Source organism: Globicephala melas, chromosome 12 (genome assembly GCF_963455315.2).
Source record: "Globicephala melas chromosome 12, mGloMel1.2, whole genome shotgun sequence".
NCBI classification, from domain to species: Eukaryota; Metazoa; Chordata; class Mammalia; order Artiodactyla; family Delphinidae; genus Globicephala; species Globicephala melas.
The window spans coordinates 69561601-69998109 of NC_083325.1; the positions used below are offsets into that span (position 1 = coordinate 69561601).

General features: G+C 49.0%; 8 protein-coding genes and 1 pseudogene across 18 annotated transcripts; 3 read left to right on the forward strand and 6 right to left on the reverse strand.

The window, feature by feature from the left end:
* Positions 1-18396: 18396 nt before the first annotated feature.
* CENPA (centromere protein A) lies at positions 18397-24308 on the reverse strand. 2 transcript variants are annotated; one of them, XM_030858180.2, is made up of 4 exons: positions 24215-24308; positions 19406-19515; positions 18815-18892; positions 18397-18531 (listed from the first exon to the last, which is right to left on the reverse strand). In XM_030858180.2, exons 1-4 carry the CDS (start codon positions 24306-24308, stop codon positions 18397-18399), a joined length of 417 nt encoding a protein of 138 aa, XP_030714040.1. The 2 variants fall into 2 exon arrangements, with proteins under 2 accessions (XP_030714040.1, XP_060165880.1); XM_060309897.1 differs by lacking the exon at positions 18815-18892.
* A 3899-nt stretch (positions 24309-28207) lies between these two features.
* Positions 28208-43646, reverse strand: SLC35F6 (solute carrier family 35 member F6). Of its 3 annotated transcripts, none has more exons than XM_030858183.3 (6): positions 43472-43646; positions 35345-35417; positions 34353-34524; positions 33755-34105; positions 33044-33154; positions 28208-31723 (listed from the first exon to the last, which is right to left on the reverse strand). In XM_030858183.3, exons 1-6 carry the CDS (start codon positions 43546-43548, stop codon positions 31254-31256), a joined length of 1254 nt encoding a protein of 417 aa, XP_030714043.1. In that variant the 5' UTR covers positions 43549-43646; the 3' UTR covers positions 28208-31253. The 3 variants fall into 3 exon arrangements, with proteins under 3 accessions (XP_030714043.1, XP_030714047.1, XP_030714044.1); XM_030858184.3 differs by having other exon boundaries at positions 28356-31723; positions 33893-34105; XM_030858187.3 differs by lacking the exon at positions 33755-34105 and having other exon boundaries at positions 28210-31723.
* A 19123-nt stretch (positions 43647-62769) lies between these two features.
* On the reverse strand, positions 62770-101440 carry KCNK3 (potassium two pore domain channel subfamily K member 3). The gene is made up of 2 exons (XM_030858188.2): positions 101122-101440; positions 62770-66069 (listed from the first exon to the last, which is right to left on the reverse strand). The coding sequence occupies exons 1-2, from the start codon at positions 101402-101404 to the stop codon at positions 65150-65152; spliced, it is 1203 nt and encodes a 400-aa protein (XP_030714048.1). The 5' UTR covers positions 101405-101440; the 3' UTR covers positions 62770-65149.
* Positions 100845-191138, forward strand: CIB4 (calcium and integrin binding family member 4). 3 transcript variants are annotated; one of them, XM_060309525.1, is made up of 6 exons: positions 100845-101350; positions 124572-124667; positions 148748-148823; positions 154845-154941; positions 180843-180984; positions 190103-191138. In XM_060309525.1, the coding sequence occupies exons 3-6, from the start codon at positions 148780-148782 to the stop codon at positions 190141-190143; spliced, it is 324 nt and encodes a 107-aa protein (XP_060165508.1). In that variant the 5' UTR covers positions 100845-101350; positions 124572-124667; positions 148748-148779; the 3' UTR covers positions 190144-191138. The 3 variants fall into 3 exon arrangements, with proteins under 3 accessions (XP_060165508.1, XP_060165507.1, XP_060165509.1); XM_060309524.1 differs by lacking the exon at positions 190103-191138 and adding an exon at positions 186373-189016; XM_060309526.1 differs by lacking the exon at positions 190103-191138 and adding an exon at positions 186473-189016.
* A 19587-nt stretch (positions 191139-210725) lies between these two features.
* On the forward strand, positions 210726-302522 carry OTOF (otoferlin). Of its 2 annotated transcripts, none has more exons than XM_060309200.1 (46): positions 210726-210935; positions 227111-227169; positions 239579-239667; positions 247223-247322; positions 249208-249389; positions 262684-262757; positions 264168-264294; positions 264767-264821; positions 270822-270953; positions 275344-275406; positions 275832-275916; positions 278582-278741; positions 279640-279826; positions 280253-280439; positions 281858-282081; positions 282528-282636; positions 283151-283337; positions 283467-283587; positions 284148-284248; positions 284366-284456; positions 284618-284734; positions 285013-285165; positions 285490-285679; positions 285761-285885; positions 286241-286375; positions 287074-287235; positions 287444-287563; positions 288076-288237; positions 288321-288483; positions 288991-289061; positions 290569-290598; positions 291022-291153; positions 292848-292914; positions 293781-293917; positions 294006-294155; positions 294651-294788; positions 295091-295218; positions 295334-295504; positions 296147-296307; positions 296980-297122; positions 297493-297581; positions 299082-299180; positions 299335-299576; positions 299703-299881; positions 299987-300087; positions 302207-302522. In XM_060309200.1, exons 1-46 carry the CDS (start codon positions 210857-210859, stop codon positions 302385-302387), a joined length of 5958 nt encoding a protein of 1985 aa, XP_060165183.1. In that variant the 5' UTR covers positions 210726-210856; the 3' UTR covers positions 302388-302522. The 2 variants fall into 2 exon arrangements, with proteins under 2 accessions (XP_060165183.1, XP_030714051.1); XM_030858191.2 differs by having other exon boundaries at positions 294021-294155.
* Positions 302523-303837: 1315 nt separating this feature from the next.
* Positions 303838-349176, reverse strand: DRC1 (dynein regulatory complex subunit 1). Its single transcript, XM_030858192.2, has 17 exons — positions 349028-349176; positions 339202-339286; positions 334120-334232; positions 330953-331136; positions 330237-330374; positions 329151-329237; positions 328436-328558; positions 320537-320676; positions 319411-319545; positions 318839-319071; positions 316100-316212; positions 314826-314915; positions 314195-314281; positions 306697-306872; positions 305442-305585; positions 304983-305085; positions 303838-303894 (listed from the first exon to the last, which is right to left on the reverse strand). Exons 1-17 carry the CDS (start codon positions 349174-349176, stop codon positions 303838-303840), a joined length of 2157 nt encoding a protein of 718 aa, XP_030714052.2.
* On the reverse strand, positions 312733-313401 carry LOC115854236 (small COPII coat GTPase SAR1B pseudogene; annotated as a pseudogene).
* A 3509-nt stretch (positions 349177-352685) lies between the features above and the next one.
* SELENOI (selenoprotein I) lies at positions 352686-396994 on the reverse strand. 4 transcript variants are annotated; one of them, XM_030858193.2, is made up of 10 exons: positions 396800-396990; positions 379008-379076; positions 378430-378538; positions 376199-376273; positions 370712-370974; positions 369673-369781; positions 364501-364549; positions 362907-363087; positions 361368-361550; positions 352686-359350 (listed from the first exon to the last, which is right to left on the reverse strand). In XM_030858193.2, exons 1-10 carry the CDS (start codon positions 396854-396856, stop codon positions 359252-359254), a joined length of 1194 nt encoding a protein of 397 aa, XP_030714053.1. In that variant the 5' UTR covers positions 396857-396990; the 3' UTR covers positions 352686-359251. The 4 variants fall into 4 exon arrangements, 3 of the variants coding, with proteins under 3 accessions (XP_030714053.1, XP_030714054.1, XP_030714055.1); XR_004039930.2 differs by lacking the exon at positions 352686-359350 and having other exon boundaries at positions 361413-361550; positions 362907-362995; positions 369732-369781; positions 396800-396994; XM_030858194.2 differs by lacking the exon at positions 352686-359350 and having other exon boundaries at positions 361413-361550; positions 362907-362995; positions 396800-396993.
* A 24140-nt stretch (positions 396995-421134) lies between these two features.
* ADGRF3 (adhesion G protein-coupled receptor F3) lies at positions 421135-428332 on the forward strand. Of its 2 annotated transcripts, XM_060309492.1 has the most exons (11): positions 421135-421218; positions 422219-422279; positions 422706-422846; positions 423294-423467; positions 423935-424153; positions 424639-424848; positions 425361-425503; positions 425645-425649; positions 425687-425876; positions 426283-426462; positions 427553-428332. In XM_060309492.1, exons 1-11 carry the CDS (start codon positions 421135-421137, stop codon positions 427598-427600), a joined length of 1455 nt encoding a protein of 484 aa, XP_060165475.1. In that variant the 3' UTR covers positions 427601-428332. The 2 variants fall into 2 exon arrangements, 1 of the variants encoding a protein (XP_060165475.1); XR_009566194.1 differs by lacking the exons at positions 421135-421218; positions 422219-422279; positions 422706-422846; ... (3 more) ...; positions 426283-426462; positions 427553-428332 and having other exon boundaries at positions 424023-424153; positions 425681-426192.
* The last annotated feature ends 8177 nt before the right edge of the window (positions 428333-436509 follow it).

The following is a 436509-nucleotide window of genomic DNA, read 5'->3' on the forward strand; positions in this document are numbered from 1 at the left end:
CCCAGAGGCGACTTACCGCAGCTCGGTCTGCTGGAAAGTTCCAGGCCGCACATTTTGCCTAAAGGGAGAGGAAGCCCTCTAGTGGCAGTAAGCTTTTTCTGCAGCATTTAGTGAACCTCATGTTTGGATTCCTGCTTCCTTGCTTTACTGGGCCTACCTCCCTTGGTCAGAAAAGAAATGCCTGGAGGTTATTTTCAGGCTTGGGACATTGCTGAAAGTCGCACCCAAACCTGAGGTTGTAAATAGCCCCGGTAGTTGATTTTAGTTGTATTTATTTATTTTTAATTTAGGCTCTCTCTTGGGAAGTAGAAGGAACGCAGGGCTTGGGGGGGTCACACATCTTTCTGGACATTTGACCTTGGGAAAGTTACTTAGTCCATCTGAACCTTAGCTCCCCACAGAGCGTGGGGACCATAATATATTCTTTTAATTTTGCTGAGATAATTACATGAGGAAATGCATATAAAAAGTCATAGCAAAAAAAAAAAAAGGCATAGCACACTACCTGACATATAGCATGTACTCAACAAATGTAGCTATTATTGTTCATTTATTCAGCAATAGTTGTTGAACAGTGTGAGGGATATAAGAATATGACACTCCCATTATAACAGCCGCAAAAGGCAGTTTGCTGTCACTTTTATTGTAAAGCTCCTATGACCAACTGAGGTGAAGTGCAATGTCAATTCAGACAAGAGAAAAATCAGTTCTGAACAGCTCGTCAGAGAATGGAGGCACTGAATTTGGATTTCACTTGGATATTGATTTCCTGAAGGGTTCTAAGCAGAGGTCTGAGATTCCAGGATGAAGGAGTAAAAGTTTGTGGATAGAGAAGCTGAGGGGTGTTTGGAAGACAGCTGAAGATCCCACCATGGCTTGAAAGTCCAGACCATGAATGGGAGTGGTGGGAAGAGAAGGAGGACGGCAAGGTAGACTGGAGTTGGGGCCAGGCTTCACACAGCTCAGGGCTACTGGTTTTTATGAGAAAATGTGTTTGAGGTTCCAAATTGCCTTAACAGCAAGCTTCTGAATAATGGGCAAGTGAAGGGCTACCATAAAAGGGGTAGGAGGAAAGAGTAGTAGGTGTTTTTAGAACACATTTGACCCTTCCCCCTGCACATGGCAGGTAGCACTGCTCATCTCTTGCAGATGAGGAGATCCAGGTCCGGAGAGTCACGCCCTCTAAGTAGCAGAACTATGGTTCCCAGCCCCATCTGCCGGATGCAAAGCTGAACCCTTCCTGCTCCAGCACGCCCTCCCCTACAACCCACCAGAAGGTGACAGGCTGTGGTGACCATGAATGACCAGCTCTCAAGGGGAGGCAAGCCAAGTCATCGGCACCCAGATATTCCTCCTGCAGTTTCAACCTGTTCCTCCTCGAGGTGCTCTCTGAGAAGGGGTGTTCTCCAACATTCCTGAGGACCTTTGTGTTAAATTTCTTACTTGGCCTTCTCTTTTCACCTCTTTTCCCCCTCATACTTCTCCGTAACAACCCTACTCTGGAGTTCATGTTGTGAAGTCTACTTAGCCATTAAAAAAATTGTGAGCCAGCAGTCAAACCTCTATGTTCAGGGCTTCCCTGGTGGCGCAGTGGTTGAGTCCGCCTGCCGATGCAGGGGACACGGGTTCGTGCCCCGGTCTGGGAAGATCCCACATGCCGCGGAGCGGCTGGGCCCGTGAGCCATGGCCGCTGAGCCTGCGCGTCTGGAGCCTGTGCTCCGCAACAAGAGAGACCACAACAGTGAGAGGCCCGTGTACCGCAAAAAAAAAAAACCTCTATGTTCAGGTCAGGGCCACGGGGCAGGGGCCAAAAAGGAGTCAGGAAGATGGACAAGTGGACACTGAGAGGGAGAGAGAGAGAGAGAACAGAGGAAGCATGAAGATGATTAGATACACAAACAGGAACAAAGGGGAATGAGACTGGGAGAGTTTCAGACCCCAGAGCTGTGGCCACCCAGCCTGACACGGAGACACAGGAGAGGAGAACTGGGGAGGCTGGGGGTGGCGGTGCTTCAGCTGAAATCAGCAAAGTAAATTCCAGGGGCTTATCACTACCCTTGAAATGCTGATGAGCTCTTCAAAAATTTAAATCGTTCCTCCTAGCCTTGGAAACCTTTTATTTTCCTCTTTTATTTTTCAATTTCAAAGTTTAGTTTTGAAATCAAAGTTTGTCTTCTCTTGGAACCAGAAGGAATCACTGGATGATTCCAGCTGCCCTGGCCCCATTGTGGAAACCTACAATTTTAAACTTGCATTTTTTTCACACACATGTAGAGATTCCTCAAGCCTAAAGGAACCTAGAAATTGCATCGTCTCACAATGTCAACATTATACAGATAAGGATAAGGAAACTTTGTTTTAAGCCATTTTCTCCCTTAACAAATAAAATTCATCTGGGTAATAGAAAGAATAATAGGACAAGAAACACAACTCAAATATACACAATCACCTTCAGAGAACAGAAGAGTTACTCTAAGAGCCAGATCTTCAATCATCTTTTTGTTTCCCACCGTCACTCTCTACAACACAATGCTTGAACCCTTGACCAGGGCTGAGAAGCTGAGACTATTGGAAAGAATCCCCTCACTCCGGCCACCAAGTTGGGTTTTCATTTATAAAACGAGTCCAAAGAAATACAACAATAAAAAAAAATACCCATTACTGCCTTAATCTGATTTTTTTCTGCAACTTTTTTATGAAGCCAGCCCTTCTGTTGAGCTATTTTTTCCTCTGTAGTTGCATTAATCAGAACCTATCTCAATAGGAATTAAAGCAAATATTTATCTAGCATTTCCTGCATATTTTATGTATGTTATTCCCTTAATCCCCACAGCAGACCTGTGAGAAAGGTATCGTGACACCCACTTTACAGAAGAGGGAAACAGGATCTCAAAGACAAGTAACTAGCCCAAGGTCAAACAACTCAAAAGGGCAGAGCCGAGATCAAGACCCAGGTCTGACTCCAGAATCCCTATTTGTCCCTTTAGACCACACTGCCTGTTATTGAACGTTATTCTGTTCACATTTGCCCTTTTATCAAACCTATAATGGTTATTTGGAATTCACATTGTAATTTTCAGGGTGGCAGCCATCCCATCCAGCTTGGAGGTTTTATTGAATTTGATTCGTTTGTCTCCCCACTTTCAGGATAAGAGCCCTGATGGGGCTCTGTAAGGTACCAGGGAGCCATGTGTCCTGCTGTTCCACCGTACAGTGTCTTAGAGCACTTGGAAGAAGGACTCGGCCCGTGTGACCAATAGGTCAAGTGCCTGGGTGACCCAGGATGAGTCCCCTCCCTCAGCAGAGACTCTGCTTCCCAACTGTAGGGCAGTGATCATCTCTCTGCTGTTGTGAGGATCAAAAGAGGCTGGATAAAAGCCCAGGTTCTGGAAGGGTGGGACACCTTTTGGACACCTGCCTGAATCATTCACTTAACCATGGGTTCAAGCGATGCTGCATCTCCAAGTCTCAGTATCCTCTGCTGTACAGGAGGACGGTTCAGGTCCCAGCCACAGCGTGCTCGTGGGAGAAGAGTGAGGTCATGTATGTGAGGTGCTGTGGACTAGGTGAGTGCTCAGTGCTTATTCGATGGCTTGTAATGTACAGGTTAGAAATGAACAGTATAAAGCCTCATACAATTGAAATGTACTGTTATAGCAGATTACCTACTTTTGTAGGGGTTATGAGGATCTAATAAGTCAGATGTGCTCTAGTAAGTGCTCACAAATTATTAGCAATTATTATCATTATTATTATATGTTCAGTGAAACGAAGGCCCATAAGCATGAAACTATAGTAGACAGATCATAATCCTAGCAGAAATAGAAGAACTACTCGGTTTCCTCATACACTGAGTGGAGTCTTTGAGATCCTTGCCATTCCCTTCCTGGGAATCCTGCCTCACCAAACTGTCCAAACCCTTCAACCAGGTGTCTAGCCAGCTTTCTAACAAGATTCAAGTACCTGTCCAGGAGTTGTATTTGGACCAAAGTCCCTCAAATGAGCTTTGAGAGTTTTGTTCTGTGAATTGTCCAAACACAGACCCCCATCTGCCTCCCTCTCCTGTCCCTTTCTGGCAAGGACATCCTGTGCCAAGGCTGCTGGGCCTGACACTCAGTGCCCGACTCCCTGCAGAGCGCCAGGCGGCCACAGCCAGGAACTCCCCGGATAGGAGGATTAGAACGACAGCCATCGGTCCACCAGTGGGTTCTTTACGCCTTGGGTACCAGAACCAGAAGGTAGACAAACACATGATCCCCTTCAACTTACGCCCGCCTTTTTCTCTTAGGTAGGAGCCTGTGCTCAGGCTGGCTACAGTTTAGGTATTCTTTGAAACATGTTAGCAAACCTTTGTTTGTGCTGGGAATGGGGCTCATCGGAATCCAGGTAAAGTGCCTGAGGATCAGACAATATGTTAGGACACTGATCAAGTGTATCTTTGTATAATTATTTCATTAAGGAAAACCTCATGGCGAAACTGTTGGTTACTCATAATTTAAAGAGTTTTAAAAGAAAATACTCGATTTTGTAGGGGAGGAAAAATTCTCCTCTATCTTGTTTGGGTCTTTGGTTGGGCCTGAGAATCAAACTGACATAAGACAGGTTAATAGGAGAGAAGCATACAAATTTGATTGAATTCTTACATGTCCATGGGAGCCTTCACGAGAGACGGAAGACCTGAAGAAATGACCAGAGAAGGAGGCTTTTATACTTTTTAGACAAAGAAACAATACATTTGTGAAGAATTGACAAGAAAAAGGAGTCTGGGCTATGGGTAGTAAATAGGGAAGAAGTAAGTAGGAGGATAGGGGTTACTTTAACCAGTTTTGTTGTTACAGGCTTCTCAGCCCTAAATTCCCTGTCCCTGGTGATAAGGATGTCTTCTATCCTCCTGGTACAGGGAGGGTCCCTTCCACATGGGAGATTGATCTCTTGCTTTCAGGAGGACAAAGGAGGGTCAGAGTGTCCTTCTTGTACCAACTGTTTCTTAAAAGTACCTTTAATTCAAAAGAATCAGTATGCGAAGTGGCATATTTGGGGGTGACATATTCTGAACCCTTTCAATTACATTCCCATCTGCAGTCTGCAAATGTGCCTGTCTCCCTACAGCATCTTTAGTACCCCAGAATGTGTCTTAATAAGGCTTATTTCTCTGTGTGTGTGTGTGTAGCTGGAGGCCACCTCCAAGCCATCGTTCCTAGACCTGCAAGTCAATTGTCGTTGAAGTAGAGTATTCTTCATTGTGTAGTTTTGAGCTACTCCTGACTCAGATCCACTAAATCAACATAATTAAAGTGGAGCATGAAATGAACAAAATGAACAAAAATGAATAAAACCTCTGTAGGTCCCTGACCCAGAGGTGAGTCCTGTCCTGCTCTCAAGTCCAGAGAAGAGCTTTATTGATTGACCACAGTTACCAATAATGAATTCAGGTAAGCCCCCATTTCATTTTTATGTGACTTCAATTTCTGTGTGACTCCTGAATCCCCGAGAGTATAGAAAAGAAAAAAAAACTTCAGGAAGCCTGATTCTCCATGAGTTAGGGCTGGGGGTTGGAGCCCCGGGAAGCAGCATTGGGCTTGAGGAGGGGACTGATGCTGCTGTGGCTGGAGCTTGGACCTGACACCAGGGCTGGAAGATGGGGAGGGAAGGGAGCTGCAGGCCTGGCCAGTCCCTGAAAGCACCTGGGTGGAAAAGCATCAAGTTCCTCCTGTGAGGGGGGCTGCAGGGCTCATCCTGTGTATAAAGGGAGACGCAAGCCTGGGTTTGGCCCAGTGTCACATCCCTAGGGAGGAAGCAGCCCTTCTCTGCTGCTAGGATGAAGGCTTTGCTCCTTGTGCTGGTCCTGGCTGTCACCTGGGGGTGATATTGCTGCTCAGGCAAGTAATTCTCCATCTCCCCTTGGCAGTCAATGTGCTTTCACTGTTGTCAAATGTTCTCCCCTCACAGATGACTCCTGAGGGGGCACGCCCTTCCTGCGGCAGAGAGGTTTCCAAGGTGGCGTGGGGTGTGAGGAGGTGGGCAAATGTGGGTCTGGGGTGTATTTTGGTCTCCAGTAAAGAAATCAGTCACCACTTGTCGAGTAAGGTGCCAGGGGTATGCTGAGTGCTTTACAAACAGAACCCCATTTAATCTTTCCAACAACTTGATTAAATTTCAGATGAGAGAATTGAAGCTCAGAGAGGTTAAGTTACCAACCTAACGGTCACAACGCAAGTGAGTGGGAGAGCTAGGTTTCAGGCTGAGGTCTGTCTGACTTTGAACCCTGTGCCTCCTCTGCAGAGGGATTCAGTGGGGCATCACGGGGTGTGGTGTCCAGGTTGTGGAAGGGGAGTTATTTCAGGAGGTCAGGACTGAGGAGTGGAGTCCTTACGACCCTCCACCCCAAGGAAGGCCCATCCCAGGGCATGTGCAGGAGACTTGAGGGGTCCAGGGCTGGGGTCTTACAGCGACAGGAAAGGCCAGCGGGAAGGGAAGGTGGCAGTAGATCAGCTGTAAGGAGATGAGGTGAGGAAGGAAGCAATGAGTTTGAGAGGACCAGGGAGAAAGAATTGTGTGTTGGTGACTGGCTGGGAGGCGGAAAGGCCAGGCTTACAGAAAAGCCCAAGGTGACTGAGAATTGGAGCATGGTGGGCAGAAGCCCAGCCCCTGCAAGATGGAGGTTGCTTTGTGGAGTCTGGCTTTAGAAACTTCTGTTGCAAACCCCCAGGATGTTGGGCAGCCAAGGGGATTTGGAGATCCGGAGGAGGCTGCAGCCAGAGGGTGGGTTTGGGGGCCATCTGGAGAGAAGTCCCAACTGAAGCCTGGGGAGAGTGCAGGAATGCCATGCAGAGGGACAGAGGAAGGACCTTGGGAAACTCATGGCCAGGAGGGCAGAAGGAGGGGAGCTGCTGGGGGGTTGGGTGGGTGATGAGGGCCTGCCCTGCACCAGGTACGTAAAGCAGCACAGCAAGAGGGATTGTGGAGGAGGAGAGGCACTGGCTTTAGCATCAGGCTGCTCTAAACTTGAACCAGAGGCTGTGAGCCTCTGTTACCGCGTCTGTAACCTGAGCTAACAGTACCCATCTCTCAAGGTCATTTAAGGATGGATGGCACAGGACCTGCAGCAGTAGACCCTCAATGTATAGCGGTTATTATTATTCAGGATATTGAGAACAGTGCCTGGTGAGCAGCTGCAATGGAAGGGGTGAAGGTGAAAGGCCGCCTGTGGGCTCAGGAGTATGTGGTAAAAAACAGAAGCAACCATGGTTGATAGTCAGGGGAAACTTGCCAGGGAGAGGAAGGGCCAGAGCTGGGATGGCTAAGAAGAGGGGCAGCAGGGTACGGGGGAAGGTTTTTCCAGCTGCAGGTACATAGCCATATGAAGCTCTGCACAGGAGATAGAGGTGTAGAAGGGTCAAAGAAGGTGAGCCCTGGGACAAAGAGAGAGGGGAAGGGATTGAGAACATAGGAGGAATTTAGGGGAGCCCTGGGAAGGAGAAAATAGCAAACATGACAATGCATGGAGGTACCAATGTGCAGCAGTGCATGATGGGAAAGTTCTCAGTTGGGAAAGGGACTCAGGCTCCCGGGGCTCCCATTTACCCATCTGTAAAATGGGGTCAACCCCACCTGTCCGTTTACTTCCCAGAGTGCCACTGAGGATAGGTGCAAAAGCCTTTTGCTAGAACATACAGAATTATAAAGTCTCAGAGACTGACTGATGTCAAACGGAGCTCATAGGTGAAATGTGCTTTTCCCCCTCTGGCTTCTTGCTCGGAAAAGTTTAGGGGAAATTATTTTCAAGTGCTTTGATCTCCTTGGCAGAAAGACACCAAATAAATTCGAGATGTTATGGTACATTAGTCCCTCTGCTTGGGAACCGAGGGTGACCAATTTTATTCAATAGCTAATGACAACCTTTCAGAATTGCTTAAACCACTTAAGCCCCCCACCAAGTCCTAGCGCCTGAGACCGCTGCCCTCTGAGCCCTCGTCATGCAACAGTCCTGAAATAAGGCTCCTGTGAAGGCGATTTGAGGGCCGACAGCCGGTCTATGTGGCCGTACTCCTTGCTGGGTACCAGGCTGTCCAAGCCTGTGAATTTGGCCCGAAGACTGTGTTCAAGCTTCTGCCACATGGCCGCTCGGCCTCCCTGAAGGCGCTGCTATAGAACCGTGATAACAATAGCAGCTGCTGCCGTTTATGAGGAGGCAGGCGCTGCCAGAGCCCACAACGGCGCTGACGGGGGATGAGCAGCTTGCCGGGGTTACAGAGCCACAGTCAGAGTCGGGCTTCAGACATGGCGCTGCCCGTGCCAGGCCCAGATTCCTTGCGACTCTGGTTGTTTCGCTACCTCGTGTGGAAGGTGAGGTCCCGACAGTCCCCTCAGAGTTGTCAGGAAGGACAGGTGAGTCTCAGCCACGTGAAAGCCTCTGGAACAGGAAGGTTCTTTACCAACGTGTTCCATCTCTCTTTTTACGGTTATTTTCTAATTTAAATACCTGCACAGATGTTATGATCTAATCGGGTTTCTTTTCCTTCAGGTTTCTCCCTGGGCCTGTGGCCTGTGGTTCTTGCCCCACTGGAGGTTAGAGGTGAGCCTGGGGCCTGCAGAGCTCTCTTTCCACCGTGAGTTCTACAGTTCTCCTTCTGATTCAACATCCTCTGCCTCGGGGCGCCGGTGGAAAAGGCCAAGTGAGTCTGGGACTCCCTCCCAAGCACATAGGGACGGTCTCTTCTGCTGGGCATGTTCACTTGCACAGACCCGAGCCCTGCTGCCCTGAACAGCCCACGCCTGGTGTCTACCAGGGTGACGTTTCACCTCCTCTCCCCACCCCACCACACCCGCTCTCTGTGATGGGCCCAGTGTCCACTTCCACCGTCACACAGCCTGTCCTCTTGTGGATGCCGCAGTAACAGTGAGAAGGGGTGATAGACAAGGGCTGGTTCGCAGACATACAAAGTACCACGCGGTGGGGGGGGGGGCTTAAACAACAGACACTTATTTTCTCATAGTTCTGGAGGCTGGAAGTCCAAGTTCAAGGTGCCAGTGGGGTTGTTTCCTCTGAGGTCTCTCTCCGTGGCTGGTAGATGGCCATCTTCTCCCTGTTTCTCCACACGGTCTTCCCTCAATACACATCTGTGTCCAAATTTCCTCTTCTTATAAGGAGACCAGTCACACTGGATTGGGACCCACCCTAATGACCTTGCTCTACCCTAATTACTTCTCCAAAGACTCTGTTTCCAAGTACAGGCACATTCTGAGGTACTGGGCATTAGAACTTCAATAAAGGAATTTGTGGAGGACACAATTCAGCCCATAACAAGGGCCAAGGGGATATTTTAGAGGGGTCTCCAAAGTCAGAATCCTGTACCAGTGAGGGCAGTGGCAGCAGGGAGGGAGGGGGACAGGAAGTGTCCCTCATGTCCTGCCACGTCTGTCGTACCTGGCCCTGGTGGTCACTAGGGCTCCCACCTTTTCTCTCCTGACGGAAAGGTGAGGGCTGGAGAGTTTCCTGGGGCCCCAGAGGAGCTGGACTCTGCTTTTTTTTTTTTTTTTTTTTTTGCGGTACGCGGGCCTCTCACTGCTGTGGCCTCTCCCGTTGCGGAGCACAGGCTCCGGACACGCAGGCTCAGCAGCCATGGCTCACGGGCCCAGCCACTCCGCGGCATGTGGGATCTTCCCGGACCGGGGCACGAACCCGTGTCCCCTGCATCGGCAGGCGGACTCTCAACCACTGCGCCACCAGGGAAGCCCTGGACTCTGCTTTTTGTAGGAATGGGTTTGGGGAGAACAGAGATCCTGAGGCCCTTTGGGATCCTGGGGGTGACTCAGCTGACTGCTGTCACAGTCTAATGCTGTGTCTCTTTTCTTTGTCCCTTCTCTCCCCATGGTGGTCTCCCTGGCTGGTCGTCCGTCCCCATCTCTGCAGCAGGACTAAGAACCATCCTCCACCTCATGCCTGCAAAGTCCCCTCGACCTCAGTCAGGGGAGCTTCTTTGCTCAAGAATTCACTCAACCTCTCTGGGTTTCCATTTCCTTGGCTGTGGAAGGGGGAGGCTGGGAGGGACCCCAGGGAGACAGCCCCGTGGGGCCCCAGGCCTATGCGAGCCCCTGGAAATATTTTTTCTTTTTTGCGGTACGTGGGCCTCTCACTGCTGTGGCCTCTCCCGGTGCGGAGCACAGGCTTCTGACGCACAGGCTCAGCGGCCATGGCTCACGGGCCCAGCTGCTCCGCGGCATGTGGGATCCTCCTGGACCGGGGCACGAACCCATGTCCCCTGCATCGGCAGGCGGACTCTCAACCACCGCACCACCAGGGAAGCCCTGGAAATCTTTTGAGTGGTATTGCAGTACTGTCCTATCCTGATCTCTCTAGGCTCCAGGAGAGGACGAGAGGCGCCTGGTTACTGCTAATCCCTCGGGCTGAGTGTGCAGACCTGTCATCATAGCTGCTCCACTTCCCCCCAACACAGCTTCAGGGGTGGTGACCTTGGATTTGGTGTGCCATGATCTTGGTCCCAGTGACCATCGGTTAGCACGTACGGCCTTCTAATCACCACACCTAACTACCAGGCCATCTCCTCGCTGTCGTTCATATATTAATGTGCCTGGTAAGTTTTAGTTGAATTGTTTTTCTATACTCAGTCTACCAAGTTTGTAGTTTACAGAGTACATTTATCTACTCAACTTTTTAAAATTTTGTGAAAAATACTGGTTCAGTTGCAGGGGAGAAAGGAGGACATCAGGCAGGGGGAGAGTTCTGATGGTGGCCAGAGCCTTGTGGTGCCCAGCATGGGAGGGTCAGAGACAAGCTGAAGACACAGCAGTGCAGGAAATGAAGACACCGCCTCTCGGCTGGCCCATGCCTCTTCCTCGAGACTGTAAGCAGCCTGGCTTTAGACATAGATTGTGAACAGATGGGTGCATGTAACAATCCTTAGAGAATCAGGAAGCCCAGGGTGGTCCTGGGAAGCCAGCCCCCTCCACCCCTACGATGCCCCTGTCCTACCTTCTCCCCCAGGAGACCTGAGAGTGAGCAACAAAGGCCTGGGGGCAAGAGGCTCCCCTAGGGGAGGGGGAGGTGCTCTGAGAGGGCCTTTGTCTGGGCCTGGAACCTTCCCTTTCCTCCTTGATTTGAATGGCAAAACCAAATTTTAATAACCTCCAAGCCAAGGAGCTGGAGTCTCTGATCTAATAGTCATGACAGTCAGTCCAGTGGTGACTTTGGAGCTGTCACTGGACTGTCTTATTGCAGGAAAGCCTGTCATGTTGGGGAGGAGTGAGGTATGACCTATATGGGCCCCAAGAAGGGGAACTGGAAATAGTAGGAGGAAATTACTGATTCTTCTGGAGTCAGAGTATCAGGGTATGGAATAGGCTGCCTAGTGAAGTAATGAGCTCCCCGTCAGTAGAGGAATCCAAGGAGAGAACAGCCGGCTGCTTTGCAGGGAGGTGTGGGGAGGATGTTGTTAGAGAGGAGATTCAGGCATAAGTGTGTGTATACACTGGCTGGTTATTACCGTTATTCCCAAACCTATGAGTCTGATTCCACGAAAGTGCTTGAAAGAAACTAATTTTTTCTCATGTACTAACTACGCTGTCTCTTGCGCCTTGTGGTGGAATCTGGGTCTAATCTGATGTTGGCCGCCTCCTGTTCTTTGCTGCTGTTTCTGTGGAAAAGTTGCAGGTGAGTCATGCTATTATTAACAGCAGAGTTAGGGTTTCAGTTCTCTGGGTGTCTGAGTGTGATCTGATAAAAGGGAGTAGAGTGAGCTTTGACCCTGTGTGCGCACTGGTAAACCAAGGAAATCTAACACTGAAGAGGCTTGGAGAGACACTTGTTAGGCAAAGGGATGGTTTCATATTTTTTGGACAGAATGACAGTTCTCTTTCTCTCCACAACCTTCGCTGGCATCTGGTATCTGGCCTTCTGCCATCTACTCTGAAGACCCTGTTCCGTGCAAGTTGATGGTCAGAGCAGAGAGGGTGTCCACACCGACTCGGTTGGCTGGGGTGGAGTGGGGACCATCCAGAACTTAGCAAACGCCCAGAGAGACGCACCTTGCCAGTTCTCTTCAGCTCACTTAGAGACTCTGAAACGCAAGTCTCCTTTCTCTCCTGGATCAAGCTGCATTTGATACTCTCTGGGTGCCATTTCTTGGAATCCTCTACAGGCTGGGGATTTGGAACTAACTGTACATTCTCATCAGACAGTTTAGCCAATAATGGAAATAGCTATTATCAACTGGGATTTAAACATAAACATTCAGGAATGAGTCTCATTTTTTTTTTCCCCATTGGGAAGATATAATATTACAAAATTTGGAAAAAATGTTATTGAATGTTTAGAGTCACAAAACTAACATTCTTGTTGCAACATATTCCTCTATTCAAGTCCTTTGCTCATTTTTTTAAAAAAATGGATTTATTTATTTATTTTTGGCTGCGTTCGGTCTTCATGGCTGCCCGCGGGCTTTCTCTAGTTGCAGCGAGCGGGGGCTGCTCTTCGTTGCGATGCGCGGGCTTCTCATTGCGGTGGCCTCTCTTGTTGCGGAAAACGGGCTCTAGGCGTGCGGGCTTCAATAGTTGTGGTGCATGGGCTCAGTAGTTGTGGCTTGTGGGGTCTAGAGAGCAGGCTCAGTAGTTGTGGTGCACGGGCTTATTTGCTCCGCGGCATGTGGGATCTTCCCGGACCAGGGCTCGAACCAATGTCCCCTGCATTGGCAGGCGGATTCTTAACCACTGCGCCACCAGGGAAGCCCCCTTTGCTCATTTTTGAATCAAGTTTTTGTTGTTAGTTTTAGTTCTCTATATATTCTGATATTAATCCCTTAACAGATATGATATGCAAATTTTTCTCATTCTGTGATATTTGTCTCATTATCTCATTATACATTATATGTTATGTATACATTATCATATATCATATATATCTCATTATATATGTCACAAATATTTGTCTCATTCTGCCTTTTCACTCTGTGCATAGTGTCCTCTGATGCACAGAAATTCTTAATTTTCATGAACTCAAACTTGTCTATTTTTTCTTTTATTGCCTGTGCTTTTGGTGTCATATCCAAGAAATCATTGCCAAATCCAATGTTGTGAAGTATTTGCCTTATGTTTTCTTCTAAGAGTTTTATAATTGTCATTCTTACATTTAGGTTTTTGGTCCATTTTGAGTTGATTTTTCTATATGGTATTAGGTAAGGTTCCAACTTCATTCTTTTGCATGGGGATATCTGGTTTTCCCAGAAACATTTGTTGGAAAGACTGTCTTTTCCCCATTGAATGGCCTTGGCACCCTTGTCAAAAATCATTTGACCATATGTGCGAGGGTTTATTTATTTATTAGGCTCCCTATTCTATTCTGTTCTATTCTATTCTATTCTATTCCATTCCATTGGTCTATCTGTCTTTATGCCAGTAGTCATTTGGATCATTCTCCTACTGAAGACAACTAAAAAAAGTTGGACAACTATATTTTTTCTTCCTTAAAAGCGTTAAACTGCTAACAAGATAGTGACTACTTATTAGTAATTACTGATCCAAGATCAAAGAGAGGACAGAAATCTAGAGATGAGTTTAACAGATTAGGCCTAACACTTTCTCATGGGGATGTTTGCCAGTCCTAAAAAAGTAGCTGAGGGATGAGGTATGCTTTTGGTAACATTGTGGGATTAGGGAGACAAAGGTTGAAGTGCAGGCCTGCCAAGGTAAGCATGATAAGCTGACCTTGGAGGGCAGGTTGTACCTTAGGAATAAAGTGAATGAGAAACAATTCCAACCTGACACTGTACCTTGGCTTTGAAACATCTGGGTGGCTCAGAAAATCTCAAGCTCTAAAACTGAATTAAGGTGGTTCTGAATGTTTAGTGCCTCCAGGTACATGGCAGAGAAAATGCCAGTCCTCTCTAGAGGAAGGTACCATTCTAGGCCTCAAATTATTTCCTCATATAGATGTGTCGGGCATACTATCAAATGTAATCAACACCAAAGAGAAAAAAACATGAGTGAGAATCAACAGAAACCACAAATAGAAACAGAGCCAGAGGGAGTCTAAATATGAAAGTTATCACACACAGTCTGTAAAGCAACTATGCTTACTTACTACGTTAAAGGATATAAAAGCCAAGCTTGACATCTTAAGCAGGGAACTAGAAACTATAAAAAGTGACAGGACAGGGCTTCCCTGGTGGCGCAGTGGTTGGGAGTCCGCCTGCCGATGCAGGAGACGCCGGTTCGTGCCCCGGTCTGGGAGGATCCCACATGCCGCGGAGCGGCTGGGCCCGTGAGCCATGGCCGCTGAGCCTGCGTGTCCGGAGCTTGTGCTCCGCAACGGGAGAGGCCACAACAGTGAGAGGCCTGCGTACCGGAAAAAAAAAAAAAAAAAAAAAAAGTGACAGGACAATTTTGAAAAGAATCAAAAATTCTAGAACTAAAAATACAATAACTGAAATTAAGAAAATGGTCTGGTTTAAAACTAGATTAGACATAGCTGAAAGAAAATCAATTAATTACAGGGTAGAACAGAAGAAAGAAGATACGCAGCACCGATAGAAAAAAGATGGAAAATAGAAGAGGGGAAGAAACATTAAGGATACAGTGAGAAGAAGGCCCAGCAAACAGATAACTGGCGTCCCAGAACGAGGGGAGAGAGAATGCAAAGGGGCAGTGTCTTTGGAGAGAATTTTCCAAAATTGATAAAAAGACATCAATCCATATCCAAGAAGCCCTATGAATGCCAAGCAAGACAAATAAAAAGAAATGCACACTTAGACACATCAGAATGACATTGCAGAACACCAAAAACAAAGAAAAATCTTCTAAGAAGAGAAAGTCAGAGATAACATTGGCTTCCAAGGAGCATCCGTTGGACTGAGAGCTGACTGCTCAACAGCAAGAACAGAACCCAGAAAATAGCGGAACAGCTTTCTCATGTAAAGAGAGAAAATAACTGCCAATCTACAATCCTATAGACGATAGGAAGCTCAACATAAATTCATAAGGATGGGGAAGACAGGACAGGAAAAAACAGTAACAAAAATCCTGAAACTTAGAAAGCAGATGGATGAGTAGAAACTGACTTCACAGACCCAGGAGAGTGGAATCCTAAACTAGCAGTGGGGGAAGTTAAGAACCATCACAAGCTACAAGGCAAAATCCTCATAAGGCTCAGGAACAAAAGAGCATCAATTACTTCCGCAACTGGGTGTGAGTGAGGGTTGGCTAAAATAGAGGATTGGTTAGACGCTGCTTAGGAAACAAGTCCCTAAATGTTCCTCTCCTACCACTCAATCACTGGTGACTCTCTTTCCCCCATCCCAGCAGAACTTGGAGGCTGATCCTCAAGAGAAGAGAAAATCGAGTCTCTCGACTTCAGGAGGCCAAAGCCAGGGAGAATAAGGAAGCTTATGCACGGTGAACTTTGCATATGGATATCCTCAGCACTCTGCCGCTCAGCTCCTAGAACCAGCTGGGCCTTTGCTGTCCAAGTGGTAAGGGTTGGATGACCCTCCCCTGGGGCTCTGGCTGGCCTAAGAGAGCAGGGTGTCCCCAACAAAAGACCCACCTGACCATTCTACAGTAAAGCTCCAAGTCAACAAGCCCCACCAACATGCTCAGAACTACCTATTAGCTTTTCTGTCTCCCACTTTTAAACGTAAAGATTGTTAAACATTAAAGGAAAACCTTGTAAATGAAAGGGAAACTAGAACTAACAGGAAAAACAAAAACAACTTAGAGGAAACAGGATGATGCAGCAGAAAGAAAACAAAAACCAGTAGCAAAATTATGATAAATATCCTTAAAATGGTATTGCATCCATGAAACAAGATTGGGATTGGGTGCTGAGAGCACACGTCCTGCAGATTGTGTCTATTGGCCCTCAAAACCCCATTCTCACCCTTTCAAGGTCTCGTCCCTAACACAAGGGGGTTAGAAGGCAACAGTTGGGTTCTCAGACTCCCTTGCAGCTGCTCTGGCTAGGTTCTGCCAATGGAAAATGCTGGTGGGGCCTGGCAGGTGGGAGTTGAGACATTTCTCTGTTGTTCTGGTAGTGCCTTTGGCAGCAGAAGCAGCAGCGGATGACAGGTGTCCTCGGTGTCCGTGGTGGCTGCAGCAGCATTGGCTGGAGCGGGGGCTCCTTATTCCTGCTCAGTAGCATTGGTGTGGTTCTAACGCAGTAGTGGCGGGGGCCATGCTTCCAGCCGAGCAGCAGTGAGTGTGGGCTTTGAGCATTGGAAGCTTCCTGATCCTGGGGTAGCGTCCTCTCTTCCCTTTAGCTCTTCCGGCCCTCTTGACATCATTTAACCAATCCCTTCCATTAAATTCCGCTTGGCTTGAAATATCTAGATTGGTTTTTTTTTTTTTTGAGTAAATACTGATTGGGATGCTATAAAAAAGAAACATTCAAAAAATAAGAGAGTTCTTGGATATTAAAAAATGTGAAAGCAGAAATAAAAACTTAATGGAAAGGTTAGAACATAATGTTGGTGAAATCACCCAGAAAGTAGAGAAAAACAAAAACAAAACTCCAACAACATCAGCAGTGTAAGTGCTCAAAGTTTACAGTAAGTTGTAATGATATCATATAACATTATCATGGTGTGAGTTACTTATTCTCACGTTACTGTATAAATACTCTGTGGTGCTGAGCACACATCCTGCCTGGCATCTGCATGTGACATGTGACCATGTGTTACAGGGGGGTCCTGGTTAGTACAATTTTAAGAGAGCAGAGAAGTGTCAATTTAAAGAAAACTAGAGGAAGAGTATAATCTTCTGATTAATAACATACTGACAAGAATTTTAAATATAGTCATAGATAGGTAAGCTTTATTCCAATGTCTACATAAAAATGGGTTGATGTCGAACAGGAAATGGTTTTTCCAAAGGGTTAAAATCACACAACAGAACTTGGTCCTTTTCCCTTTAGTTTGTCTCTCAGTTCAGTTGGCTGACGCGTCATTATTCGTGTCCGCCCTCACTAATCATTTTCACCACACACAATATCTAAAAGTCTTCGGGTGGCCTTCCCATTTCTCTGGAGATCTCTTAAGCTGCTTTCAGTTACAAGAGATGGGCAAGGCTTTTATCTGCTCACGCCCTACTCCACTGGAGACAAAAACACATCCCTGAATTCTCTTGTTTAAATTGTGGCTGTTGGCCAAGTGTCCAAATGAAGAACTTAATGCTAACACACAAAGGACACAGTATAATCTCTGTACAGTAGTGACTTCGCTTCAACTTTTTCTCATTAAAGAATTATTTTTATTATCTCTCCACAAGGGAGTTATAAAAAATACCTGTAAAAACATTGAAAAGGCTCTTAAAAGTCCTGGAATGAAAAAGTCTGCAGTATAAATTACGATACATCATCTATGACTTGCAGATAAGAATAAAATAAATTCTACAAGCTAGAATTTCTGAATGATTTTGATAGGAATTTACCGGAAGGAGCCAGGAGCCACCAAACCTTAACGATTTCCTGTTTTCATCCCGATTGAGTTTTTGAAAAGCTATATAATCTGTTGACAGGCACAGTCCACACAGGAACTTGCTGCTGCCACTGATGATGAAATCAATCTGAAGGACAGAGATTTGTATGCTGGACGCGTCAGGCTCTTCCATGCAGCTGGCTGAAGTGGTCTTCTCTTATTTTTTCCCTTATGCTTTAAATAAAAGTAAATATACATATGGTAAAAAAATTTAAATGGTACAGAAAGATCTAAAATAATCAGTAAATATCCTTTTCTCTCACAACCTAGAAAATCTGATGTCTTCCAAATCATCAGGTGTGTGAATAATTTGCAAAGTGAAGTCAAACTTGGAGTCTCTTCATCTGAAAATTATTGTCAGGACTTTTGGAATGTGTTGATTCTGTCATGTATTACCTCTGTTACAGAGGAAAGCCATGCAGTCTTCTCCTTCTTAAAAAAACCTAGTTACAAAAGCAACACACACACTCTGCTCAGAGACAGCAAGTCCAGGCAGCACCTTGTACTCCGTGATCTGGTCCTAGTTACGGGCAGAGTCCCTGGTATCATCCCTGAAATACAGGAATCACAATTACTAACAAGGCATTTTCAAAAATAAGAACTCTGTTTTAATCAAAATGAGGTCATCTGGTCCTTGTAGAATGGAGAGGATTCACTCGGTCAGAGGTTCAGGCTGTCTGGTCATTACTTAAAGGGCATGAGCCACAGAATCCCAAGCATTCAAGTCAAAACTAGGTCAAACCTTCCCTAGAGAACAAGGGGAAGGCGAGGCCGCAAAGGACTTAAGGATGGAGAAGCAACATTCCTTCACAGAAACTCCCACCACAGTGATGAGAAGCTAGGTGTTTTCCCCCAAAGTGCACTCGCTCTCTGGTGAGCAGGAAAAGCTTACAGAGGCACGGGCGGCAGGAGCTCAGCCGAGCCCTTCCTGAATGCCCCGGATCCTCCTGGCCAGCTGCACATCCTTCGGGAAGAGAGTGACACGGCCGGCATGTAAGGAGAGGAGATAGGCATCCTCGAAGAGATGAACTAGAAACGCTTCTGCTGCCTGCGGACAGAAAGAAAAGCAGAAAGACTGACACAGACGAGGGGCCATGGGCTGCTTTCTGCTGAGAGAACTGCTAACCTCAGTCTCTAAGGGCTCAAAGGACTGCGGGGAAGGATTATTCACAGAATGAGACTGAACTTTGCCTGGGAATTCCACTACCACCAAATGAGAACCTAGCCTCCAAACCCTGGGTGTTCCTTGTTCTTTTCAAGGAGGTGAGATGTAGCCTTGCCTTTCTCCCATACTCACCCCTCACCCAACTGGACCGCGGCCCCCATCTTACCTCTTGTAGGGCCAACAGGGCCTGGGCTTGCCAATTGAAGTCCACACCACGAGTGAATACAGCACATATCTCTCTCGCCTGCGAAGGAGTGGGGATGGGGAGCAAGGGAGAAGGGGAGTGGGGAGGAGTAGAGAGTAAAAGGGGGTTCAAGAGAAGACAGACTCTCTCCGTGAGTCTCCATGAATCTTCATTTCCGTTATTCCTTCCTGGCCCTTAATCATAGAACCTAACTATTAGCTGGTGTCAACTCCAGGGAGCTTAGAGATTGGCCCGTCTCTCTTCATTGGTGGTGGGGAGAGGAGGAGACAATCTCTCAGGGCAAGACAAGGGATGAAAGGGTGGTTGGATGACAGAGTTCCTTGTACGTAATCAAAGAACACAGTTCGAAGGTGGTAGGGGTTAGAAATTAATTCCATAAAGAATTAGAAGGTGCCCTTTGTGGGCTCATGTTTTCAGAAGATGAAGAGTCCCCGACCAGGCTAGGGAAGAGGTCCCTTGCCATTTGGGCAAGAGGCGATAGGGGCCCAATACCTGGGAAATTTAAAGAAAGGAGGCGGCATGGGGGTTGGCGGGAAGCTCCCTGGAGCTCACCAGGCGGCAGAAGGGGGTCTTCCTTAACAACAGGTTTGTGCTCTTCTGAAGAGTTCGGATCTCCTTCAGAACCCGGTATCTCCGGCGAGCAACTGGACGGGAGGGAGCGCCTGAGCAAAAGAGTTGGGTCATGGAGCAAAATGCAGTGGAAAACGGGTGGTGCATTGCAACCTGGCTGTCAAACTACCAAATCGTAGACTGTATATAACAGGCTTCCCCAAAGCAGGGCTTTTTGTCTATTGTAGTCATTGCGGTTATCTTCAGCAACTGGAGAACAGTGGTTGGTGCTAAATAAATTTTTGTTAAATGAATGAATAAGTGATCCTTTGAGGGTCCTATTGACCCTCAGTGATGATCCTCTGAGGGTCTTATTTTAAATGCCGACTCTTCCAGGCAGCCTTTCCTGACTCCCAATCCCTTCCAAACCGATGGGTCACTTCCCTCCTCTGGGCCCACAGTACTCTGTGCATCTCCTCTGTCTTTCCCACCTGGATTGGAAACCCAGTTTCCAATTTTGTTTTTAGGGTTTTTTTGGCCCTGCCGCGCAGCACGTGGGATCTTAGTTCCCCAGCCAGGGATCGAACAGGCGCCCCCTGCATTGGAAGCACGGAGTTTTAACCACTGGACCACCAGGGAAGTCCAATTTTTAGGTACTTTTTAAGAGCTGGAAGGAATCTGAGAGATTATCTAGTACAATTCCCTTGTCTCTGTTATCCTGAGGCCCAGAGAGGTTAAGACAGAGGTTAACCTGTTATCCTGAGGCCCAGAGAGGTTAAGACAGAGGTTAAGACACGTTAGCGGCCAAGGTGGGAGCTCAGAAGTGGCATAACTCAGTGCCAGTGTCGGGCCTTTGGGCTATGAAGTCAGAGCCTTTGGCTCAAAGCCTAGTTTCAACAACAACAAAAAAAGACAAAAAAATCTTAAAATCATTCCTAAAAGTAGAAATCAAAAAAGTCAAACTCTGATCAGAAATTAAAAACACAAGAATATAAAAAATAAAAATTCTTCTAACTCTCTTGTTAAAGAGGACAATTCACTGAAATTAGACTGTTTAGAAATGAATAAAAATAAAAAGTCTACACCTTAAAACTTAAGCGATATAACCAAATAGTCCTAAAGGAAAATGTACAGCCTCAAGATCTATCTACGAGAAAACAAGAACATTAAAAGATAATTCCGCTAAGTGTTCAACTCACGTATTAGGAAGAGAATTATTAAAGTAAATCAAAAGAAGGTAGAGTAAAAGAAATATTAAAGATAATAAACTAACTTAATGAAAAAGAGTGTAAAACAAAAACAGTGCAGCTGGCTCCATAAATTAAACCAAGGACCAGTAAAAACAAATGAACCTCTGAGAAGTTGAACAAATAAAAAAAAGAAAAAAAAACCCCATGAAAACTAACATTTTGAAGAAATGTTATTCACGGTCTAGCCAAGAAGAGAGAATCCACACCAAGTAGTTGCATAGAAGGGATTTAATATGGTGAACTATTTGCCAAGTGTTAGACAAGCTGCTGAGAGCAAATGGGGACAGAGGGGCAATGCAGAGATGTGCTGGCAGTGGAGACTTTATCCCAGGGGCCAAAGAAACAGGGGACTTTTTAGAAAGAGGGAGGCCCTACACCCAGGAGATGAGCTACTGGCACCTGCCTCCCTCCTCACCACCAGTCCCCAATCCAGTCGCCGGAAGCAGCCTTTAATAATCAGACATGGCAGTCACACAATGGAAAGATGAACACAACTAAAGATCACCAAGCAATGTAAAAAGGCCAACACCATGAAAGGAAAGGACCAAACTCAGCAAACAAAATAACCAATACCAGAGGGACTTGAGTTATTACAGAAAAGAGAGAAAGAAAAATACACATAATAACCTCCGAGGGGTAAGGGAAGATGTGAAGTCTATGACTTAGGAACAAGTGCTTGTGAAAATTAACCAATTAGAGGGATCATGGGAAAGAACTGGGATTAAACATTCAATAGTTGGGTCTTAAAATCCGACATAAGGAGTCGGGATTTAATCCTAAGGTAATAGGAAGCCACGGAAGAGCTTTAAGCAGGACGGAGAGATGATCCACTTACATTTAAAGATCATTCCAGTTGCTGTGTAAGGAAAGAACCGAAAAGGGACAAGAGTGGAAGGGAAGTCGTAGCCAGGTCAGGGTGCTGGGGGCTTGGACTAGGCTGGTGGGAGTGGAGAAGGCAACGAGTGGCATGATTAGGATGCGACGTGGAGGTGGAAGTGCCTGAGCTTACATTTGGATTGGATGGACATGGGGGCAAGATGAAAAATCTCTCCCGGGTTTCTGGCTTAAACAATCCTGTGAGTGGCTATGCCATTTCCTGAAATGGGGGAAACCGGGGATGAAGTGGCAGGAGGGGAGTAACCAAAAGTGTGCTTTTAGACGTGTTTAGTGTGACATACCCCAGAGTCTTCGAGTAGAAAGGCCGTTGGATGTAGGTGTGCGGGGTCAGAGGAGAGATGTGGGCTGGAGCTATAAATGTGAGAGCTGTCAGTGTATGAATGGTACTGGAGCCACGGGGAGGGATGAGCCCACCTGGGGAAGGGAAAGAAAGGAGAAGTAGACCATGGAAGTCCATCAACATGCTGAAGAGAGGTGGCACAGGCAGTAAAAACCACTGGGCAGAAACTGCAGAGCGTGTGTATCACGGAGCCAGGGGATGGAGTGTTTCGAAGAAGAAATGACCCACTGTGTCGAATGCTTCTGAGAGGATAAGAGAAGGACACAGGCATGTCTAATAAAGTTGGCAACATGAAAGTAGCTGGTGACCTTCACAACAGCAGTTCAAGGGTACTGGAAGTAAGGGTAGTGGTTGTGGGGAGTCAGATTGGAATGGGTTGAAGGGTGTCTGGGAAGAGGGGAAACAGACACGTGGGTAGACTTAAGTCTGGCTGTTTTAAAAAGGGTAGCTGTGGGGCTTCCCTGGTGGTGCAGTGGTTGGGAGTCCGCCTGCCAATGCAGGGGACAGGGGTTCGGGCCCTGGTCTGGGAGGTTCCTACACGCCGCGGAGCAACGGAGCCCGTGCGCCACAACTACTGAGACTGCGCTCTACAGTCCGCGAACCACAACTACCGAGGCCCGCGTGCCTGGAGCCCAAGCTCCACAACGGGAGAGGCCGCTGTGATGAGAAGCCCGCGCACCGCAACGAGGAGTAGCCCCCGCTCTCCGCGACTAGAGAGAGCACGCATGCAGCGGGGAAGACCCAGCACAGCCAAAAATAAGTAAATAAATAAAATAAATAAATTAAAAAATAATAATAAAATAAAAAGGGTAGCTGTGAAGGGCAGAAGTGAGAAACAGGGAGTATGAGGGAGCCGGGGATGTGGGGTGCCCTTTTCTTTAGAACAGAAATAACAGAGCACATTTGCCAAATGCCAATGTAAAGAGTATGAATTTACTTCCAAGTGCAGGTGGTAAGGATAACAGAAAGCCCCATGACCAAGAGCTCATGTAGGAGGAGGAGTGGCTTTTGATGGAAAGGGGTCACCTAGGTTCTCTGCTGTGAGAAGATAAAGGGGAATCCAGTCTGGAGGCTTCTATTTCCTCAATGAAGCATGAGGCAAGGTCATCCTGAGCTGAGAGTGAATCAGGGGACTGGAGTTGTAAGGATGCTTCTACATCCGGAAGCAATAGTGAACATCATACGTAACAATATTCCTGTTAAAATTACAAATGAGACAAAGATGACCAAAACATTGCTCTTATTTCAACACTAGTCTCAGGGCCTCACTAACAATAAAATAAGAAATAAAATGTATAAAAATGAAAAGAAGACTCAAAAGTCATTATTTGCAAACAGTATAATGGTCCACTTAAAAATTTCAATTAAAGCAGCTGAAAGGCTATTAGGATTAACAAGAGAATTCAGCAAGTTAGCTAGATGCAAAGGTTATTTATGTTAAGGAAAGAAAAATAAAAAACAACCCATTCACAACAGCAACATCTATAAATAACCAATAATACTTTCTTCACCCTGCTCTTAGCTATGGAGCAGAAGACAAGTAAAGCAGCTGCTGCCACAGTTCTTGTTTGTGGGTATCCCATCCACCAGACCACAGCACAGAAACTAAGGACCACAGACCAGCCTTCTTTCCGGGCATGCTACCTCTGGAAGGGAACAAGGTGAGAGCACCGGCTAAGTTAGGGCACTTTGGTTAAGGACCAATACAGCCACTCACTGAAGGAAAAAAACAAAACAAAACAAAAAAAACCCCCCAAAACCTGGAAAGGCACCTTCTAAAATTAGAACTGTTGTTTGAAATTGTCACAAAAAGCAGCCAATACTTTTGCATTTGAAAAAAGCACAAACACCGATTTTTTAAAATCCCGTGTCTGCGGGAACAAGCTGGGTGATCTTGTGCAAATTATCAGGTCTGTCTGCGCTTCAGTTGTCCCATCTGTAAAATGGGCACAATATAAAATTGAGTTAATTCATATAGAGTTTAACATAATGCCTAGTTAGTGGTAAGCACTCAATACACGTTAGTAGAATTAAGAATACTGTCTGGGCCAGTCCTTTCTCCTCCTCAGAACTGCCTTCCCCAGTCCCTCCCCGGTCGTGGACCTTGGGCCGTCCCGGAACGGATACTGGACGGCAGAACCGCTTTGCCCCCCTGCAGAGGAAGGCCAGCGGACCAGGGGTCGGGAGACTGGGCTGGACCCCAGGCTCGGCAAGCGAGCATAGATTTTTTCGTCTGTGAAATGGGCACGCGGACCCGGCCGTACCCACCTCACAGACAGGCTGCAGGGAGGCCGGCTCGGAGGGAAAGGGATCACGGCGGGTTACCTAAGGGTGGGGCCGGCCGCGGGGGGGCGGGAGCCGGGCTCGGGGGGCGCCTCCTTGGGGCTTCGGGCTTGCGGATCCGGCGGCGCGGGCCCATGGTTGGCGCTCAGGGTTGCGGACCGCGGCTCCTTCTCGGCCTTCCGGGTCCGGAGGCAGAGGCTGGGGTTCAGGGGAGGGCCAGCAGCGCCCCGGCCGCGTGCCCCGGCTGGGTGGCGTTCAAATTGCCCGCTCCGCCGCGGATTCACTGCCGGCGTTTTTTAAAAACCGAATCCAGCGACTCCCAGTGGCTGCCTCTGGAACGCTCCTGGCGCAGAGCGATTGCGGGGAGGACCAATGAGAGCACAGGATGAGAGGCTGACGGCGGCGGTGATAGGAGAAGACAGCGGGGACAAGGCGGATCGATGGTAGGAATCAGCCAATGGGGACTTGGAAAAGTGAAATGAGGCGGGAACTGCTCCAGTCCTCCGCTCCCTGGGGCCGGACCGCATCTTCGATGCGTCAGACCCAGGTCCTCCGGTGCTCTCTGGTCGACAAATGAAAGTTCGATTATGAAGATGTAGCTGGTGCGTGTGTAGAACGCGTTTCTCTAGACGAATCACCTTGCGCAAACATTTTATGTTTTGCTCTATCAATCTTGAGGTGGGTTTTAAAGATGAGGAGATGGGCCCACGGAGAATGTGACCGTCCCATGTCTCGCCTGAGACCAGGAGCAGCCCATGAATATGACTCAGAAGTCAGCTTCACTGCATGAACCTTGTTGATGATTAGGGTCCTGGGACAGCCAGGATGGGGCCTCTCACCATGAGGTCAAGCAGGGCAGGCCTCAGCTCTATTTTTGGATCATGCTCTCCAGCATTTTCGTAACAGGGAAATGACCCCTTCCCTTCCTGTTGGGGATAATATGTATTGAGGTCAAATGTAGAACTAGGTAGTTAGAATAAAGGGGATTTTATATTCTACACTTTTGTTTTTTTACATTATCTAGATGTTCTACAGTTAACATGCACTGTAATCAGGAAATACGTTACAAAATCAGTGATTTTATGGAACCCTTGTTCACTGCTGGTGGGAACGCAAAATGTTGCGGCTACAGTGGAAAACAGTATGGCAATTGGTCAAAAAATTAAACACAGAATTACCATATGATCCAGCAAGTCCACCTCTGGGTGTATATTCAATTAAAAGCAGGGGCTTGAACAGGTATTTGTACACTAAGGCTCATAGCAGTGTTATTCACAATAATCAAAAATGTCCAAGTGAATGAATAGATAAGTAAAATGTGGTATATACATACAATGGAATATTATTCAGCCTTATGAAGAAAGTAAATTTTGATACATATTACAACATGGATGAGTCTTGAAGGTATTATGTTAAGCAAAATAAATGAGATACAAAAGGACCAATATTGTATGATTCCACTTACATGAGGTACCTAGAGTAGTCAAATTCATAGAGACAGAAAGGTAGGATGGTGGTTGCTAGGGGCTGGGGGAAGGGAGGAAAGGGGAATTATTGTTTAATGGGTACAGAGTTTCAGTTTGGGAAGATGAAAAAGTTCTGGAGATGGGTGATTGCACAACAAATGTGAATGTTCTTAATGCCACTGAATCGTACACTTAATAGTGGTCAATACGGTGAGTGTTATGTTGTGTATATTTCACCACAATAAGAAAGAGAAAGAGAGAAAGAAAGAAAGGGAGAAAGAAAGAGTAGAGGAGGGGGGAAGGAAAGGGGGGGAAGGAAGGGAAAGGAATGTTTGGTTGAACCCATTGAGATGCAGTCAAATCACAGAAGGATAGTTGTTTTTCAGTGACACAGAGGCAAGAAGTCCTACTACACCAGTCCTCAGGACCCATTAATCAGACACAGCAAATCTTCACTCATTAATTCTGCTTTAGACCTAGAGTGCCTTCTTTGCTCCATTAGAAATAAGTAGAAAACAAAGGTAGAAAATAGAGGGGTGTTTTTGTTTTGTTTTGTTTTAAGATTCCACATGTAAGGGAGATCATACAGTATTGTCTTTCTCTGACTGACTTATTTCACTTAGCATAATGCCCTTGAGGTTCATCCATGTTGTTGCAGATGGCAACATTTCTTTCTTTTTATGCCCGAATAATATTCCATTGTGAATATATATATATATATATATATATACACATACCACAATTTCTTTATCTGTTCATCCACTGCTGAACACTTAGGTGTTTCCAAATCTTGGTTATTGTAAATAATGCTGCAATGAACACAAAGGTGCATATATCTTTTCAGCTTAGTGTTTTTGTTTCCTTTGAATACCCAGAAGTAGAATTGCTGAATCACATGGTCGTTTTATTTTTAATTTTTCCGGGAACCTCCATACAATTTTCCACAGTGGCTGCACTAATTTACTCGCACCAATAGCGCACAAGTCGTCCCTTTTCTCCACATCCTCCCCAAAACTTATTTCTTGTCTTTTTGATAATAGCCATTCTAACAGATGTGAGGTGATATCTCACTGTGGTTTTGATTTGCACTTTCCTGATTAATGATGTTGAGCATCTTTTCATGTCCCTGTTGGGCATCTGTATGTCTTCTTCGGAACAATGTCTATTCAGATCATTTGATCATTTTTATTTTATTTTTGGCTGCACCGCAGGACATGTGGGATCTTAGTTTCCTGACCAGGGATCGAACCCGTGCCCTCTGAATGGAAGTGCGGAGTCTTAACCACTGGACCGCCAGGGAAGTCCCCATTTGCCCATTTATAAATCGAATTATTTGTTCTCACCATTGAGATGTATGCATTCAAAGAATGTATGCATTCTTTATATATTTTGGATATTAATCCATGATCAGATATATAATTTGCAAATGTTTTCTCCCATTCAGTAGGTTGCCTTTTTATTTTGTTGATGGCTCCCTTTGCTGTGCTGAAGCTTTTTAGTTTGAAGTGGTCCTACTTATTTATTTTTGCTTTTGTTGCCTTCGCTTTTGGTGTCAGATTAAAAAAAAACATTGTCAAGACCTATGTCAAGGAACTTGTTGTTTTCCTCTAGCAGTTATATGCTTTCAGGCCTTATGTTCAAGTCTTTAGTCCACTTTGAGTTAATTTTTGTGTATAGTGTAAGACAGAGGTCCAGTTTTCCCAACACCATTTACTAAAGAGACGGTTCTTTTCCCCATTGTATAGTCTTGGCTCCTTTGTCATAAATTAATTGACCATGTATGTGCAGGTTTATTTCTGGGCTCTCTATTCTGTTCCATTAATCTATGTGTCTGTTTTTAGGCCAATACCATACTGTTTTAATTATTAAAGCTTTGTAGTCTAGTTTGAAATCAGGGAATGTGATGCCTTCAGTGTTGTTCTCCTCTCTCAAGATTGCATTGGCTATTTGGGGTCTTTTGTGGTTCCTTACAAATTTTGGATTTTTTGTTCTATTTCTGTGAAGAATGCCATTGGAGTTTTGTAGAATTGAATCTGATAGGCATTGAATCTGTAGATTGCTTTGGATGGTATGAACATTTTAACAATATTAATTCTTCCAATCCATGAACGTGGAATATCTTTCATTTGTGTCTTCAATTTCTTTCATTAATGTCTTGTAGTTTTCAGTATACAGGTCTTTCGCCTCCTTGGTTAAATTTATTCCTGGGTATTTTATCTTTTTGATGCAATTGTAAATGGGATTGTTTTCTTAATTTCTCTTTCTGATAGTTTGTTAGTGTATATAAATGCAACAGATTTTTGTGTATTGATTTTGTATCCTGCAACTTTACTGAATTTGTTTTTTAGTTCTAACAGTTTTTTGATGGTGTCTTTAAGGTTTTCTATATATAATATGTCATTTGCAAATCGTGACAGTTTTTCTTCCTCCTTTCCAACTTGGATCCTTTCCTTTCTTTCTCTTGCCTAATTGCTTTATCTAGGGCTTCCAATACTATGTTGAATAAAAGTGGCAAGAGTGGGAAAAACTGTCTCATTCCCAACCTTAGAGTTAAAGCTTTCAGCTTTTTTTCATCATTCAGTGTGATGTTAGCTGTGGGCTTGTAATATATGGCCTTTATTATGTTGAGATACATTCCCTCCATACCCACTTTGTTGAGAGTTTTTATCATAAATGGATGTTGAATTTTGTCAAATGCTTTTTCTGCATCTATGAGATGATCATATGATTTTTATCCTTTATTTTGTAAATGTGGTGTATCATACTGACTGATTTGCAGATGTGGAAACGTCCTTGCATCTCTGGAATAAATCCCACTTGATCATGGTGAGAGGTAACATCACTTGTCCAAAGCCACCCAGTGGAGGGAGAGATGGAGCTGAGGACATGTATCTCTGGCTCCCCCTAAACCACATGGCTGTTTGCTCCAATCCTCCTACTGTCCTCTGATCTCCTTGAGTGCTGTTTGCTTGTTAAAGTACAGAGAGCTTTGGACAGAGCAAAGGCAAATGGAACCACCTGGCATGGTCCTAAACCTCTTGTAGGCAGCAAGCCTGAGGGCTACTCCAGGACCTGGATGGCAGTCCTGGAGGACACCCCAGCCCCAGGGTCCCCCAGGACCACTACGAATGGGGCAGGAACTGGTCAGTTCACTACAGTGCAGATGGTGTGAATTACACTGTATTTGAACTGATGTTTACAGAAGTCTGTTATCAGTCAGTTCTAATTTGGGGTCCAGGGCCCCATTATTCCACTCAGAGCAGTAGGCCACAGCTACAGACATTCCTCACAACCCTCTAGACTCAGCAGGAGAGTGGAGATTCTTTCCCCCTCCACCCCCATTACCAGCATGACACGGCATGGCCTCTCAAACTCACCCTCCGAAGCACCCCAGACACTAGGACAGAGAGGACACAACTCCAGGGTCTGGAAGGGTACTTAGGGTCAACATAAAAATTTTATGAGGCATCCTGTTTTATCTTATAATCGATGCGAAGTTTACACTCTACTCCACAATGGTATGTTCTAACAAAACATTTCTCCCCCTCTGAGCAAAACCGATGCTCCACACCGTGGCTCTGCTGGGACTTCAATGCCTGACAGACCACCCTAGTGGGCAGTGCCGCCTTACAGGACGCTCCACTGTACGTTGGCATTTACAGCCACCTTCCATTTATATCGTAGGTAATATTCACAGCCATCCTGTGAGATGCAGGCTTCCCCATTTTAGAGATGTGAAGACCCAAAGCTCCAGGAGATTAAAGCAAGTTGCCTGAGTGGGTGGCAGGCCTGACCATAAGTGCCCTCCCCATCCTCTGCCACCTCTCACCACTGAAGTCCCATTATAATCCCCCCCAACCCTTCAATGCTAAAATCCACATGTGATTTCTATGCTTTGGTACCTTACAGCTTTTCCATCCAACGTTCTAGACGTTACCTCCAGGAATGTCCTAACCCTTGTGCTCCTTCCCTCTTATTAAAGAAAAAAGTCCACACTGCCAACTCCCCTCTTCTTTTTAAAAATAAAAAGCCTGAAACAACACTGTAAGGCCCCAGTTTTTTGGACGCACCACCCTCGATCTCCATTTCCTTCTTCCTGTGACACACACCACGGCCCAGAGGAGGTCAGGGCCCCCCGAGACTCGGAGCTGGTGGGATGGAGAGGCCTTTCTCTCCCGACGGTAAGAACCTGCTGGATTCCCACAGCCCGAGGGCTTTGCTTGTCAGAGATCCCTTCTCCCAGGATCTATTCTAAGGAAGGCATTCGGTATTTGTTTCACGATTGAGCTGCCCAGGAAAGCGATCTGCCAGAGCGAGGACCACTGGAATAAAGGGCCGCTCAGCAACCTGGGGTCCCTGCTGCCAGGCCCCTCTCTTCAGGGTGGGGTTACTGGGAGGATAACAGCACAGGATGCCTCTCTCCCAGCCACAGGAAGTACCCCCAAAGATCTCAGAGACTTTATGGTAAGTGGGCCCACAGGTTTGGAATCAGGCAAACCCAGCTTGAAATACCGGCTCCAAGAGGAAGCCACTTGACCTTCTCTGGGCCACACCTTTCTCACCTGCATCCACCTGTGCAGGCTGTTACGCAGGAGAATGAAAGCTAAGCACTTAACATAACGCCTGGGATACCAGCATCACTCCCAACGGTAGACTCCCGGTAAACCCACCACCTTGGAGGGTTCTCCATGGTGTCTGTCGGGTTGCTGGGGGTGACGCAGAACCCCAGACGTGCTCTACAACCCAACCGACTGCCTGGTCGTGTGGCTGCACGGCCAGAGCCCGTGGCAGGAGAGCACTTTTGCCAAACAACTTATAACTCTGGGACTCAAGTTTGCTCATCTTTAAAATGGAAGGTGAAGAGTTCATAGAAGCTATTATCAAGGGCTGCCCTGAAATCCCCCTGTAACTTCTCCCAGGTGGGGAGGACTTCAAGGTGTGAGCAAGGACGCCAGAGCAGGCGTGGGGAGGAGCACCGTGGGCAGGGGGCATCTTCAATCAACGGGCTGTCACTCCTTCCCCAGGTTGGTCAAAACCACAGGCCTGCAGAATGGGCCCAGTTGGGCCCAAAGGCACGGAAGCCACACCGTGGACACCTTCTGCAGAGCAGGACGCCAAGGCCCGGAGTGACCAGGTACAGGGCTGGGGAGCACACACTGAGTTTGTGGCAAGGCCCTGGCTGAAACCTCCGTTCCCAGGCAGGGTTAGGGAGTATCTTACAAGTTTTAGAAACTGTGGTGCTTAGTTCTATTAGAATTTGCTCAGTGACCTCTCTTCTTGGGAGAACCATATTTAGCCTATGATTTAGGAGGAAACCCTAGGGCTGTTGGTTCCTGCAATTCTACTCCATGATTTAGCTCTAGTGTTGCAGGAGGGGCTGGGGAAGCCTGCTGGGGGTCGGGCACTGCACTCAGGCCTGAATGGGGTGGTGACAAAGGAGGACCTGGGTGTTGTGTCATCTTCTGTGGCAGCAGCTGCCCTGGGTGGGTGGGGGGGTGTCTGTGGGGAGGGGGCAGGGCGAGGCCTCGGGGGCAGGGCATTTGAGGTTCACCAGCCCACGTGGCCTCAGCCTCGGGGTGAACAAGGAGCGTCCAGGTGGCAGCAGAGCAGGAGGCTCAGCTGGCATCGTTGATGGCAGTCCGAGGGCCCCCCAGCAGTCTCTCATGCTCGCCCTCCTCTGCCGGGGGCCGGCCCCTGGACAGGCGGCTCAGTAGCAGGCGGTGCAGCCCATTGTAGAGGGCTGTGCCCGTCAGGAGGATGAGGAAGCCAAGGATCTGCAGCGGGTGGAAGGCCTCCCAGCCCAGCGTCAGGCTCACTGCCCAGATGACAATGGTACGCAGGCTGTCCAGCACCATTCGGGTGGTGGCACTCAGTTCCTTGGTGACACTGATGCCGGCAAAGTTGAAGAAGGCGATGCTGCTGATGTTGCCCAGCAGCGCCAGCGCGATGAGTGGCTGTCGGCCCACCTGGCAGAAGGCGTCCAGCGCGTCCTCCAGCGTCCCACGAGGGTTTCCACTGAAGGAACCGGCGGGGATGTAGTACATGGGCACCAGCAGCAGGGAGAGGATCACGAAGCCAAAGAGGCCTGCGGGAGTGGAGGGAGCACGTCACGCTCTCCGCTGGGCCCCCAGCCCCGGCAGCGTGCCCCGGCCCACCCAGCCGGGCTCCGCTGACCTCCCAGCCACCCCTCCGAGTCGCCCTCGCACCAGCTCCTTCCTTCCAGCTCCTGGAGCCGTTCTGCTCATTAGGAACTACAACGGCCTACTGAATGGGCTCTGACGGCCCCATTTCCACTTTAATCCGCGTCTTCTGACCGGACCAAGAATAGGAAATACATTTTATATTGTGACCAGTGCACAGACATGTACACACACTTTCACAAAACGACAGCTACCCTTACAATGTACAATGCTCTCTGACACGTTTTAAACTCAATTCCATTCATTGACAAAAGGATTGCTGGCTGCGAGCACGACACTGCTCTCACAAGTGTGGAAAAACAGCTCTCTAGCTCAGCGCTGTTGGTGCGTGACAAGGAGCTGGGCCAGAATGTAAATCAAGGCACTGCTTCCCTCAGGAAGTCCTGCTAGGAAAAAAAGTGAGTGGAAGCCATCAGTACGCTTGATGACATAGCTGATTTAGGTGGTTAACGTTCTGCCGTAAGCCCTCAGCTCACGGTGCAACAGGCACCACCAGCTCCCCGACAAGCCCGTAGGTCACGCTTCGGTAGCACTGCTCTAATCCGCCCTGCTAGTCCCATAATTTTAAAGCCTCATTTTGACTTACTTCCCTGCTCAGAAACCTTTGGTGGCTCCTCCCTGCCTGTCATTTAAAGTCTAAATCCACTTGCCTGATGTTCCAAGGTTCTCCAAGATATGACCCTGACATATTCAATCCCTGATCATTTCCCCTCCATCAAACCTGTACCTCCGCCAAACTACTCCTCACTGGTTTCCAAACCCACATCCAGCTCCCCACGTCTCCACTCTGCCTGGAGTTCCCTCCTGTCCACTCCTGCTTCCTGAAATCTGTAGCGCTAACGCCACCTCCCCTGGGCCACGACACTCAGATATGCTTGGCAAGTGAAGCGTCACTTGAGTAAAAGCGGGCCGAGCTAAAACGCACTGCCTGCTCCTTTCCTGCTGGTCGGCTCCTCTAGAGCGGGGCTTGCATCTCATTCATCTTCGTCCCTGTCCTCCCTTAGCTCCTGGCTGAGTGCACGGCAGCTGTCAGGGTATTTATCAACACGAACATGGTGAAGGGAGCGAGGAAGGAGGGCGGGAGGCTCGCCCTTCCCAGAGGCCCCAGGCACCTCGCCAGGCGCCCTCACTGCATCCCCTCGACGTGCCGCCCCACAGGGCGCACTCCACCCAGCGCCCTCCTGCCAGCCTGTGTTCACACGCACCCTCAGTGCCGACTGCCCGCAGTGGGTGCACGTTGTGCTTGTAGACAAACTTCTCCTCCAGCACCATCTGGATGGAGACGATGATCTGGGCCATGATGATCAGCAGGTCCCCTGTGGGAAAGGAGGGGCCCAGAGTGAGGCCAGGCTGAGGCAGACATCTCAGCCCACGGAAACCTAAGAGCCCCTGCAGCCCCTTACTCCGCAGGGCACTGTACAGTCCACGAGGGCCGGCCACGACAGGCCCCGCGCCTGACCTCCTGGCCCCTGAAGGGTGAGGCAGGCCACCAGGGAAGGCACTGTCAGCCCCTCTGGGCTAAGGCTCCAGAAAGTCCAGGGGTCCGCCTGGGCCTGAGGGCTGCACAACTGGGGTAAGCAGGTCTTTTGAGAAGCAACAGGCTCTGAGATGGACATTTCTGGTTTAATCCTGCCATGCGTGAGCAGGGTGGCCACTTCACTGTAAAATGGGCTGCAGTGTGTCCTTTCCGGGACCGTGAGGATGAGTGATGACGAGCACAGTGCGAAGCGCTGGTTGCGTGCTCGGTAAGTGCTCAGTCAACATTCATTCCTTTCCTCTTCCGGATCCTGCAGTCTGTGTGGCTGTAAGTACATTGCAGAACTAGCCCTCTCCTTCCTCGGACCTCCCCGCTCCTCACCCACCTCTCCCTCACGCTGCTTGTCCCCTGCTGGTCTTCCCTACACTCTTCCCATCACCTGGGAAGCAGGTGCATGTCCACATCAGCTGGTGGCCCACGTGCCCTCCCCCAGGGCTTGGCGGACAGCGGAGCTTGTAAAATGCTTTGTCGAGTGACTCTGTGCTGGGCAGCCCCGGGATGCCCACCCCGGCCACACCTGTGATCACTTCGCTGAGCTTGTGCTGACTGTCGTTCCTGCTCAGGAGGTCAGCCAGGCCCACGACCACCAGCCCTGCGATGGTCGCGAGGATACCCAGCCACTGGCTCAGTGCCAGCCTCCGTCCCAGGAAGGTCACCGAAAACAGGCCTGTGAATATGATCACTGCTCCCCGCAGCATCTGGAAGCTGGAAGCACTGGTCATGTTCAGGGCTAGGAGAGGAGAGACACATGACGTTAGCTCCTAAGGGCCCAGCCTGTCTGTTCACTGAGGTGTCCTCAGGGCTGACAGGGCTGGCACGTGGTAAGTACTCAGTAAACCTTGGTTGGGGGCGTGTGTGTAAAGGTCGGTGGGAGGGGGCGGGGGGAGCTGAAGACAAGCTGGGGGTGGCTCTTTCCCAGTAGCTCCCTTGGGCCACAGGCTGCACTGAGCCCTTGGCAGCCTGGCTTGGCTACTCACCCACATACATGATGCTGGTCGCGGTCATGTCGCAGAGGGCTGGGGGCAGGAAGAGAAGGGGGTTGAAGGGCTGCTGGGGATCCATGCTGGTGTCTGGGTGCCCTGCAGCTCTGCACAGGAGTAGGTAGAAGGCAGCCAGGCAGAAGAGCTCCCCCAGGAACATGCCCACTGCCTGCAGGGACAGAAACGGGACTTCAGAGCTGGAAGGAAGACCACCTATAACAAGGGTTTTTGTTTTTTATTTTGGCCGTGCTGCACAGCTTGTGGGATCTTAGCTCCCCGACCAGGGATCAAATCTGTGCCCTCGGCAGTGAAAGCACGGAGTTCTAACCACTGGACCGCCAGGGAATTCTCTGTAACAAAATTTTTTAAACATAACCTTTCTTAACGCAAGAGTTTACCTATAACCCCAACATGTAAGAGAGACAAAAGCAGAGCTGCTCTGTGTGGGAGGCCAGAGCCTGCCGCCTAGGTCTACCCCTAAGCTCTTCAAACACCTCGACGGAAACTCTAAGGCCATGTAGAGCCTGATCTGAAAACCCACCAATCTAGACCAATCCCTGGTCATGTTCCAATGGAGAAACTGAGGCCCCGAGAGGCTTGAGAACTTAAATAAGGTACCTTCCATTGATGGTGTCTGCCCCGCCCCAGTGGGGTCTGGGCTTCCCGCGGTTGGGGAGCATGTTTTACGACAGGGCTGGATTGTTCCAAATGTGTCCTGACTTGGCCATGGTGAGGGCTGGCCTCAAGGAGTCCGGGGCATGAGCGCTCACCAGGACTTGTGCAGGCTTCCTACAGGGGACTGTGCCTTCTGCCCGCTTCCAGGGGCACCTCACACCCTGGCCTCTGTTCTGGGAGGGAGAGAGAAGCAACTGGCTCTCCTGAGAGCAAGGGAGGACTCCCCCAACCCAGGTTAGCAAACAGCATGGCCTCGTGGGGGCCCCTGACCTGAGGCCTGGGAGACGGAGATGGGCGAGGACAGGCACAGATACCTGGAGGAAGGGATGCTGGAAGCTGTGCTCCTGGCTCCCTCCGCAGCCTGGGGCCACGAAGTTGTCCGCCCACCTGCAGCAGACAGAGAGAAGGTCAAACCCTGCAGTGTGGCAGCGCGCTCTCCCACCCGGTCCTGGGGCCTGCAGAGAGCTCACACCTCCTGGCCAGACTTAGCGGACTCGGCCCAGAGCGGGGCTCCCTCTCGGAGGGACCAGTCTCCACGGCAAGGATTCCCCTGGGATGGCAGACAGAACGCCGGGGCCTGGGACCCTTTAGCTGAAATTTCATGAACCTCTAACAGAAATTTAGCATTTCCTCCATTTATGAGTGTAGTATTGCAGTACCTGCGACTTTGTCACACACGGAAATCACAGCTCTTCTCGTTATCACATTTGAGTCACTGCAGATACTGTGAAGTATTATTTACACTCATCACTGCTCCAAAATTACAGTAATTAGACCCACTGCTTACTATTTCATGTGTTAAGAAGCGCATGCACACATGTACGTTACTATTTCACAAACTGGCTTGTTTAATGTCTTGATAACTTTATTTCAATACAATTAGCTTTTTCTGTAATCCTTGGTCTTTTATTTGCACGTTTTAAAACACTACTCTAGGCTTCACCAGACTATCAAAGGGACCCATATCAAGAGTCCCTGGTCTACAAGGTCACGTGGGCCCTGGGAAATGGCCACCTGACACAGACCACCCGGTCACCTTCCCATAACCTGAAGGATCTGGAGGGTTTTCTCTAGCACTGGCTCGGAAGCCAGTGGCAAGTACGTGGCGCTTGTGGAGTGGGTGCCAGCCGGCACCCCGGCAGATGGGCCTCACTGATTATGGCATGCTCCCCGCCGAGCCCAGAGTCCGTCACGGCACAGCGCTCTGGGCAGCTACCGCCAACCATTTTGCACCTACCAACATCTGTCGCTAAAACTTCTGCCTCTGAATTTCACTTTCGCTGGCCTTAGTTATGTCCCTGGGAATCTAATCTCTCTTTCATTGGAAAGCCCTTCATATATATGGAGCCTTCCCCACCTTCTGAACTTCTCCTGGTTAAGCAGCCCCGGCCCTTGCTAACCTTTCACTGCCCTGGCTGGTCCCCACCTTCGGAATCTTCTCCTGGTTAAGCAGCCCCGGCCCTTGCTAACCTTTCACTCCCCTGGCTGCTGACTTCAGGAAGCACTCTGGTGGGCCCAGGCCCAGAGCCAAGGGCACGTGATCCGGCCCAGACTGAGTCGGGCAACGGGGCGGCCCCGCCCACGTGTTGGACACCCTGGTTAGCTGACCTGGCTTGGACTGCACGCGCCACATCACACTGCTGACGCAAGTCAACGCAGACCCAGGGCCGCTTGCAGTGGGCCACTGACCTGCCCCCGCTGCAGCAACCCCACTCGTAGGCGGTGGTGGTCCCTAAAGTGTAAGACTCGGGACTTCTTCTTAAATGTCTTTCCTTACAATGTCTGTCCAGAGCAGCTACGTGGTGGGCCCCACCCCATCTGCTGGCTCCTCTGTGCACAAGCTCAGCTCCCAGAGCGCAGGGAAGCCTTCTGCTTCCTGTGCCCCAAGCAGGGGCCACTGCTCATGCCAAGCGGTGCAGGTCTGGGTTTGACAAAGATCCTGTGCAGGCGGGGCTTCTCTGTGCCTGAGTCTGAGGAGGGGAACAGGGAGCTCTTTCCCACAGCCCGGGGCAAGTGGGCAGGCGGTGGGAAGGGCGGGCTGAGCGCTGGTGGTAGCACAGACCTGGAGGGAGAGATCACGTCTACAAAGAGATCTGAACACATCCCAGGGCAAGTGAACAGAACAGGACTATGGCAAACTTATCTCAAGGTAGGAGGCCCCACCCGCTCCCACAGTGAGGAGGGAAGGTAGGAGGGCTTCTGGTGCTTGGGAATGGTGGAGGTCAAATGAGAGCTGATGGGCAGCTAGAAGTTCTGATATGCCTGGTTGGGAAGGCAGAGGAAATCTGGGTCAGGGGATCAGGCTGGAACCAGACCCAGTAGCAAAGGGGCAAAGATAATCCCCATCAACGACAGAAACCACCTGTTCTCTGGGGTCTCATTTCTGCCCCATCTGCTGTAGATTGCGACTCTGGGTTCCCCAGGCAGGGCAGGGCAGGGCAGGACAGGACGTGGGATGTGGGTGTGGGACACATACCACCTGTATGGCTCACCCAGCTTGGCCTGCTCTCCAGCCAGACTCACTTTCACAGACAGAGCCCTCTGGGAGGGGCTGGGTGAGGCAGCCGAGCAAAAGAGAGAAGCGAAGGAGAGCAGAGAGGTCAAGCTTTACCAAGGGCGCAGAAACACCTGCCCTGGAGCGAGTGAGCAGGTCAGAGAGAGAGTTCCCAGGGCTTCTCCAGGAGTGACAAGGGAGGTCCTGCCAAGTTCATGGTCAACCAGAAGCCTAGGGCAAGGGCTGGTATGGAAGCCCCTTCCCCATCCTGGGGCCACATCCAGAGCACAGACTGGCAGGCTCAAGACCCCTGATGTAGCAGTGGGGCCACCTCCTGAACTCCCCCTGGGCTACTGCCTGTGCACCTTACAGTCATGACAACTCATATCTGCATCACCTTCTGGTTCCATAGTCCTTGTCACTTGAGAGGCTGTGCGCTCAGCATCCAGCAACGTCCACAGCTTTCCATCCCCTGCTCCTGGCACATGATTATACAGAAGTTCAAACATTTTTTTTTGTTGTTGAATGAGTGGGACTTCCAGACACCGCTAGACAAATAGGCAGGTACTATAGTCCAAAGGCAATGTATCCATGACTGCTAATTTGCCATCCGGTCTGAGGTGTCCCCTGCTGGTGGGACCAGCTGGGCCTGCCCTTCCCCAGGGAGGGGCACTGCAAGGGGAGCAGGCTGTAGGGCTGGTGCTAAGCCTCCTCCCCTCCCCCTGCGCTGCCTGCTTCCTCCAAGGGGTGGGTCTGCCTGAACAGGCAGGGCTGGCAGGTTCCCAGCAGGGGAAATGGAATCTTTTTGTATCTGAGTGCCTGGGGCAGGTTTACACCCCAAGGGTTTGGGTGTCAGGACAGGCTGCCTGCCCTGCCCAGACTCTTGGCCAGGCAGGAGTTCAGGCCTGCAGTCACTTTGGGATAGAGTCAGGCTTCTCATCTTGGCCCTGGGAAAGGTCTGCCTCACTGTGCAGTCACAGCAGGACCCCAGGTAGCACAGGACAAGAGCCAAAAGCCAGACCCCGTTCATCTGGGGGAGAAAGCAATCACTCCCCAGTGGGACAGCACTTATCTCTGCAAAACGCTTCCCTAACATGTGTTTACGAATGCACCACTCACTGTGTACCGACCTTGTACCAGGCCTGTGCTTCTCCCTGAGGAGCCTGAACACTTCACGCGGGCTGTGTGGTTTAGGCCTCACAACAACGGTCCGCATTTTACAGGCAGGGACTTCAGACCTTGGGGTGGAGAGGGCCGTGTTCAGGCTCATACAGTTAACAGTGGGCGGATCGAGGGCTGAACCCATCTGCTTGCACTTATTTTCAGAAAAGGCAGCAGGATACACGGAAAGGCCAGACTTCTGACTCTCACAGGTTGGATGAGTTATAGATTTCTCACCTATAAGTCGGGGATAATAATGCCAACACTGATGAATTGGCAAAAGTAATAAGACATATAAGACCTGGCATATGGCAGGGGGTCACTAAAAGTCCTTTGCTGCCCCTCTTCTCCCTGTCTCTCCTCTGCTGAGCAGGAACCACTTCCCCTTGTGTTGGGTGGGTGTGGCCCCAGCTCTGCTCCAGCCTGAAAGCTTCCGGGGAGAGTATCCATCCTCTGGGACCCAGCCTGCAGGCTGACGCAGAGGCACCCGGAGGGCCACAAAGTGCTGAAAGAGGAGAACAAACTCAGCCATCATCTCGGGAAGCTCCTTGTTTGAGAGACGAGAAACCCAGGGACCAGACAGGGCTTGAGGGACACAGGGAAGCGCTAGTACCCAGGAGCACCACCCCCTGTTCAGTGCTCCGTCCTCAACACCGATCACCTTCTTACTCAGGATTCTTCCCACCCCCCTGGCTGAGGCGGGGAAAAGGTCAGCCCTGCAGATGGGCCCTCCATTCTCTCTGGACACTATATCCTGGGGAAAGCTGTGGTCTCTAGGGCAGGAGGCCTTGGGGACCCACATGAGGAAGCGCCCTGCACTGGCAGAGGCGGGCTTCCTTTAGAGTTCCCTGGGCCTTGGAGGGCTCCGGGTGGGCTGCCCTTACTAGGGGCGAGTCACTCTGGCGTGGCCTTGCTCAGTAAGCTCAAAGCTCAGCGTTCCAAGGGGTGTGCGCGTCTGTGTGGGACCAGGGGTGGCGGTCAGAAGCTGAGGAAGTGGTTGATGCGGCTGCCTCGGGCCGATTGGCTGTGTGTCCATATTCCCCACAGAATCTATGCCATTTCCGCTCTCATCCTGGGCCTGTTAAGCCCAGTGAGTCAGCTTCTTTCTCTGGCTTGTAATCTTCAGAAGGGCCCCAGGGCTTCTCCACTCTCCGGGGTGTCACAGCAGGTGGCCCTGGCTCACGTGGTGATAAATGATGACAGCCCTCCCTCTCTTAAGTATTAGGTAACTCTCCTCAGTAGATCTTACAAGGAGTCTGGGAAGAAGGGGGGGCAGGGATTATCACGCCCACTTTATAGATGAAACGGAGGCTTGGAGAGGCCCAGTGACTCATCTAATCTCATAGCTTCCCAGCCTCATGCTCTTTTCACTGCTGCACTGCCCTGCTGGTTTAAGGCTTTCTCCAGCTGGCCTGAACCCCTCTGAAGCAATTATCCCGTGCCCACTTTTGGAACCTATGGGTGGGGGAGGGGCAGCGGCCAAGGCAAAAGTTAGAGCTGGCGCAGGAAGGACAGTGAGCGTCCTCCCCTAAAAGAGGCCCAGTGATCGCAGGCCTCCTGCCACCTTCCTGCAGGCTCCCCGGACCCAGTGGGCCTGACTGCTGGAGAAATGACCCCCATGGCCCCTTCGTGGCTAGGTGGGCTGCACAGCCTGCAGAAGTTTAGGAGGGGATGTGAGCCTTCCTGAGTGAGCGTCTACTTGACCCTGGCTCTTTACATGCAGAACCCCAGCTGGATTCAGGAGGGTGGGGCTCCGAAACGTGCACTGGTTCAGGCAGACAGCCCCACGCGGTGCCAGAGGAAGGCAAATGCTTGGTCTCCAGGAAGTGCATCAGCAGAAGCCTGGTGAGGGGGAGAAAGCAGCCACAGAAAGGAGAAGGGAGGGACCTTCTGCCCACACCCAGGGACGAGGCTACAGGGCCAGCCTGATCGGTGACTCTCCCTCCGGGGGGTAGGTGATCCCCAGCCCCAGTCCAGCCCAGCCTGGCCAGGCCGGCTCCCTGCAGCGCACCCAATCCTGCTGAGTGGGCAGTGACCTCCTGCAGCGGACAGCTGACCTGTGATCCCAGCACAGGAGCAGCACGTGCTCACGCCCACTTCCTCATCCACTGTCTCCAGTCCGCCCAAGCAGCCGGGGAGGGAAACATTATGCTCATTTTACAGGCCAAGAAACTGCAAGAGGCTACTAGAGACGCTAACGCTGAACCCTGAGTGATCTCTGGGATGGACGCTTCAGATGCTTGTCACCCAGTCCCAGAGGGGAGGCACCCCGACGGCAGGGAGAGGAGATGCCACTTATAGGATTACAACTTCCATGGGCACATGCTTGTCTGTTCTTGCCTGCAGAGATATAAGAGAAAACCCCCAAGGAAGAGGGAGTTTTGGGTACCGTAGCTGTAGAAGACCAGCACTGGACCCAAATCCTGAGACCTAGGTTCTAGACACCAACCAGCTGAGTCACACACACACGAAACTTTTCTTGGGACCTTGACTGTAAACTGTGGGGATGAGAATGGATAATTTCTATGTTTCTAACAACTTTAAATGCCCCTAAGGATGACTAGAGAAGTCCCTAGCCTCATCCACAGTGGAGGTTAAGAGCACGGATTCTAGAGCCAGACTACTTAGGCTCAAATATAAACTGTGCCACTTAATAGCTGAGTTGAACTTGGGTAAGCAAGCCCCTCTTTCCAGAACCTCAGTTTCCTTATCCAGGGACAAGGAATTTATCTACCTCATAGGGTGGTTATGAGAATTCATTAACTTAACTCATGAAAGGCAGCCAGGGCAGGACGTGGCACGTGGAGCTCTCTGTGTATTAACTGGTTAGCACTTGCTGTGGTCACATTCTCGTCTGTCTGTCCCTGCCAGAAACTTCAGGTCAGAGTGTGATTTCAAATCAGTAATCTCTATCAGGATGTACACAGCTGCTCTCCCACGTTCTTCCTCTGAGAGCGTCCTTCTCACAGTCTGGTCTTAGAACACTGTTTAGGGTCCAATACTGGGGCCCATCACAGGTAGGGAGGCTCCTAAGAGGCCACAGGGCAGGGGACAGGACCAAAGGTTGGGATCACACCTGGGCACCTCTTTCTGGCCTCTCAGGCAGCCTCCAAGGGCAAGGCGTCCTGGGGCTGAGGATTCCCTGGCTTCTTACCTGACCGGTCTGGAGCTTTTTCTGGAAGGAGCTGAGTCAGCACAGTTTACCTCAGTAGGTAACTCAGCTCTCCTTGCGGACAGCGGCCCTGGCAGACCACAGCCACCCTATAAGCACCAGACTGAGGCCTTGGCTTGTGGGACGGATGGACAGATGACTTGCTCTGCTGCAGTCAGATCCTGAGATGGGAGCCCTCAGGTTGAGTTTCCTTTATAGCTAAGGGCTCAGCAAAAGGAGTACCCTTCAGGAGGCCTCAGGGCCCGGGAGCCCAGCACAAGACACAGACACAGCCGGCCAGAGCCCAACCAGAGAGACAGGTGGGCCTTACCCAGAGGTCCACCTCCTGTGGAGAAGGGAGGACACTGTGATTGCCAAGCGTGTACACACCTGTCTCCTCTGCTGCAGATTCTAAGCATCTCAAAGCCTTTTCTCGGTCACTTCTGTCTCCTTCCCTAGGTCTAGGCAGTGCCTCACACACTGTAAGGACCTTATATATGCCTGATGAATCGAACAGGGTACTTCTCTCCCAGACCTCTCTTCTGGGGCATTTCTCACGTCACTGATGGAGTACGCTGGGAAGAAACACCCTCAAAAACGAATAAGATACAACTATCCCCACCACCCTCAGGGGGCCTGGGGCGCAGCCCAGAGGGTGACTGGGGTGACTCCCCTTTGCTCTGGAGCCTGGCAGGGCTCAGGTGGAAGGGAGGTCTGACTGGGAGAGGGTCACTGTCTACTGTCCTCCACGTGCACCACACCCTCTTACATCAGAGCTGAACTGCCCCCCTGCCCGCCCTGCCTGGGTTAATGCCACTTCTGTTCCCCCAGGCGGAAGCCCAGGAGTGATGATTGGATCCTGTGGGTCAGGCCCTGTGGCTTCACTCTGCACCTGGTGTCTCCTATCTGACCCTTCCCTTCCCACCTCACTGCCACCTCCCAGTTCCCCTTATCTGCTAGCAGCAGCCTTGGCGTGGTCTTCCCTGCAGCCAACTGCTTTGCACCTTGACCACCAGGTTCATCGCATCACTTTTAACATGTCACTCCCCATCTCAAAAGCCCCTCTTTGGTTATGGGATAAAATCCAGCCTGGGCATTTGGTGCTAGTTACAATCCACCTGGATCTGGCCTTGCTGTTCCTGCCTCGATGTCCCCACCACATGTAGAAATCCTACCAAAGCTTCGAGGCCCAGCTGTAACCCTTCCTCCAAGAGGGGCCCATGGTGCACCCCCTTCTCTGTCATCGCAGCCCTCCACGCTCACTGGTCACTCGGTCCGCATGACGTTTATGGTAGCCCTCCCTGGCCCACAGCTCCTGGAGGGCGGGGCCCCCGATGCCAGCTTGGAAGGGGCAGGGGAGAGAAACTCCCTCCCGTTGAAAGATGAGGAAACTGAGGCGCCGAGTTAGAAAGTGACTCGCTGGGATCAAGCACACAGCGAATCAAAGCCGGGGCTCGGATCCTCCAGCCGGGGACGCGGCCCTGCCCCGCATTTCCCTGGGCCTCGTACCCCTTGGGTGGTCCATAAACCGCATGAACGGATCAGAGCAACTGAGCTGGCTGGTGAAGTCAGGAAAGGAGAGCCGCGAAGGGAGGGCGCGGAGTCCCCTCCCCTCCCGGCCAGGCCCGGACTCACTTTGCCGAAAGCGTGTTGATGGAGCCGGTGACGAGCATGAGCCCGGCCAGGAACAGCTGGTACTTGGTCCAGGCCATGGCGGCGGATGCCGGGAGCGCGAAACAGGAGCGCGACCTCCGCGCTCGCTGGAGGTAGTAGCCCCCAATCTGGTCACCCCGGGGTCTGGGGGCGAGTGCTTCCGGGCCGGGAGTCACATGACCTGAAAGATCCCGCCCTCGTGCCTGCTCACTCCGCCCCCAGGGAGGGCGCGGGAGGGGGCGGGGCGGGCGTCTGCGCTCTCCAGAGCCGGAGCTGGGGGCGCTGGTTCTCACGGAGTGACAGTGTGAAGTCACGGGCCCAGGTCTCCCCACCTGCAAAAGGGGCTGATGGGACGAGGAAGTGAGAATGCATCGTGGATATTAGAGCGTTCTGTAAACCCTTTAGAGAGATTGAGCTGAACAATGTCAGAGGCAAACCACGAAGTAGAAACGTCCAGCGTGGGAATCTCCTCTCTACTGGATACCCAGGGAACTCCCAGGAGGCCTGAGACGTGTCCCTAGAGATCCTAACCCCCGGTGTTGCTCACATCTTACAGAAAAGTGGCGTAAGAATCTAGTTCCTGCTCCTTGGGAGATTGTTTTACAGCAAAAGAAACTAAATTAAGAAAAGCCGGGCTTCCCTGGTGGCGCAATGGTTAAGAATCCGCCCGCCAATGCAGGAGACACGGGTTCGAGCCCTGGTCCGGGAAGATCCCACATGCCGCGGAGCAACTAAGCTTGTGCACCACAACTACTGAGCCTGCGCTCTAGGGCCTGCGAGCCACAACTACTGAGCCCGTGTGCCACAACTACTGAAGCCCACGTGGCTAGAGCCCGTGCTCTGCAACAAGAGAAGCCACCACAATGAGAAGCCTGTGCACCACAACAAAGAGTAGCCCCTGCTCGCCGCATCCAGAGAAAAGCCCACGTGCAGCAACGAAGACACAACACAGCCAAAAATAAAATAAATAAAATTAAAAAAAAAAGCCAAGTGATTTGCTTGTGATCAACGCTGGTGAGTGACGGAGTGGGGGTTTGCTTGTACATTCTTCAGTCTCCGCCAAATCCGTGCCTTCCGCTCAGCACCTCCACCAATCTCACCCCGTTGCTCCTTTCTGCATTCCCCGGATGCTGCTCAGAGCATGGAAGGCAGGAAGACCTCGGTTTGTGCGCAGAGGCTTCCAGCTTTTAAAATCCTGCTCCTAGTTTTCAGCCCCCAGCTGCCCTCTGTCCTCATCTCCAGGCCTGTGTCCGCACGCCATGCCATGCCCGGTCACACCACAGGCTGGAGCACAAGGCCTTCAAGGATCTGCTTCAGACCCAGTGAGCACATTTCCCCGTTATTGCAGATCTTGCTGCTGGAGGTGCAGGGGGTAGGGCCTGCCTGCCACCTCCTCCTGCTTGCCCTAAGACCGCCTTGACCTTATGAAAATGACCAGTGTTGAATCAAAAAACTCTCAAGGGGCTGGACCAGGAAGACCTGACAGAGAAGGTGTAGAAGGGAGGTTCTGGACAAAAGTAGGATAGAAGGGGAAGGGCTATCCCAGAAGAGGCAATGGCAGTGCGATGGCACCGAGGTATGAGCGGGTGTGGAGTGCGTCTGGGAGCCGCAGACCATCTGGGAACTTTCCTACACTGTAGTCTGTCCTTTTCAGTCAGTGGGGGAGTTGAGAGATGCAGAAAGGTTTCTTCTGAGCTTCTTGTCTTCAACACCACTAGTTTCATGTAAAGGAATTACTTCAGTTATCCGAAAATATTGACTTAGACGTTGAGGCCTGTAGAGATGAATGAAACACAGCTTCTGTCCCAAGGGGTAGACCAGCTCGGTCCACAGCAGCTGCGTAGCCCCATCCCTGTCGGAGCCAGTTCCTACAGCACAGTGACACACTCAGCGGGGCTCCGAACTGTTTTCCCCACGTGTCCAAGCCAAGGACACTGTCTTGAAATAAACATTACTAATGATTAGTGGTGTCACCTGCCTGACATGATGTCACAGTCTTTGTGTGTCTCCACAGCCACAACATAAAATAAATTTTAGTTTTATCACGATGTTCTGACCATTCATCCAACTGCTATCTTTGGAGCCCAGGAGACAGAAGGATTTATTGGCAAATACACGTGGAGTCCACTAAGTGCCAGGCCTAGAGCCAGGTATGGACCCCCAAAGCCAAGCAGGACAAGGTCTCTGCCCTCAAGGAGTTCGGGATTTTATGGAGGAGAGGAGTGAGCTCACCGGTAACCATGCGGCAGCGTGAGGATGTGTAAGAGGCAGAGGGAGTTGGGAAAGGGACAGATTCCTCAAGAGGGGTGGGAGTAAGGGCATGACAGTGACAATCAGAGCTGTCCTGGATCAGCCACCCCGTCTGTGCCCACCTGTGGAGAAGGCGGTTGCTCCAGGCAGAGACAACCCTGCTGGACGCACGGGAGGTGGTGGCAGCCCCCGCATTGGGGAGTGACCTACACCGAGGTTCCAGGTGTCTGCCAGCCTGGCTAGACTACACTTTCCAGGTGAAAAGTAAGGTTGACGTTAGTGTCCCCAGGTAGCAGCAAGGCATGGGGCCTCAGGAGATTGGAATTCTGAGAAAAGTCGAGAGGAAACAGGGTGGATATTGTAGACAAAGAATGTCACTTGCCAATTCAGTAAACAAAGGATGATGGTCATAAAGCCCTCAGCCACTGCAGCCCCCCAATAGTGCACCCTGAGGGGATTCAGGATGGAGAAAGCAGGATAGTTAAGGTGCATATCAAAGGAATAATTTTAATAAGTCCAGATTCTTGCATTGCCCCATACAAAGTAAGCGCTAAAATCATTGCCTTGAGATGTCTGTGTGTGTGTGTGTGTGTATGTGTGTGTGCGTGTGTATGTGTGTGATTAGCAGTAATCTTTTGATGTTCAACCACAGGGTTTTTTTTCCAGCAAAAACTCCTCTATATCCTGGCGCCTCCCGTACCTCTTCGGAACAATTCCTCAGAGCCATCTGAGAAGCTGATTCCCGGGCTATAGTCCTCAGTAAGATCATCGAATAAAACATAACTCAGTTTTTAGGTTTTGTGTGTTTTTTTTTTTCAGTCGACAGTATATTCATACACTGGCTTTGCTTTTATTTTTGAAATTGTTATTTGATGAAATTCAGGGGTAGAGCTTAAGGTGTATTTTGGATACAAATTTGCCTCATAATTTTGGAAGTGCTGATTTCCTGGGCTAAATAACATGTTCCCAAACATATGTTGTTAATATGTTGTACTTGGCCTGGATCTCTGCCCTTCTAAATTTCTGGGGAGATCTGGTGTCATTGAGGATGCTGCCCAGGGAAACCACTGAAGACTTTGGTGGCTGGGGACAGCGGAGACAATGGGTAAGGTGAAGTGGGGCAGGGAGATCTGGGGGCCTCCGGGGCCTCCTCTCTTCCTCTCCGAACCTTTACAAAGTCAAAGGTGGGCCAGCCTTCTTTGGGTGGTGATCTTGTCCATCAGAGGAGCAGTTGTCTTCTAACTGCTCAGTTTTTATTGTCCTGACTAAAGCCTGTAGCTTGCCCAAAGATCACTTGGAGTTATATGAAAGGGAGCAAATTTTCAGCAAAGGGAGGAAATTTACTGACCCTTAGGGGTGCCAGAGCCACAGAATCCTCATGTGTGGAGGGGGCGGTAGGTGGAGATAGGAATTTTTTCATGTACCCCTAAGAGGGCAGAATGTCCAGAAGTGGAATGACATCTGTGCAAGTTGTCCCAGGCTAGGGAGGAGAGGGAGGCTGGGTCTGCCACTTAGAGCAAAGTGACCGGGTTCAGTCACTCAACCATTCAGAGCCCTACTTTCCTATCTATAAAATGGGAACAATACAGTCTCAGCTTTTTGTGCAGAGGGAAGGATGGCAGATGTGGAAGTGCAGCGGAGGTGTGGGGGAAGTTAGTACAGCTGCTCTGAGGTCAGGGCAGGTCTAGCTAAGCAGTGCCGAGAAGGATCTCAGGCTGTGTGTTGAAAAGCACTTCTCAGGATTTTCATAAAAGCGTGATACGGGCTTTGGGTCTTTTCTCTCAAAGTCTGGGACACTTTGAACAAAATTGTGTGCTACCTTCAAAGAGCCTCTAATTTCCAGAATCAAATAAAATGCGCCCCTGCAAACTCCTGCATTTGTACTCAAAGCTTACTGACTGCCTGTGGCTTGTCTGAAAGACTGAACATTCTCCTAATCAGTTTAATCACATTTTGGATTAGAAGAGTTATTTTACCCTGGGAAGGACAGTGATACATTGAGAGACAGGCCAGGTCAGACATGTTTTGGTTTGAACAAGTTTTTTGCTATACGTCCTTGGGCCATTTCCCTCCTGTGTAGACTGCTCCCCTGCTAGAAGGTGCCCTCCTGATGGGCAGGTAACCAAACCTTAGTCAGGCTCCTGAACCTTCTCCTAGGCCCATCTGTGCACTTTCTTATAAAATCCAGTTTTATCAAGAACCCTGCTAAGTTAGTTTAACCAGAACCTGCCCCCCCTGCCCCCACCCCCCCCAGCTCCGTATCTGACCATCTTTGTTATCTGATAGAGTTCCTCACCCTCCACCATCCCCCAGGGGATGTCTGATTACCCTGGCCTGTCTTCAGCAAGAATCCTATTATGTCGGTTTAGCCCCTTTACCCTGATGTATCCTCTTAGTAACTTTCCATCCTCTGACTGCTTCCCACCCCCACCCCCCGACCTGTTATTAGGCTGTAAATTCCCACTTGCCCATGCTGTATTTGGAATTGAGCCTTGTTCTAGGCTGAGGTGTCTTTCCCCCTATTGTAATTCTCCTGAATGAAATCTGTTTTTATCACTCTAACTAGTGTCCGGCTCTGTTTTTTCTTTGACACAGGACTGGGTATCTAGTTGCCCATCTCTCCCGACAGGGTGGGCATTGCAGGGCAGCCATCTGAGACTGTGGCTGGAAAGAGGAGGGAGGGGTTTGGGAGGAGGAGGGCAGGGTCAAGATCTGGCTCCCTCCTGGGGGACACCCCGGAGACGACAGAACCGGGCCTGACAGGACCTCACAGGGAAGGGAATGTGAATGGTCCATACCGGTGCAGACGGGGTAGATGTTGTTCATGAGCTCTTTCCGGCTGACTTTATGGCTGGTTTCTATGGCGACCAGAGATGATTAGATTAGGCAGCACCTGCTCCTTCCAGCTTCCGGCCCTCATAAGGTCATTCTCAAATCTTTCCTCTTTGCCTTTATTTCATAACATCATCTTTGGCCTGAAGTATTTAAGCTCTTATTATATTGGGTTTGCTGCTGTATGAGACCAAAATGAACCACAGCTGATAATTCCAGCAATGCCACTTCCAGGAATTTGTTCTAAAGGATTTTCCGTATGAGTTTGTTAAAGCACCGGATTGGGAACCACCTAAATGTCCATCGAAAGTATAGTAGTTAAATGGTGCCTCCATATACCCCACAGGGAGTGCAGGGCGGCTATACAAAGGGACAAAGATGCTCTTTATATGCTGATGTACGGTGATCTCCAAGATGCCTTTTGTTTGTTTGTTTTGTTTTTTTAAATATTTATTTATTTGGCTGTGCCGGGTTAGTTACGGCTCACAGGATGTTCGTTGCTGCCTGTGGGATCTTCGTTGTGGTGTGCAGATCTTTAGTAGCGGCATGGGGAATCTTTTAGTTGCTGCATGCAGGTTCTTAGTTGCGGCATGTGTGATCTAGTTCCCTGACCAGGGATTGAACCCCCGGCCCCCTGCATTGGGAGTGTGGTGTCTTAACTGCTGGACCACCAGGGAAGTCCCCAAGATAGCTTGTTAAGTGCCCTGTGCAGGAAAAGTTATCATTTGTGTAAAAAAGTTAAAAAAAAATCTTTGTAAATTACAAAGATTACTCTGGACAGACATGTAGAAACTGATAATCCCAGAATTTGGCAGTAGAGGGCTAAAAGACTCACTTTTCATCACATACCCTTTTGCTACCTTTTGGATTTCATACCGTATGTACCTTTACCTATTCAAAAATGATAAACAGAATAAAGGATGCAGTACCAGGAAGATGGTGCACCTATGAACGGGACACTTCATTTTCACAACTACCAGAATTGAGACCTTCTCCCAGACACACAGCTTCCCTGAAACTGTGTGGGAAGTTTGGGAAGCACCGTCTTGCTGCCCAAGAGCTGGGTTATGGTCCTGAGGACTGAATACTGACTTGCTGTGTGCTTGTAGGCTGGTCACTTCCCCTCTCTGAACTTCAGTTGGACCACCTGACAACCTAAGGGCCTCCCAGATCCTGGGCTCTGCCCCTGCAGGTTGGCCAATACGAGGTTCACCACACAGCCACTAGATGGTGTGCTGCCCCTACTGCTAAAGGAGAGATGCTGAGGCTGGGGCCCATCCAGCTTTTTAAAATGTTTGTGAGTCACGTGAGGAAACTTTAACATCAAAAAGCATCTGCCCCAGGAGTATCTTGGGCATTGTAAGGTAAGTATTCAGAGAGATGCAGAATAACAAAAAGAGGGGCTGAGGACTCAGCTTCTCTTGGGGTCAAATGGTGGAGGGTCCAGTCAAGTGTCCTCAGCCACGATGGGAGAGTGGACTGCTTAAGAGGTTGGCAGGACCCCAGGCCTGGCACAAGGTTTCAGACTCCCTGTCAGTTTAGGGATTCCTTGGCTGGGGCAGACGGCCTTGAAGGGCATGGGCTGTGGAATCAATGGTGGGCAGGTCTGTTGACCTCTTTGAGCCTCTGTTTCCCATTTGCAAAGCAGGTATAATAGTCATAGCTACCCTATAGGGTTGATGTGGCAAATAAACAATTCTATGTAGTTCCCTTAGTAGTCTCTGACCTTGACACATCAGAAGAGCTCAGTAAATGTAGCTTTCGTGCATATAAAGAGTGGAGACTCAGCCGCGTCTATGGAGGACACCCCGGGGACTGATATCCATGACCGAGCCCAGATGGAAGGCAGGAGGGCTTCTCGGAGAAGGAGGTTCCCCACGTGAGGCAGCAGTATTCTGAACTATTTTGCAGATGGAGCTAATCACTGCTGGGCTCAGAAGGCCTTCCCTAGCCATCCAATGTAGACGTTTCCCAGATTTTACTTTTTATGTGGACATTCGAGGAAAGTATTGCCTATCTTTGCTTGAAAGCGGTTCTGTTTAAACGTTATAAAATGTAAACGCTATGGAATAAGAAGGGAGGGTGGCCTTTTAAAGATGTTTTTGGCCAAAGCCAGCATTTGAAATGGCTGGAAATCAGTAGGACTGTTAATGTGTAATTTTTAATGACTCCAGGCAAACGACCTTTTCTCCACAGCAGAGATGGGTTTTAGCCTGAGGGGGCAGGCAGGGCAAGTGTGTCAGGGGAGGACATGTTCTCCTGAGTGAGACGTGACCGTGTGGGCGGGGGCATCAGACCTCCTAGCTCTCTTTCCCGCTGAGCGGCTCCCTCAGCTATGGAGGTGCCTGGAGGAAGGGGCGTCCTTTTTCCCCACACGATGGGGGTGTTTTTCACCACATGAGGTTGTGCCTCCCAGAAGGGGTGCCTTTGATTCCACCAAGGGGAATCAACCAGCTTGCTTTAGGCCTGAGAGAGTCGAGTGGAAATAGGTTTTCCTTTCTCCAACATAGGGAGACCTGCGAGAGATCTTTACTGAAAGCAGCAGATCCCAGCCTTTCTCACTTTCTTTCTCCAAAACAGTGCTTCCAAAAGGTTCCTGTAAAAATGCAGATTCCCAAGTTGATCGCTTGGAGATTCTCAAAGGGTGGGTCTGGTGAGTTGGTCCTGGCTGGCCTGGGCTGTCTCCACACCATCTGATGAGGGGACTCCTGTGTGAGGGGCCCTGGGGCGAGGGCCGGGGGTCAGCATTGAATGATCCCAGAAGCATGGGCTGGAGAGAGGCAGCTGAAGGACCGCAGAGGCCCCATCTCAGGGCTGCTGGCTGAGCAGGTGAGCTTGGGCAATTCCTTCCAGAAGCAAAGAGCAGCGTGGCGCAGGCTGAGGGCAGTGAGGTGCAGTGGGAAGGACACTGCATTTTCAGTCCGGGCTTTGCTCCTTCCCACCTGTGTGACCTTGAGCAGAACATTCAACCTCCCTGAATCTTGGCTCATCTGTAAAGTGGGGAGAGTGATTCCTGCCTTGTACAGTGCTGGCATCTGGTAGGTATTCAACAGTCGTGGCTGTTCTTTTCCCTGTAGTAGAGAATTTTAACCTGGCCATGGACCCCTGGGGGACAGGCTTCAGGGTATCTGCCTGTGCTGTGGGAACAGGGGATGGGGTGAGCCTATGCCCCTCGTAACTCTGCCCAAGCACAGCCTCTCCCTGCCAAGGACCTCCTGGGCCAGCCGGTCCGGGCCTCTCCCTGATTCTTATTCTCTCAGTTCAGAGCTGCTGAAAGTACAGATTCCTGTGACCGCCTCCTTGGTCCTTCTCAGGCCTCAGTTTCCTGATGGGTGAAATGAGGCAGGTTGAGCCTTTGGGGTTCCTTCTAACTCTGGTCAAATCTTGTGCAGTGATTAATTCTGCCCTAGGCAGACTGAGGCAGGGAAAGGCAAGCCCCCTGTGATGCTTTACAGCTCTGCTGAAGACGGGACCTGGGCCTGCGCTGACTCCCCGGCAGCTCCCAGTGCATCCTCGGTGACACGGGACACTGTCCGCATGCGAGAGTCAGATGTTTCCCCATGAACCGACAGGAAGGAAGGGAGAAGTGCTCTCCACAATTGTTAAAACCAGAGAGGCCTTTCAGGCCGAGACTGGCTCTGCCACTTTCCTTGTATGACTATGGACACGTTATTTCAGCAGTGAGTCTCCTCATTTACAAAATTGAAGGGCAGGATAAGGTGGTCCCTTTGGGGCCTCTCCGTAATGGCAGACCCATGAGGCTGGGACAGTTTGGTCCTACCCTGGGCTGTCTGTAAATTTCCTCGTAAAGATCCATGCTGTCCTCATGCTTTCTGGGCCCTTCTTGAGGTTGGCTTGGAAGCTGAAGCTCCCTCCTCCTAAGCGTTTTAGCTGTGGTGCTTTAGACAAGTCCACAGGCCTAGCTGAAGCATGCAACCCTTATTTGTAGAGTTGGACCGCTTCGCAGGTTCAGGGAGGAGATGAAGGGGTCAACTGTACAGTGATGCGCAGTTGAGATGAACAAGGTTAAGATGGTTCAAGGTGAACAAGGTTGAACAAGGTTAACAAGGTTCATCTTAACACCTCAGACAGCTGCTATTCATTTTTGATGCTTGAATTGAAAACAGGATGACAGCAGTCTGGTCCAGGCAGACAGCTGGCCCAACATCCTGGAAGCCCATTCATTTGCCCACCCCTACTCCCAGCCCAGAGCTGGCCCTGGGGGAGGTGGTCTCTTGGGGGAGGGACTTGGGTCTTCTGAGTTTCCTCAGCTGCTGGGTTGTGGAAGAGCCAAGTGGACATGTGGTACCTGCCTGCCCCTCCTGGCCTCATACACTCCTACAGGCCTGCGTTCCTCCTTCCTGCCCTGGAGGCAGGGCTGCTGGGGCTACTGCTGCCGCTGGAGGATCTGATCTGTGGGTTGGGAGCACCTGTGAAACATGAGGCCGGGGAAAGCCAGGGAGATTCCATCACAGGGTTTTGAAAATCTTCCCCCTTCCTAGCTGTGCCACAGGCCCTCCTTGGCCTCCCTGGCTGGCGAGGGGAGTAAATTGTTCTCAGCTCTGGAAGCAGCAGCTGGGGCATCCCAGGCCCTCCCAGCTCTTGGAGAAGAGCCTGCTATGGCCCTGCCACTCCCCTGTCCAGGCTGGTACAGAGATGGAGCAGTCCTTCCAGAGAGCAGTTGCATCCGTCAGGACAGAGTGGAGGTCCCTGTACTTTGCTGCCAGGCATATTTTCTGAAACTCTAAATTACATGCATTGTTCCTTTGCCCTGGCTCCCTGCTGCCTGTGGAATAATATACCCACACACCCCAGCTTGGTGGATGCATCCAGGGTCCCTCTTCCACTCTCCTCCTCTTTCCCCTCTTCTTTCTCCCTCCACAGGTCCACAACCATCTTTTGATGCCTGTGAAGTGTAGGTACCTGTGAGGCTCCAGAGATGTAACCACGAAGGAGATGGACACAGAGCTCCCCTCCTCAGCCCCACGCCCTCCCCATCCCAAGCAGCCCTGGGCTCTTCCCATTGTTCTGGATCCTTCTGAGAGCCTTGCCTTGTCTGAGCCTTCATTGAAGCTCCTGCCTCTGCAGTGCCTTTGCCATTTGCTACATCCCAGCCTTCCTTCCAGGCTCCATCAGGGCCAGCTCTACTCCATGTCCATCTCCTCCCCGGCCCGCATCAGCCCCCTCCCCTCCCCAGCATGTGTGCATACCTGCAAAACCAACAGCACAATCAAGACCGTGAATATACCCCTCACCCCAAATCTTTCCTGTGCCCCTTTTTAAAGTGCCCCTCCTGGCGCTGTAAACCATCGATTTGCTGTCTGTCCCTCTAGACCAGTTTACACTTCCCAGAGTTTTAAATGGATGGAATTCTTCGGTGTGTCCTCTCTGTCTGACTTCTGTGATCTTTTGTGACTCATCCATGGTGCACGTATCACTGGTTCATCCCTTCCTGTTGCTGAGTGGTAACTAGTTCTCGGCGTGGAAATGCCCAGTTGGTTTATGCATTTACCTGCTGGTGGATGTCTGGGTTGTTCCTGGGTTTTGCTGTTACAAATAAAGCTCGGCAGCTGGTGCTGATAGGGAAGGAGCACTACTCGGGAGCTGGCAGCCCCCCCGGCTCTGTCACCCACTCCCTGCGTGCAGGACCCTCTCCTGGCCGAGCCTCAGCGTTCGCTTCTGGAACGTAAAGAGGACTCATGGGTCCTAAGGTGCCTCCAGCCCTGACAGCTGCTGTCTTTACGTGTCTGCATTGTCCCGGCCTCCCAGGGCCTGCTCCACCCCACTGTGCTCATGGTGATGGGAGGGCCCGCGCAGAGTCTGGGCCTGGTTAGGACCAGGGTGCTCTGGGCACAGCGCTGGCCAAGCCTTGCTCCAGAGCCCCGAGGAGGAAGCTCCGGTTCCTCGTGCGTTCCAGTGGCCTCAGGTGAAGGACTTTGGAATTAGAAAGGACTGCCTGACTTGTGCATGAATCCCCTGCAGTGTTCGTCCAGGCTCTGCTCCAGGGACCGGAGTCTTTGCCTCGTGTGGCAACCCCACTCACTGTTGGCAGCAGACAGCGGACCCTCAGGGTCTACCCGCCTTGGAAGCTGGGGGGCCCGGGCAGGGGAGGTGGAGCTAGGTCTGCCCCTGTTCTCCCTGCCCGGGTCACTGGCTCCCTCCCTGCCTCCCAGCAGCCCCAGCAGTGCCCTACTTAGACCCCAGGGAGGGGTCAGCCCATCTGTTCCGCCAGCGATGGGCTGGAGGGGGCGGGGCAGCAGCAGATTCCTATCGCATCTGTGGTGCCAGATCTGGAAGATTAATCCCAAATCAGTCAGGTCTTGGGAACACTGGACTCGTTTCCCTGCAGCCTGATTTCCCCCTCTCCCCCTCTTCCCCCTCCTCCGCCCTCCTCTTGCCCTCAACGTGCTACTCCCTCCCGGGGGCTCAGGGAGGGCTGTGCTCAGGCTTACCCTGTCTTCCAGAGGCTGCTGAAGCAGCAGCCGGTCCCTAACTGCCTGGGAGGGAATCTGGGAAGGTGAGAAAACAGAGCAGCACAGCTACCCAGAGGGTATGGCGGCCAGTTTGGAAGGTGGAAACACAGCCTCGGGGTCAGAAACTGGTTCTGCCACTTACTGGTTGGTTGGGTGTCTTTAGGCAAATGGTGTGGCCTCCCTCACCTCCTCTCCTCACCCAGGGGATGGAGACAGTTGATGTGATGAGGGTTGTGATGAGGTTCTGGTAACACATCTAGCCCAGCTCCTGGCGCTTGCTTAATACATGTTCTGTGCTCCACCCACCCCAGCCCCAGCTGACCTCAGGGTCCTGGACGTCAGCAGCTTCCCGTGGCAGAGCTCAACACTTAAGGTCATCTGAGTACTCCAGTGACTGCCCTCCCGCCCCCCCCCCCCCCCCCCACCTCAGGGACAGACCAGTTGCCTGAGAGAGGAGCTGAGTCTGAGCCGGGAAGGGGATGAACGGGCGGTGCTCAGCTCTGGGGCTGGGGCTGGGGTGTGGCTGGGCAGAGCTGAGCTCAATGATGATGCCCAAACGAGGCGGTGGAGGGAGGGGGGAAGAGGAGGGGGGAAGAGGGTGAAGGCTGAGCTAGGCGGGGAAGCACCTGCTATTTTCAGCAAGCCCAAATCCCCGGCCCAGGTCACTGACATCCCGGGAGACTGGAGAGCTATGGACTGGAGCCTCATCACCTGTGAGCGTTGATTAAACAGACAGTTTTAGAGCACAGATAAAAGGAAGTGGTAAGTGGCTGGAGCCAGTAACAGTTCACCAAGAACATGCTGGAATAAATGTCATCCTAAATTAAGGATCCTCTATTCGGTCTTGTTCTCTTTGATATTTTCATCAAAGGCTTGAATAATGGCACAGAAAGCTGGATTATCAAATCTGTGGGTGACACAGAGCTGGGAGAGAGCGAGAGTAGATTTAACAGTGGAACCAGGCTTCAACACCCAGAACATCATCAAAAGCCTGGAACCAACCAGATGGGATTCTAGTAGCGCTAAGTCAGCACGATCTTGCACTGACATTAGGAAAAGCAGGGCTTCCCTGGTGGCGCAGTGGTTGAGAGTCCGCCTGCCGATGCGGGGGACACGGGTTCGTGCCCCGGTCCGGGAAGATCCCACATGCCGCGGAGCGGCTGGGCCCGTGAGCCATGGCCGCTGAGCCTGCACGTCCGGAGCCTGTGCTCCGCGACGGGAGAGGCCACAACAGTGAGAGGTCCGCGTACCACACACACACAAAAGAAAAGCAGCTGCTCAGCTACCTCGCAGGAAAGATCTGGCTTGAAAGGTACATAACAGGCATTGACTTTTTCTCTTACCCTGGCATTTGCTACCTGGCTATGCACACTCAAGGGCAAAGAGATGTCCTCGGTCTTCCCCGGCCTGGATAAATAAGCAGGACATCAGAGAGAGGAGGGAGAATCACTTTAGCTCTGAGTTGTCAATCTGGGGGAAGAGCGCTGTGGTTCCCTCCTCTCCAGCCTAGCCAGGTTGGGGCAGCGGGCTCCCAGGAATCCCTCATTGAAACTACCAGAAGGGGAGACAGCATCTTCTTCCCAGGTTGGATGTCTCCTTAGATATAAACTTGCTGCTCCATCTTCTGCTTATTTGAACAAGGGTGAAGAGCATTGGGGAGGGGTGGCAGGGGTTCCTGGGGGCCGTCTGTACTCCCACTGACTGGTATGGTCAGGATGTGGGAGTGTCCCGTGGACCAAGTGGACACTAGAAGTTGGCTGGGCCACCTTTGGATTTTTACAGTGCTCCGCCCAAGGCTGCGGGGCCAGAGGAGGCTGCGGGGGGACCCCCACGGGCTAGAGCCTGTGGGGACATTGGGTTGCCCCTCCGTGGAACAGGGTGACAAAGAGGCTCCTGTGTGGGTTCTGAAAACCCCACACCGAGCCCTGGAGAGCCAGCACTGGGAGCCAGGCCACACGGAGGGCTTCCATTTTCTTTTTTTTTTTTTAAGTCTTTATTGAATTTGTTACAGTATTGCTTCTGTTTTATGTTTTGGTTTTCTGGCCATGAGGCATGTGGGATCTTAGCTCCCTTACAAGGAATGGAACCTGCACCCCCTTCACTGGAAGGCAAAATCTTAACCACTGGACCACCAGGGAAGTCCCTCCATTGTCTTTTTTTTTTTTTTTTTTGCGGTACGCGGGCCTCTCACTGCCGTGGCCTCTCCTGCCGCGGAGCACAGGCTCGGGACACGCAGGCTCAGTGGCCATGGCCCACGGGCCCAGCCGCTCTGCGGCACGTGGGATCCTCCCGGACCAGGGCACGAACCCGTGTCCCCTGCATCGGCAGGCGGACCCCCAACCACTGCGCCACCAGGGAAGTCCCTCCATTGTCTTTTTAATTCCTCTCCCCAGCCTGAGACTGTGGAAGGGCCAGAAATAGAAGGAGGGGGCTGGGGAGAAGAGCATGCCTCCTCCCCTTTCTAAGTCCCTTCGGCTGAAGGATGGTCTATTCTGGGAACAGGGAGAATATGAGCATTAAAATGGATCTGAGATTAAAGTTTTAAACTGGACTAGACTGGCCTGGACTTCCTTATACCCAAGAGCGACCACAAAGCTCTGGGATTAGCCCCAGCTGATATTTAAGAGACAGGAATGGGAGACTCAAGCTAGTGTTGCTAAAGGCCGTGAAGGGAGGAAGAACAAAGCCATTTCTCCCTTGGGGTCCACCAGGTTCAGACAGTACAATAAGCCTGTTGCAGGAGCCTGAGGGCCATGGGGCTTTCAGCTGCCAGTAATGGAAAACCCATCTGGGTCTTACACTTTTTGTCTCCTGTGACGAGACGGCCTGAGGTCAGGGGTTCCAGGGGCCGCTCACTGTCACAGTGACAAATAAGCTCTCCACCGTCTCCTTCTGCCATCCCCACTGTGCCCACGATGTCTTCTCTCATGGCTGTCACTATTCCAGGCATCACGCATAGACCTGGCAAGGTCCAGTCAAAGTAGAGTGGCATTTCCTCCCTTGTGATTTCTTTCAGGAAAGCCTCTCACAGTAGCCCCCAGCAGACTTCTCTGAAGAACCCATTAACCAGAATGGAACACACTCGTACTAATTCAGTCTTTGGAAAGCTGCCTGAGGTCACCGTGATTGGCTTATTTCCTGGAACAGGCGTTGAGGAGGGTCAGCACCTGAGGAATGTCTCCCTCTGCCATCAAGGCAGAAGGGTGCAGGGATGGCCCTTGATCAGGTAACCGGTAGTGTCTGTCACAGTGGTTCACACAACAAGCTCCGGGAAAGTTTTGCTGGGCTGCAAGCTCAGTGTGAGGCGGCTGCCCATATGTCAGATGTGCTCTTAGGCGGCGTTAATAGGAAGATCCAGAGCAAGGGAGGGGACGCTCATCACCTCTGTGCAGCTGGACCACACATGAGGGATCAAACTCCTGGGGAAGAAGTAACCTGAAGCTCTTCCAGAGGAGGGCTGGTGAGAGGTCTAGATGTACTGTTTATGGAGGTGTGGCTGAAAGAATAGGACATTTAACCTGGAGGAGACTTAGAGGTACCTGTCTACGTGGGGAGCCATCTTGAATCCTTTAGAGCAATGCCCGAAACAGACGGAATTACTTCCTGTGGTTCCAGAAGGCACAGCCAGAACTGGAAGCAGTTCTTGTCTCAATAGAAAGGATATGGTCAACGTCTCCATGTGGCCATTAGAACTGCTTTTCAGTGAATGAAGGGGCGGCCTCGGAGAGCAAGGGTCCTGTAAACCGAGGCTGTATGGCCTGGTAGGGAAGATGTTGAGGCAGTTCCTATTTTGTGGGGAGGCTGGACTAGATGTATTCCAGGCACGGATGTGCACTGGAAAGTGCCTGAGCATTACAGCCAGAGGGTCCTGGGTGCGGCTTTGCCACTTACTATCTGTGTGACCTTGGGCAAGTCACTTAACCTCTCTGAGTCTTACCTTTCTCATCTACCAAAATGAGGGTAACAGCACCTGCCTCACAGGGTGGTTGTGAGATTTGTAAAGTCTGTGGCACACAGTAGGTGCTCAATAATGAACACACCCTTGATTCTCCGGCACGTCCTTTACCTTTGGAGAGAGGCTGGCACAGTACTTCTGGCAGCCAAAAGTTTCCTTAGAAGTTTTGGTGGCCTGAAATAAGGGCAGAATGAGAGTTTTCACGACAAAGGTGGGGCCAAAGCACAACACAGCCCAGGCCAGGCTCCCTGCCCCAGCGGCACCCTCAGTCTCCCCAGCTGGACCTGTGCAATCTGGAAGGATGGTACCTCTCAAACCCTGATGCTGGGTCCAGAACAAGCCCAGGGCTGTGGGCCTTCTTCCCACCACTCTGATCCGGTAGTCAGACCAGAATACTCTGTAGTCAGGGAGGACCTGTTCACGTGTTCCCTCTTCAGGGAGGAAGAGTGTTGACTTAGGGACTTGGCCTGGGTCAAAGGCACGACCTTCTCCCAGGGATCCTACGGCCCTTCCAGCTGAAGGGCGGGGCTTGTTATTAAGGGCATTGTGCTGCCCTTAATCCAAAGTCCATGGCTCTGGACAAAGTTTGCTCAGGGCTCATGGTGAAGCGGGCAAAATGTTCATGACTCCTTGTCTCCTTCTGCTAATAGGTTCTGTGAGTCACATCCACCTGGGCCTCCCCAACCCATGGGAACTAGCCTGGCACACTGTGGGGGACACTTGGGGCCCAGAGGTACTGGGGCACACAGGGAGCTGTGGCCCGGCACAACCATCAACAATATGGAAGTGAATGTGGAACAGTGCCGGCTCTCAGGACCTCAAGTCTTTCTTTAGTTCTGTCATCTGTAAAATGGGAGCGTTAATTCTCACCTAAATCACCGAGTTGTCTGACGAACCAACGAGAGAATGAAGTGAGAGGGCTTTGTAAATGGAAAACGCCCTTAGCGTGGATTTTTGGGGAGTTCACGGCCAGAGAAGATCATGGAGTCAATTCCATCACAGCCCCCGTCCTAAGGGTGGCACTACCCACAAGGCCCTCCCCTGCAGCTGGGTGAGTGAGGGGCGGGGCTGTGCGTCTCCTGGTGTGTGTCCAGATGTAGACGTGCGAAATTTCCAGCATGAGTGAGAGTGACTCAACCTCAGAGATTAGCAATTAGCAGCTTTCATCTGAAATCAGAGTCAGGGAAGGCTGGGCCTCTGCTCTGTGTGGGTGTGTGGGGAGGAAGTGTGGAAAGCGAGGCTATCGGATACCAATCCTGGCTACACCGCTATCTTGCCTCCTGACCTTGAGCATCTCACTTCCTCTCTCTGAACCAAAATTGCTTCCTCTGAGAAAGAGGAGCCGGACCACAAACCTAGAGGAGTGTGTGTGTGTGTGTGTGTGCGCGTGTGTGTGTGATGCTTTGCAAACTTTGACCGAGGTGATGGCAGTGCCTGAGGCTGTTGTCCCAGCATCATTGGGCAAGAGGAGGGGACCGTGTCCACTACAGACTGGGCTGTTCAAAGGCCCCTAGGGAAATGAAGTCTCAGCCTTCTAGGCTGAACCCAGCTTCGGGAGAGACAGGGGGGCTTAAGCTTCATGCTACTCAGTGCAGACGGCGAGGTGTGCCCTGAGGTGGGGCTGTTGCTTTTTTCCTCTGACAGTGTGTCTGTTCTGAAGTTCTTCCCTGGCCCTAGGCATCCCTTCCTTGCCCTTGGCTTCCTGAGATAAGTTGTAGTGAAGCTAAAAGAAAGAAAGAGCTGAATGGTCCTATCTATGGGAGTGCGGGGACTGAAGATGGGACAGAATTTCTTGGCTGCCTCAGGACCTGTCATCTTTGAAGGGAGACATTTTTAGGTTATAGGCTCCCCACTCACCAAGATTCTGAATAAGAAATGACACGTCCTAAACAGCTCTGCGGCTTCCACCAAACTTTTGCTGAAGACGTGGACCACCTGGGGACAGGACGCAGCAAGGTGGCTGAGAGCTTACGCCTCGGAGTCATCGGGCCTGGGCTCAAATCCCAGCTCTGCCACCAGCCCACCGCCTGATCTTGGCAAGTGAGCTACTCCGAGCCTTGGTTGGAGCTGACGTGTAATAGGGAATAAAACAGGTATTTCATAATGTCACGGCCTTCAGTTATGGAAGGACTTATAAGCTCAGCTCCTTTTGGAGTTTATTGAGGGGGTAGGATCAAACTTCTCTCTTCATCAGACAGATTTCACTAGATCAGCATTTCCCAAAGCGTGCTCTGTGGGACCCGGGGTGTGAGGAGACGTCGTGCAAACAGAAGGGCTGGTGCTGGGAGCGATTTTGGGCAATGCTGTGAGTTTAAGCACAGGTAAACAGCTGGGTCTGCCGTTGGGCTTTTCAGAAGCTTCACTGGGCTAAGATGTCTCGGGAAGCTCCACACTTGAGCGATGTGTGCAGTGTATCTGACCAAGGAACTCTTTTCGCCACAAGGTATAGCATGGGACACGTTTTGGGAAGCGTTCCATTGCAGACCCTTTTCCCTCTCAGCTCCCAGGAAGCTTCTGTTTCCATCTGAGGCTGGCGCAGAGGAACCACTTCAGTCAGAGTCTTGGTATATTTATACCACACCCCGCTCTGGGGTGCTGGTTTTCTATTTTTGTTTTGCTGTACATATATTTTTTTTAGTGCAGGATGCCTCAGAGGCTGTGTGGAAGTGAGGAGGGTGGGGATGGCATCACCTGGAGATAAAGAGCCCACGGTAGGACCGAGGGCAATTCTGAGCCATTAGGAGCTGTAGGCAGGGGCTGGGGTGCAGGTCACTGCAGCCACGATTCTGATCACCCCCCAAGGGACTGCAGCCCCTTGGGGAATTCCTTCGAATTCTGATTATTTCACCCTAGGCAATGAAGAAAGGAGGGCAAGCTCCAGAAACTTTATGTCCTGTAGGAACTGCCTAGGAAAGTCAAAGCGATATTGGACTGGCCACTGCTGACCTCAAAAATGACATCGTTTAACTTAGCTCTTCTAAGAAAGACAGAGGCAGATAGGCCGTGGGCAGGAAGCCCTGGCTTTTGATGAGGTGGTCTTGGGTGCGGTGAGCCAAGGGGAGCTCAGGGCCGGTTGTGCCGTGGCCACCCCCAGGGCCAAAGGCCAATCAGTGTGTCCCAGGGGCCTGCCTGCAGCTGCAAGGAGCAGCCAGGAGCGCCGCCACACAAGGCTTGGCCGTGTCCTGCCTCCTGCATGTGCCACGACTTCTTTCTTCGACCCCTGGATCCCCAGTAAATAGGTCTCTCTCTGTATTTTTCAACTGACCTATGTGGGTGGGTGGGAGGGCTGGGACAAAGCAGCCTTACCCACACTGCCTTTATTTCTCTAGTGTATTTCAATCTGCAGGGAGCAAACCATTAGTGGGGAGAGAAATCAATTTAGTGGGTTGTGACCAGCATTTTATAACATGAACTAGAATAGAAAGTATTAGAATGCATTGGCTGTAGTAGGGGTTGAGTATTGCTTCATGAAAGAAAGACAGACGGGGAGACAGGCATGGGTTGTGGGGTCAAAGGCCACTGTGGATCGTACTCAGTGGCACCTGGAAGCCACTGGCTCGCTGATTCCAGGCGCTAGCACCACTGCAGGATGCATCTGCTTCCGGGTCTATCCTGGGCTCTGGGGCCCAGTCCCAGGCTGTGTTGTCCCTCCACACCCAGAGGAAAATGTACCTGGAAGAGAGGTGCCCGCAATGTATCTCACCCCTGAGCTGCGTCTGCTGGGTGTGTCCTCAGACCGCAGAGGGGGAGTGGCCACTCCCTGGCAGTGCCAAGGGTACACGATGACAGAGGCAGCTGAGCCTGACCCTGGTCTCCATGGACAGCATTTATTAGGCGCCATTCTCAGTGTGAAGACAGATAGGCAGGAGGGGCTGAAGGGAGGCCGTGGCAGCTGCGGCCTGTGGGGCCCAGGGGCTGCCCGGGGTGAGGGTGTGGGCGCAGGGGCATGTCACCCACACGTATTGCATATTCTGTGGCAGTGTGCCCAGGCATAAGGCATTGGGGAAGCAGAAAGGCTGCCTTCAGTGGGAGGGGGTGAGGGAGAAGCAACACCGGCCTTCCAGTTCCCTAGGAAAGACCTGGCCGGAGACCGAGCAGTCTGCCGTGCTCTGCGAGGGCCATTCGGCCTCCCTCCCCACCATCTCCCTACAACTTTGGTCGTGGCTCCCTTGGGACTGACGGGACAGGACCCCTCGAGGGCAGGGTCGCACACCGGACAGAGGCACCCCAACATAAACACAGAGGGCAGCCCCGGCTCCTGGGCCCTGCTCTCTGTGGCACCTGGGCAGCCAGGACGCTCCACACTGACACGGCATTCACACACAGGCCAGGCCAGACTTCCCTCCCGTGGTGCCCAGAGGCCGGAGCGCAGGGTCAGGGTGGGGCTGAGGCTGATCCCCCTGGGGGCCCCCACTACAGCTTCCCTGAATGCCAGGGCTGGCCTCGCTCAGCAGTGTTAAGGAGCTGACACGGGAACAGTAAGAGGGGGCAGCTGGAGGGGGAGCGGCCCCTCACCCATCCCTTGATGCTGTCTGAGTCATGGTCCCAGCTCTAGCTCTGGGCCCTGACCGTGGAGCCCAGGCTCTCACCTCCAACTGCTGCTCTGTACCTGGGCTTCTGGGTCGCAGGTGGGGTAGGCAGGGGGTACACCTGGGAGGAGCGTTCCTTGCTGCAGCTATGGCTTATCTCTAGCTACTTGGGACACAGGCACCAACACTGGTTGTGGGGTCAGGGTTCACGTCCCAGGAGGATATGCCTGCCAGCTCTCTAGGCTGCTCTGCCCAATTCCCCAACTCCTAGAGCTCCAGCTCCTGGCCTTTCTGCTGTCAGCCCCAGCTCCGCTTATCTGGCCCTAAGGACTCCCCTGTTTGTAAGTAGGAAGTTCATTGACTGAGTGGTCCTACCCTGCTTCAGCAGCCCACTGAGAGCCCTGCCTCGTGGCTAAGCAGAGGAGCGGCTGAGCCCAGCACTGGCTCAGTCCTGGGCTCTGGTTCTGGTCTAAGGCCCAGTTGCCCACACAACGCCAGGGTGTGCAGGCTGGGAACTTCGCTTTCAAAGAGCGGGAAGAGGAGTCGAAAGAAAGAGCACTTAGGCTCAGAACAAACAGCCTGGTTCTTGCTCCCCTCTGCCTTTTGCTACCTGTGTCACCTTGGGCAAGTCATGTCACCTGTCTGGGTCTCAGTGTCATCTGTAAAATGGGCATGACAACTCCTGCCCTGGTGACCTAACTGGGGTGTGGTGAGAATCAAACGAATGGGTAGTCAGGACGGGGTTTTCAAACTCATTTCACGGATCTAAGAGTCGGTTATTAGCAGCAGCGGCCAGTGATGGCAAGGAGGAAGTTTTCTGTTTGATTTCAAGGGCAGTGTCTGGAAGGCTGGACTCCCTCTGGCCCCACATGAGGATGTGACTGGAGGCCAGTTAGCTCTCACCTACCAAGGGGACCACCCTGCAGACTGTTGGACCCCTGCCTCCCCCTTCCCTTCTCCACCCCTTCTGCAGCCTGCCTGTCCTTGCTTCCATCTGCCTGCCCTCTGGGGACTAGCTTTAGGGACTGCTGGGTTTCCATTTCCTCCATAACTGCAAAGCCATGCAAAACAACACAAAAGGTAGTGGGAGACTGGGAGACACAGCTGGGGATGAGGAAGGGGAGTGGGACTGTGTGGGGTGACCTCGACAAAGACACCCTGACTTTTGGAGCCAAGGGAACGTGGGAGACCTGGCAGGACAGAGGTATAAATAGAGATGCAAACTTACACGGAACACGAAGTTCCCTCCGTAAGGGACAGGGGGAGGGGTGATGGTCTGGTTACCAGCAGGGCCTCTGCGAACTGGAGAGCTCCTTATTTTTCCAAAGGGATGGGAGGCTCCCAGCTTCTGCCTTCCCTCCCCGACCACCCCCCCCCCAAAGTTTCACATTTCTCGGAATTTGCAGGGCGCAGATGCGGGCTCCAGGGGTCCTCAGAGCCCCGGCTCCTGCCGGCTGGTGCAAGCAGGCACAGTCGGAGATGGGGGGCGGGGGGAGGGTGGTAAGGGGTGTAGGGGCGCCAAAGGCGGCTGGGGCGGTCTCTTCGCCGACCCCGCTGCTCCTCCGGGCAGGAGCCCCCCGCCCCGCCCGCGCTCCCAGGTGCTCCAGGCCCCGCAAGGCGTTCACACGGAGCTCCTGCGCTTCATGAGGCTGCGGAAGGTGGACAGGCTGTGCAGGCCCGTGGACACGGAGCTGATGGCGGAGCGCTGCGCCCCGCTGCAGAGGCAGCGGTGCGAGGGCGTGTCGCTGTAGCGGCCGCCCCCTCCCGGCGACGAGTGGCTCTGCTCGACGCACGTGTCGGACGTGGAGAGGTCCCGCGGGATGATCATGGGGATGGAGTACTGCAGCTTCTCGCGGCTCTTGTACCAGAGGCACGAGCACATGGACTGGAAGTGCAGCACCTCGGCGTAGACGTTGCGGAAGCCGCCGCCGCCGCCGCCGCCGCCTGCCGCAGCCGTGGACGAGGCGGTGTCCGTGGTGTGCGCACTGCCGCCCGCGCCGCCGGCGCCGCCGCCCGCCTGCCCGTTGCGCGTGAGCAGCGCGCGGTGCTCGGCGTCGCGCTTCTCGTCCTCGGCGTTCATGGTCATGAAGCGCAGCACCACGAGGTTGAGGAAGGCGCCGATGACCGTGAGGCCCGTGAGGATGTAGACGAAGCTGAAGGCCACGTACTGCGGCTGCGTCTGCAGCGCCTGGTCCTTCTGCAGCGCCACGTAGTCGCCGAAGCCGATAGTGGTGAGCGTGATGAAGCAGTAGTAGTAGGCCTGGAAGAAGGTCCAGTGCTCGTAGTAGGAGAAGGCCGCGGCGCCGATGCACAGCGTGCTTATGCACGAGAAGAAGCCGATGAGCACCATGTTGGCCATGGACACGTCCGCGCGCCGCATGCCCAGCCCCCTCTTGGCGCGGTGCAGCAGGTACTTGACGAAGGTGTTGATGCGCTCGCCCAGGCTCTGGAACATGACCAGCGTGAGCGGGATGCCCAGCAGCGCGTAGAACATGCAGAACACCTTGCCGCCGTCGGTGCTGGGCGCTGCGTGGCCGTAGCCTGGGGGAAAAAGGGGAAGAGGAGATCAAACACGTGCTAAGGGGCTGCCCTTCCAGAAACCTGCCTCCCTTCCCCCTACTCTCCCCTCTCCTTCCCCAGCCTCGCAGAGTCTGGCCTCTTTTTCCTTTGGCCAAAGAGAAGGCGACTCACCGTTATGGGTGCATCCTTGTCCCTAGGCACTGTGCTAGTTCCTTGCTGATGATTTCTCATTTACTATCATGACCACTCCAGGGGGTAGGTAGGAAGGAAAGAGGAAGCAGGGAGGGTTAAGTGACTTTTCCGGGGTCACACTGTTTGGAGGCAGAGCAACGTGCGTTTGAATTAGAGTCTGTTTGGCTTCAAAGACCCGACCATTTTCTCTACCCAGAATAGGAGCTGACTCGTGCTGCTGTTGGGAACTTAGTCTAGAGGCAGCGTGGATAGCGTGAAACAGTACTGGCAAGTCAGTTGGGATACCTGGATTCTAGTTTAGTGTCTGTGGGCTTTGGACTTGTTCCTTCTCCTCTCTGGGCCTCGGTTTCCTTGACTATAAGGGGTGGAGGTTGGACTGAATGAGTCCTGCATCCTGTGATTCAGTGTGAAGGGAGGGACCCTGGGGGTCCTTGATGATTTCCTTGCTTCCAGCCAAAGCTTATGGGGGTAGTTCGCCCCTGGGACCCACCAGTCTCCCAGAGGCAGCTGGCCCACCCGTGTCAGAGGAGGAGAAAGGAGACAGTGCCCTCCCCCCATGAATCAGTGCTCCAGAGTCCTCATCAAACCCTCTGTGGGGCCCTGGGATCATCCTCTATGCCTGGCCCCAATGTAGGGTCTCTCCTCATGGGGATGTGGCATTGCCTTTGTCAAAGCAAGGGCCCTGGTTGTCCTTCCAGGTGTTGCTATCACCAGTCAGACAGTCTCAACCCTATCACGCCCAGCCATGCCCCTCAGCCCTCACCCAGCCAGGAGCCAGGCAGAGGCAAAGCCTCCCTCTGAGCCAACCGTCACATGGCCTAAGTCAAGAGTTCTGCCTGGAGACCTAGAGAGGAAAGGACCCTAGATGGGAACTCAGAAGCCCTAGGCACAAGTCTGGCCCTGTCACTAGTGGCTGTGTGACCTTGAGCCAATTACTCCCCCTCTCTGAGCATGTTTCCTCATTTGTAAAATTATGTCTGCTGGTCCTGGCCCTGCTTCCTTCACTGAGCTATTAAGATATTTATTACTTTTATTAACAGGATTATTATAATAAAGTAATGCTTTCCATTTTTCCCACCTTTTAAAGCCTTATCAAAACTAAACTGAGGGCTTCCCTGGTGGCACAGTGGTTAAGAATCTGCCTGCCAATGCAGGGGCCACGGGTTTGAGCCCTGTTCCAGGAAGATACCACGTGCCGCGGAGCAGCTAAGCCTGTGCGCCACCACTACTGAGCCTGCGCTCTAGAGCCCACGAGCCACACTACTGAGCCCGCATGCCACAACTACTGAAGCCCAAGCACCTAGAGCCCGTGCTCCGCAACGAGAGAAGCCACTGCAATGAGAAGCCCGAGCACTGCAACGAAGAGTAGCCCCTGCTCGCCGCAACTAGAGAAAGCCTGCGCCCAGCAACAAAGACCCAATGCAGCCAAAAATAAAATAAATTTTAAAAAATTAAAAAAACCAAAAAACTTAAAAATGCTGCTTCTTCTCTGCAGCCATCCTGGGTTGCTCACAGCTGGAAGTGATCCCTGCTTTGAGTAGCCCTGAGAATGTTCAGCTTTGAAGTCCAGGGCCAGTACTACCACCATCCCCTACTCTGTCACTCAGGTCCCCCAACTGTAAATACATATGTACGCTAAATACTAGCTTGGGGTGGGTGGGGGTGGGCACTGCTGGACTTTGTCATGTTCTTCCCTACCTCCCCCCCCACTCACTGCCAGCCATGACCATGGGCTATGCCCAAAATATGTTTGTTGAATTGATGGCAAGGCAGGATGCCGTCTGCTTTGGTATGGGATCTGAATTCAAATCCTGACTCTGCCATGGACTGTGTGTTTTCTAAAAAAGAAAACCTCTCTGAGCCTTAGTTTCCACATCTGTAAAATGGGGCTCATAAGTAGCACCTGCATCACAGGACTTTTGGGGAGAAATAGGTGAGATAATGTGTATAACACTTAGCACGGAGTCTTGTACATATGAAGCGCTCAGTAACAGCTCAGTAACAGCTCACAATGCAGGGCCAGGTTTCCCTCATATTTCCAAGAGATCACCTAGGCTGGCAGACGGCTCATTTCCAGTAAGCTTGGCATCTCTGTCAGCCTAAAGCCATGTGAATCTTAAAGCTCAGGGAGGTCGGGGGACTGCTGCCGGGGTATGTGAGGCTGTGGGCCGCCCTTAGAATGGGCTCCCCTGCTCCCTGACCGTGGCATCTAGCTGGTGACTGTGTCACCCTTTGCCAGGGGCCTGGATAGCTGAGCTCTTGAGCTGCCATGCCTGGCCCGTCTGCACCCCAGCAGGGTGAGAACAGATTGTGCCCGCCAGCTCGGCCACAGCAGCCAGACCACAGCTCACCTCGACAGCTGGGCAGGCTCCGAGTCAGAGCAGCTCATCATCCTGCCCTTCCCTGTCCCCCAGGCCTGCGCAGCATAGGATGCGGGGGAGGGCACAGCACTGTGGCCACGGCTGAACAGGGATAGGGAGGCATGGACCAGCCCCGGCTTGACTACAGGCTGGCTGTGTGACATTGGGCAAATCCGTTCCCCTCTTTGGACCTCTCTCGTCTGCTCTGCACTCTGGGGGGTTGAGCTACAGCTGTTAATCCCCACCCTGGCCACCACTGCCAGAGCTGCTGTCAGAAGTAAAGGAGAGGGAATTCCCTGGTGGTCCAGTGGCTGGGACTCCACACTTCCACTGCCAGGGCCCCAGGTTTGATCCCTGGTCAGGGAACTAAGATCTTGCCAGCCGCGTGGCGCAGCCAAAAAAAAAAAAAAGGAGAGACTGGACGTCAAAGTACTTTGGAACCTGTGGAGTTCACGACAGAAGGAGCAGTGAGGGGACTCACAGGGGAAAGTCGGCCTGAAAGTGCAGTCCTGAGCGGCAGGCAGTCCCTGATGGGGTCAGGCAACTACATCCCAGCATCGGGGAAAATGACCCCCTCTCACCACCATTGCACCTCACCTGTGTCTGTTCATAAGCTGTAACTGCCCCCCGGTCCACCATCCTTTAGGAAAACCCAGTGCCTGCCGGCCTGGCAGCCTCGCTACCCGCTGTGGGCTGCCCACAGAGCCCCCCGGCCCCAAGTCTCATGCTCCGCCACGGCCACTGTCCTGTGCAGTGTTGCCCCACCATTGGGGTCTGGTGCCCTCCAGGGCCCACCCTCACTTCCTACCACACACTGAGGCTGCGCATCTTATCCTTCAGATACATTTTTAACTTTAATTCTCAAACACTTGCTGCAAGGTCGTTATTATGACTATCTCCACTTTATAGTTGGAATAATGAAAGCTGGAGGAGCCTCGTGAGTTGGCCAAGGCCACTAGACTTTCTGACTCATCGCTCATTCTGATGCCTCAGAGCCAGTTTATCACCCAGGAAGGCGATCAGGATGGGAAACTGAGACCCGAGAGGAGAGCAGTCCATTTGGAGCCCCGTCCTCAGCCACTGCCCTGAGCTGGATGGGGTGGAAATGGCAACAGGGGTGCAATGCCAAGGCATTCAGATGCTTCTCCAAGCATCGGGCCTAGGGTCAGCATGCCCTCGCCCCTTCGCCTGTTCTATTGTCACTGGGTGAAAGGGCGAGGGAGCTGGGAGGACCTGCTGACGTGGGCACCCAGCTTGGAGGGGCGCCAGCTGGGGTGGAGCCACTCCCAGGGGGCCCTGGAACTTCTGGGAAGTAACTGGGAGTTTGGCAAGGCCTGTCTGCCTGCCAGCAGGCCTGCCGCCTGCCCAGTGCTCAGGCTTGGTTTTTACCAGGGAGAGGGGGCAAAGGGAGTCCCCGTTTTCTCCTTCCTGTCCAGCCCTGCGCATCTCAGGATGAGGCGCTCCATCTGTCCTTGTGTGTTGCTGACATACACAGAGGCTATGCTCCGGGGCTGATTCTCTGAGGATCCTCCCTCCCTAATACGTGATGGAGCGACCATCCAGAACTCACGCCCTGACCCTGAGACTCTCGACCCTGCCTCTCAGAGAGCTGACTGGGGCTGTTCCTGTCCCCTCTTCTCCCAGCTACCCTTCCTGAATCCACCATATGCTCAGAGCCAGAAAGGTCCTTACTGACCATATGGTCCAGTCCTTATATTGTACAGATGAGGCGACAGAGGCCCAGAGAGGGAGAGTGACCTGCTCAAGATCACACAGCTAGTGAATGGAAGAGCCAGGACTATAACCTGGGATATTCCATTCCAAACTCAATGCTCTGTCCTCTGCCCTATGGCTCAGTATAACCAAGGTTGACCTGTTCATTCAACCAGAGCCCAGCAGCCCCTGCTTGGGAGCAACCCAGCTAGGAGATGGCCTAGAAACCTGGCTAGAGCATAGAATTTACCTGAGGAAGCCAAGTGGCTAGATTTAAAAATTATGTGGCTGGACATAAATATTAATTATGAATATTTTGAGACAGCAGGAAAAATTAGGTGGGATGGGAGCCCCGGGGCCTTAGTTCTTCTATTTTCCTCCCAACATCACCAAGGGCCTCAGAAACTGGCCAAAGCTCTGTCTTCCAGGGAGATGCAGAGGGTTGGGGGGCCATCCCTCCCTCTTACTGAACTTTTTCTCTCTGTGGACTATTTCCTTCTAGTCGAAGCACAAATAATCAGTCTGAGCCCTTGGTCATGGACTTGGCTGGATTGAACTCAGCTGACTGTTCCCATTGACCTCACATACCTGCCAGCTTGAGTGCCTGACCTCTTACCCCTGGCCTAGCTGGCCACAAAGTTAGAAAGCTGACCACAGCCTTGGGTGGAAGAAAGAGCTTGGGACTAGGAAGCGGGAGATCTGGGGGTCTGACCTGGCCCTAACCATAACCAGCTTGTGCCTTGGGCAAGTCCCTTTTCCTCTCTGGGGCTAAATTTTCCTCATCTGTGACATGGAAAGACAGGACAAGATAAAGGGTTCCCACCTTTTCCCCCTGCTATGGATGCCTTTTTTGTTTTTTTTGTTCACCCACACCCATTCATACAGTCTAAATTTTTAAATATTTTACATATGAAGTATAATATGTTGATCAGTACAGTGTAGCTACTACCTAGAATAGGCACTGCATAGATAATTGTGAAAAAATGAATTATTTTCCCATCAAAATTAATTAGGAACTCATTTCCCAGTCAGAACTTCTGATTAGCATGGGATAACTGATTCTGAGACTGAACTTTATTATTATGCTTTTGAAATACTGAAAATGGATACTTCTACTTTCCACGGGGATCTCTGCAGTTTAGTGGTATAGGTGAGAACAGACTCTGGAGTCAAACAGCTTTCAGCTTTGGCCAGGTTACTTAATCTTCTAAGCGCCTCAGTTTCCTCATCTGTAAAATGGGAATAATGATGCACTTACCTCATAGAGTGGCTCTGGGGATTTGACGAGTTAGTTGACTTAAAATGCTTAGGATGTTGGGATCAATAAATATTAATCATTAGTATGAATATTTTGGGGAACATCAAAATTAGATGGTCTTTAAAGTTCCTTTCAGCACTGACATTCTGAGATCAGTGTTTCCCAAAGGTAATTTCCTGGAATACCAATTTCATGTACTATTAATAACTGTTGGGTGAGAAAAGTGTTGCTTGGTTAAATGAAATTGCAGGAATGCTGAATTCAACTGCATTTGTTGTCATCTGATTTAAGTGGAGGCTTCATCAGAGCCACAGACGTGTTCAAGAGCAAGGTCAGTTGAAGTTGGGAGAATGTGCTTAAATTTTCCTGCTAGTATGACCTTGGACACTTCTCTCACAGTGCATATTGCTGGACAAGTGTTCCCTGGAGCACAGTTTGGGAAACGCTCCTCTGTAGCAACAAGAACTCTAAAGTCCTTCTTCCCGGTTTCTGACTTTGAGATTCTCTGGTGTCCCGTCTCTGGTTGGCCCAGCCCTTCCGTAGATTAGAAACACACAGCCCTTGGCAATGCCTAGCTGCAACCTGTTTCTTGGTTTCCCCGCAGACCTAGTTATCTAATGTAAATATGGCCCTGGCTGGGCTAATGTTTGCCCTGAGAGAAGATGAATGAGGTGACCCGTGGCCAGAGGTACCCAGAGGCTGTGCGCTCTGGACCAAGCTGGGCTGATGCAAAGCTGCACCTGGGGAGGGGGTGTGACCTCAGCATGCTGTCTGGGTCTGGTGGGGCAGCCGGAGAGGACTCGGGGTTTGAGGGAGATGGGGCGGCTCCAGGGGACTGGCTGTGAGACATAGGCACCCCCAGAGGAGGCTGAGCTCTCCTGCTGGGCCTGCAGAGGGCACCTCAGAAAGGTCCACGGAGGACCCTGAGGCACAGACAGGGAGCCGCCCCCTTGATCTGGAGGTGGCAGCAGTGAGAAGCCAGGAAGTAGGACCGGAGGCTCCGCAGGGACCTAATTGGTGTGTTAAAGGAGACGAGGCGGAAGGAAGCTGGCCCAGGCCCTGGGAGGGAGGGAAGAAAGAGGCTGCCCAGCTTGGTGGAGATGGGGAGGGGAGCGCAGGCCCTCTCCTTCCATCCTGCAGGATCCAGCTCAGACCTTGCCTTTTCCAAGAACCTTGGAGCACCTCCCCAAAGCTGCAGGGACCTCTCCCTCTGCCTCGCGCTCAGGCCTGGATTTCTGCAGAGGAGCTCTGCAGGGCTCTGAGCCCCCGGAGGGCCTGCAAGTCCCCTGTGTCCAGCACAAGGCCGGGTGGGTGCAGCTGTTAAGATAACGCTGTTCAGCCCAGACAGCCCAGAAGTATGAGATGTGGATGAGAGAAACTTCCCCTAGACACCCAGCAGTCGGCGGCAGCAGGGGTGGGGTGGGGGTGGGGTGGGGAATAAGAGGAGGGCCCTTTGTGACTCATAGCTCCTGCCCTCTCTGTGGCCCCCAGGACTCTGCAAAATGAAATCAGCCTTAGGGCCCAGAAGGAATCCCTTGCTGTCCCCGGTCCTGGCCAAGGCCTGAGCTAGGCCTGGGAAACCACAGGGGCCTCAAGGACCTGGGTTGGCAGGAGGGACCAGTGTGCAAAACTGGGTCTGGAGTTTGTCCCTCTCCAGGCCAGAGCGCCTGGGAAGGACAGCTCGGAGGCACAGCACCGCCCCCCCCCCGGCCCTGCCCCTCTCCAGATCCTCTCTTCCCATCCTCCTGGCTCCTCTTCCAGCTCTTGTCCCCACTCCGCACCATGGTCGTCCCCCTCCCCCTGCCTTCCTCCCCAGCTTCCCACGTGGCGGCCCACTGCCCTCTCCTCTGTCTCTCTTTTAGCTCTCTTCCATCCGCAGGTGCCCCTATAACTCCGGTTCAGGGTTCTCTGATGTAGGACAGCCCCCCTCCTCTGCCCTCCCCAGGCCCACATGGGATTAGGGGGAGCTGAGGGGGGTGGTGCTGGTGTCATGGAAAATCCCCGCGGCAGCCAAGGTCAGTGTTTGCAGACACAGCCTGGCCTGGAGCCAGGCCTGCCTCCCTGGCCAGCTCCCTCTGGCCTATCCCAGAGGCTGGCTTTGCACAGGGGCCTTCGCAGGCACCCCAGGGCTGCTCTGGGTGCCTGGGGCCAGGGGCCGCGGGAGCCATCTATCCTGGAGTATGGGAGACTATGTAGTTCAACTCGTTCATTTTATAGATGGGTAAACTGAAGCCCAGAGAGGGGCAGGGACAGAGCCAGGACTGAAATCCAGGGCGTTCTGATCTAGCTCAGTCCTCGCTGCAGAGCGGAGCCCTCTGAAATCTGTTCTGGTAGGACTAGGAATAGTGAAGGCTGTCGTAAACTTCCAGTAAATTAAGGGCTAGCTTGAGGTTGGGCTAGACTTGAGGTGGGTGATGGGGCCAGGGGAAGTAGACCCAGATGATCAAACCACAGTCCTTGACCACAAAACACTTTCCATGTGAAAGGGAATCAGATGAAACATCTCAGTGGAAGCACTTTGAAAACTTCAATGCCCCGCCCAAAGAAGAGGTTGTTATTACACAAATTATTAAGATGCTAGGCAAAGGTAGGAAAAGTTTTAGGAAGAATTTAAGACAGGACCTGAGGGAGGGCTAGTGGTGGAGAACTTCAGTTTGGATACGTGGAGGAGGTGGTATTTGCCCCGAGCTCTAAAGGATGGGTGGGGAATGCAGGGTTCTGACGGAGGGGAGCTGTTGAAACAAAGACACAATGCTAGGAAGACACGTGGCATGTTAGGGGCAGAGGAAATTAACTCGAGGCCAACGGGCATGCGCACAAATGAGGGGCGGAGGGGGACGGGCAGACTCTCTCAGGAAGGCAGCTACGCGATATGCCTCAAGAGCCTAGAAAATGTGTCTGCCCGTGACCCTGCAATGCCACCTCTAGGAATCTCTCCCGGGAAAATAACCAGAGATCGGAACAAAGATTTATGAACAAGGATGTTTATAGCAGCATTTTCATTGTGAAAAATTGCAAACAGTCCAAATGTTCGCCAATAGGGTTTGGTTAAACATATTAAGGTATATTTATGTGGGGGAATATTGGGTAGCCATTAAAGTGCTGTTCTTAGGAGTCTCTTAATTACATAGAAAACCACCATCGAAGGTTAAGTACAAATGGTAGGATACAACCCTTTATGTGTAATGGGATCCCACAGTAAATATACAAATATGAAAAATGCAGCTATACACACACACATACACACACATAGAAAGAGAAGCTGGAAGGAAATATACTAAAAACCTCCTAAGAGTTTATCTTTGGATCATGGGCTCATGATTACTTTTAATTTTCTTTTATAGATTCTATATTTTCTACAAAAATCTATTACTAAGTATAAAGAAATGAATTATAAATATTATAAACCTATTTATGAATAGGTTTAAACCTATAGGAATAGGAATAAACCTAATATGAATATTATAAACCTAACAACAAAAGTTCCGGGTTATTTGGAGCAGAAAGTAGTGAAGGTTCGTATGGTGAGCAAGGGCTAAAATGGGAGGAGCTTGGAAGGGGAGGTGCAGGAATCCAAATCTTAACTTGAACACAGTGAGGAACCATTGACAGCTTCTGAGCAGGGGAGGTACACGCCAAAGAGGTATGGAGATGGATTTTCCTGGCATCCCTATGTGTAGGGGTGGGGATGGCAGTGGGAGATGCCAGGCAGGGGGCCTCTGCATGGTCCCATTGTCAAGTGCTCAGGCCTAAAGTAGGTTCAGGAGGGGAGAGGGGAGGGGAGGAAGGGAGGAAAGAGGAGGAAAGGAAAGGAGAGGGGAGAAGGGGAAGCGTAGATACAGTGTGTGAGATGCTCTCGTGTTTGTGGATTTAAACTGTAAGGCCCACGAGGGCAGAGATTTTTGTCTCTTTTGTTACTACCAGATTCCTCACTCTTAGGAGTGCTCGGCATGTAACTCGTGCTTAACAAATCTCTGCTGAATGAGTGAATCAAGGAAAGGAGTCATCAAGGATGAGCCTGAGGGTTGAATGGGATGGAGCCAGGGAGGATGGACAGAGCACGAGGCTCAGAACGGGCAGTGTCTCACACAACACGGGGCAGCTTCACTGGGTGAACCCGGGAGGGTACTGACCTGGGGGCTGTGAGGTCTGTTGTAGCCCAGCCACTGCAGCAGGTGGCCATGGCCCAGGCCTGTGGCCTGTCTGTATCCTATGACTAGCTGGATAGAACATGTGTGAGCTTAGAACTTGTAACAGATTGGATCTGGTGGGGTTTTAATTAAATGAATCCACCAGGGACAGTCTGGCATTGAGAAAGGAATTCTACAGCACAATTGAAAGTGGACTTGGCCACCTCAGCAGATGGCTGGGATGCCAGTTCCCCCACCCCCACCCTTGTGCTTCTTGAAAGGCTGTGTCTGTAAGTCTGGCATCTGGCTGGCCTGAGTCCTACACTTACACTCTCTGGCTCTTCCTGTTTTGCCCACGGAGGAGAAGCAGGCACATGTTGGCATCTCCTTGTCAGACTCCCCCCAAAAGGGACTGAACTGCTCCCAACAGGAAGCCTTGTTGGGTCATGGGGGCAACAGTGGCCAGCCTGGGTGTTCCCTGTTGGCTGCACCATGTGTCCTGGAGCTGAGCCTGCCCAGAGCCTGGCTGCCTGAAATCGCATCCTGCAGGCAGTGTTACATGCGGCGAGGTGGACCCCAGAGGGTAGGGTACGCACGCACGGAGTTAAAGAACACCCAACCAGGAGTCGGGGGCCTGGCTCCCATCCTCCTTCTGCCACTACCTTGCTGTAGGACAGGACTTGTTGAACTTTTTCCTGTAAATGGCCAGATAGCAAATATTTTAGGCTTGACAGACCTTACGGTCTCCTGCAACCACTCAGCTCTGCCATTGTCTCAAGAAAGCAGCCCTAGACAATATGTAAATGAATGGGCGTGGCTATGTTCCAAAAAAACTTTATTTACAAAAGCAGGCGGTGGGCCAATTCCGCTCACAGGCTCTAGTTTGCTGAGCCTGCTGTAGGGTCTTTGTTAAGGCATGTCAGCTCCTGAGCCTCTGTTTTCTTACCTATCACATGGGAAGTTAGATTAGAAGGTTATTTCTTCTCAGACAAGTTATATTTTAGGATTTAATAAATTGCTGGCTCCCCCTGTTCCCCATACCACGCACAGGCCCTGAGGCTAGGGGTGAGTTCTGAGCAGGGGCTGGAGCCCAAACCTGCACGTGGAATTGGTATCCACAGCTCTTTGGAGGCATGGCTGCATTTTCCCATTTCTGAACACTGTTCATGCTCTTTTTTTGTCCCTGATGGGCTTCTACTCCTCCATCAAATTCCATTTCACAAGTCACCGGCTCTGCAAAGCCTTCCTTGATCCCACCCACCTAAACAAATCAGTGCTCCTGGAGCCCTTTGCTCATCACTCACCAGTCCACAAACATTCATCCATTCAACCAGCAGACATTTTTTGAGTCCTTAATATACGTAGTGCTCTAAGTTCTAGAATAATAACTATTTCTGTGTTGCACTTAAGCAGCCCTTTGTCATTTACAAAGCAACTTCTATGCATTCTATTGTTTGAGCTCGCACAGCAATCCCTAGAGGAGGTATTTACTATTATTATTTTCTGTTTTACGGGTGTGGAAACTGAGGCTCAGTGAGGTAAAGTGTTTTATCTCAGGCCATAAATGCTAGAATCAAACTTGAAATTCAAAGGCTCTTCTCTTTCCATTGTACTTGGTCGCCTCAGGACTCTCCAGGGCCGGATGGAAGTCAGAAGACCGGGGGTCTGCTTCCAGCTGTGCCGCTGTATGGTCACAGGTAGGACCCTGCCCTTCTCTGGGCTTGGGGTTCCTCTTCTGGGAGGTGGAGGAGATGTTCTTGAGGTCCTGTGACATTCTAGGATTCTGGGCTTACAGAGGGGCCACGTTCCCTCCCCTACAAACAATGAAGAAAGCAGTCATCTTGGTGGGACAGTTGGGTCCCCAAAGCAATGGCCCTGAGCCTCCAGGTGTGTGTTAGGCCCACAGATGCTGGGGCCCTTTGCAGAGCTGTCCTAGTCAGCACTGAGCAGAGGCTGTGCATAGGGTGAGAACCCTTGGGCTGTCATGGGAAGGGGGAGGGTTGGAGATGGGCTGGTCCCGCTGAAGTAGAGGGGCAGCCAGAGCTGACTCTTCAGAGACAAAATTGTCCTCCCACCTCACCCCCCACACAGCCTCCCAGCGCAGGAGGCCGCAGAGAGTCAAGCAGGAGATGGCCACACGTCCCTGCCTGAAGTCTTGTTGGTCCCCAGGTTCTCCCTTCTGACTGCTGAGCGCTAAAGGGGCCCCTAGCCCCGCCCCCATCTAGCCCTAGGGACCAGTCTCTGGAGCCTTTGAGCTTTCACTCCTTTTTGCTTCTTTAACTGCTTCCTTCTTCCTTCTTTCCTTCTGCTTCCCTCCTCTGCCGGTTCCTCGTCCACCTCCTCCTCCTTTTCGTCTGATTTTGTCCTCTCAGTCTCCTTCTGGACTCTGAGGACAGGGATGGCGTCTTGTATTCCTCAGGCGCTCAGTGCCTGTCACCCAGTAGAGCTAATGGTAATGGTGATAGTGGTGATGTAGTAGCAGCAGTAGTAATAGTAGTTGATCATAAAGCTCACATTTGTGGAGCATCTGTGCGCCAGGGACTGTACTCAGCGCTTTACATTATTTTATTTAATCTTCACAAAAACTTTATGGGGTAGATATTATCCCCACTTTGCCTATGAGAAAACCGAGGCACAGAAAGTTTCCCTAACTCATTCAAGACCCCACAGCCAGTGAGTGGCTGAGTCAGGGTACAGATTCAGACCTGCTGCCTCGTGCAGCCTAACCCGTATTAGTTGATTAGATGCTGCATCTGGAAGGCAGGTGCCTTGGTTTTGAGCCGAGGAGACTGAGCTGAGTGGCTGGGTGACAAGGCCACACAGGTGTGTGGCAGAGCCAGGGCGAGTCCTGCTCTCTTTCTTCCACATCCCGGTGGTCTCCGGGGTCTCTGGGCTGGGGTCAGGGATCTGGGTCTGTGGCCCATCTAAGTGGGACCTTCATGAATCGCTCCTCTTAAGGTCGTTCTGGAAAAGTCATGGCAGCTTGCTCCCTGTCTGTCAAGCACGTGCTTTCCCCAGCTAAGATGCTTCCTCTTTCCAGCCCTTCTCCCAAGAGGCCAGACCCAAGAGTGTGATGGGTCTCCCCAGAAGACGCCCTCCACCGGCTCCAGCCAGGCAGGAGGTGGTGGGAGAGCTCGGAGCCAGCCCTGGAAACAGCTAACGGGGGGCATCTGGGGAGGCTGAGTGGGCAGGAGGGGCCCCAGGGAGGCTGCAGCACTTGGCTGGTCTTGAAAAATCAGCTGGAAAATCATCAAAGCAAAAATGGCTTTACTCCCTCTTAGCTGCCCTTGATTAATTAATTGAACAGATATTTCTCAAGCACCTACTACTTTGTGCCAGGCACCAAGCTGAGTGCTGGGAGAGGATGTGAAGATGGGGCTGGCTCAGTCCTGCCCTCTGGGAACAGAGACAAGCCAGTGGGCAGGTGAGAGAAGACTGTCCCTGAAGTGAAGAGTTATCGCTGGATGTGGGGAGTCTATGTCAAAGGGGCCCTTCTGTGATGGTGGGACTGCAGGCACCCGGAAGCCAGGAGTTAGAAGGCACAGCAGTGTTGCCAGTGCTCCTGTGGCCGGGAGCAGGGCCTCTGAAGAGGCCCCTGGATATGGGGAAGCATTGCTCAGGGTGGTGTGAACCCCTGGCTGCGCCACAGAGCTGCTTGGCCCTGCTTGCCACTAGAAATTGGATCAAGGTCAGTGTCTGAGGCCGTACTCTCTCTCTCTTCCTCCTTCCTCCTTCTCCTCCTCTTTCATCTTCTTCTCCTCCTTCTCCTTCTTCTTCCTTTTCCATCTCCTCTTCTTTTCTTCCTCCTCCTCCTCCATATTCTACCATTTACTTTTTTTTTTTTTTTAGCGGTACGCAGGCCTCTCACTGTTGTGGCCTCTCCCGCTGCGGAGCACAGGCTCCGGACACGCAGGCTCAGCGGCCATAGCTCACGGGCCCAGCCGCTCCGCGGCATGTGGGATCTTCCCAGACCAGGGCACGAACCCGTGTCCCCTGCATCGGCAGGTGGACTCTCAACCACTGCGCCACCAGGGAAGCCCCCCTGCCTTCCTTTTTAAAACACTCACAGCCTCTGGTGATGTGTGGCTGGCTGCTGTGTTCCCACCCCATCCCCATTGCCTTCTCCCAGGAAGCTGTCTTCCTGTTCTGGGCCACAAGCATCCCCTTCTCTCAGCTCTGCACACAGCATCCACCTCTGCCACTCACTTGGCCTCTTGGCAGACGCTGCCTGGCATATTTACCCACCACCTTACGCACAGTGATGCCTCTGTGAGCAAACCTCCTTTTAGTCAAGTCTGCCTGTGCAGAGTGGAGGTTGGGGGCGGCTGGCCCGGGGTGGGGCTGGGCCCTGGACAAGGCTTTTGAGAGACGGTCAGGGTCCAGGTCTGGTCCCCTGAGTGGGGACTCGCCTCCTGGCCTCCCCTCTGTGTAGCTGGGTCTGGGGTGGCAGGTGGGGACCGGGAGGGGATGGAGTGTAAGAAGAAGGAAGGGGAGAGAAAGAGGGGACAGTCACAGGCCAGAACAGAGCCTGTGCCTTCGCTGTTCCTAGTGCACCTACTAATAACTGGAACGGTATCAGGAACTCAGCCCCCCTTGCAGCAATCTTCTCCAACTCTCACCCTGATTTTCAAGGTGGGCATTATTAACTCCATTTTGATGAGGAAACTAAGGCTCAGGTTAAATACTACTTGTCCAAGGTCATGCAGATAAAAATTGGAAAAGCTGGGATTCAACCTAGATCTTTTCGCCTTCGAAGTCCAGGCACTTTCAGGTGTCCCTGGGACCCTTCACTTTGCGAATAGAACATGGAAAATGTGTCCCGCTGGTCATCATCCTAAGACCACCGGAAGCCCCTCAGGGTAGGATCTGGGTCTTAGAGGCGTAGGGCTCTGCATCCATCCCGATGGCATCCTGCCAAGGACCCTCTCTTCTGAGCCCCTCCCCTGCTTTCCGCCAGCCTAATGAACCCAGAAGTTGAAAGGCCAGTCCTTTCTGTCCCAGGGAACAGCTCCCTGGAGGTTCTCTTTAGAGATTCCTGGATGTATCAGTCAGGTCCGGAGCCAGACAGAGCAGGAGGTGAGGAGAGGAGAGCTGGGGGGCAGGGGCCCAGGGCCCCCAGGGAGGCTGTCTGCGGTGGACATGTCTGGTGTGGCTACCCCCTTCCCGCCTCTTCGGAGCTGTCCTGCAACAACCCTAGTTAAGGATGGGCCCAGGTGGCACCTTTGTACCATGTGGCCCTGCACTACGGATTGGACTAGGGATGCATACCTGATCTAAGAGGACCCGAACTATCAGCTGGCTGGACCAGTCAGGTTGTCTCTCCCAGGGGTTGTGATGAGGGCTGAGCGGCTGGGTAGTTTTGGGGAGCTGAGCTGCAGGGTTACAAAGAATTGGGTCCTAACTGAGACCAGGGTGAACCAAAGCCACATGCAAGTTGGGGTTATTGGGGAAGAGAAGCCAGAGTGAACAGGAACAGCAGAGACAGGGATGGTGTGGCCTGAGAGAGACGGAGAGAGAGGCCTGGGCTTCTGACTGCGGGTCTTTGACACCAGCTAAGTGGTGCTGTTTCCTTTCAGAAGTCCCCTTTTACTCACACAGGTCCAAGGCGGCACGGTACCCTGGCTAAGCTCCAGCCGCTCCAGAAGGAGAAGCCAGACTCCCAAGCACTGTGTCCCAGGTGTGTCTGGCAAAGTGAGCAGCGCAGCAGAAGGGCCCTGGATGAGTCTGGGGAGACGCATAAGGGCACTGCACACTATAGTGTTAGGGGCATTCCTGCTGAATCCACACAGCAGCCCTATGTGGCCCCTGGGCAGGGGCGGTCTCCATCCGATGGCTGGGGACACTGAAACCTGGAAAGGTTGGTGTCTCACCCAGAGTGGGACCTGGTACCCAGGCCTCCTGATCGCAGGCCTGCTGCTTCTCCCATAACCCACACTGCCTCTCTGATCCCCTCTCTTATTAGGTAGCTGGGTGACTTTGGGGTTAGAAATACAGTGTGCAAAGTACCTAGTACAAGGCCTGGCATGTGGAAGGTCTCAGGAGGTGGGAGCTGTGGTTAACATTATGTTTTAAAGCACAGCTCTGAGCTGCCACTCACCACTCAGAAGCCTTCCTTAGTTCCCCAAATGCACACTATACATTCTAGGGGTTTTCTGGCCCAGCACGTAGGCTGTGCACAACCTCATGCACTCCCAACCTGGCCTGCTCTCTCCTGGCTCCCCCAATACTTCCAGTCCCCTCTGCGCCTCACCTCTGAGCGCTTCCTCATGTTGCTGGGCTGCTTGGAGTTCCCTCCCTCCTCTCTTCCCTCCTCCTCCGAGGGGCAGCTCCAGGGCTGCCTCTTTTGGGGCACCCTCCCCTGTCTCCCAGTTGGGAGAACGGTACCTTCTTCTGTCCCTGCCACTCTCTGCCAGGTATTAAGTTTTGCGTGGAGGTGGGTGCCTCTCGCACTGGCCCGCCTTGCCCGGTGTCTGTGGTGGATTCCCAGCGGATGCGTGAAGCTGGTCTGGAAGCACAGGTTGGGTTTGGCAGGGAGGCCTTGGGCTTTGGCAGTGTGGCCCCCGTGGGCTCTGTCTCCATCACCTGCTTCCCACTCTCCTTGCTGGTCATGGCTGGTGGCCCAGACAGCTCTGGGCTGGCAGGGAATTTGGGAGCAGATGCCAGGAGATGTGAAGGAGGTTTTTCTTAGGCTCAACACCCTGCCCAGGGCTCAGGAGCTCAGATGGTGTAGGTTGGCACAGTGCCCAGGAGGAGAGGGACTCCAGGCAGCAGGGACTTCAGCCTGAAGCCAGCTGCCAGGACCTTCTCTCCCTCTGAGCCAGCCTGTAGACATGGTGTCCTCACCCCTACCACTCACACATGCAGGCGTGCGCACACACGCACACGCACACACACACACACACACTCACTCACTCCAATACCCCACATGTCCCCCACTGTGGCCTCTTGGCATGACCCTGTCCACCATCCAGGGCAGAGAGTACAAGAACCAGGGGCGCTATAGGGTGGACACACCCAGGAAGCAGGAGAATCTGCCCTTCGATAAAAGGAGAGGAGTCCCCTACAGGACTTGGCCTCTGGGCCCCCCACTGTTCCTTCAAGTTCCAGGCCCTCAGGGATCTAAAGAAGCCACCAAACACAGCTCTTCCTCCACACAGGCCTGGACCCAACCAGAGGCTAAGATTCCGCCCCTCTCCATGGAAGCACACTTCACTCAACCCTGGGCCCTGTCGGAAATGCTCCTTAGGTGGAATGAAATGAGGCTCAGGCCATTGCTTCTCAGCCATCTTCAGTGGAGACACAAGCAGCTGTCCCCATCCTTGGGACACTGCCCTTTACATAGAGACATGGAAGCAGACACGCATCCCCCAAGCCTGCCTCCCGCTTCCTGACTCACCCCGGGCTTGTCACTTCTCCTCTGACCTCTGATTTCCCAACTTTTCCAATTAGCTCTGCCACTCCACCAGCCTTGCAAGTTCTCCATCAACACTGTTGTTCACAGCCCAGAATCGCAGGAGAGCCCGGCCGGGCTGGGGTATAATTGGAGAATGACTTCCTGGCTCCTACAGCCTATAGAGCATGCCTATTTGTGCAGGGGTGTCCCGAGCTTGCTTTCTGCAGTGCCTAGAGCTGCAAGCCGCGCAGAGTCCCCTGGACCCAGCCCTCCCCAGCTACTGCTTACAGTGCTGCTGTGCCTTCTCCTCCGTCCACCCCCATGTGGAACCTGGGCAAGCTGGCTTTCTCTGCCCTTGACTTTATTCAAATGATTCAATGACTCTGTCATTGCTCCCTCCTCCCCAATTCAAAACAGTCTTAGCTGAGCTTTATACAGTGCTTACTATGTGCCACTGCTCTAAGCGAGCTAATATATGTTCCTCTTTTATTCCTCTAACATCCCTTATTCCTATTTAAAGATGCAGGAACTGAGCCACAGAGAAGTTAAGTGACTTGCTCAAGGTCACACAGCAAACACTTGGCAGAGCGAGGCTCTCCCCATACTGCTTCTCCTGCTCTCTCTGAGTGCTTTGCTCTTTTCCTCCAACTCCCATTTCAGAGGTGGTGAGGCCTCCCCTCCCAAGGCTGAACCCCTAACTACATGCTGCCCCGGCCTTGGGCTTTTCTTCCTAACCTTTCTCCTGGAGGCCCCCCATTTGAGGGTATTTTTAAATTGTCCTCGGCTAACTTCTCACTATTTGCCTCAAGTCTTCAGAAAAGGGAAGGGAGGGAGACAGGGAAGGAGGAAGGGAGACAGGCCCACCATGCCCCTGTTGCTTCTCCCCTCACCCATCAGGATGCCCCTGCTTCACCCACTAAGACTACTCTCCCCGACAGCATCAGGAATTGCTGGAGTACCAGACCCGGTGCCCTGTGGGCAGGGCTGCCTTAAGTACATGGCACTCTGGGACCAATTAGAAAAGAAACGCAGCCCCTGGGAGAGTGCATGGCTTGGTAAGCAGGCCAGACTTCAGCAACCCACACCCATCAGCTGGATTCTTTTGGACAGTCCGTAACCTGGACAGTCATACATGGCGGTCTTGGCTGTTGGCATCCTCATTTTCCTTCATATTCTGGCCATGCTCAGCCCTGATGGCCGGTCCTCTTCCTCACTGGATACCCGACCCTCCTGCTTCCCGCGGGTCCTTTGCAGTCTCCCCTGCTGCCTCTGCTTCCTTCTCCTGCACCCTGATTTTAAGAGTGGACCAAGATTCTGCCTGGGCGATCTGATTCTGGTTCTAGGGAGGCCACCAAGGCCTCGCCTCCAGCTCTACTGCACACTGTCACCTGGCTGGAGCGTGTGCACGCAAGCCTGGCTGGGCCACCGGAACCCATCCCTCCCACCGTGTGGCCTCTCTGTACTGCCTGATTCCTAGTAGTTCCTCAGTCAACCAGGCTGAACACCTTGCCTTCCCCTCTTCTTCTCCCCCCGGACCTAGTCCCAGCCATTCCTCTTTTCCTAGTCCTGCCCTTTCTTTCTGTTCCTATAGCCACCACCTAGGCTCTCATCCTTTCCAGTCTGGACCTGGGGAGCCGATCCTCGGTAACTTTCTAATCTTCCTCACGCCTACTTCCAGATCACACTCCACTCTGCACTTGTCACTGCTCTGCTCTAAAGAAGATGTGGCACATATATACAATGGAATATTACTCAGCCATAAAAAGAAACGAAATTGAGCTATTTGTAATGAGGTGGATAGACCTAGAGTCTGTCATACAGAGTGAAATAAGTCAGAAAGAGAACGACAAATACCGTATGCTAACACATATATATGGAATTTAAGAAAAAAATGTCATGAAGAACCTAGGGGTAAGACAGGAATAAAGACACAGACCTACTAGAGAATGGACTTGAGGATATGGGGAGGAGGAAGGGTGAGCTGTGACAAAGCGAGAGAGAGGCATGGACATATATACACTACCAAACGTAAGGTAGATAGCTAGTGGGAAGCAGCCGCATAGCACAGGGAGATCAGCTCGGTGCCTTGTGACCTCCTGGAGGGGTGGGATAGGGAGGGTGGGAGGGAGGGAGACACAAGAGGGAAGAGATATGGGAACATATGTATATGTATAACTGATTCACTTTGTTATAAAGCAGAAACTAACACACCATTGTAAAGCAATTATACCCCAATAAAGATGTTAAAATAAATAAATAAATAAATAAAATAAAAACCACAAGCAGGAAGGAAAAAAAACCAAAAAACAACAAACAAACAAACTTCCACGACTCCCCATTGCCTACAGGGAAAGAAGCTCACACTTTCAACCTGCCTTTCAGCGTCCTCCACCATACGTCCCTGACGTTCTTCTCCAGCCTGAGCTGCTGCACCGTACCCTAGGAGAGGGCTTCGGAGCTAACTTTTGGCAGTGCTTTTCCATAGCTAAGCTCTCTGGAAGGCTGCTGGGGGTGGGTGGGGAGGGTGGGGAGGGGCTGGGGGAGGGGTGGTTCTGCCCTTGTCGCACTTCCCACCATCCCCTGCCCCAGGCCAAGCCTTTTAATGGCCACCAGCAGCCTGACAGCTGCCCTTCACCCTGGGCAGCCTGGGTTAGAGTCCAGCCAGACTGAAAATGTGGAGGCAGGTCTTAGGGGGTGGTCAAGGGATGAAAGGAAGAGGAGCCTCTCCCAGCCTGCGAGTCACTCACCCTGGGAGACAGGCATGGCGTGGAAGCGGTTAGTGGGACAGCGGGGGCAGCATGTTTGCAGGGGGCGTTAATCTCAATTCTCCCTTAGAGCTGTGCAACATTTCAGTTTATCGCTCGCTTTCTGTGTGAGACGCAAGAATCACTATCACTCACCCCACTGAGAAATGAGGAAGCTGAGGCTCGTGCTGGTGAGGTGACTCGGTCAAGGTCACAGGATGTGAAAGGGGTGCATCAGAGGCAGGATGGAGTTTCAGGGTGGCGGGGGTGTCTTTCATGCCAGCCCACCTGCTCACCCCAGGCTGGACCCAGGCTTTCTGCGCAGCAGGAACCCCCCTTGCCGTCCAGGGAGGGGCTGGTTAACTCAGGCACTCGGTGGGGAGCCCTGGGGGAGGGGCTCATCTTGCCCTGCTCCATTCCTGGCCCGAATTGGCACCAGCACCTGGGAAGGGCAGCCGGCCAGCCACGTGCCAGTGTTACTTTAAAAATAAACCAGGGAAGAACGTGGCTTAAAAATAACCCTGGGGATGTGTGAGGAGCTAATTACTGCCGCAGCCCCCAGTCAGGGCTTCGAGGAGCGTGCATGGGCCCGTGGCTCCGTGTGCTGCGTTCCCTCTGCCAACCTCTTCCAGCTGGGGGCTGCGTACCAGGCCCTCCTAGAGCAGCCGGGGGCAGACAGGGCCTCAGAATCCTGAGGGTGGAAGCTGAAGGCGGCTCTGGGCATCCTGGGCGGCCTCCCTCACCTCGGCCAGGACATGGGGAGGCGGGGGACGGAGGAGAGTACCCAGGCCAGGAGGGAGCTCCGACAAGAGTCTCTGGGCCTCACCCCTGTCTTCCCACTGGAACCAGCCAGGCTCCAAAAGGGACTCTGAAGTCCTGAGTGTCCCCTTGTTCTCTGCATGTGGTGTTGGCAGCCAGGTGGCTGGTTTTGCCGATTACATCTCCCTATTTAGGACTCCTGAACTCCACCAATCATTGTAACTGTCTCCTGAGAAGAACTCGGAGGCCCATCTTGGCCCGTCGGGGTAAGAATGCATGGCCCTCCTGGCTGCCCCCTCCTAGTTGCTTCCACAGACATCCCTGGCCTGTGAGCTCGCGTCTCTGGACCCTCAGTGCCGAGGGCTTGGTCTGCTGCCCAGCCAGGCCCGAGGAGCCCCCAGGCTCTTTCCCCGATGGCAGTCAGGGAAGCAGGAGCCACGCTCTCATCCCGCAGGCCAGGTTCCCGCAAGGCTCTCAGAAACTCTTGCAGATCCCCTACCTTCAGCACATCCTGAAGCGACAGGGAGGAGGGGACACAGGGCCCAGCAGAGGACGCAGCCGAGGACAGACGTGCAGGATCAAAGAGAAAAAGCAGAGCTTTCCCGGAGGAGGGAGGCAGAGGCCAAGACTGCTGGAAGCTGACAGAAATGATCAAAGGACAAGGATGGATGGGAGGGGCGGGGGAAAGGAGCAGCCAGGAGACGCAGCAGAGCGGCAGTTGGGGGCAGGGGCTTTGGGGTCAGACAGGCCCGGACTCAGGGCCCTGGCTGGGTGTCCTGAGCCAGTAATCTTGCTGGGCCTTGGGCCTCATTTGCATAATGGACATAATGATGACTACCTCACGGGCCTCTGCAGGAGGAGGTTTGTAAAGCATTTATGAAAAGGCCTGAAAATGGGGAGCTGGGGTATTGTTTGTTCCCTCTCCTGCCTCTGCTGGGATCTGGCCCCTCTGTTCCGTGTCAGGCTGGTCAAATACAAAGGATGCCCTACCACTCTCTCCTCCCCATGCTCCTGGAACAAGCTGTTCAAATGTTAGTTACACCATGTTTTCATGGTCAATGTCTCCAGTGGTCACCGCATTGCCAAACGCACTGGTTGCTTCTCTGCGGTCATCTGACTTGATCTCCCAGCAGCAGCTGGCCTGGCTGACAGTTCCCTCTCTCTTAAATCAACGCCTCCTGGCCTTGGGACACTGCACTCCCCAGGTTTCCCTCCAGTGTCCTGGCAGGTCCCCTTCCTTGCCTGGCCTCCCGGTGCTGGAGGAAAGGCCTGGGCTCTTCTCTCCCATTCTCCCCTCGCCCTGGCTGGTCTCATCAAGTTGCATGACTCTAAATATTGTTGCCATCTGATAACTCTTAAATTTATATCTTAGCTTTGACCTCTCCCTTGAGCTACAGACTTGTCTGTCTAGCTGCCTGCATGGATTTGTAATAAGCATCTCAAAATTAACCTGTATGTCTAAAACAAGAAGTCTGGAATCTCATCTCTTTAACAAACCTATTACTCTCTGAATTTTAGTTCCCATCTCAGTAAATGCTTACCTTCCACCCAGTTGCTCAGGTCAAAGATTACCACTGATCATTCCCTTCCCCCTACTCCCATAGCCCTCTGGCTCCCTCCTTTCCCCCAGCACATACATCCTATCCATCAACAGGTCGGGCCAACTCTGTCTTGAAAACACACCCCCAATCCACCTCTCTCTACAGTCTCCACAGTCTCTACCCGAGTGCCATCCACCACCATTCTGTCTTTCAAGTTACTCAACTGCAGCCTGACGGGTCTCCCAGCTTCCCTCTTCTACTACAACCAGCTGACCTCTAGCAGCCAGAGGGAACTGGTAAAAATTTAAGTTATATCACACCACAACCCTGCTTAAAACTTTCCAGTGGCTTCCATCACATGTAGAGTAAAATCCAAATTCTTGACCACGGCCTCCATGGCCCTGCAGGATCCAGTCCTCCCATGCGTCCACCCCTTCGCTCAGCGTGCTGCAGGCACACTGCCCTTTCTGCTCCTGTCCCTCCATCATGTCAGCTCTGGCCTGCCTGGGACTTCACGTTTGCTGTCCCCATGCTCCGCCCCCGCCCTGGAAGGCTCCTCCTTGATCTTTGCATTCCACAGGCCCCCTCCCTGGAAGGCTTTCCCAGATCGACCATCCCTCCTCTCCATCACTCTCTACCCCATTCTCTTGTTTTACTGACTCCCGGCACTTGTCACCATTGGGATGATTTCCTTTTTTTTGGGGGGGGGGGATCACATAATGTAGTTTATCAACTATCTGCTTCCTCTGGAATGTAGGCATCATGAGGACCAGGGCTGAGTCCCTAGGGCCCAGAACGGTGCCCAACACATGGAAGATGCTCAGAAAAAGAAAGAAAATGGAGGAATGACTGTGTGGGTGCTGGGGGAGTGGAAAGAGTCAGGAGGCCTGAGTTTGAGGACTGGCTCTGATATCGCGCTGCTGGTGGCTGGGGCAGGCCACGCCCCATCTCCCCCTGCACCCTGCCCTGGTCTCAGTCTCCTCATCTGGAAGAGAGAAGGGTTGGGCTGAATTGGTGATTCTCAAAGAATCTGAAGGACGCCAGGAATTGCAGTGATGCCATCCACTGCCAAGCTGAGCCCTTATATTGCAAGAGCATGCTGGCGTCAGCACCCTGAACTGACCCCATTCCAGCCAAAGGCGGAGGAATGTGACTGTATGCTCTGCAACACACACATATCATGTAATGGCCCGAGAACATTTTGAGATATCAAACCATTGTGAGGACCCATGCGGCTAACTCCAGCCGCTCAGAGGTCTAGCATGTCACTGGTCTAGGTGGGATGCTGAAGGTTGGTCCACGAGCAGGACCTTAGCTCCCAGGACCCTGGAAGCCTCTGAGCTAGCCGAGGGCCTGGATTGTAGGGACAGCCACCAGTGCACTCATCCCGGGCCAGCTCAGGTCCAGGGGCAACCTGGGAAGAAAGACCGTCTGCAGCCTCTCTCCTGGCTACCCTCCTGCCTGAAAGTGCTGGCTGGGGTCAGCAGGCTCTCAGCACCACTGCTCCTCCCACACCCCATCCACAGACTACTGCGGGAGCTGCCAGCTGTTAGGGGGCCCCCCTTTCTGGGTGGGAGTCTCCCGCATTCCAGCTGTCCCAGGGGTTGGGGCAGTGGACTCGCTCTGCTGATAAGCAAGGCTGCGGCCACAGTCAGAAATGCCCTTTCCAGAAAGGGGTGACTTGGAGGTCCTGGACAAGGCTCTATTCTTGGGACTGAACACAGAGGAAGTCCCTCCAGGGCTCAGCCATCATGCGATGAAGTGGAGACAAGATTGTAACCCTGGGCAGCGAGCATCTCAGGAGGGGCTGGAAGCAGAGGCCAGGATTAGGTCCTGGCTGAGCTGGAGTAGAGATGGTCCGAGCTGTAAGGGGCTCAGACACCACCAGCCCAGTCCCTTGCAGACAAGGCCAGCGTGGGATGTGACTTGCTGTGGGTCTCACAGCCAGGCAGGAGCAGAGAAACAGCAGAAGGGTCTGTGTCCCCCACTTTCCTTAGCTCAGCTGTGCTACAACACCAGTCACAGCTCTGAGAAACGACACGTAGCCCACTGACGATCCTAAGGGGAAGATAGGGGGCGTCAGGGCCTCTTTGGTGCCCAGGGAAGACAAGTACTTAGGAGTCTGGGGCACTGAGCTGGGCACCCAGGGGAAGAAGGTCTGCCACTGACTTTATGTCCAGGTTTCTCTTCCTCTGACCCCGCTTGGAGGTAGACCAAGGACCTCTGTCTAGCCCTCATGGTGGAAAATCCACGATGCAAGGTCATGCTGAAGAGGGGTCACGCTGGCTCAGCCAGGCTACAGCCCCCCACTTTGTTCCCAGGTGAGTGATACTCACACAGCTAAGGGGGCTGACCCCCTTCCCTGGGGTCACTTGAGAGCTAAGCCATGGAGGAGTCACCTCCTGTCCCATGACCCCCACTGAGACCCTCTCGGTCCCCTTCTCCTCTGGGAAGAGTGGGACCTGCCCTTCTCCTGGGGCCACCCGCTGACTCCTGGGGCCTCTGCCACCTGGCTCACCCCAGGAGCTTTGGCTTGTGAACTCCAAAGATTCTTCCTCAGCTGCCCCTTGACTGTTTCTCAAGTCCCAAGGAAACCCAGAAAGAAAACGCTAGCTGCTGGCTGGCAAGTGGCCCAGCCTCCCAAGTACAGAACGCTGATTCGAATAAGCTCTCTTCTTTCCTGTGCTTCCCAAACCTGGCTGCAGATTCCCCTCATCAGGGGAGTTTTTAAAACTCACAGCCTCCTGGGCATAGCTCAGGCCCGGACACCCATTGCTCTGGCTCCAAATAACTACTGCTACGGGGACCAGCGCCCGACTCAGCATGCAGGGGCCATCTTCCCTGCCCTCCCCCCTGCACGCCGGGGAGCAGGTGAGTTGCCAAGTCACCCCCAACCAGGCCCTTCTCTCACTCACTGGCTGTTCTTAAGAACCATCACTCTATTCTCCTTTCTAGTCTCAGGTTTCCCTCCTGTTCAAATGCATGGAACTAAGGCCACTCCATGACGACGGCCGCCCCCTGCCCCCCAGCACCATCCTCTTCACCCTCCATAGGCCAACACCCACTTCTACGATGCCCCAACATCCGGACCATCCAACCCACCTTCAGCTACGGGGGGCCAGAGCCCTCCTCGGGGGAGAGCTTGGTCTTGGGGTTGGAAGGTCTGGACTTGACTCTTGCCTCCACATTCACTGGCTCTGGGTCACGGGAAGCGATCTTATGTTCTCAAGTCCAGTTTCTTCGTTGACACCTACACCTCTGGGTTGTTATGAGGTTCAGGAGAGATACTGTGTGACCAAGCGTTTTATAAAGCGAGTGCTGGGCCTGCTTTACACGCCCCTGCTCTGCTGATTGCCAGCAGTGCACCTGTGCGGGCCTGCCCTGGCCGCTTGGGGTCTCAGGGTCCCCCTCTGTGAAATGGGAATAGTAATAGTGTCGCCTTCATAGGTGGCTCTGAAGATTAAATGAGGTAATACATGTGACGGGCTCAGCCCAGAGAAACCTCCCAGTGAATGGCAGCCTTGGTTCATGACCGTGGAAACTGAGGCAGGCTCTGTGGGGTGTGGCGGCTTCATGTCAGGTCTAAGATCTGGACAGAATAGGTCCAAGCGAGAACGGATCTGTTGCGTCGACCTGAGACTTGCTTCTGCCTGGAACCACCCAGCCCTGCCTGCCCCCAGGGCCCTGGTGGGAGGACAGCACCGTCCTGGGGGAGAGGGCTGCCTCCTGTCTGAAGACTGGCATCACTCTCTTGGGGCCGTTCAACCAGGGCCTGACAGTTCGGGTCTCTGGAGAGAGCCTCCCAGATGGTCCTGTGGCCCGCGGGCTGGAATGCGCCTCTCCGGATGTTTCTGCGATGGTTATTTCTGCATCGGAGCTGTGGTCAGGAGAGGCCCTGCACATTCCTGAAGAGGGACACTGAGTCCATGCCAAGCCGTGCAGCAGGGGCCTGGCGTTGTCTATGCAGAAAATGTCCACACAGTAGTGGGGGACAGTATCCTCTCCTTCAGCTCCGTGCTGTCCCAGGGCCTCCTGAACACCATCCACAAGCCTGGGTTTGGTCTAGGCTCCAGAGTGGATCTTTGGTCCAGAAAAGGAATCGTGGAGAGGGGAGGAAGTGAAAGCACTTCCTGGGGGCTGGCTGAGGTCTGCTGGGTGACCAGGGTGGGGCTGAAGCTAGATAATCAGGATTCAGGTTGCCATTACCCTCTGGTTCAACTGGGGTCATGAGGCACCCACTAGTTCAACTGGGGTGACCCACTGGTTCAACTGGCATGATGGCGGCAGCTGGTGGTTCAATTGGGGTCATAGGGGCATTGCATCCTGATTCCTGGTCAGGATCCAGGCAGGAGAACACAGGTTGGAGCCTATCACTTCCCTCCTCCAGTTCTTGTCAAATCAAGTCCACCTGCCAGAGCCTAGCACCCAGCCCCCTCCAAGGTTGGCTCCGCCCACCTTCCCTTGGGCAGACTTATGGCCCCAGCCTAATTCATGCCGCTCCCTTACCCCGGAAAGCTCTCACTGCCAATCCTCACTTACTGCAGTTCTAATTCTTCATTTAAGCCTTCCTCAGGTCCTACCTGCTCCAGGAAGCCTTCTCAGATCCTTATTCTGAGTTACTCCACTAGGATTTAGCATATATACCATTCAACTTGTGGTTTCAGGATTCCACCAGACCGGGGGCTCCTTGGGGAAGGATCTGGATCTTAGTTTTCTATTCTCTTGGTGCCTGGTATAGTGTCTGGCACTCAGAAGATCTCAATGATTTTTAGTAAACTGAAAATGAAGTTTGGTAAACCTGAAATGAAGGCTAAAGTCAGTACTATTTGGAAGGTGACCCAGAGGGTCTGGGGGTCCCCAGGACGCTGATGAGTCCCACTTTGGGTACTCTAAGTCTCTAGGCTGCCTCTTTGAAGATCAAGAATCTAAGTATCTCAGGGTTGGTAAGAACCTTAAAAGTCACTTATTGAGGTCCCCAGTGTGATATATGGGTAGCGTGATGATCTTTTTGATGTGTCAACTTGGCTAGGCTAAAGCTCTGAGTTATCCAATTGCGCACTGATCCAGGGGTTGCTATGAAGGCATTTTGTAGATGTGATTAAAGTCCGTAATCAGTTGACTTTAAGTAAGGGAGATTATCCTAGATCACTGGGTGGACCTGAATCAATCAGTTGAAAGACCTTAAGAGGTGAGCCAAGGCTTCCCTGAAGAAGAAGAAACTCTGCCTGTGAACAGCAGCTTCAGCCCAAGCTGGAGAGAGTTCCAGACTGTCCTTCCCGATGTCCTGCCGCACAGATTTCACTCACCTAGCCAGCAACTACCATCACGTAAGTCAAGACACATAGTCTATATATATATATATATATATATATATATATATATATATCTCCAGGTGGTTGTGTTTCTCTGATTGAACCCAGGTTACCTCTGCATCTACTTCCTCTGGGGCAAACCAAAGCCCTGCCCCAGCCTCAGAGGAGGGTCCACCAGCTCTGAGGCCATTGGCTCTGACACTCCATGGCCAGATTCCTAAGGACCTTTCCAGCTCTACACAATCTTGTTCTTAAAACCACAGTCCCCACCTCAGGTCTGTTCTCGGAAGTCAGGTCTCCGGGTTATTTAGATCCTTGCTACTCAAAGTGTAAACCGCAGAGCAACAGCATCAGTGTCCCTTGGGGGCCTTGTGAGAATTATAGACTCTCAGGCCCCATCCCAGACCTACTGGTTCAGAATCTGCATTTAAACAAGACCAACCAAATCGTCAGAGGTGACGAAGGGAGAAGAACTAATGTAGAGAATTCCGTATTGCTGAGCTAGCCTTCTCTAGTTCCCCCTGGGGAACACCTCCTTTGTACAAATGGGGAGACTGCAGCCCAGCAGGGTAGTGCCTGTGCCTCTCATGAGTAGGGGGAAAGCAGAGAGAGAGAGAGAGAGAGGGAGAGAGGGAGAGAGAATGATTTGTCTAAGGGGAGAGAAAGAACCCAGTTTCTAGCTCCCAGCCCAGGCTCCTGCCTTATATTCCCTGCATCCATACACTCTCTTCACAAAGGCGACCCTGTGTGTCACTGGAAGAGGCGGGAGTGGGAAGCAGGGTGGTAAGGAGCTGGCTTTGGTGAAGGGGGAGCGTGGGAAGTCGGCCCCAGCGTGGTGGGGATCCCAGGGGCCACAGAACCAGGAGGATCAAAGCTGTCGGCTCCAGGCAGTAGCTGAAGCCAGCTCTGGAAATGGGAAAGCGAAGGCGTGACTGCAGCAGTAGGGGCTCGGGGTGGCTCCAGGTGAGGGGCAGGTCTCCGGGAGCCACCTGGGAGCTGCCTGAGCATGGGCAGTTTCTGGACAACGGGGAAGTGTGGACAGACTGGGAGGTGGCCGCATCAGCTGGGCCGGTGACTGCTTCACGGCAGGCATTTGTCACGTGCTGAGGACCAGAGCCTAACAGAGGGGTGAGGAGGGGGCCCCAGGCAAGCAGGACAGGCCGGCTGGCAGTCTGCCTTCTTCTCTATGAGCCTGGGGGTGGGGTGGTGAACAACACGGAAGGAGGCATCAGTAAACAGGGTTCCCTTCTTCTCCAATTAGAATTTTAGTTTCCACACTGTAAAATGAGAGAGGTGGAGCTAACTGATTTCTCTTTGGGCTAAATGCTCTACCCATAGTCCTGAGGATGTGATATCCTGAAGCTGAGGTCACAGCTGAGTGCCCTGCATGACCCTATCCCCATCCTCCATTGTCTGTGACATTCATACGAGAGGGACAGCAGAGCCTCCGTGGGGAGCAGGGCGCTGCACGACTCCATGAAAAGATACTTCCTACAGCCCTGGGTGTAAGCCCTGTTACTGTCATTTTATATTTGTAGGGTCCTGGGCCAATGTTTGAACTTCTCTGAGCTTTCTGTTCCTTGACCATAACAGGATGATAATACCTGCCCTCCCAGGGTAGTTGTGGGAATGCAGGAGGTGAGAAATGCCTCGCACAGAGCCTGACGTGTTATAGACACGTCCGTTCCCTGCATCCAAGGCAGGGGTGGGGTGGGAGGGAGGGAGTGCCCATCCTGGGTCTCTGCTGAGGTTTGCCTAAACTCATCATGATCTCAATCAGAGCTGGGTCTCTTCCCTTGCTGCTGGCTGACGGCAGGGAAATCGTTTTTACATTTTTTTAATTACAAAATCAACTCACAGATTTACCGTTTGTGCTGCCAGCTGAAAGCTGTTTCTAGTGGTGATTTGCACTACATTCATCTGTGCTTGTTTATGTTTTCTTTGAAAATACTTATTGTGTTTGTCCTGTCCCCACTGTGGCCAGGCATGTGTCTTCTATTTCTGTCCTATTCTGGCCCCCATTCCCTCCATGTCTCTAGCCCCCAATCATGACGTGTGGGAACTGGACGTGCAGGCAGGAGGCATGGCAGCCAGAAGGACCTCTGATCAAATACGTCCACTTTGTAGATGAAGAAACTGGTGGTCATAGAGGACCAGCAGCTAAGCTAAGTGGAACTGGAACTTTTGTCCTCTTGCTCCAATCCAGGATGGGTTCTACCACCGTGCACCTCACTCTCCCTGATTGGTTTGCTGCAGGGTCTGCCTGCTCAGAGGAGGGAGCATTGCCCCTGAGCCTGGATGTCAGGAAGACTCTAGGCATGAGTGAGGATCTGGGAAGCCTGGGATGGGGGAGTGAGATTAGGAGGATAAAGGGAAGGGTGTGGCAGCCTCTGGTCCCCAATCCCACTGTCCCCACCTGTTAGGAAGGAGTAGAGGTGCTGTGGTCATAGTAATCCTTGGGAAACAGAGCAGTTCCCTTCTGTAGGGAAAGTGATAATACATGAGAAATGATAACACTTAAAAGTGTAGATACTGTTTATTAAGCACATACTCTGTACCAGGCACTTCTTCCATGTTATCCCATTTAATCCTAGGAGGCAGATATTATTCTCCCACATAGCAAATGACAAAGCAAGTTCAGGGAGACTAAGTAACTTGTCCAAAGTGACACAACTAGTAGCAGGCGGTGGAGGTGGCGAGCGGAGAGGGGGATTGAGTGATGAAGCCAGGCACTCGGGCTTCTAAGCCAGCAACCGTGTTCATATGCCGCCCTCAGGAAAGGCTGTACAGTTGAAGCAGAGGGGTGGTCTGTGGGCAGCGAGGAAGGAAATACTGACTGAGAGCGGACAGTGGGACCGTTTCAGGCTGGACTGCCCCTCCATCCCCCGGGAAGTCAAGAGAGTACTGGGAACAGCTGAGTGATAAGCGGACGGAGACCCTGGTGCTAAGAGCAAAGTGGGGGTCGTGAGGAAAACAGGCTGGGGTGACGGAGAGATCTTTAGGCACCCAAAGGGTTGTACCTGCGACTTGCTGTGTGAATTTGGGCAAGTCACTCACCTCTCTGGATGTTTGGATGACTGCTACTGTCTCCTTTCACTTTTTGATTTGAGGACTCTGGGATTTTGGCGGGTGGCAGGTCACTCCTATACTTCCCTCCTTCTTAGAAAGATGTAAGAAGTACAGGCTCCCTCATGAACTACCTGCTTGAATTCACAATCTAAGGATTCCCAGGCCATGTGGTGGGCGATGGGAGCCTGTGCTCTGCTGGAAGCTGGGGAGAGAGCAGAACAGAAGGTTTTCTGTCCCAGCTCCGTCAGCTTAATCAATCACCTGGCCTCTTGTTGCCTTAGAGCCGCAAGGAATCCAGGGAGCTGTGTGGGAGAATGGGCACCTGTGAGCCCATGGCAGTCTCCGGGAGGGCCTGGTGCCGGGCACGGCTGTGGCACGTGGTCTGGGTTGGTCAGGGGCCAGTGTGCAGGGGAGCAGAGGCTGGCTGCAGCGTGCTGGAGCCAGAGGGCCTCTCTTTCTGGGGAGGATTTTGCCAGAGGAAGAGACAAGCCTTGGCTACTTGACCCAAAGTACAAGGGTCTGGGCTGGGTTCTTGAAGTAGAGGAAGAATTGGTAAAAAATACAGGGCGTGGGACTCAGAGAGGCTCCACTGAACCTATACTTTCAAGTCACAGGCCATGGTGAGTAATTTACACCCAGAGCCTCAGGTTCCACCACTGAAAAATGGGAATAATAATGCCCACCTTGAAGGGTTGGGGAGAGAACTGAACGGGAATATAAATGAAGCGTCTTGTATACAGCCTGCCGAAGAGTAGTTAATAAACGGTGGCTGCCACTAGCATTGTTGCCGTTGCTGCTGTTAATAATAATAACAGAGAAAGAAGCAGTCTGCACAAGTGGAAGGAGCGGGGGCCTGCGAGTCAGGTTTGACTACCCTATTCCCGTCACCTCTTTGCTTCCTTCTCGGTAAGAGGAGCGGGTAGCACCAGCTGATCTCAGGGCCCTTTCCTGCTCTGACAGCCTCCAGGCTATGAATAGACGTGGCTGGGGCCCCGGAGGAGCCTAATGACTCAACAGCTAGAGAGGTTAAACTTTCCCAAAAAAGAGTTTCCCTTCGCATTTGATGAACTTAGGGCCCGACAAAGGAAGGGTTTCCTGTCTGGGAGACTAGGGACGAGGGAGCTGGAGGAATCCTCGCAGTTAGTGGTGACTGTGACTAACCAGGTGAATGACTAACTCAGACCCTGCTGACCCTCAACCAATCAGGGCTGCCCATGAGCGCCCTGCAAGCCGGCATGATTGAGCACGTCATGGCCATGCCAATCCTGGCTGGCTTTGGGCTTCACGGCATATGGAGGCAGAGGAAGCGGCCAAGAAACCAGCAGGGGAAGGAACACTGGGCTTAGAGTCAGGAGTCCCTGCTTCTCGCTCTAAGTAACTCCGCTGCTCAGCAGCTGCGTGACTTTGAGGGAGTCCCTTCCCCTTCCTGAGCCTCCATGCCTTCATCTGTGCAAGGGAGCTAACGGTACCTGCCCTGGCAACTCCCCTGAGCTATGAAGGCTGAGACTCAAGAAATGAGATGAAAGTGCATTGTGATCACTAAGGCACTGAAAGAACGGGAAATTTTGTCATTATTCTATCCCAGAGGGACTCCCAGTCTCTCAGGAGACCCATTTGTGTCCCCAAAGGGGGTCAGGTGGACACAGACTGCTGCCTTTGGGTTTGGGGTCAAGATCAGTCTAATATAGGGCCCTTTCCAACCATCTGATCACAGCCCAGAGAGCTGTTTCTTAGATCTGAGCCCATATGGACAGCTCCCAGCCAGGTATCATAGCCAGAGTGAGAGGTGACAAAAAGCCAGTGATGGTTGGGTGGGGCAGAGTGGGCAGTGCCAGTCTAGGGCCCCCACAGAACTAGGGTGGTTCTTTGATGCTCTCTTTCCTCTTGCCAAGCTCCTTATAAATAAAAAAAATCAGGGTTTCCCTGGTGGCGCAGTGGTTGAGAGTCCACCTGCCGATGCAGGGGATGCGGGTTCGTGCCCGGGTCCGGGAAGATCCCACATGCCGCGGAGCGGCTGGGCCCGTGAGCCATGGCCGCTGAGCCTGCGCGTCTGGAGCCTGTGCTCCGCAACGGGAGAGGCCACAACAGTGAGAGGCCCGCACACCGCAAAAAAACAAACAAACAAAAAATCATCAGAACCACACTCTGTCTGCCTCTACCCCCAGCTTTCAGCTTCTCTCTTGGTGAGGATTACAAACACTTCAGGAAACGGCAGGGATGGAGGGGAAGGATGATGCCGTCTCACTTCTGCACACCTTAAACCCATCAGTAGCATTCTCTGAGTGCTCCTGCGTATTGCTGGGTACTGTGCCGGCTCTGCGAGCACAGAGATGGGAACCACAGGGCCCTGCCCCCATGGAGGTTAATTACACCCCGTGTGGTTAAAGAGACAAAATACACCCCCTGAAATGTAAACAGCTGTGCAAAACAGCCTACACTGTGTCACTCAGCTGGTCTTGACAGTAAGTCCTGCAGTCATCCGGAGCCAGTGGCCTGGGATGGTCTGGAAGACTTCAAGGAGGAGATGGGATTTGAACTGGACCTGGAAGGTTAGCTTGGACAAGATAAATAGAAGACAGAGAAAAAGGCATGCCAGATGGGCACACTTCAGGTGTTCTCGAGGGACAGTTGGGCTGCAGTGGAGAGATCATGTCAGTAAGAAGTGAGAAATGAAGTCGGACATAGAGATTGCAGCCAGGTATGAGGTCCTGAAAATTTGGGATGAGGAGTGTGGATTTATGGATTACATGGGCAGCAGGGGGGCATTGAGGGCTTCTGAGAAGGGTATTGGTATGGTCATAGCTGTGCTTTGGGGAGATTCTTTCTGGCAGCCTTATCCTCGGGAGCTTGCCCTAAAGGGGAATGAGGCTGGAGGCAAGGAGGTCAGTTGGGTGGTTACTGTGGAGCTGGGGACCAGGGTACTGAGAAAGATGGGGCACACACCAAGGGTAAGATGTGTGGGGAGAGAGAGAGGGAAGGTCTAAGGACCTGCAGTGCTCCTGAAACCCTGGCAGGTGGCAGGGAGGTGGGAGAGGGGAGGAGACGCCGGACAAAACCCAGTCTGGTCCTTCCCAGGAAAGCAGGCTCCTCTTTGGGCAGACCTGAGTCTGACCATCCTGCACTAAACTCACTCACAGCGTCAGCAGGACCCAGAGGTGCCCCCACTTGGGCCACATCCACTCCTGGGGTCCTTTTCATCATCTTCCAGAAACCACATAGCATAGCTCCCTGCGGTCTCCAGAGAGCAGCGGAATCTCGGGACAGTCCTGCAGTGGACAAACGGCAGGGACGGCGTCCAGTACTGCCTTTTACCCCTCTCGGCTCCTGTTGACTCCCAGGAAAACACTGCCATCTTGTCATGGGCTATGCCAAATGGCAATGAGCCCGTGGGAGCTCAGCCAGGGCTAGGAGGAGGACCAGGGAGAGGAGAAGGAACGGGAAAGATGGAGGAAACAGCTCCTGGAGGCACCCTAGTGAGCTCTGGGGGGAGGTGGGCTGGGAGCACATCAGGACCCGGAGGAGTCCTGGAGGTCATTTCGGCCAAACCCTCATTGTCTGGAGGTGAACCTGAGACTCGGGCAGGGGAAGGGACTTGCCCAAGGTCATACAATGGGACAAGTAATGGAGCTGGGCTGGAATTATAGTCTTGGGAGTGGGTAAGGTGTTTATCCCTGTTTGGACACCTGAATAGCACATCAAGGGCCTCACTGGAGATTCTTTCTCGGGTACCCACTTGTGCGCCTTGTGTGTGTGCCCGTGTATGTCCTGTGTGAGCTTGCGTGTGTGCCTGTGTGTGCACCTGTGCCTATACTGTGAGAGAGTCTGGGTGTGTGTGGCCTCCTACACTGAGGTCTGCCCTGGCTGGAAGAGGAGAACTGGGGCCATTCCTGTGAGGTGACTGTTTTCCTGGGACAGCAGTAAAGAAGGCAGACAGGGCTGGGTCTGGCTTCCAGCACCAGCTCTGCTGCCCTAAGAAAATTAAAGGCACTGGCTGGCAGAGCCTAAACTCCTGGCGCTGGGCACACACGTGCACGCAGACACGCACACACACACACACACACACCCCAAGAAGTACTCATAGCCACAGTTATGGAGTGTTCCAGGCACCCAGAGCGGCCCCGTGTGCCTCAGAGTGCCAAGTACCTGCCTCCACACGTCTCCCTGAAGCCCCAGTCGGCGTAGACACGCTGGGGTCCGGGAGCCGATCTGCAAGGACACGGAGGAGTCGAGCGTTCCCCACCACTTACACTCGGCGCCCTGCTCCAGGGCCTGGCGCGGCCACACCCCTCCTCCCCAGCCGCCGCCCGTCGCTCCTGCCCCTCTCACACACTTCAGAGTCCCCTGGGGCCCTCTCGCAGCCTGGCAGGGACAAGTTAGGGCTGGCCCTGCTGGAGAGTCAAGTCCGGAGCCAGGATTCGACGCCTCCCCCGAGCCCTGTCCCTACGGAGCAGACACGTCAGGCTGAACTCGGGTCTCTGGGAGCGCGGGGTTCGGCGCCTAGACCCTCTCCGGGAGAACCTCCCAGCCCCAGCCGGCTCCGGACTACCCCAGAACCCGGCGCCCAGCCCCCGGGTCCCCGCCCCCCGCCCGGCGAGTAGTTACCGATGGTGGTGATGACGGTGATGGCGAAGTAGAAGGAGCCGGCGAAGCGCCACTGCACGCCGGCCTTGTGCGGCTTGAGGCGCAGCACGACGCGCTCGAGCTCCTCGTAGCCGCCCTGGCTGAGGTTGTAGCGCGCCCGCAGCTCCTGCTGCCGCAGCTCCAGCCGCTGCCGCTCGATCATCTCTGGCTCCGACTCGAGCGCGTCGAAGACCGCGGCGCCCACCAGCAGGTAGGTGAATGTGCACACGATGAGCGCCAGCGTGCGCACATTCTGCCGCTTCATCGTCCCGCCCGGGCCGCCGCCGGCCCCCCGGCGCCCCCGGCCCGCGCCCCGGCCCCGGCCGCCGCTGCTGCTGCCCCGGAGGCGGCCTGGGGCATGGCTGCGCTCGCTGCTCCCCGCGCCGGGCACCCACTCCGCGCCCCGGGGCCGCAGCCGCCAACGCCGCCGCCGCCGCCGCCGCGGAGCTGTCCCTTCAGCACCACCCACCGCCCTCCTCCGCCCGGCCCCGCTCCCGCCCCCCGCCCCCCGCCCGCAGGCCGCCTCCTCCCGCCAGCCCTCCCGCCCAGCCAAATAAGGACTGGGGAGACGCGCCGAGGGAGGGAGGAGGGGGGGATGCCGGAGGGGGAGGGGAGGGGGAGCGACGGGAGAGCAGCGGAGAGACCGGGCAGGACAGAGAGCGAGAGAGAGGGAGAGACCCAGAGAAAGATAAGTAGGCAGAGAAATGCATATAACTACAGAGGAAGAGAGAGAGAAGAGTCAGAAGGGGGTGTGACAGACAAGGAGATAAAACCAGAGGTAGACTCATAGACACAGAAAAAAGAAGAGGCAGGCAGAAAAATACAGAGCGAGAGAGGCACAGAGCGAAAGATGGAAACAGAAAGAGCCGCAGGCGAGAGACAGAGAGACCTGGATAGCTGGAGATAAACCGACGACACAGAAAAAGAGAAGCAAGGAAGGGGAAAGGAACTGGGCCAATCAGGCCTCTGGGCCACCCCACCTTCATCCCTCCACCAAAATCACAACAGGCTCTAGCTGGACGGGACCTCGGGCCTTGCTGTCCTGCCCTTTACTATGTAGATGAGGAACCTGAGGCAGAGAGGTCCAGTGCCGTGCAAGGGCACACAGTGAGTTAGTGTCAGCACTCGGACCCAGCCAAGCTTTCCCTCCTCCCAGGCCCTAGTCCCTCCCCTGTGCCAGTCTGCTGGCTGTCTCAGAAATAGGAGGGCACAGCTGTGGACCGGGCACACATGGGCCAACACCCAAGGGAAAGCCCTGCTCTCGTGAAATGTGTCCCTTCCTAGGTCAGCACAGCTCCTGGAACTGGCTGAGGAAGCACAGGCTGCTAGCCTAGGCCACTAGCACCCAGTCCTAGGGGCTCCTGCTCTGCTCCCCAGGGGCCTTCGAGGACGGGCCTGACACCTATGGCCCCTGTCCTGCACCAGCTGGCCAGGCTGGGCTTGCGCCGGGCTGCCAGGGATAGTACTGGACACCACCATCCCAATAGAACTGGGATCTAACTGAAATAGGGTGGGGGGGGAGGGGCGCAGATCAGGAGCCTCGCTGACAAATTGGAGGAGCCAGCAGACCTCCTCCTACACCTCAGTTTCTTCATTTGTCAACATGGTGCAGTGGTGGCGAGGACGGCAGGCTGTGGGACTTCAGCGAGGCGTCATTGCCCCCTCGGAGTCTTGCTTCCTTATCTCCTAGATGAGGTGCCACGGCAGATGATCCCACAGGCCCTGCTTAGCTCCAAACAACTCCAGACTTGGATGGGCTGAGTGAGCAGAATGACTGGAATGCAAATCCCACTGCCAAGGAGGGTCAAAAAGTCTTTCACAGGACCCTGGCGTGGGCCATGAGGAGAGACATGCGAGAGACCCCAAGACCTCTGAGGGTGGGCTCAGGAGGCAGCCAGCCAGAAGCGGGAGCACCATCTGTCCACATCCTGGGCTGACCTGTCACTGCCGGTCACTACACTGCTTCTCCCAGGAGTGCCCCCAACTCATCCCTTTCTTCCGCCATTCGTGCAACAAGTATGTATCAAACATCTGCCTTGTATCAGGCGAGGCACGTTACATTCATTATCTCTAGTCTTTACCATGATCCTGAAAGGAAGGGATGGTTATGTCCATTTTATAGATGTAGAAACCGAGGCTAAAGGCAATGCAGAGAATCCCCCAAGGGCATTCTGCTGGGAAGAGACTTCATCTACTTTCCAAGCCCGTCCTCTTCTCCATGATGACTCCTCGAGCCTTCATTTATTTTCACTGTAAATGGGATAGCTAATCACACTAGCTCTTGAACAGATTGTTGTAAGGGATCAAAGGGGATGACCTACGTGTAAATCAGACAATATGAGGTTCTATAACAACTTCTTCTCCCCTAAGACTCAGGTCTTTGACCAGAGCCTGCTGGGAAGGCCTTGATTGGTGGCTCTTTGTCCCCTCCCCCTCCCCTCAAAGGTCTTTGTGTTGTGTCAGACTCTTTGATCCGCCACAAACTTTTGGTCCTGCCCCTTTGGCCATGAACTCAGCCTGTTGCAGCCTTTCCCTCTTGGCATCCTGCAGCTCTTTGGAAGAAAAGCACTGCCTTTCCTGGCTTCCCAGGGGTGCAGGCTCAAGTTAGGTTCTGTGTTCCTGGCCACAATCACCCCAGAAGCCAGTTCCCCCGAAGCCAGTCTAGGGGAGCAAGTGTCTCACTAGCCTGCTTTTCAGTGTGAAAGGCTATGTATGTGTCCAAGGTCTGTTCACCTCTGGCTACCAGACCAGACTGCTGTGCAGATGAAAGGTGATACTATGAGTGAAAGAGCTTTGGAAAAGGGAAAAAGCTCTCTTTAGGGGCAGGGCATTTATTATTAATAATGATAATGCTTGTTCTCACAGCACTTCAGAACTGAAAGGACCTTTAGAGATCATCTAGCCCAAGCTTCTCACATTACAGATGAGGAAACTGAGGCCCAAAGAGTAAGAAGGGTGCTGCCCAGGGTCCCAAAGCGAGTGGGAAGCCCAGGACCCACGTGCCGTGGCTGGGGTCTTTCCTATTATCTCTCATTATGTCTGAGGTCAGGACACCCACCAGCAGGGGAGCACAGTGCCCTTGGAGCCCAGGAGGGCAGCCTGGGTCTCCTCCTCCTGCCCCTCCTCCTTCCCTTCTTTTAAGGAGGGGGGACCAGTGGGTGTAATTGCATGGGTGCCACTCACGTTTTCTGAGTAACCCCCAGGACCTATAGGCAGGAATTGCATTGGCCAGCCCTCGATCTGGGTGGGATGGTGCCAAAGGCCTGGAAGCCTATTCTGCTCCTTTCTGTCCAGGACTTCCAGGACCTGCCTGTACCTCACCACCACCACCCCCCCCCCATGGGGATGCCCCACCCTCTGCCCAAGGCCAAGTGTCAGAAAGCACCTCTGTCAACCCTGTCCGTTATAAATGATAAAAACTGCTCAGCTGTGGCTTCCCCAAATTCTTGTATTTTTTTTAATCCATTGGTGACTCCAGGGGAGGAAGCTTTGGGCCAGTAAGGGAGAGATTTTTTTACATCCTTCAAATCATTATACTGGTCAGCCTTCTGTGCGAGGATTTTCTGAAATCCTGTCCGGTACAGAGAACACAGGGTGGAGAGTTGGGAGGCCTGGGCTGGGGTCCTGGCTCTGCCACCGCTCTGCCACCTGCTTCCTGTGGGCCAGTCACTCCTCCCGGGGCCTCGGTTTGCACAGCCATAAATGGAGGGGTTTGGATCAGGGCATGTCTATTCCCTTCATTTATAACATCCCATGACCTTCCTGGCCTGCTTCTGCTTCCCTAGTTCTTCCAAGAATCAGGTGAAAAGAGAGTATAGTCACTGCTTTTAAGACTTTAGTTTGTGAGGAAAAGGACACAGTCTGAGTCAGGATAAATGGTACAGAATTTAATTATCATTAGTTGCTGCATATTATTATGTACGAAGCATCATACACATAAGATTTTACAGGTTTTTTTAAATTGGAGTATAGTTGATATACAATGTTGTATTAGTTTCAGGTGTACAGCAAGGTGAATCAGTTATACATATACATATATCCACTCTTTTTTACTTTTTTTTCCCATATAGGCCATTACGGAGTATTGAGTAGAGTTCCCTGTGCTTATTTTCCAGTTTTATATTCCACTCCATTCCTCTCTAAGCTCTAGACACATCCAAGTACTTTTGTGCTTCACTCCTGGCTCATGTGGCTCCCATCAGCTGGGATGCTGATACCTCCTCAACCTCTCCATTTTCTATCTATCGAACTCCTATTCAGGCTTCAGGACCCAACTCAAAGGCCACACCCTCAATGAAGCATTCCCCAGTTGCCTCCAATCAGAATCACTGGCTCCTTTGGGCTTCCACAGCCCCCTGTCCAAGCTTCAACTCAGTAGACACTCCCCCTGCCTCGCTGACCCTTTAATATTTGTCTTCCTCCCCGGCTCATTATTTTCTCCAGGCAGAGACCCTTCTTACTCATGGTACACCTCCCGCAGTGGGAGCACCGTGCTTTGCACATCAGAGTCGCCCCACATGTTTTCTTGGGTACTCAGTACACAGTGAAGACCTTAAAGCATCCTCACCTGCTGGGATAGAGACCAGCAGCGTCAGTGAGGCCAGGGACCCAGACAGCAAAGCCTGTGGGCAGAAAAACCCGGACAATCTTTTTCTGTGACACTTTGCAGATACTTCAAAGGCTGGAGCAAGCCCTGCCTTGTTTAGAAGAAGAGGATAAAGATAAATTTGAGAGTTTGAAGGCCTGAGAAAGTCAGTGGGGAGAGCACTGAACTGGGAGTCCAGGTCCAGGAGCTTTGGTCCCGGTGCTGCTGCCAACTACCAACTAGCTGGTGGACTCAAGGAGTCGCTTTGTCTTTCTGTGCCTCGATTTCCTTTTCTATAGGATGAAAGGGTGGGTTATCTTGAAAAGTCTCTTCTCACTCTGACATTCCATGATGTTAACGACAGGCTTAGCCCTGTGATTAGCAATGCTCATTCTACAACAGCCAAGAATACGGTCTGACAGATGAGGGGCACAGAGGCCTCTCTGTCCCTCACTTTCTAGCCCCCCTTTATTGGCCAGTTTGGCTGGAAGATGGTGGCAGGAGGTGGTGAGGTAGGGGGAGAAAGGACTGACCCCTAGTCAGACAAGCTGGGGTTCAAATCCTGATTCTATCAATTACTAGTTGGACCAGAGCCTGCCGTGAAATTCTGGTCCATCCTGGCTGGATGAGGCCACAAGCTCCTGGAGGGCAGGGATAGGGCCTTAGTCATCTCCATGCTCCACAACGCTTGATACAGCACCTGGCACAGAAAGCGCTCTGGAAACACTCCATTCGTCCCAGTAGCCCTGGCTGGGCTAGGTGGGCTGGCAGGGCCTGGAGCCCCTGGTTTGCTGTAGGAAGGAGTGTCCAGGGCCATCTCAACATCAAGCCAGGGGCAGGCCTGAGAAGGGGGAGGGCCCTGTGGGCCCAGGAGCTGCAGCAGAGAGGGAAGTGGCTGACACGGAGAGTTGTCCCAGGGATCCTGGCCTCCGAGGGCAGGTTGATTGGATTCAGGGCACTTAAGCTATGACTGAGGTGTTTCTTGGTGTGCCTCTGTAGGGAGAGACGTGGAGGATTAGTCTGGATTTACAGAGCATAACCAGTCCAGTGCAGCCGGCTCGCGTTTGTCAAGAGACACTATTTGTTTAACATCTCAAGCCCAAACCAAACACAAAAGGCAGCTGTTCACAAAGGAGAGGCTCTGCGAGCTGTTGGGGGAAGAGCGCTACCCCTGGAGGTGGACACCTGGCTCTGTTCTCAGTCCTGCCCCGATGGGCTGGGTGACAAGCTCACAACACAGACTTGGGTGTCCTGCTAGTGAGAGTGAGAACCAACCCGTCTTCATAGAGTTGCCATAGGGAACGGGCTTGCTCCCTGCGTTAGAAAGCCTTAGTCCAAAGTCTGTACCTAGCTACCACATTGGACGGATCCCTTCCCATAGAGACGATCTCCTTGGTGGCCTCCCTCTCTGACTCTGAATACTGCGTGGAGATGAGCATCCTCGTGTGTGTCCTTAAGGACCTGCAGGGAATTTCCACTGGGACGCATACCCAGAAGCGTCACAGTACTTATGCCCACTGCATGGCACTAAACGCCACGGGGCTGTCCTCAGCGTGGCTGTCTTGGTTTTCACTCTCCCTGGCAGTGCATGAGTTGGTCTGCTTGCTCCTCACTGACACTGGTATGATCCACTTTTCTATTTTTGCCACTTGTATGTTTCACTATTTTCTACTAATTTCCCCCTTTCTCTCCCTTTCCCCTCCCCTACATTACTGGGGTCTTAGGCAGGCCAGCAGGTGATGACAAAGCGAGATCTGGGAGAAAACCAGCCGCTGCTCTCCAGCCCGGTGTGTGTGTGTGTGCGTGTGCGTGTGCGTGTGTGTGTGTGCGTGTGTGTGTGTGTGTGTGTGTGTCTAAAGGAGGCTGTGAGCCTGAGACTTTCAGTTTCAGGCCTGATCATTTTTTCCCCCTCTCTATCCGCCAACCCTTGTCAGTTTCCCCTCCACTCACATTCTCCTCTGTGTTTGGCCAAGCTCACAGAATAATTAAAACTAGAGGAAACCTTAGACCAGGCAGTGCCGATGAGGAAACGGAGGCTTGGCAAGGGGAGTCCGCATCTCCAGGCCTCATGGCTTGCTGGGCCAGAGCTGGGATTTGAGCCTAGCTATCCTGACCTCGAGGGCAAGGTAAGTGCCCTAGACTTTCCCCCCTCACATCACTAGAATTAAGTCCCTTAAGCCTGTCCTCAGTAGAGATTCTGGAGCCGCCATGACCCGTATTCTCTGACAAACGTGTTGCTGCTAAGGAAAAAAATGAGCCTGGAGATCTAGTCAACAGCCTCACAAATCTTGAGATCCTTCTTTGCAGGTTTATGGCTTCTGAGAAGCAAGCAGAGGCAGCCAGTTCTTAGCAACAAACACAATAATTATAATAGCACTTGCAATGATTAATCAGCAAGCGAGTATTGAGTGGTGCCTCTGAGCATGCATGGCAGCGTGTGTGTGTGTGTGTGTGTGTGTGTGTGTGTGTGTGTGTGTCCATCCGGGTGGGGGAGAGGGCAAGGGGGGTGACTTTATTCCCAGTGAGCAGGTTTTAGGTGTCCTTCCCTCAGTTGAGGGGCTGGGTCACAACCGTGGCATTCCTTGGGTAGAGTTGTGATCTGGCTAGAGCTGCAGCTGTTTCTGCCGGGAGAGGAGTCCTATCCTGTCGTCCTGGATGTTGGGGTCCTGACCATATACTGGGAAAGAGGAACGGATGAACAGAAGCCAGTTCTAGGCCTGTCAACCAGATTAACATGGGACTTCACCAACGTGATGTACATGGCAAAACCAAGGAACTTGGCATGTTCAGCCTGGAAAAAAGATGCAGAGGACATGTGAGCTGTCACACGGAGGAGGGGTTCGCTTTGTTCTGGGTGGCCTAGGAGGGGCCGGTGATCTGTGTGGAAATGCTCCAGTAAAAGAGCTTTCAGCTTAAAATAGATGGAGCGTTCTCTCTGCCTCTGCAGAAGCCATGGGCTGCCCAGATGTAATGAGCTCCTGGTCAATGAAGTTATGCAAGCACAGCCTGATTGATCGCTTGGGTTCAAGCTGTCTTGTTTACTTTTTCATCTTTTTTTCCTTCCAGTTTTATTGAGATATAAATACATACCACCCTATATAAGTTTAAGGTGTACACCGTAATGATTTGACTTACATGTATCATGAAATGATTACCACATTGAGTTTGGTCAACATTCATCATCTCGTATAGATACAAAATTCAAGAAAAAAAGATCTTTTTCCTTGTGATGAGAACTCTTAGGATTTATTCTCTTAACAATTTTCCTAGACAACGTACAGCAGTGTTCACTGTGTTCATCATGTTGCACGCTGCATCCCTAGTACTTACTTATCTTAGACCCAACTGGGGGTTTGTACCTTTGACTGCTTTCATCCGATACCCTCCCCCCCAACTCTGGTAACCACAAATCTGATCTCTTTTTCTACGGATTTGTCTGTTTGTTTGTGAAGTATGATTGACCTCCAACACTTTGTTAGTTCCTGGTGTACAACAAAGTGGTTTGATATTTCTGTGCGTTACAAAATGATCACCACGGTAAGTCTAGTTACCATCTGTCACCATACAAAGGTATTACATTATTATTGACTATGTTCCACACACTGTACATTTCATACCCATGACTCACTTATTTTTTAACTAGAAGTTTGTACCTCTTAATCTCCCTCGCCTATTTGGGGTTGAGGCTATTTTAGAAGGATCCAAAGAGCTAGTACAGTGCCTGGCACATAGCGTCTGCAAGAAATGCCTTCTGACATGATTGCTAAAAGTACTGAGTGTGGGGGCTGGACTAGATGCACTCTGTGGTCCATTCATGGAGCATTTCCTCTGTGCCAGGCCCTTTGACCCTCCTGGAAATGCTATATAATGCTCCGGCCCCAGGAAGGGCTGTACCTGGAGCCCTTGCTGAGCCCTCACAGCACTGCTTTCTCCCAGCTCCCCCATCCCCACACACCCAAGGTCCCCACACGTATACCCTACACCTCACTGCTTGCAGAAGCCCAATACTCACAGGTTGGAGTAAGGGCCTAGAGGCCCTAGGGCTCCAGCAAGGGAAATGAGCCTCCAGCAGGCTAATTACTGGAGCTGATTCTATTAAGTGGATAGCTTGCTCTAGGCAAAGCAATTACAGCTAATCAGCCCCTTGCAGCAGTCCAAAGGGACAGTCGTTTGAGCGAGACACATGCGTGACTAGGAGCATCAAAGCAGTCTGAGGCTCAGGCCTGGGCAGATTTGTCTCAGGCCAAAGACTGCTCAGAAAGTGGTACCCCGGCCCCTTCCCTGGGCTGCCCAGATCTCAGGCCACTGCGGTGCTGCAGCTCCGTGGAAGCAGCAATGAATGGAAACTCAAAGACCTGTGTTGAGACTTGGCTCTGCCACCAAGGAGCTGAATTTCACTGGGGAGAGTGCCTCTCTGACCTGAGCCTCAGTTTCCCTGTCTGTCAAGTGAGTAGGATGGACTAGGGAAGAATCTAGTCCAAGCTTGAAACTGGAGTCCATCTCGATATTGTACTGTATACTTAGAAATGTCTAAGAGGGAAGATCTAACACTGTGTTCTTATAAAAAATAATAACAACAACAACAGGGGACTTCCCTGGTGGTCCAGTGGTAAAGAATCCACCTTCCAATGCAGGGGACTCGGGTTTGATCCCTGGTCGGGGAACTAAAATCCCACATGCTGCGGGGCAACTAAGCCCGCACGCCACAACTACTGAGCTCGCGTGCCTCAACTAGAGAGCCTGCGTGCTGCAAACTACATATCCCACGCCCTCTGGAGCCCGCCTGCCACAACTAGAGAGAGAAAAACCTGCACGCCACAATGAAAGATCCCACATGCCTCAACTAAGACCCGACACAGCCAAAAATAAAAATAAATAAATAAATAGAATAAAAATAAAAAATAAAATCTGTTAAAAATAATAATAGCAATAATAAATAAAGAGGTAGGAGGAAACTTTTGGAGGCGATGGACATGCTTACAACATAAATTGTCTTGATGGTTTCACAGGTGTATGTACACTTATCTCCAAATGCAACAAGTTTTATACATTAAATATGTACAGTTTTTTGTATGTCAATCATGTCTCAATGAAATGGTTTTAATTTAAAAAAAACAAAAGCAGAGATGTTAGTCTATCTAGTCCATCTGGTTTGGATTCTAGTCCAGGCTAAAATGACCTGACCAGCTAGAGAAGAACTTTTTGAAATCCTCAAACACGGAAATATATGCTGCAGGATCTAATTATTCAGGCTATTTAAAAAAACCTGAAATAATGTATTTTTAAAAATTACGAATGCCCTCCTGGAATTTTTTTCCTCTAGAAATTTAATGAAATGTGTGTTCCCTCAAAAACAGACAAGATTTTTTTGACCATGATTTAGTGGCTTCCAGATTCTTTGAGGAAGTTGGGTCATGTTAGCAGGGGAAGGAACGGGAGAGGAGGTCCCTGGAAGTGAGGGGGTAATGAGCCAGATGGAGACAGGAGAGTCACTGGGCCATGGCAGTGTCTGTTCTACCTGTGCTGGTTCCTTTCCCAGAGGAAGAACTCCCTGAAAGATTCTTGGATGCTGTCAGAACGCTGAGGAGGAATTTATTTATTTATTCATTTATTTTAAAATTTTTAAATTTTATATTGAAGTGTAGTTGATTAACAATGTTGTGTTAGTTTCAGGTGTACAGCAGAGTGATTCAGTTATACATATACATGTATCTATTCTTTTTCAAATTGTTTTCCCATTTAGGTTATTACAGAATATCTAGCAGAGTTCCCTGTGCTATATGCTAGGTCCTTGTTGGTTTTCTGTTTTAAATATAGTAGTGTGTACATGTCAATCCCAAACTCTCAGTTTATCCCTCCCCCACCACCTTTCCCCTTTGGTAACCATAAGCTTGTTTTCTAAATCTGTGAATCTGTTTCTGTTTTGTAAATAAGTTCATTTGTAGCATTTTTTTTAAGATTCTGCCTAAAAGTGATATCATATGATATTTGTCTTCACTTAGTATGATAATCTCCAGGTCCACCCATGTTGCTGCAAATGGCCTTATTTCATTCTTTTTAATGGCTAAGTAATATTCCATTGTATATACGACCACATCTTCTTTACCATTCATCTGTCAATGGACATTTAGGTTGCTTCCATGTCTTAGCTATTGTCAATAGTGCTGCTATGAACATTAGGGGTGCATGTATCTTTTCAAACCATGGTTTTCCCTGGATATATGCCCAGGAGTGGGATTACTGGATCATATACTAGCTCTATTTTTAGTTTATAAAGGAGCCTCCACAGTGGCTGTATCAATTTACATTCCCACCAACAGTGTAGGAGGGTTCCCTTTTCTCCACACCCTCTCTAAGACCACTGAAGAGGAATTGAAACATCAGTCCCTCCCAGCACTGAAATTCTAAGATTCTGGGTTGGTACTAAGCAAATGACGTGACCCAAACTCACCATGTGGGCAGCCTAGTGGAGGAGGCCAGAAGCCAGCAGACCTCAGCAGCAACCAGCTGTGAGAGCTGGGTAAGCCATGGTCCCTCTGTGAGCCTCAGCTTCCTCCTGTACAGCAGAGAAGGATGAGAGCCATCTCCACTGTAGCCTCCCTCACACAGTGGTTGAGGGATTCCAAGTGAGATGATGAATGTGAAACTAAGACTAATTAATTAATTCTATTAAAAGGTGAGAATGTAAACTATTAAAAAGCTTCTGTACAGCAAAGGAAACCATCAATAAAATGAAAAGGCAACCTACAAAACAAGAGAAGATATTTGCAAATCATATATCTGATAAGGGGTCAATGCTCAAAATAGTTAAAGAACTCATACAACTCAATAAAAAAGACCAAAGCATTTAATTAAAATGTAGGCAGAGGATCTGAATAGACATTATTCCAAAGAAGACCTACAAAGGGTCAGCAGGTACATGAAAAGATGCTCAACATCACTGATCACCAGGGAAATGCAAATCAAACCCACAGTGACCTATCACCTCACACCTGTTAGAACGACTATTATCAAAAAGACAAGAGATAATGAGCGTTGGTGAGGATGTAGAGAAAAGGGAACCCTTGTGCGCTGTTGGCGGGAATGTAAATTGGTGCAGCCACTGTGGAAAAACTGTGTGGAGCCTCCTCAAAAACATTAAAATAGAACTGCCATCTGATCCAGCAATTCCACTTCTGGGTACTAATCTGGAGGAAATAGAATCACTATCTCAAAAGAGTATCTGCACACCCATATTCATTGCAGCATTATTTCCAATAGCCAAGATTTGGAAACCCACTAAGCGTCCATTGATGGATAAAGGGATAAAGAAAATGTGGTATATGTACAATGGAATATTATTCAGATATTAAAAAGAAGGAAACCCTGCCATTTGTGGCAACATGGACAGAACGTGAGAGCATTATGCTAAGTGAAATAAGCCAGACAGTGAAAGACAAATGCCGTATGACCTCACTTACATGTAGAATCTTACAAAAACTGAACTCATAGACACAGAGAACAGATTGGTGGTTGTCCAAGGCAGGGGGTGAGAGGTGGTTGAAATGGGTGAAGTGGTCAGAGGGTACAAACTTCCCGTTATGAGTCCTGCGGGTCTAATGTATAGTTAACAACACTCTATATTTGAAAGTTGTTAAGAGAGTAGATATTAAAAGTTCTCATAACAAGGAAAAAAATGATAACTATGTATGGTGATGGGTGTCAACAAAACTTATTTAATAATATGTACACATATAAAATCATGATATGTAATACGTTATTACATGTCAATTATATCTCAATTTTTTAAAAAAAGAGTGTTCTTATTAACAACAGCTGGGACCCAGGTCTCCCTCTCTAATCCAGCCCTTCTCTTTTTTGATTTTCATGACTGTAGCTTTCAGAGCAGGGTGGCCTTGCTGGAGCAGAGCGTGGGGGCCACCTGACTGCCAGCTTTCCCTGACCTTGGTGATCTCAGATGGCTGGAGCCCATGTAATCAGACCAAAGCCTTGGTCTGTCCTCAAAGAGGAGCCCTGGTGCTGAATGGCAACCAGTGGCCTTGCTGGGCCATGCATAGCCTTTGGGCATTTGATGGGGGGAGGAGAAGCAACCTTGATTCAGATGCTGGGCTTGAGGAGAGCCGATTCCCGCTGGATCATACTGGCAGGAAAGAGGAGGGAGGTGGGATGCAGGGGGAGGGGGCACCAAGCAGGCCTGGATTGCCCTGCTCATCAGCACCCCACATTAGTCACTTGCCAGAAGAGAGGGTATGAGGAAGAAGCCACTTTTTTCCCCATACTATTCTGAGAGTGGTGGGAGGGAGGGCTGTACTGGGAGGTTATTGGAAAGCCTGGAGCGCCAGCAGAAGATATCTGCACGGCTGGATGGAGGCAGTGGGAGAACATGAAAGGTGCTCGGCCAGGGCTATTCCAAAAAGACCATGGCCCTCAGAGCCAAGCCCGTGTCCCTCGGCCTGGGCTCCTGTCTTGTGTGATCTGCCCAGTCTGCCTCTCTAGCCTCATCCCCCTCGCTCCGCGTAGGGCTCTTTGCACCAGCCATTCTGTGATCTTCGCAGTCTCTCCACATGTTCCAGGCTCCTTCTTGCTTTTCTGCCAGAAACGCACATTGTGCCAGGTACAAATATAATTACACTTAGTGCTGCCTTTGGAATGGCAGCATTCCCACTTTACAGATGAGAAAACTGAGGCTCACAGCGAAGCAAATGGGCTAAGCTCTTACAGGTAAATAGATGCCAGTTCCAATATTCAACCCAGATCAGTTTGACTCCGAAGTCTGTGCTTTCACTCTTCTGCCACACTCCCTCGCTAGAAAATGATTGAGGGCAGAGCCAAGCTGCAACAGGGGAATAGAACAAAAGGTGCTGTCCACACAGAACCTGGCACATAGCTAGAGCTTCAAAAATACTGGTTGTGTGAATGAATGAGCAGCTCAGAGAGGAAGGCTGTAGGAAGGGCTAGGACACAGACCCTGGGCTTGTGCCAGAAGGGACAGATGCTTGACTTTGACTAGGAAACAGGGCAGAACTGTGGGTGAGGCCAAGTGACTCCAGCTTGCAAAGGGACTGGGAGACAGGACTGTCATGAACAAGCTGGGCTCAGTGACTGATCCGAGGTGGAGAGGAAAGAGGAGGCCAGGTTGTCCACGGCCCGCCCTAGCAGGGTGCCCCAGCCACCAGCCCAGGCAGGGACACAGAAGGGTCTCCACGGCCGTGCACAGATTGCAGGATACCTTCGAGTCTCTGAGCTAGGTGTCTGGGAGAACTAGCACACCGAGCAATCCGAAGGGGAATGGACCATCCACCCACGTGGACAGGGGGTGGTCCTGGTGCTGGGTCACCATGGGAAGGCACAGGTGGGTACCTGGGCTCTGTGCTGCGTGGATGTCCGATGACCCAGAGATCGTACAGTCCAGTGGTCCACGGAACCCACAGTCCATCGGGGAGATGGAGATCAGCTGGAAGGCAGTGCTCAGGCGGAAGGGCACTGCGCCGTCAGGGAGATGGAAAAAGTGATGTCGTTGAGGAACAATGTGGCCAAAGGAATGAGCTGTAACTTGCTGGATCCAAAAGGACAAACGGGAAAACTGCTGCCAGAGGCCCAGGGGTGTCTGATGATGGCCTGACACGGCCCTGGGGGAGGGACTGAGCCCCAGTCCAGAGGCCAGAAGGGAGTCACCCCATAGGCTCTGTGGACCTTTTCTGCCCCCCGCAACACCTTGTCAAACAAACCTTCTGGTCTCTTAATAAGGATTGAGGAATTGAGTCAGAACAGAACTCCTGGCCAGAGAACTCTACCCTGTTTCAATGGAGTGGGTCTAAGGATGCAGTCGTGAGGCAGAGGAAAGAGCACAGGTTCTGGGGTCAGCGTCCCTGGGTGGGTCCTGCTCTGCCCAGCTGTGTGACCCACCTTCTTAAAATGTGTTGGCAGGATTAGGTGAGATGGGGAAGTACCAGTCCTTAAGTCAGGACTGGCATGTCTCAGTGCTTCTTTCCTTTCCCTCTGTTCCCTACTTCCCGGGTAAGAGCTGGGGAAAACCAACCCTGCACCAGAGCTTAGGGAAGAAGCCAGCCCTGAGGCTTAGGTGATCTGGTCAGGAAAAGGGGCTTCCTGGTCTAGCATGGGTTGCCTGGGCTGTGGATGGACTGAGCTGATTAGAGGCAGGCAAGACACTCAGCAGAGATTCAGGGGAAATTTAGAATCTTGAAATGAGTGTCACAGGAAGTGTGTGTGTGTGTGTGTGTGTGTGTGTGTGTGTGTGTGTGTGTGTGTGTGTGTGTGTGTGTGTGTGTGTGTGTGTGTGTGTGTGGAGTTGTGGTGGAAGTCATCTGGTCGAAATTCCCACTCTACAAGTGAGGAAACAGAGGCCCAGGGAAGGGAAGGGTCAAGGGCATGCAACATGATGATTGTACTTGGTTCTTGATTGAGTTCTAGTCCCGTTGCTGAGTTTCCTAGTAAGAAAGATCTCTGACTAGCAAAGAAATAATGGGGTTCCAGGCAATGGCCAGGGTACCAGACTTGAGCAGAGGTATTTGTGTTGACCTTGGGAATCTGGAGGAACTGGAACTTGATTTTTATTGTAGTCAAAATTGTTGAGAACCCAATTAGCCCTGGGTAGGGCTCCGGCTTACCTGCTACCCTGTGAGGCCCAGCCGTCTGCAGAGGGGTGTTCTCTCCTGGAAGCTTGGGACCAGGGAGCTTCAGGGTCTGATGGACTAGGATTCCTGGAGGTGGCTGATCTCCAAGGGTTTGACTGGGGCACACAGACGGCCACGCCAAGGCTTCTGTCCACCCACCAATGGTGAACCCAGAAATATGTTGTCCTCTTTGCCCCAGAACTCAGCTTTAAGAGCACATCCAGTGCATGTGTGGTCCCACTGTCATCTCCATTTTTCCAAGGAGGAAGGATGGCTCCAAAGTCCACCCAGACGGTAAGTGGGGGAGGTGGGACTTCTGGGTTTTCAGACACACTACGGTCTCTGCATCTGCCTCTTCTGTCCGCACACACCTCCCTCAGGGCCTGTGATTCTCCTCAGCTGCCAGGTCAGTTCCCCTGAACACCTTCAACTGTAAGTCCTGTTTCTCACCTCCTGTGTCTGAGCCCTTTCACTCTCAGGCTGGACCAACCTTCTCCACCAGGTCGGGGGAGGGATGCAGAAAGGGAAGCCTGGTGCCCCTGTACAGAGAGGGAAATGAGGCACAGGGCTGGCCTGAGCCAATGTCAGGATCCAAGCTTCCCTGTCCGCAGGTCCAGTAAGGGAGGCCCAGAGCTGCAGGGAAAGGCAGAGAAACACCACTCTGTTTTCTTAAGCTCCCAGCTGGGTCTGAGAACACCAAATCCTCTTTGAAAAAATAGAAAAGGGATTTAAAAAAAATCAAGATATTAACCTTCTGAAACTGGACACTCCCCTCCATGTAGAGATCAACTTCTTTTCTAAGCATTTTTTTTTCATTTCTATAAACATCTTAATTCAGGCCGACATCATGGCCAGCCTGGATTATGGATGGATGGAGAGACGGATGGCCTCGTCTCAGCCACACAGGCATATGTGTGTGACGTGCGTGTGCACGCACACGCACATACACACACCTGGAACAGCAGAGAGAGCATTGGTCGAGGAGCCGAAGATCTGGGCTTTATTTTCAGCTCTGCTGCTGAACCCTGGACCTCAGTTTTCTCATCTATAAAAGGGGTGGCTGGACCAGCCAGGTTTCTAAGACTCCTTCCCCCCCCCCCCCCCCACTTTCTGGCACTGCCCAGCAGTGTAGGTTGGATGTCTTGCTTCTCAAGGACCCTGCCTGTTTCTGCCGGAACTTCTCTGACAGTCTTCAGGCCTGAACAGCATGCAGGGGGAAGGAGGGGGGAGGGAAAGCATGCATTCCAGTTCTGTGTGGGACCAGGGCTGCTTTTATGGTTATCTCAGCTCTGCTGTAAATGTAAAGGCACATGTAAAACACCCAGCACATGATCTGAGCACACCAGAGGTGCTTCCCAAAGTCTGTTCTTTCCCCTTTCACCTCCTTTTCTTAGTTCACCTGGAGGCTCATCCCTATCTGAGGCCCGGTTCCCTTCATCAACTTCAGCCAATGGAGAAGCCACGTCATTTTTGTCTTCTAGCTTCAGGTTCCCCTCAGCCTGTGTCACATGGCTCCAGTATGAACTCTTGAATGTTTCCCATCACTTTTAGGATGAAGACCTGGCCCCTCGGTGTGGCCTGCAGGGGGGTCTTGCGGATCCGCACCCCCTACTTCTCCAGCCTGGCCTGGCAGTCCACTTACCCTGCCCCTCTGGGCTTTTGGATCCTTCTCTCAGGTCCCCAATTTGCCATGCTCCTTCCATCTTGGCCTCCTCACGAACCCTACCTCTGCCCGGGCTCGCCCCTGTGTCTACCTGGTGCACACCTGCTCTTCTGACAGTCCCTTCCCCAGGAAGTCCTCCTTGACCCCAGGGAGGTTAGGCCCCTCATGCCGTGGTCCTCTCCTTCCCAATGACAAAACACCATCATAATGAAAAGACCAGCTGTACCTCAAGTATGTGATGTCTGTCTCCGCCACTGGACCGTAAACTCCAAGAGGGCAGGGGCAGGTCGGTGTGTCTGTTTGGTTCAACACTGTCTCCCCAGCACCTGCTCAGTGTCTGAATTCCATAGTAAATGAATGAGTCTAAATGAGTCTAAAATTGCTCTCTTTAAACACACCTGAAACCCTGCTCAGCACCTTCCATGAAGTCCAGGCAGAACATTCCCTAAAATAGCTTCACTCTTCACTCACTCTGACCTCCCCTAAAGGTCCCCTCTTTTCCTTCCTGATGCCACATACTCTCAAAACCTCAAGTTTCTTTTTAAACATACCACCAGCCCAATCAAACAACACTTTTCGTATCCATATTTCAGTTCCTTCCACCTTCCGACAAGCCCAATCATTTCCAAACCTTGATTATGTTCTGGTTCTTGAGGCTGCAGCCAGCTGTGGTTATTCTCAACTCTCGTTGTCACGGGGGAGGAGGGTAGATGTGCGTAGCCCTGACTCATCGAGGACCGGGAGAGCGGCGCTGAGCGTCGTAGCCTTGGGTAGGGGTGGGCCACAGCAGTGGTCTGGTTCCGGCTAGAGCAGAGGTTATGTGAATCCCCATTCGACTGTCATTTTGGCCAGTGTTCCTCAAAGGATGCTTATAGAACAATGGTGTCTTGAGATGTTTTGCAGAAGAAAAAGTCCTGCGCTCCAGTGTGTTTGGGAAATTCTAAGCATCACTCAACGTTGGTTCTTGTTTGCAAGCATCAGAAGCCAGCTCTGCTAATTTAAGCTTAAAAGGGATTTATTCTAAGGACCTTGGGCAGCTCAAAGAATCTCCTGCAGGGTCAGAAAACCAAGGGCAGAGCAGCCAGGGACAATGCCCAAAGTCATATTGTATGCCTGGCCCCAGGAAGCCCCACTGCTGCCGCTGCTGAACTAGTGCTTTATACTTGTGCCACTGGCTCCACCAGCCCTGGAAGCCGCTTCTAGAACTGCCACCACTGAAGCCTCTGAAAACAGATGGTGGCTGCTGCCACCATTGCTGCCACCACTCACATCAGAGTAGAACCTACATATTCTGGGCTTCCTTGCATCACGGTCTAGGGGTAGAGTGAGGTCATGTGCCCGCGCCCTAGCTCAAGAGAGGCGGGGACAATGTGAATTTCACATTACACTTTCAGCTTCTGTACTGGGAGGCAGCCTCTTCTTCAGCAGACAGGGGAAACCCTTAAACATAGGAAAGGGGGGCAGGTGCTGATTGGCCCAAAATGACAACTGTTCTCTGCACTGTGGGCCCTGGACACCTGCCCTGGGAGTGCGCCGTGCTCTAGCGCAGGGTCTACCAGTCTTAGTACTGTTGACGTTTGGACCAGACACTTCTTTGTGGTGGGCTATCCTGGGCATTGTGGGATGTTTAGCATCCAGGCCTCCATCCACCAGTAGCACCCCTCCAGTTGTGAAAGCTAAAAACGTCGCAGTACATTGCCACATGTGCGCTGGGGGTGAATTTGCCCCTGGCTGAGAACAACTGCTGTAGGAGATGTGTAGGAAATGTGTAATATGTCTGAGGAAGTAAGATTGATTTAACCCGGTTCCCCAAGCTTATTTGACCATGGAGATGTTTTTTTTTCTCTAACTCTCTTTGGCTCTATTTCACAGAACTTCTTCGGGAAATGCTGAGTTTATAACCGGGGCCCTCTCTCTTCATGTTTCATGGAGGTAGGAGGTTACACAAGCCAAATGGCACTCCAGGTCTCCCTGTCACCTCCTTCCCATCTGTCAACCTCCCTGGACAAGGCTGAGGCTCCTTGAGGTCCAGCTTTGTGAGGACCCACTCTCTGGGGAGTTGGTTGTGACTTTAGGAAACATTCCCAGGGTCCCAGGGAGGGGTCTGCAGAACGCCATTCGACGTGGACAGTCAGTCTTTTCCCCTTGGCTGTGAACCTGCCCTGCAGGCAAAGCGATTGCTCTGACCACCAGGCACACTGCCCTGGGGATACACCTCTGCCTGTGGCGGCCCCCTGGAGCCCCTGCACTGTTGACAAAGATCCCACAAGATTCAGGCTCGGGGCTTCCCTGGTGGTCCAGTGGTTAAGACTCCGTGCTCCCAAAGCAGGGGGCCTAGGTTCCATCCCTGATCAGGGAACTAGATCCTGCATGCCGCAGCTAAGACCTGGTACAGCCAAATAAACAAATAAATAGTAAAAAAAAAAAAAAAAAAAAAAAATTCAGGCTCAAGAACGGCTAGTCTCCAATATGTGGGCCCAGCCTCCCAGTCTGTATTCCCCACACGTCCACCACGTCAAGGCCCAAGGAATGCCCTGGACACAAGGCCAAGTCTGCCCCAACCCAGGAAATACCCTCATCACCGCGATGCTGGATGGGATCAGAGGCCCTAGAAGGGTGGGGCCGCTGCCCACTGGCCTTACCTCTGGGAAGGCGCTTTTGGAGCTGCTGCAGGCTGGGAAAAGGAGCGCGGGGAAGCAGGTGTCCCGGGCAGCTCAGCTGCCCGTTCTGGAGGCTTCTGTGATCCAGCAGTTTCCCCATACGGATGGCTCTGCTCCTGCAGGCAGCTTCACATTTGGCGCTCCCTCACGCGGCCTAGAGTGTCTCTCGCTGACCTTGGCTCTTAACCTTGGGAAACTGGGACTATGGAAATATAATAGTGTCAGGGTTAGACAAACCTGTGTTTGATCTCGGTCGCACCACTTAACGGTGGAGTGATCTTGGCCAGGTCACCCTTATTTCGGAACTTTAATTTCATCATCCGTGTAGATTTTTAAAAAGTACTTTTCCTGCTCCTACATTTGATAATTCTAGATTTTAGGCGCTAACAGGTGGCTCCTGGGTGAGTCTCACTGAAGCCTTCCTGAGAGTTTAGGGACTCATGTTCTGGACCACAGGGTGCATCTTCATGGGGCAGGGGAGACAACGGGAATGAAAAAACAAAGGCTTAAAAGTGCCTTGGATCCTGACCAGCCAGAGGATGCGCGAATGGAAAATTCCTGCTGTGTGTCAGAGGCCCACCTGGCCCGGGTGACAGCCAGCGAGCCAGACACACAGGCCCCACTGCGTGTTTAGACAGACTTTTCCTGCCCTGGCCAGAGTTCACCCTGCCCCCCACCAATGCTCATCCTGGGGAGTGGGGAGGGGCGGGGGTCCTCACCCGGGCCCAGGAAGGCTTCCTGTGTTTAATATCTGAGCAGGGGCTGGGGAGTGGTAGCATGAGCTGTAATAGGAAGAATGAGCAACAGCAAGCCCAGGTTTGGCCCCAGTCTGCCCGGAACCCATCTCTGTGACCTAGTCCAGGACGCAGGGTCCTCATCTGTGTGGTGTGTGGGTTGGACAGGGAGGTCTGCAGCGTCCTCATCAGCCCTGACATTCCACTGGCGGAGGCCTACATTCTCTCAGAGATGCCGCATCTGCCTTGGGAGAGGCCAAGCCCCTTTCAGGGGCAGGATCTGGGGGCAACTCTCAGAAGCTTCCCTCAGCCTTAAGCTCACCATCTGAGCTTCAGGAAGTCAGCCAAGCCATTGTCGGGAGCTGTGGGATCCCCAGCTTTGCCAGCACTCTCAGTGCCCACCGAGGCTTGCAGGTGATCCCTGGAGGGCAGGCTCTGGGTGAGTGTAATGAAATTGACTCACTCCACCCAAAGATGGGGGCCAAAGAGGTGGGGGTGATGGACGCGGGGCGGGGGGCAAGAGGAGCCCTGAGCCAGGGGGGCAGTGCTTGTCCAACACCAAGTGGGGGAGAGGCCCTGAATCTGGAAATGCTCTGGGGACCAGGCCCCATGCTCTAGTGTGGCCCGGGAATGTCATTGGGCTGCACCATGGTTAGGATGTAGTGGCCCTCAGACTTTGCACACATCCCACGCTCATAGCCTCAGTTGTATAGGGGTCCAGGGCCAAGCTGGGGTAGCCAAGTGCAGGTGGGGGCATTCAGAGCCCACATTACGGTTGAATACATTGGCCAAGGCTGACCTGCATGTTCCTGACTCTTGGGATTTTGATTGGCAAGTTGGGTCTATGGGTTGGATTAGTTCTGAGAGCCTGACAAGGCCTGGTCTGGGATAATGGTTAATTCACCAGGGTCAATGCAACTTGGTCTACTGGACACCCTCCCTTGAATCTCTTCTCAGCTCAGGTTCCCACAGAGAGAAAATCCCTCTCATTACCTTTTACCTCTCCCCTGGATGCCAAGAAAATGTGACACATTTCCACCCAAGGACACCACTGCTTCTGAACTCTGCCCATCCCTAGCCTGTCTCTCCCAGACCACCCTTCAGGCAAATACTTAAAGGAAAGTACTGGAATGACACCACAGACAAACCAGAGCAAGGACAACCCTGGCCCAGACAACGAGTCACTCTGCCTAGCTGCTTGGACCAGCCCACTGGAGAGGGCTTCCAGGCCTCATCCTGGCCTACCATTCCCCTCCTTCCCTCCATCCTTCTGTCTAAGGCCAGAGCTGAGCTCCCCTAGTCGCTCAGAAGGAATGGTCTCTTTCTCAGATCCTAAGTCAGCCCCTCAGCAGCAGGGCACACCCGCCCTCTCTGAAGCCCCAGCTGCCGGCGCTGCCAGAGACTTACTCCAGGGAAGCTGCCTGCACCTCACCCCTGCCCTACCCCAGGTCAGTTTCACGACCCCTTCCACTCAGGAAATCCCTCCTCCTATGTTTTGTTTCCTCCAGCCTGTGTTTTTTCCCTCTGATTCCTTATACGTGCTCCCAGCGATTCGGGTCACCCAGAAATCTCTTTCTTGCCTCTTGTGGGACCAGGGTCCACATCACAACGTGCATCTCTGAAATTCAAGGATGCTCCAGGGTGGGAATAGATGGGAGTGCATACACACGTGTGTGCGTGTGTGTGTGTGTGTGTGCGTGTGAATGCACGTGATTTGGGCATAAGTTCGGTCTGCACAGAGTACAATGTCTTCCTCTTACAAAGGTGATGATAGACTGCTCCCTCCTTCCACGTCAGCCAGGCCAGGTGAGGGCAGGTTCTGAGAGGTCAGCTGACCTCCCTTCTGGGTCATGCCACAGAGCAGGGCATGGTTTCCAGGAGCCTGAGCCCCGCCTCAGATCTTTTTCCACCCCGCGCTGCTTGGGTGCTAAGAGAGGGAGGCGTGAGCCCAAATATCGTTAGTGAGGGGTGGTGTTGGAAGGCAGCTTGACCCTGGGGAGGGGTCTGGGCTCAGTGGGGTATGGGATGATGTGTGGAAATGATCACCAGGGGAGTCACTCACTTTTCCAGAGTGTTCCTTTGGTCCCACAGCTCAGGATGCATCCTGATTTATGAGGCGCAGGATTCCAGCAGCTCTGGGAAGGGTTCTGGTTTCTGCCCAGTCTAAGCTCTGAGGAGGGGCAGAAGGGAGGGCCTGGCACTGGAATGTTAGGAGTTAGGAAGCTGAGGGGGCGGAGCCTGGTAGGACTCAAGCAGGAGCCCGCTGAGGATGAAGGATGCTTCCACCTGCCTTTGGCTACAGACCCTCAAGCCAAAGGTGGAGGAGGTGAGCCCCTAGTCTGGGGGAAGCAGGTCCTCAGAGCAGATAGGCTCCCTGGATGAGCAGCAACTCCCTGTCGGCTCCCTCGCGGGGCTGGCTGCTTCTGCTCTGAGACTGAGCTGTTCTGTCACAAAGCACAGCAGTGTTTGTCCGAGCCACAGAGAAAAGGTGTGCACTGTGCATTTGCTTCCATTTCACAGATGAGGAGACTGAGGCCTTAGGTTAAGAGAAGCTAAGTGCTGCCAGGTCTCACAGCTAGAAGGTGGTTGAGCCAGGCTGCAAACTGACACCTTCTAATTCTACGTCCAGTCTCTTTCCATGAGCACAGACATCCCATAGCTGCGCGGAGCACTGGTGTGGCACAGGGGAAGGCGCAGTGAGTATGCAGGCAAGCAAGCCCAGCTTCCAATCCCACCCCTGCTAGTATTGAGTGTGTGAACTGGGGCATGTTGCCAAAGCTCAGTTTTCTCATAAATGAAGCGGATGTAATCAGGGATGCATGGAGCTGGCTCGTTCTAGCTCCCAAAAGACAATTGTGTGTATTTCTTTTCAATTCCTCCTTCAGTCATATGACGCTGGTTAGCTTGAAAAGGGCCACAGCAGAATATTTACACCAAAGAAATGAGAAAACCTGCAGGTCAGGTCTTTGCTCCCCAGAGGGTCAGTTGTCATCCCTGGGGACAATTCTCACCCTACAGGACTAAGGAGTGAATCAGACAGTCTGTCAAGTTCTTACCACCATGTCTGGATTGGAGCAAATACTCACAAATGACCGGCAAAGGTAAAGGTTTTATCTTTTCTTCATCCTTATCATGTTTTATCCCTTTATTCACCAGGAGAGTAATCTGGGCAAGAGGAATTTTCTTCCATCATATCAGTGAAGACATTGAGGCCCCGAGGGACCAGGTGACTGAGCGCAGAGGGGGTAAGAGGTAAGCCTGGATTTGAACCCAGGTATTCATGCTCATTCTGGGCCCTGGCCAGTACTCTTGGCTGCCTTCCTGCACCAGACAATTTAAAGTCTCAGAAATATGGGGATCCTAGAGCCAGAAAGAATGTTGGAGATCATCTGTTGACAGTTCAGGTCCCTCATGTCACAGATGAGGAAACAGAGGCCTGGAGAAGGAAGGACCTACCCAAGGTCACTCCACCAGTTATGGCTCACTTGGAATTAGGATCCCAGATCTCTGGATTCCCCATCCAGATCTCTCTCCACTGGACCAAGCTGCCTTGAGACCCCTGAACTGGGGTGGGATTATCCTACCCAGACAACACGGCTGATGCCCAGTATGAAGGGAACAGGACGGCTGTTAGGGAGACTGCCATATTTCCATTCCGGGGAGAGGGGATGTAAAAATAATGTTATTTGTTCTGCCTACACCACCAAGTTATGTGAAACTGTCCTGTACATGCTGAAGGACTTACAAATATAAGTTAGTGACATTATGTCAATCAGCAAACATTTATGAACCAGAGGCTCCCACAGGCAGACTTTGGGCCTCTGGGGACAATAGAGCACTGGCACTGATGGGCCAGGGCTGGACTATAATCCCCATGGCCCTGCTCATGTCCTCCTTTCCTCCCTCCCTCTCTCTCTCCCTCCCTTCCTTCCTTCCTCCCTCCCTCCCTCTGTTCCTTCCTTCCTTTCTCCCTTCCTCTCTCTCTTCTTTCCTTCCTCCCTCCCTCTCTTCCTTCTTTTCATTTAATAAATATTCACAGATTGCTAGCCTTCTGCCAGGGCCCCACTTGGTGCTAGGGAAGCAAAGATGAATAAGGCAAAGTCTTACCCTAAAGCGTTTCACAGAAGAGAAAAAGGAAACAAACATGAGATAGAGCCACCAGGAACCCGTCCAGGGGGCAGAGGGGCTCCAGGCGCATTGCGTTGGTCAGTTGTGTGTGTGTATGTGGGAGGGGTTGGTAGGGAGAAAGGACATTGCTTTGCAAAAGAAGCACTGAGGAGGTGTGAAATAGCCTGGAAGTTTCTGGAAATGGCAAACATGGGCTTGGGTTTACAGTATAAGCTTTGGTCTGGAGTCACACAGGCAGAGTTTGGAAGCCTGGCTGTGCTGTGCACTGTGTCACCTAGGCAAGTTTCCTCATTTGTAAAATGGTCTGATAATTTTTACCTCACTGGGTCATTGTGAGGAGTCACTGAGATCGTTTATTCAGCAAGATATCTTCTGGGTGCCTACCACGTGCCGGGCACCTTTCTAGGCATGAGCGGGCACAGGGAATAAAATAGGTCAGGTCCCTGCCCTCATGGAGCCCATATTCTAGTGGAAGGGGACGAACAGCGAACAAATAAAAACATAGCATGGTGTCAAGTGTCTGTAAGTGACTGAAACTAGTAAAGAAGGTGTTTGGGGGCGGTCCCTGGGGTGCAGCCCCCAAGGGGAGGATTTGTGAATGGTGTGGTCTCAGGGGGAACAGTGGGGGAAGGGAGGACACAGACAAAGTCCCACACGGGCAGCCTCAGCCTGGCCTCTCTGGGGCTCTGGAGTGTAAGCTGTGCTGGGAGGGGTCCCAGCCTAGACGAGGGGGAGATGCTGTGAGTTAGTACGTGCTTAGGGTAGTGTCTGGTGCACTCCTTAGCCATGGAATGAATGCCCCTGAGGCCTAGTCAGTCTCCGTCTCTGGGCCACCTCGCACGCCATTTGCCACCGTGTGATCTAGAACAGCCTGCAGTTTTCCAGAAGCCTCTGCGTCCTCTCACTGCTGGGTACCTCTGCCCCTGCTGTTCCTTCCTGGAATACAATGTCTCCACTGTTGCCCCTGGAAAATTCTTAGTCATTCTTCAAGTCTCAGCTCAAATGCTGCCTCTATGTCTGGGAAGACTCTGCTGGGCCTTCCTGGGGACTTTCTTCTGCATAACCTCTCGATTGGTCTGGACCACCAGCAAGGCAATAATGTTGCTTTAAAATTACCTGTTCATGAGCCTGTCTGCCCACTAGGCTGGGAGCTCCTTGATGACTTGGACAGGTTCTTTTCAGCGCTGGGCCTCCAGAGTTTTGGACACACAGTAAGGCCTCAGGAAACATTTGCTGAGTAAATGAATGACTCTGTCACTGAGTAGCTTTGTGCCTTTTGGTGAGTCAGATAATCTCTCTGAGCCTCAGTTTTCCCATCAGTAATGATAGCTACACCTAAATCATAGTGTTTTTAGGAGGCCAAGTGTGATAATGAATATAAACTCTGAAGTACTATCCAGACGTGTTTTGTTTTTTTTTTTAATAAAAAGGTAGAAGAGAAAAGATCCATTCTGGAGCTCAGCAGTGGCTAAAGGGACCCAAATGGCTACAGAAGACCTTGGGTCAGTCCAGAAGACCTCTGGAGAACATTTCAGTAGGAGAGCTCTGAACAGGTGCCGGGTTTGCACCTGCCTTCTCTGACATTTTCTCTGCCACCAGCCAGGACTTGAAGCTCTGGTTCTATGAAGGAGTTTATAACCCCCATGGACCCTCACTCTCCACTTGCAATAACTCAGCAATAACAATACACATCCAAGCCATTGGTATCGAGAGGAATTGAAACTTCTTCCTGCAGGTGAAGAACTGATGAAGGGAATCTTGCTAGTTGGACACAGGACTCATCTGTGGTCACCGTTGCAGGTGAATCTTGTATAGGGATGCCTCAACTCTGTAAACTTTGTTCCAGCCCACATCCAGTCTCTTCCAAGGCTGTTCTTCTTTTCCTGACTCTCCGAGAAGACTGTCTTCCCTTACTAGTCTGTTCTGTTCTTCCATATCACCTGCCAGGCTTTCCCTCCGTTACCCTGGTCTCCAAGGAACCAGAAACAGGATATTTTCCTCCATTCTCCCCAGGCTCCAAGTTCTCTGGAGTCCTCAGTGTTGTTTCCTCTTTGGTCCCATCTTGATTCCACCCAGGATTTGGGGGCCTTTTTAGTTACATCAGTACATGGAGATGGCCTCCTCATGGAAGAGCTTATGATCCCAGAGTCCCTCCCTCAGCCACAGTACATGGCCTAAAGTACCCCCCCACTTACATATAAGATGGTTATTTATCCTTCAGTGTGTCATCATCAAACCACTCCTTGACTCCAGGTGGCCTGGCTTGCTTTCCCACCATTCTGCAAAACTTTACTTGCTCTCTCTAAGACACCTATGAGCTACTCTTGGCCAAGTTAATTAGCAGGTACAGGCCTGTGCCTTCAAGCTTCAAGCCCACTCCCAAGCCATTTAGCCAGTCCCTAGTATAAATGAGTCCTGGTGAAGATCCAATATTGTAGACAAGTAAATTTTGCCCTAATTAATCTATAAATTAAGTGAAATCCCAATAAAATTTTTAGTAAAAGTTTAAAAAAATAGAATTTTAAAAGCAAATTCTAAAAGTCATCTAGAAGAAAAAAATGAATAAGAAGAGCCAGGAGAATTTTGACACAGTAAGAACAACATATAAACATTTACTGTAAAGTGGTCAATACAGAGTGATATTGATGTTTGAACAGATAATCCAAACAATGGAACAGAGTAAAGAAATAGATCCATGGAAATCTAGCGTATGTGAGAAGGGCATTTTAAATCATTAGGAAAAGACTGACGAGTCAAGAATGGTTTTGAGACGATAGATTACCCACTTTGGAAGAAATTAAATTAGATGCTACATTGGTGATAGTTTTAATTTCTGAAAAGAGAATTCATTCTACTATTTTCATCAGAAAGGAATTGGAAGTTATGTATAGCTGCCAGAACTGTGAAGAGAGAGGAAAAGGATTTAGATTGAGCTTACCAGAATGACTTCCAAAGCCACAGTGCAGAATTCAACCACTGAAGGAGATGCTGTTGCTACAGTCTGGAAGCTTCCAGATAGTAGGAAGCTTTTGCCATGGGTGCTATTCCAAAACTACAGCACCTCTGCCAGGATCTGCCCCAGTAAAATGGAAGATGTGCTGCCTTTTTCTCCAGGTAACTCAAAGCTTCATGTGAGTTGTATCTGCTTAGGTCTTTTAAAAAGTAGACACCAAGATGGAGTTAGAAGGACAGGAGATTTGTTGGGACACTGCATGTAAAAGATAAAGGGGGGACTTCCCTGGTGACACAGTGGTTGGGAATCCACCTGCCAACGCAGGGGACATGGGTTCGATCCCTGGCCCAGGAAGATCCCACATGCCGCAGAGCAACTAAGCCCGTGCGCCACAACTACTGAGCCTGCGCTCTAGAGCCCACAAGCCACAACTACTGAGTCCACATGCCACAACTACTGAAGCCTGTGCGCCTAGAGCCCGTGCTCTGCAACAAGAGAAGCCACCGCAATGAGAAGCCCGTGCACCACAACAAAGAGTAGCCCCCACTCACCGCAACTAGAGAAAGCCCATGCACAGCAGAGAAGACCCAAGGCAGCCAAAAATAAATAAATAAAAAATAAAATTTTTTTAAAAAGATAAAGGGAAGAAGGAGCAGGAGCAGCAGGGAAAGTCTTCAGACTGTAATTTAGGTATGACATCTGTGAAAAGAAAGGGAACAAGAAAGAAGATTGGGTAGGAAAAGCTTCAGACTGTGATGCAGCTTTGAGAAAGTCTTGGCTACTACAAGATTGCCCATGGAAGAGTTATTCTATGTGGGGAGAAATGGCCACACTCTAGTTTCCTCTTCATGCTCAGTCACTGGCTTGGAGCTGTGGCAGATTCTGAAGGCATCCAACTGGGGGAATCTCCATTACATCTGGAATCCTATCTTCAAGATAGCCTGCAATATAGGAAGACATACCAGAAGGGCATTGATATGAATGTTGATCCAGCTAATCTATAGAATCTATCTATAACAGACCCTTACCTCACACTATATGCAAACCAAATTTCAGATGGATTAAAGAGGTGCAGGTGAAAAACAAACCTATACAATTACTGGAAGAACATAAAGAAAATATAGGGACATATTTCCATAACCTTGGAATAGAGAAGCTCTTTTAAAGCAAAACACAAAATCTAGAAAACATAGAGACGTATTTTAAATTAGTTTTTAAAATTTATTTCCATGTTTTAAAAAGTAATAAACATTAACATACTTAATGGTGACAAATTAGATGCTTTTCCTCTAAGATTGGGAACAAGACAAGGATGTCCCTCTCACCAGTCTTATTCAAGATTGTGCTGAAAGACGTAACTAATGCAAGAGGACAAGAAAAGGAAATAAGACATATGGAATGCAAAGGAAGAAATAAAACTGTCTTTGTTTGCACATAACATGATTGTCTATGTAGAAGGTCACAAAGAATTAATGAAAACTGGAAATAATATTGTGATTATAGCAAGGTTCAGGATACATGGTTAATATACAAAAATTAGTTACTTTCCTATATACCAGCAGTGAATAATAGAATTTGATATTAAAAAGACAACACGATTTACATTAGCACAGGAAAGAAAGAAAGAAAGAAAAGAAAGAAAGAAAGAAAGAAAGAAAGAAGAAAGAAAGAGAAAGAAAAAAAGACTTAGGTAGAAATCTACCAAAATATGTGTAGGATATATATGAAGAAAACTACAAAACTTTTATGAAAAAATCAAAGAATATCTAAATAAATGAAGAAATATTTCATGTTCATAAATAGGAAAACTCAAAATTGTTAACATATTGGTTCTTCCCAATTTGATCTCTAGATTCAATGCAAACACAATCAAAATCCCAGCAAGTTATTTTGTGGATATCAACAAACTCATTCTGGGGCTTCCCTGGTGGCGCAGTGGTTGAGAGTCCGCCTGCTGATGCAGGGAACACGGGTTCGTGCCCTGGTCCAGGAAGATCTCACATGCCGTGGAGCAGCTGGGCCCATAAGCCATGGCCGCTGAGCCTGCGTGTCCGGAGCCCGTGCTCCACAACGGGAGAGGCCACAACAGTGAGAGGCCCGCGTATCGCAAAAAAAAAAACACAAAAAAATAAAACCAAACTCATTCTAAAGTTTATGTTAGAATGAGTGACTTCCCTGGTGGTCCAATGGTTGGGATTTTGCCTTCCAATGCGGGGACTGCAGGTTTGATCTGCAGGTTTGAGCTGGGATTCCACATGCCTCAGGGCCAAAAAGCTGAAACATAGAACTTAGAAGCAATGCTGTAACAATTCAATAAAGACTTTAAAAATGGTCCACATTAAAAAAAAAAAAAATCTTAAAAAAAAAAAGTTTATATGGGAAGGTAAAAACCCAGAATAGCCAACATAATACTGCAGAAGGACAAAGTTGGAGGACTGATACTACATGACTTCAAGACTTACTGTAAAGCTATAGTGATCCAGACAGTATGACGCTGATGAAAGAATAAATAGATCAACGGAACAAATTAAAGAGACCACAAATAGACCCATACAAATGTAGTCAAATAGACTTTGACAAAGGAGCAAAGGCAAGGCAATGGAGTGGTCTTTTCAACAAATGGTACTGAAACAATTGGACATATTCGTGCAAAAACAGTGCATCTAGAGACAGACCTTACACTCTTCACAAAATTAACCAAAAATGTATCATAGATCTAAATGTAAAACAAAAATTATAAATTTTCTAGAACATAACATAGGAGAAAATCTAGGTGACCCTGGGTTTGGCCATGATTTTTTAGATACAACATCAATCTCTGAAGGAAAAAATTGCTAAGTTAGACTTCATTAAAATTAAAAACTTCTGCTCTGTGAAGGATATTGTTAAGAGAATGAAAAGACAAGCCACAGGCTAGGAGAAAAATCTTTCCGAAAGACATATTTCATAAAGGACTTGTAGCCAAAATATACAAGAACTCTTAAAACTCAATAATAAGAAAACAACCAACCCAATTAAACATTGGGCAAAAAATCTGAACAGATACCTCAATGGAGAAGACATACAGATGGCAAATAAGCTTATGAGAAGATGTTTAACATCATATGTCATCAGGGAATTTCAGATTAAAACAACAATGAGATACCAGTACACATCTATTAGAATGGCTAAAATCCAAAACACTGACAACATCAAATGCTAGTGAGAATGTGGAGACACAGAACACTCTCATTCACTGCTGGTGGGAATGCAATGTGGTGCAGGCATTTTGGAAGAGTTTGGTAGTCTCTTGCAAAGCTAAACATAGGTTACTGTACAATTCATCTTCCCCAATCCTAGATATTTACCCAAATAAGTTGAAGATTTTGTGCAAAAACCTGCACACAAATATTTATAGCAGCTTTGTTCATAACTCAATAACTGGAAACAACCATGTTATCTTTCAATAGGTGAGTGGATAAACAAACTATGGTACATCCTTACAATAGAATATTATTCAGTGATAAAAAGAAAGAAGCTATCAAGCCATGAAAGGACATGGAGGAATCTTAAATGTATATTGTTCACTGAAAGAAGATACATACTATATGACTCCAGTTTTATGATATTCTGAAAAGGGCAAAATTACTGAGACAGTAAAAAATCTGATTGCCAGAAGTTCTGGGGGAGGAAGGGAAGGATTAATAGATGGGGCGCAGAGCATTTTTAGGGCAGTGAAATTCTTCTGTATGATACTGTAATGTTGGATACCTGACATTATGTATTTGTCAAAACCCATAGAACTGTACAACATAGAGCAACAACCCTAATGTAAACTATGACCTTTAGTCATTAAATGTATCAATACTGATTCATAAATTGTCACAAATTACCACACTAATGCAAGATGTTAATAATAGGGGAACTTTCTGCTCAAATTTTCTGTAAACCTAAAACTGCTCTAAAAATAAAGTCTATTTAAAATTTTAAAGTAATTAGTATAGTTGGAGAAAAAAATTGGCCCCAAATATAACAGACGTTAGTATGGTGGCCATATACCCTGGTTGTCTCAGAACAGTTTTGGTTTATATCTGTTGTCCTCGTGTCCCATTTTCATTCTCAAAGATGTTTGGTTTGAATGATAAATTATGTTGTCAACCTAGACAAAAGGTTATTACGCATATAAGTATGTATATATATATATATATATATATATAATTAAAATATTATTATATATATCATAAACTCCTATAAAGCATTAAGAAAGATATATTGCCCAAGAGAATAATGGGTGATATATATGAATATGTGTATAGTCTGCTAGTGCTGCCGTAAGAAAATACTACATATTGGGTGGCTTAAACAGCAGAAATTTATTTTCTCATGGTTCAAGAGGCTAGAAGTCCAAGATCAAGGTGTTGGCAGGTTTGATTTCTTCTGAGACCTCCTTCCTTTGCTTGCAGATGGCTGCCTTCTCACTGTGTCCTCACGCAGTCTTTCTTCTGTGCACACACATCTGTGTCTTAATTTCCTCTTCTTATAACGACACAAGTCACATTGAATTTACGGCCCACCACATGACCTTATTTTACCTTAATTATTGCTTTAAAGGCCTGTCTCCAAATATAGTCACATCTGAGATGCTAGGGGTTTGGACTTCAACGTATGAATTTGAGGGGGGTGGGGGGTGGGCAGGGGACACAACTCAACCCATAACAATAGATAATTCACCCAAGAAGTACAAATGGCCAATAAATATATATCAATATGTTTAATATTATAAAAAACCAGAGACATGAAAATTTAAAACAATAATAACTGACAACCTCCCCCAGTAGAATGACAAAAAATAATAAAAGAAAATTCTACCTAGGGTTGGCAAGGATGTAGGGTATTGCTGTTTGTTGGTAGAACAAATTGATACAGCTTTTTTGGAGGGAAACTTGGCAGACTCCATCAAAATGAAAAAGTACATATCCTTTGACTTAGAAATTTCACTTCTGAGACTTGATTCTACAGAAATACTCAAGGCACAAAGAGACATGCATAAAAATGTTAATTGCAGTATTTTTTGTAATATTTAAAAATTGAAAAAATATTTAAATTTCTATTAGTAGTTAAATAAGCTGTGGTACATCCATACTATGGAATGCTATATTGGGGTTAAAAAGAATGAGGCAGACCTACGATAAAATAAATATCATATAATATCCTATGAATAAAGTAGACCTATGATAAAATGGAATCATAAAACACATAAAGTAACTCAATAAAGAGGAAATCAAGAACAAAGAACAGATGGGACACATAGAATGCAAATAGCAAAATGGTAGATTTAAGCTCAACAGTATCAACAATCACATTAAATGTAAATCGTCTAAATACCCCAGTTAAAAGCATAGATTATGAGGTTGGGTTTTTCTTAAAGTATGATCCCACTATATACTGTTTATAAGAAACCCACTTTAATTATAGCCATAAATAGGTTAAAAGTGAAAGGTTAGATAAAGATATACCATGCTAATACTAATCAAAAAAAAGCTGGAGTGGCTGTATTAATATCTTACAAAGCAGATTTCAGAGCAAAGACTATTTCCAAGGATAAAGAAGGTTATTTCATAGTGATAAAGGGATGAATTCACCTAGAGAACATAGTAATTCTAAGTGTATATGCACCTCATAAATCTTCAAAATGTATGAAATGAAATAGAACTACAAAGAGAAATATACAACCCACAATTATAGTCAAAGATTGCAAATCCTCTTGTCTTTCATAATTTTCTACTCTTGTTATATAGGCTCTTCTTTATCTCTTTAAACTCTGAAGGCCCTTGTCAAATCATTTGATAGTCTGTAGTTCCTCTGGTGTGAATTATTCCACTTGTTGGGCCAGTGGAATATCTATCTTGGCATTGGACCTCCCCATATATTTTATAATTTTCGTCTGTGAGCTCATCTTCAATAGGAGTTATTTTCCACAAGTGTCCTGTAAGGGCTCTGCATTATTAAGGCTTCTTTTGGGGTGATTTCACTATTGCCTTCTCCTACTCTTTTTGGGGTTTGTCCTTTCTGACCCTCTACGGCTATAGGTTTCTGTTTCATTTCTGGTGTCTAGAAATTTTCTTTGTTTGCTTTTGAGCTTAGCTATGTTTTAAACTAAAATTTAAAACAAATATGCAATGTTTCACTGTTTGGAACAGGTTTGGGAAATTCCCATATCTGATAATTTTTGTGTTTTGATTGGATGTCTCAGTAGGGCTCCCATGACACAACTTTGAAATCAGCCTTCACCCAATCTCTCTCTTTGTTATCCTTTGTCCTGGAATTATAAAATTACTTTATAATGAGTTTATAAGTGGGGTTTTTTTAAACTGGAAGAAAATGACATTTCAGGATTACAAGCTGTCTGCGTTTTAGGATGGAGACTAAAATTTGCTTCATGGAAGATGTTCCTTTGTTTTTGAATGTCCCACTTGAGTTGGCCCTTTTAGCTATGCTAATATAAAGCAATGACCCATCATCCTTGGTGAGAATGGGAAGCACTGATGGGGTCCTAAAGGAGATTTCTTAGTCTAAAATGTTAATACCCTTTAGTAATATACATTGAATGATTTGTAGAAGTCTGCCTCTGAACATTGTTTTATTCAGAGCACCACCATCTCCTAATTTGGAATCAGACTACCCTATGCCTGAAACTGGTGTGTTCTTGCAAAGTGGTGTGTGTTACTCTGGGATCAGTTGTTTGTACAAGATAAGAAGTTGAGATGGAGAAGAATGTGGGAGAGAAGTGCTCACTTCTTCAGCTTAGACTGGAGAAAACAACTGACTGGACCTGGCACAGCCCAATCTAGACTTGGGAGTGGGTGTCCCTCCCAAAGTGCTGTTTTAACCTGACCATTCTAACTTTTAGAAAATGTCCTGGCAGGTATTTTGTTTTGATATTCCTATTGTCAGTAATGCATAGAAGAGGCAAATTCTGGGGCAGGACAAGAGGGCTTTGGGAGGCAGATCTCAGCTGGGAGTAAGAGGGAAGAACTACTTCCAGGAGCTGGGTTGGCTGTGGGGTCCTTGCTTAGACCTGAACTCCAAGGAAGAGGGATACTTGGAAGATGCCTGATGGTGGGAGGAGGTTTATTCCTGGCCACCTGGAGGTAGTTGTGGGTGAGGTGGGGAGTGTGCTTGAAAAGAACATTGAAGTTAGCTCGGGGCTGTGGGCTCTCAGCAGAGCCACTTCTGAGAACAATGATAGGATACTTTCTGGTGTGTACTTCCCTTTTCCTCCCTAAGATTTCAGGCAATGTTGTTAACTTGTCTTTTGCCGTGGTGTAGAGAATTAGGAGAGAGCTTGGCCCATGCGTTGGGCAGAGGGACTGAGGTCTGCCTGGCTCTGGGTGTAAGGGTACCTTGGGGAGAGATCTGGGCAGAGTGGTAGGAGGGGCAGCTGAGCAGGTAGCCAGGGGCAGAGCTCCCTGGAGGGCTTTGTAAGTCATTTGAAGGAACTGGACTTTATCTTGTAGGTCCTGGTGAGCCACTGAAGGATATTAAGCTATAGAAAGAAAACCCAAATGAATATCTCATAAATTTGTAGACAGCTGGAGTGGACATCTACTGTCTTTGTCTGGCCAATACCTCTTCTACCTTCCTGTGGTAACAGATCCCTTCTTTCCTGTGGGGAACCTATTCCATCTGAGTTGGGTAGAGCTGATTGCAATCTTCTCGAAAACAGAGAGTGTGCCATTCCTGAAGCCTACACGATCCTTCCTTTTATTCAATACATGAGCCAATAATATATTTTTTCTCATTTAACCTAATTTGTCACATTTCTCTTGCTCATAAGAGAGAATGCTCACTGACAGTTGTGTGTTCTCCCTTTCTCTTCCCTAGACTCAATATCCTCAATTCATTTGACATTTGAGATGGTTTCTAGACCCCTCCCTGCAAAGTCATTCTCCTCTAGATGGAGATGTGCGCACCAGTGTCCCTGGGGGACCTTCTCTCTCAGGGTTGTATTTCAGTCAAGGACATGATGGGGTCTTCTCTGGAGAAATTGAGATAAAAGGTTGATATCTGTGGATCAAGTGCTGGGGAAGACTTTTGGGTGAGCCTGGTCATAGCCATGTATGATTTGAGGTATCTACACTTCTCTAAAGAATGAAGCAACCTGGTTCTACCTCAGGGAGTTCTCAGAGGCCAGCACCTTGAACAACTTCAGTTTCTAAGTGGAAGGGAAGGTAGAAAGGAGTGTGTCCTCATGATTGGCCAAAAGGATCCCAGGGTTTCCCTGAAATATAGATGGAACCACTCAGTCATCTTAACTGGCCATTAATGAGCTGATCCATAATTTAAAAGAGGCTTCAAGAAACATCAAGGGGAAGGGGACAGGGAGACACTCGGGCCAAACCTGTCCTTATCATTATCTGAGGGGGTGTGAGTGTGTGTGTGTGTAGAAGGGAATAGCGAGCCCACTTCCTTCCAGATCCTACAAGGGTTTCCATAACCCCCTTGGTTACAGTGAGCCAAGGACCTGCCTTCAACAGAACAGGCTTGGATTTAAACTCCTAGTTGATGGATCTCCTCAATGCCCTTTATTTATTTATTTATTTTTTTGCGATACGCGGGCCTCTCACTCTTGTGGCCTCTCCCGTTGCGGAGCACAGGCTCCAGACGCGCAGGCTCAGTGGCCATGGCTCACGGGCCCAGCCACTCCGTGGCATGTGGGATCTTCCCGGACCGGGGCACGAACCCGCGCCCCCTGCATCGGCAGGTGGACTCTCAACCACTGCGCCACCAGGGAAGCCCCTCAATGCCCTTTAGAGGCTGCTCAAACCCTCACCAGGTCCTGCTCAGTTTCTTCTTCCTCATTACTAAGTTACACATAAAATTAAAACCCTATGTGTACCGTGTTGGGTGTTTCCAAGTCCTATGGCCTTATGAGGGCCACCTTGCCTCTGAATATCCAAGGGAAAATGGATCAAACCCTCAACCCACAGTAGAGGGAAATCCGGGGTTTCCTGCAAGACTTTGGGGGGATCTGTTCCCAATCTCCTCTTACCTGTTTCTACTGAATTAATTCCCTTCCTTCCTTCCTCCCTTGCTTCCTTCCTTCTCTCCCTCCCTCCCTTTCTTTCTTCCTTTCTCTCCCCCTTTCTTTCTTCTTTTTTATGCTTTTGTCCCCTGAAGCTGTTTTCTTCTCTCTGCCCTGTGTCAAGACACATATAAAATATAGATCCTTTCCCTTGATTCTCCCCAAAGTAGCCCTAGCATAGGGCGTGTGTGACACATTTTCCTACATATAATTGGGAGAGCCGTGTTGCATCTTCGTACGGAGAACAGCTTAAAGGTGCATATCAGCGGGGCTTCCCAGGTGGCGCAGTGGTTGAGAGTCCGCCTGTTGATGCAGGAGATACGGGTTCGTGCCCCGGTCCGGGAAGATCCCACATGCCGCGGAGCGGCTGGGCCCGTGAGCCATGGCCGCTGAGCCTGCGCGTCTGGAGCCTGTGCTCCGCAACGGGAGAGGACACAGCAGTGAGAGGCCCACGTACCGGGCGGAAAAAAAAAGGTGCATATCAGCTATTCCCTTGCTCTTCCCCACCCGCACCGCATCCAGTACGTTTCCAGCCTCACTCCCCCTCCCCCCTTCCCCCCACCCCGGACCGGAGCCCGCCTCCCACAGCATCATTTCCCCTGTGGAGCAGCTCATTCCCACCGTCTGCCCAGACGGCGTCCGGGCCAATCTCTGCCTGCCCAGAAAACGTTAAGGACCAGTTTGAAAATTACTTTTGCCCTTAACACAATCAAATTATTGGTCTTAACTCCTTCTCCTACCCGTCTCTGTAGGCACGTTAAGGATTCATCATCCCTTTGATATGAATTAGGCCGCCCCCTTGGAAGGCAGAAGTGCTAGAGTAATTCCGTTGGTGGTTTAAATCACAGCTTTTTCCTTCCTGCTGCTCAAGTTTAACTATAGCCCAGAGATGTTTCCATTGACCTCACCCACCTAGTTTGACATATCCTTCCCCCTCTGGCTGCACCCCTCCCTTGTCAGCACCTCCAGAACCCTATCCTATGACCCCAATACACAAGCCTTCTCAAAATAACCCAAGCCCTTATTTCCCAGTGCTTGCTGTCCCCAAGCTGGAAAACCAGCCACAGGGACCATAGGAAGTCCCTCTTCTCCCTCCTCCAGCAAAGTCCTAGGAGCCCTGCTGCTTGCCTGGGGTCACTCTGTGTCTATGAGGCTGAGGGTCTCACAGTGTGTGACACGGTCAAAGAATGGTGAGCCCTGGCAAGTCCCCAGCACCCACTGGGGCACCGCGCTGATGCAAAGCCTCAGGAGGTGTTCATCTCTATCTAAATCGCAGCTCCAGTGCCTTCTAGGCCCTGAAGGGAAGCAGTCCAAACGGAACTTGGTCTCCCCAATGCTGCAGCCTCATCCTGAGCGACTCTCCCTCTATCACTGTGCCCCAGCCACACTGGCCTCCCTCCAGCCCCTCAGAACCCCAGCATCCTGGACCCCCAAGGCCAGGAGCCAGGACAGCCTCTGCCCCCACAGGTGGAGAAACGAGCATGGATTCAGGGTATGTCTGGAGGCAGAAATGGTCAGTTGTTGCAGTAAATATGGTGGTGGTGAGCATGCTGGACCGCCTGGGTCCCTCAGCACCTGGTCTAGGGCCATCCTTACCAGCACTCAGGTACTTCTTTTCTGGCCATTTTTATGTCAGCGTGGCTCAGCCAGCCTCCAGGGGAAGGATGGTCAGGGGGACTGAGGGCTCAGCAAACTTTGCTGCCAGCTTAGAAAGCTCCCTCACAATGACACCAGGAAGGGTAAGAACTGGTGGGAACAGAAGGCGGGGGAGCCTGGCAAGGGAGTGGCACTGGGCTTCCCCACTGGATCAGAATGGGGGCAGGACAACCCAAATGGCAGGGGTCCCTGAACTTCAGTCTCGTCAGCTGCCCACTCTCTGTAGCCGTGAGGAAGAGCTCCCAGCTGGCCGGCTGATCTAATTTCAGGAACCCTCTCTTCTGAAAGACAGTTCACACTCAGCTTCGTCAGCTCCAACTTCCAGAGGCCTTCGGGCTGACTTCCTGCTTCAGAGCTCCGACCAGATCTGGCAGGTGGGCGACTCAGTCAATTGGGTTTGCCTGGTAGGGGACTGAGGGCACACTTCGGGAGTGGAGAAGGAGGCAGGGTCACTTGGGATGGCGGAAGAGAGAGAACAGCAAGTAGGGGCTTGATGTGAGAGGGGTGGGCTATTTGCTAAATAAAATGTAAACCTTTGCCAGGTTTTCTGCCAAGAAGAGAGAAGTGGCTGATGAAAACCATATGTCTCTAAGTAAGTGGAAGGGAGGAGCCCTGCTTTGCTGTATGTGTTGAGGATACGGCTGTTGGTCTCCCAAGCAATGGAAAAATCTCTATTTTAAAGAATACAATGTTTAAGAGGTGCTCTGAGACAAACCACATTTCGCAATTAAGTAGTTTACAAGGTCAGCAAAGGAAGGACAAAATAAACTAGCCAAAGAAGGTCTTGCTAAATGCCAAAATTTGTTTAAAAGTTCAATGCTACCGTCCGAAACTGTAATATAGGCTTGTTATGGAGTGTTACAAAAATAGCCCAGAAGATGAAACTCTTCCTGGATGGAGAAACAATTAAAAATGCTTTAAGTACTGGTGTACATGTTGAATTTCTTCATGTTTGAAAGAAGTAATTAAAAAAGAATGCAAACTGTCATTTTCTTTTTTAACTCTTTCTACCTTGATCCTGAGGCAGAGTAAACCTAGAGACACAGACAAACAGAACTACTGTTCACTCTTTGCAGAACGGAACTCTAATTTCTTCATCCAACATTCACATTCGAGCATGATGCGGTTCCACCCGGCCTCGCCTGAACTTCCTGCATGGAACGCTGCCGCTGGCTCTGCTAGCCAAACACCCTGCCCTCCGCCCTGTTTGCAGGCTGCTACCTGTGGGGTTTCACAGGGCACTCACCTGCCCCTGGGGTGCCCTTTCTCCTGGCTCAATGGAAGGTTGTTAGCTGTTCTTCAAGGATAGTAATTGCCAAATTCTATCCACGCCACTGTAACTCCCATTTGAGTCTTTTGCGTACATAGATTCTAGTTCTCTGGTGAAAGTCTCCATCTTGTCGTCGATTTTCTTGACCATTTTAATCACAGTGATTTAAAAATCTGTACTGCATCAGATAACGCCACTCTTTGGATCACCTGTGGGTCTGTTTCTATTATGGAGATACATTTTCGGCTCTGACTGATGGGACATTTCATCAGAGATGATTTATCTGGTTTTCTGGAAGGCAGTTCAAGCGTCGGCACGCCATCTTAATCCAACCTGGGGTTGAGCTGGCTTGAAGCTGGAGGTCAGACTTTGAAGGCTGCTCTGTTTCTGGCTCACCCAGGCTCCTAGCACCTCACCCTTCTGGGGTTCTCCCTGGGAGCCTGGGTTGTTTTCTAGGGTCCTTCCTCTTGGGTGGGCCTTTGATTCCCAGTTTGCTTCCCCAGCCCCATCTTACCGCCAAAACTCCGCTCAACTCTCTAGTCTCTCGTCCGTGCTTTGCGCTCAGCCCTTCACTACTTGGGCGGACGCTGCTTGTGAATCAGCAAATGCCTCTGGGGAAGAGGACCTGGGAATTGTGAACTAACCTACGGTGCTTCTCTTCTCCTCTCTTTTCCCAGACATCTTGGCCCTCAGGTCCTACTTGTCCGGCTATTTTGAACTCCAAATTTGTTTCCTTACTCTATGAGATCGCCAGAATCTCTAACTCAAGTTCTCAGATTCTTCTCCACTGCTTTCTTCTTGGTTCTTAGTCTCTTGGCCCCATACTGCTCACGAGCCAGGGATACCTTAAGGGGAAAAGTAGCACCAAACGTCACCTCCATATGCTCCCATCTCTCTGGGATCCTGACCTTTCAAACAAATGGCTGCAGAAAAAAGGCTTTTGGATTTTGTCCAGCTTATTTTTGGTGAGAGAACTGGTCTCGAAAGAGCCACTCCACTTACAAGAAGTGGAATCCTCTACCCGCCCCATTAGAAGGTAAGCTCCCTGAGGTCAGGGAGCTTGTCTCCATCCCCACTGCGGTCCCAGGCAGATCTCATTCATGACATCTGACTATGACCTACGCCTGGACATTTCCAAATGTCTGTGTCCAGCCCGGAGCTCTTAGCCCCGCGTATCTGACTGCCACTTGTCATCTCCAGGAGGCTGTTGCACAGAAACTCAACACGTCCAAAATCATGTTCTTCCCCCCAGTCTGTCCCACCCCCAGGCTCCCAGCTCAGGAAGGGGCATGTCCTCCATCTACCCTGCGGCTTATGTCAGAAATCCAAGGGGCTCCATTAGCAATCCCCACTCCCTCCCCTCCCACTTCCAATCCCTGGTGCTGCTGATTCCACCTTAAAACGTCACACGAACTCACCTAGTTCTGTCCTTCTTGCCACCGCAGCCCTGTTCTGGCGCTGCTTCCCTCCCTCCTTCTTCAGGAGTCTCCTCACATTCCTCCCCAAAGCCGGGCTGGCCTCCTTCCAGCATGTTCGCCAGCCACCCTATGAGCAGAATGACCCCTTGAAAACAAAAATATGACTATGTCATTTCTCAGCATAACGCCCTTCAATGACGTCCACTGCTTTTAGGAAAGCTTTGAAGATACACCCTCAAGGAGCCACCAGGCCCACAAGTTCTACCCCAACCCAACTTCCAGTCTCGCTTTGCCTGACTCGTGCCCTTGACACACATTCCACCCTTAGGCCCTTCTCAGCTCTGCCAGCACCTTGAGCTCCTCTCTCCCTGGGGGCTCCTCTGCCAGGAGACACTCTTCTCTCCCGTCTGCTTCTCTCCTGTCCACCCTTCAGGTCTCTGCTAAATGTCCCTTCCTCCAAGGAGCCCCTCTGACCCCTAGAGTTGGTGGTGTTGTCATTGTGTCCTGCACTCTGTTCACAGCACCAGCACAGAAACAATTGTACAGTTAACCAAGTGATTACTGCCTACGTTTCTCCCCTATTAGATGCCAATCTCCTTAAGGCCAGGGCTATGTTTGTCTGGTCACCACCATGTCCTCAGCACCAGCAAAGTCCCTGAGACATCTTAGAGGATCTGTAAATAGTTTTCTGAATCAGAGAATAAAAGATAGAGGTCAGCTGGCACTCCCTACCCAGACAGCCACCCAGCAGAACACAGTGCAGGGAGTGCCCAGCAGAGAGAGGGAGGCTGGGATGGGGTTTCTAGTTAGCAAGTGTCTCTGAGAGCGTGACTCTAAAAATAAGGAATTCTAAATTGCTGTCTAATGCAACTTCTTATTGCTGGGCTTAACGCACTGGCCGGAGAGCCAGCAGATCTGGGTTCCAGTCCTAGGTCTGGCACAAATCATGACAAATAGCATTTTTATAATGCTTCGCAGTTTACGAGACATTTCCACAGATAGGATCTCATTCAACCAGCTCAGTGACCTCCAGCAAGCAGCTTTTAGAGGCCTGTTGGGAAGGAGGAGACCAGGGAATGAGCTGGGTTCCAGACCCTGCTCTGCCCTGCTCCCCACGGGATCTCAGGAGACTTTCCTCCAGGCCCTGAGTCTACTGTAAAATGAAGGGGTCCAACTAGGGGATCTTTGAGGTTAGTCTATTGGAATTTAGAACTAAAAATTCAGGACTGCTCCAATCAGAATGCAAAGTCTTTGGAGTGTCCTTTTTCTCTCACGTAGCAGGGCAGCGCCCCCCAGAGGCTCCCAACAATGCCATGGGTGCCCCACCGAGGTGTCCCTGAAAGGAGGAATGAAACCAGGACTTTTGTGCAGGTGGGTTACTTGAGAACCCATCCCAGGGAGCAGGAGTGAGGGGCTAGAGAGAGAGGTGGAGAAAGAGGAAAAGCCCAGCTGGGGTGTGTGTGTCCTGATCACTCTGTCTCAAGGGCTATAACCTTATCAGGCCCTGCTGAAAAGCCACAGAGCACCTCCCAGAGCTGTCGCTCAGAAGCACAGGCGTGGGAGCCTTTTTCCACCAGTTCCCAGCCTGACTGGTGGACAGTCACCCCAGGGAGTGTCACCCTGAACTTCTGGGCTGTGCTTACCTGCAGGCTGAGGAAGCTTCTTGATAGAGCAGACCTGGGACAGAAAACGCAAGGAGAATCCTTCAGGCAACACTCTGGGATGGACCAAGCTCTCTTAGACCTGTCCCCGCAGCAGCCCCAGAAGTCAGAGTGGGACCTGGGTCACCAGGGCATCTGATACAAGTCGCAAAGGGGCAGGTGCACCACTGTCCAGCCCCAAGCAAGAACGGGAGCTGGGGCTCCCATTCCCCCACCAGTCCTCCACCCTCTGAGTGTCCAGGCCCCCCACCCTCTTTTCTGCAGAGCTTTGTGGTGTCCTGGGACATTGAAAATGCAGGTGGGGGTGTCTGTCCACCTGGGCAATTCAGATGGAGTTCAGCAGAGCCTTGGAAAACAAAATGTTCTGCTGGATCCTCCTTGAGTGACAGCTGGCTGGACCCGTGATGGAGCTCCGGCCCCACAGTGAGGAAGTGGGTCGCTCATGTTCCCCTTCTCTTTGGGCAGTGAGTGGTGCTCCCTCAACAGTTAAATGGTTTGTCTGCAGGCTCTGAGCTCCCCAGGCCTGGCAGTGGCAGTGGCCCCAGTTGGGAGACCCTTGCCCTGCCTCTCTGGTGGCATAATACTTCTTCTCTGTCCTTCTTTTATAAACTCTGGTCTTTTGCTTCCCTCAGCCTTCCTTTTGGATTTTCAGAAGTCTGATTTGTTCATAAAACAAGGAACATTGGCTGGTTCTAGCTCTTTTCCTATACTACAACAATTTTACTTTTTCCCCAGGCAATGTGAATGGGAGACTAAAAAAAAAAAAAAAAATGTCTCTTATGAGAAGGTAGAAAAGAACACGAAGATTTAAATTTCAAGATATTCTCTGTCCACAATTCTTCCTCTGGGTAAATCTGTTTAACTCCCAAATAAATTTCACTCTTCCTTTGGGGAGGAAGGGGTCTCTTTCTCTTCAAAAGATTGGATCTAGTTCTCCATTTCTCTGACTGTACCCCAACCGCACTCCAGATTTCCTAGTGTTGTGTAATAAAGAATTCAGATAGCTTCTGTCCCTGGCCCATGGGAGGCAACCATTATAGCCTCAGGATTTCCCAAGTGAAAGGAATGTGTGTCTTCACTCTTCCTGGTGGGCTATTCAGACCATGTCTGAGCTCATGCTAATGAGATGACCCAGCATGGGGGCTGGCTGTGCCAGAAAGACCAAACGTGAAATTAGAGGGTTGGGTTTTGAGCCAGTTGATGTCAGCCCGACCGCTGCGGAGGAGTGGAGGGCTGGAGATTAAGCTCAATCACATGACTGATGATTCAGTCAACCATGCCTGCAGGATGAAACCCCAATAAAAACTCTGACCTCAGGCTTGGGTGAGCACTTCCTGGTTCATGTTACATGGCAGTGGTCCAGGAGGGTGCTGCATCCTGAGGACACAGAAGCTTCATATCTGAGACTCTCTGAGACTTCATACTATGTGTCTCTTTACTTGTCTGGTCCCGATTTGTACCCTTTATAATAAAACAGTAGTCATCAGTGGGGCACTTTCCTAAGTTCTGTGAACTGTTCTAGTGAATTATCAGACCTGAGGGAATAGTGGCCACTTAGCAGAAGTGCAGGTGGCCTGGGAACCCCAGAACTTGCAGCTGGTGTCTGAAGTGAGGGCAGTCCTGTGGAGGACTGTGTCTTTCACCGGTAAGGGCTGCACTAACAACAGATAGTGTCAGACTTGCACTGTGCCCAGGTGTACCCACCTGCTTCTTACCTCACCTGGGGAGCCCTACTCATCTGTAAGGAGGCTCTGTCTTCTCCAAGCATAGGCCCACGCCCCACCCTCATCCCAGAAGCCAGACACAGAGGCAGGAGAACTGCCCTTGAGATGAGCATGACCGAAAAGTTGACGTGTGGCGGGGTGAGAGGCCGTCTCGCTTGAAGGCACTGGGCAGTGTGGGGCGTGACTGGCTGGAGTTCCCTACCCTTCCCCTCCTTTCCCCACTGTCAGTGTCCAGGCTCCAGCCTAGCTCGTCTGGCTGGTGAAGGTCACCAGGGCCCGTGGACCAGCCCTTCCAGGCCTGAGCTCCCCCTGGCTTCCCAGGCCCGCTCCAGCTGCTCTTAATTCAGTGTTCTCCTCCTGGCCTGGCCATGGAGCCTTTCCTTGGTGTGTGCAAGGAAAAGAGAGTTTATTATCTAAAACTGCCCGAATTTTCCTCTCAGGCTTCCACTCCCTAGACTTACCGTTAATAATATTTCAGTGTCTTCCAAGTTGAATGACTATTTCCCATATAAATATCCTATCTATTTGAAGAGTTACTCTGTTTCAAACTCCCTGCTCCCCACCCCCATTGCTATAACAATCCTACTCTCCCCCAGACAATATAAATGGGAAACTAAAGAACTGGTTTAAACAATCTCTTTGGATGAACCAGTCTCTCTGTGTAAATATTCAGCGTTTCAGGTTATTGTCGCCCCTTCTTTCCCCTAAGTTGGTATCTGGGTGCACGAAGCAGGCTCACCCGGCCATGGGGAGGCCTCCTTGGATCCGTGCTTGTTCTGTGCCTCTTTGCCTGGGTCCAATGAGGCATGACAGTCACACCTGGACTTCAGGGTAATGTGCTGACCTGCACTGTGAGGGGTCCATGGTGTCCCATTTGCCTCTGGAAAAGTGCCTTACTGGGCTCTGCATTCTGGCCAGGTCTTTGCTTGAGCACTCAGCCCCTGTGATGTTCTCCCTGTGCCCCAGGGTCCCCTGCGTGGCCAGGGAGGCCAGGAGCCCCACCGCGGTCACGCCTCCCCTGCCACTGGGGCACCTTCGCTCTGCACTGTGCTGGAAACGGCTAAGACCATCAGGCAGACCTCTAGAGGTGTGCAGCCCCCCTGACCCCTCCCCCACCCCCCCAGTGACCTCGTAGTAGGGTGATTCGAGCGCCAAGATTTTCAGCACCCCGGCGTCCTCACTACCTTCCTCATCCCCTCTGCCCCCAAGATGAGAAGGGCAGGACTTCCACCATTTTTCTTCCTGCCTGCCAGGATGCCCCTACAGAGACCAGGATCTGCAGCACCCAGACCTGCCTCTTGCCACAACAAAGGAATTTAGAAAATCCTTTCTCCAGACAGAGGATGGCTTTCCAGTCTGCTCAGTTGCAGGGAATTCAAAAAACAAGCCTAGGGCTTCCCTGGTGGCGCAGTGGTTGAGTCCGCCTGCCTATGCAGGGGACACGGGTTCGTGTCCCGGTCCGGGAAGATCCCACATGCCGTGGAGCGGCTGGGTCCGTGAGCCATGGCCGCTGAGCCTGCACGTCCGGAGCCTGTGCTCCACAGCGGGAGAGGCCACAGCAGTGAGAGGCCCACATACCGCAAAAAAAAAAAAAAAAAAAAAAAAAAAAGGCTAGCTGATATTCAGAGCTGGGCAGTGACTTGCTTGAGCAAGATGTCCCCTTGCCTCCAGCACTGAATAACTATAGTGAGTGGAGCCCCCCTGGGCTACAAGACCCACAGGCTGAGGAAATAGATCAGAAACGATTTCAAAACCCAATATCTCATTTACACATTCCTTTAATAATATTTATGGTGGACCTACTATGTGCCAGGCACTAAGTTAGGACATAAACACTCCTTGAAATTGTTTGTAGTAAAAACATTATTAAGATATAATTGACCTACTATACAATTCACTCAAAGTGTACAACTCGGTATTTTTCAGTATATTTACACAGTTGTACAATTATCACCACCATCTAATTTTAGAGTATTTTCATCACCCCAAAAAGAAATCCCATATTCATTAGCAGTAACCCCTCCCACCCATACTACCCTCCCCCTAGCTCCTGGCAACCACTAATCTAACTTTCTGTCTCTATGGATTTGTCTATTCTGGACATTTCATATAAACAAGATCATACAATCTGCGGCCTTTTGCGAATAGCTTCCTTCATTTAGTATGACATTTTCAAGCTTCATCCACATCGTACCATGTATCAATACTTCAGTTATTTTTATTGTCGAATATTGATCCATTGTAAGGATACGTCACATTTTATCTATATGTTCATCGGTTGATGGGTGCTTGGGCTGTCTCCACTTTTTGGCTGTTATGAATAATGCTGCTATGAACATTCATGTACAAGTTTTTGACGTGGACAAATGTTTTCATTTCTTTTGGATATATACCCAGGAGTGGAATTGTTGAGTCATATGTGTTAAAAAAAAAAACACCCAAAATTCATCTGAGTAAATTTTAAAGTTCTTATTGGCTTTATTCAAGGATTCATGAATCAGGTGGCATCCAGTCTAGCAGACAGAAAGGAGCTCGGATGAGCTGTACGAAAGGAAAGATTTTTATAGGCAGAAGGAAGGGAGAACAAGGAAGGTAGAGTGGCAAACAGTAGATTGGGGTCGCAAGGTCACTTCCTTTAACGGATGGCGGGGTCTATCAGACTTCACTAATGACAGGTTTAAGATTCCATTCCTGGGAGAGCTGAAACTGTAATTAAGTTTCAGTTTGGTGATGTGGGGCTTAGCATGAGTGACTCCATTTTGGGCCTGTTGTCTTGTTTTTAACATATGGTAATTTTGCTTAATATTTTGAGGAACTGCCAAACGCTCTTCCAAAGTGTCTGCACCATTTAACGTTCCCGCTAGCAGTGTAGGAGGGCTCCAATTTCTCTACGTCCTCACCATCCTAGTGGGTGTGCAATGATATCTCGGTGTGGTTTTGATTTGCATCTCTGTCATGGCTAATGATGGTGCTTTTCACGTGCTCGTTCATATATATCTTCTTTGGAGAAGCGTTTATTCAAATCCTTTGCCCATTTTTTTAGTTGGGCTATTTGTCTCTATTGTTGAATTCTTAGCATTCTTTGTGTATTCTGGATACAAGTTCCTTCTCAGTCCTTTTTGAATCTGAAGAGACATCTAAATCAAGGTCAGAGCAGGGGTTACAATTTTAACAGTTGGTGGAGTTCGTTGGCAGGTGAGAGAAACCTTGCAAAGAATGCATTTTGTCCCACGCAGAGGATTCCTGCAGGGACGGATCCTGGAGGGGAAGTGTGCAGAACTGTCGGGGCATGCCTGGGCCTGCTCTCTGTTCAATTACACCCCTTTCAGAACCCCTGCCAAAGAGGAGTTTGAGAGATTTGACAGGCTGGAGGGGGGTAGGAACACTTGCTGGTTAGTGCATTGAAGGCAGAATTGTATGGGTAATTTTTCTTTCTTTTTCTTTTTTTTTTTTTTAAGGAGCATAGGCTTTTATTTCTTGAGCAGATGAGATGGCACATAGAAAAGCATTCCGGAATTACAAAGCGATGCAAAGGTAAGGTGATATTCTTATTGTTACTATTGTTATTTGTAGGAACGGATGAAAACCCTCTCTAGGATGAGAGCCTGTGTGTAGGGGTGGAGTGGGCAGGGATTGGGGAGTGGGAGTTGTGGGGGGATAAGAGCTAAAGGAGTGAGGAGGGTAGCAGAGTTTGCAAACCTTGGTTACCTGTGTGTGAGATGAGAGAGAAACACCTCTGTGATTTCTGGCATATTCCTTTACCACCTGTCTAATTATTTACTTAATATTTTTCTCTAGATGGGCTCCTATTTCTTTTCATCAAACAGATATATTTAGAAAGGAAATATATCACAGGTAGAAATGGCAAACCTGTATCAGTTTCAAAAAGGAATGGACAGGGGCTTCCCTGGTGGCGCAGTGGTTGAGAGTCCACCTGCCGATGCAGGGGACAGGGGTTCGTGCCCCGGTCCGGAAGGATCCCACATGCCGCGGAGCGGCTGGGCCCGTGAGCCATGGCCGCTGAGCCTGCGCGTCCGGAGCCTGTGCTCCGCAGCGGGAGAGGCCACAACAGTGAGAGGCCCGCGTACCGCAAAAAAAAAAAAAAAAAAAAAAAGTAAATGTCTCCCTCCCCTTCCCAGGCCTTCTCCCTGAAGATAGCCACTGTTCACAGTTACTTTCACATCGAGGCTTCCAGAAAAAATTTTCATAGATCTACATAAGTATCCTTCAAAATTTTATCCCATCCCTACTGTAGCACTTACCCATTTCTAGTGAAGCATCATACTGTCCTCGACCTTTCTTTTTAAGTTTTTATGTTGGCTAGTTTTACATACAGCACATAGAGACCTGCCTCATTCTTTTTAATGGCTAAGGAGCATTGTTTCCTATAAAAGATATATCATTTATTTTACTACCCCCCCTATAATGTACACTTAAGTTGTTTATGGGTTTTAGTTCTACCAAGAATGCTATAGTAAACAAATATTTATGTATGAAGAGCTTATCCAACAGGTCAGATTAAATCCATAAGAGAGATTTCTAGCTATAGAAATGCTGGGCAAAGGGTGGCTATGTTTAAAATGTTGACAGGGATGACGGGATTGTGCTGTACCAATGTATTTTCTCAGCACTTGAGCATGAGTATGCCTGCTCCCCTCTCCATCCAGAAAGTTCAAAGACTCTCACATGGTCTTTGGGTCGCTAGGGCTCCTCACATGTGCCTCATGCGCCTTGCCTCAGGGAGCTTCTGGGGCCTCCATTAAAATTAATAAGTAAACTAAGTTCTCCATTAAAACTAGTAAGTAAACTAAAAAAAAAAAGGAAGACAAGGGAACCAGGAAACAGAGGGTGTCAAACAGCGGAATTACAAAGATGACAGTGAAGAGAAGCCCATGATACTGGTGCATGCAGCAGGCCTGAAAAGCAATGAGTCCAGATTAGAATTAAAGAGTTAGGAGTTCCAAGAGTGATGCCCCCAAGAAAACAAAATGAACCTATAGGCGGTGTAATGTATATCACCATATTAAGAGGAACTTTACAGTTCTGCAGAAAGTTTTGGGATGAAATAATGATAGAAACACTGAAGCCTAAGCGAAAGGAATACAAAGTGATTATTAACTCTGGGAAAAACAAAGAGTCTTGCAAGAAAGAAAAATGTAATCACGTTGCACTAGGGAACTCAGCTGTGAGCAATGTTTGAATAATACATACATAATATGTAATAGTATATACAAATGTAAAAATAATATGTATATAATAATAACATAAACACTGAATTTTGATTCAGGCAAGTCATCTTATATTGGGAAGTTAGGGGAAGGAGAAGTAGTATACAGAGAGAGATAAATCCTCTCTCTTTTTTTTAATAGTAAGAGGGCACAAAATAAAGTCTATAATGAAAAACATACCAATAAATGGCAGTATCAGCACTGTCTTTAGAAATACTATGCAAATATTAAGGAAAAACCAAGAGAAATAGCAAATTTTTCTTTTAAATGCTGCCTCTGGAGAGCAGGGGTAGAAAGGTGGTATAGGACACTGGGTATTAGTGATATTAATTGTGAGCCTTATAGCGCTATTGGCTTTTTTAACCTATTTATCTGTCTTACTTTGGTAAACTAGACTGGCATATATAGGATGCTACAGTTTTTGTAAAATAAAGTGTTATACATACATGCATATGCACACACACACAGAGAATACCTTAGGAACGGGACACACGTGCGCGCACGCGCACTTGCCGATCTTAGGTCAGCTCCTCGGAGGGGACCTGGGCACTGACTACATCAGCGTTAGTGTGGACGCACTGTCTGTAACGTGAAGAGGCAGCTTCGATATGGGTGCCCAGCAGCACTTGCCGTGGCTCAGGGAGCAGATGGTACGTGATGCTCAGGGGAGAAAGCAGCCGTCGTGGGCTGCCACGGCCAAGTTGAGCCTGACTAAGCTCCGATCACTTCTGAACAATTTTCCGACGTCACCTCTGACAACGTGCTGTGATTTTCCTACAAACGTGACAAAGGAATGTGGCTTGGTTGACTACACTTGGATGGAGTTAGCCAGTTGAAAAAAAGTAACCAAGAGACTGATAAACAGAGGCAATCTTTGCAGGAGAGTGCCTCTGCCCTTGTCTAAATGCTTTCCCACCTGTGTTTTGCATAGGGCATAAAGGCCTGGTCACTGGATCTGCAGATGACACATAACGGGAGGGGCAGACCACATGTGACGGCTTCTTCCCCGTCCAGGGCTGCCTCCAAGAAGGGGTCTGTCCACCCTAAATTTCTAGCCTGTGGGAATCTTCTTTCACATCCCGTTGCTCTCTGAAAAGAGCAGGTCCCTTTCATCCTCAGCTTTCAGGTCAGCCTTCTATGACTTCTGGTTAAATTTGCTGCCCTAGAAACTCCTGCCTTCCAGATGTCTCTTTGGGCTCCGTGCACTGGCCCTCCAGGGCCCTCATCTTCAGCTGTGGCTCTAGACCCCGGGTCTGGGACCTGACACAAAAAGGGCACGTGTGGCTTCCTTTAGACCTCTGTGGCTGGGCCTGGGTCAGCCCAACTCAGTTTGAGCAACTGGGATTATGCTGTATCACTCAGGGATGGCTCCTGACACGATCTAGGGCTTGGGGTGGATCTGACGTGGGAGACTGAAGCCTTGCCCCTAGCTCCTGCTCAGGCTGACCTGGCCATAAGGTCCCTCTGTCCTCTTAGCAACCTTGAGGTCCCCCAAATTTTCAGTCTCCAGGCCCTGTCCTGGCCGTTAGCCCCTGGTCCTCCTGGAGCACCAGGAGGTCAGCAGGCAGAGTGGTTACGCACTTGCTTCCTGGAAGCCAAAGGCTGGAGCTCGAGGCTCAGCTTTGCCATTTACTTGCCGTGTGATCTCGAGCGAGTTTCTTACCCTCAGGGAGCCTCAGTTTCCATACTTACAAAAAGTATCACATGTATCAACCTCACATGATTGTTATTAGGACGATAAGATGATCAAATCTGTGTCAGGAGTTACAGCAGTGCCTGGCACAGGGATCGGCGCTGAGACTGTGGTAGCTGTTATTTTCATGGTATTATCACCTTTTTGCAAATGAGGAAACTGGCTCAGAGAAATGAAGTGATTCGCCCAAAGTCACACAGCTTGGAAGTAGCAGATCATAGGACTAAAAGCCACAGTTTCCAAGCTAAAGATAGGGCCATTTATAAAATACCTGCAGGCCGTTCCATGGGGCAAAGAACAATTGACCCCATGGGATAGGAGTGAAGCCCAGGTCGGGGAGCCCAGCTGGGGTGGAAGGTGTGGAATTGGAGGCTTTCACTGGAGCCGGGTTCTCAGTGCTGCCTGTATAATACAAATACAGAAGCATGTAGAACCTATAGGGGCCTGGGCCCCATGCTAGCCTTGAATGAGAATCTCTAGAGCTGAGTACAGATACTTTCACAAGCTCCTCACATGATGTAATGTGGGACCCAGTAGAAAAAGGCTAAATTGGAGGGCCTCAGAGGCAAGGATTTGGACAGGATGCCAGAGAGGGGTCCAGAGTGCCTGCACTGGAGGATGGAGGGGGGTGAATGAGACTCATTGGACAGAGGGCAAACGGAGGCCCAGAGTGGACATGGCAGGTCCCAGTCCCGCAGAGCCCGCGGACAGCCCCTCCCCTTGTCTAGCCAGGTGTGGCCGGAGATGCAGCTTGGGTTGCTTGTTTTCTGGCAGGCGGGATGTGTGAGTTTTTCAAATGGCTTTGACTTTTGAGTCTATTAGTGATTAATTCAGAGCTCCATTTAGAGCTAGCTGATCCATATTTGGAGGAGCAGAACGTTTTGTGGCAGCCGAGGCGCAGCCACGATTCATCCGCAGGCAGCCCACCCACTTGGCAGCCTGGGAAGGCACGAAGTCTGGGCAGGGCCCTCTCACAGCACCCCCTAACCCAGAAGGCTCTTCAGGGTGAGGGGTTGGGCCTGGGTGGGAGGTGGATCCTGTAGAGGTGGGCAGTACAGCCCAAAGAGCCTGGCTTAGGGTTCAGACCCCACTCTACCTCTTCCAAACTGCATGACCTGGGCAGACCCCTTCAACTCTCTGAGCCCCGGTTTACGCATCTACGGAAATGATCACCCCATACCTCTCATGCAGGGTTGCTGGGAAGATGCAATGAGCTAATATGCTTGAATGCACTCAGCACACAGAGCTTGGGACACAAGAAGGGGGTAGTAACGGCAGTGGAGGTTCCTCCTTTTCCCCCTGCAGTCCTTCTGAGACCTCCCTCTCTGGGCTCCTGGGGAAGGAGCTTTGGCGTCTGCAGCTCTGGCTTCACGCTTACCCCTGTGTGACCTTAGACAAGGCCAGTTAGTTTACCTCCTTGAGCCTCAGGTTCCTCGTTTGTAAAAGTGAGATAATGGTCCCTACCTTTCAAGATTGTTCTGCAGGTTCCACGAAAAACGTCCATGCGAGCTGGCAGCGTGCAGCGATCACTCCCAGTGGAGGACCAGGGTGGGGGACGGTGGGAGTAGCCCACCCTGGGCAACGGCCATACAGGTGCCTGGCCTCAGAGAAGTCTTAAAAATTAATATAATGTACTGAAAGTCAGTCTGCTTTTTATCACCCCACAGCAGCAATTCTAACAATGACAGCGATCGAATGCTCCTTTGGACTGGGGCAGACCACTGCCAGTGCCCCTTCCCCTTGTAGGCCACTGGACCCTCCAGGGGCGATGGCTTTCCTCTCTTCCTTGCTGTCCTTCGGTGTCCCTCCTCCCACCCATACTCTCCTGGAGACAGTCTCTCCTCCCCCATTTCACACCCCACTTCTTGGCTCTCTCCCCAACTTGTCGGTGTAAAGTCTCTGGCGACAGCTGGGGCCCCATACAAGGCTGACAGAGTTCATTCTCCAGAATGTGGACTGGGGGGGGGGCACAGGATGAGGGCTTCCCCTCCTGGCCGGGGGCAGAGTTCTCTCCTGCCTGCTTCCTCTCTGTGATCACACAGCCATTTCCCCCTCTACCTGCCTGTGCCTCATAAACAAAATCCCTTGGCGCGGTGAGGAGGCCGCAGACAGACATTGATTATTGGATCGATGGGGACAGTTGTTCAGTCCCACAGTCTGGGATCAGCGCGCTGGCCTCGGGTGGCTGTGTGATCTGCTGGCAGCAGGCAGCTGGGTTCTAATCCTGACTCGGCCACACCCACCGAGCGACCTCTTTTCTCTGAGCTGAGTTGAGGGTGGGGCTGGCCAGATGGCCTGGGGTGGCATGCTGACATCCCCAAGGCCCTGCTGGTTTCTCCATCGCAAATGAGGGGCTGGAGCGAGAGAGGACAGAAGTCCCTTCCGGTGCACTTGCAGACTGTGTTCAGGCTACAGAGCACACACTCACATACCTTTCCTCGAGCCTGGCGTATCTTTGCATCCACCACGGTGCGCTGGCACACTGGAGCACCAGGGATGTTTCTGGAAGGGTGGAATGATCTATAACTGTTTTCTCTGTGTCAGTTAATTCTGAGTCCCCTTCCTCCAAAGAGAGCCCGTGGGAGAGGGGGCCTGCTGGTCCCCACTCCCCGCCCACCACGCCTCTCTTCTTAGCATCCACGACTCCTTCCTGAAGCTCTGTCCCCACGGGAAGTACTACAAGGAGGCCACCTTGACCATGGACCAGGTCAGCTCCCTGCCAGCTCTGAGGGTGAGTCCACGGGGTGGGGTGGAGGGGGTGGGGGCGGCCTCACTGGGATCTGCTGAGGCGCGGAAAGCACTGGTCTCAGTGTCCTCACCTGTGAAATGGGTGGAGTGGTGGGCCGGCTCAGATTCCATGTGCTCCCTGAGGCCCTGTGCACTCCAACAGGCTGTGTTGCACGAGCTGCCAATCTTTTAGGGACCATCCTTGAGCTTTTGTCCCTGTTGTGAAAAGACTCTGCCCTTCCTCCAGGGTGCCTGGAAGAGCCCAGAGGTGCACGATAAAAGGGCTCCCCAATCACTCCTGAGATTTTAATTAAACTTTGTGCAAAGCATAGAGAGGTAATGCCAGGTTAACAAATCATGGCAGTGTCAGGCTTCCTGATTTCTCATTCGGATCTTGGCAGAATAATGGTTTGAAGGTGTCATTGTGCAGTGAGAGCCCATCTTCATTTCTGTCTGGAGGAAGACAGGCTCAGAGAGCTGTGGGCGCCTCTTTAAAGAGGGCTGGGGGCGGGGTGGCAGGAGGGGTTCTGAGGGAGAGATGGTGGGTGGGGGGGCCCCTCCGAAGTGACAGGCCTGTTCTAGGGCAAAGACCGAGAAGGAACAATAGCCCGGGACTTGCAGTAGAGGCTGGAACTGAGAAGACAAGGGAACCAGAAGGGGTGTGGGATCTCGGGGGGAGCTGGGAGCAGAATCCTCAAAAAGGTGACATCATTGGAGAACGTGTCTATCCCAGATGCAAAATGGGGAGCCTGTCCTCCAGGCTGTGTCCTCCTCACACACACAGCCCCGCACACCCTCACACCCGCAAACACTCAAACACAAGGTGGGGGACTTCTCCCAGACCTAGACTGAGAGGCAAGGCTGAATGGGGAGCTTCTGCCCTCCCCTCCCTGGACAGGCGGTGGTGTCACTGTTCAGTCCCAGAATATCTGAATGCTAAGCTTGGAAAGAAACTTAGAAACCATCAGTCTAGTCACTTTCCAGTATTCGCCACTCTGGTTTTATCCATCGGAAAACTGAATCCCCAAGAGGGAAACAGCTCATCCAGGGCCACATGACACGGCCAAGCCTGGAAGTCAGGCAGGACTCTGACCCCACGGCCGGGCTTGCACTTCCAATCAGGGCTTGACTCGGTGCTGACCTGTGTCTGGGGCTGCCAGGCGCCTTGGGGAGCAGCTGGCAAAGACCCGCCCTAGAGGGCTGGCACGGAGGGTGCTGCATGACCAGTGGCCCCAGCACTCTGGATGGATCCAGCACACCCTAGACACGCTTGGGGGCTCTGATCTGAGGCCCAGAGGAGAAATCACTGGACTAGGTCAGAGGGCTGGGTCCGGGCCCAGCTCCATCACACTCCACGGATGACACATCTCCCCTCTAAGTTTAATCTCCGGTCCGGAAAACAGCATGCGCACCCTGCGCTGTGTAACAGACCTTGCAGGGATGAGCCATGGTCCGCTGCACCCTCCATTTTGCTCGCCTTCCTCTCCCTTTTCTTGGGGTCTGGGGTGGGGCCGCCAAGGCTGGAGAAGAACGGAGGAGGGGCAGATGGGCACTTGGGCAACAACCCCGGGTGGCCTGGGGTCTGCTTGGCCGCGGGCTCGTCATCTGGCAGACAAGGGCTGGGGGCCGATGCAGCAGAAATGTCAGGCTACTGTAAAGTGCTGTGATGTGTGAGGGGCTGTGGGCGGACCACCGCCCCAGGGCGAGGCCACAATCTGGGTCATCTCTGGAGCCCTAGAGCCCCAGGAGCTTGTTCACCGGACAGTGGCTGGGGACTGAGACGGGGTCTTGGGACAAGAGTAATTTTACATTTCTTATTTCATCCTTCTAAACGGTCATTATTTTATTCTATCCTACAAATAAAAACCACATCATTGCAGAAAAACTGGAAAACACAGACAGAAAAGCAAAAATATGGTAAAAATCATCACGTAGCCTACCTCAGGGTATGACTGTCATGATCATCTTGCCTTATTTCTTTCCACACTTTTTTTTTTAATGTGGATATATAAGTGTTTATTGGGATCACACTGACTTTTTTGCTTGTTGCTGTTTTTTTTCTTCCCCTTTTTAGTTTCTTTGTTGCTTTTCCAACTGGTTCTGAACAACCAGTACCATCTCACGAATTGAGGACACGGAGCCTTTGCCACATCTAGAGAACTAGGGGACGGGGCATAGGGCCAGGACTGGAAGAGCTGGCTTTGAACTCACTTGCTAGGCAAGTGATCTCAAGCAAGTCACTTCACAAAAGGAATGATTGAGGGTGAGGGGGAAGCAAATAGGCCCCAGCAAAAGACTAGGAGGGAGGGGTGCAGTGTGGAGCTGTTCTCCTGCAAGGGAGAGACCTGGCTCTGGGTGCTCCCAGGCATAGGCATGGGTCCAGAGACGTAGGTTTCTCCACCGTAGAAGGAAGCACTTCTTAATCATCAGAGCTGCATGCAGAGGGAATGAGCTCCCTGTCCCTGACGGGCACCAAGCGGGAGGCTGGCCAAGCATTCGGCTGGGGTGTTCTAGCACACACCTAGGTATCAGAGGAGACTGGACTGCGTGCACTGGTGCCCTCCTCACCCTCCGGGTCTGAGGTTCTGATTCTACCCTGGAGCTTGGTCTTACTCTCCTTTGTGTCATCTACCACAGTGTGTCCCAGACTTTGGACTTCATAGTCCGATAAAATCCACCACCCCCCTACTCAAAAAGTGATTATTTTGAGGAAGGACTAGCTAGAAATGCCAACTTTCCAATTTTGCCAAGTAAGGACTTAAAACATGTCTCCACAATCATCATTTCATTTTTAAAAGATGTCCATTTTAGAACAAAAACGTAAGAAGGATCTAATCCCAGAAGCAATAACAGTTCTTTCCACACACATCCCCTTTTGTTCTTATTTTTCTCCCTCTGTTACTGGTTGTCAGGAACTTTGTCCCTGATCATGCCTGGTCCTCAGACTAGCATCTGGGGTTTTAGATCCAGGACTCAAGTTTCCGTCTGTGCTTTTCCTGTCTTGGTCGAAGTAGAAAGCTGACTTCCCAAAAGGAGCAAGGAGAGGGTTGATGGGAGGTGGGGCCCCAAGTGTCCCCGTGTCCTCTACGGCCCCAAGGACGGGAGCTGGGTGACTCACCCTGCCCAGAACACATCTCTGGAAAAGCATTGAGAACGGGGCCCCAGGGAGCTCTGGGTACTGGTATTACTTGGCTCAGGGTCCTGACTGATCTGGGAAGAAAGTTCTGTTTTCTTAACTTGGATTCACTCGTGGAAAAAGTAGGTTGGTTAATATTGGGAAGCGTCTGTCTGTCAGCGGAGGGCAAGGCAACAGCGGCCTGGGCAGCAGAGGCTAGCGGAAAAGCCTGACCACAGGAAGGCCCTGCTGGGCCAGGACGCACTGCCCCTTTTTACCGAGAAGTTTCTGTTTTCTTTTTGTCTGCTGCTCTGTTTGGTGTATTTAGAAGTGAATTAGCTCAGTGTTTCTGTTCTTGTAAATAATGATCTTGCTTTCTGTAAACACGAATGAGGAGTGGCATGGTGTGACCCGCCTGGGTTTCTAGTTTCTGGGACCAGGACAGCCAGCCGCAAGACCTGGGGGGAAGGTACTGGGGTCTCACAGGAGGTCTGGTGGAAGCTCCCACACTGAACAGGGCCACCGCGCACCTCCGGCCTCTTCCCACCTCCCTTCCTGGGGTTCCTGCAGGCAGGTGGTCTGTGCACAGCATCAACTCTGTAAAGCACTGAGAGGTTTGGGAAGCCGTCGAGGTGTCAGGAGACGTTCCAGGTACGGCTCCTAAGGTTTCAGCCCCAGCTTGGTTTCCATCTATCCCAGTTTTCCTGGGCCTTTCGGAGGCCTGCCTATATATAGGCTACTTAGAATAGCTTGCAATAAACTCACTCCCGTCTCTTCTCCCGTATATTTCATCTTCCTCCCTTTGCTCTCTCTCCTGGGAGCTTTCCTCAACTTTATCTTCATGTCCAATTTAGTTTTTCACTTCTGCCATCATGATTTTCGTTTCCAAGGGCTCGTTTTTATTCTCTGTTTATTTCTCTTTCTTTTAATAGTACGCTCTCATTTTTACTGGACGTAATGTCTTCTCTGATCTGTAATCCAAGGTGCTTCTTTCCACGAGCTTGTTTGGGTCACCATCTCTCATGTCAGAAGCCTTCCTTGGGTACTTGGTAACTGTCTGCTCATAATTAAGAGTGGAAGGTGTTGCTAAAAAGCTGTTTCAGAGCTCCAGTCTCTGGGTGGGGTTCGTCGACTGGGAGCTTCCCTGAAGGGTGAACTGAAGGGGCCATTTCTTGAGGACAGTCAAGAACAGGAGGAAAGTTCTGGCTGTCAGGATCCTGGAGCTCAGCTGGGGAAGAATCACTGAGGAACGGCTGCTATTCCCCCGTGTCCTCTCTGTCTTTGTGGGTCACGCCTCTAAAGACTGCTTTACTATAATTTTAGTGGGTATCGGAAGGGAATGAAAAGAGATGCAAGGGTTCAACCTGCTATCTTTATCCAGGATTGACACCTGCATTCCTGATGTTCAGTAATACGTTTCAAAAATGTTTCCAAAACACCCACTCCTCATTGTTGCTGAGTATCTTGAGGGTCTCAGAATCTTCTACACAGACAGCAGCTGTCCCCAAACTTTTCTCCTGGAGAACTCTCCACGTCCGACCTCCCAGATGCTCCGCTTGGCTGGTATCCTCAGAGCCTTGCTCCCTGCTCTCCCCTCCCGTCCCCACACCGCCCTGCAGCCCAGCCAGGCTGCTCGGGGAGCCCCCTCCCTCCCCACGGACCCCTGGGAAAGGTCACTCGTTGTCCTGTTGATTATCAGAGGGCAATTCCCACGGAGAAGAGACATTTTTTGGAGTCTGATGAATAGGGCTTCCCGCATCCGGTCCTTATCCATTCACCCCAGAAGTAGTTATTAGGCATTTACTATATGTTGTATATGGAGTGAGGTCTTGGGGGCTTAGAAGGCCTTTTCTCAGCAAATTCAGGGATAAGAACCAACAGGAGAATCACAAACCTTGGGGGCTTTGCAGAGCTCAGATTCTCGCCTCCAGTGCCCAATGCTGGGGCCCAGAGAGGCTCACAAAGGCTACGCGGTGGGCGCAGTCCCTCCCAGAGACACCCAGCCCAAGACACCTTGGTCATGCTGTTGGCGTCCCCTCCCAACTTCTTAGGATGCTGAGCGGCTTCTGGGGCAGTCAGGCAAGTCTGGGCACAGCACCCCTCCCCGGGGGCCGGGGAAGGACCTCCCTAGCACTGTCCTGTGGCTGGGACAGGGTCAGGGCTCAGCACTGGGGCGCTGCACTCAACTCTCCCGGCAGCCCTCGGCTGGCTGAGTCATTATCTGCATTGACAGCTGGGGAAGCAGAGGGTCAAAGGGGGTAAGCAATTGGTCCAGTGAAAACTCTGTTATTATAAATGACCATCCTGCTTCGTCTGGCGGAGTCCCCGGCTGGAAGGGGTCCGAAAGGCCTTTGGGTTCTCTTCTTCCATGGGTGGTGGCACACCCAGGAAGAATTGGAATCCACCTGTCCATCTGAGAGGCGGTGGGGGTGGACGGATGGCAGTGACCGACCCTGGGGGTCTTCCTAGTGCAGTTGTGGACCAGCCTTGTCAGAGCCTTTTCATGGCCGCCTCGACAGATGAAAAATCTAAGGCCCACAGATGGGACATGCCTGTTCAAGGTCAAGGGCCCATCAGAGCCTGCGCCAAGGTTGGGACCCGCGCCTCCCGCTCCAGCCAGGCTATTTCCATGCTGCACGTTCTGAACTCCCACCACATCCTCGGGAAGCTCCGACTGAGGTTTGATCCCTATGAGGAGCTGGCCTGCCTGCCCCTAACATTCACCTCTTGGCTCCCATGAGCTCAGGGCTGTCCTCCGAGTGCACCACATTCAGCCAGAGAGCAGAGAACTGGACAAGGAGGGAAGGCAGCGGGCCAGGAGCGGGTGGGGCTGTGTTGCTCACCCGCGGCCCAAGCCAGGACAGCTGGACCCAGTGATAATCCTCGTGCTGTATTTAGGCCACTGCCCTGAACCTCCCCCTCCCCTGTAGATATTCTCCCTGGCTTGCTGAAAAAACAAAGAAGCAGATTGGATGGTTATAGCAATTCTGCTTTCCAGCCCCAAACGTCCACTGCCATTAGCCGAGTGCCTCTTGGTTACAAGTCCTGTTCATACTCTGCCTTATTTGCTTCTCACCACGTCTGTGAAGCACAGCGTACCTCCCCACACTACAGGCGAGGAAGCTGAGTCTAAGTTAAAAGCTCTATCCGCAGCCCCACGATTGGAAAACTGCATTTGCCTCCAAGACCTGTTTGTTCTCCATACTTCATCTACTAGGGAGGATGAAGTCAAGGTTTCCGAGCAGGCAACACGTGTGGGTGTGTGCATGTATGTCTACATGTGTGTACATGGAGCAGGGGGAGGAAGGAGCGTGGGGAGGAGCTGGCGGGCTGGACAGTTGGTGATTGAGGGGGGAATGGCTTTCCCATCTCTGGCTGGGTCACCTGCCGAGCCCACCCTTGGGTAGCAGATGACACATGTGTGCCTCGTGTGCTAGGGAGGTTTGCGCTTAGGTCCAACTCGTTTCGGGAGGGCGCCTCCCAGAGCCCAGCCTCTCAGGCTCCTGAGGCAGGCCTGGGAATTGTCGGATTCCCTAGTCCCCAAGCCAGGCCCCACCCCTAGTGCCCGGACTCCCGCGTGAACAAATGTTCCACTGAGAAAGGAGAGAGAACAAAGGGCCGGGCCTCGCCTGCCAAGCACCCCAGCCCAGCCTCCCAGGCTCCCACCCCAGGCCCACCCCCACTCACAGGGCCTGAGGTCACTCTGAGCCTTTCATCTCATCGGCTGGCTCTCCCAGCCCTCCCTCCCAAGATAAATACTGGGGGTGACCTGGGGCCTCCCCACATGGAGCTGGCCACTGCAGCTCTCACTCACCCAGGGCTGTGGGCAGGGCCACCTCTGTCCATTCAGCAGAGTTAAGACCGCAGCCGCCCTGCCCCGCCCCTTGCCATCCCAGCCTGCCCTGAAATCTGTGCTGTGGCCTCGCACACACATCATCTCATTTAATCCTCAAAGTTATCCTCACTTACAGCCCGCAAGCGGAGGATCAAAGGGGTCACACAGTTGAGGAAAGGCAGCGGAGTCTCAACCTCCAGCACTCACTGCCCTCCCCCCGCCCCCCTGCTGCGCCCCGAGAGGGAGGGTCCTAGTTCCCTGATGCGGAGTCAGAGGCGGGAGGGCGATCTGGCAGCTGGCTCCCTCCCCGCGTTTTCAAGCATCATTAGATCTTTTTCTGACAACTTCATCAGTTAGCAGGGCTCAGAATTGGCAAAAATCCTTATTTAGACATTCAGCCAAAGAATTAAGAAGTGGTTCGTTTCAGAAAAAGCTCAGTGATGTAGGCCGCAGTCTCTGCTCTGGCCTGAGCAGCCAGCGGCAGACCGACGGGATCTGGCCTCCAGCCTTGGCTGCCGCACAGACACCAGCAGCCTTGGGCGCGTCGCTGCTCTTCTCAGGGCCTCAGTTTCCTCACCTTCCAAACGGATGCGTAATGCCTCCCTCACAGGTAGTTAGGAAAGCCTGGACGGTAGGGGAGAGCGCTTCATGCCGGTTTTAGCTTTTCCCTCCTCTGGCTGACTGGCCGTGGGCCAACTCCCTCCTCCTTGGCCTCAACTTTCTATCTAGACTCCAGGGCAAGTCACAGGAGTGCCCCTAAGCTGGGGGCCATGGGGCTGGAGGGAGCCTGTGGGATGGCCAAGGGCAGCCCTTCCCCCAGTGCACCCCAATGGATGGTTCTGTACTTGCAGAGGCCTCTGGTTCGTACCTCTAGAAGGAAGCGATGTGTAGCCCTCTCCCTGCTCGCCTGGGTGCAATTTGCTCGACCCATGTTTCACACTGTGGCCGGGGGCAAGGGGCGGGGAGCGGAACTGGAGAGCGTTTGATGTTCATTTGTACGGAGCTTGACCATCCCCTACCGCCTCACATGTCGCATCTTATTGGACCCTGTCGCTGACCCTGGGGGGTAGCTATGGTGACTGTCTGCAGTTCAAAGCAGAATCAAACCAGGACCGTTGACCTCAAGTCCTACTCGCTTTGCTTCTTATCACATCTCTTCTGAGAGGTATTTCTCATCCAGCCACACCCACCTAGGCCTTTAATTCATTCTGTCGATGATCCATGTTTCTCCCAAATTTCAAATCTCCTAAGAGCACTGGCGAGGCAGTGGCCCCGTGGAGGGAGAGCGAACTCCAGAACGAGGCGGGCCTGAGTCTGAAGGCTTCAGGGCGAGTCACTCAACTCCTCAGAGCCTCGACTTCCTAACCTTTGAGATGGGAAGGACGAGCCCCCTTTTAGGGCATCGGGATCCGCTGAGACGCGGGCCCAGCCCTCTCCAGGTACATACACCATCCCATCGCTCTCCCCGTGCGCGCTACCTGGGAGTCAAGACGAGGTTGACCAGCGCGTTGCTGGAGGAGAAAGCGGAGGCCGTGGCAGGTGGAGGGCCTGTCGGTGGCAGAGCCAGCAGTGGCCGGGCAGGGACCAGGTGCCCCGAGTGCACCGACCGGCTCCGCTGGGCTCTGCCCGCTGGGAAAGGCATTCACGTGGCTGAGGTGAGAAGTGAACCCGGGCTTCCTTCCAGAGGTGGTGTCTCCTCCCTCCCCACAGCAGGTGACACTGACGGGATCATTTTGAAAGTAGAGCTCACACCCGAGTTCCCCAGTGGCCCAGAGGGAACAGGCTGCAGTGGGCTTGGGGACATGCTTGTCCAGCACCTTGGTCCCAGGCCTGCGCTCTCAGAGCACAAGATAAACAAACCCCATCTCAGCTTTGCAAGAGTCCTGGTCCCCAGGGCCCTTCTCAGCCTGCTGGCTTGAGGCTTTATTCCACTCATGTCTTTTCTGATAACTTCATTTGTGGCCCCAGAGACCTCAGGCTTGTTTAAAAATAGAAAAATAAACAACATTGTTCCTGAAGTGTCCCCACCCCGCTTCGGGCCTCCTAATGAGGTGCTGGCTGCGCTGGCGGGGACTCTGTTCCCAGGATTTTCAACCCCCTGCAGGCCTTGGGCCCCTGCTGCCTCTGCTTCCCAGCTGCACGGGTGTGGGGGAGGGCTGGTGCCGCCTGCCTGGAGCTCTAGGCCAGCACGGCTCCGCACAGCTGGACCCATTCACCCAGGCAGAAGGCCAGGTCGGGCCCCTTGCAGGCCCAGCCACAGAAGGCCCTGCGAGGGAGCTTCCCCTCTTCTTAGCTCTGGCCTCAGCTCCTAACAGAACACAGGCCCCTTCTGTGTGCTGGGCACTGGATGAGGCCCCCAGGATGCAGCCCCTCAAGTCTCCCAGGCACATCAGGCTTGTTGTTCAAAGTCCTGGACTGGAGTTTTCCTTCTGTGTGTGACCTCAGTTTTCCCCACGTGAAAAATGGACCTAATGACAGCAGCCCTGCCTACCTCGGAGGGTTTGTACGCAGCCTGCGTGAGAAGATGGCTGTGAAAATGCTAAAATGCAACAGGCAGGTGGATGGGATTTTAGGCAGCTTCAGAGAGGAATAGCACCTGGCGGCAGGGAGCGTCTGTGCCCCTCTGAGTGGCGGGACCCCTCTGAGTCTTTTCCTTCTTTAATTTTTAATTAATGTAGAGTTGATTTACAGTGTTGTGTTAGTTTCTGCTGTACAGCAAAGTGATTCAGGTATACATATATATGTGTGTGTATATATATATATTCTTGTTCATATTTTTTTCCATTATGGTGTATTACAGGATAGTGAATATAGTTCCCTCTGCAATATAGGAGGACCTTGTTGTTTATCCATCCTATATATAAGAGTTTGCATCTGTTAACCCCAAACTCCCAGTCCCTCCCTCTCCCACCCCCATCCCTTGACAATCACAGGTCGGTTCTCTATGTGTGTGAGTCTGTTTCTGTTTCACAGATATGTTCATGTGTCTTGAATTTTAGATCCCCCATATAAGTGATACCATATGGTATTTGTCTTTCTCTTTCTGACTTAACTTCATTTAGCATGATAATGTCTAGGTCCACCTGTGTTGCTGCAAATGGCTTTAATTCATTCTTTTTCATGGCTGAGTAGTATTCCTTTATATATATATATATATATATATACATATATATACCCCACATCCTTATGCATTCGTCTGTCAACATTTAGGTCACTTCCATGTCTTGGCTATCGTCAACTGGGATTGCTGAGTGGCATTGCTGGATCATATGGTAGCTCTATTTTTAGTGTTTTGAGGAACCTCCGTACTGTTCTCCATAGTGACTGCACCACTTTACATTCCCACCAACAGTGCAAGAGGGTTCCACATGGGGAGTCTTTAAACACGAGCATCAACCTCACACCAGGGTTTAGATGGACGGGAGCAGTGTCCCTGGATAGCCACCAGGCTGGTGGAGGGACCCAAAGCCACCCACTGGGTAGGTGGCTAAGAAATGGGGGTGTTTCCCTTGAAGAAAGACTCAGGAGGACATAACCCTCTTGACGAATTTGCTGGAGGGTGAAGGAGGAATTAGATGGGCTCCGAGGGTAACCCTAAGGTGCGAGGGAAAAGTGACCCTGGGGCTAAAATTCCTAAACAGATCGCACTCTTGGAAACAAGACTAGGCTCATCCTGGGATGAAGTGCTGGGGGACCAGGCTTCAGCTGTGGGTGGGTCGCTTGCCCAGGAAGTTGACGCAGAGACAGTGTCTTTCCATCGGCTGAAAGTCTCCGCATTCTGAGCCCCGGCCAGGCTCTGCGAGAGGAGTCACCCACCTCCCTCTTTCTCCCTGAGGCCAAATGCCAGAGGAAGCGCTCCCGGCAGGCTGACCCAGCGCTGAGGGGAGCTGAAGCAGCTGCCGTGACCCAGACGCCACTTCTCAGGCAGCAGAAAGGGAGAACATCAGAAACGGGCTCTCTTCGGAGATGGCTGGAGGTACCCCCTTCATCCCGCCCCCCGGCTGCGCTGGATCCAGAGCCTCTCCCTTGTCCCGCCCCACGAGTACCCCCAGGACTCAAGCAGCCCCCCTCCAGGAGGGTAGTCAGCGAGGGCAGCTGGCGGGGCAGCTCTGGGTCAGGGCCCAGCTCCTGCGCTGCACAAGCCGTGCCCTGCCTGGCCAGATGCTTCTGCTGCTGTTCTCCTGGGCAAAGGGCCTCCCAGGATAGGGAGACTCACCTGGGAGAGGGGACCGAAGCGGCTCCGCCTCCGTCCTCAGATGCCATCCTGCTTAGAGAGGCCTCAGAACCAGCAGGCAGAAAGAGAGGCCGGGGACCACGGTGCTTTCCCAGGCATACCAACCAAGAGGGTAGGACGGCAGCGCGAAAGAGCCGACAACGCTCTTCAAACCTGGTACAATTATCAGGGAAAATGAAAATTGCTCACTACTTGCTAGTTACCAACCTATGGCTGCATATTTTGGGATGTATCTGGAAAGGGACAGGCAGAGACCATGAGATGACCTGGGGCCTCCTTCCACCGAACTTCCATTCTCAGGAGCATTCCCTGCCGGGCCTTGAGAAGAGCAGCCCACTGCTCTCTGGGTCTGGGAGACAAGAGTGTAGATCTGTCTGGAGTCCAGCCCTTGCCCCATAGAGAGCAAAGCAGAAAAGAGAAGCAAAGCTCTTGCTTCCAACCTCTTAGGAGGAAAAGCTTGTTTACTTGCTTAGCAAATTGTCTCTGGACAAATTGTCTCTTTTTAATTTGCTTTTTATTTATTGTTAAAATCATATGTTGACATTAAAATACATTTTCTAAAAATGAATTCCTTAGCACCCAACCATCCTAACAGAAGCTGTCATTTTTCTATTTTCTTTTGCCACTTTTCCCCCAAGCACACTTTATTTTACATCACTGCAGACAAACAGATATGATTTTATTTTGTGCTCTTTCTCCATTAGGCCTAAGTGTTCCTTCGTGTTGCTATGTGGTCTGTGTTGGCCTCATTTTAATGGTTGCATAATTGCATTGAGTTCTGATTTACTAAACCATCCCCTCATTGCAGGCCATTAACATTGTTTCCAGGTTTGGATATATATTTTTTGATGCTATAAATAATTTTTCAATAAACTTCCTCATGTATAACTTTCCTTATTTTTTAAAAATTAGTTTCCTATTTAGATTTCCAGGTTCTCCTTGGAGGCATGAGATAGATAGGGCCGTCCACTCTGGGAATCTGAACTCTGCAACCATTAAAATGATAATTATATTAACTATGTAGCAGCACGGAAAAACATTGACGTCTCATTGGGGGCGGGGCACAAAATAAAAAACTGGGCTGTTAGATATCCTTAACCCAAGTCAGTGATGAAAGATAGAGCCCTGTGACGCATCGCTAGAGACCGCTCTCCAAGTTGACATAGGTGCATAAACATCATTTTGCATGCGGGTTTTCAATAGGCACTTGTGTGTGTCGTCCAGTCCGTGTCCTCCATCCTCCATGAGGGTATTGTGTGAGCACTTCCCCAGATGTGTGGTGCGGCGGGGGCTGCAGAACTCCCAGTGGCTCCTGTGAGCCGGCATCAGCTCATCCTGTCACACCCCCTCAAATGCCAGGATTCGCAGGACACTTTTTACCCTTCCTCTCGGTCGTCCTTGAGCCGCATTAGCACCAGCCATAAGCATGCTCTTGGCTCTCACCCTGGACCCCTGTGGTGACCCAGGGGCTTAACATATCTGTGTGCATTTGTTTGTTTGTCTTCATTTTGATCCAGCGTCTTCCTGGAACACACTCTATGCAAAGAGCTCAGGTCTGAGGGTCAGACAGACCTGAGATCACATTCTTGTTCTTCCTCTTACTTGGTGAAGTTATAAAAGCTTTCTGCTCCTTGGTTTTCTTCATCTATACAATGAACTTAACAATATCTGCTGCTCGGGTTGATTTAAAGGATAAATGGGACAACTTACGTGCATGTGACTGACATAGCGCCTGATATACAGTAAATGTTTAACAAGCACCAGTTTCTCTCCTTCCTGCTTCTCTCCTTGGGCCCAAGGGAAAGTATGGATAAGGTGTAGTGCCCAGAGGTCTGGCCAACAGTAGGTGCTCAGTGAACGCCTTGGTGATGATGAATCATGGCTGGCTGGCTGGGCCCTTAGCAGTCAAGGGCGGGCTGCTGGGGGTGGGCCGATGTTCCCAGGATACAGGGGGAAGAGCAGAATAGGAAGTTGGGGGTTTCAGAAGTCCAATAATCCAAAATATCAGGGACTGAAATAACACAGGACCTTTGAGTTGCTTTGGTTTGGATTTTCAAAGAGTCACTGGGCATCACAGGAGAGAGAGAGTAGCAGCTGCGGGTGACAGAGGGGCTGTAGTGTGAGCCCATTTCAGTTTATATCAGTTGAGTCAAAGTGAGGGGCAAAATAGATCAACTGTTGTCACTTAGATGTATTAACAAAAGAGAAATTGTCATCCTGACGCAAAGATACACATTTTACAGAGTTCACAGGGGAACATGTTCCCAGGGTGCCGGGGGTGAGTGTCCCCAAACAGCTGCAAAGCAGCCCCGACACCATCTGAGGAGCCCTCCTGCTTATAGACAGGAAGGCAGCTTATAAACAGCGGGCCGGCACCAGGAGGGCTGGGGCCAGGGCAGCCCTGCCGCCCCGTTCCCGCTCCCATGAGAAGCAGAGTGGCTCCCGATCTGGGCTCTTCTCTGAACTGTCTGCTGCCTGGTCTGCCCTGGGGTGACATCATCGCCTTAGTCACCGCTTCCCGCTCCGCACAACCTGCCTTTAAAGTACAGGTACAGATTGTGTTTTAACGGGTTTTCATATTGGCTGTTGGGAACTTTGTTTGCTTTTTCCACAGAAAAATAGCAATTTTTTTCTTGTTATCCTAGTAATTCCATAAAGCAGCAAAGCTAGAGGACTGAACCAGGGAGTCGTTCATTCAACAATAGCACTTTATTTGGTGCTCTGGTAGAAGTGGTTTCCATCAGAAGGGCTAAGGTGGTAAATGGAAACATTTCCTAAATAAATCTGGCAGAAATTGGACGAGGGAAGTTAGAGGGAAAACAGTTAAAGGACATGCTTGTAGCAGAGACAGTTTGTCACAGGTGGAGGTGACTGTGAGCGATGAGAGAGCAGGAGAGGGAGGCCCACGTGGGTTGGGGTGATGTAACTTGCCTGCCTCTGCAGGGCCCGGCCTCAGCCTGTTGGCTGCGGGGAGGGGCGGGTGGAGGGAAGTTAGAGGGAGCAGAAGGGAGCTTTGTGAGGTGTCTCTGCAAAACACGTGTTTTCAGGCTGGGTGTTTGCCCTGGAGCGAGGCTAGAGGTTGCCCGTGCTGTACACCCCTACCCCGGTCTTTGCTGGGTGGGAAGCTCTGTCCTGGAAGGGACAGTACGGGGCAGGGGAGTGGGGTAGACAGCAACTGATGTCACGTCTCTGCCATCTATTAGCACTGTGACTTTGACCAGGTCACTCAGTGTAGTACGTGGGTAGCTTACTAAGGCACAGATCCTTGGGCCCTGCCCCTACAGGTACCGACTCAAAGCCACTGGTGGGTTAAGGAAGGTGAATTTCGATTAAAGCTCCCGGTGGGACTCAGCCGCACAGCCGGTGTGTTAGCTTCTCTGTGATTCCTTATCGTCAACTGCAAAATGAGGTTACGTCGAGGTCAGCGCTCAACACGTTAGCCCCCTTCTTGCCCTTCTTCTCACCAAAGCTGCTCTCCTTTGAGTTCCCCGGAGATTTCACTTGGAGGTGATGCCTCTGGCTGTAGTCAGCAGTTGTCCCTATAGGCACCCATGGGAGCTAAAACTAACATTTCTGTGCCTATCGGCAGGCAGGGTCAGCAACTGGCAACACTTGGGAGCTTTAAATCAATAGCCCTGCCAGTCCCTGGGGGTGCTGGTGATGCTGGTGATGCAGAGGGGGGGGACAGTGAAGTTGGGTGGAGAGAATTACTGATGATAAAGTTTATTGGGGGCCTGCCAGCACAAGGTGTTTGGCAAATATGATTTCATTTGATCCCCATAAAACCCCATGAGCAAAGTTATGATTCTGCCCATTTTACAGATGGGGAAAAGGGGAGGCTCAACGATCTGCCCAAGTGCACACAGCTTGTCTTGTCATTCTCGTTACCCAAGAACTTGAATATTGTTTAATGTGTTGTAAGACACTGTAGAGTTGATCTCAAGCTGTTAAAATGCTAATGTACAGATGTGAATAGACACTTCTCTGTAATGTAAGTTTTGTGTCTCCTGTAATAGGTTTGATAAATAAGTGAGGGGACAATTGGTCTTTTGCTTCTCTTTTTTTTTCTTTTCTTCTTTTTCTTTTTTTGCTTGGACAAGTTACACTATTGAAAAATTGAGATCATATTAACCTCTAAATCTGCAAGATACCAGACTCTTGTAGATGTCAAATAAAAAGTTATAACTTTATTTAGAGTCAGTCTGACTCCAGAGCCTCTGCCCCTTCCATTCCCCACCTCAAGCCTCCTACAGCACAATGCCAGGCCCCTGGGCCACCCCCAAAAACTCAGGCTTGCAGTCCCCTGAGCTCCTCCAAGCTAGCAGATGGCTCTTCCGGAAGGATCCTCGGGGCATTGGGAAGTACCTGTGGGCCTAGAATCTGGGGAGAGATAGGTGTGGTTGGTCTGAGTTCAGGCCACGTGGTCCCATGGATGTTTAATAATATTTAACATTTTTACTGCATTTCCCCCTGATTTGTTTCATTAGCGACCCACCTCCATCTGCCAGCAGGACACACCCTCAGCCTGTCCCTGCCAACCTATCTGTCACCGGGAGACAGCTCCCTAACAGGCCTCTCTGTTTTTAGACTTCAGGAAGGTTGAACATCTGAAACATAGAGCCTGTCCCTTTCTTATAAACAACTAGCGGGAAGGATGCCTCTGGGGCTTGGCCAACAGAGAGAGTACATTCACCTAAGTGAATTTCTCATGCCCTGTGCTCCCTACCCCTAGCTTCCCTGAAATGAAAATGCCAGGTTTCTCTCCACCTGCTGAAGATCACACAGGCCAACCTGGGCCTTTGAGGATTCAGGGTCCAGGTTAAGCCCCACTGTTGCCCTCCCCTACTTAACATTTTTATCCAACTAGGTGACCCCAGGGCAGCCTGGAAGAGGAGGAGACAGCTGGGGGGCATGTGGAGAAGGAAGGGGAGGCCCTGCTGCCTTGCCTGGTTCCCTGCCCGCCCACCCATCCACCCCCAGCCCACAGCACCTCCCACTGTCGCACCACATCACTCCCTACCTGGTCTGGCCTTGATGCCTGCTCTGTCTCTGTCTCCTGGCTGGTTTCTCCTCCCTGCCCTTTGTTGGTCCTACCGCCCAGCAACGTTAGCTTGTCCTAGTTCTTGTCCTTTCACCCTGCTTGGACTTGATTCAGACCTTCTCCTACCCTGTCTGTGTCTGCAGAGGTTTCTTTAAGTGCCTAGCCTGTGTCCCGTGGAAGACAGAGGTGGTGTCTCCAGCACTTTGGGGGCCCCAGGACCTGGGTCAGTACCTGGCACACAGTAACTCACCTATGCATTTGCTACAATGGCTTAAAATTCAGGCCACGAGCCTGTGTCTCATCCCTAGCTGAGGAAGCCACATCCTTCAGTTCTGCTGGTTTGTCCTCTGAGCAACTGCCAACTGGCATGGGCATGGGACTCAGGGTAATGCCTCAAACCCTGCCTGCTCTGCATGTGCAAGAATGCGATTTTGAGAACTTTTCTTGGGAAAAAAAATGCCTACCCAGTGCAGTTAAGAGTAGTGCTGTAGACAAAGCACTGACTTAGGAGCTTTCCTCCTCCTTCTCTGGGCTTTAGTGTCCTCTCTTTGTGAAACGTAATGGTAATATCTATCCTGCCACCTGCCTGTGAGACAGTCACAGCCTAACTCAACACCTTGCACACAGTAGGCGCTCACTCACGTTGGGTTTGGGAACTGACTGCATGACTCCAACTCAATACTGCCACCTTCTGGTAGAGTTACTCTAGTGCTGAAGGGTGACTCGGTTCAGACGCAGAACTAGGAATTCCTCCTGGGCAACAGGGTTGAAGGAAGAGAAGCCCTCCAGTTCAGCCCAGAAGCTCCATCCACCTGTGGCTTCCAATGCTCCAGGTGACAAGCTCATCCATTTCCCAAGGGGCAGCCACTTCCCAGGTAGCACAGGATTACAACGGGCTCCATCACCCACCAGATGATAGACCTGGAATTCCTGACCCTCTCTCTTTTCCCCCAGTGACCAACTCCCACCATTGGATAAGGGCCTTTTTTTTTTTAAATAAACATTTAAGTCCTTTCTTTTTTAATAGAAGCACTTAATGCTGTTCATTTTCCTGTACACACTGCTTTCACTGAATACCACAAATTTTGATAGGTTGTGTTTTTATTTTTATTTAGTTCAAATTATTTTCTAATTTCCCTTGTAATCTCTTTGAGTGTTTCCAAGATATCTTTCTAATTTATTGATTTTGATTTATTGATTTTCTAATTTATTGATATTGATTTCTAATTTAATGTTGTGGTCAGAGCATATCTTGTGTGATTTAAATCCTCTTAACTTTATTGAGACTTGCTGTAAGACCCAGAATATGGTCTATCCTGGTAAATGTTCCAAGTGCATTTGAAAAAAATGTGTGTACTACTGTGCTGGGTGAAGTGTTCTATCAAATGTCAAGTAAGTCAAGTTGGTTGATAGTCTTTTCAAGTCTTTTATATTCTTAATGACTTTTTTCTCTATTGTTCTATCAATTACTGACAGAGGAATGTTGAAACTTCCAGCTATGTAATTGGATTTGTCTCTTTGAAAAGAGTTTAAAATGAGAAAAAGATCTTTTATATTTACTTAGATATTTATCACTTCTGGTGTCCTTCCTTCGTGTAGATTCAAGTTTCTTCTGGTATTTTCTTCTCCCTGAAGGACTTCTTTTAATATTTTTTTAGCTCTGGTCTTCTGCTGATGAATTCTCTAAGCTTTTGTTTGTCTGGGGGAAGAAGAAAGTCCTTTGCCCTTAGGTTTGAAAGATATTTTTGCTGGGTATAGAATAATTGGATGAGAGCCTTTTTTCTTTCTCTCTGAGAGTATCACTCCATGTCTTTTGACTTGCTTAGTTTCTGACAACAAATCTAGAGTCTTTTTTTTTTTTTTTTTTTTTTTTGGCTGCGTTGGCTCTTTGTTGCTGAGCGGGGGCTTTCTCTAGTTGCAGCGAGTGGGGGCTACTCTTTGTTGTGGTGCACGGGCTTCTCATTGTGGTGGCTTCTCTTGTTGCGGAGCACGACTCTAGGCACGTGGGCTCAGTAGTTGTGGCACAACGGGCTTCAGTAGTTGTGGCTCGCGGGCTCTAGAGCACAGGCCAGTAGTTGTGGTGCACGGGCTTCATTGCTCCGCGACATGTGGGATCTTCCCGGACCAGGGCTCGAACCCAATGTGTCCCCTGCATTGACAGGCGGATTCTTAACCACTGTGCCACCAGGGAAGCCCGAGTCATTTTTATCTTTGTTCCTCTATATGTATGTGTCCTCCCACACCACCCCCAATATATTTCTCTTTATTGCCGGTTTTTGGCAATTTGATTACGCTGTGCTGTGGTGTGGTTTTCTTCAAGTTTCTTCTGCTTGGGTTCTGTTGAGCTTCTTGGATCTATGGATTTATCGTTTTTCCTCACCATACTTTCCTCTACCTTCTGGAATATGTGTAGCATATTTATGATTGTGTTTTAATATTTGCACGTGCCTATTCTGTCATTAGTGTCATTTCTGGATCTGTTTTTATTCATTGATTTTTCTACAGGTTGTGGATCTTATTTTTCTATTTTTTTGCATGACTGGTCATTTTTTATTGGAATCTGAACATTGTAAATTTCATATTGAGGTGTTTAATGTTGTATCCACTTAACTGTTATCCAGTTTTGTTCTTGGATGCAGTCTTGTTACTTGAAATGAGTTTAATCCTTTCAGGGCTTGCTTTCAAGATTTATTAAGGCAAATACTGTATACCTTTCTTATGTAACCATGGAACACTTATCAAAACTAATAACAGGGGCTTCCCTGGTGGCGCAGTGGTTGAGAATCTGCCTGCCAATGCAGGGGACATGGGTTCGAGCCCTGGTCTGGGAAGATCCCACATGCTGCAGAGCAGCTAGGCCCGTGAGCCACAACTACTGAGCCTGCGCGTCTGGAGCCTGTGCTCCGCAACAAGAGAGGCCGCGATAGTGAGAGGCCCGCGCACTGCGATGAAGAGTGGCCCCCGCTTGCCGCAACTAGAGAAAGCCCTCGCACAGAAACGAAAACCCAACACAGCCAAAATATATATATATTTTTTTTAAAAAAATTAAAATTGGTGGAACACTACTAAGTTACAAACTTTAGTTGGATTTCACCAGTTTTCTTACATTTATCTTTTATCTGCTCCAGTATCCACTCCAGGATCCTATATTACGTTTAGTCTTCCTGTCTCCTTAGTCTCTTCTGATCTGTGACAGTTCCTCCATCTTGTCTTTCATGATTTTTTGGAGAGTACTGGCCAGGTATTTTTGTAGAACCTCCCTCAATTTGTGTCTTTCAGATGTGTTCTCTTGCTTAGTCTGGGGTTATGGATTTATGCAACCAACACCACAGAAGTGAAGTACCCTTCTCATCACATCGTATCAGGGGACACATAATATCAATACAATCAATCACCAGGGATGTTAACTTTCATCACTTAGTTACGGTGATGTTTCCAGGTTTCACCACTGTAAAGTCCCTTAGTGCACAGAGCTGGACAATATACGTGTATATAGTAACCCATGTATGCTAAGCACGAATATTTATTTCTATATCTATCCTTCTATCCATCTATCTAGATACCCATGAGTTCCTACTCATTAGTCTCTGACTAATCTAGCACTTCCTCTCTTGCTTATTTGTAAGTTATTTGCAACTGTAAAGAGCCCTTTTTGACTATGCACTTGCTGGAGAAATGGTGAGGAGATGTTTTTAAGCTAAGTCCAAATATTTTCCCTCTGACTTTCATATTCAGATCAAATTTCTTGTTCAATAACTTTGAGAAGACCTTTTTGAAAAAGCTTAGTTTTTTTGGCAGGGACTGAAATCTTTTTATTTACAAAGTGTAGTTTGTGTTTCCAAAAACATCACCAGCATTTGGGGTTTATTTTCGCCTTCTTTAGTTTTGTCATGCCTAGATGGGGATTGCACTGCCGTTACCTGGATACATTTCTATGCTGACATGTTTATATTCCCTTGTTCAGAACACCTTCATGCTAGGGTATATGTTATTCTTGAAACGGGAAGTGTTAGTTTGTCAATTGTCATCATCTTCCTCTGGAGGACTGAAGACTTCTAAATGAGTGTGAAATTTTATGCAGACTATAACTCTCTGGATGGGTCCCAAATTTTATCGGTTCAGATTTCAGATTATTAAAGTAATAGCAACAAAACTCTGTAATACTGTAAACTGGAACTGTGCTCTTTTTTTTTTTTTTTTGCGGTACGCGGGCCTGTCACCGCTGTGGCCTCTCCCATCGCGGAGCACAGGCTCCGGACGCGCAGGCTCAGCGGCCATGGCTCGCGGGCCCAGCCGCTCCGCGGCATGTGGGATCTTCCCGGACCGGGGCACGAACCCGTGTCCCCCGCATCGGCAGGCGGACTCTCAACCACTGCACCACCAGGGAAGCCCGGATCTGTGCTCTTTAATGAGCCTTGCTCCCTTTCCTGCCTCTTTCCAGCTGTTCTTCTGTCTGCTGGTGGCTGGGCTGGACCAGAGGATTCTGGCTGAGCTGGCGCTTGGCTCCGGGTGGAGAGATGGGAGAGGCACAGAGGCAGCCTCCCCTGGGCCCTTAAAACTCTCCCTGCAACACCATCAGCAGCCCTCTGCAGGGAGCTGCATGTGTGCCAGGGACGCCTGGTCACAGGGGCAGTCAGCGCCTTGGGATCTCGCTCTGGGAAGCGAGCCGCCGGAAACCTGGGGGAAGGGAACTTGGCGTTGTTGGACCAGAGACGGGCTTGGGACACTCCTGGCAGGTGCCCGCCGGGCCTCACAGAGAACTCTACCGGTCACCGCAGCCTCCAGGGCCCGGACACAGCTCTGGCCCTCGCGCTGCAGCCAATACCTGCCCTGCTCCTCACTCTGGTTCCTCCAGCATTCCCCAGCCTGATGGCCCCATGCTGCCTTCCCCTTCCCCTCTGGGCTTCTCCCTCCTTCAGCATTTGCTCCTGTCACCCTAGAGCTCTCAGAGGCCAGGGGCCAGTTCTTTGACTTCAATCTGGGCTCCATTTTTGCCCTTCTTGTCAAAAAAGGTTTTTCAGGTCATACGCTTGGCCTCATCACCACCTTTCTCTTTTGATAGTTATGTGGCGCAAGGCACTGAGGTGGGAACCGTACCAGGCAGGTTCAGAAGACCTGGGTCCTGGGCTCCCGCTCGCTTGCTGAATGACCTTGGGCAAGTCAGCCCCCCACCCAGGTCCTCATTTCCACATCTGTGACATGAGGGGGTTAGTCTAGATCAGAAACCTCCAGACATTTCTGATCACGCATTCCCAGCAATAAAAAAATACGGAGCATGCACCCATAATAAGCATATGTTCACTTATAAACTCTCTACCCTTACTACAAGACTAATATGTTATGAAATAAACATGCAAAATAAAAAGTTAAAATTAAAGATTGCGTAAAATATTTTTTACATAAATTCTCCTTTATTTTCTATAACAAAATTTCCTCCTTTCACAATTTTATTGTTTGCTTATAATTAATAACAACAGTGTCAGGGAAAGCCATGTGATTGGATATGCTTCATTTCTCTTTGAAATCTTGCTTTAACCCTTTGAGATAGAGCCGTTTAGAAATCTGGTCTAGCCGAGTTTGTTTTCAATGGCTGTTGTAGTTGATCCAAAGAGAAGAGATACATTATTTGCTATATTAAATTACAGTACTTATTTTCAATCCCATCCACCAATTAAAGGCTTTTGATTGAAATTAAGCTAGCAGATGTCCATCCTCCATTACATTAGTCAGCAGCTCTTACAAGATAATTGGAAAGCGTTGCGTTTTTATATTTTTAACAAATGGACTCAAACTCCACTCTTCATTTGGATCATTTTCAAACAGATTAGAAAAATCTGTTTCTAATATTTTTCAGGTATGCAGACAGAAGCATCTTTATAGGTGAGATCACATGTTTTCAGCAACAAAAATCTCATTTTCAAAACGTTCTCTCCAAAGCATGCGTTTCTTTGGAAAAGCAAATACCTTCTCACTCACTGTTAAAATAAGTCACCTTTACCTTGAAGAGTCAGAAGAATTTGAATTCATATTTTGGTGGATATCTCTGAAGTAGCAAACTGTCAACAGCCACTTAGCATAAAAAGCTCAGCAAATTTAGAACTCTTGTCTTTTTGTACAAGAATAAATCCTCTTCATGTTCGATGGCTATTTTAAGTGCTCTGCCAATAGATAAGCAGCAAACCTCCGTGTGGTTCAAAAGATTTTCATAGTCACTTTCTTTCTGATTACAAATAATTTTATAAGTTTTACTATATTTTAAACTCCTTAAAAAAAAAAAAAAACCAATCACATCAATGCATCCTACAGCACTCGTGTACTTCTGGATCTAAGTTCTTCACGACAGTAGCCTGAAGGGAGTGCTGCAGGGAGTAGTTACACATGCATCAACATCACGCACCCTTACCCAGAATCCATTTGCATCAGGAAGCAGCCACTCCATCAGTGATTACATTCAGACAAATCTTCCCATAAATGGTGTCTTTATTAAGGAAGTAATGTACTGTTCAGTCTACATTGTCTCTTTCCTTTAGTGACTCACAGAAATGTGGTTCTTCATGTGTTTCATTATTGAAACAGAATCTAGGGAAACCATGTTAGAAACAGCTGTACTTTTCTTCAACTATTTAGCAAATTTTCCACAGTGTGAATTTTGCTCTAATGCATATTTCTGTACACCTTCAGCAGGATTTTCTCTGCATCTTCCAACAGAATCTGTGGTCACCGTGTTCTGTTCATGTACTGTTCTTGCTACCAGCAGGTGCCACACCAACAGCTGGCTTCCCAATCTCTGTGAAACAAGGGGTGTGTGTGTGTGTGTGTGTGTGTGTGTGTGTGTGTGCGTGCAGGTGGATAACAGTTACGTGACATGGGTCTAATGGGGTGTGAATTGATTTCCTGGTAATTATTCTCCCCTCCCCCATCACTCCCAGCAAAGCCAAGTAGTGGGGCTGCCCCGAGGGAAGGGAAGATTGGTACATCGTTCAGCGGTTGGATAGACGCTTAGGCAGTGAGCTTGTTGACCCACCTTGCACCTGTCTGAGTGCAGGAGAAGAGAACTGGAGCTGGGACTTCTCATTATGTCTGATTGAATTCTCCTTGTTTCTACCTCATAGAGAAGAGCTCACATTTTAAGGAGGAGAGGTATCTGCCCATTTTCTTGTTCACTTGGCGTTTGTGTTATGAGCATTATCTTCAATTGTGGTTTCCTTGCAGGAATCTTGTTAAGCCGCCTATCCATTTGTGAGAGTTAATTTAGTTAAAATTTGGCAAAGTTATCTGTCAAGGCACTTAGCTAGGTGGAACACATCACAGAAGACTGCCCTTAGCAGGATTCATCTAAGGCAGGCAAGCCAAGCTTTTCTAGGGGAGGTGGAGGTTAAAAGACAGAGGAGACAGGAGCTGGTCCGGAAGATCTAACTGGGCAGCCTGGATTCTCCTGGACCCTGGCCACTCCTCCAACATATATGTGTATATATAGATATATATGGGATTAATCCTGTCACCTGAGAATCCTATCTGCAGTGAAGATTCCTGGGTGTACTGGTTTACTAAGGCTGCCATAGCAAAGTATCACAACTATGTAGATTGAACAACAGAAATTTACTGTCTCACAGTTCTGGAGGCTGGAAGCCCGAGATCATGGTGTCTGCAGGGTTGGTTCCTTCTGAGGGCTGTGAGGAAGCATCTTTTCCGTGCCTCTCTCCTGGCTTCTGTAGTTTTCTGGCAATCGTTGGCATTCCTTGGCTTGTACACACGTCCCCCCGATCTCTGCCTTCACCTTCACGTGGTGTTCTCCCTGACTGCATGTCTCTGTATCTAAATTTCCCCTTTTATAAGGACACCATTCATATTGGATGCGGGGCCCACCCTACTTCATATACGCTCATCTTAACTAATCACGTCTACAACGACCCTATTTCCAAATGAGGTCACATTCCGAGGTACTGGGGATCAGAGCTCCAACATATAGATTTGGGGGGAGCCACAATTCAATCCATAACACTGGGCTACACCCCAGACCTTCTAAATCAGGATCTCTGAGGGTGGGAGTCACAATTCATGGTTTTAAGAAGGACCTCAGATAACTTGTGTGCTCACTAAGGTTTGAGAACTGCACAGCCACGTGGGGTGATTCAGAATGTCCTCTCTCCCTTCTCAAATATATAGGAATACCAAATAAAACTAAACCATAGATTTTAACATTGTAGCTGAGTTCAAAAGAAATGAAAGAGAAATTTTCATGACCCCAAAATGGAGACATCAAAACCAGAGAACGAAGTGTTGGCTGAAGCTAGGGCAGCCCTAAGGAGTGACAGACAAGGACAGGGGCTCAGAGAGGCTGGGGACGGGGTTTAGTGAGGGAGATGATAGCGCCGTGTGTGCAGTGGAACTAGTCCTTTTGCATGAAGCCTGGAGCCTTGAAGAAATACCTTGTCAGTGAAAGGGGACTAGAAAAATCAACTAAAGATTTGTTTCAACTAACTAAAAATTTGGAATACTGAGGAACTGCTGTGTGAATTCGCAGAATCAAATAGCTTCCTTAGCTGAGATGCATCTAAGGAAAAGGAATTTTGGTTGGTGAGAAGGGAGGGATCCGAGGTCATTTTGGAACACCAGAACAGAGCTGGGATCTGGTAAGGCCTGCCAGCAGGCAGGGTGAGTTTAGAGCAGGCACGGGCTGGGCCCCTGAGCAATTGCGGGCCAAGGAATCTTAGCAGGTGGGGGTGGATTAGAGACACAGAAAGCAGGAAGACGAGGATGCCAAAGATGGACCTGCTACTTTTAAATATTTCCAAGTTTGTTCTGTGACTTTAACTCTCATTAGATCTGCCCATCCCTTCTAACCCACAGCCCACCCCACCTGCCCATTCCTGGGGCCTGGATGGAGAGTAGCAAGGTGACCTTAGTGAGCTGCCTCTGAATGGGTTGAGAAGCGGCTGGGGTGTTTGCTTAGAACATTGTAGTACCAGCTCAGAAGGGACCGCTCATGAATGACCCTGGCCAGGCCCAATTCAGGGGAATCAGAGTTTCTAAACTCACATGACCCTTACTCATTTGGGACTCGAATGTGAGAACGAGCTGGTTTAAAAATGAAAATTGCTGTACAAATTATAATATCTGTAGACGTTATATAACAACTTACAGCTACCATCTGTTGAGTGTTATTTATTAGTCATTGTGCAATTTGAAACCTATCCTATTTAATCCTCACAACAAACCTATTAAGTAGGTATAGTATTATCCCACCCTATCCTGTAGATGAGAAATCTCAGGCCCTGGAGATTATGTAAAATAATCACTAGTAAATAGTGAAGCCAGGACTGAAGCCTGGGACTGTCCGACTTCTACATCAATATGTTGACAGTAGGTAACTCTGGAGAGTGAATTATAAACAATTTTTATCCCATTTTTAACAACCAAAAAATGAGCCTGTGGAATGTACGTGCAGGAGATGACAGTGGGGAGAGTGATGTTAAGCGTGGTCCTTCAGCCCAGGTACCCTCCATTGTGTCCGTGGTCCTGGCTTATTGACCCAACATCTACGCCAATATTTAGGTTGCTGTTATTGTTTTCTTCTCAAACCCAGGACACCGTGCTTCTGATAGATTAACAAGACCCAGGGAGGCATGAACCTGACATGGATAAGCCTCCCTCCTCTTTTTCCTCCTCCCCACCCACAGGTCAACCCTTTCAGAGACCGAATCTGCAGAGTGTTCTCCCACGACGATGCATTCTCCTTCGAGGATGTGCGGGGCATGGCATCTGTGTTTAGCGAGCAGGCCTGCCCGAGCTTGAAGATCGAGTACGCCTTCCGCATTTACGGTGGGTGCTGTGGGGATCGAGTGGTGGGACAATTGCCATGGAATAAATACCGCAAGTGGAATCCATCGACGTCAACGCATTGGTGTGATGACGTTAGTTGGGGTTTCCTTGAGTATTCATGGGCACTATGCTTCTCAAGTGCTGTAGACTTTTTTTAACGGTTGAGGAGTACTACTCTCACGGGTTGATGACTTCCCCTCCATGCCATCAGAGGCAAATGGAGTCATCGGTGTTGATATTTCATGACCGTAGTGTGGGCAGGCCAGAGAGAGAGAGAGAGAGAAAGACAGGACTATATATGGGTATGAAGGAGTTATGTTTATTTTGAAGAAGTTAAGAGATTTAAACATTGAAACTAGTTCAGCCACTAAATAGCTAAGAAACCTTGGACACATCATTTTAATTTTTAGGGCCTCAGGTTCCTCATCTTAAAAATGAGGGGCTTGAGATCATCTCTGAGGTCCTATGGCATTTTTTGTTTCTGATCTCGTCTGGGAGCCACAAGGCTCCGCTAAAGTTCTGCTCTGTAGCGGTTTCACGAACCCTTCCTCACGAACACTTAGCACATCCAGGATCCCTGAAATTCTCAAAAGGGACCAAAAGGAAAGAAACAAAGTCTTCAAACAGACCACATGCAAAGCTTCAGGCTCATCATGACAAATCCTTGGCCCAAAGGACTTGTACATTTAGGTTTGTATAGTTTGGCATCTCACCTGCCTTCTTTTTCTGTCAGCTCCCCCTCTGTCTCCACAGGGTGGACACCATCTTATTCCTGCCTCACCCAAGCGGAGTTGGATAGAATGGGGTGGAGGACTTTTAAACCAGATGCACCTATGAGAGCTCAGTGTTCCCATCTGTAAAAAGGGCTTAATGATATTTTTGTATCTGATATGTTCTCAAGCTTAGTATTCAGTAAACTCAAATGAAATCACAGGTTCCCCTGCTGAGAATAGCTGAGTAAGCTTCTATCATACTGTCACTTCTGCAGATAGCTACTATAAACTCTAAACGAAATATAAATATCAACTACCTGATGACACTAGAAAGCTACCAGAAGCAGAGTTGACACTTGAAAAAAGGAAATGGTACTGGATGGTTCTCCCCCTTTTAGTTTTTTACTTTTTTAGCCTGAAGATGAGCTTCAGTAAGTGGCATCATGGACTGATAGAAACCCTGATCTCTTTCTGACTTGAAGAATCAGAGAGTTTGGGACACTTTTCCCCTCAAAAGTGAAAAGAGAGTAGAGTCCATGAAAGAAATCCAGAAGAAGGGAGGCAAATTTTGTGTAAAAACTATGAACAAATCTCATTCTGACCTCTAAACCATATATACCAGGGCAGACTCAAAGCAACTCAGGTAAGGATAAAAGAACTGAATGGAGATTTGAGCTGCCACTGCATTTTAACAAGGTCCCTGTGTGACAGGGTTTGCAGTTTAAGTCCAATCAGTTGCCCAGTAGAATCAAAATTTCAGCACTCTTTGGAAGAATATAACAGAATCCAGAGTTTCCACATAAAGCATTTATAATGACTAAGATACAATCCAAAATTATTCAATATATTAAATTTTTTTTATGATTCATTCTCAAGAATGGGGACTGATTCCAACATCCCAGATATTGGAATTAGCTGATAAGTGTCTTTGAACAGTTATTATAATCATGCCCAATGATGTAAGAGAAAATATGCTCCTGATGAATGGAAAGATAGGAATTCTCAGCAGAAAAAGAGAAACTATAAAGAAAGAATCAAATGGAAAATACAGAACTCAAAAATAAAATATCTGAACTAAAAATCTGCTGGATGGGCTTAGCAGGAGAATCAAGATGACAGAGGAAAGAGTCAGTAAACCTGAAGATAGAGATCAACAGAAATATAATCCAATCTGAAGAACACAGAGAAAAAAATATGAAGAGAAAAAAGGAACAGAGCCTGAGGGACGTGCTGGACAACAGGAAGTTCAAACATATATTTAACTGGAGTCTCAGAAGGACAGGAGAGAATGAACAGGGCAGAAAAGATATTTGAAGAAATAATGGCCCCAAGTGTCCTAAATCTGGTGACACACACTTACAATGAACATCAGGCAGGGTGAGTACAAGTGAAATCACACACCCCAACTCAGTTGGCTTAGTCCCCACCCCCATCCACTAGTCTTCCTCCTTGTTTACCCCACGTATTTCTGGGAGTCCCCAGCGAGTTTCCAAGGTATTCAAGGAGTTCTGGTTCACGAGCTGTGCTACCCTCTGTCAGGCCTTCCGCCACAGAGCACACGCTGTGCTATCTCTAGCCTCTCCTGTCTTCTGTCAGTACTATCCTGGATGGGGCAGCTCTTCTGGGTGGAAAATGCTGGCCCAGGCTACGTGCTGTCTTCAGGTTGTAAGTAACAGGAATTTACCTGTGTAAAAGGCATCAGATGGGGGCTTCCTTGGTGACGCAGTGGATAAGAATCTGCCTGCCAATGCAGGGGACACGGGTTCGAGCCATGGTCCGGGAAGATCCCACATGCTGTGGAGCAACTAAGCCCGTGCACCACAACTACTGAGCCTGCGTTCTAGAGCCTGCGAGCCACAGCTACTGAAGCCCGTGTGCCTAGAGCCCGTGCTCTGCAACAAGAGAAGCCACCGCAGTGAGAAGCCCGTGCACCGCAATGAAGAGTAGCCCCTGCTCGCCGCAACTGGAGAAAGCCCACGTGCAGCAACGAAGACCCAACACGACCAAAAATCAATAAATAAAATAAAATAAATTTTTTTAAAGACAACAGATGAAGAGCAGCAGTACATTCGTTTTCCATCGCTGTGTAATAAGTCACCACAGACTTAGTGGCTTCAGATGACACATATTTATAATCTCACAGTTTCTGTGGGTTAAGAGTCTGGACACAACTTAGTCGGTTCCTCGTCTTAGCGTTTCACAAGCCTGCAGTCAAGGCTTTGGCTGGCCTGCGTGCTCGCCTAGAGAATGCTTGACGGGGGATGATCTACTTACAAGCTCACTCCAGTTGTTGGCAGAATTCATCTCCTTGTGTCTACAGAGCTTAGAGCCCGGGCTTCTCTCTGGCTATTGACTGGAGGCTGCCCTCAGTTTCCACAGGGTGACCTGTGCTTCTTGTCACATGGGCCTTCCAACATGGCCACTTGCTTCTTGAAAGACAGCTAGGGAGTCTCTGGAGCCAGTCTGCTGGCAATATAACATATTATAATCAGGAAATGACATCTCTGTTGCCAAATTCCACTGCTTAGAATTAAGTGCCCACCCACACAAGAGGGGTATGTGGATTATACAAAAGAGTGAACGCCAAGAGGTGCAGATCATGGGGGGAGGAGGGCATTGGAGCTTGCTCACTATAAGCAGCGTGGAACACATGGGAGAAGTGAAGCAGGCCTCCCGAGAGCCTAGGCTGCAGCTGGAGGGTGGCCAGGAAGCGAGGTAGCTGCTTTCTCCTTTTCTCTCTATTGCTGCTGGTCTCTCATCTCTGCTTCTCTCCGTGTGCCTCCTCTTTCTGCTGATCTGATTAAGCCTCTGTACCTATGGCCAGAGATGACCACCCTGGCCTCCACATGGCCTTTGGGCTTCACTATGACGGACCAGCCACAAGCATCTCTGTTTCTCACTTCTGTTTTCTCAAGAGATGCTGATTGGCTCAGCCAAACCAGGGATCCAGCTGCCCCTAGGTTAGGGGACCAACCTTGTCCAATAAACCACAACCAAGAAGAAGCAGAGTCCCAGAAATAAACATGGCTCCAGAGACCAACCACTGGGGGTGGAGATGCTGCTCAGAAACGGTAAAGAGTAGGCTGGGCAGACGTTCCAAAAGATGTCTGCCTCAGCTGTCTTTCCGTGGTTTCTAGAGCTAAACAAACAAAAACACCCAAACCTTCAGGGAACTTAGAAGAGTAGCAGGTTCTCTTGCTGTTCAAGCCTCAGGAGCTCAATTGTGTTCAGCTCAGGAATGGGGAGAATGCCCTTCCTCCTGAAAAGTCAGACAGGGTCACATCGAGGAGCAGACACTCCCTGTCCCCCACACTGTCCCTGTATCTTCCCCCCGACCCTCTCTCCAACGCCCCCTCGGGCAGTTTCCTTCCTCCTTGAGCTCAAGTACAAAAACAAAAAGCACAGAGCCTTCATGCAAATCAGCAGTGCGAATAGATGCCCGGGGACTCATAAACTCCAAGGCTTCATCAGCGAGACTCGGGCAAATCTGAATTCTCTTCGGGCTCAGAGGATTTGTTACCTCACAGAGCTGTCAGCGAGATTAAAGATGGGCCTGGTGCCTGGCCTGTGACGGCTGCACTATACATTGAGGCGGTCGTGGTAGCAGTGAAGGAAGAAGAGGAGGAATAAAAAGAAGGGTCAGGAGAAGGAGGAAGAAAGGAGAGGATGGTGTTGGTGATGGTCTTGATGATCGTTCTTAGCCAAAGTCTGAAGACCTAACTCAGTGTTCTAACCCCTCATTACAGCAAGTGTGGCCTAGGTACCAGCAGCATCAACGTTGCCAGAGAGCTTGCTAGAAATGCAGAATTTCAGGTCTCACCTTCCACTTACTGAATCAGAATCTGCCTTTTAACAAGACCCCCAGGTGGTTTCTCTGCACCTTAAAGTTTCAGAAGCATGGCTCTAACCCACTGGTTCTCCCACATGGCTGTTCACTGGGATTACCCCCGGAGTTTTTAAGGCCTATGGTCGCTTGGGCCCCAGCTGCAGAGATTTGATATAATGGTGTTGGGTATGCCCTGGTTGGTGGGCTTTTCTAAAACTCTCTGGGTGATTCTTTTATATATATATATAAATTTATTTATTTTATTTATTTACTTCTGGCTGTGTTGGGTCTTTGTTGCTGCATGCAGGCTTTCTCTAGTTGCGGCGAGCGGGGGCTACTCTTCGTTGCGGTGCGCGGGCTTCTCATCGCGGTGGCTTCTCTTGTTGCAGAGCACGGGCTCTAGGCACACAGGCTTCAGTAGTTGCGGCACATGGGCTCAGTAATTGTGGCTTGCGGGCTCTAGAGCGCAGGCTCAGTAGTTGTGGCACACAGGCTTCGTTGCTCCACGGCATGTGGGATCTTCCCGGACAAGGGCTTGAACCCGTATCCCCTGCATTGGCAGGCGGATTCTTAACCACTGCCCCACCAGGGAAGTCCTCCCTGGGTGATTGTAAGGTGCAGCAGAGTTTGAGAACTACTGCTCTGACCTACTGTATCAGTTAGGATTGCACTTAGTTATGTGTAAGAACATCCCTGTTTAAAAAAAAAAAATCCTGGACTCAGGCAGTCCAGAGCTGAGGTAATGGCTCCCGGAAGCAACCAAGGGCCTGGCTCCTTCAAGCCTCCTAATCTCCCGTCTTTAATGGGACTGTTGTCCTCAGAGTCACCAGATATTTTCTGTGCCTACAGGCATCTCGTCATTCCAGGCAGGAAGAAAAAGGGACGTGAGAGGGGATAAGGACAAAATGGACGTTCAAAGTCACAGACGAAGTCTACTCTTCTTTTACAGACTTTCTTGGAATCTCCACCCAGCAACTTTGGCTATAACTTCATTGGCTGGAACTGTGTTACATGGTCACGTATAGCCACAAAGGAGACTGGAAGGTTGAGTATTTTAAGCTGGACATGGCGTCATCGTGAACAAGAATTGCAATTCTGTTAGGAGGAAGGAAGGGGTGAATGGCTCTCGGTCAAGTCCAGCAGGCCAGCCACGCCTACCAGGACATACCCACTGGGCTCCAGTTTCTGCTTTGAGGGACCCTCCTGGCCTCCAACGGATCGATCCCCCTCTCTCAGCACCTCTGGGGAGACTTCCTACCTGTCAGAGACCAGCATCCCAGCACTACTTCCCGGCTCCAGTCGGCACGGCTTCCACCAGGTGTGAATTACCCTCAGCCAGAGCACCTGCAGCGGATCCTCCCAAACCTTCCCAGGATCTGACACAGGGATGCTAGTGGCGGGGAGAGGCGAAGAGGCAACTCATTTCCGTGGGAATAGTGGCGAAAGCCTGCCTTGCCTCGCTCCATCCAATGAGCTAATTTTTGTGAAAGTACTTTGTAAATTGCAAAGAATAACATGACAGAGAGACTGGGATGATGATGGTCAGAGGCTTTTGGGGGGACATGAAGGCTGAGCCCACCAGCTCTCTAATCTCCCTCGTTGCTGGGAAACAGCAAGAAGAAGACCCTCCTCTCCCCAGAGTGGCCGGACGCAGGTCATGAGGCTGCTGAGGCCACACGGGCTGGCCAGTCGCCTAGAGCTCCCTGCCCCCAGCCCTTTCCCAGGCTGTTCTGCCCTTGCACCACCAAAGAAGGAGAACTGTCCAGGACTACATTTTACTCCAGCAAATTATTCTGTTTTCAGGTGGCTTGGGACCAAAGCCATGTCGCTTTGCTGCAGTCTCTGCATATGGGAGCTGGGCCAGCAGGACTCCTGGGGACAATGCGGGGCCTCAGGGAGAGGCTGCAGGGCTTCTCATCAGCAGTGCAATGTCACTGCGGGGACCCAGTCTCCAGTCCCTCCAGTCCAGTGCTGGCCCCTCTGCACCTCCCCCACCAGATCTGATCCATTAGCCATGGCGTGTCATAGCAGAGTTGTGCAGGGAGAGCTCAGATGGACATCTTGGGCCTTAGCCTCCAGCCCCTGTGGCTGATAAACATTCAGCCAGGGGAGAGCCCCCTGCTTAAGGGGTTAGTGCTTAGTTGTACCTTCCACATCCATACCCTTCCTGGGGAAACAGAGACAAAAGTCTAGGCTCTACCACGGAAGGATCCTATGACATCAGCAAATGCACTCCTCCACTCTGGGCCCAGCTAAAATGGGACGTTTTAGAGTTACGAGTGATTGAGAGCATAGACTGACCATAGAGTCAGACTTCCTGGGTTTCCTCTTGTTTCCATCGCTTACCAATGTGTGACCTTGGGTGGTTCATTCATTCACTCACTCAACAAATATTCATTGAGCACCTGCTCTGTTCCAGGCACTATTCTAGGAGTCAGGAATACAGTAGTGACCAAAAGATAAAACCTTCTGCCCTCGTGGAATTTATGTTCTGGTGAAGGGAAATAAACAAGCTGACAAGTGAAACATATAGTGTGTTAGGTAGTCTTAGGTGTTGGGAGAAAACAAAGCGGAGAAAGGGACAGGAAGTGTAATTTTAGACAGGTTCTGAGCAGTGCCCTGGGGGAATCTGGCATTTGAATAAAGACCCAAAGGAACTCTGGGGTGAGTGTGTTCCAGGAAGGGGGAACCACAGTGCAAAGGTCCTGAGGCAGGAGCGTGCCTGGCCCTATGGAGGAATGGCAAAGAGGCAGAGTGAGGGCAGGGTGGACCTCGGGGATCACTGTTGGGACCGGGCTGTCCTCTGGCTAAGATGGGAGGCTGTGAAGGATGAACAGGACCACTCTGGCTGCTGAGTGGAGAAGAGACTGAAGGGGGCAGACTGAGAACAGGGAAACTGGTTAGGAGGCTGCTGCGGGGTCTTAGAGAGCTGTGATGGTGGCTGGACCAGGGTGGAGGCAGTGCAGTGAGGAGGAGACCTCAGGCTGTGTTTACTGCCTCTGGAGCTAGACCTGGGAGGGAGAAGACAGTCAAGGATGACTCCAACCTAACTGGCCAAGAGACTGGAAGGGTAGAGTTACCCATTCGCCAAGGGGCAGCTCTGAGTGCTGCAGGTTAGGGGCCAGGGTGGAGGGGGGCGTATCAGGAGTTGGGTTTGGACAGGTTGAGTTTAAGAGAACTGTTAGTCCTCCAGGTAGAGAGGGCAGGAACGCAGGTGGATATATGAGCCTGGAGTTCAGGGAGAAGCCCAGGCTGGAGACACAAATTTGGGATTCATCAGTGTATTGATGAGGTAATAGGCTGAAATGAGATTAAGGAAGTAAACATGGTTATTTAATCTCTGTGTGTCTCAGATTCTGCATCTGTGTTATGAGAATTAAATGCAGTGAAATACAAAGCACTTAGACCATAGCCTGGCCCCTCTGTCTGTCATGCTGGTAATTATTGTACCTGCCTAAGTTGACTGCATTTACTACATGGCTGATGAGCGGTTCAGGGACTGTGTTGGGTGTCCCAGGGGAGGGCTGTCAAGAATGTCAGTACCATTGTCTCATCCTGGCATTCAAGGCCCTTTGCAGTTTGGCTCACCTTCCAGACAACCTCTGACCTTCTCCCAAGCCTCCACCCCCCTCAAAACTAACTGATCACCTGGCGTTGTTCCTTCTCTGCCACTGTCCCCAGTGACCCTGACCCTGGCACCTCCTCCAATTGCCATCTCTGCAGTCCCATTTAGTGCTGCTCTGATGCCTCTTCTTCCAAGAAGTCTTCCTCATTCACACCCCCAACCCCAACCAGACAAGAACACGCCCATCTGGAAACGCTTGGGGTCCTTGGGATGCCTGTTCCTCTCTTCCTGGAGCCAAGCCACTTGGGCACCTGACGGTCTTCCCTGCACCCCAACCCAGCCTGGGAGCTCCCTGTCGGCAGGACCCAGCCTGGTGCATCTCTGTGCCTGATGCAGGGTGACAGGAGCAGGGACTTGTGCCCAGGTCCTCTGGCTCCAAAGCCAGGCTGCTTCCTACTCCTCCTTGCTGCCCAGCTCCTAGCCACCAAAAGATATACTGACCTGTAAGTTCCAGGGTTGGAATTTCCACAGCATGATGGTAGATGTGGGACCCGGGGACCAGCCTAGCCAGGTCTGAATGCCAGCCCTTTCACTTCCTGGCTGTGTGGACAAACCAGAAAACCCTCTGTGCCTCAGTTTCCCTTTGGTAAAGTGAGACTCATAAAAAGTTAATTGTGAAGATTCAGTGAGTTAAAACAGGTGAAGATCTCAGGAAAAGTCTGAGCAGGTAGTACAGACCCAACCAATGCCTATTATTATTATTATTATTATTATTAAGCACCACCTTTGCCTGCAGCCTGCCCTGCCGTTGCTGAGCCCCACCCCTTAGGCCTGCCCAGGTCTCCCTGAGTCCCAGGTTCTAGGCCCACCTGGTATAGTTGGGCTCTGCGGGGCCTCCCAGGGGCTGGTGGGAGTCTGTAGGTCCTGGCTGGTGCCGTGGCCCCAGGACTCTTGGAGGCCGAGGAAGCCCGTTTCCTCTCACCCTTCCTCTCAGGCCCCGCCTCCTCTTTGCAGATTTTAATGAGAATGGCTTCATCGATGAGGAGGACCTGTAGAGGATCATCCTTCAACTGCTCGACAGAGATGACGCGTCAGAGGACCTGCTGACCGACCTCAGCAGCCACGTGTGTGCCCTGGGCCGCGGGACGGTGGCTGGCGTGGGCCCCACTATCACCTGAAGCCTCTTGATGGCAGGCAGGGTGAGGGGCACTGAGGGATGGGTGCTCACTGGAAGCAACTACTCCCAATTTTCTGTCCTTCCTCCAGGATCATGACTCCCTTCCTGGGTCTCCAGATCAGTAGCCCACCCCAAGGGGCCCTCCCAGCAACACTGCAGCCACTGCAGGCAGGTGGGCCAACAGCAGGTCAGCCTCAGGTGCACACTTCACAACATCCCCTCTCCTACATTATTCCAGCACAACGCCCAGGTGTCCTAGAGTGACAGTCCAAAGTACGGCAGGACATGAAGACAACCATGGACCCATTTGTCCTAAGACCATGAGAACATTTTGGTCTGGATGGGAAGTAGGAGCAGATAAAACCATGAGGGCTCATCGCTGCCTCCCCACCCTGACTGAGCCCCTTGCCGTGCAGAGCCCCTGCCTGTGACTGGGTGACAGCAGCAGGTGGGGATGTCACCCTGTCCATCACCCCACACCCGTTCTCACTGCCAAGTTTGTCCTGGAGGCACCAAGAGGACTCTTCCCATGATGAGACCAGCCCACAAGGTCCCAGACAGCCACGCACATGACCTCATCTCTCTGCACCTCCGTGTCCTTGTCTGGGGCAGGGGTAGAGCACCTGCCTCCCAGGGGACTCCAGGGACGCTGAGCACCCAGCGAGAGCTTGGCTTATGGTAGCTCTCAGCATGTGCTGATTGCCCCCCATGCCTGCACCCCCATCTCCCTTTCTGATTCTCTCGCTGCTTCTGCAACCCTGTCCAGGTCCTGAATGAGTCAGATCTGGACAATGACAACATGCTGTCTTTCTCAGAGTCTGAACACGCGATGGCCAGATCTCCGGACTTCATGAAGTAAGGTGTTCTGGAGTGAGGGGGAGATGCCCAGCATAGTGGGGGACAAGAAGCCCCCCCCCACAGTCTCCCTCAGCCAATGGGACACCTTGGTCTTCCCAGTGAGGTCATGAGTTTCCAGGGCAATTCGCAGATTCTTTCAGAATCAGCAAAACTGGAGCTTCTGAGAAATGAGGTAACCTGGAAAGAGACAGGGAGTGGGGTTTCAAAAGGCAAAGGGGAGATTGCATTCCAGGCTTTGCAAACGACGTGGGTGGTCCAGACTTCAGGCGCGGTCCCTCTGCAGCCAACGCAAAGCCCGCTGGGCTCCAGGACTGACCTGGGGAGTTGCCCTTGCCCCTGTTGGTCCTGCTGCCATGCCACCACAACCTCCAGTGGTCACTGGGAGCTGGTGATTGGCATGGAAATGTGGGGGGGGGGCAGCAGGGATGACGAAGCTGGTGATAGAGCTCAGAGAAGAGCTCAAGCATTTCCAAACCTTCCATCAGGCGGAAGGGGGCCTTAATGGTCGTTAGCTGTCCAAACTCCTTTGAGACAATCGGCCATCTCCATACTGGCTGTATTTAACAGTCTTATTTGGGTCCTTCCAGTTGTGGGAAACATACCACCGCTGAAGGCAGCCCGTTTCATGAGGAACAGCCCTTTTAGGGCAATCTTCTCGCACTGAGCTGCATCTGTTTGCCTGTGTCTGCTACTCCTGGGCCCTTTCTGCCCTTGGTCTTCAGTCTAGGTGATTTTGGTAGCAAGGAAGAGTGCCCACTCAAAATGGTTTAACAAACCACTCAAAAAAGAACAAAGACAGTTAGACCTCAGAGAGCACCTGGTCGGGGGCCCAGAGTCTCTGCCTCTGTCCTCAGCAACTCTGCACTTTGCTTTACGTGCAACCAGCCATCTCTGCTTTGTCAGACGTGAGGCCAAATGTGGCCTCCACAGCGGCCAAGTTTATGTCTATTTGGCTCAGTGAATGTCCCTCAGCTCTGGCTCCAAATTCTCAGAGAATCTGATTGGCCAACTCCAGGCAGGTGTCCAGCCCTCTTCCAACTGCCTGGCCGGAGCAGAGGGCCCTCCATCCCAACATGGCTGCCAGAGGGCTTAGCCTGGGCAGACTCTCTAAAAGAGGATCCACACTTGGACCACCCCCGCCGCACAGACACAACCGAGGTAATTCCTCTTCCTCCATAACAGCCCAGCACATGACTGGAGCTGGAATCCTGTCTGCCTTGAGTTTTTTCTTTGAATCTCTCCCGTTTCTTCCCACTGGTTCCAGCACCACAAGGTTCGGACAGCCTTTGCATTCTAGAGCTGCTCAAAGGAGGCTTTGAGTTGGCTTGGGAGAGCTGCAAACTGGCCATCACTCAGAGAAAGGGACACAAGAGGTATGAACCCAGAAATCAGAGGGGGCTTTACAGCTGCAGGCTCGAGGTGGCTAATGGAATTCTTTCTTTCCGCTCCTTTCGGATTCACTTCTGGGGGTGCTGATGTGGCCCCAAATACCTGCTCTGGCGGCCTTGAGGGGGACCCCTGGAACTAGGAATTCAACCCCCTGCGGGCGGGGCGCTGGGGGAAATCTGACTAGAAGAATGACTTTGTCCCCATCCCTCCCTCCCTTCTAGAATATTGTTTATTCAATAAAGCAGAAGAAAAGCCTTTCCCTTTTTCCATCAGTTCATCCTTTTTTGAGTGCAGGGTCATATAGAAGGACTTTTTATTAAGAACTGCTCATTCCAGGGCTTAAGTTCTCCAGTGATGCCAAGACTGGGATGGCCAGTCCTTTTGAGGTCAATACATGTCACAGCAGGGACCAGGCCAAATGGGATGAAATTCACTAGGAAAATACACGTCCTGCCCTCCCTTCCCTGGAGCCTCCGCCCAGCCTCTCTTCTCGACTCTCGGGTGCAGGCTGTACAGAGCTACGCGCTGAGCAGTCTTTCCAATTGGCGCCTGGCTTCCCAAGATATCTTGGCCCCCCTTGGCACCCCTGCACTCTCGGGACGCGACAGTGTGTGACCAGCGATCAGGGTTTATTTGCTTTGCCCTTCAGCCAAACCCTGGAATGAATTTGGTCACCACAGGGGCTCTTTGGGGCCCAGCTGCTCTGGCGCTCAGGAGAGGCCCCTTAGGGGTTCTCTGAAAGCTGTCAGATGCCTACCTGATGCCCTCAGAGGAGGAGGTGTCTAAATGCTGGCTCACAGGGGAAGGTCTGTTTCACCCTCCGTGTACTTGAACCTGCTGTGGTTGCCTTGCCTTTAGGGGAAATAAGAGCCCTATGGAGTCCCTTGATCAAATCCAGGAGGTGCTGGAATGTTGGAGAATTCCTATGGTGTGGGTACACACCTGACCCAAGGTTCCCATTCTAGATCCTGTCTCCAGAGGGGCTGTCCCCTGCATCCTGTGCCCTGTCCCGCAGACAGGAGGCCTCCCAGGAGGTAGTAGGCAGCAGCCTCCAGACCCCGAACCTCCCAGGCCACGTCCAGATGTGACCTAGGAACCCAGTGTCCACTCTGGCGCAAAGATCCCTGATGCTCAGAGATGCCTTGAAGAGTGTCTTAGTCTCAGGTCCCTTACCTCCTGTCCCCTTCTAGAAACAGTCCCAGGGGTAGGTCCCAAATCAGACTGTCCCTGCCAGTCTGGGAAGAATGCAGAAAGTGGTTTCTTCTCTCAGGCACCACAGGGCCCTCCGGGATCTGCGTCATCCCCACCCCACAGGGACCACAAGCAGAGTGTGTAGTGGAAATAGCAGAGCCTGGGAGTCAGACAGGCCTAGGTTCGAATCCTGTCTGTGCCACTTCTCAGCTGCATGAGTTTGGACAATTCTTTCCAGCTCTGAGCCTTGGTGTCTTTATCAGTAAAGTGGGGTCAACACCCCCTCTCTCACAGGCTATTGTGTGAATGAAATGCGGCTGAACCGAGGCTCAGGTGGGAATTCCTTTGCATCTGACACCGGCGCAAGCGTTCCAGGGCCACTGCACCCTCCTTCTCAGACATGGCATAACGGAACTTCCTTGATTATCCCATTGCAAGCAGATGGGACGTATCTCTTGCCTGAGTGACCTGCCACCGAGACTCAGGAGCCCTACAGGCCTCAGGGGAGAGGTGTGTGGGTCCAGCAGCGTGCTGACACAGCCCTCAGGGGAGAGGTGTGTGGGTCCAGCAGCGTGCTGACGCCGCCCTCAGGGGAGAGGTGTGTGGGTCCAGCCGCGTGCTGACACAGCCCTCAGGGGAGAGGTGTGTGGGTCCAGCCGCGTGCTGACACAGCCCTCAGGGGAGAGGTGTGTGGGTCCAGCCGCGTGCTGACACAGCCCTCAGGGGAGAGGTGTGTGGGTCCAGCCGCGTGCTGACACAGCCCTCAGGGGAGAGGTGTGTGGGTCCAGCCGCGTGCTGACACAGCCCTCAGGGGAGAGGTGTGTGGGTCCAGCAGGGCGCTGACACCGCCTTTTCTTGGCTCTAACACCTGGGGTGAGCATTGCACAGGCCCCTCAGACACCGTGCTGTGTGACCCTCAGTGCTGTCCTGCTGTGGCCAAGTGGTCCTGGGGCTCAGAGGAGAGGAATGTGGGATGGTCACGGATAAAGATTTTATTCCAAAAATCCAACCTGGTGATGCCGTGGCTCTCAGGCATCAGGCTCTGAACTCGAAGTAGCCGTCCCGCATCTGCCGCTCCTGTGGGGAGACCCTCTTCCCTGACGGGAATGTCTGGTAGGTCCTCAGGTTCTCAGGGGATACTCTTTTTTTTTTTTTTTTTGCGGTACGCAGGCCTCTCACTGCTGTGGCCTCTCCCGTTGCGGAGCACAGGCTCTGGACGCGCAGGCTCAGCGGCCATGGCTCATGGGCCCAGCCGCTCCGCGGCATGTGGGATCCTCCTGGACCGGGGCACGAACCCGAGTCCCCTGCATTGGCAGGCGGACTCTCAACCACTGCGCCACGAGCGAAGCCCAGGGAATACTCTTAAAATGTGCCACTTCTTCTTCAGCCCCAGAGGAGGCCTGGGAGTGAGGATGGAGCTAGTGTTATGCAGTGAACCAGGTAGGGAGGGTGAAAAAGGCCCATTTCCCAGCCGTGCTGCCGATGACCCTGCCGGCTGCCCATCCGCTTGACACTCGAGGTCAGAATGACTTGTGTTTGCACAGCGTACAGTGATTAAGAGCAAAGACATAGGTGTCAAGAAGCTGGGATGGACTCTGGCCCAATTCCTGCTAGAAGTGCACACATGTAATAATGCACTAATGTCGGTGCCTCCCTCCTAGCTCTGTTTTGAGGAGTAGATGAAGTAATGTGTACAAAGCACTTAAGATGATGCTGAGCAAGGAGCAAACACTCAGCAAGTGTTATAAGAAACGTGCTGCTGCTACTGATGATGATGGTGATGGTGGCGGTGACAGTGATGGCGGTGGTGACAGTGACGGCAGTGGACCTCAGGGAAGGACAGGGACTTTCCCCAGGCCACAGAGATGATCGGGGTAAAGCCTGAGTGCAGACACAACCCTCTTACTCCCAACCACCTAGCTGGTCCCCTGTGTTAGATGTGAAGCTGCCAGGCAGTTTGGAGAAGGAACAGAGCTGGGCGTCCTGGGGTCCCACAGCTGCAGGAGAAGCAGATCCTGCCCAGAGAGGTCTCAAGGGAGACTTGTCCCCAGACAAGGCCCTGCACTGTCTCCAGGGATGGACTGACTCAGAGCCACCCCAAGGGTGGAGATGGCCAACCTAGAATCCTAGAGTTGGCGTTGGGAGATCCGGGTTCCCTCCAGTTCTGCCTTCAACCAGACTTGCCGTGGCACAAGTTCCCGAGGCCATTGTGGAGTCTCAGTTTCCATATTTAGAAAATGCGTCCATCTGTCCTGCACAGAAGAACCTATAGAGGATGTTAAGTTGTAGCTTTAAAAACCATTAAACTCCATGGAAAGGGTCGCTGCCTTATCCATAACAACAACGGCAAGGCTCGGGGCTCTTGAGGCGAGCGATGGGTCAGCATGGAGTTGGAAACCCAAGATCTGCCCACTGACCTCCCGATGCCCCCTACTCCACAGGACACCTCACAGCATAGACTTCTGATCTCCCTGCCTGGGTGGCAGGAGGGAGAGTGAGGAAACCACATGCCCGATTATCTCACAGGGCAGAGCTGGCCTTCCCCGGGAGAAGAAGCTCTGCCAGATAAAAGCAGCAAAGGGTGGACAGGAAGGAACTTTCACATTTGTTAGAGGGACGGTTGGACTTTGAAAAATATGTTCACGTCCCTAAAAGAACATTTTCCGAGTCTGGGCTGGGGCTGGGGAGACAGCCCTGCTTTGTGTAGTACCCTCTGGGTCCACCAGAGGGCAGACGCTCCTTGCTGCACCGAGGGGCTGTGCTGGCGTTTGGACGAGTGTAGCTGCAAGGCTGCCATTGCAGGGGGAGAAGCCTGCAGACTCAGCAAGGATTATGGGGTTTGCTCCCAAACTCCCAGGGCAACTGAAAATGCTCTTCCTGATTCCGCCCATTCAGGTTCCTGGCATCCCTCCTGAGGCTGCTGAAATCTTGACCCCCTCGCTCTGTAACTGTCACCCTGTGTATTGTGGGGTAAAGTCTTAACTCATCACCCCCTGCGACCAAGGGGCCTAGTGGGAGGGACAAGAGCAGGGCGAGCAGAGACGCTTGGGGACACAGAGAGCACAGCAGACACGGCTCACGACCCCTGGTTAACTGAGACTCACACAGAGAGAACCAAGACTTGTTTGGGGAAAGGGAGGGGAGAGGAGGGGCGAGTTGGTGACATCAGATAGCATGGGAATCAGACTTCGGGCAAATAAGAGATCAAAGCTCCCCAGTCAGCACAGCCTCCGCTGGGCTCCCCGCCCTCTGAAACCTGGCCCTGCCCCCATGTCGCCACTGAGGTCACTCTTGCCGAGGTCACCAGTGGCCCTCCTGCAATGCTGGACACTGTGGACCGCTCTCTTCTTGAAATATCACTCGTGGTTTCTATTACTCTGCTCTCTCGTTCACTGTTGGTTTTCACCAACACCTCTGTCCTTTCCTTCTCAGTCTCTTTCTCATCATGTTCCCTCTCTGCCCACTTCCTCTGGGGTCTGTCCAGGGCCCACCCAGTCTTCCTGGTGATGGCCTCCATGCCGTGGCTTAACCTTCACCTGTGTGTGCAGGACCCCTGGTCTCCAGCTCCAGCTCAGAAGTTCCCTGCAAGTTTCAGACTCCTGTGTACGGTTGCACACTACGCATCTCCCTGGGATGTCCCCCAGGCCTCACCTCCCACCTCCACCTTCCCCAACAGTCTAGTCCCACCTCCGTGAAGAGCACTCCGCGACGTCCAAGACAGAACGGGCATCCCTCTCCCCCAGCTTCATCGCTCACATCCGGTCAGCCAGCAAGCCCTGCAGCTGCGTCCCCGCCACCTGAGCTCAAGCTGCATCGCCTATCGCCTGGACCGCGGCAGCAGCCTCCTCCCTGCTCTCCTACCTGCACTCGTACCTCCAGCCCATTTTCCACACTTATAGCCAGACTGAACTTTCTGAAGTCAGCTCCTTAGCGTGGCAGGCAAGGCTGTCAGTGACCTGACCCTTGCCTCTGTCTCTGCCTCATCAGTTACCCTGCAGCCCGGTTGTGAACAGCCGTTGCGGTTCCTGTGTGTAATTGCTCTTCCTGCCTTCCACCCCGCCTTTCCCCTCACTCTCCCCACTGGCGTCTTGCCCTGTGCCTTCTGCCATCAGGAATGACAAACCTGTCCACCACCACCCCGTCCCCTGCTCCGAGCCTCCCGGTACTAAAAGGCCCTTTAAGACTTGCCTACATGTCACTTCTTTGAAGAAGCCTTTCCCTGCCGCCTCTTCTAAGTCAAGGTGGGTCCCACTCTCTGTTCTCTCTGTGCCCTAAACCCCTTCCACCAATCTCACCCTGTCCTGCTACTGTCCGCTTACATCTTGTCTCCCTGCTAGACGGGGAGCTTCTCAAGGGCAGAGTTGGATCACATCTTACGTTTGATCCCCAGTTCTCCGAACCGTGTCAGGCACATGGTCTGTGGGCAGGAAATGTCTATTAAACAAATGACAAGGTGAGTAGCTGACGTTCCAACAGTACCAGTGATGTTACGGTGGGACCTACAGACACAGACACTGAAAGCCAGTGGCCATGCTCCAGGGCCCTCCAGTGCATCTCCTGAGACCACCCTACTGCAATGCTTGACGTCTTACTTCCTCTTGGTTGAGCTCCCTCCCCGACGTGAAAACATTCCCAGGGAAGCCCCGGAAAGTGCAGGGAGCCGGCCAGGCCACTGCCAGTCGAGGGTTTCTCCATTTCAGGAACTCGTCCTGCACCAGAGGCCAAAGCACAGCGAGGCCTTTGAAGACGTGCTTCAGTATTACCTCTGAGGGCTGCCCTGGGCCTCAGGCTCCTCACAGGTAGAACGGGTGTTGGCCTAGAGTTAGAAAGAAACGCATGATTTCATCTTCAGATGAAAGGCAGGAAAGTTAAGCACCGTGGTTACTGATGCACCTTCCAATGGCTTTGCACTGTAGGCAGAACAGGAGTCCCGCCCCCGCTCCTGGTCCTACCCTCCCTCCGCAGCTCTACCTCCCTGCGATCCTGCAGCATTCGAGGCTAGCCCGGGGCCAGAGCAGTGAGCGACGGGGCTGCAGAGTGGGCAGCAGAGGGGAGAGACCCTCCACTGGACTCAGGCCTTTCTCCAGCCTCACCTCTCTTGTCCCTTGCCTTCTTTCTGCCCTGGGTGCCTTGACCATGGTGGTCCTAACCCTCTCCCTCCTGCCTCAGTGACCCTTCCTGTTGGCCCCTCCTGAGTTCCTTGCTGGCAGCCGCGTCTCCTGTCCTCGAAAGATGGTGGGGTTGGTGAGTGCCTGCGAGCCTGTGGGGTCGCCTTGGCCACTTTCAGGACGGAGTCCTCCTCTTTGCCATGGCCTTCCCCCTCCTGGGCTGCAGCGCCCTCTCCTGCCTCACCAAGGCCTCACTCCCCCATCCGTCCCTCCCTGTCTCTCGGCCTCTGTCCCCCCTCCCAGCCATCTGGGATCTCTCCTGCTCCCCTAGTGTCTTCTCCTCTGCCCACAGACATTCAAAGCTTTTCCTAGATTGCAAAATTCCACACTTGGCCTTGCTGCTTTCTACAACCCTTTCTCTTCCTTTATTTCCAAATTTCTCCAAGGAATTCTCTTTACTACTTTCTGCCTTCATTTCTTCTACTCCTATGCTTTCCTCCTGACCCGTCACTTGAATGTGCGCTTTTTCATGAAGGTCATGTGAGATCATCCAGTCACCACATCCAACATCCTTGGCCCCCACTTCCTCTCTGCAACATTCGCACTGGTGAAGAAACTCATTTGGAAGAAGCATCACCTACGATCAGGAGGCAGAGCCCCTGAAAGTTCTCTGTGCCGTGTGTGAAATGTCACAAACAGAGCACTGCCATCGTCTAGAAGTCAAAGACAAGCGGTTGGGAGGTGCCTCCTCCTTCCCGGCGATGAGTCGCTCCGTGTGGAGGGAACTGTCCACCAGCCGTCTCCAGCCCCCACTTGCTCTTCCACATTAGAAGTGGAGGAACATCTACCTGGGGGGGGGCGTGAAGCCCACTCTCCTCCCTCTTTTGCTTGGAAGCAAGGAAGGCCACCCTGCTCCTCCATGCCCTTTGGGGGACCCACTCTGCCCTTCAGGAGGAAAGCCTGCCCCAGCCCAGCCCGGCCATCTCATCCGGGCTCAGCGTCAGCCCCACTCTCCAACGCCAGCTTCCCCTCGTTTATCTTTTTTCTCAAGTGGTTCAGAACGCAGGGGATGAAAGAGGTGCCGGTCACCAGCTGTTGCCGAACTCCAACACAGAGAAAATGAAGCAACAGAATGAAAACTAAAGAAACAACCGTCTACAGCGCTCTGCAGAGAAAAGAGCATGACCCGAGAATATCGAACTGGCCAGTCACCCAGGTATAAAGGCAGCTGCATGAAAGAGCTCAGGAAATAAAGCACCCAAAGCTCTTCTTGAAAGCAGTGCTCAATGATGAAATCCTGCCAACTAAGAGACGGTTCAAAAGCAAAAACTACTCAGGAATGTAGAACCTCTGTAAGAATGACTGGTGGTCACTTCACATCTATTTAAGTGCAGAGAACCAAGAATAGCTACTAGGTGAAGGCTGGCTGCAGAAAAGAATGTAAATGTTATAAAACCTGTCAAAGGAAAAAATAATTTAAGCAACAAAAGTTGGGGGTGGGTGGGTGGAGGGGAGATGGGCGTGCACTTAGAATTTCTAAAGCATAGTTCAACCCGTGGCATCTAAAATCGAAACACGTTGGTGAAAATAACACAATGTAATTACTCTAACCCCTTAACGGTGCTTATTCTCTATCCCTCAGAGGGAACTTTTAGAAACGGAGATCTCTTATGATGAATTAGCATTATCTAAAATCTGTTCTTCCACTTTACTTCGGTATCTTTCTCTTCAGTTAAGTTTGAGTAACATTAAATTTCATACTTTTCATTTTAAAATAGTAAGTATGGTAAGATCATATTTTTATAAAATTGCTCGCTTATCTTTCTATCCATGAACCCATCCACCCATCCATTTAGGCTTTTATCTGACTAGACACACAAAAAGAAAGCTAAAATGATTTTTAGGTTAATTCTAGGTGTTTGGATTTGGGGTGATTTGTTGCGTTCTTCTTTACCTGCACAGGTAACACTTTTTAAGAGAGTCAGATGGCATTAAGAGTTACTTTATCGGGAACCCACTGTGTGCCGGTGCGATGCTAGGTGTTGAGAATACAAAAGCCTGCATCGCTCAGCCCTCCTTCCTCCCACCTCCCCCTCATTTGGTATTTATTGAGTCCTGGTGTGTGTGTGCAAAAATGGTGCTGGCAGTCAAGGCTCTTCAACGTGAGGAGGGAAGGCCCATTCCCCTGAAGGTCGGGTGGGGAGAGTACTGGTGGAGCTCCATGAAGGGGTCTCCATGGGGGGAGGCTTTGAGGATAACCTCAGCGTGGAGGAGGACGGACTGGAGTCTGGCTCTCTTCCCCTGCTCATCTCCTAGGTGCTGGTGTTGCCCCAGGGTCCTCTTCTCTCTTCAGGGACCCATTCCCTCTGGGAGAGCTCGTCCACGTTAGACTTCCAACACCGAGGACACCCAGATCGGTGTCTCCAGCTCCGACCCTCCTCCCGGCTACAGATCCACACACCCAGCTGCCCAGCGAGCGCTTGCCCGGGGCCCCCAGACTCAGCACAACTGAAGACAGCCTGCTTCTCCTCCTGGCCGTCTCCGTCCTGGCTAACACCGCCTCACCTACCAGAAACCGGGCATCACCCTGCCAACCGTCACATCCAGCCTCTCCCTAAGTCCTGCTTTTGCTCCCTCCTTAGTGACTTTCCCACTGCCCTCCTCCATCCCATGGCTACCAGTCCTCCTCTTGCTTACCTGGACAGCCTCAGATCTCCTAGCTAGTCCCCTAGACCAAGTGTCACCCCTGCAGCCTGTCGTCCACACTGATGCCAGAGTGACCTTTCATCATCTGATCATCATGGCTCACCTCTCTTTTCACTTCCCCTCGGGCGCCCTATGCCCCGGAAGTGTTACTCACATCCCTGGGGCCCCACGTGCTCTCCAAGCCTTCACACACGTTTCCTCCACCTGCATCTCCTCCTGCCTCCTGGGGCATCTCGCCCTCACTCACAGAGCCAGGCTCCCTGTCGCCTCCCCTGGCCACCCACCCTCTGCCCAGCATCTCTGCCTCACAGCAGGATTACGATCCTTCATCGACACCAAGATCCGCATGAGCTCAGCTCCTCTGCTAATGAGTGTCCTCTTCTATCCTCAAAACCTACACAGCCCCTGACACATGACAAGTGCTCAGTAACGTTCACTGAAGGAGGCCGAAGTCCAGAAGCCGGGGGCACCATTTCCTGGAACGCTGGGCTCCAGAGAGTCCCACCCACGGGGGCGTCTGCGCACCTCAAAGAAAGGAGCTATAGAAAAGTGACATGTCATCGTGATTCTTGTCTTTGCCACCCCCAGGCTCTCTGCCACACTCCTCCTCTGCTCCCTGCTTTCCCACCTTCTCTGAAAGCCGAGATATTTGCATCCCAATAGAAGAGAAGCCCTCTCCTCCGCAATCTTCCTAAGGTTCTGCGTGGGTTCTGGATTCCATTCAGCCCCTCTTGCTGTGGGCGGGGACCCGTGCACACGCGCGCATGTGTGTGTGTGTGTGTGTGTGTGTGCACGCACGCGCGTGCCCATGCACATGGTCATATTTATTTAGCCCTCGGAGGGAACGCCTTGACTGGTAGGTCTATGTCCCTGTACGCACTTGCATTTGCGAGCTGTGAGCATGACAGTGTGGTTCCATGGTAGAGCCCCGTTTTTGTTGGGCGTGTGGCACGCCATGGTGGAGAGGACAGAGGGGGACGGCATGTTTCACGATGGGGCATCGAATGGTCCCTACGGACCCTCACACCTCCTCCTCGACCCCTTCATCCATCCCTGCCCCTCACCCACCTGCGCACCACACAAGCTTGGAGAAGGTGCTCAGCCCGGTCCACAGTCAAAGCCCCCTGTGGTTACTGTGCACGCAGGGAGCCATCCCTCCCCGCCTCCTAAAAGCACTGCTTGGTCCCCCAGCTAACATTCAAATTAATTACCGTTCGCCATCAGGGATCCCACGAGCAGCTTATTCACTAATTAACTTGTTACTGTTCAGCCTGTTCTCATTCCAAGAGCAGCCTCTTCTCCACACACTTCCTGCTGAGTACGGTTCTGGTCAGATCCCTCCCTTGGGCAACAACCTTCAAGGGCTCCCCATCACCTGGGAAATTAAGAACAAACTGGGCCAGGTGCTCAAGGCCCTGCTTGACGTGGGCCCCTGTGAGAGGTCTTTCCAGTCTCATCATCCACTTCAGTGTCCCAGTGTAACTGAGCAGGACCCTATGGGGCTTTCCAGGGACAGAATCCCCAACCATGTCCTCCGACCGCTTCTTGTCTGTAGCAAAACTTCAGCCTCCTAGGCCTTCCCAGAGTTCCAAAGAATCAATTTAATAGAGACGTGAGAAAATGCAGAAAGAAAGGAAAACAGTCAAGCAAGACAAAATAATAACAGTTCAGCCATTAAACAAAGTCAAGGACCTCTAGTTCCTCCGCAAGGACCATAGATAATATTCCGAGCCATGTCCTTTGAGCCATTTTGCAGATACTGACCCCACCAGGTGGAAGAAGTTAATTGTATGCTGCCCTCAAGGACCTAGAACCCAGACTGGTTGGAACCAGAAGGTTGATGATAGTAACTTCTGATGACCTCATCACCAACCAATCAGAAGAATGTCCACGAGCTGATCACACACCCCACAAACCCCCTCACTCACCCTGTCTTCAAAAGCCTTTGCCTGAAAGCCTTTGGGGAGTTGGGGGCTTTTGAGCACTAGCTACTTGGACTCTTTTCTTGGTGCCCTGCAATAAACGCGGCACGTTCCTTCACAGCAACCCAGGTCAACGGATTGGTTTCACTGTGTGCAGGCAAGAAGACCCAAGTTTGGTTTGGTAACACCAGCTTTGCCACTCCAAGCAAATAGGCCATTTGTTGCTTTCAAAGCATATTCTGCTGGTACCTCCTCCCCATGCCATCCCCTATGTCCAGAAGATGTTTCCTCCTCTCCCCAGATTGTGATTTTATCCATCCTTCAAGGTACGTTTCATACACCCCCTTTCCCATTGAGCCTCTTCCGACCCACCCATAGACCACGCCTGTCCCTGCCATTGAACTGTCTTCGATCTTTGTGCCTCTCTTATGTCTCAATTCACATTCTGCTGTGTTGTAATTACCTGGGCCCTAGTATATTCTTCCTATCTGAACTGTCAACTCCATGGGGAGAGAGGGCTGGGTTCTACTCATACTTGCATCCCTGGCACCCAATAGATGCTCTGTAAGTATTTGCTGAATTGAACTGACAAATGGGAGCACATCTCTATGGGCTTATGATTCTTCTGCAGAGAAGGAGGGTCCCTGTTACAAAGCCCAGGTTGCCGGAGCCGCCCATCCCCTGTTCTTAGGAAGGCTCCCCAGTTCCTCAGGGCTGTGTGAGTGGCATCAGGTAGCTATGTGGGCACTTGGGCCTCCTACATCCTCCTGGGCAGACGACCTTTGCTTTGTCCCCCAGGATGCACGGGCAGGTCAAATGTTCGGACTGGGAGCCCGGTGAGGTGTGGTGGGAGGCAGAGCGCAAAGGGATGGGTCCCACCTAGATCTGACCTGCGGGCAGGAGGCACAGAGTCTCACTGAGCCAGTCTCATCCCTCCAAAAGCCTTACAATCCCGGGATCTCTGACCCGAGAGCTCCCTGCTCCCTGCAGGGAGGGCACATGGGTCAGAAAGTGGCACGATGTCTGAGGGCTGTACTGCCCAAAGCGGCAAGGGAGCAGGTGGGGCATCCTTGTCTGAGGACCAGCATCCTGTTCCCCTCAGTACCCAGAATCAGGCCTTGAACGCTGTAGAGATCTAACTGATGATAACTGCTAGCAGTTGGGGAGAGCAGGGTGTTGAAGTCACACAGACCTGGCTGGGCAACCTGATGAAAGACCTCGGGCAGTTTTGCATCCGGGTTGACAACTGGGTTGTTGTGAAGATTTTTTTTTTTTAAGTTTGTAAAAAGCCCAGCTCAGTGCTGGGGGTTCACAGTGCTACCACAGGGCATCAGGGACCTGGTTCCAGCCCAGCTCTTCCATCACCAGCCTGAGGCCCAGGCAAGTCCCCATCCCCCAGACCTCGGTGACCACGTCTGGAACGGGAGGTGGTGGTGGGGCTGGACTGCCTAGCTTCCGAGGTCCTCACCCCTGCAAGTATTTCTGCCTCTCTGAGTAAAACTGGTAAGGAGGACGATCTGAGTGTCAGAAGAGACTGCTTGCACTTAAAATCCTGTGATTCATCTTTGAAAAGACATACAAAATAATAATTACCCAAGTGTGACAGGGAATCTTGGATTCTTTCATTACGTTAACAAAGTTGCCAATAAGGTAGCATTTAGACACATAAGACAGCTCAATTCACTCCTTGTTGATGAGAATCTTTAGGGAGAGCAGTTCCCTCCCAGAAAGATCCAGCCAAGAAAGTAACACATAGAGGCTCAGCTGCTCAAACGAGCCCATCCACGCTTGCAACCTTATTTATGATTCACTTGTTATCACAATTTCTAGATCAGTCGGAGGACAGGGCACTCAAGGGAACTGCAGACGAGTGGCGTGGATAGAGAAGTACCCTGGGATTGCTTCTGAAACATGCAGCTTCCCGCCCCGCAACCTGGGACCGAGTTGGGGAGCTGTGGGGGAGGGTTAGGTTCCATTGGAGACTGTGGTGGGCTTAAGACAAAAATATAGCAATGTACGAAATCAAATTTCATGATAAACACCCAGAGTGTGGTGTAAACACCACTATCCAAGGCTGCAGAGATGGTTTTGAACTAAACCTTATGTATTTACACCAGACTGGGGACCCCTCCAGGGCAGCCCCCCACTTGTTTGTCTTAACCCAACACCTGGCCCATCCCAAGCACTCAACACATCTTTATCAAAGGAACGCCTAAACGATTGAAAGAATTAAGAGGAAAATCCTTAGTCCTCTTCTCTAACACACCTGGCTTGACTTCCGCAAACAACTGTGACCTGGTAAGTCAGCTTTGTCTGATGGGAACCGAAGCAGCTTTTGAGCTCTCTAAGGCCCAGGAAAGGCCCTGTCCCCCAAGGGGCTGGATTAGAGCTACAGAACCGGCCCCTACTTACTGTACTACCTCTGTGTGCAGAAGTTATTTTAATATCACAGCTCCTCTATGTCAGCCTTATTCTGCTTCAAGACAACCCAAACGTCACACAAAATATACACTGAGACCTTTTCTTTGTTTTGCAGCCTGTTTAGTTTGCAGAAGAGAGCACGTGTTTTTCCACCCACGTGGAGATCCTGCCTGCAAAACTCTCAAGACATTAATTTCATTCATTCTTTCAATACAGATGTGTAGGTGCTGTGCAGGCGGCTTCTCAGAATCCAGCCCCCATCCTCAATGGCCGTGTTGACTGGTAGAAGAGAGGAGACAGTCTCACAACCTGGAAGAGGAGGTTGGGAGTGGAAATCTCAGACACTTTGAGAAAAAGGACCAAAGAATGGAAGGGAGCGGTCAGACTTGCACCTTAGCTGTCTGGAGTGTGAACACATCCAGAGAAAGGAAAAGTAGGTTTTGCCCTGCATCCGAAAATGCTAAAGGTAGGGCAGGTCTGGGGGCTGGGAAGCTTTCAAAGGCAGCATTCTGTGAGGATTAAGTGAGGTCAGTGGGAGAACCGAGGAGGCGATCCGGTGGGTAGCGCACACCACCAAACGTTACTGTCGGTCCTGCCTTGTCAGATTCTTCGAGCCCCGCTCCCCGGTGCCCACCCGGTCGCCTTCGCTCCTTCAACCAACAAGTAATTCATGTTGCGGGAATCCTGCGTGCCCGCAATGTAGTGGGGGCCGAAGAACCCGCTCCCTTCTCGGGGACTCCTCACCCTCTTGCTCCTGCCCGGCATCTCCGAACACCAACCCCACACGTCGTCTGCCCCGCCTCCCGCTGACCCGGACCCCAACCACGGTTATCCCGGCCCAGCGGGCTCCGCGCTCGCTAGGTACCGACTTCCTACCGAAGGGGGCCTGGAGAGCCCCCGCCGCGCCCAGCCACTGCCTGCTCTGAGAGCGCAGACCCCTGGGGAGGCCACCCCGCCAGGTGAAAGCTTGGCGCCCCGGGTTCCTTCGGCCCCCAAAGGGCGGAGTTTGGAGGCCGGTGGAGGGTTTTGTGGAGGGAGGAGGGGAGAGACCGCCCGCAGGGGCTCTGAGCCCCAGGTTCAGGCGAGGCCTGGTGTGCGGCGGTCTTACCCGGGCATGAGGCCGGGGGGCACGTAGGCGGCGTTGAACTCGGTCAGTAGGGCGCCCGCGCCGCGGGAGGCTATGATGGGGGCGGCGAGCGCGCAGCGAGCCCTGGCGCTCTGGCCATGGGTTACCCGGCAACCGTGCGCCTGGCAACGCCAGGGGGGCTGCGCCGCCGCCGCGGCGTTCCGGGGCCCCGCACCCCGCTCGCCGTCCTCTTCTAGGAGCAGCCAGGCGGGGCGCGCCCGCGAGATGTTCCCGCATCTCCACGTCCTCTCCTGTGTGACCCCGCAAATCGCCGCTCCCACCCAAGCCTCCGTTTTCGCATCCTGTCATCTTTCAGCTTCCCCGCCAGGCCAGATGGGTGATGCTCCGAGGCGGGTCGGAGGTGGAAACGGTTCACAAAGCAGCAGCCCAAGCTCGGCTCAGCCCCAGGGCCCGAGTGGCCACAGGGACGTCAAGAGCCATTGCTCCCCAAGGTTTTCCACCGGGCCCCCGTTCCGCGGGGCCTCCAGGAGGGGGCTTCAGACGTGTGTCCCGCTTGGCGTGTTTGCCCAGGACACTGTAATTTAAGTGTGTGTGTGTGTGTGTGTGTGTGCACGGACGTCGGGAGCGAAGGACATTTTTCTCCTTAATTCTCCTTTCTCCCTAGGAACTTCCTTCTTACCTCCGCTTGCCTCTCAGACTACTCCACAAGAGAGGTTTATAAGTAAGGAGCAAAAGCCAGTCGTGAAAAGGTCTAGTGTGTGATTTACACTTGCCCCAGTTCTGCAGCGCAGTCCCTCCTGTGAATCCAGGGTTGGGCCTTTGCCCCAGAGAGCAAAGCTTCGGCCGGCCCAGGTGAGGTTTCTTGGTCATAGTGCCTCCCTCCTGTAGGTGGTCGGTGCCCACACCCAGATTTCTCCAGTGACCCTCACACAGCCCTGGGCCACATGTAGGGCAGGGTGGGGCCTAAGGTCTTTAATTGGCGGGGGTGGCGGGGGGTGATGACAGACAGCCTCCAAGGCACCAGGCTCTTTGTGTCTCGCCCCCCACCTGCTCCCCGGCTCCCCCTACAGCAGTCCTGGTGTCAGCAAGCACCTCTGCAGTTTAACCTCCTCCGTCACAATCTCACTTCATCTGTCAGGTGAGGGGTGTTATCTTCACAGTTTGACCCTGTCAGTGGCAGCCGATGAAGACCTCAGCTTCCAGAATCCTCAGAAGGCCCTCTCAGACAGATGACAATGGAACCGGCGGGGGCACAGGCTTCCAAGGGGTGCAAGAGCAGGAAAACTGAGGCCCGGGGAGGAGAAGGAGCTGAAAGGGAATGAATGGTTGCAAATGGGATGCAAGACCCTCCACCCATCCTTCAAAACGCAGCCACTCCTATAGATTTCTAAATTCTCCACGCAGAACATGGGCTATGAGAAGAGCAACATTCATAAAAGTCGTAAAAGAACAACCTTTAGTTCTTTAGAACAACTCCAGGAAGGTGGTCCTAAAGACCTCCATCCCCAGACAAGGTCCGGTGCCCACTCCCTCCCCCCTTAATGGCTTCCAAGCTGATCCACCCATGGACCCTTCGTCCTGGGTTCTGTGTGTCTGTGTTCTAGTTCCTTTGCCCCTTCTCCCTGAGGGCTAGTACTTACCATGTTCATCTCTGAGTCCCCAGCGCCTGGTACCAGAAGGAGTTCAGTACACATTCAGTGAATGAATGTCGTACTAAGAGTTACCCAAATGGGTGATAGTCAGGAGAGTGGAAATTAAAAAGTGGGATCTGGCTCAGGTTTCAGAAGGGTCAGTGGCTCAGCCAGGGGGTGCTGTGTGCTGACCAGATGGAATTGCTACCATTTCACAGATATGGAAACTGAGGTTCAGCAAAGTTCCAGGCCTTACCGAGGGCAAGTTCAGGGGCTTTCTCCTAAAGATGCACAGGTCCCTAGGAGGCCTCATGAAGCTCCCCCCCTTCACGAGGGAACATCCAGAGAGCCTAGGGAGATGGATTTTTTTCCCTGTACAGCGCCGCCAGGCTTTACAAAGATCACCTGACGGCCTTAGGGTTGGAACACGCTAGTGAAGTTAGTTTTTTTAAAAAGAGACATTAAACATCTGTTGTTTTTTTTTTAAAGAAAATTAGACTTTCACTTTTATTGCCTAAATACAATATTCTAAAATATTCTTTAATTCAATATGGCTAGATAAATGTGAGAAAGGAGAAGGAATTGAGGAAGGAAAGAGAGAAGGAATTAGAACATAAAGAGATAAAGAAAAATAGGGTAGAGTAGGAGGAGACATCCAGAAGGAAGGAAGAATGCTCTTGTGGTACCCTGCAGGTCGCTTGGACTATAGAATTCAAAGGGAGAGTGACCTCTTGCCAGCACGTTGTAAAAATTTAATATTTCTTTTTTTTTTTTAACCTTTAGACTGTTCAGATAGGTCACCACGCTCACTCTTTTATCCTGTCAACATTCATGGGATATTCTACTATCCACAGGAGACCATGCGAGGCTCTGGGGACACAAAGGTGCAGGGCTCCAGGGTCTCCCAGTCGGGGGTCGGGGGAGGTAAGTGGAGAAGCCCAAGGAAGCAGTGGATGAGAGGGGACGGGACAGCACAGACAAGGACCCGACCCAGCCTGAGTGCCGTGGGGGTGCAGAGGCACTTCCGGGGATAGGCATCAGTCGGGCTGAGCCGGGAGGCTAGGGATGGGGTAGGGGCATTCCATGCAGAGCAAACAGCAAGAACAAGGGTGCAGATGGCCCTGCAAAGGCTCCAGGCTCGGGGACCCCAGCCCCCAGGGTCCCCTTCCCACTGAGCCCCTCCAGGGGTGTGCTGCTGGAAGAAAGGAGGGGCAGATCTCCTTTGGTCCTTGGAAATTCTGCCACAGAAATACCTTCCCCAACCACTCGCAGCTGACAGTTCTCCTGCAGCACATCTCGCCACGCCCAGGCCCTAGGACGGGGCTGGGTTAGTGCCCTGGACCTGAAGTACTGCCCTTAGTAAGACATAAGCCTCTGAGGCCTTCGCAGTCAGGCATCTCCAGCCATGCTTAGCCTGGCTCCTCAGTGCCCCCCAAACAGCACCTCCATCCTCCCAGATCCCAGGGAGTCAGGACCCGGCCTCTTGGGGTCCTAATCTCCATGAGAGCAGGTGGGAAAGTCCATTCCCTGTCCTCTTAGGGCTCCCATTTCTGAGGGACTGGCCACCAGGCACAGCCTTGATGCTATCCAGTAGGTGCCGATGTTCCAGCTGAAGGGCCCTGGGCTGGGATTTCTTCATAGCACAGTGTGACCTTTCCAGAGCGTCCAGGCCCCCTGAGCCTGGTGGGCACCAGCAGCCCTGCTGGCCAGCTTGACTGGGGGGGGCGGGAGACACCCTGAAACATCAGTGCAACAGCTCAGCTTCCTGTGCACACAGATCGTAAAGTTCCTTCTCCCCCATGGGAGGGGTGCCGCCCCACACCCGGCCCACCGCGCTCATGCCCACTCCCATCTTCCCACTCCTGGTGGCAGAAGAGCTGCCTGGCAGGCCCTGTGGAGGGGAGGGCAGGCAGCTCTGCCCCAGGAGCTGCGAGGAGACACCTGAAGCTGGGCCGTCCTTTATCTGGGAGCAGGCGGCTGCTGAATAATGAATTCAGACCGTCTGCGCTGCTAGGCTGCGCACGGGCGCACCACACACACACACGCACAGATGCACACACGCTGGGCTGACAACTTGGAGGGGTGGAGGTTGGCCGGGCTGTGAGTCTCTGGAAGGAGCGGCTGGGCTTGGTTGCCTTAATCTCTGTGGGCAGCATCGGAGGGGAGAGGAGGCGGTGTAGGAGAGGAGGGAGGCACGTGTGCCGAGTGCCTTCCATCCACAGAGCTCACTCCTTCCCCAGCTGCTCCCGCCTGGCGGTACCCAGGCTCCCGCACCAGCATGGCTCTGTTCGTCCACCTCAAGACGGTCTCCGAGCTGCGGGGCAGGGGCGACCGGATCGCCAAAGTGACTTTCCGAGGTAGGGACTCTCCAGTCTTATGGGGACCCCAGCTCCGGGCTGACGGGATAGGGCAGGGAGGGGAGGATGGATTGGAAAAGTTCTAGAAGGTTGGTGCGATGAGGCTTCTCACAGGCAGCCATCTGCCCCTGGCCTGACTAACCATTGTGATTTCTTGAAAATCAGGGTCCCCCACGTTTCCATGTCTGCATGTGTGTCTCTCCCTGCACTCGCCAATGTGCCAACCAGAGGGTTGTCCTCTGCCTGCAGGAGGTCCTGGGGAGGCAAAAGTGAGGACCCTACCCCAGGGCTCAGGAGAACCCAGGGCTGAGGGACCCAGCGCTGCGGAATCTCCCTGGGCCCCCTCCTCCTCTCCCTCTCCCTCCTGCAGGTTGATTTCCTTGGGCACAGAGTCGGGGTGTGGTGTACAGCCTGGAAGACCCGGGGGGCTCCTAGGAACCAACATGATGGGGATACTGTTGGCTTCTCGCAGGTCTGTCTGTGGTCAGGGATCCTATGAGCCCCACCAGCCTCCCTCTCTGTCGGTTCTCTTCCTAGCCTCCTTCCCTCTCACACATCCAGTGACCATTTACTATGATCTCTGTGCCAAGGCCAGGGGCTGGGCATGACCCAGACCCTGACCTCAATAAGCCCACATCCACTGGGACAGGAGGACCAGCGGGCAGACAATAGGGACAAGTGTGTGATACGATGACGATGGGGATGAGTGTAGGGTGCAAGCTACAGAAGCAGCACCCTGACCCAGGCTGGAGGCAGGGTGGTCAGGGAAGGCTTCCAGGAGGAGGTGACACCTCAGCTGAAACCCAAGGGAACAGCAGAAAGGAGCAAGGTGAAGAGGTAAGAACAGAGCAGACAGAGGGGACAGGATGCCCAAGAACAGGAGAGGAGCTGGGACACGGGAACATAAGCCTGGATCCCAGGGCAGGTGCGAGCTGAGGCAGGAGAGACAGGTAGCGCCGAGGAGGTAAGACTGCCTTCACCCTGGGGAAGGTGGGCAGCCCCTGAAGGTTTTCAGCAGGGAAAGACAAGGCCAGGCTTCCCTCTGCTTTTTACCCACGCACCTCTGCCTCTGCCTCTGCCTGGCCACAGCCTAGCCCCCTGGGCCAGGGGCATGTCTGGCAGCCTTTGACCAAAGGCCAGGGTGCTCCTCACTAGACATGGCCCTTTCTCCCCACAGAAGTGTCTGAGGGTGGCGGGGGGGGGCGGGGTGGGAGAGTAGGGGAGGAGCTGAGAGAACCCACCAGATTAAAGAGCAAAGTGAGCATCAGGGCCCAGGCTGGACACACATCTGCACCTGCGTCAGGAGGGAGAGGTGAGACCATGGGGCAGCCCTCTCAGGACCTCTCCAGCAGCTACCGTCAGGCCAGCTCTGGGCACGAGGCCCTGGGTTATCCACACTGTGGCCTGTTGTGCGTAGGGACAGGCAGAGGTGGAGGGGATCGCAGTGTGCGTGCAAGCAGGAGGGAGAGGAATGGGGGCTCGGCTTCCTGTTGCTTCCCACACCCGCCCAGACTGCTTTCTCTGCAGCACCCTGGCTCTCCGCGTGCCACCTGCCAGCTCGTGCTGCCTTAGAAAAAGCAAGTGTGTCCTTCCATCTGTGACGCGTGTCCCCGTGGTGGGAAGATAGCACGGTATCTGGGTCTTTAGCTACAGGTCGCCGTGTTGTTGCTGCCATGACAGAACAGTCCCAGGCTGCACAAACCAGTCCCTTTGCAGGCAGAAAAACCAAGGTGTAAAGAGATCTGTATGGCCTTAGTGGAGGGACCGAAGCACAGTGGCCCCAGTTCACAAAACCTCATCCCAGCCCTGGCTGCTCCACCCTGAAAGCCTCTTTATCCCCTCCTGGTGAACTGGGGTTAAGCACCTTGTCTATCGGATGCCCACCTTTTTCCTTGGGCAGTGGGGCTAGTCCTCTAGCCTCAGTGGACCACACAGGAATTAGCCTATTTGCAACTCATGCCCTCTGGACTGAGTGGAGAAATCCACTTCCAGGCTCTGCATCTGCAGCACGTGACTGTAGGCAGAGCCCCTGGGGAGGGGGTTGGACAGCAGGAACAGGCAGATGGCAAGCAGGTTTCCAGAAAGAGTCCTTTGCAAGAACCAGAGATGCCCCAGCCATTCACCTGCTGCTGCCAGCAGTTGACAACTATAGATGCCCCAAAAGACCAACACTAACTACAATTCAGAGGGAACGGACTCACCCTAGAATGTTCCACAGTGTCTCCTGCACACACAACCACTGGTGTCCAAGCAAGTACCCTGCAGGGAGAAACGAGAAGCCAGTGGACGGTCAGAGGGAGATGCTGGCCCTGAGCTCCCCAGATCCCTTGAGTGAAGCTCAATGCCAGGTGGGGTGAGGGAGCACCAGGTGAGTTACTCGTGGCCCAGGTAGACCAGATCAACTGGTTGAAATAAAGCTTGACTTTCTGTGCTGCACGACACAGGACACTTAGGAAAGAGCCCTATGGGGTTGTGGTAGAGAAATCTGTAGATATGGGGTCAAAAGCCCTGGGTCCTACCTGGGTTCTTCCACTTACTTCACCTCTCTGACCCTCAGTTTACTCACCAGTAAAATGGGTACAATGATAACATTCACTTCATCAGGTTGCTTCAGTGAAAAAAATAGGTATGAAAGAGTTTTAAGGAAAGAGCATTTAAATGACCGATGTGTTTGTGAGACAACGGTTTCACTTCTACTTGGGGCAGCTGCTGGCTTCTGAGTCATCATCTCTCCAGCCCAGCTTCCTTCTGTCAGCCAGGAGTGAGGGGAGAGGGCAGCGTGCGAGATATAAAGCGGGGAGGAGGGCACGCCTGAGGGGTTCCCGACCTGTGCCAGGAGGAGGCAAATTGGCCTGGCCTCTGCTCTGTAGGGACCCCCTGCTAAGATGTTCCACAGGAACCCAGGCCTGGGGCAGACCACCCCTGAGGCCCCTGTTCCCATGTGGGCTGGGCATGCTCCAGCTTTGTCCCCGGCCACCCCTCTTTTCCCTGCCATCCCAGGTCAGCCGGCCACCTGCCCTTCGGCTCAGCACACACCAGCCAGCTCCATCTGTAGCTCTTAGGTCTTACTGTGCCAGCAGCCCCTCTTAACCTGGTCCTGCCCTCATTCGTTTGTTCACTGAAATGTGCTGATATCTGTGGACAGGCCTGGAACCCTCAGGGGGAAGAAGACACAGCCCCTAACCTGCAGGAGTCACAGTCCATTGAGTCAGACAGGAGACACCAGAAGTCCTGGACCCCAGGCCCCGTCATGCAAGCGGACCACAGGGCCTCGGGGCCTCCGCTTCCCATAAGCAAGATGGAGACCGTAAGCAAGTCCTCATTTAACGCAGAGGGCCGCAGCCAGAATCAGGAGTGGGCTGTCTGGGAAGGGGCCATCTTGCCTGCAGGTCACCACTCAGAGGGAGGAAGTGTTAGCTTAAGCTGTCCTTTTTCAACTCCTGAAATAATTCCCAGCATGCATCATAGAGCCACGGAAGGCAGAGTGGGAAGGGCCTCTAAGATCTTCTAGTCCAACCTTCTGCCCAGGTCTCAGCCCCAACCAAGCCCCCAGGCATGGGTTCCTGGGCTGTCAGGGAACCAAGTGACAGACTGTCTGGGGCCAGCCTGCTAATCTTCCTTTACTCTCCATCCCTGAGTTTTCTTGCCAAGATACCAACTTTGGGGACTCGATGGATAAGATGGGTGATCTCTGGAGGCTGGCTCTGATCTCCACATAATTCGCCTGACCTGGTAATTGGCAAAGAGGTTTGCTTTATGAAGGCTCCCCCTTGGCCCAGCTGACTTTTCCTCTTTGTTCCCTCCCCACACCACCCACTGGGTTCCCACTACACTGAACTTCCTGCCATTCCCCCAAAGATGCCAAGTCTTCTATACCTCCAAGCCTCGAGCTGTCATATTTCTTCTGCCGTCTCCACCTTGAGAACTCCCGTTAATTCTGTGCACCCTTCAAGGCCCAGCGCAGCCGTCACCTCCTCTGTGGAGCCCTCGGCCTCTCTTGCAGTACTGTGTACACGCTCCTTCCACCCCTCAGCTAGGGCACTTTGTAGTTCAGAAACTGCCCCGGTTTGTATGCTGTACTAACCTCCAAGCACCTTCAAGACAGGCATCTGATCTTAGCTCTCCTAATTGAGCCCTGTGCTGAGCCCCGGGCCAAGTCATCCAAATGAACACGAAACGGCACGTCTTTGAGGTACTCACTCGTTAGTGGGTTTAAATCCTTCTTCCTCTGTGACAGTCACTCTTCGGCTCAGTGTTCCCAACTGTGAATGTCCCCACCCCCAGCTCTCTATCCAAAGGGGATCAGGAAGTGGAGGCATCAAGCATCCTGGCCCCGACTCCCTCCATTGACCTCCCAACCCGGGGGATCTTCCAGGGCCCCAGAGGGAGGCTGACTTCACCTTCTAGCAAATGTTGGGGAGTCCAGCTGTGGTCCTCAGGTCGGAAGCAAGAAAGGCTACACAGCTCCCCCGCCCCTCCCGCTTCACGGCACAGGCTCTTCCTGAGCGTTGCTGCCTAGAGCACAAGGTACAGGGTGGGGCTTAAAGGAACCGGGCTCTCACAGTCTGACAGGGCAGAGGAAATGTACGCAGACCTCGTGGAGAGACACTGCCAGACAGAGGGCCAAGGCGCACTTGGGGGCGGGGCGGAAACTGCAACACGTTCGGAGGATGGCGGCTTGCTCCCAGCTGCGGAGATCAGGGAAGGCTTCGTGAGAAGGCAGAGGAGGGGGCAGAGGAGACGGGGAGGAAGCCCTTAAGCTGGGTCTTGAATAGCTGCTCGCACACGTGGAGATGCAGAAGGAGGGGCGAGGAAGGGTTGCTGGTGGAGGCAAGGCCATTCTGGGTGAGGGACTGACGGGACCAGAGGCCAGAGGAGGGGAATGCCACTTAAATACGATGGCCAGGAAGCCACTAGGTTTGGTTACAGCAGAGGCTGCAGGTAGTAGATGGAGGTTAGAGAGCCTGGAAAGGAGCGCACGGCCAGGTGGGTGACTGTGTGCTGGGAAGGGGTTGGGGCCCCCGCCTGGGCACTGAGGACAAGATTCCCCTACTCCTGGCTGCTGCAGGGACCACCTCAGCCTCCAAATTAGATTTATTTTCCCATTAAAATGGGGGAACTCTCCGCCTTGGTGAGAAATAGGATTTCTATCCGGAGACTTCTCTACCACCCCTGGTGAAGGAGGCAGAGTACCCCCTGTGTCCCAGCCCTGAGATGCTCCTGGGACGCCTGGACCTGCCTGTGCACTCCAGCCCCGCCCAGCACCTCCTCTCTGGGAGGATGTGGGGCGGGTGTTGCCCCAGTGAAGGTGGCAGATAGAGGGAACCCTTAGGACAGTTTCTGCAGTGAACAGCTGGCTGTGGACACAGCTCTGCGCTTTTGAGGGGCCCGAGGGATTTACGCCACATCCTCCACTCTTCCAAGCACCCCCTGGCCCCTCATCACAGGGGGAGTGGATCTTCTGTGCCTAAAGCCCTAGGAGGTAAATATCCTCTTCCCCCGGGGCCAGAGCAAGCGGCTGCAGACCTCGGAGAGCAGCAGAGTGTGCTGAATGTTCCCTAAGCTTCTCCTGCTTTGATGAGACAGATGTGTTTTCATGATATGGAAATGACCATGTAACTGTCTTCTGCTACAAACGGCCCTCAGCAAAAATGCTGCTGGAAGGCAGTGTGCTCAAGAACAGACCTGCAAATAATTTTCCTGAATTGCAAAGTCTTGGTTATCTTACCCACCTTTACTGATAACATAAAAGCTATATCCCTTCCACCTACTCCCATCCCTGGGTTTGATCTTTTTTTTTTATTACTAATTTTTTAGAATGGAAAATCTAAAATATATACTCCAGTAGGGAGACTAGTATAAACGCCCCCAAGTTCTCCCCATGCAGTCTTAACAGCTATCAACTCATGGCCAATCTTGTTTCATTTGTACCCCTTCCTACTCCCACCCCCCAAATAATTTGGAAGTAAATCCCAAACACCACACCATTTCCTCTGTAAATATTTAGTATATAGCTGTAAAAATCAAGGACTCAAAAAACAGAAAACCCCACATATTATATCCCTCCTAAAAAAGAAATAAATCCTTAATACTATCAAGTATTCAGTGATCAAGTTTCTGATTAACTCATTAATGTCATGAACTCTTTCCCAATTCATTGAAAGCTATATTTTAATGTGTTTTGTAAGTCAAGTATTTAATCATTCATTCACTCCTTCATTCATCCAGGTAATAATATGCATCAAGGACCAGTTATGAGCTAAGTGCTATTCCAGGCAATGGGGTGACAGCAGTCAATGAGACAGACAAGGTCCCTGCCCTCAAGGGGAAGACAGTCATTGCACAAGTCACTGTGAGTGGGATGAGTGTTCTGGAAAGAGAGGTACAGGTGCAAGGCAGCCTGAGGCAAGAGAAGCCCACTCAGACCAGGAGCTCCAGGAGCTGCCCTGAGCGGGTGAGTCAACGAGATGAAGTTGGAAAAGTGCGCAGGCCCAGAGAGGAGATCTTACTGAGCAGGGGATGGGCTGATATTTAAACACCCTTGAGAGAGGATAGCATTTTGGCAGAGACAAAACTCATGAAAGGCCCCGTTCCAGGCAGAGGGGCTACTATCAGTACAGATGTGATGGTGTGGAGCCGTGTCAAGGGCTTGGGGAACAGGGAGCGCTGGCAGGGCCTGGGGTAGGAATGGGGTGGAGGGGAGGCTGGGCTCAAACACAGAGGGTCTTCAGTGTCACACTCTGGAGTTTGAACTTTGCCTTGTAATTGAGTGGGAGTCACCAAAGCTCTTGGCAAGAGGATGGGGTGGGAAGATCCGATCTGGGGATGTAGAGGTCAGGACCTGAGGCCAGGAGCCCAGGGAGGGGCAGTGGCACAGGCAGAGGGTTGTGCCTCAAAAAGGGGGCTGTGGGTTTGAAGAGAAGGGGTGACATCCGTTCAGAGGAGGAGGCAGCCCTGGGATTGGGAGTCAGCAAGAAGGCAGGACGAGGGTGCCGCTGGATTTCCTACTTGAGTACCTGGGTGGACAGTGAGACCACCAGTGAGGCCGGGGAGCGTACAAGGAAGAGCGGGTTTGGGGGGGCGCAAAGAGGATGGGCCTGCCTGCAGCTCATTCTAGTGAGAGTGTCCCTCAGGAAGCCCGAAATTTGCCTCGGTACCCCGAGTACCCAGGAAAGTGGTTGGAATCCAGTGGTTTGGGAGTCCGGGTGGCAAGTGAAGACCTAGGAGAAGGCGAGGTATGCCTGGTTCTTACGGGGCTGCTCTGGGATCAAATGAAAAAGTTGATCTACATGAAAGGCTCAACAAACTGTAAAGTCCTGTAAAATGTAAGGATTATCCTAATGAGGGCCCCTCATGCTGCAGCCTTCTAGAAAGACAGAAAGAGAGTAGATTGTGACCCTGGGGATCCCATGGACCCAGGGATCTGGTGGGGGGCAGGAGTTCTCCCCACATTCTGCCAGACGTGGAGATGATAGGGTGAAAATCTCCTGGAGCCGTCACCTCCAGGGCAGGCACCTCACCAGGTTCCCTGGGACCAGCACAGTGCCTGGCACAGAACAAATCTGAAACAGAAGCAGCAGGAAGCAGCGCGGCCTGCGGGTGTGGCAGTTACAGCCAAGCAGTTAGCAGCGGGGGACCCTGCAGCCCCTGAGCCCGGCAGCACCCGGCAGTGATCTGTTTCTTCCACTGACGGCTCCAGAAAGGTCTCCTGAGACAGAGAATATCCCATGATCATTTTTACCTTTGGCCTCTTGTCTGCTTCCTACCTGGACTCATCCACCCCTGGGAGGCTGGCTCAACAGTCTTTGCTTCTGTTTTATTTTTCAAAACAGCAGGGCTCATCAACTTAGCTGCAAGTCAGTTTTCACTCGCTGGATTTTTCTGAAAAGCCAAGGTTTAAGATAAAGTCAGGACCGCAGTTTTAACAATATTTGTTTACCCCATTTAAGGATGTAAAAAGAGTCACACTCCCATCACGCTTCATTATATTCCCGGTGCCTGACATGGAGGAGGTACTCTGCACAGCTCATGGATCACTGAGACCACAAGCTCCTCCATCCGTCACAGACGGGGAGAACCTAAGATGCAACAGCTGCTGAGAGTGTGGCTCGTGCTGTCCTAGGCTCGAGGGGAAACATCACACTCTCTCTCTGCCTCAGTGCCTGGGTCTGAAAGACGAGAAACAGAGTCATCAGTTAGTTACATGGCAAAATCATTTTGAGGCAGCACCTGGAAGGAAGTACAGGTTTGAGCTCAGCCAGAGAGATGGAGTTCATAATCCCTGCCCTGTCCCTGCCTCTCAGATGAATCCCTCACCTAAGCCTGAGTTTCTGCTGTGTCCCTGGGTGTTAACAGGGTGAGGGAAGGGGAAACGAGTGAGTGGAGGTAAGAAATGATATTTGAATAAGATTTGTGGAAAACAACAGATGAGAGATAGATGGGGCCTCCGTCTAGCTGAGAAGTGGGGAAAAGGAAGGGATAGCCTCCCCTGTGGGATGCCCAGTGACTCTGCAGAACCCAAATCTGGATCTGAGTTGCTGGTGATCTTTGGAGAGCACACTGTTTAAGGAACTTAAGGAATAGCTGTTTTCCTGGACAACTCTTTTAATTGAATTTCTTCGTTCTACTGTCCCATCAACTGTCATTATAAAATTGAAGAGTATGTGTTCCTGACAGGGGGAAAAAGTGTTATTACAAGAGAGAATCACAAACAACTAAACAATAAAATCATTAGGGACATAGAAGATTTGACAACATCATCAACCACATTGTCCTAATTGGCATTTCTAGAACATTTCACCCCCAAACTGAAAAATACACATTCTTCTCATATGCACATGGAACACTTATCAAGACAGACCATATGCTGGGTAATTAAACAAGTGTCAATACATTTCAAAAGACTGACATCTTACAGAGTATATTCTCTGACCCCACTGGAATTCAATTAGAAATGAATAACAATAAGAGATCTTTAAAAGCTCCAAATATTTGGAAATTAAACAATACTCTTCTAAATAACCTAAGGTCAAAGAGAAAACAAAAGCAAAATTATAAAACATGTCTAACTGGATGTTAATGAAAATACTACATATCAACATTTAGTTTTAAATACTTATAGCAGAAAAGAAAAATGCCTACAATCAATGATCTAGGTTTCTGCCTTAAGAAGCTGCTAAAAGAAAAGCAAAGTAGGGACTTCCCTGGTGGTGCAGTGGTTAAGAATCCACCTGCCATGCAGGGGACACAGGTTCAAGCCCTGGTCCAGGAAGATCCCACATGCCACGGAGCAACTAAGCCTGTGCGCCACAACTACTGAGGCTGCGCTCTAGAGCCCACGAGCCACAACTACTGAGCCCACGAGCCACAACTACTAATCCTGCGTGCCACGGCTACTGAAGCCCGCACGTCTAGAGTCCGTGCTTTGCAATGAGAGAAGCCACCGCGATGAAAAGCCTGCGCACTGCAACAAAGAAGTAGCACTTGCTCACCGCAACTAGAGAAAGCCCGTGCACAGCAACGAAGACCCAACGCAGCCAAAGAAAAAAAAAAAAAGAAAAGAAAATTAAACCCAAATCCTAAAAACATTATGCTAAGTGTAATAAGCCAGGCACAAAAACCACATATCATATGATTCCATTTGTATGAAAAGGCCAGAGTAGAAAAATCGATAGAGACAGAAAATGGATTAGTTGTTGCCAGGGGCTGGAAGGAGAGAATAGGGAGTGACTGCTAATGAGTATGGGGTTTCATTTGAGGTGATGAAAATATTCTGGAATTAGTGATGATGGTTGCACAACCTTGTGAATATACTAAAACTCACTGAATCATACACTTTAAGTGGGTGAACTTTATGGTTTGTGAATTATGTTTCAATAAATAAAAATAAATACAATCTAAAATATTAAATCCAAGGATAATAAAAGGAAAGAAATAGAAAACAAACAACAGAGAAAACTAACAAAGCCAGAAGTTTTTTCTTTAAAAAAAAATAATGAAATAGGTAAAGTGTAGCAAGACTGAACAAGAAAAAACAAGAAAACACAAATTACCAATACCAGGACTGAAAGAGGGGATATCGTTACACTAAAAGGAAACTGAGGGAATATTATGAATAATTTTATATTTCTACAGCACAGGTGAAAGGAACGAATCCCTTGAAAAACAACTGACCAAAACTGACACAAAAAGAAATGGAAAACCTAAAGAACCCAGTATCTATTAAAGAAATCAAGTCTGTAATAACAATGATAATGATGATGATGATGGCAGTGGTGGTGGTGATAAACTGCTTTTCCGTAAAGAAAACTTCAGGTCTAGACAGCTTCACTGGTAAATTCTAGAAAATATTTAAGGGAGAGATAATGCTATCTTACACAAACTCTCAGAAAATGGAGAAGGAAGAATACTTCATAATTCATTTTATGATACCATAATCTGATAAAGACCTTATACAAAAAGAAAATTAGAGCCCAATATCCCTCATGAACAAAGATGTAAAAAATCCTTACCAAAATATTAGTCAGTTGAGTAGCAATATATGAAAGGGGTAACACATCATGACAAGTGAGTTTTATCCCAGGAATGCAAGGTTAGTTTAAAATTGGAAAAGTACTGACTGGCTAGAACTCCAGTGCAATGTTGTATAAAACATGAGGTGGGGGCTTCACTGGTGGCACAGTGGTTGAGAGTCCGCCTGCCAATGCAGGGGACACGGGTTTGTGCCCCGGTCCGGGAAGATCCCACATGCCGCGGAGCGACTGCGCCCGTGAGCCATGGCTGCTGAGCCTGCGCGTCCGGAGCCTGTTGCTCCGCAACGGGAGAGGCCACAACAGTGAGAGGCCCCCGTACCGCAAAAACAAACCAAAAAAACCCATAAAAACATGAGGTGGGAGTGGACAACCTTGCCTTGCTCATGATATAGATATATAAATGTCCAATAAACACGTGAAAATGTGACCAACATCATTAGTCATCAGAGAAATGAAACTCAAAAACCAAAATGAAATACATCACATGCACTGAAATGTAAAAGTCTGACAATAACCAAATGTTGGTGAGGATACAGAACATTTCTTTTACATTGTGGATGGGATTGTAAAATAGTATAATCACTTTGGAAAAGTGTTTGACAGTTTCTTCTAAAGTTAAACATACACCTATGCTATGAGCCAGTGATTCTGCTTTTAGGTATTTCTCCAAAAGAAATGAAATGATAGGTCGACAAAAAAACTTTGGCAAGAATGTTCACAGCATCTTTACTCGCAACAGCCTGACAATGAAAGCAATCCCAAAAGTATGAACAAGAAAATGGATCAACAAGTTGCAGCGTATTCATACAACAGAAATTGCTCAACAATGCAATTAAATGAATTACTGATATATACAACCATGTAGATGAAACACAAAAGCATTACATTGACTTCAAGAAGCCAGATACACAAAAGTACATTCTGTATGATACCACCATTTACACAAAGTTTAAAATCGAGAGTTAGAAATCAGGGCTTCCCTGGTGGCGCAGTGGTTGAGAGTCCGCCTGCCGATGCAGGGGACATGGGTTCGTGCCCCGGTCCGGGAAGATCCCACATGCTGTGGAGCGACTAGGCCCGTGAGCCATGGCCGCTGAGCCTGTGCATCCCGCAACGGGAGAGGCCACAACAGTGAGAGGCCCGTGTACCGCAAAAAAAAAAAAAAAAAGAGTTAGAAATCAGAGCAGTGGTTTACCTATGAGGGGTAGAGACTTATGGAAAGTGGGGGATGAGGGAACATCTTGAGGAATAGGAATGTTCTTTTTTTAAAGTTTTATTTATTTATTTATTTTTGGCTGCGTTGCGTCTTCTTTGCTGTGCGGGGTTTCTCTAGTTGCGGCGAGCAAGGGGCTACTCTTCGTTGTGGTGCACGAACTTCTCATTGCAGTGGCTTCTCTTGCCACAGAGCACAGGCTCTAGGTGCGGGGGCTTCAGTAGTTGTGACACATGGGCTCAGTAGTTGTGGCTCACAGGCTCTAGAGCGCAGGCTCAGTAGTTGTGGTGCACGGGCTTAGTTGCTCCGTGGCATGTGGGATCTTCCCCGACCAGGGCTTGAACCCATGTCCCTTGCATTGGCAGGTGGATTCTTAACCACTGCACCACCAGGGAAGCCCAGGAATGTTCTTGATTGACGTGTCTTGATAGTATGGTGATTACACAAGTACAGTATATGCAGTTATCAAAACTCACTGAGTTGTGCACTTAAGATCTGTGAATGTAAATTTTACCTGGTTAAAAGAAGAGCTAATCATACGTAAAATAACTAAACTTTGAAAAATATTATACAAGATGAGGGAGAAAATTGTTCCTGATTATATGCTACTAAAACTAAGCTACAAAATGTGATCCATAATAGAGGAAACCATTTTTATATTTAAGACACAACTTAAATGTCAAAAGAAAAGACAGGACTCTTTAGTAGAATAACAGGCATCTTTCAGTTGGGTAATGAGCTATGTACCAGGTGTATAAGCACTATCATATTCTCCATTTTATGGATGAGGAAACTAACACAGAGACCAGTTAACTTCTTCAAGAGCACAAGGCCAGCAGGTGATAGAGCTGGGCTTTGAACTCAGGCAGCCGGGCCCACAAGGCTTAACCACTGTCCCGTGGCCCCTCGTGCTTGTAAGGGGCTTGCTGCTTTACTCAGACTTTCACAGAAACAGTCTCTTGCTGACCCTCACAGTGGTTCCAGGATGTAGGCCCATCCAGGATAATTGCCGCCAGTTTAGAGATGATGACTCTGAGACCCCAGGGACTGAAGAGCCGTCTCCAGGCCTCCCGGCCTCAGCCGCAGCATCAGGCCCCAAACCTGAGTGAGCCAGGCTTTTTTTCTGCACACAGGGATGCCGGGGCCCTGCTTCCCCACACTTGTGGGGGTAACTGGCCTTCGAAAAGGAACAGGCTGTTTGGAACTGGGGGGGAATGAAAACTGCAGGGCCACCCTCTTGAGGTGCTGTGGAGGAACAGGGGGAGAGCAGATGCTGGGGACGTCACAGCACTGCAGCAGGGAACGGGTGATTACCGGGCCACCCTCCATACAGGCCACCCCCAGCACTGCAGACAGTGACGTCTGGCTAATGGTAAATAACGCAAAGAAATAATAGTGACGGGTCTGAGTCACAAGCAGGGTGCTCTGCGCCATTTCTCAGCTCACACTAGGAAAAGAGTAATGTCAGGTACTGATACAGCCCAGAGGGCTAGGTCCTGGGCAAAGCCATCATGTCCCTGAAGCTTGTCCTCAGGACACTGTCTTTCCCCGTAATGGTCCACTCCCCCCACCCTGTGCCCTCTTAGGACCCCCCAGTCCAGGTCTTCCTTCGGGGGGCTGCTCCCCGAGGGGAGGCACTTTTCATTCTTCCCTTCACCATCAGAACACACTTGTCCTGTGTCCCACTCCTTCCGGGCTCCATTCTCTGCTTCATCCTTTCAAACCTTTGCTCACACCTTTCGCTGCCTGATGTCCCGTCATCTCTCTCTCTTCCCCGCCAGTGTCTCTGCATTTCTAGATTCCATCCGAACTGCCAGTGTAAATGCCCATGGCTCTATAACACCTTCTTTGATCTGCTAAGTTGAGGTCACTTCTCTTTTTCCTGTGTTCTCAATTTATTTATACTTGTTCTGCATGCCAAAGACCAAATTTTGCCTTATGTACTAGCCTTTTACATGCCTGACCTGTCCCCCTTCTGGATCATAATAAGATTCTTCAGGCAGCGTCCCAATTCTAATTATCTTTGTACAACGGCTGGCCCACCATCCTCCACGGCCAAATGGCTGTGCTGACCCAGCAGGAATAGAAGACTCTCGTGTGTGGGAATGAACGAATGCACACCGGCTCACAGCCCAGTCCCTATACACCTGCCAGTTCTCAAGGTCTGGCTCTAGCAAGGTAAACCGTCTGGAAGAGAGAGCTGTTTGGTGCAGATGGGGACGTTTTGTACCCTTAAGTCACATCACATGAAAGCTAGCACTCCATCCTGCCTTATGAGACGAGAACATCGTTTAGGGGAGTAGTAGCCGTATGGATACTGTAAAATGGCAAACAACATACAACTGACTTCGATTAAGCTTTGGACTTGTGGACCCCTCCATTTGGGTATATCTGATGTCATGGCACTTATTACAGCATGATCACAGAGTCTGCTATTCAAACTCCATTTATCGACTCAAGGAGGACTTTATTTCAGACCAGAGAGCTCAGCTATCCCATGAGCCTCTGAAGGAACGAAGGATGCTGTTCAATTTTCCCCACTTAATCTCCTGCTCAGTCTATCCACAAAAGCCTCTCCACAGCAGGGAACAGGCTATTTCCTTTCTCTCAAGACTTATTCTCAATCTCAGTGGCAACAAAGGTGATTGGATATTGGGATTTTAAACGGTTTTGTCTGAAAGTCATTTAATATGGAACTGAAATGTCAACAAGACTGGTATTGAGTAGAGTAGATGTTAAGTGGAAACGAACTTGAAACGAGAGATGGGGTGAGTAATCCCCACTGATAACTTGGAAGGGGTGACAGAGGTCCCCTGGCTCTGCCCTAATGAACAGAAAAGGACCACTGGAATTATCCCTGTCACTGTTTGTACAAATCCTCCTAAAAAGTGGCTGTCCAAAAATGCTTAAGGACATTCTGTTTTCTTAATAAGTTGTCCTTTCCACCGTTCTGTGCCATTGATTTGATTTTTTTTTTCAGCAAACTTTTTTTTTTTAATATCTAGAGGCAAAATTAGGTCATCCTGTCTGACAATATTCACCACATTTAAATCCCCGGGGCCTGAGGCAATTAGGTTTTACTGCTTTCCAGAACAGAGCCCTGATGTATAAATTTTGCAGTGGCTGATTTCACAGTATTTTACATCTTTTCCAACAAGGCTATAGGAAATACACAAGCAGGGGAAGGTTTGAGCTCCAGTGGCTTCATGCATATTTGAACCCTGTAATACCATCTTGGACTGTCCCTCCCTCCCTCCCCTCCGGCTGGGTTGCTCAGTTTCACTCCGGGAAACGCTTGAACACAGCCATATCCAGGCTCATTACCGTTTTCCAGGATGAAAGGGCCTTTGATTATTCAGGCTTTCCTTGGGGAAGCCTCAGTGCACAGATATGCTCACCTGATTCTCAATTTGTATTGCATGTTGCCTGTGGGGAAAATTAGAAGAGGCTCAGGCACCATCCCTCATGCTTTCCTCTCCTCCCCTGGCTGCCTCGGATTTGTCGTTGAGATTTTTCTTTTTAGTTTTTTGTTTTGTTTTGTTTTGTCCCTGGCTAGTGCTAAAGAATCTTTCTTTCCCATCTGTCTACTCCACATCTGTTTTCTGTGTCTCTAGCTTTCGCTTTATAGCTTCTTCCTCATTATCTTGGTTGCAACCCCTCCCCATGTGCCCCCATCCTCCAAATACACACACACACACACACACACACACACTCTCTCTCTCTCTCTCTCTCACACACACACACACACACACCCTTCCTCAGACCATCCACCTGACTCTGGCATCAAACCCCTGGCCACCTCCTTGTCAGCTTCATACTGAACTAGGACTTGCTTCTAAATTCTAAAACCCAGACAAGCCCTGGATATCCCTGCACCAACCCTCTTATTATACAGGTGAGGCCACCAAGGCCAGAGGAGAGAAGTGGTTCCCAGGGGGATGGAGCCCCATCACCAAGGAGCATCAGAGGGGACTCACTCCAATGTCTCCCTGGCCAGGCGCTGGTCCTGACAGATCTCCCGGTGTTTCCAGGGGGAGAAGAGCACATCGTACTCCCCCACCCCTCTCCTGGGTCCCCAGCCTGCCCTCCGGTGACAACCCAAACTAACCCTCAGAATGAGACTGGGTTCAACCTGGAGGTAGCCCTTCAGTGAATGGTCCATTGGTTTAGGCTGGTGGGGATTTTTAAAAGCATTCTTTTTTCAATTACAAAAGTGAAAATGAAAAATGTCGAACTCAAGTGTATACAATAAGAAAACAAAGCATGCTGCTTTCAGTATCTTCTCACTCGCCCTGTCCACTGATAACCACTCTTCTAAATGGTTTGAGACCTTTGTCCATTCATATATAAAAGAATTGAATTGGGAGCTATGAAATGAACAGCTTACTGTCCAGGGAGTTCTGACTATAATTTCCTCTTTTCCCCACCAGGGCAATCCTTCTACTCCCGGGTCCTGGAGAACTGTGAGGATGTGGCTGACTTCTCAGAGGTAGGATGCCCTTGGGGCAGCACAAGCCCAGAGGGGAACCAGCAACTCCCCGCCTGCTGGGGGTGTGCTGCTCCCACACCCTGGGGGGAAGCCTGCCCAGAGCTCCTTGCTTCCTGGGAGGAGGCAGTGGTGGGAGCTGGGGAGGAGGCTTCCTGTCCCCTCCACCCAGGACCCCTCTCAGGGACCTCTGTAGAGGAGAGCCCCGTGCAGAGCGTCTGGCACAGAGAAGGGCCAGCTGGGCCCATCCAACAGGCCTGGAGGGGCTTCCCTGTTCCCTGGGCACATGGAGGGCCAGGCTAACCCACCTTCCAACAAATACAGTCACACACGGACCTCACCCCTTCCTCTCCAAGAGCTAGTGGGCTACCTCTTCCACTGTGGCTCCGCAGGAAGCTTTTCTGTTCTTTCGAACCTCAGGCTCAGAGGGTTGAGAAAATCATTTGCCTCCGTTCATGGCACGTTGTCTCATTGGTCCCTACAAGGTCCCCTCTCGTTTTTCAGTGTGTAGGTAGGGATGGACGGATGCACGCATTCTCTTTTATCTCCATATTCTTTCCCTCCATATACAACCATTCTAATGTGTTTAACGTGTGTATCTTTTGATTTCCCGTGTGTTCTTACAAAATTGGTATTGTTATCTCATAAGCGTATAATTTATGTTTACCTGCATGGTGTCATGTGAAATATTTCCTTTTGTTTCAGTGAGCCCATTTTTAAATTCCGTCCATTGCTATGCTAATCTGCTGTTTCTACAGTACTCCATGGGACACATCCAACACACATTAGGTTGACCAGCCATCCTGGGACTTGCCTGAGATTTAGGGGGTTCCTGGGACACAGATTTTCAGGGCTAAAAGCAGAAAAGTCATGGTCAACCCAGGGTGAGTTAATCACCCTACTCATCTCGCCTGTGCATCCACCCCCCATGAGGAACTCCTAGCTTGCCTCCAACTCCCCACCCCCAGAGATGCTATGGATATTCTTATGCATATGCCCCTTGGGCTTGTGTAAGTATTTCTCTGGGATATACGCCAGGGCCAGGAATTGCTAGCTCATAGGCTATGCATACACTTAATTTGACCCAGGACTGTCATGGTTGACACTAGCAGTGCCTGTTTTCCACATCCTCATGTACACCTGGTGTTATACAGCTCTCTGATTCTCATCAGGCTAACAATGATACCTCATTGTTGTTTTAAAGATACATTTAAAGGTTCCTCTTCTTTAAATTGCCTGTCCATATTCTTGGCCCTTTTTTCCTATTGTTATAGCTGTCTTTTCTTATTGATTTGCAAGAGCTCTTTGTATGTTCTAGATACCCACTCCTTGTTGGTTTAAGATATTGAAATATCCTCTCCCAGTCTACCATCTATCTATTAACTTTGTCCCTGGTGCCCCTCATTGACTAGAAATTCTTAATCCTGGCGTGTTTCCAAGTTTTGTTGAAGAAGTCTATATACTCTTCTTGGTTACAAATATATTTTCCTACATTTTCTGATTTTATAGTTGTATCTTTTATCTTGTATGTGCTTTTTGATAGGGGTCCAGTTTTATTTTTCTCTATAAAGGGAACCATTTTTCCTAACATCAGCTTGCAAAGCAAGCAATCATCTCTTCCATTTATTGTATGTTAAAGTCTATGTGAGTCTTCTATTCTATTCCTTTAGTCTATCTGTCTGTTCTTGAACTTTACCACACTGTGTTAATTAATATGGCTTTTTAAAAATGTCTTAATATCTGATGAGGCAAGTTCTTTACTCTTTTTTTTTTGAAGTTGGCCTATTTGTGGATCTTTCTTCTCCCAGATAAATTTTAAAGTAAGTTTATTAAGTCCTTCCAAAAACCAAATAAATTTTGATTGAATTTAAAAATTAACTTAGGGGCTTCCCTGGTGGCGCAGTGGTTGAGCGTCCGCCTGCCGTTGCAGCGGACACGGGTTTGTGCCCCGGTCCAGGAAGATCCCACATGCCGCGGAGTGGCTGGGCCCATGAGCCATGGCCACTGAGCCTGTGCTTCCGGAGCCTGTGCTCCACAATGGGAGAGGCCACAACAGTGAGAGGCCCGCGTACTGCAAAAAAAAAAAAAAAAAAAATTAACTTAGGAAGATATCATTTTCTTCATAATATGAAATCATCTATTCCATCCTTTACTAGGATTTTAAAGTTTTCTACATAGAAGTCTTATGTATTCTTGATATTTCCTAGATGCTTTATGGTTTTGTTACTATCATGAATGGTATCTTATTACATTTTTTAGTTGATTATTGCTGGCATAGAGAAATGCTTTCCTTTCCTTTTTAAGTCCCTCTTTTATCTGGCAAACTTGCTGAACTTGATATTGATCCTCTTATTCATTTTAATAGTTTATCTATTGATTCTATGTTTTTATGTATGTGATAATATTATCTACAAAAAGAAATGTTTTATCTCTTCCTTTCCAATCCTATTTCCTTACTTCATTATCTTTCCATAGGGTATTGGCTGTGATCTCTAGTTCTATGTTAAACAGCAATGGTTTTGGTGGGTGTCCTTTCTGCCTTCTCCATATTAAAGAGAATAAATGCATCTAAAGTTTTGTCATCAAAAATAATTGCTGGAATAGGATTTTACTATGTAACTTTGTTTACTAGTTTACTAAGTGTTTTTATTATAAAAGGTTGTTGAACTTTATCAAAAACTTTTTCTGCACCAATTGAGACAACTATAACATATTCCTTTAGTATATTTCATAGCGTATTATTTTTAATACACAGATTCAATTGGCAAATAATTTTATTTAAGATTTTTGCCGCTATGTTCATAAAATTTTCATAATTCAATAATACATAAAATTTTCTGGAACTATACGCATAAGATAGAAATTTACCTTGACATTTTGGAAGAATCAAATGTAAAAACATGTAAGTCTGGACAGTTTGGGGAGGGGAGTTCTTTGACTTCCTTTTCACTTTCTGTTTGTCTTCTTGAACCAATTTTGGATTTTTACATTTTTCTAGCCATTTTTACATTTCATCTGGGTTTTCAAATTTATTAGTGCACATTTGATCATACTGTTTTAAGATTGTTTTGAAATCTTTTCTGTGCCTAAAGTTATTTCCCCCTTTTTATTCCATATTTCATTTATTTGTATCTTCTCTCTGTTTTTCTTGGTCAGTCTTGTTAAAGATTTGTTTATCTTATTAGTCTTTGTAAAGAACCAGCTTTTGGCTTCATTACTCTCCCCTGTTGTGGCTCTCCATTTCATTGATTTCTGCCCTTTTCTTAATTATTTCCATTCTGTCTGTTTATTTTATTCTACTCTATGGTTCTTTTCCTAACTTCTTGAGTGCTAAGCCTATTATTATTATTATTATTATTTTTGCTGTACACGGGCCTCTCACTGTTGTGGCCTCTCCCATTGCGGAGCACAGGCTCTGGACGCGCAGGCTCAGCGGCCATGGCTCACGGGCCCAGCCGCTCTGCGTAAGCCTATTATTTTTAACTTTTCTTGTTTCTTAATAAATGTATTTGAAGCTGTAAATTTTGCTCTATATGCAGTTTTAACTGTATCCTATAAATATTTATATATAATGTTTTCACTATTATTCAGGTTTAAACTTTTCTTACATTCCTTTATGATTTTCTTTTAAACCCAAGAGTTATACAATAACGTTATTTAGTTTCCAAATAAATACATGTATGAAATTATAGCTCCTTATTTTATTCACTTCTAGTTTTATTGCATTATGATCGAAGAACAGAGTCTGTATGGTATTGATCCTTTGGAATTTACTGAGACTTCTCTTATGACATAATTCATGGTCATAAATGCTCCCTCTGCTTAAAAGGAATTTGTTTAGTGTGGGGTTCTATCTGTAGCTCTATATAAGCTTGATATTATATAAGCTCAAGCTTATTATTTATATTATTTAATTCTTCAAATGTTCTGTTTATTTTTCTCTGCTTGATCTATCAGTTTCAATAATGACTGCAATAAAATCTACTGCTACAATTGTTGATCTATATATTTCTCCCTGCAGTTCTGTCAGTTGTTGCTTGATGTGTTTTGAAACTGTTACTAGTTGCCTTTATATTCATTATGGCTATATCATTTTGCTTATTTTCCCCTCAACCGGCACTTGATATCCTTCTTTGTCTCTTATGTTGTTTTTTGCATCAATTTCCATTTTGTCAGATATTAAGATTGCTATCTCAGCCAATTTTGGTTCGTTTGCCTGGTGTATCTGTTTCGATCTTTTTAATTTCTTGGTATATCTTTTTTCGTGTTCTTATCTTCAGTAATTCCGTTTTTAAAATCAAGTGTGTCTTCTTAGGGCATGGATTATTAGGTCTTGTTTTCTTACCCAATGTGAGAGTCTCTCTGTTTTCATTGATTAGTTTTACCCATTTACCTCTACTGTAATTGCTATTATTATAAGGCTTATTTCTACCACCATCTTATTTTATATTTTCCATTTACTGTACTTTCTGCTTCTTTTTTCTTTTTTTCCTATTTTCCAGCTTTCAGTTGGATAGATTGAGTTTCTTTTGTTAGTTGAAAAGCTATGTATTCTGTTTTTGTTTTCAAGGTAGGTAGTCAGCCTTCCATACTTATGTTTATGTTCTCCTGTTGAGAGCTCAAATAAATAATTATAATTTCTCCTAACGTGACAAGTACCTTAATACTCTCTTGTGCCTCTTTGATTTCCCCACCTCAGCCCACATCCTCATGCTGATATTAACTAGATTAGAATTTTAATTCTAGGTTCTTATGAAGGTGTGTTCCCTTTTTCCTTTATTTGTCCTAGCCTTCTTTGTTCTTTTTAAAGACAACAATAGTCTTTTCCAAGATACTTAATCACCTTTATTTCTCATATCTCTTCAAGCATCTCTTGGAATTGTTTTTCTTCTTATTTGAGTACCTCCTCCAAAAGTTTTTTTTTTTAATTCTTTTTTTTTTTTTAAACCCCACATTTGTTTATTTTATTTTATATTTTGGCTGTCTTGGGTCTTCGTTTCCGTGCAAGGGCTTTCTCTAGTTGTGGCAAGTGGGGGCCACTCTTCATCGCGGTGCACGGGCCTCTCACTATCGCGGCCTCTCTTGTTGCGGAGCACAGGTTCCAGACGCGCAGGCTCAGTAGTTGTGGCTCACGGGCCTAGTTGCTCCGCGGCATGTGGGATCTTCCCAGACCAGGACTCGAACCCGTGTCCCCTGCATTAGCAGGCAGATTCTCAACCACTGCGCCACTAGGGAAGCCCCAAAAGTATTTTTCATTTGGATTTTTATGTAGCAATCCTTCTAAAGCTTTGTAAATCTGAGAATGTGTTTCTTATTTCTTCAAATTTGAATGAGAGTTTCATCAGTTATAAAATTCTAAGCTCGAAGTTCTTGCCTTCACAACTTCAAATATAAGTCCTTTATCTTTGATATTCTTAAATTTTATTATAATGTGTCTAATTGTGGGTTTCCTGATCTTTCCTTTTTTGCACTATTTTGTGAGCTCTTTCAAATCTAAGGCCTTTCATCTTTCATTTATTATAGAAAATTCTATCTCCATTATTTTTTTCAGACATTCAGTTTTTATATTGTTCTTGCCTCTGCAACTCCTATGATCAGATGTCAGTACTACTTCTAGCTGCCATTTCTTACCTTTCTGGTTTTTGTTGATTAATCCTTTGCTGCTGTCTTCTGAGGGAGCTCTTCAAATTGATCTTCCAATTTACTAATTTGTTCTTTTTTCTTATGATTCCTTGAACTTGTTTTATATTTTGCTGACACATAGTTTTATGGTCCATTCGTTCTAATGATCCTGTTCCAGTTGGTGTATACAGTTCAGTCTGTTGTCTTTTTTTTTTTTTTTTAGGAGAGATACTCTCCCAGTCTCTTTACTTTGCCCTGTTTGAGCTCCCCTGGTATCAGCTACTCTGTCTGGTAATGAGTACTGAGCAACCATCAAAGGCTGCTATGTCAACCTCTAGGGGCTGAAGGGCACCAGGAGGGCCCAGTCACCACAGAAACAGAGTCAGGGTCTCATCTCTAAGCCTTAAAGGCGAGACATGGTTGACAGAAAGCAGTCGAGAATTTTAACAAACTAGCTCTGGGGGTTCAATGAGAGAAAGTATGAGGCAGTTGGTTTATCAGCATCTATTTTATTAAACCTCATCCCAGTAGGGTTTTTGTCACAGTTTTATCAGTAAAGGAGCAGGCAACCATTGCCCCAAGGTGGTGCCAGGGAGTGATGAGAGCAGAACTTCCTCCAACCTGTTCTCCCACTGCTGCTTCCATTCACCCCTCCCCCACAAGCTGAGCCGCCGCCACACTCCCCAGCTCACACAGCCTTTGGTCCCCCGGGTTTCTCATACCTGCTTGCATGTTTGTTTGTTACGTCCTAGAATCCATATTCCCCTCTTGCTTCTGTAGTTCCTACAGGGTTGACTTTGGGGTGAGAGGCAGCAGAGTCCTAAGTCACCATCTTGGCACAAAGCCACAGCTGACCCCAGAAGAGCTTACCCCAACTTTCCTGGGCCTTGCCCCTCATGTCTGGCTCTGTCTGGCTGGAAAGGGCCTCATGACAGCCTGTTCCCTCTGAGGCTACCATTTAGCTGACCAGCCTCCAGCGGCCACTGAGAACTGCTGTCTTCTCATTCTGGGCCCATCCCACACGGTACAGCTGTGTCCGTAGGACCAGAGCTGTAGGCACAGGGGAGCAAGGCCTCAACCTTCTCACCTGGGCTCAGGCCGCCACTGACCATCACAGCCCCCAAGCCGTACCCTCCCCGGCGAGAGTTCTGTTCTTGCCTCCTCCGCCTCCTGGCTGTATGACGTTCAGCCTCAGTTCCTAAGCCTCAGCTACCACACTTGTCAGATGGGGCAGGCGATGGGTATGAAGTCTCTTTGTAAAACCGTGAACAAAATGAGAGATTGTCGTGACGATGGAACCATTGCGGTACTAAGCCTGGCGTCTCAGCCTCAGATGAGCCCCACCGCACAACCTGCCTTTTCCTTCCCCTCCGCACCACCTCCTCAGTCAGGGCCCCGAGCTGGAGGGCCTGCCTGGGTGACGATGCAGGCCGCCTGGCTCAATCGCTCAGCCCTGCCTCCCTGGGCGGCTGCCCCCAGTCAGCCAGGTGCAGCATCGACTCCCTGCTTCTCACCAAGTATCCCAGGGCACATGTCCACCCAGACCTCCAGCCCGTGAGCAACCTGATGCCCCTTATAAGGGCACTGTCACTCTTTTCCATTAACTGCACCCTGGGACACCTGAGCCATGGGTATACATGACATTCCAAGTTAATCACCGTGTCCTTCCTCTTCCCAGGGCCGCCCAGCACGGGGCAGGGGGAGAGTCAGTCCTGCCGCCCCGAGCACGGGACCACGTTCTGAGGACCTGGTGTGTGCCAGGCCCAGGTAGAGATGCCCCAGAGGGAGAGGCAGGTGCAACAACACACAAGGATCCCTGCAGGAACTTGGGCACAGGGAGCCTCCGGGTCAGTGCAGAGAGACCAGGAAGGGGTGGAAGCCAGGGAGTTATGGGCAAAAGCACATGCCAGGATCGGAGAGCAGCCGTGAGGCGGGGAGAAGTAGCTCCCACCCGGGGAAATTTATACACACACAGGCACTTGGTGGAATGGGGCAAGGATGCTAAGTGACCTGCAGTGCTCAGGCCCTCCCACGGGACACGGACTTGCCTGTCACTTGCCCTCTGGGCAGCCCCGTGGGAAGATAATGGCAGCAGATTCCCACAGCAGCACCATGCTGCGTCCTGAGCAAGGCCTCCTCCATCCAGTCTCCACAGCAACTACAGCGATGAAACTCGGGCTCAGAGACTACGTATCCTTCCCAAGGTGACAGCTGTAACTGGCAAAGCCAGGGTTCTTAGATACTAAGGCCCCTCTGGATGCAGCAGTAGAGAGCTGCTTGGCCTGACCCCCGCCACTCCTGCAAGGCCTTGCCGGGGTCTCTCCACACCCCTGTCTCCATTTCTCCTTCTAAGAAGCAGCTAGCAACCTGGCTGCCACTGGTCAGCAGGGTACACCCCACAAAGCAGTGGAGGCAACCGTCCCACCTCCTGCTCAGGAAGGGCCCGGGGAACTCTCCAAAGACAGCCTGGAACTGCACCCGTACTTATACCTGTCTCCCCAGCCTCGGGTGGACAAGTCCTAAACTTTCCCGGTTGGCTCCTGAAAGAACCAGCCTGTCAGTGTTTCCAGAATAAGCTTGGAAAAGAAACCTTAGGTGCCCCTTACAAAACCTCCAGAGGTCTCCTAGCTTCCCAGCAAGTCTCTTTTCTCACCCTTACTGTGCCCGGGGCCTTTGGGAACCAGCTCAGTGAGGTACAAAGCACATTGGCCTGTGAGTCACGAGACCTGGGCTACAGTCCCCATTGAGCTGTTAATGAGCTCTGTGCCCTTGGGTTGGCCACTCAACCTCTCCAGGCCTCAGATTCCCCTTCTGAAAAATGGGGTCAGACTCCTTGCTCTGTCTGCCTCACAGAAATGTTGCATGGCTGAAAATGAAATAAAAGACATGAAAACAAACGTCTCTCCCTCCTCTACTCAGACAAGGATGGGAGGGGCCGCTGCAGGCACAGCGGAGGAACCTGAGGCGGTGGGGGGTGGACATGGCAGAAAGACAGCGCTCTGCATAACCATGGTGGAAACAGAGCCTGGACCTGGTATCTCCTTTCCCAGAGGCTGGAACCTGAGATCCTGCATTTAACCTACAACTATGGAGAAGCTAAAGAGAGAGAGAGACAGAGACGAGAGAGACAGCCTTCGTGCCAGGCCAGCAGCCAGCCGAGGCCCCTGGTGGTGGGGTGGGGGCATGGCCACACCCAGCCTACTCCAAGCCAGCTTGGTTTGGCCTTAACCAGGCTCTTGTGGACCAGACCTCCCAGCAGAGGCCGGAATAACAATAGTAATTGTAGGAATAAGGGCAGCTGTGAGGTACTGAGTGCTTGGTACACGGCAGGACGGGCTGAGAGCTTACGCAAGCCTCATAACTCACTGCAACGCACTGGGTGGGCAACACCCCAGGCAATGAGTAGCGCATCAGGGTTTGAACCCCAGTCTAATTCCAGAGCCTATGGCCACTTGCAAAGCGGACAGGGCTCAGTCCTGCCCTCAAGGGGCTCAGTCCAGTGGGGAGATGGACCCAGAACAGGAAAGATGGACTATGGGCCTTCGGAGCCCAGAGGAGGGAGAGGTCATCAGCCTGGGCGGTAGAGGGTCAGAGCTCATCTTCCCACTTCACTTGTACCTGGAAGACATGGGCTGTCAGGAACATACCTGTGTGGTTCATGAATGGCCTGGCACCCAGCACAGGGCTCAGGGAAATATTGTTGAGTGAAAGAACGAACAAAGGAAAAAACCCAGTTTGAGTCTTGGGTCTCTAACTTCCCAAGACAATCTCTTTCCATTGCACCCTAAAGCTTTGCAACACATCCTAAAATTTTCCCCCCCAAATTTAGAGGGCTGTCTCTTTAAGGACATGGCCTTGCTGATTTAGGATGGTTTCAAACCCAGCTGATGAAGCCCAGGATAACCCCGGTCATTCTCCAGCCTGCATCAGGGAAACCTTTCCGTGGAGTCCTAGATAGCTGGGGCTGATAGGATGCAGAACTCCGCCACCCCGGCCAGCACCTGCCAGGTCACGGCAAAGCTTAGAGCTGGTGAACTGGGTCACAGCTCCACACTCCCGGTGCTCCTGAGACCCACTTCGGACAGAGGTCCTCTTCCCTCCCTCTGCCCCTAATGCTTGCCACCTTACTCTGTCAATGTTCCTCTCCCAGCCTGCAATTTCAGGTCTGTGCCTGTCTTCAGTACTACCCAGAGAGTAGCTCCGGAGACACCCCCCTGCCTCCCCACGCAGAGCCCAACACACAGGAAGTGCCCAGCAAACACAGGAGGTGCTCAGCAAACGTGTGCTCCTGCGTGGGGCTTGCTGGCTCATGACAACTTGAGTAGCTATCTTTGGCTCGGCTACTACCTGAGTCCCCTGGCATGTTTGGAGGCCGACACGGGGTGGGATCCTAGATGATGTGCGGGCTCCCTTGGCCCGATTGCTAGGCCACTGATTTCAGGGCATCTCCAGAGGCAGAAGACACAACCCTCAGCTGCTGTGGCTGCAGGAGGAGAATCATGCTGGTGCTGCCTCAGGCTGGAGAGAGGCTCTCTGTCCCCAGCAGCCCCCTGCAATCCCGGCAGTGTCCATCCCCAAGGCTGCCAGACCTTGCCCCGGCTCCTGGAAATAACAGCAACGCAGTAGAATTCACTGCAATAAAGCGCCATGTTGATCGGGCTCTTCCTTGCGCCGGATTCTGTGCTAGTGCTTTACCAGCCTCGCGATAACCCCAAGAAGCGGTACTGTGACGTCACCCTCGCTTTGCGGAGGAGGAGGAGCTTGTGGAGAGGGCAGTTAGGTCGGCCTCGCCCTCAGGCCAGCAAGGAGCAGCACTGCAGGCGAGGCAACCACCTGAGGCTGATTTGCTGAGTGCCTACCATGTGGCAGGCCCTGTGCTGGGTGCAGGGTGACCCAAGTAAACGAGACAAGACTGGGCCTGTCGGCTCTGCTCAGGCTCCGAACTGCTGAGTGGGACAGGCAAGCTCTCCGAGGAGTTCGGGGGACAGCGGGAAGGGAGGCGGCTGGTATGTGGAGAGGCAAGGGCCGGGCAGGGAGCCAGCTCTGCCCCTGATGACGGGCCGCCCTGACATGCGGCTGACTCCTAGAGAGAGGCACAGCTAGCACGGGGGACTGTCACAGTCATCTAGGGCTGCGTAACAAACCACCCCGAAGCTCACTGACAAATTAGCAACAGTTTCGTGTTTATCACGCTTCTGTGGGTTGGCTGGGCTCCACCGAGGCTTCTTCCTGGAAATGCTAAATGTGCTCCCTCAGCTGAAAACTTTCTGAAAGGGCGCCCCCGGGGGACTTCCTCTGGAGTCACATCCCCAGTCAGGGCCCCCCCAGGTGCCCCTCCCAGCCCTTGCTGACTCCCCTCCTCTCTGCTCAACAAACTGGTCCACGACGGTGGCCTTCTTAGCCTGTCAGCCCTGGTGACCCAGTAAACTGCACCCCAACCACCGGGCAAGTCAGGGCCTGGCGATGGGCAAGAAGAGACCGCAAGCCGCTTCCCTCTCTGGGCCCCTTTTCCTCGAAAGGACTTAATGTTTCCCGGTTCCTTTGTGTTCACCTAATTGTGTCACTCTTCAACACCGCCCTCCTCTAACTGTGCCATTTCCACAGCTCCTTTTTCTCCTACTCCTTCCCTCCTTCAAGTGCCAAAATCCCATGCACAGACCCTCATGTGGCTCAAACACCCCCTTCCCCTTGGTTCTAAGAAAACCAAAATCTTGGTGCCCCCCCCAGACCCGCCTCCCTCTGCATGGTGGCTAATGAGTTCGCCCTTCGCATGCTAGTTTATTTCCCTTCAGCCCGATAATGGCAACTTCATTAAGAAAACCATACCCTTGCTGAGCTGGAGACCTCCAGATGGCAGGAACAGAGCAGCTTAATGGGGCCTGTGGGCGGCCAGGCTGCCTCCCAGCCTCCCCTCCCCACCTTCCTCCTTCTGTGTCCAAGGCCTCCAAAGTCCCCCCCCGCCACCATGCCCCTCTCAAAGCCCTCTCCCTCCCCACCCCAGGCCCCCCTCCCTCCTCTGCTTCTTCCTCCCTCACCTGCCCGCTCCAGCTGACCGTGGAGGTGTCAGGGTCCTCCCTGGGCCTTGGCCAGCCCCAGAGAGAGGGGACATGAAGGCCATGACAGGCCCTGCCCACACTCGGCCGTGATCTGCCAGGTTGGCTCGGTGCTCCCCCAGCCCCCAAGTCCTCCCTGGAGAATGAAGAATTGCTCTGAAGCAGCACGCTTGCCGGGTGGGCCGTCAGAAGCCCGCCCAGCACCTGCTGGGCCACTAAAAACAGCGTCCTGTTACTTCCCTGAACCCTAGTTCCTCTGTCTCTAGAACGGAGACCATGTCACCAGCCTCTTGGGTGGTTGTAAAGACTAAAGGAATTAACGCATCTAAAGCATTCAGACCCACGTAATGGAAAGTTCAGGCCCACGAATGGCAGCTGGCATTACTGTTACTGTTGTTATTATGTACGACCAGCCTCTTGTGCGTTCTGAATTTGGTGATAGAAATGAAACTTAAAAAGTCACTGCCTCCCTCCTGCTCTGTCAAATCCCCCTTGTTGAGCATCTCTCAGCGGCATCTTGAGCAGACCCCAGAGCTTTCTGGTTATTTTCAGTTATTCAAAGTCAGGTCCAGCAGGGTTTATTGCTCTACCCCGGCACCCAGTTTCCATCTGGTCTTCCAATTCCTGTGAAACATTGGGCTGATGTGAGGGGCTATCTTACCAGGGGTCTCCCTCCCACTCCCCACATCCCTCCCTGTCATTTCCACCCAAGGCCACAGCTGTTCCTCTCTCCCCAGACCTTCCGGTGGCAGGTGGCCAGCAGCATCGACAGCAACGAGATGCTCGAGATTCAGATCTTCAACTACAGCAAAGTCTTCAGCAACAAGTAAGTGAGGGGTGGGGCACGAGAGGCGGGGCCCCGAGGGGCGGGCTGCCCCCTCCTTTGAGTTTAAAAGGGGACCCGCACTGGGGCCTGGATTGACCTTCAAAGACCCGCCCCCACCCACCCCCCCCAAACCCCGGCTCCCTCATGTCCTCAGAGTCTCCCAGCCCTCCCAATCCTTGTTGGCCACGTTCACTCTCTCTGTCCCCAGTCCCGGCACAGCTTCCTGTCCCCTTCCTCAAGTTTTCCCCCTTACACAATGCTGGGCAACAGTTACCCATCAGAGAAAGTGATAATACCCTCCAACAGACCATCTATCTGTAGCCTTGAGAGTGAACTTGTCACACCTGTGGAGGACTGGAAGCTCCGAGGCAGTTTGGTTCAGTGGTTTAGGAGTCAGGAGAGCCTGCTCTCAGATCCCAGCTCAGTCATCTACTGTGTGACTCTGCCCAGGTTGCATGACCTCTCTGAGTTCAATGTTTGCATGTGTAAAGAGGATAAGTACTTACCTCAAAGGGAAGCTGTGAGAATTAAATGAGATAGATGTTCATTCATTCATTCAGTCCCCATGTTTACTAAGTGCCTACTGTGATGGCGAGGTACCCGCCTTCATGGAGCTTACAATCTGCAGTGGAGCCCATCTACCTCCTTTTGCTGAACCACTACCAGGGGTTCAGCAAAAGTAGTTCCCATCCTTCTCTCTGGGTGACAAGCAAAATTCAGAATCATTTGAACAGTCTGGAATGGTGGCTAAATATAGTACATGTAAGTTCCTGTCTTGGATTCGAAAGCCAATTTTCTTATACAAGCTAGAGGGGGTCATGGCTGAACCATGACACATCTGAAATGGTGCGGGGGTTTTATTCACTGAGAGCTCAGTATGACTCAACAGTGGGAGAAGACCTCAAATGAATGAAAAGCTGACCTAACCCTAGGTCATGTTAGTAGGAGAGCCAGCAGAGCAGGAGAGGTGAGGGGCAAGGGTTCCACTGTCCCCATGCTGCTTGGACAGAGCACGAGTAGGCACTGCCTTGTGGTTGCCAGGGGGAAGGGACTTTAAATCTTGCCTCATGACAAGGGGATGAGAGCCTAGAGGAGAAAATCACAGAAGACATGTTCATCCATCCATCCATCCTTGGTCCATCCTTTCAGTCGCTCATCAAACATTCACTGAGAAACACTCTATACCAGGCAGACACTGTGCTAGTCATTGGAGATACTAAGATGAGGGATTAGGGCACCATGTCTGTCCCCTAAGAAGGTTTTCTGCCATGTGAAAGAGGAAAGATGTGTGCCTAGAAGCAGGATCAGGGCAGGGCTGCATTGCTGGTAGACAGCAGACAGATGAAAGATGGCCAGAGCTCTCTAACCAATGAGCTGTCACGGGGAGAGGGTTAGCACAGAGTGGACCATGATGCCGTAGAGGGGATTTCGGAGTCAGGAAGGGCCAAACCACGTGACCTCCAAGGATTCTGTGGCTTTTATCGGGAGCCGGAGAGATCTCAGCTGGGTATGGGATGTGGGCATTCCAGGCCCACCAGCAGAGAGGCCTATCGGGGCATCCCATCATTCAGGCAGCTGCCTCTGGCACCCACAAGAAAGGTTGGTGAGACACCCCACCAGGGGCCCCCAAGATGAAACAGGACCTTCTTCCCTGGGATGAGAGACGGGGTAACCTGTGAGAACAGGAGAAACAGGCACATACACAGCAAGGTGGATGTGGAGGAAGAAGCAGAATCGGAAGCTGAGGGCTGGGAAGAGCTCCAGGCATCCCAACAGGACCCACAGTAGACAGCAGAGCACCGGGGAGCCTCGGAGCTCAGCCAGGGCAACCCTCGCTGTACAGATGGGGAAAGTGAGCCTCGCAGAGGTTGCTGAGGCCACAGGGGTAGACGGCAGTAGGGGGGTGGCTAGGATGCTGGTCTCCTTCCTCCCCTTCCTAAACCTCAAACTCCCAGAAACCAGGCTATGTGAACAGTGATGGTGGAAACCCAGGATGTGGAAGAGATTGCTGAACCATTTAAATGAAAGCTGCTGGACCAATCCCTAAAATGCTTGAAAACATCAAAACTCTTGCTATAAACAAATCAGAAGTATCTGGTAAATTGTTTAGGGAATCAACTACTGTAACAGTGAGTATGCTGGAATATAAGGCTTCGATGAGTCGTTCTAAAACACCAGCAAGAAGGAGACAGAAGTGGGATGTCCCTACTCTGATTCTCCTTTCTCTCTCCCGGCCCTCCATGCCCCCACCCAGGAAAAGGCAGGAAACCCCACAAGGGGAGGCCTGGACCTGGTGGAAGTGGGTCCTGCTGTTTCCTTGGAAGCCTGGAGAAGGTCCAGGGCACTGTTGGCTGCAGAGCTGGGGTGGGGAGGACTGGTGGTCTCGTGTACAACGCAGGGCCCACCTGACACAGTCCAGCTCAGGGGGTCGGAAAGGGAGGGCAGGTGCTTGGAGTCAGGTGGGCCTCAGTCTCCCACCCTGGAGTCTGGGCTCTATTTCCCAGAGCCAAAGAAAAGGGCCACCTAGTGCTTGCCCTCTGTCCCCACCGTGGCCCAGCTCAGTTACCAGGCTCCTTCTGATGGGGCAGCTGAGCCTCTGGGGAGCCTCTGGGGGTTGCACCGGGCACGGCAACCAGCAAAGCCACACCCGCTGCTCGGGACAGTGGCCGGCACCCAGCGGGCCCCCCTTACTTTGTGGAATGAGTGAATGAGTAAATGTCAGGAGGAGAGGGCGTACAGGGTAGGAGGATCTGGGCACAGGAATTCGAGTGGCCCTTCTTCTCTGAAGAGCTCAGGGCTCTCCAGGAACCCAGTCACATGACTGGTACATTTGGGGAAACTGAGGTAAAGGAGGCTGGCGTGAGATTTAGAACCTGTGGGCCTGATCCCACCACCACCCACCACAGAGGAAGGGACTTATTCTAGAAGCAGAGGGCAGCATAGAAGCTGACCCCTCACCCAGGCCAGGAGACTCCAGGTCTGCTCCGCCCACCTTGAATGAGGTCCTTTTACAAGAGCCTTGGGCTTCCCTGTGAGGACGTGGTGTTGGGTCCAGAGGATGTTGTGCCACCCTCTCTGCCTGTCCAGAACCCTGGAGGGGGGCTGGTCTGACCCAGGCACCAGTCTCCTGGGACTCCTGAATAATTCAGGAGCCAGGAGAGCAGTGGAGGCCTGGTGAGGCCTCAGGCACTTGACACCAGCTCCCAGGGGAAAGCAATGAATTATTGACAGACCCTGGTGCCTGGTTGCAACTCTACTGTGGTCAGTCTGTGGGCCCCCCTCGCTGCTGGCTAACTACCCGAGAATCCTGCCCCTGCTCAGCCTTCCCAGCCACTCCGTGGGGGCCAGCCCAGCCTCCAGAATCGGGGGTTGCCATCTGGAGGGCCCACCTCCCAGGCAGCTCCTCCACGCTGGCCCACTGAGCTTCCAGCCAGGCTGGACAAAGGGCAGCTGGGATCAGGGCAGGAGGTGGTCTCCGGGGTCACCAGGCAGGCCAGACCCAAGGCTTCCCTTCCTGCACCAGCTCCTTCCCCAGAGAACATCCATGGCAGGGGGTTGAGGGGCAACGCTCTGTTGGAAGCAGCAGGCGGGCACTTGTTTTGAAGTTGTGTTCTCATAGCTAGCACCCTGGTTTTGCTTAGACGGTACGTTACAGATGTGCAAAAAGGGTAAAGTTTTATAAAAATGTTTTTCTTTATTTTTTTAAAGTTTTTATTGGAGTACAATTGATTTACAATGTTGTGTTAGTTTCAGGTGTACAGCAAAGTGAGTAAGTTTTATATATATACATATAGCCACTCTTTTTTTTTTTCTTAGATTCTTTTCCCATATAAGCCACTACAGAGTACTGAGTAGAGTTCCCTGTGCCATACAGTAGGTTCTTATTCGTTATATACTTTATACATAGTAGTGTGTATATGTCAGTCCCAATCCGCCAATTTATCCCTTCCCCCACCTTATCCCCTGGTAACCATAAGTTTGTTTTCTACATCCATGACTCTACTTCTCTTTTGTAAATAAGTTCATTTGTACCCATTTTTTTTTAGATTCCACATGTAAGCGATATCATGTGATATCTGTCCTTCTGTGTCTGACTTACTTCACGCAGTATGACAATCTCTAGGTCCATCCATGTTGCTGCAGATGGCATTATTTTGTCCTTTTCATGGCTGAGTAATATTCCATTGTATAGATGTACCACATCTTCTTTATCCACTCCTCTGGTGATGGATGTGTCTCTTTATCCTTAACATGAGACTGAGATCACATCCATTGTCCATTGCAAAGAACACTATTTTTTATTTTTGTTTGGGGGAAGCAGCGGGTAACTATTAAGAGTTAAAGCCCCACAAGCCACCCTCTGTGGGTATGGTGAATTCAGTCCTCTGGCCTTGCTAGCTCCCAGGATCCCAGCCACATCTTCTGGGCCGCAGGCTTGCTCTGGCTCTGTGAGGCTGCACATCTGCCCCCAGAGCCCACCCTGTGCAGGAGACCAGTGTGTATGGGCCCTCCAGACGGCAAACACCGCCCCACCCCATGCCCCACTGTGACATGTGACATCTGAGTGTGGCGGTATTAGAGGACTTTCATTTGAGCGTACTCACCACCACCCAGTGAAGCAAGTGGTATCACCTCCGTTGGGGAGGTGGAAAAACAGCAAGGCTCAGAGAGGTTGGAGAACAAGCCCAAGTCACACAGCTGCCAGGTGGTAGAAACCCTCTTAGACCCTGCTGGGCAAACCCACCTCTGTCTGATTCCAGAGCCCAGGCTCTTTCTGCTGTCTACATGGCCTCCCATTAGGGATGGCATTTAGTCTGTGTGTGAACAGGGCTTGGACCAGGGCATGAGGAGAGGGGAATTTGCCAGAAGGCGGATCTCAGCTTACTGTGTGATTGAAGCAGAGGAGGATGGGTGAGCAGTGAGAGCAGCCGGGGTGTAGTGAGGTCCCCGTCACCGGGCGTCTAGCAGGATCTGGGAGTGTGTGTCAGGGAGGAGGTTTAAGGGACTTCTCCTTTTTTTTTTTTTTTTTTTAATTTAACATCTTTATTGCAGTATAATTGCTTTACAATGGTGTGTTAGTTTCTGCTTTATAACAAAGTGAATCAGCTATACTAAGGGACTTCTCCTTGACGGAATGCTGGACAAGCTTTTCCTCTTAGGTCCCTCGCAAGTCTAAAGGTCTGAGAACTTGGTGAAGCCTGGAAGGTGCCAGAGCTTTCTCTGAGCACTTGTGGGGGAATAGCTCCATCCTGCCCCCTGGGGGTGTCTTGTCACACTGCAGCATCTCTACTGATCCCTGGGTGTCTTCTAGGGAAAGTTGTGCCTGCGTACCCAGCGCTCAGCAGGTGCTCAACAGGCCCTAGTGGAGCTAAAAGGGCCTGGAGTTCAAGTCAGCAAGGGGCAGTGGTAGAACAGGGATTCTCAAAGTGTGCTCCCTGAGCACCATCGTAAGCATCACCCGGACACTTGTCAGAAATAGCCATTCTGGGGCCCCACCTCGCCTGCTGAGTCAGACCCCCTGGGGCGGGGCCGGCTCCCAAGAGCAGACGGTACACATCTCTCCCAACTCGGTGCTCAGTGGCTTCACATCGGGAGCTTGAAATTGGCCTTGGTGGGGGTATTTACACCATGGAAATGAGCAAAAACTGCAGGTCAGGATTGCCCTTCCCCTCCCCCGGCCAGTTGTTAACAGTTACCAGCACAGTGGTGGGGGGGGGGTCCCAGTCATCTGTGATTTAGCAGGTCCTCCCAATGATTCTGTTCATGCTGAAGTTTAGAAACACAGATTTAGACCCTAAAGAGATGAGGCTGCAAAAAAGCCAGTATATACATTCATGCCTAGAGTCTACTGTTAGAAGGGCTACACAGGACAGAAGCTAAGAGCCCACCACCCTCATTTTATAAAGACAAAGTTGAGACCCAGGGGCAGCGGCTCTAGGTCTCCTGACCCCAGCCCGTCACTTCAGCCCAGGCTGGGGAGAGGGCAGGATGCAGCGGGGGAGGCAGCTTCCAAGGGGCTAGTCTGAGAAGAGCCTGGAAGCCAAGGTAGGCTTTAGAGTGGAGGGATGGTATGAACAGTTTCACCCATAGGGAGGATGGGGCGAGCTGACAGACGGAGCTCTGAACCCCGGAGAGAAGCATTCATTCACTGTGGCTGCTCCCAGCACTTTCTCCCCTCACACAGACGGGAGGCTTTTTTAAAACAGTGTCTCCCCCCATGGCCCTCAGGAGGATGCAGACATCAGACATGTCCGGTAAAGTCAGAACCCACCTGCTACCTCACCTCATCCGGAGTGGCCATTAAATTAACTGCATCCCTTCCTGCTTTCTATAAGCCAAGGGCAGCACCAGATGATCCCAAGGTCCCCTCCTGTCTCACACCCTGTGAATGCCCCCCTCTGCTTTTGTCCCTTCAACCAGAAGTGGTGTGTATGTTTTAATCTACCCCACGTGGAATCACCGTGTGAGAACATCTCTCTGAGTACCTGTTCTCTCCTAGAGCAATAACCTTCAAACCATGGGATGAAATGGCATGCAGGTTAACTCAGTCAGCATTTATGGGGCCCCCCCACTGTTGTTCATTAATTCAGCCAGTAGATTTTGAGATCTCCTGTGAGCCAGAAATATCAAATAGAGTCTGGAAATAGGAAACATCTGCTTCCCTGGAAAGGCTCACGCTATAACGTCACCCCCTTGATAGCGACCAGACAGCTCCTGGAGTGCTGACTATGTACTAGGCGCTCTGCTAAGAACTTGGCACAGAGGATCTCTGTTAGTTCTCTAAACAGCAACTCTGTGAAGCAGGGTTTATTAGCTCATCTTAGGAGAAATCTGGGACTGAGAGCCCAGGTCAGCTGCCCAGGAAGCAGGTAACCCTCTAGTAAGCGTCCGAGCTGGGTTTCCAATCCCGTCTCTCCGACTCCAGGTCTGTGCTCATCGCAACACTGCCCTGCTGATCCCCTCTAGGCAGCTGGGTGGATGGGAATCCCACAGTCAGATGGGTTCTTGCCCCAAGGAGCTTGCAGAATGCAGGTGTGTGTGGGCATCACTACTGACTCAACAGAGGACGAACGAGCCAGTGGTGCCGGTGAGGAGTAGAGACCTTGGTAGTGATTAGGGAGGTGGAAGGGGGAAGAGCTATCTGTGTGTCCAGGAGCCTCTGGTCCTTCCCCACAGCCTCCGTGCTGGGCATCTGGAAGCTGCTCCTCAGGGGCTCAGCAACCCCAATCGCCTGTACCCAAGGAGCACAGGGCTCCGCCAGCACACACTGTCTGTGGACATCCCCCCAGGTACTCACTGCCCTCAAGCTCTCCCAGGGAAATGGCCGTCATACGTACAACTACACACAGTTGTTGGGGGTCACAGACCCTCCTGGACATGCCACCCTGACCAGCCCCAGCTCCTGGGCCACCTTCTCCAACCCCAGCCTGGAGCCTGAGCCAGCCCTCTCGTCCCCTTGCCAGCCAGTCACAGCCTCTCGGGGTGTCAGCCTTGCTCCTCTTTCTGGCCTCTTCATGTGAAACCATGAAGACCACGCCCCCTCTGCCATTCACAGGCTGATCGGGACCTTCCGCATGGTGCTGCAGAAGGTGGTGGAGGAGAAGCACGTGGAGGTGACCGACATGCTGATTGACGACAACAACGCGATCATCCAGGTGAGGGCGCCCAGAGAGTCCCTGGACCTGCCTATTACGGGTCACCTGGGGGCCTGCTGGCCTCCCTGCCCCTGCACATAGCGTGGCCTGGGGAGCACTCCTTGTGGGCGGGGAGGTGAGGTGGGAGGAGGAGACTCAGGTCAGACTGTGCTGGAGCCCCTCAGCCTGGCAGCCATGGCCAGAGCCCTTGGGGCGTGACAGGGCCCCAAGGTGGACACTTCAGTCCTTCCTGCCGTGAGAGTACAAGAGAAGGCGACGGGGTTGGGGGGGGATGCCCTCCCTTCTCTCCCCAGGGGCCCTTCCATCTGGACCCAGCTCAGGAATCACTAAAGACGTGTCTCTCATCATCTGAAAGCCAGTCTGAGCCCTGCTGGCCACTCCTGGGCATGACCTTCACTCTGCATGCCTGCCTTGGCGTCTAAGACTAGCCTTTCTGTGAGGGCAGGGACCTTCTTTCTACTTCATCTGTCACATCCCATCCCAGCACTTCCAACAGGAACACACGTGTACTAATGACGCAGTCTGTAGGCACTTAATACATGTTCAAACAAAGGAAGGAAATAAACCATTCTGGACGCCCAGACCCCAGGCTCTGCTCTGACGCATCTGTCCCCATGAGCTCATTGATGCCCACCACTGGGCAGTTGAGCCTAGTGGTGAGGAACACAGCCCTTGGGGAGGAACATTCATTAGGCCACTCACTACCTGTGGGCTGGCTGCATACCATCTGCAAAGTGAGCAAAATTACAGTATCGACTTCCCAGGACTGCTCTGAGGATTAAACGGGAATGCACAGAAAGCGTCGGAACAGTTAAGCATATAGTAAGTGCTCAATAAATATATAAAGTAAGATCAGTAGCTATTATTTCCTGGCCTCAGTTTATCCATATGTAAAATGGGGCTGTACCATGGTTCTCCAGCCCTGGTGCCGCATATGACCCTATGTGGTAGCCAGCAGAATAGCCTCAGAAGCAGGACTGCAGCCACAGAGAGCCAGAATGGGAGGAACCCTCTCTGAGGAGCGCCAAGGGTGGGGGAGAAACTCCCACGGTGCTTTGGTGGCTCAAGACGCTTCTTCCCTGGGGAAATCGAAGCCTGGGCATTCAGAGGACCACATGCCTAGTGCAGGCTGCCTGTGGGGGTCGCTGGAGCCAGCCAGCTCCTGACCTGGAGGAAGGGAAAGCATGTCTAGAAGATTTCCTAGCATCCACACGGGCTGAGGAAGGGACTAGGCTGACTCTTCCCTGTGCACTGGGGAGAAGCTAGAGCTAAGAGGAGGCTTCTTGCTCTGTGGAGAGCAAGGACACAGAGAAAACCCCATGGTGACCTCGAGCTCCCATCCTCTCCAGATTAGGAGGGTGGGTGTCAGGTGAGCAGGAAGGAGTGCTGACCTCACGCCTTTGAGGGTGTCCAGGGCCTGGGCTCCTCTCCTGAAGGACGTTCTCAGCTCATGTCATCAAATCCGCAGAGAGCATCAGGAGCGAGGGGAAGTCAGCTGATTTCAGACAGATCAGCCCTGGTCCCCGCAGGCAGCGCTACACCATGGGGACGCTGGAGGATGCTCTTGATTGTGTGTCCAGTGGACTCGGCCCACCCCCAGCCCAGGCTCAGCTGCCCGGCGTGGGCCCCCACCTCGGGCACCAGGGAGGAGGAGAGCCACGTGCAGCAGGGTCTGGAGCCACAGCCCATTCAGTTGTCAGTCTTTCTGAGCCTCTGTTTTTCTCATCTGCAAAACGGGAAAGTAGGGGGAGGATAGTACCCAGCTTGCCTTCCTCCAGTAAGTTAAGGGCGTGAGAGCACCTTGTAAAATCGCAGAGCAGCGGAGGACACGGGATCGTGATTGTTAGTGCCGTCCCGGCCTCTCACCACCCATCTCTCCCTCCAGACCAGCCTGTGCGTGGAGGTCCGGTATCAGGCCACAGATGGCACGGTGGGCTCCTGGGATGATGAGGACTTCCTGGGGGATGAGCCCCTTCACGAGGAAGAGAAGGACAGCCAGGAGACAGATGGGCTGCTCCCTGGCTCCCGCCCCAGTTCTCGGCAGCCGGGCGAGAAGAGCTTCCGGAGGTAACAGGCTGGGCCCTCTGCCCCCAAAGACACAGGGAGGATGCCTGGGACCTGCTCCCCTGGAAGGCCCCTCTAGGCCTGGGTTCAGAGTACAGACGTGAGTTGCTGGAGAGACATACAAGAGGAGGGAAAGTGTTTCTGCAGCATCCCCTGCACCCCGACTCCAGGACTCACTGAGGAGGCAGCAGGGTATCTGCGATCAGGCTGAGGGGCCAGGCCTGCCTGCTACCCTGAGGGAGGCAAAGTTCTGGGAGGGCGGACTCTAACATGGGTGGAAGAGGCTAGACTTCCTGCCTCCTCAAAGAATGCGAAAAGCAGACAGGAGGAGGCCCTGATTTCTCTGGCCCAAGACCCAGCAGTGCCAGACCAGCCCCAGGCAGCCTGGCCTCTGCCCTGGCCCGGTGAAGGCCCAAGAGAGGGAGGCTTCTTCCTGCCGGAGTGAAGCCAACGGTTGTGGTCGGGACCTGGCCTCTATTCTGTTGAGAAGACCGCACCCTAGGTGTCCAGGATTCACACCTTCAAATGTCCAGTCACACACAGAGGACAGGATGCTGTGTCCAGGCCTACTCGTTCCAAATGCGCTAGTTTTACAAAAAAAAGAAAACGCAACTGTATTACTCTCAGAACCCAGAGCGACAGACTCAGGTTAAACACTGTCTGCAGGTTCCTAGGTCACTGGGAATAATGTGTAAAACACAGGTAAGTCAGCGGTGCATCTGAAGGATGGGGGTGGGTTTGGAGAGGGGGGTATGCTCCCCTCCCATTGGAAACATCTCCCTCCCATCTCCTTCCACCCTGTCCTTTCCAAGTAAAATTGATTCAGTGCTTGTTCTGAAAAAACACAGATGCTAAATTTGGGTAATTGAATTTTATACTTTTATTGTATGAATATATTTTCCTTGTTTGCCCTTGAATCACTCCCCATCCCACCCCTTTCACACATACCCCAAGACATATACAAGCTTCAGACCCCGGGAGCCAGGTGGGGAGTAATCATAGTAAGTCCAAAGGAACCATGCCTGTGGCAACTGTTGCTGGACCTGTGTGACTCCAGGTCAGCCATGAGGTGGTGGCATCGCCCAGGCCAGCTTGGAGACCGTTCTCCTTAGACTCCAGGCTGGGTAGCGTAGAGAGAGCATGTAATCTGGCCTCAGGAGACACAGGTCTGAGTCCCAGTTCTGCCTCTTACCAGCCTTGTGACCCTTGGCCAGTCACTCCTACCCTGTACCAGGGGGCTCAGGGCAATGGGAACCCTCACCCTGCTGCTGGGAGAGCTGAGGGATGATGGAGGGTCAGGCTGTAACTGGAGTGCCAGGTACTACCCCACGTAAGGGCTGGTGATGAACAGGCTCTTGGACGATGCAGAGGGTTAGGAATCGGGCTGGAAATGGTGAAGAGAGGAGCAGGGACGCAGTGGGGAATGTGGGGATGCTGACACCTAGGGTACCATCTGGTCCTCATCCTCTGTCCCCGTGGAGAAAAGAGCTTGTCTGCGGCTACACGTGGGCTTTAAGAAAGGGCTTTCTGGGGACAGATTGGACGCCACGTAAGAGCCATCAGTTGCAGGGAAAGGAATGCTGGCTCCAGATCAGGAGAGCTGAGTCCCATTAAGTCGCATCCTGACTGCCACTAACTAACTGACTTTAGAAAAGTCATTAGCCCCTCCGGGTTAGTAACAGGAATGGGTTGAGCATCCTGGCTGCCCTCCAACTCTGACATCCTGAGGGACCCAGGGATTCCCCAGGTCCCGTGGGTAGCGCGCGTGGAGAACAACCCCCTGGAGCTATGGAAGCCAAGAGGGCAGCCCTGTCGCTGCAGCTCCGGCCACGCCAAGCCAGGTCCTCTCTCATCCCACACAAGTGGGCCAGGGTGTTGATGGAGGGAACAGTGAGACGATGCAGTCAAGCATGAGGGGCATTGGTCCTGGACCTGCAGACCGTTCTGGGCCCCAGGAGTACGGAGATGGAGAGGGTGCCTCTATCCTCCCTCACGTTATAGCCTGGCTTTCCCACCTCCCCAGCAGAAGCAGGAAGCAAGAATGGGAGGAGAAGTTTTGTCCCAGAGTTTGGGAATGGGGAGAGGGCGACGACCGCACTCAGAGCTCCTTGTCTCCTGGGGGCCACGGCCTGCTTTGGAGGGGCTGGGTGTGTGCACAGATTCCCGGCTGCGCTGGGGCTGCCAACCCAGACCCTGAGAGCGCCTCGGGGTGGTGCCACTGCCACATGTTCTCTGGCCAGGCCTGGCCGTGCAGCCAGCAGGCTGGGGGAGGGGGAGGGCAGAGGGGTGAGGAGAAGGTAGAGCTGGTTTAGAGCATCTGGGCTTCTCCTGTGGTTTAATTCTAGCTGCCTGCATGGGCCAATGAGTTCTGGGTCAGGGAGTGCACGGTTCCAAGGGGAACCCAGATTTGGCCTCGCAGCCATAGGTGTTATGTCTCACCCTCCTGACGTGAGTGCCAGCCAGCCAGGCCTGTCAGCTCTGGGGTCTGGGAGGAAGCCATTGTATTCTGGGCCAGAGAGCCCTCCAGAAAAAATTTGGCCAACGAAGGAATAGGGAGAAGGAAGGGATGTATGTGCCCAGGCTCTGACTCCAAGTCAAGTCCTCCTTTGCCCACATCTGCTCCCTGTCCTGCAGCCCCTCCTGGGAAGGCACATTGCTTTGTAGGTCAAGGTGCCCAATCTACAGGGTGCCTCTCTGTTGTTTTCCCAACAAGAAAACTTCATTGCTGGTAAGCAACTGTCTCTCACCTGGTTGTCTGGATCCACAGGGGTCTGGTGTGGGAATCTATTCCTCCCTGTCTGATGTGGCTGCGTGGGGTGCTTGCTGGAGGGGTCGGGGAGCTGGTGGAGTGAGTGGCAGGAAGCAACCGCAGGCCCGGGACTGGTGGCATGCGGCATCCATTCCATGGGGGGCAGAGGAGGCTGATATGGGGAGGTCTCCCTGCAGGGCCTAGGTCCCCAAGGCTGGGCTCCTGCCATCTGCCCTCACCACCCCCTGGAAGGGGCTCTGCAGACATTCCTCTATACTCCCAAGGCCTTAAGTATCTTCCCAGAAGCTCCTCCCATTGGACCTCAGGGAATGTCCACTGGCAGCTCTGCCTGAGCAGTCCCCCAGCCCCCAACCCACCACCACCCGCCCTCCCACTAACCTTCTCCTCCCATGGTTCCATCAGGCCCAGGCCCTGGTCGGTCTCCTCCCATGGTTCCATCAGGCCCAGGCCCTGGTCGGTCTCCTCCCATGGTTCCATCAGGCCCAGGCCCTGGTTGGTCTCCTCCCATGGTTCCATCAGGCCCAGGCCCTGGTTGGTCTCCTCCCATGGTTCCGTCAGGCCCAGGCCCTGGTTGGTCTCCTCCCATGGTTCCATCAGGCCCAGGCCCTGGTCGGTCTCCTCCCATGGTTCCGTCAGGCCCAGGCCCTGGTCGGTCTCCTCCCATGGTTCCGTCAGGCCCAGGCCCTTGTTGGTCTCCTCCCATGGTTCCGTCAGGCCCAGGCCCTGGTTGGTCTCCTCCCATGGTTCCGTCAGGCCCAGGCCCTGGTTGGTCTCCTCCCATGGTTCCGTCAGGCCCAGGCCCTGGTTGGTCTCCTCCCATGGTTCCGTCAGGCCCAGGCCCTGGTTGGTCTCCTCCCATGGTTCCGTCAGGCCCAGGCCCTGGTTGGTCTCCTCCCATGGTTCCGTCAGGCCCAGGCCCTGGTTGGTCTCCTCCCATGGTTCCATCAGGCCCAGGCCCTGGTTGGTCTCCTCCCATGGTTCCGTCATGCCCAGGCCCTGGTCGGTCTCCTCCCATGGTTCCATCAGGCCCAGGCCCTAGTCAGGCCCTCTGAGCCACTCTGGCTGCTTCTGTAGGCCCTGCCTCCAAGTCAGCAGCCTCTGATTTCAGCCGGCTCTTTGCACAATGTGCCCGGGAATGTCCCAGGAGGCAGTGCGGTGCCATGGAGCGCACAGGGCTCAAATCCCAGCTCTGCCCTTGGAGCCTCACTTTGCCACCTGTGAGGTGGGGGATGCTGTTGCCTCACGGGAGTGTTAGGGTCCAATGAGATAAGCCACGTGAGCTGCCCACCGCAGCGCTGGCCCGTGGCTCGTGCTCAGCCAGCGTCCCCTCCCTTCCTTCTCCCTTTCCGCAGTCTCCATGTTATCCCCCCACAGCTTGTCCTATCCTGAGCAGCATCGGACCTTTTGGCCCAAGATCCTTCTCGGCTCTGGCCATCCCCACCCTACTCCGAGGGCTCTGCCAACAAAGCCGCCCACAGCCGGAGCTTCACCGCCGCTTGGGCCCAGGCCAGGGTCTCAGTCGCTCACAGGACTCCCTCGCCCCCCCAGCTGTCGGTGTTGCAGAGAAGGAATGAACTACTAACCCCGTGCGCACTTTGCTCTCAGAAGCACAAAATCAGGGTTCTGGGCCCCTGCGTGTCAGTGTACATCTGCCCTGTTGGCTGAAGAGAGAGGAGACTTTGGCCCTGAACACACACACATGCCCAGGTGTTTTCTCACGCTTACCTGCACATATGTTCTCTCTCTCCATGACACCAGGGAGCTGTATACACCACCAGGTTCTGGGCAAAGGACCCCTGTTAGAAAGGACAAAGAAGGGAACCCAGGCTTAATCTCACAACTGCACTTCAGAGACTTGGGGCTTTCGCGGATTCCCTGTATTCCGCGACTCTCCTCCTCATTTTCTCCACCTGCCTGGCCCTCCGGCCCTCCTTCTGCCCAGCCCCCCTTCCTGGTGTCCCTGCTGGGCTTCTCTCTGCGGGGTCTCATCCTGGGGGAAGGGAGGGAGCGGGCCACACTTCTTGTTCTCCTTCTGGATCCTTCTTCTACTCCAGTGGAGACCCATAGAAGAAGGTACCTCCCTCCTATGCCTGGGGCCAGGGGCCAGCTGGGCATGTGTGCATGCCTGGGGGCTCTGACAGAGATGTGCATGGGGCATGTGCCATGGGGTATGCATAGACGTGCGTGTATGGGGTCTACACACCCAGCCTCACCCCCAGAGTGCAGGGTTCCCACAGCCCCTCCCCCGCCTCCCTCCACCAGGCTGAGCCCCAGAGCTTCAGCCGCTCCCAAGCAGCCTGGAGGAGCCGGGGTCAAGGCCATGCTGAGATCTGGGGTGAAGCAGTGCTCAGGAGACTCCGCCCAGACTTAGCCGCCTCACCTGAGGTAGGGGTCCTCTTCACCCCCTGCCTGGGTCTGAGCGCTCAAGTGAGACCTCACACCGTGCAGCACTAAGATCCCAGAAAACCCTCAATCCCCCAGAGGCCGCCATATTGATCCCCCCCCCCCGCCCCGCCAGCCTCCATGGCTCCTTCTAACTGTGCACACAGAGTGATGGGGGTGGGAGCTTGAGGAAGAGGTGAGCGAAACTGAGACAGAGAGAGAGAGAGAGACAGAGAGACAGAGAGAGAGAGAGAGAGAGAGCGTGTGTGTGTGTGTGTGTGTGTGCGCGCGTGTGTGTGTGTGTGTGTGTGTGTGTGTGCGTGTGTGTGTGTGTGGGGGCTGAGGAACAGAACTTACCTGGCCAGGCTGGGACACTTAACAATACAATGTAGACTCTAGGAGGAAAGTCAGGCCCAACCAGGGCTTCACGGAGAGGTCCCCTAGCAACAAGGATGACCGTGAGGTCAAACCTCTCATCCCCACCCCTTGCAGCTGAGTGACTAAGGGCAGGCAGAGCCTCAGCTCCCCCGTTTGGAAAATAGGATAATGATACCACCTTGTGAGACGGCTGGCGCTAATATGTCAGGGCATGTCTAAGTTCTCCCGCGGGGCCGTGCAGTTATTAATGTTAGTTGTAGTCATAACAGTGCTTGTAGTAAAGGCACAGAGTATTATTTTTTCACAGAAAGAGGGTCTTTTCCCTTCTGCATTTCCACACTGAGAGTGTGGACCTGTGTGCAGCCTCTTAGCCGGCCCAGGGGCCTGGAGCGCGTGAGGAGGGGTAGGGCATGCGTGTGCCAGGTGCTGGCTGCCAGGGTGCAGGTACACACTGTTCTCTGGCCTGCTGTGTGCCCGAGGGGGCCGCCGCTGGGCCAGCCTGACACCTCTCTGCCATTTCAGAGCAAACCCCCAAAGGGAAAGAGAAAAGGCATCAGATGTTATCATTTAGGTACACAAATTCCACCTTCCTGACCCACCCTTGCCCACTCTCAGGTGATACACTTCCCCTTCCAGTTCCTCTACTGCAAAGATTTTCAAACTTTTCAGGGTCACCCAGTTCTTTAAAAAATCATAGACAAAAAAACAAATTTCCCTCGAAACCTGGATCAATAATTCAGAGAACGGCAGCCCCACTTGGATTCGTGTGGGGTTGGGGCCAGTAAATCTCCCGTTCGGCCCTCATTCTCGAAAGCTCATTGGAGCCCACGCAGCTCTCAGCGGGTCCCAGTGGGGGCCCAGGCCTGGCCAGACCCCCAGCCAGGCCCGGGGCCAGAGCAGGGCTGCTGAGACAGTCTCCCCTTCTCTGTTCTCTGCTCAGTGGTCTCAGCTGACTGCGGTAGCCAGAGACCTCGCTGATGTTAACTCCTTCGAAAGGAAGTACAAACTGGCCAGCTGTGATCCCCTGGTCAGGACCTGAGCTGTGAGGGACTGGAGGCATGCCTACCCGGGCAGGGTCTGTGCCAGGACAGGGTGTGAGGAGAGGAAAAAATTGCTAATTGTTATTCACTTCCTTTCCCTCATCCTCATTGCCACAGCATCAGGGAAGCACTGAGAGAACATTCCAGAAGGGCTTTCTGGAAGCCTCCCTAAGGAGGAGGAGGAGCCCTGCTCTGAGCCCTGGAGCAGTAGCTCGCTTACAACCGCAGGCCCAGAACCTTCCTGGCCCACCTTTCTTCTCCGAGGCCCTCAGAGCTGGAGGGCCCCCACTCTATTGGAGGGGATCAGGCGTGGCGAGGAGAGCAGGGTGGCCCAGGCCTGGATGGTAGCCAGGCTCATCTAACCTTGTGTTCCCTGTGGAACCTGCAACACACATTCAGAAATCACCAGACCCTGACCTGGGGGAGGAGATCAATGGGGACCCTGAGGCCTCCTCCCTCCCCAGGGCCCCAGGTTCTCCTAGGCTTGGGGTCAGTGGGACAGTGGCCACCAGCCCCACTCCTGTGAGCTCCTCCCCAGGAATCAGGACCACAGTTCCCCTCCTCCCCAGGGCAGAGCCTGGGCCATGGGGCCCCTACCCAGCAGGCTTAGGCTTGCTTAAGTGAGAGGCTGTGGGGTGAGGGCTCTCTGGGACAAGGAGGCCCCTGGGGAGCATGAGGGTCAGCAGGGCCAGGGGCTAAGTCTGCGAGTGTCTCTGGTTCACACCCTCTCACACACATCCCCTTGTCTCCTCATTTCTTCCCCCTACTCAGCAGACAGAAGACCAAGGGAGGCAGAGATGGCGAGCACAAGTAGGTGGCCGAGGCCAGGGTGGAGCCTGTGCGGCTCGTGAGAGGGAAGGGTCCTCAGCACAGGGTACAGATGGCGGGGGGCCCAGATCAGTGGCGGAGCCAGCACCGGGTGATGGCAGGGCGAGGGAGGTCTCTCCATCTGGCCATGGGGGCGAGGCACAGGGTGGTGTCAGGGTGGGTGCAGGCCTTCTGGTTTCCACTCCCTCCTCCCTCCTTTCAGTGTCTCGATTCCTCCTCCACTTCCCTGTTCAGTCCTCGATGCCTGTGGGCAGGCCCCGAGCTATCCCTGTGAGGGAGGGAGTGGGGACAGCCCAAGATGCCAATGGCTCTCCAGCAGAGCCAAGGCAGGGCTGGGCTGGTGGACATGCAGTGCTGGAGGCCCAAGAAGGACAAACTGTGGGCACCGAGTGGCCACAGGGGCTGGCCAGAGCATGAAGCCCAGAAAGCTAAGGAGAGATGACCCCTCTCTGGTGGTCTTCACCATCTCCATTCCCCAGAGGACTCCAGATGGGAGGGGCCGCCACAAGGTCGGGGGGAGACAAGTGGGTCTTTCAGCCTCCCCAGAGCTTGTATCATCTCAAGGATCTTCTAGCATCACAGGGAATTCACAAGGGCAGTGGCAGTCAGGGCTGACCACACTGGAGCTCTGCTCCAACACCCATTCTTACAGATGACAGAGCTGAGCCCCAGAGAGGGGAAGCAAGCGACTCCGGAAGAGGAGCAGAGCTGGGACTAAAACCCAGAGAATTTAACTCCCAACCCAGAGTTCCCAATAGGCCCAGTAAGTTTAGAGCACCTGACTATATTCTAAATTTAATTCTCCGAGCACATCAACAAGAGCTGAAAAGCCAGGAATGTGGTCTTTAGTTTCCAGATAGGGACACTGAGCCCCAGAGATGTTAAGAGATTTGCTGAAAACTGTGGTCTCAATAAGTTAAAAATTAGTCGACAAGACAATATCATGGCGACGGCAGGATTATTTGTAGAGGGGTCTGAAGTGACGAGCACTGGTGTGGGCTTGGGGGGTCTGCTTGCATTAAGATCCCGGGGACTCCCAGTCTCATTTAGCAAAACCATATTGAGTTCCAACTCCCGCTTGTTATACAGGAGCAAAAAGCATGACAAGGCAATGGCACCGTGAGGGGAAATTCGGGCCCAGAGACCTGAAGGATCGGAGAGTTTGCCAGGTTACAAGCCAGGGAAGAAGCCTCAGGCAGAGGGCATGTGCCAGACTTGGAGAGGAAGCCAGGGAACAGGATCTTGGGGGGTGTGGGAGATGACATCAGACTGCTGAGCTGGGGGTCCCACTTAGGGAGAGGGCTCAGGGTCAGGTTTTTGCATGGACAGTTAGACATAAAAGGCCCGTATGAGACACAAACAACCTGCCGGTCTCCCAGGCTCTCTGTCTGAGATCGGTGATGCTCTAAGACCCTTCTTGACTTCCAGCTCCCCAGTCTGTCCTGGGCCAGACCCCCAAGGGATTCAGGCTGGCCTGATCCCTTTGGACACAACGGTACTAAGGGGTGCCTCACAGTGCGAGCATGTAGTAGGCCCACTGTAAATGCTGGTTCCCTTGCACAACCCCATCCTAATGTCCTGACATTTCCAATTCACAGATGAGATGAGTAAACTGGCTTTCATTCTTATTTTAATGTGTAGAGCCTCAGGATGATTGAAAGGGTAGGAAAATGGGATTTCTAAGAAGAGATTAAACAAGCTGAAATTCTTTAGCCTGAAGAAGAAAGGCTGTGGGAGCAGTTTTAAATCTCTGAAGGGTTATTGTGTGGCAAAACTGGTTAGTTTCTAGCTCTCCTGAGGAGAAACAAGAGGAAAGAGAGAACCATAAACCCTGTGTCTCTTAGGTAGGAGTTTGTTTCTCCCAAATACCTGAGGCCTGAGCTAATGAGCCTTGACAGTTTCCACTGCAGGCAGTCGGGAGGGTAGAAGCCCCAGGCAGCCATGGCCTGCGGTTCATTTCCAGTCCCACCCCTCTACGTCACAACCTCCACAATAACACAGAGACCTGAGGGAGACCCAGCTCACTAGATTTAATTTGGCGAATGTTTCCAAGCCATCACTGGATAGTTCCAAGCTCTCCCCTAGGACCCCAGGTGCATTACCCAACCACAAAGACATTCTTAGCCATGGAACCAGCAAAGAAATCATTAGGTCCATAAATGAAAAAAGAGTTTAAAATGAGTGACCTAACTAGACTTCTCTCTAGAGAGAAATAGCTATCTAAATTGTGTGTGCATATCATTCTGACTGTCATGAATCCAGCAATGGGGAAGCCCAGATGTGATCATACACCCTCAGAGGGTCCTGGGAGGCCCACCTCCCCAGCTCCTGCTTCTCAGGCTTTCAGGCAGCCACGTATAAAGGAGCCACTTGGTTGCAAAGTGGTTTTTCACCAGGTTGATTATTGGCTTGTTTTCTTTGTCTGTTTCTGTCCATATTATACCTTTAGTAATTGGAGAACCATCTAGACCAAATGCAGAATTTAAAACAAAGAAACATCAGTACATCAGTAACCTAATCGACAATTTACCTTTTTTGAAATCTGAGTCTGTAACCTAATCAACAATTTACCTTTTTTGAAATCTAAGTCTTTAATACAAGTGGATAATCTTCAAAATTCCCTGATTAAGTTAACATTTATTTCAAAAATAACCTTTACCCTTTGCCAAGAGAAGCAGGCATGATGGGCAACTGATGGGCAGTGAATTCTGATGTGTCATCAAATAGAAAATTACAAAGGGCAGTGATAGCTGATGACATCATGCTCTGCTGCCCACAGTTCACAGGAATGAAGAGCTAGTCACTGAAGAGAAATGAATAGGTACAGAGCCTACAGTAAGAATTCTGGGAATTACACTTGCCCTACATAGTATATATTTTTTTGTAAAGGAATGTCACCATTTTGAGATAATCCCAGGTACACAGGAATCCCACCAATGAACTTATCCACCTGATATGGTTAAAATCATGCAGGGTCTGGAGAGAGAGGTTTCTCCTTCGAATTGCTTCAGGGTCTGGTAGACAGTGGTCTGATAAGTATAGATTTTTTAGTCTCAATCTTTGCTTCCAAATATGTTTGTTTTAAGGACTAGAGTGACTTTCAAATTCAAGGGCCATAACTGCCCAAGAGAAGCCCCAGGCCATTTTCTACTTGGATGGGTCCTTGGGACCAGCATCAGAAATCTACAATTCCCTGCTACCCAAACCCCCTCTGGGCCTCAGGCAGCAGGACCAGATCCGGTATCAGAATGCAGAGTGGATGGCTTCTGCAGGCAGGGCCTGCTCTGACCCCATACATGGCTTTGACCTACCATCTCAGAGCACTTTCCTGGGGGACATTAGGGCAGGGTGGGGGGGTGGGATGGGACTGGGGTTGTATAGCTGGAACAGACTGTGTGATGGCAGCGTGTAAGTCACACACGGACTGGGGCTGGGGTCTCTAAGGCTGACACAGCCCAGGAATGACCAAGAAGTGATTGTACACGGTCAGCACAGGGCCCTCCTGAGTAAGGCAGGAGAGCAGCAAGGCTAGGAGGAAAGGAAAGCCAAACGCTGGGACAGGAAGCAGAGGGAGGGCCCACACTAGGCTCACTTCCTGTTGCAAGGGTCAGAGTATGGCCGGCACCCCTGCCCTCAAGGCCACCAAGCAGGGAGAAATCGCCCAGGATGGTTCGTCGTAAGCCAGGCGGGATGGTTCCTTTCTCACCACCATACGACTGTTTTTAATGGGCTCATTGATTGGTGCAGTGTTAGGTCACCAGTAATTTAATATTTATAGCCTTCTCTTCCCAAAATGTCTTGATGCTTACATTACTTTGAATGAGCCCCCTCTCTGTAAACATGGGCCCAGTCCATGGGACTCTTCACAGATAACGTCCCCATCTGCAAGTTGTGCTGGCCCCATGGAGACTTTCTGCCAAAGTTCCAAATGGTCAGGACGGGATTCACACCCCCAGAGAAGTGCAATCCCACAGCAGCGAGGATGCAGTGGAAGTATTGCCGGCCTGGGAGGTGGTAGCTTCAATCCCAGCTCTCTGAACCTCAGGTTTTTCATGGGTTGAACGAGGAGAAGCATATGTCCCTCCCAGGACTGCTATGAAGATGAAATGAGCAAACATCTGGAAAAGCCTTTGGCCCAGATTAGTGGCTCAAGAAAGGTTATATAATCTCTTGTTGGGGAGAAACTTTTAAAGATAACTCCAAAGGCATCAGTTTTCTTTTTTTAGAGTGCTTTCTTTCCCTTTCCTCCTGTTGATATGTCCTGGATAACGTGATGCCGGATAGTGTGAAGAGATCAGTGCTACCCCAGCCTTCTTTCACCCACCTCGTGCCTTTTTAGGAAATCATGAAGATGCCAGTGTTTCTTAAACTGTGAGCTGGTGCCACATGAAAGAGGTGGTCCTCAGTTGCTCTCTCACTGGGACACAGACACATTCCTCTTCATGTCTTGCCAGGCATATGAAGAGTAAAGAAAAGGCCTGGAGCTAGGATAGGGCCAGGTTGAGGGGAGGAGAGGCTTGAGATATCTAGGCCATCTCTACAAGGACAGAAAGGTTTTCCCCAATCTCACATGACCCAGCGTAAAGAACAGGGGTTCTTCATTACAGATAATAAGATGTGGTCAATGGAATAAAGCTTTTCTAACTGCTTCAAACCTCAACTGTAAACTGTGGTCAATAGTATCCTCCTCAAAGCTTGCTGTGGAGATTAAATTATTTTTTAAATATGTTAAAAAAAAAAAAAGAACAGGGGTTCTCGGGGGACCATAGCCAAACCTCCACAAGGAGATGCCTCACCCAAAGATGGGTGGGCCCTGCTGCTGTAGGTGAGCTCAGGGTTGGAATCTGCATCCACCCCACCTAGGGATGGGGCCCAGGATGACAGGGGCACAGCCAGGAGGAGGGAGAATGGGAAGTGGACGGAGTCAGGTGTCCAGCTCATGCAATATTGATGGGGTAATGGAATACTGCACTTTACTGCCTGTTGATCCTACTCCTGGCCCCTCCTGGACCAGGGATCACAAGCTCAGCTGCGGGGACATCACTGAGGGGACAGTGAGGACCCCCTGCCCCCTTCCCTCAGCCCCCCTGACTGCAAGGCCCTTCTCCTGGGGGCACAAGGCCACACCAACCAGAGGAAGAGGTAGGAACTATGGAATCTGCCATACGTTCCTGGGGGTTGGTTGCGGGGGGGGGGGGGTGGAGGTTCTGTAGTGAGAGGGGACAGGCAGAAGGGGCAAAGCCAGGACCAAAGATAGAGACGGGAAAGGGCCCATCTCCTTCTTTTCACTGGGGACCCAGGAGAATCCAAAGGCACAGAGAGGTTGGGAAAGACAAGGCAGGCTTCGAGCACCAGAGCCATCTGAGAACTAAGCAGCTAGTTTCAACCACACTTCCTACCTGCTCATCAGTCTCTGTGCCTCTGAGTCCCGTTTCTGCCCTTCTGTTCTGATGCTTTATCTCTGGTTGTCTGGTTTTCTTTCCACTCAGCCGAGGTGGGGTGCACGGTCGGGGAGGATGAACTTGGCGGCACTGGCGGAGCTCAGAGCTCCAAGACTGGACTGAGGGGGCTGGGATCAGGACCCCGAGGGGCTCCAGTTAAAACGGTTCTTTCCACCTGAAGGCCGCCTTTACTGGTCGCCGTCCCCGACCTGCTCCTGAGTGGTGTGAAGACATGGGGAAGGAGGAAGTGGCGGGGTTTCCTCTGCCCTAATTCCCCCTCACGACTCCCAACTTGGGAAATTTGGCCCCAAATATATCTTGGGACCAGTAGGTGAGGGGCTGGAGCTTGGATCTCCCTTTCCCTTACGTGTTCTTTTGGGTTTTGCTCTTCTATGTCTGTGTGTCTTCCTCCCGGCGCCTATCTCCTTCCACCTCATTCTGGCGGCCCCCTCTCACAGAGCCGGGAGGAGTGTGTTTTCCGCCATGAAGCTCGGCAAGAACCGGCATCACAAAGACGAACACCAAAGACAAGGTATGGACGCGTGCCCCCGCCCACGGTCCAGGCGGCCCCTCTCTCCCCTCCGGTGACCAAACCCCTCCTCTCCGCGGGCAGCGCCCCAACGGGCTCTCCTGCTATTGGCCGGCGGATCCACCTGGGAGGGGCCTGGCCTCTCATTGGCTGGAGGAGAAGCCGGGTCCTGAGAGTGGTCCTCCGGAAGGAGGCGCCCCGAGGACTGAGGGTGGGTAGCACGTTTCCTCCGGTCTAGAGCTGAGTAGCAGAGCCCCTCAGTCCGTGGGCTCATCCTGCCCTCTTTGCTCTCATTCTTTCTTCTCCACACAGAAGCCTAGAGATTTTTAATTAGAGGAGGGAATAACAAAAACAAAAAAAGAAGAAAGTTATTTGGCCAATTCCCTATTTCTGGGGGAAAATCAGAGTCCTGAGAATGCTTGCTCTGTGGCAGGACTCGCTCTCCTGCCTTTTCCCCGTGACCTCTCACGAGGCTGCAGGGACGGCCCTGGGGGAGACAGGCAGGGTGGGTCCTGGAAGACTGGAGTGGCCTGTGGCACTGGTGCCACCGGAGCAGCAGGCTGGGGAGGGCGCAAGACAGCTATTTAAGAGGAGGCAGGGAGTACAGTTGGAATACAGGGGAGAAATGGAGTGTATTAGGGGAGCTGTGTGTAACTTTCTAACCCAGGTCTGTAGATCACACACCCATCCTCAGGGCTCCTGGCTTCCCTCCCCAGCAGCCCCTGTGTGGCCCACTGGCCCCAGAATCTCTCTCTTTGTCTTTTGCCCCTTGCGAATTCCAGCTGTGCCTTTTGCCTTCCTAGATTGGAGAGGGTAGAGCTGCCGGTTGAGACTCAAACCCACCATCCTTGGGTGGCTTCTCAGAACCGTCATTCCTTCATCTAGCTGGATTAGTACACATCAGTACAGGGTTAGGTTCTGAATTCCATCAGCTGTTTTACATGGATAAGTTCCTTCCTAAGCCTCAGTTTCTTCATCTGGTTATATGAGAATAGTGCCTATCTTGCCAGGCTGTGGCTATGAGGATTATGAGGACTAAAGACATATGTATAACGTGCTTGGCATTGTGCCTGGCACATGATAGCCACTCAGTAAATGGTAGCTACTGGTACAGGAGGTACATAAGTATGTATTATTTTATTCCTGACCCTCTTCCACAAAGGATATTCAGTGCTTGCATAAGTGAGTTACATTCAATTAAAATTAAAAAGCAAGACCAGGTGCAATTTCAGTTAAAATCAGAGATCACGATTAGGCCAGAAACACGACAGATATGCAGACCATAACATTCTAAGCAGATGCTACCAAGTAAACCTGGAATTTGACTCAGCTTCCTGGATGGCAAAGCAAAAAGGGAAATACAGTCACTATCCCACCATCCAGCCCACCTAACTGGCCCTCCCTCTTCCCCAGATGAACCGGCAGTACTGGAGATGGATGACCTTGACCGCCTGGCCATTCGGCTGGCGGATGGGCTGGATCCTGACTCCGTGTCACTAGCTTCCGTCACAGCTCTCACCACCAACGTCTCCAACAAGCGGTGAGTGGGCAGGAACCCCACAGCCCCAGTTGCCTTCCCCAGGTCAGGCAGGACCCAGCTTGCTATGTTTGGAATTTGGGTGGGGAAGAATCAGGGCCCATGGACAGCTCCTTCCTAACCCTGCCCCTTTCCTCTTTTCCTGGATGTCTCCCTCACCTCTCCCCCTGCAAAGGCAGGAGCCTGTTCCCTGGTCATTCAACACCTCCGGGCAAAGGGAAATCACGGAGCTGCCCAGCCCACACTTGAACCTGTTGACCTAATGTCTGTCTACCTATCACTTCTGTCATTGGTTAGTCCTCTGTTTTGGAGCCTCTGAGAACAACTGATCCCCCTTCTGTTTGGCAGTCCTGGAGTGTTTGAAGATCATGATTCTGTCCTTCTGCCCTTCTCCAAGGTCTAACCACTGCCAGTGCCCTCCTCCCCTGCAAGCAGTCCCCTTACACCCAGCCTGACAGTACATTCTCCTCCTCAGATCCAAGCCAGACATTAAGATGGAGCCAAGTGCCGGGCGGCCCATGGATTACCAGGTAGGTGGGGCAGCTAGAGGCCTCATGCCTTTCCGACTCTGTCTAGTGGGGGGTTCTGGCCAGATGTGCGTTATAGACTCTGTGAAGGCATGGATCTGAGGGTCATAGAGAACCACAAGCTGAATATATGTTACCAAAGTAAGCTTGTTCCTGGAAAGCACTCACAGCAGTGTCATAAGTAGAGAAGTACAAACCCAAAGAGCAGCTTGAGAACTCTGCTTATGCTGGTCAAAGCCCTCCTAGGATTTTGTAACGGTCTTTATAAAGTGAGAGGGACCTGGAAAAACCATAAAAAGACCAAAGAGCATCCAAAAATAAATTTTTTAAATAAGTGTCTCTGAAGAAAGATAGATATTTTGGTGTTTTGTTTTGTTTTGTTTTTTTGCGGTACATGGGCCTCTCACTGTTGTGGCCTCTCCCGTTGCGGAGCACAGGCTCTGGATGCGCAGGCTCAGCGGCCATGGCTTACGGGCCCAGCCGCTCCGTGGCATGTGGGATCTTCCTGCTCCGCGGCATGTGGGGCACGAACCCGTGTCCCCTGCATCGGCAGGCAGACTCTCAACCACTGTGCCACCAGGGAAGCCCCTGGTGTGTTTTTTTAAATTGTTGCTTTGTATTATTTTGATGCTGGAAGTAGTGTCAATCCTGGCTATCTATAGATGCTGAGAATGTGGGTGTTTTTTGCTTCTCTGTATTTTCTGAAATTAACACTTAATTTTTTTATTTGTATGTTTCTAAAATGGCTGAGATAGGGAGAGATTTGCAGCTATAAGATTGCTAATGTGGCCACAGTGCAGGCAGGATGGATGGGGCATGAGCATGGCTGGGAACTGCGGCGAGAGGGCCACGTGAACAGCAGGACCCAGTGTAGCCCTCCCAGCCTGGGGCCTCATCCTCAGCTTTGCAGGGCCACACCCTCAATTTTGTCTCTTTTCCCAGTGTTGATCGGAACCTGAGAGACTGAGTTACACTAACATAACTCACGATAGGCTAATGTACAAGCCGGAAGTACCTAGTACTTATTTATAAACTGCAAACAAGAAGGGCCCAAGGACCACGAATTCCTCTGGACCCTTCATTAGGAGCTATCAAGACCCAGTTGTAGGTGAAAAGACTGCTGGGCATTCCTAGGATTGAGGGAGTTTGCTGGCTGGTTGGGAGGGCAGAGCCTTCAGGAGACCTCACCTGACTGCCACTGCACTTCCCGCCTAGGGCCAGCGCCAGGCCCCAGAATCAGAGCAAACCCTTCTCCCGGGTTAGGGCTTTATCTTTGATGCCCATTTCCCAGGCCCCATGCTCCCTTCTTTAAAGACAGCCCACCTCACCTCACTCAGGTGATAATATTGAGGACTTGACCCCAGCTTTCTTTGTATCAGGTACATCTGGTCATATTTCCTCAAGGATGCACCCTGTCTCTCTGAATCCTTGCTTCGGTTTGTTTTCATCCAGTCGGTGACCATCTTCCCAGGGGCTTGAAAAATAGCCCCAGGCAGTGTCAAGCGGACCTGCCCCTGGGGATTCAGACAACCTCACACCACTGGGCTCCTTGGAGGTTTGGGAATGTCACCTCCTCACCTCTCTGCCAAAACCCAAGCACGGAATGTCCTAACACTTCTGAGGGCTTTTCCAGGAAGCTCAGCTCAGGGCTTTGCTCCTCTGTGTTCTGAGAAGAGAAAAACTTCTAAAGAGCAAAGACCCCATAGTCAGATACCGTTCAATCCACAGTGTCACGAGCCCGCCATGTAAAGGCACATAGAAAACGGTGTCACCGTTACTGTTGCTGCTAATGTAACTGTTATCTTTTTGAAGGTTTACTATGTGCCAGGCACTAGGCTAGGTAGGTATGTTTCCCATTTGAGTTAATGTAATCTTAACAACCACCCAAGTATAGGTATTACTGTATTTCATAGGCGAGAAACTGAGGCCCAGGGTGGGTAAGGAGCTTGCCCCAGGTCACACAGTTATTCAAAGCTAGAAGCAAGGTTCAAACTTGAGGGTGTCCTACCCCATAGTCAGAGCAACTAATTTCTCTCTAATTAAGCCTTTTGAACAGTCTCTCCCTCTGGTCCCTGTTCATCTTTAGCTTACTACCTACTGCCTGTTTTCAAAAGCTCTTTCAGACCACTTCCTAACAGAGACTTTTATGAAGTGGACCAGACAGTCAGCCTCCAAAGACTTTGTAAACATTCTGAACTGAACAAAACAGTTGTATTGGACCTGGTAACACAGTATTCCCTGAGAGGTTGATTCACTTCTCAACTGTGTTAACACACTTGGAGAGAGAGCTGAGGATGCAATGTGAGGGTTGCAAATGTGGAATTATTCTTGCTTTCAATAAGTACAATGTATAAAGCAAGAAAAACCTATCAGAAGGACTTCACTCTCTTGCAGAACTTGGCTTTGCTGAGTTAGAAAGACCTCAGCCAGAGGCACTTAGCCGAACTCAGATTCAGGAAGGATCCTCAGGGCTCAGAACCATCCTAAAGATTGGGTAGCACTGAAAGGAGGTCCCAAGGTGAAAAGACCATGGTGTACTCAGGCCCTTTGTTTCTTCTGTTTAGAATGCATGTAATGCGAAAACCCTTTCCTGATTATTGGCATCTCAAAAGCGAGAAGCTGCAGCTTCCTCCCTGTGAATGTGCAGTTTCCCCATCACAGTGGGCAAAGCTTCCTCCCTGTGACTATGCAGTTTCCCCATCAGAGTGGGCAAAGCTTGGTGCTTGGCACTTGGCAGGGATGTACTTGGCGGGTCACAGAGTCTTGAGTCTCTTCACTACCCTCTCTTCCCGCCACCAAGACCATATACATTTTCACCTCCAAACATCTCTCCAGTTTTCACCTCCACGTCATTTATCCAGCTCAAGTGCCGTATGGCAGCCGCTTCCTATCTGATCTCCCTGCTCTCATATTGCCCCCTCCACTCCATGCTCTACGCCACCACTGGAGTGATCTTCTCAAAATGCACAACTGGTCATGTCACATCTCTGTCACCTGGAGACGAGGGAACATAAAGGATGTTTCAGAAGAGCAGTACTAAAGGGTCCACCGCCTCTCATCTCCAGCTCCCAGCGATGTTCTTGCAGCCCGGTCAGATCCCTCAGAAGCAGGTCACGAAGCACCATGACTCTTGGGTTCTCCCAGGACAGAGGTATAGATTTACACTCAGCGGTGTTCCTTGTGATGAGTTTCATGGAGTCACCTGAGGATTATGTCCCTTATCTTGGAAGGAGAGGATGGAATAGTCAGTCACCAAAAGAGTTACCCTGGTCAGCTGGTCAGTTGGTCCCTTAGTGGCTCTATTTGCCTCCCCCTCTTCCATCATGGAAAGACGGAGTCCTCTGCTGATGACTGAAATCCCCTTCTTCAGAGTTTAATGTTTTGTTTTTTTAATTTCAAGTCCAAATGACACATTCCCCTCCATAGAGCACGGGGGGGGGGGGCCGGGGGGAGCCCGGACTGGCATTCTCCTCCCCCACCAACGCCAGGCCGCGACCTCCTTTGTGCACTCTCAGGGTACCCCTCAGGCCACCCTTCAGCCTGCAAAGAGCACGCACTGGAGCCTCCTCCTCCTGCCCCACCCTTTTCTCCTTTCAGCCGTGTGCCCTCCCCTCCCTACCTGCTTCCTGCCTGGTGTCAGAGCTTCCAGCTAGGGTCGTCCACCATTACTGGCTCTGCTCAGTGGAAGAAGGTGGGAACTCTGGGTCCTGAAAAGGAGCAGGGGGCAAAAAGGCTATCATTACGGCTGAGTCCCTGGGTGAAAAACATAAAAACCAGCCAACCTCTCACACTGCAAAAGTTAATCTCCTGATGGTATATCTTTACTACCTTATTATACCAAAGCTGTGTTTGTCTACTTCCCAGTCTTGAGTTACAGAAAATCTTTTTTTTTTTTTTTTTAATGGAGGAAAAGGGATGGGTTAGTTTTGGGAAAAAAATGAGCTCTTAAAAAAATCTTTGGTATAAAGTTTCATAGAGCTTAAAACTCTATAAACTACTACGCAAAGAATGTTCTGGAAGGACTTCTAGTGTCTGTTTACTCTCTTCACAGTAAACTTCTCAGAGCTGGCTCTATTTCCCTTTTAGCTCCCTGAAGAAACAATGATTATTGAACTCCTTCAGAGCTCCAGATTCTCAGTTCCATTCCCTGTGGAACCTCATTCCACATAGAAATGCTTGTTTTCATAGTTCAAGTATTACTTCAATTAGTAAATGTTCAGTTTCCAGTTCTACATACTTGCTTGGTAACGTTCTCGTTGTCATCAGGGTTTTTATTTTGTTAACATCGTTACTTTCATTGTGTGGATTTTTCTTGTCCTTCCGGATATTTATAAGATATATAAATATCTGATGGACGCAGTGGATGATAATTTTCATGGCTATTCTTTTTCATGAAAAGGGAGAATGATTCTCTTGAGTAAAATCATATTTAGTAGTTGCATCAAAGCACAGCAATTAAAATACCAACTCTCCAAGATGAGAATCGTAAAAAGCAACTCATACAGGTTCATTAGAGGAGTGCTGAGGCAAATGCTGATACTAGCTCAACGTAAGCTATTTTGTTAAAATGCAAGTTCAAGAGACTTAAATGAAACAATATTAAGCGTCACACACGACCCTATCTGTTTGGGACACCAGCCACTTAACTGAAAGTAAATTCTAGTTGAGAAGCCATTTATAACAAGAGCTCACATTTCCTACACCTGTCTACTGTTTATGAAGCACTTTGATGCACATTGTCTCATTCAACCCTCACACAAACTTATAGATAGGTAGTGTCTTCCACTCATAGCTGAGAAAATGCCATTCCAGCAACCCCGAGTCTGTGCCTCTTCCTGTTTATCATGGCCCACCCATGGCCACTGACACCTCCAGATCCAAAGCAGTGAGAGTTCAGGAAGAGTATGTGCACAAACACATACACCAACACACACACACACGCACGCACGTCCCTCCCTCTCTCTCTCTCTCTCTCTCTCTCTCTCTCTATATATATATATATATATATATATGCAAATATTTGTTGAATGGATGAACAAGAAAAAGTGCTTCCCAGAATAGAAATAAGATTCCAGAGAGGTGGATGCCACAGAAAAAGATACAGAGTGCACACAACATACAAGTATCAAGGCAAAAAAGGTGTGTTCAGGTGGGCACCAAAGCCTCACTGGGCATTCAAAGAAATTAAACAAAAGAAGGGGAGCCAGGAATGTAGAAAGGGAGCCAAATTCCAGAAGTAAAAAAGATGTCAGGGCTTCCCTGGCGGCGCAGTGGTTGGGAGTCCGCCTGCCGATGCAGGGGACACGGGTTCATGCCCTGGTCCGGGAAGATCCCACATGCCGCGGAGCGGCTGGGCCCATGAGCCATGGCCGCTGAGCCTGCGCGTCCGGAGCCTGTGCTCCGCAACGGGAGAGGCCACAGCAGTGAGAGGCCTGCGTACCACAAAAAAAAAAAAAATGTCAGAGGCCTGCAGGCTTAAAATGAGAAATGCTGGAGCAGAAAATTAAATGCATGTTAATGGAGACTTAGAAAGCTTAATCCCGGAGTACACAAGACCTGGGAGGTAGGTTTGCAGCCCTCGGTGAGGCAGGGCCATTGATGCCGGGGAGAACTTGAAGCACATGGAATCACCCGGGAGCTTTAAAGATATGGCTGCTGGACGCCACTCCTTCCACCCCTCCCCCAAGACTGGACTGCGTTGGTCTGGAGTGTGGCCGGGGCCTCAGGGTCTTTACCCACCATCCTTCCCCTCCCACCTGCTAATTCTGCTGCACACCTACTTGGAGGTGATCTAGCCACGCCCTTTCTTTATAAATGAGGACAGTGAGGCTTAGTGGGGGAAAGAGCCCAGGATCACCAGCGGATGTACGGCAGGCCGACTGGCCCCCAAATCCGGTGCTGGCTCCCGGCACCTTCCAGCCCGCTGCCCGGGCCCCGACTCCTGCAGGACCAGATCCGACCTCACCCGCTTTCCTTCTCGGTCCCCCTCTTGCCCGCCCGCAGGTCAGCATCACGGTGATCGAGGCCCGGCAGCTGGTGGGCTTGAACGTGGACCCCGTGGTTTGCGTGGAGGTGGGCGACGACAAGAAGTACACCTCCATGAAGGAGTCCACTAACTGCCCCTACTACAACGAGGTCAGCGCCCGGGGCCCCAGGTGGGGAAGGGGCCTCCGAACCATGGCAGAGGCTGGGCCCCGGCCCCATGGGGCCCAGCAGGAGAAGCTGGGAGTCAAGGGACACAGAGGGCCACCAGCCGGCGTGACCTTGGCCTGCCCGTTACAACCCGCAGCCTGCTGACATGCAGTGCTGCCCCCTCTGAAGCCCCAGTCCAGATCCCAGCCAGACACAGGTCTGGCCAGGGGCCACCCTGTGAAAGGAATAGCACCCCAGGTCCTCCTGTGCTGCTCCCAGCAGCGCCTGTGAGTGAACTGCACACCCCCTGAGGCCTGGTCCCAGATGTTTCCCAGGCCAGAGCCCCGAGGCGGGGCCTCCTCCTTCCAGCCCCAGCCCGTGGTGGCACTGGCACCGTTAGTGAGCACCTGCTGCATGGCGGCGGGCACTCTCGTAAACGTTTTTGGTACATCATCTCTTCTGGCTCTCACACTGTCAGAAGTTGTCACCATCAATCCCATCTTACCCAAGGGACCTTGAAGCTCCTGGAGAAAGATCTGGCCTGGGTGCTACGTGCCAGAGTCGGGTTCTGTGTGCACACGCTCTCTGCTCAGCTGCCGTCATGGGCACCTGAACCTCTTCGGGGTCCTTCCAGACCACTGGCCGTGATGCTTGGGGAGTGAGGGGTAAAAGGCCCAGTACCCACTGCTGTTCGTTGCAGCTGTTTGAGGCCACATCGAAGTTAAAGGACCTCAGAGACCTAGTTCAATCTTTCCATCTTACAGAGGAGACTGAGGCCACAATATGAAAAGGGCCAAGATCACAGAGAGTACTGTAGACAGAGCAGGGCCCAGACTGCCCTGCCTCTGCCCAGCGCTCTGTCTGCCACCTTGGACGGTCACCCCAGACACAGCATCGTGACTCTGGGCTCCAGGGAGGGACCCATCTTAATCAGCTCTGGGGAAGGATGCCCCTCAGATGCCTGAGCACACATCAGGCTAAGCCAGAAGTCAGCTGGCACCCTGGCCAAACGAGGCACCTGCATCCTGTGTTTCGGTGTCCATCCTGGGGGTGGTGAGGGCTGAGGGTGCCGTCTGCTGCTTGGGGGAGGGCATCGCTTGGGAAACTGTGGGCGGCCCCAGTCGTGGGCCTTCAGGAGGAAAACCCAGGCACAGCTCTGCCCTTCACGGGGACCCAGGCTAAAGCCAGAGCCTGGCCGAGGTCTCCTCAATGACCACAAATGGACCCCATTCTCACAGCTGGTTTCCTGCAGGGCCACAGGGCTGGGACACTGCTGTTTCAGGACCCCCCTCAGCCCCATGTGGCAACCTTCCCAGGAGTCAGGAAATTCGGGCTGGACACCTCTGACCTTATGTCAGGACACATCCCTGACTGGAAAAACCTCCGGCCTAGATAACATCTATTTTTCCCTAACAGATGTGGAGACAGGGCCCCATGGCCTTCCACAGTTATCTGATAGTGGTGAAGCCATGTTTGCCTGAGGGGAGGGCTCACCTTGCAGCAGGCCCACATGCCTCATGTTTCATTCAAATGGTTTCCTCCTTCCCAAGGAAACAGAGCTGTTCTCCCCACTCTGTGGCTCCTCAGCAAACTCCTACTCACCCTGCAGAGCCCAGCTCAAATGTCCTTGCACTGAGTAGCCTTCCTGGCACTCTCTAGGTCAGAGGTCAGGGCATTCCTCTCTCTCTGACAACAACATCCCCAAGTTACATTTGGTTCTTCATGTCTAACCCGGGAGGCTCCCAGTCTCCTGCATTGCTGTAGCCCAGCCCAGGGCCTGCCATGTACCTAGAGGGCTTTGGTAACACTTTGCTGAATGGATACTTACCCAGACGAAGAAATAGACATCCGCTGGGCATCTGCTCTGCACCAAGCTCAAGCCTGGCCACAGAGCGGGTGCAAACAGCACACTTCCTAGTTCCATTTTCCAAACTCTACATTTATATCCGCTAAAACTGTTTATTCCACTCATCTTTGGATCATCTTAAATTTACACCTGATCATATTTTTGTTCTTTTTCACAAACACAAGTAACTCTGATTTATTCAATTTCTGTTTCCTCTAAACCAGAGTTTCTCAAACTCAGCACTGTGGCTACTTTGGACCAGGTAATTCTTTGTTGTAGGGACTGTCCTGTGCATTGTCGGACACTGAGCGGCGTCCCTGGCTTCTACCCACTAGATACAAGCAATCCTCCGATAGCAATCCTCCACTCAGATGTAGCAACCAAGAAGGTTTCTAGACATTGTCAAATGCCTCCCGGGGGTTAAAATCGGCCCCAGTGGAGAACCAGTGCACTAAACTATCTTCCCATGATTCCTCCCAGCCCCAAAGCTAGAATTTTCTTTCCCTTTTCTTCTTCTGGTCCCAGGGGTGTGCTGCTTCCCGCTAATTCTCTGAGTTGATGGGAACCTACCTTTGGTTCCACTAAACACAATAGAGGGAGGTGGGAACGACCAACATCACTTAGATTTCTAAGTGATCACAAAAGGGCACTATGTTCAGGAATTACAAGGAATACGACCCCAGACAGCGCAGAGTTCCAGCTTAGTTAGCTCGCTCTCCTAGGGCTGACACAGCTCTGCGGCACCTGGCCTGGCCTTGACCCTCCCGCCTGGCTCTGGACCTGTCTTCCTGTGAAGGGGGGCTCATAACCATCACCCCCCCCCAGAACAAGCTGACAGTCCACAGCCCAGGCCAAGACCTCTCCTCGGTGCGTCCGGTCCCAGACACTGTCATCTTCCTTCTGCCTACAACCACCTCCCCCCATTGCCTTGAATCCTTCTCGTTCTACATCCCAAAGAATCTACCACTATATCGTCCACTCAACATCACCAACTCTGCCTTTGCTTTTCTTTTGACTCCCCTTTTGTCTATAAGGCCTTTCACTCTAGCATATTCTAAGCACAACTATGAAGAACCATTACGATCAAGGACAGGAGCCAGAAGCCTATCATCTATCCATCCATCTACCTATCCATGCATCCATCTATCTATCCATCCACCTAGCTGTGCCTTTCCTCAGTCCCACATACCTCCTAGTGACCACCACTTCCTCACCTTAATCCCTGCACTCATTTCTGCGCCCCATCTTTCCTGAAACTGCCCTGTTCCAGACATCAAGGGCCTCAACATCCACCATTTCTCCCTCTCCCTTGACCGCCCCGGCCCTTCCATCCTCTCGCCGCCCCCTGCCCTGGGGACCTCTCCCGCCACTCTCCTGCCTTCCCCTCTCTCCAGCTCCTCTCCTCACTGCCTTTCTTGGCATCACTCCCTGTGACCACTGCTGAAGTGCTGCTGCTTCTTGGAGCCCTGTTCTGGGCCTGCTTCTTTCCTACTGTCCTTCCTTCTCTCCCTGGGTATCTCCCCAGCCTCAAGGCATCGGTTACCATCTGCGTGTCTAGATGCCTGTACCACCCACCTCTCCAGAGCTTCAATTCCCCCGTGACCAGCATCATCTGGGCATAGTGCTTCGTAGCAGTTGCTATTTATTGTGCAGTGGCCGTGTGCATGCCTGGGTTGAATGCTTGACCCAGGTCATCTCATTTAGATTCTGAACCACGCCTCCCAGCAACCCCGTGAATGCTGCCCCGGAGCAGACCCACATGGCGGCCCTGGCTCGTTATCCCCACGTCACAGAGGTGTAAACTGAGGCTCAGGAAGGGAGGCGATTGGAGCAACAGTGAAAGCTCAGTCTTTCTGGCTCTAAAGCTGGCGCTGTTACACACAATGCTCTAGTGTGAGCCTCCAGCAGCCAGGAGCAGATTCTCATTTACTCCAAGCTCTTCGGCAACCTTTCTTCCATCTCCCTGCCCACAAGTTCACCAAAACAGTGGGCCTTCTGCTCGCTGTCCGCACCCTCGCTCCCAGCGCCTGCACACCGAGGCGGGGACAGATGGGTGGGCACTGCAGCTGTGAGTGGCAGCTCCCAGCCGGAGAGGACAGGTCGCGCCCACAGCACTTACATTTATAGCAGATTAAGTGCATCGGTTCTAAATTCCAAGGCTCAGCTTAGTTTACGTTTAAACACCTCCAAACTTGGGGTGCATCTTCCAGGCAGCATTGTGGTTTAATGGTGATGTCTGTGGGACCCATATAACCACAGCGTATCTTACATGTGTCTCATCAAGCCTCATAACAAGGCTCTGAGGGGGGCCATCATGACCCCCATCTGACAGCTCAGGAAGCTGAGGTTCAGAAGATGTGTTGCTCAAGACCACACGACTCCCAGCTCCCCCGGGGTCGGGGGACCAGTGGTTGCCCCGCCTGCTCATCCAAACTTTGGGGCTCAAGGGAAATGGCCGGGGTGCAGACAGGCACTGTCAGGAGGGAGGGCCCGGCATTTAGCCCCTGTCCTCCAAGTGACAGCAAGTCTGGGTCCTTCCCCCTCCAGTACTTCGTCTTCGACTTCCATGTCCCTCCTGACGTCATGTTCGACAAGATCATCAAGATCTCGGTGAGTGGGGAGCAGTCCCTGGCAGGCGGGGCTCTTAGCTCAAACTGCACCTCTGTGCAGACTTGAAAAGGGCACCCCTCTGGGCGGGCCAACCCTAAAAAGGCAGACCCGCACCCAGACACACAGCCGGGCAAGTGGGGCACAGGCTGGGTGTGGGCCCCTCTCGCCCCATTAGCTAGATCCTTCAGCAGAGCGTACAGCCTGCTCACGCATACCTGGCAGCCAGCAGAGCACAGGCGAGGCACAAGAGGCTGATACTAAGCCTCAGAGAGCGGCCCCTGCCCTGCCAGGCGCCCTCCTGCTTCACCTGAAGCTCACATCCCCAGAAAGAGTGACATGGCGCCGCTATCAGTCAGCCCTTCCCCGCCCCACGGAAAGCCTCAGCCCCATCCACCTGACTGGTGACTGGTGGTTCTGCCCGGAAGGTGATTCACTCCAAGAACCTGCTGCGCAGTGGCACCCTGGTGGGCTCCTTCAAAATGGACGTGGGGACCGTGTACTCCCAGCCGGGTGAGTAGCTGCACAGCCGGTCAGCTCCGGGACACGCAGTCCCTCCCACCCTGGCGGGCCCTGGGCTCAGGTGAGGCCGTGAGTGCACACGGTCTTCAGGTATGCAGAGCGATGGGGTGCCCAGCCTGCATACAGTCGCAGTGACCACCTGCGCCCAGTCGGCGGGGCTCACGGGAGGCCTGCAGAGTCGGCAGCATGGCCCCCTTTTACAGCTGAGGGGCCTGGGCGCCAGAGAAATGCCGGGGCTTCCCTGGTCACCCAGCTGGTCTACAGTGAGGTCAGGCCGTGTGACTCCAGAGTCCCTCCTGAGCCACGCTGTCCTCAACACCCAGTGCGGGGGCGGGGGGCAGTCTCTGAGGGATACTGTGCCCTGAAAACACCTTCACTGACCAGCCGTCCAGGGACCCAGGCTGCCTGAGAACAGCCGCGTGGGCTATCTGCTCAGCAGCTCTGGGGGAACCCATACGCCAACACCGCGTGGGGTTAGTGAGGGAACCCCAAGCCCTGGCCCAGAGGGCTGATGAGGCTTGGACCAGACAGAGGAGGTGCCTCAGCCTGACAGACAGCACTCGCCACACGGCCAGCTTGGGAACCACAGGCAGACAAGCTGGCACTGGGCCCCACCCATGTCCCTGAAGTGAACCCGCCACTTGGGTGCAGTAAGGACCCCATTAGGCCCTCTGACAGTGACAATACAATTTCACCCAGACATCACATTTGACCCTCACAAAACAGTGAGGGAGACATCAGCATTCCTTCCCATTCTACAGACGAGATAAATGAGGCTAAAAGAAGTTGTGTCTTAGAGGTGCCATAAACTGTTAGGTTGAACCAATTGGCGATTCCTTATGTTCAACCTAATAGACACTCGGCTGGCGCACATTATAACTATGACTCAGACCAGGAAATCTAAGCTGAAAACCCAAGATTATACACATAAAAATCACAAAATCATAGAACATTCAAGCTCGAAGAGACCTTAAAAACATCCAGTCCAATCTCTCTCTGAAGGAACAGAAAGAAAGAATCCACTCCCTCTTCAAATAGCCTTTAACTCTGAAGACAAATTCTATGTCCCTCCTGAGTCTTATTCTCTTTCCTTGCTCCCCAGTTCATCTAACTATTCATTCACACATCTGTCCGTCCACCCATATATTCTTTCACCCACCCACATATCTACCTACTCACCTGTCCGTACGTTAATCCATCCTTCTATCCATTTATCCATCTGCCATCCATCCATCCCTCTATCCATCTACCTTTTAGGCCAGCCAGGCACCCTACCACCCGTCTTCTACTATCCATCTCCCCATCCAGCCATCTGGCTATCTATCTGTTCATGTATCCATCCCACAAACATCCACCCTGGCAAGACCCTTGAAGCTCTGGGGCAGCCTAGGACATGGCCCCCTCCTCCTGAGATGCGCCGTTCAGCTGACGGCCTCCAGTGACCCCTCACACACATGGCTTACTCCGCTCTCACCATCCCGGTCTGTCTCTTCGGACCCTGCAATGGCATTATCTCTCCGGAGACACAGTTGGCCTGGCCTATCCCCAAACAGGCCGATTTCTGCACACAGTCCTGAACACATTTCACAGAACCAAATGGAGACAGAGGCTTGCTGGCAACAGGTCTGAACTATAGGAGAAGTTAAAAGAGGAGGGAGGGGAAGAGGAAACTTCTGAGTCCCTGGAGATTCCAGTGCCCACACAAAATCAAGGAAGAAGATGTGCCCTTCGTACAGGCTACGCCTGCAAACAGCTTTAAAGTCAACCTGAAGGGGCAGATCCGTCCTAGAGTGGGCTCCTCTCCTGACATCTGTCCTTTCCTCCACACCGTCTTGATTCCTGGGAGTACTGGAGTGACACTACCAGTGTCTGTCTCTAGGAGGCTTTCAGTCTGAAATTGGAGACAGACAATAAGTAGATAATCACAGTGACAGTGAGATAAGAGATGTGCATATGGAAAGGGGCCAGGATCAGCTCTTCTGAGGAAGTCAGGGAAGGCTGCATGGAAGAGGAGACACATGAACAAAATGATTAGAAGTGTGAATAGGGAGGTGGAGGGTTGGGGTGGGGGGCAGAAGGGATGGGGGCATTCCAAGCTCAAAGAACAGCAGCCACAAAGACATGGGGGTGTGAAACAGCAATATGAATTATTCAGAGAGGGGTAAACAGCTTTGCTTGCAGGAGCACGGGGTGGGGGGAGGGGTGGGCGGGCGGAGGGTGAACATTGCGAGCTGCGGAGAGCTGTATCAGGAGACCCCACAGGGCATGCTGAGGTCTGTGGTCTTTCCCCCAAGTACTGGGGAGCCTCAAGTGGGTTTGAAATGGGGAGTGAGAGAGGGAGGGCCTCTTTGAGGGCTCTGTCTGGCAGCTGCATGGTGGTTGACTGCATGGGTTGGGGGGCAGGAGGGCTGCAGGCAGAGAAACCAATTAGGAGGCTCCTCTGTTTGAAGCCACGCCACACGCCTGGGTGCATGACCAGGGGCGGGGCCTTGCCTCGGCCACCCTTGCTCGGGGACCTCTGTCTCCCTGGCCGAGAGGCAGGCAGAGCTGTGGCCCCAGGGCCCCGAGACCCGATGACCTGGGCTCCGAGGCCTGCCCCGAGGACAGGTGCCGCCGTGGGTAGGCCAGCAGGTGCAGCCCCTTCTCGCCACTGCAGAGCACCAGTTCCACCACAAGTGGGCCATCCTGTCGGACCCCGACGACATCTCCGCGGGGCTGAAGGGCTACGTGAAGTGTGACATCGCCGTGGTGGGCAAGGGGGACAACATCAAGACGCCCCACAAGGCCAACGAGACGGAAGAGGAAGACATTGAGGGGTGAGGCTCCCATCCTCCCCCAGCCCCTGGAGACCCGGCCCAGCCCTTCCTGGAACACCAAGGGAACCCCCAGGGTGGACTTTGCCCACAGATCTCACCCTCCATCTCCCTACCCACAGATCTCACCCTCCATCTCCCTACCCCTATGCCCAGATGGCCCATCTCTCCCTGGAAGGACTGAGGCCAGGCCAGCCTCGGTGTCCGGGGACTCTCCTCATGGGGCAGAAAGGACTGAGGAAGGGCAGGCAGGGGTTCACAGAGGACAGTCACGAGTGACAGTCATTTGACATCCAGGCTTCTGACTGTGAGAAACTTGGAAAAAAAAACAAAGTCCCAGAGCTGCTGGGTCTTGAGTCTACACGCAGGAGAGCAAAGAGATTTTATTTCCTGTACCAATTCCAGGCAGCTGACAGTGGTTGTTGAGAAATATTCTGGGACCTCATCTGGATTCAGTGAGGAAAAGTGCAGGATCCAATGAATCATGCCTTCCACGGGCCAGGGAGGGAGAGTGGGGGCCAGTTGTGAGGTTTTTGTATAGGAGACGAAAGATGTGATACACAGCTGAGAGAACTGGATAATATTATTAAGAGTGGTCTCCCATGCTACAGTTTACAAAGTACTCATATATTTTAACCTATTTGAGCCTTATCGTATTCTGAGAGGGAATATCATATTATGCCCATCTTAAAGGTGAGTAAACTGAGGCTTAGAGAGATGGGGAGATTTGCCCAGGATCACAAGACAGCAGGTGCCCTAAACTCCAGTGTTCTTAGTCCTAGTGTGGGCCTTCTCAGCCGTCCTTCACCTGTTGTCCCGGCCCCCAGGGGTACGTAGATGCTGAGGCAGGAGGCGGGGTGCCCGGGGCTGGCTGCCACAGCCCTGGCGTATGTGCCGGCAGGAACTTGTTGCTCCCCGAGGGCGTGCCCTCCGAACGCCAGTGGGCCCGGTTCTATGTGAAGATTTACCGAGCAGAGGGGCTGCCCCGCATGAACACAAGCCTCATGGCCAACATGAAGAAGGCTTTCATCGGTGAGAACAAGGACCTGGTCGACCCCTACGTGCAAGTCTTCTTTGCCGGCCAGAAGGTATTGGGGTGCAGGAGGCTGGGGCTTGGGGTGACAGGCACCAGAGGTGCAAGGGGTTGGGTGTGAGGTCCTGGGGACGGATGTGAGGCAAAATCAGAAGCCACGAGACTGGCCTTTGATCGCCTTGGTGAGTCACCTCTAGAAGTGAGGAGAGAGAGATGAGGGGAGCTCTAGCTCAGAGGGGCTGGGGGGGCGAGGCCAGGCTGGGCCGTAGGGTTCCTCACTGCCCCCAGGTCACCAAGAGCTGAGAGGAGGGGGGCACTGAGAGGGAGAAGAGCCAGAGAGGCTGGGGTGGGGAAGGGTGAGGAGGTAAGTACACACACACACAGCACATGCACACACGTAACACACATATACACACTCACACACACACACATGCACACTCATGCACGTACACAAGCCCTAACCCTCGCTCCCTCCCACCAGGGCAAGACTTCAGTGCAGAAAAGCAGCTATGAGCCACTGTGGAATGAGCAGGTGGTCTTTACAGACCTGTTCCCCCCGCTCTGCAAGCGCATGAAGGTACAGATCCGGGACTCAGACAAGGTCAACGACGTGGCCATCGGCACCCACTTCATTGACCTGCGCAAGATTTCCAACGACGGAGACAAAGGTCAGCAGCAGGAGACCGGGGGTGGGACGTGGGGCTAAAGGGGTAGCGTAAATGAGAACCCCCCACACCACCACCATCCCGCACCTCTGCCTGAAAGGTGCCAGGCACGGCCAGGGCATTGCCGACAGCCCCCGCCTCCAGGGAAGGGTGGACACTCATGGTTCACGTCTGCACAGAGGTGCCTGGGCCCTCCTGAGCCAGGCTGCCTGGATTTGAACCCCAGCTCTGACAGTTAGAAGCTGCGTGACCTTCATGCCTGTTTTCCCACCTGTAAAATGAAAATAATAGTAATTATATACATGTGTATATATACATATGTAGTACATATATGCGTGTACTGCTGTCATAGTACCTATCTACAGACTTGTAGGACCAGAGCACTGAGCTGAGTACCAGGGATACAGAACAAGGAGGAATCCGTCCGGTCTTCACGGTGCTCCCCTGGGGATGAGGGAGACGGGTGTGCTACCAAATGCTCAAAACCTGAGACAGAAGACACAAAAGACTACAGACTGCATGATTGCATTTGTATGGAATGTCCGGAATAGGCAAATGCATAGAAACAGGAAGTAGACGAGTGGCTGCCAGGAGCTGGGGGGAGGGGAGCTGGGACGAGCCACTGAAAGGTACGGGGTTTCCTCTGAGGAGGATGGAAATGTCCTGGATGGTGGCATAACACAGTGAATGCACGAAAACCGCCGAAATGCATACTTTAAAATGGTGAATTTTACGTTATAGGAAGAATATCTCAGTTTTTTAAATGCTATAATGTTTTTTATAAACTAGGCAGAACAGAAACCAAACAAAACTCTTAAGGCAGAATTGAATCCGTGCTACACACGAGACATAACAAATCCTAATGGGAGAAAAATAGTTGGGACTAGGAAATGGGGGTACTTGGTGGAGGAAGAGCGTTTAACAGGCACAGGCGGAGAGTAAGGGCCTTCAGAGAGGAGGGGAGGGGTCTGCAGAAGCAGGTGAGACCCTCGTGGCACGCACAGACGGCAAAGGCCTTGCTGAGGAGCTGGGGAGGTGCTGGCATCTGTCCTTCAAGTAGATCACAGACGTCCCCTGCAACAGGCTCCAGGAAGCAGGGGGCATGATTTTGCTCCACAGAAATGGACGTGTGTGTATGTGGAGAGGCACGGCCAGCTCAGGCTCCCGCAGAGAATAGGCAGACACACAAAAGTGTCCCATGCAAGTGACAAGGTCACCCCACAGCCAGCCCCACGCAGCAGACACTGCTCTCCCCACAGCCCCTGTGAGCCTCGCTGCCCGCAGGCCCTCTGCTGCCTCAGACATTTCCCCGAGCGAGACACGAGGTCCTCAGCTCAGCAACCAGGAGGTACAGGCCAGGAGCCCCCAAACAGGTCCCCCCACCCGAGTGAGCCCCTCGGCCCTCTGCCCCCCGCCCGCAGGCTTCCTGCCCACGCTGGGCCCCGCCTGGGTGAACATGTATGGCTCCACGCGCAACTACACGCTGCTGGACGAGCACCAGGACCTGAATGAGGGCCTGGGGGAGGGCGTGTCCTTCCGCGCCCGCCTCATGCTGGGCCTGGCGGTGGAGATCCTGGACACTTCCAACCCTGAGCTCACCAGCTCCACGGAGGTGCAGGTGGAACCGGCCACACCTGTCTCCGAGGTGAGGCCCCAGGGCACTGTGCTGTCCTCCAGAGCCCCCCGCTCAACCCCCTTCCCACCACGGCAGCCTGTGCCTGGCCTCTGCCAGTGTCCCTCCTGCCTGCCTCAGGGGGCCAGACCCCAGGATGGGGCCGCCCTCCCCAGAAAGCAGGAGGAACTCTGTCCCCTCCCACTGCCTGTGCCTGTGCTCTCCCCGGAGGCCCCAAGGTGGAGCCTTGTCTCTGCCTTGTTCCTGGCCGTGGCTGTCCTTGTGCTGAACATAGCAGCCCTTCCTCTGGGGACAGGCTGGAGGGCCGAAGGAATTGGGCCTTCAGTGTCGGGGCTCGTAGCTCCACAGCTGGGTTAGCCCCAAGGGCCTGTCTGTAAGACGTAGGAGGAGGCCTGGCCCCAGACCCAACCCCCCACACCGTTAAGCTTTCCGGAGGGTTTGAACCACCTTCTTCACAGAGCTGCGTGGGGAAAATGGAAGAATTCTTTCTATTTGGAGCCCTGCTGGAGGCCTCAATGATCGACCGGAAAAATGGAGACAAGCCCATCACCTTTGAGGTCACCATAGGTGAGAGCTGGGCTCGCAGGGCTGGGGGCGGCCAAGCCCTGCTCCACAGCCTGGGGGTGGCGGGGAACTTTGACCACTTCCCTCACATGTCCTCAGGCACCCACACCACATACAGCGACTGCACCTGAGGACACACGCCCCACAGGGTCGGCCTCAGCTCCATCTAAGGGCTAGGCTGCGTTAGGGACACGAGGAGGGAAGAAGCCCTCCCTGCAGAAGGGAGCGAGGCCCTCATGGGACTGGAGAGGAGAGAGTGGGAATACGGGCCGCGTCCTGGGCTGGACCTTGAGCTCAGTGGTCATCAGGGCTCCTAGCGAGACCTCTGCAGGAGTGCAGGACACGGCCCCTTCCTCTGGCGAGTGTTCTATCGTGTCTGAGCTGGTACAGACCTGTGAGCACCAGCCCCATTCCCTGACTCTCCCCCTTCCCTCCCACAGACCCCTGGACTGGAGGGCAGGGTGGGGCCTGGTGGGAAAAGGACTCTAGGCCCTCGGGTGCCCCCTTCTGCCTCCAGGCAACTATGGGAACGAAGTCGATGGCCTGTCTCGGCCCCAGCGGCCTCGGCCTCGGCCTCAGAAGGAGCCTGGGGACGAGGAGGAAGTGGATCTGATCCAGAAGTCGAGTGACGACGAGACTGAGGACGGTGGGGACCTGGCCTCAGTCTCCTCCAGCCCACCCATGCGGCCCCAGATCACCGACAGGTGAGCCGGCCAGGACAGAGGGTCCTGGGAGCCCTGCCTGCTGCCTCCCGTCCTCTCACGGCCTGGCCCCGCCCCACCCCCACCTGCCCGGGTGCCCAGTCCTCAACCTCCCGCCTGCTCCCACCCCAGGAACTACTTCTATCTGCCCTACTTGGAGCGCAAGCCCTGCATCTACATCAAGAGCTGGTGGCCGGACCAGCGCCGCCGCCTCTACAATGCCAACATCATAGACCACATCGCAGACAAGCTGGTCAGGGCCAGGCCACGGCAGGGAGGGGAAAGGCGGAGGGCGTATGCTTCAGAGGGCCTCGCCCAGCTTGGACAGCTCCCCTGCAACACACAAGTCCTGTCTGCCCGGCAGCATGCCGTGGGGTTGGGGGAGGACCTGCAGAATGGCCCCAGTAGAACCTGTGTTCCTGTCCCCGCCCCAGTCCCAAGAGCGGTGGAGAGCCTGAGGGCTGCCCGGAGTGGAGTCTGGGAACCCTGGCCCATCCAGCCCCGGGTTTCCCTGGAGGTGACTGGCCAACCCCTCTGTCTCTGGCCTGCACTCCCCCACCCCCTGCATCTAGCCCTGAGTTCTGTCCGACCCCTGTGGGTCCACCAGGACCACAGACTCATGGCCCAGAGGTGGCTTCTTCCTTCAGGTTCTGAAAACAGAACGCGGAAAATTTGTGTTTCCTTGTGATGGCGAGACAGTCCAGAGATGGTGCTCGTGGGAGGTCCTAGGGCACTAGCCCCTCATCCCCCTGATGAATGGGGGAGACATTTGGGGAGACTGAGGGGGCTGTGGCTCACACTCCTGGTTCACAGGAAGAAGGCCTGAATGATGTGCAGGAGATGATCAAAACGGAAAAGTCCTACCCTGAGCGTCGACTGCGGGGCGTCCTGGAGGAGCTGAGCTGTGGCTGCCAGTAAGTGGCAGGGCTGCCAATGGGGGGTCAGAAGTGGGGGGTTTGCAGAGAAGGAGGCATCTGCACGCCTCCTGCTGGCGGGTGGGCTCTGCTAAGCCCTGCTTCTTCTCCTCCCAGCCGTTTCCTCTCCCTCGCGGACAAGGACCAGGGCCACTGGTCCTGCACTAGGCTGGACCGGGAGCGCCTCAAATCCTGCATGCGGGAGCTGGTGAGGATGCGGTTGGACCACACCGGGGACGGAGGGAGGGTCTGGAGGTGAAAAGGGAACCCGAGGTGGGGGACATCTGTCTCTGAGGTCACAGCCCCCAGGGCCAGACCCTCCATCGTGTGTCATGACCTGAGCCCCACTTACACCCCCGACCCCGGCAGGAGAGCATGGGGCAGCAGGCCAAGACCCTGCGGGCACAGGTGAAGCGGCACACAGTGCGGGACAAGCTGAGGCTGTGCCAGAACTTCCTGCACAAGCTGCGCTTCCTGGCAGACGAGGTGCGCCCCCTGCCAGCCCCAAACCAGAGTGATCCGAGGTGGCGGAAGGGGGGCTGCCCGGGAGGGGCTGGGCCAGACCATCCAGGAGGCCCCTCCTGCTCTGACAGCCGTTGGGGGACAGGAGAGACCAAGCCTTTCACCCCGTCCCGTGTTCTTCCCGCTGGATCGGTGGGAGGAGAAGTAGGACCCAGCGCCGGGGTCCTTTCCTCTGTGGGCTCAGGCCTGGCCAAGAGGCAGGGCCTCTCCCTTACTGGGCGCCCACCCCGCCCCCACCCCAGCCTCAGCACAGCATCCCCGACGTCTTCATCTGGATGATGAGCAACAACAAGCGCATCGCCTACGCCCGGGTGCCCTCCAAGGACCTGCTCTTCTCCATCGTGGAGGACGAGCTGGGCAAGGACTGCGCCAAGGTCAAGACGCTCTTCCTCAAGGTGCCGGAAGGGGAGCAAGACTGGGGGCGGAGGGGCTGGGGTCTGCGCTTTTTCAAGAGGTCAACCTCCCCTTGGAGGGAGCAGCACCCCCACCCCTGGGTCCAGCTGGCCTGAGCTGACGGGGTGCTCAGAGAAGAGCTGGAGAGAATAGGAAAGGGGTGGCGGGTCCCCCCCTGCCCGTGCCCTTCTGCCCTGTGTTCCGCACCACACAGCCCAGCGGGACGGCTGCGGAGGGCATGGCCCGCCTGCCCATAGCCTCCTCCAGCCTCCTGCCCCTTCCTCACCCCGTGGGCTCCAGCAGCTGACCCTGCGCCCCCCCGCCAGCTGCCAGGGAAGCGGGGCTTCGGCTCGGCCGGCTGGACGGTGCAGGCCAAGCTGGAGCTCTACCTGTGGCTGGGCCTCAGCAAGCAGCGCAAGGACTTTCTGTGCGGCCTGCCCTGCGGCTTCGAGGAGGTCAAGGCGGCCCAGGGCGCGGGCCTGCACGCCGTCCCACCCATCAGCCTGGTCTACACCAGTGAGCGAGGGCTCCCGGGCCCGGGCGGGAGGGCACCTGCGGGTGGCCTGTTCCCTGAGCCTCAGCCTGCTCCCCCCACAGAGAAGCAGGCCTTCCAGCTCCGCGCCCACATGTACCAGGCGCGCAGCCTCTTTGCCGCCGACAGCAGCGGTCTCTCGGACCCCTTCGCCCGTGTCTTCTTCATCAACCAGAGTCAGTGCACAGAGGTGAGGGCCCCGGGGAGGAGGGCGCGGCTCTGGCTTTGAGAGCACTGGAGGGGGCCTGGGAGCCTCTGGGACCTGGAGAAACAGACCAGCCAGTACCCCAGATCCTTAGGGGGAAGCCTGGCAGATAACTGCAGGCCCAGGCCACAGAGAAGACAGGGAAGACATTGGCGGGGGGCTGGGAGAGAGGGTCAGGAGCAGACCTCACATCAGCCTTCATTTTAAGATTCCCAGAAGAGTCAGGGGACATGGCGCTCGTGCTCCCGCGTCCCCTTGAAACCACAGTGACTGGGGGTGACTCCTCTTCGGGTGTTGCCCATCCACCATCGCTTACCTGTGCCCCCCCTCCATGCTGCAGGTGCTGAATGAGACCCTGTGCCCCACCTGGGACCAGATGCTGGTGTTCGACAACCTGGAGCTCTATGGCGAAGCTCATGAGTTGCGGGACGACCCCCCCATCATTGTCATCGAAATCTACGACCAGGACAGCATGGTATGGGTGGGCTCTGGCACCAGGGACCACGCCTCCTCCCCCGCACTCCACCTGCGTTAGCGGTCACCTCCACAGCCCACCCCCAGAGCCCCTTGGCCAGGGTGCTTGCCGGGGAAGCTGGGAGTCTGGGCTGCTGACCAGCCCCTCCAGGAGACCCCGGGTGTCTCCTGCCCTGTCACTGCAGCCTGACCCCTTCCCGATGCTGTGGGCCTCTGGGGCCTCAGGGAGGAGACAGGCCAGGGCGTCCCACCTCCCGGCACAGACAGACTAAGCTCAGACCCAGATGTGCCCCGAAAGCCTGCTGTCCCCAGCCTTCCCCCATTTGAGGGCCCCCCCAGCCCTGCCCACACCTACCACAGTCAGTAACAGCCTCATAGCTCTCCATGGGAGCTCTGGAGTAAGGGAGTGGAGGATTAGGGTGACCCCTCCAGAGCTGGGGAGCCACTTCCTACAAGCCGCCTCAGCTACTGGGGTGCCCTGAGTGAGCTCTGGACTAGAGGTAGTCCTGAGTCCTGCATCTGCCATTCATTGCCAGCATGGCCTGGAGCTAGCCAGAGACTTGGTTTCCCCCATCTGTAAAATGGGGTGATCACACCTGCAACTACATGGGGCTGTGTGAGGACTGAATGAGATCCCAGGTGTGAACACGTTTGGTCAGTTCAAGCACCAAGAGGCCACCTGGCTGTTTGTCGCATCAGGGCAAAACCGACTTCATAGGCCGGACCTTTGCCAAGCCCCTGGTGAAGATGGCTGACGAGGCATACTGCCCGCCGCGCTTCCCGCCCCAGCTCGAGTACTACCAGATCTACCGCGGCAACGCCACGGCCGGGGACCTGCTGGCCGCCTTCGAGCTGCTGCAGGTGGGGCTGCTGGAAAGAGGGGGCTGGGCCAGGGGCCTTTCTCCTCCCCATCCTGCTGTGAGGCCAGGGGGCTGGGGGTGTGGTTCTTGGGGACCTGGGCTGTTCAGCCTTCCCTGTCTCCCCAGATCACATACCAGATAACTCATGGGGAGAGAGAGCCCTCTCCCCGGGCTCCCCAGGGTGTGACACTATGTCCCCCACTCCCCAGATTGGACCAGCAGGGAAGGCCGACCTGCCGCCCATCAATGGCCCAGTGGACATGGACCGAGGCCCCATCATGCCTGTGCCTATGGGCATCCGGCCCGTGCTCAGCAAGTACCGGATAGAGGTGTGTGAGGACTCCATCCGGCCCCTCCCAGCCCTGCCCTGAACAGGCCCTGCTGTGCTCTGCTCCCTGGCCCCCCTCACTCTCTCTCCATGAGGGTCATAGGCATGCATTACACTGTTGGCATCAAACTCCAGGGGTCTTCAGCAACCTCAGGTCATGCTCCGGTTTTCAAATAAGGACACTGAAGGCCCAGGAGGAGAAGTGACTGGCCCAAGGTCACACCCAGGGGCCAGTAGCAGACCCAGGCTCGCGACCGTCCGGCGCCTGCCGCTTTTGCACTGAGTCACACTGCCACAGTCCAGGACCCTTCCCGGCCCTCCCATCTGCCCCCAACACCCACCCTCACCCCACAGCGCCTTCAGGACACCCACCCCTCCTCGGCCCTCCCAGCCCTGCCCCTCCTGATGCACGGTCCACCCACAGCCCGGTTCCTCCTCGGGTGGCCCTGCCTGCCCGCAGCTGATGCCCTTTACTGAGGGGCTGTCCTCTCCCCCCACCGCCCCCCCACGCAGGTGCTGTTCTGGGGTCTGCGGGACCTGAAACGGGTGAACCTGGCCCAGGTGGACCGGCCGCGGGTAGACATCGAGTGCGCGGGGAAGGGGGTGCAGTCGTCCCTGATCCACAATTACAAGAAGAACCCCAACTTCAGCACCCTCGTCAAGTGCTTTGAAGTGGTGAGTGTGGGCCGGGACCTGCCTGGGCAGAGCTGGGTGCCTCTGCCCCTTCTCTGAGCTCAGAGTCCCTGCCCCACCCCCAGGACCTCCCGGAGAACGAGCTCCTGCACCCGCCCTTGAACATCCGCGTGGTGGACTGCCGGGCCTTCGGCCGCTACACCCTGGTCGGCTCCCACACCGTCAGCTCCCTGAGGCGCTTCATCTACCGGCCCCCGGACCACTTGGCCCCCACCTGGAACGCCTCGGGTATGGCGCTCCTGAGGCCCAGCGCAGGGCCTCTGGCTCACAGGGCAGCCCACCTGGTTTCCTCCTGGGGCCATCTCTAAGTGGGCCGGGGAGGCCAGGAGGGAGGTCCCGCCCTGGGGGCCAAGGAAGGCTGCCCAGGGTGGCCCCAAGCTCTAGTGCCAGAAAGGCCAGAGCCCAGGGGTCCTTAGAGGGCCTGAGGGCAGATGGCTTCCTCAGCCGGTTCCTGGAGAAGACCCAGGACCCCCCCGTCCCAACCCCCCGAATCCCCCACCCCCCCCCGGCCTCCACTGTGTCACCCAGCACACCTCACCCTCCTCTCTGGCTCACCTCCTCCCTCTCCCCTGGAAAGCTCTAGAATCAGCTTTAGGCCTCTGGCCCTTCCAAGCACCCCTGACTCTCACGGTTCCGCCTGCTCCTCCTCGTCTGTCTGTCCGTCTCTCTGTCCAGGCGGGCTCCTCCAGGGCCGCCGTGTGCTGTACAGTGGGGGCCCCTCTTCTCACCCCACAGGGGAGGTCGTGGTGAACATGGAGCCGGAGGTGCCTGTCAAGAAGCTGGAGACTGTGGTGAAGCTGGATGCGGTAAGGCGCCTGGGGTCAGCCCCACGCTGGCTGGGGACGTGCAACTGCGGGTGACACTTTCCCAGAGCTGGGCCACCCCGCACACAAGACGACACATTAAGTCACTCCTCCTTTGGCGTGCGATGGGCCAGGGCTAACCCTGACTGCACGTACGCACAGCCCCATCCTATACTGTCCTGGAAGGCGAGACTCTCAATTCTGCGCGTGTGTGTGCACATGTGCATGAACACGTGGTACACACGTATGAGAGACAGAGAGAGCAGTAACCGTGTGAAGTGATAGCCTGCAATTATTTTTATTCCAACAAACGACACCATAGGCAATGGATTCCTTGCGCAAACACCAGTGTTCTTTCCAGAGGGTCCCCGGTTTTCCTTCCCAGCCATTTACAAACAACTCTCCCAAGGTGTGGGTTGGGGCAGGATTTCCAGGTGGAAGCTCGTTATTCCTCCTGGCTTTGGGACCGGGGCTCTTTGTCTGCCAGAGGGAGACCTGTCACCTCGGTGTTTGGATGCGGACATGGCGTCAGCAGGGGATGGCGGGATGGAGGCTGGCCTGGAGCAAGCCATCCTGAATCCAGACAGGACAGAGGGGCGGGAAGCAGGCTTCCTTCCCACCACATTCTCCAAATCCCGTTCCTGACTGCATGTGCGTCACACAGCACAGGGGCGTCTCCTAGCCTCTGAGATCTGAGTCCGGTCTGAAAGGATCCTTCCTTACCTCATCATCCTGGTCCCCATAGAGTCCCAGCCAGCAGGCTGAGTTAGCACGGGGCATGGCTCATGGAAAAGGGGAGGAGTCGAGGCCCGGGGCCTGGCCTGCAGGCCTGGGATGGCATTGCCAGGGGCTCTGGGGCTACACCTGGAGATGCCACACCCCCTTCGGCTTCCAGCTTCCTGAGCTCCTCCCTGAGAAGCCTGTTCCTCCTGGAGGCAGGGCCGGGGTGGGGAAGCCCCCTGGTTTCAGGCCATCAGTGTACCAAGAGGACGGCACAGACCTGAGCTGCCCCATCGTCCCACAGGCCCTGGACTCTGGTGGGGTTCTTTTCACCAGGTTCCTCTTCAGCTATGTAATTTTGTGTCCACTTACTTTTTAAGGCACTTGTCCTTCATCCAGCCAACATTACTGACCTCCAGCCTCATGCCGTGTCCGCCTCCCCTCTTGACTCTGACTGCCCACTGCAGTCATCTGGGAAGTTTACAACTCTCCTGGTGCCCAGTACCCTCATTTGGACTCAGTGGAGCCCTGCAAATGATGATTCTTAAAAGCCCCCAGTAATTCTAACATGCAGCCAAGTTTGCAAACCACCACCCTGGAAGGTCTGAGGAAACAACTTCGAGGCAGACCTTCCACAGACCCAGAATTGGCCATGTGAGCATGGCGCTCACGACACAGGGAACATCCCTGCCTGGGCTCCCTCTCCTCCACCCTCCCTGGCCAGCCGCTACCTACCACTTCCGGCCCCAGTGGCTAAGTCTGTCCCTGTCTCCTTGGTTCCTTTCTGCAGGCTTCTGATGCCGTCATCAAGGTGGATGTGGTGAGTGTGGGGACCAGCCGGGGGGCTCTGGGGAGAGAAGACCCTGTACTACATAGGGTATCAGGCCAAGGAAGACAGCATCAGGGACCGAGCCACCCCATACCCCCTGATGCCCCGGCCATCTCACCCCTCCAAAGAGGCAGAGGGAGAGAGCTGTTTGGACTGCAGGGCCCATGAGAGGCAGTCCTGCCTTGGCTGGGGGCTCATGCTGACAGGTCATGACCCTCTCTGGGCCGTGACATCCACTTCCATAAAACAAGGCCCTGACCTTGATGTCGGTAGCCCCACAGAGCCTCCTGGAGCCCAGGGCTTTCCTGGAGCAGATGGTCAGAATGAGTGGGGGAACCCCGGATTGTTCAGGTCTCCGGGAATGGCCAGGGTGCGGGGATATATGCAGGACTCTAGACCTAGCCAACCCTGCAGGCTGATGAGGAGAAGGAGAGGAAGAAGAAGAAGAAGAAGGGCAGCTCGGAAGAACCAGAGGAGGAGGAGCCTGACGAGAGCATGCTGGACTGGTGGTCCAAGTACTTTGCCTCCATCGATACCATGAAAGAGGTGACGCCTTGGCCTGGGCAGGGGGCCGAGGAGGGACTGGGCTGGGAGGGGTAACCCCAGCTCCACATCAGACCCTCCTATCCAGCTTCTTCCCCGCCCGCACCAGAGCTGGCTCCCCCACTCCATCGACATGAGCTTGGAGCAGGCTGTCTCAGAGCCTCGAAGTTCTAGCTCACCTTTTTCCAGGATGGAGGTCCAGTCTACCTTCCCTGCCTTGGTTTTCTCTAGTCCTCATTCATTTCCTCCACAAATACTTCGAGTACATATGATGAGTCAGACACCAACCTAGGGGCTACAGGAGCCAAAAGATGAGATTGGCTACCTGCCCTGTGTATTTACTGGACATGCGAAATGGACATGCAAGCAGATACACTACCATGTGATAACAAAGGCAATTCAGTGCCTGGGGGCATCAGGAAAGGCTTCACAGAGGAGGTGACCTTTGAGGAAGAGGAGAAATACACACTCAGAGGCCAAAGGGAGCAACAACTTCTCAGTAGTATTTGCACAGCTATTATTATTTTACATAATAATACCCAGCTGTTTTATTTTACATGCCTCCGTCACTGTGGCTGTGAAATGTTCTTCCCCTGTTGTGTGCACACGGGTTCTGTCTGCTGAGCCAGATTGCAAGTTCCAGAAAGCTCATGTCTCCTCTCCCTTGTTTGTCTCTCTCCACACTGCCAGCCTAGCTCAGGGCACTCCCTGGCTGACCGACTGACCAGGATGGACGTGTGCCCATGGTTGTGTTTCCTCAACCAAGCTGATCCAGCCACATTCTCTCCCCCAGGCCCTTCCTATGACCCGAGCTGTGTGTGATGTTTACTATCCATGTTAGAGCACAGGTTAAACTGCTGTAGCAAGTTAGATTGATGTGAACAAGAAGAAGGTTGGTATGGTGATTCAGTGGGGTCAGGGACCAAGACACTGCCGTCTTGTTACTGACGTCTGCGTGGTTAGAGATGGCTTGCTGTCACGTCCTAATACTGGTCCACGGGAAGGGTAAAGAGAAGAAGGGGACACATACTCCTTTCCTTTTAATGGCCCAGCCTAGAAGCTGCACATATCACTTCAGCTCACACTGGCTAGAATCGAGTCCCATAGCCACACTTAGCTGCAAGGGGGGCTGGGAAATGTAATCTTTAGCTAGGTAGCTGTGTGCCAAAAACTTTTAGAGAGGAGGAGAGCAGATAACTGGGGGACACCTAGTAGTATCTTCTCCCACCAACACCTCCTCGATTCAAGTTGGCCAGCCTGGAGCTCCAAGAGGCTGCCCATTGTCTCGAGTCTATTCCTGTAATTTGCACAGGCTGTCACCAGGTGGCGGTGACACCTTGGGTGAAACGATGATTTAGTGTCCAGTGTGTACTGACTGAAGAAAATAAGGCACATTTTCTTATTCAGTTATACTTTTCTACATTAAAATAATAATACCACTAAGAAGCAACATTAAAGAGCACATATTTTTCAATCATACACAATTAAAGAATCATAACCCCTAAGTACAGTTAAGTCACATTGTACACATCATAAACTTTTTTTTAACCCGCTTAAGCACATCATGGGTTTGAAACCCAATGGAAAAGAGTTTCTGCCTCTAAGCATTTAAGACTGGTCTGACACCACAGTGTGGGTTCAACAAACACCTCCCTAGGAAACCCACCTTCCCTTCTCCTCACCTCATCTTTTGGCAGCAACTTCAACAGCAAGAGGCCTCAGGAATTGATTTGGAGGAGAAGGAGGAGATGGACAACGCTGAGGGTAAGCCCTGGAGCCCTGGATCTCTGCCTCTCCCTCCCAGCCCCCCAGATGGGTGGCTCCCCTGCTTGTCACACCAGCTGCTTCTCTTTCCCCTTCCCATGGGCCCTCACAGCTGCAGCAGCCAACAGCAGATATCACCAGGCATCCCTGGGTACCAGCAGGCTGAGGCCCTTATCTAGAGTGGCTTTTACTCTGACCAGTTCAGCAGCCACAGTGAGGGACAGACATTTAGAGTCACAGAACATCAGAGCTGGAAGGGATCTCAGAGCTCACCCCATTCAGTATTTTCCAGACCTTTTCCATGGAACACTATTAATGGGTCTTCTGAAGGGAAAAGAGGGTTCTGGGGTCAAATGGGTTAAACAGGTCCCTTGGTGCGGGACTTCTCAGTGCCTTTAATGTACAAATGCTATTATAAATACCTAAAAGGAAGACATAATAAAATATTTCCCCAGCTTATTTTACACACAAACACACACACACACATATATCTTTTCTTTTAAAGCATTCCAAGAACGCCTATACCTAGTGTTCCACTGAATGCTGTTTGGGAAATGCTGATACAGAACAATCCTCTTAATGTTAAAGACAAGGAGACTGAGGCCAGAGAGCACAGTGAGCTGGCACCAGACCCAAGCTCCTTCCACGCCCCTCTCTGTCAAAGGGCACACAACAGGCTCTGCACATTTCTGGCATACTGGTGCCCTGCTCCCATGTGAGGCGGGCACGCCAGGCGGCATTGTCTGCATTTTCTACAGATGAGCACACAGAGACCTGCAAGTTAAATCAGCAAAGCGACAGAGCTGGGTCTCCAACCCAGGCCTTCCTGCCACATCATTTCTGCCCCCTTGTCTGTTTCTGGCCAGGCCTGAAGGGGCTGATGAAGGGCAAGGAGAAGTCAAGGGCTGCAAAGGAGGAGAAGAAGAAGAGAACCCAGAGCCCAGGCCCGGGCCAAGGGTCGGAGGCCCCTGAGAAGAAGAAACCCAAGATTGATGAACTCAAGGTGAGGGTCTGGGAGCAGACCTAGCCAGAAAGTAGGGTCACACCGGGGGCAAGACAGAGGCCAGTGGACCGGCCTCACCCCCTGACAGCCCGGCCTGGCTCAGGTGTACCCCAAGGAGCTGGAGTCAGAGTTCGACAGCTTCGAGGACTGGCTGCACACGTTCAACCTGCTTCGGGGCAAGACGGGGGACAACGAGGACGGCGCAACTGAGGAGGAGCGCATCGTGGGGCGCTTCAAGGTCAGGCAGGGAGTACAAGTGGGCCCTAAGTCCTGAGCCCCCCACCAGCTCTTCTCCCCAGCCCAAGCCTGGGGCTGACAGCCAGGTGGAACTGTCAGCCAACCCGGTTGGTAAAGTATAAAAATACTTCCACGCTGATTGATAAAGATCATCTGCCCTAAACCCACCTCCCCACTCCACCCCCCTCAGAGTTGCGCCCCCCACTCCAGCCACTCCTTCCAGAACCCCTGACTCTCCGTACCCCAGCAACTAAAGGGTTAAGGCCCCACCGCAGCTAAAGGGTTACGGCCCCACCGCAGCTAAAGGGTTACAGCCCCACCGCAACTAAAGGGTTACGGCCCCACCGCAGCTAAAGGCTTACAGCCCCACCTCAGATAAAGGGTTATGGCCCCACCGCAGCAGGGCGCAGACCCTCAGTGCTCTTGGCTATCTTGCATGCCACCCCTGCCTGTGCCACGGGAAGCTGCACCCTGACCCACTCTTGCCTCACCCCAGGGCTCCCTCTGCGTATACAAAGTGCCACTCCCAGAGGACGTGTCCCGGGAAGCCGGCTATGACCCCACCTATGGCATGTTCCAGGGCATCCCCAGCAACGACCCCATCAACGTGCTGGTCCGGGTCTACGTGGTCCGGGTGAGAGGCCCCTCACATCCTTTCCCCAGGCTCCCGGTCCTCCCGCCCAGGAAGGGCTGAAGCAGCTACAGACTGACAGCCCCCAACTGGAAGACACCAGGGAGGTCAGCTGGTCTAGTACCATCCTTTATAGAGGAGGAAGCCAAGGCCCAGAGAGGGTCAGGGACTTGCCCAGGGTCACACAGCAAGTCCCTGGTCCGTGATTCTGCCCCTCACTGTCATGGGACCATCAGGGAGAGGGGCAGGGATACTGGAAGATGAAGGTGCCCGGGCCCTGCTCAGGAGCACCCCTCCCATCCCAGGCCACGGACCTGCACCCCGCAGACATCAATGGCAAAGCCGACCCCTACATCGCCATCCGGCTAGGCAAGACTGACATCCGTGACAAGGAGAACTACATCTCCAAGCAGCTCAACCCCATCTTTGGGAAGTAAGGCCTCCTGGTGTCCCACTCCACCTGCCCCAACTTCCCCAGAGCAGACCACCTCCTACTCCACCCTACCCCAGCCCAACCCTCAACCCTTCTCCCAACCCTGTCCCACAAGGTCCTTTGACATCGAGGCCTCCTTCCCCATGGAATCCTTGCTGACGGTAGCCGTATACGACTGGGATCTGGTAGGCACCGATGACCTCATTGGGGAAACCAAGATCGACCTGGAGAACCGCTTCTACAGCAAGCACCGCGCCACCTGTGGCATCGCGCAGACCTACTCCACGTGCGTGGGGCAGGGCGGGGCAGGGCGCACCTACTGCACCTTGACTCCAAAACCAAGATGCAGACCGTGGGATTTGGGAAGGTGGACATATTATGGTTTCTGTCCCAGCCAGGCCTCCACCCCGCCAGGTTCTGGGCTCAGCCTTCAGGGGCCAGGACTGCAGATTCCAAGACAAGGAGAGAGACAGGGGATTCCAGGACAGAGGAAACAAGATGAGAGAAAAGCGGGCTGGGAGGAGAGGCAGAAGCGCGCTAGGAAGAGTGCGCTGAGGATCTGGCCGCCCTGTGCCACTGCCAGGCTGCGTGACCCTGGGCAAGGCCCTTAACCTCTTGTGTTATCAGTTTCCTCAGGGAGTTTTTGAAGTTCCGTTAGAGGGGACACGGTGGGGGGATGGTGCGGGCTGCCCTGGGGGAGACTGGATACTCATCCTTGGGACACTGAGCATGTGGGCCGGAGCCCAGGGCAGGAGGGATCAGCCTGCAGCAGCCCTGGTGTGTCAGCTGATCCTGGAACGCAGGGCAGGGCTCACTTGCTGACACGGAGCAACGGCCAACCTAAGGAAACCGGCCAGGACCATCTACCACCTGGGGATGGCCCAGCCGCACCCTGAGCCCCACCCAGCCCATGTGTCTCCTCCGACAGACACGGCTACAATATCTGGCGGGACCCCATGAAGCCCAGCCAGATCCTGACCCGCCTCTGCAAGGAGGGCAAAGTGGACGGCCCCCACTTCGGGCCCCCTGGGAGAGTGAAGGTGTCCAACCGCGTCTTCACAGGGCCCTCCGAGATCGAGGACGAGAACGGTAACAGGATGCTGGACAAAGCTATGGGGGTGTCAGAGGCGAAGGAAAGACCCACACTTCCCTGTGGTGGGACCACCCATCCGCTCATCACCCCAGTGTCCCCCTCCTGTCCGCCCAGCCTCCACCCTTTCTCCCCATCCCACACAGCGCTTGCTCACTTGTCCCCTTCACTCTCTCTCCCGGCATCCCTGTAGGGTAGGGAGGTTCTCCCCATTCTGCAGATGAGAAAACCGAGATCCAAAGGGTTTCAGTGACTTGCCCAAGGCCACTCAGTTCTTACAAGGCAGAGTGAGGGCATAGACCCAGGTCAGTCTGGCTGTCCCCACACTTTTGCCCCCCTGGCACCTCCCAGAGAATCAGCAGGTATCTCTGCCAGGAAACCAGTGCCAGCCATCTTCAGGGTGCTGGGACAGGATGTGGGTTTTTCTCTTCCCTGACCTCATAGCCCAGAATTCTCTGGTCAGGTTCTCCCAAGCAGAGGAAACCCAAGGAGACAGACTTTTCTGGGCCCATGAGGCAGCTGAGAGCTTGGGCAATCCACAGCTCCCTCTGTGCCTCAGTTTCCCAGCAGTAAACTGGAGATGGGGCTTCTTTGTGCCCCTGAGTCGCTGGCCCAGCACAGGTCTCTTGTTTTGCTGAGCCCGTGTGTGAGCTCACCACTAGCACCCACAGGGCAGAGGAAGCCCACGGAAGAGCACGTGGCACTGTTGGCCCTGAGGTACTGGGAGGACATCCCCCGCGTGGGCTGCCGCCTGGTGCCGGAACACGTGGAGACGCGGCCGCTGCTCAACCCTGACAAGCCAGGCATAGAGCAGGTGACTGGCCTGGCCGGGATCTGAGGTTCTTTGGTATTTGGGATCAGGGGGTCCCAACCTGGGTCCATAAAAACAGATCCTCCTGCTATTCACTGCGTTCCCTTCATACGCACGCACCATGGCCCTTCACCGTAACTTCAGGGTTTGAGTCTTCACTTTGTGTGAGAATTACATCAGCTCAGATGGAGACCTAGGGTATCTCCCTCAGAAGCTGCCACTGGCTATTGGTGACGTCATAGGAACTGCTGGCATCCAAGGATGAAAACTGATGAAATGGGTCCTGACAGGACAAAGGTTGGGAGGGAGAGGAGAGCTGGCCTTGCTGGGCAGAGGGAGGAGTCCGTGAGACCTGCCACACCTCCTTCCTCAGGGCCGCCTGGAGCTGTGGGTGGACATGTTTCCCATGAACATGCCGGCCCCTGGAACGCCTCTGGACATCTCTCCCCGGAAGCCCAAAAAGTGAGCTGCTCGGGCCCAGCACCCCTCCCTCCATGCTCCCCAAAGGCGTCCTTCCTGTAGGAGGCTCCAGGCCCAGGTCTCCCTAGTCAGTGCCCTGTGGCCTCGTTGGGGGAACAGAGCAACCCATCAGGAGGGCTGTGGGGCCTGTCCTGGGTGGGTCCCCTTTGCTGCAGCAGGGGCCACACCTCCGTGGCGAGGTCAGCGAGGGCTGTGAGTTCACACTGGCACGCTCCGGCAGACTTTGTCATCACAGACCCACTCCTCCACGTGCGTGCACACACACAGCATCCCCGTGGGTTCCCCCACACACACCCACGAGACGCAGAAGACCTGAGACCCTGCTCTGCTCCCTGACAGTCCCCGCTCCGGGCCGTCATTCAGCTCTAGCAAGTTTTATTTAAGGCATCCGCTGATGAGATGCACAGGGCGAGTGCCCAGGAGAGGCGGGAGGCCGGGAGAGCGGGGCGCACTGGGCCAGGAGCTGCGCCATCTGCCTCTCCTAGTTGACACTGGCCAGGTCACTTTGCCTGCCTGGGCCTCAGTTTTCCCATCTGTAAAGTGGCAGGATCAAGTCGCTGCCAGCACTGGCCTCAGCGCCTGCGATCAGGGCCAAGTGCGTAGGCCTGTGAGGTTGCGCGGGGCCGCACGCTTATTTCAAGATGGCAGCCTTAAAATTCTTAATGATTTTTAACACAGGGGCCCGCGTTTCCATTTTGCACTGGACCCCGCAAATTATACAGCCCGTTCTACCTGGCATAGTCTCCGGGTGGGACCCTGAGTCTGCTGTTCCAGGGCCCGCCACCAGGGGATACCCCAACCCGTTATGTCTCCGGGACTTGCAGTCCAGGACAGAACTCCAAGAGCCGCAATCCAGGGAATTTTTAGTAGCTGACTCAACCTCCCTCCTAAAGGTTGAGACGTAACTACCTCATTTATCATGACGATTACACTTCAAGGGGAAAATCCCCTTTGGGGACAAGGATGTAAAGGAAATCAGATTCCATGGTGGTCCACAGCCAGCTGCTGGGCTTCAGTGTGAACTTTTATTAGAGCTGGAGTGGAGCTTCCGGCCTCTGGAGACGGGGGAATCTTGCTGCCGACTCTCCAAGCCTCGCTTCAGCCACGCCCGCACCCCCCTGCACCCCCCACGCCCTCCCCTGCAGCCTGGGCAGCCTCTTCGAGGCCTGAGTCAGCCTCCCTGTCCAGAGTGTGCTCTGGGTCCTGGCATTCCAGCCCAACTGGCTCTCCCCCAACCCGGCTCTCCTCATAAGAGCCATGCTGGCTGGGGGACCCTCTTCTCTCAGCCGGGTACCCCCATGTCTCCCCATCCCCTCAGCTTCTCCCCACATCTGCTCCCTCAGCCCCAGCCTGACCCAGGCCCCACGCCCACCCCCAAGTCCCCAGGACGTGACCCGGTTGTCTCATCTCCAGCCCCATCCTAGCCCCAAGACCCTGGAGAACCCCCCCGTAGGCGGCTAATCAGCCCCTCCCCCCGCCCAGGTACGAGCTGCGGGTCATCGTGTGGAACACAGATGAGGTGGTCCTGGAGGATGATGACTTTTTCACCGGGGAGAAGTCCAGTGACATTTTCGTGCGGGGGTGGGTGAGAGTTTCCCTGGCCGGGAGGGGGCTGAGCTGGGTGGGCCCATCTCCCTGCGAGGCAGGAGAGGAGGGAGAGGACAGGGGGGCTGTGGGTGGAGAGAGCCCTCACAGGTGTGGCCGCAAGTCTGGAGCAGGCGACGATGCTCCACAGGTGGCTGAAGGGCCAGCAGGAGGACAAGCAGGACACGGACGTCCACTACCACTCCCTCACCGGCGAGGGCAACTTCAACTGGCGCTACCTGTTCCCCTTCGACTACCTGGCTGCCGAGGAAAAGATTGTCATCTCCAAGAAGGAGTCCATGTTCTCCTGGGACGAGACTGAATACAAAATCCCCGCGAGGCTCACCCTGCAGATCTGGGACGCCGACCACTTCTCCGCCGACGACTTCCTGGGTGCAAGGCTGGGACCGGAGCAGAGCGGGCAGGGGAGGGGGAGGCAGGGGCAGGGGGAGCCCAGCCCAGGTTTGAGGGTGCGGTCAATAGTACCAGATGTCAGAACTGACTCTGAGGTTGCCACAGGGGCCATCGAGCTGGACCTGAACCGGTTCCCACGGGGCGCAAAGACGGCCAAGCAGTGCAGCATGGAGATGGCCACGGGGGAGGTGGACGTGCCCCTGGCTTCCATCTTCAAGCAGAAGCGCATCAAAGGCTGGTGGCCCCTCCTGGCCCGCAATGAGAATGATGAGTTTGAGCTCACGGTGGGTACCACTACTGCTGGGCAGGGGGCAGGGCTGGGCCAGGCCAGGGCGCTGAGGGCCTGGCACCTAACCCGGGCACGGGGACCATTCTGTTCCTCTCTGCAGGGCAAGGTGGAGGCAGAGTTGCATCTACTCACTGCCGAGGAGGCGGAGAAGAATCCAGTGGGCCTGGCCCGCAATGAACCTGACCCCCTGGAGAAACCCAAGTGAGTGCTCTGCCGGTCAGGCCCCTGCCATGCTAGTCCCTGGTGGCACTGGAACGGGAAGGAGGGGCCAGAAACTTCTGGTCTCCTTGCCCTCCACTCTGTAGGCACCTCTGCCTTCTCTGTCCCTTCCTAGGCCACAGCCTCATTGCAGGGGAGCCTCCTCCCTCCTCCCCTTCTTCCCAAAATCCACACCTCCCTCTAAGCCAGAGCGCGGGCCCCCGGTACAGGAGAGCTGCACCTCTCCCGGGGAAGGCCCCACCTAGCTGAGTCAAATGCTCTTCCTGGTGTTTGCCAAAGACAAACAGCTGCAGTGGTGGACTCTGGGGCCCCAGGCAGCCTTCATGGCTGGGGGGTGCCTGGGACTATGAACTCAGCCCAGGGTCGGCCCCCGTCCTGGCCCCCACCTTGGCCGGGGCCCTCCCCACGCCCCAGCCCTCAGCTCCTGTGGCCTTTCTCCATGCTCCCTCTGCTCCTCCTGCGGCTCCAGCTGGCCCGACACAAGCTTCATCTGGTTCTTGAACCAGATGGTTCAAGATGGTTCTCGAGTCTGCCCACTACTTGCTGTGGCGCACGTATCGCCGGCTGCCCCTCCAGCTGCTGCCCCTCCCGCCCTTCTCCTCTGCCCTGTGCCTGGCTACCCGGTCAAGAAGACCCTTGGGGCCTGCACCCAGCACCCTCCTGGGTCTGGTATTCCTCCCTCCCTCCTGGACCGAGGGCTTATGAGCTGGGCAGCATGTGGAACACACACACACACACACACACGCAAGTGCACACACAAAAGTATGCCCACAAGTGCACACATAAGGATACAGACAGCAACTGTTAAGCTTTCGAACAGTATCATAGACTCAGAACTGCAAATAACTGTCTTGCATGTTCACGTATCAGGCCAGAGAGGAAGAGTAAATTGCCCAAGGTCACCTAGCCATCAGGGTAGAGCTAGGATTCAGCCTCAGTTTTCAAACTGCCAATCCAGTGTCCTTCGCACTACACCACTCCCTGTCCCAGCAACAATCCGGACAGACTCTAACCCAGTTCCACTGGCAGAAAGAAGTTGAGCGATGGACGGGAAAGGGGAAAGGCTTTGGCTGGGATTAGCCTCCAAGTCCTGAATAGTTTCTACCAGTATCCTCCTCCCAACCCCGAGCCCTTTCCTGCCCTGCAGGACAGTGAGTATCTCCATCCCATTCAAACATCTTAGTAACAAGCATGTGAGGAGCACAGCTCGGTGCCGGGCGCGGGGCTGGGAGCTTCCCATGCACTTTCTCATGTCACCCTTTTACCAACCCCGGAGGTGGGGATCTACTATTAACCCCGTGGTACAAGTGAGGAATCTGAGGCTCTAAGAGGTGCCTAACTTGCCTGTCACCGCTGGGACTAGAGACCAGGTGCCCTGCGCCCACATCCCTGTTCTGCAGCCCCATCTGCGCTGAAAGGCTCTGGAGGGTGTGGTCCACGTCCTCCAGGAGCTGGAGGAATTTGAAGAAGCATATTCAATACTTTGATTTTCCATCTTGACATTTCATAGAACCTGTTGTTTTTGTAACACAGTCAACAGAATGTAAGCTCAACAAGCCCTTCTGGGCTAGGCGGCCCTGCAGAAGATAGAATAGCGATCCAGCCCTGACGGCGGGCAGGTCGGGGTGAGGGTGGCGTATGCCCCACCGGGGCCCCTCACACCCCTGGCAGGACCTGGTGGGGACAGAAGCAGAAAGGGGGAGAGGTTGAGAAACACCGATCTCATTGAGAACATGGGGCAGCACCGGACCATATACAAGGAACCACTCAATAGGGGAGCTTCCTAATAATCGGAACTGCCTGCAGTGCTGAGGCTGCCCCTTCAAGCATTGACCCGCCATCACTGCAAGGGTGCGGGAGGTGTGATGCCTGCCCAGCTGCCAGAAATGCCGTCTAGGCCGCGGGAGGAGATGGGGCACCAGAGGGTCCTGCAAAGAGGACAGGGAATGCAGGCAGCACACCTGGTGCTTAGAGATGGGCTCAAACCCTCCCTCCAGCACTCAGTACTTTGGGGACTCAGTCCTCTTGGGGCCTAGTAGGGCTGAGGGGATGGGGTGCCTTGGACATGCCACCAACTGACCAAGAGTCTCCCTCCCCCCAGCCGGCCCGACACGGCCTTTGTCTGGTTCCTCAACCCCCTCAAGTCCATCAAGTACCTGATCTGCACGCGGTACAAGTGGCTCATCATCAAGATCGTGCTGGCGCTGCTGGCGCTGCTCATGCTGGCCCTCTTCTTCTACAGCCTCCCCGGCTACATGGTCAAGAAGCTCCTGGGGGCGTGAAGGCCCCGGGGCCTCCCTGCGCTCCCCTGCTGGGCCTGGGCATTTGCCCCTCCTCCGGCATGGAGGCCTCAGGGCCCAGGGGCCTTCGTCCTGCTGGCTGGGCTGGTGACACCCCCCCTCCCTGCCTGTCCTCACCACCTCAAGTCTGCTGCTGGCCCGGTCCCTCCCCTCGGGTCCCTGCCTGCAGGGTGGGGAGTGTGGGAAGGGATGGGGGCTCCAGAGGAAGCCACCCCACATCCTCCGCAGGCCTCCCCGTAGAGCTCGAAAGCGTTAACGAAATTCACTGAGAATCGAGAATCATGTCATGGGCCAGTGCCCAGGGCTTTCCAAAGAGTTAATGAGCAAAAAGTATCACCCTCCCCTCCCCCAGACATCATCTTGCAAGGGCAGCCGACACTAGCAGTCTTGGCCCTGCAGAAGTGCAGATCCTTCCCGCTAATCCTGCGGGGTGACTGCCTCCCCAGGCCGGCTCCACTCGGTCCAGGCAGCCACAGCCCTGCGTGCACAAGCCCAGTCCTGCCCAGCCTGTGGGTCCTGACGGCTTTCCAGAGCTTCCTCAGCCCAGGCTAGCGCTCGCAAGCCTGGACGTCCACGCCCGGACGCCCGTGCCCCCGGACGCCCGTGCCCCCCACCCGCCTGGCCCCTTCAGGGCTCACCCTTCCGGCCCTCCAGGGGCTGCCTGGAGTTTGCTTGAAGTGCTGCCCCCCTGCCTGTGTGAGCTGGGTTTCTCCTGGCTGTTTTTCCTTTCTCGAGTGGTGATTTTTCTCTTAATAAAAGAAATCAAACACTGAGCTGACAAGTCTGCAGTTGTCCAAGTGGGGGGACTGATGGGGGGCAGGGGGCAGGGTTGGCTGGCAAACTCAGTACAGGATGGGCCCCTAACCCTTTGGGGGGCCTTGTGGCCCAGGGTTCAAGGTGGGCCTAAGGTACAGGACTGTCTGCCCAGGCTGCCCACAGGAAGAGCCTCACAGCACAGCCCAGGGGGCACCGCAGGCTGGACCCAGGGGCCCCAGAAGCTCACAAAGGGTCCTGCAGGCCCAAGGACAGTCTGCAGGCACAGACCCTGAAATGGCCCAAAGCTCCCGCCGCCACCTGCAGACACCAGCTTCTCCCAAAAGCAAGAAGGGAGCCCCGTGCCACAGGCCCGGTCCCACAGCTACAAGCCTGTTGTCAAACCACAGCCCGAGGCTGGGGACAAAGTCCCCTCGTGACACAGAGGTGGGGATAGGGGCCCGTGTCTCACCTGACCTCTTTAAAGAGATTCAGACACAACTCTTTGAAGACTTTAATCATGCCTGCAGGATACAAGTAACTCCTCTTGTCAACTATCTTGACAGGCCCGACAACAGCAGCTCTGGAAAACCCAGGGAGTGGGCCCAGGCAGCTCCCCAGGAGATGCCACCTGTGGCACCAGCGCTGATACCAGTGTCGGCCCTTTCGAGGTCTGGCTCTATTTTGTGGGGACCCGGAACACCTGAGTCGGAGGAACTTGCAGTTCAGAGTTTATCTGGAAAAGAGTAAAGGTCATGACACTTCCCCCAGGGTCCCCCTGCCACAGGCCTCCAAATCCCTGGGAGCACTTCCTCCCCCAAACACTTCCGGCTGCCTGGGAAAGCCCGCAGCCTGCCTTCCTCTGAGGCCAAGACCTGGGCTCCTCGTCTGGCTTCTGCTCCAGCTCATCAGGCTCTGGTCACGTTCTTAACCTTCCCCTCTGATCCATTCTTTTGAGCCCTCCCCTCCGCTCTTGACCTGCCCACCCTATAGCCCCAGTGTGGCCCTGTGCTTCCCCCCCGCCCCCAGCCTCCTGTACACAGTGGCCTCGAAGGAAGTATGGGCCATACGGTTCCCAAACGTCTGAGTCCTGTCTCGGGCCAAGAGGCCAGCGTGACCCCCCAGCTCACCACATCCCCCCGCTCAGGTGTAGCAGGGGGCCTGAGACCTCACGGGCCACACATCCCCAGTGCGTGGGCGTGTGACTGGCCTCAGCTGATGACGGAGGACCTACACTCAGCCCCGTGTTACGACCTTAAGCACCACGTGGAGGATCCCACAGGAGGAGAGCAGAGCCAGCAACTGTGTTGCCGGTGGACTCTTCCCTGTGGAGCGGACGGGGAGATCCTTCCTCCTGCCAAGCCATGGGGAAGTTGCCCCAACTGTCACTGGAGCAGGCACGAGTGGGGGCCAGGGAATATCTGCCCCAGTTGGAACCTCCCCTCCCTCCCCATGTCACATCCTAGGCCAGACACCCAGGGCTGGCAGAGAGGGAAGAGTCTGCCCTCTGGGCAAGTTACAGAAGTGCTGAGTTTCGATTCTCCTTTTTGTGAAAGGGGGAGAATCACTTCCGCCCTATCTGCCTCACAGACTGGTTGTTAGGGACCAAAGAAGGAAGTTCTTTGCAGCCGGTGCTGAAGTTCAAGCAGCCGGTGCTGAAAACGATGGGCATCAAAGGGACACCATCACAGCCTGCATCTCAGAGCTCCCACGCCTCGCGGCAGGGTGGGGGCAGGGGTGACGCCTCACTTCCTAGTATCTCCTCCTGTCCCACGGCCTCTCCCAGCATCCCGCCTCCCCTCCCTGGAGGGTCTCGTCACCCACCTTGGAGTCTAGATACTGCTGCAGCAGCTGCTGGAGCTCTGTGTTCTGCTGCTCCAGAGAACGGTTTTCTATCAGCAGCTTGGCCCTCTGGGTCAGGACGAGGCTTTGGGCAGAAAAATCGGTTAGAGGCCCATTGACTCCTCCATCCTGTATCAAGTAAGGGCCAGGGGCTCTGTATTTCTATCTGGTTGGAGGTGGAAGAGGACCCCAGAAGGCTCGCCTACCAGAGCAGCCCTCCCGCCCTGAACGAGCCAGGCCAGCGGGAACAGAACAGGGAGGGCGGGGCCAGAGGGGCCTCCCCAACACTACAGCCCCCCAACAGGGTTGCCCTTTGGCTGCTTTTCTCTCCAAGAGTTCACGGGACAGGGAGGCGCCGAATGTGGCCGTTCCAAGCAGCATCCTTCTCCTACCTGTCTGCCCGGCTCCCTCCTCCCCCTGGGCCATACCAGACACACGTACTGGTATTTCTCCAAGGCGGTGTAGAGAGCGTCCCAGAGGTTCAGGGTGGTGGCAGGGATAACCGTGGTCAGGGCCTTCCAGTACTCGGAGTCCTTTGAGTCGTCTCGCACAACCTTCGGCAGCTTCACTGGTGCCCGAAAGTCCCTGAAGGTTGAGAGCACTGGTACCATCCTCTCCACCTGGTGTCATCCAGGCCCCCGAGCAGGGCCCATCACAGTGCCTGCACCTCACAGACTTACTGCCTTTCCACCTGTCACCTTCCCACCCAGCTATACAAGTTCATCAGATCGTGGAAGATTCTCAGAAAGAACACCCGCTTGTCATCAACGTTCCTGATTCCTGGTGCCATTGTCACCTTTGTGAAAGCATCACTGGAGTTTCATCCACCAGCTTTCTCTCAATCAGTTCACTTCACTGGCTTCATAGTGTATTACTCTGCCTATTTCTTCCACAAATGTAGCAAAGCAGCTCTCAAAATTTATCTCCTCTCCATCCCCTCTAGGATATGCTTCATCCAGGCTGTTCCCTCCCACCTGGACAAACCTTCCTACCACTGTCCTTGCATCCAGCAGCAGCCCCCTCCCTGCCGCCAACGTGATCTTTCTCAAATGCAAGTCTACTCAGGGCTCCCCCATGGCTTAAGATCCTTTTCTGGCTCCAGGCCACTACAGGGTAAAGACCAAGACCTTAGGCAATTTGGGTAAGGCTCTCAAGATCTGGCCTGGCTCCTCTACCCAAGCCGGTCCCACTCCTCAGATCCTTGACACTCCAGCCATACCTCTTTGTTGTGATTCTTGAACCAGGCCTTTCCCTGTGCTGTGACATCCTAAAATGCCCTTCGCCCCCCACTTTGTCCACCGAGGAAAACCAGTTCTGGTGCCATTTCCTCCTAAAGCCCTCTCTGATATGCCAGATGGAGGTGACCACTTCCCCTGAGCAACATGACACCTCCATATGCTTTGACCATTGTTCTGATCACAAAGTGTTCTCCCCACGGGGCCTTCACACACAGCAGATCCCAACAGATGTTCGTTGAATGAATGAATGATGAATGAAAACATGCAAATCGCTTCTACACCCATTTCTTTCATTGTAATGTCCGTGGATTCCTCTCATCCTCCTTCCAGACATCCTTCTACTCACTCCCCCCAAGTTCTGGCTCAGCAGCCTCTTCTCCCATCCCTGGCATCTGTTGGGCCCCCATCCCATCCAGCTTCCCCAGTTCTCAGGCAAGCCCTCCAGCAACACAGCCCACCTGGGTTTCCTCAGACCCGTGACAAAGGCCTCCAGAATCTTGAGAACATCGTTTGGGTGGATGAGCCTAGGAGAAGGCGGGGGCTGCTTCTCCTGTGGCTCCCGGTCCACAAGGCTTCCCTCCTTCTCTCCCTGGGGGTCCAGCTTCTCCAATGGTGATACGAGGCTTGTTCGCTCCTGTAGGGGAGACACAGATGCCAGGGGTTGATCTGGACAAAGGTGCAAGGGTAACCGTGGCTGGAGGTACGCAAGCATGAGTGTATGAGGACAGAAAGAGGAAAAACGGAGAAAAGTTTACAGAAAGTTACAGAAGTTAAGGAGCGTCAAAACAGTGATAATGTGAGAATTCCCTGGCGGTCCAGTGGTTAGGACTCAGTGCTTTCACTGTGGGGGCCCTGGTTCGATTCCTGGTCAGGAACTAAGATCCCGCATGCCATGTGGTGCAGCAGAATTTAAAAAAAAAAAAAAATGCAGTGCAGCCGAATTAAAAAAAAAAAAACACAAGAGTGATAATGTTCTATTTCTAAACAGTTCACAGGTGTTCATTTTACTGATATTCATAAAGCTTATATGATATAAATATCCTCTTGACTCATAATACAAATTAAATTTTAACTTTTTAATTTTAAAAAGTCCTCCTACTCCTGCCTCGCAGTTCATTCATTTTACTTCCCATGGGCAAACCAATGTTATCCGTTTCTTATGTATCCTCCCAAAGAAATATATATACATATAAGCACACACACACTTTCACTTTTTCTTCCAGTTTTACATGAATGATACCCTACGACGTACATAGTAGAGTTTCACAATAAACCTTAGAGAGCTTTTCACATAAATACATAAAGAACTTTCTTGTTCTTTTTTCACAGCTGCATAGTATTCCATTGTGTAGGTGCACCATATATTAATCAATTCCTTAATGATGAAAATTTAGGTCATTTCCAATCTTTTGTCATTTCAAACAGTGCTGCGATGAATAAGCTGTGATAAACACATCGTTTCAACTGTACTGAGTATATCAATAGACTAAAATCCTGGAAGAGGAATCACAGGGTGAAGTGTACCATACGGTTTTGTAATCGATCCTGCCAAGCTGTCCTCCACAGAGGCTGCAACAATTTACACTCACACCAGCAAATTATGAGCATGACTGTTTCCCAAATCTCAGCCATCACTATGTGTTATCAAACTTGCAGATTTTTGCCAACCTGACAGATGAAAATGGAATTTGAGCACTTTTAATTTGTATTTCTCTTAATACAACAAAGCCTGATTATATTTTCATATGTTTAAAAGTTTTTTTTTTCAAAGACCAGGTAATCATTTTATTTTTCTATTCCTGACACTCAAATTCATAGGGGGTGAAAAGACAATAGAACATAATCAAAACAACACACAAACACAATTCAAGAACATTTAACCAACTATTATAGCTGTTCTTTGTAAAATACATGAAAGTAAACAGAAACATCTTTATATAAATTAATGCTTAACAATCTGTATACACTGTAAAACAATGTTTAAAATTCACACTAAGATACTAGTGCAAGCAGTGGTGTACAAAAGTGTAAACAAGGTTAGTGATGAAAAACTTATCACCGACTTGCCACTTCAACATACTCTGCATTCACTCAAATACTGGAGGCCTCACCACGGAAAACACTGATCACTTTTTGCGGTACACGGGCCTCTCACTGTTGTGGCCTCTCGCGTTGCGGAGCACAGGCTCCGGACGCACAGGCTCAGCGGCCATGGCTCACGGGCCCATCCGCTCCGCGGCATGTGGGATCTTCCCGGACCAGGGCACGAACCCGTGTCCCCTGCATCGGGGGACGCTTTTAAAGTTATGTGACTACCTTCACCCTGAGTGCTCTTGCCTCAATATGGCAACTGATTATGAGTCCAGGTTAGGAGCAGCACCAGGGAATCCAGAAACCCATGTGAAGTTGGCCATTCTGATGTGAATCTTTATACTTGATAATGAAAACAATTTCAAGGACAACTTGTATGTCAAAAACTGTAGAACTGTCAGCTCCCTTTTCCCCCGAATATTTAAAACTAAAATTAAATCTAATTCCCCCGCTTCATTGAAAATACACACTGAAGAAGAATTCATCCACTCCAGTGCGGCTTTTCCACAGATAATAATTCTGCATGAAATAACTCAAAAACCTTTCCCACTTCTGTCCTAAAATCTATTTGGGGTGGGGGCGCTCCTGAAACAAAGTTTACTTTGAATAAATTTGCTTACTTTACTGTGATTACTTTGGGTTCTGTTTGAAAGTGTGGTTAAAGCCCAGAACCATCAATCAGAGGTATTAAATATATTAGCTATTTAATATTCTAAATTATGAGGACAAAAATTAGCTAGTTCAAAACTGCATGTTCAGTAGACTCTGTAGATTCCCTTTATACTCAGGGATATTTTTATCCAGGTGTGGGCTGGGGGTATGGGAGGGGGAATGGTTACAGGGTTCAAGAGTAGAAACATGGTTTTAACAAAATCCCAATCACTTTACATAGAGGCACAGTCCTATATTTTTAAGAGCTTGTTCTCTTTCTTTTCTTTTTTCTCTTTTTCTTTCATTCTTTTTTTTTTCTTTTTGTTAAAAAGCTAATTTGCATTTCAAAAGGACAATGATGGAAATGACCAGAAACATCAATATGGAGCTTTGGGAACTTAGTTCTTAATTGAATATATACTGTTTTCTGAACTCTTAACTATGACCCAAAAAAAAAAAAAAAATTGAAAGGTTTATAGAAAACCTTTAATTCCCTATTAATTTTGCATCCAGAAATTTATATTTGCTCATCTCTATTTTTCTCATGCTCTCTTGGAGACTTTTTGAAGCTCCACCAACTTTTCCATATGTTTAAAAAGATCCAAACAGGGACTTCCCTGGCAGTCTCCACGATTCCAACGCAGGGGACATGGTGATTCCTGGTCGGGGAACTAAGATTCCGCATGGCACCGCCAGAAAAAAAAAAATCCAAACAGTGTACTCTAAATTAAATCAACACAAGATTTTCTGAGAGACTTCCTTTTATATTAGCTATTTTCAATGTACTCTGGTCAAAATTTATTTGGCAATAGAAACCTTGCAAGCTTCAGTCACGTAAGTGACTAATAAGACTGAAATGCCACGTTGAGCCACGTACCAAGTACAGTTTCAGAAAATGTAAACCTGTCTCCTGAAACTCTCAAATCATGTCAACTAGAGGTATTCTGTTTTTAACGATGGAACTTGTGAAAATGCTGGGTTAATCAAATCATTTTGCAGAAGGCAAGAAACACTATTATCACAGCCATTACTCTATTTTAATGATTTATAAGTAGCTTATGTGCTGGAAAGCACTACACAGAAGTGTGAGCCAGTTGAAAACTAAAGAAAAGAAACAACGTTCTGCGTATACATTGTAAACCACAGTAAATGTGTATACGTACGCAGGCGCACAAAACGAAAATTTAGATCTACGCAGGCAATGTCTGAATTCACACTTCAGGATACTGGGTCAACTAAGTATCAAGGCACTCAAGGATACTGGGTCAACTAAGGATACTGGGTCAACTAAGCCAAGGATACTGGGTCAACTAAGCCAATGGCGAAGAATATTTTTTCATACGCTTTAGGAAATATCTGTGCCCCAATTTTTAAAAAACATAATCTTCGATCTAAAAATTCACCAAGATAAACTGGAATCCATCAATTGAAACAGTTACACAAAACTATAATTAACAGCAGTCATTGAAACAGGTGTGAGGTTAAGGATCTCTTCTTTAAAAATATAAAAGCCAGCTGAGGCCCTCTATTTTTAGAGTTTCGGACTTAAGATTTTAAAACATCTTTTGAACACTTCCAGATTTGTATGGAATCCAATCTTAGCTTGTATACAATAGTGTTAATTACATTTTCACACTTTACAGTGGGAGGAACAAAATTAACCTGTGTCCTCAATACTACCATTTACCCAGAAACTACTCCGCAAATGTGCACGCTTGCACAGGCACATACAGAGTATATGTTTTCCCCATGTGTTTTTACTGCTTCTCGGCATTCTCTTAACTTGCTTCTTCTGAAGGAAGCAGTGACTCAGTGTATATGCTCTGAGGAGATCTCAGAGCTAGATGGTAAGCCCAATGGCTGGGGAACTCTGAGGCCCATCTCCCTCAAGCTGGCAGGAAAGTACAGCTTCATTTCCAGAGGTTCAGGCCACAAGACTCTTACATCATTGGGAAAATATCCAGTTTAGCTGTGGTTCACAAGGTGACTTTGTTCCTTTGATGCCAGTGACAGACCTAGAATGAGAGTTCTGGAACAAGATATTTTGTACCAGAAAGCAAATATCCTCTAGAGAAACCACTAAGCTTTTTCCTTTATACCAATTTATAACACAAATAATTAACTTCTCAATGATCACAATAGATACTAGGAAATACTTGAAGAAAGGCATGTCCCTGTAAATACTGAAAAGATGCCAACGACAAGAAGCAGTTACTTTTAATAAGGCTTAATTCTGTTTAGTCAAGATATTAAAAATGAGTACTTTAAATACATCTGGCAGAATAACCCAAGAGGCTGAAATATCATTTGCTACTTTTCCCATGGTGCTACTGATGTTTCTAGGCAGGGAGAAAGCTTTTTTATTTTCGTTTAGAAGGAAGCTGAAAGTGAAATAGAATAGGTGAATTCCTAAAACCAAATGTCATGGTGAAATGACCTTGTTGGTTTAGCTAACTGGTAATTCCTTCCAGGCATGTCCTTCAATCCGTATTTGCTTCATATATTACATTATTGATGAGAGAAGGGACTACAGTAACTCTGATCTGGACAATAGCTAGAGAAAACACTAATTCTGATATTAAAATCACTCTTGATGGAACTGGAGCAATCTATTCTCAATGGAATTGGTTAAATATACTATAAAACCTTGGTTTGTGACAAAGAGAGGAAATCTTAAGCTTGACAGTCTTTAAAAATAAATATTTGGCACTTGTCCTTCAGACCCTACTTGTCGTTTGCCCTGGAGAGTACCATTAAGTATAAAGAGACTGGGGAGTACCTCTAAAGGTGGGGAGACTGCTGCCTGTCACTACTTTTGGTGAAGAGGCACAGAACACCAAACCGGGCGCCAGTAAGACGGAGCACTTCAGAATCAGACAACGGGAATGGGCCTTTCAAACCAAAAATTAACCTTGGGTTGTACCAGAAGCTGTGTTTTTCTGCAGAAGGCCGATCCCACAGGGACTAGGACATGGACCCCATCAGCACTGGCAATGGTAATGTTACAGATAAAAATACACATGATTCAGAGATAAATGTGGTATAAGTTGCCACCAAACACAACTTGTCTCCTGGAAAATGCAAAAGTCTCTAGGAACTTAGGCATTATTCTAAATATTCTGAAGCAATCTCCTTTCCCAGTAACCCCCTCATATAGATAATATTAAACATGCAAAATTTCAGAGCATACTAGCCAGATAAGGCATATTAAAATGAAACATTTGCCCAACAAGGATGCCAAATATTAGGGTTTGCTTTATTGCATGACGTTTGCATAAGAAAAAATAATGAAAACTGTAAGGCTTCATGCAATCATCAATAAGCTAATTATTAACTGTTCACTTAAGATAGATGGACACATAATCTAAAATTTAAAAACTAGTTCCAAAAAAGTACATAAAAAATGTAACATGATGAACTTTTAAATATGGTTTACATTTGTAGTTTCATATTAAAAAGTGCTTCAAATGTAGTCTGGAAAGTTGCTCTTTAAAAATGGTGCTGGGGGTAATGTCAGATTATAAACTGTAGGAACTAATTATTTTTATGGAATTAGAAAGCTAACATTGTGATATTCAAGCTTACTAGAATCAGTTTTCAATTCTAACTCAAATTAGGTTGATAAAATATTAATCTAAAAAACATCTGTTTTCTAACCAACAAAAGTCTATCGAATTCAAGTTATGCGTGTTGAGTGATCAAATCTCTGAGTAGGCCTGAATGGTGAGACCTTGAACCGATGGGGGCTGGTGTTAACCAATGTACTGCGCCATCCAGCGGAAGCCTTCTGCATAGCCTCGTCTTTTGAGCACACTACACATGAAAACTTCTAAGGGCTGGGCATTCAGTTCTTTCAGAGACACACTGCCCTTTCCTGTTGTCTGACCATATAAACCAAACATCGCTCACAACCTCTCTTCACTGATGGCTTCAGGCCTGTCAATCTTATTCCCAAGAATCAGTATAGGCACATTAGCAACAGTTTCATCTGTCATTAGTGAATGAAGTTCTTCTTTTGATTCTAACAGCCTTTCATGGTCTACACAATCTACCAGAAATACAATGCCGTTGATAGCAGGAAGGTAGTTTTTCCACACTCTTCGAGCTTGAACATGTCCACCCAGATCAAAAGTTGTAAAGGTCATGCCAGCAATGGTTAGTTCTTCTGAAGTGGGATGTAACATTGGGACATGTTGTCCAAGTCCGTCATCTTTTAGCATGTGTAGCAATGTTGTTTTTCCCACATTATCCAATCCAAGAAATACCAATTTACCAGTTTTCTTATAATCCTAAAAACTGTAGCACACTGCTGAAACCACTGTAAATCCAGTCAAATATGAAGGACATAGCCAGATCTTATAGGGTCTGCGATTGGAGAGAACACAATTCCCTGCTTGGCGTCGGCCCTACTCACTCCGACACCAAACTGCAAAGAGCGATGGCTGCCGCGGCCCTAGTCCCTAAAAGTTACCTTATTGCCTCTTCTAGGAGGTGTTTGTTCATATCCCTTGTCTGTTCCATTGACTTGTGGGTCTTTTTCTTATTGGTTTATGAGAGTTCTTTATATAGTAAGGAAATTAGCCCTTAACTGTGATATGAATTAAAAATATTTCCCCCCTCCTGTCATCTGTATCTTAACTTTGCTTATAGTGATTTTTGCTCTACAGAATTTTTTTAATGCAGTCAAATATGTCCTTTTTTTTTTTAGCTTCTGTGTTTTGTCCACTCAGCCAACTCTTTTCGGAAGCATAACAGGATACTCACCCTGGGGCTAACAATACTAAAAACATTTTTTAATTCAAGTTTTAATTTTTATATTAAAATTTTATAATATTTTTAACATGATGACTTCCTCAAAATAGTCAATTACAATCAAGATAGGTATTAAAAATGGGCCCTGCTTTGCAGGGAAGTGCTACGGATCAAAATATTCAGAACTTGGTGAGCCCAGGTCTCATGTGGCTGAGGCCTGGCTTTGAGGGAAGGCCCTGGAAAAGACTCCTTGGGCCTCAGTATAAGAACAGCATCTCATCGCCAGCCAGCCTTCCCTTTACAAAGACAAAAAGTAATAATAACAAAGGAAATGCTGGGTTAGCTATCCTTGACACAAAACCCTCACTATTTCTCCAGAAGTATTATTCAAAGGCAGCAATGCTCTCTGGGGGCTTCCAGGAGAATTTTAAATGCTCTCTTTTTTATTACACGTCACTTTACCTGGCTGGGAGGTGAATGATGAGCTTGGTATTTGAGGAAGAAGTTTACTAGTTTATACAAGTCATCTTCATTTTCGATTCCAAGGGCCTGAGGGAAAAATAGAGTGACTGCTCAAATACCACACATCAAGAAGCGCCCCTCTCCACATGGCTCCGGGAGTCACCAGGCCCTCAGCTCCCGAGAGCAGGGGGCTCGCTCCCCTCAGCAGTCCCAGCGCCTGCCATGGCCCAGAGTACAGGCCATTCAAGCCCGGAGAGCTCAGTGAATCTGGACACGCACATCAGAACAGAGGAACGACGTTCAGGTCAGGAACGGCTCCATATAGGCCTGGTGGGCACAAGAATGCTAACGGGGCTGAACCCACATCTCAGTTTAGGGGCGGAGGGGAGAACCTATGGCTGAGAGCTGGGCCATGAGAGAGGAACTGACAGAGGAAGGGGTGGGATGGGAGACATCGATGCGACTCTGAGGCCAATTCGTACATGGAAAACAGGTGAAGGGAAGGATGTGACAGGGAGCCGGGGAAGCCCCGGGAGCCCCGCATCTACTCCTGGGCTGAGGCAATGCTGGAAACCCCAGGGGGCTGTCTTTACCCCAGGACCCTCACCCACTCAGCCCTGGGGGGACTCACTGAGAAGATGGCGTCCAACTTCAGCAGGTAACACTCGTTCTTGTCCAGGGGCAGGAGAAGGCTCAGCAGCTTCCTCTCTATGAGGAAACCCTGAGGAGAAGGAAGACGACATCTCCAGTCAGAGACAGGGTTCAGGACGAGTCCCAGGCCCCGCATCCCCCCTCTGGGTAACTAGCCAGGGACGACTCCACAGAGCAGAAGCCCAGGGCTGACACATCGGACAGCAGGGCCCTCGGAGGGAGGCCTTCCCGGGATGCCTAAGAGCCCTTCCCAGAGACAAAGCCAATCCTCACGATGGACTGAGTTCCCCGCACCTCGCCCACAAGCCATGGGGCGAACACCTGGGCTCCCCGCCGCAGTCCAGACGTGGTCCAGTCCCGCTCCCACCCGCCCATGTCACTTCACTCAAATGCTACTCCCCAGACATCTACCGGACACAGCGGTAGGCAGTGAGCTGGAGGAGAGGAGGGCTGGGGGGAGATGGAGACACCAGAGCAGAACACGGTGCACGTCAAGTGCGGGGGTGAGGGGGGAGAAGACTGGATGCCCGCTCGGAGTGGGAACAACGCGTGGGGGAGGGCTCCTTGGAGGGGTGGCCACCGGCAGCAAGCCTGCGGACAGAGGGGGGCACCCGCCGGCCGCCTCCTTCAGCTGGAGCTGCCCTCGGTGGCAGGAGCCCCCCCTCGTGCCCAAGAACTGTCCCAAGTGGACTGGAGGCTGACAATCTTTGTGCCGCCTGCTTCCCGTCTCAGAAATGAAAATCTGCCTAAACACCCATTCTGTTTGGGTACAATAAGACTTCTAGCTGAACCAGCTCCAACGAGGCCTTTACACCAATTAGTTTCGCTAAGATACAGTGAAGATATCCAAGGCCTAACACCCCCAGAGTAATTGCAGGCTCAGCTCCCAGGGAAAGGCCACCGTGGGTTGTGGCCACGCTACTGTCAGGTGGATGCACGGAGGCGAGACGGGTGCCCTTTCTCTCGCAGATGAGCAATTGTTTAGCATTTCTTTTTTAATTAGCAGGAGCCCGTTGGCTGGCCTGGGCCAGGCTTGCTGACCACGAAGGTAGGGCCTGGTGACCAGCCAGGTCAGCTCTGGAGCACGACAGCCTCTCCGCGACCCCATGAAGCCCAGGGGCCGCCCCCAGCACCACCCTGAGGGCCGGTCCAGTCCTGCCTCCAGACCACCTCTGGCCCGTCCAGTGTCATCAAAAGCAGCCCTCGAGAAGGGCAGGAAGTCGGCCAGGCCACCCGCCAGGAGCCCAGCCTCACCGACTCGTCACACAGGAGCGTCAGGATCTTCCTGGTAGTTTTCGCTGACACTTGCTTTGGCAGGTCCAGGTACGACCCTGGTTCTGAGGCGGCCTCCTCTGCCCCCTCCTCTTCTGCAGAGGGGCCATAGCGAGAAGAGAGAGAGAAAGAAAGAGAAGGTGACTCCTTGGGCTGCTTCACTTTGAGGAACAGTCAAACGGCTTTCCTTGAGGAAATGTAGGCCTTAAAAGGCGTCTTTAAGGCACTAGCAAGTTCCTTTAGCTGAAGAAAGCCCATCACGTGGGGAGAACAAAAAGGGAGATTGGGGGTCGAAATAAGAGACTATCTGGAGAATTCTGCCACCCTTGGCCAGCCTAGAAAGCCTCACTCTTCCCAGTTTCAACTACCTGGAAACACCATGCTCAAAATCCAGCCTTGACCAGGAAGTGGTAGGGAGACCGTGAACCTGTTTATTATTTGAGAGAGAAATCTAACACATCCACCACGTGGTTTCTAAACCTGCAGAAGATTAGAAGCAGCCCATGAAAATGCAGGAAAAGTAGCTGCCTCACAGAATAGTGTCAGCACAAACTGGCAGCTGGTAGCAACAGCAAAATTTTCCTTAATGAAAATTTTAAAAAGTGTTTTATGCTATACATCCCTCAACTGAAAATAGTAATACAAATCATTGCACTGCCCAGGTTTTACCACTTGCTCAAAAGGTAAAACAAGATAATATATATGAAAAGATTTTGAAAAGGACAAGAGCAAATTGCTGGTGGAATGCAAAATGGTACCATCCCTATGGAGCAAGACCCAGAAAAATTACAGAGGCATTTACCCTTTGATCCAGTGATCCTACTTCTAGGGAAATATCCCAACAATTCACAGGCAAAAACATGAAAACACAAAGGCACAAAGCTATGTGTTACAGCAATATTCTAATAGCAAAAACGCCAAGAAAACTGGAGATATCCCAAATGACCATCAACAGAGGACTATTTGAATAATTATAGCCCAGTCACACAATAGAGCACCAGATAAAAAAGGAATGAAGAGTATTTCTTCTTCCTAGTGTAGACTCATCTCCAGGATATATTGTACATAAAGAAAGCAAGGTGGAGAAAAGCATATGTTCTCATTTACCTAAAAATTGGTTTATATAAAGACATACACATTTGTTTATAATTTTAAAAAGTAACAGAAGGATAAAGCATAAATTATTAAATAGTTACCTAGAGGAGAGGGACAAAAGAGGATAAAAGCTATACTTTATTGAGTATAACTTTTTTGTACATTTGACTTTGGAAACGTAAATATTTTACATAATTATAAAACAAAATTCAATTGTAAAGGAGCAATCACTAACAATCAAAACTAACATGAAACAAAAAGACCTAAGCGTGTATACAGTTGGTGACATAACCACATAGAAAGCATTCCAAGTGACTTTAAAAGACAGTAATCTGTCTGTACATCCCTAGTAGGTTGTATCCTAAGAACAAAAAGAACTGCAAAAAAAGTTTAAACCCTTTTTAGTAATCATTTGTTAGTGGCAGGGTTGCTCTTTTATTCTGAGACTATTTTGTGGTACCATAAAAACGTATATGAGTAATTATTTTGAAGGCACTGACTATGAAGATTTTCAAGTTAGGAGAAAGGAGATACACTTTGATAAGGTTAAGTAAAAAATTCTGACATCCTGATGATTCGGAAGCATTAGGATTATGTTTTAAAGATAAAATAAATCATGTATCATAAATACATGATTTATTTTATGTTTATCTTTAAAACATAATCCTATACCCTCGGCTCACCCACTGAGAAGGCCTGGAAACGATGACCACTCAAACCAGTGAGCCCTCCAGCACCCAGACTATGGTTTCAAAATGCCATTCCCTATTTAAAAGGACAAAGTCTCCTTGGAGGAATGGCTGATTCCAGACTTGAAGCAGGAAAAACATAATGTGAGCCTGGAACATCTGGTCATTCTGGAAAGCCACGAAGCTATCAAAGACTGCTGGGGTTGTGTCGAAAGGACCCAGAAGCCGACATGGCCAAAGATGGAATAAGTAGAGCATTAGTAAGGACGATAACTGTAGTAAACCGAAACATCACATTTGTTTAAACCCATGTGTTCATAAGGAAAAATTTAAATAAAACCTCATTGGTCACCTTTAGAAGATGCTAGAGCCCCCGTCTATTTATTCTGAAGACTAGTAAACAGAAAAAAGACTAAGCACTCTCCTGCTTTTCCTGTACAAACTGTATCTCAGGGTAGCAGATAGCTGATGGGGAGAAGATTCTCTTTTCAGAAGGGTTCCAGCTAATAAATGAAGGCAGAATGATGGAACTCAGAACACCATTTTGCTGCAATCCCTAATGCAGTTAATGGATCTTAGACAATGGTTATCAATGGTTGCTAACATCACAAAGGGAGACAACTTGGCATCAGTTTATCCCAATGGAGGTAGGCAACAGTGTATATAGGGAAAATAAAGTGAACTTGAATCTGATCAAGCTTCTAGATCTAAGTACCAGTTTATAATACAGGGGAGAAGGTAAAGCAATAAATTAGAGGAAACTTAAAAGTCATATCAACCAATCATGCTCTCTGGACCTCTTAAGCTATGAAACCTTATCCCCCAGATAAGGGAACTGCTTTCATTTCCCTTATCTGTAAAAGGAGTGGGTTGACCCGATGTTCTCAGAGGGCCCCTCCACTCCAGCTCGAAGATGCTATGACTCTGTTCCAGTCACCTGCTTCCGTCAGCACTTCCTCTAAGATTTGCGTGGCCGACTTCCGCTGCTGCTGAGAAATTGGTCCCACATTCTTCAGGAACCAGAAGTCAGGTGCTGTCCAGGGGAGCCCCAGGTGATGGGTATGGATGACCCTGTCTACATCAAAGGCTCTGCTTATCAGATCTTTTGCCTCCTCTTCATTCATCAGCCAAATCTCCCGAAACTGCTTGTCATCAATGAGAGCGAAATGCCTGTGAAGGAGAGTTATTGACCGGGGCCAGCTGATTCCAGTGCCAGGCCGGCCCCCGTCCCCACCCCCAATTAGCAGCAGGGCAAGGACCGAGGCAGAGCTGTGGGAAATCCTGAGCCTGGCCCAATCCCTGAGCCCCTGATTCTCACCTGTGAGAACAAGGCAGGTGACATGCAAGTAAAGGGACAGGAAAGACAGCACAAAGGATTCTCTGGTGCCCTGGTCCAGCTCCCCAGAAGCAGGTGATATCAAAGTCTGATGAAATCACCGCCGCTACCAGCTCTACCCCTGCAACCTCTATCCTAGGGCACATGCCTTGGGACCCACGTCCCTGAAATACCTCATGGCTTTCTGCATCTCCTTGAATTGTATCACAAAGCGTTTGTAGTCTGAGGTTAGGGACTGGTTCTCCTCCTGAAACTGCTTTACCTGCTTGTTATATTTTGATCTCAGATTGTTAAGTACATCATGAAGGCTGGGTTGAAGAGGAAAAAAAAAAGTTAGTCTGCAAAAAAAGGAAAAAAAAAAGAGAGATACACTTAATCTCTGGTAGGAGGAATATGGCATTTTTATGTTTTTTGTTTTGTTTTTTTTCTTTTTTTGTGGTACGCGGGCCTCTCACTGTTGTGGCCTCTCCCGTTGTGGAGCGCAGGCTCCAGACGCGCAAGCTCAGTGGCCATGGCTCACGGGCCCAGCTGCTCCGTGGCATGTGGGATCCTCCCGGGCCGGGGCACGAACCCGTGTCCCCTGCATCGGCAGGCGGACTCTCAACCACTGCGCCACCAGGGAAGCCCTATTTTTATGTTTTTATCTCACTTTCATTTGTGGTATTTTCTAATTTTCTATAATGCACATGTACTGCTTCTGTAATTACAAGTTGAGCATTACCCAGATAGCCGGGCACACATGAGAAGTGACACATTGACATAAGTACTTATGTTGGCATTATTTGCAACAGCAAGAGATTAGAAGCCATCGAAATGTGCATCAGTGTGGGACTGGGCAAGTAAATCCTAGCATGTCTATGCAGTGGAATACGAGGCAGCTTAAGAAATAATGTGAACCTTCTCTACGAACTGGTATGGAAACATCTTCAAGACATAGAACAGTGTGTATAGAATGCTATCGTTTGTGTAAAAGCAGAAGGGGATGAGACTGTCTATCTGTGTTTGCTTGTACGTGCGTGAGGAAATTCTGGACGAAACAAAAGAAATGAATAATGGTCACAGAGGTGGGACAGAGGACCCAGATAAAGGAGGGATGGGAGACAGACTTTTTGCTGTAAACTCTTTTCGGGGTGTGGGGAGGGTAGAACCAGTTGAATGTTTTCCCCCACCCCCAAAAAAATATTTTAATAAGAATTGGTTATATTTTTAACAGTTTCTACTCCTACAAAAGAGTACAGACCCATCCCTCTTTTCAGCACAGAAAGGCCCAGAACAAAGACGCTGTGCACGCTAGCTTACCAGTTGATCTTCCTCTTTTGCTGGGATTTAATCACTGTGCTTTCTTCATCTCTCTTCTTCAGCACCTGGAAGCTGTACTCTAACTTCTCTTGGTTTAGCTGATAAGTTGCTTTCATTTGCTGAAGCTGTTGCTCAAGAATCTAAAGTTAAAGTTTAAAAAAATAATCCTAATTGGCCCTGGTACAATTTGTCATGCATGAGGGTCCCTGGTTGTTTGTTCTGCAGTCGTATCAGAGGAACCTTAGGACAAGTGTCTCCACCTGAATTCTTAGAAAATTTATCATTAGAGGCAAACTAAAGGTCAACCAGAAAAAATACAAATCATTCAAGTGCAAGCTAACGTCTACGTGCTTAAAGTCTAAGAGAGATCAGAGTTAGAGCACAGTTCAAGTACAGCTACCTCTCATGCTCTGCTCCAGACCCTTCAGAGAACGAGCAGCCCCACTAGAAAAACCATAAAAGTTAACATGGCCACAAAAAACCTGCAAGGTCCCCACTCTGACCTTCCAGTTGTCAATGTCAGTGTTTAGCAAACCGTGTTCATTTTAAAGGATAGAGGCAACCATCCTTACTATTTGGATCATCATTAGTTGTGTTCATTCATTCAGCAAATATTTATCGAGTGCCTATTATATGTCTGATGCTTTTCGAGGTGCTGCTGGGAAAACACAGGTGAAAAAGGCCCAGTCCTTCCCTGTCTAGGAGAGGGACAGATGAACAAGCACTGGTGACTAGAAGCAAGATCAGGGTAAGCACAGGTATGGGACCAATGAGAGGAGGGTTCTCCCGGGCCCTGAGGGCAGGGCAGGCGTCCCTGAAAATATGGCATTCGCATGTCTGAGGCCTGGAGAACGAGTAGGAGTTACTCAGGTGGAGGGGAGAGAGGTCTAGAGAGGCAAGGGAAAGCCAGGTGCTTTGGAGAAACCACGAGCAGTTTAGGACGTGAGGTATGAAGCAGGGAGGGAATGGTAGAGATGAGGCTGACAGAGCAGCAGGGCCTGACAGAGCTAGGAGTCTAACGCTTTATCCTTGAAGGCAAAGGATGGTCACTAAGACGTTAGGGGGAAGAGTAGAATTACTGGTCCACGCAGGGTAGAAAGGTCCTTCTGCAGCTGGTGAAAAGGATTAGGGAGGGGCAAGGCTGGAACAGGGCAAATATACTGGCTCGCTCCTGCCTTTCTCGAATGGAGGTGCAGCAATGGAAGATGCAATTAAGTACAATCAGATCTGGATAAGGCAGCCATGTGACATGCCACATACCACACTCTTTCAAGCCTCCTTCCCGTCTGCCTCCACTCGACTACAGACCCTCCCCAAGGAGTCAACAGAGGAAGGAAGAGATTCCAGACTGCTCTGGGTCATCCTCAAGGAGCAGAACTGGCCAGGAGGTGATAAACAGGAGAACAAAGGCAATCACCCATCATCAGAGGGTGAGTCATTCCCACCTTCCCTGTGGAGTCGGTGATCCCCACACTGTAACTGAGGGAATTAGTCACCTCAGGATCTGTTTAGCTACCCCAGAGGTTTTAAATTTTCCATTATGGGACAAGAATTGAATATCTCCTTCAGAACAGAAGGCCTGTTCTATCTCTTCTTTAACAGGTGGTCAGTGAAGAACCATCTTGGTCACCAGGATGATAACTAATTGTACCTCTCAATTTCTCTACTTTCAGTCAAATTTTTATTTACTTTTTTCTAGTTATATGCTTTTCTTTGCAAAAACTTTTCCTCATTGTGAAAGTAATATTTGCTCGTTGTAGAAAACACAGAAAGTACAGTAAAGGATAAAGAAGGAGACATAGGAGAAGGGGGAAGAAAAACTACCCATAATTCCACCTCCCAAAGGCAATTTCTGTTGACATACTGGCCTGTTCCTTTCCAGTGTTCCTTACATAATTGAGATGCAACTATACCTACAATTTTATATCCCACTTTTCTCCTTTACTATTACAACTTAAGAATTTTCCATGCCAATCAAGTTTTATTAATATAATTTTAATGGTGCATATTTTTATATTATAATTTACCCTATAGGAAATATTTATGTTTACCATATACCATAATGTTTTACCATTCCCCTACAGTATATACATTTACAAATGTATAAATACATTTATATTGTTTTGATAATCTTCAATATTATAAAATAATGGTGGGAAGAATTACATTTAAAACTTTGGGGGTATTTTGTTTATTTCCTTAAGGTAGGTTCTCAGAAGTGAAGTTCAAAGGCTCTCCACAAAGCAATTTACAGTTCACACCCCACTGGCCGTGTGCAAGTACCCGCATCCCCACCCCGTCAGCTCTCAGCACTGTGCAGGGCAGGCCCAGCCCTCGGGTAGGGAGCTGTCGGGAGCCGCACACCGCACTCTCCTGAGCAGGATTAAAGTTTAATTTAGAAATTCCTGACTTGAATATTATCCCCAAGAGCCTATGGAAGGTTCTGAAGGCATAGCCTCAGCTCAAGTGCAATTAGCTGGGGTGGTCCCAGCCTCAGCCACTGCTCCGGGCCCTGGACCCTTCTAGGGATGACTGTGAGTGCCGAGTGGGGAAAGGGACACTCAGCAATTCTTCCTACAAAGTCATGATGATTTATGCCACCGTGCTCCAAACGAAACCAGCCCACTACTTCAAGTGTGACCAGCCCTGGACACCGGGGAGGCCATTCGTCAACGTGGCCTGGCACAGAAGCGCCATAGAAAAGCTCCTTGTTGGATGGCGACAATCTGAGAAAGGGTGAACTCTCACAGAGAAGGAGGGTCTCCAGAGCTGCTCTGGATCTGGAATGACAGTGAATGAGTACCAGGCTTTGCTGGGACGGAGGCACCCAGGAGCCCCATGACCCTGGGTGTCTGCTCTGACCATGTCCAGTGACCTCTTTCTTCCTAGAGCTTTGCAATGAGCCCCTGTCACTGAAACAGAATTTCCCAAACTTACTTACTATAGAACAGTTTTTATACTTATTTATACTTATAACACAGCAGGAGCACATGAGTTATAAATGTGAGAGCCCTACCATATGAATTCTCGTGTGAATTTCATTCAAAAGGCAGATTATTACACAATAATAATCATGTAAATGGACTCTATTTTTCCTACAGAACACATCTTGAAAGGAAAAAAATATCACTGGCATCACTTTTTTTGTTGTTCTTGTGAAACCACCACCAATATTTCACCTAGCTGAACACAGTTTACAAAACTCTGAACAAAAGTAACTAGGCCGTGTCTTTTTCTTTGTGACCTGAAGGAACTTATAGCACCGCACTCTAACCAACTGAGCTAACCAGCCGCTCGATGTGGCCTGAAAGACCTTAAATCTGAGCTGATTTTATAGACGAATATATATATATAATAATTATAATCCGTCACCTGACTGTTTTAATTTACAGTGTTCTGCTTGTACATGCAGTTGAATTGTATTCGCCGATTTTATTTCCTCTTGTTGAAAACATTTGCCCCTGCTCTTGGCTAATGCTCTTAGGGAACTGACGCCTGGAGGAACGAGCGATGCAGCGTACATACAGATCACACATCAGCCCTCCCTTCACCTCCGCTCTGTCCCAAGACCACCACAGGGCGCTTCACATTCGTGATGCCACTTAGGAGTGGCTGGCAGTGCTGTTGATGAATTTACAGAACTAATCACGGTCTCCTGCCTCTTGCAGTTCCGCGTCTACAGCAGGCAATTACATGAATTCTGTTACTCATTGTTTGTTTGCAACACCTTCTGCTCGTGATAATTTTAGTACCAGTGACTCTATTGTTAATTATCACAGGTTTTAGTCTCAATATATAGCTGTCCTTGATTGTCATACATTGAGTATAGTTTCATATTAAAAAATTGTAATCTGAAGCGAGAGAGTGGCATGGACATATATACACTACCAAATGTAAAATAGATAGCTAGGGGGGGAGCAGCTGCATCACATAGGGAGATCAGCTCGGTGCTTTGTGACCTCCTAGAGGGGTGGGATAGGGAGGGTGGGAGGGAGGGAGACACAAGAGGGAGGAGCTATGGGGATGTATGTATACATATAGCTGATTCACTTTGTTATACAGCAGAAACTAACACACCATTGTAAAGCAATTATACTCCAATAAAGATGTTAAATAAAATAAAGTTTAGATATTTTTAATACCAAAAAAATTGTAATCGATCTTGTTAAATGCTTGTGCTTATTATTCAATTATCCAAAGGAATTTTGCAAAGTTGTACTCCATGTTCCCAAGACTAACGGCAAAACGTCATGGTTAGTTTGGGGGAATAATTTATAAAGATTACAATCTAACCCGCCACAAAAATCCTTCAATGTTGCACGTACTCCAGGTGTTGATCGCACCTCCCTTTTCCCCTCTTTTTCCTGGGGCAGTAGGAGCAAGGAAGCTGCTTTCTGGAGCCATCTCCTACCCTGGGCTGACGCCGCCGGTTGCCAATACCGTCCCAGCAGAATGGAAATTTAGAACAGTCTTTCTCTCTGGCCTTCTCAGATGATTCTAAAGACCCCACTGAGCCTCTTTATCACCGATCTCAACCCTGTGGGGATGGGAGGGAACCCCTGGATTCCATTTGGAACTGCAGACTCTCCATCCCACACTCTTGCTTACCCTTTTCTTCCCTGTTGCTCACTCTTTTATACTATTTACACTATTTATGTAGCTTGCTTTCTCGCTCAAAAGATTGTAAATTCCTTAAGGACAGAAATTGTATCTTATTTATTTTTATGCTTTGCACCCTGTAAGTTCACAATACTTGTTAAATAAATAACTTGTATTTAACTTTCTGTGATGAATATTCTGGTATTAAAGTTGAACTAAACCATTTCACAATTTTAAATGAGCAGGTAAGGCCTAAAAATAAAAACCATTTGCTTCCTGCATCAAGAACTAAGTGTTTCTAGCAGTTTTATTTTGGGGTGGTGGGCAGCAGTGGTAAAATCTTCATTCATTGCTAGTGTGACCTTGCTAGCAGTAAGCACTTGAAAAGTGCATCTTCTTATTTTTACTTCTTATGCTTCACCTATCAAACCATATCTATGTGTATTGGATCCTTTGTATTTTTGTGGTTTGCAAAAATTTTAGTTCCATATTTTAGAACTGACACAGTGCTATGAATTAGTGTTAGGAATTGAGCTGCATGCCGTTATCTTTTTGACAAAAATCGACACTATTTAACTTTACTATCTAGTGAATACAGCTCAGAGGCACTATGATAAAGTTCAGTCTACTAAAATATTCCACATATTGCAATATGGGTAATCCCTGATTTGATTACCTTTTCCCAGCTAAAGGGTGGAGTGTGGTACAGTGTACTCAACTCTAACACAGGAAGGAACTGTTACACAGAGGAACTGCACACACTTTCCCACTCTGAGAATCTCCATCTGCCTGCCTCCTGCATACCCACACTCCACTGTTAGTCCCTCCAGACAGAGGGAGCCAGGAAAGCCAGGTCTCCCAGGCTACCTGCCTCTCTGCCGCTCACCTCCCTAGTCTTACCCCCTAACCTCTATAATCTCCCCATGTCCCAGAATTTTTTGGCTTCGTTCAAGCATTTGAACATTGGATTAAGAACATGAGGTTCCACTCCTACAGCTCAGTAGCAAAAAAATACTCAGTTAGAAAATGGGCAAAGGACCTGAAGAGCCATTTCTCCAAAGAAGATATGCAGATGGCCAACAGGCACATGAAAAGATGCTCATGACTAATCATCAGGGAAATGCAAATCAAAACCACAATGAGATATCATCTCACACCTATTAGCATGGCTGTTTATCAAAAAACAAAGGACGGCAAGTGTTGGCAAGGATGTGGAGAAAAGAGAATCCTTCTGTGCTGCTGGTGGGAATGCAAATTGGTGCAGCCGCTAAGGAAACAATATGGAGGTTCCTCAAAAAATTAAAAATAGAACTACCATTTGATCCAGTAATCCCACTTCTGGGTATATACCCAAAAAAATTGATCTCGAAGAGCTATCTGCACTCCCACATTCACTGTAGCATTATTCCCAATAGCCAAGGTATAGAAACAACCTAAATGTCCGATGAAGGACTAATGGACTTTTAAAAAGTGGTATATATACAGTGGCATATTATTCAGCCTTTAAAAGAAAAAGGAAATCCTGCCATTTGTAGCAACAGAAATGGACGTGCAGGACGTTATGTTAAGTGAAATAAGCCAGACACAGAAAGACAAATATTGCATGATTTCACTTACATGTAGGATCTAAAATAATCAAACTCCTAGAAGCAGAGAGTAGAATTTGCTAGGAGGGACTGCCAGGGGCTGGAGGAGGGGAAGATGAGGAGGTACTGGTCAAAGGGTGCAAAGTTTCAGTTATGTAAGATGAATACATTCTGGAAATGTACAACAGAGGGCTTATGGTTAACAATACTGTACTGTATATTTAAAAATTTGCTAAGAGGGTAGATCTTATATTAAAGGTCTTTACCACAAAAGGAAAAACGAAACAAAAAAGAACATGAGTTTCCATTATTTCACTGTTTGAGGCCAACAGTATGTACTTTGGTCATATAAATGATCGTAGAATCAAGATAACTTGAGAAAGCTTAACAATAGCCATTTTCATTAAAAGTGTAATGTGTACAGCCCACAGAAGCAGTGCGGCTTTCTTACAGACTTCTACTGTCCTTTGTCTAACGCTCAGCTCTGTGACATTAATATAAGAAAGGCTCAAGAAAATTCTCAACTGGAAAAATATTTGTAATCTAATAGGGTTTGGGGGCGGGGGTTGCTTTTGTTCAGGCCTTGTCTTGTGGCTTTCGGGATCCTAGTTCCTGACCAGGGACTGCACCCAAGGCCATGGCAGTGAGAGCGCCGAGTCCTAACCACTGGACAGCCAGGGAATTCGCTAACAGGGTTTTTTAATTTAACCTCGTTATATAAAGCTACAAGAGGAGTTAAGACCTGAAATTCTACCAAAGGCTGTGTGGAAAAGCTTTAATCTAACACGTTTTTCTAGAGAAAGACTGAAATGAATAGAACATGAACATGCTTGAATAATAAGACACAATTACATTACATCATCTAAATATAATTAGGGATTTTTTTTTTTTTTTAACTGATGTTGAAATACAGAATCCTAGGTTTGGAAAGAACTTTAGAAACCAGAAAAATCTAACCTCCTTCCCACGGCAGGAATCCTTCTTCTACACTGAAGACAGACATAGTCATTCAGTCTGTGAATACTTTATGAGATAAGGGACTCTTTGTTTTGTGGGCTGACCCTTTTCTGTATTAGACAGTTCTAAGTCTGAGGAGGTTCTTTCTGATGGTGAGTCAGAACCTGCCTTACTGCTACGTTCAACCATCAGTCAGGGGGCTGTGTGGCATGTTGGGAAGGATACAGGCTACTGAGACACACAGAACTGGGTTTCAATCCAGGGCTTACCACTTACCAGATAAGTAGCCTTGTCTCTGAGCCTCAGTTTCCTCGTGTATAAAATGCCATTAGTGATTTCTCCCCTTCACGTGACTGTGAGGGTTAGAGACACTGTGTATTAAGTGTCTGGGATACGGTAGACACCCATTGGGCGGTGGCTGTCCTAGCACTGGCCGTGTGACACAGCTAGCTACCTGACCCTAGGGCCATTTTCCCTTCACCCCGCGAAAATACACAATTCTCTCAACGGTCCCTCACGTGCCATGGTTTCCAGACCCCTTCAGCATCTTGGCAGTTTTCCACTGGTTTATTAAAGAAAGCATTCCTCCACGTGTATCCTGTACATGAGCTCCTTCAAAGACGATCATTTAAAAGAGAGCAGATAACAAGTAGGGACTGGTTGAATGGACTAGCTCTAGAATATCATGGGTGGTTGCTAAGGAAGAGACATTCACAGGTGCTCTCCGCCTGCTCAGCCGCCCAGACGCAAGTCACACCTGCACGTCCTGCTCCAGCTTGATCTTGATCGTGTTGTACTCTTCGCAGTCCCAGATCCTCTGTTTGTTGAGCTGCTTCTCGTGGTCCTCCACTTTCTTGATGCGGTTCATAAGATACTCCAGCTGAAGGCACAGGGAGACAAGGGGAAGGGCAGGTCCCGTCCCTGTTCCGACTGTGGAGGGAGTGTGTCTGCCCTCAGAACCCCTGTGCCCCAAGGCTTTGAACTCCCAGGTTATGGCTTGTATTGCCTAATGGGGTTCTACTCCAGAAACTCTAAGAGGAAGGCAGACCCTGCAGTCAGACATTTGTATTTCTAAAAAAAAATACCCAGTGGATCTTGGTCATATTATTTCTTTGTTCTTTACGTCTCTGAAATAAAGCGAAAACCCCACACCCTTTAAAATGTGTCTTAAAACATCATTGTGGGCGGCAAATAGCCATGGTTGGGGGAGATACCCAGGAAATAAAGTAGAGAGTGGGAGGACTGTGGAAACCACAGCGGGCTGCACGGGTGGTACTGACCACCACCACGAGAGGGCGCCATCCGCAGTCCCCGCTGGTTAACTAACTGGCAGGTGCAGTCAGGGATGTTGGCCACGGCACTCCTCCCCAAGGTCCAAAAAGGCTAGCAAATTCAGCCCCAAGAGGAGTCACCCCAGACCCCATGGACCACCCTTGACACCCCTGCCCCTCCCCCATCGGCCGCCCCTTGACCTCTTTGGCACTGTGAGCCTGCAGGGCCTGCTCCCATTTCTTCTTATTGCTGGTCAGCAGCTCCTGTCGCTCCACCTCAAATGCTTTCTGCGACCCAGAAGGAAAAGGGCTCTTGTGTCTGTTTTAATTAGGCAGGTCCCACAGCATCAAAGAAATCTCAGACAACAGCACCAGTGCCACATTGCCACCCACAAAGTCAAATCGACTTGCCAAGTTTCATGCAACCAAAAGACTGTGGAATGTGTTGCGTGGAAGGTGTTACGAAATCTATGCTTCACGCAGACTGTGAGAGGAAACGTGCCAGCTGCCCTGTGTCAACTGGATAAGCGAGGCAGGAAGCCAGCGCCTTGCAGTCACAGGGCCAACCCTGGCATGACTTCAGCCGGGACTCGGGTTCGGGCATTGCTATGGCTGGGGTTCCCATGAAGCAAAGGCAGCATGGAGCTCACAGAACAGGGGATGGGGTAGACTCAGGAATGCAGAAATGAGTCTGTAATAATCCAAAGAGACAGGTCCCCACCTCTGGGCTCTCTTCCATTTTGGAAAGGTCTTTCTCGATCTCAATCCTTAACATTTCATGCGAATCCAGAATATTGGATCCTGGATCCTGTTTGGCACGCCCCTTTCCTCTCCCTCCATCCCTGACTGTCATAAACACATCAAATAAATGGCTCACAAATGCCTGTTGCTTCTGGAGCACCAATCTCCCTCCTCCACACCTCTTACCCCTCTTTTATTTTCTTTCCAAGTGCTTATCACACCTGTCAACTTATATACTTAGTAATTTATCTCTATTGTCTAGCTGTCTCCTGCTAGAATACAGGCTTCATCCAGGACTTTTTCCGTGATTGTATCTCCAGCCCCTGGCACAGTGCTTGCCATTTAGTACACTTGCATATTTGTTGGAGGAGTGAATGTATCAATAAGTAAGTGAATGAAACGCTAGAGTAGAGACAGCAATGAGAGGACCAAGACATCTGGGGCCCCTCCCTGGGTGGTTAGGCCACAGGCAGCCACCTCCCAGGGGACTCCTCCCAGGGGTCTCCCAGAGGCAGAGGGCAGCTCTCTCGCATGCCATCACCTCACCTCGATGTATTGGAGCTCCTGGCGAAAGGTTTTCATCACATTTTTCACCTGTTCTTCCATCCTCTCCAGGAGCAGGCAGATGTCACCCGACTGTTTCTTCAAATCCTTCACGTACTGATCATGCTTTGTTTCTAACTCCTAGAGAAGAGCACGTCAAAGGTTGGTCATCAACTGAGACAGAAGCCAGAAGTTGCCAGCCACGCCTCACCCCCGGGGCGGTGGCGGGGGGCGGGGGGGGGGGGGGACTTCTCCCATCAGCATCACGCACTAGGAATTATAACTGCACAACGGGAAGGTGCTCGGGAGAGGCTGGGGTGTCTGGAGGCCATGGGCTCAGCTCGGGGCAAAGTCTCAACGAGCAGCACAGGATCAGACCCCTCAATGCCTACTTGCTGCAAATCTCCCTGCAGCCTCCCAGAAAGCCCAGGGTGCTCCAGCTAAGCAATGAATAATATCCTGTGACAAGCCATGATGGAAAAGAACATGAAAGAGAATGTATATATATGTATAAGTGAGTCACTTTGCTGTACAGCAGTAATTAACACAACATTGTAATTCAACCATACTTCAATAAAAAATAAATTTAAAAAAGTGTATTGCCTGAGCTATATCGCATTCTGGGTAACGAAGTAAAGCCTCGGCCTTTCTCATTTCAGGAGAAGCTAACATCCCCCAGCTCCATCCCCGGCAGCCAGGACGGAGGGCCAGGCTCTTGCCTGCTGTAACTCGCTGATCAGCTTGTTCTTATCTTCTACCAGCCCAGCGCAGTGCACCTGCTGGGCGTTGAGCATTTCCCACAGCTCCTGGGGGATCCTCTTCTGTTTGCCCTCCTCCCACTTCATGGCGATCTCATCAAATTTGTCCTGACTGGTCTTGACCTCATTCTCCAGCTTTTCAAGTCTGCAAATACAAACAGCCCAGCTCCTGAGGCTGCCTTCCAAGAAAGCAGTCTGGTTCTCTAGGGTCTGTAAAACAGGCCCAGGTACCCAGCTCTGCCTGAAAACCAAACCGGGCTCTGAGAAATCTTCTTTTAGTTTAATGCTTGACTCCAAGTAACTGAGACCAAATAAACAAAGTGACACATAACAAAAACGGATCAACATTAAGGCTGTACACACACACACACACACAGATCAAGAGTCAATTTGTCACATACTTCTAAGATGGTGACACACAGCAGTTAACCACTTGGTCACAAGTCCCATAGCTTGTGTTCAAATACTGATTTTGCCACTTGGCTCTCAACTTTAGAGAAATTGCTTAACTTCTGCAGGCCCCATTTTTCTCATCTGTAGAATAGAGAGGATGAAAGGATCAACTGTTGACAAAAAATGCACAACGTGAGAGTTGCGAGTTAAGTTTTATTGGGGGCAAAATGAGGACCGCAGCCCGGAAGACAGAGTTTCAGATAACTCTGAGAAATTGCTCCTGGGAGGCGCTGGGAGGAGCCTGGATAAATAGGAGTTTTGCAGGCAGTTGGGAACGTCAAAAGATTACTGTTAAAGGAAACCAGATATCTCAAGTTAAGGAATTTAGCGCTTTTCTATGTATGGGAAGATGCAAGAGCCTGGGCTCACTCAAATCATTCCTTTGATACGCATCTCAGCTATCTGGGGCCAGCATCGTGACACATCCTGAGTTTCCTCAGGGCTCACTGCAGGGAGTGGCTGCAGTCTGATGGCTGCTAGATGACAGGTATTCTTTTCAACCCTGAGTCTCCTCAGGGCTCACTGGCTCACGCTGGAGGGCTGCAATCGTTGATGACTGTGACATCCTTTGTTTATTAATATGGCAGGAAATATTCCATTTATAAATATTCCATTCCATTTATAAATACTCCACTTATCACTACCTTCCTATGGCTGTTGTCAGGATTAAATAAAATTATTCCCAGCACAGTAGTCACTTAACAAATGGCACTCATTATTTTTTACTATTGACATGACCTCAACTGTCTGGCCATTCCTCTCCCAAATTACCAATAAATGACCAGTGGAACATACAAAAAGGAAAACTCCACCATTAGTAATGGAAAATAGAGATGATCTCCCAGAATTCCAGAAATTCCAAAGAAACCATGTGATGGAGAACACTGAGGACGGGGCTGGATAGAAAGAGGTATTAGGGCTGAGATGTGAGGCCCCTTCTGAGAACAGGGGCCAGGACATATGCCTGTGACCCTGTCCCAAATTTAACAGACTGTCCTTCTATGAGACTGTCTCCAAACGAGGGTTCAAACTCCCTTAAGGACAAGAATCACAACATAATTATCTTATGATCCCCTTCTCCTTCCCACCTTCCAAGCTAGGGTACATAGTACATCTTATAATTCAATTAACTTTTTTTTTCTAAAAAATGAGAAACAGCTGTCAGATTACCTTTCCAGAACCCACATTTATCTTGTAACTCTGTCACTAGTGACCATCCTTTTTCCTCAGAGGACCTTCCATTTTTCCTCAGGAGAAGCCTAACTCCTCAACGGGACCCTCAGGGACTTTCTGCAGCTGTCCCCGCCAATTCAGTCCCTGGTACAAGCCATGACAGGCAGTGGGAAGTTTCAAGAATAAATTATGTCTTGGTGACACTGGCAAAGTTGCTGGTGGGGAGAACGACTTATGTTAAACAACTGAAAATATTGTTGTTAAAATTGTACTGTGTTAAAATTGTATTGTGGGGACTTCTCTGATGGTGCAGTGGTTAAGAATCCACCTGCCAATGCAGGGGACACGGGTTCGAGCCCTGGTCCGGGAAGAGCCCACATGCTGTGGAGCAACTAAGCCCATGCACCACAACTACTGAGCCCTCATGCCACAACTACTGAAGCCCATGCGCCTAGAGCCCGCGCTTCACGACAAGAGAAGCCACCTCAGTGAGAAGCCTGTGCACGGCAACAAAGACCCAAGGCAGCCAAAAATACATAAATAAAAATCAATCAATCAAAAAAAAATTGTACTGTGTATGTACCTACTGAGATGAGCAAAATGGCCCCGTGGGCTGTTCTTGTAATTGGACTATAGGTAGGAAATTAATTAAAGAACAAGCCAAAGGAAGAGATTACATGAGAACCTCTGTTCCTGCTGCTATCGGTCTTCTGTGGGCAAACAAAACGTAGAAGCTGACTCCTAAGCAGCTTACGCCTGCCTCCATCGGGCAAGCTGACCGCCCACAGCCTGCCTGCCAAGGCCTGGAGCTGAGGGTCGGCCGCGGGACCCCATCGTCCCTCTGACCCTCTGTCCTTCCAGGCATGGAGTCTACAAGCTGTTATATTTGTACGTAGTGCTTATGGATCTGGTTGTTATGATTAATTTAAACCCAGAACAGCCTAATGTACCTGCTCAGCCTCGTCTCTTTTCTTCCACCACCCGCCGTACATCCCTCACTCTCATGCCATTCCCAAACATCATGCAATCTCACGCCTCTGCCCAAGTTGCTCCTAAAATGCCCATTCCTTGACTCCAACTCCTCTTCATCCCTTATCGCCCAACTCAAATATCACTTTGCCTGGAAAGTTTTCTCTAATCGCTACAGAGAGAATTAAAGGCCTCCTCATATGTGTTTCCAGGACTCTTATACATGCCTTTAACACAAATCATGGTTGGGCGTTTGCACATCTGGCTCTACTAGACTGTGTACGTCAAGAGCAGAGGCCATGTCCACTCCTCTTTGTAGCCAAAGGGCTTGTACACATTAAGAAGGTAATACTTAGGAGGAGGGAAGCAACGAGGGAGGGAGGGAGGGAAGGGAAGAAAGGAGGAGGGAGGATTCGTAAGGGGCAAGAAGTGGATTCTACTAGATAGGTTTGACAAAGACAGGGAGAATTTGAGGACCCAGAGAGGAGATACTTCACTGCAGAGCCGGGGCGGGGGGCGGTCCTCACCCTCACCTCTGACGCTTTATCTCCTCTTCCTCGACTCTCCTGTGGACCTCCCTGATATCTGCAGCTACCTGGATATTTGTCACCAACTCAGTGCCACAGAGCAGCAGCTTAGCCAACTTCTGAAAACCAATAAGAATGTATAAAGTTAGAAACATTTGCACAACTGTCTGTAGGTGTTCAATCCAACCAAACAGGAATTAAAAGCTACCTTAAGGGACTTCCCTGGTGGTCCAGTGGTAAAGAATCTGCCTTCCAATGCTGGGGACGCGGGTTCGATCCCTGATCGGGGAAATGAGATCCCACGTGCGGCGGAGAAACTAAGCCCGTGTGCCTCAACTAGAGAGCCCGTGTGCTGCAAACTACAGAGCCCATGCGCTCTGGAGCCCGCGCCACAGCTAGAGAGAGAAAACCCACACGCCACAACTAGAGAGAAGCCCACATGCCGCAACTAAGACCCGACACAGGCAAAAATAAATAAATTAAAAAATAAATATTAAAAAAAAATCTACCTTAAGACTTTAAAGCGTAGCATCTACTTAGCAACCTGTTTCCACCAGGACACTTGTGATGTGATGTTACAGCTTACAATTTAATAGCACTCTGCAATTCTGGAGGTACTTTAGTTTATTCTCGTTAAAGGAGGGACCAGCCTATCAGTACGCGGGCATCCGCTCTGGGTACATCTCAGCACTTTCCCCAGCAGACTTCCAAGTGACTGACACTGCCAGGGTCCTTTCTAAGAAGCTCAGCTGGGGATGTGAGACACATAATAATAATTGTCCTCCAATGTCCATTTCCCCCTCTTCTTTTAATAACAGAACACCCAAATTTTAGCTAGGCATTTGATCTCCCAAAATAGATACATCTCCCAACCTCCCTTGCAGCTAGATTGCAATCTGACCAATAACACATGAGCAGAAGTGTATGTGCCACTTCTGAATTGTGCCTTGAAGGGGAAAGGTGTGCCCTCTGCTGCCCCCTTTTTCTCTGTCTCCCAGGCTGGCATGTGATGCTAAAGTATGACGTGGTGAAGCAGACGAAGGCAACCTAAGCAAGGGTGGAAGAAGGTGAGGTTCCCAGCCTCAAAGAAACCCCCATATCAGCCCTGGACTATTTCTGCTCTGAACTGTTTATTACGTGAACCAGAGAAATAAGCTTCTACCTTGTTTAAGCTAATGTTACGTGGAACCTCTTGCTATAGGTGTTCTAATACAGGAGAGAATTGTAGCCGACTGCACTGACCCCTCCCTCAAAGGCCCAGGAATTTTGCTACTGGTACCCCCCTTCTAAATTCCTCTTGGTAAATTTCACATGCAGTACCTTCCCTCCTGAACTTTTGGTGATGTCATGATTTCAAGATGATAAATCCTCTCAAAAAAAGTTCAAGTATCCTTAGGTTATGCCTGAGTTTTTCCAAGTCTGTTTTGGAATTTACAAATTTTTCAACTCTCGAATCATTTCTGAACTAGGAACTTATAAATATCTCTGCTCCAGGGATTCACTGAAATGATCAGAGACTCTATTTCACCTCATTCTTCTAAGCAAATTTTGAAATACAGTTTTAATGAATACAGAACTGAACCTCCACCCAGCTATCCAGGGTACTCCAGGCCTTTTTTAAACAGCTGCAGCCTTATCACTTGTGCCAAACGGTCTTACATGCATAAGGAAGCAATGGCTTTCCTGTAGTTTTGAGCAATTTTCTATTTTCTACTCAGACAATGCGAACATCAGAAATTTCTGAATCAAGTATTTAAGTCTCAAAGTAAAACAGAAAATGTTACCATCAGATTAACAGACACACCCCTAACATTTTTGAGACCCAGGATGAGAGTTTAAGTGAAGGTCCACATACCATATATCTAAATATTTAAAAATATAATTCAGTGTAATAAACCACTAAATATGTTCTATCCACCTACCTTGGCACCTTCATAACAATTTATAAGTCCTAGTTTGAATTCAGACTACATATCAGAGTTCCTTTCAGAACTTGGTGGCTAGGGGAGAGCCAGTCTCTGGCCACCAGCCTGCAGCCCACCCCATGCTCTTCACACTCCTAGTCCTTCAGATGCAGGCATGTGAATTTCCCAGACCACACGTGCGAGCTCCATCTAAACCCCTGGTCATCCCTGAGGCCTTGTCTGCCCTGAGCAGGACAGACCCTGGGAAGAGGCCCATGCAGGCCTTGAAAGTGGGTTCAGAACCATTTGGGCAGGGAATCTGGAGTTCTGTGACACTCAGAGAGTGATCTAATGGGGGCACTTGGGCTCTGAGTAGACTTGAGGCAAGTCCACTTGAGGCGGTCCATCCAGAGGAGGGCCAGAACAAGACACAGGACCCTCCTCATTACCACTTTTATTCAATGGGCTAGAGGGCCTATCTAGAGCAATAAGGCAAGAAAAAAATTTTTAAGGTATCAAAATTGAATGGAAAAAGATAAAACTGTCATTTTCAGATGATTATATATGTAAAAAAAAACAAAAACAAAAAGAACCTACAGGTAAACTATTAGAATTAATAAATGAATTTGACCAGGTTGCTGGATATCAGATCAATATATAAAACCCAATTGTGGAAAAAAAAAAAAAGAAAAAACAATTGTGGGCTTCCCTGGTGGCGCAGTGGTTGAGAGTCCGCCTGCCAATGAAGGGGACACGGGTTCGTGCCCCGGTCCGGGAAGATCCCACATGCCGCGGAGCGGCTGGGCCCGTGAGCCGTGGCCGCTGAGCCTGCGCGTCCAGAGCCTGTGCTCCGCAAGGGGAGAGGCCACAACAGTGAGAGGCCCATGCACCACAAAAGAAAAAAACCCCAAAAAAACCAATTGTACTTTTACATAATCAACAATGAACAATTATAACTTCAAGAAGAAGTATAGGGACTTCCCTGGTGGTGCAGTGGTTAAGAATCTGCCTGCCAACACAGGGACACGGGTTCAATCCCTGGTCCGGGAAGCAACTAAGCCATGGAGCAACTAAGCCCATGCGCTACAACTACTGAGCCCTCGTGCCACAATTACTGAAGCCTGCACTCCCTAGGGCCTGTACTCCACAACAAGAGAAGCCACCGCAATGAGAAGCCCAGGCACCGCAACGAAGAGTAGCCCCCGCTCGCTGCAACTAGAGAAAGCCCGCACGCATCCGTGAAGACCTAGTGCAGCCAAAAATAAATAATAATTAAAAAAAGAAAATGTATAAAGCATTGCTGAGTGAAATTAAAGAATACTTAAATAAAAGGAGGGATAATTTATCCTCACAGATTATAAATCTCTATATTGGTAAGATATTAATTTTTTCCCAAATTGATCTATAGATTCAATCCGATCTCAATTAAAACCCCAGCTGCTTTTTTTTGGTGGAAATTGAGAAGCTAATTCTAAAATTTATATGGAAATGCAAAGGGTCAAGAACAGCCAAGACCATCTTGAAGAACCACAAAGTTGGAGGACTTACCCTACCAGATATCAAGGCCTGTCGTGCAGCTACAGTAATTAAAATAGTGTGGAATTGGCATAAAGACCTTTGACCAACGGAACAGAATAGAGAATCTAGAAACAAACAAGTAGGCTCACCTGATTTGCAACAAGGGTGCATTGCAATGCAGAGGGGAGAGGATGATCTTCTCTCTAAATGGTGCTGGGTTAATTAAAGGTCCATTTAGAAAACAATGAACCTTGAGCCCCACTTTGACACCACACACAAAAATGGATTCCAGATCCGTTTTGGTCTAAGATTATAGACCCAAATGTAAACAGTAAAACGATGAGGCTTCTAGAAGAAAACTTTAAAAAGTTGGAGTAGACCAAGATTAAACAGGAAACAAGAAGAACTATCATTTAAAAAAACGATTGATAAGGTGCAGGACAGGGGCCCCTCCTGCCCAGGTCTTAGGACAGACCTGGTTGTTAATACCTTGATATTGAGAAAGGTAGCATTTTCTTTATACATTTCTCTTCAATGGCAACACTCTTCGTGATTTAAGTCCTAAGCGAAAGGAACCTGGGAAAGCTACTGATGAAAACAACGTTATCTCTCTGGTTTCACACTCAATTTTATACTCTAAAATTGAAAATATACTGAACAGTATATCAGTATTTTCAGGATGATAGCAGTATCTACTACAACAGTATTTTCAAGATTATATATAATACCCTTTTTATTCTACACAGAAACACTCAGAGATCACCAACCTTTAGATGAAGTACCCTAAGTATAAAGGGGTGATCTGGATCAAGAACCCATAATAGTTCAAAGTTCTTTCCACTACAATAAAATATTTTATCCTTGATCCAGTACAGCACAGGTTGTCAATTATTGCTAGATACCTCTATGCTCTATAATAATATTTCAGTAATTTGAATATTTTTTTCTCCCAGTAAATACACTTCAATTTCTGCTAGCAGTGATCTCTCTTCTCCACTTTTATAAATCCCATTTAACTTTTCTAAGACCCAGCTCAAACCCCACTTTCTCCGTGGAACCTTCCCTGACCAGGCCGTCTGGATGAGCTCTTTCCCATATCTCAACGCCCACGGTGTCACTGTGCATGCAATTAATTAAGTAAACGCGGCAGTGTGCCAGTTCCGGCGCGCTGCTTTGAACTACTGTTTATCGCTCCTGCGCCTCTAGCTCCAAGTCCTTTATTCATGTCTCAGGAGCCCTTGTCATCGCCACGGGAGAGCGATCAAAGACTTCCTTTTAGAGTTTATTGGGCACAAGCTCTGCCCTACTCCACAGCTACACCAAGAGGCCCTCTCTCTCCTAGAACTTACAGTTCCACTGGGGACACCGCACGCATACACATCTTCGAAAAGTCATACAAGGCAGAAAAGTATCTAAAATGAAACGAATGGTACAGACGGGAAGTCAAAGGGTTCAACCTGCGCCGCGGAGGAATTAGTGGAAGAGTTGGGAAGTGAGATGGTCTTGAAGTCTGCGAGGAGAGGGGAAAGGGGGAGGGGAGAGGACAGGAGGGAAAAAGAAGGGAGGAGCGGGGCTTGGCACTGTAGCCCACCAAAGGCACAGCACAGGAAGAGCAAAGCCCCAGTCCTACAGGACAGTCGCGACCCAGTAACTCCCCAGTTCTTACCAGTCTGCTTTCTTCTTTCTGTTTGTAGCTCTTGCTTTGATCTTCTTCCCTCTCCTTCCCGTCTAAATGTTCTCCAAGAGCTTCCCTGTGATGGAAAAAAGTAGAGAAACTGAAGTTACTTTTAGTACTTAGAGTCTATATTTTAAAATTTCATAGTACATCACAGTATATACAAAAATATATTCTATATGGATAAAAATTTGAATACTAAAAAAACACAATCGTAAAAACACTAGAATTAAATACAGGAGAGAACCTCTATTAGAGTAAGATCAAAGTTAGAAAAACAAAAAAGAGTGAAAGGTTTTACTTCCTAAAATTTAAACATTTTAGGAGTTCCCTGGTGGTCCAATGGTTAGGGCTCAGCCCTTTCACTGCCTTGGGCTGGGGTTCAATCCCTGGTGGGGGAACTAAGATCCCACAAGCCACGTGTCATGGCCAAAAAAAATTAACATTTTATCCTTGAAAGTCAAGGGATAAACTGGTAAAAGATATTTGACAAACTTCTGCTCTAAAATAGAATGGGATCCTTCAAATCCATACAGAAAAGACAAAATACCATTAACACAACATTGTAAATCAGCTATACTTAAATTTTTAAAAGTTAAATTAATTTTTTTAAAAGACAAAATACCAAATAGGAAAATTGGCAAAGGATGTGAACAAGCAGTTTACAGAAGAAATACAAATGGCAAATAGACATTTGAAGATATGTTCAACTTCACATATAACCAGAAAAATGAAATTGAAAACCCTGTGAGGTATCCTCATTCTCCTTTCAAGAGAAAAGATTTAAAAGTTGATAGTATCTGGTGGGGCAGAGGGTGTGAGTGACCATTGATTCATACTCCATGGGTGGGAATGTGAAGGGTCACAACCCATCCAAAAGGCAATTTGGCAAGACTTTTCCAAATCTTACACGGGCCTCCCGTCTGACTGAACCTTTACGAACTTTCCACAGAAAGCTTTCACAAGTTCAAAAAGAAATACGCACAAGAATGATTACTGCAGCACTCTCTCTACTAGCAGGCATGTGGAAACATTCTACATACATGTTAATAGTTGCCTGTTTAAATAACTTGTGAGGCAACAATACAAGAAAATATATTGTAGCCTATTAAAAAAAAATGATGTGCTATCTAGCAGCACAGAAAGATGCCCACAATATGTAAGTAAAAAGAGCCAGCTGTGGAACAATATGTAAAGTATAATATAGATTTTCTTAAAATAGGCTTATACACATATGCACAGGAAAAATCTTGGAAGGATTTATGACCAACAGATGACAGGAATTATTTAAGGAAAGAGAACTTTACTGAGGACTTATAGTTTCTACATTTTTCTATTGCATGAATTTTATAAATAGCACATATGTGTGTATGTGTTAATCAGAAAATAAGACCAAAGATGACGGGGGAAAGATAAGGTTCCAGATTCTGGGCTTCTTTGGGGGAGGTATGGGGGAATGACCCCACCAGTACCCACCCCACTTACATGGTGGAGGTCCACTGTCTCCTCTGGCGCACAGAGGCCATGAGGATTCCCAGTTCTGCCTTAAGAAAAATGAAACCATCATCTTATGACTTCAACCATGGTGAAAGAAGCAGATGCCTTTCTTGACTCTTCATTCTTTCTTGACTTTTTCTCTCCCTGACTTCCACCTCCCTTCCCTTTGTTCAAAGGTCAGCACAGCCCTACATCGTGCTACACCATTTCTGAGAGCTGGAATTGAGTTAGCACCCCTCACCCCACTCCCAATCCAGCTGAAACTCTTTTTCCTCGTCATTTCATTCACTTCCATACCCTTATTGAACCTACTCATTGCCCTTACCAGGAAAACGATTTGTTTCATTCTACTCAGGGCTTCAGATATTGCCAGGCTCATGGTGTTCTCTTTACCATCCAAAACACACTCACTCACCTGACTTTCTACTTTGACCACCAATTAATTACCACCTCTGTCTAAATAATCCTTCCAACTACTTCCTGGAGCAAAGACCTGTGCTTCAGAAAGAAAAATAACTATGCTACACATTCTTATCATCTAGTTTCAGCCTTAATCCCATTGCTGCCTTGTACTTATCATTTCTGACTGCCTAGCGCCACACTGTCCAGTATGATAGCCACTAACCACATGTGGCTGTTGAGCGCTTGAAATGATCTAAACTGAAATGTGCTATGAGTGTAAAATATGGACTAGATGGATTCTGAAGACTTTCGATAAAAAAAATGCAAAATATCTCAATATGATTTATACTGATTACATGTTAAAATAATATTTTTATATAGTGAGTTCAACAAGATAAATTACAAAAGTTAATTTCACCTGTTCTATTTTTTTAATGTGGATGCTAATTTACGTATTGTGTTTCTCTTGGTCGGTGCTGACCTATCGTATTCCCTAACGTTGCCATCCCAGGCTTCTCTCTCCTCAGGTTTGAGCTGGATCCCTCTTTTGGGAAACTGCATCCCCACCACTGCCACCCATATGGGCTCAGTGGGAGCTGCCATCTTGAATAACCATACCTCCAGGCAAGTCATAGTCCTTTCTCAGGACTTAAAAAATTGAAACGTAATTGATTGTTCGGCTGGGTTTAGAGCTCCAGGTTGAAAACCGTTTTCTTTAGAACTTTGAGGGCATTGCTCATGGTCTTCTGGTGTCCACTGTTGCTACTTACGAAACCAGACGTCACCCTGTTTCGTAATCCTTTCTTTGTATGTGAGAGTCGTCATTACTATTGTCATCGCTGTTCACTCTGGAAGCTTGCAGGACCCTTCTTTCGGGTCTTGGTGTTCTGAACATGCTCAGTGGTGTGCCTGGGGTGGGTCTACTTTCATTCATTCTGCTGTCAGGTGGCCCCTTTCAACCAGGGAACTCAGGATCTTCAGTTCTGAGAAATGTTCTTGAATTCTTTCAGTGATCATTTCCACCCTTCTGTTTACTCTCTCTTTCTGGATCTAGAAAGCAGATACTAGATCTCCTGGACTAGTCCTCTAATTTTTTTTTTTTTTTTTTTTTTTGCAGTACGCAGGCCTCTCACTGTTGTGGCCTCTCCCGTTGCGGAGCACAGGCTCCGGACGTGCAGGCTCAGCGGCCGTGGCTCACGGGCCCAGCCGCTCCGCGGCATGTGGGATCTTCCCGGACTGGGGCACGAACCCGTGTCCCCTTCATCGGCAGGCGGACTCTCAACCATTGCGCCACCAGGGAAGCCCTAGTCCTCTAATTTTTAAAAAATCTTTTTCTCTACTAGTTTCTATCTTTTTTCCTTTTCGTTCTATCTCCCAGGCAATTCCATTACCTTTACTTCCCAACCCTTCTACTGTTTCCCATTTCGACCTTATTTTTAATTTCCAAGAGCTCTGTTTTGATCTCTAGATTATTTTAGTAGCATCCTATTCTTGTTTCATGTTTGCAATTATCTTTTCTTTTTTCTCTGAGGATCCTTTTTTTAAAAACTTTTATTTTTGGCTGCGTTGGGTCTTCATTGTGGTGTGTGGGCTTCTCATTGCGGTGGCTTCTCTTGTTGCGGAGCACAGGCTCTAGGTGCGCGGGCTTCAGTAGTCGTGGTGCATGGGCTCTAGAGCACAGGCTCAGTAGTTGTGGCGCACAGGCTTAGTTGCTCCACGGCATGTGGGATCTTCCTGGACCAGGGATCGAACCCGTGTCTACTGCATTAACAGGAAGATTCTTTTTTTATTTTTAACATCTTTATTGGAGTATAATTGCTTTACATTGTTGTGTTAGTTTCTGCTGTATAACAAAGTGAATCAGCTATACATATACATATATCTCCATATCCCCTTCCTCTTGCGTCTCCCTCCCACCCTCCCTGTCCCACCCCTCTAAGTGGTCACAAAGCACCAAGCTGATCTCCCTGTGCTATGCAGCTGCTTCCCACTAGCTATCTATTTTACATTTGGTAGTGTATATATGTCCATGCCACTCTCTCACTTTGTCCCAGCTTACCCTTCCCCCTCCCCATATCCTCAAGTCCATTATCTACACCAGCGTCTTTATTCCTGTCCTGCCTCTAGGTTCTTCAGAACCATTTTTTTTTTTTTTTAGATTCCATATATATGTGTTAGCATACAGTACTTGTTTTTCTCTTTCTGACTTACTTCACTCTGTATGAAAGACTCTAGGTCCATCTACCTCACTACAAATAACTCAATTTCATTTCTTTTTATAACTCAATATGCCATTGTATATATGAGCCACATCTTCTTTATCCATTCATCTGTCGATGGACACTTAGGTTGCTTCCATGTCCTGGCTATTGTAAATTGAGCTGCAGTGAACACTGTGGTACATGACTCTTTTTGAATTATGGTTTTCTCAGGGTGTATGCCCAGTAGTGGGATTGCTGGGTCGTATGGTAGTTCTGTTTGTAGTTTTTTAAGGAACCTCCATACTGTTCTCCATAGTGGTTGTATCAATTCACATTCCCACCAACGGTGCAAGAAGGTTCCCCGTTCTCCACACCATTTATTTCTCCAGCATTTATTGTTTGTAGACTTTTTGATGACGGCCATTCTGACTGGTGTGAGGTGATACCTCATTGTAGTTGTGATTTGCATTTCTCTAATGATTAGCGATGTTGAGCATTCTTTCATGTGTTTGTTGGCGATCTGTATATCTTCTTCTGAGGATTAATGACAGTCATTTTTTCCTTTTTTCTCTCTTTTCTTTTTTATTTTTTGGCCGTGCTGCACAGCATGCGAGATCTTAGTTCCCCAACCAGGGATCGAACCCTGCATTGGAAGCATGGAGTCTTAACCACTGGACTGCCACAGAAGTCCCTGTCTTTCTTTTTTAATTGAAGTAAAATTGGTATATAACATTATCTAAGTTTCAAGTGTACTTAAAGACAGTGTTTTCATTGTGTTTTGTTGTTTTCTTCCTACATGGTCTCAATTTCCTCTAAGTTGCTTTTTTCTGTTTATTCATTTTGGTGTCTACCTTTCACGTTAAACACTTTCTTCAGACGTCTCAAAATCCTTGGCTACCTTTCCATGCTAAGGCGAAAAAGCTTATGAAAGTGCTGAGTGCAAGTGTGTGGTATAACAGTTGTGAACTTCAGCGCAGGACAATCTACCTGAACCATTTCCCCGGGCAAACCTGATTTCAGTGTCTTCAAGTCCCTCCTTCTGGGCTGGTCAGATTCTGCAGAGGGATTTCTCCAGTCTCCTGCCTGCAAGGGGCAGGTCCTGCCAGCATTCCAGGAACGGGGAGGGGGAGGCGCTCAGCTCCAGTGTGCATGTGTCCGTGGAATCCCTTTGCTTTTAGTACCATGTCCTTGCCTCCTCTCTGCCCAGCATCCCCCAAACCATGCATCCTCCATTTTACTTTCTCCAAACCTCCGGTTAACTGTGCAAAGTGGGAGAAAGGTTCTTGACATCTATTAATTTTCCAATCAATTCTCCTTAGTTTAGTTCCTTCTTCACCCCTATCCGGGTAAACCTGATGCTGCCTTTTGGAGGTTTATTGCAGAGGAAATGAAGGGGGCTCTCAGCTTTCCTCACTCCTAGTTTATATTTCCATACTCTTCAATCTGCTAAGCCATTTACCATCTGTCTATATACGTCCCAGCTTCCAAAATGTTGTTGCTATTGAGTCCCCCTGTTTTGCTTGACCTTGTGGGTTTATATCGTTTTTACTTAATCCCTTTAAATCTCATTTTTGATAGAGATCCTAGGTAAATGCTTGTGTTCTATCTACCATCTTGACTCAGAAGTGACATCTCTCAGGAATTTGAAATGTCAACTGAAAAACTAGAGATTGAGAGTTTTGGGTGCTTTAGCCATTAATCTTATTCTTTATCTTCATATGACATTTAATTCTGTTAACAGCTTCCCCTCTAAAACTACAACTCAATGACCCACCGAGATCTAGGCAGTTAGGGCAGTGGGCACCATAGGAAATCAAGGAGCCCAAGGCTAATTTTAAAACAACACAACTGACTAAAGTCGGTCTGTTTTTTATTATCACCCTGTGCCAGCAACAGAACAATTCATAAAACACTTCTTTCTGAAAAATCTTTTGTTAATCTAAGTTCCAAAAAATTGCTGCAGTACTGTTGATTTTTAAATCTTTTTTTTTGTAATTTTTGTGGGTTTTTAAATTTTTTAAATTTATTTTTGGCTGCTTTGGGTCTTAGTGGCTGCACTTGGGCTTTCTCCAGTTGCGGCGAGCAGTGGCTTCTCTTGTTGCAGGACACAGGCTTTAGGAGTGCGGCCTTCAGTAGTTGTGGCATGTGGGCTCAGTAGTTGCAGCACGTGGGCTCTAGAGCACAGGCCCAGTAGTTGTGGCTTAGTTGCTCTGCCGCATGTGGGATCTTCCTGGACCAGGGATCGAACCTGTGTCCCCTGCATTGACAGGCGGATTCTTAACCACTGTGCCACCAGGGAAATCCCTACTATTGTTTTTTAATAATATATATGTAAGCGTCAATATAGCACCTTTCTATTTCTTATCCTTGAAGGAGGAAGTTAATTTGTAGAACTTGCAATTATACAGTTGGTCTCTGACACACAGACTCAGCTACGCATAGGACTTAAAAAATTGTGTTTTGAGAGCACATTTGAAATGGTTCAGAACTGTCCCAGCTCACTTCAGCGCAGGGCACGTCCACAACCCCTCAGGTACTATATAGCCCAGCAGATTAGGGATTTGACATAAACAACACTAGCCCAGTTATTAGAAACATGAAGAAACTGAACCTGAGTTACTTCTATTCTGTCATTCTATACACAACTCATTCTCTAAGTCTTGCGAATTCATTCCTTTGGGAACATTTCTTCATATGCTTTTTTCTTCCTTTTTTTCCCCAAAACACATGTAATTTTTCTTTTGGCCACGCTGTGGGATCTTAGTTCCCCAACCAGGGATCGAACCCAGGCCCTCGGCAGTGAAAGCGCAGAGTCCTAACCACTAGACCACCAGGGAATTCCCTACATGTAATTTAAAAGTATTCATTGGGACTTCCCTGGTGGCGCAGTGGTTAAGAATCCACCTGCCAATGCAGGGGACACGGGTTTGAGCCCTGGTCCAGGAAGATCTCACATGCCATGGAGCAACTAAGCCCATGCGCCACAACTACTGAGCCTGCACTCTAGAGCCCGTGAGCCACAACTACTGAAGGCCCCGCGCCTAGAGCCCGAGCTCTGCAGCAAGAGAAGTCACCATAATGAGAAGGCTGCGCGCAGCAACGAAGACCCAATGCAGCCAAAAATAATTTTTAAAAACGTATATAAAAGTATTCATCCATTACTTCTTTCTCATTTTGTATTGTAAATTTATTTTTATTTTTAAAAAATTACCGGCATGGTAATATAACAAAGTTCAATAAAAGAAAATGTTCATTGTCTGCTTTTCTTTTCAGGCTATTGTTATTATCTGTGTTTTAGAAATTACCTGCTCCAGGCGTCAAATTCATTAGGTACGCTACTACACCTCACTTAATTGTTTTTCTACCAGCCTCAACTGGCCATTCTATCTTATTCTCCTTGTCAGCGTTTCCTCTTCCATCAACTTCTAAATGCTGGGCTTTCTTAAGACTTAGCCATGAACACTTTTCTCATCCCTTTTTAATCCTCTTTCCCAGTGTAATTTAATTCATTCCTATGGTTTAAAATACAATCATAATGCTGCTGACTCTTTGCACTGGTCCCTCTAATCCAGATCTCTCCTGAGTTAAGACCCATACCCAACTGCCTAGTGGACATCTCAATTTTAATGTCTTACAAAATTTGACTTCCCTTAATATGGACAAAACCAAACCTTTGATTTTCAACTCCTGCCTTACTGCCCCCATCACTGTCTTTACCGTCTCAATAAAAGGTACTGCCATCTATCTACCCAGCTGTTCAAGCCATTCTAGCTTTTCCCCTGCGTTTCATCAGCATGTCCAATCAATCAGTAAATCCAGTCAATTTCAATTCCAAAATATGTCTGGAGTGTATCTGCTTTATCTCCAAACCACTGCCACTAACTAGTTCAGACCAACTGCATCTCTCACCTGGACAAATACAACTGCTTCCTAAGTGGACTCCTTACTTTCACTTCTGGCTCCTCCAAACCATTCCCCAAAGAGCAACCAGAGTGATCTTAACATACTTAGAAATTTGAGAAATTCTCACACTAGGTCCTTGGCCTGTGGGTAAGAGCTATCATCATGTGGAAGGTCAAATGGACACTCCGAAACTTCACCCGAGTGCATGAAAAAGCAGTATTGTCAACTGGGGGAGATGGTGGGGATTAGTGTCACCCTTAGGGATCTCAAGGATTTGGGAGTGGTGGTGCCTATCAAATCTCCATTTAATTCACTGGTCTGGTCCCTGCAAAAACTGGATGGATCCAAGATAATGTCAATTACTGCAAGCTCAACCAAGCAGCAGTCCTGATCGCAGCTGACATGCAGGTCGGGTGTCTTTGCTACAGCAGGTTACTGTGGCCTTAGGGACATGGAATGTAGCCACTGATTGGGCCAAATGCATTATTTTCTACCTCAATCAGGAAAAAGGATCAGGAAGTTCACATTTACGTGGAACAGATAATGTATACTCACATAGGCCTCTCACTCACAGAGCCATGTTAACTCTCCTGATCTGTCAAAATATAGTCTGAATAGATCAGGACCATCTGAATATCCCACAGAATATCACATTGATCTATACATCAGGGTTGGCAAACATTGGCCTATGGGTCAAATCTGACCCACCTGTTTTTGTATGGCCCACAAGTGAAGAATGATTTTTACATTTTCAAATTTTTTTTTTTTAAGATCAAGATGAATAGGCAGAGCGCAGAGGATTTTAGGGCACTGAAACTATTCTGTACAATACGGTAATGGTGGAAACATGTCATTATATATCTATCAAGATCCATCAGTTGTAGCAGATGTACCACTCTGGTGGGGAAGGTTGATAGTCGAGGAGGTTATACATGTGTAGGGCTAGGGGGTATATGGGAAATCTCTGTACTTTCCACTCAATTTTTCTGTGAACCTAAAACTTCTCTAAAGTATGAAATTTATTAATTTAGAAAAAAAGATCTAAATATGAGGGATATTTTGTGACACATGAACATTATATGAAATTCAGATTTCAGTGTTCTTTAGTAAAGTTTTATTGGAACCCAGCCACATCACTTTAGGGCCCTTGTGTCCAAAGGCCAGCAGACAAGAAGAGAAGCACCATCTTGGCAGGGCAGCTGACCGTGACCAGCAGGACAAGGTATAAGTGCTGTCACACTGAGAGGGTGTTCAGGAGGTCACGCAGGTTCACCTTTGTACCCCCTTAAGACAAGGCCACTCCGTCTGTGCATGGACAGGTGCGGCAACCCCGGCCTGAGAACGGTGTGGTTATCAGCCTCAGAGCCTGCAGGAAAAGGGTGTCACACACCCAGATAAGCCACTGAGACCAGAAGAAGTGATAGCCGAGGTCCACTCCATAACTACTTGTGGAAGGAAGGCAGGCTGGGAGGAAGGAGGAAAGAAAGACCTCGGTGGGCAGGTCATGGAGCCCGCCTCTTCAGGGTATGGCCCACAGTGCCTGGCGCAGCAGGCGCTCCATGAACATGCTGGAGGGATTATGATTTCCGTCTTTGACTTTACTAGTGTGTTCAATGTTTTAATATCCCATGCTTTGTTTGAACCTTCTGGTAGAAATGTTTTCTATCTTAACAAGAAACAAGGCCGGCTCACACGTAGGGCACGCCGCCCCCTCACCACAGGGGCTCCGGCCCGGAGAAGCCACCCCCTCATCCCCGCACCGCGTCACCGCACCCTGGGCGCTCCTTGGCGGGACCCGCCCAAACCCAGCTCACCGCCTCCGAGCTTCCAGGCGCGCCGCGATGCGGAGGCGCCGGGCCTGGATCCGCTCCTGAGGGTTATCAGAATGTATCGAGGGCCCGACAATCGGAGTGGCTAAATTCTCCTTCTCCTCCAGGACCCTCAGGGATCCCGGCGGATTCATGGCAGGTGCCTCCCGCCCCCAGGCAGCTAGCTCTGCCTGGACCACCGCCGGACTACCGCCTTGCTGCTAACAACAAGCCGTTGCTAACAACAAGTCGTTGCTAACAACAAGCCGTTGCCAGGGAAAAAGTCACCTAATCCGCAGCTGGCGTGGTTGCGCGCGCATCCCCTCAGGCTCTGCTCACTGGTGTTCCGAAAGCTATATCCCAGCTTGGGGCTTTATTCCTTTCTCCTGCAATTCGGGTAATCCCCACGAAGGCCCGGGGGTATTAACGGAGGCTGGAAGATTTAAGAGCTGCACCAAGTTGGGATTCGTCACTTACTGACCCTGATGATTGATTCTTCATTCATCAAATAAATATTCCTCAAAATCATATTCATCAAATATAATCGAGTGCCTACTCTATGCCAATCACTGTGCTAGCGCTGAGGATACAAGCGTTGTCCTTTCCTCATGGAGCGGGTAGAATAGTACGATCGCTCGGAAAGTTTGAACTAAAGTATACTGTATCCATCTACTCGTCGTCCATTCATTTTTGAGCTCCCATTGATACTTTGTGCATTCGGCCCCTATGTTCTCTAGAATATATCCATCAAGGAATTGTCTTCTGTAGCGGTTTTCAGTAGGGCTGAAACCTAGGACAATCCCACCATCACCACTCGCAATCATCACAAACTTAGGAAAAGGAGAGCAGAGGAAAATGGTACGGAAGGCAGGGGTTGGGGGGAGTGAAAGTTAAGTGCACAGAAGCACGATTAAACTTTTGAGGAGTCCCTTAAGAGGCACCATTTTGTGTGTGTGTGTCACATCGCCAACGAAAAATTCATAGTGCTCTTACTGAGAATTAACATCCTTTCGAAAACAAGCTGGATAACATTTGGCAGAATCTTATCCCACTGGCCTGAGGTTAACTCGGGAAAGGGCACTGGAGTAGTAAGAAAATGCAGGTCCTAATCCTAGACCGGCCCTGCAACCTTAGGTATGCCACAACTTCTTGACCGTTTTCTCAGCTGTACTGCCTGCCTACTCAAATCACAGGCAATTGTGAGGCCAAAGAAGATAATCGCGTGGTGAATAAGACCTACCCAGAGGCAAATGGAGTTTTCTTTTTTCTTTTTTGCTTTCTTCATGAGCCTTTACTGGGTGTTCTGGGGGCAAGGGAGAGGTCCAGCCGCATAGAAATGAGAGGGGGTGGGTCTCAGGATGAACTGCTGGACTCCGTGATGCTCTTGGAATAAGTCACATCTTTACGTAGCCGCTGGGGGGGGTCCTCTCTGGGTCTCTGGGGGTTGATTCCTCTCCCCACTTCAAGGGACCCTCTTGGCCTTGGCTGCCCAGAGGAGCCTGGTCCAGGAGGGTCTCCAACTGCAGAGATGGGGTGACTGGGCCTGGGGCTGGGGCAAGATTTGGGAGCCAGATGCCGCTTGCGGGTGGGGGGCCGGGGGAAAGAGATCGAATAGAAGCTTTGGCCCTTCTGATTCTTGCTGGGGATGTCCAGCACCTTCCCCTCCACAGGCCATGCCTCACTCTTCCTTGGGGGCCCTCCGGGGCTGGTATAGGGCATTGCTGTAGAGTGGATTCCCTGCGTCTCCGTTCCGGCAGCGGCGGCGGCCCCAGATCCGGGCGCCCAGAGCAAAAGCAGCCACGGCCACGGCCCCCGGTCACCAGCAGCGCGGAGAGTCCTGGGGGGCTGTGGTGGTTTGTGGGCGGTCTGACTGGGGGCGGGGCACGGTGGGAGGAGGGCGGGGCTGGAGGTGGGATCGGAGTTTTCTTTTTTAAATTAATTTTTCCAAGTGTACAAGTGGTAGGGAGATTTAGGAGTGCCAAAATCTTGGAGCAGTCAAGAGTCCAACACCTGCCTGGATCCTTGTCCCATATCTAGCTGGGGTGAGGAGTCTGGAGGGCGGGGGAGGGGAACGAGTTTTCTTCGGGCCTCAATCTCTCTCCTTTAGTTGTGACCTCCAGCTTTAACCTTCCCTAGGGGCTGAGGAATCAGAGGCAAGATATAGTTCTGACCCCTAACTCCTCTAGGTCCCGGTTCATGTCTCCACCACCTGTGAGAAGAGACACAAGCACAAGCGTGTGTGCCTGTCTACGGCTGGGAGTAGGATGCCACGAGAAAGTCAGTGGGAATCGGCGGTCACACGAGAGATGGGAGAGAGAGCAAAGGTACCATGAAGACTCATAGAGCGATCAATAAGCTGCTTGGCCTAAAGCCAGACATTTTTTGTGATAAGGAATCTGACTCCCTTTTTTGCTGTTTGAGCTTTTAAGCCTCATGCCTTTTCTCCCCTTTGCTCCACATCTGGGCAGCTGACTTAAAAAAAACAAGAACAAAAAACCCTGGGTGTTCTCTCCTTTGGTGGGAGGTTCTTACTGTGTGTGCTGGGTACCCTCATCCTGGCCCTACCTCCCAACCATAACAATACCCCAGGCCAGCCTCCTTTCCTGGCTCTCTCCAGACATTTCCCAGCCAGCTGGGAGGTCTTTGCTGCTGTCACAGACAGCCTCAATTATATAAATAACAAACCTTTTTCATAGGTGTGGAAAAAAAGACACTCTCATTCACTGCTGGAAAGACACCCTTTAGGAAGACAGTGTGCCAGTAGCAACAGTTTAAATAAGCATATGCACTGAGTAGGCAATCCCACTTAAAAGAATTATCCTTGAGAGATAACAGGTCTAGGCTATAGCCCCATGGGGCCAAAATTACATCAGTAATTTTTTAAAGTTTATCAGTAGCTAAACCCAAGCTGGTTGCCCCTGCTGAGTGTCAGGCCGGTGCTAGGTGTTTGAGGTTTGCATTTAGAAGGGAGGGGATAACTGCTACTGCGACCAAGAAGTTCGGAGAGCAGGGGATTAAGAGCACATTAAGCCAGGGAATTAGCCTGGGTTAAAATATGGGACATTTCCTCCCTCACCTTCTTTAAACCTGTTACAGAAGAAAATTTTAAATGCCCACTGCCAGAACTGGGAGATCAATTCTGATGTTAAAAAAATAGGAAATATTCTCCTCAGAAGCCATGTTAGAAAATGAGTTTTTATAAGAGCTTATGGTTTGTTCACATACTGAAGTTTAGGTGTGTTAAGTGTGGGTTATTAAGTTCTTGTGGAATTAGCCTGGGAAATTAACAGCATACATTAACAATCTTTCTGTGGGAAGATGTTTTTGAGTATGAAACCACCACCTTACAAGCTAATATAAGTGTGATCCAGTTATTGTGAGAACAATAAATATTGCACAGTACCCAGTTCGGGGAGAGTCAAGAGCAGTATATTATGAAAAGCTGTTACTGCCACGTTCCTAGTACTCTGCTCTCTGAAACAAGTCACAGGACTACAGAACACCCGGGAGCTGATCAAACAAAACAAAACCTTTTAATGTTTTGCTCTACATTAACCAATGATTCTCTGAGACAAGGGACTGGACATTATTTTTCTCCCCATAGCTCCCCTCCCCTTTTGCACCTGCCAAGGAAAAGCAAAGAAGACAATCTGAAAACAATTAAAAGGATTTAAAAATCATTTTCTCTTTACTTTTATTACAATAAATATCAGTAACAGAATTAAACAATTTTAAGTTAAAACCTACTGCATTACTTTTGTGTTTCACAGCAGCAGAAATAAAACACAAATCCAGTTGAAAGGGCAAGGCTTCCAGAATCCAGTGGCAAGAAACAGTCAAGGTCTTGATTATCTGGGCTAGCAACAGGATCACCGATGACAATACTAATGGTGAAACGCACCGTTGTGCTCTATTTGCACATCGAATTCTCTAAGACTTCACAACATTCCAGCTAAGGAATTTAAGCAAACTGTGAAGCCCCATTTCCCATAAGAGCTAGATTTCCCCCCCCATCAAGCCCATCAAGCCCAAGAGCACAACTGCTCCAGGGGCTGCCCTCTGGCCAGGAATGGGCCCATCATCATTCAGACCCAGAAGCCTCAACTCTGGTGGAAGCAACCATCTTTCTCAAAAGCTTTCTGGCTCACACAGTCCCTGGTGAAAGGGAAGGGGAAAGTGACGTATGTCAAGGGCCTTTCTTGGGGACTTAGATGAATGGAAAGTAGGAAAGACTATGGCTCCAGATAAGGAAGAGGCTTCACAGAGTTATGGGCTACATGCAGGTTTAGTCAACATGAAGAAACAGTCTAGTGAAGGCTTACCATCTTGCTGATAATCAAGAGTAGACTGCATGTATATACGAATATATCATACATATATGTGCACAGAGAATATGTGTACATATTAAATATGCATATATACACACACCACACATAACCAGATAAAATAAATGCTACATTATTTGCTATGAACACAGCAAGTGCTAGACAGACCAGTTACTAACATGTTCAATTAAACTACCTGAAAGGGAAAATAAGACTTTGCGCTCCTTTCATCTTCTCTAATATATTCCACTTGTAGCAAACACATTCCAGTTACTTAAGTGGTATTGTTTCTAGGTACCTGAGAAGGGATGGAATCAGAATACTACAGAAAGCAACCTGCAACAGGACCAAGCTAAACAAATCAATAATTGATTCTGCCAGGATTCCTGCAGCCTATTCTTAGTCACAGGGCATGAAACCTTACTCAGAAAAGTATCGATTTCATTTCCTACAACTGGCTACAAACTTAATCTATTCTGTTAGATGGGAAGGGAAAGGGAGAAGGCAGGCAGCAGGGAGTTTACACCTCAGCAGTTGCCCGCTGCCTTCCCCTTTGCCCACAGGAAATGGGTACTTTAAAAAACAAAACTGAAATTTGGAGTTTAATACTGAATTCTGCTTTCTTGGCACATTCCAGAAAGAGGAAATGATTACACGTAGCTGGGTCTTTGTCTCCTGAATGGCAGCTCTAATGGGATAAGTTATATAAACAAAATAACCTACAAAAAATATTCATATTGTGGGCAGTCTTAATTAGTACTTATTAAACTAAGTCTGATCCTGAATGATACCAGTAATTCAAACAGATTCATAATGCAGCATTCACAGATCTCGTAAAATAAAACAGGATCCTCCTATAACCTGATTAGTAACATCAAGTACTAAACTCAACATGCTTCTGGCCAAGAACTTACTCTTCAGAGATTAAAAAGTGCTTCTCAAGAATATCAGAATCTAGAATTCATGGTAAATTGTCTGTTTCAATAAAAAGTCAGAATCAATTCCTATTCTAATTGTTACCCATAGAAACTTCTCAAGAGAAGCCCTTAGCCTAAGAGCCATAAGGCATCCACAGCATTTAGCCACTCCTTGCATCTTCACTACTGTCTCTAATTACAATGTAGCATTAGGTACACCATGGCCATGATCCAATTCACATGCTTTCAAAATAACACTCCTCTGATTGAACCTAGCTTTCTAAGAATGATTCTATGGAGAAAACAATGTTAATGGCCTGTGGGAGACAATACTTCTGTTGTGTCCAAATGGACTCTCCTCAAGACAAGGCTTTGTTAAATTATTCTAGAATCACTCCATGTGCCATTTGCCAATTCTGGGGACCGGGCCTTTCTGACCAAATGCAACACAACCCCCTCACTCAGGCCACCTGTGAAAAAGGCTACAAACGGCAAAACTTCTTTTGCTACCCAAAATATTAGCTCATTTAAGATCTGTCTGTAAGAAGAGCAGGTCTCTGCTTAAAAACAATCAATCAGCTAGATTACTATCTCTTGCATTTTTATTAAAAAGGAAAGCATTACTAGCATGTTTAAAAGGTTACGTTTATTTTGCACTGTAGAAACCCTGGAAATAAATTAGCCAGTAAATCCAATTCCCATGGCTTCACACAAAGGAAGAAGTAAACACATTGCCACTTTCTCTGGAAAAGTTAGACAACCACGATTTACCATATACCCTAAAGTAACTGCCTGCCAATAAGTCAGTCATTTGCACCACTGTCAACGATGAAAAGTAAAATATACAAATCACATGGGTTACATAATTAATAAAGGAAAATCAGAAATTTACTTAAGCTTCCTAAAATGTACAGGGCGTCTCGCTTTCAAGTTTCACAGTGATTAATTTAACACCATTTTACTGTTAAAACTGTCACTTAAAATGTACATGTCAAAGTGCTTCAAATGCAGCATACTAGTTAAAATTCTTCCTGGAAGGTTCAACTACTGGCAGCTCACTTAAGGTTATTCACCCACAGGGTGTTCAAGAATGGGCATGCTGCCTTACAAGGACACCTCATAGGACAAAGAAAATTCTAGTCTGACTTCACAAATTTCCTATAGAGTGCTCAGACAAGTCCAGAACGGAGGTCATGATAAAGGCCACTCTGAACGTAAGAATCAACACAATCAAAGATTTCTGTATCTGTTTTTGGCTTATTTGGGGACCCGACATCAAATGTTCTAGTCCATCAGGTTTACTTTGTTCCCTCTGGCATGTTCCCAGTCCTTGACTAGTCAAGAGAGATAAGGCAATCGAGGAGATGTGAATGTGGCGAGATCTAGGGGCGACAGAGCAAGTGGGCGTCTCTGTCCTAGACAGTGGCTAGTTAAAAACCCAGGTGAAGAATGAGCAGGACGAGTTACAAATAGGCTTCTTGTTAAAATATAAAGGGGGAAAGTAGCCTTTGATTCAAACACCTTCAGATTATCTTCTTATCCTCCATAACTTAGAGAATCAAAGTCTGCTTTGGAAAGCAAGGTACATTCCAAATGTTTTTAGACTGACTACAAAATAAAATAATTCTTTGAAAACTGAACACTTAGGAGTCTTTCAAATTCACATTTGAACTTGTAGTTAGGAGAAGAATGACTAAGTTGTGACACTTTTAAACTGTGCACTGCAGTAGGATCATTGGGCACTAAAGTGATCTCTTCTTCCCCTTAAAGTGGATACTATGCCTGCTTTCTCCTTTGCATGTTCCCCCAATGCCCAGGCTCTAGGTCATGACCAATATTCTTTTGGTAACTATTTAGAATTTGGGCAACCCTAGACATACACTCCTCTTCCCAACAGCTCTATATTTAAAAAAATGAAATGCTGGTAATAGTACTATAACATTCTAGGCCATAATCAGCATTGAACCTTCTTTTAAAAATTACAATTAAAAGTAATTTAACCATGATATTATTAAAATGCCAGGGGAGACTATTTAGTTCTTTATGTGGAAGTTATTCACTCTATTACCCTTAAGACTAGAACCCATAAACTATGTCTATTACACATTAAGGGAGGAATGTTGGTTAAATTGTGGCAATTTTAAACTGTACGTTACACTAGGATCATGAATGCTATTGAAGGATCATAAAAGGCAGCATTAACATACTCAGGTATTTTTTAAGATTTTTCTAATCCATGCCCCCCTCAAATATAGGGGAATTACTTTCTGACAAGCATAAAGGACATTTTTCATACCATAACCTGAAAAGAAACTTCTTACAGGTCTAGGTAATTTTGGTCAGAAGAAACACAAAGCAAACCTCTGGCCTGGCTAAGGCACTCTATTCTGAAATGTACAGAAAACATGCATGTATGACCAATCATGCCACTGCTCCCCAAAAGGCAGCTCAGCGTATGCTGGGAGAAAGGCTGGGGTGTGAACGCACTCCAAAATATCATGCATAAGCCTAAAAGATATTTTGTACTTCGGAAATGTTATGATAATTGGCAATGATGTAAATTCACAAGAGCTCTTTGTAATGAAGTCCTGCTTCGGCTGCTGTATCACTACATAACAAATGGGGACTTTCACGACGCACTTCAAGACAGCAGACTAACAAGAAAAAGGGTCAACAGTACACTGAAGATTCACAAGTCCACAGTATTCTGTAACAGTTAATTACTCACTTTTCATCTTTTATCTTCTTGACAGCCATCTTTCATCAAACGATGCCAATAAAACTGACTATAGCATAATTCTTAACCACCATTGGGAAATATGTTATAACGTATAGGCACAAAACAATTTTCAAATAAACCTGATGCAACAGAAAAAGAGCAGAAACACACTTTGAGGTAAAACAGCCCCAAAATTACAGGACATGACCCTATGCCAGAAGTAAAGGGTTTCTGGTGTTGTTGTTGTTTTTACTATACTGTACATGGTAAAGAAAGCCTGTGGTCCACATCTGTCATTTTATAAATATTTATCAGTTCTTTTATAATACAGATTAACCTCATTTTTGTATACAAGGTCAACAAAACAATAAAATGATTAGCTCAGAACCTTAAAACAAAGCTTTGTTCCAGGCCCAAATTAACACTTTATCCAGTTCAATTTTACAGATGACACAGAACAAGGTGTACAAAAAATAGTTACTTTTACTTAATTAGTTCATTCTCTGACCTCCATGACGGCAATTTATTAGCAAACATGAAATCACTACCCATATTTCCCTTCATCAATTTCTCACCTATTTTCAGTGTTCATTTTTGTCTCAGAGAAAGTCACCAACTATACCTCAACCTTTACAATTTTTTAAAATGAGTAAAGAACCATGTGTTAGCTCCTTGATGCCTCATTTCTAATGACCTGAATGACAATGATTAGACTTTACACATTTAAAAACTGAAATATCAATTAGAGTTATTTTTACAAAGCAGACTAAAATCCAACAGAGGAATACACTATAATTAAATTTGACGATGGTCACATTCACAGATAAATAACGATTATGGATTTAATTACATATCAACACAGTGGTGCCTATTTTATCCAAGTGCAATCCATCCAAAAAAAAGGGTTTAAGATACACTCTTCATTCAAGCACAAACTCCATTCAGTGGAAAATAAAAGAAAATCAGCCAGTAAACTTCATCACCACCAAATTAAATGGAGACAAAATAAAAAGAGAAATAGAATATCCACATTCATGGAAAGGTGTGATCATAAAACAACCATATTAAAGTCAAAGAGATTTTTATGTTTGTCAGTAAACCTAAAAAATTACTCCAAGTCACATAAAGGGAACACATACTCAGTAAGGCATATATATCAAAAATTTTCTTCAAGTGGGGAAGTGAGCAAGTTGGGGAAGAGAGAATTTCTATTTCCTTATCCTGTATGAAATAAAAAACACAGCACTCTCTTCCACAGAAAAAGACAGAGGGAGAGAGGAAGGACAAATTAAATCAGAAAACTAATTTCATAGTGAGGTTCACAGTCGTAATTTCGTAGTGAGGTTCATGAGATTCCTAACTCCTAAGAAAATTTTTCTTATAAGGAAGTATATCTGTGTTCTTCACAAGTAATTACTGTAAGACTGGGACTGTCACATGCATTCATATGATCATAGTTCATAGGCACCAAATCTCAGCAACTTGCAGCTGAGGGGGAAAAATGCCACATTTAAACAATGAGCCATGCCAATGAGTGAGCTGTAATTACAATCCATTCTCTACTAAGTCCCAAGAGAATATTTTTCTTTAAAAGAAAATTAAACCATTTATCAAGATCCGTTCCATAACAAAGAGAATCAGAATACTAGCGAATCTAAATATATATATACACACACATATATATATATATTTTTCTTTTTTAGCTCTCTCAGCACATGAGGACAAAAGGCATTTCCATGGGAAAGAGAAACCAGTATTTGGCAACTGTATATTGTTTTGTATCATTTGGCATGTCTTGCTGAAGGTGACTTGCTCTTATCTTTTCCCTATGTTGGATTTGGGCTACTGATAGCTTCCATAGCTAAAGATCTACTACTAGGTACCAAATATGAAAACATATTGGGTCTTCTGAATGTCATCAGTGTTCCTAAATAAATTTGGGGGTTTTAAAAATAAAAACCAAGGCATCTTTAACTCTGTATAAACCAAAACATTACGGACTCCTGAAGCTAAAATTACTAGGAACATTTTGCTGGTCTAATGTATATTATGTTTAACCAAAACATCACATGGCTTTATAAAAAACAAAATAAAAGCAGCTGGGAGTTAGTAGGTCCAAAATTCCACAAGTTCAGATCATACGTATCACTCCTGCTGTCCAAGTACCACACACACTGAGTTCCCATGTCTGGTAAGCAGATCAATTTAGTTCAATGGTGATGGATGAAATATTTACAAGCATCTTATTTACAGTACTTCTTTCTGTAGATTACAGGCCAATATTCTTTTCTTCCATTCCTAGTCAATCCGAGTTTGGTTTCCTCAATGAGAAGGGGTAAATCTGAAAATGGTTGCTCAGCTGCTTTACCTACAGAAAACCAGAACATGAGGCAATGACAAATACATACGTAATTTTTTTTAAAAAGCATATAGAATTCACCCTCTGGAGACAACAATTTACTGGCATGGCAAAAACCATCAGAAATGAAGAGGTGTTTCTGGACTAGGATAGCTGCAGAGCTAGCTGGCTGAATGAGTACCAGAACTACCCTGGGAGAGTTAGGACTTAAACTTGGGTCTGCGCAACTCCAAAATCTAGTCTTTCCAGAACCCTCCAGACCACACAGCCTTACATTCAAATCTACTGAAAAATTATAGGGTTAGTTGACTTATAGCACCTATCAGATCAAATATTTACATATATGGTTAGAGTCAATGTTCACCTTCTTGTAACACTTGTAGGTAACCATTCCTAATCTGATGAAACAGTATAAAACTAGATCTGCAAATTTTTGACAGTTTAAGCCATATTAGTTAGGGTATCCCTAGTGGGTAGGCAAAAGCAAGGTAATGTGCCAGTTAGCAAATATGGTTTATTTAATCCTTCTTATTTCCATTTTTCTTCTTAATATTTACATTTCAATAGTTCAAGTGAATGTTTTTGTGTGGTCTAACAAGTTTTATCTTCTGGTCAGAAGTTGTAGAAGTGTTAAGAGAGCAGAAAGACAGACCAAAAAAAGACGCTCCTGGAATTTTTTTCAGTTAGCTTGAGCTTATATTTATTTTCCAGATTTTTAACAATGAAAATGTACTGCTTTTGTAATTTAAATGTGTTTTGGTTTGGTTGGGAGTGTGTATATGGTTTTCTAAAGATATGCTTCTGAGGGTTATAAAAAGTTAAAACAATTATGAAAGACACTGGTTGCTGTGCTCTACTTCATGCATATGACTGATGAAATATCAGAATAAAGGCCTCAGAGCGTTGATATAAAGCATATAACGTTAAATTTGCACAAACAAAAACATAAATGATTATGTCTTCATGTCACAATTCATAGACTTATCATGGTTTCTTTCACCTATTTTGTTCCAACAAATGTGGGCTACTTTGGGGAGAAACACTAAGGGAAGAAACATATGCAAGGTATAAGAAGTTGTTATCAAGCATGACAGGTGCCCCCGTTTTAAAAATATGTCTGACAATACAGAAGTAAAGACATTTTGTTTCTCAAACTGATTCACAGCAGGGTTCCTTTCAAAACAAACATACCAAATAGAAGTATTTTTAAAGCCACAGAAATATGAATATCCTATCACATGACCCGATTGCTATGAAATTATCCTCAGGAAAAAAGCAAATGAAGGAAAAAAATATTATTCCAGATAGTTCACTTCAACTTTGTTTATAATAGTGAAAATCTGGAAACAACCTAAATGATTAAAATAACTGAGTCATGGTTAAGTAAACTGATAATTATTAAGTAATCTCCTCAATGGAATATTGTATAGCAATTGAAAAATCATAGTTATGAGGCCATGCTAAGATATGTAAAATAATTAGAAAAGAATATCACAGTGTGAGGAAAAGGAAACTAAACTGCATGGTTCTGATTTTCATTTTATTATACCTATCTTAGTCCATTTGTCCTGAAACCCGTTTCTTATTTTAGAAGAGAATATTAAGGTTTGCAGAATACTTCTTAAATCTACTCTCTTCTATATTTCCCCTTATAAAAATGCCCCTGAAGCTAGAGAAGCAAGCATAGAAATAGATAAACAACAAATAAGATGATTTTGTCCTGTATATAATTAAAAGCACAAAGGAGTTTATAATTCTTTACCAAGAAAATGGTTTACAATTCTTCTCACTTATAAACAAGAACTAATTCCTCACAATAATTATCTAGCTTTGAAATTATTTGTAGTTACTACGACATATTAATTACAGAAATGATATATGGCATCACGCACCTGGATATTATCCAAAATTTAGAGAATATCCCAAAATTCTTCCAGCTACTATATTAAGCAAGTTTCTTCTGAAATTCTCTCTCACCTCACTATTTAAGAATCAAATGGAACCAATTTTGCTCTAGATTACTCACCACTCGTACTCCATAATGGATGTGGGCCAGAGTGAAAGCAGTTGTTAATGTAAACAGGAGAATGCTCTCAATGTAAGAGGCCACTCCTACATTTACCACTATGACAACCAAGAAGAGAGGAACCAGAAACCAATTCAAAGTTGGGCACCGGGTACTGCTCATTTGACAAACAATCAGCTGACACTTGAAGGTATTAAAAAAAAAAAAAGAGAATGAAAATTTAATTAGCAAAGCACGAGTCACTCCAACATTTAAAAAGCATTCAAGTACCTGTACATTACATTATTATCAAGTTCAGTAATTCTCAACTGCTCAGGAGCCCAACTGGACCTCTACCCCAACCTCCAAACCCGTGGACCCTCAGACTGTGTGTCAGAAGAGACTGGAAGATAATTTAGTAAGGATGCTACAGAAGGCATTCTTCTACCGGGTAACAGTTTGGATAAAAGAAATTTCTCCCAATTTTAAGATTCTATGATATACGACAACAATTTTCTCAGAACACCCTCCCACAGCACCACACAACTAAATTTCTTCATGGTGATGAGGAGATGCTACCTCCAATCCAGACATGTTATCATACAACACCTCAAAACCTCTTTGGCTCTCTTTACTTTCAACACCTTACTCAAATATAGTTTTATTCCTTCAGAGATACATTTTATATAATGCATTAATGTTTTTAGATCTTTAAACCCTATGAAATCAGTATGACTTGGGACAGTAAACACAAGTTACACACATGGAAACATAAACTCAGTGGCTAAGTTAAAAAATAAAAACTTATTAAGGACCTGGCCTGAGCTAGAGTACAGGCTTCCTGGCTGTCAGGACTATCTTTAAACCCTATGAAATCAGTATGACTTGGGACAGTAAACACAAGTTACACACATGGAAACATAAACTCAGTGGCTAAGTTAAAAAATAAAAACTTATTAAGGACCTGGCCTGAGCTAGAGTACAGGCTTCCTGGCTGTCAGGACTAACAGGGTCTTTTCTCAAGTCCTCCTGATTTTTCCTCCCTGTCTGCCCTCTTGCTGGGCCAGAGCAGAGAAAGGGATTTTTTAACGTATGTAGTATTTATTACAAAGTTTTTTATTCTATGTTATTAATTTAAAAATCAGTTGATTAAAAAACATGTGTGTGTGTGTGTGTTTCCTCCCTCAAAAACCCCTTCCAAGCTCCCTAAATTAAGCGTTAGATCTGCTGCCATTTCAACCACACTATAAATACTATTTAGAGTCTGAAGGGAATTATTCCATGAATTCTTCAGCAGGCAACCAAAACAAAAAATTTAAATTATGTCATCGTTCCAAAATCCTACAGCAGTCCCCAAATCCTACTGGTTTCAAACAAAAAAATAAAATAACTTTCAGCATGTTCTGTCTTTGAGGTTATTAATTATTCTTTCAAATTTCTGATATAAGATCTTTAAATTAAAATCTGCTTATTCTAATACTATATAAGGTTTCTCAAACTATTGAATTCTGTCAAATATTTCTTATATGTATTACGATTTTTAAAAGAAAAAAATCTTACTGTGATATTGGCAAAGGCTGTTCCAACCATTAAGTAGAATACTCTAGGATGTAACTCTAAAATATCTGAAGGTGACCGGAGGATCCATGCTGTAGACAAAATGAATAGCAAACATGGAGAAAAGAAGGGAACCATAGCTTCATAGACTGAATTGTGTTTCAAGGTGTTATTTTTATAGCTTCTGAAAAAAAAATCAAGTAATACAAAGAACATTATTACATATAAAAACACTGTACTTGTATTTCATAGTTTTCAAAGTACTTTCACACTTATTCTCTTATTTTTATTCACAATAACCCCATGGCATAGGTAGAACCAACATTATTAATCCCATTTTAGAGACAGGTTAAGTGAGGATGTGAGAATTTAAATTTACATAACTTGCTACCAAGTGGCAGGGCCAGGACTAGAATGGAAGTCTTCTGACCCTTAGTCTCACTTTTCCCTCTGGAATGTAAAGATGAATAAAACTTGGACTGTGTCCTATGAGATTATATTTTAATAGGAAAAATAAAATGAACACAAAACAATACTAGAAGAGTACCTCATGGTGCTACTATGATACACAACTTAAGAGTGAAAGACTCTGAAATGAGACGGTCCACAGCATATCTTACTGGCTCTGGGCACACAGGTGGTACTCTCATACATGTTTGCTCATCTGAACTGAACCCTCAATCCTCATCCCGGTTCTGCCACTAATTACATAACCTTAGGCAAAATACTGCCCAATCAGGACAGGACCTCAACTTTAGAAAAAGAGGAAGACATGACTCAAATCATCTCTAAGGCCTTCAGAGCTTTAAATTTTATGGCTTCTATGAATGACTGCCAGTGGCTGTAAAGAGGGAAGATACATAGAGCTTGGCTTGACATGGATAGGACTGTGCAAGACAGATTTGAGCACTGAAGGATGAAGTGGCAAGTACAAGAAAGTGTTCCAAGTAGAGGAAACAGGAGTAGAGGAAAGAGTGGGAGCAAAAGTACTGAGGAATGAAAGAACAAAATACATTCAGGTCACATAAATGGACTCAGTGTGGCTGAGCCAAAGTGGAGAAGTGCATACATAGATCAGAGAGATGCAACTCCACCAGGGCAACTCCCCTCCCAACCCCTACACACTCCTCAGGCCGGAATTTCCATACGGCGCTCTTTGAGAAGAGACAGCATAGGTCCAGGATTTGGTCCTCAACTACACAAGTTGAGAAGTTTTATTGTATGATCATGCTAACTAAACTTACACATAATCAATTTATAAAAACTTATAATCAATTTATAAAAAGAACGTAAACCTATCAATATTTGACAGGAACATACTCCCTCCTGATTCACTCACAAAAAAATGACAAATTAGAAGACTGTTTGGTGAGCCCAAAACTTTTACAAAAAAACTAGTAGTTCTGGGCTATGGTTGAATTGACTACGCAAGCCACCACAGACAAATTATCCTAACCTCATTCTAGATTCAAAATACAGGTTTCATGACCTTTTCAAAATGCCCAGATTCCAAAAGAAAGAAATCCTAAAATTCACCTAAATAACAATTTCTAAAGATTTTCATATTTCTTGCCCAATTAAAAAATTAAATACTTACCTGAAAAAGTTTAATAAACTCATTGGAAGAGTCACGCATAATGCACAACCTAAAAGGAAGAATATTTAAATTATCATGAATTATTATTCAAGAGTCATTTTTATAATAATCAAATACATACAAACTATGTAATATTTTTAGACCCAATAATTTTCAGGTTCAGGTTTACTTCTGTAATGAAATTAAACAGCATTTACAACTGGAAAAGTGGCAGTACGGTTTGGTGATTCAGAGCAGAGACTCAAGGAGCCAGAGTGGGTTGAATCTCAGTTGTGCTACCAACTGGTCATGTGACTTCAGGCAACTTTTCAGTGCCTCAGTTTCCTCTTTTATAAAATAGAGATAATAGTAGTATCAACCCCATAGGGTTTCGAGAATTAAATGAGTTATTACATGCAAAGACACCTGGAACAGTACCTGGTATATAGTAAATTGCACAGCCAGTATAAGTTATTTATCGGAAGAGGGGACAATTAATAAATCCTGCTGCTTCCTTTACACTTATCTTTACCTCCCTAGCATTCTTAATTTCTCCCCCTACCCTATACACTAATTCTTTTCCCTGAAACCTTAAAAGGACAGCCTTCCCAAGAAGCCTTACCATTGCTTCTGCTGCTCTCACTACCTACTTATCTTACTCTGCTATTTCCTATCACTCACCAGACTTTCCTGGTGTCTTCATTTCCTCAGCACTCATTCATTCTGCTTCCCCTCTGCAGAAACTGTACTCTTGAAATTTATCAAGCTCTCCTAACAGTCAAATTCAGTATCCTTTCTTCATTCCTGACTTCTAAGGAAGATGACTCCGCTGACTATCCACTAACTGAAATTCTTTCCTCCCTTGGCCTTTGTGATTCCATTCACCCAATGTTCCTGTCAGCCATCCAACCGTTACATTTGGTGTCCTTTTTTGGTCATCTACCTCCTGCGTATTCCTAACTGGATGTGTGACTGTGCATCTACACTCCCTCAGAGAATCTTCTCTCAGCTTTAACCATAAGCTACCTGCAGATGACTCCAAAATCTAATTATGTACTCTTGGGCAAATCAGACAATCTCTCTGATCTTCAGATTCCACAGGTGTACCATGAGGATGGTTTAAATGATTTTCTAGTGACCGCTGAATCTGATTCTGTGATCTATAGAGATGTAAAGTTCTAATCTTTCTCTGTTTCAAACTCCAAATCAATATATGTGGCAACTTTCTGGACACTTCATTTGGATATTTCCTTGTCACTCAACATATTAGTCCATTCTGGACTCCTGGTGACTAAACTTGGCTTGGGGGGGCAGGGGCAGTGGTCAATGCAGCTGTGACCTTAAGGATCAAAGACAGAAGAACATTCCTTCAAAACAATTCCTAAGGCATCTTGCTAAAAACAGATGAAAAGGGGCTTCCCTGCTGGCATAGTCATTAAGAATCTGCCTGGCAACGCAGGGGACATGGGTTCCATCCCTGCTCCGGGAAGGTCCCACATGCCACAGAGCAACTAAACCCGTGCGCCACAACTACTGAGCCTGCGCTCTAGAGCCCGCGAGCCACAACTACTGAAGCCCACGCGCCTGGAGCCCATGCACCGCAACAAGAGAAGCCACCCAATGAGAAGCCCATGTACTGCAACAAAGAGTAGCCCCCGCTCGCCGCAACTAGAGAAAGCCTGTGCGCAGCAACGAAGACCCAATGCAGCCAAAAACAAATAAATAAATAAATAAATTTATTTTAAAAAAAGATGAAAAAACTAGAATTCACCGAACAGAAATCTCATCTCAAAAGATGAATTACTCTACTACTTTCAAGCCCAAATGGAACAAAGTTCCCTGAGTTAAAAGATCTTAGAGGGAGTGGAAGAGAAGACAAGATGTCCTCAATGTCCTCAGAAATTTTTAGCAGCTCATTCCACGTCAAGCTGGGGAGCACACTGTTAGGGAGCCAGGGATAAATGAATTAAGCCAGAATCATTTGTAGCTTTCAGGTGTTGAAAATAGGCTGAGAGAAACCTGCAAAAGATTTGGGACCAAGAGTTTTTTAGTTTAAAACATCCTAAAATAGCTTTATCTTAATTAAGTGCAGTAAGCGTGTAGAAAGCCTGAGCTCTATATAGGCTGCCAAAGAGAAACACTGTATCTTCTATTTCTTCTCTAAATAACACTCGATGTACTTTCTATAAAGAATATTTAATTGTTAAATACTTGTCTATTAAACTCTATATAATGATAGTGATAGAACCCATACATATGTAGACCTGCTTTTCTTATTACCATAGGAAGGCCTAGACTTCATAATACAGGAAACAATAGCTATAGAAAAATCAGAATAGAATTCATAAAAAAGGATTGATTAGAATGAGATGAACACCAAGGATAACATGGTCACAACAAATATTTTGGTTCCTCATATTTCCAGGCTTAAGTAAAAACTTCAATAAAAACCAAGACAAAAAATACTTTAACAAAAGTAAAAAAGACAAACAACAAACAAGGGGGAAAGTGTCATTTATATCAAAACAAAGATTAATATATCTAATAGATAAAGAGCTTCTAAAAATAAAGGAAGTGGTTAACAATCGTAATGCAAAAACTGACTAGAGATATAAAGAAAAAATAAATATAAATGGCTCTCAAATACTAGAAAAGTTCATCCATAATAAGAGAAATGCAAATTAAAACTATATAGATATACCATTTCTTACCTATCACAGACTGGCAAAAATCCAAAAGTTTGACAACATACTACATTGGTAAAACTAAATAAACAAGTACTTTCATTCATGGCTGATGGGAATTCAAAAATCAGATAACCCATACAGAAGGGAATATGGGAATATTTAGTGAAAATGCATACATTTGTCCTTACTAACAATTCTACTTCTAGAGACCTCTTCCAAAGTACCCTGGGAAAAATATGAACAGACATATATATGTACAAGACTATTTATTGCATCAATTTGTACAGCAGCAAAAGACCGGAAATAACACAAATGTCCATCAGTAGAAGGTTGTTTGAACAAAGCGATGGTACATCCACACAATGAAGTATTGTACCAGGCGGCTGTAAGAAGAAATGAGGAAGATCCCTAAACATCACTATGCAGTGATCTCTAAGATATACTATTATGTGGAGGGGGGAAAAAAAAAGAAGCACGTGTAGTAAGATATGTATGGTATGCTACCATTTATCTATGAAAGGGGGTGATAACCCCCCCCACACACACTTACTTATATTAAGAAAGAAACAATGAAAAGATAAACCAAAAAATTTAAAACTAAGAATAGTTAACTATGAGGGAGGAAAAGGCTAGGGTAGTGATAGAGACTAGACTTCTTTGAATATGTCTTGCTTTATATATAGATTTGACTTTGTAATCATGTGACTACGTTACACAATTATAAAGGAAAAATAAATTTTTTTTTGGAAAAATAAATTTTAAAAGAAAAAGTAATCCATAAATATCAAAAGTAAAATGAAACTAACTTAAATGTACATATCCACAGATGGTGGCATAACCACAGAATGGGGACTTTAGACTATAATAACCTGACTGGGCATTCTCTAGTGGGATAAACCATAGGGCAAATGGAACTGCAAAAAACCAAAATCTTCAACAATTTCCAGTAATCATATGTCACTGATTTTGGAACTACATTCTCAGACTGTTGTGGGTATTTTATGGAATAACACAAATGTATAATTATTTTGTGTCGTTGAAAGCAAAGACTTTTGTCAGAGTTTAAAGGACATACAAATATAAGATCAACTAGGTTAAGTAAAAGATCTGTATCATCAAATATGATTTGGAATTATCAGTATGAATTTATGAGGTACTTTATCAAAAAACAAACTTTATTCCCCTGGCTATCCACTGAATGAATGGATTCCTAAGCAATGCTCATCAGCCACTGTTAGTACCACTAGGTGAAGAGTTGAGGCAGAACTTGGGAAGAGATGGAACAGATGTACAATACCTCATCCCTCTAGTCATTACTGATACCACAGACAGAAAGACAACCAGCTATCATGTGCCCCCTAATGTGATGCAATAGGAAGTACCATTACCTAATAAGTATTGCTGCCAAAAATTATAAATTACAAAGAAACTTATATGCCTATTAAAGTACCCACTTAACATTCAAAAATATATCTCCTATGTCGGAGATTCCATTTTATCTTTAAATAAATATTTAAATGTAAAATGCAGCACACCCGCCACAGGACAAGCTGCATACATCAAAAGATTCACTCATGAACGATAGCTGGAGATGAAAAATAGCTCGCCTTTTCAAGGTAAAGAAATCAGTTTACAGAGGCATCCAAAAATGAACATTTGTTAGATTACAGCAGGGTTCCTAAAATATCTGCAGTCCAGAGCCACAGAAAATCCCCCAACTACTCCTTTTCTGAAAGCCAGTGCTTAATGCACCATCTTCTCAGCTGTTTCTAAGCCTTCGATTCCCATTCTGTAACCAAGGTTCACAGACAGACGGAGGGAAGATTAATTTTTAGATAAGAGAACAGAGCAACAGCCAACAAGTTTTTTTCTTTTACTCTACAAAGGTCTTAGTGTCACTCCTGGCGCCCCAAATAACAACCCAGATTCCTCTTCCTCTCTGCCTCTCTCCATAAAATCACTCTCCCTCCACTCAATCATCCTGTACATATCCCCTTTGGCTAAAATCAAAAAGGAAACATTACCATGATCAAAACCTTTACCTAGCATTCAAAGGCTTAAGAAAAAGGGTATCTGAGAGGAACAGAAGCTCAATTTTTGGAGTGGATGTATTATAAAGTAAACTCTGTGTTTCGTCATTCTATTTCCTCAAACTAACAATCTTCAATTTTGAGATAAGTACTGAAATCAACACCGAACGTCCAACTAAATGTGGATCCTCCAGTACAGTCTAGATTATTTTGAATAGTTAGTTTACAGGGTTTGTGTGATCTATTTCGGTATTGCCTTCTGATTAGAAATAACTTGGTGCTGAACAAAAACAAAACAAAGCAAAACAAAGCAACCTTATTTTCCTTAAGGGTTTGGCTGAAACCCTACAGGGTTGCGGGGTTCTGCTTTTGCTGCAGGGCGTGAGGGCAGGCGGGAAAGTGCTGCTAGTTATAATCAAACACTGGCTTTGATAACAAAGCGATGTTACAACAGGCTTCAACATGGAGCTTCTTACCAATGATCATTGCAGTGAATAGGTCTCTATATAAGAAATTAAACAGGAAAGGTTCATACCAGGCCTCAACTCCCACAATCGCAGTCACTATGTAGACAAAGGAAATAGTCTGGAAGGAAAATGCAGACAAAAATATACAGAGCATTAACAGCTGGAAAGATCAGGGAGTCAATAACGCTTTATGCAGCATTAGTCTAGCAAACAGCTTTAGTAAAAGCCAGAAGTATGCTTAAATTTGATATGGTGGCAAGTCTTGCCTTTAAAAATAGTTTTTTCAGCCAACAACACCATAAAATAACTAACTTCTAGACAATGCAAACAACTGGCCTCATAAGGCACCTCGTAAATTGGTTTAGCCACACGTTGTTCCAATTTGCCCATCCAATCATTTTCTTCAAACACACTCCAACTTCTGATTCTTTACTGGAGCCTTAGGTGTAGACGGGCAAAACAGCAACACAAAAAGCTGGGATTCTAAGGCAGGGAGAGTTAATAGCAAGTCTATAAAGTAAGAGGAAAACAAATCTCTCTACTCACTGAAAAGTTGGCAATGAAGACAAAAAGCCAACAATTTAATTATAAGCGCCTTTCTTTATAAAATCAACAGTTTTAATGAATGTCTTTTAAGAAACCGTTCATTTTTTGGTGTAATAATGGCATTGTAATTATGTTTTTTAAAAAGAACTCTTACCACTTAGAGATATATAGTAAAATATTTATCACATAATGCCAGGATTTTCCTTTAAAATAATTGGAAGGAGGGTGAGGAAGAGTACATGTGAAACTAGACTGGCCAAGTGTTAACTGCTCAAGCTAAGTAACAGGCACATAAGGGTTCACTATACTATTCTCTCTACTTTTGTACATATTGGAAATTTTCCATAAATAAGTAAAAATAATATAAAATAAAAAGGAAAAAAATGTCAAAGCACCCATCAGTTCTAACCAGAAAAGCAAAAGGTCAATAAAGAAGGAATAACAAAAACTTTCCCCAAAATTCATGGCAATGTTGAAAATTTAAGGAAGAACCCATACTTACCACCTGACTAACGTCATATCCCCATGGCAGGAAAAGAATCCCTGTGTTATACTTTTCCCAGTGGGACAGGATGAAAGAAAATAAAACTACCCATAGCAGGAGATAAAGAACAAAAACACTGACACCCGATGATCCTCGTCCAAAAATGGAATACACAGTTACAACAAAGTAAACACATGACCAACTATCCAGGCCATGGTCAAAAAGCTCCCCTAACGGGGTACTGGAATTGGTTCTACGGGCTTGCTTTCCATCCACACCATCTGCAACAAAAAACACATTACCACAGGAATAGGTCAACAACTGGACCAGTCTGGAGAAAGTCTTCTTTAATAAAATGGAGAGAAACAAAACAAAACAGACGAGCATATCATAGGAACGTTCATTAACTAAATTATAACTATCAGACAGTACTGTAAAAATCCAACCTTTAATTCCTACAATGCAAAGACTTCAGAAATAAAACCTGTAATTTCTCAAAGCTTAATCTAAAAATTAAAATGTTAAATCACATTGAATGGTGTCTATTTTAGATCTAAGGAAGAAGCATTCTAGTTGGACCCTGAATTCTTCCAAATCTGCATAACAACTAACTGAGTTGTTCCACTAGCCGCAAATTCTTAACCCTCCAGAGAATATTCAATAGTTGTTCATTATAATTTATCTAACCATTCCTTGCTCTAAGATCCAAAAACACTCTGTTACTTCAGTCATAACACCTGTTTCATCTTGTTTGATATCACAGTTACTTCTTTACAGATTGACCACCTCCATAATTTTAAGTGCTTTCCAAAAAGGCTTTGCAACACAGTAGGTGTTGAGTAAATATAAGAATAAATTTATTGGGCTTCCCTGGTGGCGCAGTGGTTGAGAGTCCACCTGCCGATGCAGGGGACACGGGTTCGTGCCCCAGTCTGGGAAGATCCCACATGCCGCGGAGCGGCTGGGCCCGTGAGCCATGGCCGCTGAGCCTGCATGGCCGGAGCCTGTGGTCCACAACGGAAGAGGCCACAACAGTGAGAGGCCTGCGTACCGCAAAAAAAAAAAAAAAAGGAAAGAAAAAAAGAATAAATTTATTGAATAAATTGAACTTATTGAATAAATTGGGAGATTGGGATTGACAGATATACACTAATATGTATAAAATGGATAATTAATAAGAACCTGCTGTATAAATAAATTAAATAAAATTCAAAAAAAATTTATTGAAACTGTAAAATGCACTATTTTTTAAATTAATTTTTATTGGGGTATAGTTGATTTACAATGTTGTGTTAGCCTGCTGTGTAGCAAAGTGAATCAGTTACACATGTACATATGTCCACCCTTTCTTAGATTCTTTTCCCATATAGGTCATTACAGGGTATTGAGTAGAGTTCCCTGCGAAGCACTATTCTTGATGCTCTGAAGACTATAAAAAATCTTAGAATAAACTAAGTTTGTGCCCTCAAAGAGTTTACAATTGAGAACGGAGACAAAACATGACAGTTACAGATATGATGTATCACAAACCAGAGAAGAGTACAGAAAAGGGACGAGTTCTCTTCAGGCTAAGATAAGCTAGACTGGCTTTCCAGACAAGATGAAATCTGAGTGGGGACATAAAGAATGAGTTGGATTTCGGTAGATAGGAGATAAAGGAGTGTGTCATTTCAAGAGGAGGAGTGCTATCGGCAAAAACACCGAGATGGAAAAGCACATGTGTGTGCAGAGAATGCCAAGTACTTTAATTTGACCAGAAACTAGTATGTGAAGATGGCAGTCTAAAGAGGCTAGAAGGAAGGTCTGAGCCAGTTTAAAGGTATCAGAGAGTCTGAGGAGCTACTACAATTATCTGAGTAGAGGATTACAAAGAGAAAAGCAATGCGGTGCTTCAGGATGACCCACTTGATATTGGTGGGAAGGACAGGCTGGGAGAGGAACCCTACTTAGTAGGCCTAAATTGAGATGGAATGCAGTGCGCATAAAAAGCTGGAGGAAGGCGAGATATTAAGAAAATAAAAATGACAGTGCAACAAAAGAGGAGAGGTAAGGCCGAAGGACAAGAAGACCATCTCCAAAATCTCCCGTCTGTGTAACTAAGAGAGTGGTAGTATTAACAGAAATAAGAAAATCTGAAGGAGCAAGACTGATAGAAAAGATCTGAGTACAGTTTTAGATGCTGAAATTGAAGTGTTAGCAGGACATCCATATGGTAATGTCGAACAACTCAACCTAAGGATACTTACTAGCAACTCAGAAGGTAGATAAGGGCTAGATACTAACACGGGAGTCAACTCAATAGTGTTAAGGATCAGGATTACCAAGGGAATAAGGAAGGAGAAAGAGAAAGAGAAAGCACGCTGGAACACCTTCACACAGGGGCGAAAACAGAGGAGCGGGGGCGGGGGGAGGAAGAGAGAACGGTACAACCTAGTTAAAAAGGAAGAAGAGTCTGAATTATAAAAATTCCTCCTCCAAAGAAACAGTTTTGTTAACTAAGTGCATCAGAATTAGACTAATTGTAAAGACTCAGATTCAAGGAATTAAAAATTCCTTATCATTACTGTGTTTATCTTGCTCACCACAGTGTTATCCCCAGTGCCTAGCTCAGTTTGTGGCAAAGAGGGCCTTTAAAAATGTTGTTGAAGGAATATATGAAAGGATGAATCTCAAACTCTGGCCCAAACACTAGATCTCTGTTATATAGGATTGGGAACTTTTCTGCCTCCAAGTAGTTAAAATATATCCTAAAAGTCTTTTCTTATTATTTGCTGACTTAATTTCCTATTCTCGGTGCAACTTCTGTGCAGTTATTACAAATATTATATTCATGAACTACATATTAATTAGGTTTTGTACGTCTTCTCACTGAACCCGTTCTAGCCCCATAAGTCTGGGGTCTAGATAAGTCTCACAATGTTTTTTCATAAGAAAGGCAATTCAGCGCATAACCTATATATTGTGAAAAAGCCACCAGCAGAACCTACAGCAGCACCCTGTGATCAAACACACTGATATTTCTGCAGCAAAGCATAAGGATAGTCACACTAGTAGCATAAATGAAGGCTATAAATTGTTGCTTCAAGGCAGGTTTTGCAACAAACAGTTCATGTTAGATCAGGATTTTTGCCAGAATTGTGGAGACCTGAAACAGGTAGATGGTACAGTACTTCAAAAGACTCTTACGGGGACTTCCCTGGTGGTACAGTGGTTAAGAATCCGCCTGCCAATGCAGGGGACACGGGTTTGAGCCCTGGTTCGCGAAGATCCCACATGCCGCGGAGCAACTAAGCCCATGTGCCACAACTACTGAGCCCATGAGCCACAACGACTGAGCCTGCGTGCCGCAACTACTGAAGCCCGCACACCTAGAGCCTGTGCTCTGCAACAAGAGAAGCCACCTCGGGACTTCCCTGGTGGTGCAGTGGTTAGGAATCCGCCTGCCAGTGCAGGGGACACAGGTTCGAGCCCTGGTCCCGGAGGATCCCACATGCCGTGGAGCAACTAAGCCCGTGTGCCTCAACTAATGAGCCCATATGCCATAAGTGCTGAAGCCCACGTGCTTAGGGGCTGTGCTCTGCAACAAGAGAAGCCACCGCTATGAGAAGCCCGTGCACCACAACGTAGAGGAGCCCCCGCTCGCCCCAACTAGAGAAAGCCCGCGCGCAGCAACAAAGACCCAATGCAGCCAAAGATTTAAAAAATAAATTAATTTTTAAAATAAAGAGGGGCTTCCCTGATGGCGCAGTGGTTGAGAGTCCGCCTGCCGATGCAGGGGACACGGGTTCGTGCTCCAGTCCGGGAAGATCCCACATGCCGCGGAGTGGCTGGGCCCACGAGCCATGGCCGCTGAGCCTGCGCAGCCGGAGCCTGTGCTCCGCAACGGGAGAGGCCACAACAGTGAGAGGCCCGTGTACCGCAAAAAAAAAAAAAGAGAAGCCACCTCAGTGAGAAGACCACGCACCGCAACAAAGACCAACACAGCCAATAAATAAATTAAAAAAAAAAAAAAAAGACTCTTATGACATGCTGTTAAAAGCCAGAGCACACAGGCCTCTCCTTTTCCCTATTCCTCTTGCAGTCCTTGGCAACCAAATCCTATAGCAAAAAAAAATTTTGTTTTTTTGGCCACACCGCACAGCATGTGGCATCTTAGTTCCCGTGCCCGCTGCAGTGGAAGTGCGGAGTCTCAACCACTGGACCTCCAGGGAAGTCCCATTAAAACCAACTCATCTTTAATAACAAATGCACAAAAGCCTCTGTCTAAATGTAGATCTTTTAACTAAGTTTTTGCCTAATTCTTCTTGATTTCATTCTCTTCCTTCCCCAAACTCTTGCAGCTCTGGTCATCCACCACATCAGCATTCAATCCTGTACCAAATTACCCTGGTTTTGTGAATACAAGTCATTTTTATCTGAAGAGACCTAAGCAACTTTAAGTCAGGGTCTGCTACTTCACATTCATTTAAAAACCACATACTGAGTACCTCCTATGGAGGAGGCACTGTTCTTATAACACTGGGTACACAGCGAGCAAGATAAAGTACCCACCCTCAAGGAACTTACATTTTAGAGCAGACAACGTACAAGGGGGTCATATGGTTTTAAGTGCTATGGAGAAAAATAAAGCAGGGAAGAAAAAGAGAATGCAGGACAAGTCACACAGATGATCCCAACGAAACGCACCCTTGGCAGAATACATGGTGTAGCCTGGCTCAGTGGCCTTCCCTGACCACGCCCCCTCCACCAAATGAGAATTGATCACTTCTATATTTGTTCTCCCACTATGCTCTATTACAGCATCTCTCTCAGTATTCTGCAGTTATTTGATATGTCAGTACTGCTTTCCAAACTCATGGCAAAAATGATGTCTTATTCCAGGGTTGGGAAATATTTCTTGTAAAGGGCCAAACAGTAAATATTTTAGGCACTGTGGGCCAAATGGCCTCTGTTACAACTACTCAACTATGTCTCTGCTGCAGGAAAGCAGCCACAGACACGTAAAGGAATGAGCATAGCTGTGTTCCAGTAAAACTTCACTTACAAAAACAGACAACAGGCGCTTCCCTGGTGGCGCAGTGGTTGAGAGTCCGCCTGCCGATGCAGAGGACACGGGTTCGTGCCCCGGTCCGGGAGGATCCCATGTGCCGCAGAGCGGCTGGGCCCGTGAGCCATGGCTGCTGGGCCTGCGCGTCTGGAGCCTGTGCTCCGCAACAGGAGAGGCCACAACAGTGAGAGGCCCGCGTAACGCAAAAAAAAAAAAAGCAAAAAAACAGACAACAGGCCAGATTTGGCGTACAAGTGGTAGTTTGCCAACTCCTATCTTATTCTTTGAATTCCCAGCAAATGACAATATTTTTCACAGAGAAACTCAAGAACGTATTTATCAAATTGAACAGGATATTAATAAACCCTAGTTAAAATGAATTAAGCACAGGAGAAAACGTGCGGTGGCTATCCTTGCTGACAGTTTCACCAGCCACTGACTATTTGCCAATTTCTTACCTAGAGTGTAGGCTACGAAGTTGAGGATGCCCACTACAATCCAGACCCAGTCAGGTACATGCTTGTGACCTGGTGCTGTAAAGGAAAGCAACTCAGATTTTAACACAGTCTAAGTACAACTGTTCTTACCATAGCCCATACTGCCAATGAGAAACGTTTCTATTTATTAAACAGAAGCTGAAGTACTTTACAATATATTTCGAATGCAGAACTAGGTAAATATTAGAATGTATCAGCAAACTCTGACAAAACAAAAGTAACTGCCCAACCCCTCATAAACAATAGGCATTTATTTTGAGCTTTAATCATAACTCAAGACTGACTATCTTCACTTGAAAATTACTTATGTGCCTAGAATGAAAAATAATGTTTTTGGAATTCAAAAAATGCTTGTGTTTAATCTGATCCTTGTTGTTTATGATTATACTACAAACATGTATTAAGCTTTCAACCTATACTCTCTCACTAAATTATTAATTAGCTGAACAAAAGACCTTTTGATTTGTGTCTAGGTAAATTAGCTCAACTGGATGATTCTGGCAACAAAATCGTTCTGAAATGTCTGGACCTCACTTCCCCCCCACCAAGATAAAACAAGTGAGATTCAGCTCTGGGTTCTAGTCCTGGCTCTGTGACCAACGAGCAGTGTGGCCCTGAATATACCATTTAACCTTCCTGTCTTCCACTTCCCAAATATACTGGGACTAGATGGTTAATCTGGCCCTTCAAGTTGTATGACTTGGAGAAATACATATATTTACGTATTTTTAGTTCTCTTAGTAACTAAGTAAATAGTCTTATTTAGTCAGAGAAAATACTATTTCTAGTTTCAAAGATAAACTTTTGAGGCTGTTCTGAGGATTAAAATACAATTTAAAAAAACCCCACAATATCAAAACCATGCTTAATGAAATTTAAGCATGGTAATGGTAATGATCTTGAATTACCATTCTATTACATATACAGAAGCTATGCCTAAAATTTTCAGTTGATAAAGTCAGGCATAGGCAGAGTTTCAATATTCATAATTCCTATAATATGAAAAGTCATTAAGTGTTTGAAACTCCAAATTCTCCGACAAAAACAATGTTGTCAGTGATTGTTAATTTCTCTAGGTCAGTGCACAAACGTCTGCTGAACCCACAACACAGATGAATTGTAGCAGCGGTCCCCAACCTTTTTGGCACCAGGGACCGGTTTCATGGAAGACAATCTTTCCATGGATGGGGGAGGGGGGGCGGTGCTGGTGTTTCAGGTGGTTAATGCAAGCGAGGGCGAGCGGCAGATGAAGCTTCGCTTGCCCGACCCTTGCTCACCTCCTGCCGTGCAGCCCGGTGGCTAACAGGCCGAGGACAGGTACCGGTCCGCGGCCCAGGGGTTGGGGACCCCGGAATTATAGTACTAAAACTCCTGACTACATCATTTATAAGTATTCTTATTGGAAAATATCTTCTAACTTAGAATACAAAAAATACTCATCTACCTCCATCTTTCTGTTCCTCTCAACTCCATCCACCAGTTGAGCAATAAGAATAAACTGTTTCCCACATATCCCCCATCATCCCAGATGTGCTCCAGATTCTCTTGTCCAGCCGGGGCAGAAGCTGGGGTGTGGGAGGAAGTAAGATAGCAGTGGGTCTGAAGGAAGACGTTGGGAATAAGCTGAAAACTGCCTCCAAAGGTGCATTTTGCCTCCCGTCCTCAGTAAGGGCCCAGACTTCTGTCAATAAATATCTAAGGTCTAACAACCATTTTCAGAAGAAACTGGGAGTTATTAAAGGTACGTACAAGTGCTGAGCAGAGGAAAGAGAGACCACATTGCCTTTAGAAAAGGGGGATTTTTATTCCATACCTAGAAAAGGGGAAGGGATATTTCTGGAACTGGTAGGTATGCTGGGCCTTGCTTATTCTCATTTTCAGGCAAAACTTCAGAGTCCTACTTTTCCATCTTCTTATAAATCCCATTACTCTTTATTTACAAAAACCTCATTGCTTTTTAGACAGCATATCTAAATTCAATAGCCAAATTGGTTTCTAGAACTTATTAGAAACATACATAACAGATTGTAAAAACACAACTTAGCCTTTACACCCAATTCTAACATTTTACAACCCTTCTAATATTCAAAACTTTTCAGAAATGCAAGCATCTTAATAGAATTAGAAAATAACCATATCTCATTTTGTGCTATTTAGACATTTGAGATTTTATATTAAAGTAATAATCTTACCTGAAGCATAAAAGTCAGGATCAAAGTATGCCATAAGCAGAAAATTGAACACAACCAGCAGAAAGCCAGAAAAGGTTATCAGATTTGGAGCCAGCCAAGTAGGAAATACCTATTTGTTTCAAAATAATTACAGAATAATTAAAGTAGAGAAATCTCTCTGTCCACTACATACCACAACATGCAAATGTGTCAAAACAAAAACTATAACTTTGAAAGACCGTATATACAGGAATTATATATATATATATCGAATTATAAACCGTAATCAGTTAATAGAAATAAGTCTATTTTCTATATTTTAAATAATTCTATAATCAACAAACTTTTATAATCATAACATTATATTTATTTTAGAAAAATTTAAGAAGCATTTTATAAATATGATAGATCTAGAGTATAAGCTTATACTTCAATGATGAGATAAATCAAAAGGTATGTGACTAAAGGAAAGGAGGATGGGAGAGGCAGTTTCTCTAAACGTCTTACTGAACTGACAGTTGGTCTGTAATACTCCATAAAGTAGTTTAAAATATTTAAAACTTACTAAAACCTAAGTACATGCTTATTAATCATCTTACCTTCACTACAGTGTTCCAAAATGGATGCATGACATACAGAGAGAGTGGATTGGTATCCACAGCACTGTACTGTTAAGAAATGAAAAAAAATATTCAGAGTTAATCCTTGCATACCAGCAAGTATTTAGAACAATATTTCTCAAATGAAAATAATAGTACAGGGACTTCCCTGGTGGTGCAGTGGTTAAGAATCCGCCTGCCAATGCAGGCGACACGGGTTCGATCCCTGGTCCAGGAAGATCCCACATGCCGCGGAGCAACTAAGCCCGTGCGCCACAACTACTGAGCCTGCGTTCTAGAACCCGTGCACGCCAACTACTGAAGCCTGCGCACCTAGAGCCTGTGCTCCACAACAAGAGAAGCCACAGCAGTGAGAAGCCCGCGCACCGCGACAAAGAGTAGCCCCCGCTCACTGCAACTAGAGAAAGCCCACGTGCAGCAACGAAGACCCAACACAGCCAAAAATATATAAATTTTTTTAAAAAGAAAATAATAGTAAAAAAAAATCTAGAGAATATATCTAGTTATACAATGTCCTCTTCTAAATAACAGAACTGGAGAAGCAGTATGAATGGGGTAAAGATGGCCAAGCACATCTTTGTATAATATTTATAATATAACAACGTTGCAGCAGAAAATTTTATATTGCTTTCAAGTGCTCACCTATTTGCAGGATAATGAGCACACTGTGTGCATTCACACACTGACTTTCTCAACCTCCTTCATCCCTCTCAACTAACGGGAATCTAGCTGTTTTACCCTTGACACCATTACTAATGCACTTATTAATGGTACAACCTTGGGTAAGTTACTTAACCTCTCTGTCTTAGTTGCTGCACCTGTAAAATGAGGATCACAGCCTTTACCTCAAAGGATTGCCATAAGGATTAGATAAACTGATAACATATAGGAAGTGCTTAGAGCAGTACCTAGCCCACAGTTAGTGCTATATAAGCATTAGGTACCATTAGTGTGTTTTGAGCATCAAAGGAATGACAGATCCCTTTACAGCTGGAAAATGGATTGCTTAAATAAGCAAAGGAAGAAAACAACAGGTTAGGGTGTTCAAATGTATTCCCCAACTGTTGAGCTATTTAGTAAAACTTCAAAGAAAATTTTAACAAAATATCTGTATGTAATTATGTAATACTTTAAGAGTCATGTTGATGACTTATTCATCAGAGACACAAACACACACACACAAACACATACACACTGGAGTGCCTGGCATGTAGGAAGCACCCACTAGGTGTGGGGAAGAAGGAATACAAAATAGGTAAGGGACAACTTAATTCTCACCCTCAAGGAGTGGGAATACTACCTAATTCAACAAGCTCTCATTTAAAAGATGTCATACTAGTCAAATGCCTGAAAAAAGTTTCAACTGTGCTTTGTATTTGTTTAGTATGAATATATTGGGTTGGCCAAAAAGTTCGTTCGGGTTTTTCCGTGAAGGCCAACCCAAAAAATAAGTAGTAAGCATCTGAGCAACTGATTTTTTAAAAAATCATAATTAAACATCAATATTTCTTCCTGAATGTTTTATGGATATGCAGGAAATATTTCTCATCAGTGTTTCAAGATTTAAAAGTGTGATGGAGCAAAAAAGTAAATAAATAGAAATAATTTAAAATACTACTAGCAAAGAGAGTTAGCTAGTAAGTCAAATGTTTACTCAACAGAATCCATGGCTGAGTGCCGCCATTTCTCCAATTCATTCTGATGAAATGCGATATCCTGGACAAAAGATCTGAGACAGACAGTGGAAGGAAAATGGTGAAGGAGAACACTGGCCAGAGAAGCTCTGCAGCTGCACCCAGACTCGCAGCTGGAGCCTCCTTAAGTATTACTGTTCTCGCTAAAATCAACTTCTAGGTGCATGGTTCTCTACAGCCTGCAAAGCTTTTCCACATAACAGATACCATGACACCTGAACCTCTGTAGAATGAAGGAGTCCCCAGCTGATAGGACTGCCTGAATTTAAGTTTTCAGACCTGAGGCCATGCAACCAATATGAACCCTGAAAAGTTGCCAGTGACAAGGCGGGAGGGCCACGGCCTCCTCCATTTCACCAAAGTCCGAACCCAGACCCACATGACGTAGCCAGCAGGTCAGATAAACTGGAAAACCACAAATTTCAAGTCCACCATCTACTGCAAAGTACAAAAGTTGTAAGAAGTCCAAATCAGAAGAAAACAATTTGACATCACACGAATAGTTAATACGATGTACAAAGTACAAGGCTCTTAATTCAAATGTTTGCTGAATGACTCTCATTCACCAGCTTTCCATAATTTGAATTTACGTCTAAAAGAAGGTCATTTACTCATGGTATTTTGATTTGAAAAGCTCCTCTTTTTAAATTCTGAACTTTTTTCTCTCTTTTAAATCTCTTTATTTCCGCTATTATAACATTTCACCTTTTTTTTCTTTTTTTTTGGCTGTGTTGGGTCTTCGTTGCTGCACGCGGGCTTTCTGTAGTTGCGGCAAGCTGGGGCTACTCTTCGTTGTGGTGCACAGGCTTCTCATTGTGGTGGCTTCTCTTGTTGCAAAGCACAGGCTCTAGGCGCGTGGGCTTCAGTAGTTGTGGCTTGCAGGCTCTAAAGCACAGGCTTAGTAGTTGTGGTGCATGGGCTTAGCTGCTCCATGGCATGTGGGATCTTCCTGGACCAGGGATCGAACCTGTGTCCCCTGAATTGGCAGGCGGATTCTTAACCCCTGTGCCACCAGGGAAGTCCCCAAATTCTGAAGTTTAACTCTAAATTTCTATTTCAGGAGACCAGTAGAAGTATGAAAAGATTATAGAACTCAATACAAATAGGTCAGTCTGCCTAACTGCATTTTTTACCTTTAATAATAATAGCAGATAAGCTCAAGTATAACAAGGAAATCTAATATGAGATTACAAAAGGTAGCAAACAGTAAACCTAAAGAGCACTCTGTGCTCTAGCCTTACACACCTGAGTATTTTTCAAGGTCACATATCACTTGGTATAAACAAAGAAACTTGAAACTGTCTTGTGAATCAATAGGAGGAAAGAAGAATGAGTCACACCTTCCACATGCTTGAAAAAATAAGTAAAATTTTAAAGGAGCTAAACTAAATTTAGTTAATGCCTGTTAAATATATTATTTTCTATCGGAATGATGTTTTGGTATACACCAGAATATCTGAACAAGGTAATAATCCCCTGTTTAAGGCCTGCAGGACTTGCTTGATCTACAATCTGTTGGGCCAGACTAATCCAGTGCCCTGGAGAAAGGCTTGAGAACCACAACCTGAGTTTGAGAATCATTCCAAGGCAGAATCTCAGAACCACAAGAGTTCAGGAGATATCTAGTTCTCAAGTGCCTGCCCCTCACCTATGTGAATAGGTAAAACAGTCATCTGGCCTCTTTATTTTTTTCTTTAATTTATTTTATTTATTTATTTTTGGCTGCGTTGGGTCTTCGTTGCTATGCGTGGGGCTTTCTCTAGTTGCGGCGAGTGGGGGCTACTACTCTTCGTTGTGGTGCGCGGGCTTCTCATTGAGGTGGCTTCTCTTGTTGCGGAGCACAGGCTCTAGGCGCGTGGGCTCAGTAGTTGTGGCACACGGGCTTCAGTAGTTGTGGCTCGCGGGCTCTAGAGCGCAGGCCAGCAGTTGCGGCACATGGGCTTAGTTGCTCTGCGGCATGTGGGATCTTCCCGGACCACGGCTCGAACCCATGTCGCCTGCATTGGCAGGCGGATTCTTAACCACTGCGCCACCAGGGAAGTCCCTGGCCTCTTTATTTATTTTTTAATTTTTGGCTGCACTGCGCGGCATGTGGATCTTAGTTCCCCAACCAGGGATCAAACCAGCGTGCCCTGCAGTGGAAGCATGGAATCCTAACCACTGGACCGCCAGGGAAGTCCCTGGCCTCTTTTTAAATGCCTCTGGTTACCAAAAAACTCATTACTTCTAGAAATAGCCCAATCCAACGTTAAAACAACTTTTCTATATGCTAACAAAATCCTCCCCTCACCCCATATTTCCTATCATGTTTTCAATTTCCCTAACAAAGCCAGGCAGACAAGGGTCCAATTTTTTTCCAAACAATAATGCTTCAAACGTTTGAAGATGGCTCTGCCTGTCACACCTAAACCTTCTCTTCACCTGGTTAAAAAATCTCATGTTCCTTTTGCTGTTACTCTCTTGCCAAAGTTTCACTCTCTTCATCATCTAGGTCTAATTCTCTAGACCAGAGGTTGGAAAGCTTTTTCTGGAAAATGCCAGAGAGCAAATATTTTAGGCTTTGCAGGCCAAATGGTCTCTGTAACAATACCCAAAACTGCCACGGAAGCAGAAAGAAGTCCCAGAAAATAAGAAAACAAAGAGGCATGCTGTGTTCCAATAAAACTTTATTCACAAAACAGGTGTCCGGGGGCTTCAGTTTGACAACCAGTGCTCCAGACAATCCATTCTGTTGTTAAACCAAAACAAAAGTGTGACCCAGGGCAAAAGGAATATTTCAAGCGGTGCATGAGCACAAAGGAGAACATGACTAAGGTCTTCTTCCTCAACAACTTATTTCTCTAACAGATGCTCAACACAGTATTAATTTCCTGAGGCAACAAAGTCATACTGCAGACTTACACACACCTTCACAGCCACCTTACCCCCTCAGGCCTTTCTCATACAGACTGCAAAGCCACCTTTCTCTGTGTTAATATGACGCTGACTGTTGGAAACTAAGTGTAAGACCCTATATTTACCATTTTAACATTTCATCTTGCTAGAGTCCACTCATCTTTCTATCTCCTCCGATCTCCTCAGGGTCAGACTCAGTTATCCAAGGTACCAGCTCTGCCCCCCAAACTCTCAGCATGTAAAGCTCTCATGCTAGCAATGCCTTCACATAAGTCTCTGTAAAAATGCTGATCAAGGTAGAACTTCTGAACATTCCCCTCAAGATTGCTATTAATACATTTAGTCATTTTTATTTGGCTACAGAATTCCATACTGTCATCTACGGCAATTAGTCTATGTCACCCATGAGAAAAGATTTTCATAAAGTCTTAGTGAAATCCAGAATTATCTTAGATAATATTCTGTCAAATATTAGAAAGTTTCAACTTTCTACAACTTGTAACTACAACTTGTAACTTCAGTACAAGTCAGGAAATAAAGCAGAGTTCATTCTTCATTCAGTAAAGTCAACAAATAATTGTGACTGAGTGCCTATGATTGTGCCAGGCACTGTGCTAGGCCACCAGAAAGAGAATGGTGAACAAGACCAAAAAGTTTCCTATGTTCACCAAGTCCGGTCTAGGGTGAGACGGATGCTAAGCAAGAAAACAAGTCGTAATCACAAGATGTGATCAATACTGTGAAGGCAATAAACAAGGTGTTTGTATCAGAGGACCAGGGGGCTGGGAATGTGCCTAGTCAGGGTGCTCAGAGAAAGCTTTTCAGGGGAGGGGACACTTAAGCTGAGTCCTAGAAGATGAGAAGACAGGTAAAGCATGTATGAGACAGAACAGTGAGTCAAACAAGGTAGACCCTAAAGAGAACACGCTGCTGGAGATTCCATTTATATGAAGTTCAAAATCAGACAAAATTAATTTATGGCAAAAAGAGGTCATAATAGCAGTCTGGTGAGAGGGACTAAATGGGGGCCCTCCGAGGTGCTAAAAATAATTCTTTATCATGGTGGTGGTTACATACATATACAAAATTCATCAAATTGTGTACTTAAGATCTGTGCGTTTGTATATAATTTATACCTTAAAAAAGAGAAAGAAAATAAAGAATATATGTGTGGCAGTGTGCGTGTGTGTGTGTGTGGTGTGTGTGTGGTTTATAGGTGTTGGGAGGGGGGCGTGCATGCCAAGATGCCTTCTAAGCAGAGAACAAAATGTGGAAGGACCACAGAGTGGAGGGAGGCCAATGGAGCCACAGCGTAGTGAGTGAGCGAGGAAGAGTGGTATGAAATGACACTGGAGACATGGGCAGACACCACCCAAAGGTCCACAGTGAGTTTTATTTTATCATAAGCCCAGTGCATATCCTGATTTATATTATTAAAGGATCCCACTGTTTACAGTGTAGAAAATGGACTGGAGGGGGGCAAAGGTGCAAAATAGTTACGAGACTGTTACAGTATACCAGGCAAGAGACGATTACGGGTTAGGCCAGGAGCAGTACAATGACTCTAAATTACTGCCAAAATATGCTATAAAGTGCCCATTTTTGAGAAGGGCATTAGAAATGTGCCTCCTCTTAATTTAAGAAGGAAATTGGCTCTAACAAAAGGAAAACTATGGAAGCACTTTGTTGGACCTAAAAGTATTTCCCTTATACATGTACTTTAAATCCTTTCTATACACTGATAAGAAAACTGACTGAACTGACACACCCTTGCACTAAATACAGAGTTTTGGACAACTTATTAATTAGACTGAGGCTAGTATCCCATCTAATACTAATACAGATGGTAATACTCTAACATCTATAAACAGATGCAGGTTTCCCTTGCTTTGTCTTCTAATCAATATAAGGAGGAGAAGTCTCCAACTATCAAATGATTTTTAATTCAAATCCTGTCTTTACCCATTTGAAATATAAACTTTACACTTATGAAACATATTTTAGTTAACCCTGGAAATCCATAAAGTATGGACTGAGTACAAGCTAATAATAGTTTATAAACAGCACTTATTGTTAATCATTTCAGATGTAAGCAGACTCAAAATGATGTTTCTGACTTTTTAAAATGATTCCCCAAATTCTTGAGTTCCAAATCATCCATGTTTTTAGGAATAAAAGGCAGGATAGTCACAAAGAACCAATTTTAGTTCACAACTGGGTTCACTGTATGAAGTTACTTATTGCTTATACCAACTTTGCAGACATAATGAAAGAAACACATTATCAACCTTTCTTAAGAACTCAGGAGAGAGAAAAGAAATGTCAGCTCTCTTCTCTCCCCCTGCACAGTGAAGCTCAGTGTCTGGTGTGGTATTGGTATGGTATGGAGGTCAGTCCCTTGCTGACAGGTCTCATGACTCAATCATGTTTAGGCTTAAGTCTTTACAGGGGCAGGATCCATTGTGGCCAACATGTGCCCTACCACTCCTGGAGCAGAGTTCTTTAGCAATGGCATTCCAAGTCTCTGGGCCAGTCACTTAAGCAAAAAACATAAAACAAAAGATCCCAATTATTAAAAATTGTTATTTACGCAACAAATATCAAGGCAGTCAAAAGAGCTACCTTCACATACAAATGTGGGACTCACTGAGCACTGGTACTTAAAGAAGCAGTTAAGAGAATGGAGAAAGCTTCCCGACCTGATCCTTTCTGCATCTGGCGCATAGTAGGAGTTCAGTAAACATATCTGAGTGTTTGCACATATGAATGAATAAATGCATGAACTACTCTGCATGTTTACTTAAATGGCAGTATAGAGTGATTCCCTCAGTGATGAGAGGAACTCTTTTCCCCCGGGAACTAGTCTACAGCAACTTTTCACTTCACAAGGGGAAGCTGCTCTTACTCTCCCCCTATTAATAACACCATGTCTACATGTGTATGTTTTATAGTTTCCAAAGTACAATTACCTTTGTTCTCTTATTTGATATTGTAAAATAGATAAGGTAGATTATTCCTCCCTATTTTACAGATGAAGAAACTATAAAATTCAGGGATTAACAGCTAATACGCAGGAAGGTCTAAACTGTAAATCCTTTATGAATCATCTTGGAACATTTCTGCGAAATGGATCACTTTGCTTTAATCCAGACTACCCGCTCCGGGCTCAAGTACAATCATGAGCCACCCAGATCCACTGAAACTGTTACTAACACAGTATCCTCCAATTCTTCTGTCTTCCAATTTGTGGCGGACACACCCTAAGGTAATCCCCAGTGAGTCAAGCCCTTTTATAATCAATCCCCTCCTACTGATGGTTCAGTCGTTCCCCTGAGGGTGGAACCTGTAACTTGCTTCTAGCGAACAGAATATAGTGAAGGTGATCGATGTCACTGCCTTGATTGAGAGAACATTATAGGGCAAAGGTGATGAGATGTCCCTTCCATGATATAGTTCATTACCTAAGACTCCATCTTAACAGTTTGGAGAAGAGTCTCCCATTGACCTTGAAGAAGCAAACAGCAATGTTTATGAACTGCCTATGGTGAAGGCCATGTGGCCAGAAAAGTGGGCAACTACTAGGAGCCGAGAGCCTCAGCCCTATAACTGGAAAGAACTGAATTCTGCCAACAACCACATGAGCCTGGATGAGGACCCCAAACTCCAGATGGAAGCACAGCCCAGCTGACACCTTCACTGCAGGCTGGCGAGACCTCAAGCAGAGGAGCCAGGTAACTGGTGCCCTGACTCACAGAGACTGTGAGACAATAAATGTGTGCTGTTTTATGCACCAAGTCTGTGGTAATTTGTTATCCAGCGACAGAAAACTAATCTCCAATACTGAAAGCACTGCAACATCCTCTTTTCTCGTAAGAGATACCTTGAGGCTCCTAGCCACAAAATCAAGACTACCTGATGCTTGAGGGTTAATATATGAACATTACGGTAATACAGCTTCTTACTCCTTTACATTCGTTTCTTGGTTTTATTAACTGCTCTTCAATATAATGGAATATTTCTCTGATGAGGTGCGTCTCAAAATGTAGTTGCCAAACTGAGTGCAAATTCTTGGGCCCCACCCTAAATACACAGAATCAGACAGCCTGCGGGTAGGGCCCAGCAATCTGTCTTGTAACAAACGCCCCAGCTGATTCTGAGGCACCCTCCAGTCTGAGGGCCACTGCTCTGGTGAAAACAAATGCGAATGACACTCCTGCAAACTCCTCAGCTGAAGGAAAAGCCACACCATCAGCTTAGTGGTCAACACCTAAACCTCCTGATGGCAACTTCAAATACTGCACTGCGAGCAAGAGACAAGGTATAATAAAATTCAGCAGGTGCTCACTAAATGCAAGGCACTGTGCTAGTAATAATCTACCAAGAAAGAAAAACACCAAATCGAACTGAAAATGAAAAAGGGGGGGGGGCATTATATTAACCCTAAGACAGAAACTGAAAGTTTCTTAAAGTTCTTTTTAATCCATACAAGACTTTAAGAACTACACCCACAGAGGACATGACTCAGTGGACAATGAGATCCCATTTCCGTGAATACTGTCATTTATATCTGCTAACGAATCAGAGAAGAGAAGGTGGTGAGAGACGACTGGAGAAGAACTAGAGCAGTAAGACAAGAACAAGCATGTCCTGATGACAAATGTTTGCTTGCTAGACTTAAACAACATATAATAAACTAACAAGAGATGAGAAGATAAGACAAAAGGAGGGGTCATTTAGTGAAGGGACTTGAAATCCTTGCTGAGGAATCTCGACATCAAACACATGGTAAATATGTGGGAGGTACTGCAGATTCATAAATAGGAAAGTGGTATTTGAAAAAATTTACTTACTCTTCCTTTGCTGAAACATCCTTTCTCTTGGTATAACCTCCTCGGGTGTGAGTATGTGTGTATGTGTTATATGACAGTTAAATGTTCACAAGCAGAGAAGCACAAATGTCAAGTTTTATTTTTTATTTACTTAACACTAACACAGCACTAAGTGCCAGGCACTTTACAAATATTAACTCATTCAATTTTGACAATTTTGATCCTATGAGGCAGGTACTACCCCATTTCACAGATGAGGAAACCTGGTTAGAGAGACTAAGTTATGCTCAAGATTGCAAAGCTAGGATGTGGGTTCTATTTAACTCATTATCAGTCCCAAAGCTAATTAGTTAATCAAAAGCCATTTACCGCAATTAGAGCTAATAGTGAATGAAATGTTCTTAATAGTCAACTAAATATAAGACTAGCAAGTACAAGCCCACTTGTCCCTACGAATAATTTAAAACTGGGGGAAGAGAAAACAAAGTCAGTTCTTCCTTTTTCACTGTACATTTTCCCCATCTGTAAACATTAGACACAAACCCAATTAAGCACGTCACTGAAGGTCTTTATTCTAATGTTTATATCTTTTGCACAAAACACCCAGTAACTACAAAGCAGAGTTTATACGCCGTTCTTAGAACTGAGAGGCAACACAGCATGAAGAACATGGACTCTGGACACAGAATGCCTGGGTTCAAATCTCAGCTGTGGGACCTTGAGCAAGTTACTTAAACACTGTGTCTCAGTAAAATGGGGTAAATAATAGTACCTCTACCTCACAAAGCACTTGTGAATATTAAATGAGACAATATATGTAAAGCACTTAAAGAACGTCTGGCATATAGTAAGTGCTATATAAATGTTTGCCATCATTATCATTATCACTATTGGGTATTTACAATGACGTTGCTCTTGCCATCGCAACCTCCCCTCATTGAGCTCATTAGGCTCGGCCTGGTCCCTCACACACCTTCCACTTCCTTGTGCCTCTAATTTAGCATGATCTGCCCAGGCTCTGTGCCTTGGTTCCCATCAGACTCTGACTGAAACATCTTTCCCCTCTCTCCCTTATGCACCAGGCAAATTCTTATTCAGCAGAGAAGTTCTTGACATTTAAGCATTACGGCAGTTACAAAAGCAAGCCATCAGCAGTGAACTGATATTTCAGAAAGTAGTTTGAGAACCAATTCGTTTCTTCCAAATAGCACCTAGAAATGGAGTAACCTTCTACCTAACTATCTCTCTCTCACTCTGCAGAAGTTTCCCATCCATTTTTCTCTCACTCCTTCTGAAAGATTCCTGTCTCTGCCAACTGAAAAAATAATTCTTTCTATGAGACATTTGTAAATCTATATCTAAGACGACTAAAATACGTTTCAAGCCTTACTAATGTACTTACAAGTGAGAGAGGCCAGTTTCCCACATCTACTCAAGGAGACCAAGGCACAACTAAAGATAAGTTATGCTTGAGTTAACTGTAACATATCTAGCTAATGCCATAATTAACACATTATATTGTAGTCGGCCTGCAGTCATAACAAGTGAAAATCAAAAGATCAGGAACTTCTCATGTTTCCCCTGTGACTCTGGAGGAAAAGTGTTCTAGTCTTTGAAATCATTACAGAAACAGTCCTCTAATGGGGGACATTTCATCCACAAATGATATTTCTCTAGAACATGAAATTTTCTTTGTTTTAATTCCAAGTCCAAAAACCACACCTTCCAAGAGAAGTCTGCCCCATGGTCCTGTCCAGGAGAAGGGCCCTGTGCAAAAGATGACTGTTATTCTGCCAGATTCAGCATCACTCATCATTTAAATTATAACTTTGCTTCTGTTCTGTAAGGACCAATCTCGTAGGAGTTAGGTTATGATGAGATATTAATAAAACACCTCCTCACTGAAACATCAAGAGGATTAACTCTTAGACTCAACGAATGCCGGGGGCCATTATTACCAAAGAGTTAATGCTTCACAAAACCCCTACCTCAGCGACTCCACCCCATCACCCTACCAGAACCTGAGTCACCCCAGACTCCTCCGCATCTTTTACCTTCACCCTTTCCAGCTAGTCAGTTACTGCGCTCTGTCAATTTAAAATCTTAAATCAAGCATCACAATCAAATGTACATAGGGATCAGGCAGGTAAACTGAACAAAGCAGACCTGCGTGGAGCACAGGGACTGGTAGGGAAATGGCACACTAGAGAGCAAATACCCTTTTTTTTTTTTTAACATCTTTATTGGAGTATAATTGCTTTACAATGGTGTGTTAGTTTCTGCTTTATAACAAAGTGAATCAGCTATACGTATACATATATCCCCATATGTCCTCCCTCTTCCGTCTCCCTCCCACCCTCCCTATCCCACCCCTCTAGGTGGTCACAGAGCACCGAGCTGATCTCCCTGTGCTATGTGGCTGCTTCCCACTAGCTATCTATTTTACGTTTGGTAGTGTATATATGTCCACGCCACTCTCTCACTTTGTCACAGCTTACCCTTCCCCCTCCCCATATCCTCAAGTCCATTCTCTAGTAGGTCTGTGTCTTTATTCCCATCTTACCCCTAGGTTCTTCATGACCTTTTTTTTTTTTTTCCTTAGATTCCATATATATGTGTTAGCATACGGTATTTGTCTTTCTCTTTCTGACTTCACTCTGTATGACAGATTCTAGGTCCATCCACCTCACTACAAATAATTTCGTTTCTTTTTATGGCTGAGTAATATTCCATTGTATATATGTGCCACATCTTCTTTATTCATTCATCCTATGATGGACACTTAGGTTGCTTCCATGTCCTGGCTATTGTAAATAGAGCTGCAATGAACATTTTGGTACATGACTCTTTTTGAATTATGGTTTTCTCAGGGTATATGCCCAGTAGTGGGATTGCTGGGTCGTATGGTAGTTCTATCTGTAGTTTTTTAAGGAACCTCCACACTGTTCTCCATAGTGACTGTATCACAAATACCCTTTTTGAAGAGGGCAAGCACTATTCAGCTTCAGGAGATTCTTGTCAGGGCCTATGTTATCCACTATTTTAGTTTTTCAAGAGAATCCAGAAATCTGGGCTTTTATGGGGAAGATACTAATTTTTGAAACAAAGTAGGTGTGAGCCAAATTAAATATATCTGCTGGCCAAATTCAGTGGGCAGGTTAACCAGTTCTGACCTTTAGATTCCCATCTCCCCTTCTATCCCCACTGCTTTGATTCAAGCCTTCCTCATTTCTGACCCAATTTTATCTGGGAGGATCCTAAAAGGTCTCCAGATCACCCCTACCTCCCCTGCTCTCCATTCATTTTCTAGTTGCCAGGGTGAGCTTCCTAAAATTAAAATCTGATCCTGTTTAAAATTTGTAAGTGGCTCCCCAAACCTATAGCATTACCATGTACCTAAGAACCACTTGAGGTATGTGTCTAACATGAATATCACAGCAACCTACCCGATCTGAACCTCCCAAAATGGACCTAGAAATTGGCTAAACACTTTCCCCAGGTGATTCTAAAGCCAATAGTCCTTGGACCACAGAAACAATGATCTACAGGGTAAAATCCAGAAATCCTTTACATCAAATCATCCCCCTCTGAGGGGGCCCCGCCTCCCTCTCCAGTCTCTTCTCTGGACACTCCACCACTAAGTCCCAACACCTAACATCTTACGGTTCCCAGAAAATACTCTCAGGCCTCAACCCCTGTGCACTCACCCCACTGCTCTCCAGTGCTGGGATGCCTTTTCTCCCCTCTTCACCTGGTAAGAACTGGGGCCTACTCAGCTTCATCCTCTAGACTGAGCTCTGCCTTCCCCTCCATCCCCTCTCTGAAGCCTTTCTCAGCTTTAACCCTTACTCCCTGGAGCTGCTTCCTTCTCTCCCACAGCACCCAACACTTACCTAACTGTATTTATTAATTCTTTATATCTGTTTATTTCCTTGCCCATATGCCACCAAACTGAGTTCCTTGAAGTCAGGAATTCTAGCTTAGCTTAATTTTGCAGCCCCAGTGCCATGTCTGACCCAGAGCAGGCCCTGAATCAATGCTTACTGAATAAACAAAATCAAACTGCATGAACCAGTAAGGGTGCAGGCCAGATTCCAGTTCTTTAGCATTACCATCAAGATGTATGCAGCCTCTCCTTCCCACCTAAATTCACAATTATCACAATTCCTGTAATCAGGCTATTGTTGACAGTCAAGTTAATTAACTACCAGAATAGCAGAAGCCAATTCATCATAAAATTATATTCTTGAAACCAAACAAGGTATTGCACAGAACACTTCCTCTCTGAAGCAAAATGATATGATACAATTTGAAACTAGCTGCTACACTATCAATTAGAACTAAGCCTTCCTTAGGTCAGATTAGGTATACCACAATAGAAGTTTCACCCTCAGATAAGTGGGGAAATCCTTCAACTAAAGATAGGGTACGAAGAGAGAAGGGATGATAAGCCTCATGAGAGTGAAATCCCTCAACATAACTGTCTGAAGGTACATTAATAAGCAACAGAGAACAATGGTGGTTAAACTTTCTACATCTTCACATTCAAAATACAAAAGTATCCTTCCGATTTCCAGGAGATGCACAGCTCCATTTTACCATACTTCCAAAACGGTTTTTATTCTTTTACACTTGCATTCCTTCAACAAATATTTGTCAAATGCCTACTCTGTTCAGGTGCCAGACCTTGGTCACATGGAACAAGAGAGCTGCAGGATGTGCTCTCCCAGAGCTCATATCCTAACAGAGAGGGCAGACACTCAACAAATTATTCAACTGTTTGATAAGGCTGGGGTAACACAATGAAGAACACAAGTGTTTAGAGAGCATATAACACAGAATCCATCCCATGCTTTCTTCTATACTCAAAATCAATTGTCTTAACAGTTTCTTACTACAGAAACCTAATTACTACTCCATGTGTGCGCTCCTTTCAGGAGTTATTCTGAATAACCACCAGGTTTCCAACTGTAGCTCCTCAGATGTACCTCTAGGGAAGATAAAGAAATTAAACTGGTTCAAAAGTAATTTTTCCACCAGCTGCTTTTATAGTACCAATTTTTCTCTACAACTCTTTGTTTTAATACACAGGGTCACATCAGGGAATAAAAATCTCTTTTGAGTGTTTTGGGTCTTTACCCATTTATGGGATGATCTTCCTCAAAAGCTGTTTTAATGCGATCAGCATTTACAAAGCACTCACTGTCGAAGCCCACATAATGGGAATGGGTGATCTTCAGGAAGCAAAGGTCTCTAGGTGCAATTCATGTTCCAGTTAAACTGACCACACAGACTTTTTTCCTTTGGACCTTTGGATTCATATTTTTTTAATATGAACGCAGTACTGAGTAAAGAACCTTCTACTAGAAGAAGTTTAGGTTATAAATTTGTGCCACACACCCCACCCCCAGTTTTTTAAAGGAAGCCTCATTATAACTAAAATAACATCAATAAACTACGTTTTAGTGAACATTGGATGCTGGCTAAATTGACCTTTGTTTTCCAAGATGATAGGAAATCTGCTCTCAGACACAGGAAGTGAGTCAGATAACGGAAGAGGGAAAAATAGGAATGGAAAAATCACACTAAAATTTTCTGTAAATTAGGACACCTATCTAGTCGGAAATACAAATCTAGGAAAGACAGCTTATAAAAAAAAAAAGAAGAAGATTCCCTATTACAGACAATGCTGCAAATGAAACAGCTAGTCTATTGGCACCTACTAGAAAGCCAGATCCTAGTAAGGAAGAAAAAGTTTTATATTTATATAAAAAGTCAATATTTACAGTGCAGAAGAGGTAACAGAAAGGTGGTGGAGCTTAAGGGAAAACAAGAGGTATCTAGGTTAACAACCTTCTTTAGTGAAAGCCCTGCACTGGGTTAAATTTCGACTTAAAATGTTCAGACAAGTCAGCACCTCAGTTCAAACTGGTATGGTACCACATTGCTTGAAGGCAGAGGAACGCACTATGTGACCTTGTAAGGTCTCTTAACAGTTATCCCAATTCCAGTTTGACAAGATCCACTACGACTCTTCTCAGTTATTCATTCATTCCACAAATGTTTACTGGATGCCTATGCACAGAAGCACTGTGCTCAGGTCATGGCGATCCATAAGACAAGCGTAACCACTTGGGTACTGCATTCTAATGGGGAAACACCTAAAGAACTAACTCCATACAGGAGCAGAGGGTACTGTGAGAGCACACTTAAGGGGAATGAGATACTTAGGGAATGCTTCTCTGAGGAATATTTAAGATGCGAAGATGAACATAAATGGGCAGCTACATTCCTGGCAGACGTAACAACATTACTTGAAGATCTGAAAAAAAAGGGGACGAGGGAGATGGCTGCTAATGTTGGGAGGGGTAGACAGTGAGTGGCATGACATGAAGCTGATGACACAGACAGACGAGGGCCAGGTCATTCAGAGCCATGCAGATCATGTTCTGGATTTTTGGACTTCATTCCAAGAGCAAAGGGAAGACGATGGAGGATTTTAAGCAAAGGAGTGATGTGACCAGATGTACATTTTTTTAAAAGATCACTACGAAGCATAGAGAAAGAACTGGAAGGGCAAAAGTGGATGTGTGCAAGCAACCATATCAAGTAGTATTGGATTATAACCCAAAGTGTAAAATAAATATCCATGAATTCATACTGATATAAATAAATCATTGAATAAATATACATTGGGAAGAAAAGATAAATCTTCCACGCAGAAATCCAAATAAATTATGTCAACACTCCGCCCTCAAGGAGGTGCAGCATAACTCTCCACTCCTTAAGTGAGGGCTGCGCATACTGACTTCCTTTCAAAGAGAAACCTGACAAAAACTACCTCAGCAAGGTGATCAAAGTCAACATCAACAGTGATTAAGTCATGCCGATGACATGATGACATGTACTCTTCTCACAATGAGAAAGGCACTTCAACCCTGTGGTCTTCCCCCCCAAACCCCATGACCCTTGTCTAATCATGAGAAAAACATCAGACAAATCCCAACTGAGGGACATTCTACACAATACCTGACCAGAACTCCTCAAAACTGTCAAGGTTATCAAAAACAAGAAAAGTCTGAGAAATTGTCATAGCCAAGAGGAGCCTTGAGACGTGATGAGTAAATGTGATGTGGTACTCTGGATGAGATCCCAGAACAGAAAAAGAACATCAGGTGAAAACTAAGGAGATCTGAATAAAGTATGCGCCTACGTTAATAATAATGTGTAAATATCGGTTCATTAATTGTGACAAATGTACCATAAGATGTTAATAACAGGGAAAACCGGGTGTGGAGTATATGGGAACTCTGTATGTACGATCTTCACAATTTTTCTGTAAATCTATTCTAAAATATTCTAGAACCATTCTAAAATTAAAAGATTAAAGTATATCTGGGGAGAGTGGTAATGGAACCATCTTCCTACTTTAGGCTAAAAATGACAGAACATACAGGACCTGGTGATTCACCGGCTGGTGGGTGGGGTAGAGGACTCAGTAGTGAAAGCGACTCAGGTAGCAAGGACGAAAGGTTACTGCCCAGATGTGGGGCTTGGGCAACTGACTGGACGGATAGTGGAGTCATTCACTGATAAGGGAGTCGTGGAGGAGAACCGTACGTGAAGGAAAGTGAACAACCAGCATTTACTGGAGGCCCATTATGTACTAGGCGCTTCTCCAATTCTCATAATCATTCCGCATCGTAGAGACTATTATTTGGCCCAAAGCCAAATAAAGAAATTAGATTCTGGTATCAGGTTCGGTATCAGGTTTATATGTACTCCAAAGCCCGCGCTCTTTCCACTACACAGTTCCAGTTCCTGCCTGTGCACACGTACTTCACTGGCCGCCCAGGCGCCTCTTTGCTGGGAGTGGAAGCGAGCGCATCAGCAGTTTGGCCCCAGCAGTCACTCTCCCTCCCCGGGCCTCATCTGCCAAATGATTCTCTCCATCTCCGAAGTTGAACGCAAGAGAGCCGAGTAGAAACTTCTTCATTAAAATGAAGACAATTAAGACACCACCGAAGGGAACTGCATCACCTCTCAGGGGACTAAAAATAATAATAATAACGAAGTAAAGAAGCGAAGGGAATTCTCTCGCTCCACTCTCGTCGACCGGTCGCCTAAGGAAAAGGCAATCCCCCGGGAGGGTACCGAGTCGGAGCGGCGGGCCTAGGATGCTCCCACGCTCCCCGACCCCAAAGCCCCAGCACTCGGCAGGACCCACGGAGAAACTCCCTTCAGCCTGCCCGGAGCCACGCGGCACAAGGTGACACGGACCGCGCCGGCCCCTTAGGCGCCTAGGAGAGGCCGGGACCAGCAGGGAGAGTGGAGTCCGCGGGGCCCGCGCTACCTTGTATTTATCAAAGCCGGCCAGCTGCTCCGGGCTCACGTATTCGTAACCAGCCATGACGACGCGAACACTAGCGCCCACTCGGCAGCGACGCTCCACGACGAGATGGGGAAACACGAGCACCACACCAGCTGGGCAAGACTGGGAAGACCTGGGCTGGCAAAGGAGCTGGAAAAGCCGTGCTCCGCCCACCGCGCACGCGTAACCACCCCAGCCACTTCCGCCGCCTCCCAGAGCGCAAGCGCAGCCCCCACTTCTCCCCGCCCACCGAGGGGGTGTAGCTAGCAGGCTCACGCGGTTCCCCCTTCGCGCAGTCGCAGTCCAATCAGCGTAGATCGGGAGCCACTAAGTTCCGCCTTCTAGGCTTCCTCGTCGCTTTATTAGCTAGCGTCAAAATTGGTGAGTTGAGGTAAGGCAAGAGGGGAGGTGAAAGGTCAGTTTCCCAGGAGGCCTTGCTCTTCGTCTTTGGGGTGTGCTGGCGGTGATGTGGCATCTGTACCTGGGTAGAGCTTTGGGGTTACCTTTTTAGTCTTGGGGGGGTGGGGTAGGGTGATTGCGTGCGAATCAGTCAGCAGTACCTCAGGAAAGAGGGCTTAGTTCCCCCAAGCCGTGAAGTAAAAGCAGACAAAGCGTCTGTGCTCAGCCCGCTTACAGCTCCTGGCACAGTGCGCTGCACGCTGTAGCTTAGTGAACGTAATTTGCTGTAGAGAAGCCAGTGAGAGGCTTTTTGCAGTCGGTAAAGGGGCGTGAAAGAGCTTTGGAGACAAACCCCTAGGGACAGCGTTGTTTGTGAACCTTGGACACACTCCGCTCTATTTATTGCTCTGTTCCAAATGAAGATTGCCAGTGTCTCCCGACCAGATAAAAACACTGATCCCTGAGTCTCTAGGGGTCCTTAAATGCGTTTGCAAGAAGTGCGTTTACATAACTGGAGACAATTACGGAAAGAACACTAGATCGATGGCTAGTGTGTATCAGACTAATAATAAAATTGAATAATGGTAATAGTTGCTACCATTTATTGATCGCCTTATAGGTGGGGAAATTTACATAGCTTATCACCAACCCCTGTAACAACACGGTGAGAAACGGAAGGCATTTTACCCACTTTGCAGATTAGGAAATCAAAATTCTGACTACCTAACCTGACCAGGATCACTTAATTACACAGCTCAGAAATGGTCAACCCAAACTTGGTCTCTGGTATGGAAAGCCACCACATAAGGGAGCCTCTCAATCTCTCTGGGACTCTGAAACAAGGGCAATTATTTTGAGATCTCTTATGTTCTTTGCATTCATTCATTCAACAAATACTAATTGAGGACTCAATATATGTCAAGTATATTATTGTTTCTGCATATGTCTTACCTTCTAAACTTTAAGATTCTCACGAGATAGGGACTTCCCTGGTGGCGCAGTGGTTAAGAATCCACCTGCCAATGCAGGGGACACGGGTTCGAGCCCTGGTCCGGGAAGATCCCACATGCCACGGAGCAACTAAGCCCGTGCACCACAACTACTGAGCCTGCACTCTAGAGCCTAAGAGCCCCAACTACTGAGCCCGCGTGTCACAACTACTGAAGCCCACGCACCTAGAGCTCATGCTCCTCAACAAGAGAAGCCACCGCAATGAGAAGCCCGCACACCACAACAAAGAGCAGCCCCCACTCGCTGCAACTAGAGAAAACCCGCGCAGCAACGAAGACCCAACACAGCCAAAAATAAATAAATAAATAAATAAAGATTCTTACGAGGTAATAGATATAAAACATCTATCATCATACTTGGGGCATGGTAGATGAGCAATAAATTTGGGTATTATTTTCCCTCACTTGCCCTAAGGGGAGGATTTGTATCTTATACAACCTAATTTTCCCCATGTCCCATAGCTTAGCAGCTTGCAAATGGTACATGGTCAACACCTTCTGCTGAATGAGTGAGCAAAGATCTCTGATACACTGTGAAGTGCCCAGCTTTGAAAAGGACATTGGAAATGTGAACCTCCCTTTAAGAAGGAAGTTGGCTCTAATGAAAGGAAAACTATAAAACCACCTCCTTATGAAAGTATTTTCTTTGTGCAGGTACTGTATTTAAATCCTCTCTGTATTAATAAGAAAACTGAATTGGAATTTTAGACAAATCTGTTAATCAGACTGAAGCTATTCTCCCAAGTAATATACTATAGATTTCCTCTATTACGTGTTTCTTTTAATCTATATGGAGAGAAAAAATACTTGTATGATTTTTATTTTTTAATTTTTTTATAGAAATCCACTTTATTTTATTTTTGGCTGCGTTGGGTCTTCGTGGCTGCACACAGGCGTCCTCTAGTTGTGGGGAGCGGGGGGTACTCTTCATTGCAGTGCGCGGGCCTCTCATCGTGGTGGCCTCGCGGAACACAAGCTCTAGGCATGCGGGCTCTAGAGCACAGGCTCAGTAGTTGTGGCGCACGAGCTCTAGAGCGCAGGCTCAGTAGTTGTGGCACCCAGGCTTAGTTGCTCCGCAGCATGTGGGATCTTCCCGGACCAGGGCTCAAACCCCTGTCGCCTGCAGTGGCGGGCGAATTCTTAACCACTGTGCCATCAGGGAAGCCCTAAATGATTTTTAATATAAGACCTGTGGTTACGGATCTGGCATATAAACTTCATACTTGTAAAAGATATTTAGTTAATTGTGAAAAGCCATAAAATGTGACTTGAGTACGTGCACCTAATAGTAGCTCATAAACTGCAGTTATTGTTAATCACTTCAGATGAAGCAAATTCAAAGTGACACTTCTGATTTTGTAAAATTTTTCCCTACCTCTCTAACATTTTCTTCAAAAGCAGTGTTTTAAAAAGAGCAGCTTTTAATTTTGTGAAAGCAGTTACAATTTGCTGCCTCTCTTCTAGCAGAAGATTGTGACAAGTTTGAATCAATTATGAGTCAGTCTGAGAATTTCTAAACTAAAACATAACACAGAACTTTGTCTATACTTTGACATCTGTACTGACATCTGTACACACATGTACTGGCTGTGTGATCCTAGACAGCTTACTTCACCTAAACGTGTTCTTTCTCTCTTTTTTTTTTAAATCACATTGAGTATTTATTTATTTATTTATTTATTTATTTATTTATTTATTGGCTGCGTTGGGTCTTTGTTGTGCGGGCTTTCTCTAGTTGCGGTGAGTGGGGGCTATTCTTTGTCACGGTGCGCGGGCTTCTCATTGTGGTGGCTTCTCTTGTTGCGGAGCACGGGCTCTAGGCATGCGGGCTTCAGTAGTTGTGGTGCATGGGCTTAGTTGCTCCGCGGCATGTGGGATCTTCCCGGACCAGGGCTCGAACCTGTGTCCCCTGCATTGGCAGGTGGATTCTTGACCACTGTGCCATCAGGGAAGTCACATAACATGTTCTCTTTTTTAAAGAGTGGGCATTAGACTAAATCTCTAAGATCCTATTTATCTCTGAAATTTAATTAAACTATATCATTTAACTTCTCTAAGATGAGATCAACTGATCTGTAAAGTGATCATAATTCTTGTCCTACCTTATAGTTATTTCATAGAGCACGTGAAGTGGTATGGCATAAGCCTGTTAAATTAAACCCATACAAATATAAGATATTATTTTTCCAAAACCCCATGAATTCTGGACCTGGGTGAGTTTTACCAGGTACTCTCACCCAGGAAGAGAAAATTGTCGAGTAAACAAGTTTGCCTTTGCAAGTGAATCACCTTCCCGGCTCCTCTTTCCTGAATTCCATTCGAGGGCGCAGTTATCCCTAAGGCAGCCCAGAGCTGCCAGGGACCACTTCATATTGGCCTGGCCAGTCCCTTCTCTACCCCATGCTGTCTCTTCCTTCTGCACCACAATACTGAGCACAGTTTGCTATTGCTTGCTTCCTTGGTCTGCCTCCTCATCCACTGAAGTTCCTCTCTTCTTTATCTCATACACTCAAGGTCAGGCTTTTTGCCTTCCAGAATAATAATCATAAAAGATATTTGTGCTAGAACAATGTTATCAATTTCCTAATATAACCTGGGTTGAGGTGTGGGGGAAATGGTATAATTCCTACAATTCCTGTTTTACTTAGTCAGAAGTAAGACAGAGTCAGATAAATGGAGATATCTAGAAAATTGGGAGTTAGTTAAGGACTAATACAGTTAGTAACTCCAATATAAGTTATTAAAGACATAAAAATAGGCAAGACTTCCCAAGGAAGCTTGTAAAAAGATACTGATTGGGTTTTTATTTTTAAACAATGATAAAGCCTTATATTCATAAACTCAAAGCAGTTTGACATCTCACTAGATATCCTAACAACCCTGCACCGTGGCTGGGTAGTTGTTCTAATTGTACAGAACAGAACAACAGAAGAATTACATTTGGGCAAGTTTTTGGGAAAACTTGCCCAAAAGTTTATGGTAAAGCTGGAATAAGAGAACAGGTCATCAAACTTCTAGTTGAATAATTTTTCCACTGCACCATGCTTCTACAAGTTACCATGGTAAGATGTTTTAAAAAAGAAAATTCACAGGTTAGTTTTTAATCAAGTCTGGAGTGGGGGGAAAGAAAAACTAGGAAAGAACTGAACAGAGTCATTATGTTGCTCATTGTTTCTTAAAAATGAAATTCCCTGGCTAGCGTAAACCTTCTCAGGTTGGGTTTTGTCTGCCCGGTTTTTGCTGTGTTTTACATTTTTCAAAAATAATCCTACTAGGTAAGAATGAGTACTGTATTTGAGTGGGACAATCAAATGCTTTATCACAGGAAAGGGCTGTGCAGTATACTGAGTTTCAGCATAAAGTAGTGCTGCTCTGTACCTTCTACTTCCCATGTCAGTGGAGGAGGGTATTATCTCCATGATTCTGTGACTCATCATCCCACTCACCTCCACTGGTTCTCCAATGGTTCTCTGGCCATTTTTGTGCTCTTAACCCTTGAACACCAAGTCAGTGGTGTCAATAGTCATTCAAAACCAAAAGAAGCAGTGTAAAGATTCAGAGGGACCTGGAGGCCCAGTGTGATATGAGGTAAGAATAAAATCCAGACCCTCTATATACTTGCCATTCTTGTTTTGAAGATGAGTGATTATTTCTCTTGTAAGTCCATTATTCATGAGCATGACTATTAAATAAAAGGAGAATTATTTTTAAAAACTGATCTCAGCAAAGTTTTACAGTGGGCAGAGTCTTATAGTCAGCATTCTCTGAAGTTCTGATAGTGACCCAACATCTGTATTTTCTGAGCAGAGAGAGAATTGATACCTCTCCTACACACACATCCTCCTCCCCATTATTGCTACACTAAAATGGAAGTAAGAAATAAATAAATAAATATTTTTTAAAAATAAAATAAAATGGAAGCAGAACTGTAGTTAAACCAACTACTAATCATTCAGATGGGTAGCCATAGTGGTTTCACCCCTGTCATGCCTCTCTCCTTATTCCTGTTTGCCTCATCTAATGTCAGGTCTGTAAATATAACCAAGTGTAACCACTATTTTTCTTTCTTTCTTCCTTCCTTTCTTTCTTTTTTTCTTTCTTTTTCCTTCCTTCCTTCCTTCCTTCCTTTCTTCCTTCCTTCCTTTCTTTCTTTCTTTCTTTCTTCCTTTCTTTCTTCCTTTCTTTCTTTTCTTTCTTTTTCTTTTCTTTCTTTCTTTCTTCAATTTGAACATACAGCCAAGCAAGGGACTCCATTTTTGGGTAGGGATCATTTTTGTCTTCATGAAACTTTGAGATAATTGGAGTTGAGATGGATGGTTACTTAGTTTGGGTGGAAGAGAAAGATACTAGCAAAAACAAAACAAAACAAACAAACAAAAAACCCTAAGAGGAGCAAGTGAGTAGGAAAGTTTGCTGTGATCCATTTTCCTGTAAGAATCCTCAAAAACCTGGGGCAGGGATTGAGGTAATAGTTGCCAACATAGATATCTACTACCATAATGCTTTGAAATCTTTCGTGATATACCCAAGGCTGTGCAGGCTGCTTGACTAGAACTCTAGCAGCAGTTAGGGAACAAGACATACAAATATGAAACAATGTATAAAAATAGCAACTTCATTATCTCTTCATGTATCCTTGTTGAACATTAGCTGTGCACCAAATCCAGATACCATGGCATACCTTGGAGATACAAAGTTGGATAAAACATGGACCCCAGGCAAGGAGTATAGTACTACATTCTGTGAATGGCTGGTCTTATCCAATGCCCTGGCTCTTCACAGATGCCCTCTTTCTTCCTTCCTCCTCTCACCCCTCCTCTCCTTTTTAAAAATTCGCTGTTAAAGTCTCGGACAGAGAATTGACTTGAAGACAGGAAACAAATGGTTGGAATCAAAAGAAAATTAAGTAAAGACTTTGAGATTTCGTAGGAATTGACTTTGTATTTTGATGGAGTGCAGAAAAAACTCTCTGAGTATACTAATGATACGTAGCCTTTAATGAGGAAATGTTGTATTGGTAGGCATAAGCTGCAAGAAAACACACTTTAAAAAATTGAGCAGGGAAATTCCCTGGCCATCCAGTGGTTAGGACTCTGTGCTTTCACTGCGGAGGGCCCGGGTTCAATCCCTGGTCGGAGAACTAAGATCCCACAAGCTGCACAGCCCAGCCAAAAAAAATTTTTTAATTAAAACACATAGGTGTTTTAAAAATTTTTTTTAATTGAAAAAAATTTTTTTAATTGAAAAAAATTTTTTTAATTGAAAAAATTTGAGCAGATGCCAAAGTGATTTATTGCCACATAACAAATCGCTCAAAACTTAGTAGCCTATAATAACAACCATTTTATTTACTCATAATTCTGTGGGTGAGCAGTTTAGGCTGGGCTTAGCTGGGCAGTTCTGCTGGTCTTGCTGGACTTATTATTCTAAGAGGTTAGAAGTAGATGCTACAAGATTTCAAGGCTGAGGCTCAGATGTCACACAGTGTTACTTCTGTCTCATTGTACCGGACAAAGCAAATCACAAGGCCAACCCATATTCACGGTAAGGGAAATAGATTCCACCTCTTAATGGATGGAATGGCAAAGTTACCCGGTCCTGGGGCCTGCGCAGAAGGATGGGAGGAGTTATTGCGACCCTCTTTGCAAACAATCTACCACTTCAGATTAGCTGCTAAAAGACAAGACAGTAAATTTCATTAGGAAGAGATTTGGAAACCACTGAATGATGCTTGAATTATTTTAAGATACTCAGAAAAAGAATGACAAAAGAAATTAAATCAGTAGAACTCTTCGTCACAAGACTTAGTCAAGCTGTCCCTTACTTCCAAACCTCCACTCATGGTTCAACCCTCTCCAGTCTGGTTTCCAAGCCCACCAGCTCCACTGAAATGGCTACTTCCAGGCTCCTCCACTTACTTGGTAAAGCAAATGGGCACTTTCAGTCTTATTTGATTTTTCATCAGCTTACATTGCCTACTGTTATTTCCTTGAAACTTCCTCTTCCTTTGATTGCTTTGAATTACTCTTGTCCTTATTCTCTCTTTCTGACCCCTGACCCCTCCTCCCAACACACACACACACACACACACACACACACACACACACACACACACACTTCATCTCCCAGGAGTACAGGATTATTCATAAATCCTTAACCACTTCAGACTGTACTTTTAAAGCTTCTGTTCCTTTGTTGATGCCTGGCTAACTCCCTGTCAGTCTTCAAGATTCACCTTAAGTTTCATTGCTTCCTTCCAGCCTACTCCTACCTCCCCTCACTAGAGACAATCCTGTCCCTCTGTGCTCCGACAGCATCCTGTGCATACCTCTTCCTTCATACTTACATGTTGTGAAATTATCTGTTTTCTTATCTGTTTTACTGGACTATAAGTGCCTGGTGGGTAAGGACCACATCCGTATACTCCTGAACCTAGCATAATACCTAGTCCTTAATAAGCCCTCAGTAAGCTTTTGTTGAATTAAATTGATGGAAGGAAATAAAGAAATATTACGTTGCTTTTTTATATTGTATAATTCCATTTATATGAAATGTCCAGAGTAGGCAAATCTCTACAGACAGAAAATAAATTAGTGATAGCCAGGGAATGGGGGTGAGGAGGATTGGGAATAAGTATTAACAGGTATGGGGTTGCTTTTTGGGGTGATGAAAGTGTTCTGGACTTAGGTCATGATGATGGCTGCATAACATTGTGAATATATATGAAAAACCATTGAAATGTACCCTTTAGAATGGTGAATTTTATGTTAAGTGAATTTCATCTCAAAAAAAAAGGCAAAGTGGATTATTGGTGTTATAATAAAAAGAAAAGCACAAAATAACACATACATACTTCTTTTACAACCAAGAGAAAGACAAAGGAATATCATGAATTCGGGGTTTTTAATTAATGGGTTTTTATCATTTTAGGTAAAGCTGTTTCAAATTTAGTACTTTAAAAGGCATATCAGCCAGCACATTATAGCAAGTTGTACAAAGATAAAACTGTATAACTCTAAAGTTCTAAAATATAGTATAAAACTATACATTTCTACCATTTTATAAAGTAGGAGGGAACAGGTCGTTGTGTTACCAGGGTGGTTATTAAGGATAAGCTGTGCTCTGTTGGTGGGGAGGTAATCATAAGGGCTTGATGTAAGCACCAGCACATTACTCATGTTGGATTTCTCTTCCTAGTTTGGCATGAGAATAGGAATAGGAAAGGCTGAAGGGATAATCTGAGAAGCAAGTGCTTCAAGTAGCTGGCAGCAAGTTCCCTCTTGAAAGCAGTAGGCAGATAATCAGGAAAAAGTGAATTAACAGCTTCTCTAGAGAAATTGAAATAAAGAATGGTGGCATTAAGATGGACTCGAGAGCCCAAATTGCTGTGAAGGAATAAGCCTTGCAAATAAGAAAATAGGTAAAAACCAAAGGGAGGATTAAGTAGGATAAAAAATTTCTTATAGGTAGTTTTTTTAAATCCCATCTTTGTACAGGCACTGCCCTTTAAATTTTATAAATTGCTAGAAGTAAAGGCTTTTCTTTTAGAAATGAAAGCCTAGGTGTGTATTAGAAGACATACTTTTCTCGTAAGAGAAGGCATCTGTGGCTGGGGTCCCTGAGGCGGCTGTAGCACTGTCCCCTCCCTGGAGAGGAATTGCTCTGGAAAGGTGCCTGAGAAGCTGAGGAGGAGCTGGACAGGGACAAGACAGGAGCGAGGTGAGGCCCCATGGGAGACCATGGCTGACAGAGATGTTCCCCAAGAGGCTCCAGTCCAAGGCAGGAGCCTCTTTTCATTTCTCTCTCCTTGTGGCTCCAATGAAGTACAGGTTTTGCAGAGCAGCCTTGTGGGTTGAGGCCACTTCCTTCCTGATCTGGGCTTTTCCTGTTGTCTTCCAGACTGAAAAGATGCTTCTAGGGCCCATCACAGGGCTGTCAGGAGGAATGCCTGGAGCTCTACCTTCACTTCCTGGAAAGGTCTAGATTGTTACTGCAATATCTGAGGAGTCTTGGTAGGAAACATTTGAAATTCATTAGTGTTCAAATTGCAGATCATTTGGATTACTTTTGTTTCTATTTTATATGTTGACACCTTGATCTCTCTAAACCTGGTGAGGAGAATTCTCCCTACTTTATTTCACTGAGCGCGTCCCAAGCTCATCTGTGCTCTCCACACTGTTCTGACCAATATCTTCTGTCCTCACTCTGACAACAGAGTGCAGAGTGCAGACCAGTACTCCAGCCCTGGCCACCCACTCCTTTCACGGAATTGCTCCTAACCTGAAGATGTAGGGTAGGAGCTGGTACCAGCGGGAGGGATGTACTCTGCCCTTAATGACTCTTGGGTTTTTATTTTAGAATGGAGATGCTGGGGAGAGACATGCACACATTACGAAACAGACCAGATGCATTAGAGTTTAGCATAAATCAGCCACTGTGAACGGAGAGGAGGGTGGGCTGGCAGCAGCATCGAACACCGGATGGGACTGTGGGGGACAGAGCAGGAGCTCATTTCCTACGTGCATTTTGGCTGTTAGACCTCTGTGCATGTGTTTTTAAAAAAAAGTAGAAAAATAATAGAAAAAAATAGTCAGCACTCACTTTTTGTCTTTAAATATTAAAATGATTCAAACTGGAAGAAAAAAAGACATCTATGTGGGTTTTTTTTTTGACACCTATGTGTTTTTAAAGACATATCGTATATTGCATCATATATTTATATATAATATATATATACATATATTTTAGCAGAAAAAGCATAAGGATGAATCAAATGCTGTCTTAACAGTCAAGGTCAAGACCAGGAAAATTTCCTCATCGCTCTATCTAGCATCATCATCTTCATCATTATCCATCTTAACTATCACATATAGAAAGGAATATACTTGATATCCATATACCCACCACCAGTAATTAACAGATGTTAATCTTTTGCCATATGTGCTTCATAGCTTTTTAAAAAATGTTTCAGCTAAAGCTCCAGCTCTTCACCACCTCTTTCCCATTTGTTCCCAGAGTTAGCCACTATCTTGTTGTTGTTTATTATTCCTGTTCCTGTTTTATACTTCTATTACATATGTTCATATCCAGATTCAATATAGTACTGTTTTGTGCTAAATAGTATCCCGCTGTTCCTAACCTCTCACAATATTTTTTACACTCAATATTGTTTTGAGGTTGATCTATATCAATACATATAGATCTAGTTCATTTTCATTTCTGTGTGGTTTTAAAGTATGGAAGTAAAGCTATCTACAGTTTGTTTATCCATTCTACTACTGAAGGATATGAGGTTGTTTTCACTTCTTGGGCCATTCTTTAATACATTTCCTGTCTAAAATTTTGTTTGAATTCACAGACTCTCAAGAAAAACAATCTGAGAACCACGTTCAAGTAAAAACAACTTCTTTGTATATTTCTTTTCGTGTGTATATTTGAGAGCAACATGAAAAGTTGAGGTCATTTCATTTTTTAAAAAAAAGGAAATCTAACACTTTTTCGGTAAACAACTCAAAAGCAAGGTACATAGTTTGGTTAATTTTATGACCAGAAAGGGAGCCATAAGTACTTTCAGTCTCTAAATTACACATTTCTCAATTGTTTCAGGTTTTTTTTGACAAGCCAGCATTGCTCTGATAATCCAAATCAGAGCCACTTTAACTTTCTTACGTTGTTCGTTTGCTTACTTTCATATACATATATATTATATATATAATTTTTTTTTTTGGCCGCGCTGTGCTGCTTGCAGGATCTTAGTACCCTGACCAGGGATCGAACCTGGGTCCACGGCAGTGAAAGCGTAGAGCCCTAACCACTGGACTGCCAGGGAATTCTCTTACTTTCATATATATTTTTTAATTTTATTTATTATTTATTTTTGGCTGCGTTGGGTCTTTGTTGCTGTGCACAGGCTTTCTCTAGTTGGGGCGAGCAGGGGGCTACTCTTCGTTGCGGTGCGTGGGCTTCTCACTGTGGTGTCTCGTCTCGTCTTTGTTGCAGAGCACGGGCTCTAGGCCCGTGGGCTTCAGTAGTTTTGGCATGCAGGCTCAGTAGTTGTGGCTCGTGGGCTCTAGAGCGCAGGCTCAGTAGTTATGGTGCACGGTCTTATTTGCTCCGCGGCATGTGGGATCTTCCTGGACCAGGGCTCGACCCCGTGTCTCCTGCATTGGCAGGTGGATCCTTAACCACTACGCCACCAGGGAAGCCCTACTTTCATATTTTTAATGTAGATATTCTGCTGTTGCCCAAACACAGTAGGCTCTTAATTGAATACCGAATCTATTTGGTAAGATTTTTCTTGAGCTCTGAGATAAAGGTCCAAACTAATTCTACCCAAGATACAAGGAGAGAGAGTGGTACCCAGCCTCACTTTTGACTTGGGTATTGTGTGGTTAATTTACTTCCCACTGGCAATTGTGACCCATGAAATGGCCTCCACTTATCTCATTAAACCAATTAGACTTGAGGAGGCTGGATTTTATCCTGTAAAGAATATTTTAAAAGGGAATAACTTGAGGGCTTCCCTGGTGGCGCAGTGGTTGAGAGTCCACCTGCCGATGCAGGGGACAGGGGTTTGTGCCCTGGTCCGGGAGGATCCCACATGCTGCGGAGCGGCTAGGCCCGTGAGCCATGGCCGCTGAGCCTGCGCTCCGCAACGGGAGAGGCCACAACAGTGAGAGGCCCGCGTACCACAAAAAGGGAATAACTTGAGTGTTCTAAGAATACTTGAGAATATTCTTAAACTTCTCTGTAATGCATTTAGAGAAGTGCTTTTTAAAACTGTAATAATAATGGTTATGAGTGCTACCTACATGCTACAAAGAGAACAGTGTTTTGTTTTTGTTTTTGTTTTGTTTTTTTAACATCTTTATTGGAGTATAATTGCTTTACAATGGTGTGTTAGTTTCTGCTTTATAACAAAGTGAATCAGTTATACGTATACATATGTTCCCATATCTCTTCCCTCTTGCGTCTCCCTCCCTCCCACCCTCCCTATCCCACCCCTCTAGGTGGTCACAGACCACGGAGCTGATCTCCCTGTGCTATGCGGCTGCTGCCCACTAGCTATCTGTTTTACGTTTGGTAGTGTATATATGTCCATGCCACTCTCTCACTTTGTCACAGCTTACCCTTCCCCCTCCCCATATCCTCAAGTCCATTCTCTAGTAGGTCTGTGTTTTTATTCCCATCTTACCCCTAGGTTCGAGAACAGTGTTTTGAAGGAATGGATGTGGTTGCCATTCTCTAATTCATTTAAAGAAATGTTTAAAAACACATGTAATAAAGACGGATATAAGTGTGTTATGTGCATGCTACTTTGACAAGAGTATTATTTCAAGGGAACTGGAGTAACTTGAGAGAGAAGGAATTCAGGAAGATGACTCATAGGGTTTTATGAAGTCCTGGGAGCTCTCCCAGTTGTACGTGCACAGATTTGACCTTAAACAGCATACCATAAACTTTGAGAACTGCACTAAGACGTAGACCATCACCCAGGTACCAGACTGGCCACTGGGCGGCACATATACGCAGTAGATCTGAATAGCATCACAAGCCTTTGAAAAAAGAACTGGTATTGAAAATACAATCCACAGTAGATTGGTCAGAACTTGTGACCTGAACCAAACTAGGTCAATTACCTGCTAAAACTAAAATATCAGTATTTTTCATAGGATTTAAACGAGATCCAGAGTCTCATAACATAATATTCAAATATTATGTTCAAATATTATATTCAAATATTATGTCAAATTATCCTATTTGGTAGGATACAATCCAAAATTACATGGTATATGAAGAGCCAGGAAATCTCAATTCACATGGGAAGAAACAATCAACAGACATCAATGCTGAAATGACATAGATGTTGGAATTATCAGAAAAAGACATTGACTATTATAAAAATGTCATGAGGGGGACTTCCCTGGCGGTCCAGTGGTTAAGACTCTGTGCTTCCAATGCAGGGGGTGTGGGTTTGATCCCTGGCCAGGGAACTAAAATCCCACATGCCAAAAAAAAGTCATGAATAAGTAGGAACACTCTTGAAATGAATGAAAAGATGAAAAGTCTCAGTGAAGAAACAAAGTTTAAAGAACCAAATGGAAATTTTAGAACTGAAAAATACAATAACCAAAATTTTTTTAAATGACTGGGGTTTGTATTAGTTTCTTATTGCTGCTGTAACAAATTACTACAACTGTAGTGGCTTAAAACAAAACAAACATAGTAACTTACAGTTCTGAGGGTCAGAAATCTGAAATGAATCTTATAAAGTTAAAATCAAGGTGTCAGCAGGGCTGCAATTCTTCTGGGGACTCCAGGGAAAAATGCTTTTTTTTTTTTTTTTTTGCCTTTTCTACCTTCTAGAGGCTGCCTACATTTCTTGGCTTATGGCAGCCTTCATCTTCAAAGTGCATCCCTCCAACTTCTGCTTCTGCTGTAGATTTCCTGTTTTTTTGTCTCTCACATTCCTGTTTCTGTTTTGTAAGGACCCTATGGTTACATTGGTCCCACTCAGATAATTCAGAATAATCTCCCTATCTTAAGATCCTTAATTTAATTAACATTTGCAAAATCCCTTTTTGCTGTTAAGGCTACATATTCACAGGTTCTTGGGATTAGGAAGCAGACATCTTTGGGTGGCCATTCTGTCTACCACAGGCTCGGTAGCAGAATAGAGATGACAGACGAAAGTCAGTAAACTTGAAGATAGATCAATAAAAAATTATCCAATTAAACAACAGAGAGAAAAACAATTGAAAAGATGGGGGGCAGGGGGAGTCTGTGGGAAAATCCAAAAAACAAAGTCTACCATTTGTGTCATTAGAGTCCAAGAAAGAGAGGAGAAAGAATGTGATGCCGAAAAATATATATATTTGAAGAAATAATGGTTGAAATGCTCAACTTTGATGGAAGATATAAAAGGCTCAGTGAATCCAAAACAGGATAAATTTAAAGAAATCCCAGTCTACATCATAACAGCTAAAAACTAAAACAATGAAAAACATCTTGAAAGCAGCTGCAGAGAATATGATATATTACTTACAAGGGAAGAATGAATCGAATGACTGTGGATTCTGCATTAGAAACCATGAAAGCCAGATGGAAGTGGAACAACATTTTTTGAGTACTGCAAAGATCATCTAATTTACCTCCTTCATTTTGTTGATGTGAAAACTGAGGTCTGGAAAGATGAAGTGGTTGTCTTGAATCTCAAGACTCTTTGATCCCATATCTTAATATAATGACCATTTTTCCACTGTCAGAGTTTTCCTGGCTTTTCTCATGTGTTAATCACAAAATTTAAAAACTTGCCTTAACTAGCTCAAGCAAAAAGAGAAATAATTAAAAGAAGTTGTGGTCTCTCAAGATCAGGAGTGCAAATAAGCATCAAGAATAAATTAAAGTTGAAACGATGGACCCGCTTCATGTTTGTCTTTGTTTTTATCTGCACGTTAGCTTCATTGTTCCTTTGAGCTCAGATCATTTTCCCAGTTCACATGACAGAAAACCAATACTGCTGAGTTTACATGTTGGAGGTCCAACCTCGGACTCTCCCTAGGTCCAACTTCCCAAACTACACCGGAAGAGAAAAGTTGTTGGTGTTAGATGTGTACCAAGGACTGTCCTGGTGGGGTGGGGTTTGGGGGGCTGGACACCATGACCTTGTATAAAATGACTACTTCCATAGTAAACCTGTGAATCAGGGTAGAGGACAGTTTCTAGGAATTGGTTCAGAAAATAAGTGGAATATAGCAGAAACAATAGGTTTTCAGTACAAGTACTGGCTAATTTTTGTTCTTGGCACACACTTCTCTAGGGCTTCTAACAAAGTGTTCAAAAGTATTTTCTGGGTTTACTGACTTTATAAAATCTACTTATGCGTATATTTTGACATTAGTTATATGAAGTTTTTCAGTTTTCTCTCACTCGATTATTGAAATAAATCTTCTTATAATCAGTACTGCATGGTGTTGGTGAGGAATGCTATTCCTTTCTTCTCACATTTCCACAGAAAGTGAGGGAACTTCCGTTCCCCTTAAGGATATATAGTCTCTGTTTCCTCTCCCATTTCCCCAAGCAAAAAGTGACCTATCCGATGGGTAAGATGTGGAGAATAAGCTCTGAGTCCTCCCTCTTTTGGAGTGGCCGGTCCTCCAGACTCATTCTCAGCTCCCCCATCCCCACAAGGGAGACCTGGAGATGCCCGGCTGTGTCGGTGACTGGGTAAGTAAATTCTGTTCAAGGAGGATGTATTGGGAAGTGCATCTGGCTCACATCCAAACCACCATCTCCTACTCAGCTTTTCCAGTAATGAAGCTAATTTTGATCTCTAGCTGTCTGACTCCTATGTCTGCTTTTCCATTAGTTACCTCTTTGCAAATCTTAACATGTAGTTGTTCACTCAGAAAATTGTTCTTCTTTCATGGAGTAATATTACCATCTTGGAGCCTTTTGTGATTTATATAAGACACCTCGTATTTTTCACATTCAAATTGGACATCTTGTCCTATATGGTTTTAGGATTTCATTTCATGCTTAGGAAGGCCATCTATACCTCCAAGTTATAAAATGATGCTCATAGATGGGTCTAAATAGATAGGGCATGTGCTTAATAGATAGTTAAATTTATTAACATTTTGAAATCCTGAATTATACATTAAAATCAGCAGGCTCATGACTTAGAGGATTTGAAATTTTTTTATCTTTAGAAGAAAAAATTCTGTTCCACTCCAATGTCATAGTCCTCCCCATAGGTTTCTTCACACACACACACACACACACACACACACACACACACACGTCAGCATAAAACTTCTCAGAAGCCTTGTAGGGCTCAAAGGTAGCATCGGAAATGCCATGAGTTTCTTCAGCTTCTTTAAGTTGTGCCCTTGAGCAAATGCTTTAACACAAATGCTGTAGCAGGGTTTTCTGAACTATCTCAGACAGCAAGTATGGGATCTCATTCTAGGATCTAAAGTTAGAGGCTTAAATCATAGGAGATCCGAAATTATCACTACTCTTTCTGAATCACTTTATACCAACCACTTCTTAAAATTTTTTGATGTCAGAAATATCCTTTGTTTTTATGAAGACATATATAGCACCTGGATTTTTGTTAAAATACTTCTTATTGTCATGTATTTCACAGGTCATACATTTTATGGCATCAAACAATTTTAAACATACACTTTCTGTATTAGAGCTTTCTGCCTCAGCCAAGAATTAGCTGATTAGCTCTTACTGAAACGGTGCTGCGTCAAGATTTCCAACTGGGTAAATAGCTGTACGTTTTCCCCTCCTCTCTGCACACTGTCCCATGACACGCCCTGACACTGACCAAGGCTTGGTGGCAACCAGAAAAAATACTATATTCCATAATAACTGTCATAGTCTTTGTGCCCAAATCTTATTTTGGCAAATGCACCAAGACACATGTAGTCCACAACACCACTGAATCTCTAGGAACTAGCATAGCGTCTGACACCAGCGCTTAATATGTATTCATTTAATGGATATATGAGTGAATGGATTCACAACAGAATTTCTTTAAATTTTCTGTACTCCTATGACATTGAAAATATAGTTCAATTTATTAAATGGGAGTTATACTATTTGTAAGGAACATATCCACAGACCCATAATCATGGCAGTTTCCCAAACTTAATTTCTGGACTACAAATTTGCCTCCAGACTAAGGTTTCAAATTCTTAACTGTGGTCTTCGTGGCCCTTCACAATCTGACGCATTCCTACCTTTCCAGCCTCATTGATCATTATATTCCTTCAAGAGACCTTCCCAGAAAAACCAAGTTTAAATGTCCTTCTTGGTGCTTTGTATCACCATGTTGCATATCCCTTATATTAATAATGTAAAATTTGACTTTTTTGTGTATAGTTTGAGACGGGGCCAAACAGGTCTTTTTTTGCATGTGGATATCCGGTTGTGCTATTCTCCCATTAAATTGTCTTGGCACCATTGTCAAAAATCAATTGACCATAAACGTTAGGGTTTATGTCTGGACTCTCAGTTCTATTATATTGATCTACATTTCTATCCTTATGCAAACACTGTCTTCATTATTATAGCTTTGTAGTAAGTTTTGAAATTGGAAAGTCTAATTCCTCCAACTTCTTTCTTCATTTTCAATATTATTTTGGCTATTCTGAGTTCTTTGCATTTCCATATGAATTTTAGAATCAGCTTGTCAATTTCTGTGAAAAAAGCCAGCTGGGATTTTGACATGGAGATTGTGTTGAATCCATAGTTAATTTGGGGAGTATTGCCGTCTTAACAGTATTAAGTCTTCTGTTCCACCAACATGGAATGTCTTCCCACATATTTAAATTTTCTTTAATGTCTTTGAACAATATTTTCTTTTTTAGTTTTCAGTGTACAAATCTTGCACTTTTGTGTAATTTATTCCTAAATATTTTATTCTTTTCGATGCTATTGTCAATTGAATTGTTTTCTTAATTTCATTTTCAGATGTTCACTGCTCGTGTATAGAAATACAATGGATTTTTGTAGGTTGATCTTGTATCCTGCGACTTTGCCGAACTTGTTTAATTAGCTCTAATAGCTTTTTAGTGGATTCCTCAGGATTTTCTAGATATAAGATCATGCCCTCTGTGAATAAAGATAATTTTACTTTTCCTTTCCAATCTGGATGTCTTTTAGTTCTTCTCTCGCTAATGGCCCCAGCTACAGCCACCAGTACAATATCTCTATGATCTCTTTTGGCTGCTCACAGGTCTTCTTTAGTTCCTTGTAAATCTCAGCTGTGTTCCAAATGGTCACATTTGCTGAATTAAGGGCCTCTAGATAAGGAAGGTATTCATGAGCTGGCTTTCCAAAGGACTGCTTGATTTTTATACACGTACTTTCCACAAACACCTATTTGCACGTTATATGCATTTCCCCTCCTCCTCAGGAAAAGAAATATCCTTGAAGAACTGTCTTCCTTGTGGAATCAAATTCTATCTTATATTATTTTAAATTTATTTTTTTAGCCAGAAGGTCCTATTATTCTATATTTAAATTGACCTATCTTTTCCTCTCTATCTAGATTCCCTAGATTCAGAGTCAGAAGACCTGGCTTTAAGCTTCAGCTCTGCCATCAATGAGCTGTGTGACCTTTGGCAAGTCATTTCCCCCTTTGGCTCCTTTTCCTCTTCTGTAAAGTGAGAGTTGAAGTGGATGATATATAAATTCAGGTCCCTTCCCGTTCTAATAAACTATCATTTAATAGTTCTAATAATTTAGTGCCATGTCAGGTGGAAAGAGAACAAGAAATGAGGATTCAATTACTCAGCCATGAAAAGAAACTAAATTGAGCTATTTATAGTGAGGTGGATGGACCTAGAGTCTGTCATACAGAGTGAAATAAGTCAGAAAGAGAAAAACATATGCCGTATGCGAACATATATATATATAAAATCTAAAAAAAAAAAAAAAAAGGGCTTCCCTGGTGGCGCAGTGGTTGAGAGTCCGCCTGCCGATGCAGGGGACATGGGTTCGTGCCCCGGTCCGGGAAGATCCCACGTGCCGCGGAGCGGCTGGGCCCGTGAGCCATGGCCATGGCCACGGAGCCTGTGCTCCACAACGGGAGAGGCCACAACAGTGAGAGGCCCGCGTATCACAAAAAAAAAAAAAAAAGGTTCTGATGAACCTAGGGGCAGGACCGGAATAAAGACACATGTAGAGAATGGACTTGAGGACACGGGGAGGGGAAAGGGTAAGCTGGAATGAAGTGAGAGAGTAGCATTTACATATATACACTACCAAATGTAAAATAGATAGCTAGTGGGAAGCAGCTGCATCACACAGCAGATCAGCCAGATCAGCTCGGTGCTTTGTGTCCACCTAGAGGGGTGGGATAGGGAGGGTGGGAGGGAGACTCAAGAGGGAGAGGATATGGGGATATATGTATATATATAGCTGATTCACTTTGTCATACAGCAGAAACTAACACAACATTGTAAAGCAATTATACTCCAATAAAGATTTTGAAAAGGGCTTCCCTAAGACCTAAATAGACATTTCTCCAAAGAAGACATACAGATGGCCAAGAAGCACATGAAAAGCTGCTCAACATCACTAATTATTAGAGCAATGCAAATCAAAACTACAATGAGGTATCACCTCACACCAGTTAGAATGGGCATCATCAGCAAATCTACAAACAACAAATGCTGGAGAGGGTATGGAGGAAAGGGAACCCTCTTGCACTGTTGGTGGGAATGTAAACCGATACAGCCACTATGGAGAACAGTATAGAGGTTCCTTAAAAAACTAAAAATAGAATTACCATATGACCCAGCAATCCCACTACTGGGCATACACCCAGAGAAAACCATAATTCAAAAAGACACATGCACCCCAGTGTTCATTGCAGCACTATTTACAATAGCCAGGTCATGGAAGCAACCTAAATGCCCATCGACAGACAACTGGATAAAGAAGATGTGATACATATATACAATGGAATATTACTCAGCCATGAAAAGGAATGAAATCAGGTCATTTGTAGAGATGTGGATGGATCTAGAGACTGTAATACAGAGTGAAGTAAGTCAGAAAGAGAAAAACAAATATCGTATATTAACACATACATGTGGAACCTAGAAAAATGGTACAGATGAACCAGTTTTCAGGGCAGAAATAGAGACACAGATGTAGAGAACAAACGTATGAACACCAAGGGGGGAAAGTGGCAGGGGTGGTGGTGGTGTGATGAATTGGGAGATTGGGATTGACATGTATACACTAATATGTATAAAATGGATAACTAATAAGAACCTCCTGTATAAAATAAATAAAAAAGTTCCAAAAACATTTTCAAAAATTCAAAAAAAAGGAAAAGGGCTTCCCTGGTGGCGCAGTGGTTAAGAATCCACCTGCCAATGCAGGGGACACGGGTTTGAGCCCTGGTCCAGGAAGATCCCACGTGCTGCAGAACAACTAAGCCCGTGCGCCACACCTACTGAGCCTGCATGCCACAACTACTGAAGCCCACGTGCCTAGAACCCGTGCTGTGCCACAAGAGAAGCCACCACAATGAGAAGCCCGCGCACTGCAACGAAGAGTAGCTCCTGCTCGCCGCAACTAGAGAAAGCCTGCACGCAGCAACAAAGACCCAACGCAGCCATAAATAAATAAATAAAATAAAATAAATTTATATTAAAAAAAAATTTAAAAAAAGAAATAAGGATCATATGGGATAAAAGTCTAAGCTACCTTTATTCTTTAGTAACCTATTAGTTTACATAGTAAAGGAAGTTTTAAGATAACCTGTTTGGATACAGTTAAGAGAAGCCTAGACCTTTGTTACCAAAGACTCTACTGACGTGGCCTGGAGGGCTCAAAACACAGAGAAATGGAAAGGGAAGTTCCTTTGCCCAGGGTACAAACTGGGACCTCAGAAAAGCTGCCAACAGGGATAAAAACTCACTGGTTTCAAATTATCATTCTGTATATAGAGGGATAAAGGCCAATAGCGTTATGGTTGACCTTGGATTTGGGAGTAAGCAGGTGGCAGCAATGAGCATCTGTTTGTCTGAATCCCACACTAGGTCTAAGCCTGTGGGTGCTTCCAGACAACCAGTGACACCTGGGCAAAACTGAAGGCCTCTGTACCTGGCTGGTCCTTAAGAAAGAAGTTGAGACTGTAAGATTTGATTTTTTTAAGATATTTTACCATTAGAGAATACAAAATTTAAAAACACAGAAAAGTAGAAAAAACATACCAAATCCTACCATTTAGTGACAACTACTGTTAATGTCTTGGTGTATTTCATCGATTGATTGATTCGTTGAATATAAATATTACTTAAGGCCTGTGGTGAATGGTGCTAGGCCCTGGGGAGCACTGAGGTCAACACAACAGACGCTTTGTTGATCTGCAGCATCTCCTTCCAATCTCTTCCTGGGCATTTTTTTGTACATGCAGAAACGATTCAAACTTCTCTAAAGTTACAGGAACGGTCTAAAAACATTGTATAAGAAAACTCACTTCCTTAGTTCTGTTCGTTGTTTTATATACCCTGGACACCTCAACTTTCATTGAATCAGGAAGATGTTATCTCTCTTGTTCTTCTCACTTGTCATGAACTCAAAGGGGTTAAGATGAATAGGGTATCAATTAAGAAAAATTATGTTTTGGGAGTAGAATCCTTAGGGGTTTCTCCAGCTCCAGCTCCATCAACTTTCTAATGTTCTCTGAGTCACTTTTTCCTTCGGTGTTTCTGCTTCTAGGTGGAGCCTCTTCTGTCCAAGCAGTCTGTCCTTGCATCTCCTAACTGGAGGCTACCACTGCTCAGTCTCTGCCCAGCACAGAAGCAGCTCACCTCCAGGGGTCTCAATCCCACCTCTTTCTTCTGTCATTCCTGGTCCTCAAGAGGCCCTGTTGAGCACTGCCCAGGTCCACTTGGCTCTCTGACTGACCCCCTTTGGCGACAGTAGCAGATGCTGTTGGTGTCCATCTGAAACCACCTGCAGCTGCAGTAGACAGTTTCCAACTTGCTGATAGCGCCCCACCCCAAGCACCTGTGTCTTCTCTCTGTAGTTCTCAAAACAGATTCTTCACCGTTTTCGTTTTCGGAAATCAATTATTTACAAAGTCTTTGCTCCCATGCATGTATGTGCTCTATATGTTTGCTATTCTTTCAGCAGTGACCTTAGCCAGGGGTGGTGGTGAAAGTGGAAATGTATTGAGGCTAGATTTCTACCCTAGGCGGTGTGTGTGTGTGTGTGTGTGTGTGTGTGTGTGTGTAAATCAGCTCTTTTTTTTTTCCCCCCCTTTTTTTTTTTTAATTTGGCCTCACTGCGTGACGTGGGATCTTAGTTCCGCAACCAGGGATTGAACCTAGGCCCCACAGTGAAAGCACCAAGTTCTAATCACTGGACCACCAGAGAATTCCCATCTTTCTTTTTTTAATTAAAAAAAAAAGCACGCCTATGGTTAGAAAATATGTATATCAAACAGCACACAGACCCATTCAGACTCTTAGTCTCATCCCCAGAAGCAACAACTAGTGCCAGATTTCTGATGTATTCTTCCAGAAATATTCCAAGTATAAAAAGCACAAGTATCTAATATAGATTCTCTTTTTTTTACATAAAGGAGAGTATAATATACACTTTAAATTTCACCATATATATTGGGATTCACTCCAAATAGAGCTATTTTACTTTTTTTCCCATAAAAATGTTCTGTTGTTTGGAAATGCCATAATTTACTTAACCTATCCCTTTTGGACATTTGGGTTGTTTAACTCATTTGCTATCACAAACAACTCTGCTTTGAACATCCTTATATACATATTTTGTATAAATACACTTTTGTCCACACTGAAGATTATCAATATCTTGTCTTTTGATAATTGGTAAGTGACAAAGAATATTTTCTTATTTCAATTTGCATTCCTTATACCTTAAGTTGGATGTTTTTATATGTTTATCAAACTATTGATATTTCTTTTTCAGTAAACTGCCTATGTTGCAGCAAAAATAGAAATGAAGTTTTCCCTCCTCTGAGAACAAGGAAAATAAAGGGAACAGTGAACAGGCTAGAGAAGAAACATAACCTGGCCTGAAAGAGTTAATCACTCCTTGGTTTACTTTAACTGTCACTAATTTGTAGTAACTAGATTTGTACTTTACAAAGCTAACCTCACTCCCTGGCACTATGTAATTTACATTCGTCACCTATCACCCCTAACTGTGTGAGTTACATCCAGTGCGTCTCACTCCCTATTATGTCCTGGCACTTACATTCTATACGCCCCTCATAACAAATCACCCCCTATAATTTTCGCATTTCAGAAACAAAGTCACCGGCCGATAAACCAGAGGCAAACGGACACAATTACCAGACTGCTTGACCCCAATTACCAGGCGGCCTGACGCCAGCTATGACTGTTTTGAAATAATGCAAAGGAAAGGAAGAATGCAAGACCTTTGATCCTTATCATATGCTCCGGACTATGAGCCCCACATATAAAATCTTCCCTGTTTCCCAAGGAGTGGAGGCACAGTTGTTGAGGCGCTAGCCTGCTGTGTCTTCCCTTCTCCCTGGCAGAAAGATAAAGCCATCTCTCTCTTCCTCCAATATCTGTCTCCGTATTTCTGTTCGGCCTTGGTGCACAGGGAAGCCGATATTTCGGCAACACTTTTTCCTGTTTTTGCCCATTTTCTTAATGATGTGTAAGATAAAAAATTCCTGTGTTAATATTAGCCCTTTATTCAATCACCGTCCTACAAACATGTTGTCTTTTGCCTTTTTAACCCAACATTCTTTTCACCCCCAATTTAAAACTTTGTATACAGTCTAATTTATTTCCTTTCTGGCTTCTGGGTTTTGTGTTGTGTTTAGAAAAGCCTTCCTCACTTCAAAATTATTTTGATAATTTATCCCGGTATTTTTCCAGATTCTTTGTTACATTTAAGACTCCAGTCTATCTTGAAATTATTTTAGGATAGCAATCAGCTCTAATATTTGCCTTTTCTAACCTTGGCTCTTTGATCAATGACCCAGCTTCCCGGGAGTTCCAGAACAATCCAGATTTCCCAGATCCTTGGGGATGTGACTGTACCTGGCTTGATACATGGTTGGTTGTGACCTAGGGCCCCCAAGTCCTCTCCTGCTCACTGAGTGCTTGGCCCAGACCCCAGCAGGGAACCTGGGCAGGCCTCTCTCACCGGGGCGTGTGGGCTCCAGGTGGTCCCACAGTGACCTGGACACGCATTTGACTGTAGCATGGGCTGTAGCACTTCCTCTGTAAATTCCTCTGGCTCCCTTCCACTCTTCCCTCCCATCCCATCTGTGCAGGGCCCTGCCAGCTCTTCTCTGAGGAAATTTGCATCATGCAGCAGCAGGAGGCCTCTTGAAGACTGCTTCACTGAGCCATGGTCTGCTCGGCTGCCCCTGTGCTACTCCCGGCCATTACTCTCCCTCTGGTGGGATCACCACTTGTCCGAGAGTCCCAGCCTGTGAGTAAGACTGGGGTGAGGGAAGACCCAGGGAAGATCTGCAGAGGTAACGACAGGGGCCCCTGGGTGTGAGAGGCAGCAAGATGTGGGATGAGAGGATGGATGGAGGCGAGAGGGCTGGAGGGAGAGGAAGTAATGTATTTTTAAAAAGGCTGGTTTGTTATAAGATCTCCGAGAGTTCAGCCTTATTTTTCAGGGTGTGGGGATAGCTTCTGTTTCTTTATTTGAATTCCCGTAAACACCAGCGATGCCTGCTGCACTCTGGATAAAGGCTCTTCCAGTCAGGCTTGCAATTTAAAAACGAAAATAAAAACTTTCCAAACTTGGGAACCCTTGGCGTAGACGACAGGAGAGAATCTGAGGAAAGGCAGCAGAGTTAGTTTAGCACTTTATGATTTGTGTTTTCTCCCAGGTGGATATCTCTATCTCTAGCCACATCCTTATCTAGATCAATATCTGTTTTTAGACTGATCTCCTCACCCACACACAGTTTTGAGAGAGGGAGGAGTTGGTGAGGAAATAATTTACAGGCACCAGAGACTAAGGTATTGCCTGTCACTCACCCTCATGGCAATGCCTATGGAGGGAATAAAGCCCCCAGGCCTCTGGGCCGCAGGCAGCTCTGCCCAGCGCCCCCAGCCCCCTCTGGAGCTCCAGACCCAGCCATTTCAATTAGCCTGGAGGCACGGGGACGGGTACATTCAGGAAGGAATTAAGCAAAGCATGTTGACTCTCCAGGGTGTACCTGGTTCCTGGGTTCAGGTGGGCTTTGCCGGCCTGGGCGGGATCCCTGGTGCTGCATCCCTGCACCTCCTACCAGAAGCCTGCTTTCCCCTCCTGAGGTGCCCGCTTGATTCCAGGCAAAAAGAGGAGATTCAAAGAGACCAAGTCCTTCCAGATTAGCCAGGCGGGCACCGGAGCGGCTTGGGGAAGAAGGTGTCCCCGGGAGAAATGCGGAGTCAGCTCTCCTCAGAGGTCTCTCCCCTGTGCTCTGTTCCAGGGACAGGGTCAGGCTGTAGGGGAATCAGGGCAGCAATTGGACCAAGAACGTGGAGCAGGTGGTGAGTGGACAGATAGGAGGAGGAGGGGGGGAGGGGGACGGGGAGCCTGGAACGAGGCAAGGAAAGAAAGAAAGTTCTGGAAGAGGGCACAGCCAGGGGGCTTAAGTGGGGTTAAGAGAGAGACTGGGTCTGGCGCTGGTCACACAGGTCTGAACGCAGTTTTCTAGCTGTGAGGCCTTGAGAAGATCCTTCCTTTTAGAGAGTCTTGCCCACGGAAGGGGGTCGTTGGGAGGGTGATATGAGACAGCGCGTGTGAAGGCACCGTAGCTGGATGAGCAGTGACCACCTTCCTGGGCCCTGTCTGCACCTGGACAGGCTATGGGAGGTGCGATGTGCTCTGCTTCCTGGCGGGGACAGCGAGGTATGGGGCCCAAAGGCCACAGGCCCGTAGCTGCCTCTCCTCTCCAGCTGTCCCCTCTCCTACAGAATCGGTCCTGGTCTCCGTCTATGTACAGCTGTACTTTTCAAGTGAGCGCCAGCCGGCGGCACTCTCTGGGCCCATGACTCTCCCCACCGCCTCGGCTTCCTCCGCCCCAGTAACTCTCACTGGCCTCAGCCTCACAGCCGGTGGGGTGGCGGGAATTCTACTGACCCCTGCTCCTCAGTGGCTCTTAGCTGCTTGCATGGGAAGGGGGTTCAGAGTGCAAGGAGCCCAGCCCTCCCGCAGCCCCCTCGTCTGAGGTACTGTGAGCCCCTCCCTATTTCTTGGAGGGTGTGCGTGGCCCAGCTCCCTCCTCACCTCCCATCAGACAGACCTCCCCCTCCTGCCCCACATCCCATCTTCTAAACTTTGGCAGAGGCCTAAGGGGAAGATGACCACGGGCCCGGGCCTCGCCACTGCCACCTCTGATGCCTTTGCCCCACACGTGCTGATGCTTTGAACTCAGGCTGAGAAGGCGGTGCCTGTGACCTTGGGATTGCTCACGATACCCAGCCTCAGAGCCTCACAGGCATCAGGCGCTGGGCTTTCCCGGACAGCCTGCTCACTTCTTATCCCCCTTCCCTCTGTCACAGAGTGCGATGTCACCCACAAGGGGTGTAGCTACTGTGCTTGCCTCTCCGGGTACCAGTGGAACACCAGCGTCTGCTCCCATCACCGGCCCTGCCAAACCCCCGTCAAGCGCCGGCCTTGTGGCTGCCTTGTCTTCGGCCCTGCTGAAGCCGGGTACTGCCAGCTGCTGCCACCTGGTGAGGAGGGTTGGGAACGTGAAAACCAATGGCCCTGAGTGAAAGGAACCCTCTCTGTGTTTTTTTCTCTCTGACCCCCGTATCTCTGCCAGCTAGTGGCTCCTCTGGGTGAGAGAAAATGCCAGGCATCATAGCAGATCACAGGCCCTGCGCCTGGGACAGGAAGAGGGAGACTCCAATGAACAACAGGGCTCCGAGACAGGTGGACAAAGAGAGGAAGTTCCCTCCCTGGGGGAGGGGGAGTCCTAGGACAAAAAGCTTCCCCGTTTGGTTCCCACTGACAGTTAGGGTCTTCCAGGCTGGATTGCGGCAGCCACACTCCTCCAGGGACAAAAGAGAACAGAAACTGTTAGGTGGGGAGGGAGGGAGGAGGGATGGGCTTCAGAAGATGGGGAAGGAGGGAGAGTTTAGCTGCCTCAAGGGCCGCAAGTTCCTGCTCCGGGAGTCCTATCTTTTGCCTCCCGCAGTCCCCGCGGCCCTGAGCCTCAACTCCTGGCTTCAGACGCCTGGCGACACCCTGAACCTGACCCTCCTCACAAGCCAGGAAACCACCAACCTGAACTGGTTCCTGTGGCCCACAGGGAGCCCCAGCCCCATCCTCCTGCGGGCAGAGTCACGTGTGTCCTTGACCTCCAGCCGGAACCGGGCTGTCCTCAGCATTGTCAACATGTCCCATAAATGGGCAGGTAGGCCACCTGTCCTTCCCTCCTCTCTCCTCCCCTTCTTTTTTTCCTCCTCCCTCTCCTTCTTGTCTTTTCTTCTCTTCTTTTCCCTTATCTCCATTTATTCACTCTGGGGAAACTAAGGCTAAGAGGCCCATTGATGTGAAGAATTATAATGAGAGAACGCTGAAAGCGTGGTCTCAATTTCAACTGAGAACAGATGCAGGTTTTTCTTCACGATGTTGAAATGGCAGCAGGTGGTGCAGGAAGGGCATCTACCGGGGGCAGAGAGGTTCACCTTAGGATGCATGGCTACAGGCTAATAACAAAGGGTCAGGATCTCGTCTTCCTCCTAGAAATCCTTTGGGGGACAGGGATCTTTCCTGCTGGGGTTAAGCTGAGGCTGGATGGAGAGGGCAGACCTAGGGTGTGGCTGGGGAAGCAGCAGAGACCCTGTGGCGCAGGTGGGGGCCAAGTGGCCAGGAGGTGCAGCAGGTGTGTGTCTGCAGGTGAGTACTTATGCTGCTTTGAGGCCCGGGGATTCAGGTGGGAGCTGCACCAGATGGTGAGGGTGCCCCTGCAGGTGACAGATGTGGCTGGGCTCCCAGACCAGCTCTCCATCTCCTGTGCCACCTCCCCTGGCTTCCAGCTGAGCTGCTGCATCCCCAGTGCCCACCTGGGCTACACGGCTTCCTGGAGCCCCAGAGACGGCAACGAAGGTATGGAAAGGGGCTGGTTGGCAGGGCTCAGGGGAGAGGGGGCAGCTAGTTGCCCCCAGGCAGCTGGCTCTCCAGCTCCCTGGAAGCAGAGGTTGCAGTTCAACCTGGGCGTTCAGGGTCCAAGTCCAAATCTGTTTTTACCCCAATTCTGTTCATACAACAATAAGCACACGTGTGTAGACAACTTTTGCATAATGCTTTCATTCACACGATCTCCGTGAACTCACACAATATTATTCTGTGAGGTTCATTTGATGATGGTCCCATTTTACAAACGAGTTCACTGTGGCTTCGGGGCCTGGAACTAGTAAGAGACGCCCAGGGAGGGTCCCCTTCCCCCCGGATCCAAGCTCTTCCTTCAGTAGTTTGATGCCCACATACAATTCAGCTCATCTTCACCGCTTCATCCACTTCTGAAATTGCTAGAGAGATCGCCGAGGCACCGCTCAGACCCCTGGGGTCTCGTATGTCCCTGGCCCAGTGACCGTTCCCTTCTCTTGTCTCCCCCTCAGCCTCCTTATTCAACACGCCGGACTCCCAGTGCTTCGTGCTGGCTGTTCAGCGCTGCCCTGCAGCCGACACTACGCACACTTGTGACCTGCAGAGCCCGGGACTGAGCCTTCTCAGGGTTGCCGTCTCTGTCACCGTCATCCAGGTACTTGGGGCTTGGGGTCCAGGTGGCTGACCTCTCACCTGCTCATCCTGGGAGCTGCTTCCTGATGTCTCCCTGTGCTGGGCAACAGGGCCAGACCCCACACACTGCATGGGTTTCTGCCCAAGGAAAGGCTCGGGCTAGACTGGGTTGCTGAGCCTTCCCTGGTATCATTTTCAGATGGAGACAACACCGCCCTGAGGACTCTTCAACTATTGCCTGGAACGTCACCAAGGCTGGCCATGTGGCACAGGCCCCGTGTCCCGGGAAGAGGAGGGGCATGGTGAAGAGGCCTTGTAGGCCTGAGGGGGGCTGGGGGCCCATCCACAGCAGCTGCATGGACATGGGGCTCCTGGCCTTGCTTCTTAGAGCCTGGGTAAAGCTTCTGACCCTGCTGCCCACGTGCCCCATCCTCCACGACCTATCCCTTCCTCACTCAGGACCCAACTTTAGAGTCCTTTCCCCCAGAGACCCAGCCCGAAGGGTATTCAGGTTCTCTGAACTGGAGCCCTGGCGGAGCCAGGAAGCAGGTGTGGGCCCCTCAGAGCGGCCAGAGCTCTCATGGCAGGGAGGGTGCAGGTCCCAAGCCTTAATCCCAACAAGGGTCTGCCCCACAAAACTTGGTGTCAGTTTCTTCCACGTGGCTCGCTCCCCTCTCTGCTTCCGGCTCCCCTGGGACAGGGCGTGGATCTGGGGAGAAAGGAGCTGGACTGGGGAGGAGGTGGCCCCTCCTTCTTCAGGGCTCGCCCACGCCCACCCCCCTGCTGTCTTATCTGCCTCAGCTGCTGAGGGCAGGCCAGGGCTGGCCTGTGGACCAGGTACCACAGACCTTGGCTCAGCTGCTGGAGCAGGCAGTGGTGGTGACCCCACCCACCGACTCATTGGCACTGGTGGCCACCATGACAATCCTGGCCAAGGTGGTAGCACATTCCAGAATACAGCTCAACGGCAGTGCCCTGGAGGTGAGATCCTTGAGCCACATCGGGGCCAGCTGGGTAGTGTGGGCTGGCAACTCTTCCCCTCCGGGCATTTCTGTCCCTCTGACATCACCATGGGCTGTCAGATGGCAGACTCTTCTAGAGTCCAAGTGTCTGCTCCTCTGGTCCATTTCTCCTCTTGGATACCAGTCTCCAAGGCCACGGAGTGTGGAGGAGGCCTGATGCTGGGAACACATGGGAGGTCAAGGAAGGCAGGGAGGGGTGTGGAGACAGGAGTTCAGAGGCCTTCACGCACATGCAGATATGCGGATATGACGTGAATCCCCCCGTGCCCACACACAAGGTACCTACGTGGAGATACTCAAACGTATTTGGCTTTGCTGGACTCACCTAAACCAGCTCTCAGTATAGGCATCAGTTGCTGACCCAGAAGCTGCAACCAAAAGAATAATCGGGGACAATGACACTGCACTGCACACCCTTCGTGTCTGGGAATATGCATCACACGGGGGTGCAGACGTGCAGGTGGCCCTCTACTTCAGAACGCGTGCCCTCTACCTCTGGGCACCATTCCTAGCTTTACAGACCTGTAGGGGTCCCCTTAGGACCTGGGTGGCCTCAAGGGATGGAAGGGGGAGAAGGGTCATCAGACGGAGGGGTGGGATGTGCATGAAGGGCCACATACTTGAAGATGCCCCAGCGGTTAGCTCAACAGCCCTCCATTCTTCCTGTCCAGAATGCCTTCCCCAGAGGAGATGGGCACAGTTAGAAGCCAAGAGAAGACTGGGGTTTTAGGGCAAGCTCTCCAACAACAGAGAAAGCACCCCAGGCAGAGGACACATTCAGGTTCTTGGGCTCCTGATTATAACCTGGACTCCTGGTGACTCTGGATTGTCTCTTGTTTCTCCCTGAAAATCTGCCTCCAGTTAGCATTTGAAGGGAAAAGTAGGATCGGAATGCACAGGAGTCTCTGTAGCTGGGAGTAAAGTTCCTAGGATTTTTGCTGCCCAGGCAGGAGGGCAGGTGAAAATGTAAAAATGGATACAACCTCGTCAAAGGAGAGCTGGCAATAATAATAATTGCTCTGCAGCTGGGCCTTTCCACCCCTTCCTAGGCCACAAATGAAACCTACATCCCAGAACACAGCAAAGGAGGAAGTTAAGATGCCAGGTGAGAAAGAAGCATTCTTGGGAGCAGCGCGACCCGCGTGGAGTGAGGCCGAGTGTACAAAGGGCTTTCCAGCAAAGCTCTAAAAAGAAAACTCCTCTTCATATACCTGTCCCAACCTAAAGGGTGGAAAAAAGACTTCTTCAAGTAGACATTTCTAGAGGGGCTGAAGAAGGTGGAGGCCTCGGAAAGCAGATGGCGTAGCTCCCACTGCTTTTCCCAGAAAGCTGAAGGGAGTGTCACCACCACCAACCCTTGACTCAGTTCACTCTGAAAATTCCCTTTCACACTATCGAATTTTTAATTACCCTGAAAAACCATTGTTTTGAAGGAACTGCCATTGGTGGGTCCGGTGTCCAGAGGAGAGGGTAGCTTGCAGAGGCTTTAGGGCGAGGCTTTAGGGCGAGCTCTTTCACGGGGAAGACAGAAGCTCTGAGTGACCCACAGGCAGAGCCGTGTTCCTTCAAGGGTGTCGAGGGTGTGTCCTTGAATCCAGGGATGGGTCCTGGCCAATCCTCTGAACCCTTTCCGCCTCCCAGAGCTCAGCCCTTGGGAAAGATAGGCTTCTGTTTTCATTAGTCACGCGCATCTCTCTGGCAGCTTACCTGTTCCCCACCTGTGACTATCCAAGCAAGAAAAGTATGAAAAACTAACTAAAGCTACCTAATGAATAAGGCTGCCTTTGCTGTAAAAAATAATCAACAGATATCAAAGTTCAAAATAATTACAAGTAAAACTGTCTCAACCAGTTTTTTTTTTTTTTTTTTTTTTTGCGGTACGCGGGCCTCTCACTGTTGTGGCCTCTCCCGTTGCGGAGCACAGGCTCCGGACGCACAGGCTCAGCGGCCATGGCTCACGGGCCCAGCCGCCCCATGGCATGTGGGATCTTTCCGGACCGGGGCACGAACCCGTGTCCCCTGCATAGGCAGGCGGACTCTCAACCACTGCGCCACCAGGGAAGCCTTCAACCAGTTTTTAACTAATCAACAGTTCATGTTACAGATATATTTGATAAAAATGATCTTATTTTAACTATTCAGTGATTTCTTGTCTGATTATTTCTTCTCTATAGATACAAAGAAAGGATAGCTTAATTGACAGGAACTCTGATCTTCTAAACATTGGAGGCCAAGGGGAGAATTTGGTTCATTTCTTTTCAAAATTTAGGAAAAGGTGACGTTAACAGGTCCCTCTTTCTTTAATCTCTATAAAATACATTACTATAAAATGTAAGTTTCATAGACGTATGCATGTATACAAAAAGTCACTGATATGAGAACATTTGTAAGAATGCGGTATAAGTTTTAAAGTATAGAGAAAGATAACACAGACTGCCAAGAATTAAGGAGAAAAGATGACAAACACTGACATTTAAAAAATGACAGGATCAAGCTAAGACTAGATATAGAGAAGAAATATTTAAGAAGAGCCTTCAGAGGACACCAAGATATCAGCTGAATTACCTTACAGAATCCACAAGAGGATGCTGACAGGACTCTGAAAATTTTTAAAAGTAAATAAATGAAAAAACTCTGACAAATGTTTGTTAATTTAAAAATTCATGGATATTTTTATAACGTGGAATGAGGATGTTTTCTTTCAAAATAAAAAAGTGATATACTAACCACATGCCATTGAAAATATTTTTCTTACATACACTATATCTCCACTTAAGGATTTGTGTGAATATTTTAATTGTGTATAAACCAGCTCGAGTATTTCTCTAAATGGATTCAATCATTCTTTCAAATAGAACACACCAACTCCCCAGGACAACTGCAACGTCTCTGTGCCTCATACTTGTTCCAGCCCTCACAGGAAGCAGCAGCTACTGGAATCCCGTGGGGGCTTTGCCTTGCTAGTTTCCCTGGCAACAGAGTCAGGTCTCAATGCCACTTTCACTTTTTAAAATATTTATTTATTTTTAAATTAATTCATTTTTTATACAGCAGGTTCTTATTAGTTATCTATTTCATACATATTAGTGTATATATACACTTTCACTTTATTAACAATTTAGTCTTGTTTTAATTATAAAAATTTTTTTTGAAAAATTCAAGTAATATAGAAGAGAAACAGCAGATTCCTTTCCTGAGTATGCGTCTGTAGATATATGTGTTCTCGTTTTCCTTCTCAAATGATTGCACATACTCAGTGCATGCTCTGCTGCTAAAAGCACACTTGAGAATGGATAAATGAAATGACATTAAGCCTTTGTTCACTTGGCTCTCACCATAAAAAAAAAAAAGGAATGAAAAAGAATGCTCTGGAGGTAAATACAAGAAGGTGAGATATAGCAGCAATTCCATTTCTAAAAAGAAGGCTTAAAGAAATAAGTAAACAAGTGAACAGATAAATGTACAAAGGGTGTGCACTCTAGTGTGTTTACATCCTCAAAAAAGAGGCACTTGGTAAAACAAATTAGGATATATCCATACAAAGGAATGCTATGTGGTCATTAAAAATGATGACATATAGCTACACCTACTAATATGAAAAAATGCTACATAGCTAAGTAAAACAAAAGGGTTCCAGAACACCATTATACCAGGCAATTATGTTCTATATGTCCACATAAATATGTACACATTAAAAAGGAGAGATATCAAAATATAAACAGTGGGTATGTCTACTTGGTTTTTCATTTTCTTCTTCTACTCTATATTGTTTGATTTTTTTACTATGAGCATCTATTTTTATATTGGAAAAAAAATGGTTTTCAAAAGGTTTTCCTAGGGGCTTCCCTGGTGGCACAGTGGTTAAAAATCTGCCTGCCAACACAGGGGACACAGGTTCGAGCCCTGGTCTGGGATGATTCCACATGCCACGGAGCAACTAAGCCCGTGCACCACAACTACTGAGCCTCCGAGCCACAACTACTGAGCCCGAGTGCCACAACTACTGAAGTCAGTGCGCCTAGAGCCTGTGATCCACAAGAGAAACCACCACAGTGAGAAGCCCGTGCACCACAATGAAGAGAACCCCCCCTCGATGCAACTAGAGAAAGCCCGTGCACAGCAATGAAGACCCAACGCAGCCAAAAATAAAAAAAAATTTATTAAAAAAAATTTTTTTCCTGAACGTTTTGCATATTTAAAAATAGAATATTGAGGAGCAAAGAAACACAAACAAAATACGCCCTGGAATTTAAGTTTGTACAGAAGGATAGACTATATTAGGGGTTCCTGGGGAAGCTGTGAACTCCCTATTTGGAGTTCTGCTTTGGGAATCAATTGATCACTGACGGTTCTTTAAGTGTGGAAGGGAAAAGGGCTCCAATTTGAGTATGACATTGAGTACAAACACTGCCAACATGTCTAAATGCTTCTTCTCTTTCACAATAATCTATTTATTTTCAGAATAATATGTCTACTCACTATTTTTGTCCTCCAATCCCCACATTCTCCCATTTCCTCTCCATCAATGATCCCTCTTCATTGAGGAAGCACAATAAACCAGTTCAGAGTCCCCCAAAACCACAGCGGATATAGGCAGAGGGACTCTGAGTCATCCATTAAAATCTGAGAAAGCCCGGGAGACCCTGCTACCGCCTTTTACTCCTCAAGAAAGACCGGAACTTCAGAAGCCTGGAGAAATAAGCAAAACTGAGAAAGGATGGGGGAGAAGACAGGCGGAGAAGCAAACAGCTAGGGGCAGGGAAGAGTGGTGGGGAGAGGGTGGGGAGAAGTTGGGGAGCTGACCTTCTGAAATTTGAATGAAAGAAGATGAGGGCAAATAAAGGCTCCACTCTCAATTGGTTATTTGGTGGAACAGAGGGTCTAATTAAAGTTTTACATGAAAAGAGAGACACTTCTAAGTTGGGATCTTTAAAAACATAACCAGTTCAAGATATTTAAGAACAAACATCAAGAAGGTGTCTATAATCACCACAGCCAAGGATGATCTTTTGTAGCAGTCATGCTAATGAAAATAACATGGCTCTCTCTATACATATAAAATGTTTTGAAATAGTACATAACTTTAACCTGTGTGCTCCTCTCCAATCCAATTCCACTGTCCCCTACCTAGAGGTAACTTCTGTTCTGAATGTTTTCCCTTACCTTAAAAAAAATTTTTTTTTAATTGTGGTAAAATACACATAAAATGTTATCATTTTAATGATTTTTAAGTATACAGTTCAGTAGTGTTAAGTACATTCACATTGTAGTGCAACCAATCTTCAGAATTATTTTCATCTTCCAAAACAGAAATCCTATACCCATTAAACAACCCCTCATCCCCCCTCCCTCAAGCCCTGGCAACCACCATTCTACTGTCTTTATGAATTTGACTGTTTTAAATACCTGGGACAAGTAGAATCATACAGTATTTGTCTTTTTGTGACTGGCTTGTTTTACTTAGCATAATATCCTCAAGCTTCATCCATGTTGTAGCATGTGACAGGACTGCCTTCCTTTTTAAGGCTACATAGTATTCTATTGCATGTATATACACATTTTGTTTATCCACTGGTCCATCAGTGAACACCTGAGTTGTTTCCAAGTTTTAGTTATTGTGACTAATGCTGTTATGAACATGGGTGTATAAATATTTCTGAGACCCTGCTTTCAATGCTTTTGTATATATACTAGACCTGGAATTGCTGGATCATATGGTAATCTATTGGGCTGGCCAAAACGTGCCTTTGGTTTTTAAGTAAAAATAGAAGACACATTTTTCCTTTTCACCAAGAACTTTATTGAACAATGAATTCACCCTTTTATTCCACTACCTTCTGCCATTTTTCAGGCAACTTCATAATTCCATCTCCCCAAAACTTTTTATCTTTTTGAGCGAAGAACTGTTCCAGGTGCCTTTTACAGTCTTCCAGGGAATTGAAATTTTTTCCATTAAGAGAATTTTGTAAAACCGAAATAAATGGAAATCCGAAGGTGCAATGTCTAGTGAATACAGCGGATGAATCAGAACTTCCCAGCCAAGCTGTAACAGTTTTCTCCTGGTCATCAAAGAAACACGCGGTCTTGCATTACCCTGACGGATGATTATGTGTTTTCTGCTGACTAATTCTGGACACTTTTTGTCAAGTGCTGTTTTCAGTTGGTCTAAATGGGAGAAGTACTTGTTGGAATTAATCGTTTGGTTTTCCGGAAGGAGCTCATAATAGAGGACTCTCTTCCAATCCCACCATAAAAACAACATCTCATTCTTTGGATGAAGACTGGCCTTTGGTGTGGTTGGTGGTGGTTCATTTCGGTTGCCCGACAATCTCTTCCGTTCCATATTTTTGTACAGTATCCACTTTTCATAACTCATCACAATTTGTTTTATTGATGAAAACAGAACGTTTTCATTACGTTTAAGTAGAAAATCCCATGCGGAAATATGGTCAAGAAGGTTTTTCTCGCTTAACCTATGTGACACCCAAACATCAAAGTGATTAACATAATCAAGCTGGTGCAAATGATTTTCAACGCTTGATTTGGATATTTTGAGTATGTCGGCTATCTCCCACGTGGTACTATGTTGATTGTTCTCAATTAATTTCTCGATTTAATTAATGTCTCAATTTGATCGCTATCAACTTCAACTGGTCTACCGACCATGGAGCATCATCCAGCAAATCTCCAGCACGAAACTTCTCAAACCACTTTTGACATGTTTGATCAGTCACTGCACCATCTCTGCACACTGCACAAATCTTTTTTTTTTTTAAATTTCGGTTGTGTTTTTACCTTTCCTGAAATAAACATAATATGCCGAAAATGTTGTTTTCTTCTATCTTCAATACTAAAATGGCTACACAAAAATTTACCAGTTTTGATTTTTTTTTTTAATGCATGCTGATGTGACAGCTGTCACGTACAATCTAACAAAATTGTTTTGAATGAAGTTAAAGACAACTAAGTGCTACTAAAGCCATCTTACAGAAAAAACCCGAACGAACCTTTTGGCCAACCCAATACCTATAATTTTTTGAGGACCTGCTATACTATTTCCCATAGCATCTGCACAATTTTACATTCCCATCAACAGTGCACAAAGGTTTCAATTTCTCCATATCCTCACCAACACTTGTCATTTTCAGGTTTTGTAATAGCAGCCATCCTATTGGGTGTGAAGTAGCAGCTCATTGTAGTTTTGATTTGCATTTCCTCAACAATCAGTGACGCTGAACATCTTTTCATGTGCCCATTGTACATCTTCTTTAGAGAAATATCTATTCAAATTATTTGCTCATTTTAATTTTTTAAATAGATTTTATTATTTTATTTATTGTTTCTGGCTGCGTTGGGTCTTTGTTGCTGCGCATGGGTGTTTCTCTGGTTGCAGCGAGTGGGGGCGACTCTTCGTTGTGGTTCACGGGCTTCTCATTGTGGCAGCTCCTCTCGTTGTGGAGCATGGGCGTGTGGGCCTCAGCAGCTGTGGCACACAGACTCAGTAGTTGTGGCTCGTGGGCCCTAGAGCACAGGCTCAGCAGTTGCAGCGCATGGGCCTGCTCTGCAGCATGTGGGATCCCCCCGGACCAGGGATCGAACCCATGTCCCCTGCACTGGCAGGCGGACTCTCAATCACTGCGCCACCAGGGAAGCCCTTTTGTTTATTTTAAAATTGGGTTTTCTAGCTCTTGAGTTGTATAGTTCTTTATATATTCTGGATATTAACCCCTTATCAGATATGATTTATATTTTCCCCCATTCCATAGGTTGCTTTTTCACTGTGTCCTTTGATGTACAGAAGTTTTTAATTTTTATGAACTCCAATTTTTTTCTCCTTCCTGTTCTTTTGGTGTCATATCCAAGAAATCATTGCCAAATCCAGTATCATGAAGCTTTCCCTGTTTCCTTCTAAGAGTTTTATAATTGTAGCTTTTATGTTTAGGTCTTTGATCTGTTTTGAGTTAATTTCTGTATATGGTGTAATGCAGGGGTCCAACTTCATTATTTTGCATGTGGATATACAATTTTCCCAACACCATTTGTTGAAAAGACTGTCTTGGCACTCTCCTAGAAAATAATTTCACTATATCTGAATTTATATATGGGTTCCTTATCAAACTATTAACTAAACCCCAGATTTCACCAGTTTTTTTTTTATTAGTGTCCTTATTCTGTTTTAGAATCCAACTCAGGATACTACATTACATTCAGTTCTCGTGTCTCTTTCGCCTCCTCTGGTCTGTGACAGTTTCTCAGTATTCTTTTATTTTTCATGACTTTGATAGTTTTGAGTACTAGTGAAGAATTTTGTAGAATGTCCCTCAATTTAGTTTTGTCTGACGTTTTCTCATCAATCGACTAGGTTATGAGTACTTGGAAAGAATACCACTAAGGTGAAGGGCCCTTTTGATGACCTCATACCAGGAGGTCTGTGATATCCATACGACAGCACCAATAACAGCCTTGTTCATTTGGTTAAACTAGTGTTTGCCAGGTTTCTCCACTGTTAAGGTTGCCTTGTTTTCTGTCTTCACACTCTAGTTACTGGAATTGAGTCACTAAGTCCAGCCCACACTCAAGAGGGGAAGAGCAGGATCCACCTCCTGGAGCCTGGGGTCTACATATATTATTTGGCATTCTTCTGTAAGATTTCTTTTTTCTTAACTGTTTTGGAAAATATTTTCACCTTGTACATAGGCATCCTAGAAATGTACTTAGTTTTGCTTATTTTTAAAACTTTGCTGTGGATGAACATTTGTTATTTACAATATTTTGCTATTAGAGAGCGATGCTGCTATCAACACTCTTGTACATGTCTCCTGGTACTCATGTACAAGTTTCTCCAGGAAATATACCCAAGAGTGGAAAAGCTGGATTATAAACCATGTGTCATATTCAACTGTACAAGATAATGCCAGACTGTTTTCCAAAGTGGTTGTATCAATCTACATTCTCCCCAGCAGTGTATAAAAAGTTCCTACTGTTCTACATCCTTACTCATGCTTGGTATTCTCAGTCCTGTTCATTTTTGTCAGTCTAGTAGGTATAAAACAATACCTCATCATGATCTTGGTTTGGTTTTTCTTGATTACTAATGAGCATCTTTTCATGTTTATTCTGCATTTGTACATTATTTTCTAAAAAAATACCTGTTAATATCTTTTGCCATATTTTACGATGTTACCTTTCTTCTTCTTTTTTTTTTTGGCCTCACCGCATGGCATGCGGGAGGGATCTTAGTTCCCCAACCAGGAACTGAACCCGAGTCCCCTGCAGTGGAAGCCCAGAGTCTTAACCACTGGATCACCAGGGAAGTCCCTATCTTTCTTCTTTTTGATTGACAAGAATTCTGTATACACCCTGGATCCTTTGTAAAATATATCTATACCATATATATCTTGTAAGGTATCTATCATATGTATGATATGATAGAGATATAAAAGATATATTTTTGATAAGATATATATATGTACATATACATGATATATATATGCACATCCTTTGTAAGTTATATCTGTACCTTCACCCCATTTGTGGCTTGTCTTTCCACTCTATCATATAAAGAACAAAGGTTCTTATTTCAACATAGGCCAATTTATAGATCTTTTCGTTTATGGTAACACTTTAAATGTCTTATTTAAGAAATTCTTCCCACCCCAACCTAAGGGTCATAGTGGTATTTTTTTTTCTAAATTTTAAAATGTTTTTTTTTTTTTTTTTTTTTTTTTTGCGGTACGCGGGCCTCTCACTGCCGTGGCGTCTCCCGTTGCGGAGCACAGGCCCCGGACGCACAGGCTCAGCGACCATGGCCCACGGGCCCAGCCGCTCCGCGGCATGGGGAATCCTCCCAGACCGGGGCACGAAACTATGTCCCCTGCATCGGCAGGCGGACTCTCAACCACTGCGCCACCAGGGAAGCCCCTTAAAAAGTTTTTTATCTTTTATATTTAACTTATCTAGAGTTAATACTTGTGATATGTAAATATAATGGTTTGCAGTATTAAAA

Bases quoted from the DNA above. Each gene is read 5' to 3' on its own strand.
- CIB4 (XM_060309524.1), top strand. From the start codon at position 148,780: ATGGCACATAGAAAAGCATTCCGGAATTACAAAGCGATGCAAAG. The intron at 148,824-154,844 runs GTAAGGTGATAT...CTCTCTTCTTAG, and splicing joins AATTACAAAGCGATGCAAAG to CATCCACGACTCCTTCCTGA. The intron at 180,985-186,372 runs GTGGGTGCTGTG...CTGTGCCTACAG, and splicing joins GTACGCCTTCCGCATTTACG to GCATCTCGTCATTCCAGGCA.
- KCNK3 (XM_030858188.2), bottom strand. From the start codon at position 101,404: ATGAAGCGGCAGAATGTGCGCACGCTGGCGCTCATCGTGTGCACATTC. The intron at 66,070-101,121 runs GTAACTACTCGC...TTTTTCCCCCAG, and splicing joins CACCGTCATCACCACCATCG to GCTACGGCCACGCAGCGCCC.
- DRC1 (XM_030858192.2), bottom strand. From the start codon at position 349,176: ATGAATCCGCCGGGATCCCTGAGGGTCCTGGAGGAGAAGGAGAATTTA. The intron at 334,233-339,201 runs GTAAGAACTGGG...ATTGGTTTTCAG, and splicing joins AGAAAGAAGAAAGCAGACTG to AAGTTGGCTAAGCTGCTGCT. The intron at 331,137-334,119 runs GTGAGGGTGAGG...TTGTATTTGCAG, and splicing joins GAGGAGATAAAGCGTCAGAG to ACTTGAAAAGCTGGAGAATG.
- ADGRF3 (XM_060309492.1), top strand. From the start codon at position 421,135: ATGGTCTGCTCGGCTGCCCCTGTGCTACTCCCGGCCATTACTCTCCCT. The intron at 421,219-422,218 runs GTGAGTAAGACT...GCTCTGTTCCAG, and splicing joins TTGTCCGAGAGTCCCAGCCT to GGACAGGGTCAGGCTGTAGG. The intron at 426,463-427,552 runs GTGAGATCCTTG...ACCCCTTCCTAG, and splicing joins TCAACGGCAGTGCCCTGGAG to GCCACAAATGAAACCTACAT.
- OTOF (XM_060309200.1), top strand. From the start codon at position 210,857: ATGGCTCTGTTCGTCCACCTCAAGACGGTCTCCGAGCTGCGGGGCAGG. The intron at 283,588-284,147 runs GTCAGGGCCAGG...CCTGGTTCACAG, and splicing joins ACCACATCGCAGACAAGCTG to GAAGAAGGCCTGAATGATGT. The intron at 291,154-292,847 runs GTGACGCCTTGG...ATCTTTTGGCAG, and splicing joins CCATCGATACCATGAAAGAG to CAACTTCAACAGCAAGAGGC.
- SELENOI (XM_030858194.2), bottom strand. From the start codon at position 396,856: ATGGCTGGTTACGAATACGTGAGCCCGGAGCAGCTGGCCGGCTTTGAT. The intron at 364,550-369,672 runs GTAAGAAGCTCC...TCTTCCTTTTAG, and splicing joins ATTCACTGCAATGATCATTG to GTTGTGCATTATGCGTGACT. The intron at 362,996-364,500 runs GTAAGTATTTAA...TTTTGTCTACAG, and splicing joins AGTTTATTAAACTTTTTCAG to CATGGATCCTCCGGTCACCT.
- CENPA (XM_030858180.2), bottom strand. From the start codon at position 24,308: ATGGGCCCGCGCCGCCGGATCCGCAAGCCCGAAGCCCCAAGGAGGCGC. The intron at 18,893-19,405 runs GTGAGCTCCAGG...ACTCCTTCGCAG, and splicing joins AGACCCCCTTCTGCCGCCTG to GCGAGAGAGATATGTGCTGT. The intron at 18,532-18,814 runs GTAAGATGGGGG...TTCTGTCCGCAG, and splicing joins CCCTGTTGGCCCTACAAGAG to GCAGCAGAAGCGTTTCTAGT.
- SLC35F6 (XM_030858183.3), bottom strand. From the start codon at position 43,548: ATGGCCTGGACCAAGTACCAGCTGTTCCTGGCCGGGCTCATGCTCGTC. The intron at 34,106-34,352 runs GTGAGTAGCCAA...CTCCTCTCCTAG, and splicing joins GACCAGCATCATGTATGTGG to CCCTGAACATGACCAGTGCT. The intron at 31,724-33,043 runs GTGCGTGTGAAC...CCACTCCCGCAG, and splicing joins GCGGGCAGTCGGCACTGAGG to GCCTCTTTGGCTTCGTGATC.